This window comes from Lissotriton helveticus, chromosome 3_2 (assembly GCF_964261635.1).
Source record: "Lissotriton helveticus chromosome 3_2, aLisHel1.1, whole genome shotgun sequence".
Lineage (NCBI taxonomy): Eukaryota > Metazoa > Chordata > Amphibia > Caudata > Salamandridae > Lissotriton > Lissotriton helveticus.
The window spans coordinates 251,023,085-251,473,108 of NC_136062.1; the positions used below are offsets into that span (position 1 = coordinate 251,023,085).

Here is a 450,024-nt window from a genome sequence, read left to right on the forward strand (position 1 = left end):
GTCATAGTAAGTACATATGTAAAACACAGTACAAGTGAGAGTTGGCATATATAAATAACTGTGCATGAGAGCCAGTGAATGTGTGAGTGGCTGTATGGATCATTGTGAACTTGTATCAGGGATTGTATAAGAGAGTAAATATGTGTTGTGATGTATTCCTATAGGTACTGTATCGATTCCCCTATTCCTGACCCTGGTTTGGTTAATAATTAACTAGCAGCCATCCAACGGTGCAAAAACCGTTATCTGATTAAGCCACACCACGGCACAGAAGCGCGTTATCTGATTAGGTCATAACGCATGCCATCTAATTAGACAAGCGATATTCCTCCAGCCCCTGATAAGGCATACGGAGTTCTCAAAACAAATCAAACCTACAGCGACCTGGGAAATTCCCATAGCCATTGTTTTGATTTCACCGAGAACTTCAGCAAAAGAATGTGCGAACGGGCCCGTTCATATGACATCCTTATTGACGTATATATGTCCATCCTTACGTCAATCTCGGCACCTTTCAGGTATAAATATTACCGACATTGCCTTAAGCAAACACATGCGGTGGTGACGAGATCGGAGCAGCTAGACGTGCTGAGGAGCCCAGCAGAAAGCGAAGCCCACAGACGCTGCCCCACCTTCCTGACGCGCTGAGAACGAGACGCTGCCTTTCTCCTGCCGAGAAATCCAGCTCCGGCGCTTCCAAGCAGCCCTCGCAGGCAGCTGGAATATCAAGACCTGGGATAAGAGATACCAGCCCTCCATCATTCTAGATCTCAGGTACAGAACTGAATAACCCCTTGCAAAGAATTCTCGAATCAGTCCCTTGGCAAAACAAACTTAACTTAAACTGCTACTTATCTACTCCCGCCCACGTATTAGGCTTAGGTCAGGTACACTGGGGTAGGCGTGGTTAGAAGCACCAGTTGAGTATGATTAGTCAAATGTATATATGTATGTATCTATTTTATCCATTTTAAAGTATCATATGGCTCAGAAACCATATCAATGCTTTTACAGTATTATTTTATAATTCTGTCTCTACTGTATGCACTTTACTTAACTACAAGTATTGCAATAATAGCGATTCATTTCTCTTGTATGAGAAAAGAGACTGATCAATAAATAACATCTTTTATTGAACCACGCCCATCTCTTATTTCTCTACAAACTGGTGAAACTAAGAATGCACGTACTGACTGAGTAAAATAAGTTGTCTATTGTTTTCACACAACTCTAGAGATACACTCTTGATTAGGGGAGAGCAAAGTTGTCATGTTCTATGGTTGTCAGAAACTAAATCCCTTCTTGTCTATCCAGGGAGGTTAAAATCCTCCTTGCCTATTCGAGAAAGTTTCTAGTGAACTCTGAGCTAGCTGGCAAACACAAAACTTTAAGTCTAATATCGTCGGTAGAAGACCTAGTTAACCTCTGCCCTAGGTCTATACTATTGAAGATATTATTCCAATGCGCAGAGCCTATTGGGATAATAGGAACTACAATACATGGCGCCCAACGTTTGGATAGGCGATAAAACTAACGCAAGACATTAGAGTAACTCAGTCGTGCTTTTTCACACAGAACCCCTTTTTTCCCATAATACTCCAAAGACGTCTGGAGTGGGTGAAAGGTCATATCCGCTAAACCTCGCAGGAGGAGACTCCTATGTATGGTTCTTGGTTTATTCAACGTTGAAGGATACACTGTTTCAAAATATTGTGCATCTAATCTTTGTTTCCATAGAAACCTGATCTGCAAACAAACAGAATAACCTTCCTGTCAGTAAAATGACAGAAAGTGAAGAAGAAAGGGAGACAGTTAGACTAGCAGCTGAACTCCAAGTAGCAGACAATACTCTGCTGGAAAATGACCCAGATGCAATACTCATCCCGGTCAACATAAGGAAATCTATAACCCTAAAACTTATAGAAAATGGACTGACACCAAGAGGTGGTACAGTCATATTCGTAATTGAGGCACACGAATATCGGCAGACAGAGGTATTCTATTCATGGATAAACTTTCCAGCAGCAAACGCTGTAACAAAGGACTTCCACTATTATAAAATAGAGGAACCTCCTAGTGAGTACACTCCTTTCGAGGAGGTGGAAATACCACTCAAATTCCAAGAGCATCTGCTCTTGTTTAATGGCGTCCTAAAACATAATAATCACATCACCAGGCTCGGTCCACTAGGTAGACCAGGAGCAACGTGGCCGGTCCTAGCCGGATACACACCACATCCAGACATTGAAGAAATGCCTGCACCAGAACTTTTAGCACAGCTAAAACAATTAATAAAAATACATAGACAATTAGTCCAATATGTAATGCGGACTTCAACAATCCAACCAGCAATTAAAATTCCACAGCTGACCAGTCATCAGGGGAACACAAATAAAATTACACCACAGAACATACAGTCCTGTCTAGGTAAGGTACCCGCAAAACGGGAACAAATTCCTTTCTGGCTAGCACAAAAAATAACTCAAATAGAGGCGGTGTTTCCAGATACCACCCCTGTTGAGAAACATAGGATTCTGACTATCTGTCTTCCAATGGGAATCGCACCATATGTGGAGGATTGTGACACTTGGGGAACAGTCTTTGCTTCCATTTACACAAAAACACATGGTGTACCATCCATGTCAGTAATACCAGATGTGCTAAAACAGATTCAAGATGAATACGGTCCAGAACCCGCTTTAACTCTCGGTATGAAACTACTGAAAGACTTCAAGCAGGTCTCTGCAATATTATTAGCAAACATAAAGGGAGAAGCAGCAAATGTGGCGATTCGCCAGAGGTTAAAAGAGACAAATATAGCAGACCAACCATCGGAAATTGCCAGAATCATAGAAAAATCCTATGAAGAACTAGGAAGAGATAGTTTGAGTGGAATACCAGTGAAACCCCAACTAGTTGAAAGTCCTGAAAAGGTATTTATAAAAAATAATTTAAACACTCAAAAAAAGAGCTGGGATGGAAATAAGCAATCCAATCCTAAAGAAAAAAGATTCCAGTCCAGAGGAAGGTCTCCTTGGCGGAGAGAAAGATCTCCCGACCAAGGACGCAAGTCTCCCCAATGGGAGCCCTCTGTGAAAAAATACAACCTTAGAAATAGGGATAATATAAAGAAACCTGATAGATATCAAGATATTGATACACGTCCCTCTCAATCTTTTCAGACTTCCTCGCAGAAATCGGAAAGAAGAGGACGATCAGAACAAAGGGAAGAGCACGTCAAGTCCAAAGACAAAGAACCTGCTCATCTGAATAAAAAATTACAATTTCCAAAAAAGAAGGTAGCCAGTATTAAAGTAATCAACAATGCCGAGAATACTGAGGACACAGCTGAAAAACGGAGAATGGGCTCAGACAATGCTAGACAGCGCAGCAGAAGTGAGCATAGCTCGCAAAGTCCTTATGAATCATCTGGAGACAGTGGACACGAATGAATACATTCAGGTGGAAACTGCAGATACCAGAGGGGACTATTTTGGGATAATCTGTCCAAGGGCTATGACATCCTTCTAGCTGAACAAGACTGGCCTCCAGAATTTGTCAGGGAGTGCCCACATGGCGAAGAAATAATTATGCCTGCCTTCTCAAACCATATTCCAATTCATAAAAAATATACACTTGCAAGAAAGTGGGCAGTAGCTCAAGCCCCTGCCTTATATAAAAATCATGTGGGATGGGATCAGGACTCTCCTCCTCACAAAATCCAGTTAAAATCACAACCTACTGCACAGAGGCAGTACCCGATTAAGCAAGAAGCTAAAAAACAGGTAAAAGAAATCCTAGATCAACTTGAATACCAGGGGGTGATTGAAACCTGCACCTCACAAATGAACAACCCTTTGTTTCCTGTCTCCAAGCCAGACAATTCATATCGTCTTGTTTTGGACTACAGACACCTTAACTCATGTTGCAAAACATTTGCAGTACAAAACTCGCACAGTGCTGCACTAATGAATAACATAGTGCGCAAAAAATACAAAACAACCTTAGACATTTCTAATGGTTTCTTTTGTCAAAATATAGCACCAGAGAGCAGATATTTGACGGCGTTCTCAATAAATGGCACGCAAAAGAATTTCTGTCGTTTGCCCCAGGGGTTCAAGAACTGCCCAGGGTTATTCTCAGCGAGGGTAACAGAGTTACTACAAACCTATGATGACGAGGCATTATCTTATGTCGACGACATCTATCTAACAGACGATGACTTGGATACTCACTTGAAGAGAGTGAACACCATAATACTTGGGTTCGCAGCAGAGGGTTACAAATTTAACTTTAAAAAGTCAAGAATTGCCCATCTAACAGTCCTGTTTTTAGGATATGAACTATCAAGTGAAGGCAAAAGCCTGGCTGACAATTTCCTAGAGAAATGTGCTGTAATCCAAGCACCCAGAACACTAAAAAACCTACCATCAATTCTAGGCTTCCTGAATTTCGGAAGAACTTATATTATAAATTATGCAGAAAGGGTCAAACCCCTTTATGATCTAATAAAACCAGATTTTAAAAGAATCAATTGGACTCAAAAACACACAGAAATTTTGAGATCTTTACAAACAGACATGTTAATTAAAACAAAATTACAAACACGTGACAACACACGCAACATTGTGATTCGAGTCATCTCAGGAAGATGCGGATTCACATACCTGACCTCTAATGAGGGAGAGAAGGTACCAATAGCATACAAATCACACTTGTACACAAAAGCTGAAATGAAATTTAGCCCAACGGAAAAAATTCTAACTGCTGTAGCAAAAGAACGAGCCCTAGCACAAGGTAAACGAATAATCATCGTAACACCAATACCAGCCCTGGAGGCGGTAACTAAGGCTAGCATTCCGAATGCTAAAGCACTCCATCCAAGATGGATACAGTGGGCTAATTCTCTTGCAGCAACAGACGTGGTTTACGAATTTGATCCCAACTTAAAAACACAAGAATTTCTCCAATATGAATTCGAATGTCCTCTGCCGACCGAAATTCTGCCTCTAGAACATTACGGCTGTATAATATATACAGACGGATCAGCACAACCCGCAGTGGGGGGTAAACAAGCTTACAGTGCTGAGTGCGCGATCGTTAATGGTCGCTGGCACGAAGGAAAATTTAAACCATTGGTCACTAAAACCCAATCTCTAGGAGATTGTACAGCTCAGCGAGCTGAACTACTAGCATTCAAGATGGCGCTTGAAAATACAGATCGAGAATTCCCCACACTCATAGTGTGCGATTCGTATTATTGCGTTCAGTCTTATAATGAATACTTGCAGATCTGGGTTCAAAACGGCTATAAAGATGCAAAAGGAGGCACAATCAAGCATAAAATGCTTTGGGAACATGTAGTTCTTTTGCAAAAGGAACTACAAAAGACTCACGTGATACATACACTGAGTCATCAGCGTGATGGCGTTCACGTTGCAGGGAATTCATTGGCTGAGACAGCCACAGCGGTAACAACTAAACCGGCTTCCGTAGCTACAAAAAAGCGTGCAGTAAAATACATTGACGGTGAAACTGTGCTGGCGGTGAAAACTTCATCAAACGGCGACTGTTCAGCACTACCGATCAATTATCCACTCAATTATACATACATAATCGATGCAAACTCAGTCCCTTTTGCTCGAATCCCTGGAGTGGGGGATAGAGTAATTCCAAACACGGACAGGAGAGGCTTGTTAATAGCAGACGCACATATGGGTGAGGGTCTCAGACACCTTAAGCTAAAAGATTCTCTGGTAGAATTACAATCAGTGTACTGGTGGCCAGGCATGAGCCTGCATCATCACATTTTTGTAAAAAACTGCCCAGACTGCAATAGAGATAGCAGTGGCGAGCGGGGAGGACTATTGCCATGGCATTTCACTCCAGATGAACAACAACAATAAGAAAGCCCCCATCAAAAACAAAAAACAAAAAAAAAAGCGTTATATTAACATAAAAAGACTAATTTTCACTTATAATGTAGACCCCAGCGCTCGGCTGACGTCTGGACTGTTATAAAAGGATTTGCGAGTCTATAATGGCATATACGCTAGGAGCATGCTACGTTTTGACTAATGTATTCCTTTTAGCCTTCAAGCTTATGGGGAAGCATGGCCAAATGAGCATAGCATAGCGGGACTCTTCTCACTTCCTTCCTGAGGGATACGGGATGGTGTAAAGAAAAAACCAAGACATAAAGCAATCTATAACGGAAAAGGTATTAGGTTCGGGTACTGGGTGGGTCAAACATCTAATAAGTGTCCAATGTAGTCTAAATAACCTGCCAAGGAATTCTCTGAAAGGGTTCAGTCCGTACGAACTATTGTTCGGGACTAGAATGATGATCCAAGATCTTGATAGTCAAACTTCAGTGGTTAAAGACAAAAGCTTTGATATCAAAGATCGTTTGGCTATTTTACAGGACTTAAATGAAACAAGAAAAGACCTGAGCAACATAAAACTGAAACAACAGCCAACAACCACTGAAGAGAAACCACCTGTCCCAGCAAGGCCTGTCTGGATTCCAAAAGTCGGGGATCTAGTCAGAGAGAAGATCGCGGTAAAGAAGGAATTTGGGCCTTCTTACAGAAAAGCAGTTCCTGTCTTGTCTGTCAACGGGACGAGATCAGTAGTACTACCGCCCCTTGCTGGTAAAAAGAAGAACCGAGTTGTATCCATCGACCTGGTTAAACCACAATCATGTGGCCGATAACAAACAGTAGGCCAAGTGGACTCCCAAGAAGTAGCAGAACACCAATGTTTGCTACGAATACAGAGGCTCAAACTGGAAGACTGATCACATTTGGAAAATCTACAGTGAATCAACAAGGACTATGCAACAAAGCAATGGAACTTGAACCTCTTAAAACCCAAATTAAAACTTTTCATCAAGAAACAACAACCTATGATGATGTAACTGCAGACTTTGCTAATGAAACAAAGCAAAATCCCAAAACAATTGGAACAATTGACAGAACAGCATCCGGCTACTTCATCAACTTCGATGATTCATCTGAAGACCTGAGTGAAGCAAAGAAACAGCCATCAACAAAAACTTTTAAAGACAAAGCTAAGGAACTTTTTCAACAGCTGAAAGCAACCTATCTGATCTCTCCATGGATTGAATTTTGGGTGGCCTTCGGTGCATTTATCCTCATTCTTTGGCTCATCTTAGTACTATGTTTGGGACATTTCATTGAAGGGAAATATGCTAAAATGGACACAGCAAGCCAGAAAATCAACTTGGTCCTTAAACCACACACATCTTCACACATCGAGAAAAGAGAACTTTCTTCAGAAAACTTCACAGCCAATCCTATACCAGGCGGTGTAGCATGGGACAAAACTGATTATGAAATCTATGGTCCGGTTGAAATCCTGAAGTATCTACACCAATTCAAGATCTCATTGAGTGACTTTGTAAAACCAAGCTCATTTGCGGATGATTGGGACTTTGAAAGTATTAATGATATGATGTCTGATCTTGTGATGTCTGCTAAATTTACAGAACATGATTATTTGCAGGGTTCGTCTAATTATGATCAGATGTTCTGCTACAACCATTATGGTAACCATTATCTACATAAATCTGCTCAACCTAGAAATGTTTTAAATTATAACCAATGGGAACATTGTGCTACTCCTCCAAAAGATAGCTCGAAAACATTTTATGATAAATATTCATACTTTTCAGGGTTTAACACAAGTAATGCAGAAATATTTTATTTCAAATTGTCAAATAAGACAGGTATGAAGACCATGCTTACAAACACAAAATTGATATATTCCGATTCATTATTTGAACAAATGAATACATTTGGGTTTGATTTCTGGAACAATAATATTGAAACAAAAACTGTTTGGTGAACAAGAGAGTGGCAAGTACAAGGTATAGAATCATTGTTTAGAGCCTGCATGATCCCAGAACAAATTATATTTTTGAACGACACTATTCAACAAACTACCTGTCTTGGCTTAGCCAAAATCAAAGATTTGAACAAACCGTCTATTCCAAAGCCAACAGTAAACAGTAATAGCTCTATAGATGTTGAGATAGACGTAAACCATATATTAAACCAAAACAGAACACATCCTGAATGGAAAAAATGGTTGATCTGGCCCACAGATACAAATAACTGTCAAGACAGATTCCTGAACAAAGAACAGGGGTTCACATTGACTAGGCCAGACCCTAGATATTCCCAAAGACAACATCCAGGGATAGTAACCACCTACAACGTGGGCAAGCTCTGCCTTCAATGGCTACAAACGTCCACACTGGCTGAAATTAAGCAACACCTAACTTTACTTACAGAAGGTGCTGACTTGCGTGATTTCATATTCGGCCCACGCAAACAGCGTCAAAAACGTTTCATAGCGGCCTCTATATATGCAGCTTATAACGAAGTCTGGAAAGTAACTCAAATTGAGACAGCAGAAAAAATACGGGAAATTGACCGTATTAATTTGGAAAAATCACTTTCTGTGGTGGACAATGGGTTAATGACTCTGTCCTCCAGAATATATTCTCTGGACAGCATTGTGTCTTCAGCAATCGATATAATATCGCAAGACTTACTGATGTTACAACACGGTCAGTCCCAATTGCGTTCTATTGTACAGCTTGGCTGGACGTTACAAAATTTACGTTCTGGCTATGTGCCTTGGCGTTTAATCAACACAACGTCATTATTTAATATCTTTAACCTCACTGATAAACAAATCAGTTTGGCACAGAAGGGTGCTGACTATACAATTCTGAGCATTGAAAAACTTGAGAGATTACCATTGACAATGTCAGAACGACCTGTCATTGAATGGATAATACATGGAATAATAAATATTCCGATAACTACTTTCCAGTTTCAATTCTGCCAAAAATATATACAGGCAGGCCAGTATGAAAGGTTGGGTAAAGGATACATTAAGTCAATATGGAACTTGCCCTATACAGACGAATGTGTCCGCAATAAAGGCCAGAAAGTGTTTCTCAGTGGCGATAATTGTGCAAGATCACTGAGCGGTACACTTCTGTGTCAGGGTATTAGTTTGCATGGAGCCTGTGAAGGGACTTCAAATAACCTTTCATGTTACCAGCTAGGCACACCTGCAACACGAATAGAACCATTCTTTAGGAGACTCTCGAACGGGAGTTACATTCTAATAGTAGATCGCAGATGTTGTAGTTTGCAGCCCGGAAAACCTTATCTCATAACTGTGACTAGGAAGGTCATGTGCTGTGAACATGTATTGTTCCCCAGCCAGTCGGCAGACAGGGAGGCAAGGTTATGGCCCGATTTGAAAATTGCTTCTATTCGAATAGATACTTTAAGCAGAATGAAGACTGTGCTCCTACAGACGCCGACCAGGCTCACGTCATCAAAAGAAACGTATGATCTCCAAGTTGCAAGGACAACAGAAGAGATTCATTCATTATTATCAACTAATTCCCCCATACATTTCGCAGAAATACTGAACGAAATCTTAAATATTTCTGATACCACTGGTATCTCCAGTGTATTTAAAGCAGTGTTTTCGGGTGCTTTAACTCCATTCAAAGCCATCCTGGGTATTTTTCCAGACTTTGTCCATTCCATTTTTGGCGGACTTCCTCTCCTTTTAGGACTAGTAGCGGGTATTCTATTTTTGATCCTGTTATTTCGCTATGGCAAACCATGTCACAGACAAAACACCTGCGACAAGGGAAGAAATGATCCTAGCCATTGGCTACCGGGACCGGGTAACTAAAATCCTTGGACTATCCCGGCTCAGAGACCTGAACATGACTTGGTTTCTTTCATTTAGACCAATGTGGCAAAGTTGTGTTATGCCTGTATTAAGGTGCTTGCTATGCGGCGAAGAATGCGTGTTGGACACCTGTCTGGCACTACAATCGGATGTGCCAATGGACGCAGATACCTTGTTGGGTCCGGTAACGGCTCATGCATTGTGCTGTCCCCAGCGGCTACCAATCCTGATGACGGCATTCGTGGAGTCTTCACCACTACGATTGAGGGGTAGTGAAGTAGAAGATGAAAGCAGCATCGATCAGGTACGACCTTCAGTCAGCTATGCTGATCCAAACATCAATGGAGGCAATCATGCTCAGGCTCATGAATGCATGGTAACAACCTTTTCCGAATTAGTGGAACTTACGCAAGAAGCTGTTGACAGTTTTTTCAACAGTCTAAATGATATGATGTTTTCACCAGAGCAGCAGGAATAACTTTGAGCAAACTAGCACTTGGAGTTCCCTACATGCTGAATTTGGCCTTCTAACTTTTGAAGAAAAGCGATATGAAAAAAATTTTCTCATAATTTTTTTCAGACTGCAAGAACTTTTTCCCCAATTCCACAATATTTACGATTTTTGGGACACTTATCTTCTGCTTAAAGTAGACGTTATTCTTAGAGAACGAAATTTCTATTTTTAGGTAGTCACAAGACATTCGCTATGCTAGCACTGTTATACATAAATTTATGATTGTGATGAAATGGTCTCGCACTTTTTTTCTGTATTAAGAGCCATTTCATGTGTGGTATTCGCATTTAGATTATGCTGAATTTTTAACATATGAGTAGCATTATTAGACTGCTTGTGCTTATAGTATACGTGACAGTACATGTGATTGTGTTTCGTATATTTTATAAAATCCAATTTTCGGAATGCATATAAATGTATTTTGGGGTGGTACGGTATACACAAACGCTACTGATATTTACTATGCCTAGATTTGTAAATATGGACATAGTCTACGTGGAGTGGGTGTGATGTATTCCTATAGGTACTGTATCGATTCCCCTATTCCTGACCCTGGTTTGGTTAATAATTAACTAGCAGCCATCCAACGGTGCAAAAACCGTTATCTGATTAAGCCACACCACGGCACAGAAGCGCGTTATCTGATTAGGTCATAACGCATGCCATCTAATTAGACAAGCGATATTCCTCCAGCCCCTGATAAGGCATACGGAGTTCTCAAAACAAATCAAACCTACAGCGACCTGGGAAATTCCCATAGCCATTGTTTTGATTTCACCGAGAACTTCAGCAAAAGAATGTGCGAACAAGCCCGTTCATATGACATCCTTATTGACGTATATATGTCCATCCTTACGTCAATCTCGGCACCTTTCAGGTATAAATATTACCGACATTGCCTTAAGCAAACACATGCGGTGGTGACGAGATCGGAGCAGCGAGACGTGCTGAGGAGCCCAGCAGAGAGCGAAGCCCACAGACGCTGCCCCGCCTTCCTGACGCGCTGAGAACGAGACGCTGCCTTTCTCCTGCCGAGAAATCCAGCTCCGGCGCTTCCAAGCAGCCCTCGCAGGCAGCTGGAATATCAAGACCTGGGATAAGAGATACCAGCCCTCCATCATTCTAGATCTCAGGTACAGAACTGAATAACCCCTTGCAGAGAATTCTCGAATCAGTCTCTTGGCAAAACAAACTTAACTTAAACTGCTACTTATCTACTCCCGCCCACATATTAGGCTTAGGTCAGGTACACTGGGGTAGGCGTGGTTAGAAGCACCAGTTGAGTATGATTAGTCAAATGTATATATGTATGTATCTATTTTATCCATTTTAAAGTATCATATGGCTCAGAAACCATATCAATGCTTTTACAGTATTATTTTATAATTCTGTCTCTACTGTATGCACTTTACTTAACTACAAGTATTGCAATAATAGCGATTCATTTCTCTTGTATGAGAAAAGAGACTGAACAATAAATAACATCTTTTATTGAACCACGCCCATCTCTTATTTCTCTACAAACTGGTGAAACTAAGAATGCACGTACTGACTGAGTAAAATAAGTTGTCTATTGTTTTCACACGACTCTAGAGATACACTCTTGATTAGGGGAGAGCAAAGTTGTCATGTTCTATGGTTGTCAGAAACTAAATCCCTTCTTGTCTATCCAGGGAGGTTAAAATCCTCCTTGCCTATTCGAGAAAGTTTCTAGTGAACTCTGAGCTAGCTGGCAAACACAAAACTTTAAGTCTAATATCGTCGGTAGAAGACCTAGTTAACCTCTGCCCTAGGTCTATACTATTGAAGATATTATTCCAATGCGCAGAGCCTATTGGGATAATAGGAACTACACTACAGTGTTAGTATATGTTTGAATAAGTAAGGTGTGTATAACTGTATAGTTGAGGAAATGGAGGTGAGATTGATTCTTTGCATGACTGACTAGGTGTGTGAGTAACTCCATGGATGAGTGACAGTGTGTGAGTGTCTGTATACACTGAGTGTATCTAAGGTTATATTAGAGTCTGAAGAGGTTCATCGTATTAGCAAAAGAATGATGTCATCAGTAATGTGATCAATGATGTCAAATGAGATGTCATCAGTGATGTCATTTAAGATGTCATCAGTGATGTCATCAGTGATGTCATTTGAGATGTCATCAGTGATGTCATCAGTAATGTCTCTGACCATGTCATGAATGATGTAATATGTGACATCATCAGCAGCAGCAGTGGATTGCGGGTGCGCGAAATATATAGTTAGTGCAACTAACTATATATGGAAATTTCATTGGTTTTGTATGATTAAAATATTCACCTAACTATATATGGTCTCAAACCTATGGTTTTTTCTGTGAATTTCAATGGTTTTTTAATAGCAAATATCAATAGCTGTAAAATAGCTGTAAAATAGATACTTCATTAAATTGAATAATGTATTTTATATTTTTTAATACAATTTTTTTTGTTAAATTATTATTTTTTTTAAATTTTTGCCCTGGTGCGCTCCTATTACGCGCACCGGGCAGTGCACCGGTAAGCGCAACTCTATTCAGCGCCCCGGTGCGCGTAACGGTGAGCGCCCCATCAGCGCAATTGCCGCGAACGAAAACAACATAAGCGTAAGCGTGATGTATCGCGTAACCGCGTGATGCGTTCTTTCGGCGCGCTGCGTAAACGCACCCGGAAGCGCTCCGTGGTGCGACCCGGAGCGCGAAACGTAAGCGCGTTGGGACATGTGACCTGAAAATAACACTTTTCATTGGTTCTCAAGTTTTTTTTTCTCCAAATGATGAAAGCCCCCTCCTTTTTTCCTCATTCTTACTTTCTTCTTTGAGAAAGCAAGAGCTATTTGTGAGCAGAGAAATGGCTTCAGTAGTAGCTGCAGCTGGTGCACCCCCACCACCACCACCACCACCCAGAAAGGAAGGTCCACCACCCCAGATCCTTCCAGGAGTTGAAGAAGAGGAGAAAGAAGATGATGAGGAGGAACAGCCTAGGAGATTCTTGCGGGAAGAACCTAGGGAAAGGCATGTGAAAGTGCATTTTATATGGAATTACTTCTCCATCCCTGCTGGGCAAAAAAAAGTGAATGCCCCACATGTCACCTGTTTGATTTGCGACAAAGTCCTCTCCAGGGGCAACCCAAATAAAAAGTATTCCTTTGGGAATTATACAATGATCCGCCACATGGAGAGGTGGCATCCTATCAATTTGGCACAGGCTGAGGTATGGGACATGCTTCAGAAGAACAGAGATCCTCAGGCCAGCACCTCCACAGGTGAATTTTCGGTTGCAGCACCAGAAGGGCGCCAAATGATGCCAAACATACAAAAAAAATTGGTGAATTAAAGATGGTCTGCATTTTTTGTGGAAAGACCCTCTGCTACGGGCAACTAAGTATTTCCCTCATTAATGATGCTGTAGACAACCACCACTGCAGCAAGAAAAGAAAGCAGTAGCTTTTTTTTTATTTTTTGCTCCTGTCAAGCCACTGTTAATTCCCAGTTTTTTGTTTCTTCCCTAAAAAAATATAAAATAGTTCATAAAAACCAAAAAAAACAAAAAATGTTCAGAAAAAAAATATATATAAAACAACAAAAAGAATTAAAAAAAAGTTCTTATCAGAACTACCTCACATTTATAAAATTAAACCTATATTTTTAAAGGATCTCTGTCAATTTTTTCTCCTTAGGGTACGCGTACCGGGGCGCGCCCCCCCCCCAAAAAAAATAAAAAAATTAATGAAACAGTTAGCATGAGGAAAGGACACAAACAGAGTTATGTTAAGAGAAAAAGAGCTACAAGATGACCACAGAGGGATTGTTTATTACATAGTAAAAAATTAGAGAAGGTGTAATTGGATGAAAGTGAAAAAAGTAAAATGACTAAAGGAGCGAAAGAAAGGAAGAGAGAGGAAGAACACTAAAGTAGAGATAGTGTGAGACTGTGATTGGCTGTTAAAAGAAAAAGAAAGGACAGTAAAAAATGGAGAATGAAGGGTAGTGGCTGAATCACGATAAATAAAGAACAATGAGGAAAAGTGAGAAAAGACCAGGTAGTATAAGTAAAGAGGGGTGAAAGAGGGAGAAAAATTGAATTACGAAAACACATGTGGAGTGACAAAGAGAAAGGACAAAGAGAGTAAAGGAAACAGTACCTGAATGGGCTTGAGTAAAACAGCAAAAAAAGATAAGTAATGCAGTGTGTGTGACTTATAGGGAGTCAGTGGGTGTAGGTCGCAGTGTGGGTGTGTAAGGTGTGTCTGTGGGTGTGGCTGTGTGGAGTGTTTCGGTGTGGGTGGAGGTGAGGGTGTGTGAAATATGTGTGAGGAGTGTATGAGTGTGGGGTGTATATGTGTTCGATGTATGTGTGTGTATGAAATGTGTGTGTGTGTTTCAGGAGTGTGTGTGGGGGGATTTTTTGTGTGTATGAGGTGTGTGTGTGGTGTGTGTGGGGTGTATGTTACAGGTGTGTGTATGTGTTGGAATGGGGATGAGGTGTATGTGTAGGAGTAAGGTAAATAATTAAGAAAAAGAGAATGAGTGAAGAAGCAAAGGAAGGGATTAGAGGGTAAGTAAAGTAAAGAAAAGGGATTGAAAGAAGTTGAATATGAGATGGGAAATCGGAAAAGGGGAGTAAACATGTAGAATAAGAATAAGTGAGTAAAGCAGAGTAAAGACACAGGAGTGTGGTAGATTAAGAAAATGTTAGTGAGCTTAAAGCAAAGGGTGATCACAAACTACATTTTTTCAGTCATACTTACCATATAATAAATACATTTTTTAACTACACTTTGTATCTGTGAACGAGAGAAGAAAAAATAAGTTATAATTAGTAAAATATGTATTTTAAATTAAAAGATCCAAATGAAGAGGTTAAAAATCATAACGCTCTATTTAGAAATAAAGTTAGAGTGAAGAACACAGAAAGGGAAATAAACTAAGGTAGAAGGACAAAAAGAGGGAAAAAGAAATAGAAGGAGAGCAAATTACAAAGAGTAAGGCATATAGATTCACTGAGAAAAAGAGAGAGAAGAACAGAGAAATGAAAGGAAGGTAAGAAAGATACTAAAACAATGTGAGTTACCAAAACTAAATCAGGAAACAGTAGTAAGTAAAAAGATAATGACTGAGACAAAAAACAGTCTAATTAAGGATGCATTTAGAAGAATGAGGAATACAAGATAACTGAGAGTAAATGAAGAACAGTCATAGAGTGAAAGGATGAAGGGAGACAGGATAATATACAACGATTGAGGAAAATGGACTGAGAAAGTTATAAGGTAGACACACTAAGAGAAAAACTGAGTGAGGTGGAGTACAATGAGTGAGAAAAGGAAATGAGTAAGTGAGCAAAAAGAAGGAAAGAGAGGAGAAGACGACTAAAACAGTGGTACTGAGAAAAAATAATTTGGTGATGAAAGTAAAGAGAAGGACATTGAAAGAAAGGAAATGAGGGATAGTAATGGAACCAGAGTAAAAGAAATGGGATGAAGAACGATGAGAAAGGAGCAGTGAAGTTGTTGTAAAAGAAGTGATAGAAGGTAGATAAACAGAAGCGAATATAACACAAGTAGAGTGAGGCACTGAGGACATAGTAGTAGTGAACGAAAAACAGAGAGAAGAGGTCAAAAGTAAGGAGCAAAGAAAGATAAGCTAAGGAGATTGGGTGATTTATAGTGATAGAGTGCAATAATACTGCAGAGTGAGTAAACAAGAATTACTAAAAGAGCAAAGGAGGAAAATACGGAATAGAGAAGTAAAGCAGAAAGACTGAAAGCTGAAAAGTTATGCAAGGGAGAGACGGGATACACACAGTTGAAATGAAAATGAGGGGTTGTCAAAGAAGTGGAGTAAGGGAACGGGGGTTACAGAGAGTGAGAGAAAGACATTATAAGTGAGTAAAAAGAGCTGAAAGAGGATGGAAAAAGGAAAGTAAATGTCAGAGAATGGGAATACAATTTAATTTACACAATCCAAAGTATAAAATAACTTGTACAACATGTTACAAAGTTTATTTTTGCTGTTCTCAGAATATATTGAATTTCACTTAAAAGAGTGAGTTCAAATTACTCATCATATGACAGCGGGAAAAAAAAAACACAATCTAAAAGATTGTGTTTTAAAAAAAACCTTAGATACTGACAAATGACAAATGTACGCTAAAGTTAGATTGACCTACTTTTCCTTGAGGCCAAATACTGTATCATGGTGGTCCTTTTCTCGTTGGAAAGTACTTTGCTGTTCACTTAAAAATCCATTTCATCGACTTTCTAGAAGAAAAGCTCCAAGAACATCTGAAATATTTTCAATATTTTCATATACTCCTTTTTTCAGTCATGACTCTTTACTCATTCCTGCACCTTTCCATTTGGCCAAATAGTGTCAGATGTATGAGTATATGTTCAAATTAATTCTAAGGCACTCTGAAATGATCATTTTCCCGACGTTCTGAAAGAAAGGCTCTACAACATTTTCACAATATTTAATTATTTGTATAACCATCTCTGACTCACTCATGTTCATCATTTTGTATAATACTAACTTCACTTATTATGAGATCCAATTACAGTACCTATATGACAAGTCAATTTTTTATATTGCCTGGAACACTTTTACTCAGAATATATTTTTAAACAGCAAAATAACCTTTATGAACTACTCCCGTCTTCATATGCCAATTACTTTTACCTAAATTTTGGCTGTAAAAACACTAGGTATGAATTTATAAAGCCAAAAGGCAAACGTTGTTTGAAAGTCAAATGAGTGTCGTTACATTGGGTCCAACCTTTAGAAGTTTTTAAATAGCATGTGTAATGCCCTGATGTTGTAGAAGTACCATCATGAAAAATAATAGCTACAGTTGCAAAGGTTCTTCCTGATATCGATAACTGTGAAGCCACGAAATTTTTAATAGAAGTTGTCAATTTAGTTCCATCAGGTCTACATCGTTGGAACATTAAAATGACATAGTGACCATAATTTTGTAGAAATAATGTGGACATCATTGTAGACTTACATTGGGTACACACCATATTGTGATCAGCTGCTTTAACTAGATTATTAAAAGGCACTGATTTGCAGTCTGGTAAAGTCAAATATATAAATCTTTCAGTGTCTATTCTAGTAGTACTTGATGAAGCACAGTTATCACAGTCATGTTGCCATTGATAAGAAAGATTAAAAAGATTTTTTATATCTACTCCTTCATCTTCCAATACGTCAAACATATACATTAAACATTCCTGACAATCCTGCTGAATTATCTGTGAAAATTGATTTTGACCTGAACATATGTCTACAAGATTCCTAATTTCTGAAACACTTTCTATTTTTCCTCTATCACTACTACAGTTCTCTAACACAGAATTCAATAAACAGCACGATGTTTGTTCTCGATTTTCGACAATCTGTTTTTGTAAATTTTGAAGAAAAAAAACAACATTAACTACTACATTAGCATAGCAGTTGACACCAGAACTGTTTTCAAACTGAAATCCAACAACATCTTCAACAGAATCATTTTTCTTTCTGCTCACAATTACAGTTTCATCTATTTTTTGTCTTTTTGCTGCTACCTTACTGCAATTACTCTCATTTCTTCTTTTTCGGTCTACCACACGTTTTTCAATGAAATGAAATGAAATGAAATGAAAAGATGCTTGCTAAAGCGCACTGCGGCCAAGCGGCTTCCTGGCACTGGGGGGGGAGTCAGATTCTACAGTGCTACCAAGGGGCTAAACTGGGAAGGCCTGGGAGAAAAGAAAAGTTTTTAAGGCTTTACGAAAGGAGGAATAGATGGGAATGGACCAAATGGACAACGGAAGGCTGTTCCAGAACTGGGGGGCCAAGACCGAGAAGCGGGTACCACCAGTTCGAGATTTGCGGAAACGGGGTACTTGGAGGAGAAGAAGAGATGAGGAACGAAGGGTGCGAGTCGGGGTGTAGGGAGTGACTAAAGAAACAATAAAGAGAGGAGCAGAGTGGGTATAAGCCAGAAAGGCTAAGCAGGCTAGTTTAAAGAAGGAGCGGAAGTGCACCGGGAGCCAGTGGAGGGACTTGAGGACAGGCGTGATGTGAGAAAATTTGGGGAGATGGAAAATGAGACGCGCTGCTTGATTTTGAATTGCCTGTAGCCGTCGTGATTCGAAGGCCGGGATACCAACATAAAGGCAATTCCCGTAATCAAGACGGGAGGTAATGAGAGCCATGATGATCGATTTAAGGGCAGTGGTAGAAAAGAAGAGGGAAATTTTTCGGATGAGACGGAGGGACAAGAAACAGGACGAAACAACAGAACTGATTTGGGCGTGCATGGAAAGGTCATTACTAACCTTGATGCCCAAGGTGCGAACAGAGGGAGCAGGTGAGGGGGAGGGGCCAAAGGAGGGGGGCCAGTGAGAGGGGGACCAAGGATTGGTGGGACCACCCGTGAGGACAAGCTCCGTCTTGTCCGGATTCAACTTAAGATGATTCGTGATCATCCAATCCGAAATGAAGACTAAGGTGGAACTAAGAAAGGAGGGAGAGTCAGGAGTGGACAGGTCAAAGATGAGCTGAAGGTCATCCGCGTAATTGTACACGGAGACCCCCAGCTCCTGAAGAGAAAGAATAAGAGGGTAGATATAAAGATTAAAGAGAAGAGGGGAAAGAGAGGAGCCTTGAGGAACTCCACACGCAAGAGGGCGGGGAGGAGCGGAGAATCCTGCGAGATGGACAGCCTGGGATCTGCCCTGGAGGAAGGATGCTATCCAAGAGAGTGCAACACCTCTAATGCCGGCCGCGCTGACACGGTCGAGAAGAATTGCGTGGTCGACCGTGTCGAACGCAGCTGACAGGTCGAGGAGCACCAGCGCCTGGGGAAGGCCAAGGTCCGCCTTGCCCTTGAGCTCATCCAAAACGGCGGTGACAACAGTCTCTGTGGAATGGCCAGGGCGGAAACCCGCCTGATGGGAAGCTAAGAGGCAGTGTTCCTCGATGTGGGAGGACAGACAAGAAGTGACATGTCTTTCCAAGATCTTTCCCAGGTAGGGGAGAAGGGAGATGGGCCTATAATTAGGGGGAGAAGAGGGATCCAAGCCCGGTTTTTTAATGATAGGGAGGACTATTGCGGTTTTAAAGGAGGAAGGGACGGAGCCAAGAGCCAGGGAAGAGTTAAGCAGGGTGAGAGGGGGTCCAGGACAGGAAGTGAAGAGAGTTTGAAGGATCCGAGCCGGGGCACAGTCAGCTGGAGAGCCGGACTTAACTTTAGCAAGCAAAAGAAAAAATTGTTCAAAGGTGATAGGGAGAAAATGATCCAGCAGCAGAGGCGGCGGAGGGGGAGAAAAGGTAACTTGAGTTTGAGAGACTGTGGAGATGTTGTTTTTGATGGCAGTAATCTTGTCAATAAAATAGTTATTAAGAGTGAGGCAAAAAGACTGAGATGGGGCAGAACTGATATTTGGGCGGTCAGAGGTAGCAAGCTGCTTGACCAGAGAGAAGATCTCACGGGGTTTATTAATAGAAAGAGCAACCTTCTCTGAAAAGTAAGTGGTTTTGGCCGACACAATAGCTTTCTTATAGCTATTCAGTAAACGTTTGTACCTAGTGCGGAGCAAGGGACAATATTTGCGTCTCCAATGGCGCTCCGAGCGCCTGAGACTAAGTTTGAGGTCTTTAAGTTCGCTCGTGAACCATCTGTTGGCATCGTGAGGCCGGACAGATTTGACTTTCTTAAGGGGAGCAGTGATGTCACAGGAAGAAGAAAGCCAAGAGCTGATAGCATCAGCTTGGGATTCAAGAGGGAGATCCGTCAAGTCAGGTGCTGTAGAGGCCAAGGAAGAAGAAAGAAGGGCGAGGTCCGTCTTGCTCCAACAACGGACTGACACGTTCTTGGTGAAGGGAATTTTAACAGGGGAGGCAGAAAAAATACTAAAAGAAATCATAAAATGATCCGACCAGATGCAGGGAAGGATAGAGGGAAGGGAAATTTGGCGGCGCAATGGCCAGATTTGGTCCAGAATATGGCCCTTGTCATGGGTAGGGGCAATAATATGAGGAGAGAAGTTCAGTGACTGAAGAGTGGCAGAGAAGTCTTTGGAGGCAGAGCATTCTCTGGGGTCGTCGGGCCAGTAATTGAAGTCCCCAAGCAGGATTACAGACGAGTTGTTTACTGCCAGGGTGGCCAAAAGGTCCTGTAGCAGGGGAACAAACTGAGGCATGGACTGGGGAGGCCGATAAACAAGCACAAAAGTGAGGGGATCAGTGAGATTAATGGACCGGGCAACCAAAAAGTCCACATGAGGTATGGGAGGGTGGTCAAGAAGCTGAAATCTGAGCGTTGAGCGAATGATCATTGCCACACCTCCACCGGCTTTGCCCGCCGGACGATCCATGCGGAGAGCATAATAGGTGTCAGGGAGGATAGCCAGAAGGTCAGGAAGTGAATCTGTCGTGAACCAAGTTTCGGTAAGAAAAAAATAATCGGGGGAATCTGAGGATAGAAGATGGGAGAGTTCGATTTGGTGCTTGACTGCCGACCGAGTATTAAGCAGAAGAGCAGAGGCTACGGATGGAGAGGGAGACGGGAGGAGTGTTGTCAGGTGGGCAGGAGGTAAGGAAGTGGAGGGAGGGGAGAGGGGAAGTGAGCAAGGGCAGTGAGCTGCAAGGACACCAAGTGAGTCAAGGCGAAGTGTCAGTGAAGGAGAGAGAGGGCTGGGGGTCATGAGTGCAGATAATTGAGTAGGGGTGTATGTCAAGGATTGTGCAGGGTCTGTGGCCCGTGGTCCCGGTCGGTCACGGACGGGCGCAGACGGGCTTGCCTTAGGCGCGCCCGTCCGCTGCGCGTACGGGGGAAGCACATGTTTTATAGGGCCGTTGAGGGCGTGGCCAGGGAGAGTGGGCGTGGCTGGGGGAGCGGCTCGCTGAAGGCGGCGAGCGAGGGCCCCTGGGGCCGCTGCAGCGTCTGCCTCGGCTGCGCGGGAAACTATCAGGCAAGGGAGAGATCCCTGAATGAAAGGGTAAGTTTTAGTAAAAAAGCGCGAGGCAAGCGCTGTGCAGGACAAACAAGTATTAAAAGAATCAGGGCTTCAAATATAGCTCCCGCGGAAGGCAGGGGAGAATCCAACTAATTGAGCTCGTAGTCAGCTCCTCTTGATTTTAAAACCCAAAGTGGGCGTGGCCAGGGAGAGTGGGCGTGGCTGGGGGAGCGGCTCGCTGAAGGCGGCGAGCGAGGGATCCTGGGGCCGCTGCACCGTCTGCCTCGGCTGCGCGGGAAACTATCAGGCAAGGGAGAGATCCCTGAATGAAAGGGTAAGTTTTAGTAAAAAAGCACGAGGCAAGCGCTGTGCAGGACAAACAAGTATTAAAAGAATCAGGGCTTCAAATATAGCTCCCGCGGAAGGCAGGGGAGAATCCAACTAATTGAGCTCGTAGTCAGCTCCTCTTGATTTTAAAACCCAAAGTGGGCGTGGCCAGGGAGAGTGGGCGTGGCTGGGGGAGCGGCTCGCTGAAGGCGGCGAGCGAGGGATCCTGGGGCCGCTGCAGCGTCTGCCTCGGCTGAGCGGGAAACTATCAGGCAAGGGAGAGATCCCTGAATGAAAGGGTAAGTTTTAGTAAAAAAGCGCGAGGCAAGCGCTGTGCAGGACAAACAAGTATTAAAAGAATCAGGGCTTCAAATATAGCTCCCGCGGAAGGCAGGGGAGAATCCAACTAATTGAGTTATATTAGAGTTGAATTAGAGGATATTGAGGCAAATGTGGAGCATACTCTCTTCTTAACCTATTGTATTCTTTAACACAATCTAGATCAGCACAAATCTTTGTTTCATCACACTCAATCAAGTACAATCCTGATAAAGTTCTCACTCCTGATAATGCCACATATGCCATACCCTCTTTAAACACAGAACCAATGTTCACCAAAGCACTATCTACACTTAAACCTTGAGAATTATGAATTGTCACTGCATATGCCAAACAAACAGTTAACTGTTTTCGGCGAACATATAAGTCTTTCACAAGCAAAAATCTAGCTGAACAACGACAAATTTGTTCTATTTCGTCAATGCCATCAAATTTAATTTTTAAAATTTCAATTCCATCTCTACTTTTGTAATTCACAAAACCAACAACATGACCCATTGCTCCATTTACCAGACCTCTTTCAACATTTAAATTCCATCTCAAAATAATACGACAATTTAAACACACATTCAGAGTCTTTTCAAAACCAGCAGTTTTAGATATAGTCTTCTCCAATGAATCCAATTTTGATTTCAAATTTTCTGACAAAATAATTGTTGCTCCCATATGCTCTATTTTATCTATAGCTTCCAGTTTCACTATCTCTTCATTTTCTAACTTCAGCATTTTGTTGTTGAACATGGAACATTCTTTCAGAGTAGGCATCAAACATATGGCAGATTTCTTCTCGTTAATTTTCTTAAAAATATTCTCTGGAAGAATGTTTTCATTTGGGTACAAATTAGAAATTAACCGTCCATGTAAAGCTTCTTTCCCTTGCTGACTTATTTTTCCTACTCTTACATCTTGTAAAATATTTTTATAATCTTCATCCTTTGCCTGCCGCATATTTTGAAGCAGTTCTGCATATTTGAAGTTTAACCATATATTAACGTTTCCAATGCTTCCTAGGCACTTCCTGGTATCTTCATGTGTGAGCATTTTGAACACAGGTTGTCCTTTCACTGGAGTCAACTGCAGAAGATCTCCAAAAACAATAATATGTTTTCCTCCAAATAAAACATCATAGTCTGTTCTAAGAATTTCTTGCATTCTCAAATGCACAAAAGCAAGCATTATATTTGACACCATGCTTACTTCATCAATGATAAGAAGTTTCATTTTCTTCAGGACTCTCGAAACTTCGGAACACGCATCTCCAGATAGCTTGTGATATTGCAATTTGTTATCATGCTCCACTGGCAGCATCAGTAAACGATGTAAAGTAATCCCTTTAATATTATGTGCTGCCAGCCCAGTTAGAGCGGTAACAACACAAGACAGCAGTGATTCAGTCCTTTTCTGCAGATAAGATGCAATTGCTTTAATCAGAAAACTTTTTCCAGTTCCCGCTTCTCCACTCACATACAGTCGGACAGGCTTAAATGATGTACAAGAGCACTCTTTCTTCTCATGACTCAATCCATGTTCAACCTGTTCTGTGACTTCGTCATATATCAGTTCATGCTCAAGGTTTAATTGTTTCACCAAATCTTCTAAATTAATTACATCCTCTTGAGCTTGCTCCATAGCTCTTTCCACTTCATCCATGGCAGTGGCAGCTTCATTTTGGATAATTGGTCCTCCTAGTGGATCCTGACTCAATGAAGCAGAACTCTGACTGCCTTGAGAACTATCTCTCGCAATCTCTGCAGCAATTGTTGATTCTTACTCTATTTCTTCATTCAACATTTGCAGATAATTTGGAAAAACAGGACATTCTATGGTATCCTTCGTAGCATTAAAAGAGTCTTCATAACAGAGAAAATCTCCAAGTAGTTCCTCTTCTTCTCGCCATGGTTTAAAGAGTTGCAAAAGAGCCAAATAGTAAAATTCTCTTTTGTCTGGATTTTCACAACTCAATTTTCGATGATTAATCAAATGACCTTTTTTCTGTTTCACTAGACATCCTTCACATCCAATGCTTCCATATATTCCATTATTGATATCTTCTCTGATGTTCCTCTTATAAATATATCTTTTCAGAACTTCATAGAGACAAACGTTCTCAAGGTGAGGACTTCTATTTGGATAGTATGTATCCAACATGTTGGTCTACAAAATATCTGTACTTTCTGGTTCTTTCTCCGCCAAATACTCTATCTCTTGTACAGATTTCAAAACTCGATTTCGTGTTGCAGCAAGACCTAGACTCACCCAAATGATGGTTCTAGATTTGGCATAGAGACTTGCTGACAACAATCGATCAGAACATTCATATGCTCCAATTTCTCGATGCGACAACATCTTCAGACTGTAACTGTATAATTTCTTGCTTAGGCTCTTTTCATGTGAAATGTCCTCCCACATTTCCTTCAGTTCTGTCTTTTCTTTTTTTGTGATGTAAGACGTCACATATCGAGCCACAGCAATAGAGTTGTCAGCAACGAATTGAATATCCATGTTAGCATTCCACATGGACAAAATCACTGGGTTGTAGTCGTTGATGTACTTGGACTCTTCGTTTCTTTTTAAATTGTATGTATTTTTTGGTGATTTCCTCATAACACTATGTCGCAGAGAAGACATCAAATTATTTACTCTTCCTTTAGAAATCACTGGTCGTGGAAAGGCGAAACGACATTTTGTGTAGAACTTGTCCTTGTATCTGAATTTTCGACGACAGTACTTTCCACAACGATGGGATTGAAAGCGTAAAACTTGTTGCCTTAAACTATTTTCTTCGGTAGTTTTCGGAACAGCACATGTTGATTACTCTTCAATGAAGCTCATCACTGTTTCATCCGAATCTGTTCCAAATTTGGGTGCATCTTTAATCCACAACAACATATGTATAAGAGGAGCACCTCTCGCTTGATACTCCTTTCTCCAAAAGAAATCCAAAACCTCTCCAAGGGGAGGATTTTTTTTTGTTGGTAATAAAAGACATCATAGCTTCAAATCTATGATTGAAATATCTGCATACATTCACTGGATCCAAAGAACACAGTTCTCCAGGTGTTTTGAATTCTATATTTTGTATATTTGCATTTGCCTCTCGTAGAAATTGGAGTAAGTCGTCCCATGCATACTCGGCACAGCTAAGAGTGAGGAACCATGTAGGAGTTCCTAAGTTTCTTAGCATACATTTCAATTCCCCATGACGACGGTACCAATACTCGTTTGTACCACGCTGACATGCCATGAGATTGATTAGATGAGATTCCAAAATATTATCTTGCAGATTCACTTTCTCCATAAAGTCCCTCGCCGAAACATTTTGCAGATGTGCTCCACTTTTCAGTATATGGTTTACTGCATAGGAAAGCCCAGACAAGTCACTTTCATACAGTAGATGAAACAAATAGGGAATGCATTGACGAAACCTTGGATCTTCAGCATATAATCTTACAGTTCGATATTCAGATGCAGGAATTTGAAGTGGTCGATCGTCATATCGTCCACCTCGTCCTGTTGGAAATAGCTGTGGAAAACAACGAGCTTCCAAACTTTCTTCCCATACACTAACGGGACTTCCTTTTGCTGGTTTCATTTGAAACAATTCAATTGCATTCCCCATTACTTCTTTGGAATGCAAAGGATGAACAGTATAATGTTCATATATTTCTTCACTTCTAGACACATCAACTTTTTTCAATTTGGCCGCCTGAACAATCACTGTCTTCATCTGCAGCTGTTTCCTCTGCTGCAACATAAACATGTTTGTAATACTCATTGTTTTTGACTAAATACAACGTTTGACTTTCCTAACATCCACTAAATCTTGCCAGATTTTTTTACTCTTTGTCGGAACCCCATTAACTAGAATAACTAAAGGTTCCTCTTCTACTTTTTCTATACCAATTGTATCAATATTTGTTTTGAAATCTAGAGGCAAATAAACAACTCTTCCCTTTAATCCTCTCTGCAAATCTGTAGGAGGCAATTTCCCTATCTTAGGCTCCATGCGAACAATTGCCTGAAAAGGGTGGACACATTGAATCAAAATAGACTCATATGTATTTAAATCCATCAATTCACGGAGAATGTCTACCAACTCCAGATTATTATGAACAGCTCTGGCAGGCATTCTGTTTTGATTTAATTTATCATAACAATATTTACAAATACGCTGATCAGAACTCAAATCAAAACAATTCTCCACCCACAAATAAGTTGCAAAATCTTTCCACTCATAATTATTCACCTTTTCACTTTTTACGTATAAATCAACTAATCTAGTTTGATGCTTATAATGACTTCGTCGACAACACACACAAGTAAAACTCGGCCTTTCACTTGATTTCACCTTAAACCTGGTCATTTCCTGCTCAAACTTTTCTGTACTTGAAATCTGTACATTGTCTTCCACATTACCTTGAATTGCTGTGTCAATTTCTACACTATCCTCTTTTTTATCAAAATAACAAATCTCAATTTCTTCACAAATCTTCTTCACATCTAATTCAGTTCCATGCAAAAGAGCACTGTTTAATTGTTTAAGCTTAAGTGCTGGACTTTTTGCATAATACAACATTCTCACTAATTTCCTCATTTTAGTATGATGCACTGCTAACATCCTAAAATGATGAAAAACACTCTGACAGACTTTTCTAGAAAGACAAGCCAGTGAATGGCCTTGCAAACCTGTCTTTTCTCTCACTCTGCAAGGATCTAAGTCTTGCAACAACGTCACTTTCTGCTTTAGACTTTTCTTACTATATGTACGTAAGAAATTACAAAACAAATCAATTGATTCCTGTTGCACACTAAAAATACGACTACACTTCCAAGTGTACACTGGACCCTTAGTACGTCTCCCTAAAACTCCATCAGATAACACCTCTTCTGGTTCTCTAGGCAAAAGTTTCTCTTTTTCAATCGGACAACCGTCTTTCACTTCATACGCTCGACCACTGGTGTCAACTGCATGCACTAAATCCTTCTCCTGGAAGTAACTCTCCTCATTAAAAAATGGCTCACAACTTGAACTGTGCATCCATTCTCCAGAAAAAAACTTTACAAAAATTAGTCCGATTAATTACTCTTTTCCATCTACTGTTTGATTTGAAAATATCAATTGTCTTGTTAAGTGTCCTAATTATATTGATTATTAAAATAAATAATTTTTTCTTAACTTCAAAAGCCTGATCAACAATCTTCTCTACACTTTTCTTTTTCTTATAAAAAGCAGCTCTCTGTTTACCTTTCCTAATGTTTTTTAACAAATTTAAAACCACCCTATTGCGAAACATTCGTTTACGAATGTCTCTAAACTGATTCTGCCTTCTATTCCTATACATATTATTCTCTCCTGCTCCAGTTTTAGGATTCTTTGAAGTTCTCTCCTTCCTTTTCAATTTTACTCTCTCATTTTCTTTTTCTACATGCTGTCCATCATTTTTTTTTAAAGTACATATGTTCCGAATAAAAGACTTAGTTGTCTTACCAGGAGCTTGGTTCCTGTTTTTTGAAGTATTTGTTGTAGTACATTATAGACCACTATTACCAAACAACAAAGCAATGACAAAAAAGCAAACGATCTATTCAGGGTTACAGATCAGGTGAGGATTCTCCAGGGGTGCACAAAACGTGAGGCCTGTATTGAAGAGTATAGTGGAAGACAGCTCTGTCCACAAGTACAAAGAAGATGAGACCTGTGTATAAGTCCACTGCACTCTTATACACACGCTTCACCACCTATGCTTCCCGAGAAAGGCCTCTCTCCCACTACTGTCTTGATCATAAACCTCACCTCCTCTGTCCCTCTGAACATGTCTCACCTCATCTGCACAATCTACTTCCTAATCTCAGGTAACACAGATGACATAATTGATCCTCATTTACAAAGCCATGCGTCAGTTATGCGCTACTGAAGCGTCACTTTTTGTGACGCATTGGCGTCATAAAACATAAAACATGTGCCTTGTTGCACCATATTTAAAAAGTGACGCATGTAGGTAGATGCCTTTTGCACCACATTATACCTCTGTCAAGTGTAATGTACAGAGAGGGGTCATTTCTCCACAAAAAGCCTCGTAATAATGACGCAGTAAAATCTATGAGATTTCACTGCGTCACTTTTAGGACACTGTTACATCAAAATCTTGCACCTGCCAAACACCAGGGATAAGACTGAGGCAAAGGCTTTAACATTGAGCTTCACAATTTTACAAAATACAATTCCTCTATGCAAACAAACTCAATATGCTTCCTACACTGAGTTAACACAGGTAACATCATTGTAAAGAGTCAAATTGACACCTGTGTCTAAGAATGCAGACGGGGATGGGCTTCATGAAGCCTAGTCCACTGCACTCTTAGACACAAGCCTCACCACCTACACTCCCCAGGAAAGCCCAAATATGTACCTTTTTGCGCCATATTTAAAAAGTGACGCATGTAGGTAGATGCGTCACTTTTCAAACCTCTGCGCCACAATATACTCAAAGATGTAAAAACCATAAATTTTCCCCAAAATAGCACAGATCCTATGTACAAGCATCTGCCTCACAGCAGGGATAAGACTGAGGCAAACACTTTCACATGGAGCTTCACAATTTTACAAAATACAATTTCTCTATGCAAACAAACTCAATATGCTTCCTACACTGAGTTAACACAGGTAACATTATTGAAAAGAGTCAAATTGACACCTGTGTCTAAGAGTGCAGTCGGGGATAGGCTTCATGAAGCCTAGTCCACTGCACTCTTAGACACAAGCCTCACCACCTACACTCCCCAGGAAAGCCCAAACATGTACCTTTTTGCACCATATTTAAAAAGTGACGCATGTAGGTAGATGCGTCACTTTTTAAACCTCTGCGCCACAATATACTCAAAGATGTAAAAACCATTCATTTTCCCCAAAATAGCACAGATCCTATGTACCAGCATTTGCCTCACAGCAGGGATAAGGCTGAGGCAAAGGCTTTCATATGGAGCTTCACAATTTTACAAAATACAATTCCTCTATGCAAACAAACTCAATATGCTTCCTACACTGAGTTAACACAGGTAACATCATTGTAAAGAGTCAAATTGACACCTGTGTCTAAGAGTGCAGTCGGGGATAGGCTTCATGAAGCCTAGTCCACTGCACTCTTAGACACAAGCCTCACCACCTACGCTCCCCAGGAAAGCCCAAACATGTACCTTTTTGCACCATATTTAAAAAATGACGCATGTAGTTAGATGCGTCATTTTTTAAACCTCTGCGCCACAATATACTCAAAGATGTAAAAACCATTCATTTTCCCCAAAATAGCACAGATCCTATGTACAAGCATCTGCCTCACAGCAAGGATAAGACGGAGGTAAACGCTTTCACATGGAGCTTCACAATTTTACAAAATACAATTCCTCTATGCAAACAAACTCAATATGCTTCCTACACTGAGTTAACACAGGTAACATCATTGTAAAGAGTCAAATTGACACCTGTGTCTAAGAGTGCAGTCGGGGATAGGCTTCATGAAGCCTAGTCCACTGCACTCTTAGACACAAGCCTCACCACCTACGCTCCCCAGGAAAGCCCAAACATGTACCTTTTTGCACCATATTTAAAAAGTGACACATGTAGTTAGATGCGTCACTTTTTAAACCTCTGCGCCACATTATACTCAAAAATGTAAAAACCATTCATTTTCCCCAAAATAGCACAGATCCTATGTACAAGCATCTGCCTCACAGCAGGGATAAGACTGAGGCAAACGCTTTCACATGGAGCTTCACAATTTTACAAAATACAATTCCTCTATGCAAACAAACTCAATATGCTTCCTACACTGAGTTAACACAGGTAACATCATTGTAAAGATTCAAATTGACACCTGTGTCTAAGAGTGCAGTCGGGGATAGGCTTCATGAAGCCTAGTCCACTGCACTCTTAGACACAAGCCTCACCACCTACGCTCCCCAGGAAAGCCCAAACATGTACCTTTTTGCACCATATTTAAAAAGTAACGCATGTAATTAGATGCGTCACTTTTTAAACCTCTGCGCCACATTATACTCAAAAATGTAAAAACCAGGGATAAGACTGAGGCCAAAGCTTTCACATGGAGCTTCACAATTATACAAAATACAATTCCTCTATGCAAACAAACTCAATATGCTTCCTACACTGAGTTAACACAGGTAACATCATTGTAAAGAGTCAAATGTATTTCTTTAAACATGCACACATTCTTTATTCCTTTTAAAAAATGTAAAAGCCATGCATTTTTCCCAAAATCGTTTTTGACATCACATTTAAAAAACACAGCACAGGTCCTATGTAGAAGCATTCCATGTCACTACTAAAACTTCACAATTTTACAAAATACAATTACTCTATGTAGTAAAAACTTTTTACCAAGCATTATCAAAAAGCATGACACAAAGCAACATTAAAAAACCACAATTTGCTTCCAAATCTTCTCCATAGAGTATACAAGTCTCTATGTATATTAAATGAATCATAACTCACCTTTACAAATATTTTAGGAGATTCAGAACAGTGTCAGATACACACACCAATATTTCTTTAGCAGAGCAAAAGGTATGTTCTCCAGGCACTGCAAACCATAAAGGCACAGAAACCCTCTAATTCTACACACATATTGCTCATGGTAACCAATCAAATCTCTTCCCTCTGTATTTTCAAACCAACACCCTTCCCCCCCTCAGCCCTTTCTACCTGTTACCATAGCAACTCCCTCTTCACTGAGCTCCCAGGGTTAAAAGTTTATTCTACAATGTTGCAAATCACCTCAGCAAGGATGTTTGACCTGCGATTACACCAGCTTTTCTGGTGCAAGGTTTCTTTAAATGACTTGTTTTTAACCATTCAAATTACTTCTTACACAGAACACAACCATGCACCCTAACTTTCAGTTTACAACTATCTCATTCTACCAATCATTGCTTGTGATTCAAGTGCACTGAAACTCCACAGGTTTTTTTTTTGCAAACTTCTATTGTTCCAACTGCCATTTCTTTTCCACACTTCATCTGACTGCATCAGAATATCCTCCCACCATGTATTCTGTCTGGATTATTGGACATAGCTATATCCACTGGGCTCAAAGGTATGCAGCTACCAGAAATTTTCACAACCTTGACTTACCAAATGTGAAGATTAAATGGATTGGCCAGAGAGGATTGAAATGTCACCAATTGATACCATTGGTGAAAACCTTTTTGCATTTGCCACACCCTGACCTTTTAATTGTGCACTGTGGAGGAAATTACTTGGGCACTTTGCCTGGGGTAGGTCTGGAAATGCTTTTAAAGGACACCTTTGATCAATTGATAGCACTTTTTCCTCAAACTGCCTTGGTATATTCCAATATATGCCAAAGACAGAAATGGAAGTGGTCCAATCAATTTTGTCCACAATTTGAGAAAGCACGGAAACATGTGAATAAATCTGTTTCTGCTTACTTGAGAGACTATGGAATGGGTTCAACATACAATAATAACTTGCGTTACAACATGCAAGATATCTACAGGGGAGATGGTGTGCACTTTTCAGATGAGGGGAATAGAATATTCCTCCTGAATTTAAGACTGTGCATTGGTACCTACTTGTAGGTACCTAAATCAGCCACAGAACCCAAAAGCCCTTTTCAGGGCTACCCTATCTCTGATCACTCCAAATGATTATCTTTTTCTAACTTTTTTTCACTATTTTTTACCAAAGTACGCTCCCCGGTACGCTTCCCGGTGCGCGTACCGGGCGCACCCCCCGCGAAAATTTTAAAATAATGTGGTTTTTTTTTTTGCTCTATCTGGGCCTCCTAACACCCCCTTAGAAAACCCAGGGGGTCAGGGAATGCCTACCGTGCCCCCTTATACCCATTCCCAACATTGTTTGTCCTCCATTTTCTGTCTCAAATCTACCGAAACACAAAATGGAGGACTCCCGTTACGCTTACCGGTTCGCGTACCGGGGCGCGCACCGGTAAGCGCTCCCCAAATTTTTTTACATTTAATTTACATAAAAATCAATGGAGATACTTTCACCAAATATAGAATAGGCCATACTACATACCAGTCCCTACCATTTTCCCAAATTTGGTGGAATTCCATTGAGCCATTTGACCTGTAGCCCTGTCTAAATATCCTGAGGTAAATTAAATGTCAAAAACATATCTGAAGTGTTAGAATTTACAACCAATTAAAAAGTTACTTTCATTTTCTACTTTTTTTTCCTGACATTTGATTGGTTATGTACATGAATAAAAATGAAAAATGAGAGGGAAACACTGCCATTTTGACTACAACTACTTGAGGTACATCTTGAAAGGATTTTCGCATTTTGTCTTCTTCACCTCTCTGTAAAGTAAGTTGATAATTTGTAAGGGGCACTTTAAGTTAATTTGTAAAAACGTTTTCTGATAGTTATTTACTGTCCCTCTGCTATAGTTATAGATAGAGATAGGCTCCTCTGTTATATTTATGGAATAACTTAGGCTTCTCTGCTACAATTATGAATTTACTTACGTTTCTTCACAGGCACTTTTTTATATTTCTACTTCCTGCCTGTTACCATACACTGCCCAAAGTTAACTTCACTGTTAAAAAATCAAAACTACCTGTCTGAACTTAAACCCAACTGTGCCATATTTCTACTGATTTTTTTTTTTAATGCAAATTTCAGCACAAAAATGGAAGGAGAACAGAACGTTTCCTTTGAAATTGTCCTAGAGATGAACAATGAAGAAATCATTGAACCCAATGACTTGGAATTCATGGATGAATCACGGGACCATGAACTTCTACAATGTGTAGAATCTGTGGATTTGTTAATTCAATATGAGGACGTTTCTGACAGTCAAATTTTGGAAGTTATGTTCACTCAAAAAGAGGACATTTCGGACAGTCAAATGTTAGACGTTATATTTAATTTGGAAAAAGAATCTGAAAAATAAATTTATATTTATTAATTCTAAAATTGTTTGAGACATTATTCATTTTTATATGTAATTCTTAAACTAGTACCAAATTGATTATAATGTAAAGTCAGACTTATAGTATACTGTGCAACTTTTTTGTTTTACATAGTAATTTTGCTCATAGATACTTCCTTTCTCCCACTATATTATCTCTAATGTGTATTTGACATCTCTTTTTCATCTCCTCCCTCCATGTTCTTTCTGCTTTCCTGACAGACTATGGTATGGATTCCATATACCACAATAACTTCTATAACAACATGCAAATTATCTACAGAGGAAACGGTGTACATTGAATTTAAGACTCTGCATTGGTACCTACATGTTGGTACTTAAATCACCCACACAACACAACAACTCTATTCAGAGATACCCTACCTCTAAGCACTTTAAATTATTATTTTAGTGTTTCACTGAGTTTTCCCCATGTGTGGGCGTGGGGGAGATGTGTGTGGGGGATGTGCGGGGTGTGTCTGTGAGGTGTGTATGTGTGTGTGTGTGTGTCTGGGGGGGATGAGGTGTTTAGGTGTGTGGGGTATGTGGGTGTGGGTGGGGATGTGGGTGTGTAAGGTGTGTGTGTGGGTGTGGGTGTGTGGGGTGTTTGGGTGTAGGTGGGAGTGTGGGTGTGTGAGGTGTCTGTGGGGTGTGTGTGGGTGTGGGGGGTATGTGTGTAGGATGTGTATGTATGTGTGGGATGTGTGGATGTGTCTGTGAGGTGTGTGTGTGTGTGGGGGGGGTAGGTGTGTGTGTGGGGTGTGTCTGTGAGATATCTGTGTGTGCGTGTGTGTGTGTGTGTGTTGGAGGGGGGGTGAGGTGTGTGTTTGAGTGTGGGTGTGTGGGATGTGGGTGTGGGTGTGGATGTGTAAGGTGTCGGTGTGGGGGTGTGGGGTGTTTGGGTGTGTGTGGAGGTGTGCGTGTGTGAGGTGTGTGTGGGGAGTGTGTGGGTGTGGGGGTGTGGGGTAGTGTGCGTGTGGGTGTGTGTGGGACATACTTGTAGGTACCTAAAACAGCCACAGAACCCAAAAGCTCTTTTCAGAGCTACCCTACCTGTAATCACTCAAAATGATTATTTTACACTATTATTTTCACTATTTTTCACCAAAGTACGCTCCCTGGTACGCTCCCCGGTGCGCGTACCGGGCGCTCCCCCCGCGAAAATCGGAAAAAATAAAAAAAAAATGTTGTCCCGCGGGACCCTTTTATGGCCCCCAGATCAAACCTAGGGGGTCGGGGGGTGTACCCTGCCCCCTTTTGCTCATTTCCCCCTTTGATTTTTGCCACCTCTTGTGTCTCAATCCTACCAAGACACAAGATGGCGGCCGCTGCGGACTGTTTCGAATGTTTACAGACACCCGAGAACCAATCAGCTTGCCGTGCGCAAGTCGCGTGGCGCGCCCGGAGCGCTCCCCGGTACGCGTACCGGGGCGCGCTTACAGATATATACATTTTTTTTAACCTAAATTACTCAAAATCCTTTGGAGCACATATCTTGAGACATAGCAAAGGCACATCGGGCTACCAGTCCCTACAATTTTGCCAAGTTTGGTGAAAATCCATTCAGCCGTTCGAGCTAAAAGTGCGACAGACCGCCCTATGGAAATTAACATGGGGAAAACACGTTTTGGGACCCCCCTTTTATCTCGGCCCCCGCTTGACGAATCCCCCCCAAACTTTAAGGGAAGGAGCGGAGAGCCGCGAGGCAAAGTTGCTGAAAAATTCAGGATGATTCCTCAACCGGCGCCAAAGTTATTCCAAATAGAATGTTGCGATTTCCCTATGGAAATTAATCCTAACTATAACTACCTACTGGCGATCGCCAGTAGGTAATATATATATTATATATATTATATATATTATATATTATATTAGATGAGTACAAGTTTCTGAAATGCGATCATCCGAAACTGCCAGTACTATATTTATTGCCTAAGCTGCACAAGAATGCCCAAGTACCACCTGGACGACCAATAGTTTCGTCCATGGGTAGCACCTATGAGAACACCTCTAAGTACACTGACCACTACCTATGTCCACTTGTTCAGCAGCTACCATCATATCTGCAAGATACAAGGGATTTTTTGCGGCTGATTGAACCCATTACCTGGGAGGATGATATGTGGCTGTTGACACTAGATGTCAACAGCTTGTATACTTGTATACCTCACAACCTAGGTGTAGCAGCAAACAAACACTTCTTGCAACAACAGGAAGGTCAACATGAAGCACATACTAACATGCTGTTAATGATGATGTACACTTGTCTCAGGAATAATTATTTTCTGTTTAACCACAGCATCTATTGCCAGTCCCGGGGGACCGCGATGGGAACCTGCTTCGCCCCCAGCTACGCAGGGTTGTACCTGGGCTGGTGGGAGGAGCAGGTGGCTGTTAACATCTTGGCCTTTTCCCAGAACGTGGTCCTCTGGGCACGGTATATAGATGATATCTTTTGTATTTGGAGAGGCAGTAAGGACGAAGCTTTACATTTCGTTGAGGATTTGAATGTAAATGATTATAATTTGAGATTTACATGTAATTTGAACAAAGAGTCATTGGAATTTCTTGATGTGCTGGTATACGTAGATGAGGGCAGACTCAGGAGTAAATTATTCCGAAAGCCTACAGCTGGCAACAGCCTTTTACATGCGGCTAGCTGCCACCCACAAGGTTTGATTAAAAGTATACCGTTTGGGGAACTCCTACGAGCCAGACGCAATTGCGGCACTAATCAAGATTTTGAGGCTGAACTGTCCAACATGAAGACACGATTCAAAGAACGAGGCTATTCAGATAAAGTAATTGAACATGCTTGTTTTAAGGTGAGAACTGTTGACAGACTAGAGTTGCTACATCCTAAGGTAATGAGCATTGATGACAAGGAACCCATTCGGTTCATTACAGCTTACAGCAATCAATCTTGGCAGATGAGAAGAAGTTTAAGAAAGTATTGGCCACTATTGAGTTTAGATCCAGTACTTAAAGAACATCTGAGCAGTCAGCCACAGTTGACATTTAGGAAATGCACAGCTCTAAAAGATATGCTATGCAGCAGCAACCCCAAAGATAAAATTGATCTGAATGCAGTGAAGGGCTTTTTTATTTGTCGGGCATGCAAAGCATGTAAAAACAGCAGTAACAGGAAGGAAATACAACTGTCTGACACTGAAAAAGGCTATAAAATAGAGAAACATTTGACCTGTAAGTCAGACTTCTGTGTCTATGCTTTATGCTGTCCATGAATGAGGATAAGAACTATCCCATTGCTAAACACTTTAAGGAATTTCATAATAAAGACACTAGCCATCTGCAATTCTGTGCCCTGGACAGGGTACCTTTGTCGGAAAGAGGGGGAGACAGAGTGAGACAATTACGTCAACTAGAATCGAAATTCATAATTAAGTATGATACAGTACAGCCCAAAGGTCTCAATAAGGATGAGGAGATGGAAGTACATTTGGGATAGTTGTACATAGGTAGTTGTTGTAAAGTTGTTATACTCACTGCAAATCAGACTCTGTATATAAAAGTGAAGCATCAGTTTTTAAATTGCACTGTAACGTTTTAGTGATTGCACATTCGTTTATTTTTTTGTAGGAGACATGAATGTCTGCACACTGTAAAAAGGGAATAACCAAATGACATCTGACATGGATTGCAACTTTGATGGACAATTGAGGACGTTGGATCTGAGATTATTTGCCCACTTGGGTGGAAATTGTACATATTCAGTTTCGACAAATGTTTATGTTGTTATGAATTAATTTTGACACTGTTGGGTCCATGCCCACTTGGGCAAAACTCGTGTATATTAATGACGAAATAGAGAATAATATGAGATATTATTCCCTGTGAAGTGGTGGACAGTAATTCTGTACAGTATTAGGAACTTAGACAAGAATGTGCTGAATTAAGACTATCTTGTATAGATCTACCTCATTAACACCAGTATGGATTGTGAATATTGCAAAATGTCTGCCAATTTTCATTTGACTAAGCAGTGTTTGGGACAGGTAGTCCTACTTTTATGTTTATGATCTAACACTAGATAATGGAGGCACTCGGCAAACTGAATTTACCCGTGACCAAGGTGCGGCTGCACCGAAACGCGTCGGGTGATTGTTGACGCTGTTTGTTAAAATTTAATAAAACAACACGCTTGAAGGAATTGGGCTTAAGCTTTGCTTTTTTCTACGAAATAGCAACGTGTGGAATATTAGAGGGGTCGCTCCCTCGCTTCAAGCCCGCCGTCATTTGAGGCTGGAGGATCGGCGATATTTGTTTTTTGAATATATATATATATATATATATATCCAAACAACAAAGTCGCCCCTTAGGAGATTCCACTCAAGCAGAGGTTCGCGCACAAATCATCACAGGCAGCAGGTATCGCAGCTTGCGGCAGAGTGTTGTGCAGCGCTTTCACCCGACAGGGTATGAACATTTTAACTGACTTTAGGTTTTGGCATCCACTGGGGCAAAAGGAACATGAAGTCTTGTAGGCATTATTTTGTGGACTACCTTAACCAGAATGCCTTGAGTGACGCCCATTTAGGGCGGGACTTCTTACTTTAATAAATTATGTTTTCCTACACAGCCTGCCTTATCGTCAGTAATTGCCAGTGATCAAGAGCATGTCAGTTGCTCGAAACGCGTATGGCCTTGGAAACTCTGCCGCAAGCTGCGATACCTGCTGCCTGTGATGATTTGTGCGCGAACCTCTGCTTGAGTGGAATCTCCTAAGGGGCGACTTTGTTGTTTGGATTTATAGCGGCCAGCCCGGTCGCGGAGATTTCCCGCCGCTTATCACAGCGGAACCCGAGTGACTGCAATCTTGGACGCTCTATGGGAAGCAGGGGGCCTGAGTCACAGGAATATATTGGCCGGCTGGCAGCGTGTTGTGCAGCGCTTTCACCCGACAGGGTATGAACATTTTAACTGACTTTAGGTTTTGGCATCCACTGGGGCAAAAGGAACATGAAGTCTTGTAGGCATTATTTTGTGGACTACCTTAACCAGAATGCCTTGAGTGACGCCCATTTAGGGCGGGACTTCTTACTTTAATAAATTATGTTTTCCTACACAGCCTGCCTTATCGTCAGTAATTGCCAGTGATCAAGAGCATGTCAGTTGCTCGAAACGCGTATGGCCTTGGAAACTCTGCCGCAAGCTGCGATACCTGCTGCCTGTGATGATTTGTGCGCGAACCTCTGCTTGAGTGGAATCTCCTAAGGGGCGACTTTGTTGTTTGGATTTATAGCGGCCAGCCCGGTCGCGGAGATTTCCCGCCGCTTATCACAGCGGAACCCGAGTGACTGCAATCTTGGACGCTCTATGGGAAGCAGGGGGCCTGAGTCACAGGAATATATTGGCCGGCTGGCAGCGTGTTGTGCAGCGCTTTCACCCGACAGGGTATGAACATTTTAACTGACTTTAGGTTTTGGCATCCACTGGGGCAAAAGGAACATGAAGTCTTGTAGGCATTATTTTGTGGACTACCTTAACCAGAATGCCTTGAGTGACGCCCATTTAGGGCGGGACTTCTTACTTTAATAAATTATGTTTTCCTACACAGCCTGCCTTATCGTCAGTAATTGCCAGTGATCAAGAGCATGTCAGTTGCTCGAAACGCGTATGGCCTTGGAAACTCTGCCGCAAGCTGCGATACCTACTGCCTGTGATGATTTGTGCGCGAACCTCTGCTTGAGTGGAATCTCCTAAGGGGCGACTTTGTTGTTTGGATATATATATATATATATATATATATATATATATATATATATATATATATATATGCTGTGTTTGCCAGCACACTCCTGAATGTCGGTGATGCACGGTACCAGATGAATCTGCCTGCCCATTTAACAATATACAATATATGTATTTATATAAATAATATTATATAGTTATAATTAGGACCATGTTTCCATAGGAAAAGCATTTTTTGACTTGTACACACCTTAAGCGTCGTTTGACGAATCTTTACAAAATGTACCCAAAAAGTGTCACAGTGAGTCTTGTGCATAGAAAGGTTCGGGGTGATCCGTCAAGCGGGGGCAGAGAACAAGGAGGGGTAAAAAAAAGTGTGTTTCCCATGGTAATTTCCATAGGAGCTTTGAACATAAGTATAGGCCAATCCGCAGGATGGAATTACACCAAATATGGCAGGAAGGTAGATTTTGGTTTGCAGATCAAACTTTCAGTTATCCTGTGTAAATCCATTCAGTAGTTGTTGAAATTTAAGGAAAACCAAAAAAGGATTTTTGCGATCGCTGCTAATTTGCGAATGATGACGAGCTCTTGCAGGGACTTGCAGAGCTCTGACTGGCTGCCAACGCTTCAACCAGGAAGTGTTGACAGCTATCTTGGGTCTCAACTACAGCAGAGTCCCAAAAAGACACAAAAAAAGAAAGGGGGGCTTGGTAAGAATACCCTAACACCTAGACTTGCTCCTGGGGTCCCACTCCGGCAAGGCAAAAAAAGCATTAAACATTTTTTTGCAGGGAATTTGAGGAAAAAAAGAAATTTAAAAGACATGCGTTGTCTTCAGTGCTTTTATTGAAAACGGCCCCTGGGTGAGCCAAGGCCCGGGGGCATGTGGTGATTATTTTTTTTTAAAGGAGGAGGATACAGGGCCATCCTAATAAGGCTCTTCGAGCCCCGGGGACCACCACCTCCCGGAGGCTTAATTTAGATATTGGAGAGGGGGGTGGGGGGGGCGCGGACTATCAGTGATGTAATTTGAGATGTCATCAGTGATGTCACTGACCATGTCATGAGTGTTGTAATATGTGAGGTCATAAGCAGTGCATTGCGGGGGCGCAAATTATAGTTAGCTCAACTAACTATAACTGCTGAATTTCTCTGGTTTTGTGCGAGTAAAACCTGAGCCTAGCTATAACATCTCTGTAACCTTTGGTTTTTTCAGTGAGTATAAAATCTGCCCCAAAAGAAACACTCATTCAGGGCTCCGGCTTGCACAGTAATGGTTTGATGTGCAAACAAAACTGATGTTTTTCACAGGTGGCCTTCATAACATGAACAAACACTGTGAACCCATTCCTCTTAGTGAAAGTCACAAAAGAAGGATTTATGCAAATGTGAATCAAGGGGACGACATCTATAAAACTACAAAATACAATTGAGCTTCCCACATGGATTAGAACAAATGTACATGTGATGTAGTAAATACATTGAAATCATAAATCACAAGTATATAAGTAATTACATTGTTGCATCTACAGACCTTTCAGAAGTGTTCAATAATCAATATGACCAACCAGCATGAAAAAGGGTCACTTCCCCAAAGATTCAGTGCATATTACAATAATATGCATGAAGATCATCACTAGCAGATTCAGTATCTGTCTTGGCCCTAGGCGGGATAAAGATCAAATTCAAAAATCTAAATAATAATACAAATCAATGCCCCAGAATTCCTGTGTTCTGATTTCTAGTATTCCCGGCATAAATGTATTGGGAATACTTGGCACAAATAAACCAAATTGGGCATATTACAGTTCCTGTGTTAGTGCAGGTTAGCAATATGTCAGGTCCCTATGGTGTATAGTACAGGAAGTGTAAAGACATGGCTATTAAAGGAATTTAGCATGGGTGCCATCTTGCAAAGGTGCACGTATAAATGGCATTTATAAATAATCTATTGCTTGTTATGCTAAAAGATTATACAAAATGAGCAGAGTCTTGCCATATAAACTGCTAGAATGAGTCATCTAACAAGTTATTATAAACATAAAGGTGGCAGGGTGGGGGCATATATTTGGTCATATCAAATGTTTTCAAACTGACCTGAATGCCAGAAATGAAGAAATGGAAAAGGGAAAATTGCTAAACGAAAAACAATGGATAATACTGCCCAAGTGGGGAGCTCTATGAATGTTTTTACAATTGGGATTCTATGTCAGGACTGGAGGAGAGGATTATGCATATCTTTCTTCACTTTTTATTAATACCAAGTTTAAAGGAAAAAATAAAACAACACCTTCACAATACTACAACTCCCATGAACCACAGGGAGAAACCATGGTAACCAATAGTCCATTCCAGTAACAGTCCGATAGTCTATAAATCACATAATTTAACGTAGTCCTTCCTCTTTCTTCACTCCTACTCTGTTAGTCAGGTCGCCTTACTTTTCCTCCTGACCTAGTTAGTGGGATAGTGGTACTTTTCGGATATAATATCATGACTTTTTGCTATTGTTTATTGCCTGTGTATTAGCGTTTAATCTAAACTGTTGTTAACCCTATCTTGCTTGTTTTAGGCTCCACGCTGGCAGGCAACCCTCCCAAGCACGGCGCTCTTTCACTCCTCTCAACGCACTCTTCACGCTACGGAGCAGCTTGACAGCGCTCTGAGCAGTGTTGCGCTGAAGAGAGGATTAGCGGTCCCCCTTTGTGTTACTCCTCTCCCCAACACTCGCCTGACACCGCAATAGCATTAGGTTAACTGGGCTTAGCCCGATCTTTCTTTCCTGGTGTATGGCAGACCGCGAGTGCTGTGTAATGAGTGAATACACTTCTAAAGTGTTTGGTGCCTTGTTAACCAATTCAGAGCACCGGCGAGGGGGCTGCCCAGATATATATTACCTCAAGTCGTTTTTTTTTGTGCTCTCACCCTTTCTAAATGCAGTCCCAAAGGGAACATGATTATGCACCCTCTTTTACCTCTGAGGAGGTTTGGTCCCCCCATTGACACATTCCTGCAAAGGTGGGCAAGTCCTTCCCAAGCTATATCCCAGGCGCTTACCCTTCTGCAGGAAAGTGTAGCCAAGCTGTCGGCCCATGTATACAAGGGCACTGGTATACTGTGAGACGGAGGGGCTGGGCCTAGTGGGGTGACCTTGGTACCCACACGCAGGGCCGGCAAACGTGACACGGGGCACCTGGAAGGCTTAAACCGTCTGGATCCCAGAGAATAATGTGGTGGACTACTTGGGGAGCAAGATCTGCCAATCCCTCAGCAAAGAAGTTAGGGTGCGCCTATGGGCAAATGCTCCAGACCATCCCTTGGCAAAAGGGTGACAGCGACCCCAGCGATCAACCCTAAATTATGCACATTCTTCACCAAGTACATGAAAGATCCAAAAAAGGGAATCGACAGATCATGGTGATCATGCCAGGACAAACTCCTCGACGTGGTAGGCCCCTTGACTAAGATCATTGAGTTAGCGGAACAGCCCAGAAAGTCAGGGAATTCCCTCCTCACAGATGACATCGCGGGCTGGGCGCAGAGGGGGATCTGCCTCCTCAGCAACGTCAACTGTGCCCTCTCGGCGGAACATCACTGTTAGCTGCTGATCTAAATTGAGCCCAAGCGGGGGGAACTCTCTTCCTCGGAGGCAGGCCCAGTAGCCCAAGGCTCCCTTTTCAGTGACCCTTTCGTTAAAGAACTCAGAAAGTTCGTCACCATGTTTTCAGCTCCCGACAAAGCCAAGTCTTAAATAAAGAAGATCTATCCTGGGAAGGTTTTTGGAGGGGCCGGAAGAGACAGGGGTCACTCTTCTGGCCGCCAGTCCTATCAAGGCCCTAACAAAGCCCAGGCAAGGAGGAATAACAGATAGCACAATGGCCGTCAAGGATCCCTCTATTCCTGCTGCGGCGGCTGCCGAGGAAAAACACAACCAACCACGAGGAGGATCCAACAACAATGGGTACAACAATAAGAATTGTTCTGTCAGCACCACTCCGTTTGGGGGGGAGGATATGCTTTTTGGCTCACAAGTGGGCAGAGATAATGGAGGACCAGTGGGTACTGGAGACCGTCCAGGGGTTCCACATAGAATTCTACGGAACACTGTCACAAGCTGTTAGGGCCCGTCCACTAATTATTTTCACTGTCACTAATAGAACAAGAGGTACAAGACCTCCTCGCCAAAAATGCGATATACCTCTCCCATCTTCATCCCAAGGGTTTCCTCAGCTGCTTGTTTCTGGTAGAGAAGAGGGACGGGGGCTACGACCCAGTGATCAACCTCAGGTCCTTCAGCAAGTGGCTGGTGTATTGCCGCTACAAGATGGAGGGTATTCATTTCCTCAAGGTCATGCTACTGCAAGATGACTGGCTGGCGTGCCTAGATCTCAAGGACGCCAACCTGACAGTCCCCATCTTCTCAACTCTCTGCAGGTATCTCCAGTTCGAATGGAGAAGGCAAATATTCGAGTTCCGGGCATTCCCGTTTGGCCTATCTTTGGCACTGTGGTGCTCAACAAAGCTACTCAAGCCAGTAGTGGAGTATCTTCGGACTCTGGGCATCAGGTTGATTGTCTACCTGGACAAAATCCTGTTGATGGATCAGTCACAACACCGCCTATTGGCCCATCTGAACACCACCATACACCTCCTTCAAGACTTGGGATTTGTCATAAACCAACAGAAGTCAGATTTGATGCCTCAACGAACCATGACCTTTCTGGACTTCAGTGTAGAATCTAGGGCGGCGACCCTGAGTTTTCGGGACCAGAAGATAAACAAAATCAAAAAGAACTGAGGAAAGTACTTCGGAGGGACAGGATCTCCCTGCGCCAGCTGGCCAGGATTGTTAGCTTATTATCGTCCTCAATACAAGCTATCTTCCCAGGCTAATTGCACTACTGTGCTCTCCAGAGGCTGAAGGCAGCTCACCTTTGGAGGGGCCTTACCTATTCAGAGCTAGTAACTGACACCGAATGCCAATGGTGGATAGACCACATGGAAGCCTGGAACTGGAGAACAATATTAGGATCCCGTCCAGATCTGGTGATAGAGTCGGGCGACAGCTGCCTGGGCTGGGGAGCAAGATGTGGCTCGATCTCCATGGGAGACAGGCGGATGGAAATCTACTGCCTCGAACTTCTGGTGGGCTCATTTGCAATTGCACACTTATGAAGTACAGGATCTCCTGCTATGTTCTGTTGAGGATGGACCACACCACAGCAGTGCAATATGTCAATCGGCTGGACGTTACCCTTTCTCGGACCCAGGTGGAACTAGCCAAAGACTTCTCGCACTATTGCCTCCAAGACAGATATCAGTGACAGTGAATATCTCCCAGTAACAATGAACTCAGTGGCAGACTGGTACTCCAGATTCCTTAGGAACACCAGCGATTGGAGGCTCTGACCGGGTGTATTTCATGCTCTTATGTCAATTCAGTGTCCTTGCCAGGTAGACCTCTTTGCATCCAGATGGAACTATCAGCTCCCGCGCCGAAGCGGTGGACGCCTTCCTGCAGGACTGATCAGAATCTCAAGCCTATGCCTTTCCCCTTTCCTGTTTATCCAACAGGTGGCAGCCCAAACCAGGTATCAACAAGCCTTCCTGGTACTGATCACTCCAATCTGGTGCTCACAAACGTGGTTCCCTTCCCTTCCCTTTTGGAACTGGCATGGGCCTCACAGTTACGGCTTCCAACCTTTACCAAGATCTTAACAGACCCCCAGGGCCAACCCCATCCCCTGGTCCTCCAGGACCATCTTCACTTTATGACATGGTGGATTTCAGGTGACGTTGGTAGGACCTTAGACTTTCGCAAGCGTGGAAGGGTATACTCAGATGTGAGTCCCTTGCTCATTGCACCATCAGGATTCAAGCAAGCCGGGCCGACGACGGCTGAAATGCCAGAAACCGGTACCCGGAAGCTTGTTTCCTTCCCAGTATGAGAATTGGCTTGGTAGTTTGGTTTGTCCTGTTCCCATCATGCACTGGGACAGGAACAGACTAATTTGCATGTAGCCAGGTTCTGAGCTGGGATGGTGCAGTGAGCTAAAAAACGGTGATGGATCAAGCCCTGATCTTTGGACTGGGTAAGAGTGGTCTGCTTAATTCAGACACTCTGTTCATCACCACCCCCTTTTCTGAATCATTTTGTCCACCATAAGCGTGGAAGGGTATACTCAGATGTGAGTCCCTTGCTCATTGCACCATCAGGATTCAAGCAAGCCGGGCCGACAACGGCTGAAATGCCAGAAACCGGTCCCCGGAAGCTTGTTTCCTTCCCAGTATAAGAATTGGCTTGGTAGTTTGGTTTGCCCTGTTCCCATCATGCACTGGGACAGGAACAGACTAATTTGCATGTAGCCAGGTTCTGAGCTGGGATGGTGCAGTGAGCTAAAAAACGGTGATGGATCAAGCCCTGATCTTTGGACTGGGTAAGAGTGGTCTGCTTAATTCCGACACTCTGTTCATCACCACCCCCTTTTCTGAATCATTTTGTCCACCATAAGCGTGGAAGGGTATACTCAGATGTGAGTCCCTTGCTCATTGCACCATCAGGATTCAAGCAAGCCGGGCCGACGACGGCTGAAATGCCAGAAACCGGTCCCCGGAAGCTTGTTTCCTTCCCAGTATAAGAATTGGCTTGGTAGTTTGGTTTGCCCTGTTCCCATCATGCACTGGGACAGGAACAGACTAATTTGCATGTAGCCAGGTTCTGAGCTGGGATGGTGCAGTGAGCTAAAAAACGGTGATGGATCAAGCCCTGATCTTTGGACTGGGTAAGAGTGGTCTGCTTAATTCAGACACTCTGTTCATTACCACCCCCTTTTCTGAATCATTTTGTCCACCATAAGCGTGGAAGGGTATACTCAGATGTGAGTCCCTTGCTCATTGCACCATCAGGATTCAAGCAAGCCGGGCCGACGACGGCTGAAATGCCAGAAACCGGTCTCCGGAAGCTTGTTTCCTTCCCAGTATAAGAATTGGCTTGGTAGTTTGGTTTGCCCTGTTCCCATCATGCACTGGGACAGGAACAGACTAATTTGCATGTAGCCAGGTTCTGAGCTGGGATGGTGCAGTGAGCTAAAAAACGGTGATGGATCAAGCCCTGATCTTTGGACTGGGTAAGAGTGGTCTGCTTAATTCAGACACTCTGTTCATCACCACCCCCTTTTCTGAATCATTTTGTCCACCATAAGCGTGGAAGGGTATACACAGATGTGAGTCCCTTGCTCATTGCACCATCAGGATTCAAGCAAGCCGGGCCGACGACGGCTGAAATGCCAGAAACCGGTCCCCGGAAGCTTGTTTCCTTCCCAGTATAAGAATTGGCTTGGTAGTTTGGTTTGCCCTGTTCCCATCATGCACTGGGACAGGAACAGACTAATTTGCATGTAGCCAGGTTCTGAGCTGGGATGGTGCAGTGAGCTAAAAAACGGTGATGGATCAAGCCCTGATCTTTGGACTGGGTAAGAGTGGTATGCTTAATTCAAACACTCTGTTCATCACCACCCCCTTTTCTGAATCATTTTGTCCACCATAAGCGTGGAAGGGTATACTCAGATGTGAGTCCCTTGCTCATTGCACCATCAGGATTCAAGCAGGCCGGGCCGACGACGGCTGAAATGCCAGAAACCGGTCCCCGGAAGCTTGTTTCCTTCCCAGTATAAGAATTGGCTTGGTAGTTTGGTTTGCCCTGTTCCCATCATGCACTGGGACAGGAACAGACTAATTTGCATGTAGCCAGGTTCTGAGCTGGGATGGTGCAGTGAGCTAAAAAACGGTGATGGATCAAGCCCTGATCTTTGGACTGGGTAAGAGTGGTCTGCTTAATTCAGACACTCTGTTCATCACCACCCCCTTTTCTGAATCATTTTGTCCACCATAAGCGTGGAAGGGTATACTCAGATGTGAGTCCCTTGCTCATTGCACCATCAGGATTCAAGCAAGCCGGGCCGACGACGGCTGAAATGCATGAAACCGGTCCCCGGAAGCTTGTTTCCTTCCCAGTATAAGAATTGGCTTGGTAGTTTGGTTTGCCCTGATCCCATTATGCACTGGGACAGGAACAGACTAATTTGCATGTAGCCAGGTTCTGAGCTGGGATGGTGCAGTGAGCTAAAAAACGGTGATGGATCAAGCCCTGATCTTTGGACTGGGTAAGAGTGGTCTGCTTAATTCAGACACTCTGTTCATCACCACCCCCTTTTCTGAATCATTTTGTCCACAATAAGCGTGGAAGGGTATACTCAGAGGTGAGTCCCTTGCTCATTGCACCATCAGGATTCAAGCAAGCCGGGCCGACGACGGCTGAAATGCATGAAACCGGTCCCCGGAAGCTTGTTTCCTTCCCAGTATAAGAATTGGCTTGGTAGTTTGGTTTGCCCTGATCCCATTATGCACTGGGACAGGAACAGACTAATTTGCATGTAGCCAGGTTCTGAGCTGGGATGGTGCAGTGAGCTAAAAAACGGTGATGGATCAAGCCCTGATCTTTGGACTGGGTAAGAGTGGTCTGCTTAATTCAGACACTCTGTTCATCACCACCCCCTTTTCTGAATCATTTTGTCCACAATAAGCGTGGAAGGGTATACTCAGATGTGAGTCCCTTGCTCATTGCACCATCAGGATTCAAGCAAGCCGGGCTGACGACGGCTGAAATGCCAGAAACCGGTCCCCGGAAGCTTGTTTCCTTCCCAGTATAAGAATTGGCTTGGTAGTTTGGTTTGCCCTGTTCCCATCATGCACTGGGACAAGAACAGACTAATTTGCATGTATCCAGGTTCTGAGCTGGGATGGTGCAGTGAGCTAAAAAACGGTGATGGATCAAGCCCTGATCTTTGGACTGGGTAAGAGTGGTCTGCTTAATTCAGACACTCTGTTCATCACCACCCCCTTTTCTTAATCATTTTGTCCACCATAAGCGTGGAAGGGTATACTCAGATGTGAGTCCCTTGATCATTGCACCATCAGGATTCAAGCAAGCCGGGCCAACGACGGCTGAAATGCCAGAAACCGGTCCCCAGAAGCTTGTTTCCTTCCCAGTATAAGAATTGGCTTGGTAGTTTGGTTTGCCCTGTTCCCATCATGCACTGGGACAGGAACAGACTAATTTGCATGTAGCCAGGTTCTGAGCTGGGATGGTGCAGTGAGCTAAAAAACGGTGATGGATCAAGCCCTGATCTTTGGACTGGGTAAGAGTGGTCTGCTTAATTCAGACACTCTGTTCATCACCACCCCCTTATCTGAATCATTTTGTCCACCATAAGCGTGGAAGGGTATACTCAAATGTGAGTCCCTTGCTCATTGCACCATCAGGATTCAAGCAAGCCGGGCCGACGACGGCTGAAATGCCAGAAACTGGTCCCCGGAAGCTTGTTTCCTTCCTAGTATAAGAATTGGCTTGGTAGTTTGGTTTGCCCTGTTCCCATCATGCACTGGGACAGGAACAGACTAATTTGCATGTAGCCAGGTTCTGAGCTGGGATGGTGCAGTGAGCTAAAAAACGGTGATGGATCAAGCCCTGATCTTTGGACTGGGTAAGAGTGGTCTGCTTAATTCAGACACTCTGTTCATCACCACCCCCTTTTCTGAATCATTTTGTCCACCATAAGCGTGGAAGGGTATACTCAGATGTGAGTCCCTTGCTCATTGCACCATCAGGATTCAAGCAAGCCGGGCAGACGACGGTTGAAATGCCAGAAACCGGTCCCCGGAAGCTTGTTTCCTTCCCAGTATAAGAATTGGCTTGGTAGTTTGGTTTGCCCTGTTCCCATCATGCACTGGGACAGGAACAGACTAATTTGCATGTAGCCAGGTTCTGAGCTGGGATGGTGCAGTGAGCTAAAAAACGGTGATGGATCAAGCCCTGATCTTTGGACTGGGTAAGAGTGGTCTGCTTAATTCAGACACTCTGTTCATCACCACCCCCTTTTCTCAATCAATTCCTCACCCAGCAGGCGTGGGCCCCAGGAACTACCAACAGGTACAAATCGGCCTGTAAATGATGGGTTCATTGGTGTGTGGAGAAACACTTGGATCCCATTGGCACCAATGTCATTCCTGGCAGAACTATTTCAAGAAGGTTTGGCATATTGTACCATCAATTCCTTTGAGTCTGCTATCTTGGCAGGCCATTCTCCAGAGAACAATGTTCCAGTGGGTGAGCACACATGGCTAAGTAAGCTCCTCGGAGGCATCAGGATGTCCTGTCCTCCGGGGCCCTGGTATGCGAGCTTGTGGAAAGTCAATCTGGTCCTACGTTTGTTGACCTCCTGGCAAGACCATCAATACCTATCGAGGAAGAAGATCTCGAAGCTGGCAATGTTGCTCCGACTCATCTCTGGCAAGTGAGCTTCAGATGTAAGAGCTCTAGATCTCCCAAAAGGGTCACTTTTAACATCTCCAGGAGAACAAAGACGAGTACCAGGTGGGTATCTTATCCAGCTTTTCCTGATAACCCTAAGCTCTCTGGGGTTGGATGCCTTAAGGCATATGAAGACATGACAATGGAGGTTCGCCCTCCGGGAGAATGGCAACTCTTGATTGTCGCCAAAAAGCCTTACAAGACCGTGTCCACTCCCACCATTTCCAGATGGGTTATGGAAGAAGCTGTTATTGATATCAGTGAGTTTGGAGCTCACTCCACCAGGGGAGCCATGGCCTCCAAGGCTGTTCATGTAGGAGGCAGACTGGAGGATATCATGAATGCAGCAGATTGGTCCCCAGATTCTACTTTTTTTTTTTTTTTTTTTTTTTTTTAAAACCTTTATTGTACAAAGAAAGCTCACAAATACGGGCCTACAACCCCACGGGCTGGCCACCACACGGTAAAAAATGTAGCAAAGGAGAATAAGTTCTTCACAGGATATGACACCAGGAGCACAGGAGAAACAACAAAGGCCATCGAGCAATCAGCGAAAACAGGATAACAAAAGGTTAATTTTCTAATACGGGGCGGGGGAACAGAAAAATAACGGGCCGTGGAAGGAACAACAGGGGAGGGGCCGCGGCAAGCCGCCATTTTACGAACACAGGATGAAACAAAAAGCCATACAGACATAGCTACCAGAGAATATACACATAATCGGAGTACAAAGAAGCTACAATGGCATCAGTCAAACCGCGCTCACCCTTCACCGCCCCCACCCAAATTGTAGAGACAGAACCAAAAAGGCCCCCATTGCAAAATACAATACGATATGCACCCCAACGGAAATAAAGAGACCCCCATAAAGGAGGAAGGGGAAGAGGGAAAAAGGGGACAAAAGAAGGGACTCCCACCAAATCACGCACCCCCAGGAGACAGGACAGAACAACATGACCCGGCAAGTGATATACCAAAAAGTCGACACCAAAAGAACCAGCGGACCACAATCAGACACACACCGGAATACGAACGCCACAGAAACTCCCCAGGGGGACACATGAGGAGACAGAGTCCCGAAAAGATGAATACACAAGAGCCATAGAACAAAAAAAAGGAAGAAATGAGGGGGGAAAAAGACCCCCCAATAGAGACAGACCCCACCCACCCACCCCTAAGCCCACCCTGCACCCCTGCAGAAGGCTACGGCCTACCCCCCCGCAGCGTGCCTGTCGCCCTAATTAGAACCCGAAATATAGCGGAGTAAAGTTAAGTCGGAAACAGAAGACAAAAACGGGAAGGGCAGGGGAAGGGAACATGGGATGGGAGACACATACATACACATACATGGGGGAGGGCCGGAAAACAGGAGGAAACGCACCCGGCCACCCGCCTGAGCCGAAGGTCCCAGACCCCGGGAAGCCAAAGATTATCAGGTTAAAGTCCAAGAGCACCAAACAATCACACATAACCATACCAGGACACATTGACCATCCAAATCAGTACAAGACTACCGCACGCAGATGCCAGTGCACATCAGCCCTGTCCCTGTTTGTCCAAAGTAAGAACAGTCCGGTCCAGCGAGGACCAGGCCACGACGAACAGAAGGCAGACAGCAGGAAAATACAACGGCAGTCCAGAAAATACACGGGAAGTACCACACGGAAGATCCAGGAAAGTCACGAAGTGTAGCAAACGATGCAGGCACAGGTCCAAGGATATGTCCCAAGAAACCGACCCATCTGGGCCAGCACAGGAGAGATCGCCGGGCAGCGGCGGCAAAAAGGAACCGGGAGAGTCATGAAAGTCAGGCCGAGCAAAATCCAGCTCCCGGGCCAGAGGCAAAGGAGGCAGAGCCGGAGGAGGAGGCATCATCAAGTTCCGCACACCCACGGACGCGGTCGTAGCCGGGGCCAATTCTGCCAGGATAATTCCAGCCGTACCCCGCAACGGCAAAGCCACATCCGGTCGTGGGGGCCCGGGAGGCCCGTAGCGAGGAACCATCTCCGAAGTAATGACAGGCGCGGCCACCAAGAGTCGCCAGGAGAGCAGGGCATCCAGGATCTCCTTAAGTGTAGGAAAACCTTTACAGTATTCGGGACCCGGGCCATGCGGCGGGCCTCCAGCGCTCGTCCAGGCCCGGCCGAGACAATTGGGGTCGGTCGCCATTCGAGAGCCCAACAAGGCCGCGCGGCCGCCAACCTCCGCCGGGGCGACGGAAAGGCAAGTATAGTCGCGCCGATCAGCGGCAGAGCACCCCGGGCAGGAAGGGGGGCCACCAGAAGAAAGGGACCTCACCGGCCACCCAACGCCGCCGGTTCCGTTCTCCGAGTCCGGGCGGCAAAATCAAAATGGCCGGGCCGGAGAACAAAGGGGGAGCAAGCCGGATACACAAGGAGCTCCGGCAATGGAAGGCAGCGCCTCCACCAAAGGCCTCCTCCCCACGGGAATCAGCCAGGAAGGACCTCCGGCCCACACGAACAACAGCCTTCCGACCACCTCCACCGCGCCCCGAAGGGCAGCACCGCAGGCTCCGTCCGGCCCGGGAGCCAGCAAGAAGAGCCAGGCCAGTCCGCCTCCAACGCCACAAAACGACCGGGGGGCACCGCCCCGGATCCACAGCAGCCAGGACAACCGGAACAAGAGGTAAGTGCCTGCAGGGCGTCGTAGCACTACCACACAGCAAAGAGGGCTTCCCGGGGCAGGATAACAGCAGGATAAATGTGAAAATACAGGCGGGCGAACGGAGCCGAGCTAAAGCGCGGCCATCTCGGTCGCGAGCTAGGCTCCTCCCCCCCAGATTCTACCTTTAAGAGGTTTTATTTTAGACCAATCTACTAGGTAAGTAAGCTTTAAACATGCATAATCCTGACATAGAATGAACAATTTCCTAGTTAGCATGAAGGAAAGTTTCAATCTATTTAGGACGCTGAGGCGAGGATTATCCCCCCATGGCATACAGTACCATGCATCCCACCCTGGAATGTAAAAAGGGGCATTAACTCTACACTATAATCAGACCCCCCAGGATATAGCGGCATGGATTGGCAAATTTAGCGGCACAAAAATGAAAATTTAGCGGCACAAAAATGGAAATTTAGCGGCACAAAAATGGAAATTTAGCGGCATTTAGCGGCATTTTATTTTGGGGTTTTTGCAACACCAAACACAGATATCTTACTGTTTGAGTTATTTGACAACATGGAGCTATGTACATTTTGTTTATTTACAATTCAGCCCATTTGTTTTAGTTAAAAGGCATGTTAATCTTGTTAAAATTGTTTTCAAATACAGCTAATTACTGTTCATACAGAATACTATATGCATTTAATGCAGCATATATTTTACATGAGCGTCAGATGACCCAGTTATCATTATAAACTATTTGATGGCCAAGCAAATTAAGATTGTGTAATGTACTCAGGGCAAATAATTTCTCGTTCAGCCTTTTCTTTTCCTATTTGCAATTTTGGAAGGGCTCCAAACCCGTTTTGGAAAGTGTAAATGACTTAAAAAATGGTTTTTGCACATTTCAAAACCACAGGGAAGAGGATCAGCCTCTGCTAGGAAAGTTGCCTGCTGAATCGCTCATATTTAATTTACAGCTACCTTTAGATACGTTTTTGCATAAAAACAGCATTTCGTAGAGCAAGAGACCTGTCCAGACCTTTTTTAAACTCCATCTCTTCACAGGTAGCAACATTCAAAGAAAAGAAACTGTCTCATCATTGGTTTGCTACCCATCATTGTGGATTATGAATTACACTGTGAAGCAATATCCGTAAGAACCACATGATTCTGGCAGCAGCCATGTGGTTACATCTCTTTTAAACCACAAGCAAAAGAACTGTGCCCTACCACTGAAAAACTTCAGTTTTGTCATAAACTCAAATAGTAACGTTTCAGGACACATTTAACCAACTACAATGCTAACACACTTTCAAATATCTGCTCTCATATTTTATTCACCCTCCCTTAATTCTTTTGTCTTTCAGTTCCTTATGCTGATAAAATGTTGTCAAGTCTGAAATGTAATTCTGTTTCTTCTAAATTTCCTGACAATGAAAGACTAGTCATATTTATGAAAGCACAGCTCAGCTCCCTGCTGTCTGATATCATCCGAATCTGCCAACGCTACAGAGACAGATCTAGCTTTTGAGAAATTTGTCACGCACAACCATGTTGGGGCAGGAGGTTTAGAGCATAGCGCATTTTTCCTTCATGCAAAACTATAAAAAATTGTAAAAGGAGAGACAAGTGGTGGGACACGTCAGGACCGCACAGTTACCGGGTTTTAAAATATACAGAAACCAAGGAAATTGATGTGTGGTATGAATCGTGCAACAGCCCTTGCAGAACTCTCTTCAGCACACAGAGTAGATCACTTTACCCAAGGCCGGGCGAGGCCTGCAATAAAAGCTTCTCTCTCTCTCCTCTTCCACATCTCCACTGCCCCCCTCCCACCCGGGCAGCGCTTCTTATTAACGAAGCTGATTTTAAACTTGCCTACCTAGCCTCCCTATGTGTGCGGCGGGCCCCCACCAGCGTGAAGGACGGACGGTACCTGTCTGTGTTCTGTTCGCCGGCCGGCTTTCCTCTTGCTCCGAGTCCGAGTCTCTGAGGAAGAGTCTTCGTGTGTGTCGCTGCCGCTTCGTGCTCTCTCCCCCTCTTGCTGGTGTGGTGCTGGTCTTCTCCCTCTCTCGGCCACCTTCCTCGATCTCCTGGCTCCTTCTCTTCTCGTCGCGAATCAATCCTGGGGGAAATGGAAAATGGGTGCCTCGCGCCTTCTCTTTTAAGGCGGAAACGGGCGGAAAGGACGGCGAACGGCGGAAACGGCAAATTTCGCGGGCTTTTTGCCAAATATCGCGGCATTTTCAGAGATCGCCCGATTTCATCGCGAAATTGCGATAAGCTGGAGGGTCTGTATAATGCACTGTACAGAGAAGTATTCTGGGTCTTACTTAACTGCAGTGTAATACTTAGTATTATGATACTAAATGCTATGCTTTCTCTTTATATGACAACAGTTGCACTATGTAAATGTTATTTGACTATTGTAGTCGTACGTAAAAGTTGCTTAGCTATCTTTGTGATTATTGTAGATATGCTCATATGCATTGTGGCATTTTGCAACATGTTATCCATACCTGACATATGGTGTACTTTCAGGAAATTCTAACGTTTTCTCCCCATATCCTCTTAGGCTCGGAGTCAGAGACGGAATGAAGAACAACACGCTTAACTTCCGTCATTGAAGAAGAGGAAGGACTATGTTACATTATGTGATTATAGACTATGAGACTGTTACTGGATAGGACTATTTGTTTCCATGTTTGCTCCCTATGGTTCCTGGGAGTTGTAGTATTGTGAAGGTGTTGTTTTATTATTAATAAAAAGCGAAGAAAGATATGCATAATCCTCTCCTCTGCGTCCTTAATAGAATGTCTCTTTATTACAGACAATACTCTACATACATCAACTACATTAAGGTATGACGACATACATATTCAGAACAAGTTATAGCAACCATGGGCATACACAACACTGTATATACTAATCAATTGGAAGGGGGAGAAGGAAATGTCTGATCCCTCAGTTTCCTTAGGTTAATGCAAAAAATCAAATGGGGAGGAATCACTTGTCCTGCATGAACCAGGGTATGCAGGAGATCGTACAACGGTGTCTCCAATAAAAAACCCTCATGCACGTGTTGGGTAGTGTGGTAAGCGGTATATCTTGGTTCTCCGCTCTTCAAACACGTGTGTGCATCATCATAGGGTTAGTTTCGGTATGCAGCCTCCACCAGGAGGATCTTACCCTTGGTAAAAACAGTAGTGACCCAGTGATGTGGACAGTGTACAGAAATATATTTAAAAATCCCCCGGATAACCAGAAAAAGAATTTTATTAGATCTGGGTTCGGGTGGATCCCATGAGGGAATGCCCAATTGGCGTGCGCTCTGTTGAAAAGATTAAGTTTTCAGGACGCACTGGCATTAATAAAGATTAAGATGGCCGACATGTTTCAGCCCTCTATGCCGGGATTCGGACTTAAGGGCTTTCTTCAGGACCAGTAGTGGTAGGTGAAAGTGATACTGGTTTGCTAAATTTTAGCAAGCAAGTGTTAGAAAAGGGAAATTATCAACCTGTTTCTTTTCTTCAAGGTCGCGATGTACCTATAGATCAAAACAAAAATTATTTTTCTGGTTATCCGGGTGATTTTTAAATATATTTCTGTACACTGTCCACATCACTGGGTCACTACTGTTTTTACCAAGGGTAAGATCCTCCTGGTGGAGGCTGCATACCGAAACTAACCCTATGATTATGCACACACGTGTTTGAAGAGCGGAGAACCAAGATATACCGCTTACCACACTACCCAACACGTGCATGAGGGTTTTTTATTGGAGACACCGTTGTACGATCTCCTGCATACCCTGGTTCATGCAGGACAAGTGATTCCTCCCCATTTGATTTTTTGCATACACAACACTGATCATGCTCTTATATATTTTTTCTTTTAGAAAGGGCCCTGAGGAAGGTACCTCTCGGGTACCGAAATGCATCGGGCTCGCGATAAAGTTGTGTTATGTGTTAATATTGATTGGATTTGTTGAAAAAGAATTATGATTACTGATCTCATGTAAATACTGTGTTCTAAAAATGATTTATGAGTGACTTATAACGTGATTGAAAACATGAACTTTGATGCAAATAAGAGTAATTAAATGAATGAAAAGTGTTTGTAATATTCATTGATTAAGTTTGAAAATAGCAGAAGGTGTGAGATAACACCACGTGAACAGTGCATGACTGGACTAACCCACAGGCTTGTCTTAACCCAAGTATAACCTAGGAGTGACAACCCTTATCAGTCACAGCACCGTTGGATTAGAAGTTTAAGTATTATAAGAGTAGGAGTGCTCCCCAAGCACACCCCATAAATTGACACTCCCATCAGTCATGCCAATGGATGTTGATACTTTGCTTGAACCAGTAACGGCCCATGCACTGTGTTGTCCCCAGCGGCTACCAATTCTGATGACGGCATTCATTGAGATCTCACAGATGCAAAATGCTGACGATGAGGTATGAGAGGAAACAGGCACACAGGTATCAGCTACTACGAACATTGCTAATGCGACCATGTGCGGCTGATCTTCTTAATGAGGTAATCCAACTCTCACCTACAATGGTAGACTAATTCTTTACAGACTTAGAAGATTTGATGTTTTCCCCAAACAATAACACTGACTTTTGATTTGGCACACAGTGTTCTGAGAGACTTTGAATTCGACCTTCATTTTTTCAAAACAAAGTTCCAAATTTGGAACTCTTTTTCCTATGATTAATTTTTTTTTCCAAATTTGTATTTTTACTCCTATTTGGCACAAAGTATTCTGCTTAAAGTAGAACACTATTTGACCTTGTCCTCATACCAACAGTTGTATGTAATATGACATGAAATGGTTTCTGCATCTTTTTCTTCTGTATTTATGAGCCATTTCATAAATTTATTTTCGTATTTCACTCAGACAGCATTTACAAATGTCAACTTTATGCTTAGAATGAAACATTGCTTTGAATGCCTACAGCACCAAATGCGCTTTTGTGTACAACCAGTACCACCATTGCATTTGTATGTGTTTTGGGTGGGTTTTAACACATCATATTTAGATATGTTTAACGTGTTTAAAATTTAGTAATGTCATACATAAGAAAGTGGAGTGGGTATTGTATGGCGTTTTAGATTCCGAATGGATTTTTCCGATTCATGCCCTTATATAGGCACAACTCACGTCGCCCATATAGTAGGCATAGAAATCAAGCCCTTATTTAGGCATAGCCCATGCAACCCAAATACAGGCATGGCTACTTCCATCCGTTCACCAAACGTCACAACGATTTCTTGGAAAACCAGCTTAAGCCGTTAGGGACTTCCCCTTGCTTGAATATTGATTTCTCCAAGAATTCAGTTAGTTTTACAATGAACACCTATTCCTTAGGGGTTCATTCATGATGTTCATATGCCCGACTTTACGTCAAATATGGCATTCCTAAACACCTTCAAGGTATAAATATACCTTCACTTGCTATAGCAAAGCACGGTGGTAAGGAGCAGTTAGTCGACCTACTTGTTTGACGCAGCTCGCTACAGCAAGTGCCGAAGGACGCCAACTCTCCAGCTGACACACTGATCAGGAAGCTGCCCTCCTCTGCTGAGAAATCCAGCTCTAGTGTTTCTGACTCCCCTTGCGGGGTGTTGGGAAATTGAGTCTCGAGACAGAGATGCCAGACCTCCTTCATTCTAAGGTATGGAAACCTTTGGTAGATTCTTTGCAAAAACTAAACCTATGCTAAAGACCATACTTACTTCTTCCCTCGTACTAGACATAGGTTAAGTACATTGGGGTAGGCGTATTTTAGAAGCACCAGTTGAGTATTTTAGCCTGTGTTATTTATGTATGTATTTTTATATGGCTTACAAACCATACAATGCTATTACAGTATTATTTTATAATACTATTCTTGCTGAACGCATTATACTTTGCATTCTGTTTAACGATTGTAGCAGTACACCTCTCTTGCATGAGAAAGAAGACTGTTCAATAAACCTTTTATTGAAAACGCCAGTCTCACTAGTTCTCTGCAACTCTGTAGAAACGAAGCATGCACGATTGACTGAGTGAAATACTTATCTATTGTTTCCACAACTCTGAAGCTAGTTATTCCAGTCCTAGGGAACAAAGTTGTCATGTTTAAGCGGTTGTTAGAAACAAATCCCTTCTTGTGAATTCGAGAAGGTTTCTAGTGACCTCCGAGCTAGCTGGCACTCACTATTAAGTTTAGTATATTCGATAGAGACCTACTGACCTAAGTCCTACATTATATCTATAGGATATCTTATTCCAATATGCAGAGCCTATTAGGAATATAGGAACTACACTACAACACATTAGCATTTCTGACAGCGTTCACAATTTCCGCAATTAACAGAAGCGTAAGGCCCATGCCCTGGTGCAGTGCCAATTTGCTTAAAAACATACTGTCATATACTATTGGTATCAGGGGCTAGTATTACTCTAATGGCATTACAGGTGGGGTGGAAGCTCGTGTATGCATAAATGATATGAATGAATCCCAAATATCTTTCGGGCGGGACTGAAGAGGCATCATCTCCCAGAAGTGGGCCAGCTGGTCCTGACAGTAAGCGGCATCTCTCAACCATGTCGACACTGTGGGGTCCGCCATTCCACCCCAGTTCCTAGCCGCATTGTGCTTAGCTGGTATTAATAGTATTATGATGAGGGGCGGAAGGTGGATGGCTCCTCCCTCACATACCCAAGGAGGCAGAACAGCGGCGTAAAGGGAAGTGGATTGCCGATAATTTCCTGGAGGGTACAATGCGCCAGTAGTTCACGATTAAGGGGCATTCCCAAGCCATGTGCAAAAACGAGGCCTGGGGTTCATAGTATCTCAAGCAATTAGCCTCCTCTCGCAGTCCTATGTGCTTAAGTTGTGAGGGAGTGTGGTAAAGCCTATGTAAGAACTGAAAGTGTATAAGGCGCAGCCAGTAGTTAGGTGAAAGGGTTGCAGTTTGCACACAGCAATATGGTCATTGTTCATCAGTCACAGGAGGGTCTACATCCTGGCTCCATTGAACCTGAGCGGTGGGGACGCATACAGGTGCTTTATCTTGCATCACCGTGTAGAGTCTGGTGACAAGTCAACGGTGCGAAGTGAGTGTGTGACAGTATATGTTCTAGCACATGTAGCGTCCGTGAAGGAGCCGGAAAGGTCGAATGAAGTGACCGAAATGCGGCCCTAAGTTGTGTGTAAAGAAGAGTATCCACCATGTTAGGTTTAATGGTATCAGTCCGTACAGGTGCTGCTGCTAAAAAATGATCATTCGGGTACAGGTCTACATGTATAATAAGGAGTTTATTCTTGGCTCGCCTACACATTCCGCCATCCATCATTGTAGGCAGTGTAGGATTATGTGCTGTAGGTATAGAGGGGGCATATAAACAAGAGCCACTCATTGCCGCAGACCTTCCAATGCCCATCTCACACACTCCACTGTATCCGCTGCAGCGCATGTGTGTTTGTAGGGCTGATAGAGTACTGTAGCAAATGGGACCGAAGCGACTAGGCCTGCCTCCACCGTGGCATGCGGCTGAAATTCAACCGGATATATAGCATATAGCTACATGTCAGGCGGGTAAACAACTTTTACAATGCAACTTTTACCACGCAGTGCCTTTACAACGCAACTTTTACAACGCAAACCATTACAACGCATTGCGCTGGGGGGCGCTCTAGGATAGGGATAATGTTAAATGTACTATCCAACACCTTCCCTACTATCCACGGGGACTGGAGTTGGAATAGTAAATTAAACAATTGACTATCCAGTGCCTAAAAGCACTATGCGTTGTAATGGTATGCGTTGTAAAAACCACGTTGTAAAAGCATGCGATGTAAAAGCATGCGTTGTAATGTCATACATCCGTCAGGCGAAATGAGACCGCCCTGCCTGATGGGCAACTTGAGAGTTTCCCAGGCAATTCTAGGCTGTTTTCCAGCCCATGTCAGGGTGATCAAGTTGGACCGTAGACGTATGAAAAAGTGCAGTGTAAGTGGCATGGGGTGATTTGAAAACAGGTATAAAAATTTGGGTAACACAACCATTTTGACAGTGGCCAGTCGGCCTGTCAGCAACAATGGGAGGCGCAGCCAGGCACGAATTCTCTCCTCTAACCAAGACATTGCTCTACCATAGTTGGCCTGCCAGAGTTCGTTCATGTCACGACTAAGCCATACTTCCAACTATCTAACAGGCACAGATGCCCACTGTAGATTGAACTCTGATAGGAATGGTGACATACTTGCAGTTAAAGGAAATATAACAGGCTTAGCCCAGTTTATGGATATGCCTGATAGCCCCCCAAACGCAACAACCTCCCTGATAACGGGGTCTAAATTTTCCTGTGGGTGTCTAATATAAAGTGCGACATCTTCAGCATACATGGAGATCAAAATTCCTCGCTCATGAAACTGTATACCCCGATGGGCGTGATGCTGACGTAGTCTCGCTGCTCCATGGCAAGTGCAAATAGGAGGGGGGATAGAGAGCACCCCTGCCTCATGCAGCAAGATATGGAGAAAGGGTTGGACAACAGCCCATTCACACGCAGTCTAGCAGTGGGGGAAGTGTATAGTAGCTTGATAATGGTTAGAAATTTACGACTAAGCCCCAAGTGCTGCAACAATTGGAATAGGAAGGGCATTGCAAAGAGTCAAACGCCTAAGTGGCATCTGAGAGGGCGGCGATTGCCGTCAGACCCGGGTCTACGCCGTGCATGACTGCAAACAGAGTTCTAAGATTTTGAGATGTAGAGCGGTCCGGTACAAACCCCAACTGATCCGGGCGGATCATGGCAGGGAGCAATGGGGCCAGACGATTCGCGATTCTTAGCTAAAATCTTGTTATCAACATTTATCATCGACAGCGGTCTATAGGAGTCGCATGATGTGGCAGGTTTACCGGGCTTGAGGATAGTGACAATGACCACTTCTCGAAGTGACGTGGGGAGTTCTCCTGCTTCTACGGATGCTTGATACATAGCAAGCAGATGTGGAGTTAGAAGGGGTTCGAACTCCTTATAAAAGGAAGTTGTGTGGCCATCAAGACTGGGTGCCTTGTCATTCGGGAGGCTGCCGATAACCTGTTGGACCTCCTCCTCTGTGAACGGGTAGTATAAGTATTGGTGATGTACAACATCTAACCACACTAACTGTATGGTTTCCAAGTACTGTTTAATGTAATCAGAGTGTGACGGTGATTTGGTAGAGTAGAAGTCGGAGTAAAAAGTAGCCATTGTGTTCAGTATGTCAGTGGGGTTTGTATGATATCGTAGTTGTCCATCAGTAAGACTCACTATATAATCATGTGCTTTATGCGGCCTAGTAAGTAGTGCTAATATCCTTACCGGTCGCTCTCCCTCCCCATATCTACAGACTTTTGTCTCCCGGCTCAGATAATGAACCTCTCGATCCACCTCTTCATTGTATTCTGATAGCGTTTCCCGCTTTCTAGCCAAAATACCCCTGTCATCGGTTTGAAACAATTCAAGCTCCATCGCTCTCAGCTCGGACTTGCAAGTCGCGCTTGGATGTCCTTTAATATACCTGCTTGCTTAGCAATACAGACCTCTCGGTTGACAGCATTAAAGGCCTCCCATAGCACAGATGGGCACTTGACCGAACCAGCATTCAGTGCGGTCCGTACCTCTGAATGGAAGATCTGGTCGCGCAGAACGCCAGCCAGTAAACCCCAGGAGAAGGCCCTTAGGAGCACCTGGGGTAGCACTAATTCCAACATTACCGGGGAATGGTCGGAGAGTGTGCGAAGGAGTATCGAGGTGCCGGTTATCCATGTCTGGACCTCCCTAGTGACAAGCCAGTAGTCAATGCGTGACCATGCTCCCGTAGCAGATGTAATACATGTACCCTCCCTGCGCATCCAATGTAAGGATCGCCAAGCATCAACTACGTTTTGATCCTATGTTAGGATGTGGAGTTGTATTGCCTCTTTCATGTCAGGGTCCAAGACCACATTGAAATCCCATCCCCTCACTAAAAAACTCAGGGCAGTCTGTGTTAAGGCCATAGATGCAAGCAAGTATGATTGGGAGTTGGTGTAGGGTGCCAGGTAAAAGCACAAATCGACCTTCTGAGTCTACCTTGGCTTGTGTGAGTTGCCATGTAGATTTATGGCTACTCCCCGGGCATAGTTAGAGTAGCATGAGATGTGTGTCTCTGCGCACCATCGAGCACGTAAACGAGCAGTTTTAGAGGAAATAAGATGAAGCTTCTGCAGGAAGCAAATGACAACTTCGATGACGTGTCAGGTATGCATGTACGAGATGGGCTTTTCTGGCATCATTTCGCCCACGAACGTTCCAAGTAAGACATCTGCAGCTAGATTCATGAAAGGGCCGTTTTGCGAGTCTTTAATAGCGATTCATAAGGAATCGCTATTAAGGACTTGCAAAACGGGATTCATGTAGGAATTGCTAAATAAATTGCGATTCCTACACATTCCTTATTTGCGATTAGCAATTTGCTAATCGCAAATAAGGATGCGATTTCAAGGGTGCAGGGGTGTCCAAAGGACACCCTGTAGCACCCCTGAAATGAAAATGTACACATGTGTTGCGCACACACATGTCCAAAGGACATGTGTGTGTGTAACATGCAACTTAGAAAAATGCATTTAAATGCATTTTTCTAAGTTTTAGCTATTTACCACGAGGTTTGACTTCGTGGTAAATAGCGGTTCTAAATTGCGATTTCTCAATTTCAAAATGTTTCATGAATGGCATTTAAGGAATCTCTAATAGAGATTCCTTAAATGCTAATCCTCGCAAATGTGCGATTTCTTTATTAGCGAATTTTGCATTTGGGATGATGAATCCCAAATGCAATAATTGCGCTCGCGAAGGGCCAGATTCTCAGAATGAATCTAGCTGTTGATGCCTGTGGTTATACTACGGTGTGGGAGAAGTGGCTGACCTGAGTGCCTCTGAAGTCGTAGGTTCATGCATGGGGCAGCATCATGGTGCGGAGGCCGTCGGGTATGCAGTCAAAGTATGTGAGCAAAATCCAGAGCATTACTCTCATTCTATCAAGAGAAGGAGGGAGGTAGATAAGAGTAGGGGGAATGACCTGTGTTAGATCAGGCGTGTGTACTAACCAACATAACAGTGATACATTGTAATCCAAGAACCCACCACCACCCACTCCAACCCCCGAACTCAGAAGAGATACCAAAACCCACCCAGAGCCCACCCCGACCCCAAGATCAACAGTGAGGCAACAAGTAGCCAATAACTCAAATACAATCCCACAGAAATAGGACTCATCCTGGGGGGCAGAGGAAAGCCAGGCAACACCCCAGCCAAGGCAAGGCTGGGTGGCTGAACCGACATCTGTCGCTCACAGTGTTTTACATCACGTTAGCACTGCGCTCGTATCACAGCCAGGCCAGGGCTCAGGAGCTGCCGTTGTCCTTTCCCCTGAATCCGGTTTTTGGCTGTAGACTCCTTTCAGGGATGCTCCTGTGTCAGCTACCCGTAGGCAAACGTTTATAACTCCCCAATGTACACGGATAATGAGAGGATAATTTGTTCAGCCATCGGAGCCCCTCTATCAAGCGGCCATCTCGCTGCTTGGCTAAGCTCCGCTCCAAACTTCAGAACCCTTGGTCTCCCTGAGCACATTACCAAACAAACCTGCACCACCAGGCACCTTTTGGACCCAATTTTCTCCCCAATCAGCAACATTGCAGTCAACAAGCAAGCAACTATGTTCTGGACAGACCACTCCCTCGTCAGTTTCAGCACACCTCTCCAATAGCCCTATAGACCTACCTCTACCGGAACCATCAGCTGCAGCTGGGAAAGCATCAGAGAATAGAAGTGGACTTCCTCCCTCTCCATGCACCACCTTAAACACACCTGCAACTTTCCAAAAGCCATCAAGAACCTCAACAAGAACCTCAACAGCTTGATCACCGCATGTGCTGACACCCTAGCTCCCCATCAAGCGCCACCCAAGGCCAAGGGCAAGCATGATCTCAGGCCAGCTGGTATACAAAGGAATTCAGGCTGATGAAACACCACTGTAAGCAACTAGAGTTTAAATGGAGAACAAGTCAAGACACCACAGATAAAGACATCTTCAAATCAGCCCTACAACACTTCCACTAGTAGATACAGAACACCAAGTGCACTGCTCTTGCAGATCACATTGATGCTGGCACTAACACCCATCCTTAACACCTCTATAAACTCGGCCATATTTGTGGACACCTGGAATAGCCGCCTCTTCTACCACCAACCACCCAGACACTTCCGCTATGCAGGACTCCTACTTGCATACGTGCCATGCCGACACAGAACTTGATCAAGGGGACAGGCATTCTCTTACATCGCTCCTAAAGCATGGAACGGCCTCTCACTCCACATCAAAGCCACATCCTTGCTTCTTGAATTCCGCAAGAAACTGAAGACCTTACTTTTCAATTAACCAATCTACCATAGGCAGGGCTAGACACACATAACCGCTCAGCAGTAGATACCATCAGGGTTGATAGTGCGCTTTACAAACGCACATGATATAACATGAGCTCCCTGTGGCCTAATCCTGGGTGTGGGAACACTAGGGCCGGCTATAGGGTGGTGCAACCAGTGCGACCTCACCAGGTGCTGACCTCGGGTGGTGGCGTAGTATTTGAAGTATATTATGGTTTTAAAACGCCTGTTGCTGCATTCCTGAACTTCAGCAATTTTCAGGCAACAATAAAAATGTCAAGATAACTCCGGTAATTAATGTTCTTCCTAGAGAGATCAAAGGTTTGTCTAGTGGAAGTTTTTGACTTATGGTAAAGTAGCGCAGAGCGTTGATATGCCTGCTGCAAAGAACGTGTAACATTCACATCACAAAGTGCATATAAAGTAAATAGGTCATTGAGTTGCTGCTTTTGTCTGAGAGATCCTTTGTTACTTGCAGTTTATAAATTATAATCCTAACATAGATCAGTGAGCTATTAATCGTCATCAAAGATCTGCATGCAAACTGCAAGGTGCAGATTAGGACTTTATGGTATTTTCCACCGTTCTTTAGGTCTCGACCTGACATCAGCAGTGCATGCGCTGCTCTCGTCATACGAGACTTCTTGGAATCGATACGATTCCAGAAGCCTCGTCCCAGCTCTCCCTTCAGCTTTCATTTGTGCACGTCGTTTGGCGTCACAAATTATGGCTAAAGCAGTGCAATGATTGCACTGAAGGCATGCCAATTATTCCTTGTTGCCACCCTGTCTCCTTTTAGGCACGCCCACTGTGATTGGATTGTTTACGGGCGGATTTACACTTCCCTTTAAAGGACTCGAAGCACCTTTTTTAGATTTTGCAGCGCCGTCCACATGCTTGTAATGGCCGCTGACAGCCTCTCCTTCTTCAGCCCCCCACCCTCGCGAAATGTGGAATTCTGCTGCATCATCAACACACCTCATCTCTCTGGTGTTTAGCTTTTTAAAGCAATCTATTCATGCATTCATTTGCGCATTATGATGAGCTGACGAGTATATTTCGTGTGAGGCGGGGTTGGACTACAGAGGTATGTATGAATGGTCAGAGCCTTTAGAGCCAAAGATCTAGGTCAGCAGAGCTGCTTTAGAGCCAGAGAACCAGGTCAGCAGATCTGCTCTAGAGCCCAAGAACCAGGTCAGCAAAGCTGCTTTAGAGACAGAGAACCAGGTCAGCAGAGCTGCTTTAGAGATAGAGAACCAGGGCAGCAGAACTGCTCTAGAATCAGAGAACCAGGTCAGCAGAGCCACTCTAGAGCTAAAAAACCAGGTCAGCAGAGCTGCTATAGAGCCAGAAAACCAGGTCAGCAGAACCACTCTAGAGCCAGAGAACCAGGTCAGCAGTGCCGCTTTATAGCCATATAACAGGTCCGCAGAGCTGCTTTAGAGCCAGAGAACCAGGTCAGCAGAGCTGATTTAGAGCCAGAGAACCAGGTCAGCAGAGCTGATTAAGAACCATAGAACCAGATCGGCGGAGCTGCTTTAGAGCCATAGAACAGGTCAACAGAGCTATTTCGAGCCAGAGTACCAGGTCAGCAGAGGTCAGCAGAGCTGCTCTAGAGCCAGAGAACCAGGTCAGCAGAGCTGCTTTAGAGCCAGAGTACCAGGTCAGCAGAGCTGCTGTAGAGCCAGAGAAACCAGGTCAGCAGAGCTGCTTTAGAGGGAGAGAACCAGGTCAGCAGAGCTGCTCTATTGCCTAAGAAGCAGGTCAGCAGACCTGCTTTAGAGCCAGAGAACCAGGTCAGCAGAGCTGCTCTAGAGCCATAGAACCAGGTCAGCAGAGCTGCTCTAGAGTCATAGAACCAGGTCAGCAGAGTTGCTCTAGAGCCCGAGAACAAGGTCAGCAGAGCTGCTCTAGAGCCTAAGAACCAGGTCAGCAGAGCTGCTCTAAAGCCAGAGAACCAGGTCAGCAGAGCTGCTTTAGAGCCAGAGAACCAGGTCAGCAGAGCTGCTTTAGAGGGAGAGAACCAGGTCAGCAGAGCTGCTCTAGAGCCAGAGAACCAGGTCAGCAGAGCTGCTTTAGAGAGAGAGAACCAGGTCAGCAGAGCCGCTTTAGAGGGAGAGAACCAGGTCAGCAGAGCTGCTCTAGAGCCAGAGAACCAGGTCAGCAGAGCTGCTTTAGAGCCAGAGAACCAGGTCAGCAGAGCTGCTCTAGAGCCAGAGAACCAGGTCAGCAGAATTGCTTTAGAGCCATAGAACCGGGTCAGCAGAGCTGCTGTAGAGCCAGAGAACCAGGTCAGGAGAGCTGCTGTAGAGCCAGAGAAACAGGGTCAGCAGAGCTGCTTTAGAGCCATAGAACCAGGTCAGGAGAGCTGCTGTAGAGCCAGAGAACCAGGTCAGGAGAGCTGCTGTAGAGCCAGAGAAACAGGGTCAGCAGAGCTGCTTTAGAGGGATAGAACCAGTTCAGCAGAGCTGCTTTAGAGGGAGAGAACCAGGTCAGCACAGCTGCTTTAGAGCCAGAGAACCAGGTCAGCAGAGCTGCTCTAGAGCCAGAGAACCAGGTCAGCAGAGCTGCTCTAGAGCCAGAGAACCAGGTCAGCAGAGCTGCTCTAGAGTCATAGAACCAGGTCAGCAGAGTTGCTCTAGAGCCCGAGAACTAGGTCAGCAGAGCTGCTCTAGAGCCAGAGAAACCAGATCAGCGGAGTTGCTTTAGAGGGAGAGAACCAGGTCTAGCTGACACTGACTGAGTGACACTGACTGACACTCATTGACTGACACTGACTGACACTCATTGACTGACACTGACTGACACTGATTGACTAACACTGACTGACTGACACTGATTGACTGACACTGACTGACTGACACTGACTGACACTGACTGACTGACTGACACTGACTGACTGACACTGACTGACTGACACTGACTGACGCTGACTGACACTGACTGACTGACACTGACTGACTGACACTGACTGACTTACACTGACTGACTTACACTGACTGACACTGACTGACTGACACTGACTGACACTGACTGACACTGACTGACTGACACTGACTGATTGACACTGACAGGCACTGACTGGCACTGACTGACTGACACTGACTGACTGACTATGACTGAGTGACACTGACTGACACTGACTGACTGACACGGACTAACACTTACTAACACTGACACTGACTGACACTGACACCACTGACTGACACTGACTGACTGATTCTGACTGACTGACACTGACTGACACTGACTGACTGACACTGACTAACTGACACTGACTAACACTGACTGACATGACTGACACTGACTGACTGACACTGACTAACACTGACTGACTGTAAGTAACAGTTTATTTGCATAGTTAATTAAAATCATTGCAATACTAGCTTTAGATTTTGCGTCTATATGTAAAAAACAATATATCACTACAACCTTTAAATTCTATCTATATACAAATGAACAATTTGTCACCACACAAAATTTCTCCTTTCCAATTAAATGATAAGATCTTAATTTTTAAACAACCGAAAAATAGATATAAATTATATTATAAAATTATCTAAAAGACAAATAAGAATCAAGTCTTGTGAGTTTCTTTTTCTATACCTTCATGAACTTCACAAGACTACAGTTCAACTGAGGATCGTCGTGTATGAAAATTATTTAAAAGACAATTACGAAACCAGTCTTAACATTTTCTTTTCCACTGCCTTCATGAACTTCACAGAACTGCAGTTCAGCTGAGAATCGAGGGATGCAAAGAATATCGGAAAGATAGTTAAGAGTCAAGTCTTGGCATTTTCTTTTCCACTGCCTTTATGAACCTCACAAAACTGCAATTCAGCTGAGGATCATGGGGTGCGAAGCAGGCAAGAACTGCCTGTCTTCGTGAGCGAATTCCATGTCGGTTAAAATGGTATTTTAGCAGATTTTTTCGTTCTCAAGCACAGTACCACATAAGCGACAGAGGGAGCCCACCTTATCCTTTAACCAGTGTGGAATGTGCCAAATGCAGGGTAACAGACCTGTTAAAAATGTCATTTTGATTGATTTTGAGTAGCCCAAATCAAGGTAGCTCTGCGGTGCCTGTGTAGAATATGTGTTCAGGATCATCCAGCCGTGTGACCTTTTTGCAAGTGCTGCCTTGTCTTCAACCCATAAGAGGTGTTTAATTGTTTTCCTGACTAATCTTTTAAGCGTCATATGGCTAGTGGGAGTATCCCAAAGCTGAGGTACGCCAAGATTCGACAGGCTCCTTTTGAGGTACTTCGTGGCTGGTGAGGCAGGGTGTTGTGCTAATTACTTCCATAAATCACCATTTAAGGTTCCTTGCTTGGTTTTGCGCGTTTTGTCCCAAACAGTTATGCATGCCCCCTGTCTTACCAGGAGCTGTTTCTGGAAGCCAAACTCGGGCCTAATTTGAGCCGGGATGTTTGTTTGGGCAAGCTAAAAATAATCCGATACGCAGCTGTAACTGTGTTGTCCAGGATCTTGGCATCTCTACCTCTCAGTACTTCGCTCCCGTAAGTTATTGTTCGCAACAGTTTAGCTCATATCACTTGTGTCAGAGGCAGGAGAGACGGGCCGGTAAGTTTACTGTTTAATGCTTTTAGAGCAATTGCTGAGGCAACGCCTTTGCCTCTGAGGCTCATTTTCTGTACAGTGAACTGGCCACTGTTGTCAATTTTTACACCTAGATACTTATATACTGTTGTATCCTCAATACGAGCATTATTCCCAAAACCAGGTGAGTAATTTGTTCCTTTTCTTACTGATTATCATTGTCCGTGTTTTCTCCAAGTTTATTACCAGTTCATTTATATCCGAGTATCGCTGTGTTGCATTCACAAGATGTTGTAGCCCAACTTTTGTATGGCTGACTAGGACTATGTCGTCCACATAGAGAAGACACGGTATTAATAGCCCTCCTAATTTTGGAGCATGGGAGTTGCAACTATTGAGGATCAGGATTAGGTGCCCTAAAAACAAGTTGAATAGTGTGGGAGCTAAAACACAGCCCTGTGTAAGACCCTTATTGGTTGCTATTCGTCTTGACAAGAGTGAACCATCACCCAACTTTATCTGGATACACGTCTCCGTGTACAGGTTGATCAGCAGGTCTAACAGTGGTCTTGGTATCCCCCATCTCTTTAATTTGGACCATAAGATGTTCCGGTTAATATGGTCGAATGCAGCCTTTCAATCTATAAAACAAAAGTGAATAAGCATTTCAGTTGTTTCAGCCTTGTCTATTAGCATGCCCATTGTTAAGATGTTGGAGGTTGCCCCACCGATTTGGAGACCCCGGTCTGGTTTACTAGAAATAAGGATTTCTCTGTGGCCCATTCCTGCAGTCCTTCTAAAAGTAATACTGCAAAATATTTTGCCTCGTTATCCATAAGGGCAACTAGACAATAGTTTTGAGGAAGAGACTTGTCCCCAGATTTAAAAATGGGAGAGATGATTGAGCCCTTCCAAGAGCTGGACAATATATTAAAGTGCCTTATTTCCAAGAATAATGGCTCAAGTGCTGCGGCCCATTCTTTTTCCTCTTGTTTAGAAAGGATGGGTGGAATTCTATTCGGGCCTCTTTTCTTCCCTTTTTAAATTGGAGCATGATAGTTTTGATGTAAACTTGACTCACTCTCCTTCATTTGCAGTTGGAGCAAGGCCTTCTGGATTACCAGTGTTCCTATGCAGTGTCAGTGATTTTTTGTTGACAGAATTTTCGGTTACATTAGCAGTTTCTGTCTCCAAATAAGAATCTTTATTCTGATTAAAATGACTTCTAAGGTAGCATGCACAGACTTCTTCTGTGATATTAAAGAAAACTCCCTCGTGCATAGGTCTTAAAAATTGGCTTCCCATTTTGTCTTTTTCAGCAATGCCTTTGATTTCCATAATAGGTCATGTTTTACAATATCCATAGGATTCTGATGTTATTGTCTCTTCGTATGATGGATTGATTTTTTAAACACTTGATCTTCTCTTTATGCTCTCGTGTGAAATTGTTCATGGTGCTACAGACCAGTTGCACCTGTTGCTTGACTCTTGTAGAGTAGGTTGCCATATTTGAAGTAAAATGCTCCCATTTCTCAATCTCGCTAGAGCCATTTCTCGAGTGGAAAAGCTGTCTAGCCGTTTCTAGTGGGCTTTCATCGGTTGCTACTGAGTATTTGATCTTTTTATAGTTGATTGTATGGACTGACTCTTTGGGCACCGAGGATAACTCGAATTTAGGCTTGATGTTGTTAAGAATAGTTTCTTGGGGGCAATGATCACTGTCTGCTTTTGACCCTAAACGAAATGAAACCATTTGTTGAAATAAGGATAATGAGATAAAAGTATAACGCAAGGTTGTATTGATTCTAGTTGAATGAAAAGTAGTAGCTGGGGTGTTGTCTCCAGTAACTCTTCCATTTAATGTTCTAATGTTAAACAGTTCGAGGTCCTGTAATATCTGCTTATCCAGTTTAGTCTGTTTCAATATTTGCAATTTCCCTTGGAGTGGTATGTCCCAGGCTGAATTTTGAGTTAGGTTCTCGTCATCTGACGAGATTGCCATAAGATTGAGATTAAAGTCCCCCAGTACTAATAAGATCTGTTGATGGTAATTCCCTTATGCAATCCTCCAAGAACTTACATAGTTCTTTAGCTGCCTTTGATTTCCTTTTTGGATGGACATAGGTGTTAATCAAGGTGATGTTATTACCCCCCCGTGCCTGTTTCTAATTGCGAGATGTAGAGGTTACTGCCATTGAATCAGAGGAAGTTGGTCCAGCTTCTTTGACCACATGGGCGCTTGTGGCTGAAACTTAGGTTGCTAAACCACCCTGAAGATGACCGTATTTCGCCCTCCTCTTTGCACCAGTAAATAAACGCAGATATTCATGAAGGTGGGGGGGGTCTTCTTGCGGTGCCAAAATATCAAACAACCTCATTTAGCATAAAGTCTGGATCAGTCATTTTGGAGGCCAGACCATTGACATTCCATGAGCATATTCTTAAGTGATTATCCTCAATCAATCTTGACACCGTCTCCCATAGCATCCTTTTGTCTGCCTTGAAGTCTGTTGGTATCCGCGGCCCCGCCCTCGCCTGGATCTCTGACTTTCTTTCTCATCGCACTTTCCAGGTTTTCTCCCCTTCTTCTGTGTCCACTGTTCACAACTCCCCGTATGGCGTTCCCCAGGGTTCTATTCTTAGTCCTTTATTTTTTAACCTTTACGTCAGACCTCTTGCTTTTCTTGCTGAACAGGCTGGACTTTCTATTTTTTCCTATGCTGATGATACCCAAATTATTTTCTCTCTCTCCTCTAATCAGCACTCCCCTTCTTCTTCTCTCTGTTCTGGACTCACTGACATCGCCAACTGGATGCTGACTAACAAGCTAAAGCTAAACGGCGATAAAACAGAGCTTCTCCTATTTGGGCCGGATTCCGCTCTCTGGGGCCCGCAACATTGGCCTCAGCAAATGGGACCTCTACCGGTCCCAGCAACTTCAGCACGCAATCTGGGGGTCCTCTTTGATAATCAGTTATCCATGAGACAACATGTGGTCAAGGTCTCGGCCACCTGCACCACCATCATCAGGTGGCTGAGGAAGATCACATGGATGCTGCCTCCAGACACCCAGAAGTCAGTGGTCCAGGCCCTAGTGACATCGCGGCTGGACTACGGCAACGTACTCCTTCTGGGTGCCTGTAAGGAGGTCACCCGGAAGCTCCAAGTAGTTCAGAACATGGCTGCCCGTCTACTTTGTAACCTACCGAGAACAACCTCTGTCTCTTCTTCTCTGCGTAGCCTTCACTGGCTGCGCATAGAATCTAGGACCAAATTTAAAGCACTTTGCTTCATGCACCGTATCAAAGCTGGAAAAAGCCCCCCAATATCTTTCCACCTTAGTCCAGCAATACTGTCCCTCTCGCACCCTTAGATCTTCCACTCACTGCAGATTCTCTGTTCCCCGCTTCAAGCGGGCCAGAGTCGGTGGACGCTCATTCTCCCACCTGGCACCTGCGCTCTGGAATTCGCTTCCCATCCCTCTGCGATCTGAAACATCCTATATCAAATTCCGCAAAGGTGTGAAAACCTGGTTGTTTTCTCTGTAACCGATTCCTTAAACTTCCGCTGTCCTCTTTTACTTCTGTTCTCTTAGCGCCGGGAAACCTACGGGTAGCTGAGCGCTCTACAAAATCAGATATAATAATAATCTTAAGTGTAAGCCTGTTTGTCAATTTGCATGGGTGTTTATTGTTCTGGCGATACAACTTAGATCACTTAATCCTGTTGGAGAAGATGCCCCATCTTCAGTACTTCTGGTAGTGCTGTGATGTTGCATATTTCTTGCTCCACTTGTCCCCACTGAGCCTCTAAGTATCGATATTCCGTGCCTGACTGCAGAAGCCTGTGCTCCCTCGGTAGCTACAGGAATTAATAATTCCAGGTATCTTGGTTTTATGTAAGGAGTTAATGTTATCCCCCAGTTTTTGAACGTTTGAGTTTCTGCAAGTATTTTATGTGCAATTAATGATGTTATCCATGTTGCTTTAGTTTTTTCGCCGCTTGATACATCATCGGCTATAAATTCTATTGAAACCAGATCTGCAGATGTCACATCTTCCAGGGAGGGAATATGAGATAGTAGCCGTAAGATGTTACCTCTGTTCAATATGTCATGCCTGCCTTTCGATATATAATCTGGACTCAACCATATTGCGTTTGTTGTGCTTCTTAAGTCTCCTGGGCTCCAAGACTTTTTGTTGGATTTGTCCGTTTGAGTAGGTTCCTGACCTTTCGTTTCTATCAGGGTTGCCTGATTTATGGACACTATTGCTTCATCTCTTGTTTTGTGTTGAATTGTTTGTTGTCCTCTTAAGTGGAAATTTTGGCCATCCTCTCCTTGCCCGGGGGCACCTAGCGTATTTCCCAATTCTTTTGTGGGTACATATATTTCATCTCTTTTATTCGTCCTTCTATGTATAGATGTTGTCGTTTGTAAAATAGAGGCCAGTTTACTGTCGGTTGTCTCTATAAGATTACTCCTCGTTGTTTTTGTTGGCATTTTAGGCAGCATCCGTTGGTCCATTTCGTTCTCAGGCCTTGATTCCAAGGTACCTTCACCGATTGTTGTTTTGTTGGCAGTGGGACAGATTATAGTGTAACTCTTTTGTGATTTGTTCTGCTCAATTTCAGATTGTGTTTTTCCTTTTTTTGTTACTTGGAAAGTCAAGTTTGTCCCTTCCTGATGCGCGGCCTCTACTTCCTCATTCTTTGTATTCCCAAGGGTTTGTATTTTCTCTGTTGCGCCCTTCACTTTGTTGGAGGACTGCTGTGTTGTTTTTGTACTTACTGCATTTCGTTCAGGGGACTCACCTATGTTTATATCCTTTCCGGACTCTAGTTCGCTTTGTACTGGTGTCGCTGACGTCCCAAAAAGACGCTTGAATCCTTCATGGTTTAGGTTTGTTTTTTGATTATGGCCTTTCCGTTTTTTTGCTTGCCTTTGTTTTGGGTTCAATGATTTATCTACTTTATCGTCCAGGAGGGCTTCAGGCAGCTGGCCTTCTGGTGTTTTGATTTCTCTGGCGTCTGGATCTCTAGTCGTATGAGCCTGGGCTTCCTTTATCCCAAGGCCTCCCATTTTATTAGCTTTAGTTGGTGCTGTGTTTGTCGGATCACATATTTCATCTCCCATTAATCTCTCCAGAGATTCTTCTTCTGGGTCCTTCATGGACTTTATAATTTGATAGCACAAGTCATTCAGCATTGCTGTGCGAGAGGCCAATTTGTCAATAATAGTACCACATCCACAACTTAAGTTTCCACCTTGCGAGTGGTCGTATTTGTTTTGTAGAATTGTGTTTAATGAGCCTAACTTCCCGTTGATGGCGACCACAAAGTCAGCCAAGGTATCTAATAGCGTCTGTTGGGTGTCCATTTTATCAGGTTGGTAATGGAGAGCCTCTACCGAGTTGCATTGTGTTCAACAAGCTAGGCCAAGCACTTTCCTGATTTATATATTTTAATGGTTCTTCCTGGTTTACTGGATTTTTTGTCACATTTTGTTCTCCTTTAAATTCCCCCTCCTTATGTTGATCTTGGTTACGTTCAGGTGTCCCTCTCGAAGTGTTCCCTGTGGGCTCACTCCTGCATTTATCATGGGAATAGGCTGCCATGAGATCTTCCCACTCTTTCTTTCCCAGGTATGAAGAGATTTCTGTCATTTCCACTAAGTCAATTGTTAGCTTGCCCCCTTTTTATTTTGCTCCCGCTGTATTTAGCATTGGGTTTTGAACTGTCGCTTGTTCATTCTGATGAAGAGATGGCGTTGGAGCTGCCTGAGAGATTTCTAATCTTCTCCATTCCTCTCTTGTCATTGTTTGGTCAGGGCTTCGCAATTCGCAGATCGTTGGTACATCAGTTGTGCCACAGTTACCAGTACTGTTATTGTTTTGTGTCAACCTTCTGCTGCCAACGTTGTCGTTGAGGTTTAATGTTTCCTCTATATCTGCTCCCAATGTTCCTAGTGCTTCCATAGATCTGTGTACTTGGATTAATCCAATGTCAATTATCTGCTCCTTACCGGTGATATTAGTATCATGTGTCATCCGAGAATTATTACGTTGTGGAGTTGATGTTATTTGTAATTATGGCTCCCGGTTTTCCGTGTAAACGGATTTATACATATAAATACAGACGGAAACCTTTTTGGTTTTTGTCTTTATTTATATATAGAAACGGGAAAATATTTACAAAATAATCCTGCCGCCTCTGTGCTCCACTATGAAATCCGAGTCAGAGGTGCACAGGGGCTGCCAAAAGAAATCGGAAACTGCTGAATAAGTGCAGCTGAGAGCGCCGTGTCTGCAGAGACCCTTCAGCACCCCTCACAGCGGTTGTCATTCAAGGTTTAAATTGTTCGATCAGTGCAAGCAGCTATGTCCATTAAGAGGTGTGAAAACACCCCAGGACATCGGCTGCAGGCCCAGCAACCTTTTGTTTTGGTTTTTCTATGGGAAGGACCAGAGTGACATTTTTAGAATTATCACCCAGCACATCATTGTTTACATCACATGCTGCTGCAGCAGAAAACCCAAGCACCATCAGAACTCTACAGCTTGGAAGTTACATTTGACATGGTGGCGAAATGTGGACTCCAAATAAAATAAAACATTGCACAAAGCTTTCCTTTGTCAAATGAAATGAAATGTTACATAGGTCGCCTTACTTCTACCCTAGGTTTAACTGACACCCCACACCGGCTGCTCCAGAGGGAAGGGAGGTTTCATCTGTGGCTCCCCTCTGCTGTACTAGGTAGAGAGCACACACCTCCCGCTACACTGGGAGGAAAGTTGCAGGCTGCAAACACGGGCGACCAATGTGACCCTGCCGCATAAACCGATGAACAGTGTGCATCATGTCAATTCCCTCTCACTGCATTCCTGTCTCTATATCCTCTCGCTTCACCGTCCCCTCATTTATCTCAGCTAAAGAAGAGTCAGGATGTATGTAGTGTACCAGAGAAACAGATAGAGAGAGAGGTGGGAGAAGCAGATGACCCTTCAACTCTGACATGGTAGGTGCTCGAGCTACTCAAGATGTTGTGGTCCAGGGTAGGACTGGGACAGAAAGTAGGTTTAGGTACCAAAATACCAGAGGCCTCCATTGGTGAATTAGAAAGCTAAACAAGTTGCCCATGTTTGCGAATTGGGACAGTTTGAACTTGTAAATACATGCTATATAAGTGTTTTGCAAGGCATGAACGACTGCATGGATTTGAGCTTGTAGAAGGCAATGTTAGTTTTAATATCGGGGAAATCAAAAGTAAAAATAGTAAAAACAGCTAAACAACCTAGTGCATGTGTGCATGTTAATTTAAATAAATGAGGAAAAATACTAACAGTGTCCTTTTTTCTTATTACAAACATAAATGTGGATAAATACAGATAAACTGACCAAAAAATAAATATGGATAAATACAGACGGAAATGTTAAAAAAATAAATACCATAAAACTAGGAGCCCTATTTGTAATGAGCTGATGGCTGTTATAGTATTAGTTGTGATAGGACTTCTCTTTTTGTCATTAATTCCATGTGTGCCAGTAAATTGTATCGGTTGTATTGGCTGTGCTGACTGTTCTGGAAGAAATAGTGATTGAAGGCCCTGTACTTTTCTCACGTTTTAAAAGATAGCATCCCCTGCATTCTTTAAAAAACTGAATTTTGTATATATTTTTGGTTGGAACGAGAATTGGCAGTTTTTAGTATATTTGGTTTATTGATTGTTTCTGAAGTTGAAGGCTGCCAGCAGCTTTGCCTCCCTGAAATATTTGCATCTCTGCTTATTTCAATTAGGGAAGCGTCCTTCTGTGTTGTCGGCCTCATTTTGGGCGATGGTTCATCCCTTGAGCCCTCAAGCATCTTGGAGGTTCGCTTTCGCTTCTTAGTACCTCCCCTAACCTTTGTACCTCCTCGAACCCGGCCTGACCTCATGCTGTTCCTAGGTTGGTCCGGCTAGATCGTTCCTTGTCAGTTGAATCAGCAACATCACTCCCTGACAATTGGTGTCCGGTATCTGATACAAAACTCGAAATGAGTTTGGATGGTAGTAAAAGGGCAGGGGCATGGTAAGGTAAGGTGAGGTAGGATGCAGTTATCGCAGTTATTGCAAGTTGTTATTGCATGTTGTTGTAGTTGCAGCTGCAGTTGCAGCTGTTACAGTTATCCCAGTTATTGCAATTATAGAGGTTATTGCAGTTAAAAGAGTTAAAGCCGTTAATGCAATTACTTTCAGAGCTTTCAGACCATGGGGTAGTCTCTCTGCTTACCTCTGTTTTCCCCAGTATCCTCAGTACAGTGCACAGTGCATGGTGCACGACCTCTGGAGCCCACCACGGTCCCTGGGTGGCTCTCTTGGTTCTCTTGGCCCCTCGCCGCTCCCAGCCATGTAACTCCTTGCTCCCTCTCGCTCCCTCCTGGGGGAATCACTAGGAGAATCGGCGCTTCAGGGCACCTGCCGCCTGCGCCTATCACCGCTCAGACTCTCTCTCACTACTGCCACTGAGGGAGGTGTTTTGGCAGCTCCCTCTTTTCCACAGACTCCCTGATGTTGCTGGTAATGCTGCCTCCCAGTCGCCTCTAGGTCCTCCCTGAAGAACTGTAATCTTCATTCTCAGGGAATACTTACTAATAGAAAAAAGAACTTGGCACAGAAGCTGAAAATATGAAAAGACATCTTTATTAAACTTAATTAAGTGAAGCCACGTCACACAGAAGCCGTAGCAACTGAATGAGGCAGTCTGAGGAGTACAGAGAACAGAGGCCTTATATGTGCTCAGGGTTACAAAACTCAGCATAAAAGTAAGGGGCAGTCCTTGCTTTTGCAAGCATGCAAAAAATGCCTAACATGGACATGCAAGGTCTGTCAAACGACAAACCCATTTTACAGTTGTCCGGCCCATAATCAATCATTGAACAAACCCAACATTCTTCTTTAGACAAGCCGGACAAACCCATAATAAAAAGGACCACAACCCATATCGTAAATAGACCATAAAAGAAGAAACAGAAACAGATAGAAGTAGGATAAGGCATGTTTGTGTGCAGTAAAACTTTATGATGTCCTGTGCTCTGATCCTTAATCTTGATCAGCTAAAGGGCAGGAACTGGTTTAACAAGGTTAGCTTCAGGCAACAGGGTCAGTTCACTCAGGTCAAACAGGAGTCAGCATGAACTCGAGCTAAGGTGTACATGTCCTTAAAAGACTAGTTCAGCCACAATCATCGGCCTATGTGAGGGCAACCACAAAATGGCTGCCATACACAAAATGGATTCACAGAACCTCAGACCCTCCTTTTGCCCTTACATAGGCAATCACTCAGTCTGTATCTGAATCGATGTCAATATTATCCGTTATTCCCTTCACTAAGGCATTATTATTCGAGTTATCTTTCATGGAACGCAAGAGATAGACTTCGTTGGCATAAATAAACATCGTCTGATATGCCCATACAGACCCATTGTAATTAAATGACAGAACCAAATAGGGAATACCTCTATCGGTAGTATGTGGCATAAGACCACACACCCAACAATTAGTGGTGTTCATTACTAACTGGTGTTGATGCAGAAGCTGTACAAAGGAATTATTAGTAAACTCTGACCTCTTAACCAGTTCATGTTCAGGTAAAGTATGGAAAGAATGCGAAGAAGTAGTAGTAGGAAGAGACATAGGTTGGGAGGTGGGTACAGATGTCAATTGGGTAGCAAAAACAATCCAACCCACAAAAGACAACGTCATGCTTAAAAATACCACAAAACATGTTATTAACCCCTTCGCTGCTAGGCCTTTTCCCCTCCTGTGCTAAGGCTTTTTTTGGCGTTTTGTGGTAGTGCGCGCTTAGGCCCTTGTAACTTTTTGACCACATAAGGTATCCACGCCAGATATGCGTCCTTTTCTTTCAACATCATGTTGATTCTGAAGGTGCCCAGGGTTTGTGGATTTCCTTAGAGGGGTCCCAGAAATTAACCAAAATATAGTGATTTTTTCAGAAAAATGGGAAAAACGGGCTGCAAATGAAAGCCTCTGGGTTTTTCCCTGAAAATGTTATAAAAAAAGGGTTTGTGGGGCTGAAATCTCCATTTTCTCAGCTTTTAGGGAATGACAGTCTTTTGTCAGAGAACCGGCATTTTTCACACAGTTTTGGCATTTTTCTGGGACATAGCCTATTTTTGCTATTTTTGGAGCTTCCCACCTCCTTCCAGTTAATGGTAGAAATGAGTTTGAAAGCAATAATGGATCCTGGAAAGCTGTACATTCTCGAAAAGTAGACAGGATTCTGAATTCAGAGAGGGGTCATTTGTCTAAATCCATGAAGGTTTCTTTATAGAAACTAACAGTTAAATATTGGAATAATTGAAAATTTGTTGAAAAAAACAGCCTTCTGTCTCAACATTTTTACCTATAACTTTTTCTAATTTTGACAGCTCTTGGAAAGCAATATACCGTTACATCCATTAGACCTTCCTGGTTGCGGGGATATATAGGACTTGTAGTTTCACCAAGAACCCGACGAACCCAGATCCAAAAACTGAGCAGCAACTTGCAATGGTATGTTTTTCATTTACTGGGTATAGAGCACTTTGTCCTGGAAAATGTATACATGGAAAAATCTGTATGAAAGACACCTATGTATTTCTGAATTGGGTACAAATTATAGAGTTCAGAAACAGTATATAATTGCACATTTTCAAAATTGGGAATACTCATACTAGCATGAGAATTATTGGTCATTTTTCAAAAAGATTTTTTTTTTACACAATGTCTTTCATTGAAAGGGAGAAATGCATGAAAGCTCAATTGGTAATAACAGTTGATTTACAAATCTGAATTACCCCAAGTCTCCCAAAAAAAAGGTACCTCGCTTGTGTGGGTCGGCCATGTGCCTGCGCCAGGAAACGGCGCAAAATGCAACGTGGTCGCACCTCAATTTCCCAGTGAAATCTTGCGCTCTTTGGACAAAGAGACTACCTTTTGTTTTTGAGCCCTAGCTCTGCCAGCACCTAGGGAACCCTAGCAAACCTATACATTTTTGAAAAGTAGACACCCAGGGGAATTCAGGATGGGGTGACTCGACTGTCTACCACCAGGTTTTGTTACCCAGAATCCCTTGCAAAGCTCAGAATGTGATGAAAAAAACAAATTTTCCTCACATTTCTGTGGTGGAAAGTTCTGGAATCTGCGTGGATCAACAAATTTCCACCCACCCAGCGTTTCCCCAGGTCTCCCGAAAAAAATGGTACCTCACTTGCGTGGGTAGGCATAGTGGCTGCGACATGAAACAGCACAAAACGCAACATGGTTGCACCTCAATTTCCCAGTGAAATCTAGCACTTTTTGGACAAAAAGACTACCTTTTGTTTTTGAGCCCTAGCTCTGCCAGCACCTAGAGAAACCTAACAAACCTGTAAATTTTTTAAAACTAGACACCCAGGGAAATTCAGGGTGGGGTGACTCGTCTGCCTACCCCCAGGTTTTGTTACCCAGAATCCCTTGCAAACCTAAAAATTTGACCAAAAAAACACATTTTCCGCACATTTCTATGGTGGAAAGTTCTGGAATCTGCGTGGATCAACAAATTTCCACCCACCCAGCGTTCCCCCAGGTCTGCCGAAAAAAATGGTACCTCACTTGCATGGGTAGGCATAGTGGCTGCGACATGAAACAGCGCAAAACGCAACATGGTTGCACCTCAATTTCCCAGTGAAATCTAGCACTTTTTGGACAAAAAGACTACCTTTTGTTTTTGCGCCGTAGCTCTGCCAGCACCTAGGGAAACCTAGGGGAATTCAGGATGGGGTGACTCGTATGCCTACCCCCAGGTTTTGTTACCCAGAATCCCTTGCAAACCTAAAAATTTGACCAAAAAAAACACATTTTCCTCACATTTCTGTGGTGGAAAGTTCTGGAATCTGCGTGGATTGACATTCCACCCACCCAGCGTTCCTCCAGGTCTCCCCAAAAAAATGGTACCTCACTTGCGTGGATAGGCATAGTGGCTGCAACAGGAAACGGTTCAAATCGTACGGTGGTGAATTTAAAATACCCTATTGCAAAACTACCTTGAATTTTGGGGGGGGGCACCTGAGTTTTTGGCCCGGGGCTCGGTGGCCATTATTGGAAACTATCAAACCCAAACAGTTCTGAAAACTAGACACCCGGGGGAGTCCAGGGAGGTATGGCATGCGTGGGTCCCCCAATGTTTTCCTACCCAGAACTCCTTGCAAACCTTAAAATTAGGTAAAAATATCACTTTTCCAAACTTTTTTACGTGGAATATCCGTGCCGGCAAAAATGTCCTACCACCCAGCGTTCCCCTTGTTCTCCCGACTAAAAGGATACCTCACTTGTGTGGGTGCCCCAAAGCAGAACAGGCCAAAAATGAATTTTGAAAAAAGTAGTATTTAAGTTTTACAAATTAAGCCCCCCTGCCTTAGTCACAGGCCTTTGGCCCACCCACACAAGTGAGGTATCATTTTACTCGGGAGAACAAGGGGAACGCTGGGTGGTAGGACATTTTTGCCGGCACGGATATCCCACGTAAAAAAGTTTGGAAAAGTGATATTTTTACCTAATTTTAAGGTTTGCAAGGAGTTCTGGGTAGGAAAACATTGGGGGACCCACGCATGCCATACCTCCCTGGACTCCCCGGGTGTCTAGTTTTCAGAACTGTTTGGTTTTGGTAGTGTCCAAAGATGGCCAACGAGCCCCGGGCCAAAAGCTCAGGTGAGCCCCTCAAAAAATAAGATAGTTTTGTTAAAGGTAATTTTTAGGTCTCCACCGTACGAATTGGGCCTTTTCCTGTTGCAGCCACTATGCCTACCCACGCAAGTGAGGTACCATTTGTAACGGGAGACCTGGGGGAACGCTGGGTGGGAGGTAATTTGTGTGAGCCCAGTGATGCCACGCTTTCCCACACCAAAAAAGTGTGAACAAACTGATTTTTTCCAGCTAAAATTGAGGTTTGCAAGGGATTCTGGGTAAAGGAACGTTGGAGGATCCATGCAAGCCATACCTCCTTGGAAGCCCCCGGGTGTCTACTTTTCAGAAATGTGTGGGTTTGGTAGGTTTCCCTAGATGGCCGTCTAGCACGGGGCCAAAAACCCAGGTAACCCCCCTTGCAAAAGCTGGTGGATTTGACAATGGTGACAATGTCACCTGGGTCGCCTGGGTGTCCTTGTTGTCTAGTTTTCAGAAATGTTTGGGTTTGGCAGTTTCCAAAGATGCCCGCCAAGCCCCGGGCCAAAAACTCATGGGAACCCCCTTGCAAAACCAAATTGTTTTGAATGAATTAAGTTTTCAGATGGAGAACGTGCGATTCAGGGGACAATATTGCATGAAAATTGTGACAGACAATTTCAAGTTTGCAAGAGATTGTGGACAAAAAACAACAATAGAATTCACCAGAAAGACATGACCATACACTACCATGAATTACCAATAATATCTAAATTTAGAAAGTTATTTATAGCTATAATATACACCATAACTGAGTTACTCAAAAGACAAAGAATCAAGCACGGCTATCTATTCCTCAAAGACACACACATACAGGTTGGATTTGGCACGAGGGCGAGTGATGGTTCAGTACATAAAATTTTATTAACATGATATTTCAAAAAAATGAAATGCTCTGTTAATAAATAAATGCATAAAAACCGAACCAGTGACTCGCAACTCGTGAGCTATAAAGCCACGACAAGGCACCAACCGTTTTACAGGCCATTCACGCACCTTTCATACCTGATACAAACCAGACCACTGACACCATTTGGAAGGAAAAGCAACACATTACAACAATCACAATAAGGGACAAGGTACACCCTACTGCAGAAAGAGAAAAACAAAATGTACTGCACAGCCATCTAATCTGAAAGCACACACATATACTGGTTGGATTTGGCACGAGGGTGAGTGATGATTCAGTACATACAATTTTATTCACAAGTAATTTCACAAAAAATGAAATACACTGCGTATAATTGAAAGTATGATTAACTGAACCACTGACTCACAGCTCGTGAGCTGTAAAGCCACGTCAAGGCACCAACCTCTTTACAGGCCATTCATACACCTTTCGTACGTGTGACACATTCAAAACATTCACACCGCCAGCCGCGGACCCATCACATTTCAACACTCCCACCAGCAAACAGCGCCATTCAAGGGCCCATCACTTTCACATGCCCACATTTCTGACACTGCAACTACACAAAATGATGAACTGCGTGGAGTGTCACTCAACTAGCAGTGTGTGTAGTGACCAACAGAAAGTAACTACTCACACACCGCCAGCCGAGCGCCAGTCCAACAAACACCACCATCCAAGCACCAGACCATGCACACCGCCAGCCAAACACCACTCAGCGCACACCGCCAGCCAAGCACAACTCTGTGCACAGACAGCCAAGTACCACTCCACACACACCACCAGCCAAGCGCCACTCCACACACACCGCCAGCCAAGCACCACTCCGTGCACAGACAGCTAAGCACCGCTCCACGCACACCATCCAGCCAAGTACCACTCCACACACACCGCCAGCCAAACACCACTCCACACACACCACCAGCCAAACACCACTCCATGCACAGACAGCCAAGTACCACTCCACGAACACCACCAGCCAAGCGCCACTCCACACACACCGCCAGCCAAGCACCACTCCGTGCACAGACAGCCAAGTACTACTCCACAAACACCACCAGCCAAGCGCAACTCCACACACACCGCCAGCCAAGCACCACTCCACACACACCACCAGCCAAACACCACTCCATGCACAGACAGCCAAGTACCACTCCACGAACACCACCAGCCAAGCGCCACTCCACACACACCGCCAGCCAAGCACCACTCCGTGCACAGACAGCCAAGTACCACTCCACGCACACCACCAGCCAAGCGCAACTCCACACACACCGCCAGCCAAGCACCAGCCAGCACACACCACAAACACATTTAGAATTCTTTTTTTGAAAATAACACTAAACAAATGGAAATACCTACAAATCAGCTAACACAAATTCTTAAAATAAAAACTTTGCACTAATGTCAATCCTTGAAACAAACTAAAATATTTTTACAGAATGCAGACCAGGCAATTCACTTTACAGCTCATTAAAACTCCCAAAACTTCTTTTGCGTGTGGTACGATTTAAAACAAGCTGACAGACACAATGCAGCCTTAGAAGGACAATCAGGACAGTATATACGAGACTCCTTCCGCACGCCTCTTCGCCAACAGACTCTGCATCTTCTAGTCGGAAAGTCTCTTGCGGTAGTGGAAGGAATAGATTCAGGAAAGTGGCGATCTTTCAATCTAGCCACTTCCTCCACCACTCCAAATCTAGGAACACTTGCCTGCTCCACAAGTACAAGGCTGCCTATTATAGACTCCTGAAACTTAACAAAAGACATCTTCTTCTCAGGACAAGACTTCTGGTACACAACGAAAGCATTAAAGGATGCCAAGTGGAACAGATGGATAGCCAACTTCTTGTACCAAACGTAAGCCTTTCGAAGAGCAGCATAAGGTTCCAACCTCTGATCTACTCTGTCAACACCACCCATGAACTTATTGTAAGCTAAAATGCACACAGGTTCGCGCACTTCAGCACCCTGACCCCAAACAGGCACAGGTTCTGTACTTTCATCGTGGATAGTAGTCAGCATGTACACATCTCTCTTGTCTGCAAACTTCACAGCTAGAAGCTCCCCACATTGCAATGCCGTAGACTGTCCCCGCACAAGCCTTTTGCAAACAAGTTCCTTTGGGAAACCTTTACGGTTACTGCGCATTGTGCCACAAGCAACAGTGCCCACTTTGGCCAACTCCTGGAACAACCGCACACCAGTGTAGAAGTTATTTACATATAAATGATGAACTTTGTTAAATAATCCTCTACCTAGTTCCCACACAATTTTCTCAGTCACTCCAAAAGTAGAAGGACAACCAGGAGGGTTAATGCTGGACTCCTTACCAGTGTACACCCTGAAATTGTAGACATATCCAGTCTCACTGTCACACAGCATATACAGTTTGATTCCATAGCGCGCCCTCTTACTAGGAATGTATTGCCTAAAAACCAAGCGGCCCTTGAACAACAGCAAAGACTCATCCACTGCAATTTCTTTACCAGGGACAAAGATCTCAGAAAAACGATCAACAAAGTGATCAAGGACAGGCCGAATTTTAAACAAACGGTCACAATCAGGGAGATCGCGTGACAACGCTAAACTATTATCAACAAAATGCATCATCCGAAGAAGAAGCATATACCGATCACGACTTATGTCTGCTGGAAATATAGCTGTTGCCATCAAGGGACTAGTGGACCAATATGAAGTCATTGATGGCTTCCTTAGCAAGCCCATCAAAAAAGTTAATCCCAAAAACTTCTTCATCTCTTCAACATTTGTGGGAGTCCACCGGATTGCTCTAGAATAGGGCTTAAGGCTGGCGGCACTGTTGGCCCTAAAAAATTGTTCTGCATACAAATTGTTTTTCTCAACAATCTCTTGCAAAAACACATCGTCAAAAAACAACTGAAAAAAATGTATTGGCAGAAAATTCTCAGTATTCACTCTACACCCAGGAACACCAGTGAACTCTGGCAATGCCGGCTGCACCAAGCCAGGGGGAACCCAGAGGCCATCCCTATCAACGGGGGGAGCAGCCACCCCAGCCTGCAGCCCAGAAGCCTCTTGCTGCTGTTCACCAACGGGAAGCCTAACAGCCACAGATACTTCTGGCTGCACAACACCAACAGAGGACATAGCATCCCCAGAGGGCTCTTCCTGCACTACACCAACGGGAAGCCCAGCAGCCTGAGATGCTTCTTGCTGCACTACACCACCGGGAAACCAAGCAGGCCCAGATGCCTCTTGCCGCTCTACACCAATGGGAAGCCTAACAGCCACAGATGCCTCTTGCTGCACTACACCAGCAGGAAGACGAAAAGCACCAGATGCCTCTTTGCGCACCACAGCAATGTGAAGCCTTTTGGGTGCAGGCTCCAGCCCACATGCCTCTTGCTGACGTAAAAAGAAAGGAAACCTTGCGGCCCTAGGCAGCAGCACAGGTGCCTCTTGGCCCACTACCGGCACCTCAATGTCCTCCTCTAACATAGGCCCTTCATCAGCACTAGAAGAATCATCATCATCCGATGATGCTGATACGATGCGAAGAGAAAACTCACTGCCTGAATCTTCTGCCTCTACCTGGGAGTCCGAATCGGACTCAGTCTCTGAACCATGGTCAGAGGAAGACTCAAAAGGCAAACCAAGAACCTGCTGAGCAGTAATCCTGCGACTAGCCATTATCCTTACAAAGCAAGAAGACTGCACACATAAGTGAACAACAACCTACACTGTGCAAAGTAAGAAGTAAACAAGGTAAGGCTTTCACAAAAAGATAAATACAATCCAAAACAATTTCACTCTTACCAAATATAGCTACACTCACTAGCACCTACTCTGCTGAGACACAGCAAAAAGAAATGATATCCCACTAGAAAGATAAAAAGAAATGACAGATTAGAAAACAAAGTGCACATCAAACACTAATGCTGAAAATAAAATGGAAAAAAAAACACAGAGCCACACAAACTGCTAGAAGTACAACCTTTTTCAAAAAGACAAACATCAAGGGAAAGTAGTACAAAATACATTCACTTACCAAGCACAAGCTGCAAACAGACACGCAACCTACAACAATCCAAACAGCAAAAGCCTGGAACAACTGACAAAAATAGAGAAGAAAAAAAATTACTACCACATTTCACAAAAAATATAACAATTAAAACAACAACACACAAACCTGCCCCCCAAATTTAAATTCGGCAAGATGGGCCATCAAATAGGGCTTAGACCAATTGGGATTAGATGAGGTTTAACATCAAGACACTGGTTAATTTTTTGCATTTTTTTTACTGCCTGACCCCTTTGGTGCCAGTCAGTCTTTTGCTCCTACCAGTACCCCCATCACACAGGGGCAGTAAGGACATTCATACACCTTTTGTACGTGTGACACATACAAAACATTCACACCGCCAGCCGCCAGCGCCATTCAAGGGCCCATCACTTTCACATGCCCACAAATCTGACACAGTAACTTCAGAAAATGATGGACTGCGCAGAGTGTCACTCAACTAGCAGTGTGTGTAGTGACCAACAGAAAGTAACTACTCACACACCGCCAGCCTGGTGCCAGTCCACCCACACCACCATCCAAACACCAGACCATGCACACCGCCAGCCAAACACCACTCAGCGCACACCGACAGCCAAGTACCACTCCACGCACACCATCCTGCCAAGCGCCACTCCACACACACCGCCAGCCAAGCACCACTCCGTGCACAGACAGCCAAGTACCACTCCACGCACACCACCAGCCAAGAGCCACTCCACGCACACCGCCAGCCAAGCACCACTCCGTGCACAGACAGCAAAGTAGCACTTCACGCACACCACCAGCCAAGCGCCACTCCACACACACCGCCAGCCAAGCAGCACTCCGTGCACAGACAGCCAAGTACCACTCCACACACACCACCAGCCAAGCGCCACTCCACACACACACCGCCAGCCAAGCACCACTCCGTGCATAGATAGCCAAGTACCCCTCCACGCACACCGCCAGCCAAACACCACTCAGCGCACACCGACAGCCAAGTACCACTCCACACACACCGCCAGCCAAGCACCATTCCACGCACACCGCAAGCCAAGCGCCACTCACCGCCAGCCAAGCACCGCTCCACGCACACCATCCAGCCAAGTACCACTCCACACACACCGCCAGCCAAACACCACTCCACACACACCACCAGCCAAACACCACTCCGTGCACAGACAGCAAAGTAGCACTCCACGCACACCACCAGCCAAGCGCCACTCCACACACACCGCCAGCCAAGCACCACTCCGTGCACAGACAGCAAAGTAGCACTCCATGCACACCACCAGCCAAGCGCCACTCCACACACACCGCCAGCCAAGCACCACTCCGTGCATAGATAGCCAAGTACCCCTCCACGCACACCGCCAGCCAAACACCACTCAGCGCACACCAACAGCCAAGTACCACTCCACACACATCGCCAGCCAAGCACCACTCCACGCACACCGCAAGCCAAGCGCCACTCACCGCCAGCCAAGCACCGCTCCACGCACACCATCCAGCCAAGTACCACTCCACACACACTGCCAGCCAAACACCACTCCACACATACCACCAGCCAAACACCACTCCGTGCACAGACAGCCAAGTACCACTGCACGCACACCATCCAGCCAAGCGCCACTCCACACACACCGCCAGCCAAACACCACTCCACGCACACTGCAAGCCAAGCGCCACTCCACACACACCGCCAGCCAAGCACTACTCCCCCTGGGGGCAAAACGGCAAACAAAACGGGCCGATTTGCCCCCAGGGTGGACAGAAAAACAAAAACACAATCATGGCCACCTGGAAGCGACCCTTACCCAAGGGGTCGCTTCCCAAAACAAACACATTGCCCCAACAAAACTCCCTGGTGCTAGTGGGACATTTCTGCCCCCCCTGGGGGCAAAACGGCCGAAAAACAGGCCGATTTGCCCCCAGGGGGGCAGAAAAACAAAAAGTAAAGTGTGAGGCCACCTGGAAGCAACCCTTGCCCAAGGGGTCGCTTCCTAAAAGCTAAAAACAAAATCCCTGGTGCTAGTGGGCATTTTCTGTCCCCCCTGGGAGCAAAACGGCAAAAAAACGGGCCGATTTGCCCCCAGGGGGGACAGCAAAACGTAAACAAAAACTATGGCCGCCATCTTGGCTCCAAAAAACAACCCTGGTGCTAGTGGGGAATTTCTGCCCCCCCCTGGGGGCAAAACGGCCGAAAAAATGGACCGATTTTCCCCCAGGGGGGGGGCAGAAAAACGAAAACATTATCAGAGCCCGCCTTGAAGCGACCCTTGCCCAAGGGGTCGCTTCTATAATCTAAAATTACATCCCTGGTGCTAGTGGGGGCATTTCCGCCGCACAATCGCGACGCTGTGCGCGATCGTGAGGCAGAAATGCCCTGCAAAGAGACATCAGGGGAGATGAAAATCTCTTTCCTCTCCCCTGATGCCTCTTCGCTGCCCCAAACCCCCGCCAGACACTGGAAACCTACCTTTTCCCCAGACGCGCAGGAAGCAAATGGCTTCCCGAGCGCTGGGAATCCCTGATGTTGTCAGTGCGCGCTGTGCGCGCTGACATCATCAGGGATTCCCATGGGGGGGGGGGCGGGGGCGGCAGCGGAAGCTCTTCCGCTGCAGCCCCCAGCAAAACAACAAAGATCAGAGACCCTCGGGGAGCGCCAGCGCTTCCCCCGAGGGTGGGGCTGATGACGAGCTGGCCTTGTCATCAGGGCACTACAGGTAAGCGCCATGACGAGCCCAGCTCGTCATTAGCCCCGAAGGGGTTAAGAACATATGGACAACAGGAGAAAGTAATGACCACTATAACAAACAAAATTATCATTTTTCACAACTCTAAGCAGAAAGCAAATCCTACAATTATCTAGTAACATTTTTTATGGCTCCTACGCATTTCAGTAACTTATTATATGTTCAGGTGAAACAGTGGTGATCCTCATCAATGCTCTGAGGTGAAAATGTATACTCTTCCACAGGGAATGGACTTTATTCTGCTTTTACTAAACAGAATACTACTTTAAAACAATGCCAGCAAAACAGCAAAAATCAGTCTCCTAACACCCATTTTATGCAATCGCACGGGAAATACCCAGAGTCCGTCCAAGCCTCTCCGGCAGGTTTTCTTTTGTTCATCAAATCCACTTCTGTTGTTTTCTTCCGCATGGGCCTCTTCATTCAAGCCTTTCATGAAAATGGTCCTTCTCAGTATCCGTTGGAGTGCCCTCCTGGCAAACACTCGCAGCTTATTTGAAAGTCTCAATGTCTCAAGGCAGTGCACCAATATCTCTCCTCTGCGGCAGGCACTACAGATAGTGTGCTCTTCATTGATCAAGGGCACAGATCATCTTATGAAGATCCGGGTCCACATTCTCAGGCTCCAACACTCATTACTCAGTGTCAGAGAACGCTCAGGCTGCTCTTTCATGGGCACCATAATGTAGTGCCTTTTGCCACTCTTGGATCCTCCGGTGCACTGCACTTCCGTTGGAGCAAAGGAAAAGGGGTGTGTGGCCAAAACTCAGGCCACGGGGCTCAATGGCCTACTGTCAGAGGTTACCAGCACATGACAGGTGAGAAAACTGAAGCCTCAAAACAGAAAGCCTTCTCTTTTGCTCTTTTGCACTGAAACTTGTTCTGTGATGTCCAATGCCGTCTGATGGAGCAAGTACGATTCTTTGGAGATACCATGGATGGCGCTCTGGCGATCACTGTCCAGCCTTGCTGCTTTTCTGGGTGCTGAGACTGTCACTGATGGGAATTAGCTTTTCATCAAAGGTCCGCAGGTTATTATGACTTAATCCCGCAGAACCTAGTGACGTAGGAAATGGGACACATTTGTTATTTTCCTTCAATTTAGTACAAAAACAGTTTGTTTTTAACAAGAGGATTGCAAGCAGGTGGCCTGCAATCTGCGAGGGAGTGGCCATACGCCATGAGACAATTCTGGTCTAGAACACACTGTCATTCTCATAGAATACAAAGACAAAGGCAATAAGAAAAACAGTGCCTCTAATTTCTTCACTTGGGTTTCCATGTGAGAGCATATCCTCTAGCATCTAAGGGTAGATAACTATATGAGAATTTTATCTAAATGGATGTCCTCACACATAGTGACATCGTCTAATGGGGTAAACATATTTTTTCTCTCAATGATTAAGTCTAGGTGTTCCTAAATTCCTTATCTAGAACATCTCAAAAGAGAAATTGCATGATACAGATTATCAGGGACATGTAAATACCTCCCTTTTAATAACTGTGCATCATGTGCACTGTGCAATACACAGACTAATGATCAAAATGTGGAAACTCGTCTTATAATAGCATTGAGTCAGTTAACCAGTCCATCACTACCATGACGGTCAGACTGTAAAACATCGAGGTAGGCCCAAAGAAAATTCTTAAAAACCAGTCTTGTTATAAAAAAAGGATTTATACATAATATGGGGGTCTCTGGTACATTACTGCAATCTGGAAGTGTGAACCTAATACAATAATAATAATAAAAGAAGGCTAACTGGTGAAAGGAATATGGAAAAGGGAAAATGGGACTAGGACACAGCTAACATCCCCAATTACTAGGGACGATGCAACATCAATCAGGGGAGAAGTGACGAAAGAAAAATCTATAGGAAGAACAAGAAATTACTTGGGTGATAGTCAGGCATGTGACACAACACCAAGAGTGGGGGTGATACATAAAAATCAAAATAGTTCATGATAGTCAGGCATGTGACACAACACCAAGAGTGGGGGTGATACATAAAAATCAAAATAGTTCACGAACGTTAGCTCTACCGCTGGCCTCTACACCATACACGGTAATCTCAGCTAATGTTCCAGTTCCCTTTTTCAGGGAAAACAATTAAACCTTGTTTCCTTTATGGTACAAGGCCATACACTACAAGAGTCACAAATCTATAATTTATCCTTACGTCCAATCAGGATACATAAATTTAGGGCTGCCTGTTCCTTAAGGGAAGGGGGGGCAGCAACGTGACTAACTGTAGGTGAAACCTTGTTTCCTGTATATCTTTTTTTATTTTTGTTCAAATACCATTATAGCCAAATTTGACATGCACTGGTGAAGTGTTGTCTGTCTTGCTCACAGGATGAAAAAATATCATATCTGTGAAATTTTGCGCTAATTCACCCAGCTGTTGTACAGGATACACATCGTCATGTATATCCCTTCACAACACAGGTAAACTTGTAATAGTATCATAAGCAGCAACATAAAACAAAAAACAGGCACACAAAAAACGCACAAAACGGACATGTCAAGCCATCAGATATACTTGCTATATATCAAGCACAAAAAAACCCCATAAACAAACAATAGCATATGTGAATTAGCGGTGACGCACACACTTCAAGTCCTGTACTTTATGCACTGTGAACCTGCAGCACAAAACCCACTATTCAGGCCTTGTTAATTTGTCAGGTTAAAAATCAAAATTACACTTTCTTTTACACACTTTCCTTTACTTTCCTCACACTTACTTTTACTTTCCTTACCCTCCTTTTGACAGCTGATCACTAGTCAGTCGTGATCGGCTGGCAAGACAATCTACTGTGTCACTTGAAAACCACTTGTACATTCCTTTTCAAAGGAGTTACGCAAAAACACATCTCTTTTCAACCAACCAAACTTACGTGTCTTGTCAGCCTTAAAATCACCCAGAACAATCCATGAATGATCTGCGGGCAGAAGCCTAAAAAAAAATACAACACACAAAAGAGTGACATTTCTCATAACAAACAAATATCCAAAGCATAATACACATTAACAGACACAAAAATAAATTTCCATTACTTAACTGTTACCATCTTGTCGGTCAGCTTGCAACATTAAACTAAAACTAAAAATCTTTCGCTGACACTCCATGTTAGCTTTGTGCCACAATTTCCACTTTGAAAAATAATTCTTAATTGGCAAATCGTTCTCACTTAGCCTTCAAAATTTGAATAAAGAGCTTCCTATTATTTTCTGTGTAAAACTTAATGCAATACCTCATTTTCTGTCAAATAAAGGCAACTGTTCTTATGGAGAAACCAGAAAACCCTCCCTTTAGAGGCCTGTTTAGCAAGGTCATTCTGCATTTCACAGAGACAAGGCCCTAATTTAAAAGGTCACAAATGTCAACATGACAGCCTCCTTCCATTGTTTACAGGGAAACTAAAGATAACACCTCAGCGCGACTTGAGCAAGCCTCTGCAGCTCTACTAGCCCCCACCCTCTGCTCATTCTGAGGCTGACAAAGCAAAAGGCCTTCCTAATTCCTCCTAACCTGAAATAATTCACTCTATTTTGAAAAATAATGTCTCCTTTGTAGGTGCTAGAAAATGATCTCTGTTTCCAGATTATTAAACAACATTTACTGTGAATAATTCACAGAACCTAATAACACACATACCAGTTTTTAAAACAAATGCTTGTTGCAATGGTACTTATTTCATCAACCTTGAATGGATCTCACTGGGTCATTTAAAAGCAAACCCCAAATGGGGACAGCCTGCAAATTTGTATTATACCTAAATGTATGCATTTACTGAAGCCTAAAGCACTTTGAAGCTATTATAAATGGCAAAAATACCCAAATTCGACTTTGATATTTGAGGCACTTAAAAATAAATATCCTATAAGTATATTACATATTAATCATCCTCAGAATGTTCTTTACACATTACAGATATTAGACATTAGACATATCTCATGCAAATCCTTAGAAAAATTAGTTTTTTTACGCCTGCGCTAAGTGAGATGTCATATGCTAATGTCCTCATTATGCAGTGCAACACAACTCAAATTAAATTATAATGCCAGGAGGTCACAGTATGAGCATTAAGCTTGATGAATAGTAAAAAACGAATTTTGTAGCACTTATTTTTAATAATTTTTTTTCATAATTTAATAATTATTTTTAATAAACCCAATCATTTTTGATAATACCACATATAAAAGCAAACTGCATCCCTTGCCTATCATTTTTAGACGCATTCATTTATAAGCCTAAGCACAGAAGCCTAACTTAAAACATAACAAAATTTGGCGCCACATTTTTCTTTCTAAAAAGGACAGTTTTTATTTAGCAACAGAGCCCAGAATATGCGTACAAAAATGCTTAAAGAGAGGAACCCCTTAATTGAAATGTCTTCCTGTAATACAAAATAATGAAGAAATGCTATAAGTTGGTTTTTCTACAAAAACACACCATTCGTTTTTGGGGGCCTTTTCATTCCTAGTGAATGTGAATTTTAATTTTATTTTTTTAAGCATTTAGACATTTTGCTTAATAGACTGAAAACATACAAAACCACAAACACACATTTGAGCTCATTTCAGACATAAACAGAAAGGGGTGAAACACTCAGGACACACAATACGGCGCGCTTTAGCCATGCATTTCATAAATAGCGCCATCGCTATGTACTTACCGAAGTTGCACTAATGGGAAAACCACATAGACATTTAAACACACATTTAACCCACAAATCAATACTCAGAACAAAAATAAAGGACAGCCCACAGACTGTACTTAAACCAAACTATTTGCAAATACTAGTTGTAAGTCATATTTACAAGAAACGCTTCTCAATAGTGTTCCAAAAGACTGCAAAAACAGACTGTTGCATATCCAAGAAGCCAAAACACACTTAATTCACTAGCTTTGGCTGGCAGAACACCAAAAAATCGCTCTGCATATCTTCATTTATAAAATTGCGCAGAACAAAGGATCCTTGTTTTGTATTATGTCATATTTTAATTCCCTGGGGATTACAGAATCACCAAGGAAGAAATATGTTTGTACACTTAAACCTATTTAAGTATTCCTTCTAGGAGAGCCGGCTAATTAATTTCACATCACACTATGGTACCTTCCAAATAAAGCCACACATTCTTCTTATGTGAGCTTTTAAACAGGCATGCCAAAAATATTGCAAAATATACAATATTATAATCAATGTAGTGCTTAATGTACTTTTCGTACGTGCACCGTTCAACTAAACCAAATAGAGAAAATTCTCCTCATTACCTGTTCTACACAAATTGCAATTCGCATATCAAACCTATACAAATCCAAAGTTGGCCAACACAAATTCCAAAGTTCCAAAGTTACAGTCCTAAATTTGCTAAGACCAGGCATTTTATAGCTCACTAATCTAGCTTCAAACTTCAAGGGGTTATCAAAAACGATATACTCGCAACTATACGAGCCCCTCGGCTTTGGTAATTGCAATAACCAAATCAAAACCAAGAAACCAACCCCTCGGCTTTGGTAATTGCAATAACCAAATCAAAACCAAGAAACCAAACAAAGTCGTGGGAGCGACCCACTTGTACTTCTTTTTCTTACCAATCAAAAGGTTATCCAAATTCTAACTGTCAAGTTCTACATGACCTAACGGTCTTTTTTAGAATACTCACACAAAAAAGGTTCTCAGTCAGGAGTGACATCATGTGGAGGATCAAAATCAGGAAGATCAGAAATATACTGGGCTGCAGAAACAAAGAATCTCCAGAATCCCTGTGCACAGAGTACCTCCTTAGTAGAATCCTGTTCTGTCCTCCTCTTTAGATTTCAGTCCTCTGACAAGATCACTCCCACAGATAGTCACTTCTCTGATGAAGCCCACGTTGGCCGCGCCATTTGAAGAACTGTAATCTTCATTCTGAGGGAATACTTACTAATAGAAAAAAGAACTTGGCACAGAAGCTGAAAATATGAAAAGACATCTTTATTAAACTTAATTAAGTGAGGCCACATCACACAGAAGCCATAGCAACTGAATGAGGCGGTCTGAGGAGTACAGAGAACAGAGGCCTTATATATGCTCAGGGTTACAAAACTCAGCATAAAAGTAAGGGGCAGTCCTTGCTTTTACAAGCATGCAAAAAATGCCTAACATGGACATGCAAGGTCTGCCAAACGACAAACCCATTTTACAGTTGTCCGGCCCATAATCAATCATTGAACAAACCCAACATTCTTCTTTAGACAAGCCGGACAAACCCATAATAAAAAAGGACCACAACCCATATCGTAAATAGACCATAAAAGAAGAAACAGAAACAGATAGAAGTAGGATAAGGCATGTTTGTGTGCAGTAAAACTTTATGATGTCCTGTGCTCTGATCCTTAATCTTGATCAGATAAAGGGCAGGAACTGGTTTAACAAGGTCAGCTTCAGGCAACAGGGTCAGTTCACTCAGGTCAAACAGGAGTCAGCATGAACTCGAGCTAAGGTGTACATTTCCTTAAAAGACTAGTTCAGCCACAATCATCGGCCTATGTGAGGGCAACCACAAAATGGCTGCCATGCACAAAATGGAACCCACGGGTTCTGAATTCACAGAACCTCATCCCCCGCCTGTCAGAAGGACCCAGGCGAGCAACAGGGACCAGCGTCAGCGGGCCGGGGGGCAGACAGAAAATGGGAATGGTAAGTGGGAAGCCCCCCCTGCCCAGAACAGTACAGAACAATGGCAGAAACAGGAGAAAGTAGAGGAAAACAGAGCAGAGCAAAGCGGCGTCCTCTCACTCTCGCTCTCGCTCAGCGACTGGTGTCCAGCGTCCAGCATCCAGAAAACACCTGGAACCTGGTAGCTTAGCTGACTGACTGACACTGACTGACTGACACTGACTGACACTTACTGACTGACTGACACTGACTGACTGACACTGATACTGACTGACTGACTCTGACAGACTGACTCTGAATGACTGACTCTGACTGACACTGACTGACTGGCTCTGACTGACTGACACTGACTGAATGACACTGACTGAATGACACTGACTGACACTGACTGACTGACACTGAATGACTGACTGACACTGACTGACTGACTGACTGACTGACTGACTGACACTGACTGACACTAACTGACTGACTGACACTTACTGACACTAACTGATTGACTGACACTGACTGACACTGACTGACAGACACTGACTGACTGACACTGACTGACACTGACTGACTGACTGAATGACACTGACTGGCTGACACTGACTGACTGACTGACTGACACTGACTGACACTGACTAACACTGACTGACTGAAACTGACTGACTGACTGACTGACTGATACTGACTGACACTGACTGACACTGACTGACTGACTGACACTGACACTGACTGACTGACACTGACTCTGACTGACTGACACTGACTGACACTGAACCTGACTGACTGACACTGACTAACACTGACTGACTGACACTGACTGACTGACACTGACTAACACTGACTGACATGACTGACACTGACTGACTGACACTGACTAACACTGACTGACTGACACTGACTGACTGACACTGACTGACACTGACTGACTGACTCTGACTGACTGACTGCCTGGCACTGGTTGACTAACACTGACTGATTGACACTGACTGCCTGACACTGACACTGACTGACACTGACTGACTGACACTGAATGACTGAAACTGACTGACTGACACTGACTGACTGACTGGCTAACTGACACTGACAGACACTGACTGATACTGACTGACTGACACTGACTGACTAACACTGACTGACTGACACTGACTGACTGCCACTGGCTGACTGACTCTGACTGACTCTGACTGACTGACACTGACTGACACTGACTGACTGACACTGACCTGACTGACACTGACTGACTGACACTGACCTGAAGAAACCATCTCTGTTCACATTTTAAAATTTGAGTGTCACCTTATATTGTATTTTTACTACTCACCCCTGCTCCCCTCTAGCACCGCTAAAAACTTGATTGACCCTGACCTCGCCGCACAGCGGATTCAGCGCTGCCGCGGAAGCTGAATAGGGATACTCTTGCGCCATCACCGGCGCTCGCCGAGGCCACGTCCCTTATTGAGGCCACGCCCCCTTAAGCTCTTTAAAAGGCGTTGATTACAAACGCCGGTCAGATTGACTGTTTCTCCTGAGGCGGAAAGCCGGGAGCGCGATTTGTTCACATTTTAAAATTTGAGTGTCACCACATATTGTATTTTTACTACTCACCCCTGCTCCCCTCTAGCACCGTTAAAAAACTTGATTGACCCTGACCTCGCCACGCAGCGGATTCAGCGCTGCCGCGGAAGCTGAACAGGGATACTCTTGGCGCCATCACCGGCGCTCGCCGAGGCCACGCCCCTTATTGAGGCCACGCCCCCTTAAGCTCTTTAAAAGGCGTTGATTACAAACGCCGGTCAGATTGACTGTTTCTCCTGAGGCGGAAAGCCGGGAGCGCGATTTGTTCACATTTTAAAATTTGAGTGTCACCATATATTGTATTTTTACTACTCACCCCAGCTCCCCTCTAGCACCGCTAAAAAACTTGATTGACCCTGACCTCGCCGCGCAGCGGATTCAGCGCTGCCGCGGAAGCTGAACAGGGATACTCTTGGCGCCATCACCGGCGCTCGCCGAGGCCACGCCTCTTATTGAGGCCACGCCCCCTTAAGCTATTTAAAAGGCGTTGATTACAAACGCCGGTCAGATTGACTGTTTCTCCTGAGGCGGAAAGCCGGGAGCGCGATTTGTTCACATTTTAAAATTTGAGTGTCACCATATATTGTATTTTTACTACTCACCCCTGCTCCCCTCTAGCACCGCTAAAAAACTTGATTGACCCTGACCTCGCCGCACAGCCGATTCAGCGCTGCCGCGGAAGCTGAACAGGGATACTCTTGGCGCCATCACCGGCGCTTGCCGAGGCCACGCCCCTTATTGAGGTCACGCCCCCTTAAGCTCTTTAAAAGGCATTGATTACAAACGCCGGTCAGATTGACTGTTTCTCCTGAGGCGGAAAGCCGGGAGCGCGATTTGTTCACATTTTAAAATTTGAGTGTCACCACATATTGTATTTTTACTACTCACCCCTGCTCCCCTCTAGCACCGTTAAAAAACTTGATTGACCCTGACCTCGCCACGCAGCGGATTCAGCGCTGCCGCGGAAGCTGAACAGGGATACTCTTGGCGCCATCACCGGCGCTCACCGAGGCCACGCCCCTTATTGAGGCCACGCCCCCTTAAGCTCTTTAAAAGGCGTTGATTACAAACGCCGGTCAGATTAACTGTTTCTCCTGAGGCGGAAAGCCGGGAGCGCGATTTGTTCACATTTTAAAATTTGAGTGTCACCATATATTGTATTTTTACTACTCACCCCAGCTCCCCTCTAGCACCGCTAAAAAACTTGATTGACCCTGACCTCGCCGCGCAGCGGATTCAGCGCTGCCGCGGAAGCTGAACAGGGATACTCTTGGCGCCATCACCGGCGCTCGCCGAGGCCACGCCTCTTATTGAGGCCACGCCCCCTTAAGCTATTTAAAAGGCGTTGATTACAAACGCCGGTCAGATTGACTGTTTCTCCTGAGGCGGAAAGCCGGGAGCGCGATTTGTTCACATTTTAAAATTTGAGTGTCACCATATATTGTATTTTTACTACTCACCCCTGCTCCCCTCTAGCACCGCTAAAAAACTTGATTGACCCTGACCTCGCCGCACAGCCGATTCAGCGCTGCCGCGGAAGCTGAACAGGGATACTCTTGGCGCCATCACCGGCGCTTGCCGAGGCCACGCCCCTTATTGAGGTCACGCCCCCTTAAGCTCTTTAAAAGGCATTGATTACAAACGCCGGTCAGATTGACTGTTTCTCCTGAGGCGGAAAGCCGGGAGTGCGATTTGTTCACATTTTAAAATTTGAGTGTCACCATATATTGTATGTTTACTACTCACCCCTGCTGCCCTCTAGCACCGCTAAAAAACTTGATTGACCCTGACCTCGCCGCGCAGCGGATTCAGCGCTGCCACGGAAGCTGAACAGGGATATTCTTGGCGCCATCACCGGCGCTCGCCGAGGCCACACCCCTTATTGAGACCACTCCCTCCCCTCCCTGTCCTCTATCTATAAATCATGTGTCGCTTCCGGACGCACAGCGGACGAGCGCAGCGGGAGCGCCATTTGCGCGCCGAAGGCAAGCCCGTCCATGCCAAGGTAGCGCCTTGTGCCAGCTATGCTGCATGTCTTGAGCCAACAGACCCCAGTACATTGCCCTCCGGTCCTCCCTACTCTAGAGAGGCGCTCTTACAACTGGGTAAGCTACATGCTGACAAAGGAAACCTCACCCTGTTACATGCGGCTTTCCCGCGAGAAGATTTTATGGGCAGTGATCTGTTAAAATGTGGGCTTTTGAATGTTAGGTCCCTGCCCAGGCACAGTATCGAGATCCAGCTACTTATTGAAACTCACGATCTGGACGTCCTTTTCATGACGGAGACATGGACTCGCCTACACACCCCTAGGGCCATTGGTAGAGGAGGGGGGGTGGGTGTGATTTTCACTACTTCTTGTAATATTAAGACTCTTGTTCTCGATCCGACCGAAGGAACGGAACTTTTAGGATTCTCAATTCAGACTCACTCCGGGACTATTGTTACCGGGATAGTCTGCTATCGCCCACCGGGTGCATTCAGCCTTCAGCATCAACAAGCACTTTTGGTCACCTTGACCAATATTGCACTTTCGCATCACAAACTTATTATTCTGGGAGATTTTAATCTCTGGCAGAACGGCGTCCTTGACCCTGGCCTTCGTAACCTACTACACTCCTGCGAAAGCTTTGGACTCTCCCAGTTGGTTACTGGTGCAACCCATAGGGGCGGACACCTCTTAGATCTATTGTTCGCAGGCCCCCAGTTGGTAGCATTGGGGGAAACTCTACCCATGGACTGGACAGACCACTCACTTATCAAATTCTTTATACACTTAAATGGTGACCATTACAAGGCCCCTGGGATGATCAACAAAATTAAGTGCAGAGACTGGAAAGCTCTCACACGTCTGCATTCTTCAGGGGAAGTGTTTCAATTGGAGCAACTCTTTGACGAGGAAAAACAGATAGACGACAATTACTCCTCTTTGTGTTCAAGGATTACCACTATCCTCGATGCCCATGCCCCTCTAAAAACTCGCTGCTGCAAGGGCCCCAATTCTGCGCCCTGGTTCAATGATAGTTTAAAAGTTCTGAAGCTGGGCTGCAAACATGCAGAGAGAATGTGGAGACGAGACTATACAGAAACTTTTAAGGAACTCTGGAAAAATAAAGTTCGGGAATACAAGAATCTGATTAAAAAAATCAAAAACCGATTATTACTCCTCCATGATTTGTAACTCCTCCAATAGCTCCAGAAATATCTTTAATATACTGGACAGTGTTACCAATCCGGATTGTGTAAAAAACACCATTGTCCCGTCTCAAGATCTTTGTGACAACCGTGCCGTTTTCTTCAAAGAAAAAATTGAACTTATCATTAAGGATTTAGAAGTCTCACCTGACTCTATCCCTCCCCCCGATCTGAGACCGAGACCCCCAGCGAACCAGCCAGTGTTACCTAACCTGGCTTCAAATGATCTTCTACTTGAGTTTCCTTCTCTCACGTACGAAGTCTTTTGTAAACTAGCCAGAAAGATTTCCTCTGGGTCTCCCTTAGACCCTGTTCCACATAAAATATGGAAGGAATTTGAGAGGGAACTTTTTCCTTCCCTCCATGTAATCTGCAATCAATCCCTTGCTACTGGGACCGTTCCTGCTCAGTGGAAGCGGGCATTAGTATCCCCTTTGTTCAAAAAGCCCTCTCTCGATCCGGACTGCTCTAAAAACTATCGTCCCATCTCCTTGCTGCCATTCCCAGCTAAAATTGTTGAAAGCTGGGTTAGTAACATCCTCTCTAACCATCTGGAACGTTATCTACTACTTGACGTCGATCAATTCGGCTTCCGGCCCGCCCATGGAACCGAGACCGCCCTGATCACCGCTATGGACGAGCTTCAGAGGCGTGCAGACAGAAGGCAGGCAGCGTTTTTGATCCTGCTTGATATGTCTGCCGCCTTTGATACTGTGAACCACAACATTTTATTGCAGCGGTTGCTTGAGGCTGGAGTAAGAGGATCGGCTGCACAATGGTTCCATTCATTTCTGCAGGACAGGCAGCAGGCGGTGTCTATTCCCCCTTTTCAGTCGGCTTTCACTTTGATCTCGCATGGGGTTCCCCAGGGCTCTGCAATTAGCCCAATTCTTTTTAACCTGTATCTCAGACCGCTGATCACGTTAATTAAAAGTTTTAATATTAAAATTGTCAACTACGCCGACGACATGCAAATGATCCTCTCCCTGGAGGGAGAAGACTCCACTTCAGCTGAGGTCTTCCACAATTGTCTGCGTGACACCTCCCGTTGGCTAAAGGACAACTCCCTCCAGTTTAATGCAGGAAAAACGGAGATACTCTCTAGCGCTGGTACTAAGATTCCTCGGCCATTGCCAGATACTTCTGGCCCCCTGAAATTGGGAACATACTTCAGCCGGTGGAAACAATTCGTAACGTTGGGGTTATGCTGAATCAGAGACTCAGTATGGAGACGCACATCCAAAAGACATCTGCTTGTTGCTTTGCCATCCTCCGCTCCCTAAGGAAGGTACTGCCTCTCCTTCCCACTCATGCTCGTGCCCAGGTGGTAAGATGTACCATCCTTAGTCGACTTGACTATTGTAATGCCCTTTTGTTAGGATCCCCTGGGTTTCTGCTGGATAGGCTCCAGAGAGTCCAATCAACAGCTGCTAAACTGGCCTTAGGGCTCCCTAGAAGAGCAAACGGATCGTCCTCACTGAGCAAACTCCATTGGTTACCGGTGAGGCAGAGAGTACAATTCAAAGCCCTATGTATAACGTTCAGGGCGCTTCATGGAATTGGTCCTGCCTCCCTCCAATCCAAATTTGCTTGGTACACTCCAGCCAGGCAGCTCCGCTCCTCTGAAGCCAAGCTGGTAGTGGTCCCCAGATTCAAGAAGGTCAGAGCCGGAGGCAGATCCTTCGAGGTGGCAGCTGCCAAGCTTTGCAATACGCTTCCAGCCGAAATTAGGCACGTCTCTGAACTTCTCCCCTTCAGGAGAAGGATTAAAACTTGGCTCTTCCCCAAGTCAACTGTCTGACAACCCCCGCCCCTGCCGTCTTCACTTTCCTGCCCCAATGGATCCAGTCAGCGCCAGGATGCCTGCAATGGTGACATTTGCGCTTAATAAATGCTTTAAATTAAATAAATATGAATGTCATTGTTTGATGATTTTAAATTACAATATAAATGTATTTGATTATATAATTAAATTATGTTGTTTTTTACTTTTTTAATCTTTTGAACTCATTTCTTGCATTACATATGTTAACTATTGCCTGGGAGCTCTATTTTTCATTGTATGTTTACCCTGTCCCAGGAATTGAATCAATTCACAGAGGGTCCTTGATATTTCACATGACTGACAATGACTGACAATGACTCACACTGACTGACTGACACTGACTGACACTGACTGAAACTGACTGACTGACACTGACTGACTGACACTGACTGACAATGACTGACAGTGCCTGACACTGACTGATACTGACTGACTGACACTGACTGACTGACTGACACTGACTGACTGACACTGACTGACTGACAGTAACTGTCTGACTGACAATGACTGACTGACACTGACTGACTGACACTGACTGAAACTGACTGAAACTGACTGAATGACTGACTGAAACTGACTGACACTGACTGACACTGACACTGACTGACTGACATCGACTAACCTTTCATTAAGTAAAAGCCATTTGCTTTGCTATATAATACCATTAAACATCAATCAAACGGTCGGCCAGAACAATCAAACCGCCAACTCCGGAGATGTCATTGAAATTGAAATGGCTATACCGGAGAATGTGATAGAAAGGATAGTGAAGTCTACTAACCTTGGAAACAAAGAGAAGAATCTGGCCCCAAGGGAAGAGCAGACGCCGCCAGAACAAGATGCCACCGCGCTTGAAGAGGTTACCTCAGCTCCAAGGGAATCCCCCTATGAAGATAACCACGTCCTTCCTCAACAACCCGTGAATGTGAGACTTGAATCCCACAGATCCTTATCCACATATTCACCCCCAACATCACACAACTTAGGGAACAATGGGGACACCTCTAATAGAATCAGTAATGCCAACGAAAGGAAGGACAAAAAAGAAAGATCTGCGGCAATGAAAACAAATCAATCATGGAGAAAAACAAAATGCAGAACACAGACAATCAGGTCTATTGCATTTAAGAAATCATCACGAACTCAGAAAGAAGTCAAGGAGCTCCAGAAACTAGTAGGCAACCTGGCACAAGTCTCGATGAAAGTCTCACAGACAATTGGAAAAATTTGGGAGATGACGATAAGGACACACACTAAAGTCTCACACATCCAGAATCTTGTACTCAGACCCAACAGACCAAACAGGACCGATCCCTTGTCAAATGAAGAAGTCTTGGCCTTACTCCGATCTTATGAACAACCGGTCCGGGGAAGAGAGGAGAGTATCAAATTAGTACCTATTGACTCTAATAGATCGTCCAGAAAGAATGACAGGAAAGCAATCCACCACAACCTACGACATATCCAGGTAATGGCAACCGAATCCGATAATGGAAACCTCTCTAACTCACAGGAACCCCTGAAGTGCCTATTACTTAATTGTCGTTCGGCAACGAAACATGCATCAGACATAGCTGCCCTCATCATTAACAAGGAAATCGACCTGGCCATCCTCACGGAAACTTGGCTCAGTGAATCATCTTCACCTAACATCGATCTCCTAGTACCACCACAATATAAAATTGTCAGGTTAGACAGACCAAAGAAAGTGGGAGGAGGTATAGCTTGCATCCACAGGTCAGAGATCGAAGTCAGCCAATTCCAATCGGACCCCCTAGAATCTTGTGAATACATTGGTCTTAATATAAGATCAACAAACAATCAAAGATGCAACATGCATGCGTTCTACCACCCACCTGGAGATAACGCAAAGTTCACAGAGCAACTAATAGAGATCATAACAGCCAACTCTAACTCGGATGCCAACAATATATTCCTAGGTGACTTTAACCTCCACTGGGATGACGGCAATGACAAACTGGTTAACTCGCTTAAAGATTTCCTCATTGAGCTAAACCTTACACAAGCATGCACCCAACCCACTCACTCACAAGGAGCGACCTTAGACTGGATTATTTCAAGGAATAAAGAGACTTCAATCCTCGCTATAGACCCGTGTGACTGGTCCGACCATCACGCCATAACCTTCGCGATACCTACAATGAAAAAGGGCAGGACCATACAACCCCGCAAGTTCAAAAAACTGATCCGAGATACAAAAGAGGCCAATATTGAACTATTGGTTGAAAGATGTGAGAAAGTCTTGAAGCCACCTAACAACAGACAGAATGTCAGTGAGTTGACGGAGCACTACATAACCTCAATAGGAAACATCGTCAATGACACCATGCCACAGACACTGAAAAGAGTTTCAGAGAAGCCAAAAAATCCTTGGTTTAGTGAGTCACTGAACGAAGACAGGCGTAAACTGAGAATGGTCGAAAGGAAATGGAGGCAACATCCCTCCTCTCCCGAGCTGAAAGCCCTCAGGAAAACCAGAAGCCAATATAACAAGAAGATAATCAAATGCAAAAAAGAATTTATAAGAGCTGAACTGGACAATGCCATAAACAGACCACGAAAACTCTTTGAGATTCTAAAACAACAGTCGAATAAACTAGCCAAAACAGTTCACGAGAATTCAAAAACTCCCATAAGCTGTGAGGAATTCTCTACATTTTTCACGGAGAAAACCAAATTGCTTGAAGCTGAGCTCACAACTGCTGCGATTAACTTCACGACCCTTACCTCACCTATAAAGGAGGCCAACGCGTCAACAGAGAGTCCCCAAATAAAAAATAAGGCAAATTGGGACACATTTGAATTATATGACCAGGAAAAGATCGCCAAAACGCTAGCGGAACTCAGACCGAACAACCACTATCAAGACCCTCTACCGGCAAAGTGCGTAAGAGAAATCAGCCACACTCTAGTTCCGATCTGGACCCAGATAATAAATGCTTCACTTGCACAAGGGACCCTCCCTGACTGCCTAAAAACAGGTCAGGTTATGCCCATCATCAAAAAACCGACAGCGGATGCAACAGACCCGAATAACTATCGACCAGTGACCAACATACCTTTATTGGCCAAACTTATTGAGAAATGCGTACAGGGCCAACTGAGTCAACACATCGCTAAGTTCTCATTACTAGATAATTGCCAATCTGGATTCAGAGCTGGGCATAGTACTGAAACTGCGATCCTGCATATTGTGGATGACGCCTTACAAGCCCTAGACAGAAATCAAGCATGCCTACTGATTCTCCTAGACCTGTCTTCAGCATTTGACACGGTAAGTCACGAAATGCTAATGACCAGGCTACAAGACAGGATGGGTTTGTCAGGAAATGTGCTGAAATGGTTTAATTCTTTCCTACAGAATAGGACTCAACGTTTCCTGGTCAACCAAGCAATCTCTTCCCCACGCCCTAATGCTGTCGGGGTCCCACAAGGTTCAACGTTATCTCCAGATCTATTTAACTTGTATGTTGAACCTCTCACGGAGATCCTTCGAAAATCACAGATATCCTATCACATGTATGCAGATGACACGCAAATATACATAAAGATCGCCTCCCTTGCTGACATTGACCTAATGAACAAGACACTAAAGAGAGCTCTGCAATGGTTAACCACGAACCATCTGAAACTAAATGCCCATAAAACTGAATTCCTGCTAATTTCACTGACAGGGAACCAACCCGAGGTAAAGGAATGGACGAAACTGGTGACTGCGCTGAACTGCACCCCGACCCTAGTTAATTCCGCTAAATCACTAGGAATTACGTTAGATGAGAACCTTGACATGAAAGACCACATTAATTCAATGGCCAAGAGCGCCCGTTTCCACCTGAACTATTTAAGAAAACTGAAACCGTTCATCACAGAGGCGGACCTAAAACTGGCTATACAATCCCTAGTTATCTCGAGGATCGAATACGGTTGCACCACGTTAGCGGGTCTACCGAAAACATCCACAGCACCACTAAAAGCTTGTCTCAATGCAGCGGCAAGACTCATCACGGGATCGAAGAAATTTGATCACATATCTCCTCACTTGAAAGCACTAAACTGGCTACCTTATGAGGCCAGAATTCAAATGAAGATGGCTTGTATTACCCACAGAGCAGTTCACTACAACACGTCGAGATACCTTGCCAAGAAAATTAAGTTATCGGGAGGCAACAGACTAACTAGAAGCGCTAAAGAGCTGCTATTGATGCCAGCCTTTTTCCGTAAGAAAAAGACCTATGACCGAGCGTTCTCAGGAGCCGCCCCTAGAGTCTGGAATTCAATACCTCCTAACATCAGGAAGATTCAAAATACGTTAACATTCAAACATGAACTGAAGAGCCACATGATGAGTAAATACCTTACATAGAGAAGCTTACTGATCACTAATATGAACTTCTACGCCAAAAAGGATGGCCTCGTCTAGAATGTCTTGAAGATCAATATCGGACAAATGACTGATTCCATGTTTAAACCTCGGCTATACCCTTTACTACTACCTCACAGCTATGTGATCTGATAACTAACTCACAGACAATACTATACAACCTCTACCTCACTTTGTTTTATTTCTATGATCCTGATACATGTCAACCTTAGTCAATTCTTGATGCTAAATACACGTGTTATTGCACTGTTATGCTATATAACCCTACCTCACCGAGCTTGGCCATATGCCTATGACTCAAGCTAAACCTATTCACCTCCTAATACTAATTACATAGGCTGAAGAATACTTACATATAATCACCCTTATAGCCTATCGCCTTCTACCTCATATATGTTTGTTGTTACAATTGCTATTATAATGTCTGTAATCTATCTTATATGTTAAGCGCTCTGATACCCACGGGTCTTGTCCGCGCTATACAAAACTCTATAAATAAATAAATAAATAAATAAATGGCTTTAACTTAATCAAAGGCGAGACCTATTGCATTTTCAATGCTTGTGATTATCCTGATGTTGGAAAAAGGGTTAATTTGGATAAAAATCAATTCTGATTATTAAAGAGAACCCTCCCCCCCCCCCAACCATGGAGTTACATTTTATATTCCAGACCAAGCACTCTTAAACTATCCTGCCTACCTGTATGGATGACCTGTGACTCCCACACCTTGTAGTCCTCTGTCTGATGTAACATTACATATATACACTCGTATGACTGTCTTTAGTGTGTGTTATATAGAGGACTCTGACAGACTGACACCCTACACTGGTGGTGGCGGCGGCGTTATAATAAATGTATCTGAGAGAGCGGTTATGGAGACTTGAGGTGCACTGCTAAGGGTGGCGGTGAGTGAACCCCTGGCGGAGGTGGTCATTGGGGGGGGGCAACAAAGACTGTCGCACCGGGCGCCCCCAGCCCTAAGCTGGCACTGGGGACACACTGCCACTGAGTGTGCAGCCCAAGCCTGGTAATGTGGCCTTAGACTCAGATCAGGAACACACACGCCAAGCACTGTTTTTTTTGTGCATATTTTAACTCGACCCGAAGGTATTGGAGCGCTTTACATGAGCACCGTATTTACATTACACATACAGGCACGGTAGGGTGACTAGACGTCCCGGTTTTCCCCGGACGGTCCGGGGTTTTGGAGAACTGTCCCGGTGTCCCGACACTTTTCTCCAACTTGGAGAAATGTCCGGGTTTTTGGGTAGTGCCTGGGTTATTAAAAGAAATGTCCCGGTTTTGCAGCAAGGGTCGGGTGAACCTGCAAGTTAACTAGTGTTATGCAGGCTCACATTGCGACCCGCACTCCAGGAAACGGCGGCAGAAGTTCAGTTCTTTACCTCTCCTGCTGTGCTGCTTCGCCTCACTTGAGCAGCACAGCAGGACTTAATGAGGTGTGAATCGGGCTGCAGAGGCCACAGGGCAAGGCCAGGCCCAGCAGTAGCTGGACCCTGGTGCTCTTCACAGAACGGGAGGTAATGTGAAAATACAGTTCTATAAAAGAGCACAAATATATAGGTTTGTGTTCTTAAAAACATGTATGTATATATATATACATACGGCATGTCAGCTGACGCATTGAAAGCAAGGGAACGGGTGGCGCTGAATGCATTTGACGACTCCCCGGCTGGGGGGTCCTCTGCACCATCGGCACAAAATGTACCAGCAAACGAAGCTGGCAGCGTTCGTGACAAATTCAAGAAATTAGAAAAATTAATGAAGCGCGAGCTGTCTAAATGGTGGGAGCACCGCTCCCTGAGCAGGTACTTGGAAGTCAACAGGATACCGCGGGGTCTCCGCGTGATGCTGGCTCCCAGCTACGAAGACCCAGACCCAGAAATGCTCAGGGAGTGGGCGGACTGTAATTTGGAGTCATCGCGCAAATTGGTTCAAATACTGGTGCGCTATGCGGAGAGTGACCGCCTTAAAACACAGATTAAAATCGATGAGCTGAATCAGGAAATTGAATCATCCTGTGAGGAATATATGAGTGAATGCACTAAGCTGAGAAGTGACATGATGGCAAGGCTTCAAAAGGAAGAGGAGATCATCAGTAAAAGAAAAGCCTATAAATTTCAAAGGGACAAGGCGGATTATGCGGAAGGGCGCATTTTTACTTTCGCCAAAAAATATGATGCCATCAAAGCGTCAAGACAACTCAAAACTGCAGCAACAGTGAACCGCCCTGCCCAACGACATGGAGCAGAGGCAGCCCAACAGGATGAATCATCAGAGTCTAACTTGAGCTCTTGTGTGAATAGTGATTCAGACTCCAATTTGTCACAAAATGATGGACGATTGGGGTTTACCAGGCTCACACTAGCAGAGGAACTCGACTGCATAAGGAAGGACTGGCGCGAGACTCTGCGTCCGAGAACCCAACTGCGCTCCGGAACAAAATCCGTAACGCCAAGCGCTACCAACGCCAAAAGGCTAGATCGAGAGGAAGAAAAAAATCAGCAGAAAAAGAAGAAGAAAAATCCGAAAAGATGGAACAGGAAGTGAGCCAACAATCAGGAGTAACGGACATTGCCCCCTCTATTATCAATTTGTCCGATATGATTTTATCAGAGACTGAACATCAGATACTATCTAAGGGTCTCACATTTTGTCCTCCATGTGACTTTAATTATGTGGACACAAGAATTGACCTATACAAATTTGTCCGCAAGATCAAGTTGCAGAAACATTTTATGGGTGCCAAGACACGCATCACCCCAATGAGGACAGAGCCAACCAATGTGGGACTGCAAGTTTGTGATGCTCCAGGGTTGGAGGCCTTGGAATCCCTAAGATTGGAGCAATCAACTTCCCAATCAACTTCCCAAGGGGCATCAGGATGTGAACCAAACATGGTAGGGGGTCTAACATCTTTTAAACCACGTTCCACTTACACACCTGTGATGTTATATGACAATCTTGACATCTTCCATGATGCTGCTGTAAAAGACATCAAGTTGCTGCACTCCAAACTGCTCAGTTCTAAACGTAAGAAATATACACAGAATGATCAGTACCTGCGACTCATCCACAAGATCCAATCTAATGAGAATATCATTGTCAGGCAATCTGATAAAGGAGGGAATATAGTTCTATGGCCGCGGAAACTATATTTGGAAGAAGCCCTCTCTCAGTTAAATGATTCAGACTGCTACCGACACAGTGACATCACCCTAATTAAGAAAGCCCAAGAGGAGTTTTTTTCTTTGCTAATGGGGTGGAGATCCTTTGGGTTGTTGAGTATGGATGAGCTCAAGTATCTGAAAAACAACAATCCAGTCATGCCAGTGCTATACCTAATCCCGAAGGTCCACAAGAACATGAACAAACCCCCAGTCAGACCAATAATAGCAGCATGTGGGGGCTTACTTGAAAAGACAACTGTCTATGTGGACTCATTCCTACAAGAGTTCGTACAGAGTCTACCATCCTTTGTTCAGGACTCTAATGACTTTGTGAGGAAAATTGAGGATATACAATGGGATTCGGAGTCGTGGCTCATTACATTAGACGTCACGTCTTTGTATACAAGTATCATTCATCAAGACGGACTGAGAGCCATCGAATTTTATCTAGGCTTAAGACCATTGATCATGGCTGACCATAATCGAATGTTATTATCTATGATTTCATTCTGTTTACATCATAATTTCTTTATGTTTAACAACAGATACTACCAGCAGGTCAGAGGTGTGGCCATGGGGGCCTGTTTCTCTCCCAGCTATGCCTGTCTCCACATGGGCTACTGGGAGAGACAGGTCCTCTTTGGCGAACACTCTGACACTGCTAGGCGGTCCATTATACGATGGTATCGTTATATTGATGACGTGTTCCTTGTCTGGAGGGGTACACGTCTGGAAGCTGAGCAATTTGTTGACAAATTGAACTGCAATGATTACAACTTGAAGTTCACCTCGACAATTAGCAGAGAACAGGTACATTTTCTAGACATGACAGTCACTACAAGAGGGGAGAGACTTGAAACCAGGTTGTACCGAAAGCCGACGGCTGGAAATACAATACTCCATGCCAGTAGTCACCACCCTGCCCACCTCATACGCAGTATCCCGTATGGCGAGATGCTGCGTATAAGAAGATTGAGCAGTACTGAAGCTCAATGCCATCTAGCTCAGCAAGCCAGTAGGTCCAGATTTTTGGCAAGAGGGTACAAGGCCGCAATGGTTGATAAGGCTATAACCAAGGCAAACACACTGTCACGCAGTCAGGCCTTGCAACGCAAGGTCAAGGTTGCGCCTTCTGCCACCGAGGATCAAAAAGTGAGACTTATCTGGGCGTATAACAAGCAGCATGGGGCACTAGGTAAAATCATTTCCAAACACTGGGGTCTCATTAAATGCGACCCAGTGATAGGTGACAAAATTTCCATTAAGCCTTTAATCACCTACAGGAAAGCGTATTCCATGCAAAATGCCTTAGTGAAATCTAGCCCAGAAGTATCTATACGAAAGAATTGGCTAGACAAGAGCAAAGGTTTCAGGAAGTGTGCTTCTTGTAAGGCATGCCAGCATGGGCTGAATAAAACCGAATACGCAGTGCCCTTTACCCCGGTTGCTCGTAAGATCACAAAACAGCTGACTTGCAAGAGTGAATATGTGGTCTATGTGCTGGAGTGTCCGTGTGCCCTGCGGTATGTGGGTAGTACCAAGCTGCAGGTGCATAAGAGGATACTCCAGCACATAAGGGCCATTAACACCAACGATCCGGCTTATCCGGTGGCCCGCCACTTTAGGGAGCACCACAACAATGATAGCTCCCTTCTACGCTACTATGCTGTAGATTGTGTGGGCCCGTTGAGAAGAGGTGGTGACAGAGATGGTGCCCTTAGAAAGTTAGAGACTAGGTACATATTGGAAATGGACAGTCGAGCTCCAGGGGGACTAAATTCCACAGAGGATTTTTACACTTGTCTTTAATTGATCTACAAGTGTTTCTTGAGGCCCTATCCTGTCCAGTTTTAGCCTATCTCCCCATTGTGTCTGTTTAGCTATCTGACTGGTAGTGGATTTCTGATAACACCTAGCCACTAACCAGTACATGTCTAGCGCTGTGAATGGTGACAGAGTGGAATGCAGCCTAGGCTTAGGTTGCATTCTATGTCTTATACTTAGTATAACACCGACGATGATAAAGCATGTTTTAATTATAAAAAAGAAAAGGTTTGTAGATAAGATAGTAACAAACCACCTATAAAATGAGCACTTCAAAGACCTTTTTTCACTGCTCACTTTTTTGCTTATCACTAGTATGGTGTTGTGCAATTCGTGGTCACATGGTCAGGAGTGGTGGTATGGGAGGCGAGGCTGCGATGGTCTCCAAATCGTCTGATTTGGTAGCATCTCCTCTCCTCCCAATACACTTTTGTAGTACATAGACACAGGATTGGCTAGGGCACAAAGTAGAGTCAGGATGCTGCGATCTCGGGGTACAGGCTACAAATGCATTTACGCAGCCAGGATTTTATATCACCTGAGGTCTCATCCTGTCATAAAGATATATAATTGGTGTATATATATTTATTGTAAATATGCTTGTACATTTTTGCTTTTTTTATACAGGTATTTATATATGTAAATATTCAGAGTTGACATATTGTCTTTTACACTTGATTTTAACATGATCTTGTGTATCTAGTATGTTTTCTGATATTTATTATTGTGACTAATGTTTACAAGACACCAATTGCACTTTAATGACGCTTTTTGCACATTGCCAATTTTGCACTGTATTCTTGAAGCCTTGGATTATCCAATGGATGAATTGTTTCAGTGTTTTGTTCATTATGATTAAGACTGCATTTGCACTTTATTTGCGCATTTCCACAAAGTCTGGCATATGGGATTATCCCAAGATGTAATTCACAATGACCAGTTGTCTATGTCTATGATACCAGTCACTCCACATGTGACTACGTTGCACCAATGGGTGTCCATTTGAATTAGCACTTGCACTTTAAAAATAGCTCCCTAGCATGCGTCATGTGATCAAGGCCTCTGTGAAGGCCGAAACGTCATGCTGTGGTGTGCCGTCTCCCCGAGAAAATAAATACACTGCTCACCTGCACTTGGGTCTCCTCTCTTCTTCCGCTGCGCTGTGGTATCCAGGATTGGGCTCCGGGCGAGAGCAAGCAGGGACTGTTCTTATATATATATATATATATATATATATATATATATATATATATATATATATATATAATATATATATATATATATATATATATATATATATATATATATATATATATATATATATATATATATATATATATATATATATATATATATATATATATATATATCCCTGAAACCTAACAGAACAGTCCCTTTTCTATGTTTGTGCCCGTCCCGGTTTTTAATTTTGAAAATCTGGGTACCCTAAGGCACGGGCCACGGGGAGATTAAGTGATTTGCCCAGAATCACAGGATGTGGACACGACCTTGGGGCTCGAACCCTTGTTTCCAACACCAGCGTCTGGGGTTTATGCCGAAGGACCACATCGGAATGACACTGCAGCCTCTGTGTTCTCCCTGTTCAGACCGCTGTGTTGTACCACTGTGGCTGACTGTCCGCGATTATTAGTTCGGTGGCAATGTATTTTTCAGTGCACTTTCGTCTGTGTTTCTTGTGTTCATTCAGAGTCCGGTTCACAGCACAGGTGCAGTGCGGTTGCAGGTTGGCTGCAGTGTGCATTCCTTGCTGCTGCAGTGTGCCAGTGCAGTTGTCTGATGGTTGAGCGTGGCACAGCATTTGACCGGATGACACTGTGTGTTGCTCACTGGTTTGTAGCGTGGTGCTAACGCCCCCCCCTCCCCGACAGTTGGGCACCTTTCGCAATATGCTGGCTATCAGCAGCCTCCCTCCCGCCCGCTGTTGTCGCTTCATTAGTTGCCATAGCAGCCCCGTAAGCTGCAGATCTCTGAGATGGGGACAGCGAGAGGCGGCCGCCTGCAGCCGGGACGCTAGCCGAACCACAAGTGGGGTTTACGGCCGGCCCGCGGACACCCACCAGCAAGGGACCCCGCTAGAAGGAGGTAAGGGGGAGGGCGCAGGGAGTGCGACCGAGGAGACTAAAGCGCCCCCGCAACAAGCCTAGGCACTGCCTCACACACAGACCCGTCTCTCGGCCTTTAAGTAACACGTCTTTGATTCACCTTCAGGGGAGAGCGAGCGGGGGTCTGCCCCGCACAGACCCGCAGCAGACGCGGTGTCATCCACTGCTCTCTCGTGCAATATCGGACTCGATCCCAGACTCGCGTCCGCTCTGTTGAGTTCATCAGCTGAGTGTCAGCGAGAGGCCAAGTAATGAATGAGCACTTAGTCTGCGCTCCTTCCTCTCCTTCTTGAGCGCAGTTGATGCGTGCTAGTAGGCTGCCAGAAAAACGCGAGCGGCATTGAAGGACTTACATTGTAGAGTTCTAACACTTCACATGGGTTTGCATTAATTTTCTTACTCAAACCCAGCACAAGGTGTTGTGGTTGTACTTAATTTCCAAATCCTGCTTTGCGTTGGAAAGTTGGCCAAAGTAACACAAAGTATCAGTAATGGACTACTTGGCATCAAGGAAGCGTTTCATGTCCATTCTTATGCAACCACCGACGGGTTTTGGCACAAATCGCAATCTACTAACACTTGTAGAAAGGGATTTGCACCAAAAGCGTAACTCTCCTTCAGGCAGGACTAACGGTGAAGCAAGTTTTAAAACTCCGCATTTTTCCATGTTTCATGTGTGATTGATTAATTGATTGAAACCATTTATACATTGCATACAGCTACTTAAAGAAGGGTACCTGCTCTTATAAGGAAAAAATGTTCAGAGAGCCCTCTTAGGCCAGAAGGAAGAAAACATGAAGAAGATGCAGAGTACATAGAACGAAAGATTTGGCTGATCCACAATTTAGCCATTTGACTAAAAGCTATACATTAAAAGAATGTTTTAAGGTGTTTCCTGAAAATCAAAACAAAGGTCACGAACGAAGTTCCAACGGCAAGGAGTTCAATGCTCTGGAAGTGACTGCTCCATGGTGGAAGGGACTGCTCCATGCTCTGGAAGTGACTGCTCCATGGTGGAAGTGACTGCTCCCTGCTCTGGAAGTGACTGCTCCATGGTGGAAGTGACTGCTCCATGGTGGAAGTGACTGCTCCATGATGGAAGTGACTGCTCCATGCTCTGGAAGTGACTGATCCATGGTGGAAGTGACTGCTCCATGATGGAAGTGACTGCTCCATGCTCTGGAAGTGACTGATCCATGGTGGAAGTGACTGCTCCATGCTCTGGAAGTGACTGCTCCATGGTGGAAGTGACTGCTCCATGATGGAAGTGACTGCTCCATGCTCTGGAAGTGACTGATCCATGGTGGAAGTGACTGCTCCATGCTCTGGAAGTGACTGCTTCATGGTGGAAGTGACTGCTCCAGGGGGGGAAGTGACTGCTCTATGGTGGAAGTGACTGCTCCATGCTCTGGAAGTGACTGATCCATGGTGGAAGTGACTGCTCCATGCTCTGGAAGTGACTGCTCCATGGTGGAAGTGACTGCTCCATGATGGAAGTGACTGCTCCATGCTCTGGAAGTGACTGATCCATGGTGGAAGTGACTGCTCCATGATGGAAGTGACTGCTCCATGCTCTGGAAGTGACTGCTCTATGGTGGAAGGGACTGCTCCCTGCTCTGGAAGGGACTGCTCCATGGTGGAAGTGACTGCTCCATGCTCTGGAAGTGACTGCTCCATGGTGGAAGGGACTGCTCCATGGTGGAAGTGACTGCTCCATGCTCTGGAAGTGACTGATCCATGGTGGAAGTGATGCTCCATGCTCTGGAAGTGACTGATCCATGGTGGAAGTGACTGCTCCATGCTCTGGAAGTGACTGCTCTATGGTGGAAGGGACTGCTCCCTGCTCTGGAAGGGACTGCTCCATGGTGGAAGTGACTGCTCCATGCTCTGGAAGTGACTGCTTCATGGTGGAAGTGACTGCTCCAGGGGGGGAAGTGACTGCTCTATGGTGGAAGTGACTGCTCCAGGGGGGGAGTGACTGCTCTATTGTCATGCCAGCGAGCAGCCGCCTTGTCTTGCTTTCCTAACACCAGAAGTTTTGCCCAGCAGCCGTATTTGGCACTTAGATCCCGGGCTGGTGTGTACTAATAGAAGAGAGATGTCCTATAGGTTTCCTGTCTTGTGCTGGGATAGCCTCATGACACAGGCATAAGGCCTTGAAGTAGCCTATTTTCTGAACTGAGAGCCAGTGCAATGTTTTTAAATGCTAGTAGAAGGACACGTCTCTTCTTAATCCCAGGATTACCCTGGCTGCAGCGTTTTGGAGTACCAGCAAGCGTTGGGTAAAATGTTTGGGTAGTTGCAATAATCCATTCTTGGAATAATAAATGCTTTTACCAAATCCTTTCTGGCAGCCGAAGGAATAAAAGGGAGGATTTTCCTAATTATAAATAAGAGGCAGAAACCAATGTAACAGATGGCTTTAATGTGCTCTGTATAATTCAGTTAATTCTCTTTCATCACCCCGTTACAAGCATTGGAGGAGGGAAATGGCAAAGTCCCCCCCCACCCCGCAAAGTCCCAACTGTAGAGCACACATGCAAAGTGGAAAAAGTATTAAAGTATAGTTTTTGTACTGGAAAGGCCCACTTCCGGCACAAAACCTACTCTTGACAGAAGGCACTCATCCTTCTACTATTATGCTAGGGTGTGTGCACTGGAGCCAGGCAGCCAAAAGTGCTCGGCTCAGGTGGAGAGAAAAATTACATTTTTAGTCTGAAGTTTAGTTAGTCTTGACCCGATGATAGACGACAGACACAGTCATGTCTGCAAATAACAACAGTCCCAATATATCCTCAATAAGCTTTTCAGCAAAGCAGGTACCAACCACCAATGCTGTGTTCTCTAACAACTCATGGAACCTGGCATTAAAACTCTGAAAAAGACTGCAAGGACCACACAGAGAAGGAGCTTATCCATTGGTCTTTGAAAGAAGAGACTGTATGTCAGCTCCAAATGTAGCACATTACTGTGCTTAAGTTAACAACCAACCCGAATCTACTTTAAAAAACAACCCATGCAGATACTCTCTCCCCATCCTTTTAAATAATGTTGTTCTGATTTAAAAAAAAAAAATGAAGTCACTAATATTCTCTCTAGTTTTGACCAGTGGTCCATAACCATTTGTGTCACCGTTTGCATTGATATTACAGGAGCAGAACATAGGGCTGGATGTTAAAAAAAAGAATTCTGGGAGTTTTGTATAACAATTCGACCCGAAGGTATCGGAGCGCTTTACATGAGCACCAGTTGCGTTACTGACTAATGCATTCATTTTTGCTAGGCACGAGGAGATTAATTGTTTCCCAAAATCACAGGCTGTTGAGCTTCCTGGCGAGACTCGAACCCAGTTCCTCAGCTCCGAGGTTGTCCGTTCTAGCCGTTAGGCCACATCCTGTCCTCAATTATCCTTCACATGTTCTTACTCTGCATTATTCACTGCTACGGGCCATGCATTTTGTTGTAAGCATAGCAGACTGTTCCTGTTTAATGCAAACTCATGCTTATAAAAAATAAATGCTTTGAACTGATGTTCTTATAAAATACAATATATTTGAGGAACAGGCCTGACTGACTTGCCAAACACAAAAGTGTAGGACCAAGCTGAATTTGTAAAGGTGGAATCAGAACACAAATTGTGATTCTCATTCGAGGAATCAACGTAGCCAGTTCCATTCTCAAGCTCTGAGCCTGTGGAGGAAGATACGTTTCTTTGTGCCAGATGTATGGATGTTTTTCAGACAATACGAGCCCTCTCAATCAGTAAATTAGAAGGTGTGTGAACACTGAAATCCTTTTTCTTACATACTAAACGCATCTAGCAATTCAGAACGTTTTTTCTCAGTCACTGCATGTTTTTAGAAATGTGAATTCAATTTTTAAGGGTGTGTTTTAAGAGTCCCTTTCAAATACTGATTTGGTACCATATGTATCAATGTTTTAGAACTACAAACCTTCCATCAAAACATTGAAAAGTTACCAACTACTGAGTTGGGATAGTAACCCATTCCCATCACCTTTGCGAGTGTAAAAAAACTTTATTGGATAGTAGATAGTGGTACCTGGGCCCACTATTTACCCTCAAACCAACATTTTTAAAAAAAAAAAAACCTTTTTTATAAACACAGCATTTTTCCTTTATGGAAACCGGGTTGCATTTAGGATTTTATTTTACTGTATTTATAGGTGATCACAGACATAGAGGTGTGCTAACCCAAGCAGGCCACTATGATTTTGATGGCCACCAATTGGAGTGAGTCGGAATTTACGACCTACCTCATGAATATTAATGAGGAAGGTCCCAGAAAGTAGGTACACAAATTGCGACCATTTTTTGCTAACACCATTTAGTGTATCCTGCCCTCTGTCCTTTAATGAGAGTCCTGATAGGTACATTGCCATTAATGTGTAGGTATTTTCTACAGTGCAGTCAAGCCATTTGTTTTCTGGGATGAATGCCATGGCTGAATTTCATTGGCAAGCTGAGGAGGAATGCTTGCAGGGTCATGTACTGTATTATGTAGTGTTATCGTTTCACATGCACTAACGGCCACCGCTCGTGAAATCAGAGAGGAAATACTGGCAAAAATGTAAATACCAAGTTTCTGTATGCAGCTCGGTGAAGTTGGAGAGGAAATACTTGCAAACAATGTAAATGGAAAGTTTCTGTATACAGCTCAGTGAGGGCGAAGGAGGAAGTTCTGTATGCCTGTTGAATGTTTCCACTCAACACATGACAAGCACACATGTGCACTTATGATTTTCTTTGATATGGGGAAGGGGTCTATGATCTGAAAGTTCTTGAGCGTGACTACCATTAGCTCACCGGGCTGTTTCAAACTGATGACAGTGGAGACAACAATAAATTAGTGTGGTATATATTCCTTTTTAGGTCTCGCTGGCGTCGCAGCGCGAAGCGCAATCGTCTGCGAGACTTATTGTCGCCGTGTAGGTAGCGAAGTGGGACAGGAGAGGTGCATGAGCTTAATAAACCCATTGCAGTCAATGGTTGTGACCGCGCACTTTAGGAGACACGCGCTGTGAACGCGGGCGCTTTAGGAGACACGCGCTGTAAACGCACGCGTCTCTTCTCGCACTCTCCCACACTTTCACTTTCACAGCGCATGTCTCCTAAGGCGTGCGGTCACCGCCATTGTTTTTAGCTCGGGAGTGGGACGCAGACAGCTCTGACGGCGGGCCCGGGGTGAAGGTATGTGAGGCAGCTGTCGTGTGGCACGCATGGTGGGGTCGGCAGCCGGAGAGCAGCTCACACCGTCCCGGGACCACGAGCTCGCACCCACCTCCCGTCCACCTCATGTGCACTCACCGCACATCCACCTCGTGCGCACTTATCGCCCATCCACCTCGTGCGCACTCACCGCCCGTCCACCTCGTGCGCCACCCGCCCAGGATCCGCCACCAGCCTTACCTGCATCATGGGCCTGGACGAGGAGGAGACATGTCGGAAGAGCAGAGCTACTACGAGGAGAAGATCATCCGGGACCTGCACATCAAGGAGATCGACCTAGTGGACAGGGATCCAAAGCGGATCAACGAGGACATGGTGAAGGTACGTGTCAAGCACGTTTGTTCTGATGTCCATGCACTCCTCTGCAGCAGGTTCCTGCACAGAGATGAGGCCTTCAGGAGCCAGAGCAGGCACTCAGCTGGCCTGCACTGACGTCATAACCAGGAACCAGTAATTTGTCATTATATATTTTTTGCCTATCGCGATGTTAATTAAGTCAACGTTTCCATAAGGTCATAAAGAGCATCTGATTTATAATTGCACTATCTTGGCAAGTCTCTTCTGTTCCGGGCCTTCTCCAAATTGTTATTCAGTATGCTACAGGGGCACCAGTTCTTGAACGTTTAAATCCTGCAAAGTAACCCTGACCTCAGACTGTGGAAACCGCAGGCTGTGCCCTTCTGCTGTGCTGCATCCTTCTTTCCCTGCAGCATAAGCTGATCGCCCAAGTAACCTCTCCTGGCTCTTCCATTTCACAAACTTCGTATTTGGCTTTTGTTTTCTCCCATACTTTTTAGCTTTCGTATCCACTGGCGTTGCTTTTAATGGTGCACCAGGTGCAGTGGCACCGGGGCCTAGAGACCCCTGTACTCTGATTATTGCTGTATTTCACAGTTCAAACAGCAGCCAGTGGGTCCAATTCCTTCCTTGCACAGGGGAGTATCTTCCATTGGTGCAGCAGGCACAGTGGCATCGGGCTCAAGAGGCCCCTGAGCTCTGATTATTGTTGTATTTTACAGTACAGACAGTGGCATGTTTGCCCAATTCCTTCCTTGCACAGGTAAGAGGCTTCCATTGGTGCAGCGGTACTGGGGCCCAAAGGTCACTAATCCCTGAATATTGTATTTAACAGTTTAGACAGTGGCCAGTTTGCCAAATTCCTTTCTTGCCCTATAAACTATGATACACTGGCTAACCCACATCTTATCCACACACATTTTGGGTTATCTCATCCATATGTTGATTTCTTTCTTGCATTCTCTCCTACTCTATTCTCAACACATCCTTTCATCCAGAACAGGAATACACTCCAGCCTTTCTTTCAATGTCTACTCACCCACCGACCTACCTATGATCAGATTTGATCTATTACCCCATTTGACAGTTCTTCAAACTACTCCTAGAGATCGCATGAGCCTTCAGTGTCAAACAGGATTAGTTCACCTTTACCATTCATCCTTTTGCATTCAGGGATTTTTAGGCTGGCAACCATCATTGGAAATAAAGATCCACAAGTCTAAGAATGCGAAGGATATAAAAAAGAGACCGGATAACATGCTCAAGCCTGAACTCTGTTACGGAGCCATACGTAGCAATGCAATAGGTCTCGCAGTTGTGAGAGTTTGAACTATTGGCATTGTAAATGGCAATGCCTTTTAATTACGTGTTGGTTTTTAAAACATAAAAATGCTTGTTTTACTTGTTGCTGTCTGCCAAGGTGAGTTGCCTACCGACATCTCCTGTGTTTTAAATTGGTCTGTCAATCACTATGCCACAGTCTTTCACTCCATCTAGGTGGGGCATGGATGATGCATGTGTGCAACACATGTGTGTGGAGTTGGCATTACTTGGAGTGTGTTACCTATGTCTATGGCAACACATGAATCAGTTTTAATTATCTGCACTGGAGAGTTAGAGAAAGCAGCAAACAGCAATGTGAATTGCAAGGCTTCTCCCCAGTTATTCTGAGGTCCTTTGAAAGGGAACAGACAAGGGGACGTTAAGTATGGGAGACAGTGGATCCCATTGTAGTGTAGGGAATCCATTTGTCCCCTTCCTTCTTCATTCTTTCACAGCAATGTTACCCACACTAGGTTAAGTGGTGGTCAAGAGGGGAAGCCTCTCTCTATTCTATACCTTTGTTTTAGGTTTAACCTGCCAGGAGACTCCCAACTCTGCATTATCCTGCTGACACTGAGGCAAAGTCTCTGTTTGGACCAGCCTGGAAAGAACATGCATATGGCAGGAACTTTCTTAAACTGGTCCCATAAACTTGTGGTAAACAAAAACGGTGTCTGCGAACTTAGTATGGGGCAGAAAAAATCAGCCAGTGTTAGATCTGTCAGCCTTAGGGTGGTCTTTCCCCTAACTTTTTGTTGTCACGTCTCCTATATCTTGCTGATCTCGTTTTTGCTGGCCTTAGGAGTCTGCACATCACCACTGCTAACCAGTGTTAGAATGCCTGTGTTCTCTTTTCTAAACATGGTAGAATTGACTTACACTCAATTGGCATATTTAGATTACTTATAAGTCCCTAATAAGGTGGTACTACATGCGATCCGGGCCTGTGAATTAAATGCTACTAGTGGGCTTAAGCACTTAAGTACTCCTTTAAACATGTCTCAGGCCTGCCCTTGCAGCCTGTGTGTGTAATTTTAAACTGGAATAATCAGAAAGAGCTAGCTGTACTATAAAGATTCATGTTGTGTGTGTCAGAAAAACAAATTTGTTTTTTTATGAAGGCCCTCACCCATCAACCTAGTTGGTGGCATGCTTCATCATCGGGCCCCACCCAGGGCACCGAGTGTGCCTCGAGTGTGCTGCGACGTCTGTTTACAGCAGAGCAGATAGTGTTCAGTGATGGTGTTAAGGGTGTAGATTTAAAAACTGTACTATGGGTCCCAAGGTCGACAAGGGTCATTTATTCGTGGGCCCTTGGCAGTGTTAAAAGCAAGGCTAATGGATGTGATTTTAGAAAACTACGGGCTCCCACATCCAGTGTGGTCGACTAGATTCAGCCAGGCCTTGTGTTAAATCTGGCTTTCATCAGGACCTATGTGTGAATGGTGAGTTAAAATAGGGGTTTACAGAGTATGTATAAGCTCCTAAGTGGCGCACTCGCTAAGGTGTGGTAAGTGTAAGAGGGTGGGTTCCTCTAAGTATGTATTATCATGTACAAGGGGACAAACTTCATGAGTCCCTGGAGGGGCTCTGGCTTTTTTTTACCACTTTCGTTACTACACAGGACCCGCTTCTCAACCTACTACGGCCAAACAGGAACTCTGTCGATGTAGTTTTTAACTGCCATTTTGAGCTGGAAAAATAAACCTCTTACCAGGCCCAAACCTGCCTTTTTAATACATATGTCACCCCTAAGGTAGGCCCTGAACAGCCCGGAAGGCAGGATGGAATGTATTGAAAAGGTTAGACATGTACATGTGCTGGTATTGAAAAACTCTTACATTTGTTTTTCACTATTGCAAGGCCTACCTCACCCATAGGATAACATTGGAGTTACCTTATTCCATGTAATAAGCAGTAACTTCCACATGGGATCAGGTGACCAGAACATGTTTGACGTCTTTTGAATTGTACTGAATAACCCTCTTTTATGCTAAAGTTGCATTTTATAGTACTATTTTGAAAATGCCACTTTTAGAAAGTTGGTATTTTCCTGCCTAAGCCAGTTAGTGCCTGTAGCCTGTCTCTGGATCACATGACTGTGTTTAGCTGCCAGGTGGTCTTTGTGTATACCTCAGACAACCACACATAATAGAGAGCTTAGGTGTGCCTGGAATTGCCATCACTGGCAGGTTGGGAGGGCAGAGCTAGGCACAGCCCTACTTACAGTTGAATAGGCTGTGTCCTGACTTCACACAAAGGGCTGCATACCCCCTGCAGTTAGTCTGGAGTCTGGCCAGGGAAGGCAGGAAGCCTGTGGACTTCAAAGGGAAACCTCTATACGAAACCGCTAGAAGCTTCTCCACTTCAAAGGAAAGCCCAGTCATAAATATTGGACCTCATACACCAACTCTCCAGTACACTTCTAGACCTGTGGATACTCTGCCAGGAAAATGGACTGCTTTGATTCTGAAAGGACTGCTACTTTGCTAGACTTCTGCTCTGAAGGACTGCTGCCTTGCTGCATGCTGCCACTTGCCTGGGTGAGAATGACTGGACCTGCACCTGTTGAACCCAGGACCCCAGACTGATTCCAAGGGCTTGTTTGCTGGCCTCCTGATTAGTGCCTCAAGGACAGAGGGCTCCAACAACATTGAACATAGAACCTGGACTCTGCCATCTGTGAGTCCTACCTTGCCAAATGGTGCCGCCCCAGTCCTGTACCATTGGAAGTGGGCCTCAAAGTGCTTTGCCAGTCCATCTGTGGACCCAGCAAAATTGATGCATCCCCCTGCTGCGTGCCGCAATCTCAAGCAGAACCGGTGCATCGCCTCTGCTGCGAGGTTTCTCTCAGTGCAAGCACTCTGCATTGATCCCACGGCCGATATTAGTACTGCCCCAGTGCGAAGCTTTCCCGGCACAGGCCCTCATATTGCAATTCTCTTGTAGACACCAGCCTCAATGAGGACTCTGGTTCTCACACCACAGCCTCGCATCTCCTCACAACCAACGCATTGCCTTGACTGCAACGCATCCCTGACGTCATACTTCCCATTGCAAGCCCTCATGGACAGGATCATCCACTACAATGCAGGACCTCGCATCACAGCTCTGCAACTCTACAGAAGCAAGCATTACCTTGGCTGCGCAAAGCTTTCCTTGATGTGGGACTTTGCAAAGCTCTGCAACCAGGATTAAGGTACTCTTGTTGAGGGGGTCCAACTGTGTCCTTGTAGCCAGCTTGTGCTTTATTGCAGTTAGCCTGAACTTGTGACTTTGTCCCGGTCTGGTGCGATCAGATTTTCACAGTAAGCGCTTTGTGCTTTTTTGGACTATTTTCACAGAAATCTTTAAAAATGCATATCTCCGGTTCTACTGATTGTATGTTTGTTGTTTTGGTCTTGTTTTATTTATTAAAGATCCATCTATTTTCCTAAATCTGGTGTGGGATCCTTTTGTTGTGTGTTACTGTTTGAAGTGTTGCATAAATACGTTATACATTGCCTCTAAGTGAAGCCTGGCTGCTCTGTGCCAAGCTGCCATGAGATTGAGCACAGGTTAATTTGGGATATGCTTGTGACTTCACCCTGACAAGGATTGTGGTTTCTACTTGAGTAGGGTTTTACTTCCCTCTGAACTACCACTTGACGCCTGTCCTGGAGGAACAGTTTAGTGTGCCTTTCAAAGCACAATAATTGTTACCTGAAATATCAGGGTACCAGCTGAAGTCTCTCCTGATGATTATGTACAGTACTGTGTTGTGCTCTGCTAGATGAAAAGTATGTTATCTTTTATATGTTAAAGCAGGTGTTGGTCATTGCCTTGGTGATGGGTAATGGATGGCATATTGAGTTCCGAGTCTTCACCCACACACCCCATACCTGTACCTGTGCCTTGGGCCCTGAGAGTCAAGTGAGAAAGGGGTGTCCTCTGCGCTCAGTGTTGGGCTCAATTGTAGGGTAAAGCCCCTGGACACAAGTAGTAAAAGACTCAGAGCCTTGTAACCCCTGTAGCCCTGACACTCCAAAAAAGTTTTCAAAAGCCCGTAATACCAAAACATTTAAATTGCTCAGCATTTTAACTGTTTTTAATTGTTGGCTGGCTCTGCATAGACATCATCATTATGGAAATAAAAAGCAAATATGTACCCCACAAGCTGGGACAAAACTATGGGGAAGGAAGTTTGCTTTTTTGTTGTCCAAAGGGAATCCTTTCGGGGGCAGAGGTGAAGGGTGGTGTATGTGAAACAATAAGCATGCCTACTGGCACCCCATGCCCCCAGAGCGGGATGGTTGGCTTTGTTTTTACAGCTGGCCTGGTGATTAACTTTAAATATAGCCAGTCAGGGAATGCAAGGCCTCCTCCACCCCAGCAGTTTAGCAGCTGACCCTCCAAACCCTGAAATCTGCTCTACTGTGATTTTCCGGAACGGTGCAAAGCAAGTATTTATAGTCAACAAACTAGAAAGCTAATCATTGGAGAGAGATTTTGCAACTTTCAGAGTAAAAGATGTATTAAAACTATTTGAAAATGAGGTGAACTGCTTTGACTTTCAAGAATTGCTGGTGGTGATCACTGTGGAGAACAAGGTGAAGGGGATCAGAGGAAAATGCAGATTAGGAGTTGGACGTTTAGTGCTTCATTTGTAAAAAAATAAATAATAATTGCCAGGGCCACTTCAGCTTGCACACATTGCCCCCGTCAGTGTTGCCAGTGACACTACTAGCACAACTACTCACCAGCACACTTCTATAAGTGTGACAATTCTGATTATACCAGGCCCCCAAACCAATTAGAATGGCTTGGACAGCAGGTATTGGCCATTAATACTGCATATATAATTAATAAATGTGTGCTCATCTTCAAATTAGCTAAACAGCACCATCATGTGGCAGACATAATAAGCGCCGGTGATGATAATGAAGTGCCAGTGCCCTGCACCGAAAACCACCGGCTGAAATTAAACATACCACTGCTCTGGTCACCATCTCTACAGAAGCAGGTCTAGACTGGAAACTAAAATGAGTCCTAGTACAAGAGATCAAATCAAAATAATCTTTATTTCGATCGTTAAGATCATAAAAGATGTACAGATAGACAAACATTAGTCCATTAACAATAAAAGTTGTAGTTTAAGAATAAATTCATCAGTTTTAAAATTCATAAAATCATTTTCTGAGTTCCAAAATACATTTTTAAATTTGATTAAGGACAGGTTGGTCGTGCCGCGGTAGACTCCCTTATGATTCTTGCACGTAATCTCCACATTGCCGTCAAAAATTTCGCCATTACAAACACAGTTGGAGATGTAAGGTCAGTTTTAAGGACTCTGTAGGCTGGGGCATAAGTTCGAAAGCCCAAGTTCCTTAAGTAGGGGACAAGCCAATAGCTCCTAATTTTGCTGTAGGCTTTGCAGAACAAGACCACATGTATGTCACTTTCCAGCTTGTAATTGCACGCAGGGCAGTTGGCTAAGTCTTGGTTACCATTCCAGTTTTTGGTGAGTGACCTCAGGGGGAGAGAGCCGTATCTCCATTGGAGAAAAGTTTTTCTTACGTGCACTGGGGACATAGCATCTAGGACATATTCAGGACTATAAAAGTCTTTTACTTTAGTGAATGTGTCAGTTAGAGAACCCTCCCGGATTGAACTAATAGATCTTTGTAGCATAAAGCCATAGAAAAGTTTAGAAAGTTCTTTCCTGGGAAGCCTTACAGACATTAGTTCGGGATTACACCATAGCTCTGGAACTCCGAGGGTCATACACATGTCCCTAATATACTTGAGCCATGGAATTTTGGACACTTGTATTAATCTAAGGAGCTCCTGTAATTCGCTTCTATAGTGGCACAAATCCTGACTGCTCCACAAGCGCCTCCAATAAATCAAGGGTTTGAGGCTCAGTTCTTCGGTGATTGGGCACAGTGCCAAGTCCATTCTCAACGGAAGTAGTGGAGTGCTCGAAGGAAGGGCCGTCAGACATCTGATAAAATTGTTCTCCACCACTTGTATAGATTGAAGCGATGTGTGTCCCCATAGTTCAGCCCCATAGGTAATACCTCCTCGTGCTTGGGCCTTATAAATGTGTATTGCAGGTGTCAATGGACGAAGGGGGGATTTTTTGGCTATTCTTGTGATAGCACCGGCCCTTTGGATTAATTTAGTGGTTGCTTTTGTTTTGTGTGGCAACCAGGTTAAATTTTGATTGAGTGTTATGCCCAGATACTCAATCACTTGGACTCTCTCCAGGGGTGTGGATCCCAAGTGGGGATTTGGGCAGCTTTTATGTTTATTGCTCAGGATCATGAATTTGGTCTTCGCAGGGTTTATTTCTAGTCCCCTTTTAATACAAAAATCCAAGAATCCATCCAGGATCCTCTGTAGCCCCATTGGTGTTTTTGGCAGCAGCAGGGTGTCATCCGCGAACATGATCGCTGGCACCCTACTGCTGTTCAATTGCGGCGCATCAATGTTGGGGATTCTACACAGGTGCTCTATCACCCCGTTCGTAAATAGACAAAACAGGGTTGGCGCCAGCACACAACCCTGTCTTACCCCGCGTTGGACGGGAAACATATCTGTCAGCCTACCACCCTTTCCATATCTTACCCGGGCATAGTTGTCTGTGTGAAGCCTGATAAGAATCTGGAGGATATCTCCAGGGACACCCATGTCCTCCAGTACCGCCCACAACCTGGCCCGAGGGACCAAGTCGAAGGCGGCACGGAGGTCCACGAAAACCGCATACAGTGACCCCCCTTCTAGATATGCTGTTTTCCAGAATAGGATATTTAATCTGAGTATTTGATCCACTGTTGAGACACCCTTCCTAAATCCCGCTTGACACCCTTCCTAAATCCCGCCAATTAGAATGGCTTGGACAGCAGGTATTGGCCATTAATACTGCATATATAATTAATAAATGTGTGCTCATCTTCAAATTAGCTAAACAGCACCATCATGTGGCAGACGTAATAAGCGCCGGTGATGATAATGAAGTGCCAGTGCCCTGCACCGAAAACCACCGGCTGAAATTAAACATACCACTGCTCTGGTCACCATCTCTACAGAAGCAGGTCTAGACTGGAAACTAAAATTAGTCCTAGTACAAGAGATCAAATCAGCCACTCTGGTGGCGCTTTGTTTTGTTCATCTCCTGAGTCCTTCCCCAGCCCTCACGGACTACATCCATCCTGCTGCTCCAGCCACAGCAGCACAAGTGTGCACTCGCCCTCGGGCATCTGTTGGGCTCAGTGTAAAGTGGTCACCACACGTTCTTGTCCTCACTGTAAGGGCACAGTCAGCCTCACCCCATGCTGCCCCACAATGGCCATGGGGCGGTCCTGTGTGATTCTGACGAAAAAGAAACAGCGGAAACCAGCTTGGGTGCTCTTTTCTTGTTGAACCGGTTTCCTCAAATCTTTCACTTTGAATGGCATTCCCCAGGCTGACAAAACCAACCCTGTGATTCAGGTGGGCAACTTGAGTCAAGTTTCGGGGGTTGGGGGTTGGTGGGAGGGGGGGGGTCCACCGGCACCCCCAGCGTTTTTTCTACCCTGCAGATGGTACAGCCTCCTCCTTCTCCCGCTTCCCTTACCTGGAATTTCAAAAAGTACTAAAATTGGCTCTTCCGATCCCCACAAATTCCCTGACACATATGACCCCCCCCAAAAAAATGATAGGTAAGCGGTGCTGCAACTACTTACAGTCTGTGTGCGACAATGAAAGGGCGCGGGCTGCAAAGTTGGAAGATCGAATCTCACTGAAACAGACTCCACCTTATATCTTCTGTGATCTGAGGTTGAAACATTGAGTGCTGTTGGCATAGGTAATAATAACATCTGTTGCGTAAATCACTTTGAAATGGTAATACTGCAATATGAGGCGTAGTCTATGCAGACCGTTTTGATTATCACCGTGTGATCCTAGACACACAGATCGGTTTATATCCCTGTTCTTCAGCCCCCTTTGTGCCCAAAGTTGGGAGCTCTTAGAAACAAACTGAACAGCATGAGATATCTTGACATGTGAATGTGTGGAACCTTGCAAAATCCCAGTTCGGAGGCATGCTTGTACTTCAGGCTATCGAAGGCCACTGCACACACCTTTTATATTTCTCTCTGGCACACCTTTGATGCAATCTACATGCACATTGTGTAACCGAAGTGTTCTATATGTGCGTATTGCTGTGTTAATGTCTTGCTAATTAAGGTTGTCCTGACCTGTGTCGGGCACTCGGGCAGTGCCAGAAACGCTGGCCTGACACGTCGCGGCGTGGGCCGGGTTTCTTGCCCTTTGTGTGGCTGTTTAATGGTCTGCTGGGCTGGTCTTTACTGCTGATTTCTACGATATCAAACAAGCATTGCCTGCAGAAAGCACAGATCCATGCAGTCTGACATACCTTTGCAGAACACATAGACAGCGTGCTTACTTACATAAGGTCAAAACTCTCCGATTTGCAAATCTGGGACACTTATTAAACTATGTAGTTCGCTCATTGTGCCATTTTTATTTCGTAACCCGGGCCTGTTTCCTTTCTCAATCTGACCCACTTGGTAAATTTGTTTTGGTGGGTGATCTCTCTTAAAGCGCCCTGATGGGGGCACATAGCCTGGTTCACGCTAAACAAAACCGCAAATAAACAGAAATGTAAGGATGCGGGCGCTCAGAATCAAGTCTTATGTCAGGGCCTCGAGCTTAGCGAGACTGACTGGTTAGGAAACTGACGCCCGCCCGTCAGCCCCCCTCTTCAGTCTCCATAGACGTAAATGCTCTGCTTCGCATCCCGTGACCGGAGGGTGAGTCGAGGTTTCTTTGTGGCCCGGAATTCAATTGTTGTTCGCCACGTACCTTCCATTCCGGCCCCGCGCCTGGGAATTGTTGGCGAGTCCAGGCATGTTGGAGATTTGTATTGAATTGCTGGTTGCTGTGCTGTGCCTTTCCACAGAGTGAGCCGAACCCCGCTGCCTACCCCGAGTTTGCCCAATCCATCTGATAAAGAACAGTAAAGTGCGCAGGAATCATGGCGCGCACACCCAGAAAGCTTCACTCAGGCCCTTCAGCTTACACTGCACACTCAACAGGAGCAGGGCATGCCCACTGAGTGACTACTGACTAGCTCACTCAGTCAGTCGCTTTTTCACCCCTCACACTTTCAAGTGGTGCCCATCCAAACACTCATTCATCCATTATCTTACAAAATCACCCAACCACATACTTCCCTCTCGGTAATTCACTTACTCACTCAATTCAATTCAATTCAATTTAAAAAATGCTTTATTCGGTATGTATGAATACAACCATATAGCAACAATCAAAATAAATACAATACATCTAGTTTATATCAACTCAAATTTGCTAAGTAACATCAGTGCTATGTATATTAAACTTTTAATAATACGTGTGCAAATAAGCATTTCTTAAAGTGCATCCTAACACAGTCGCTTACTCATCCATGTGCAAACTAGCAATAAAGTGCAAAAAGTGCTAAAAGTGCTCGTTTTCTAGTGCGTGCAAATTAGCAAAGTTAAAATGCATATAAGTACACACAGACATTATTCATATACAAACTAACAGTGATAAAGTGCGTAGGAGTCAGGATTAAGTATTGAATTCATATAGTGATTGATTTACGTATAAAAATGCATTTTAAAATATAAGTAGCCACATAAAAACATATATCTGGGCTCTCTAAATTAAACATCAGTTGCATCGCTTTCTTGGTGCTGCGAATGTTATATTTTAAAAAGATGGGTTTCAGATAAAATTTTCTATAAAAAGTATAAAATTTATAGAACAGCATAAAATGAAGACCACTCTGCTTAGATACACCATCACATGGGCATAAACATGAACCTGGTTTCTTAATTATTGGAAATGCCACTAAATGGTGCACAACCCCCAAGCGTAGGCGAGATAATACAAAACTATGTGAACTTTTGCTAACAACAGTGAGGTATGGTTGTAAGCCTTCCTTAATATTGTATTCCAGATAAAAATTGAACGTGCTTTGTTTTAGATATTTATCCATCCTGATATTACCTGTAAGTTTCAGGAAGTTAATTTTAAGCTCCTTTTTGACAACCCTGTACCCAATGTTGGTTCTTCGAAAATGTCACAGCCATAAAGTGTCTTATACCATGATTGGATGTGACATAGCCAGGGAATCTTTGAACAGTGGTCAAGCTTTAAACAGTCATTGATCACATCCTGGGTGAATTTTGTCTCTTCCTTAGCCCATATGGAGCGCCATAGGGACAGGGGTCGTAGGGCAATTAGGTCATTGACATGTTTTAAGCCTAATTCCCTGTGTATTAGTTCATTAGACGCCGAAAACGGAGCACAGAGCAAACGTTTCAGGAAGGCATTCTCCTCATTCTGGATTAGGTTAGCACTCTGGGAATGATAGCCCCATATCCCAGCCCCGTATAGGCCTGATGATAAGCACCTAGAGTTATATATTGATACAATTTCCTGAATTCTGCGGCCCCCTAGTTTTGCTGCAAATCTAAAAATACAGCTAGTATTTCTTGCCATTTTAAAACGAACGCTATCTTGTTCGTTGACCCACCTCCCAACTCCGGAAAATATGATGCCCAGGTAACAAAAATTTCTTACCGGTTCTAATTTCTCCCCATCTAAATAGAAGGGCCTGCTTTTTCTTGCTTTCTTGCCACAAGACATTGTGAAGGTTTTACCTTTGTTGATTATCAATTTTCTGCTCTCAATGAAAGTATGAAACTTGTTAATCAAACATTGCAAGCCATTTTGGGTCCGGGAGAGGAGAACCGCGTCGTCCGCGTATAAAAGAATTGGAATTGAGTTACCATTAATAGTAGGGGCATCTGCTTGAATACTTCTTAGAGTTAAGTCTATCTGGTTTATAAAAAGCGAAAATAGGAGTGGGGCAAGCACACATCCTTGGCGTATGCCTCTATTAATTCTAAAAAAGGGTGTGCATTCTCCATCAGGCCCAAATCTAACTTTGCTAGATAAGTTTTCATAAAGTCTAGCCAGGAAGTGTATGATTTCAGTCGGGGCACCCATCTCCAATAAAACTGGCCAGAGGAGTGAGTGTTCCACCAAGTCAAATGCTGAACTCAAGTCAGCAGAGCACAGAAAGAGGTTGCCCTCTTTGGCTTTTGTGTACTTGCTGACTATGAGTTCCAGGTTCACACACTGCTCCATTGTTCCCATCCCCTTTCTAAACCCGTACTGCACTGGGGATAAGATGTTATTTTCCTCTACCCAGGCTTCTAGTCTTTCTAAAAGGACTCGACTAAGGATTTTAATTGACGAGTCCAGAAGTGAGATGGGACGATAATTTCGCGCCTCCGACCTGGAGCCTTTCTTATAGAGAGGCACTATAATGGACTGGCCCCATGTAGGTGGAAACATGTCTTCTAAAGCTGCATTAAAATATCTTGTCAATATTGGGGCCCATAGGATCGTTTCAGATTTATAACAGTCCATAGGTACCCCGTCGGGCCCTGGGGCTTTACCTCCTTTGCTATTTTTTATTGCTTCGGTGACCTCCAATAGGGTCACAGATAGCTGCATTTTTTTGGGTTTAAAACTGGACCCTGTATCTATATTTAAAACTAACCCATCTAGGTTGGAAGCAGAGTTAAAAATCCCAGTAAAATGGGTTATCCAAGCGCGGCAACTAACATGGGAGGAAATTTCGGGGATATTATCATTCTTTAAGAAAGGACTATTTACAATATCCCAAAATAATTTGTGGTTTTTTGTTTCCGCAGCCATATCCAAATTCAGCCAGGCCTCATTTTGCAGGTCTTTTTTTCTAACTGCAAGGGCGGTCTTATAATTAAGGCGCTCCTCTCTAATTTTTACTATGTCCCTGGGCTTGGTATCAAGTGCTATTTTGAGTTTGTTTAATGACTGGGCACAATACTTGTCGAACCACACCACTTGTATTCTCCTCAGCTTACGGCTCCGTGCTGTGAGTGAGTTATCGATCACCTTGGTTATTTTTGAGAAATTGGCAAGAAAAATGCCAGGGACCACATTAGATTCTAGGCAATAACCTATTTCCCTACTGCATTTTAGAAACAGATTCTCCATGAATTGAGTCGGGTCAATTCTGGTCCACTTAATTCTCATGCCATTGGGTCTTTCAGCTGTAATCCCTTGGACCGAACTTTCATATACATGGTTTTTTTCCCCCCAACCTGCCAATCCTAGCGATATACTGTTATGGTCGCTCACTGGCTGCTCTATTACCCAGACATTAGAGTAGACAGTTCCATTGGAAACCAGAATGTGATCGATGTTCGAGTGGGCATCTCTCCCTCTAAATGATGGACACATTTCATTATCTTTGTTCTTTGTGCAGTCCAATAATTCCAGATTTAGTTTGGCCACTAAATTATTTAGCGCACTCCCATAATTAGTGTGTGGGAAGTGATTAAAAACAGTACTGCCTCCATGAAAGTACTCCTCGCGATGACCACAGATCCCCTTCTGTGCATGACTACATGATTGAATGTTAAAATCACCCGTCCATAATATTACAGGGGGGTCACTTGATAAAGCAAGTATTTCCTCTATGGCTCGCTCTATGTCCAGTACAATCGCGCCCCGGTTGGGTCCAACAATATTATTATAAAAATTTACTATTATTAAATCCCTGCCTTTGACATGCACTAGGCGCAAAATTGATGCGTGCTGGGCCACCTCCGCGTAGCCACCGGGGCTAAATTCTGTTAAGGTAGTGGATACAAGGGTTAATAAACCACCTTTTGCTCTACCTGCTCTTCCTGCTGGAGCTATGGCATCTACACTGTATGATATATACCCCTCAACTTGTACCTGCTTTTTATGCCACGTCTCCTGGAGACAGATTATATCGTGGCCTTGCTTAATAAAGTTTTCCCAGAACGGAGTAGTTATTTTGGAAGAAATTCCCGCAATGTTCCAGGTAATAACCTTTAGGCATTCTTCAGTGTTATCGGCTAATGGATCATAGTTTGAGGTTACATTCATAATTATGTCCAGACCAGGACTAACAGCAGGTTCAGTTATATCGTCAGTTTTATTCTGGTCACTACTTACTAAGTTCACAACAGTACCCCCGTCTGACTTATTTGTACATAGCAATTCTTGTTCAATTAAATTCTTTCCCCCAGATACGACTATTTCAAGCTGTGGTGCTATAGTTTGTCCCCTCAGTCAATCGTTCTCTTCAAGTGAACCAAGCACCTAGAATCTATTATAAGTCGGAACAGTAATGTTGTCCCATAGGTTGTACAAAGGTGCTGGTTCATGGGCTACATTGAGGTGGTTAAAATGAGTAGCTCTATAGCAGTCAGCAATCTGTGTTGTAACTTGTTTTCCTGACTGACGCCTATAGAAGTAATCAAGGGGGAGCAGGGTTGTGTTCTATTCGTGTTTTGAGGGTATGGGTGCATTTAAAATGGAATCTCTAGCCCATTCAGAGATCCTGAAATTAATTACTATGCAATCCCCATTTATCTCCTTTTTGCTAGGGCCCAACCAGCCTACTCTCTGTGTGGAAATAATTTGGTTTGCCCCACGCATTGGAAATCCACAATTTTGAGCGAGCCAATGCAGGGTTTTATTCTTAAGGGTTTGCTGGTTTTCAAGTTGGGTGGGCTTGAGCTTTGGGACATTAGCAAGAATGGCTACGTACGGGCTACATTCTGGTGGGAGGTTAATCGTTGCAGGAATTATGTTGTTAATATGCCACACTGACACTGTCCTGCCCGTGTTGTTAAATGCAGGACCCCCTTTCTCCCTTTGCCTTACATCAGGTTTCTGACTTGTTGTGGTGGTTAGAATGTTGGTAGGTAATTTTTTTGGGACTGGAGCTACTGTGACAGGGGCTGGAGCTGCTATAACAGGGGTTGAAGAGATAGGTGCTCTTATTTCATTGGTGGTCTTGTTGTTACCGGGCTTACTCTTTAATTCATTTATTGTAGATGGCTTACTTTGTGTAATAAGATTTTCTAACAAATCTAAGTTGGCTATTCCCAGTTTTTCAAGAATTTCCACTTTGTCCGTTAAGGTCTTCAGTCTATCAGCCATCGGTGTAATGTGAGATTTTACCATTAGTTCTAATTGGTGTATGAGGCCCTCCATATTAATGGGTGGAAAATTTTGCTGATCAGTATGGGGATTTTCGCTCTGCTGTGGGTTTGTGTTCAGCCGCATTATCCCTCCTTCCCTCCCTTGTTTCAGTGTGGTCTGAATTAGCCTCTTCTTTTTACTCCTGTGTCTCTTCCCCTGTCTATTTATAACCACCAGTTTCCTACTATGGGCACATTTACGTTTGCGCCGGCCTGACCCATGAACACTCGTGCAACTCAGTAGACTAGTGTCAGCTGACTCGGCCATTGGGTTAATATCAATAATGTCACTGCCCTCTGACTCTACTCTAGTACTAGGCACATCGGTCACCGTGAATGGATGGGATATCTCACTGGGTTTTAAATTAGGTGTTAATGACAGCCTGCTCTCTCGGGTAGCAAATACAGTAGATGGTGACTGTTGTGGTGCCTCAACTAGAATCTGATCATTCCCTGGCAAATCTGCATAAGAATCTAATAAAATAGAGTCCTGTGAAAGAGCAGTTCTAATGGAGGTATTTACAAATAAATCGGCCCCTTGTCTAGACGGGGTTTTCAAGCACATACTTGGTGGTAACGAGAGGCGCCTTTCAGTGTTTTCAATCGCAGTAACTACAACCCCAATTGTTTGTTGCAGCATTTTATCAATTGCTGTTAGGGTTGGAAGCGGTGTCTTGGTCTGCATTAATTTCCTAGTTGTTGCTCGTGTGGGCATGGGAGTTTTTTTAGCCATTATACTGCTTGTTACTTAGTCAGTTATTAATCACGAATCAAACACACTCCTGCGACAATTGGTACCTTAAGCAATGTTCAAGTCGAAGAACCAAGGGATACGGCCCAGCCCAGACGGATGAAAGACGTTACAACGCATACTTTTACAACGCCTACCTTTACAACGCATTTTTTACACCGCAACATCCATTACAACGCACACCATTACAACGCATGCCATTACAACGAATTCTTTGAAACTACCTTTACAACGCATTCCACTACAACGCATACTACATTTACAACGCATACCATTACAACGCATTACATTGCATTGTATGTAAGGTAAGTGTTGGATAGTGTAGGGGTAAAAATTACTATTCTAACTCCAGGGGGTGCAACAGTAGGGTAAGTGTTGGATAGTGTAGGGGTAAAAATTACTATTCTAACTCCAGGGGGTGCAACAGTAGGGTAAGTGTTGGATAGTGTAAGGGTATAATGTGTTGTAATGCTATGCGTTGTAATGGTATGCGTTGTAATGACTGCGTTGTAATGGTATGCGTTGTAGTGGTGTGCGTTGTAGTGTCATGCGTTGTAATGACTGCGTTGTAAATGCATGCGTTGTAATGGATGTTGCGTTGTAAAAGTTTCGTTGTAATGGTAGTGCGTTGTAAAAGTTGCGTTGTAAAGGTTGTATACCAGCCCAGACTCTTCCGGCCTCTGAGGGCCTCAGAGGGCCCGCCCTTGTCCCGGGCTTAGCCCGGCGGCCGCCCGCGTGCGTCCCGCGTGCGTCCCGCGACGCGGGTAGATGAGCTGAGTTTTATGCGCGTCCAGGCGCAGGACGTGCACAAGCGGCTTCCGGACGCAAAGGCTGGTGGTCCCAGTAGTCTTTCCCGTTCGCGGCTCCCCCCCAACTGCGGCCGTGCTGTGATGACAGAGAGCTGCGGCGGCAGGGGAAGAGCAGCAACAGCCCCCAGGTGTCCTGTGTGGGTGGCGGGCAAGCAAACACAGGAACGGACACAAGAAAAGTCCAGCAAACGGCAGCAGCGCGAGGTCAACGCAACGAAGCCTTTCCAGGTGAGCTCCCCCGCTCTGCCGGTAGATGAGCTGAGTTTTATGCGCGTCCAGGCGCAGGGCGTGTACAAGCGGCTTCCGGCCACAAAGGCTGGTGGTCCCAGTAGTCTTTCCCGTTCGCGGCTCCCCCCCCAACTGCGGCCGTGCTCTGATGACAGAAAGCTGCGGCGGGGGAAGAGCAGCAACAGCCCCCAGGTGTCCTGTGTGAGGGGCGGGAAAGCAAACACAGGAACGGACACAAGAAAAGTCCAGCAAACGGCAGCAGCGCGAGGTCAACGCAACGAAGCCTTTCCAGGTGAGATCCCCCCTCACTCATCTGCTAGTTGTTCTACTCACTCACTCTTTTATTCAATCATTCATTTGCCCATGCACTCACATCTTCGCTCCGTCACCCGGTAGCCCACTTATCCGTTGATTCACTCGTATACTTCCCACTCACTAATTCATTAACTGAATTATCCACGTGTTCCTTTATGCACTCATTCATTGACCGGCTTACCCATACATTTACTTGCATACTTCACAGTCATGTATCTGCTCCTTCACTCAGCCTCGCACTCACCCCTCCATCACTCAATCACTTACTCATTCTCCCACTTCATGCTCTTCCTCAATCATTCAGTCATTCTACCCCTCACTCATTCCCTTGTTCCTGCAGCCAGTCGCGTGTTTCCCACACTGTCCCATCCACATTCACTAACTCCCTCGAGTACTCACAAACACGAGCCTGACCTGCACCGCCAAGGCCTAAGTACGGCCATATTTGATTTTGGAAGGTTGACCTGAGGGAACACTGACTTTTTTTGGTTGTTTGACCTAAAGCCGTCAATTTTCTACCCAACCCATTACCACGCCAACATTAAACAATTGAACCTCACACCAATACGCTCACACCTTCTACCCACTGATATGTAACTCTTATTGTTTATGAGTTGTACTGTTGTCTTTCACTCAGTTTATAGGTATCACCCCTTAGGGGGAATGCTTTATTTGAACTTTCTTTCCTGTATGCCCTGTATGCATAAACCCAAATGATTTTTTATGAAAAAACAAAATTCATCTGCATGTTGTCACATACTACAGCGCACGAAAAATGCTAGAACGTCTCGGTACCATGCTGCAGGTGTCTGTCTGATGTGCTGTATACACTTCTGTGTGTTCGAGCAACTAATGGGGCATTTTACTTTGTCTGTGTCTCTAACACTGATTTCAAGTTAGTGTGTGTGTGGAGGGGGGGTAACTTAAAATGTTTTGTCCAAACTTTTTCACGTGTACTTTTCCATTTCAGTTTAAGACTGGGAATTGTTTGCAAGTTCAGACATGTTTAAGATTAGGGTGGAACTACACGTTCCTATGGGAATGGTGGGGGAATGTTGAGTTTCAAGTATCATGCTATGAACAAATCAAAAAGGCAGCAGGGAAGTGTTAGGTGGCAGACAGTTTCTTGATATGGAACACTCTACAACACCACGACAGTCCAAATATGCTCACTTCAAATGTCTGTTTTTCTAGCGTAGTTGTTGAGCATAGGATCGGAATAGTGGCATGCATGCAGAACTAGAAAAGTGACAAAGACTATTGTAATTTTTGTAGCAATGTCTTTAAACATAGGATTAGCACAGTGCCATCCATGCCGAATTGAATAATAACAAAAGCATTTTGCCATTCCAGACACAGTATTGCAGATTTGGATTAGTAAAATACCATCCAAGCCATCATAGAATCTTTCCCTTGAAATATGTTTCAGCCCTATTAGAGCTGTTAAAGAAGCATTGCTTTGTCTAGATACAAAGATTCTCTGCTTCCTGCTTCCTTTTCGCACATATATACATATATATATATATAGGTATACATATATACCGGGTAAACTCGGGAACCACAGCGCCAATCCAAACACCCAATACATCATTGGAATTGTCAGGGTCTGCAGAGTGACATAGGCTATATACCACAAAAAAATATACGTTCCTTAAAAAATATACGTTAAAAAAAAGTAGTCCCTTGGAAGTAGCGCCGGCCGTGTGCGCTAACGACGTGCGTGCTGACATCATCAGGAGCGCTTGGAGGAGCGGCGGACAGGAGCACGGGGAGGAGCGGTGAACTTTGGCAGACTGGAGCGGGCTGAGGTAGGTCAAGCAAGGGGAGGAGCGGTTAACTTAGAAGCGCGGGGAGGAGCGGTAAACTTTGGCGGACCGGAGCGGGCCGATTTGGAGCGCGGGGAGGAGCAGTAAAGTTTGGCGGACTGCCTGCGTGATGCCTGATTACCCCCGGAGGGTCAAGCAAGGGGAGGAGCGGTAAACTTTGGCGGACTGGAGCGGGCCGTTTGGAGCACGGGGAGGAGCGGTAAAGTTTGTCGGACTGCCTGCACGAAGCCTAATTGCCCCCGGACAACGTCGGGGCGGGCTGCTAGTATATATATATATATATATATATATATATATATACTCCACAATCCTGATGAACACTCGTGTCGAGAAATCAGGTACGGACCACTCAATAGTTTTTCAAAATGAGGTGCTTTATTCTCCTTAAGACAGCAGCATGACGCGTTTCGACCAGGAAATCTTGATCACATATATATATTCGTCACCAAATACCCAAGAGCTTCTAGGGGTGCACTCTCAGTAAATTAACCATCCGGTTTTCTCTTGTAAGGAAGTAGACTTGCACCACTGTTCCTTGGCTTCAATGTGTTCAGACCTAATGCGTTTCAAGGCTGCTGCCACTTGCTCAAAGGTCACTTCTAAAATGTCTATCCCGCAAGCAGTTCTGGTTATGTTTATATGCTGCATGCTAATTTGTTGTCCCGCCCGCAGTGGGCCTCTCGCTCAGTGCAATGTGTTTACTTTTCTCGTGCATGCTGGGACTCGTAGTCACCTTGGGAACGATATTCCATCTTCAGTAGATCTTGCGAACATTCCATCCTTTAAAAAGCAATTTATTTAACCCTTAGTGGGGCCCGGAGCAGTGTGCAAGTTTGTTTTGCCTTGATTTACTTTGCCGCTACAGAGGTCTAGACACAGTTACATCCTGTGGCCTCCTTCCGTAGTGAGGATGTGCAGCCCCCAACGGCAGCTCTGCCGTCGGGGTTCTGTCAAGGCAAAACGAACTTGCACACTGCTCTGGGGCCCACTAAGGGTTAAACATATTTATTTTTAATGCGTAAGGAGATTTCATGTGGAATATATGCGGTCTATCCTGGTCACGGAGACCCCCCTGCGGATGTGCAGGTCCGGTGCTATCACGAGCACAGCACTGAAGGAGCAACGTGTCAGTTCTGTGAGGGTGAAACAGCGTGGCACTCGACTCTGGAGTGATGCGGCAACCCACTGTGGTAATTTTAATGGTTTTAGGGGAGACAGCAGCAATCCTACTAAAGGTTCAACGTTGGAAAACTCCATGTACCATCAGGCACTGAGTGAACATGCCCTGTGGGCGGGACTTGATTTAATACACTTATAACTCACCTGTGTTCGCTACATCCCCTCACTCGACCAGTCCTGTGAAGAAGGGCGACACGCCCGAAACGCGAAAGGAGATTGGTGTTAAATCACGCTGTGCCTTCAGAGATGTTGTGCTATGCTGCCTCATAGAATAAATGCAATTGACAAATTGACACGATGAGTGTGGGTCTCCAAGTGTTTCATATATATATATATATATATATATATATATATATATATATATATATATATATTACCTACTGGCGGTCGCCAGTAGGTATATATAGTTAGGATTTTTTCTCTATGGGATTTTTGAAAATTCTATGTCTAATAACTTTGGCGTTTGTGGACGGAATTGGCTGAAATTTTCAGGAAAATGGCACATTTTGTTTCTGAGTAGCCCTTGAAAATTTGGGGGGGTTCGTCAAGGGGGGGCCGAGAAAAAAGGGGGGTCCCAAAACGTGTTTTTAACATTGAGTTTTCCATAGGGCGGTTGGCCTCACTTTTAGCCCGAACGGCTGAATGGATTTGCACGAAACTTGGCAAAATTGTAGGGACTGGTAGCCCGATGTGCCTTTGCTAGGTCTCAATATATGTGCTTCAGTGGATTTTGAGAAATTAACGTTCAAAAAAAGATATATATCTGTAACAGCGGACCGGGCAGCGCTCCGGTTCGCAGACTTTTCGCGGTACGGAGCTTTGTGAAGCGAAGCTGATTGGTTCTCCGGCGTCTGTGAACATTCCAAACAGTCCGTAGCGGCCGCCATCTTGTCTCTCGGTAGGATCGAGAGACAAGAGGAGGCCAAAGCGAAGGGGCAAATGACCATAAGGGGGCATAGTAGATCCTCGCTGACCTCCTAGGTTTGATGTGGAGGTTTTAAAAGGGCCCCGCGGGGCAAAAAAAAAAATAATAATAATAATCGAACGGCTGAATGGATTTGCACGAAACTTGGCAAAATGTAGGGACTGGTAGCTCGATGTGCCTTTGCTAGGTCTCAATATATGTGCTTCAGTGGATTTTGAGAAATTAACGTTCAAAAAGAAGATATATATCTGTAACAGCGCTCCGCTTCGCGGAGATAAAATTATATCTGTATTACCTAGCTGTTGGTAACACCAGTTAGCGACGGCTAGTAGGAGATAGCGACCATCTTGGGCCCCACTTTGCATGTGAGTGATATTTATCACTAATGACATGCAAAGTGGGCATGCCAAGATGTTAGCGACTGGAAACAGTCGCTAACATCGCTATCTCCTATTATCAACTTTTGGAAATATTCACGATAAGCGCGAATATCTCCAAAAGCTAGCACCTGCCCTGAGCAGTTCTTAGCCATGTTATCCAATGGGAGGTGGATAACATGGCTAAGAGCATTAGCTCGGTAATGCATGAATATCGCTGAGTTTTCAGCGATATTAATGCATTGCGGTCGTTTTTTATCGTATTTGCGATAAACCTTGATAATAGCAAGGTTTATCTGCGATAATTTCTGACGATGCTTAGCGGTAAAAAAATTCGTTGCTAAGCATCGTTAGGGATAAATATCGCTTAACTTTGGTAATATGCCCCAACGTCTGTTAACGTTCGATTCGAAGGAAATCAGGAAGTGTTGAAAAACATTGTCTGCGCCATCTTGCCTTTTTTCAAATGCCACACTTTTGTCGTGCACGGCAGTCATTTTAGATGCCTTGACCAGACCCACTCTGTGCACGCTGTCGATCCTTAGCATGGCTCCCCACCCTCGCAAGCATCTCCCCCAGGCAGTGGTCACCCCCGCTCTCTGTCTTATGCATGGGTAATAAACCACCCCCCATCTGCGCTGCTCTTCCCTGAGAATCACACCCTGTGCCCGCCCGACACCTCCCTTTCGCCCTATTCACTTCCGCACCCTCTGACACTCCTTTTCCTCTGTGTCCGATTGTCCAGGCCGGTCCTAGGGTATCAGCTAGCCCTGCAGATGTAGTTTATGGCCCCAGCTGTAAAGAATCACCCCTCTTCAAAGGAGTTATAGTAGATCAAGGCCCACACTCGATGAGATCCGTCACAGCAGACGCGTTCCTATTATCTGAAAACCATCCTGTATTGTGATTGGGGAGGGGACCGAGCCTGAAGCGGAAGATTCCAGGGATGACTCTTTGTACATCAAAGTTTTTACAATTATGTGTCACATTAAAAATATATAGCACTCCAACAAAGTAGTAAGATTATAAAACTTTAATAACTTATAAATATATACAAGAAAACAAAAACAGTAATAACATATAAACATTTTTAGGGAAAAACAACGAAGTAGCGGTCGGCTGTGCGAATAGTCCCAACGCAGCACAACGTCCAGATTTCTGGCGTGGGGCGTCGCGGGGAGTGGGTCATCAGTAGCAAACTGTTGTGCGAATAGTTCCAAGGCAGCAGAACGATGGCACCAAGGTGATGTCCAGTAAGTTGCCGCACTGGTTTTGGTATCCTAAAATGCTGCTCCGAATAACGGCGTGGGGCGCCCCGGGGCAGGCGGCGTGAACGGGCCTCTCCAGGTGGAGTCTCTTCTGTTGTGGTGGGGCGCCCCTTTACCGTTTCAGTTGCCATTCCGTCCGCTTTTGGTCCACTGTGTCAAAAGCCGCAATTCAGCTGAGTTGCGCCCACTCTTGCGGTGCAGCGATAGGCGGCTGTCACAGGACTCTCAAAATGGCGGCAGGCTGTTTCCTTTTTGGGCCTGGTCCACTGAAATGGCCCTGGGACACCTTGGAAATCGGACGCTTGTCTGCTAGGTCTTGGACCCCATTCTAGAAAGCGTCCCCTCCGCCTTGAAGATTCTACAAAAGTCTTGGAGGCCCCCGACTCCTGCAGGTTTCCGGTGGGGAGCGGCTGCCATGATTGCTCGCGGAATGACCACGACGGAGCTACGAGATGGTGGTGCTTTCATGGTGACGCCAGCTTCAGTGTGAAACATCCAGAAACAAGGTGGGGCTTTCATCGTTTGGGAAAAAAAAAAGTTTTCATCCAATGAAAAGTGTTGTTTTTAGGTCATATGATCAAGCCTTCCATCATTAGGAAACCAAAAGTAAAATGAACCAATGAAAAGTTTTATAAACAAGTCACATGACCTGTTATGCGGCATAGGGTATAAAATGCGGAGAAAATACGTTGGCACGTGAGGCGGCGTCAGTAGCGGACCGATGTGCGAATAGGCCGAAGGCAACACAACGCGCCAAGATCCGGATGGCACCGAGGTGGTGTCCAGCAAGTTGCAGCACTGGTGTGGCCATCCTACAATGCTGAAAGTCGGCGTGGGGTGCCCCGTTGGCCTGTGAGTTTGCGTCAGTAGCGGACCGATGTGCGAATAGGCCGAAGGCAGCACAACGCGCCAAGATCCGGATGGCACCGAGGTGGTGTCTAGTAAGTTGCCGCACTGGTGTGGCCATCCTACAATGTTGAAAGTCGGCGTGGGGCGCCCCGTTGGCCTGTGAGATGGCGTCAGTAGCGGACCGATGTGCGAATGGGGCCAAAGGCAGCGCAACAATATTTTCTGTATGGAAGATACCACAAGGCGCTGAGATGCCAAGATCCGGATGGCACCGAGGTGGTGTCTAGCAAGTTGTGGCACTGGTGTGGCCATCCTACAATGGTAAAAGTCGGCGTGGGGCGCCCTGTTGGCCTGTGAGATGGTGTCAGTAGCGGACCGATGTGCGAATGGGGCCAATTGCAGCGCAACAATATTTTCTGTATGGAAGATACCACAAGGCGCTGAGATGCCAAGATCCGGATGGCACCGAGGTGATGTCTTGCAAGTTGCTGTACTGGTGTGGCCATCCTACAATGCTGAAACTCGGCGTGGGGCGCCCCGTTGGCCTGTGAGGTGGCGTCAGTAGCGGACTGATGTGTGAATAGGCCGGAACCAGCACAAGGCGCCAAGATCCGGATGTCACCGTGGTGGTTTCATAGTTGAGAGGCACTTCATCTGCAGTGGGGCGCCGAGATCCGGATGGCACCGAGGTGATGTCTAGCAAGTTGCTGTACTGGTGTGGTCATCCTACAATGCTGAAACTCGGCGTGGGGCGCCCCATTAGCCTGTGAGATGGCGTCAGTAGCGGACCGATGTGCGAATGGGGCCAAAGGCAGCGCAACAATATTTTTGGAATAGAAGACACCACAAGGCGCTGAGATTCGGTTAGCACCGAGGTGGTGTCTAGCAAGCTATGCAGCTGAGTTGCGTGCGCACTTGCGGCGAATAGGTCGAAGGCAGCACAACAATGTTTTCTGAATAGAAGACACCACAAGGCGCTGAGATTCGGTTACCACCGAGGTGATGTCTAGCAAGTTGCCGCACTGGTGTGGCCATCCTACAATACTGCTCCGAATAACGGCGTGGGGTGCCCGAAGGGGGGGGGGAGGCGGCGTGAACGGGCCTTCCTAGGTGGAGGCTCGTCTGCTGTAGTGGGGCGCCCCTTTACCGTTTCAGTTGCCATTCAGCTGAGTTTCGGCTGCTCTTGATGCTACAGCGACAGGCGGCTGCAACAGGACTCTCAAAATGGCGGCCTGTTCTTTGGATTTGGGCCTGGTCCACTAAAATGGCCCTGGGACACCTTAGAACTCGGACGCTCGATTTTTTTTTCCTTTCCTGTACATGCAAAAAAAGGTAAATGCCCGGTACGTTACACGCTTCATCTGCCACGATGAACTCTCCAGAGGAACCGAAAAAAAATATAGTTATGGTAACTATACCATGCATCGTCATATGGAGAGGTGGCACCAATTAATTATAGTGCTGCATAAAAGAGAGATTTGGAGGAGAACCCCTGACCTGCTAGTAAATTCATCAAAGAAGTGGCACTGACAGCATCAGAGGCAAGGGAAACGGTCCCAAATATTTAGAAGAACTTTGGAAAGATTAAAATGACATGTTTAGATTGTGGCAAATTAATTTCATGTGGACAGATGAGTGTTACTCTAATAAATACAGCATATGAACATCATCATAGTCGATGGTTGGTAGAGACATTTTGACTATATCCTGGACCTGCCCGTCCTCGCCCAAAATGGCGCCGGAATAAATGGGACTCGTAACTCCTTGTTGTGTACTGGTTGCAGAACCTTGAAATCACGAGATACGTATGCAGTTTTGAAGCTCATGGCGGGCGGGGACGAGAATTGATTGAATATTTCGACATCCCTATTGATATTAAGTTCTGATGTGTTATTGATTACTGTACTATTGAAAGTTCGAATTAACGTCACCCATGGTACTTGCCCGCAAATGTATATCTAGATAATTTTATTGTAACTGGCCCTGTCGTATTTTAATTATAAAATGTACGTCCACCGATTCCGTAACTGTTAGACACCTTAGTTCTTGCAACCTAATGGCCCGCCCGTTACGTTCCTCTACAGTGTAAATGTCTACTCATCATATACGATTACAGTTTGCTCCGTGGCCGGCCCACGTGGTTATAGGCTCGTATTTGTATAATGAAATTTTCACAATAAAGGTTTTTAAAAGAAAACATGGTAGTAGTATATACATTGGTAAAGTTTTTAATAATAGTCACTGTTTTAGAATCATTAAAAGGCAAGTGAAATAAAGCAGACCAATTACATGAAGGGTAAAAGGTATAATACGAAGGAACACAGTAAAGATAAATGGTCAAGGGCTGTTGTGTTTTCTACTCCTGCAACATAAAGTGATCGATAAGAATCTCATATTCAGGCGTATCGGCGACTAAGACAGCAGGTCGACCCTCTTTTGCTCAACGGCTCCGTCATGGGACGAAGAAACGCTCTTTTTCTCGAAAAAAGAATATATTTTACTTGCAGGACAGTTGTAAATTTTCCGGGAAAGTACATTAGCCTGGAACATTATAACATATATTTAAGAAAAAATAATGTTCGGAAGTAATAAAAAGCGTAATTTTTAGGTCATATGACCAAGCCTTTCATCATTAGAATAAGAAAAGTAAAATGAACCAATGAAAAGTTTTAACAAGTCACATGACTTGTTATGCTTACGTTACGCGCTGCGCGCCCCGGATGACTTCCGGATGCGCTAACGCGGCGCGTCATATGACGCATTACGCGACAACGCAGGTCCAGAATATAGTCAAAATGTCTCCACCAACCAGCGGTCGGAACACAACCCCTTTCAGCAGGCTAAATAGTTCTGTTAAATGACAACAGAAGGGACAGGCAACAAGAACCATCAGTCAAAGAGGGGAGGGCTAGTTCTTCTCTACCGGGTTACATTGGGGCGCTACCGGAACTGATCGAATTGGTAGTCTACAGTGTTTCTGGATGTTTCAGACTGAAGCTGGGTTTAGCATGAGAGCAGCACCATTTCGTAGCTCCGTCGTGGCCATTCCGCAACCAATCATGGCAGCCGCTCTTTATCGTTATTTTGGGCGGGGTAGGTGGCGGAGCCGAGCTGTTTTGCAGCCATCATTGTGTGGAGTTCAGTTCATCTCACTAGTTTTGTATTTGTCATGAGGGATTGTTCCTAATGTTTCTATTTTAGCGAGGTCAAAAAGAGATCCCATTAGTGGCCTACTGATTTTGCTCGATTCCTTTTCTTTTTTTTTACACGATTTTTCGTTATCTGCAAAGACTAAACAGAGTATTGCGACTCTGTGTTTGTTTGTAAATAGAGAATGAACCAAAGAGAACCAATTCTAAAACAGTAAATACTTGGATAACAATCAATCAAATGGAGAGAGAAGCAGGCACGACGTATTACAACGGGGGTAAAGGCCTGCGTTAACTACCTTTCACTATCTGCAAAGAGAGAGTTCTCCTAATAGAAATGAGGGGGGGGGGGCACCATTCAAAGCAGATCAGTGTGCATAAACACGAAAATGTTTTCACTTACCACGTACTTGACATTCGACAGCTTATGATATTTGCTATTAAAAAACCATTGAAATTCACTGAAAAAACCATAGGTTATAGACCATATATAGTTAGGAATTAGCATTTACAAAACCTTGAAAATTCACTGAAAAAACCATAGGTTATAGACCATATATAGTTAGGAATTAGCATTTAAAAAACCTTATTTTACTCACACAAAACCATTGAAATTCCATATATAGTTAGTTGCACTAACTATATATCGCGCACCCGCAATCCACTGCTGATGATGTCACATATTACATCATTCATGACATGGTCAGTGACATCACTGATGACATCACTGATGACATCTCAAATGACATCACTGATGACATCACTGATGACATCTCATTTGACATCAATGACCACATCACTGATGATATCATTCATGTGACAATACAATGCATCTCCTCACATTTTAATATAACCTCTGTTTCACCCAGTGTTAAATACAGAGTATAATTTTTGAAACCATTGACACACCAATACTAGTTACTACATACGCACTCACTGATTTCTACGTCTACACACACATTCACTCATTCACCCATACAATCATTCATACATACAATCACTCATGTTTACAACACTATCATATGCACTCATACACCTATACAGACACTCACACTCTGCCACTCATCCATGGAGTTACTCACACACCTAGTCAGTCCTGTAAAGAATCAATCACACTTCCATTTTCTTGTCTATACAGTTAAACATAGAGCACCTTACATTTTCAAACATATACTAACACATACTTACTTTCTTATACAATCATTGATACAAGTACACATTGATCTGCACAGAGTCACACACCTCCCAGCCAGCCACACACACACTCAGTCTCCCATACAAATACTTGGACAATCAATCAATAACCCATATAGTTAATCATATAGCTACTGATCAACACATGCAGCAGTTTACAGAACAACAGACATAATGATGCACAAATTAAGACAGTTTAGTCACTAACCCATGCACTCAGTGAGACACATTTAATCACTCACTCATACATTCAGTCATGCACCTACTAAATCCTTCGTCCAGACACTTATACATCTACTCATTCTTCAATATGTAAAACATATTTAAACTTTACAGAAACACACAGTCACTGGATGATGTCATCAGTGATGTCATCAGTGATGTCATTTGAGATGTCATCAGTGATGTCATCAGTGATGTCACTGACCATGTCATGAATGATGTAATATGTGACATCATCAGCAGTGGATTGCGGGTGCGCGATATATAGTTAGTGCAACTAACTATATATGGAATTTCAATGGTTTTGTGTGAGTAAAATAAGGTTTTTTAAATGCTAATTCCTAACTATATATGGTCTATAACCTATGGTTTTTTCAGTGAATTTTCAAGGTTTTGTAAATGCTAATTCCTAACTATATATGGTCTATAACCTATGTTTTTTTCAGTGAATATATATATATATATATACATTACCTACTGGCGGTCGCCAGTAGGTATATATAGTTAGGATTTTTTCTCTATGGGATTTTTGAAAATTCTATGTCTAATAACTTTGGCGTTTGTGGACGGAATTGGCTGAAATTTTCAGGAAAATTGAACATTTTGTTTCTGAGCAGCCCCTGAAAATTTGGGGGGAGGTTCGTCAAGGGGGGGCCGAGAAAAAAGGGGGGTCCCAAAACGTGTTTTTAACATTGAGTTTTCCATAGGGCGGTTGGCCTCACTTTTAGCCCGAACGGCTGAATGGATTTGCACGAAACTTGGCAAAATTGTAGGGACTGGTAGCCCGATGTGCCTTTGCTAGATCTCAATATATGTGCTCCAGTGGATTTTGAGAAATTAACGTTCAAAAAAAGATATATATCTGTAACAGCGGACCAGGCAGCGCTCCGGTTCGCGGACTTTACGCGTTACGGAGCTTTGTGAAGCGAAGCTGATTGGTTCTCCGGCGTCTGTAAACATTCCAAACAGTCCGTAGCGGCCGCCATCTTGTCTCTCGGTAGGATCGAGAGACAAGAGGAGGCCAAAGCGAAGGGGCAAATGACCATAAGGGGGCATAGTAGATCCTCCCTGACCCTCTAGGTTTGATGTGGAGGTTTTAAAAGGGCCCCGCGGGGCAAAAAAAAATAAAATAATAATAATCGAACGGCTGAATGGATTTGCACGAAACTTGGCAAAATTGTAGGGACTGGTAGCCCGATGTGCCTTTGCTAGGTCTCAATATATGTGCTCCAGTGGATTTTGAGAAATTAACGTTCAAAAAAAGATATATATCTGTAACAGCGCTCCGCTTCGCGTACTTTTCGCGTAACGGAGCTTTGCGAAGCTGATTGGTTCTCCGGCGTCTGTAAACATTCCAAACAGTCCGTAGCGGCCGCCATCTTGTCTCTCGGTAGGATCGAGAGACAAGAGGAGGCCAAAGCGAAGGGGCAAATGACCATAAGGGGGCATAGTAGATCCTCCCTGACCCCCTAGGTTTGATGTGGAGGTTTTAAAAGGGCCCCGCGGGGCAAAAAAGAAAAAATAATAATAATAATCGAACGGCTGAATGGATTTGCACGAAACTTGGCAAAATTGTAGGGACTGGTAGCAAGATGTGCCTTTGCTAGGTCTCAATATATGTGCTTCAGTGGATTTTGAGAAATTAACGTTCAAAAAAAGATATATATCTGTAACAGCGCTCCGCTTTGCGGAGATAAAATTATCTCTGTATTACCTAGCTGTTGCTAACACCAGTTAGCGACCGCTAGTAGGAGATAGCGACCATCTTGGGCCCCACTTTGCATGTCAGTGATATTTATCACTAATGACATGCAAAGTGGGCATGCCAAGATGTTAGCGACTGGAAACAGTCGCTAACATCGCTATCTCCTATTACCAACTTTTGGAGATATTCGCGCTAAGCGCGAATATCTCCAAAAGCTACCACCTGCCCTGAGCAGTTCTTAGCCATGTTATCCAATGGGAGGTGGATAACATGGCTAAGAGCATTAGCTCGGTAATGCATGAATATCGCTGAGTTTTCAGCGATATTAATGCATTGCGGTCGTTTTTTATGGCATTTGCGATAAACCCTGATAATAGCAAGGTTTATCTGCGATAATTTCTGACGATGCTTAGCGGTAAAAAATTCGTTGCTAAGCATCGTTAGGGATAAATATCGCTTAACTTTGGTAATATGCCCCAACGTCTGTTAACGTTCGATTCGAAGGAAATCAGGAAGTGTTGAAAAACATTGTCTGCGCCATCTTGCCTTTTTTCAAATGCCACACTTTTGTCGTGCACGGCAGTAATTTTAGATGCCTTGACCAGACCCACTCTCTGCACGCTGTCGATCCTTAGCATGGCTCCCCACCCTCGCAAGCATCTCCCCCAGGCACTGGTCACCCTCGTTCTCTGTCTTATGCATGGGTAATAAACCTCCCCCCATCTGCGCTGCTCTTCCCTGAGAATCACACCCTGTGCCCGCCCGACACCTCCCTTTCACCCTATTCACTACGGCACCCTCTGACACTCCTTTTCCTCTGTGTCCGATTGTCCAGGCCGGTCCTAGGCTATCAGCTAGCCCTGCAGATGTAGTTTATGGCCCCAGCTGTAAAGAATCACCCCTCTTCAAAGGAGTTATTGTAGATCAAGGCCCACACTCGATGAGATCCGTCACAGCACACGCGTTCCTACTATCTGAAAACCATCCTGTATTGTGATTGGGGAGGGGACCGAGCCTGAAGCGGAAGATTCCAGGGATGACTCTTTGTACATCAAAGTTTTTACAGTTATGTGTCACATTAAAAATATATAGCACTCCAACAAAGTAGTAAGATTATAAAACTTTAATAACTTATAAATATATACAACAAAACAAAAACAGTAAAAACATATAAACATTTTTAGGGAAAAACAACGAAGTAGCGGTCGGCTGTGCGAATAGTCCCAACGCAGCACAACGTCCAGATTTCTGGACGGCACCCAGGTGATGTTGCCTGGGTGCCGCACTGATTTCGGCATCCGGCGTGGGGCGTCGCGGGGGGTGGGTCATCAGTAGCAAACTGTTGTGCGAATAGTTCCAAGGCAACAGAACGATGGCACCAAGGTGATGTCCAGTAAGTTGCCGCACTGGTTTTGGTATCCTACAATGCTGCTCCGAATAACGGCGTGGGGCGCCCCGGGGGGGGGGGAGGCGGCGTGAACGGGCCTCTCCAGGTGGAGTCTCGTCTGTTGTAGTGGGGCGCCCCTTTACCGTTTCAGTTGCCATTCCGTCCGCTTTTGGTCCACTGTGTCAAAAGCCGCAATTCAGCTGAGTTGCGCCCACTCTTGCGGTGCAGCGATAGGCGGCTGCCACAGGACTCTCAAAATGGCGGCAGGCTCTTTACTTTTTGGGCCTGGTCCACTGAAATGGCCCTGGGACACCTTGGAAATCGGACGCTTGTCTGCTAGGTCTTGGACCCCATTCTCGAAAGCGTCCCCTCCGCCTTGAGGATTCAACAAAAGTTTTGGGGGCCCCCGACTCCTGCAGGCTTCTGGTGGGGAGCGGCTGCCATGATTGCTCGCGGAATGACCACGACGGAGCCACGAGATGGTGGTGCTTTCATGGTGACGCCAGCTTCAGTGTGAAACATCCAGAAACAAGGTGGGGCTTTCATCGTTTGGGAAAAAAAAAGTTTTCATCCAATGAAAAGTGTTATTTTTAGGTCATATGATCAAGCCTTCCATCATTAGGAAACCAAAAGTAAAATGAACCAATGAAAAGTTTTATAAACAAGTCACATGACCTGTTATGCGGCATAGGGTATAAAATGCGGAGAAAATACGTTGGCACGTGAGGCGGCGTCAGTAGCGGACCGATGTGCGAATAGGCCGAAGGCAACACAACGCGCCAAGATCCGGATGGCACCGAGGTGGTGTCCAGCAAGTTGCAGCACTGGTGTGGCCATCCTACAATGCTGAAAGTCGGCGTGGGGCGCCCCGTTGGCCTGTGAGTTCGCGTCAGTAGCGGACCGATGTGCGAATAGGCCGAAGGCAGCACAACGCGCCAAGATCCGGATGGCACCGAGGTGGTGTCTAGTAAGTTGCCGCACTGGTGTGGCCATCCTACAATGTTGAAAGTCGGCGTGGGGCGCCCCGTTGGCCTGTGAGATGGCGTGAGTAGCGGACCGATGTGCGAATGGGGCCAAAGGCAGCGCAACAATATTTTCTGTATGGAAGATACCACAAGGCGCTGAGATGCCAAGATCCGGATGGCACCGAGGTGGTGTCTAGCAAGTTGTGGCACTGGTGTGGCCATCCTACAATGGTAAAAGTCGGCGTGGGGCGCCCTGTTGGCCTGTGAGATGGTGTCAGTAGCGGACCGATGTGCGAATGGGGCCAATTGCAGCGCAACAATATTTTCTGTATGGAAGATACCACAAGGCGCTGAGATGCCAAGATCCGGATGGCACCGAGGTGATGTCTAGCAAGTTGCTGTACTGGTGTGGCCATCCTACAATGCTGAAACTCGGCGTGGGGCGCCCCGTTGGCCTGTGAGGTGGCGTCAGTAGCGGACCGATGTGTGAATAGGCCGGAACCAGCACAAGGCGCCAAGATCCGGATGTCACCGTGGTGGTTTCATAGTTGAGAGGCACTTCATCTGCAGTGGGGCGCCGAGATCCGGATGGCACCGAGGTGATGTCTAGCAAGTTGCTGTACTGGTGTGGTCATCCTACAATGCTGAAACTCGGCGTGGGGCGCCCCATTAGCCTGTGAGATGGCGTCAGTAGCGGGCCGATGTGCGAATGGGGCCAAAGGCAGCGCAACAATATTTTTGGAATAGAAGACACCACAAGGCGCTGAGATTCGGTTAGCACCGAGGTGGTGTCTAGCAAGCTATGCAGCTGAGTTGCGTGCGCACTTGCGGCGAATAGGTCGAAGGCAGCACAACAATGTTTTCTGAATAGAAGACACCACAAGGCGCTGAGATTCGGTTACCACCGAGGTGGTGTCTAGCAAGTTGCTGCACTGGTGTGGCCATCCTACAATACTGCTCCGAATAACGGCGTGGGGTGCCCGAAGGGGGGGGGGGAGGCGGCGTGAACGGGCCTTCCTAGGTGGAGGCTCGTCTGCTGTAGTGGGGCGCCCCTTTACCGTTTCAGTTGCCATTCAGCTGAGTTTTGGCCGCTCTTGATGCTACAGCGACAGGCGGCTGCAACAGGACTCTCAAAATGGCGGCCTGTTCTTTGGATTTGGGCCTGGTCCACTAAAATGGCCCTGGGACACCTTAGAACTCGGACGCTCGATTTTTTTTTTCCTTTCCTCTACATGCAAAAAAAGGTAAATGCCCGGTACGTTATACGCTTCATCTGCCACGATGTACTCTCCAGAGGAACTGAAAAAAAATATAGTTATGGTAACTATACCATGCATCGTCATATGGAGAGGTGGCACCAATTAATTATAGTGCTGCATAAAAGAGAGATTTGGAGGAGAACCCCCGACCTGCCAGTACATTCATCAAAGAAGTGGCACTGACAGCATCAGAGGCAAGGGAAACGGTCCCAAATATTTAGAAGAACTTTGGAAAGATTAAAATTACATGTTTAGATTGTGGCAAATTAATTTCATGTGGACAGATGAGTGTTACTCTATAAATACAGCATATGAACATCATCATAGTCGATGGTTGGTAGAGACATTTTGACTATATCCTGGACCTGCCCGTCCTCGCCCAAAATGGCGCCGGAATAAATGGGACTCGTAACTCCTTGTTGTGTACTGGTTGCAGAACCTTGAAATCACGAGATACGTATGCAGTTTTGAAGCACATGGCGGGCGGGGACGAGAATTGATTGAGTATTTCGACATCCCTATTGATATTAAGTTCTGATGTGTTATTGATTACTGTACTATTGAAAGTTCGAATTAACGTCACACATGGTACTTGCCCGCAAATGTATATCTAGATAATTTTATTGTAACTGGCCCTGTCGTATTTTAATTATAAAATGTACGTCCACCGATTCCGCAACTGTTAGACACCTTAGTTCTTGCAACCTAATGGCCCGCCCGTTACGTTCCTCTACAGTGTAAATGTCTACTCATCATATACGATTACAGTTTGCTCCGTGGCCGGCCCACGTGGTTATAGGCTCGTATTTGTATAATGAAATTTACACAATAAAGGTTTTTAAAAGAAAACATGGTAGTAGTATATACATTGGTAAAGTTTTTAATAATAGTCACTGTTTTAGAATCATTAAAAGGCAAGTGAAATAAAGCAGACCAATTACATGAAGGGTAAAAGGTATAATACGCAGGAACGCAGTAAAGATAAATGGTCAAGGGCTGTTGTGTTTTCTACTCCTGCAACATAAAGTGATCGATAAGAATCTCATATTCAGGCGTATCGGCGACTAAGACAGCAGGTCGACCCTCTTTTGCTCAACGGCTCCGTCATGGGACGAAGAAACGCCCTTTTTCTCGAAAAAAGAATATATTTTACTTGCAGGACAGTTGTAAATTTTCCGGGAAAGTACATTAGCCTGGAACATTATAACATATATTTAAGAAAAAATAATGTTCGGAAGTAATAAAAAGCGTAATTTTTAGGTCATATGACCAAGCCTTTCATCATTAGAATAAGAAAAGTAAAATGAACCAATGAAAAGTTTTATTAACAAGTCACATGACCTGTTATGCTTACGTTACGCGCTGCGCGTCGCGCCCCGGATGACTTCCGGATGCGGTAACGCGGCGCGTCATATGACGCATTACGCGACAACGCAGGTCCAGAATATAGTCAAAATGTCTCCACCAACCAGCGGTCGGAACACAACCCCTTTCAGCAGGCTAAATAGTTCTGTTAAATGACAACAGAAGGGACAGGCAACAAGAACCATCAGTCAAAGAGGGGAGGGCTAGTTCTTCTCTACCGGGTTACATTGGGGCGCTACCGGAACTGATCGAATTGGTAGTCTACAGTGTTTCTGGATGTTTCAGACTGAAGCTGGCGTTAGCATGAGAGCACCACCATTTCGTAGCTCCGTCGTGGCCATTCCGCGAGCAATCATGGCAGCCGCTCTTTATCGTTATTTTGGGCGGGGTGGGTGGCGGAGCCGAGCTGTATTGCAGCCATCATGGTGTGGAGTTCAGTTCATCTCACTAGTTTCGTATTTGTCATGAGGGGTTGTTCTTAATGTTTCTATTTTAGCGAGGTCAAAAAGAGATCCCATTAGTGGCCTACTGATTTTGCTCGATTCCTTTTGTTTTTTTACACGATTTTTCGTTATCTGCAAAGACTAAACAGAGTATTGCGACTCTGTGTTTGTTTGTAAATAGAGAATGAACCAAAGAGAACCAATTCTAAAACAGTAAATGCTTGGATAACAATCAATCAAATGGAGAGAGAAGCAGGCACGACGTATTACAACGGGGGCAAAGGCCTGCGTTAACTACCTTTCACTATCTGCAAAGAGAGAGTACTCCTAATAGAAATGAGGGGGGGGGGCAGCATTCAAAGCAGATCAGTGTGCATAAACACGAAAATGTTTTTACTTACCACGTACTTGACATTCCACAGCTTATGATATTTGCTATTAAAAAACCATTGAAATTCACTGAAAAAACCATAGGTTATAGACCATATATAGTTAGGAATTAGCATTTACAAAACCTTGAAAATTCACTGAAAAAAACATAGGTTATAGACCATATATAGTTAGGAATTAGCATTTACAAAACCGTGAAAATTCACTGAAAAAACCATAGGTTATAGACCATATATCGTTAGGAATTAGCATTTAAAAAACCTTATTTTACCCACACAAAACCATTGAAATTCCATATATAGTTAGTTGCACTAACTATATATCGCGCACCCGCAATCCACTGCTGATGATGTCACATATTACATCATTCATGACATGGTCAGTGACATCACTGATGACATCACTGATGACATCTCAAATGACATCACTGATGACATCACTGATGACATCTCATTTGACATCAATGACCACATCACTGATGATATCATTCATGTGACAATACAATGCATCTCCTCACATTTTAATATAACCTCTGTTTCACCCAGTGTTAAATACAGAGTATAATTTTTGAAACCATTGACACACCAATACTAGTTACTACATACGCACTCACTGATTCCTACGTCTACACACACCTTCACTCATTCACCCATACAATCATTCATACATACAATCACTCATCTTTACAACACTATCATATGCACTCCTACACCTATACAGACACTCACAGTCTGCCACTCATCCATGGAGTTACTCACACACCTAGTCAGTCCTGTAAAGAATCAATGACACTTCCATTTTCTTGTCTATACAGTTAAACATAGAGCACCTTACATTTTCAAACATATACTAACACATACTTACCTTCTTATACAATCATTGATACAAGTACACATTGATCTGCACAGAGTCATACACCTCCCAGCCAGCCACACACACACTCAGTCTCCCATACAAATACTTGGGCAATCAATCAATAACCCATATAGTTACTCATATAGCTACTGATCAACACATGCAGCAGTTTATAGAACAACAGACATAATGATGCACAAATTAAGACAGTTTAGTCACTAACCCATGCACTCAGTGAGACACATTTAATCACTCAGTCATACAGTCAGTCATGCACCTACTAAATCCTTCGTCCAGACACTTACACATCCACTCATTCTTCAATATGTAAGACATATTTAAACTTTACAGAAACAAAAAATCACTGGATGTTGTTATCAGTCATGTCATCAGTGATGTCATTTGAGATGTCATCAGTGATGTCATCAGTGATGTCACTGACCATGTCATGAATGATGTAATATGTGACATCATCAGCAGTGGATTGCGGGTGCGCGATATATAGTTAGTGCAACTAACTATATATGGAATTTCAATGGTTTTGTGTGGGTAAAATAAGGTTTTTTAAATGCTAATTCCTAACGATATATGGTCTATAACCTATGGTTTTTTCAGTGAATTTTCAAGGTTTTGTAAATGCTAATTCCTAACTATATATGGTCTATAACCTATGGTTTTTTCAGTGAATTTTCAAGGTTTTGTAAATGCTAATTCCTAACTATATATGGTCTATAACCTATGGTTTTTTCAGTGAATATATATACGTATACACACACACACACACACACACACACACACATATATATATATATATATATATATATATATATATATATATATATATATATATATATATATATATATATTTTCAGGCAGCAAAGCACGCAAAACATCAGTGCGGACAGAGTTGGATAACCAGGGGCTCCTGGCTCGTGATGCCCCATGTCTTCAGGCCATGGAAACACTCAGACTGGAACAGTCGATGTCCCAAGATACATCGGAACAGACTACCAATAACGTAGGGGGCCTAACATCATTCAAACCTCGCTCAACTTACACTCCTGTAATGGTATATGACAACATTGACATCTTCCATGATGCGACTTCAAAGGAAATCAAGGTGCTGTACTCCAAAATGCTCGGCACTAAACAAAGGAAATATACACAGAATGATCAATATTTGAAACTTATCAAGAAAATCCAGCAAAATGAGAACATTATTGTCAGGCAATCTGATAAGGGGGGCAATATAGTGTTATGGCCGCGACAACTATATTTGAATGAAGCCCTCTCCCAACTCAACAACTCAGATTGCTACAGACATAGTGACATTAGCTTGGTCAGGAAAGCCCAGTGGGACTTCTACTCACTTTTGATGGGGTGGAGATCCTATGGCTTGATAAGCATGGATGAACTGAAATATTTGAAAAACGATAATCCGATCATGCCGGTCCTGTACCTGATCCCAAAGGTTCATAAGAACCCAGATAATCCCCCGGGAAGACCGATCATTGCAGCATGCGGGGGATTGCTGGAAAAGACAACTATTTATGTGGATTCATTTTTGCAAGAACATGTACAAAGTTTGCCGTCATTTGTCCAGGATTCCAATGATTTTTTGCGCAAAATCGAGGATATAGAGTGGGATCCTAAGTGGCTTTTAGTAACATTAGACGTGACATCTTTGTACACCAGCATAAACCACCAAGATGGTCTATGGGCCATTGAGTTCTATTTGGGCCAGAGACCGGTCATGATGGTAGAGCATAATCGTATGTTGTTATCCATGATTTCATTCTGTTTACATCACAATTTCTTTATGTTTAATAACAGATACTATCAGCAGGTCAGAGGTGTTGCCATGGGGGCCTGCTTCTCTCCCAGTTATGCCTGTTTGCATATGGGTTACTGGGAGAGACAGGTCCTCTATGGCGAACACTCTGACACAGCAACGCGGTCTATTGTGCACTGGTATCGTTATATAGACGATGTGTTTTTTATTTGGAGAGGCACACGTCTGGAAGCTGAGCATTTTATTGAGACACTGAACTGTAACAATTACAATCTCTCGTTCACCTCAGATATAAGTCAGGAACAGGTGCATTTTCTTGACATGACAATCATAAATGATCAGGACAAACTTGAGACCAGGCTATACAGGAAGCCCACGGCCGGAAACACAGTACTCCATGTCAGTAGCCACCATCCTTCCCATCTCATACGCAGCATCCCCTATGGGGAGATGTTGCGTATCAGACGGTTGAGCAGTACCGATGCTCAATGTCGCCTGGCACAGGAGGCCAGCAAAACTAGATTCCTGGCGAGAGGGTACAAGTCTGGGCAAATTGACAAAGCCATGGCCAAAGCGAATGCTATATCACGTAGCCAAACCCTCCAACGTAAAGACATTGCTGGGCCTGCTATCTCCCAAGACCAGTCTGTTAGACTGATTTGGGCTTATAATAGGCAACATGGCGCACTTAGAAGGATCATCACTAAGCACTGGGATTTAATTAAATGTGACCCAATCATAGGTGATAAAATTCCAGTTAAACCATGTATCACCTATAGAAAACCAACACAATAGTAGCACTCGGTCGAAACCTCAAGAAAGGAATGAATTGATGTGTGTGAGCTCGTCGCAAAATCGTTCACTGGGCACTCTCAAAATGTTTGTAGTGTTCCCATCAGAAATCCAACCTGTACCGCCCTACATCATTTGGGAATACAACAGATAGCACACAGGGAGTGACCCAATGTGCGATTCGGCACAATAGTGCCCTGCTTATCCTCTATATCCCAATGTTTCTAGTCATTAAGTAGGTATCAGGAGGTTTCTAATAAACAGTGCTAAATAGTGAAATGTACAAACTATATCAAAACGTGGTGGTGTCGATAAAATGGGGTAAAGGAAGGAAAAAGTTTAATAGAGACCTTCCATTCCCACTATTAAAAACAGTGAAAGAGGTAGTGTCAACAAATAACTACCTTGACAGTTATAATGGTCATGGTCGACATGTTTCTGCAGTTTTACATTGGGCCCATAGGTCACCTACTGCTTCATCAGGACCTTCTTTTACTACTGCTTACTCTAAGTGAATAAACATAGGGGGGAGTGAAAAGAATAATTATCACCTTAAATTCTCCTGGTTGACGAATCCCCGGATTTCACAAAGTGACACACACACCAATATGCAGCGAAGAAGAAAAGAGAAAAAGCACATTAGCTAATTTCTCACATTCAGCAAAGGTGATACAAAGCACCACACTGTAGCTGCTACTTAAATAAAACATTTACATATCAAGTTCCCGCGATGCGAGTCACATGAGAGCAGAATAACCTTTGGTAAAATACACTCACCCACTGTTATGAAGAATGTCGCCCCACCTCACCCGGCATTAGCGCAGGTATGACGGAGCCCCGCTCTGTGTAAGCAAACATAGGCAGAAAAAGGGGGTTAGGGGAGGCACTTTTAGGGCAGAGACCAACCACTGGATCTATTAATATTATTCTCAAGCAATATATAGAGACGTAGAAGTTGACTCATGCTGTTGTAGTATGATCTTAAAATCAATTTTAAATTCCAATGTGCCGAGAGCATGTGCGGCAAAAATCCCGCAACCATTTTTGTTCAGAACCGATTTGTTTAATACCAAAAACGGTTTGTTTGGCACATTATTGTTAAATTAAAATCCAGCAGTAGGACAAGCGAGCAGAGAGCACACTCCTGACCTTTCGCGTGCGAGTCATGTCACTGCCCGCGCTGTTGATAGCAGCCCTCAGTGGGCCGTGAATGAAATCGCTGCCTGTTTATGAATTTTACTCACCTGCCCGTCGGTACTCCAGACGTCCTTCTGGGCTGTCTGTGGGAGGTACCGACCGGGCGGATCAGTCTGTATTTACCGGTTCCGGTTAGCAACGAGAACGATGGGCGCGATGCTCTGACGTCACGGCACTGCGCATACGCTCATGGGTAATGTAGTTTTCATGCTACCGATGCGGCAGACACAAAGATTATTCCTGAATTAGTATCATCTGAGATAAGTCCCTCTGTTCACTGCTATGAGGTACAAAAGCATTATATTCATAAGTGTAAGAATTAAATTATGGAATAGTCTCTAGAGAGAGCGATAAAACCGGCGCCCTGATGACAGCCCGCCACGCCCAGGCTCATGGGAAATGTAGTGTCTGCCTCTTCAGGACCACTAGCAATGGAAATGGTCTTTTCCCAATCGGTATAAGTGATAGTAAACCATTAGTCTCAGTTTCCTTTGGTCTGGATCTCTTAGAACAGTGGCCTATTTTGTATAGAGCCTCTAGCTAACAAAGGAGATATCATATCACCCTCTGGAGGACAGAATGTGAACTACATGTGACATCATAATGACATCCACGGAATGTCTTCATTCAGTCCTTGTTTGTCCGTCTGGAGTTTGTGTACCCATTTCTGTTCGCGCCTAAATAGGAAACTCTTGGTGTCAGTGATATGTGTAGGTATCAGAGGTTGCTCTAACACAGTCCAGTGCAGATCAGTAGGAGTATGCCTAGCCTGTAAGAAATGATTTGTGAGTCTAGTTGATTGTCTAGAACATCGAATGGAACTTTTATGTTCTGTGATGCGTGTCTTAACCTTACGGGTTGTCATTCCCACATATCTTTTTTCGCACGGGCATGTGATCAAATAGACTAGATTAGAACTATTGCAATTAGTAAATCTGCGCTGTTCCCACGGACGGCCAGTGCCAATGTCTATCGTGTGTGATTTGGTGGTATGAGGACACACTGCACAATTGCCACAAGGATGATGTCCAGTGGCTGCCGGCATGTCCCACAGAGTGCCCAATGCTCTTGGTATTTCACTCTTAGGACGGGTATGGACTAATTTGTCCTTCAAGTTTTGCCCTCTCTTGAAAGCGAACAGCGGAGCTTGCATGCAGTCCGTTCCTGTATTTAAAATGCTCCAATGTTTCTTCACTATTCTTTGAATACGATTGGACTGTGTGGTGAATGTACTCATGAAGGTGACCCGATCTTGTTTAGGTTTGGACGGCAAGATCTCTAATAGCCCCTCACGATTATTATTTGAGGCTCGCTTTTTGGATCTGCGAATTAGATATTTCGGATACTCCTTTTGTAAGAGATCTTGTTCAAGACCTCCTGCATGATGTTCATAACTGTTTCTAGTGGAGCAATTCCTCTGAATGCGCAAAAATTGCCCATAGGGCAAATTATCCCAAAGGGACTTAGGGTGACAACTGTTATAATTCAATAACGAATTCCGCGCCATTGGCTTGCGGTAAAGTTCCGACGCTGGTATCGTTATATAGACGATGTGTTTTTTATTTGGAGAGGCACACGTCTGGAAGCTGAGCATTTTATTGAGACACTGAACTGTAACAATTACAATCTTTCGTTCACCTCAGATATAAGTCAGGAACAGGTGCATTTTCTTGACATGACAATCATAAATGATCAGGACAAACTTGAGACCAGGCTATACAGGAAGCCCACGGCCGGAAACACAGTACTCCATGCCAGTAGCCACCATCCTTCCCATCTCATACGCAGCATCCCCTATGGGGAGATGTTGCGTATCAGATGGTTGAGCAGTACCGATGCTCAATGTCGCCTGGCACAGGAGGCCAGCAAAACTAGATTCCTGGCGAGAGGGTACAAGTCTGGGCAAATTGACAAAGCCATGGCCAAAGCGAATGCTATATCACGTAGCCAAACCCTCCAACGTAAATACATTGCTGGGCCTGCTATCTCCCAAGACCAGTCTGTTAGACTGATTTGGGCTTATAACAGGCAACATAGCGCACTTAGAAGGATCATCACTAAGCACTGGGATTTAATTAAATGTGACCCAATCATAGGTGATAAAATTCCAGTTAAACCATGTATCACCTATAGAAAGGCATATTCTATGCAAGATGCCCTTGTTAAATCCAGCCCGGAGATTATAACACGCAAGAACTGGTTGGATAAGAGCAAGGGTTTTAGGAAATGTTCTTCCTGCAAAGCCTGTCAGCATGGGCTTAATAAATCAGAATATGTGGTCCCTTTCACTCTTAATGCTCGCAAGATCAAAAAACAATTGACTTGCAAAAGTGAATTCGTGGTATATGTGCTGGAGTGTCCGTGTGCCCTGCGGTATGTGGGTAGTACCAAGCTGCAGGTGCACAAGAGGATACTCCAGCACATAAGGGCCATCAACACCAGTGACCCGGCATATCCGGTAGCGCGCCATTTCAAGGAGTGCCATAACAACGATAGCACCCTGTTGAAATATTATGCCATAGATAATGTAGGCCCACTAAGAAGAGGAGGAGACAGAGAGGGCGCTCTGAGAAGGTTAGAGACGAGGTATATATTGGAAATGGACAGTAGAGCCCCGGGAGGGTTAAATTCCACGGAAGATTTCTATACCTGTCTCTGAGTCATTAAAACTTTCTCGGTCCCCCTTGTTAATCTAGATGGCTATCACGGGGCATTTCCTTGTGTTTTATCTTGATGGTCTGGTACATTGCATAGCATGTTTGTCCTGAAAGTCAACCGGGCTGGCTAAGATTGTATTTCAAAAAATTCCAAGTCCCGAAAATGTCTAGTATTGCTACCGACCAAATGGTGCAACATAGCCTAGGCTTAGGCTATGTGTGTGTACAGCATACAGGATTGATGAATTTACTTTCTGAATAACACATAAAATGAGAGAGAAAAAAATGTTATTAAAAAAAAAGGGAAAAAATATTTTGATTCACATATCACTGTAACTACCACCAATGCTATTGTATAAATCAAATGGGATATGTATATTCTATCATATGTGTAGGTGGGGGAGGCTGCGATAATGTATTGGAAACAAGCAAAGACTATCTCCTCCCCACATACACTCAATGACATAGACAGATTTTAAGCTCGTGCAATATATTTAAGGTGGCTGTGATTTTATGGGTTTGTGAATTGCATTTAAGCAGTCATGCATAACTTCCAACAGTAATTTCATCCAATGTATATAGCGTAATTTAAGGTTAGTGTAAATATATTAACTATTAGTATATATATTTCTCTTTTGTACTCTGATTTTAATATCGTGATTTGTACAAATTGATTAATCTTATTTATTGATTGCTTTTATTGTTTGGATGAAATTATTAGCACCTAGTATTTTGCACATTGCTTTTTGCACATTACCCTTGAATATTAAGGGGATTACCCCGAGATACGAGGCATCAACTTTCAAATCTGTTGTCTATGTCTATTGTTAGATGCAACCACTTGTGATTATGTTCAACTAATGATGTTACAAACAGAGTGGTACTAGCACTTTAAATTTTGCCTCTTCCCCTGCATGTGTCATGTGACCAAGGCCTCTGTGAAGGCCGAAACGTTATGCTGAGGTACGCCTTCATCACGATTGAATAAATCACTGCTCACCTGCACTTGGGTCTCCTCTCTTCTTCTGCGCCGTCGGTATCCGTGATTGGGCTCCAGGCGAGAGAAAGCTGAGATTGTTTCATATATATATATATATATATATATATATATATATATATATATATCCAAAACATGTTGCTCCTTTTGGGGACCGGAGACCCATGGAGGGAGGCGCGCTAACCAGCGGAGCTTGCCAGTGGTAGAATAATCACTTGAAGGAAAATTATAGCGTGCACATTGGCAACAACACAATAGTATGGCACAAGGGGATTTATTACTCCATAAACCATGCGTTATGCATTTCGGTCATCCTGCGACCTTGATCACACATAGAGTGAAGTGCTGAGTGATTTACATATACATGCTGCAGACAATGACATAGGACTCAACCATCATGTGTCATAGTAAATGCAGCGGCCATATTGGAACAGTTTGCAGTGTTACAGAATAATTCTGATATTGCTCGAAATTGACTTATTCCTGCCATGAGAAAAACATTGCCCCAATGCTTAATATGCATGCACAATCCAATTGGAGTACAATTGGCAGGTAAATACCTGGAGTGGATTACAGAGTGATTTGCATGTGACCAAGACCCCGTAACGCGCCTTGTTTCGTTGCCAATTAAAATACTACTAAAGCATTCTGAACTGGCGTGGCTCCTTTATTACCAGTAAACTTGAGAGAGGATCATTGCAATACATATATAAAACTCCTGTCGTTCATCCAGGATACGGGTGATTTTCTGCGGAAAATATATGACATATCATGGGAATCAGATTTTTTGTTGATGACAATTGACACTACCACTCTCTCACCAGTATTAGACATACAGATGGACTTAATGCAATCAAGTACTATCTAGAAAGCAGGCCACTACAACTGTGGCATCATACACAAATGCTACTTAAGAGGGTATCAACCTGCCTTGCAAATAACTATTTTCTAATCAATGGTGAATTATTCCATCAACTGTGCGGGACTGCGATGGGCACCTGCTTCGCCCCCAGCTATGCGAATTTGCATATGGGCTGCTGGGAGGAGCAGGTGATCCAGATGCAGAGGCACAAGGAATGGCAGGACAAAGTGATATACCGGTGTCAATACATCGACAATCTCTTTGTTGTGTGGAAGGGCTCACATGAGGGTGCACAAGAATTTGTTGATAACTTGCAGAACAACCAACCAAATTTGAAATTGACATGTGACATCAGCAACACCAATGTGAATTTCTTAGATGTGACTGTGTATGTGAACATGGCAAATTGGAAACCAAATTGTATTGAAAATCAACAGATGGCAATACCTTACTTCATGCCACCAGTTTCATCCTAATAACCTGGTAAGAAGTATCCCCTATGGGGAATGCCTTAGAGCAATGAGAAATTGTAGCAATGACCAGGATCTAGAGTCAGAATTGGTGTCTTTAAGGGGTCGTTTTACAGCCAGAGGTTATCCACAGTCTTGGATAAATACAGCAATCCGGAAAGCAAGGAAAAAGACAAGGAAAGAAATTCTCTTAAATCCAGGGACACAGGCACAGAAGTCAGCTAAGGGAGGAGAATAGAAGTGTAGGATGATTACAAGTTATAATAACCAACAAGATAAGTTAAGAATAATTCTGCAGAAACACTGGCATATCATCTATAATGATCCCATCCTCAAGAAATTTGTGAAACGTAGACCCCAGATAACGTTCAGAAAAGCAAAATCACTGAAGCAAACTCTAGTGAGCAATATGCTGCCGCCAATTCAGAGTAAAATGGAAAGTAAAACCTGGCTTAGCAGAAAAGATGGATTTATCAGGTGTGCGAAATGTTGGCGAGACGTCGGAAGCGCCGGAGGGACTCGGCAGCGGTGGCTCACATTGAGGAGTCTCCAAGACGGATCCGTGATCTTTTGACACGACGTCCTGTGATGCTCGACGGTATACTTATGAAGTGCGAGCATAAGGTTCCCATATGAATTATGGAGGATAAAGAATAAGAGACCCAACCATTTGCCCTGATGAAATTGCCAATGAAAAGGCAATGAAACATGTTGGTCCAGTTACAACATTAATGGTATCAATTTAACCATTTTTTAAAAGTGAAGTTTGGCAGCACCAGAATAAAATTGATTCAGCCAGCCAAACCTCACTATTTTATATTTGTGTTTGTTGGTGTTGGGTGTAGGTACTTGTCAATTCTTTTCTATCCTACTAGGTAGTGTACATACACACTCCCTCTCTCATTTCTCTTTTTCTGTTTTGTGCACTCATTCTGGCACATTTCTTTTCATCCTCCTAGCAAGGAAAGTAACCGATGATGAGAAGTGGGTAGACCGATCATTTATAGACCGGGAACCCCCTCGGGTGTTACGTCCGTGAGGTACTTTCCTTGCTTTCACACAATTTTTTATGTGTTGTTGTCTGTGCACACCATTGTTTGTATGTTCGAAGGCATGTCCGGACCTGTAACGCAGCACTGGCTTGATCTGGCCGTTTGGTGAGCCAATATAAGGTATGGCCCCTTAAGTTACGGAGTCTGAGGTCCATAGCATGCAGGCTGAGTAGGGCTTCTTGTTTGAGGGGTGCGAAATGTAAAGCCTGTACCCATGGTAAAAACACTATATCCTATGCGGTAGGATTCTCTTCACAAGAGAGAAAAATCAAGGGTCAGTACTCGTGCAAAACCGATTTTGCTGTCTATGTTCTTCAGTGCCCTTGTGGCCTGAGGTATGTGGGCAGCACTATCTTGCCTGTGCACAAGCGAATCCTTCAACATTTAAGAGCGATAAAAAAATGGGGACAGAACATACCCCATGGCAAGACACTTTGGCCAAAATCATGGAAAAGATGAGAAAGGGTTTGAGTATTTTGTAATTGATGCAGTTCCAGAGAGTGAGCGGGGGGTGATCGAGTGAAGAAACAGAGAAGACTTGAGTCCAATTATATTATCTTGCTCAACACCAAGATCCCCGTAGGCCTCAATGTGGAGGAAGATTTTCATACACACTTATAATCTCAAGTTGGCTGCGTCCTCTATCCCAGTTTTTAACAGATTTTATATGGGTTTTAATTGGCATGAGCACTTTAAATCAGACTGTCGTATTTCAGTAATCGTAATAGCAACAGGTTGCAATAGAGTCCCAAATATGTGAAATTTGCACACTAGGGCACAACACAGGAAGTCTTGATCTAGTATATAGACAGGGAGGATGATAAAATATGTACTGTACAGAAAACTACATGTGGCTTATAAGGTATATTTCTCCTTTTGTATTGCTACTGCATATATTGTGGGTATTTGCATTTTGGACGGATGTCTGAGGGGCAAATCAAAAGTATAAACTAGCGCATTTATGTGTGCAGTGGCACAGCTTCTGTCTATCAGGATAAGTTGGCAGGACACCGTAAACGTGATCTTTTAATGGACCGGGGTTCGAGCCTGCTGTTTTATTTACATTTGAGTTTATATCTGGGAATGTAAATTTATGGAATTGTTGTCAATTGAAGTATTTTACTATAATTTTATAATAAGCATAAATGTAATGGACTTTTCTCACTGAAAGTGTATGAAATATGCATATTAGCGACCTGTACCGACATTGTTCTAATGAACTACGAGTCTGTTTTCATTTTTTATGAATGACACCCTGCACGTGACACAGAGGTTTGTGATGTTAAAAATGGTGAAAACTTAATGTAAAATTGCTAGTGAGCAAGCCTGCAGGCGAAACACATCTGGCATTTTTCTGAGCTGGCGAAATACACATCATTACACGCAGAGACAGGGCGTCGACATTCCTTTTTTTGAAGAGGAGCTGTTGCTTGTCAACCGTGATCAAGTTAGTTGGGAGCTAAGGAAACGCGTTGGTTTTGATGCTGTGAAGAAAGCTGTAATGAACTTAAGAATAAATTAAGTTTTTCTCACGAATTCTAAAAGTGGCTGGAGTGGCGGTCTCAATTCCTTTCCAGTGGATCCTGTGTTCGTTGGGGGACTAAGTTGTAAGATTAAGCGGCTTTGGTTCCGCCGCGTGAGGCAACGCACCTGCAGGTAGCGCCGCATAAGGAGGTGAAATTTGAACCTACGAGTGTTGAAACAATATATATATATATATATATATACACACACGCACACATCAGTATACATATCTATATGTATATAGGAATATACAGGTATATATAAAAATATATATTTTGGTAAAACGCCATTCCATACAAGGCTTTGACGCAGCATGGTTTCAATGTAATTAATTTTTTTGTACAAAGCTACCACAACACGTTTCGGATGATGCAACAGCCTTGATCACTAGGTTGTTATAGTTAGGATTGCTTTCCCATAGGAAATGCGGTTTTTGTGATGCTTATAACTTTGGCACCATTTGACGAATCTCAAAGAAACATTCCATAAAAGTGCTATGTTTTGACTAGTTTGTGCATGGAAAGTTTTGGGGTGAACCATCAATTGGGCGGCGAGAAAAAAGTAACCCCCTCCCCATTAGGGGATTTTATGGTATTAGACTATTACTCTGTTAAAGAAACCTAAAAATTGACTGAAATAAAAATAAAGGTTAAAGTAACATAATAGTTAGGTGTGCTAAAAATATCTGGTTTTGTTTTTAAAAAAACATAGAAATTCACAGAAAAAATCAAAGGTTAAAGTAACGTTATAGTTAGGTCAATTTGTCAATGACAACATTAAAGTTTTGAACAAAAAAACCCACAGAAATTCCAAGTTATAGTTAGCAGAGCTAACTATAACTTTCACACATATCATGCACTGCTTATGGCCTCACATATTACATCACTCATAACATGTTCTATGACATCATTCATGACATCACTGATGACATCTCAAATAATGTTACTGATGACATCGTCAAAGCTTCTTTTAGCACATTTCCCTGTAAATTAGTTTGGCATTAGATGCCTGAAAGTAAGTACAAAATAGTTCAGAATAATGTGAAAAATCATTAATGCCATTAAAGATACATCTCCCTTAGGTGTATCAAGCATGTGTTATGTGCAACATTGACCCCATACCATATACTACACAGGTTGCATAGTTAACATTAAAAACCAACCACAGATCTATGAAAAACCCTCCTTTCACATGTCATTCAGCTGTTCGGAGAAAGCCAAGTTCCTCAAGAGACTCAATGACTGGTCCAAAATGAATGCACTACTACGGACATCTTTTATCTGTATCAAACTTATATTGAGAAAAGAAGTTGAAATGAGCAGAAAAGTGGGTACTGTAAACCGTGTTTAGTCTATGGAGAGAGTTTACTCTGTACCACACGTTTTGCAGACAGTGAAATTCCCATGCAAAATACACCACAGAGTATTAAAAAAGTATCTATTTAGAACAATGCACACTCAAGAAAGACAATATTTGCTTAAAATAACCAAGGTCCGAAGGTTATACTACTTGCAGCCTTCATTCTGTGGTGAAAACTTTACAGATAGCCCATCTTTTTGAAGCTAAATAATCACATGTAGAAATTGTCATGCTATGACGATTCTGTCTACTAACTCTAGGCTGCTTACAACTTAGTAAGTACTATGTAGACTCTTTACCCTGTTGGCAACTATTTTGAAGAACCAAACACTTGTGTGATACATACTGGAAACAAGTCATCAACTGTCATCTGTGCACAGAGTTACTCTTCAATCGAAAGATTTATAAAGTTTTTAGTATCTACACAATCTCGACACATCTATGATGCATTAGAAGCACATGCATTTTGTAAACACTTACATCCATTAACTGGATACAGGTTGTACAAAATTAGGTAGAAAAGTATTATGGTAGTTACCTGCCACTATGTAAAATATAAAAGAAACTAGCACACTCAATGGATGATGTCATCAGTGATGTCATAATGTTGGCATAGAACATGTCATGAGTGATGTAATAAGTGAGGTCACAAGCAATACATGGGGGGACAAGTTATAGTTAGAGTGAATTTCTGTGCTTTTTTAAAATTCAAAACTTTATTGTTGTCACTGACAAATTCGCCTAACTATAACAATACTTCAACCTATGATTTTTTCAGTGAATGTTTATCAAGTTCTCAAACATTAGCCCATAGCAGAGGGCTAGTGTTTGAGAACTTGATAGGGCATAATGGTTGAATAATAATGATGAATAGCATATGTGGATATTTATGAAGTAACAGAACTGGAGGTAGGTATAACACCGTTATGAAGTGTGATATAATTGGCAAGTATATTAAAAATATAATCATGCATTAGATATTTATATGGATAACCAAAAGATTATCATTACAACTAATCTGAAAAGGCATTGCTAAAACTTTAATGCTTAAGATGTTAGAACAGAAATTAATGTTACAAGGTGGCCGCTGTGTGGTTTCATAGACATGCATAGTACCATGGAGTCCTACTTTATAGTGGTGATTGATGCACTTGTATTTAGGGATGAAAAAAGCAAACATAACTGACCCGTGAGCAAGGAGCAGTCAGCTCCGAAACGCGTCAGCCATTTTCGCTGTAGAATAAAATGATCATGCTCTAAGGCATTGGGCTACGACTTGTCTCTTCTGTCAAAACGGCAATTATGAGGAGGTGATTTTGGATGACATATATATACTATATATATTCAATATAAGTAGATATGGAGACACGTATAATAAACCTCTAAAATATTAAGCGTGTGTGTATAGGGTAGCTTGCATTGCTTTCATTGTTGTGTTTGTGCGTGAGTGGTTAGCTGACTCTGCTGTGTAGGGGGGAGAGTATGGAGAGCTTGCACTGCTGCCATTTGTATATGGAGACAGCCAGCTTTGCTTTAGTAGCTTAAGACTTTAAAGTGCACCGGGTGCATGGAGTATTTTTAATTTGTACATTACCCCCTCATTGAGCTCATCAGATCACATGGCTTCTCAGTACTTTCTTATGCAGATGACACGCAGAGAGTGGTGTCAGTCTCTTCAAATCTCGAAAAAGTTGCCAATTAATTTAACACCTGCATGAAAAATATCGATGAGAGGATTCAGGAAAATTGCTTAAAACTCAATTTATAGAAAACGGAGGTGTTGCTTTTTGGTAGAAATACCTCCCTCTGGAACAACTCATGGTGGCCCTCCAATCTAGGCTCACTTCCATTGCTGTTCCTAAAAGCAAAGATCCTAAGAGTCATGCTTAACATTAAGTTGGTGTTTGCCATCAGTGTAAACCAGGTAGCATCCTCCTGCTTCTTCACGCTGGAAGTTCTAAAAGTAATCCTCCCTTTTCTTTCCTTGGAGTTGGAAAAACAGTGATTTCTGCCTTGGTAATGTTGAGGCTTGATTACTTAAATGCTCTGTATGTAGGTTCCCAGCAGCGCATACTAAGTAAACTTCAAACTCTCCAAAATGCTGCAGCTCGAGTGCTGCTGCTGCTGCTGAATGTTCCTAAATTCAGCTCTATCTCTCAGATCATTTCTGACCTGCCCTGGTTACCAATCAAGGAACGGATCAAGTGCAAGGCCCTGTGCTAGGCCCATAAAGCCCTATACAAGGTTGGCCCGCTCTCCTTCCAAAAGATGTTCAAGTGGTATGTTCCCACTTGGAATCTTACAGCTGCCACGGCTAATAAGGTCGTTGTTCCAGGAAGGCCCACTGTGGAGGAAGAGGGTTCTCCCATTCCACATGTAAATGCACTGCTTGACCATCTCAGAGCGCAGTATAATTTCTTAAATTTCAGACAACAACTAAAGACCTAGCTATTTTTACCCTTGGCCACTAACTAGGTCCCAGTTCGCCTTTTCCTTCAAATTATTGTACAGACACCTGGTCAAGATGTAGTTTGTTGGTATTTGTGTGCTCTACAACATAACATAACATAACATAACACAACTGAGGAGGATCAGACAGCAAGTCATCTAAGCCTGTAGTTGCACTAGAAAATGTGCAGCAAAAATATAATGTTCCATTGATTGAATGTTTGATTAATTTAGTGCTGTAAGCTTTCTGATTAAACTGTTCAATGGCCACTGTAAAACAACATGAACGATATAAGCACTGGCACAGGAAATAGGTCAGATTTGAATGTGCCAATGCACATGTAAACTCAGGCATTCACAAATGTGTCTACATATGTAGCATGCACACATTTATTTATCCCATTAAAGTCAACCCTATTGGCTGTAACAATGCTTGGAAAAGGTAACTAAATAACTTAATAGGTTTATTTTCTGTATAAAATGCATATAGGAGCTCCCCACTAGAACAAATTAGGCACTGGCTGCCTAGTGAAGATTCGAACCCGTGATCATCAAGTCGCCTATAGCATGTCTTACTGGAAGTGAGCAAGTGCCAAGGTTAGGTGAAACATTAAGTTCATTGGGTTGCAAAATCAGTATTGCAGCAGTAGAGCCCCAGTTGGCAAACAGCCATTGAATTTGTCTCTTTGTATTTTCTGTTTTACTGACTTGGGGTTTCCTGCTTGCACAGAACAAATTGTCTGCATCATGGGGACTTACTTTAAGTAATGCACCAGTTGCAAAGAATGCAGAAAGCTTTAGTGAGTCAACACCTACACATTAATCTAAGCCAGGGATCATACCTCCCTCGCCTTTGAAGCACTTCACTGGCTTCCGTTCGCTGGAAACTTCTGCTTTCAAAGTCCTAACCAGTACACATTAGGTATATCAATGACACGCGTCTAGACTTCCTACAAGTAAAGCGTAAAAGATACTTTCTGGAAACAACACTGTGCTTCAGACTGGCACCTCAACTACTCACACTCTCAGGAAAGAACACTGAACCAGACTGACACCTCAACTACTCACACTCTCAGGAAAGAACACTGATCCAGACTGACACCTCAACTACTCACACTCTCAGGAAAGAACACTGATCCAGACTGAAACCTCAACTACTCACACTCTCAGGAAAGAACACTGGTCCAGATTGAAACCTCAACTACTCACACTCTCAGGAAAGAACACTGATCCAGACTGGCACCTCAACTACTCACACTCTCAGAAAGGAACACTGATCCAGACTGAAACCTCAACTACTCACACTCTCAGGAAAGAACACTGGTCCAGATTGAAACCTCAACTACTCACACTCTCAGGAAAGAACACTGATCCAGACTGGCACCTCAACTACTCACACTCTCAGAAAGGAACACTGGTCCAGACTGACACCTCAACTACTCACACTCTCAGGAAAGAACACTGATCCAGACTGACACCTCAACTACTCACACTCTCAGGAAAGAACACTGACCCAGACTGGCACCCCAACTACTCACACTCTCAGGAAAGAACACTGACCCAGACTGGCACCTCAACTACTCACACTCTCAGGAAAGAACACTGATCCAGACTGAAACCTCAACTACTCACACTCTCTGGAAAGAACACTGACCCAGACTGGCACCTCAACTACTCACACTCTCAGGAAAGAACACTGATCCAGACTGACACCTCAACTACTCACAGTCTCAGGAAAGAACACTGATCCAGACTGGCACCTCAACTACTCACACTCTCAGGAAAGGACACTGATCCAGACTGACACCTCAACTACTCATACTCTCAGGAAAGGACACTGATCCAGACTGGCACCTCAACTACTCACACTCTCAGGAAAGAACACTGATCCAGACTGGCACCTCAACTACTCACACTCTCAGGAAAGAACACTGATCCAGACTGGCACCTCAACTACTCATACTCTCAGAAATTAATACTGGTCCAGACTGGCACATCAACTATTTATACGCTCAGAAAAGAACACTGGTCCAGACTTGCACCTCAACTACTGATAATTTCAGAAAAGAACACTGGTCCAGATTGGCACCTCAACTACTGATAATCTCAGAAAAGAACACAGATCCAGACTGGCACCTCAGATAATCATATTCTTAGGAAAGAACACTGATCCAGACTGGCACGTCAGCTAATCGTACTCTCAGAAAAGAACACAGATCCAAATTGGCACATCAGCTACTCATACTCTCAGAGAGGAACACTGGTCCAGACTGGCACCTCAACTACTCATACTCTCAGAAAAGAACACTGGTCCAGACTGGCACTTCAGCTAAACATAGTCTCAGAAAACAACACAGATCCAGACTGGCTCTTCAACTAATCATACTCTCAGACAAGATCACAGATCCAGACTGCCATTTCAGCTAATCATACTCTTAGGAAAGAGCACCGATCCAGACTGGCACCTCAACTACTCATACTCTCAGAAAGGAATACTGGTCCAGACTGGCACCTCAACTATTTATACTCTCAGAAAAGAACACTGGTACTGATACTCTCAGAAAAGAACACAGATCCAGACTGGCACCTCAGCTAATCATACTCTCAGAAACGAACACGGATCCAAATTGGCACATCAACTACTCATACTCTCAGAAAGGAACACTAGTCCAGACTGGCACCTCAACTACTCATACTCTCAGAAAGGAATACTGGTCCAGACTGGCACCTCAAATACTGATACTCTCAGAAAAGAACACAGATCCAGACTGGCACCTCAGCTAATCATACTCTCAGAAACGAACACGGATCCAAATTGGCACATCAACTACTCATACTCTCAGAAAGGAACACTAGTCCAGACTGGCACCTCAACTACTCATACTATTAGGAAAGAGCACAGTTCCACGCTGGCACCACAACTAATCATACTCTCAGGAAAGAACACTGATCCAGACTGACCTCTCAATGAATCACACGCTTAGGAAAGAACACTGATCCACACTGGTATCCTCAGAAAAGAAGACTGGTCCAGACTGGCACCTCAACTACTCATACTCTCAGAAAAGAACACTGGTCCACGCTGGCACCACAATTAATCACACGCTTAGGAAAGAACACTGATCCACACTGGTATCCTCAGAAAAGAAGACTGGTCCAGACTGGCACCTCAACTACTCATACTCTCAGAAAAGAACACTGATCCACACTGGCCTCTCAATGAATGAAAACGATGCAACGCTGCTGGCAGTGTCGGACAGTATCAGATCCTCCGCCGATCAAGGTGGAGCGGTGGCGCTGATACTGCTTGACCTGTCAGCGGCATTCGACACGGTATCCCACAACTGCCTGTCGAACATACTTCGGAGTAAAGGAGTTCAATCCATGGCATTGAACTGGCTACAGTCTTTTCTGAGCAACCGCACTCAGGCAGTACATATGGGTCAGTTCCACTCCAGGCCCAATCCCATCAGCTGCGGGGTCCCCCAGGGCGCCTCACTGAGACCCACTCTTTTCAATGTCTATATGTCATCTCTTGCTGACATTGGAAGGAAGTGGGGCATCGGCATCTGCTCTTATGCGGATGATACGCAGCTGATGGTGACTATGGACGAAGGGCCTGATATAACTAAAACCAAGCTACATGACTGCCTCTCCGAAATGGCCCAGTAGATGCATGCCCACTGCCTAAAGTTGAACGCAGGTAAGTCAGAGATTCTGCTGTTCGGTGGTGCCAAACGTGTATGGGACGCCACATGGTGGCCACCCTCATTGGTGTTGGCCCCCACTCCAAAGCAACATGCCAGGAACCTGGGAATTATCATGGACGATGATCTGTCCATGAAGGATCACGTTCGATCCCTTTTTGGCAAGGGCTTTGCCATTCTAAAACTCCTAGCCAGGATATTCCCATGGATACCCCTGGATTGCAGACGCTCAGTCACACAGGCCCTACTGGTCAGTTGCCTGGACTATGGCAATGCGCTATTTGTAGGGATGAATGAACATCTGTTCTCTCGCCTGCAGGTCTTGCAAAATCTGGCGGCCAAACTCATCTGCAACAAGGGCAAACTAGACTCGGCATCGGAATGCTTAAAGATACTCCATTGGCTACCGATGCGTCAGAGGGCCGCATTTAAACTGCTTAGCCATGCCCATAGGGCTCTACATAAAACTGGCCCCATAATTCTTCAAGGTAAGGTCGAATTTTATGTCCCCACCAGGAACTTACGTTCTTCTCAGTCAGCTCTGGCCAAGACGAAACACATCTACAAAGCTAGAACAGGTGTTCGCTCCTTTTCCTACCTGGCAGCAAAAAGGTGGAATGAGCTCCCCGCCGACCTGAGACATACCACAAACTATCTCCAGTTTCGAAAAAAACTGAAAACCCACCTCTTCCCCAAACTCTAGCCTTTCAGCATCCGCCATCAGTATTTACTATCTGGTACAAGCGGCGTGATATCCCTCGGGATGAGTGTTGCGCTCTATAAAAACCACAAATAAATAAATCACACGCTTAGAAAAGAACACTGATCAATGCTGGTACTCTCAGAAAAGAAGAGTGGTCCAGACTGGCACCTCAACTACTCATACTCTCAGAAAAGAAGAGTGGTCCAGACTGGCACCTCAACTACTCATACTCTCAGAAAAGAAGAGTGGTCCAGACTGGCACCTCAACTACTCATACTCTCAGGAAAGAACACAGATCCAGACTGGCACCTCAACTAATCATACTCTCATGAAAGAACACTGATCCAGACTGGCCTCTCAATGAATCACACGCTTAGAAAAGAACACTGATCCATGCTGGTACTCTCAGAAAAGAACACTGGTCCAGACTGGCACCTCAACTACCTCATATCTCAGAAAAGAACAGTGGTCCAGACTGGCACCTCAACTACTCATACTCTCAGAAATGAACACTGGTCCAGACTGGCACCTAAACTACTCATACTCTCAGAAAATAACACAGATCCACGCTGGCACCTCAGCTACTCCTCATACTCTCAGAAAAGAACACTGGTCTTGACTGGCACCTCAACTAAACATACTCTCAGAAAAGAACACTGATCCACACTGGCACTTCAAGTAAACATACTCTCAGAAAAGAATATTGGTCCAGACTGGCACCTCAACTAATCAAACTCTCAGGAAAGAACACTGGTCAGACTGGCACCTCAGCTAAACATACTCCTAAAAGAACACTGGTCCGAACTGGCATTCATCAGGACCCATATATTCAGTGACTTTCTTGCATGTTAGTTTCACAACCCCCTCTGAAAGGAAGAGGGACGTTGGAAAACAGACCACACAGTTCCAGTGGTGGCATGTATTTTCTTTTTTACATTTCACTTTCAATCACTATCCGCAGAGTGATTAAATATATAGGTCCTGACGAATGCCCGTTGGCAGAAACATGTTCACCGTACAAAACTAGGGTATATCTGTTGAAGCCCTAACTCCTCTTGCATTTTAATTAAGTCACTGTGACCACCTAATAAACTTTCAGGGGACTTATATAGACATTTGTACATCACTTCCTTCACGCTCTTCTGCACTCAGTCCCTCCCTCACCCATTTCTTTATGCTTATCTTCTGAGAAAACACCTCTGCTCCTCCCCTTGGGGAGGCATAGCCCACACTAAGGTGTGAGGAGGGAACCCACATGATGAAGCATGCCACCTTATGGTGAGTGAGGGTTCTTGTCCTGAGGGAAATCTCCCCCCGCCATACGTCTCTAATTTCTCTCGCTCTTCATTGGAGAGATAGCTCTCCTTCTTCCCCCTTTGTTTCTCCCATCTGTCCTCCTGTACACACACAGCCAAAGTATCTCAGTGTGGTTCATACCACCTCTAACACAGCAAAAGAACAAGATCGAAACCCTAGGCTAGTTGGTACACAGAGGAACTCAGACTGATGAAATGCCACTGCAAACAACTGGAGTGCAAATATAGAAAGAGCCAGGACAATGGAGGTATGTTCGAATCCGCCTTAGGATGCTACCACCAAAGGATCTGGACCATGAAATGATCTGTTCTGGTGGACCGCATCAATGTCAGCACCAACAGAAGAACAAAAATGTTTGCCATTGTGAAAGATTTTACCCCACTATGGCCCACCTTGAACTCGATCACCCCCTTGCAGGACCTTTGCAACAATCTCTCTCAATTCTTCAGCAACAAAGTCACTGCCATTCACAGCAACTTCAGCCCGCAATGGAACCCGGCAGACAGCTCCAAATGCCTTCAGATGTTATCCAGTGAATCAATGCTAACCACTTGGCCCATCATCACCCCAGAAGAAACCAACTCCACCATAATATCCATCTACTCAAGGGCCCCATTGGACCCCTCCCCCTGCCACACCTACTCAAGAGTACTGCAACCCATCAGCGACATTCTCACCCATTCTGAATGCTTCCACCTCTTCTGCGACCCAGATACTTGGAAACACACAACTGTGTTCCCATTGCTGAAGAAACCTTCTGAGGACCCTTCAGTGCTCGCCAACTACAGAACGATCTCTCTTCTGCCTCTACCGGGCAATGTCCTAGCAAAAATCATCAACAAACACCTCACCAAATACCTCAACTACTACCAACTAATTGACACCACTCAGGCTGGTTTCAGACCAACCACAGCGTGGAAACTGCCTTCATTGGTGGCATGGAAGACATCCGCATGATTCTGGACCGAGCAGACACGGCGGCCCTAATCCTCCTGGACCTCTCTGCAGCATTTGACACAGTCTCCCACCCCAACCTCATCTAATGCCTTAATGACATTGGAATCCAAGGACACGCACTCCGCTGGATCTGCTACTTCCTGACTAGAAGGTTTCAGTCAGTCAGCATGTTGCTGTAAATCTCGAACACCAGCAACCTCTTCTGCAGGGTTCTGAAAGAATTGTCTCTGAGCCCGACCCTCTTCAAAGCACACATGATTCCTCTAAGCAGCATCATTCACTCTCACAATATCAACATCCTCTCCTACTCCTATGACACACAACTTATTCTCTCCCTCACAGACAACATAGCCAGAATGTAGATCAAGTTTAATGCCGGCATGACTGAAATTGGCCACTGGATGAAGACCAATGTCCAAAGCTAAACACTGACAAGACTGAAATCATGATCTTGGGAAGAGCACATCACTGTGGAACTCCACCGGTTGGCAAACAGAACTAGGACCAACACCCACCTCCACCACCCACGCCAAGATCCTCGGGACCATCATCAACAGCAAACTTGACATAACCGCCCCGTCAATGCCGCTAGCGCCTCAGGCTTCCATAGCCTGAAGATGCTAATCAAGATTTTCAAATGGCTCCCAATTGGCTCCCAGAAAACACTCATGCATGCCCTCATCACATGCATTATGGACTATGGGAACACCCTCAATGCCGAGATGAACAAAAAACTGCAGACTATTCAGAACTCTGCAGGCAGAATCACTCTCATCCTCCCATGCCACACTCACATCACATGAAACCTGTAGGAGCTCCACTGGCCCCCAGTTCACAAATGAGCACAATTCACACCCCTCACCCACACTTTCAAGGCACTTAATAACAATGGCCCAGCATACCTCAACATTCGCATCTTCTTTCCTAAACCTTCTAAACACCTCGACTCGTCCGGACTCTTCCTTACACAAATCCCACGCTTACGGAAAACCAGATCTAACGATCAAGCCTTCCCCTACATTTCTTGTAAAACATAGAATGACCAGCCTATACACATAAGAGCCTCCTCCTTCCTTCTTTCATTCCACTAGAAGCTGAAGACTTAGCTTTTTGAATACACCTTGTAGGCTCTAGGTGTGCGCTCTACAAATCTGCATAACATAAAAAGAATAACCTGTGCAAACAGTTGAATGAAAAACTGGCCAAACAGATTACATAACCTCATTAGGGCATCTATTCCGCGACATATTGCATTACACAGGTTTTATTGTACGACGGCTTCTAACAGTTTTATATAACAGATTGCATTACGATTTATCTGCCAAAATGCTTACTGAATGTTTGATAACTACATAACAAAAGCACCATGAGAACCATAACCCAATATGTATGTATGTATAAAACGTTTGTCTTCTTGAGTAACAGCTACCGATCCACAAAGCGCTTCAGAGCCTCTTCAGGAGTAGAAACACTCTGTAAATGCCACTTTAATATAGTACCAAAGATCATTGAATAGGGGTCAGAGTAAACTAAGAAACAATAAAGGGACTAAGATCTTGCAAGTTAGCCGCCATCACCCCCTCCGACTTCTATGTTCCCTGTTAGAAGAGGAACTTTACCCGTTTCTTCAAAATTAAACATATAGGGCCACACTCAAGGAAATGATCATAGATGTCAGAGTGAGAGCAGCTATAATTTGTTGTAAGATGCTGGAGTCCATATCTGAGACCAGGGTTGCACTCAGCTTCACTTCTAGTCTAACACAGCCCTGCTTCACCTTGCTGTCAGTGCAAGACTGGGGAGCACCCATCAGTATAAATGGACATGAATGAACCACCAATACTCCAAATGGACTCTTCACTGTCCATGCCTTGCAATGGAAGCACTTTTCTTTGATGGCAAAGTAAGGATATGCAATGGCATGTTAGACATTTGTGAGGAACCCACCAGCAACGTTCTGAAGAACAGTCCTTTTCTCGGAATCTACTTACCATTAAGAACATTAAACAAAGACATTGCTTTCAGGTACAGGTCAGACCACGTGTGTTGATAAAATGCCTGGAGCTGTTACTGATGCCTTACATAAATAGATGTTGAACTAAATGCCTGGGGAGTGGTGTACATGTTAGCCCTTAGCACAAAGACCGATTGTAACAGGTTCGGTGTACTCCTGGACATAAATATAGGCCTCACAATCCAAGAACAACCACAGCGGTAAGCCAGTGGATGTCAATGTATGTAGATGCTGAGAGCATACACAGTAATAGTATGTTATTAGAGATAATCGCATGTTGTGTCTGCTTAAGGCTTCAATTATAAATCGCCTGAACACTGATACAACTACTATTTAAAGATACAAAGAGGCATGCCTTTGTATTTTATCTTTGTAGTTTGTAGTGAGATTCGCACATTCTGATACACAGACTATGAAATAAATGAAATTGGAATCAACATTTTCCTTTATATACAGTGGACCTTTGGTGACTTGTGGTATCTTTATCTCTTTCTGACCTAATCATGATAAACTATCCAGTTCTGTACAGGCCTGCTACAGAACCTAACAGGTTAAATAAAATAGATCATTAGAAGGAGGGCAGGCCATTAATGGACTGGCTGTGAGGCGCAGTGTAACATTCACCACTGGGAAGTGGGAGCTGCTTTTAGGAGTGATTGAGCTAAGGCATGCTCAGCTCACCCATTCTGAAACTAGGCAAGGGACAGGCAACACACAACTATATGTCACAACTAGCACAAACACAACCACTAGTTTTGATTTTGCCACAGTGAGTGAAAATGCACAGAGATTGCATAATCCCATCCTCATCCATATTATGAAGTCTTGAATGGGATGCAATGACAATATTCTTCATTTTTTCTCCTCCTACCTTTCCAACCAAGACCATTTCATTCACATGGACACCTCCTGGTCCCGCAAGATCCCCATCACCTCAGGAGTGGATTCCCACATGTTTTCTTATTGTCCCCTGTCATTTTTAGTGGGTATAAGGGGCCCCTTAGAGCTACAATCACTAATTACATTAACATTTACTACTATGCCGGCGATTTCGCCGGCATAGTAGTAATGTTAATGTCTACTAGAAACTACTCTGCTCCAGACATCGAATTGCCTCAAACACTGCCTACACCTCATTCATACCTGGATGTCCAGAACCTACCTGAATCTCAGTCCTACTAAGACACATTTCCTGTTACTTACCAAGAACAATTAGCAAGAAATCATTCAAACAAGGCTCAATGACATGAAAGTTGATGGTTTCAGGCCCCAAGTTTCACCCAGCACTTGGACTCACCTTGGACACCAACCTCATCTTCAAGGAACACATTGCCAAGAAAACAAAGATGTACCAGTTCTCACTAAAATAGAAAATGAAACCATTCTTGCTTGAAAGCAACATCAGAACAGCTGTTCAAACCCTCATAATCTTGCAATTGGATGGTGGAAATGCTCTGCTTCATGGCCCCAATCTCCACACTTGTCCCCTAAGAGCATCCGTCTTGCTGCAGCAGATCTCATCCAGGGCCTGAAGAAATATGATCACATCACCTCCATCCAGATGGAACTCCATTAGCTCCCTTTGCCAGCTTGCACCATCTTCAAAACCAGTGGTATCATTTACAAAGCATCACAGGCAGCACCAGCGCATATCTGACTGACAAGCTCACCATCTCTTAGATCTCACGGCTCACCCTACCCACTAGGATTTATCTACCAGGAATAAGACTGGAGATGATCCATGAAGTGAGCCCTGGGAGGGGGAGCTACAAAAGGGTGCTGGGACTGCAGTGGTTTTATACCTGCCCATGGGTGCTGGGACACTTGTGGGACCCAGCACTGACTAGCAAATACATTGACTGTTGGTTCAAAGATATAAAGTTTTAACTACTGTTGCAGATCCTGATGTATTGGAATATTTGTGAAGTTTCTCTTCAGGGATGCTTTCTTTAAAGGAAATGTTTATTTTTGATAATGTATTTCCAAAATTTGGCAACTAAAACGAAAATGTTGGCCCCACTTGTTCACTAACATTAGAAGGGATCGACCTTGCTATCTGCATCTACTTGGTGCACGGTGGGTCTGGTATATGGTGTAGTTTTACCCCTCCACCACGGCCCTAATTCTGAGACACAGTTATATAGAGGTGGGTGACCCAATAAACCCTTGCGAGCTTGGGCTTATATGTAATATAGTAAGATGCCAGCAAGGGGATTTATTTAGTGATACCTAAGTTCCAGGTAGTTGGTCAATCAATATTTCAATAGCTTCAGACCAACTAGAATCAATTCAAACCTGTTGTTCTAATAGTTATGTCACTTACAATTATGACAGAGTGGTAAAAACTCAATGAAAAATAAGCTATACGGGAAATGGATATTATGGAAATATCTTTTTATATAAAGTTTTCATCATGAAGGGTACAGTTTAACAAAAACAATGAGAATAAATCCACAATGAACAAATGGACAAGAAATAAAATAAATTGTTCTTAAAATCCACTTGCGTTGTGTTCCACTCTTAAAAGATATGACAGCTTTATCTTGTTAACTATACACAAAGATCTCGCTGTGTAGAACAAATCTGAATCAAGAGATGTGAACAAGAAAGTCGACGTTTCAGCCTTATATTTGTTAATAATCCTTAAGGCTATCTTCAACAATCAACAATCAACAATCAATGGAGCCGGACGGAATTTTGCTCCATTTGGAAACATTGATTGATTGTTGATGTGGACTGGGCACGTTTCATCGGTCTTGTTCGTATATTCGAAAACTTAACAAAAGAAGGTTTTTGACGAGTAGCAGTCCCACACGAATTGCGTGATAGGTGTCAACAATTTGACATACAGGGGGTCACAATTCTGATAAGATTGAAGGTCCTGAAGATAGCCTTAAGGATTATTAACAAATATAAGGCTGAAACGTCGACTTTCTTGTTCACATCTCTTGATTCAGATTTGTTCTACACAGCGAGATCTTTGTGTATAGTTAACAAGATAAAGCTGTCATATCTTTTAAGAGTGGAACACAACGCAAGTGGATTTTAAGAACAATTTATTTTATTTCTTGTCCATTTGTTCATTGTGGATTTATTCTCATTGTTTTTGTTAAACTGTACCCTTCATGATGAAAACTTTCTATAAAAAGATATTTCCCTAATATCCATTTCCCGTGTAGCTTATTTTTCATTGAGTTTTTACCACTCCTTCATAATTGTAAGTGACATAACTATTAGAACAACAGGTTTGAATTGATTCTAGTTGGTCTGAAGCTATTGAAATATTGATTGACCAATTACCTGGAACTTAGGTATCACTAAATAAATCCTAATTCTGAGACAGGCGGCGTGAAATTACCACATGGAATTTCGCTCTGCCTGCTTCAGAGTGGTTAGGTTTTCCACATGCATTTTTTCAGGGTGTGGCAGAACCATAACCCATTTTGACCATCCTCATTCCATATTTGTTTTGTGATAGGAGGAGCACACAATGCTTCCTCCGCCCGAAAAATCCTTCCCCTTCCATCTCCTGTTCCCCACCCCACCCCACCCCATCACCCTCCACACCCCATCCACAGGTCTCCACATACATTTACCACCTGCTCATAGCAGGTGGTAAATATTTGTTCTAAACCCACAGAATTGGTTGGTTCGATGACTGGAAAATTGGCACTACCTTGGAATTTCCCATTCTATGTAATTTTGCTTGTAAATCTATGATACTGGTGCATATTTGCCAATTATTAATGTCAAAATTGCACACAATTTACTGTTACCTTTGTACCGTGTAACTTTTAAATAGGCCCTTTCTGTGGTACACTGCATCATCCATAGCCATTTTGCCACTGAACTTAAAAAGTGCAGAAACTGACAAATGTTTACTGTGCGGTGCATGCACATTTATGCTGTTTGTATGGTGCTCTAAAATAATATCACAATGTCTTTCATGTAATTCTCAGGTCCAGGCTGAGCTAGTGGTGGGATTTCAAAGTGATCGTAACCATGGAACTCAATTCACTAAAGTGCCAGGGATAGGGAAAGCAACATCACACAACGTCTGATCTTTACTTCCACTCACACACGCATGCTTCCACATATCTTCACATATACACACATTGGGGCAGATTTACTAAAACTGGAATGTCATGGCAAGCAAAAGAAAAATGATGGGTTAAACTCAGATCTGTGACTGAGGGTGAATGTTGGATTTGTTCAGCATTCCGCCCATCATTTGTTCTTTATGCTTGTGTCGCCGTAAGTGGGACAGGTATGCCCAGATGTGGGTCCCGTGCTCACTGTGCCACTGGATTCAAGCTAGCCTGGCTGATGAGAGGTGATACGCCAAAACCAGTCCCAGAATGCTTGTTTCCGGGCCAGGAAGGACCAGGCCTGGCAGTTTGGGCTGGACTGTTCCCAATGGGAGCAGGGCCAAGACGGGTTTGTATATGGCTAGGTCCAAACTGGGGTGGTGTGGTGAGCAGAAAATGATGAATTAAACCTAGATCTGTGACTGGTGGTGGATGTTTAATTTGTTCATCATTCCGTCCATCATTTGTTCTTTTTGCAAATGCAGGAGGCAAAAATGTGCATATCTGCTAAGATATGAGGCATTCTTGCTCTATCTCTGACCTGGCGCACTGTAGCTGCCCAACGCCAATGCACGCATCCTTGCACCATATGCAAGGCTGCCTGGGTTGCAGGCAGGATTGCTTTTGTGCAGGATGGCACACATTCCTGAATAAAACCAATCCTCTGTGGCTCTAATGTGTTGTGCAGAATGGAGCACATAAAGAAAGAGGAAAAAACGAGGAGAATTTAACATATTTCTCCTCGTTACTCCTCCCCTGGGAAGGCGCAGCATTTTAACACATTCCTAGGTTTACTGTTGCTAGTGAATCTGGGAATGGGCCAAAAACCATGGGTGGATGCGTGGGTACCTCCATGCTACACCTATGGAACGCCTTCCCAAAACAGAGCAATGTAAGGCAGCGATTTGTGCTGCCTTGCATTACTCTACATTTACTATGCCACACAGAACCATGCAAGGTGGCTCTGCGTGGCATAGTAAATCTCACTTAAGGGCTTGTGTTGCCCTTGCATCACCTTGCAAGCCCTTAGTAAATCTGGGCCACTGTCTCTCACATAAACTCACTCTCACCCACACACACAATATATACTTAAAAGCATTTTTTGCTTACCCCTGATGCCGGAGTTGGTCATATTCCAGCTAATTGCACTCCATTTTTTATTACGCCAATAGGAAATAATAATATATTATTCCCTATTTGTGTAATTAAAAAAATGACAGAAAACATGGAAAATGGAGCCTCAACTGATGTCTATAAGGACGAGTTGCTCCCGTGCTGCAGGCACTGATTTTGCATACATGCATATGTTATTCAGATTTCGGTAGAGCCTGTCAGTAGATTTTGTATTTTCTGCCACATTCACATTGGTTTCACCTCTTCTCCGTGTATGCTACGGCAGTTTTATGGGCGGCGCAGCATCAGAGCCTCTGTGAATTCCACTACAGCTTATTTGGAGACCGTGATCTCAACACCTTCATCAGTTGAAGGTGAGGGGCATATTTAGAGGGGGATTGCGCCACAGGAACATCACTTTTACCAACTTTTTTGTGGCACAATGCCCTGCTCGTTATTTACAGGCAGTGTGATTTAACTTCCACGTCACGTGACCGGCATTGCACGCCACAGATCGACCATGGCGGTGGATTGAGGAGATGTCGAACAAACTTGGACTAATGAGCAGCGACGGAATAACTAAAAACCCGTGGAAAATAGAAAAAGAAGTTATTGCCCCCTCGGATTTATTTGGAGTTGGGTCAGCATTTACTAGGGGGCGGCCTTTATAACAGCGGTAGAGGATATTCGGACAGGACATACTTTTTGGAATAAAGAAGCCCCCTACCCCCGTTTTTTCTCGAGTGTTGGAATAGTGCACTGAGAAAAGAACTGCGCCGTGTGTTGCCTTCATTTCGGTTGGAGTTCACTCATTACGATGGATCATTATTAGCCCTTGTCCTGATGAGGCCCGTAGTGAATGGGCTGAAACGCGTCGACACCCATGAAAAGACACCAGTATTAAAAATAGTTTACTTTGTGAAAATATATATTTAAAAAGAGTACAATAAGAAGATAGGTCAAAAGAATATAGACCGCGTCTGCTCTTTTGTTGATTTCTGGTTAGATCTTAATGCACAGGAATGCTTAGTTATACATGTTTATAGCATCCTTTATTTTCAAAAATAGGTGGGCTAACATGCTTTGAAAAAATAGGTGTGTATATATATATTTGTATTGAAATATTGTGTGTATATATATGTTGATTGTGTGATTGTACCTAAATATTGTTTGGAAAATTAATAAGTCGTTGTGGTACATAATTGTTCTAATTTTTCAAATCAAACACAAAAATAAAGCAGAAGTTGGAAATTGGTGTTTTGAGTTGGAACAGGGTATGGGTACATAAATGAGGCAAAATTCAGTTTCTTGGAAATGATTAATGGCATGCTGAATGAGATAATTTATATTGCTCTTTCATAAATAGATTTTGAGAATCAGACCAGAGGCATCGTTAGACTTTAGACTGTATTTACAAAGTGGCGTCAAGCTGCTTTTTGTGGCTTAACGCCACTTTGTAAGTATGGTACCCTTTCACGCAGTTGATAGGGACGTGCAAAGGGTGTTGCTAAGGCGTTCCACCGTAACACCCATCGCTTTTTGACACTGCCTCGGATTTACAAGGATGTGTAAATCTGAGGCAGCCCCAAAAACAAACACCTTGCAGTAGCAGCAAGGAGAAATACTTTAGATTTCTCCTTGTTTTTGCTTGTTCATTCTGCATCACACATAGAAAGTGCAAAATGTCATTAATAATTGTTTATGTGCAGGAAGGTACTCCTTCCTGCACATAAACAATCATTAAATAATGGCGATTTTCTACTACTATGGTGCTGCAGGAGGCAGCACACATAGAAGTATCACATTAGTATTATTGATTGTTTATGTGCAGGGAGGGACACCTTCCTGGACATAAATAATAATTCCATGCGAAGCTGCCACCATTGCCCTATGGCGCAAGGGTTTCTGTGTTGGTGCTAGGCAGCTATTTTTTAGAGTGCGCTATATTGTTGTAAATAAGGTGCAACCCTGCTTTTTGTAAACGTCAGAGCGCAGTGCTGCAAATGTTTCCGCAGCTTCTCCATTTCCTTGTAAATATGCCCCTTGTATCTCTCCAACTTTGGTCTTTGGGGCAATGGAGAGGAGATCATTACTTTGAAAAACTAGAAGATTTACTCTTATGGCTAAGAGGTAAATCTGGCATTGAGTTTGGGGCCAGCTGAAGGTAGTGATTTCATGACCTGTGGATCTCTGACATGGTCATGTTCAGACACAAGCATTTCTCCTTCATCCATCGTCAGATGAGGTCCTCACATGTAGGCCTCAACTACAAGTGCCCCATTGAATTGCATAATGTGCTGTATTTCCGCACATAGTGCATTGATGAATTGTGTGGATTTTTTCACAGCTGGTAGTTACCGAATGCATCAAGGCCATAGTGAGGTGCCTGCACTTTTATTGCCCCATCGCCAGCCGGAGAGGGATTGAAGTTTTATCAAGATACTACTCAAAGAGTAGAATTATAAAATAGTAAATGCACACTAGAGCAAATGCCACCCCATGCAGGGTGAATTTACATGTAAACCCTAAATATTTGTTATTCTTTATTTGATTAATTCAGCTGACTTTTTTTTGTATCTTTTTCAGGTTCTGTCTCAGGACATTCATCTCTATTTCCTATGGTCTCCTGTCTTACCAGCTGTCTAGGACGTAAGAATCAGTCACTGAGCTCCAACTACCTGCAAGCTGCAGTGAAGAGAGCAGTCTTTGGACCCAGCCACCAGATGCTGCTTTCAGGACTCTGCATCTTCTTTCTTGGTTCCCCTGCCCTATAAATGTCCCAACGAAGCTGCAGTGGATATTACAGCTTGCCCTCTCGCTACAGCCCGAATGGGGGCTTCCAATATGGGTCGGACTCTGGCAGGCAGTCCCCCCTCTGGACTACGAGGGATCTGGGGTGCAGCAGAGTGGCACCTGAGATATCAAGACCCTTTGTGCTATCGGAGCTGGAGAGGAATTCCGAGGAGTGTTATAGCTCCCCCAGATACTCCGCCCGAACCGAGGTAAGCAAGGATGCATTGAAACTGACGCTGCGGTCATTGGATCTCCAGGTGGGTCGTTGTATGGTCATTCCAGGCTCCCCATGCATGCTCTAAATTAGAGGTGTCCTCCTGGACTTACAGGAGGAGACACGCCGCCTCCAAAGAGACATGTAGGTGATCCCAGGGGGTTGGTGTCACTGGGGAGCTTGTACCATCCTTAGCAGGGGATCCACAATTCATAGAAAATGGAGGCACCCGGACACCACCACTTCATCACTAAGAAAGCAAAAGAAAGGTCTTAGGCAGATCAGTTGGTGGTGGACTCCAGCAGTTCCACCACCCTCTTCAAGGTAAGTTTCTCTCCCGAGAACCCTCCCCTAAAACATTAGAAAGAGAGGCACAAGAGTGGGTGTAGCGAGGACGCAGGATTGTTGTTTGGTATTGCCTAGAGACAGCTTTAACTATCTGTTTACGAAAACCTGTCGCTCTGTTACACTGAAATATGTACAGATATTAGGCTTTCGCTCCGTCTCTAGCTCTGGATTGGATGACTTTCTTGTCTATCTCATTTCCCCGTTTCTTATTTAATGGCTTTCCTCCTCATTCTTTGTTTGTCCCGCCTCTGAGCATTTCTTCTTTATTATTTTGCTGTTGAATGACTTGTGACCGACTTCACTGTTTATATTCAGGGAACTACTTTCCTTATCTTCTAGCATATCCTGAGTGTGCATGTATTTTCGTGCTCTTCCCTCTCCTGTGTGGTGCTTCAACTTTCACTCCATTGCCCCAGAACTCTTTGTAGTACTCTCTGCCTCCACCCCCACTCCACTCACAGGTTAATTCTTGCTTCCCGAATCCCTTCCCATACCACAGATTGTTTTTGTATTGTATTCCTCTTGTTGTTCCCCCACCTCTCCTTGCTTCCTTCTAGCACTCACTCATGTCGTTAATTTTTCCCCTCACCCCGCCCCTCCATTGTTCCTGTACCCCACAACGAAACGCAAACCAATTATTCAATCGTCCTCTCACTCAGGAGGATTTACCAATTAGCACCAACCACCATCAATAAAACGGGAATACCTCACACACCAGGTGTGCGAAGTCCTTCTCCATTTTGGATGCAATATTTGCACTTTTATTGCCCCATCGCCAGCCGGAGAGGGATTGAAGTTTTATCAAGATACAACTCAAAGAGTAGAATTCCAGTTTTTTCCAGCTTCCACATTCCAGTTTTTATTTATTTATTTCACTTTATGGCTTTATTATCAGTGGCAGTACGACTTTATTGTACCTTTTCATGGCAGTGCTAATGATGACTGGGTGACAAGGACAAGGGAAGCTGGACATCAAATTACTATAAACTATGCATCTATCGTTCATGGTCTGAACTATTGTTAATATCCCCAAATCTGGAGCCTAGGCCTAGAACTAGGCCTAGAAGTGGAAATTTGTATATTATGCAGGCCCCTTTTTTTGATAAGTACTCCTAGTAAGCACTGTTTGATGGATGCTTCTACTCACATTGCCGTAGCTGTGCGGAGCACCTGGATCACTTGTTGCCAATATGGTTGTAGGCGGACACAGTTCCAGATCATATGAATAAATGTGGCGGGGTCCATACCTCATCTGGGGTCTGCCGAGGAGCACCCAGGAGTTAAGCGTACCAATCTCTGAGGCGTCAGGTATGTGCAGTGCATGTTGAACTAAGTGAGTTTGAACCTTGCATTGTGGGCTACCTCGCGGACCTGTGTAAACTCCCTTGTCCATTCGCCTTCGGTGAGCGGAGATGGTAAGTCCGCTGTCCATCTGTCTTTTACCATGGCTGATGTCTCAACCATGTGATCTTCTTTTAGAACTTTACATATGCATGAAATTAGCCCTCTAGTGGACCCCGTGTCAAGTAACAATACTAATGCGTGGGACTCTTTCGGCTCATCTGGAAATGAGGTCCATATTTCGCGAACCCTGCGTCATATTTTCGCATATTGTAAGAAGTGACTGCCGGCACTTGGGACCTCTCTCTTGCCTCGTCGAGCGTCAAGAAGGTCCCATTCGTATGCATGTCCCCAGCCGTTGTGCATCCCCCTTCATAATATCCATGACTAACTGGATTTGGTGGATACCTTGTGGCCATTGAAATGGGAGTGAGTTAGCACATGGAGCCGTGCAGATAACCAGAGTAACCGCTTGCTCCCAAGCTTCTGCTACCTGTCAGATTATATGCGGGCATTCCCCAGGGGTACGGGAGCCCATCATGAGATATCTCGGCAGTTGTGTCCTGTTGCCCCAGTCTGTCAGTATTGCTTTTTCTACATTGCGGCCCTCTGCACACCACTATGCCGCATATTACAGCAGTCCCGCAAGATAGTAAAGTCTGAAATCTGGGAGTCCCAGTCCCCCTAAATCCATATCTAACTTAAGTATTTAGAGTTTTACCCTGCTGCATCCTCTGGCCCACACCAATGAGATTAGGAGACTGTTCAGGGTGTCAAATCTGGATTTTGGAATGCTGCAAAAAGAGATTTGGAGTGCATAATGGTAACAGGGGAGCATTACCATCCTTGCCACGGCCACACATCCGACAACTGAGAGGGGGAGTCTGTCCAGAATCGAACAGACGCCTTCAGGCCCGTAATGACCACTCCAATATTGAATGCGTATTGCGATTTTTGCAGGTAAACTACTTGCATACCCAAATATAAAAAATGCTCTCTTTCCCAGCGGAACTCAACCTCGGGGAGGCCCAGCGCGTCTCCTCGCAAGAGAGCCGCCAGTGGGAATATAACTGACTTCCGGCGGTTAACACGCAAACCCTACATCAATCCAAAAGAGGATAACAGATCCAGAATATACCTTACATAAAGTTACATTATGATCTTCTTTGGATAATCTGAATGATAATATATCATGCTGGAAGTATGTGATATATTCTTTGTCCTTGAATAAGGGATGTGTGAGTCTTTCAAATATTGTCGATGCTGAAACGAAACCAAATAGCATCAGTTTATACATGAATGACTCATCAGGGCCATTTTTCCATGTGGCCTCATGTGAGTAGCAACCTTGTATCTAGTTCCACAAGGCTTTCACTAGTTTCTGCTATAATCTTTTGAAGCTATCTTTAGGGTGAACAGAAGAAGCATTCTCATTCATCACTGTAGCCGGTGAGGGTTTTCCTAGCTTTAGGTGCCTTCCTAGGATATAGTGACCCACTGAATCAATTTTATGGCCTGTTGCTGACTAGTGGACTTACATATCTCACGCCCTCAAATCCTCACTCCTGATGACTTAACCTTGTTTTGACTCCTAGGAAAATCTCATTGCTCTTTGAGCCCTTCAGTCTACATTCGGCGCTGCTTGCTGCTTGGTAGATGCTGATTCCTGTCAGCATTTTGGAGATGCTTTCAAAAGCTACTTGCCTTTCCACAGAGTACATAGCATATCCTGTCATACCTGTCTGTCATATCCTGGGGCTCCCCAGCGCTGACATCTTCAGTAGTGTCTAATCAACATCTATGGGAGACACTGGTTCTGAATGCAATTTCTACAAACCAGGCTAAATCTGTTACTGACTCTGGGTAGACCATTCTGTAGACCACCTGATGGCTCCCAAACTAGGAGTCTTCTCCGGCATGATCCTGAGATGGGCTATACTTGCTGAGTGTGCTTTTTCCGGCTCACAAGCTATCAGCACTCTGAGCGCTGCTTATCATTTTGGGGCAGTCAACTGAGACCTACAGAGACATGAGAGATAGAGATCTGTTTGTGGAGAGGGACTAGACTCTTCTGCTGATTTTGGGGAGAGTGCTTTCTTCTTGCATAGAGTGCAAACCTCACGTTAAAAAAATTGCTCTCTGGCATCTCCAAGGGAGGCGGTAATACCCTCACGCCTTAGATTAATACAATTAAAAATTCTGCACCGTTCATATTACACCAGAATTGTCTTACACAAGATGCATCGAATAGACCACCCCTTTTGTCTCAGAGGGTGTGGGGATGAAGGAACGTTCTACCACACGATCTGGGAATGTCCCAGAATAATAACATACTGGGCCCAGGTGCTGCGTACTATGTCTCAGGTGCAGGAGGTATCGCTTGTACCCACGCAGATGTTTGTTAAATATATGGGAACCCAATGATCTTACACGCTATGGGCAAACTTGGGTCACGCTTGGAATAATAATAGCGAAGAGGAACATAGCACAGAAGTGAGGCGGGGTGGAGGTGCCTTCCCTCTCAGCATGGAGCATAAACATGGATGAGGCTATGATAACTGAACGGGCAGTGTTTATTAATAGAGGATGCCCCAGAAAGTGGTCTAAAATGTAGGGAGCTTGGAATGATTACAGGGGGGATATTTGTGATCCACCTGCGGACAATGAAAGCGATGGCTCGGATGAGGATGAGGAATGATGGGTGGGGATGACTGGAGTGGTACTGACAGATAATCGGAGGGATAGAATTTGTATATTATTTGCAGAACTATACAATGATCTATTGAGAAATGTTCCAAAAATACCGTATATACGATTGATACAACTTGCTGATGTGATGAAAACAATAAAAATGTTTAAAAAAATAATAATTGCTCTCTTCCCAACGACCTTCTCAACTGGTGAAACCATAGTCTCTACTTTAAGTACCCACCTCACCTCCTCCAAAACATCAACCCAAAACATAACTCAAGTTAGTTGGATACAACTGGGTTCCTTAGGGCCTGATTGAGACGCTGGCAGGCGGTCCACCATCCATCAAGGTGGCGAAGGTCATGTTGGTGTTAACAGAAACTTAGTACAAGGGCCACCTCGAGGTCATCCTAAATCACATCCTTTCCAAGACCTTTAAAGCAAGCTTTGCTATCTGTTCTAACATAAGAGGACATGCAAACATCCTACTCTCTAAGGACTTTAGATGCACTACATTCAAAATAAAAAAACGTCTTTGAACATCTCACAGTGAAATGCAGAGCAGAGAACCTCCTGTGTGTCATTTTTCCATCAATTACTGACCTCCCCAAAATAATAATAACTTCCTATCTGATTTCAGTAAACACTGTGAATATATTTGCTCTATGTTAATCAGAGAAATAGGCCTGTAGGAGGTACAGTCTATCAAAGGTTTGCTGGTATGAATCCAACCACCATTGTGACTCCCCACCCCGCCACCCAGAAGGTCACCTTTGTGAGTGTTTAGTGCCTCCTGAAACATTGCCAGCAATGGTTCCACAAGAGTAGTAGCATTTTTCTTAAAAAACTCTAAGGGGAAACCATTTGGGCCAGGAGTTTTCCCACCACGGCCGTCCCCTCCGCGAGTGCCTCCTCGATATTGGAAGATTCCCCTCACCCTATCAGAGTTTTGCAGTTTGGACACATAGAAGTTTGTTAATGAGTGTGTTATTATTTTCTTCCTTTAGGGTGGGTATCTTACAATACAGCGTTCCATAGTCTATAGTAAGAAGTTAATGCTTCTCCAATGCCGGGTGACTTGGTGATCAGCCCTCATGGTGGGTCATGAATATGGGCTATTACTCTGCACTCAGTTTCCTGAGTGGCCAACCAGTATATTAACTTACAGATCTCGACTCCAAAATTATATAATTAGAGCTGTGGGACAGCCCATGATTTTTGGCAGAGTCGCTTAAGTTCTCCTGAAGGGACGTTTAAGCTGCCTCCAGTTTCCACTGAGTCTCTATATCTGTGCTCTCAGCAATATTGTGTTCCAAGTATACGATTGAAATTTCTTATTCCTTGTTTTCCCTGTCCCTTTCCCTTGCAAAATAATCTTGCCCCTGATGGTTTGCTTAAGTGCCTCTAACCCCAACATTGCTGTGGAGACAGAGGTTCTTTTTGTGCCCAGATATTCAACTATGTCTGCATGAACAAGATTGGGAAAAATGCCTGTATAAAAAGCCACCAAGGATTGAGAACCCATTGGCATTCTGTGTGCCCCACGGGTCTACTTATTGTTAGCTCAGCCGGGAAATTATCCGATAGACACCTGGGTAGTATTGTAGCACCTGTAACCCCTGGTTGTTCAACTGCCAGGATAAAGAAGGAGTCCAGTCTAGAATGAGACCTGTGTGCTCCAGAGCATAATGTGAATTTGTCAACTGTAGAATGCATCAGACTCCAGACATCGCTCATCTTCAATGCTCCTGCCCAACAAAGGAGCACAGTTTGTCAAATAGCAGACCCTGACCCTTTTGTGCCAACCAAGGCATCCATCGCGGAGTTAAAATCTGTGCCCATGAGCAACATACACATAGGGTCCGCCAAGCTCAATAAGTAAGAACTTGCATTGTACATTGTATTAGGGTGAGTGGATTATAAATGCCTACTAAAATCCAGGGGAACCACTCTACCTAACCAGAGACGACAGCCACATATCCCCCCAAAGCATCATTACCAAACTCAGTCACTGTCAATAGGAATGTTTGCGTAATAAAATCGCCACCCCCTGGAACCTGTTGTGAAGACAGAATGGAATACACTGGTAGATCTAAACCGTCCCACAAATCTGCATTGGGTACCCGACAAGTGCATCTTCTGGAAGAGGACCATGCAAGGTACTACTTTTTTAACGTTGTGCAAAACAGCCTACCTTTTAATCTTGTTGTTCAAGTAATTAACATTCCACAAAAGAACTTTAAACCTGAAGAATGTGCCTCTACCTACAAATAACAAGCCCCATGCCTGTTGTTTCATTCTGTGGGAGTCCCCATGTGTTGCAGCAGTTAAAAAAACTCCAAATTTATACCAAATTCCAAGTTCCCCCACCTCATACACCCCAACATGAAGCATCTGTTCCCCATAACAGTTCACTTGTGAACTTGTTGTAATGGCCCCATTGTCAAGTGTTACCATTGCAAAGTCAATTTTTCTACATACGCCAGTGTTAACCACCATGCAGGTGGCCAAAAATCGATGTACTGCAGCCACTATGCGCTTTTATGTGGTGAGCACCATGACTGCACCGTGCTGCGGACATTCTGTCATAGTCTAGGTCTATGATTACCAGCATTACTGGATCCGGAGTACACAGGAGAGTCGATGTGCTCTGTTTTTCACCTTTTCTAACCCAAATGGCTTCTTCTTCTGCGGTGTGTGGGCACCTCAGTCACAAGGGAGGAGGGCCCCCCACCTGAGCCAGAGTCACTATGTCTTCAGTCACCTTGTCCTTCACACACTCCCATGTCCTCTCAGGTGTTTCAAAGAAGTAGAACCATTCCTGGTGCAACACCTTAAGCTTAGCTGGATATAGCAACATGCATTGCAGCAGCATTGATCTCAGCTTTTTTACTCCACTTCATAGAAGCATGTTTTCAGTTGCTATGCTGCGCTTTTGGTTTGTAGTCTGGGAAGATTAATATCTTGAAGGACTCCGGGTTTATATCCTTGCTTTCCCTTACTATTCAAAGTACTGTGATGCAGTCAAGAAAGTTAAACAAATCTTAATGATTTGGACATGGCAGTGCTCTGGTGTCTGGGGGAGGGACCAAACATTGTGTGCCCTTTCCAGAATAAAGTGATTGTAGAGTTCTGTGTCTGGAATCCAGGTTCCAACCCATCCATAAGAAACTGTGTGGGCTAAGGGCCCTCCACTCCTTCAGGGAACCCCACTGGATGCAAGTTGTTGCATCTGCATCAGCCTTCCCCATACTTTACCCTCTTTTCTAATTTCTGAGCCATGTCCTTAAGTTCTTTACAGTCCATTGTAAGTGGAAAGAGTTCATCCTCGGCAGTGGATATACAATTTTCAGCCACCTTTGTACCCTTGGGCAGATTCTGAATATCCTGTCGTAACAAGGAAACCTCAATACCCACCTCTCAGATCATGTCCTCCAGAGTCTTTTGGGATGTCTTAATGGCTTACAAAATCATTTCTGGGGATACAATTTCAGTGGGTGGTTTCTGGGCACCGTCAGGGTTCTCACTTGACTAACCCACCACCCAACAGAAATCCAGATCTTCCACATAGTGTCCAGAAATAACCATAGCACAGCATGATTAACAGAAACTGGTTCCCCTTCCTCTGCCATTCATCATTAATAAAGTACTCATAGCATTCTAGGAAGATGGTGAGAATATACTTTAAAAGAAATGTTCAAACTGGCAGCCGAATTCACGCAACTGCCCAGAAAGAGGGAAGGGAATGGGATTGTTCAGTTTACATTGTTTTCTTGTTACGGGGATGTTGCATTTGGTCATGGGATGGATGTGATGCCGGTCAAGATAACAAGGGGTGGGAGAAAGGGCTTTTGTGGGGAAGGCACAGTCGGAGATATCTTCCCATTGGATCTGATTAAAAAAGGCAGTACAAATTTTGAAATTCCTTAGTTGGAATATCAGAGGTATGGCGGGGTTGGCTAAAAGACGCAGGGCTTACTCCTTTTTGAAACGGTACCGAGTGGGGTTTGCTGGATTACAGGAGACACATGCCTGGGGAGGCACCATTGATAATATTCATAAAAAATGGAGAGGGCAGATATATGCCACCTCTTGCTCATGATTTGCAAGGGGAGCAATGATCTGGGTGGCCCCCGGAAGCCAATTCCACTACAAGAGCTAGCCCTTATACAGAACTTGAAACCTGAGAAGTGCCCGGGTGGGGATGGGCTCCTGGCAGATTTTTATCAGAGATATGCTCCCTTACTGGTTGATCATTTACTGGAGGTATTTAACGAGGTACTAACTAGAAAAACTCTTCTACATACAATGTCGGAGGCAATTGTGCCCATGCTCCTTAAACCAGACAGGAACCCCCTGTTTGCAAGCTCTTATAGACCAATATCACTCATTAATGTAGACGCCAAAATATTGAGTGGGATTCTGGCTGCCCGGTTACTGCCCTATTTGTCACAAGTAATTCACCCGGACCAAGCCGGGTTTGTACTCAAACGAAACACCACACATAATTTACGGCGTCTGGCACACGTCTGGCATGCCCCAAGTCTGGAGTCCGAGGTATGGGCACTTGGACTGCTGGATATCAGACAGGCTTTCGACTCGGTGTAGTGGGATTATATGTGGGCAGTGTTAGCCAAACTGGGTGATGGGCAACCGTTTATCCAATGGATGCAAACCATATATAACGGACCTAACGTAAGGGTGCATGTGCGAGGACAGGTCTCTGAAAATGTTGGTGCCCTGTCCCCGCTCCTGTTCGCAATAGCGATGGAGCCAATGGGTATCACACTACGTTTAAAAATGGAGGGTTGGGGGATACGATTGAGGGAAACACTTCACGTGGTCTCTATGTATACGGACGATACACTGGTATACTTACATCGGCAGATAGAGGCCGTTCCAGCCGTTATTGAAGAACTAGATCGCTACGGTACATGGTCTGGCCTATGCCTTAACCCTGGGAAATCCAAATTGTTCCCCATGGGGAAATAATAGGGAAATTGGAGAATGAATTGCCTAACGTGGGAATGAGATGGGTTCCAGAGGGTGTGCGATATCTGGGCATCACGTTGACGCATTCAAGCACATCATACTTAGCTGATACTGATAATATAAGGAAGAGAATAGATGGGATTTAAAGGTCAGTTGCCTTCTGGAAGGGTCTCCCGCTATCCCTGATGGGGAGGATAGCATTAACTAAAATGGTTATCCTACTGAGATGCCTATAAGCCCTGCAGAATTCTTTATACTTGGTCCCACAGAAATTTTTTCACAGCTCGACAGCCTGATCGTGGAGTTACTCTGGGTCTAATTGGGAGATGGTTAGCCTGGCCACCATGCAGAGACGGTGGGAAATGGGGGGCTCTGGAGGTCCCTCACCTGCACTTTTACTATATAGCCACACAGTTGCAGCACGTTGTGCATTGGTTTGACGACCATGACAACTGGGAGAAGCGATTACTGGGGGGTACACATTATGATGGGGTCGAGGGTACCGGGATCTTTCCCGTGTGTCATCCGTCACTTTGTATCGACTAGGGAAACGGTGGTACAGAAAGTAGTCAGGAAAGCGCCATATGATCCCGAGGCTCCACTGTGGGTGGTGATTCCCTACAAACGGATAGAGCAGGTAATGAAGGTGACCACATGGCAAGAGGGTGGCTATCTGCTGATGGGGGCTTTGTATATTGAGGAGAGGTTCATAACCAGAGAAGAAGCAAATGACACCTTTCAATTAGGCAGGGGACAGTACTTGCAGTATGCTAAAATCTCAGCGGTAGCCAGGGAGTTGTGGCCGTCCTCTCCACAAGAGCCACAGATTACTCTGAATAGTACTCACCCTAGCAGGGTGGCGAAGGTTGATCTCACACATATACAGAGCGCTGCATGAGGATGTTTCCGCAGCTTCCCTTCCACTACAGGCAAAATGGGACAAAGCAATGGGCGAGTCCCTCATGGGAACACAATGGCAGAAACTGCCCGATGAGGTCAAACGAATAAGCTCCAACCCACGTTTTAAATTCATTCAATCTAATGTGGTGCACCAGGCATACCTTACTCCCTGAACACTGCATAAAATATATCCGGAACAAGCAGATACATGTCCCAGATGAAGGGGCCCGGATGCACACTTCATCCACATGTTGTGGGATTGCCCTGAGCTGCCGCCCTTTTGGGGAGGGATCATTGAGACCTTGCAGTCCGTCACAGAATGGAATATACCAGCTACCATCAAAAGGGTGGTGCTGGGATTACTACCCACAGCAAAAGCTAAGAAACTTACTAGAAGGTTTGTGCAACTGGGGCTCGTATTAGCAAAACGGTGAATCGCAATCTATTGACTGAGTCCAGACCCACCAGAGTATGGGAAATGGATTAAGGATACGATAGAGTAGGCAACTGCAGAGTCAGTGAGGATGAAAAAGGTTAGGAGGGATGATAAACTGGAGGACAACGTAAGGGAATGGCCCCTAATTATCTCTGATTTAATTAAAGCAAGGCATCCTCTAGCACAGGAAGGGCTTTCCCCACACCCCACCCGGGATTAAATGGGCTAGTTGCCCCTACGAGAAGCCCCTCGCACAACAGAGATTGTACAGATGGTTGAGGCATCTAATTGTTCAGAGGGTCTCCGTACCCGGAAGTGACTGTCGCTACCCATGACCAAAGGGGAGGAGGGTTAGGGAGGGAAGGGGGATAAGTTTATAAATAATGTTACCTTTACAGGATAAAAGTGATTCCAGCACAACAAATAGGTGGTTTTTCTGAATAAAAGTTGCAGCGCGACTACAGTCTATGTTCCAGGGACATGTATCCAGATTATTTGAACTATGAATACTGTACCACTTGTAAATGTCTGATTTGTGAAGTATTGATCTCATGGAATATTAATAAAACATTTAAAAAAACGAACAAAGAAATGTACAAATCAGAATCTACAGAGAGAGAATACCCCAACAATGGCAGATTCAGAATTCTCTTGTTCAAAACTCATTACATCTGAACACTTTGTTGTTCCACCTTCTGCATTGTTATCTGACCTAGGTTCCAGATACAACACTTCTCTGTCACTTTAGTATGAAAAGTAGAGGCCGAAATATGACTTTTAGTACTATGTACAAAACAGACAAACATTGGTATGGTGCCACTAACAGTTTTCCATTTCATGTCACTTGCAGGTCCTGTCACGGCCTTCCACCGGATATTCAGAGCCTGATTACATGAATCATAACTGGCGGGAATACCGGAGAGGGTCCACCAGCCCACAACAGTTCGATCGGTCAAGATCTGTGAGCCCAATGCGTGGGATTCACTCCTTAGAGACTGGAAGGTACATCCATGCCTAATCATGCGGCCATCACAGGTGTGAGAGATGTATAAGAGGTTATACCCAGGAGTGGTGTGTGAGGAAATAATCAATGTGAGTTCCCTCACAAGGAACTAAAGAATAATGAATGAAGAAAGGATAAGTGGGAGTCTCGCAGCCGTAATTAGACAGTGTTGAGTGAGAAATGAATGATTGGGAGTCTAAGCAGCAACTAGAGCGTGGTGAAAGAGGAAGGATAAGTAGGAGTTTTAAAGCAGTAACTATAGAGTGGTGAATGAGGAAGGAATCAACAGAAGTCTTCCAGTGTTAATTAGAGAGGGATGAATGAGGAAGAGATCAGTGGGAGTCTCTCAACGGTAAGTTGAGGGTAGTGAATCAATCAATCGATCAGGGATTTATATGGCGCACTACTCACCCGTGAGTGTCTCAAGGCACTGGGGGTGGGGGGAGGGAGGTCCGGATCAGTCGAAGAGCCAGATCTTGAGGTCCTTCCTGAAGGTGTGCAGGGTTGGAGAGCATCTGATGTTCACTGGGGAGCTCGTTCCAGGTCTTGGCAGTATTGTAGGAGAAGGCTCTCCCACCTGTTCTACTTCTGTAGATGCGGGGGACCTCTGCCAGGGCGCGGTCGGCAGAGCGAAGGTTCCTCTTGGGTACGTAGAAGGATAAAGTCCTGCAGTAACTAGTGAGCGGTAACTGAGTAATGGATCAGCTGACATCTCCAAGCAGTAACTAGAGAGTGGTGAATGGCATTAAGTTACGTTACCGATATTTGTTAAGCGCAGAATCATCAGTCGGTTTCTTGGCGCTGCGGTGGGGTCTAGTACATTATATTACTGTTGAGCAAGGCATTAATTGTATACCTGTCTGAATAATCAGGTTTTCAAACGTTTTCTAAATTTCATATAGCATGGGGCTGTCCTGATCTCAAGGTGGAAAGAGTTCCAGATGTTAGGTGCGATGACTGAGAACCTGGAGCTGCCCTTTCTCTTCTTTTTGAACTTAGGTGCCATCAGATTGTTCATGAAAGCAGACCACAATATACGTTTTGGGGTATACTTCTGGATTCAGTATGTGATAAATACGGGGCTTTCATCATTAAGAGTTTTGTAGACAATGCAACCGGTTTAAAAAATATGCTTTTGTGCCACAGGCAGCCAGTGGAGATCTTTAATCAAGGGGGTGATATGGCACTGTCTAAGTTGTCAATGTATTAATTGGACGGCCTGATTCTGGACATTTTGAAGCCTATGGAGGAGGCCTTTAGGAAGGCTCACACACAGGGAGTTGACGTAGTCTATTCTAGAGGGAACTAGTGTAATAACAGCTGAAGTAAAAGCCTCAGGTCAAAGAAAGTTTGCAATTTTCCTGATTCTACCGAGCAGTAGAACACATAAGGAGATCACAGCTCCGAGTTGGGGCTTCATAGAGAGTTCATCATCAATAAGCACCCCAAGACTTTTTACTGATTTTTTGGGGGAAGTCCGGGGGCTCCCATCATGGGAGGCCAGAAGGATGCAGTCTGGTAATCAAGATTGCTTTTGGTGATGATGATTTCTGTTTTGTCCAAGTTTAATTTGAGATGGTTGCTGTTCATCCAATCGCAGATGAAAAGCATCACGTTTTGGAAGATTTCTTTTGATTCAGGAGAGTTGTCAATACTAAAAAGTAGTTGCATGTCATCCGCATAGTTGTTGATTGTACAGTTCCTATTTTTGAGTGCGCGAACAGCATGTATAAAATCAAAAGATGTGGAGAGAGAGAGGATCTCTGTGGGACTCCACAATCTAGATGGACTTTAGATGATCTGAACGGGGTCAGAAGGAAAGATTGTGAACGGTCCTTTAGGAAGGAAGTAATCCAGTCAAGTGACGGGCCCCACAACCCCAATGAGTAAGGATCAGTGGGAGTCTCCCAGCAGTAACTAAAGATAATCTAATGAGGAAAGCATCAATAGAAGTCTCTCAGCAGTAGCTAGAGAGTGGTGAATGAGGAAGTCATCCATGGGAGTCTCAAAGCAGCAACTAGGGAGTATGGAATGAGGAAGGGATCCGTGAGAGTCTCTTATAGTAGCTAGAGACTGTAGAATGAGGAAGGAATCAGTCTCCCTGCAGTAACTAGAGAGTAGAGAATGAGGAAGGGTTCAGTGCGAGTTTCCTATAGTAACTGAAGAGCGGTGAATGAGGAAGTGATCCATGTGAGTCTCAAAGTGCCAACTAAGGAGTAGGGAATGTGGAATGGATCAGTCAAGGGCTACCTTCAGCAACTAGAGAGTTACAAATGAAGAAGGGACCAGTAGGAGTCTCACAACAATAACAACAGAGTAGCATATGAGGTGTGGATCAGTGGGCGTCTCCCTGCAGTAACTGGAGAGAGGCAATGAAGGACTGATCAATGGGTGTCTCCCAGCAGAAACTAGAGAGTGGAGAATGAGGAAGGGATCACTGAGTGCTTCACGGCAGTAAAATGAGAGTTGAGAATGAGGAAGGGATCAGTGGGAGTCTTTTACAGTAACTAGCAAGTGATGTATGAAGAAGGGATTAGTGAGAATCTCCAAGCAGTGACTTCAATCAAACTACACTCAAGTTTCAGTTGAATTTGAAGTCTTGAATTCTAAGCCTCTGCTGCCTTTGCCTTCTGGATACTCTAGAATGGGCATGCTTCCAACACTCTCCCTGGTCTCGTCCTTTCCATGCAAACCTGGATCCTTTTTGTTGCAGCTTTCTCATGAATGGAGCTGATTCGGATCGTAAAAGTCCCAGCCCCCCAACCAGGAGGAGGCACTCTCTGTCTCGTCTCCCACATTGTTCCATGGAGGATCTATGCTTCCAACCATCATTGTCATACAAGGGACGTAGCGGGTCCGAACTAGACCTACGAGCATCTTTATCAGAGAGCACCCAGAAGAGGGCCGACCTGGTTGATCGACTCCGAGGGGCTTATGAAAAGCTGGAGGGACAATCTGGAGAGCTTGCCAAGCGTGACAAGGAGCTAGAGTTGAACCGGGCCAAGATGGAGCTTCTAGCCTTGAAGCAGAAGGTAAGGCAGTCTCTTAATCTGGGACACTCTGCTGAGTTTTTACATATACTTTATGCTTAGTAAATCACACAGTTAAGTTGAAGTAAGTTGTACTGCATGAAATCATCTATGCACTATTGTTAAATGGCATTGTTCTTTCACAGGTTATGGAAAGATGCAATTGATTAATTCTGATGGAAATGGGATATTCATCTATATTTCGTGTCTGCAATTAATACACACTTCATGAGACAGATTGTAAGTGGTAGGCTCACAGGTCATTTTTAAAGCTACAGATCAGGCGCTGTGCCTGCAGCGTAGAGTAGGTTTTCTTGTATCCAACCTAGTGTGCCCTAACCCTGCTTTTGGCTCACTGAGTGTAGTGCAGAATACAGTCCTGAGTTTCTCATCTGACTCTCCCAAAACAGATGCCAATTCCAGTTTATTGAGATCCAGATTTAAGTAAGGCAAGTAAAGTTAAGAAGTTAACTTTACTCAGAACCATACTGAGACCTCTGCTTCTATCACACAGGCCATCCACTAAGCAACTTTGAATGGTCACCTTACAGGTAAACAATCCTTTTGTGTCATAATTTGGGGGGGTTCATTCAGGTAATATTTGAAATAAACAGAATATGTAGAATAAATAAAGAAATAGAAAATAATCTGATGAAGGTTGCATAAGGAAGAACATAAATTGGGTTTTGAAAAAACAACTCACTTATACAGAACTAAGATGTTAAATTAAAATTAAATTCATTTATCCGTGCCCACCATATGAACTCATTCACACTGAATGGGACTGATTAATAAAAAGAATTGAGATTAGGTTACTGAAAGTTTCAAAAGTTTCATTAAAAAGAGAAGAAGTGGATAACGTATGCTGTAAGGCAAGAGGAAGTTTAGCATGCAGTTGTTTCTGGTAAGTTAATCGAGAGAAAACACTCTACGTCACTTTGTAGAAAAAGGGTCAGGCAGATCAGGTCGATTACCCCTTTTCAAGGTTTGCCCGGCGTTAACCGCCTCTCACCCAACTCACGGTTACCAAATAAAGAGGCAGGCGCTGGAGACTGGAAGGCGAGAAACAGGAGTTTATTCCGACGGAGCAGAACACGTCAAATCAGACAACAGGGTATCTTCTCGAGGTGCTCTAAACGCATCCTTGAGGCCTGGCCTCTTATACACAGGTTTATTGCTTTATTACATGAAACACATTCTTGTTAATACTTTGATGTACGGAAAAGACATCCTCGGAATCCTCACTTTGGGCCTGTTCCCACACACATTTACAGTAGAAGTCCCCACCCCGGTCACAGTAGGTGATGACTATCGCACACCAGGACATTCCGCCGATTCCCGGAATGTGTGTCTGATTGGATCTCATGGGGTGAGGGGTGCTTTGATCAGTCAGAGATCCTTTGAATCGGGGCAGCTGCTTACTGTAAGGGGGCCAATAAATGGTATCCGCAGGGCTAGGTGGTGCCCTGGGAACGGGCAGGAAGATTGGGCACAGAGGAAAGGGGGTTCATCAAAAGGATGGGGAGGTGTTGGCTGGGAACGGAATGCATTTCCGAGGCAGAGTAGCGCTGGAGGGGAGTTTTATGGTTCAGGTATGAGAGAGCGGGGGCTATCAGCGCGCGGGGGATGCTTGCGAGGTCAGAGGGAGAGATGCGCCGCTAGCTAGCGGCGCTGGGCAGGGAGACCATGGTTTTCAAAATGGCTGCCATTTACGCGCACGAAGGGGCCTAAAAAGGGACAAGATGGTGTGGCCAATGTTTCATGATTTTCACTTTACGCTCAACAGTGGCTATGGTGAACATAAATGAACGCCGCTTATGTATACCGATTTTAGTCATTTTCCATAGTCCCCAGTTTTTATCATAAGTTAGGTCATTTCTGTTCTTGTCTGAGGTAAGGACGTACAAGCTGACATTTAGTAATACTAATAAGGGAAGTATGTGGCTGGGCTGTCTATTGAGGTCTTTGGTAGCCCATATGCATTACCGGCAGATGGAAATAGTCCTGCCATCAATGCTGACAGAATCGTACACAACCATATGTAGTCAATGCGATAGGCGAGGAGGTAATGCATACAAAATTACATTAGCTGCGTCATACGTTAGACCTTGGAGACGGGGACATTATTTAGACGATGTAGGAAATTCGTTCGAATACAAACATGATGTCATACAAAAAATGTTCTGGCAGAATAAGGGCTATTATCACTTGAGGTCTGAACTCCTTGGAGATCAAAACTAGACAGCATGTTCATATGCATAACTGGTGTTCTACAATCATCAAGATACAGAGTTAACACCTTCTTGGTTATTCATGTACAGTTGGAAATGACCGATGTAATGTTTCGAAAGCTCAATTGGGTGATAATTAATACAAGTGGTTGGGAGAGGAATTCAAATTAATACAAGTGTCATTCAAGGGGTGGCAATGTTCAAAAAGGGTTCGTCTTTCCAGTGTCCTTTTTTTTTTGGTGAGCCATCACTGGTAGGCTCTCATTGTTTTTTCTTCTTTCGTTGGCACTGTTGTGCACCGGCGGTGGAGCTACACGTCCAGCTCGGATTCAGATTTTGTGTTGCAGGGTGTGGCCACTCTTTGCTCTCGGACCACAGTTCTGGTTGTCCTGTTCCCTAACTAATCTATCATAGGTACCTTAGGCGGGGTACCCGCATTCCGTTCTTCTTTCGTGACAAACCCTACTCTATCTTTGTGCTGTGCTTCTTCTTCAAGTCAAGTTCAAAGAAAAACTCCGTATGGAAAAAGGGTGAGATGGGGGCGTGCTTTGGGAGGCCGAGGGAAGAGAGGGCGGAGTGGGATCAGATCTGAAACGGACCAAGGAGGGCAGAAACTTCGAGCAAGTGGGCTCATCAATCGGGCACAATGGGCTGTGACTTTCGGCACGAGCTCATCAACACGCAGGGGCTTCTGGACAGCCCTTCTCTCCTTCACTTTCCACGTTTGGGAATGGTGCCTCGTCCCGCAACTCTTTGCTCTGTGGCTCCACCTTGGTCGAGGTTATAGATATTCCCCGATCTGCAGCCAGGCTGTGCGTCACGTCCAGCCCCTCTCCTCCTCCGACTGCACGTTATCCTTAAATGAGCGTAAAAAAACAATTTTTAGAGAATTGGCAGGGGAAGACGTTTACACACTTTAATTTCTCTCCCAACCCCAAGTAGTTGGGGAAACGTTTATCGGTCATGATAGGGTGGAGGTTTATTTATCCTTACGATGGGGTATGCTGTTAATTCATAAATCATTGCTATGGTGTAGGTTTGCGAGCAGTTCTACGAATTTCCATAATCATGTCTGTTAGGTGTTGATTCCTGTTACATTCGTAAGCGTGGCAAGGAGTCTGGTGTCTATCAATTACATGGTCTATTAAATTCAAACCGGCTCCTCCGGTAGGGACTCGCCTTTTTAAAACAAATCCTGTTGAGCTATATTTTTCTTCAGGGTCTGCTAATGTTATGAGAAAGTGTGAGGGGCTACTATCATGGGCTTATAGGCACCTTTTTCCAGGGAAGGACATACGTTAAGCACTTTTCTTTTCTGAAAGCAACGGCTAACTTTGATCAGTTTTAGACGATTTGTTTTTGAAAAAGGTCATCAGCTACAGTCTTTTAAGATTTTCTGGGACGGCTGGTACAGAACTGGGACCATTCTGGAAAATCGGGGACGTTTCGGACATTCTACTTTTGGGCAATGGGCGGTGGTAATCTGAATGAGGAAGGTGGGGTTACTAAAGCACTAAAACAAAAAAAGAAAAGCCACTGACATATAGTTCCCTTTTAAGGGTCAGATTAGGGGACATCAGTCGTCTTACCTGTCCTTTCTTTCTCAGCCAATTAAGTTTCAGCATTTTACAGAAAGGAGAGGCAGTAATATGGCAAAATACGATCGTTTTGTTTCTGTCAATTTGTTCAAACACTGTCGTGTCTAAAAGCCAATTATTCCTGTACCGGCGAGGTACAGTGTCGTCATTTATTCAAAAGGGAGCAAGGGAGCCCTCAGAGGGAGAGAGCGTCGTGCGCACAAAATAGGCTATTAGTACACGTACAACATAAAAAGAGAGAGAGAGAGAGAGAGAGAGAAACGTATATAGTGCACACACATATAGATCTGTACGGGTCAGTTTCATGTATAAAACACAAGCTGAGGGAAAACATAAATTCATAGGTTACGTATACACAAATGCCAGATAGGGTGAGACAGTACATACATCAAGTGCGAAAACCTTAAGACAAAACGCAGAGCTATTTTGGGCAAAAGGACTTTTTCATGCGTGTTGCGCATTCTCAGTATTCCATTTAATTCATTTGGGGGTCGAGCTCTTTATTCTCCTTCCTTCCTGATAGTGGACAATTTTTGTTGGTAACCTCGTTTTTGAAAATACCTACTCCCTCTTAGTTGGTCGGACACTAGTCCAATCGTGCTTATACTCACGGTGGGGTCTTCCAACATCTAGCAAGTGACGGTCCAAGCTGAGGTAAAGGAGGGGCGTTTGTCGGACGTGCGATGGTGCAATTCTGACTTTTCTATGAGGGTGGAAGAAGAGGGGGTAAATCTAAAACATGACAATATCCCTAATTTCTGGGCTGAGGGGGGGGATTTTGGATGAACCACAACACGGGGTATCCTTAACTTTTCTCATCTAGTCCGCACATTAAGTTGACTCACTGGTGCGCGTCATTTAGGGCGTTCATTTGGGATATCGGTTGGGGTTGGGTTCGTCGTACTGAAATAGGCCTTCAAGTTTCTGGCATAGGCCACTCCCCCAGTCGTCAGCTCCAGAGAGAGTCGTTCCTAAGTAAGGAAAGTGCTATATCTTTATTCGTTTTTCACATGCAGGTACCATGTTCGGGCTTAATTTTCCTATCCCATTGACCGTTCGATCAACACCTTAGTCATACAAAAAGGCATTCGTCCGTTAACCCAGATGTGCGCCACACATAAGCATTCATACGACACAAATCGGGGCCCACGCGCACATTCACACCATACAATTCTTCTTCTTTCTGCGTGGAACACGGTGCATTCTGGGTCTTCTCCATACTTTAGCTGAAATTCCGATATTAACCTGCAGAGAAAGAGAAAAAAAAGGGGGGGGACGACAGCGTTCAAAGCACATCAGCGCGCAAAAACACGAAAATGTTTTTACCTACCACGTACCTAACTTATCTTCTTTGGGATGCAGTACCTCGCCTCTCGGCCTTGAAGCCCAGAGGAACTGGTCTATTGTCCTATTCATAGATATATCTAAATATCAGGATCTTTTACCTATTGTTTATGCTGCAGAAATGTAAAACACGACAGATCCTGACTATTCCTTTCGCATTATTTCTATGTACCATGTCTTTCTAATTTTTCATGACCAAAATTGCTTCATTTATCTTGTCCCTTTCTTTATTCGAGAACCTACCAATCTAAATGACTGTTATGAGGCTAGTTCCATATATTTATTTGTGAGGATGTCAGCATTCAAATACGGGCCTCCAACCATGTAGGCCAGCCACGGGGCAGACGGGAAACGCATGAGGTAAGGAGACATTACACTGTAGTATAGAAGTAAGCAAAGGACGAGCCATTTAATTGAAAAACTAAACGCGACTAACGGTTGCAGGACCGGTGAAGGTTTATTTTATAGTTGGAAATATAACAGGATCAGTTACAATAAAATCGTCCATATGTACACCAAGGGCATGTATCATCAGTAACATCATTTCGGAGCTTTAATCATACAAAAATGACAAAGAAAACACATCAATAGGGTTGTTCGCATGTTCAGTCCGCACCCTTTCCCGCCCGCCACGTGTACAAAGACAGCGTACATATCCCACAACATCAAGGTTTAGGCAACTAGAACGTCATAAGGAATTGCGAGTCCCGCCCATACTGGCGCCATTTTGGTCGAGGCCGGGCGGGCCCAGAGCATATTCCAAATGCTTCCAATAACAAGTGGTCGGACCAGAATCCCTTTCGGTAGTTCAAAAGATTCCGTTAGTGCCAGCAGAGAGGGCAGGTGGTCGTGGACTGCGGCTTAAAGGCGAGGAAGGCAAAATCTTCCCTACCGGGTCACGCTGAGGTCCCACCGGAGCTGATCGAGTTGGCAGTCTACAGTGTCTCTTAGTAATTCGGACAAAAGGCCGGTGTCAGCATGAGAGCACCACCATCTTGTGACAACGTTGTGGCCACTCCGGAGAGCGGGACAGCAGGTGTATCCCTCCACAGATGTGTTGAATCAGTCTCTCCTTCGACACCAGATGTGGATAAGGTGGCGGTCGCCCGGGGCAGTGGCATATCCATGGGGGATAGTCGAGCAACAGTGGCGGTGGCCCCCACCGGAAGCCTGCGGGAGTCGAGGGCTAGTGACTTTCGTGGAATTTTTAAAACTGAGAGGGCGTCTTCAAGAGTGGGGCTCATGCCCGAGCAGGCAAGCATCCGAGTTCCAAGGTAGCCCAGAGCCATTCTAATGGACCAGGCCCAAATCCGGGGTGTCGGCCGCCATTTTGAGCGTTCCGCATCAGCAGCCGCTCTTCACCCCGTCCACCGGAGAGGGGCCCCCGGTCATCCAACCGAGTGGAACGCCAATGGCAGTCCCGGTGCAGCTGGCCGGCGAGTGAAACGCTAAAGGTCGCCCCACTGCAGCTGGCCGGCGAGTGAAACGCTAAGGGTCGCCCCACTGCAGCTGGCCGGCGAGTGAAACGCTAAGGGGCGCCCCACTGCAGCTGGCCGGCGAGTGAAACGCTAAGGGTCGCCCCACTGCAGCTGGCCGGCGAGTGAAACGCTAAGGGGCGCCCTTCTGCAGCTGGTCGGCGGGTGAAACGTTAAGGGGCGCCCTTCTGCAGCTGGGGAACCTCCTCCTGGGGAGGTGGGGGAGGCCCGTTCGCGTCGCCTCCCCCCCCCCAGGGCGCCCCACGCCATCTCTTGGCGCAGCATTATAGGATGGCTGGACCAGGCCTTGGCGCGTTGGGTAGCCTCCGGCCTATTCGCTCAACGGGCCGCTACCTCACCGGTTGACGGCTTTTGTAGACCTTTTTATAGCCCAAAGCCTTCTAAAAAGTAGCTCAAAGTAGCCCAACATTGAAGGCGGGACAGGAACAGCGTTAAGCAGACGACGAATGCATTTGGGTTTGTTGTTGCAGCCGTCTGCCATGTAAATAGTTGTTTAATAAAAAGTTTTAAATAGTTTTAAAAAAAGTGTTAAATAGTTGTTTAATAAAAAGTTTTAACATGTTACTTTGCTGGAGTGTGGTATATATTTATAATATTTGCATATTGTTTGTCGTTATTTGGGCGGGGTGGGCGGTGGAGCCGAGCTGTCTTGCAGCCATCATGGCGTCGAGCTCGATTCTTCTCACTAGTTTCATATTTCTCATGAGGGGTTGTTCCTAATGTTTCTATTTTAGCGGGGTCAAAAAGAGATCCCATCAGTGGCCTACTGATTTTGCTCGATTCCTTTTGTTTTTCCTAACGATTTTTATGTTATCGTTTGCTAGCACGATACAGCGGCTAATCCGCATTTTTTTTATATTTATGTCCTTTTTATTAGGGGCGTCCTCCGGTGGAGCCGGATGATCTACCTCTAATAAACGGTCCGGGCTGAACCAACTACCAACAAGCGGGGCAAAGATAGGCATGACGGGTTACAAAGGGGACAAAAGTCTGCACTACCTATCCTTCACTATCCGCAAAGACTAAACAGAGTATTGCGACCCTGTGCTTATTTGTGAATAGAGAATAACCCAAAGAGAACCAATTCCGAACGATCAATGTTCGGTCAAACAATCAATCAAATGAGGGATAAAAATAGGCACAACGGATTACAACGGGGGCAAAAGCCTGCGTTACCTATCCTTCACTATTCACAAGGACTAAACAGAGTATTGCGACTCTGTGCTTTTTTGTAAATAGAGAATGATCCAAAGAGAACCAATTCCAAAACAGTAAATGATTGGATAACAATCAATCAAATGGAGAGGGAAGTAGGCACGACGGATTACAACGGGGGCAAAGGCCTGCGTTACCTACCCTTCCCTATCTGCAAAGACTAAACAGAGTAAGGCGACTCTGTGCTTGTTTGCAAATAGAGAATCTCTCAGAAACAATCAAATGAGTAATACTAGTATTTTCAAACAATCAAACAATCAATTCGCAATTCGTCGTGTTACACGACCTTACCCGGACCGCATGGACAGTTTCTCGCCTTCCGCTTCCAGCACCTGATCGTCCTCTATTCTCCGTAATTGCTGTGGCACTCCTGATGGTTCCCAGTCAGGACCGTAGATCTCGAGAGAGAGAGAGGTCTGCTCGGAACCAGTGAAGTTCGGATGATCGGCTGCCAGACTAGGGTCTATCGGGCAGGTGCACTTCCCGATCATTGCAGTCGTTCACTCTGTCGTTGGGACCTCTCCCACTGGATCCACGTGTCACTGATGGGCCCCACGTTTGGGACGCCAATTGTAGAAAAAGGGTCAGGCAGATCAGGTCGATTACCCCTTTTCAAGGTTTGCCCGGAGTTAACCGCCTCTCACCCAACTCACGGTTACCAAATAAAGAGGCAGGCGCTGGAGACTGGAAGGCGAGAAACAGGAGTTTATTCCGACGGAGTAGAACACGTCAAATCAGACAACAGGGTATCTTCTCGAGGTGCTCTAAACGCATCCTTGAGGCCTGGCCTCTTATACACAGGTTTATTGCTTTATTACATGAAACACATTCTTGTTAATACTTTGATGTACGGAAAAGACATCCTCGGAATCCTCACTTTGGGCCTGTTCCCAAACACATTTACAGTAGAAGTCCCCACCCCGGTCACAGTAGGTGATGACTATCGCACACCAGGACATTCTGCCGATTCCCGGAATGTGTGTCTGATCGGATCTCATGGGGTGAGGGGTGCTTTGATCAGTCAGAGATCCTTTGAATCGGGGCAGCTGCTTACTGTAAGGGGGCCAATAAATGGTATCCGCAGGGCTAGGTGGTGCCCTTGGAACGGGCAGGAAGATTGGGCACAGAGGAAAGGGGGTTCATCAAAAGGATGGGGAGGTGTTGGCTGGGAACGGAATGCATTTCCGAGGCAGAGTAGCGCTGGAGGGGAGTTTTATGGTTCAGGTATGAGAGAGCGGGGGCTATCAGCGTGCGGGGGATGCTTGCGAGGTCAGAGGGAGAGACGCGCCGCTAGCTAGCGGCGCTGGGCAGGGAGACCATGGTTTTCAAAATGGCTGCCATTTACGCGCACGAAGGGGCTTAAAAAGGGACAAGATGGTGTGGCCAATGTTTCATGATTTTCACTTTACGCTCAACAGTGGCTATGGTGAACATAAATGAACGCCGCTTATGTATACCGATTTTAGTCATTTTCCACAACTTCACAAAATTTGCGGAACTCCGGGTTCCGCGCAGAGCGCTGAGTGGGCAAAACTCCACAAGCCCCGTTGGCGGAGTGGAATTCTTCGCCCACCCCTATTAAATTCTGAGTTTAGTAAGCAATACCCTGAAGTGCAAGCTTTTAATTTGTTTTACGAGGTAGAATTCTTTAAATTCATTAGCGATTCCTGCCCCACTGTTCTGCACCGGCCTCACCTGGTGGACAAGATCGGAGAAGCTGCTATATAGATATATATATATATATATATATATATATATATATATATATATATATATATATATAACAGCGTTTTCTCTCCCTTTTGAAAAGAATTGGTGAGACGCACACGGTATCCAGATTTGGCAGACAGCCTTTTATTTCAGAGTGAGGCACCTGACGCGTTTCGTTTGGGCTGCAAACTTCTTCAGAGGTAACGCCTCAGTTCATGCATGTGTTGTAAGTGGATTCAGCTGATTGTCCTCACTTTTATGCCCCACCTCCGTTTGGCGCTGCTAGCAGTTTGCAGGGCATTGTGGTAGCTGAAGTCCACTAGTGTTGAAAATAGTGACTGACATTTATCTGCATGAGGTGGATGTTGTTGCCGTCATTCAGCAGAGTGCCAGTTCCGATCTGCAGTCAAGGTTATTATTAGCATTGCCAGTCCCCTCGTGCGTGGTTGACTCGGCATGTTAATTGCTGCAGTTCTGCTCTGTGCGCGAAGGTCGGTGACATGATGGATGATTTTACTGGAACGTAGTAGTGTCTGTTTCCAGGTCTGCATACCTCCCTACATTGCTTCCCAGTCTTTGATGGGACTGCGGGGGATCCTGCCTGACTCCAGTGACAGGCGGCAGCCGATTTCCCCTAGTTTTCGGTTTGTCCAAGAATGTCAGTTGTGGTCCAAAGGCGGGGAAAGTTGCTCGGCGCTCTTTAGGTGGTGCGTAATCTCTGCGACAGGACCAGTCGCTATGTATAACAGCGTTTTCTCTCCCTTTTGAAAAGAATTGGTGAGACGCACACGGTATCCAGATTTGGCAGACAGCCTTTTATTTCAGAGTGAGGCACCTGACGCGTTTCGTTTGGGCTGCAAACTTCTTCAGAGGTAACGCCTCAGTTCATGCATGTGTTGTAAGTGGATTCAGCTGATTGTCCTCACTTTTATGCCCCACCTCCGTTTGGCGCTGCTAGCAGTTTGCAGGGCATTGTGGTAGCTGAAGTCCACTAGTGTTGAAAATAGTGACTGACATTTATCTGCATGAGGTGGATGTTGTTGCCGTCATTCAGCAGAGTGCCAGTTCCGATCTGCAGTCAAGGTTATTATTAGCATTGCCAGTCCCCTCGTGCGTGGTTGACTCGGCATGTTAATTGCTGCAGTTCTGCTCTGTGCGCGAAGGTCGGTGACATGATGGATGATTTTACTGGAACGTAGTAGTGTCTGTTTCCAGGTCTGCATACCTCCCTACATTGCTTCCCAGTCTTTGATGGGACTGCGGGGGATCCTGCCTGACTCCAGTGACAGGCGGCAGCCGATTTCCCCTAGTTTTCGGTTTGTCCAAGAATGTCAGTTGTGGTCCAAAGGCGGGGAAAGTTGCTCGGCGCTCTTTAGGTGGTGCGTAATCTCTGCGACAGGACCAGTCGCTATGTATAACAGCGTTTTCTCTCCCTTTTGAAAAGAATTGGTGAGACGCACACGGTATCCAGATTTGGCAGACAGCCTTTTATTTCAGAGTGAGGCACCTGACGCGTTTCGTTTGGGCTGCAAACTTCTTCAGAGGTAACGCCTCAGTTCATGCATGTGTTGTAAGTGGATTCAGCTGATTGTCCTCACTTTTATGCCCCACCTCCGTTTGGCGCTGCTAGCAGTTTGCAGGGCATTGTGGTAGCTGAAGTCCACTAGTGTTGAAAATAGTGACTGACATTTATCTGCATGAGGTGGATGTTGTTGCCGTCATTCAGCAGAGTGCCAGTTCCGATCTGCAGTCAAGGTTATTATTAGCATTGCCAGTCCCCTCGTGCGTGGTTGACTCGGCATGTTAATTGCTGCAGTTCTGCTCTGTGCGCGAAGGTCGGTGACATGATGGATGATTTTACTGGAACGTAGTAGTGTCTGTTTCCAGGTCTGCATACCTCCCTACATTGCTTCCCAGTCTTTGATGGGACTGCGGGGGATCCTGCCTGACTCCAGTGACAGGCGGCAGCCGATTTCCCCTAGTTTTCGGTTTGTCCAAGAATGTCAGTTGTGGTCCAAAGGCGGGGAAAGTTGCTCGGCGCTCTTTAGGTGGTGCGTAATCTCTGCGACAGGACCAGTCGCTATGTATAACAGCGTTTTCTCTCCCTTTTGAAAAGAATTGGTGAGACGCACACGGTATCCAGATTTGGCAGACAGCCTTTTATTTCAGAGTGAGGCACCTGACGCGTTTCGTTTGGGCTGCAAACTTCTTCAGAGGTAACGCCTCAGTTCATGCATGTGTTGTAAGTGGATTCAGCTGATTGTCCTCACTTTTATGCCCTACCTCCGTTTGGCGCTGCTAGCAGTTTGCAGGGCATTGTGGTAGCTGAAGTCCACTAGTGTTGAAAATAGTGACTGACATTTATATATATATATCACAAACCACCTCCAGTAGAAACTGAAAGAAGGAGCCACAAGCGAGGACTGGAGAGAGAGGTTCTTTATTTGCTGGCAGGTAAGGCGTGATGCATTTCGGCGTGAGCCTTCCTCAGACGCCCCTGCTTCACTGAATGTTCATGCGCCCAGCTAATTGAAGTCTCTGCAGCGCTCCCTAATTGATAGGAGCACGCCTCCCCCAACCATGCGATCGTAGGTAGTAGTGTAGAGTAGCAAACACTACAACTCCCAGCATGCTGCATATCTGGGTGAAAATACGTGGGGAAACCAAAGTGGAATTCTTTCGTTTTCAGGCGTCTGCAGCACTCGGCGTACTTGAAACAGTTTATGGATGCATGAGAACCCCTCAAGTCCCCGCTGTACCGTTTCAACCTGCAGGGTACAGGTCCGCCAGATCGTGGGTTAGTGACAGTGCACCAAACACCATCCATGAAGTCACAGACTGCTTATTGCGCAGCGTCCCATGCTTTCCTGCTTGCCTGTAGGTGGACTGCCTTTATGCCAATAGCTTGACAAGAAAGAAATGCTTGCGCAGGTACCAGGATTGGGCAGCCAACTTGACGAAACGGGAGCTCCTTAACGTGCCTCTGGTCGACACGAATAACATCACAAACCACCTCCAGTAGAAACTGAAAGAAGGAGCCACAAGCGAGGACTGGAGAGAGAGGTTCTTTATTTGCTGGCAGGTAAGGCGTGATGCATTTCGGCATGAGCCTTCCTCAGACGCCCCTGCTTCACTGAATGTTCATGCGCCCAGCTAATTGAAGTCTCTGCAGCGCTCCCTAATTGATAGGAGCACGCCTCCCCCAACCATGTGATCGTAGGTAGTAGTGTAGAGTAGCAAACACTACAACTCCCAGCGTGCTGCATATCTGGGTGAAAATACGTGGGGAAACCAAAGTGGAATTCTTTCGTTTTCAGGCGTCTGCAGCACTCGGCGTACTTGAAACAGTTTATGGATGCATGAGAACCCCTCAAGTCCCCGCTGTACCGTTTCAACCTGCAGGGTACAGGTCCGCCAGATCGTGGGTTAGTGACAGTGCACCAAACACCATCCATGAAGTCACAGACTGCTTATTGCGCAGCGTCCCATGCTTTCCTGCTTGCCTGTAGGTGGACTGCCTTTATGCCAATAGCTTGACAAGAAAGAAATGCTTGCGCAGGTACCAGGATTGGGCAGCCAACTTGACGAAACGGGAGCTCCTTAACGTGCCTCTGGTCGACACGAATAACATCACAAACCACCTCCAGTAGAAACTGAAAGAAGGAGCCACAAGCGAGGACTGGAGAGAGAGGTTCTTTATTTGCTGGCAGGTAAGGCGTGATGCATTTCGGCGTGAGCCTTCCTCAGACGCCCCTGCTTCACTGAATGTTCATGCGCCCAGCTAATTGAAGTCTCTGCAGCGCTCCCTAATTGATAGGAGCACGCCTCCCCCAACCATGTGATCGTAGGTAGTAGTGTAGAGTAGCAAACACTACAACTCCCAGTATGCTGCATATCTGGGTGAAAATACGTGGGGAAACAAAAGTGGAATTTTTTCGTTTTCAGGCGTCTGCAGCACTCGGCGTACTTGAAACAGTTTATGGATGCATGAGAACCCCTCAAGTCCCCGCTGTACCATTTCAACCTGCAGGGTACAGGTCCGCCAGATCGTGGGTTAGTGACAGTGCACCAAACACCATCCATGAAGTCACAGACTGCTTATTGCGCAGCGTCCCATGCTTTCCTGCTTGCCTGTAGGTGGACTGCCTTTATGCCAATAGCTTGACAAGAAAGAAATGCTTGCGCAGGTACCAGGATTGGGCAGCCAACTTGACGAAACGGGAGCTCCTTAACGTGCCTCTGGTCGACACGAATAACATCACAAACCACCTCCAGTAGAAACTGAAAGAAGGAGCCACAAGCGAGGACTGGAGAGAGAGGTTCTTTATTTGCTGGCAGGTAAGGCGTGATGCATTTCGGCGTGAGCCTTCCTCAGACGCCCCTGCTTCACTGAATGTTCATGCGCCCAGCTAATTGAAGTCTTTGCAGCGCTCCCTAATTGATAGGAGCACGCCTCCCCCAACCATGTGATCGTAGGTAGTAGTGTAGAGTAGCAAACACTACAACTCCCAGCATGCTGCATATCTGGGTGAAAATACGTGGGGAAACCAAAGTGGAATTCTTTCGTTTTCAGGCGTCTGCAGCACTCGGCGTACTTGAAACAGTTTATGGATGCATGAGAACCCCTCAAGTCCCCGCTGTACCGTTTCAACCTGCAGGGTACAGGTCCGCCAGATCGTGGGTTAGTGACAGTGCACCAAACACCATCCATGAAGTCACAGACTGCTTATTGCGCAGCGTCCCATGCTTTCCTGCTTGCCTGTAGGTGGACTGCCTTTATGCCAATAGCTTGACAAGAAAGAAATGCTTGCGCAGGTACCAGGATTGGGCAGCCAACTTGACGAAACGGGAGCTCCTTAACGTGCCTCTGGTCGACACGAATAACATCACAAACCACCTCCAGTAGAAACTGAAAGAAGGAGCCACAAGCGAGGACTGGAGAGAGAGGTTCTTTATTTGCTGGCAGGTAAGGCGTGATGCATTTCGGTGTGAGCCTTCCTCAGACGCCCCTGCTTCACTGAATGTTCATGCGCCCAGCTCATTGAAGTCTCTGCAGCGCTCCCTAATTGATAGGAGCACGCCTCCCCCAACCATGTGATCGTAGGTAGTAGTGTAGAGTAGCAAACACTACAACTCCCAGCATGCTGCATATCTGGGTGAAAATACGTGGGGAAACCAAAGTGGAATTCTTTCGTTTTCAGGCGTCTGCAGCACTCGGCGTACTTGAAACAGTTTATGGATGCATGAGAACCCCTCAAGTCCCCGCTGTACCGTTTCAACCTGCAGGGTACAGGTCCACCAGATCGTGGGTTAGTGACAGTGCACCAAACACCATCCATGAAGTCACAGACTGCTTATTGCGCAGCGTCCCATGCTTTCCTGCTTGCCTGTAGGTGGACTGCCTTTATGCCAATAGCTTGACAAGAAAGAAATGCTTGCGCAGGTACCAGGATTGGGCAGCCAACTTGACGAAACGGGAGCTCCTTAACGTGCCTCTGGTCGACACGAATAACATCACAAACCACCTCGAGTAGAAACTGAAAGAAGGAGCCACAAGCGAGGACTGGAGAGAGAGGTTCTTTATTTGCTGGCAGGTAAGGCGTGATGCATTTCGGCGTGAGCCTTCCTCAGACGCCCCTGCTTCACTGAATGTTCATGCGCCCAGCTAATTGAAGTCTCTGCAGCGCTCCCTAATTGATAGGAGCACGCCTCCCCCAACCATGTGATCGTAGGTAGTAGTGTAGAGTAGCAAACACTACAACTCCCAGCATGCTGCATATCTGGGTGAAAATACGTGGGGAAACCAAAGTGGAATTCTTTCGTTTTCAGGCGTCTGCAGCACTCGGCGTACTTGAAACAGTTTATGGATGCATGAGAACCCCTCAAGTCCCCGCTGTACCGTTTCAACCTGCAGGGTACAGGTCCGCCAGATCGTGGGTTAGTGACAGTGCACCAAACACTATCCATGAAGTCACAGACTGCTTATTGCGCAGCGTCCCATGCTTTCCTGCTTGCCTGTAGGTGGACTGCCTTTATGCCAATAGCTTGACAAGAAAGAAATGCTTGCGCAGGTACCAGGATTGGGCAGCCAACTTGACGAAACGGGAGCTCCTTAACGTGCCTCTGGTCGACACGAATAACATCACAAACCACCTCGAGTAGAAACTGAAAGAAGGAGCCACAAGCGAGGACTGGAGAGAGAGGTTCTTTATTTGCTGGCAGGTAAGGCGTGATGCATTTCGGCGTGAGCCTTCCTCAGACGCCCCTGCTTCACTGAATGTTCATGCGCCCAGCTAATTGAAGTCTCTGCAGCGCTCCCTAATTGATAGGAGCACGCCTCCCCCAACCATGTGATCGTAGGTAGTAGTGTAGAGTAGCAAACACTACAACTCCCAGCATGCTGCATATCTGGGTGAAAATACGTGGGGAAACCAAAGTGGAATTCTTTCGTTTTCAGGCGTCTGCAGCACTCGGCGTACTTGAAACAGTTTATGGATGCATGAGAACCCCTCAAGTCCCCGCTGTACCGTTTCAACCTGCAGGGTACAGGTCCGCCAGATCGTGGGTTAGTGACAGTGCACCAAACACTATCCATGAAGTCACAGACTGCTTATTGCGCAGCGTCCCATGCTTTCCTGCTTGCCTGTAGGTGGACTGCCTTTATGCCAATAGCTTGACAAGAAAGAAATGCTTGCGCAGGTACCAGGATTGGGCAGCCAACTTGACGAAACGGGAGCTCCTTAACGTGCCTCTGGTCGACACGAATAACATCACAAACCACCTCCAGTAGAAACTGAAAGAAGGAGCCACAAGCGAGGACTGGAGAGAGAGGTTCTTTATTTGCTGGCAGGTAAGGCGTGATGCATTTCGGCATGAGCCATCCTCAGACGCCCCTGCTTCACTGAATGTTCATGCGCCCAGCTAATTGAAGTCTCTGCAGCGCTCCCTAATTGATAGGAGCACGCCTCCCCCAACCATGTGATCGTAGGTAGTAGTGTAGAGTAGCAAACACTACAACTCCCAGCGTGCTGCATATCTGGGTGAAAATACGTGGGGAAACCAAAGTGGAATTCTTTCGTTTTCAGGCGTCTGCAGCATTCGGCGTACTTGAAACAGTTTATGGATGCATGAGAACCCCTCAAGTCCCCGCTGTACCGTTTCAACCTGCAGGGTACAGGTCCGCCAGATCGTGGGTTAGTGACAGTGCACCAAACACCATCCATGAAGTCACAGACTGCTTATTGCGCAGCGTCCCATGCTTTCCTGCTTGCCTGTAGGTGGACTGCCTTTATGCCAATAGCTTGACAAGAAAGAAATGCTTGCGCAGGTACCAGGATTGGGCAGCCAACTTGACGAAACGGGAGCTCCTTAACGTGCCTCTGGTCGACACGAATAACATCACAAACCACCTCCAGTAGAAACTGAAAGAAGGAGCCACAAGCGAGGACTGGAGAGAGAGGTTCTTTATTTGCTGGCAGGTAAGGCGTGATGCATTTCGGCGTGAGCCTTCCTCAGACGCCCCTGCTTCACTGAATGTTCATGCGCCCAGCTAATTGAAGTCTCTGCAGCGCTCCCTAATTGATAGGAGCACGCCTCCCCCAACCATGTGATCGTAGGTAGTAGTGTAGAGTAGCAAACACTACAACTCCCAGTATGCTGCATATCTGGGTGAAAATACGTGGGGAAACCAAAGTGGAATTTTTTCGTTTTCATGCGTCTGCAGCACTCGGCGTACTTGAAACAGTTTATGGATGCATGAGAACCCCTCAAGTCCCCGCTGTACCGTTTCAACCTGCAGGGTACAGGTCCGCCAGATCGTGGGTTAGTGACAGTGCACCAAACACCATCCATGAAGTCACAGACTGCTTATTGCGCAGCGTCCCATGCTTTCCTGCTTGCCTGTAGGTGGACTGCCTTTATGCCAATAGCTTGACAAGAAAGAAATGCTTGCGCAGGTACCAGGATTGGGCAGCCAACTTGACGAAACGGGAGCTCCTTAACGTGCCTCTGGTCGACACGAATAACATCACAAACCACCTCCAGTAGAAACTGAAAGAAGGAGCCACAAGCGAGGACTGGAGAGAGAGGTTCTTTATTTGCTGGCAGGTAAGGCCAGATGCATTTCGGCGTGAGCCTTCCTCAGACGCCCCTGCTTCACTGAATGTTCATGCGCCCAGCTAATTGAAGTCTTTGCAGCGCTCCCTAATTGATAGGAGCACGCCTCCCCCAACCATGTGATCGTAGGTAGTAGTGTAGAGTAGCAAACACTACAACTCCCAGCATGCTGCATATCTGGGTGAAAATACGTGGGGAAACCAAAGTGGAATTCTTTCGTTTTCAGGCGTCTGCAGCACTCGGCGTACTTGAAACAGTTTATGGATGCATGAGAACCCCTCAAGTCCCCGCTGTACCGTTTCAACCTGCAGGGTACAGGTCCGCCAGATCGTGGGTTAGTGACAGTGCACCAAACACCATCCATGAAGTCACAGACTGCTTATTGCGCAGCGTCCCATGCTTTCCTGCTTGCCTGTAGGTGGACTGCCTTTATGCCAATAGCTTGACAAGAAAGAAATGCTTGCGCAGGTACCAGGATTGGGCAGCCAACTTGACGAAACGGGAGCTCCTTAACGTGCCTCTGGTCGACACGAATAACATCACAAACCACCTCCAGTAGAAACTGAAAGAAGGAGCCACAAGCGAGGACTGGAGAGAGAGGTTCTTTATTTGCTGGCAGGTAAGGCGTGATGCATTTCGGCGTGAGCCTTCCTCAGACGCCCCTGCTTCACTGAATGTTCATGCGCCCAGCTCATTGAAGTCTCTGCAGCGCTCCCTAATTGATAGGAGCACGCCTCCCCCAACCATGTGATCGTAGGTAGTAGTGTAGAGTAGCAAACACTACAACTCCCAGCATGCTGCATATCTGGGTGAAAATACGTGGGGAAACCAAAGTGGAAGTCGTTCGTTTTCAGGCGTCTGCAGCACTCGGCGTACTTGAAACAGTTTATGGATGCATGAGAACCCCTCAAGTCCCGCTGTACCGTTTCAACCTGCAGGGTACAGGTCCACCAGATCGTGGGTTAGTGACAGTGCACCAAACACCATCCATGAAGTCACAGACTGCTTATTGCGCAGCGTCCCATGCTTTCCTGCTTGCCTGTAGGTGGACTGCCTTTATGCCAATAGCTTGACAAGAAAGAAATGCTTGCGCAGGTACCAGGATTGGGCAGCCAACTTGACGAAACGGGAGCTCCTTAACGTGCCTCTGGTCGACACGAATAACATCACAAACCACCTCGAGTAGAAACTGAAAGAAGGAGCCACAAGCGAGGACTGGAGAGAGAGGTTCTTTATTTGCTGGCAGGTAAGGCGTGATGCATTTCGGCGTGAGCCTTCCTCAGACGCCCCTGCTTCACTGAATGTTCATGCGCCCAGCTAATTGAAGTCTCTGCAGCGCTCCCTAATTGATAGGAGCACGCCTCCCCCAACCATGTGATCGTAGGTAGTAGTGTAGAGTAGAAAACAGAAAACACAGCATCTACATGTAAAACTGTTTAACAGCACAAGAATACTCATGAGCTTTGAACCACCAGCGACACCAGCCGTAGAGGGTAAGCTGTGTTTGTGAATTGCAGGGATTCGAAATGCGTAGGCCTCTATTATATGGTCTGCTCCTGTAATTCAAGTGTGGACTTATACCACATTTGAATTCATTCTGAGTACACAACCTTTATGAAATGTTCTTGTGAGAATTTGTATTGTTACTGACTTTTTGGAGTGTACTGTACTTTTTAATTAGTTTTGTACCATTTCATATAGACCAAGAGAGCGGCCACCCCCTTCTTTTGTTTCCTCTTTCTTACTTCCAACACTGGTACATTAGCCAATCCAGTTTGTGTTTACTTCGTTGTATGAATGTATGTATGTGAGGTGAATGACTGTGATATGTCTGAATGGGTGTTGATGTGCCTGGAATTTTATTGTGCTGTGTCCTATTAGTTTTTTACATGTTCATAACATTTTGATTCAAATGATTCAATTGTTATATTTTGTACTTCATTTTGAATAAATAGCTATTAATTAGCCTATCCCAGTTTGGAATAGTCTTTCTTCTCTGGCTGTCATTAGATGTTTGAGATTTAAATATCAGTTTTGGCATATCTTCTTGTTATGTTGAAGGAGGCAGGGCAGCAGGTTCAGTGAAGTCGTCGTCATCCTGATGACTGACATCACGATGATCGCAAGGGTGGTCTAGCGCACAGCAAGAGTGCGCATGTTCGATTTGGGCTGATCATTTTTACGACCAGCCCGAACATGCGCTCTAGGCTTCACATTAGGAGAGCAATGGTTGTTTCATGTCGCAGCCCCCGGACTTCTGATGAGTGGCGAGTAGCCCTGCTCAAACCAATCCTGACGCTGATGGAGCAGCGTCTGGATTGACTGAGAGGCACACGTTTGCCAGGCCTCTCCGCAGTCCTGAGCATTGATGTGCATGAGGCGCCCCGCGTGGGTGGCACTAACGTGGTGTATGCCCAATCACTGCATGACTTCTTGTGAAGCCATGCAGTGGTTGGCCATTTCTACGTTGCTGGGGTGTTCAGCCAGCCTGTTGCTGGCTGCCTGTCAGTGCCTTCCCCTCAGGGTGGGAGTGAGCATGACGTCGGAGCCTCAAGTCAGTCAGAGCACACTTTGTGTTTAGTGCAGCTACTACTCGTGCTCGGGTGCGTGTATTTGTCCCTCCTGACAGCCGCGGGCTTCTGCCTTGATTGATTTCTCTCATTCGATCACCAAAAGTCAAAGATCTGATCAAGTCGACGACTCAACGTCGACCAGTAGTGCAGACTAGAGTCAGACTTGGAGATTTAGATAGTGATTACTGACAGTCTGAGCTGCGCAATGTGCATATTGTAATGTTGTATAAAATAATTAAATAAATATATGTATATCACCATCGCTAAGCAGAGTGGTATATGCTTTTTGTGCTTCTAAAATGGAGGTTGTGCCGTAGCTTGATGTGTACTAGTTGTGCATATGGCAGCCTGGCAGGATAGCACTGTTAATAATATCAGCAGTATGAGACCAGTGGGGGGATGTAGGATAAGATCGAGAGGTAAGCTCATCTGCCATGCTACCCAATGTCCACTTATTTCCATCACTGGCATCAATACTCCATTTTAGAAGCACAGAAAGCATCCATTTTGTTTAGTTGGGCAGAGGCTAAGTGATGTAACTGCAACAGCAAGCACGTCTGGTTATCTGCGTTAGACGGTTTGATCCTGTGCACTTTAGATGCCAGCCGCAACGCCACTGGAATGACACCCAGGCAACATGGCGAGATCTTGACGGTTTAAAGGGGGGCTCTTGCGGTCCCACGTGCCGCGTGTGCGACTTTGTTCCGCCAGCTGCTCTCTCCCTTAAACCCTCGGCTAGCGCTTTCATGTCTAGGTGAGGGAAAAAGCAGCTATTGTGGGAAGGTCGAGTTAGCGCCCAGGCCTTCTACGTCATATTAGAATAAGGACATCTGCCAACTGCCAGAATGACATAGGTGCTATCGAACAAAACCTCTACTGTACATCAGAACTGAGGTACATTTGGCAATGGTTCGTGTGGGCAGAGAGAAAGAGCACAGCAGAATGACACGTGTCCCATCACCATATCACGGTTTGTGCACCAGGCCAAGAAAGAGGTGCTTAGACAGAGCTGAGTGAGTCCCAGTATTGTTGGACTAGGGCGTGCTATTTGCATGTCAGGATTTAATTGCATTGGGGAAGGGTGTGTCTGTCTGTGTGTGTTGCGTGTTGTATTTGTGTGTGACTGAGTGCGAGCAAAATTGGTATAGCACCAGGAAGGTTGCAGAACTGAGCTGCATTGCCAGCCTGTACCAGCTATTGTATTGTAGTTGCTTTTATATAGTGCTCCAGCCTTGTGATGATGCAACAAAGCGCACTTGTGGACATGCTGTGGAATGCTCCTTTGGAGTGGGAGGTATAGAATGGTATGTGGCCTATATGGGCAGGGGTTCGATGTGTGACATGAACAGAGTTGTCCTCTTGTGTTTTGCTGCTGCGCCTTGGCATGGATTGAAGTTAAAAGGAGTGACCAAAAGATGCTAGAGTAGGGATGGATAGAAAGTGTGTGAGTCCAATGTGGTCTTTGTGTGAAGTGTCTTGATGCTGTTCATGTATGGCAGAGACTGCTCAAACTGTGCCACAGTGAGCTTGTAGCTGTGCATAAGCATGGGCGCAGTAGAAAAGTATGAGGATACTTAAAATCACCAGAGTGGTTTACATCCTACAGATTGTATCACGTTGACCATGGAGCATGGGAAGTGCCTGGGGGGTAAGCTTGCCACCTTAGGGATAAGCAATATCTAGCCGCCATAGTATATGCTTTGAAGCTCACACAGAAATGGCAGAGAACCAAGCCGTATGAATGGGCATTATACAATCATCCAAGTAACACGGTTTGAGCCGACCCCAGGGAGCAGCAAAGAGCAACACTAGGATTGGGCAGCAATCTACATTATATTATCATACAAAATCTCTAAATTGATGTAATTGCTACCCTTTTTCCAATTGCTTTATTAACATTCTTGCTTTCTGAAATGTCCTTAAAAATGCACCATTTGGCTGCTCTTTTTTCAACATTTTCTCGGGGGAGAACCACCCCGAACCCCCCTTGATACGTTCGGGCTTGGTCGCTACGCTCTCTCACTACAGTGCGCCGCATGCAACTGTTACGCCTCATCACTTTCAAATGTCACCAGCTGCTACTGCACTAGACGGTGAGCAGGGAAAATCTGTGGTTGGCTATTTTCCTAAGCTGCTGTCCTGCATATCAGAATGGGCCCTTTATGTGGTGCATGCAATAATGGTTACGTCCATATCAGGAATGCATGATTGCTGTGCAAATAAGTGCTGAATATCGATGAATTTGATCCAGTACTAATAGATGAAGTCGAAAGGTCATGGCTTTCTTCCCCAGTCCCCCAGGTGCAGTCACCCAATCCACATGGGCTAATGTAGCTTCACCCCTGCATGAGACATTGCCTGAACTCTCAACTGTTTCCAAGCCCAACTTCTTGCACTAGGTGTCCTTCCACTTCAGCTATCTATAGGGAAAGGTTTACTGCAGGAGGCAGTCTCTGCACCCAAGTAATGTTTCTGAAAGCACCCCTTTGCCACAATCTTCTCTCCTCCATCAGTAGCTTCCCCATCACCAGTCACTGGTCCTCTAACAATCTTGTTTGTGTCCTGCAGCAGTTGGAGGGTTCTATTGTCCAGCTGGAGAAGGAGAAGGGATGGCTGGAGCAGTCGCGCTTCGAAGAAAAGAAGCAGAGAGGAGAGCTTCAAGACAGGTACTGGGACAGTGAACAGGGAATCCAGTGTAAGAGAAGGGGACAAGAAATACTCTTGGAGGAGGAGGAGCCAAGGAAGTAGTGTAAAAGGGCTTGGGTTTGATACTCTAAGAGGATGTATGACGTTACAACGCATGCTATTACAACGCATGCCTTTACGACGCAAGTTTTACAACGCAAGTCGTTACAACGACTTGCGTTGGGGGGCGCTGGATAGTGAATAGTTTAATTTACTATTCCAACTCCAGTCCCCGTGGATAGTAGGGAAGGTGTCGGATAGTAAATTAAAACTATTCCCTATCCTAGAGCGCCCCCCCAGCGCAATTCGTTGTAAAAGTTGCGTTGTAATGGTTGCGTCGTAAAGGTACTTCGTTGTAACAGTTGCGTTGTAAAGGATGTTTCCCCTCTAAGAAGTTGAAGAAGTGTATATGGGTAGTGCACCAGGTGCAGTAGCAATGGGGCCCAGAGGCCTGACGGGTGCACCAAACCCGGAAAATGACTGCACTTTACTGGCCAACCAGCAGTCAGGAGCACCATTTTCTTGATGAGGTGACTGAGGCCTGTGCAACCTTTGCTACTTCAGAGGAACTGTATACAATCTTCAGGGATGGCAGAAGGAAATGCGAGCTATTTTAGACTGGTGACAAGATTTGCATCAAAGTGCATTATTCGAATGGAGAGGGCAAAAAGTTATAGGAGAAGAGGATAGTAAACATCTCTTCTGGAGTAGATAGGGTCATCTTCATGCAGATTTCAGCCTGCATTTCCAAAAACAAACCACCCCTCCCCATCTGTCATCACATTAACAAACATACAGGTTAAAAACACAGCCTGAATTCCTCCGCTGGTGACAATAAGTCCCTGCAACCTTTTCTCGTCCATTTAATAGAACCTTGCCATTTTCAGCCGGGTCTCTGTAAGTAAACCTGAAGAGGAGACCTGATCTGCACAACCCAGGAACCCACAGTACTCTGTTATGTGCGAAAAAAGCCTCAATAATGAGACAGGTGCATATAACAAGAAGTGCAACCCTTAGCCAATTGCATTACAGACTAACCTTAAGGCATCATTATAATACCTCAAACAAAGATCCCCTCTCCACTCCTAAAGGCCACCATTCAACATTATAAAACAACTCCCAATTAACACTCCCCCACACCTTGCATAAATTCTCCTAAGATTTGCTCAAACAACCTCCCTTTCTCGGTTAACTCAACTAAGAAAACTCCCAGCACCACCACCTCTGTCGTGGCCCCCTCGACTATTCAGCCCATCCAGCGGTGTAACTAACCTTCTTGTAACTTACACCTACAATCCATCAGTCTCCCCGTCCCCTTCCTTAGCACCTGCTCCTCAATGACAAATGTACAACAATCAACATCCGTACACATCGGTGTCACCATGTCAAGCCCTCTACACATCCCTAATCCCTCAAACTTAACTAATGTGATGAGGTGGGAGGGTGTTCAATTAATTCCACCTGACCTGCTAGGGTACCCAACTAGTTACCCGAAGAGAAGTTCCCTTCCTCTCAACACCCTAGCACTGCTCCCTCTAACCGCTGGACCGAAAGGCTCCACTGCATCAGCCATCCAACGGAATTAACGGAATCGTTTGTTAATAAGCAACTTATGGACTTCCTGGAAATGAATGAAATTCTTCATCCATGCCAAGCAGGTTTTAGAGCTCATCATTCAACTGAATCTGCATTGTTGTCGTCAACCGAAACCATTCGAGCTGCATTGGATCACGGCAAGATGGCAGTCCTGATCCTATTAGAACTCTCTGCCGCGTTCGACACGGTGTCCCACGCTATCCTTTTACATCGTCTAGCAAATGCGGGCATAGCGGGAACCGTTTTAGAATGGTTTAAAAACTATCTGGCACATAGGCGCCAGATCGTTATGTTGGGAAACTTTAGGTCCAAGGAGAAAGTGCTGAATACGGGGGTACCGCAAGGCTCTAGTTTGAGCCCCACATTGTTCAACCTATACATGGTTCCCCTGATCAAATTGATCTCCTCCTTCGGTATTAGCACAATTGCATATGCCGATGACACCCAGATGGTTCTGGTTCTTGATAAGAATCAAACCAAGGTGGAAACGGCCCTGAGAGAATGCCTATCGGCAACATTTGCGTGGATGACAAACAATCATTTAAAGTGTAATTCTGCTAAAACAGAAATTCTGCCTTTTGGTCCTAATAACTGCTTTTCTCCCCATGACTGGTGGCCTAAGGAGGCAGAGGCTCCACCAAAGACTATTAATGCAGCACGGAACCTGGGTATTAAATTTGATAACAGCCTGTCCTTCACACATCAAGCAAAAGAAGTAGCAGGAGTATGCTTTAATATTATTAGGGGTCTCAGAAAATTCTTTGACCTGCTTCCCCTGCATGCTAGACGGACAGTTGCAGTGGCGCTGATAACATCAAGACTCGACTACTGCAACAGTCTGTATGCAGGGCTAAATAAATCTGCCCTGCAAAGACTCCAGATTGTCCAACATGCAACTGCCAGATTGGTCCTCAGATGGCCCAGAAAATCTTCGGCATCTGCTGCATTAGATGCCCTACATTGGCTCTCAGTACATAAACGCATCCTGTTCAAGGTCCTTATCATCACCTATAGAGCCTTCCACCAACAGGGTCCTTTGTACCTGCGCAGGCACTTCACACAATATCATCCAACGCGCAAACTTAGATCATCTACAGCAAATCTCCTTCTCGTTCCTAGATTTAGGCGGACAACCAAAGGGGGAAAATCCCTAGCAGTCATTGGTGCGAAAGCATGGAACAAATTACCCCTCTTCCTTCGGGAAGTCACCACGGAGCAAAGGTTCAGAAAAATGCTAAAAACATGGATTTACGCACTGTCGGATACAGGCTGTAAAGCCCTGCTATGATCACCTGTTTCAATCTTGGGTGGTCCTAGTGTGGCTGCCTATCTGCTTGTACTAGGAGTTGCAGCGCCAAGATGCTCCTTGGAGTGGTAGCGCGCTATATAAATGCCTCATCACATCACATCACATCCAAAAAGCCTGGGGACAAATGCCCCATGTCCCCTGACCTCTCCCCCTGCCCCCAAGACCCCATTTCATGAACACATCTTAATTTCAGAAAACATATCTGTATGGATAAGCACTTCACATCGGGTTGTAAGCACGATACTAATTCCACAATACACTACAATACAATACAGGAACATGAAGGCAGCAGGGAGGAAATAAAAAAAATGTTTATTTTTCGGAAATACGTTTTCCAAGCATAATCTATTTGTTTATCATCAACTGTAGACCATCTCAATAAATAAATATTAATAAATAATAAGCAGGCCAGCCTCTCTCCAATATTAAATGGAAACTGGAGATGTTAGAAAACATGGAGCACAAAGGGGATAATCACTAACAAAGAAAATGGAGAAAGTGGGGCACCATATGATGAGTATGAGACACTCTGCCTGTGTCTCTTTTGGCACAGTACCTGAATCATTTGTGGGGGTTCTACTTGGTTAAGATTCTCCAGATTAGATGATAAAAATGCAAAACAAGAGGGAAGAAAATGTGTGGAGGGTAGGAGATTTTAAATGAGATATGGAGACAGCGAGATTCTTTAGTTTGGGGGCAATGGAGTATAGTACCGGTACAGGGTGTAGAGTACAGTGATTCAGTTCTGCAGTGCAGGATGGCCCAGCTTAAGTTCAAGAAGTCAGGACCCATTCCTGATGCTCTGGATAACAAATGACACTGTGCAAAGAGTTCTATTCAGATTCATTGAAGGTAAGTGTATCACAACTGAACATCCTGAAAATCTGGCATGGAACCAACCTCCAGGACTCTTAATGGATACTATTGCTCAAATTTAGGAAGCTGGAGAGTTCTTGAAAGGTGAGGTCTGGAATAACAAGGAGGCAAGGAAACAGGGAACCCTCTCTTTAGGATTACGCGGATCACTAACCCAACAGCCTGAATCAATTTTAAACACTGTCAGCAAAGCACTCAGCCACATCCCACTCACAGAAACACTCCATTAACACCTAGGAAAATACTATCAAACCCCATATAACACGTTCCACCAAAGCCCCAGTGAGACAGTCTGATACAGCTGACAAAGGTTAGTCAGAGGGTCGAATGACCCGCAGCCCCAACTGGTAGACCCCAGTGAGGCAGCTGTAAAAACATCTCACAAGGATTGCCTGGAAGGTTTCAATGACCCACCCCCTATGGCGGGAACACAACTGTAGGGAAATCCCAACATTCAACACAACACTGCTCTTACTTTATTGGGCATGATCTGTCCTGGAATAGCCCTAGGGACTACCCTTTATGTGCAAACCCACAATTGCCGACAGATCCATCTTCAAGGCAACGTTCTGAGGAGCCAAGTAAATAGTGGAAGTGTGATATATAAACAAGGCATAATGTAATGTAATTTAACTCAGTTTGTGTAATAGACTGTCAGGAATGTGAAGGCAGGGATGGGTGATTCCAGAGGTAACACTCAGCAAGGTGACACAGCAAGATAAATACAAGGCTAGTCAAAGTATAACTGTGGTTATAGAACTACATAGGACAGGAGACAGACAAGAACAAGGTTTGATCATAGTAAAAGATGTAGGGCCAGATGTAGGTCGCCAAATACCGGTCGGGAATGGCCGAATTCTGCCGTTACCGACCGGTATTTGGGATTTGACATGTAGGCGGCTCATATTTACAGAATCTGTAAATTTACCAATTCGGTAAATTTACAGAATCAGTAAAATACTGAATCGGTAAATTTACCGATTCTGTAAATCCATATGTAGGTGGCACTTCTAAGAGTGCCACAGGCCCTTTAGGAGTCGGTATTTACCACCCAATCCTATTGGGTGGTAAAATACCGAATTCCAGTGTACATGCACATCTGTGCATGTACACCTATGCCATGTGACACACAGACATGCCCTTAGGGCATGTCTGTGTGCCACATGGCACACAAGCCTGCACTTGGGGGTGCTACAGGGTGTCAAAGTGACACCCCGTTCCCCCTGCCAGGATTCGCTATTTACCGATTCGGTAAATACCGAATTGGTATTTCCCATTGATTCCTATGGGCTTCAAAGCCCATAGGAATCAATGGGAAATACCGATTCGGTATTTACCGATTCGGTATTTACCGAATCGGTAAATGCCGAATCTTACAGATTCGGTAATTGTAAATTAAAAATTACCTACATCTGCCTCCTTCCAATTTACCGATTCAAAAATACTGAATCGGTAAAATTCGGTATTTATGAGTCGGTAAATTGGATTTACCTACATCTGGCCCGTAGTGGTATATAATAAGAGGTCTTGTAGTAGTTTAGGGAAACCCTTTTGGACTGACACTGGCAGATTGTTTTTAACAACAGTCATACTCAAAGTCATACTTGGGCCTGCTGTTATGGAGACTGTTGTTCTCAGAGCAAGGAGGATCAAGACTGACACCAACACTGAGACAGGTGAGACTCTAACGGACCTGGATGCAGCCTCAGAAGTCTTTCCTTTACCTGACCAGAATGGCGGCCAAGGCAGAGGTCACACTGTAAATGGATATGGACAGCAACAGACAGTGGTCCATATTTGGAATGGAACAGAAAACCAGAGTAGAAAAAATAACCAGAATACAGGACAGACAAGCCAGCAAGGAGACATGTAGAAAACCAAGACAATGAATTTATGATCAGGGCTTCAGAAATCAAGAACAGGAATACCGGGATCAAGAGCAGGCTGTACCCAACAGGCAATGGAACAAGCAATGCCCTGTTGGTACATGGAAACTAGAACAAGGAACTCGAGAATGTACCCAACAGGTACTTGGACAAGTAAATCCCTGTTGATATAGGGAAACTGGAATAGGATTCAGTACAAGGAATACAATAATGTACCCAACAGGTATATGGAATAACACACAAATTCAGAACAGTAAATCAGAACAAGGACGCAAAGGGAATTGCTACCAACTCAGCGAGTACGTGGTCAGAAACCCAAGTGGGAAACAGAAATTCAGGATATAAGGGTAGAAAAGGACAAGCAAAAATATGGTGCGACTGAAGCACGGAAAAAACAGATAAAGTGCAACGCTGCACAGGGCAGCCACAGGAAGGCAGGACATTGCAAAAGCAGTAGCAGGAATCTGGACACCATTCACAATTTCAAAGGTTTAACAGTGCAGGCAACTGGAGAAGAAAGCAGAAGCTCCCAGTAATGGCAGCTGAAGCATTACATTTGAATGTAGAATGCAGCCTTAATCCAGCTCACAGCCACAGAGGGTGATTGGAGCTCTGAATAGGTGGTAGCTAGCTGCAGCACAGTGCAGGTAAGAGCAGTTAAAGTCCCTCCTCCAGCTCCCTGTCTAAGCAGTGAACTGAAGTGCAAAAAGAACAGTTGATGGACAGAATGAAGAACAATGTCATACATTCACCCCAGTACAGAGATCTGGGCCTAAATCCATCGTTTTTTTGCTCATTTGCTCACCATGCCATTCCAGTTTGAACCCAGCCATATGCAAATCAGTCTTGACCCCGTGCCCCATGGGAACAGTCCAGCCCGAACTGCCAAGCAAGGTGACCGGTTTCGGGCTTTCAGCCCTCATCAGCCAGGATAGCTTGTTTCCAGTGACATAGAGAGCAAGGGACTCACGTCTGAGCATACCCGTCCCACTCGGGGTGACAAATGCAAAAACAATGGTTGATGGACAGAATGCAGAACAATGTCATACATTCACCCCAGTACAGAGATCTGGGCCTAAATCCATCGTTTTTTAGCTCACCATGCCATTCCAGTTTGAACCCAGCTATATGCAAATCAGTCTTGACCCTGTGCCCCATGGGAAGAGTCCAACCCGAACTGCCAAGCCAGGTCACTGGTTTCGGGCTTTCAGCCATCATCAGCCAGGATAGCTCGATTCCAGTGGCATGGAGTGCACGGGAGTCACGTCTGAGCATACCCGTCCCACTCTGGGTGACAAATGCAAAAAACAACAGTTGATGGACAGAAAGCAGAACATAGACATACATTCACCCCAGTACAGAGATCTGGGCCTAAACCCATAGTTTTTTATCTCACTATGCCATTCCGGTTTGAACCCAGCTATATGCAAATCAGTCTTGACCCTGTGCCCCATGGGAACTGTCCAGCCCGAACTGCCAAGCCAGGTCCTCCCTGGACTGGAAACAACCATCCTAGGACCAGTTTCGGGCTTTCAGCCCTCATCAGCCAGGATAGCTTGATTCCAGTGGCATGGAGAGCACGGGACTCACGTCTGAGCATACCCGTCCCACTCGGGGTGACAAATGCAAAAACAACAGTTGATGGACAGAAAGCAGAACAATGTCATACATTCACCCCAGTACAGAGATCTGGGCCTAAATCCATAGTTTTTTAGCTCACCATGCCATTCCAGTTTGAACCCAGCTATATGCAAATCAGTCTTGACCCTGTGCCCCATGGGAAGAGTCCAACCCGAACTGCCAAGCCAGGTCACTGGTTTCGGTCTTTCAGCCATCATCAGCCAGGATAGCTCGATTCCAGTGGCATGGAGTGCACGGGAGTAACGTCTGAGCATACCCGTCCCACTCTGGGTGACAAATGCAAAAAACAACAGTTGATGGACAGAAAGCAGAACATAGTCATACATTCACCCCAGTACAGAGATCTGGGCCTAAATCCATAGTTTTTTTATCTCACCATGCCATTCCGGTTTGAACCCAGCTATATGCAAATCAGTCTTGACCCTGTGCCCCATGGGAACAGTCCAGCCCAAACTGCCAAGCCAGGTCCTCCTTGGACTGGAAACAAGCATCCTAGGACCAGTTTCGGGCTTGCAGCCCTCATCAGCCAGGATAGCTTGATTCCAGTGGCATGGAGAGCACGGGACTCACGTCTGAGCATACCCGTCCCACTCGGGGTGACAAATGCAAAAACAACAGTTGATGGACAGATTGGAAACAAGCATCCTAGGACCGGTTTCGGGCTTTCAGCCCTCATCAGCCAGGATAGCTTGGCATGGAGAGCACGGAACTCACGTCTGAGCATACCCGTTCCACTCGGGGTCAACACTGATTTGCATATAGCCATGTCTGAACTGGGGTGGTGTGGTGAGCAAAATAACGATGGATTAAACCCAGATCTGTGACTGGGGGGTGAATGTTCGCCCTATGTGGGAAGGGTGTGCCCAGACGTGGGTCCCGTGCTCACTACGCCACTGGAGTCAAGCTATCCTGGCTGATGATGGCTGATAGCCAGAAACCGGTCCTAAGATGCTTGATTCCGGTCCAGGGAAGACATGGCTTGTCAGTTCAGGCTGGCCTGTTCCCATGTGGCACAGGGTCAACACTGATTTGCATATGGCTATGTCTGAACTGGGGTGGCGTGGTGAGCAAAATAACGATGGATTAAACAAAGATCTCTGACTGGGGGTGAATGCTTTGCCAATGTGCAACATTCCGTCCATCTTCCTGTGTGAACTGAAGTTCCATGAAGCAACCAGTAGGCACAATGAAACTCCGGAACGGAGCAAGGATGGGATTGTGTTTCAGGACATGGCAGGAATTTATGTCAGGGAGCACATGAGTGTGCTGGAAATGATAAGACAGAGTTCCAGGTTTAATAAAATTCACTTAAAGTTTCCACTCCAGCTCCCAAGCTCAGGTAAAGGATACGGGTACCATATTGCATTAGGAGTTTAGAAGTAAACCATGGATTCTGGAGTGGATATGATGTTCAATAGGACTTGTAAAGAGTGAATAAACACTGACATTCAGGACAGGTTGCAAACTAGTCTTCATGACTGTAGCAGGCTCACAGAAGGTTTTCAAGAAGCGCCACACAATGGCATGATAGAAGGATCCTGACATAGATACTGTTAAGGTGCTAGAAGTAAGAATAGGCAATATGGCCACTAGTGTGGTAATGTGAATTGCTCTAGAATGGAAAGAAAGCAGAGGGCGAGATAGTGGAGTAACCTAGATTTTTGATAAAAAAGAAAGATGTGTTTGGGAATGACTAAGTGAGTGTGTGAAAGAGTGGTGAACTATTTCAGATTAGGGGATAGTAATGGTATTGTCTAGAATGTGGACTAAAGGTAGTTGACTGTGTCTCTGCTCGAGAATATGAATTAGAAGTGATGTCTTCAAGTATTAATTGGGAAAGGAGAGACTGTTGTCTTGGAGGGGAAATTGACACAATTGGGAACCTTAAGGATGAGAACTTGAGGCACCAATTTCTTTTAATATGTACTGTTTGGGGATGAGATATCCAGGTTGAGATTAGAGTGATTAGATACACACTAGAAAGCAAAATTGCTTGCAAATATATAGAGACAGTAAAATGCTCAAAATCTGCGGATCTGAGGCACTCTGAAACCTGGTCATAAGGGATAGAAAATTCAGTTACAGGACATGGGTACAATGAAACACTGGTGATGGGAGACTGAAGTAGGTGGTATATCCTGGAGTGAGGGTTCAAGAAAGCTACAATGTCAGATTTTAGAGTTTGAGATTTTCTAGCATGGTTGAGAATGACACGTTAGAATGACAAGTTAGAATCTCTAGGACAGAGGTGCTCTACAGAAGGGAAACAAGGATGTGATTTGGTCTAGAGCAGAGGAACATGGATGGTGAGAAGCTGGAGCACTGACTGTAGAGCTGGCAGATTTGTCTGGAGACTAAGAGATTGAATGTGAGATACTAGAGCTGGAGTGGAGTTGCTGAGATGCACTGTGAGATGTACTTATTGAATAGGAGACTCTACAGGCTTGGAAAGGAGCTAGTGAGATGCACCATCAGCTCAGGCTGAATCTTAGAAACCGTGGCACAGTGTGAGGTTTGCTAAAAGGTTTGCTAAAAGGTGCATTGGCTAGAAGTCTTGGGTGACTTTGTTGCCCCTTAGATTTTCCATTGGTCACCAGAAGCTGCACAGTCCTCTTTGCCATACATAGGCTGATGCTCCCATGTCTTGTTTGTTTTAATTCATTTTGCACAACCTTGATTTGCATGTGTGACAGCATCCCTGTCTTTTTCATAGACTGATACCAAAATATTGTGGTAAAAACATTGCCCGACAGAAATATAGTGCCCTAAACATCATTTTAATAAAATTGCTTACTGGAAATAATTACAAATCTACGCACTATGGGACAATATTTTTGTAAATGATGCTCAGCAAAAATATTGTGTGATAGAAATATGGTGTCCAAACAGTAGTCTGACATATAACCCTCACTACCACACTCTAGACATGTCTGGGATGGGAACCGAGGAGTCTCGGGGGTACATGATTATCCTGGGTTGTACTCCTCTACTTTGTCTTTCAGGATCATAAATTTGGAACTGGAGGTGATGAAAGCCAAGGCCAGCCTGGACAACTTGAGCTATGACACTGCCTCTCCAAACAGCAGTAGAAGCACCTCCCAGGTAAGAAGGTTGAGGGAATCGTGTGATGGTTATGGGTCCAGGTATGAGGACTGGATGAGGTGCATTGGCCAGTATTATGAGGATCAGTTGAGAGTCAGAGATCCAGATAGACAGATAGATAGATAGATAGATAGATAGATAGATAGATAGATAGATAGATAGATAGATAGATAGATAGATAGATAGATAGATAGATGGATGGATTGTGGGGATGATGCATGAACTAGAGTTTCTGGTAAAAGATTTTTGAGGCTCATGTGAGGGGTAAGGTTCTTGTGAAGAGGGGGATTATGGAAGGGTCAGTAATCTGCTAATCATGCTGGATCATATGGTCAGAGTTCGTTATCAGAGGACTTCGAAGGCTGCAATAGCATCACCTACTGCAGAGACCTTTTGGATGTATTGCGTATGTATTCATTGTTATTTTTATAGAATACAAACCTAAATGAAGAGTGATGGAGCACTGTCCATCCATGAGTGGGGCTGGTCAATGGCACATCAAGTATGGATTAACAGGAAACAGTACACGCTGCCATGACTTGGCACATCTGACACATAATGTATGCAACATTCCTATTATTTCTGTGGTATAGCCTTAACCACATTCTCAGTTTAGGGGGTTTATCACGACACACTGCACCAATATAATTCAGCCTGGATTGCTGGGTGAGCCCACACCTTGGGCATCAGCATTCAAAAGCGCTCACCGCGCTATTTGTTTGCCGAAGGGATCTAGCGATCAAAAGGCGCTAGAGTTTTAAAAGCACTGGGGCAGACCAGCAACGTACATACAGGCAGGCCAGCACGTGGGGTTCTCAGTCCTTATCTCAGGACAGCACATCTATACTGTAGAGTAATTAGTCCCATAGCGGTTCTTCCTGGCAGTCCAGCTGCCTTTGGGTTACAAGGCTCGCAGTGTCAAATATCATGGGGTCACAGCCCCTGTACATATAGTGCAAAACTCTCTGTTATGGGGGCACTTCACACACTTTCAGAAATGTACAACACCCCTATTCACATCCCAAGCCCTGGCCACAGACACACTATGGGTGAGGAGATAGCATTGTGAAAGACAGGCACAGCCCTATTCAGGTGCAGGTGCAACTCCTCCCACCACTCTAAATTCAGACTAGGCCTATTCAGGTGCAAGGGAATCTCCTCCCACCCATCTAAATGCCACTACGGTCTACTCAGCCCAGCAAAAGGCAGGACACACCTCAACCCACCTTGGGACTGTCTAGAGTCAATGCACATCCCCTTCTCCTGTCAGTCTAGACCAGACGGTGAATACACATCCAGGCAGGGCACAAAATGTCATAAGCATACGGAAATGTCGTCTTCTAAAAGTGGAGTTTCTAAAATAGTAATAACAACTCCACTTTCACCAATAAGCAGAATTTATTATGATTATTCCAAACATACCAAACATGGCCACGCTCCCCCTTTCATATTAGAAATTACCTTTGAAGCACATATCCGGGAATTCCCAATGCAAACCCAAGAGAGGGCAGCCCCACAGCAGTGAGAAACCAAATAGGCTGATTGTCAATACCAGGACATGGCACACAGTTAAGGCACATGTCCTACCTTTTAACTATACAGCACCCTTCCCATAGGGCTAGCTAGGGAATACCTTAGGGGTGACTTATATGTAGTAAAAGGGTAGTTTCAGACATGGCAATCACATTAAATGCCACGTCACGGCAGCAGTAAACTGTGCGCACAGGCCCTGCAGCAGCAGAGGCCTGAGACAGTTTTGAAAGGCTACTTTGGTGGGTGGCAAAAGCAGTGCTGCAAGCCCACTAGTAGCATTTTGTTTACAGGTCTGGGTATATGGGATACACTGTACAAGGGAATTAAATATGCCTAACAGGTGTGGACCAATATAAACAAGTTTACAAAAGAGAGCACATGCACTTTAGCACTGATCAGCAGTGGTAAAGTGCCCGGAGTCATAAAACCAACAAAAACAGGTTATATAAAATTCAGGAGGAAGTCAAAAAGTTTTGGGATAACCCTGCAAAAAGGGTCCGTTCCAACATCCCCCAAACTCAGTCCTGTTCGATCACTGCGCTGACACAGGCTCCCTCACCCTCACAACAGGGATCATGCTGTCACAGTCATACCAATGACCAACAAGGATGCCAGATGTGGCGCATTCTATCACCCAATAGCCCTCCTTAATATTGATTCAAAGCTTTTCGCGAACGTTTTAGCCAACAGCCTCAACGAGGTACATCCAACTCTGGTGCACCCTGACCAATGCGATTTCATCCAGGGACTCCAAACGTACAATAATATCTGACGGATAATCACCTGATGAAGGCATACCTCAAGAAGGCCTGCAGTCTTTCTATCTTTAATGCAGAAAGGCCTTGGACAGGGTGGATGGGCCTTCCTGCATCCTACACTCCAGAGAATGGGCTTAGGTCTCTGATGATGAAATTCTCAAACTATGCCTACCCTACAGCCAGAATTGCTCTGAATGTCCATCTCTCAACTTACTTCTGGCTTTCCAGAGTCACCAGGCAGAGATGCCCCCTCTCTCAGCTTTTGTTTTCTCTCTTTATAGAACCCTTGGCCTGCTTGTTTCAGCAGCTGTCAACCATGACAAGGGTCAAAGTCGGGCTGTATGCTGATAGCTGATAGCATACTTGTAACGTGGGGCTCCCAGAGCACCTCAGTCCCAGTGGTCATAGCTTTACTCCAGGCCTTTGAGCTGGCCACGGGCTACAAGTTTAACTCTGATAAGTCAGAGGTAGTGAATTTGAAATTGGAAGCTGAGGAAGCTTTAGATTGACAGCTCTCTTTCCATCCAGTGAGACAGGAATTCCATTAAGTTCTTAGAGTTCGACTCCCGCGGACCATTAGGGAACTCTTTCAACTATCCCCCTCTGATAACTGCTATCAGGAAAGATTTCCTTTCCTGGCAGAATTTGATGCTCTACTGGCTAGGCAGTATTAATGCAGTAAAAATGCTCACCCTCCCATGCCTTCTTCACTTGTTCTGGGCCTTCTCAATTTGGTTGGACCCTGCCTACCTGAAACTGATCCGACGGCAGCCGATGTCCTTAATATGGAGGGGAAAGGCCCCTAGGGTCTCTCATAGGTTATTGATTCAAACAAGGGGTTCGGAAGGTCTGGCTCTTCCCACTATTCCCCTCTACTATGCAGCAGCTCAATTACGGGTGGTGCTGGAGTTATGTCCTTGATAGTGTTTGAGAAGAACTTGTGGCGGATGGATCACACCATTTTTGGGCGACCCCTCTGGGACTTGGTTTGGATGGATAGGTGCCACAGACCCCCAATGCATACATCAGCATGCCAGTTTCAACTACACTCAATACTTGGGATTTGTACATGGGGTCACGAGGTCTGGTGTCATATCCATCCTCCTATAAGTATATTTATTACAAAATGGCTTTTCCACTCATCAAAGGGGGTCAATTCTTTCACAAATGGAGAGAGGTAGGCTGTAAAATGATCTTGAATACGTATAGCAATGTAGCCTTAAGACATTACTGCAATGTAAGACATAATTTGATCCGCAGGAGTCTGAATGGCTGTGCCATGCCCAAATCCGGCATTGGGTGACACATCCTTTAATCTGCGCCGGGGCCACCAGAACTAATTCACCATTTGTGCCCCTTCTTCCTAAATTGGAAGGGGCTGGAGGGACAGTTTTGAGTCTCTGCACCACGTGACGTCCCACCAATATGGTGCTGTAACAGAGAATGGGAATACATTTTAGTAAAGCCGATCACAAGTAGATGGTGGAAGAGGTTAGGAGCGACAAACACTCTTACTCCATTTCAAATCAGAGATGGCCAGTGCTTAATTTGAGCCAGTGGGGGCCACCAGCACTCATTTATGGGGACTGGCACGTATTTTTCCTTATGAGACATTTACAAGCGCAGGAGAGGGAAAACACACAGAACGGAATTGAGGAGGAAGAGGAATGTGGAAAACTCATTACACAGGGAGAAAGCAGAAATCTGCAAAAGTGAGATAAATGGGCAGGGAGTGTCTGGCATGGATGCAGGTGCTGCTGAATGTGTCCTAGTGTTGTAAAATTACACCGGGACAAGTTCAGCTTACTTCACTGGGACCCAACTTCTCATCAGGGGGCACAGCTTACACCCTGTGAAAATAGTGGGTAGATGCTATCTGCCTGTGTGTACCCCTGACTTTTGCTCTGGTTACATGTTAAGTTGAGTGGCGGCCCTCCTAACTCCGCCCTTCCACCACGTTGAAGGGCTCCAGGCCTCTTCCACTGACAAAGCTGGGTGAGCCCTACTTCTACTCTCCTTCGCACTCACGTCGAGAAGTGGGCCAAGGCACTTACAACGACCCTCTTCCTATATACTAGGTTTGCTTCTTTGGGAGTACACTCAGGGGAGGGGGTATTTACCCCTTCTGCAGTTGTGGTTGACAGACGGCGTGGGGGATGAAGAATGAACACTTTTACCCTATTGCTGCCCGTTCTTTGGTGATTGTCTGCAGGAAGGGAAAGCCTGCACATCTAGAGGAACACAGAGGATTTTAGAGCCTTCCCGTTGCCTTCCAGTCACCACCTTTAACCTCGCGGTACCCGCTTCGCGGGTCCCGCAGCGCCTCGCACACAGGAGGCAGCAGACCTTGGACCTTGGATTACAGAAGGACAGGAGGCGCGGGCAGGTGAGCAAGCCGGCGGGGCTGCGAGCAAGCAGGCAGGGACTCCGATGACCAGGAGCCCCTGCGCGCCCATTTAACACACCTGGGCTGCTCTCCCCGCTGGCCACGCCCCCCGCCCTCAGTCCAGAAAAAGCAGCGGTTTGCAGATTAAATCGGAACTTTTACCCTATTGCTGCCCGTTCTTTGGTGATTGTCTGCAGGAAGGGAAAGCCTGCACATCTAGAGGAACACAGAGGATTTTAGAGCCTTCCCGTTGCCTTCCAGTCACCACTTTTAACCTCGCGGTACCCGCTTCGCGGTTCCCGGAGCGCCTCGCACACAGGAGGCAGCAGACCTTGGACCTTGGATTACAGAAGGACAGGAGGCGCGGGCAGGTGAGCAAGCCGGCGGGGCTGCGAGCACGCAGGCAGGGACTCCGATGACCTGGAGCCCCTGCGCGCCCATTTAACACACCTGGGCTGCTCTCCCCGCTGGCCACACCCCCCTGTACGCCAACCAATAGGCAAGCGCCCGTTGAATAATCATTGGACCAGTGTTCCCGCTAAGCGGGAGCGTCCCGGGAGAAGCCCGGGACAAGGGCGGGACCGTCTGTGGCCGTCCGGGGCCGAAGGAGGCCGGGCCGGGCCTACCCCCTTAATCCCAGTCTCCAACATGAACAAGGTAATGCCCTCGCCACCATTACGAGAAACCCCATCAAGGGAGGGGGCCTCTAGTACAGGGACTTTGGACAATTATTTTAAATCTGCTAAGGGAGATGCGGGCAAGGAAAGCTCACTAGAGAAACGCAGGGTGGAGCGCAGGCGCTCCATAGAATCCATGAAAAACAGACTGTTGAGCGACATTACCCCTTACCCCAGTTCTCAAGAGGAAGGTACGCCCCCTAGCAGCTCTAATAATGCGACCCACGAGGACTTTCCACTTTTGTTAAGGGAAATCCCCTCTACCCCAGGGAGAGTGCCCCGAATAAACGTAGAGCCAACCCCCCCAGAGTCATCCCTTACTCCCGTTAGTTTGGTAACCCAAACTTCCCCTATGCAAATTGTGAAGAAGAGTATACCAAAATCAAATGTTGTAGTAGAGATGCATAGGCCTCCGCCTAGCAAACGCGCCAGGAAGTCTTTTGGGGGACGGGGGAAATCTAAATTATCTCACCTTGATTTTGGTAAGAAACATACTAACATACTCCTACCGGGGAAGGCAATTGAGATAGCGCCTACCATTCCACCATTTAAGGCTCAAAGCCCGACCATAGTTGTTACCTCTGAGGAATCAGAGGCTAACACATCGAATATAATCCTTCCACTCACAGCCATGGGGAGTATTGAATTTTTATTCCGCTCCCTTCTGCAGCCCATTAGCGATAGTCTGAAAAAAGTTGAGATTCGGCTCACTTTATTAGAAACATCTCTTACTACCCTGAACACCCTAGTTAGTAAGCAAACTAAGCTAGTGGGAACTTTTCCTTCTGTTGGGGACCCTCCAAAAGTGGGGGCTGTATCAATTGTCAATGAAGTTCCCCCTCACAATGTGCCATCTGCCCCCCCTTTGCAACCTCTTATGGCCACCCCACGTCAGGCACAACACAATAACCAAATTAATAGACCCACACAATTACTAGACCATGCCCTTTATAGATCTCAAGCAGAGACTAATGGAAGCTCCCAAGAAGAGGTTAATCCCCTCCCACACTCTCCAGTTCGGCCAGCGTCAAGACCACGGAGGCCAGACCTCCCGCCAGAAGCCAATAGCCTAACGGTGGTTTTAGCAGGTGCCCCCCACTTAAGATCAGGGGAAAATGAAGATTATCAATCCCTTAAGAAAAAGGTCATCAAATGGCTCAATTGGAATCGACCCCTACCATCCCATTTTAACAACGAGATTATTATGGTGAGAAGGGCCCCTTGGTTAGGGAAGACCAGAAAAACCATAATAGGGGATTGTATTCTGGTAACTTTTAAAGACCCGGGCACTGTTTTGCATATCTGTGGAGGAGTAAATAGATCACTGGATTCCACCATACAGACCCTCCCAGTATCTTTTTTCTTCCCCCCCATTCGCATGCATCAGGTTCCATCCCATGATGAATGGACAAGGGTGGAACGCAGACGTAGACACAAGGTCTATGCACAACGCCCGCATTTTCAACCACCGGATACACCCTATTCCCATTTTAATCGCTTCAGCTGCTTGAATGGCTTGGACGGGGTTGATTGACTTACTGTTCACAAGCCAGTGACCTGGGATAATGGCTCCTGCGGACTTTCTGAACCTCCCACCGTGGCTCCTGGCATAACCCCTGGCCTATTGAACGATCTAGTGGCTCTCGACTACGACATCAGAGAATCTTCCTATCCATCCGCTGTTAATGCAGCCAAAGCTGAGGGGATAGCCAAGGACCTTTCTCTGGTGGATAATGGTGCGCTCAGACTCTCGGAGCCACTCACACCCCCTGCTGCCCTTGCCCCAGGCCCTGCAGCAGAAGTGGGGCCCGGAACTATCTCCCCATACCTCTATGGCATGGCAACTGACACTCCCGAACATCTGAAGCTAATTTGCTGGAACATTGCGGGATTGGCCAACAAACTGGATGAGCCGGACTGGGCAAACTACATCGAGACTGGTGACATATGCATGTTCCAGGAAACCTGGGCCAGAGAGGATTATGGGCATCAAGGCTATATATCATTCTCCATCCCAGCAAGGTGGGAAGGCAAGGGCCGCCCATCAGGGGGGCTCACGACGTGGGTAGCATCTCATTTGGGTTGCGTGGCCACACGGTGGCCGTTTAATTCTGATGATATCCTTGTGGTCTCACTACTATGGCCAAACAAAGTTAAACTTTTGCTGGTTAACATCTACTCCAGGCCGATGGGATTGGCAAAGGAATCACCAACCATTGATGAACTTTCGAATTTTTTATCTGAACTGTCGTCTGATTCATACTATGTGGTGGGTGGGGACTTTAATTCTCATTTCGAGCCACTCCCCGACCTCCTGGAAGGGTTTTCATCGGAAGAAGAGGCCAGGTGGGCAGTACCCTTGGTGGAAGCCCCAGTCCCGAAAGCCTGGACCCCACTAGCACTGCAAATTACTGCCCTTACTCTAAGGTTCGGACTCAGAGCCTGTAATGGGCGAACAAAATCCGACATACCCAGTAAAAATACTTACAATAGACGGGGGAGAGAGTCCCATCTGGACTATGTCCTGGTCCAGCTAGTGAGGTGGCCGACAATACAGGATTTTAGGGTGACAGAAAGGACCGACAGTGATCATAATGCCCTTGAGCTTGACCTTGTCCATCCTGGCCCCCAAGCTTCAGTGGCTAAAGTGGGAGGGAACAACCTAGTGCTTCTCCTGGACAACAGCAGGAGAAGAATCAGGTGGGAGCACATGGTTACAAACAAGGATAAACTCCCTCTGCTTTACGCGGAGATTACTCCCATCCTGGAAATCGTGGGGAGCATTGACATTGAGGCAAATAATAGAGACTCACAGAGTAAACTGTATGAAGCCCATGAGGAACTAATAAAAGCTGCGGCACCTCATTTAACTTGCAGTTCACGAAAGCCAAGGGAGAGGCGCCAAGGTAAAACACAGTGGTACAATGTAGCATGCAGACGGGCCAAAACAGAACTTCTTGGAGTAATTAAGGAGGGTTTAGGAGGGGACCGCCTTAAACAAAGTAGGCGAGACTATAAAAAGCTTCTTGCCCAGGCTAAAGTAGAATGGGAAGAAAATCAGTGGGAAGAACTCACCAAGGCCCTAGCGATTCAAGATCAACGCCTGTTCTGGAGGACCGTGAACGGGGGATCAGGGAGTCTACATTCGGCAATATAGCCCAATATAGCACCTGGAGTGTGGCAGGCCCATTTTCAGTCCCTATACAGCTTTGAGCCGGGAGAACTCCCCGCTCTTATGGAGGTGGATTGGCCGGGCTGCCATGGGGATCCAATAACACTAGGTGAGGTTACTGCTGCTATTTCAGGTCTGGCTTCGGGGAAGGCGCCGGGTTTGGATGGGCTACCAGGGGACTTGTTTAAACAGGAGCCCACCGTCTGGGCGCCCTATCTTGCTGTCCTCTTCAACAGTATTCTCGGCGGGATGGAAATCCCTAGTACTTGGTTGGGGGCTGAGGTGGTCCCTATTTTTAAAAAGGGCTCGCCCCTCCTCCCCGTCAACTACAGACCGATTAGTCTGATAGACGTATCACAGAAGCTGTTCGGCAGGGTTCTGCTGAACAGGCTTCAGGATTGGATGGAGGAGGTAGGTGCCCTTAGTCCCTACCAGGCGGGGTTTAGGAAGGGGGTATCCACAGTGGACCAGGTTTTTAGACTGAATCTGATTTACTGGAGGACAGCAAAGTTCGAGGGCGGCAGTCTGTACACAATTTTTGTAGACCTACGGGCCGCCTTCGACTTGGTTCCCAGGGGGAAACTTTGGAGCGTCCTGGCAGAGATGGGTGTACCCCCAGACATCCTACTGATCCTGCAGAGGCTACACTATAATAATTACGCCCGTGTGAGGTGTGGGAGAGCGGGGGAACTGACTGACAGATTCCTCGTTGGCAGAGGGGTAAGACAGGGCTGCGTGCTGGCGCCGACCCTGTTTTGCCTCTTCGTCAACGGGGTAATCGCTCACCTCAATGCCACCGATTATTCTGACGCCCCAAAACTAAATGGCAGCAGGGTGTCCGCGATCATGTTTGCGGATGATACACTGCTGCTATCTAAAACCCCCATGGGTATACAGAGGATACTTGACTCCTTTGTGGCTTTCTGCCTTGTTAGAGGGCTAGAAATCAATGCTAAAAAAAACAAATTCATGGTTTTGAACCCGAGCCAGAAACAGCGCCCGAATCCACAACTGGGAGCCGTCCGGCTGGAAAGAGTAGCCACCTTTGAATATCTTGGCGTGACCCTCAACGAAACCATGACCTGGGGACCCCACCAGAGTAGGGCAAACCTCAAACTAATACAAACTACTGGGGGTATCTGCCGGATGATGACCGGCTCGTCCTACCGCCCTTTGGGGGCTTTAATCCAGATATATAGGGCACAGGCTAGGGGGGCGATTATGTACGGGGCTGAATTGTGGGGCCATATGCCATGTCGGAATTTGTCCCTAACAGAAAATAAGTTTATAAGACAGATAGCCGCACTTCCCCCCAGCACTCCGCTCCTCCCCTTGAGGCTTGATCTAGGGCTACGACCACTTGCTGATGAGATAAGCTTGAGACCCATTGCCTTCTGGCGTAGGCTTTGGAGCAGCAATAATCTCGCCGACTACAGGGCGGAACTGGTCGAACTACTGAATCACCCTAAGGCGCTTACCATTCCCTGGGTCAAAAACATTCAAGCTACCTGTGTGGAATTGGGGCTCCCCGATTTGTGGACTAAGCCAGCGGATGCAGCACCAAACATCTCCAAGAGGTCCCTGGCGAATTTGTATCACGAACACAAAAGGGCAAGGGCCCAAACTACCCAGCCAGAGGGGTCCTTAACAACTGTATTCCTGCAAAGCAAGGATCTCTATAGATTTGAGAAGGCACTGGACCCTATATATCCTACACTTGCTAGGAAGCTGTTCCTCCAATGGAGGTATGGCACATTGCCCTTTCGGGCCTTCACAAGTTCTTGGTCATTGGTCCCCTCCACAAAGTACTGTCCTGTCTGTGTTGACAAAGAGGAAAACGACTTGCATGTGGTGTTCTTCTGCCCAGCTTACAAGGCAGCTAGGAAATACTGGCTCCTCCCCTTGATAAAGAATTTGGGTGGCAGGGAATACGCACCAATGTATAGGATTTTAAAATCCGATGTTTCCGGCCCAACTGTTTTTGCACTTTCCAAATTTTTTACTAATGTTTGGTATACGCGTAATCGCTTTTTAAAAAATGCTGGGTAGTATCTAGAAATGCTTTTCCTTTTTAAGAAGTTTCTGTATAGATTATTTTTAACATAAGCACCTAATGTTTTATCTGTTTATGGCAGAGTTACACGTGATTTTATTTGTACTGTGTATCTTTTATGACCGAATGGTCGAAATAAAGATTGAAAAATGAAAAAAAATGAAGTGTGGTCTGAAAGGTTCTTTTTTAGAATGATTAGACAATGTGGCTACTGTAACTACCACCTGCACGCCTGTGTTTGATTGTCATTCTCTATGGCTGCCATGGCATGTTGTATGTTCGGTTTTCACCTAAGAACTCTAATACAAAGAGATGTACTCAAATGAATTTAATGGAGTCAAATGGATTGTTTTAAAGCACAGTTCCTCACTACTCCCAACTAACACAGGATAGCTTTCAGAATTATTTTTGAAAAGAAGCTCACACTTTCATCCATCCCTCCAGAGAATCAACACCACAGTGGATGTCAAATTAAATTATTATTTTGTTCCATTTCTGTAACCAAGACAGTGCAATAGTGAAAATGCCCTATTTCTCCTTGAGATTTGGCCACAGTCACCATGAATTGCCTTAAAATAGCATTATCCACCACTGACACAATAAACACAGTCAGTGCCACAGGATTATGATCAGACTCAATAAAGTAAAGTAGCATCGTGGGCTAATGTTCCTGAGGTAATGAACTGCCTGCAACGAGCAGGAGACATGATCAAACCTCATCAAGTCCAACCCAGCTAGGGGCAGCTTAGCTGTTTCAAGGTGTCATGTAACAAAAAGACTTATAAACAAAAAATACATATGCACACACATAAAGACACTTTGGATCTGCCCTCTTCATCCATTGGTCTGCTCTAATGTCATTCACATTTTGCTTTTGCCCACCAAAACAGTAGGCACTGGGTCAACTCACTTCAGCCATTGGCTCTCTAGCTTTATCTTGTATTGTATTCTTTTGCATTAGTTATATAGCGTTTACTACCCCTTTGTGGGGCACTGAAGCTCTTATCTACAACATTTAGAGTATGTGGCGGAGAGGGTGCTTTTTTAATCCTATGTGAGATGTGTTTTCATGTCATGGTGCAACCATCATATAATGGGATGCAGTGCTTAACAGTGTGGTGGATGAAAAGGTGGGAGAGAAAGATGTGCAATGAATGGGTTTCAGTAAGCTGGCAGCATTGAGCAGCTCTGTAGAACCCTTTATGTCATTTCTTATAATCAGCGTCTACTTAGCTGGTTATTGCACTGGGTTGTTTAACATGAAATGTTGTTTAAAGTTTTTGGTCCAGAGCAGGCATGGCGGGAGAGAGAAATGGTGAGTAGAGCAGCTGGGATGGTCTTTGTTACTATCATTCAATATTTGAATATCATTCTGAAATGTAAAGAGGGGTCATAGTGTGGAGATAGTTGGGATCTGCAATGGGGAGCTAGATTAGAGTCCTCTGGTTGGCCACACGGCTTGACTGGGAACTGAAGCCAGTCCTACCAATCAGCCCAACCCACCCCCAAGTGGTGGGGGCGCTGCGAGTAGGAAGCACCACTCCCACTTTTGTTACAGGTGGCCAATATTGCAGCATGGCTTCAAAACTAGCCACCTGTAAAAAAAAAACGGCCCCCGGGTGTCCAAAATCGCCCTACCCTGCCGGCCCATCGGTGAAATGCTCGGTGCCCGCTATGGCCAGTCTGGCCCTGGTTGGCCACCAGTATGAGATAAATGTCTTCAGTTATTCCATGCCTTTTGAGCTTCTGAAGACTGGTTTATTGGCTGGAACAATACTGAGGGATGGACAAGATCTCGTAGCGTATATTTCTTATGTGAATGTGAAAATAATTAAGATATAGCTGAATGGCGACTATTAAGCGTTATGGTATTAGTATTAGTGTGGGTGAGAGGGTTATATATGGATTGACTTGACACTGAGTGATTGCATTTTGCCTGATCCAGTGTGCACATCTTTCATACTTGGACTGGTGGGCTAATATTTTACTTTGCCAATGCCTTTTATTCTTTTCAATATGTGTACTTTTTCTATTTGTAGTCATCCTTTTGTATTTAAACTATGCCTTAAGCATACAGTAATTCAAAGCCAACAGTACCTTTTTGTTTCACTAATAAGAACTGTATTATGTTATGATGTGCATTAAAACTAAAAAAGGGTGTCTATACCTATTCTAAGAACATCTACCTGCTAGGAAGCGAACATACTGTTTCCATTAAATGAAATGTAATTGTGATTTATTTTTTAATTTAAAGCGTTTATTGCGAGTATATTGCTGCCATGTTTAGGCGGCAGCATGTTTTATTTTGACTTCTATTTATTTTTGTAGTAGCTGCTTGAATTAAAATAATAATAATAATTGCACCAGCTTGCCAAGGTCACACCTATAGGCTTTGCCAGTGCTGGTCCTACCACAAAGATGATGTGTCTTACTGGCTAGGTTTTGGAGATTGGACATTGTCTTGAATTGAAGGCCTAATTGAATAGTCACACTGATTATTAGTGTGACAAGTACAGGAGCGTTTCCTAGCTAGGGATGCAGCTGCTCTGGTGGCTATGTCATTGTTGCTGGGTTTTTAGGACACTTGGACACTTGTGAAGGTGTAGTGTAGTTCCTATTATCCCAATAGGCTCTGCGCATTGGAATAATACCTTCAATAGTAAAGGCCTAGACCAGACGTTAACTAGGTCTACTACTGTCGATATTAGACTTAAAGTTTTGGGTTTGCCAGCTAGCTCAGAGTTCACTAGAAACTTTCTCGAATGTTCAGGAAGGAATTAACTTCCCTGATTAGACAAGAAGGGATTTAGTTTCTGACAACCATAGAACATGACAACTGTGCTCTCCCCTAATCAAGAGTGTATCTCGAGAGTCGTGTGAACAAAAGGCAATTTATATTACTCAGTCAGTACGTGAATTCTTAGTCTCATCAGAATGTAGAGAAAAGGAAGAGACGGGTGTGTTCAATAAAAAGGTGTTATTTATTGATCAGTCTCTTTTCTCATACAAGAGAAATGGATCGATATTATTGCAATACTTATAGTTAAGTAAAGTGCATACATTAAAAGCAGAAGTATAAAATAATACTGTAAAAACATTGATATGGTTTCTAAGCCATAAGATGTTTTAAAATGAATAAAATATATTACATACACATATACATTTGACTAAACGTACTCAACTGGTGTTTTTAAATACGCCTACCCCGTGTACCTGACCTAAGCCTAATACGTGGGCGGGAATAGAAAGTTTAAGTTAAGTTTGTTATTGCCAAGTGAATAACTAAAGAATTCTCTGCGAGGGGTTATTCAGTTCTGTACCTGGAATCTAGGTTGAATGAGGGATGGTATCTCTCTCTCTGGTCTCGATATTCCAGGCTGCCTGCGAGGGCTACCCGGAAGCGCCGGTGCTGGATTTCTCGGCAGGAGAAATGGGCAGCTGCTCGATTTCAGCGCGTCAGGAAGGCGGGGCTGCGCCAGCGGGGTCTGCTCTGCTCTGGGCTTCGGCAAGTATGGCTGCTCCGTCTCATCACCACCGCGTGTGTTTGCATAGGGCAATATCGGTAATATTTATACCTTTAAGGTGCCGAGATTGACGTAAGGATGGACATAGATACGTCAATAAGGATGTCATACGACTTGCTCGTTAGCACATTCTTTTGCTGAAGTTCTCGGTGAAATCAAAACAATGGCCGCAGGTTTTTGCCCAGGTTGTCATAGGTTTGATTTGTTATGAGAACTCCGTATGCCTTATCAGGGGCTGGAGGAATATCGCTTGTCTAATTAGATCGCAAGCGTTATGACCTAATCAGATAACACGTTCCTGTGCCGTAGTGTGACTGCGTCAGATAACTGTATCTGCATCATGGGGGTTTTCTGCCTCATGGGCTGACTGCTAGTTAACTTGTTGGTTTGTTTAACCAGAATAGGGTCAGGAATAGGGGGATCGATTCAGAACCTATAGGAATACATCACAAAGGTCTCTAAGTGCATTTTCCAGTCTGAGAAGCTTCTTAACAGCGTTTGTTTGATCTTGTGTGAGATGCTCCCCATTCTTTGCTTTGTAGGGTTTTAGGAGATGTTGTGAGATCTAACTCTTTTCCCTGTTTTGTGGATAGTCATCTATTGAATGCAGAACAAGTTAGAAGATAGGGCTTCTCTAATTCCTCATAGTTATGTTGTTTTGTCTCAATATGTCTTTCTCTGTTTTTCTCTGTCCTTTTTTCTCGTCCCTCTTACTTTCTACTTTTTAAGAGTGCTTCACATTTCTCTCGCTCACTTTGTCTTAGAGTCTTGCATTTGAACTTTTCACATTACTTCACCTTCTTTTACCCAGCTCTTCTCTGTCTCTGTCTGTAGATAGATATGTGGTATTTGTATAGCACAAAAGTAGCTGAAAGTCAGGGGAGTGCTTTACAGGGTCCAAGGCAAAGGCGCAATCAACATGTGATTGGAAAAGAAGCTGATTCCTCTCTTTCTCAGCCGCTATCTCTCTAACTCATCGTCCGCATTTTAATTATTCATTTTCCCTCACTCTCTGATACTTTCTCTCTCTTGATAACTTGCTCTTACTTGATCCCTGGACTCCTGTTTGGTTTACCAATGGGCTGCCCTGATGTGACTCCCCACTTCCTGATCCGACATGTCTTGTAATTAGCAGGTGAAGGACGAGCTGAACAAGGACCTCAGGACAGTGCGGGACAACCTCCATTACTACAGGAACCGCGCAAAGGGCCTAGAGGCGGAGCGGGATGAAGCCTTACGGCAGCTCAACTTGATCAAAGAGGTGTGTGTTCAGGAGGGCATCTGACCCTCTAATAACTGTCTCAGAATATTGCTATAACTGCCACCTATACCCAACCATCAACAACCGCAACACTATCACCCATATCACTAACTCATCTGTCCATGGCAACCTTTCTAGCCACCACTGTAAGCTGATCTTCACCATTATATCCCTTCAGTAACCCTTCCACCACTTAAGAAAGCCAGAGCATAACAAATGTACCACTATCTCCATCACCACCACCGCAGCTACTGCTCAGTCCTCAACATTACGTAACTAACTCCAAAATCACAAACGCAGGCACCTCCCACCCTGGTGTTCACCTCCTTTCCCATTCAAAGAGTTCCAGAGCTTCCGTAGAGGAGTCTCGCAAACACCTGCAAAGATTCTCCAAGCGCCCAATCAAGGAAAGAGATGGCCACACAGTAAGAGCAACACCCAATTACTTTTGTAATTTTCCATTTCCGGGGGAGCCTTGTACAATTGAGACCTTTGTGAGGTCTGCAGATAGTGGAGTGATATCAACGGGATGAGATGAGTGTGCGGTCGGCACTCTAGATATTCTCTTTCTTGGTTGGCCACTTTAAGATGTTCACACATGTGAATGGCCTTTCGTATTGCACAAATCAGTTGTAGACAGAGTTCGTGCATTAGTTCAGCAATTGGGGACTGCCTAGTAAATGGAATAAAGTACCCCAAATGTGCGTAATGCGGACAAGAAGCAACCTTTCGAAGGCGTATAGTCACACCAGTCTTTGGTGTCTCCCAGCTGATTCTGAAAGGCTGGGGTACTTTATTCCATCAATAACATCACTGATCCTTCTTTGGAATGAGTGTCCTGGCTAATTTTGTATCATTCCCAAAGATGGAAACATTGTTGCTCACATTCATTTACAAACCATCTGTGAATATGGAAAAAGGGCCATCGAGTGAAGAGGAAAAAACTTTCTTGTTACCCAGTCAGCATCACTAACAATCACCAAGAATACGGCTTGTAGAAGGTTCCTTTGTTCATGACATGTGCCTACGCTCCGAGACATGCTGCGTCATGATTCAATGGATGGCCCATTAAAACCGCTTTGGAACTGATGGATGTTGTAAGATTGGGGTTACACCCCAAAGGATAGGCGGAGGCAGGTTAGGGGGGTTAACTACTTTTATTAAATATTCGGGGAAAAGAGCGACGGGAGCGAGGTCTCCGCGCTACACGGGCTCTGCGCTGTGTCTCGCAACATGGCGGCTGCATGCCGCGTCATCGTGTCATCGCGTTCCGCTTAACAACTAGAGCGCCCACACTACATATCTCCCTCCTTTAATGAACAAACAAACAAGAGGAATATATGAAGTCCCAGAGTCTGCATACGGGCTCATTGACTTCACCAATTTCATAGTCTCTATATTTCGCTGGTCTTACCACTGTTCTTCCAGAGTGGGTGCATCTTAACGGAGTAGCTGAGACTTCTTCTGCTTCTTCTTGGAGAACTCTTGATCTCCGTCTTTCATCCCTCAAAGGGTACTCCCTCGGTGACGCTTCCCTCTGATTCTCCTGGTTTTCACCAATGCTTTGGTCGTCCCTTTTCCTTGCTAGATCTCCCCTCACGTTCTCTCCCAAGTACACTGTCTCTTCCCTCACAGGTACCGTCAAGGGATTCACTGAGATGATCACTTTCCTCTTTGGTCCACTGCAGTATCTTGTTGCATTTGGACATCCTATCTTGTGACCACACCTTTCCATCACTCCGTAATGCCGCTCTGCTGTGAACCTCTTTCACCTGTAATGGTGCACTGAATTTTCTATCACCTTTTCTTCTCAGCTGTGCCAGCTTGACTTGGAACCACACACCTCTCTCCAACGTCGTCTCTTTAGCATTGCGTCTTGTATTGAAATGTTCCATGTAAACCCTTTGTGCTCTTTCCAGGTTGTTGTGGACCACTGCGGGAGACCACTGGCTCGTGATCGTACGTTCCTTCTACATTACATTGTCCTTGGTGAAAGGATCCCGACCCCTTAGAATTTTGAAGGGACTGTATCCTGTGCTGGTTGGGGTGATCCTGTAGTCCCACAATGTGCTTTTAAGTTCTTTCTCCCAGTTCTTTCCGGCCCCTAGCGCCGCTTGCACTGAGCCCATAATGACTCTATTGAACCGTTCGGCCAAACCATTTTCAGCGGGATGATACACTGACGTGTGCTTGGTCTTGATCCCATTCCTATTCATATAGGTGTTCCACTTTTCTGACGTAAATTGGGGCCCACTTAGTATGGAGCGAGGAATTCCTTCCCTTAAGAATGTTGCCGTGAGAAATTCCAACACTTTTTCCGTGTCCATTTCTTCTTGTATGTCTATCTCTGGCCATTTGGAATACCTGTCCATTAGCACGAGTACATATTTCGGAATTACTTGGGCATTCAGCACCGGACCAAGAATGTCTATTGATAGCTCTTCCCAGGGGTTGTTGGGGTTGTCGAACTTTCCCAATGCGGGACGCTACAAGCTTTGGGATTTGTCCGCATCTTGGCATTACATACACTTCTTGACATGTCTTTCTATCTGGGCATCCATCGCTGGCCACCAATACATTTGTTTGGTTCGTAGTTTGGTTTTCACGATGCCTACGTGTCCTTCATATAGGATGGCAAGCAGCCGTGGCACCAAGGATGCGGGGGGAACTACCTTTCCCCCTCTCAACAAGAATATCCCCATGTCTCCTACAAATAGTTCCTCACGTACTTCACTGAACTTCCAGTGATCCGCCTTTAAGTGTCTCTTTTCCGGCCATCCCTGCAATACGACTTTCTTCACCACCCTGAGGTCTGTGTCATTCACATAGGCCTCCTTCCATTCCTGCGCACTTATCACTTTCTCATGGTCTTCCAGGAAAGCCACACTGATGTTCTCTTCCTCCTCTTAATGACGATGCTTCCTCCATGGCCGATGCCCTGCTTAAATAATCAGCTACCTTGTTTTTTGTCCCAGCGATGTACTCCACATCATACCGATAGTCGAGCAGTTTCAAGGTCATTTTGGCTATGCGGGGGGTTGCATTCGCGTGTCCACTCGACGTGAGCACTTTTATCAGCGGCTTGTGATCCGTCCTGAGCTTGAACCTCATGCCCCAGATGAATTCTCAAAACTTCTCCATGGCCCAGACTGTCGCCAGCATTTCCTTTTCCATGACGCTGAACTTCTGCTCCGTGGGTGACAGGGACCGGGATGCGAAACTGAGGGTAGACACTTCCCCTTCTCTCGTTTCTTGCATTAAGACAGCTCCTCGTCCCTTCTCACTCACATACGTGGTTAGTATGGATCTTGCCTGTTGATCAAACGCTTGTAACGGTACCGCTGTACATATGTCCTCCTTGATCCTCTGGAATTCATCTTGTGTTTCCTCTGTCCATGCAAAAGAAGTTTTATCTCGAATGAGTTGGCGCAGGTGGTGCGTCTTCATTGCAAAGTGTGGCACGAATTTGCTGTAAAACTCGGCCATCCCTAAGAACAAGCGCACTTCTTCCTTGCTCCTTGGTGGTGGTGCATCCCATATGGCTCTGGCGTTTGCTTGTTTGGGCGTGACACTTTGATCGCTAATCTCATGGCCCAAGTTGGTGACAGACGACATTCCAAAATGACACTTCTCCCATTCTACCTTTAGGCCATTACGTTCCAAGACATGTAACACCTGGAGTAGTTTTGCATCGTGGTCCGCCCTATCTTTGCCCATTATCAGAATGTCATCTTGAAAATACTGTACCCCTTCGGTGTTCTTGAACAACTTGTGCATCAGTTTCTGAAACATGGCCGCTGCCGACGCGTGGCCAAATGGCATCCTTCAAAACTGGTAGCACCCAAACGGAGTTATAAATGACGTCAGCTTGCGGCACGTATGGTGTAGGGCTATTTGGTGATATGCTGAGGTGAGGTCGATGGTGGAGAACCATTTCACCCCCTTCGTTTTCGCCAACATTTCATTAATTCTGGGTAGCGGGAACTTTTCCACTATGATGTTCTTATTCAGCTCCCTCAGGTCCACACACAGGCGAACCTTGCCGTTCGGTTTTCTCACTACCACCAGAGGCGCCAGCCATTCCACACTATTTATCGGCTCGATGATCCCGTTATCTTCTAGTCTCTGCAATTCTTCTTGTACCACCTCCCTAATTGCTAAGGGGATGTTACTCACCTTGTGGCACACTGGCTTGGCGTCCGCTTTGATCTCTATCTTGTTGGTGAATTTTGTAAATGTTCCCACTTTGCCTCCAAATACTGTGGGAAAGTCCTCTTTTAAGTTGGAGACGTTTAGTTGTCGACCTGGACTGGTCATCAGCACTTGTGTGGCTCCTCCTGGAACCAACTGTATGCCCCGATCGCCCTGATTGACCCAACCCAGGAATGAAGGACCTTTCTCAGCTATGTATAACTATGTATAACTTGCACCACACGCTGAGATCCTTAAATTCGAATCGCAAGACTCGATACCCCACCATGGGGATTGGCTCCCCTGTAAAGTGACTGGTCGTATATCCGGAGGTTCCAGGTGAGGTCCTAGCTGTTGTTTAAAACACTCTTCCCACACTTTGCGTTGCACTGTGGTGTACGGGGATCCCGAATCTGCCACCATCTGTATACGCACACCCCCAATGGCCATGTCACATTGCGGTTTCCTGGAGCGGTTGCAGTCGATCCCTAGTATTTGTTCTTCAACGCATAAAACATTGGCTTCCTCTCCCACTTCGTCTTCTTCTCCGTCTGGTTCCTGTGCGACGCATTTGACCGCCGTACTTCTCAGCTTGCGCCAACACACTTTCTCGTAGTGTCCAATTATTCCGCAGAACATACATTTGGCCCAGAAAGCTGGGCAACGTTTGTCATGAGCTACATGGGACTGGCTGCCGCACCGGTAGCACCCATTCTTGTTGTCGCTTGGGGGTTTCTTCCCTGGCGATGGCCTGGGCTTCCATCTAGCCGGCATCTTCTTATCCCCCGTTTTTGCTCTACCCTTGTCTGGTGGGTCTGCTTCAGTGACCTTGTTGACCATGTGCCTTGTGGCGGTTTCCTTCTTAGCCGCCTCTGCGCATCTTTTTGATAGTTCAGCTTTCTTCACCATGGCTATGATTTCCTTCAAGGATGCATCTGCATTAACCCACAACTTATCTTGGATTGCTGAGTTTATGGTGTGCATGACAATTTGGTCTTTAATGAACTCGTCATGCAAGACGCCGAACTTGCATGTGATGGCCAGTTTCTTCAATGCTGCTACGTACTCATCTATGGACTCCCCCACTCCTTGCTTTCTCTGTTGGAAGTTGTACCTATGTATGGACGTGCACACCGCAGGTCTATAGTGGTTATTCAAATCTTCTATAGTGTGTTGAAAGACGTCATCATCCGCTGCCTGTCTTGGTGTGGGGACTAGATTTTGGAACATCCTGATGCCTTCCGGGTCCAAATTCTCTTGCTAGGGAATGCTTTGCCATTTTCATCTTCTAACGCTTCTAGATAGTTCATGAAATATTCTCTCCAATCCTCCCATTTCATTGTGGGGTCTCCTGGCCGGGGTAGAAAGGGAATCGGAGTTGTCAGCGAGGAAGGTTGGGCACACATCTGCGCTCTCCTTTTAGGCACTTCTCCCTCTCCTCTGGGGCTTCCTGGTGCCCCCTGTCTGTGTTGGCGTGTGGTGCTCTGTAGGGGCGCAGTTTCCCCCGTGCTTTGCTGTGTCTGCTCTGCCAGGGTTCCGGTAGTGGAACTGGTGGCTCGGGGTGTGGTGCCTGGTGTCTCTGTGACCAGCTGGTGTCTTGCCTCCCACTAGTCTCCTACTTGTCTAGGCTTTCTTACTCACTGTTGATGCTGCTCTTCAGCGAGGTTCCAGGTTGCCTTGGGGACCTCCTCTGCACCGGTGCTCGTGGTCACAAGGGATTTTCGCCGCCTGGTTGGTGATCTCTCGGGCCCGTTGCTTTGGCTGCTCCATGTGCTCTGTCCTCCAATTTGTGGGCTGGCTTCCTTCCTGTGTGGAAGCTGTGCAGATGTCCATGGCCTCTCTCCTCTGCCGCGCTCCTTTTCTCCGATTGGTTTCACGCTGTGGCCCTCTCCTGCCTTGTGGTTGCCTTCGGTGGGTCGCAGGGGGAGGGGCACCTCCTGGGTGTCTCCCTGCTCTGCATCCCGTCCTCATCGCCAGTTGTTAGATTGGGGTTACACCTCAAAGGATAGGCGGAGGCAGGTTAGGGGGGTTAACTACTTTTATTAAATATTCCAGGCAAAGAGCGCCGGGAGCGAGGTCTCCGCGCTCCGCGGGCTCCGCGCTGTGTCTCGCAACATGGCGGCTGCATGTCACTTCATTGCGTCATCACGTGACGCTTTACAACTAGAGTGCCCACACTATCGATGTGTGTGGAGAAGAGAGCGGAGGGCAGGGCTGCTGTGTTAGAGAATATTATGCCAACAGGAAACTGATCGTTTTTGCAGAAAAGAATAAATGGAGACATTTGCAAAATAGAATTTCTGCTCTTCTTAGTCATCAGTTTTATACTTTGCTCCTCCTGCGATCTGAAACGGCTCAAATGCATTAGCTTCATCCACCCCTCACTACCTGTCCCGTGGGTGTCAGCCTTGTATATACTTCAGAGCTACACTGTTCCCTCTCTCCTCCTAACTCTAGGGCTCAATTAGAGCCGGGGGTTTCCGGTGCTCTTCACCAGCACTTATGACAACTTGCCACCTGGCGGTGCTGTTTGTCAAATTTGGAGATGAGAACAACAACAGTTGTTAATTAGTTCAATATATATTAAAAACAACTAATACATACTGCCCAGGCCGTTCTTACAGTTTTGAAGGCCTGGAATTGTCTGAATTGTCACACCTGTAGGAGTGTGGTGGTTAATAGTTGTGTTGTTACAGGCACTGGCTGCACTAACAAGGGTAATGGGCTGTGTAAGCTGCATTTGCCTCCTGATGGGGGCAACTATTCTTTTTTTTTTTTTTTTTTTACAAATTAAGCACTGTTTGTCTTGGTTTACAGGGACAGCAGCTGGCCTTCACCCAGACTCAAGTGGCAAATCAGAGGGTAACCGAGTCGCTGCAAGCGCACAAGGACCTCCACGAGGAGCTGGCAGAACTCCGCACGGCCTACAGCAACACCAGCCTGGTACAGCATATCTACATTTTCCATCCAGACACTGTCAGGACTGTCCTGGAGAGAACCTTCATCCAGAATCATACAGACAGAGCCACCGAAAACACTGGGCATGGTTCACAAAGCCATTTTCAATGTAGGATTAAGGATGAAAATAGCTTAATTTACGCCTGTGAGGAATACACACGATACCCCACAGACATAAATGGGTTTACTACATCAGGATGAGCAGCACAGCAAGGTTGCCATGGGTCCTAATGTGAGAAAGGGAAATAGCCTCATCCCCAGTTTGAAAGTAAAAATAACAGCTCTTATTAGGGTGCATTGGGCCCCTAAGATCCTTGGGCCTTGGTGCCACAGCACCTGCTGCACCATTGATAGCTAAGCCTTTGATCAGGTTAGAAACGAGACTATGAAGTAAACTGGTCATCACAAAACAGTAACTTCAAAGATGATGATGGTGCAAATTTTATGAAAACAAGATGCCAGGTGAGGAGGTAGAGGGAGATCTTGAAATGGGTTCCCTCTCACATGTAGCCCCTGCTTGCACCCACTTGTCCCAAACTAGGACAGCAGCTGACGTCATTAGAGTTTAGTATGATCTGTAATTGAGAAGGAGATGGGCCGCAGTGTGATCCATGGGATGGTGGCAATAGAGGTTGTGAGGCACAGCTGCATACCAGTCACTGGGTCATCCAAATACAACACCTGGGAGGCAATCCTGAGGAGTGGCATGTCCAGGCTTGCTGAGCTCAACCCAGTGAGTGACCTTCCTTCTCGGGGTGTGTGCTGCCTGAATGCTGACACCTTTGTCAGACTCTGTTGAGTCAGAGGAATATCTCTTGTATCTAAATGTAATTCAAGTCCTCACAAAGTTTAGTAGCAGCCCCCATCAAAGTTAGAGATACCCTGATCACATCAGGCTCAGATCACTACAATGAAGTGCTAAATCAAAATACTCATGTGCCATGAACATCTGTTATTGAGTGTCAAGATACTCTTCTGGGTGAACGTGCGCTTTACAAATACATGTTATGTTTATGTTATATACTCTTCCTTATAACGCAACCGCTCTCCATGCCTTTGCAGAGCACCGCAAGCATGGTAGTAAGGTTTAAGTGGTCCATCTTCTCATAGTAATCTCTTCAGCTTGGCAAAAGTTATGGGAACTTTCCATATCTGATCCATGGTTCAAGAGGTTCTACCCATGTTGTACCGGCAGGTCCACAGCTACACCCTCTCAGTGTCAAACCCAAACATCACGCGTCTTCCTTATGGCAGCATGCTGAAATCAGGGCTTTTTTTCACATACATACATAGTGGGTAGGATACTGCACTTATTTACCCCGCTTTTTGTCCCTTCGCCAATGATTTCTAAATTTTGCAAGCAGAAAGCTCTAATTTCTCTTACAAATGCAAAAGAAAAAGGAATATTATATATGAAGGTATTCCATCACCTCTTAATACACATTTTGGGGCCTATTCACTGCATCATGTAGTACGTTTAGTAGTACTACAATAGTACTATTAAACTACGACAAAATGTCATTCCCAGACCTGCAAGTGTAAATTACAACCTTCACCTCTGCTATCTTTTCCGTGTGGAGATCCTCACACATGTATATTTACTACTAAGGGGCCGATAAGAATGTAGTCGTAAACGGCTCCGACGTCAGTTGGAGCCATTCCTACCGCATCGAAATGTCCCTGTCGGATTCCTTTCTGACCAATATGATGTGGTAGGTCAGAAAAGAATCTGAGCAGGTTTTCCGAATGGCTTTCGACGGGCTCGGAGAGCCCGTCTGCCATTCAGAAAGAGACATGTAATCCCAAGGGTGGCTCTCTCCGCCAGAGGGATTACGATGGCAGGTTTCCATAGCCTTTCTGTGCCGCCCTTTCTGACACAGGCTGTGTGAACCGGACATTGGGGGCCCCCAGCAGGGCCCTCATGGGAGCAAGGCCTCCGGATGGTGGCCATCCCTGCACCCGGAGGCAGGCACCACAAAGTGCCTGCCACTGAGTGCAGGGATGAACTGCACCTCTGCTCTTTACAATGAGAGCTTGCATTCCGTTCAGAATGCATGCGCCCATTGTAAAGAATAGGATTGCGTCCGAACAGTGTTTGGTTGCATCCTACTTGCTGGGTTGGGATCGCCGACAGGAGGTCGGTCGGTCCCACTTTCAGATCGATGTCGGACGGACTTAGGTCCGTCCGACATCGAAAACGGCCCCTTAGTAGTAAATATGGAAGGGATCGGAGGGATGATGGGAAAAGGTCATATTTACCTCAAAATTGGAGGGGTTTAGGGAGGGAGGAGGGCTTTAGTGAGGGAAAGACATGCACCCACAAAAAAGTGAGCTAATTTCTATTCACAACATGCACTTCTAAAGTTGCTGCAGCTAAAAAGGGGCCAAAACAGTAGTAAATGTACTCCAGCTCAGAGCTGGAGTAAGTCTAGCACCACACATGGTACTGCAACACACTCCCGTAGACAATAATGGAGGTAGGGACTTAAAATAAAAGCACATATGAAGCAATGTTGAATTAAAGAAAAATTATTTAAAAATATAAATTTAACCTAATGTTAAAAAACATCTAAATGTCTAAATGAACATATTTATTATTTTTCATTATAATTGCCATTTTTAATTTTTTTTCACTGCATTCCCATGGGAGTCCTGTGGGATCACTGCAAAAGCGGCAGCTTTTTTTTCATTTTGGACCCTCCACAAGGGATAACGGGCAGGATATGCCTACCTTGCTCCATTTCATTCTTTTTTTAAATTGCAGGACAGGGGACTAAGTTTCCAAATCTTGTAATGGCTGCCTGCAAAATTTTTCTATATGTTGCTGGCAGCCAGTCGGAGAAATTGCTCCCACAGCAGTCTGGGTCCTGCGGGAGTGAAATGGTGAAAAGGTAAAAAAAGCCCTTTGACCAATCAGAATGCTCTGTTTTTTAATATTGGGTTCTAAGTCCTCTAGCAAGAGTCCCTGGAACTCTACCATCTAGATATACAAATGTTTTTTAAACTTAATATCCTAAAAACTACTGAACGGATTTACAGCAAATCACAAAAATACACTTTCTGGACCATGACCTAAGTTTCCTGTCAAATGTGGTGTAATTTTGTTCAGCAGTTTTTGCTTTAGTGCTTCTTTAAAAAGTAAAAGGAAAATGCATAGGGAAATTTGGGTTTGGGTCGGACCCTATTTTTTCTCAACCCCCGCTTGAAGTATCACCCCTGCACTTTCCAGGAAGTAGCTAAAGTGGATAAACATTATTTTTGGAAAGATTCATGAAGATTCAACGAATCGTGCAAAAGTCATTAGTAAAGCAAAAAACACGCTGTCTATAAAGAAACTGACCTAATTATATTAGCCTCAGGGTGATATATAGACACACACATATATATACTTATATAAAATATATTTGCTGTAGCTGCAACATGAGAGGCTCCTATTGATGTTAGATACTGTTCAAACACTGAGTTGGTTTGTTTGTCTTGTGCCTCTCCACCTACTGCTGGACCATAGCAGAATCCTATGTAGCAGGGTCAGGGCTGAATTTTAATGATGAATGGCCAGTTATTTAAACCACCACATTGAGCATTGCCCATCAGTCAGATGTTAGCTCGATAGCCCTAGAAGGCTAATAGAGTTTTTAGGCATACAATGATAAATATAATTCGAATGGACTCTGTCGCTTTGATTCACACATGCTGACCTCCTTTCAGAGGTCAAAAAGGTATATGTGTCTTGTTCAAGTGTTCTCCCTCTGATCCCCCAACAGGAGAAGGAGCTGCTATCTTCCAAGGCTGTGCGTTTGGAGGAGAAGGTGGCTGATATGGCCATGAGGCTGAAGTCTGCTGTTTCTGACCGTGAGAGGTTTTTGCAGGTGAGTGGCATGGGTAGATGATATGCACAAAGTACTCTGAGCACTCCTCATTCGAGTTCAACAGACATTCTAGGGAGGTATGCTAGAGGGTTGCACTGTCACTGTTCCACAAATAAGTTTGAAGACTGTTTTACTCATGAAAAAGTGTTAGAAATGGGTGTCTTTATTTGGCAGTGGCTTCCACCCTTCCCAAGTAGGGACCGTTATTCTAGTCATTGTTAGGGGATTACACAGCTAAAATAAACCTGCTCACTCCCTTGCTAGTTGCAAGAGCAGTCAGTCTTATCTCAGAGGCAATGTGTAAAGCATTTGTGCATACATACACAGTAACACAGTAAAAATACTGCAAATGGATACTACACCAGTTTAAAATAATAACCAATCTTTATTTGAATAAAACAAGACCAACATGACAAAATCCCAACACACACAAGTAAAGATATCACTTCTAAAGGATTCAAAACAGTTCAGTCGTAGGAAACCCAGGGTGCATCACATTTATGACAATGTACTTGGGATGCATCAAAATCAGAGACAAAAACACAACATGGGAGATAAAGCACCAGAAAATAAAGTAATGCGCCAATTCCTTACTCACAAGGGAGGGGATGCGTCAATTCCTTACTGTCAGAGGAGGTGATGCATTGATTCCTTACTGCCGATCAGGGGAAGTGATGCATCGATCCCTTACTGAGACTGGAGGTGATGCATCTATTCCTTACTGTGAGGGGTAGTGATGCGTCGGGTTCCGGACATGCAACCTTGGTTCCTTACTGCTGGGCTATGTGAATGAAGAACTTGGCACACAGTTGTGATACATTGAAAATCTGGATTCGGTGGGGTTGAAGTGGCAGCAAAACAGGCGCCCTGGCAATTTCCCTGCCATGAACAAGTGATGCATCAATTTCTTCAGCTGTGCAGCTGGGCCTCCGTCAGAGTCGGAGTAGGTGTCTTGGATGTCAGCGACATGGTGCTTAGGACTCGGGCTGTGGTGATCTTTTCCGCCACATGGCAGGTGCCTATATAGATTCTTCTAACTAAAGAGGGAGGGAGCACATATAACCTTCTAGAGCTTAGGCTACATCCTTCGAATTTGCAACAAACAACAATGAACAGCTCTAGCTGGAACGATTGAAATGCTTTTTAGAGAAAAAAACGTACTACTTGTCACTTCTAGCTGTAGAGAAATCGAATTCGCTTAGGGTGTACAATCAATTACTAATGAAACTGAGGGGAGTTAGTGTCTCTTAACTCAAAAAGGGCCTTACCGAACACCAAGTCACGGTACAGTTATTTTTTAGCTATTTTTATGGTGTAATTTTCTATAGTCAAAATCTTTTCACAAATAACTTAAAAAAACACATCATATGTAATCAACATTAACACAACACAAGACATCACATTAGCATAAAAACTAGGTGAACACAAGTTACCACAATGGTGTATTTTCTACCCTCATTAGAAAAATTACAATAGGAGCATTCCGCCAACAGGTATCAACACCCAATAGACCATCCAGTAAATGGCTCAAAAAGTTGCCAAAATAATAGGTATCGGCGTGTTTCGGCCTAACATTTAAGGCCTCCTCAGGCAAAGCAGAACCTGAGTCACCAAAACCTGAAAATTTGTCATGTTGTGCAAAAGGCACGTGCTTTACACATGTGTATTTTATCCTCCAGGAGTGTTACAGTTGGTGGAAGTTAAAGGCTACGCCAGAAATTAAGTGTTACTTTTACGACCACGAGCTCTGATTAACAGGGTAACCGGGATCTAATAGTCAGTCACATCAGCAAACCGAGGCATCAGCTGGTGGTAGTGAGCAAAGTCACCAGGACTGAACAGTCCTCAACCTTCCAAAATCAGTCATATCAGTGATCCGACACATCAGCCAATTGTTCTGGAGATGAAATCCCTGTCGATTCTTCAGCTGCATTGTGGCGATGCGTTGTCTTTTTTTTTTTCATTCTCCCAGCAAGAATGAGGTGGCAAAAACAGGCACTGAAGGTTGATGCATGGATTTCCGGGCTTCGTTGCAACAAAACCACCTCCAAGGGCCCAGAACTGGATTGGCACCACTTGGCAGGTTAGAACTCCCAGTAGAGGAGTTCAGGGGCTGCAGGTGAAGTCTATGATGGCCCTGAAAAGGCCAGCACACACAAGCCCTTGGAAAACCTTGACAAGCAGGATGAAGAAAGTAAAGTTCAGTCCTTTTTACTGTACAAGACAGAAGCAGCAAGCCGCAAGCCAGCCCAACACAGCAACAAGTAGAGTGGCAGTTCCCCTCCACATTTTCTCCAGCTCGTCTTCTTGGCAGCATCTTTTCAGTCCAGAAGTGTTCTAAGAATGTGGGGTTACAGCTCCAGTACTTATACCAGTTTCTGCCTTTGAAGTAGGCAAACCTTAAATGAAGGTTTTTGTAGTGCACAAGACCCTGCCTTTCCCTGACCTAGCTCCAGACACACTATAGGGGGTGGAGACAGCTTTGTGTGCTGACAAACACAGCCCTATTCAGGTGTCAGTGACAACTCCTCCCACCACTCTAGCTCAAAAAGACATATCAGCCTGGTGATGGGCCATCAGGATATGCAGGCCACACATCAGCTCTCTTTGTGTGACTGTCTAGAGTGAATGCACAAACAGCCCAACTGTCAGTCTACACCAGACGCGGCTTCCACAGGCAGGCAAAGGCACTGAACGGAAAAGCAAGAAAATGCCCACTTTCTAAAAATGGCATTTTCAAACACACAATTTAAAAACCAACTTCACTAAAAGATGTATTTTTAAATTGTAGGTTCAGGGACCCCAAACTCCAAATCTCCATATGTTCCCAATTGAAAGTTACACTTAAAAGAGGTTACAAGGCAGCTCCCATGATAACCTATGAGAGAGATAGTCCTTTCAATAGTGAAAAACATAATTGGCAGTATTTCACTATCAGGGCATGTAGAATATACCAGTATCTGTCCTACCTTTCATATACACTGCACTCCGACCATGAGGCTACCTTGGGGGTGCCTTACATGTAAAAAAAGGGAAGGGTTGAGTCTGGTAAGTAGGTGCACTTGCCAGTTCGACATGGTAGTTTAGAACTTCATTCACAGACACTGCAGTGGCAGGTCCGAGACATAGTTGCAAGGCTTCTTAAGTGGGTGGCACAATCAGTGCTGCAGGCTCACTAGTAGAATTTGAATTACAGGCCCAGGGCACACACAGTGCACTTTAATAGGGTCTTACCTGTAAATCAAATATGCCAATCATGGAGAACCATTCATAATCACAATGTACACAGGGAGCACTTGCACTTTAGCACTGATCATCAGTGTTAAGGTGCCCAGAGGTGTAAAATAAGCAAAATCGAAATGCAGCACACAGTCAAAAACAGGAGGTCAGAAGCAAAAAAAAGACTGGGGAAAACACGCTAAAGATGCCAGGTCTAACAAAAAGAAATTATTGTTTAAATCAGATACATGTCATTTTCATAATCTCTTGATTAGTAGATGTGTAGTGGGCTGCCCTAGACGTAAGAAAGTAGTTTATTGCTCTCATGTCATTCTTGAGCCTGATTAATGTGTAAAAACTTATGGCATCTAGTCAGACCAAAAGGTAGACATCTTGCCAAGGTATCCTTTAAATCCCTCATGTGTGATGGACAGTGATGTAAAAATGTTTGAATTTAAGCATGGACGTATTCAGTGATAGGTGATGTGATGGAGTCTTTTCCAAATATAATAGGCCTGCCATGCTGTGAATGTCCTGATTCTTGCACTTTGGGAAGTAGGAGGTTGCTGAAGTTGAGTGTATTATCATAACATGCTTTCTCTTTAAGAATGTCCATTTCTTTCCAAGTTGTAATTGTATTGGTAAGCGGGAAGGATTATATTTCATTTTTAGGTTTCGCCTATTATCATTCGCTTGCGAATGTAATAGGCGAAAATTCAAGGGCTCGATCGACTAGTGAAACCACTGCGGTTTCTTCACAGTGCATGTGAGGTCACGTGGCCACAAAAGCGGGTCACGTGACCACACAAGCACGCGCATCTCCCTAATTCGCCTGCTCCCCTCGCTCGCATTCCCGCCCCCCCACCAGGCTCTCCCGCCCCCATCCGGCTTCCCTCCGCGCACATAAAACATCTCGCGCGATGGCTGTAAAATGCTGAAGTCAGCATTACTACAGAGCTGCGGTCACAGGGCATTGTGCGCCTTGTTTGGGTTGGTGCCTTTCCCCGTCCCTCGTTGCTGCTTCCGATAGTCACCCTTTCTCTGCCTCCTTCCTCTGTCAGTCTTCTCGTCCTCTGCCTTTCTCCCTTGTCCTGCAGTCCGTCTGCTTCTCCAGGTCTCGTCTCGCACGTATTACTCTTTCACTTCAGCCGTATTTCTCCTCCGTTCTAGGGACCTGCCTCCTTTGCTTTCGGATATTTATTACCCACCCCATTCTGTGTCGGCTTTGCTTGTGGAACTAATTAACCCAATTAGCTCTGACACCACACCAACATGTGGCAAAGTCATATGGGCCGAAGGCAGGCGCGCCCAGAGGCGTAGCACAGGTAACAGCCAACTACGCTACCACAAAATACCGCGGGGACACCACACGTGGTACTAAATCAATGCCTGGCCAATAGTCATTGGCTGAGTTTCAATGCGAACATGGAGTGTCTAGCTATCCCTGCACTGTGTACACTGTAGCAGCTCACTGAACAGGTTTCACAGGCCACTGAAAGATTTCCTCAAGGTCACTCTTCTGTTTGTGTGAGTCTGCGATGCAGCCATCATTCTGCTGCTGAGAACTTCTTTATACCACTGACGGCGCCGGCGTGTGGCTTTTTGTAACAGTCATCTGTCTAAGCACATTAGGTTTTAATACAGCGTTGTTTTTATTGTATGCCTTTGAAATGTCTGTTTTACGGCGCCATCAAGGCAAAGTCCCATGCAGCTGAAATTCAAGCATCGCCTTGAAAGTTAGTTTGCATTCCTTTGCGAACACTTCATTTTAAACAGGAAGGTTTGTGGCAGATGCTGAAATTCCAAGTTTTATTTCCAATCTCCGCCTACTGTCCCCTTCTTTCTTTACAGCTAATCCTAGTGGCTATGTGCTGTACACGGGATCCTTCTGTACTTGTTTTTGGAAAACACGTATACACTGTTACGTCTGTCCCTGCTACATAGTAGTATGTGTGATTCCAGACAACGTGTCATTAGAAGAAATAGAAGCTGGGATGTTCTGCTGAGAGCAACTAGAGCCCCATGGGACTAATTAAAAGTATATCTGCACGATTCCTCTAAATGAAGGCATTATTTATTGTCAACTACACAAAATACTTGTATTTCGCTGGAAAAAACTTAGTTTTTCTGTGCTTAAACAGAACGGACCCTAGTGTCCTACGTGCTTCAAACACCCTAAAAACAAAGGAGACGGGGAGCGGGGAGGGGACGGCAAATATGTGTTTTTTGTGGTGGCTTGGACAACATTGCTTCTCTGGAGGCTAATTTGGCAATTTAAAAATCGACTTTGAAACAAGCACTGGCGTTTCCAATAGGTTTCGCATTTGGAAAGTTGGAGCTATTGGTTTTGTAAATGACATTTTATATTTATATATCGTTATTGGCATTGTCAATTACAATATATAAATATAAAATGTCATTTACAAAACCAATAGCTCCAACTTTCCAAATGCGAAACCTATTGGCAACGCCAGTGCTTGTTTGTATTTGCTGTTATCAGGTAATACAATTCTTATGCATTCTATTACTAATACGCCTCTTTCAGAAATGCGTGTCTATTGAAAATAACAACATTACTATCCTTATACACCTCCTTATTGGTGATTTGCAGGTCTTGTTTTAGATTTTCAAATGTGTTCCTTTCAGTGTCCATTTTTTAGAATAGATCCTGTTTTTCTTGTCCAAGGAATGCGATCAACTATTGGCAAAGTTGATAAAATTATGGATTTGTGTTTAATATTTTTAGTGTAGGAAGGGTAGAGATCTATATCAAATTCATTGCCATAGTTTTTATTGTCGAGTTTAAAAGTTATTTCTTAAGAGAGGCCGGTGTATGAACCACCATTAGATCCTGTGCACTTATAGCAGTCTATAGTCTTTCACTGCTTGGTCTTGAATTTTAAGAACAATTTCAGAGTACATTTAAATAACTTTAGTTCTGTGTGTACCATATCCCAGGTATTAGCTGGGCTGAAGGATAAACTGAGTTTGAAATTCTTATGTGTGAGGAAGTCGATTCCTATTTTTGTTTTATGCATGTGTTGATAGTCCAATTCTTTTTAATGTATATTTAGTTCAGTTAGGAAAAAGGAAACTGCCCCTGCTCATTGTGAAACTGGCTTTATAGTGAAATGTAAAACTGGCTTCAAAAGATGCTGACTTTTATACATTTTACATATATTTAAATATGGACAGTACACATATGTCAATGTCTTGCAATCAGCATAAATATATTGACATATGATATTAGTACTCTCCACAGACCCAGCGTTCTATTCACATTGACTCTTTCCCAATAAAGAAACAAAGACACTGAAATGCCCCAGTTATGGTTTATTTATAATATATTATTTATAACAATACATGAGAGGGCACCATAAATACACTAACAAAGAGATCCCACTGTGTTCATAGTTGTGTCATATGTAATATTATTGGTAAGTTCATGTCATGCCATGGGGGAGTCTATATATATAATTTGAGAAGTCATCTGATAAATGAAGCATGAGGTCATAAGACCATATGAGCATTGAATTTAGTGTGCGAGTTATGGTTTGAGGAATTATCCATAACTGGAGAATTTTAAGGGGATTTGTTTTTCTTTTTCATAATTTCATAACCATAACTTCTATAAAATTGTTATTAATGTAGCTATATATATTAAATATTGTGCAGCATGGGCTTGGGCGTGCATGGCTGACTAAGGCCCACTTCCGATGCACTTTGGAAATCTTCCCGACCAAATGGGTTTGGGAATGGTTTCCGACCGACTCAGATTAGGACAGTCCAACCAACCGAGTACGATACATCCGGATGCTTCCAGATACGATTCGGTCGGACTCCCATTGACTTTAATGGGAGCCTATGTTCCGACCGAATGCATAGGCTCTCATTGAAGAAAGGGGCGGCGGGGGAAAATCAGGCACCCTGTGGCGGGCACCCTCTGTTGCCTGCCACACTGTGCATGGCTGGTAAGGGGGACCCATGTGTACCCCCACAGGCACGATTTGGGATGCTCTGGTTGCAGGGGGGCCCCAAAAGTCTGATTCCAACTGCTGATTCGAGTCAGACGGCACGATTCGGAAAGGTTGACCGAATCCAGCATCGTACTTGGTCGTCGGAAACACAGCCCTTAGAGACGCGCGATTCTGCTCCATATGGCTCAGTCATTGCAAATGCCGTCGGGTTCGAATTGGGATATTCCTAACACCTAACTCGTATAGTACTCGGTCGGTCGGATACCTTTCCGAGTCGGTCGGAAAGACACGTTCCTGATCAGATTCAGACGGAGCAAATGCTGCTAAGAGGCCTTCTAACCGCATCAGAAATGAGCCCATGTGAAGTTGCAATATAAAGGATGTCATTTAAAGTAAGGCAGACCTAAAAGGGGTGACAGGCAGGCCTGTTGACTTTTTCAAATTGTCAGAACACCAAAATATTGAAAGCAGGCCTATTGGCTTTATCAAGGGATAATTACCTCCCATATTACATTACTCATGACAAAGTTATGATGATGTCATGAGAAGCCTGTTTGCGACGTAAGTTATGATTTACACGTCTTCTATAATTTGCAGTTTTTCTCTTTTATGTTATGTTCCATCAGTTTAAAGTGCAATGATACTGAGGAACCCTATGGTGACATATACTTTCAATTATTTATTATTTTAACATCAATAGATGATGTTCGTTTCCCTGTGAAAATAAAACTAAACATGTGCACACTATTATAGGATGTGCAGAGAATTTTTTAATTCTATTAATTGTAGGTTTCTGTATTCAATAATTATCATTAATTAGACATGTGCCAGTGAACTATACCATATAATGAGATGTATATGCATGAGTATGTTTCACAGTGCCCTTATATGGTTGCCTTTGTTTATTCACTTCTATAATCTACTTACTTATAATTATGATATATATGGGCATTAAGGTGCTTAATTTATGAAAACAAATATCAAGTTTGATGCAGGACGCTAACAGCACTATACATTTTCATTCTTGTTAGGCAATGGGAAATGGTTGAGTCACACTGGCTGGTCAATGTTAGTGGGAACACACATAACTCAGGTCTTTGACCCAAGAGTGGAGGTGTGGGTGATTTATATGTTCTAAAAAAGTCTGCATTATACCTTGATTCACTAAACACTGATGCAGATCATACAAAGACGTTGAATGGTGACCATTGGCTTGGACTTGTGATATAAGGGAGTAGAAGTATTAAGGCAAGAAAGAGCTAAGGCGTGGCAATTGCCCATTTTTTAATTACATTGACTTTATCTGCTATACTTCAGAGTGTTTTATCTATGGGCCTCACTTGAGGTCTTGAATAGTTTACCATTACCAAGGAAAACACAAGGAGATGATGGACGGAGCGCTTGAACTTTTCAGAGACTCACCCCAGTCACAGATCTGGGTTGAATCCATTGTCGTTCTTTAGCTCACTTTGCCACCCCACTTCAGACTCAGCCATATGCAAATCAGTCTTGACCCTGTTCCTCATGGGAACAGTCCAGCCTGAACTGGCATACTCTGCCATCTTAGGGAGAACAAAGCAAACACAAGGAGATGATGGTTGAAGAGATGAAACTTTTCAGACACTGGCCCCCAGAACAATGATGGATTCAACCCAGAACTGTGACGGGGAAAGTATCTGAAAAGTTTCAGCGTTCCATCCATCCTCTCCTTTTGAAAAAAAAAATATATTTTCATTGTTGCAGCAATGATATCATGTCATCATCGTACAGATAATACTATCAATAACGGTTACATTTGTTCAGTTTTACATACAATAAGTATCTTACATTGCAGTTTTCCTTTTTTGTTTAATTACCATAACAATCTAAACTCCCCCCTCCCCCCACCCTAGCACTTTACAAAGCATGCAAGTTATTCTCTCTCCGGCAATGTCTCATTGTCCCAGCCTATGGTATTGTCCCTGTCTTCCGTCATTCCTCCCTCTTTATCGTATGGATAGTGTGTCATAAAGTCAAGTTCCGTGCCCCATTCTGCGAGTGTGTGATGAGTGTCATAGCGTGTTCAGAGCAGATGTGGCGTTCTAGCCCCAGCTCGGATGTACCCCGTCCGGAAAGCCTTCCGGAGTCTACTCAAAGTACGTCTTAGCGCATGCTTCGAACTCCACTAATATCGAGTTCCATTCCAAAGAAATGTACGTTTTCCTGAGGCCCCTGCGCTCCTCCCTTTGTAATTCCATCCCTTCCGCTTTCCCCCATCTCACCACCTCTCTGTACCAGGCCTCGATATCTGGTGGGCTGGCTGACTTCCATTTCATTGCTATCAATCTTTTCGCCAGCGACAATGCCAGGTCCACAAATCTAGTAGCAACGCTCCGCTTCTTTTCCGTGTGACCGAGCCCCAAGAGGTCGTACAATGGCGACGTATAAGGTCTGCCCGGGGCAACTACAGCTAAAATCTCATGTGTCATTACCCAATAGTATCCTATCTTTGGGCAGTCCCAGAACATATGCATGAGTCCTGCATCCTCTAATTTACATCTGGGGCACGTGTCTGCCGCTTCTGGGAACATTGCATGTATGCGGTGGGGAGTTAAATATGCCCTATGAACTATCATGAGCTGTATAAATTTGAAATTAGGGTTGCGCGACACCTTTTTTGGGAACTTCAGGATCTTCTCCCATTCCTTGTCTCTTAGACCTCTACCTGCGTCTCCTTCCCAGCGTTCACGGAGGGGCTGCAGTGATATTGCCTTGTTATTTCTAATGCCGTTGGTCAGCCACTTCGTCAAATGACTGCCCGTCCCCATCAGATATTGCATAGTGAGTAGTGTATTCGTGTCCGGTTCTACGCCATCGCGTGCCCAGTGCGATGTTATGTAATGTGTTACCTGCGCGTGTAGTAAAAACAACGTCCCCGGGGTCTGATGTAAGTGTGTAAAGTCCGTGTGTGTCAGAAGGGCGCCCTCCGAAAAGAAGTCCCCTTTGTGCAGAACTCCTGCATCGTGCCATGGCCTCAGTTTTTGTGCCGTTAGCGTGCCTGAGCCTAGGGGGAGTCCCAACAGTGGTATTGTGGGCACGTATGATGAATGTGCATTAGTGTATTTGACTGCTCTCATCCATTATTTAATTGCTAGCCTTAGCAGAGGCGGGGCGGATCCCGGTATCTTGGCGTTCAGGAGTAACAGTTGGTGTATACTGCCCCTATTCCTGTCAGCCTCTGTCATGTTCAGTTCGTGGAGGTTGCGGCCTGCTAGACAGTAGGCCAGCCACTGGAGCTGGCAGGCATACCCATAGGCAATAAAATCTGGTACCCCCATACCGCCCCTGTCCGTTGGTAATTGTAGCTTGGCCAGGCTTATGCGTCGTCTACCCGTACCCCACACCAGTTCCGTCAGCAGCGTGTTCAGGTTTTTAAAAAAGGGCATGGGTATCAGGATCGGCAGGTTTGTGAAATAGTATATCAGTCTGGGGAGCACCACCATCTTTGAGATCGCTACCCTACCCGCCACTGACAGTGGTAATGTGTCCAGAAGTGTACTTGCGTCCTCCGGGTGTTGAGTGCCTTACCTAAATTACCCTCCAGTAGGTCCAGCGTGTTTCTGTATACCTGTATCCCTAGATATTTGAAGGTCGTGGGAGCCTACCTGGAATCTGTGTGGTGTAAACTGTATGTGTGTGTCTACAAGGGACCTATGAAAACAATACCCATATGATTTGGATTCATTGATTGTAAGACCTGATTTTCCTCGGAAACCACTGAAGATCTCCGGTAGTGGAGTTAGTTGGCTTGTCATGTCTTTAATAAATAATAGTATGTCATCCCCGTAAGCTGATATGACATGATGGGCATCAAGTCTTGTTATCCCTGTTGTAACAGCTAGGGTTCGTACTTTAATTAATAGAGGTTCCAGGGTGAGTATAAAGAGCAAGGGCGATAGTGGGCAGCCTTGTCGCGTACCCTTTTCTATTGCAAATTGTTCGGATATACATTTGTTGGTTCGGACACGTGCTGTAGGTTTAAGGTACAATAGGTTCACCTATGCTATGTATTCTGGTGGTATACCGAATTTGCCCATTACCGCGAACATATAATCCCATCTCAGGGAGTCAAAGGCCTGCCTGAGGTCCAGGGAAATACACCCCTCAGTATTCTCCCCCATGCCGTCATGTGTCATCAGCTGACTCAATCTCCTTAGGTTCAGTGCGGTACTCCTACCTGGTACAAAGCCACATTGGTCCGGGTGTATCAGGTCGGTTATGTATGGGGAGAGTCGGGTTGCTAATATTTTTTTAAGGATTTTGTAATCCATATTTAATAGGGACAGGGGCCTGTAGTTCTCTAGTTGTAAAGCTTCCCTTCCTGGCTTCAAGAGGGAGACTATCAGTGCCTGCAGTGTTGTGTCTGGTAAGGCGTTACCTCCCATCGCTTCTCTGTACAGCGTATGTAATCGTGGAGCTAGGAGGTCCATATATGTCAGATAAAATTCGGACGGTAGGCCGTCCGACCCAGGTGCTTTGTTCCGCGGTAACGCCTTGATGGCCTGCCTGATTTCCGCTAGTGTTATTGGCTTTGATAAATCGTTTCGTTGTGTGGGCGTTAGTTGCGGGATGCGTATGTCCGATAGGAAGGACTCAAAGTCCTGTTCTGATACTGGAGTATGTGGGCCATACAGGTCAGTGTAGTAATTTATGAACGTATTATTTATATCCAATTGGGACCGTATTGTCGCCCCATGCTGATCTTTCACCTCTATTATAGGAGCGCTCACCGGGGCATTGCGTGTTAATTGTGCCAATAGCGGGCCCGCCCTGTCGGCCTGCGCGTGTTACCTGCTTGTGTATTCCCTGTAATCTATCACCCTTAGTTCTTCTAACAGTTCCGCATGGGCTTCTTGGAGTTGTGTGAGGTTGTCGTCCATACCCGCAGCTTCGCTTTCAAGCATTGCCAGTGTACCCTCCACTTCCTTGAGCTTCTCCACCACCGTACATTTAACGCCCATTTTCGTACCCATCGCTACCCCGGACACGGTCACCTTGAAGGCGTCCCATTCAATTTGTCTGGAACTGGCTGTGTTCTCATTTTCATCAAAGTACTTTGTGCTTGCGTCTAGTAAAGTGGATCTGAACACCAAGTCCTCTAACATCCCTGGTGGTAAACGCCACGTCGGTATTGGAGTTGGAAGTCGCCCCCATTGTAACGTTAGTTCCACTGGGTTGTGGTCCGAAAGTGTCTTACCCATATGCATCACCGACGGAATTGACCCTGTCAGCGACCTAGAGCAGAATATGCGGTCGATTCTGGTGTGTAACTTGTGGGGTGGGGAATAGAACGTGTATTCCCTATTATTTGTGTTTTTAACCCTCCACATATCATCCAATTCCCAGCCGGTCGCCCAATGTGCCAGTGCCTCTGCCTGCCTCCTGCTATCCGTCGCATGCAGTGGGGGGTGAGACCTGTCGAGGACAAGATCCAGGACCGCGTTGCAGTCCCCCCCCTATTACCCATTCGTGTTCTGCCCATTCCGATAACACGCCACTAATATCATCAAAAAACTTCGATTGATCCGAGTTGGGTGCGTATATACATCCCAACACTATAAAGGAACCATCAAGTATCCCTCGTATGTACACGAATCGTCCGTCTTTGTCCACCCTTTGATCCAAGAATTGAAATGGGACAGTGTTTTTAATCCAAATAGCCGCCCCACGGGAGGACGCTGAATAGTCCGTGGCGTATAATTGTCCCCTCCACTTCCGTAGCAATTTAGCCCCCTCTGCTCTATTCAAATGTGTCTCTTTAAGGTACGCTATAGCTATTTGCCGTCTAGTCACTTGTGCCAGTACTCTATGTCTTTTATGTACCAAGCCCATCCCTCTCACATTCCAGGTGCAGACCTTATATGTATTAGGAGTCGACATGACGTTGAGTTTCCATCCCGGGTGACATTGCCCATGGCCTCATTATATGTGTCTTTGTGCTGTACATAGTAAGTGCTACATTTGTGTGCAACTCCCCAACCGTAAGGTCCCCATACCAAAACAGTGGAGGACCAAACCATAATACCCAACTGGGGTATGAACTGAATGCAATTGTGCCTTCGCCTGGAGGGGTGAGCCCAGTCGTTCGCTCTTAACAGGTATCCACCAAAAGTCTCGCTTAACACCCTGTTAGCATCATGTGTCCTGGTTCCCCGTCCCTCCCTCCAATCAGTCAATGAGGTGCGTGTTTACATTACCAAACTGCATCTTCTGCGCCAGCGATCAGAAGTCCGCCGCCACCTGTGCTGTGATGCGTGGGAACAACTGTAAACTAGTACCCGTGTATGATGCTGCCGTATGTGAGCTAGCTTGACTATTCGTGTCTATTTCAATATTTGCATCATGCGCTGCCAGTGCAGTGGTGGTCAACAGCGCTATTTCTATTGAGGTTCCCGCATCGAACGCTTTGTGATTTTCATTCTGTGGTGCCTCTGCCTCTGCGGATCTTGGTTGGTCTGGGCGCGTTTCCGGGATGTCCAACGGTTTCCCATTCAATGCTGCCGGCCTATTTTCTGGAGACGGGGGCGGTGTAAGGGTTACCTCTATCCACTCAGAGGCCGTTTCAGGGGTATCAAAAAAGTGAGTCTTGCGATCATGGATGATTTTAAGGCGTGCTGGGAAGAAGAGTGCATATTTCATATTACGGTCCCGCAGTGTGCGTTTAACGCCCCAGAAGGACGCCCTGGCTTTCTGCACTGCTTGTGTGAAATCCGGGTAGATTGACACCGTTCTGTTATCATATTTTATCAGGGCATTCTCCCTCGCAGTCTTTAGTATCGCGTCCCTGTCTTTGAAATGTAGGAGGCATGCTATCAGGGGACGTGGGGGGGCCCCCGGTTTAGGTGGTCTTGGGGGTACCCTGTGCGCTCTTTCTACACTGTACAGTTGGGTGAGTTCCGCAGGGTCCATAATTGTCCTCAACCACTCCTCCACAAACTGAGTTGGATTTGCCCCCTCACTGCGTTCCGGCACACCTAAAATGCGTATATTGTTGCGACGCACGCGCCCTTCGACATCGTCCACTCTGTCATGCAAGCCTCTGATCTGTCGCTCCAGTTCCCCGAGTCTCGCGGAGTGTTCCGTCTGTAGGGGAATCAGATCAGCAAGGGCGAGTTTGTGCTTGGTCACTTTTTCTGCCAGTTTTTTGTGGTCGTCCTTCAAAAGAGAGAGGCCCGTCGACATCGTGTCCATTCGTGCTTCAAGTGCTTCTCTAGAGGCCCTGATCTCAGTTAGAATCAGGTCTAGCTTGGCTTCCTGCGTGTTCACGCATGTCGGGGGGATCATGTCATTATTAGAGGAGGCCACTGGATCGGGTTGTCTGAGCCTGTTCCGTCCTCAGTGTTCACCTCGTTCTCGTGCCCCAAGTGTACTCCCCGGGGTGCGCACTCTCCCTTCACTCCTGGCTGGTCTCGCTTCTATGTGCACTCCTGGGGGCAGTGTCTCCGGCTCAGGTCCGATGGAAGTTCCCCGAGCGGTCCGTTAGTATGCTTGCGCAACATATAACACATTCGGTTTCCCTGGTTGTCCCCTCAGCGCTTCCCATTGTCTGCTCGCCGCCTCCAGCAAGTCCCCCACTGCGGTGGGGCGGGAAGGATGTCCGTCTGCGTGTCCCACAGAGTGCGTGTAGTACCTCAGCTCCTTCGAGGTGGCCAGGAGTGTCGCAGGGACCATTTATTGCACCAGGATGAGGCAGTCGTCAGTGAATTCGCACGAGGCCTGTTTAATTGTCTTTCTGGCCCTTCTGACACTGTGCGGTGCCCTCCTTCCCTCCGTGCTCTATCGTAGACCCCCGTGTTCTCGGGTATCGCGGAAGCCCCTCCGACTGTCAGCGAGGGGGGTGTCTTTAATGTCCGCTATGTGCAGCGTGTGTCCCAGTGCGGTGGCATGTGGGGCATTGCTGTTCAGGCCGTAAGTAAGCGTATTCCCAATTAGTACCTTCCGGTCCTGCGGCTTCAGATGGCTCCCGCGCCCGCTGCTCAAAATGGCCGCCGCCTTTCTCGCAAGTGCTCCAGCCAGATTTCTATGGGGGTCCGGTGGCGTAGTCGGCGCTCTTCAGCCCTTTGCGAGTCGTAACGGGGCGACCCTTCTGTGGTCTCGGTGCACTATATATTGACTCGGTACAGAGAGTACCGCAACGATGTCGCCCCCGTTCCCGGTGTCTGCTCAGGGCCGCGGCACTCCTTCGCATAAGGGTCCCCTACCGCTCCATCGGTTCTTGTCTCTGCTGACCCTTTCTCTGGCCGGCGCAGGGTATGCAGGGTCCAGTCGTGTCCGCGCTCTGGCCTCCGGTAAAACACAGTCTAGTATCGGCTTTCTGCCGACGGGCGAGTCCCAGAGCACACCTCCCGGAAGCGAGCTCCGCCCGGCTTCCCCGCTCACTGTGGGCCGCAGGCATCTCCCTCGATGTTAGGCCCCGTCACCGCGATGTTCTGGTCTCTCCGATCGCCAGCCTCAGCAATCTCCACTGTTCACCTCACTCTTCCCTGTTGCAGTCCGGTGCTTGTGCGAGGGGGAATGAGGTCAGAGGAACCATTTATACAGGATAATTAGCCTATTTATAGGGCGTTCGGACGGAGCTAACTCAGCTCACGTCTGCCATGCTAGGCTGGTAGCCACGCCCCCCCTCCATCCTCTCCTTGTGTTTGCTGTGTTTGCTCTAAGTTGACAGGGTGTATCAATACTTCAAGTGACCCAAGACCCTTCTGAATTTTTTATTGTCATTGAAACTTCACATGATAATCATCCACACCCCACCACCCCCATCCCAAACTACTTGGTACAATACGTTCTGTAGAGGATATATTTAACTTGGGCTATGTGTGTAATACATAATATATCAGGCATAGAATATCATTTATTCATTCTTGTTGCCAATTCCTGGCTAATTTTCTAATGTCTAACAGATTAATGTATTTTGTCCTGTATTCCTTATTCTATCGCTCTTGTTTTTCTTTTATCCCCCCTTTAAGAAGGCCATTCTGTGTGTCTCATCCGTCCCTCTCAAAAATGGGAACAATGTTTTTTTCTTCCTCAAATATATTATTTAAATCTGTAGTTCTAGATTTATCATTCTTTGTGTTAGAACCAGGTGAATGTAGGGTCTCTTGTCTTGGACTGTGATGGCTGCTTTTCTTCCTATTTCTTCACTGTTCCTGCGCTGTTTTTGGTTATCCAGGTATAAACACCATTTGTGATGTGGCTGTTCACTGCCAAATGCTTTATTTTATCTCTGTATTTTTTTGTGATACTTTAAGCCTGTCCAAATTTCTGACAGTCACACACAAAAATGTAGACAAGTGCCTTAGTGCTTGTGCAAAGACAAAACCTTGACAATGGGACCTCTAAGGTGGACAGAGCCACTCAGGTATGGCAAGGAATGGTATTGACCATCACTATCACAACTATCACAGCATTATAATGTTCCTTCAGTGCTCCAGTGCTTGTACTCTAATCTGTATGTATTTACTTGCTGTACCTTATGTTTATCAATCCAGGAGAAGGTGGAGCTACATAAGCGGTCGGAAGAGCTAGCCCTGGAACTTGAGCGGGCCAAGAGGGGCCGGGAAGGTTTCAATGATCAAGTTTCAGATCTCCATGTAGAACTCGTTGGTGCCAAAGCCCAGGCGAACCGCCAGGACCAGGAGAAGATCCAGATGAAGGAAGAGCTGGTGATGTATAAGCAGGTAGCTGATTATCTCATATTAGGTCTGCCTACCATCAGTACCCATCAACAGTTGTAGCAACAATAACAAAACATGGACATTGTTATGTATACACATACAGGTGGAGTCCATAGATAAAAGAAGTCAAAGATTCAGTTACTAATTAGTCCTGGTTATAGACATTTAGTTGGCCAGCACGGGCAGTCTTAGAGTCGTAGTACAAATGGAAGATGGGTCAAAGGGGGCAAATATGATTTTTAAACCACTATAAGGAAAGTTGTGGGATTGAAACACAGACTTATAACAAGATCTAGCAGGACAGACCATGGTGCAGAATCATAATGAGCCTCTCAAACTAGCGCCTGCTGTATATCATAGATCCATGCAGTGCACAGTGTCAGTGGACACTGAGGCGAAGATCCATATTTGGCGAATACAGGTGATAAATCAGCTGTCGGGTTCAGATCCTTATGGAATCACTAGATGATAAAGACTTGCACAGTTGTTTGGTGAGTCCACTGTGTCCAGGCTCTTTTTTCAAGGCGTATATGACCACTATAGTGTTGTACTAGCTGGGCCCAAAGCTTATTGCTGCAAGCAATAATTTATAGGCAGTTATTCTAGATGCTGGGCACAGGTTTTACATGCTCTGGCAACAGGTGGCCATTCAGTGTGGTGCCCCTGACTAGGATGCATGCTAAAACAACTGCAATGTGTTTGCCATTCATTGAGTAGATTAAGAGCCAGTTGAAATCTTGTGTTTCTGTCAAACATTTCTGCATCTCATTTAGTTCTTCTGATCTTCATGGTCTTGTGGTGTTCAGTGTTTCCCAGTCATCTAAATCTGAGCACTCCAACGCTGCAGTCTCTCCAGATTGCGGCACCGCATGAAAAACCTTTACCATAATTGAATGCAAACAGTTATCCTTCGCTGATATGAGAAGTAAAGGGAATTAGTAATGAAATACCTGCCGCCATAAAAATATTTGCCTTTTCTCCTGATAAATGTACAGCCTTTTGGAGATAGTAAATTTGACATTAACTACCTTATGCACAGCCACAAATGGCCACAATGTGTTGTATTTTATCAAGTAACCGAAATTAACGGTTCGTGTTGATAACTAAATGACAGATCAGTTTGAACATTGGTGGTTTTTGTCTACCAGGTGCATGAGAAGCTTTCCTCTGAACTGGGGCAAACCCAACAGAAGTTAAAGTCCACCCTGGACAAGCTTCACCAGCTGGAGGCCGAGAAGAAAATCTTCACCAATCAGGTGACAGCTCTTGAAGCAGAGAGGGCCCAGCTTCTAGGAGAGAAGGAGGTGCTGATGTCTGTGGTTGAAGGAGACGCGCCAGGCCAGGGGGACAACATGGAGTCACTAATGAAGCGCTGCGAGGAACTGAGGTACAAGGGAAAGAGTGGGATCAGAGGAGGAGGGAGGACTTGCGATCTGGATTTACACATTGTTGTCTTGATATCAACCCTCTTTGAGAGTTAAATCGATCTCTAAAACACAGGCCATTGTCTGTGACTAAGACCACAACAGAGCTGCATCAAGAAATGCTTGTCATTTGTAGTATATTAATGCCAGTCATTGTGATATGCATTGACTTTAAACAAAAACTCAAAATCAAGTCCAAGATAGTCATTAAGAATTCTTTTGGCATTGAGGCCTCAATATTTGAAGACCCGAATAATTATTGAAGTAGAATCTGCCTGGCTTACACTAACTAAGGTGTTATAGTCTGCTGCAGGAGGGGGGGGCTCGGATATTGGAATATCTTCCTTCTGCCTATCTCAGTTCCTGAAGATTCAGAGGATATTCTCTATTGGGTTCAAAACTATTTGTTTCTGGGAGAACAAGAGAACCCTCTGTAATCCCTAAAGGATCTGTGATGGCCTGTGATGATAACAAAGTTAAGAAGAAATCCGGCTCAAAATAGGACCTGGTGAAGACAAAAGTATCCAAACAAAATTGCCATTTACAGAAGAGAATTGTACGGCATAAAGCAGAGAACACAGATCCAATGATGCTCAACATATCATGTAGATTATGGTAGACAGACATCAGTGTAGCACGACCAAGAAAGAGAACATCTGCGATTACCCAAGACCTTTTGGGGAATTTCAGTCAGTAATGTATACCCAGAGGTTGCCAGAGCATCTGTTTTTCTAAAGGCCCCTTCTAACGTTCTGGCAGGCACACTGGTGCAGTATGGCTTTAATTGTGCTGATTAACTCTATCTACTCGGTGTTTAGTATTAATGGCCATTTGGCATTGTGTGTTGCATTAATGAACAGCAGGAGTTTTTCCTTCTACACCCACGACCTTGTCTGGGCTATTGAAAGGAGAATGGCAGACAACTGACAGCTTTCAGAAAGGACCAATAGGGGCGTAGCAGCCCTTAAAGAATAAATGTATTGCAAAACAGAAAGCTGATCAGGATATACGAAAAGAGGTGCCTTCCTTCCTTTACCTGGTGAGTCTTCTGGCTGTTTTCTTGGGAACAACATAAAATGAATGGTGGCGGGTATCTGCACACAACATATTGTTCCTAAAAGAGCACAGTGTGTGCTGCAAGCCTGGAAGTGGATGAGAGGTGGACAGAAAAAATGGAAAATGTCATAATTTCATGAGAATTAGAGACACTGTAATGATAAGCGCTGGGAAATTAAAGTTCATGATTTGGCAAAGTTTGTAAATTAACTCGGGGCATTTGAGCATCACATCTGAATCAAGACAATTGAGGTAGTGGCATAAAGTGCCTTATATGTTGTCGTGTCCTGACCAAAGAACGACAGACACTTCTTTATATTTAAGGAGCTTTATTCACTGCATCCTTCTCTGTCCCTGTCCCTACTCTATCTGCCCTTTCCTGTCACTGCTCCTCCTCTTCCACCAACCCCAGGACTCCTCCCATCCCAACTACTAGAACGTGTACATCATCACATCTCCCCCTTTGTTAACAAAAGAACTTTAACCATTCCTAATCCATCTCTTCAATCAGTCTCTTTGGCTTGAGTATGTCTCTTCGTGGTCGGAGACGCGTTCCAGCATCTGCAGGCGCATCTTCCTTTGGCCTGTCAAGTCTCAGGGTTGGACTCGGTTGACTCAGTCCGTCAACATCTCGTTGTGCTGACTCCCTATCAAGTGTCTCTTTCATTTTCCGGGGAGATTGACTTCTACCACGTTCGTGATTTTCCACTCAGCCCCATGAGTCGGCAGACAGTCTGTTTGGGCCACAGGAATGTGTCTCCATGCATGATCTCAGATTCAATCGGTCTTCAAGCATCAGTAATGTCAAATCAGTGATGGACCTATCCTTGGTCGATCTTTCTGTTGTCTCAACACAAACATCTTTGACCACAGGAGCGCATTCTTGAAAATGTGAGACATTGTGCATGAACTGCTTGTTCTCCAATTCCACAGTTGTCATGGTTTCTTTTTGCTGTGGGACTACTGATATCTCAGCGCGGTAGTGGCAGTCTGTTCTCCATTGTGACACTTGTTTTTCTAGGCATCCGCTTGTGGTTTCACTTCTTTTACCCATTCGGTCAGGGGCATCAATGCTCTCGGTTTCCCGGCCCTGCGTTTTGGACGATAGGGCATTGCCTGACAAGACATTGTCTGAACTGAGTGTCCTAGTTCGGTTTTGGGACTCATTTGCGGGCTCTATTTGTCCTATCTGCTCCCACTCGTGTTTGTGAATGTTGAACTCTTTGCGTATGGGGGCATGAGCAAGTACCGTTCGCATCCCCTCTTGTCTTGGTGATGCGGATCCATCTTTGCCAACACACCTTGTCTTGTTGATGGAGTGAGGAGACGGTCTTTTCCCACGCCAGTGTATAGTGTCCCATATGATTGTCTTTCTTCTGAAAACCCTTGGAGTCAACCTCGCAAACCCCGTCAGGGGTGACGGTACCCTCCTCAGGTCCGGATATGACTGCAACGGACAGGACAAGTTGCTTGACGGGGTGATCGATTGTTCCGAGCCATCGGCTTGAGATGTGTTGCTTTGGACGGGTGGAATATTTTCTGAGTCCAATGTCCGCTCAGGTGATCGATGCCATGGGGGTTGTCGTGAACTTGATTCCGTTGATCCGAGTGATCGTACTGACATGTCTTTTGAATCAGGGAAGTCTCTTGCTGATTTCCTTCGGGACCCTTCTGTCAAGTGTGTTTTGACTGATATACTTCTTGAACCGGTAGACTGTGACGAACTGCTTTTAGAGTCAGAACTGTCTTTGGGACGTTTCTTGGGATACGTCTCTCGACATGTCTTCCACGCTGTTTCCGTGGAAAGATTGTCTGACAACCAAGCGTTTATTTCTTTTGTTCGATCCCAAGGCCTTTTGTCGCTGCCCCTCTCATATGATGTTACTTGTCTCCTCTCAGTTCCCTCATTTTCACGGGTGTCCTGAGTGTGCTTGCCTATCACTTTCTGGTGTCGGAGTGAATCACCCAGTTTTGTGAGGTCTCTTTCTTCTTCTCGCTTGTTGGGGGGCCCTGGTGTCTGTGTCCTGGGAGTGGTGTTTTCTTTGGCTACATGTTTCTTCTGACTTGTCTGTGAAGATTGGTGACCCGCGGGTTGCTCAGGTGTGCTTGTGTATCGGCTCCCAGAGTTGACATGACTGGTCCGGTGTTCTGTGGCTTGTCTTTCCTTCACACTTGTTGAGCAGGCTGACATCGGTTCCATCCATGTGATCTATCCCACTTGACTCTTCTTCAGAATAGTTTGTACCATTTGTTGAGTGACTCCTTGAAGTTGAATAACTCACTGAGGTTATGTCGGTGGGGCTGTCATAATCCTGGATCATCCCAGTCTTTTGTCTTCGCGTTGTTGACTCAGAGTATTTCATGTCACTTTGTCTCTCCCGCTGTCTTGTCTCTAGTCTACTTTTGCCCTCCCTCTTTCTGGTTTCGGTTGCCTCTTGGATTTTATGCTCTGACATGAGGGATGTCTCCTTTCGCTTATCTTCCTTTCTTGCATTGACATGCGATTCTCTTGACAACTCTCTTGTTTCGGCTTGCTCTCCAGCTTTAGCCCTCCTAATGATTTCCTTTAACGAGAATTGCCTTTGAAGTATCTTGCGCTGTGCGTCTGGTTTTGAACAGCTCTCAATCGCCCGGAGGCGGATCGCTTCCTCATTTGTGAACGTATTGAATTGACAGTATCGTACCAACTTTTGTAACCTCGTTATGAAGTTTGATAATGATTCCCCTGGTTCCCGCCGTGCTGTATTGAAAATGATGCGTTCATGATCGACATCTTCCTTTGTGGTGAAATGAGCACGTATCGTCTTTTTGAGTTTTCTATATGTCCCTGTGTCCTTTGCTGGAAAGGTTCTGATTAGGCGTCGGCCTTCGTGACCCACCAGTTGAAGTAGTAATAGTAGACGTTTGCTATCTCTTCGCTCTCCGGTTACGTCCAGAAATGCATCCAGTGATTCCAACCACCAGTTCCATTTGGGACCCAGACTCTGGTTGCCGGTCTGTGTCACTGGGGGCGGCACTCCAATGCAGGGGTTAGATGTATGTGTTTCTTCTCTCACTAACATGATGGTGGAATGTGGTGGCATGACAATGTCACAGGATTGTTCCCTTTGCTTCCTGTCTTCCTTTGCCGACCCTCCTCGGCCGATAGTCTTTGTTTGGTCGTTTTCTTTGATTTTTATAAGATTCGCCGCTCCCGGGTGACTATTGTATGTTGTCTGTTGTATGTATATTGTATGTTGTCCGCCCCTGTCACGACTGTCTCGGTAGGCTTCAGTGAGTTAAGCTTGGATCTCCTGAGGTTAAATGGCCACCATTCAGCTGTACCATGCGCGACGCGTGTCTCTGTGAATTCCTGCGTTCTTTGATGTTGCGTGCTAACTGCAGGTAGCTGGTGTGGCTGTCGCAACGATACATGGCAACGTTGACATCGTCTTCTGTCGTTTTGTTCCAGACTAGTGCCGGTTGTCCAGCTACTTGGTTGATGAGGGAAAGCTTTGTTGGTGTTTGTTTCTGGTACTATCTTCTGCCCTCTTCGGGGTCTTCTGCACTTCTGCCCTCTTCGGGATCTTTTGCAGGACTGCCCTCTTCGGGGTCTTTCGCAGTACTGCCCTCTTCGGGGTCTTTCGCAGGACTGCCCTCTTCGGGGTCTTCTGCAGGACTGCCCTCTTCGGGGTCTTTCGCAGGACTGCCCTCTTCGGGGTCTTCTGCACTTCTTGCATTTACTCGCGATTGTTTGTGCCTATTTGCATCATTTGTGCTTGCATGCTTTTGTGTCCATTTATCTTTTGCACTCGCCAGTGCTTGTTTGCTTGCATCCGTCACGGCTTGTTTACTGATATAGTCGGGCACTTGCCAACGTTTGTTTACTATTCGCCAATGCTTGTTTGTTGTTTTTACTCTTGACTTGCTCGTGCTTGTTTATCATTTCTTGCTTGCATTTACTTGTGCTTGTTTATTATTCCTTGCTTGCTTTGACATGTGCTTGTTTAGTTTCAACGGTTCATGTGCACCAATGCTTGTTTGTCACTGGAGCGCCTGACCTCAAAATGGCCGCTCCCGAATTGCACAGGATGTCCCTTTAGGCTGCCTGACTCCAAGATGGCCGCTCACTTGAAACTCCCATCCACCACGAGGCTTGAGGCTGCACTCGATTTCCAGGCTCGCAGGGCTCACACAGCACTCACCGGCAACCTTCCTGGCAGGCAACAGGTCTCCCTCAGTCTCTCTGGCGCCTCTTGACCACTTGCACTCTCAGGTAGGCTCGGGGTCAGCTCCCGATTTCTTTTAATTGTCTATATGCCGTTCCTCACGCATCGGGGGTGAGCTCCGACTTTCGGCAATCTCGGAACGGGGCTTCTAAACTTCCCCACTGCTCTCCTCACCTCTCCAGACGGTCTCAGCCTTCAGGGCTCTTCCGTAAGTCTGGGGTGGGCACCCAGTTTCTTCATTAGCCTCGCACGGCTCCCGGGCTCACTTTCACTTTTGGGTGCCAAACAGCGCCGGGTTTAAAATTTCATTTAGCGCTCGACTGCGCTCCTCTCACACGGCTCCACGCGATCGCTGTATCGCGGAGCTGGGACACTGGCTGCTGGCCTCTTCTTTTGGGCGGCAGTTTCCTCGGGGCACATACATCGCGACCGCGACTATTCTTCAGACGATGCCCCAGGGACAGGACGCTGTTTCCAGGGTTCTGGGAGAGCAGGCTGCTCATCCCATCCTCATCGCCAGTTGTCGTGTCCTGACCAAAGAACGACAGACACTTCTTTATATTTTAGGAGCTTTATTCACTGCATCCTTCTCTGTCCCTGTCCCTACTCTATCTGCCCTTTCCTGTCACTGCTCCTCCTCTTCCTCCAACCCCTGGACTCCTCCCATCCCAACTACTAGAACGTGTACAGCATCACATATGTAATAGGAGATATTCATGAGAAGTTGTTAAGCAGATATTGACTTCATGAAGACCTCTTAGTCTAGAATTGATATCCATAAAATTGTGATAGAAAAGCTTTAGTTTTCTTTAGTGTTATTTTTCCTGGAGATCGCCATGCTATCTTCAACCTTTGCTGTGTGCACCATTAGCCTACGTTGTGGCTTTAGGAAGCATTAACGAATAAAAAGGAAAAAAAGAGCTCTGAAGAAGAATAAAGCTTTCCTATTACAAATTTTTTGTTAATATCAAAATATCCCCTTTAAACACCGTCTGGTTCAATATTAAGCAATATTAAGCATTAACCCAATCAAAAAACTGAGTAAGCAATCCATCTTGAATATTAAAGGCACCACCCCATAACTTATTGGGACCAAATCAGGTTGATTAGGGCAGGCAACCCCCACTCTCAGTATTGCTTCCCTGCAGATGAGTATTCGCAGGGGCTGGCTGGGCAGAGGAGGATGAATACATGGGAGTGGTGAGGGTCAAGTAGAGGTGCCACATCCTGGATGGGGCAACGGGCAAACATCTGGGGATGAGTATGTGTGGCTATAACAGATGTGTTTTGGCTGCGGATGTGGGCTTTACCCTTTTATCTCTGCCGTTGTGTCTCATAGAGTCTCTCAGGCAGAGTTGGAGAAGGAGAAGGAGGCTCTGGAAACCCGCTGCGAAGAGCTGAGAGCGGCGCACCAGCAGAAGGCGACCGAGATAGCCTCCCAGCTGCAGGATCAGCAGCAGGTGGCCCAGTACTGGAAGGAGAGATGGCAGCAGGCAGCCGTAAGACTGAAGACCAAGGAGGATGAGCTGGAAGAGGCAAACTTAAACTATCCAGAGGCAATGGCCAAGGTACGGCACCACCTGTGATCTAAGCATGATAACAACCGCTATCACACTCATGACTTGCAAGCAAAACTGAGAAGGCACCAACGCCGAAAGGCAACATGTCCTGTATTCTGACCGACTTCTTGGATTGACATGACAGTTTTTTTTCTTTTTCTGTATAAGTTTTTTTTTTAGGTCTCGTCTGCTAGACAGCACATGCAATGTCTGGGGTTTTTTCATAACGTAATTTTATTGTTGACAGCAGGTACAAACCTGGTGCAACCAGGAACACCTGTAGAATACAATAATTGACAATAATACTGATATCAACATTTTCAATATTACTATATCGCCATTTATGAAATAGAAATGTTTGAATAAAACTTTTTAAAACAAACCATAGTGCCATATTAAGCTTGCAGAGAAAACAAATAGGCCTGGGATATTTGAAAGCAAATATAATCAACATCTGGGTCATACCACAATACAATCATCCCGACAGTTCGTCAATAGCAGAAGCAATGTCTGTTTTGAGACAGATTATGGACTTACCAAGAGCATACAGGGGTTTGGAGCCTGACAATTGCTTACTGTTGATTGGCTTTCCTGTCACTCTCATTTACCTGCTTCTTATTCGTGTCCTAGCTTGTCAATCTTATGTTTGACTCTCCCAGGGTGCATATCCTCTTTACCAGCTCACTTGATAGGCTGGCTTCTATTCTTCTGCGGCTTGTTTTTCAAGCACTACTTTCTTCTTATACGTTAAGCACACCGTGGAATGTATGTGTTTCCAGGTCCTCACTTCCTGCACTCTGTTTTGCTTTTTGCCACCTGTGTGCTTCTCCCTGTGTCCTCCATGTTGCACTCGCTCTTGTGTTCTCCCCACACCCACGGTTGATTTCTTGTCCAGTTTTGCTTCCACCCCAATCTCTCCACATTGCTCTCTTTTGCCCGTTTGCTCCCACTCCCACTCTACTCTGCTCTCTCTCTCTCTCTCTTTGTCATCTGCTTCTCCCCACGCAGTCTGTGTTGCTTCACCCCTCCCACACCCTTTGTATTGTTTTGGCCCCATCCTTGCCCCCCATGTTGTTTCTACACGGGTTGCTTCTCCCTCATTCACTTTAAAAAAAACAAGTTTGCACGTTTTGTTTTTCTTTTTAGTTATTAACCCCTTCGGTGCTGATGACGGCAACCGGTCGTCATCAGTTATGGTGGGCGTGTGCTGATGACGGCCGGGAGCCGTCATAACCACACCCGCGATCGGAATGTGCCGCACAGGCGCAGAATTCCGGCCGCAGCCAGGGAGTTAATCCAACTCAGGTCGGTAATCACAAAGAAATAAAAGTGTCAGCGTCATTTCGCAGGGGCAGGCATACTTGTTCCGCATACCTACAAAATCATGCGGCCGGCCGTATCAACAGTTTTAAAATAAAATTTCTAACCATGCTGCACTGCATTGGGTATAGCTCAATATGACAATCACTTTGTTGAAATGACATTAGTTTGCAAAAATGTTTATAAATGGAAGAGGAAACATCCATCCACCAATTCAGAGAGCAAGACCAGGAGAACACTGTATAGCCCCATGAGGTCTGTCTGACTGTCCTCCACTCCAGCGAAAGATAACAAGCATTTACAATGCAATAGGTCTCGCATTTACAGAAGTTTGAACTATTGGCATGGTAAATGACAATGCCTTTTATTTATGTTTTGGTTTTTAAAACAAAAATAAAAGGCATTGTCATTTACAATGATAATAGCGTAAACTCTCATAAAAGCGAGACCTATTGCATTGCAAATGCTTTTTTCTCATTTGTAGCCGGTAATCCACAATAGTGAACCGCAACAGACTCACTGGCCGCATCTCTAATCCAACCACGGTTTGTTCCTATGTGAAGACGAGCAAGGGGTCGCAGAGAGATGAACAGATTAAACAGATTACGGCTCCAGCTGTCTCACTCACTGGTTACATATCTGTTCTCTTCACCTCGGCACAGCTTGCCGACAACACCTACGGTGTAGCGCCGCCTGTCGACCCACTCACTGTCCTGTTAGATATCCCTTCTGATGACTGCTTTGTTCTGCCGATCAGAAAATAGCGCCTTTCCGCGAGCCCATGGACTCTCAGCACCATCGCTCAAGCCTCGTCAAGCTAAAGGTGCCTCGTTTTGACTCAGGACTTCACAGCACATCCCCATAGCTGCCAAGGTTTCAGATTGCTACGTGGGACATTTTCTGATTTTGTATGTAATTATGCGAGCGTGGACAGGAGATGCGCGTACGTGTACACAACTCCTGTCCTCTGCACGCGCATGTGCACATGTACCTATTGCATTGCAAATGCTTGTTTCTCATATGTAGCCGGTAATCCACAATAGTGAACCGTGACTGACTCACAGGCTTCATCTCTAATCCAACCACAGTTTGTTCCTATGTGAAGACTTCACAGCACATCCCCATAGCTGCCAAGGTTACAGATTGCTATGTGGGACATTTTCAGATTTTTTTATGTAATTATGCGAGCGCGGACAGGAGATGCGCGTACACGTACACAACTCCTGTCCTCTGCACGCGCGTGTGCACAATGTAACAGATTTAACAGTACACAGCTCCAGCTGTCTCACTCACTGGTTACATATCTGCCTCTTCATCCCGGCACAGCTCGCCGACAATGCCTTCGGTGTAGCGCCGCCTGTCGATCTACACACTGTCCTGTTAGATATCCCCTTTTGAAGGCTGCTTTGTTCTGCCGATCAGAACATAGTGCCTTTGCTCAAGCCCTTGGACTCTCAGCACCATCGTTCAAGCCTCGTCAAGCTAAAGGTGCCACGTTTTGACTCGGGACTTCGCAGCACATCCCCATAGCGGCTAAGGTTTCAGATTGCTATGTGGGACATTTTCAATTTTTTAATGTAATTATGTGAGCGCGGACAGTAGATGTGCGTGTGCGTGCACAACTCTTGTCCTCTGCACGCATGCATATGTAATTATACGAGCGCAGACAGGAGATATGCCTAGGAGTGCACAACTCCTGTCCTCTGCATGCGCGCGTGCACATGTCCTGTCCCCTTTTACTGACAAATCGACAACAATAGGTCTCACCAAGGCAAGCAGCGCAGGCGGTGCGTCGCTAGGCTAGACCTAAAAAAACATGTTTGCAGTCTAAAATTGTGCTGGATGCCATCTGCGTAGGGTGGGAAAAAATCTTCTATTCCGGAAGGGGCTATTAAATTCTGACAGAAGTCTGTGGGGATTCAGTACTCTGCGGGACCTGTAAATATTTTTGAGTATTTCTTGAACTTAATGATATCTATGCTAAGCAATTATTCAGCTGACCCCAGCAACCACATGAAAGCATTCACACAAGAATTGTTAAATTATGTGGCAAAAGAAAAGCTTTGTAAATACCGGTTTTATGCTCTCTAATCAGTGTGGTGTGATATTTTGTGACTTTGACATAATATTAATGTAATTGATTAATTAATTGCATTTTAAAACAGTCTACAGGCATCGCAAGCTTGACCCTTGCAGCCTGTAATTCCTTGTCTAGACTGACAGTAAAAGGATGATCCCAAAGGTCTCCTGCCAACTGTTTTCCAGTATATGACTGCACACTTTACATGTGACATCTTTCCCACCTAACACGAGTGGCAACATTCATAGCAGATGTCAAATTTTAAATGACACTAACTTCTACATTGATCATCTTGTATGTATGTATATGGTATTTCTATAGCACAAACCTAGACAAAAGGCAGCAGAGTGCTCTTCAGGGGCAATGACATGCATAAAGTTAGCAAGTAATAGGAAAGATAGGTGAGCTGTGGATTGTTCATGCATTGTTATGCTGTGTCCTTTACGACATGAGTGTTCAACTCCTTCCTTAATTGGAGCAGCATTGGGGAAGGCTAGGTTGATATGGGGATGTTCTTCCAGATCCTGGGTGCAGAGATGAAAAAGGCCTACTGCTCTGTTTTTTTCTTTTGTACACTTTTTAGGTACAGTCTAATGATGTCCTGGCTGAAGGTGTGCTGAGAACCATCAACAATGGTGCTTTTGTTTGCAAAATACGCAGAGGTTTTGTAAAAGATGCAGCTGGTTTTAAGGATTGTGCAATCTGGCTAAATGAACCATTGAAGTTCCATCAGGATAAGGGAGGTCTGATCATAGTTTACCCGGGCCTGGTTGAAATGTGCTACAGCATGCACAATGCCTGTAAGGTGTGCCCGTGTAGGATGATAGAGAGATAAATAGATAGGTAGGTAGGTAGGTAGATAGATAGATAGATAGATAGATAGATAGATAGATAGATAGATAGATAGATAGATAGATAGATAGATAGACTTACTTCCCAATCAGCTATGCAGGATATAACTACGGTACAGATCTTTTCATTTTGTACGGGCACTGATTCATAATTTGGATGCCAAACACAGTTTGACAGCATGTTGGTTGCCCTGATGTAGCTTATTACTCAGTCTGATGTTGGCTTCATCAGCGGCACCTTAAATAAGGTGTTCTAGGCTTATCACATCCTTGAAAAGTTGCTTTTGAGAAGAAGGTTGATGCACTAAGTAGTATGTACTGAAGTTTCAATATGGCTGGAGCTCCTTGTGTGTGATGTTTGCCCATTTGTATCTCTGCAGGGTTCCGACTCAAAGAAGCTGGAGGACCAGCTGGAGTCGCTTGAACGAGAGCAGCAGGAAAACCAGTAAGGGCTTATTTTACTGATCCAGAAATGATCGCTGAAGAATAATCTCATGTATATTTATTTTATGTCTTATAATATGGACACCTGGATCTCTCAATTTCACACACTCTCTTTAAAGATTTACTTTCATTCATATTTTCTGTTGAGGGGATGGGGCTGTGATGGGTTCCCCAAAATTATAAAACTTTTTTTCGGGAGGAGGGTCACCACATAGCCCCTAATGCATGTAACTTTAGACCATCTAGCTCATTTACGCAGTTGTTTTAGTAAATTAAGACCAAAAACTTTTTTTTCTTTAATTGAAACATGTTCACCAAATGCATCTATCTATCTTTCTATCTATCTATCTATCTATCTATCTATAAAAATCTGCTTATTTTCGAAAGTCTGCACCTGTCTGGAACACTGGACCTAAATATCTTCATGTGTCTGAAAATGTTGCTTGTGTCTCAAAAACACATGGTTCTGAAAAGCTGTTTAAGTCTGAAAATCTGCATCTACATGTGTCTAATTAATCTGTGTGCTTCTGAAAGTTTGTTGCTCAATGGCTCAAAAGTTGCATAGGACTTTATGTCCCATGTAGTACCTGAAAATCTACAAATGTCCAAAGGCTGCATGTGCCTGCTTATTTGCATACCTCCGAAAGTCTGGGTTTGTTGCATCGACGCTGACAGTTTAACTGCAATGAGGATTATTGAGAAGAAAATGGTGCACTCACTGCACGGTCTGGCAGTGCGTCTCTGGACTCAGCGCTTGATGCGAAACTGAGTGCGCTCGCAGCATAGACTGTGACAGCACTTCCGTAGTTGCGATCACCCTGAAGGGTGCTCCGCGCAATTATTGGAACATTTGTAGGGAAGCCAGTGGTTGGAGTTCAGAGACTTGCATCAGAGGAAAGATGTCAAACTTAGGGTTCTTTCTCAGGTGCCTTCATGATGTCATGTGCTGGAAGAAAGGAGTGGGGCCAAGCGTTATGAATAACCCTTTCTAAGATGGTGGTCTGTCCAGAGATTCTGCTGAGTCCATACCTGTGATGTCACTTCCTGTCTGAATCTTATATGAGGGAGCCATTCATGAGTGATTTATGCGTTGCAAACCATTCATGCCCGTATTTTTTTTTTGCATTTGTTATCCACTTGCTACTGTTTTTGCCCCAAATTTTTACTTTTTTTGCAACCAGAATTGGATTTTGTTATGGAAGTCGTTGACCTCTTTGTTCTGGCCTGATGCCAGGGAGCGTTTGGTGCCTTGCTTATCTACTTCGGGCGCGGCTCTAGACTGGCTTACCTCCTTTCTGAGTGAGCGCTTTTTCCAGGTCTTCGAGGGTGAGATAGTCTCTCCCAAACACCCTCTCAGGTGTGGGGTACCTCAGGGCTCCTCCCTGAGCCCGACCCTCTTTAACGCCTACATGGAACCTCTGGACAGGATAGTCCATCCCTTTGGTGTGCGTATAGTCACCTACGCGGATGACACGCAGCTTGTGGTCTCGTTAGACCACGCAGATGGATCATCCGACACCTTAGGCCCCTGTCTAGAGGCTGTTGCCAGATGGATGCAAGCCTCCTGTTTGAAGCTTAACGGGGAGAAGACAGACATCATTCTACTCGGAAATCCCTCCCCGTCTGCTCTTGCACCCGTCTGGCCACCATGTCTTGGCGCTCCTCCTGCCCCCAAGTCCCAGATAAAGAGCCTCGGGATCTGGCTTGACACCGCCCTTGATTTCTCGGTCCAGGCTACTAAGACTGCCGCCACTTGCTTTGGACTAATGAGGATGCTCCGGCGGGTGCTCCCTTTGCTCCCTTTCCAGGCGAGGAGGACCATGGTCCAGGCCCTGATTCTCTCTCGCCTGGATTATGGGAATGCTCTCTACCTAGGAGCACCGGCTTCGGTACTGCAGAGGCTTCAGGTCACACAAAACAGTGCGGCCCGCCTACTGTTCAATCTCTCCCGTCGGCAGTCGGCGAGGAAGGCTCTGAAAGACCTCCACTGGCTCCCAATGGCTGCCAGAGTGCAGTTTAAAGCTTTGTGCATTATGCACAAATCCTTTCACCGTGTAGGCCCAGCGATTCTGCACCCTTTGGTCACGCCTTATGTCCCAGCACGCCCCCTTCGGTCTGGTACCGTGCAGCTGGCCACCTCCTCTAAAATTAACAAAGCCCGTTGGGGTGGCCGCTCTTTTTCCCATTCGGCGACCAGACTTTGGAATGCCCTCCCCTTTGCCATCCGAGGAAATAGCAACCTCCTCTCATTCAGAAAGGCCTTGAAAACGCATTTGTTTGCTAAATCCTGCTGATCTGCCCCGAGCCTGCGCTAAACCATTTTATCTTCAAGCGCTGCGAGGCCCTAGGGCAGTTATGCGCTATACAAATGCAATTTTTCATTTCATTTCATTTCATTTCACTTCTTCATGAAACTGAAACTCAATCAAAAGCTACCAGATTAACAAGAGGAGTTTTTGCTCATTGTGTCTTTTTCCTCCAAACTTGTATACTCTGAATAGACGTCTGACACCTTTCAAGTGTACTATTAAGTGCCTTTCCAGAGGCATTCAAGACGGACAGAATGTAGTCCTTTCCCGGATGTGTCTGAAAATCTGGATTTTTTCATAAAATCTTTCTGTATTTAAAGGTCTGCTTCGGACCTAAAATCTTGATGTGTCTGAAAACTGCACGTGTCTGGGAATCTGCATGAATCTCAATATCTGGATATGTCAGAAAATCTTCATGTTTCATAAATCTGCATACAGATGTAAATGTGTGTGTGTGAAAAATGGCAGGTTTTGGAGAATCGGAAGGCGTCTGCTTTTTTGGAATACTACTTGTTTCTGAAAACCTGTGTGTCTGAAAATTTGTATATGTCTAAAACCGATTTTGGTTTGAAACGTATATGTGTAGGAAAAGGTGCCATCTAAAAATCTGGATGCCTCAAATCTGCATGTCACTGAAAAACTACATGACAGACACATTGTAGTCATTTAAACACTACCACTGTCTTAAAATGGATACATCTTAAACATAAGGTTGCGTTGTAATAAAAACATAAGTGCCAAGGCTCTCACCAGGTGGCCAGGAGGCAGAAGGCCACTGCTGCTTGCACCACACATTGTCCCTGCCAGCACTGCCAATAATAGTAACAACAACCATCACACTCCTACAAGTGTGACAATTCAGACTATTTCAGGCCCCAAAGCAATAAGAATGGCATGGGCGACAGTTAATAGTCATTTTTAATGTATATTGAATCAATGAGTAACTGTTGTTGTGTTCATCTCTAAATTAGCCAGGAAGTGCCACCTTGTGGCAGACTTTCACAAGTGCCGGTGTTGACAATTATGTGCCGGTGCCGAACACCGAAAACCATCGGATCAAATTAAGCACTGGTTGCATCACATTTGCTCCACGCAACGTGGTACATGAGTGACGTAAACCTCTAAGACAGATTTATGAAGCCACTCAAAGCCACTTGACGTGGCTCTGTGTGGCTTCATAAATCTGGAGTAGCGCAATGCAGCACAAATTGCGGCGTTGCACTACTCGGCCCTGGGCAGGCTTTCCAGGGGCATTGCAGTAGGTGTTCCCACGCAACTCCCATGGATTTGACGCATTCCCAGGTTTACAAGAACTTGTAAACCTGGAAGGGCACCAAAATCTTACACCTTCCCAGGGGAGACATAACAAGGAGACATTCCTTTATTTCTCCTTGTGCATTTTGCAGCACAAATAGAGAGAGGAAATGCCTCAGGGAATTGTTTTTGTGCAGGAAAATGTCCCTGCATTGGTGCTAGGCTTCCACAAGGGCACCAGAACAAGGAAAAGAACAGGAATGACCTGTATTCCCTTAAATACAGCACATTTCTGGCCTTTTCCTATGGCACACGGGTCTGAAAATGTGCAAGCACCTGCATTTCTTCAGGCCAAGGGCTTTCTTCAAGGCTAGCAGAGAGTAGTAAATGGTAAGAGATCAGGTTCTTTAAAGTTATGAGTCACAGTGCGTTGGTACTTCATAGATCAAAAAATCCCTGTTCGGAGTGGTAATTCTTAAGAAGACAACCTGACTCCATAAAGTGATCATCATTAAATGGATTGCAAATAAATCAATATTGAGGGAGCGATGGTCAGGTTCCCATTCAACTCCTGCTGTAATGTCACATGTAAGTAAGGCTACGGTCTGGCCTGTGTGCTGCTTAAAGGCCAAAAACACTTGTTGGCTGTTCATAGGAATTATTAGTTTAGATTTCAGCTCAAGACCTTCAATGGATCTAGCCAATGTTTGGATCCAAGATGGCGGAGTGAGGGTCTGCTCTAGCGGCTCGTCCGAGGGGCTCTGAGCTTCTCCTTACCTTCCCTTTCTTTACACGGGCAGATGCCTGCGTAATATTCTATGACTTGAGACACGGTGAAACTGATACTTTGTTACACTTCAAGAGATACAATGAAGCGCCGTTGAAAAATCGAATGGGAAGCCTGCTACTTTGGCGCAGCGGCGGCAGCAGCGGGTGGTTTTAAAGACGGAGAGTAAAACTGGAAAATAACGTCTCGCTAACTTCGTCATCTGCCTACCTTGAAGCGCTTTCACTGAGCAGACGAGCAGACGAGGCTTCAGATTCGAGACACACTGCAGCACGTCCGGACACTGATGATCAGCTTTTCCGATCCGGCAAAACTTCTCTGACGGGTGTTCCGTGTCTGGATCACCGGCTCGGGTCTCAATTGGATTGGCTTGAGCATCAGGGCTGCTACTGCCAGCGGCTGGCGGTGGCGGAGCGAGATGTCTCCTAAGGGTCCGAATCTTCCTCGAGCCACCAAGAGTAACAAACAAGCTACCTCGACGATTCCGGCAGCAGCTCCTGTTGCAGCACCTGCTGCAAGTATACCAGCACAGATTACAGAGGAGTCGGCAGCAGAAACCCACAATGCTGAGGAGACGGGGGCCACCCATGATTGCAATGGTGGAGAAAAGGGAGGGGCAACAGACTCGGAGACACCACCGGCACAGCCAACATCCACCGCTGCTGGAAAACAAAACCGGACTGGAGACCAGGCACAAAGTAAAGGCAAACAGGTACAGAAACTGCCTATATTGGGCAAAGACATTAAAAACCTACAGACTAAATCTATTAAGGCCGGGGATAAACTAACAGCTAAAACGGGCTTCTTAGTTGAAGGAAATGGAGGTGGTCTGGGCCCAAATGTCATTAATTTGGTAAGAGAGTGCACCCCATCTACTCCCCCTCTGAATCCTGCTCGAGAAGAGCACTCTCTTACATCTAAGGTCTTTGATATCCCGACATTACAAGGGGGAGCGCGGCAAGGGCTGTCGACCTCAGGTAGGGGAAACGACTCTGACATTAATCTACCATCAATACAAGATGGAGGTAGTAGTGCTGTTTCCTTACCCCTGAAAGAATCAGAAGAGGGCATATCAGCCAGAACCGACGAGAATATTCCCCCAGTTAAACAATCAACGACTTTCACGCATTCTGAGGTAATAGATGGAATAGATGATACCAACATTGATACTGATATCGATCTGGACTCCTATGAAGATTATGAGGTAGAATCTGATGAAGCCAGGGATCCTAAAGCAAACAGCTCTAATCTTCGGGTGGGGGGGGGATCTGTAAGGCCAAAAATAAGCAGAAAGCCAAAAAAGGGGGCAAGGTTTGTAAAACCCCAACAAGACTTAAAAGCAACAATAAATTAGCGCAAATGCAAAAAAAACCCTTACAAGTTAAGAGCCCGCTGAGAAAATGGATAGAGGCAAAGGGCCTAGTTAAAACCATGGCGCTAAGACTCTCAGGGGGGAGCCCCTCGGACCTCATGGCCTTAAATCCCTCCTCAACTGAAACAACTCCCACAAGTATTCTATCTAGTAATATTAGTTCACAGCCAGCGGAGCAGACCTGGGAACAGATTCCAAAGGGACATGGGGACCCTATCACCTCTAACACATCTGTGATGATACCAGCAGCAGTGGGAAGCATGGTTAATAATGCATCGTCCTCTAAGATGACCTTTGAAGGCATTGATCCTGAAGCATCACCAGGTTCAACCTCGGGGATTGCAATGACTAATCAATCACCGCTAGATGAAATAGTACAAATATTAAGTAATCAACGAGCGGAGGCACAAGAATACTACCTTCAATTGAGGGAAGACAATAATAAGATGCAATCTTCTCTCTCTGAACTTACGGCAAAAATTGGTGGTATATCACAAGAAACAATAGAGCTTCAACAACGGGTCGTGGAGGTGGAAGAGACTACTACTAAAATGGCTGTATCATCCGAGAAACATGATGATCAGATCTCTGGGCTTCTAAAGAAAGTTGAGGACTTGGAGAACAGACAAAGACGCTCTAATTTGAGACTATTTGGGATTCCAGAAAAATCAGAGGGATCAGATCCAAGGGCTTATATTGTCGGTATACTCCAGAAGGCCCTACCTGACTTGGCCGATTGGGACTGGGACTCACAGATACAACGGGCCCATCGTTTGCCACTATTTCAGAGAAACAAAGACTCACAGTTTCCCCGTCCATTTATAATTTATTTTGCGAACTTTCATTTACGTCAGGCTGTTTGGCAGAGAGCACGTCCTAACTCACCAATCTTGGTTGGGGAGATGTCGCTTTTCACTCGTTCAGACTTAAGTAAGGAAACTATGGACAGGCGGTGGCATCTCCGAAAATTGATTGACCCCATTAAAGCTTGTGGCGCCCAGATATTTTTACAAGAGCCAGCACGTCTTAAAGTTATTAAGAATGGGCGCACACATTATCTTAACGATCTCAAGGAGGCTGAAGCTTTTCTAGCCAATATAAATTCTGACAAAAGTTAAACTAGATTTATAGAAGAGTTATTTAGGGAATCTTTCTAGTCTCTCCAGCCCTTTTTGATGAAGCAATCAGAATTTGCGTAGGTTTATCATGGCTTACTATAGGGAAGGGGGGCGGGGAGCTCGTAGGGACGATCCTCTACATGAGCTGCCTCACCAACGGCAGCTGAAGCTGAAGGGCGGTTCCTCCCCGGCTGGGGTAGGTACCAGGGGGGGCAAGGGGGTGGGGACCTTCTCCGCAGGTCATGTTGGGTGGGGGGTGGTTGAGGGGAGAATAGTAAAAATCAGTTTACAGGCTGACAAGGACTTGTTTGAAGATGGACTAGACATGGATGTTATGGTATTGAATGAGAAATACATTAGACGCTGTATTATTTGTTTGTGGAATCAAGAATTTATAATGTTTTTTTCATCTTTTTTGCTTTTTAATATATACAACTACAAACGAATAATTCGTATTTGGGAGCGGGGACCGATGCATTTGTTAATTTTTTAATGCATGAAATAAAATGCTTAGCCTGGAATATAGCGGGTTTGAATAGTAAAGGCAAAAGATCTTTGGTCTCTGAAGAACTGAAACTATATAAGCCACATTTTTGTCTACTATCAGAAACACACCTTATTTGGAAAGATAGGAAATTACTTAATCAACTAGGATATGAAATCATGGTTAGCTCTTCCGCCGGTACGTCAGTAAGAGGAGTGGCTATACTAAAAGACCGGCGAGTTAGGTCAGAAGTGATACAGACTGCTCATGATAAAGATGGTAGATGGGCAATAGTCCAGCTTAAGTATGAAAATAATACATTTGTACTATGTGTGGTATATGGATCAAACATAGACGAACCAAGGGTCTTCGATCAACTGAACATTAAATTGTTGGACTGGGCAGGGGAACTGATAATTATGGGCGATTTTAACTGCATTATGGATTATAAATTGGATACAACCAGATCAAATAGCCATCAACGGATGCATAAGACGAGGGCAGCTATATTAGATATCTGCCGCTTGCATAACATCAAAGACGCCTGGCGACATCTTTACACAAAACGACCTGGGTATACCTATTATTCGGCACCCCATAAATTATGCTCCAGATTGGATATGGCCTTAGTCAGCGATAATATATTAAAGACTTGCTCTATGACCCTGTGCCCTCGTATTTCATCTGATCACAATGCCATAATCATATCATTTTCCATACCACATAGTGTAACTCCTTTTAGAATGTTTTCCTTTCCTAGATATCTTACTTCAGATCAATCTTATATTGCGCAGTTGAAAGCCCATCTTGTAGAATTTATTAGCATTAACAAGAACTCGGCCTCATGTCATATAGTATGGGATGCCTGCAAGGCAAGTATCAGGGGCTTTACACAGGCCTATGTGCTTAGGCAAAATGCCGAACATAAACAAAGTCAAGCGCGGGTAACACTGCAAATAATTAACCAAGAAGAGCAATTAGCTCTAGCATTGCGGCATAACTTACCAACTTGTATAGATATTAATCTTAAACTTAGTAAATTAAAAAATGATGCAAAGAAAGATCTCTACCGGAAATACAGTGCCAATATTCACAAATATAAAATAACACAATACGAGGGAGGGGATAAAATTGGCCGTATTCTGGCCTATAAAGTGGCGGAAGCTAGAGCAGGCTCTTTAATTTCCAACATCCGGGGGTCAGATAACAACATTTATAATAATCCACAGGAAGTGTTAGAGCAATTTGCTAGCTTCTACAAAACTCTATACACTCCAGAAAATCATCCGGATTCTGATCTTATACGGGATTATATAGATAAATATACACCGAGGTCTGATGACAGGCCAGATCTGAGCTCTCTATCTGACGAGATAACAATGATAGAATTACACCAGGCTATCAATTCCCTGCCCGGGGGCAAAGCAGCAGGGGAAGACACCATCCCTTTAGAGTTATACAAGGCTTGCTTGCCTGAACTAGACTTACTATTATTAGAAGTTATGCAGTCAGTAGGAACGAACGGAAATGTACCTAAATCATGGAATAAAGCGAAAATAATATATTTAAAAAAAAAGGATAAACCAAAAGAAGAGATGGGGTCATACCGACCAATCTCATTGATCAATACTGACGCTAAACTTTTTGCTAAAATACTTGCACTTAGACTGGCACCTGTTATGCCCCAATTAGTTAACACACAACAGCACGGCTTTATTTTTGGGAGAGATACCACCTCACATGTAAACATGGCTATTACGGCTTTTGACGTCGCAGAGATAGAATCCACCCCATTAGGTATGATCTTATTAGATGCAGAAAAAGCATTTGATCAAGTGGGGTGGAACTATCTCTGGAGTGCGTTGTCAAAAATAGGGTTTAGGGGAAGGTTCCTGAGGGGTATACAGGCCTTATATAATAATCCCATTGCCTGTACTAGCTATAACGGTTTAATTTCCTCAGATTTTCCTATTTTGCGTGGCACACGCCAAGGTTGCCCTCTCTCACCTCTTTTATTTGCTCTTTCTTTAGAACCTTTTTTAATGGCTCTTAATTCTCAAACCCTGATTGTCCCTTTCAGCTCTGGCTCAAAAGAGCTTAAATTGACCGCTTACGCTGACGATATTGCCGTCTATACACACGATATAAATCAGGCTCTAAGAGGAATTGAATTAGAAGCCACTAAATTTGGGAAAGTGTCTGGATACAGGATACAGGCTTAATATACAAAAGACTCAAGTTATTGCCAATTATTTACCATCTACGGCTACCCCAGAGATCTGCAAGGTAGCTACTTATCTTGGTGTCAAGATTACGGCCAAAATACAAGAAATAAATCATATTAATTACAACGAATTAATCAAATCCACGGCTTTAATTTTAAAGAAATGGCATAGGTTACCCCTGAATATTATCGGCAGAATTAATCTTATTAAGATGAAGGTATTACCTAAATTCTTATACCTATTTCGATCGATCCCGTTAGCATTGAATAATCGTTTTTTTCAACAATTAGATGGCATCTTTAATAGCTTTATCTGGGGCTACAAAAAAGCAAGAAGATCATTGAAATACTTGAAAAACACCACAAACGAAGGAGGGCTTAATTTTCCAGATTTTAAGTTGTACTTTTGGTCTTCATTTGTCTTACGATTACGTTCTTTATTTCATAAAGGGGGAAGCACATTTTTTCATCAATTTATGCTGAAACAAGAGTCAAACATGTTTTTGTTTAGAGTAAATGACCCTAACTATTTCAAGAGGGTAAGGTTCAAGACGGCTAGGGATATAGTAAAGATATGGAAAAACATACTGACTTATAGTAGGACTTCATTTTTCCATCCAAGGTCTTCCAAGTGTATTTTCAGATAATACTAATAACATATGGGCCGAGAAGGGAATTAATATTTTGGCCGATTTATATGGCCCACAGGGGTTTGTTGATTTTAGTACACTTAAAATAACATACGATCTACCAGAATATGCTAGATATAAGTATCTTCAGATTCATGATTTTTTAATTAATAAAAAAAGATTCGAAATATTACAGAATGTGACATATGGACCGGTTTATATTCTAAAAAAACCAAATCAGTCATTAGTGGGGCGTATAAGCTACTCGTAAAATATAAAACAAATGACCTGTCTAAACTTATGGAAAAATGGGGGGCCCAACTTGGCCTTAATGTCACCATGAAGCAAATAGAGAACTCGTTGTCTAATATTAATAAGCTAGTTAGATCTTCCAGCCTTAGGCTACAGCAGTTTAGAACAACTTGTATGCTTTATTACACTCCGGCAAGAATCTCCAGGTGGTCCCCTAATCCTGACTTCACAGATCGTACAAAATGCCCTAAATGTCTCGAAGTAGCTGCTAATCTAGTACACATGTTATTCTCTTGCCCCAAGCTTAAGACTTTCTGGGATAAGGTCCAAGATACATGTAGACTTAAGAAGATTGGGCTGCCCATGCGCTCTGCCTCTTTAATTCTGCTAGATTGTAATACTTCCCCAACCCCTCAATCTCCCTTGGCAACTATACTAATTTCTTGTGCTAAACTAACTATAGCAAGAGCCTGGATTGCTACGGACCCACCTACTGTTTGGGATTGGTGAGCTCTAGTTATGGAAATATATTCCATGGAACTTGCTTTAGCAAATACAAGGGGTGGACGCTCTTTGGTTAAATTTGAAAGAAAATGGGGAACCTGCTGTTCGACTTGATATGACTTTGTCAATCTTTATCTTTATTTGACTCATTATGAAATATATTAGCTACCTTTTCCTTTCCTGCTGTTTTATGAATCTGTATGTATATGATCTTTCGGTGTTTAAAAAAAAAAAGGAATTATTAGTTTAGTTTGGAAAATATCTGGTCAAACAATATCAAAATTATATAATTAATTGGAAATAATCTCTGGAGCAGTTGTACTACCAAAGCAGTTCATACGTATTTAGAAGTTACTTCATGATTTTTCCCTGTGTCACTTTACTGAAGCTTAACTTGACTAGGTTTTAGGGCTTTTGACCTAGGTGGATGCATAAAGTAACTTGTTAATGTAAGTTTTGAATTTGGGTCTTACGAGAGTGGGTCCTTTTGGCCAATAGCCATTTATTTTCCGCAGATTACTAGTGTCAGTCACAATTATCAGAGGACTTTAGATTTGTAAGCATGGTAGTCAATAATCAGTGATTTGTTTTAATATTTTCTGAATGTTTGACGCCAGGAAAGATGTGTCCAGGGCTGGACACATCTTAAGGAATTCCCTTCAAAATTGTTGCAGATCAAAGGTGAGAAAGACTACTGGGAAGAGAGGCAGATGTTTTATAAGAACTGGATCCACAACTGAATAGGAAGCTTGTCAAGTTCCTATCTTTAGTAGTATCCAAGCAAAATATGCTTGCTACCACAACTAGCGTATAACTATTCATAGGCTTCCAGCAAAAAGACTCTGAACATGTTGTACTTTTAACTTGCAGTATTTAAAAACTTTTTAACAGTGCATTGATTGAAAAGTCATTTAATCAAAACATTTCACTTGAATGTATTTTTGTAATGGTTTTAATTAATCAAATACAATACCATTTTACTTACTTATAAAAATTGCCTTCAGGACTGTACAGTTCTGGTTGCTCTCTCACCTGAGGACGTTTAGGTAGAGTAGCGCAGAACATCCTACTTTTTAATCTAAGAATTTCATCTTAGAGTACGGTCTGCTAGTCCAATAGGGCTATGTACCTTTCTATTGGACAGTGACACTGCAGAGACCTGGTTCTGGGTCACCGCAGGCCTGCTTTGACACACCTAAGAACCTTGGCCAAGTGGTAGGGTTCCCAAACCAAATATGGTTCCGGGGTGTGCACCCATTAAACACCTCCTTAATATATCATACTTCTCAAACTTTAAATACTTCCGTCACAGGTGTTTGTGGGGCTGGCTTATTGTTGTCCTTTTTGGTCCATCGGAACATCTAGCTTTCCTCCAGGGAGATGATGTGTGCTGGTTCTCTGCTGACCCTATAGCTGACCACCGTATTCTTGAAATGTGTCTGTGGCAGGGGCAAGATGAAGGAGCTGCAGAAAGAGAAGGCGGAGATGGAGTCGGAGGTCAGGAGGCTGAAGGTAATTTATCTTCTGGAGCATCACTGCTGCCATTCTCTGAAGGTGAAACCCTTCTGGTGGTCTTTTTAGAGCTACACATCATCACAAGGGCATGTTCTCCTTCAAAACTAGCTGGCCACCAAACCCAATGCAAGACTTTTCCTGTTTCCTTGAGGAGCCTGAAGGTCTTTAGAATTGCTTTCTCAAAACACCAGAATCTATGACTGCAGATGTTGGCTGCAGGCCTAGGGTCCTGTGCCATGGTTGCTGTTACTGTCGATCCACAGGTATCCCCATGTTTAGGCATCTTTGATAGCATACGTCTGAGTATCCAAAATGCTTGAGTTGCAATGATGAGCGACTCGCGACTGGTTTTGTGAAATGTATGCACGTCCCGCAGTACAAATAGTCAGCAGCATTAGCATATCTGGTCAATTGTCATTTGCAGGCTCCACCCACTTAATTTAAGTGGAAATTATGTTGGGGCTGGCCCTAGAGTCCAAATGATCTGAAAAGTAGTTTCCAGCTTTTGAGCTGTGCCTATTTTGCCCTTTTACACGTTTTCATCATTCTGCCTTTTGCACATTATATATTAAATTACCGTATTTATTATTTGAATGCCTTTAATTACTGAATCAAATATTTTTTAAGTGCTATTTGGTAGCATAGTTAAAGAGTTTCCTGTCTTCATTGCAGGACGGCAGCTCTTCCCTTCGAGGTGAGCTGGAAGTCTGCAAGCGTGAGCTGGAGCTGGAGAGGAGCCGCGGTGCCACCTTGCAGTACCAGGACCACGTGCTGCAGCTTCAGACCTCAGGGGCTGAAGCATTCCCCCCACATCAGGTTAGTCATGAGGCAACAAGTAAGAGACTGCAGGTCTACAACGACAGGAGCTTGAACTAAATAAAAGGGAAAGTACATTCTAGGGTAACCGGACTAAAGATGACAAGATAAAGCTATATAAGCGTTTATTGTACATACTAAAGTGAAAAGTAAACATATTCTATACATCATTTATATACACACCAAGGGAAAATGATACCATGGCTTAAAGACCCCAAAGTGGGGTCAGTGAAGTGATGTCCCTCACCGAGGCAGTCTTTCATGCAGGCACATTATTTTGTGACAAGGGTACTATGACATTATTTTGTGACAATGGCACTATGACAGTGTTGATGTATCGGCCCCTGGAGGTAAAAAACGCATGAGGTAAAAAACGCGGGAGGTAAAACGCGAAGTAATCATCGGAAGAAGTTCAAATAGAGAACAAATATTCAAATGAGCCATGAACGCATGTATTATATGACACATTTCCTTTCTGTTCATAGGATGAGGACAAATAAACCGATAGCCACTGACAACCTATCAATACATAAAATGAACATAAAAGTATAAAATGGAGCCACTGACTACATATTGGCCACATTTATAATGTTAAACTCTGGAAAATGGCTATTTGCACAAAGGAGTACAGTAGGAGGGGGATGTGCGCATCTGTAGAAGCTAAAGCAAGGGCTGGAATGCCCGTTTATGTTCAGGGGCCTCATCTTTCAAGGACGGTACTAGTTCATCCAATAGGTGGGCTGTAGAGAATTTTCAAAACCCGCCTCCATTGTAGTGCCATACTCTCGGCCTCAGACCATTGGAGAGTTGATGCCCTTCAGACTGTCAGTGCCAGGTGGTGGCAGCCTTTCACCTCACAACGATGGTTCGTTTTGCAAGAATCACCCCAAAACCTTGGGCACTGCCCTACTGATCTGTGGTCTGTTGTAAAGACTCAGTAACCAGCTCTCCATGGAGAGCAGCTCCAACCCCCCTCCCCCACCCTTGATGGCTACCAAACTGTCTGTCACCTCTTTCCAGTTTCCACTAGTCACTCAATTAAGTGTCATCCTGATGCATATGTTTGAATCCGCAGCCACCATGTCCCATCTGGGATACTCAGAGCTATGGCTGTGGAATATTCTGTTGAGTTTACTGGGCACGAGAAAGATATTAAATTATATATACTTAGACCTAGTGTTGTAGGACAATTAAAGCCCAATTCACAAAGGTACTTGCTGTAGTAAAGTTACGAGTTTGGAGTATCCGCACTCAGGGCGAAATCTGCGCACTACGCATTACTGAGAGTGCACCATGCGGAGATTCCACCTCGAGTGCGGAGGTTTCTCAATGAGTGCAGTGAGTCCACCACGAGTGAGGAGACTCTGCACTTGTAACTTTACTACATATAAGTACCTTTGTGAATCAAGCCCTTAATATGAGTAAGTCATTGCCCTAGCACATTCTTTGTTGCGATAATTCTCTCCCTACGTCTGCCTCCCATTCTCTTCTCAAGTTGTTGAGATCAATCACAGACTGAATTGCTTTGCTAAGCCATGATGTTAGCCATCTGCCTTGGTCCATCACATATAAATCTTGAACTGAGGCATGTATGTGCACTTCAGCGTTCCTAATATTCAACACATCCCTTAAAAGTAGGATGGTCTTTGTCTTCTTTAGGAACTGCCTGTCTCACTCATATTGTTCTTCTTAAGGGTTAGGCATCATCAAGGAACCTCCCTGACATAAGTTGTCCATCACTGATATTCCCACTTCTTCCCAGTGCTCCAAGACATCCCTGCATACAGTACTCCTGTGCCCTAGGGATACAACTTTAAAGTTTCAGTGGGGCATAAGGGACGGTGTTTGCATTTAGTTTTAGGATCCATTAGTAACACCTAAGTGCAACTTGCAACAGGCGAGGAGCGTTATAAGGGTGAGGAGTTGCAATAATTAAGTTTGTCCAGAAAGACTCGCCAACTGCTGCTATGTAAAATGGGATCACACAACATACTGTACAAAAGGTGAAAATCATTTTTTGACAGTTGGAGAGGGAGATAGATAAAATAATATAGGAGGAGAGGGAACATAAATAGTTTTGAGAGGATGGCTCTGTCTATGGGGGATAGCGGCAGTGTCTGTGCTCTACAACTGGTACATCTCATGACAAGTCGCAATCTAGTAGATCAACATCAGAGCAGAAAACTCACAAAAACAAGTAACCAAAAGTTGAAGAGTATTATGTGATTACTCAGCCCTCCAATGGAACAAACTTGCCTTGGACGAGGTAACGTCCCACCCAAACATCTTCCTAAATTCTTGCAGAGGTCAAACTATCTGCATAACAGAAGTCTGAGCACCCTTTACATAAAGAAGCATATCACCAGCATATAATACTATGGCTTGAATGAAGTCCCCCAATGGAACGCCCCATTCATACTCTTCTCTTTTAGCACTATTGTCATCGATTCTATCTCCAGGGTGAACGGAATAGGAGTCCGAGAGCATGCTTCCCTCTACCTGGGGCTGTTTTGAAAGCCATTTCCGTGGTTGGACACTAGAAGTTGAACTGGTATAAAGCAATTTGACCCAGTGAATCATGTTGGGACTTATGTAAAATTTTATAAAACAGCAAACATACAGTACCATCATGGGGAATGAAAAGCCTTCTCAATATCTAATTCTAGGCATGCTGAGTAGGGTCAGATGGAGAGGGAAGCTTCTAGGACCCAGTACAGTTGCCTGATATTAATGGGAGTGCTTCTATCCAGATTGAATCCATACTGATCTGTCTGAATTAGGCACTGGTAGGAGTCACTTGGCTCAGTATTTTGTTTTCTGTGTTTAGAATGCCAAGTAGTCTGCATGACAAGAGTTCTAGGGACTCCCTCCCTAAAAAGCGGTCGTGTACAGTGAGGCAAGTCTAGGACAAGTGTTCTGCAAATGTATAATAGAATTGTTTTGGGGACCCATGTTAGCCCTAGGGTTTGCTAGCTCCTGTAGTATTGTCCATCATTGTTGTGTTTGCAGTTACCGGGGTAACCCAGAATAGCATCAAATTCTCCAAGAAGCACTTCATAGCAGCTACAGAGTAGTCTGTAGTATTGTTGTTTACCCTTGTGCAATATTAAAAAAAGGTACTGTGTATCTCTCCTTGGGTGTATACTGTGGAGATGGGAGAAACCATAATAGGGTTATAAGGGAGCCCGACTTTTTCTTCCTGATAAGGCAAGATAATAGTCTGCTCACTAGGGTTTGCTAGCTCCTGTAGTATTCCCTCACTTCCTGTTCCTCAATTTGAAATTTGTGTTGGGGTAACCCAGAATAGCATCAAATTCTCCAAGAAGCACTTCATAGCAGCTACAGAGTAGTCTGTAGTATTGTTGTTTACCCGTGTGCAATATCAAAAAAAGGTACTGTGTATCTCTCCTTGGGTGTATACTGTGGAGATGGGAGAAACCATAATAGGGTTATAAGGGAGCCGACTTTTTCTTCCTGATAAGGCAAGATAATAGTCTGCTCACCCTGTCTCTATCTGCATGTGTCTTTGCTAAATAAGTGGTGTAATCCGTGCATCATAGCCGCTCCACCAATGCTGCATATTTTTCTCTGACCCCAGGACCTCTCTACAAGTGATGTTATTAATGAAGGCAGTTTACAACTTTGCTAAGGAGTCTTGCACCTCCTTCAGCCCTTTTCAATGGATTGATGGGTCTCCACGGTCACCTATATGCACAGTCCTCGGATTACAACTTTAAATGCATCCTATTCGATCACTGGGGAAGAGCTTGTCCATTCATTCTCTGCAAAATATCCCTCAAAAGGTTGGAGAGCCTCTTGAAAGGTTGAGTCCTCCAGCATGACCTATTAGAGCCTTCACATAGGTGTGGAAAAGTAAATTTTGCCATGTTCTGTGTCCCTACGTGTCATCCATCATATGTTATGTGTGCATGATTAAATATGCATATGCATTCCCTATGTTCGATTAATGACGCAATTACAGTTGTGTCCACCTCTAGTATGCCAGTTTCCAGTTCTCGTGAATACTACGAATATCAGGCCTATGTAAAGCCACGTTGCCACGTTTCTCAGTGTGCACGTTATTCCATTGTAAAGCCCCCGTTTCTAGGCCTCAAAAGGGCCTGGACACGAGATTCAGTTCCTGTCTCCTGAAGCCTCGCTGAGGAGCGATACAGCCCCCACCTGTATCCTCGACCCTTCACTTACTTCCTGCCTTGCAGTGCCCGGCTCACCCTGGCTCTGCCTCTGAGTCTGCCAAGAATATGTTATGATTCCAGTTATCAGTTCAGTCCTCCTTCTCTGCATTCCTAAAGCTACTGAATCGCATCGATAGTTTCCGTCATTGTCTAGCCTTCACGTCTCCACGTTAGAGAAATACTGCATTTAATGGTCATTTAATATTCTTCATCACGCACTACATGTAGAATAATGCATGGTCCAGTCTTAGAATCAAGTTAGCCTTTCCCCTCCTGACTTCTAGTTTATATCAACATGTTCTCTAAACATCAGATACTAGATACTGTTTAGGTACATGTCGCCCTGACTCTCCAGACTTCAGTCTCTGCTCCTAGCACAGAGTTCATAGCCCCCAGCTTCTCCTAGTAACACGTCATTGCTAGTTTGCGCGCACCATCAGGTTAGAGGTCCCGGCTCCTCAGGTAGCCCCCTCCATGGTTTCCGCCCCATTCATGACATATTCTGTTACGTTTGCATCACATGTCTATGTATACGCCCTGTTACACCTCTTTTTACCCTTATCTTTCGCGACTGCTACGCGTCACGCCTTTTGCTCCACCCACTGCTACGCCTATTGCAATGTAATGCTATGTGTTTGCGTTATGTATATATGCTCCTGCACTGTTATTAAAAAGTTGTTCCCTTTGTCCCGATCCTGACACCAGCAGCGCTGCTGGGCCTTGCCATCCTATTCCTGTGCAGGTTGTCCTGTTCCTGTCCTTTATGCTGTAATAAACCTGCAAACTCCTACTACCTCGAATTTTGACTCTTATTTATTTGAGCTATCTGTTATTCATTTATTCATTCAAAAATAGGGTATTATTTATTTATTTACCACATAATGGCGCCCGAATAGGGACCTGCCCTTTCCCCACGCGTCGGTGAAGCCACGCCGACCCCCTGACCCTCTGCAGTCGTGACGGAACTCTTCTGCGCACCGGCAGATATTTCTGCTTCAAGTATCCCTCAGGCCCACGGAGGAGACGGAGGAGGCGGTCCAGCATCCAGACGAGACGGTGGAGGAACGCGGCGAGTCCCGACCAGAGCCCAAGCCGAGAGTTCAAGGTCCGAGGTATCCGGAGGCCCACCCGTAACAGAAGTCCGAAGTTCGTCCGTCCGACGTCGAGGCAGTCCAGTCCAGTCTGAGGCCTTCCGTTCTTGCTGCCCGGTGAGTACCGTTACTGGGGTAGTATCTAGACAGGGTCAATTTAATTGACTTTGGTCCGTGGGTTGGTGGTACACAGACCCACAAACGAAGTGTCCACTTCGGTGGATGCGGGTCCTGACGTGTCTCTTTATGAGACCGGTAAGTTTCGTACTGTTTCAGCAGTGCATCTAGTTCCTGTTCTAGTCAGTTCTGTTCTCGAGGAAATTCATGTATTCTGTGTTCTGTATTCCAGGTAGTATTCTGTTCGAACTGTTATTTTTAAATGTTCTTCATGTATTTTAATGTCGTGGTATGAATGGGGAATAAGTATCGTGTTTATTGTGTATTGTATTGTGTCTAGATTACAGTCCAGTCATGCCCTTGTTTTCTAAGTTACGTCAGTTAAAAACTAGAAAGGGTCTGCTGGAAGCAGCAGTTCCAGTTCCGCCTAGGGACAGTCCAGGTCATTTTATGTATCAGAAGCATGGCATAAGCGCCATTTTGTATCTAGATTTATGGGTAGAGTATACCAAACAGTTAGAAGAAAAGTATAGATGGCCCGTATCGGGTACATGGGATGCCGAGTGCATCATGCGAGTAGAAGAGGCATTATGGAAAAAGAAAGCCAGACAGTCACAGAAAGATGCCATCGAGTTATGGCGCAAAGAAGCTCATAAAAGAACTGAAAAAGAAATCAGAAAGTCAGAATTAAGTAGAGAATCCTTGGAACGAGCCCATGAAAAAGAACTAATCGAGATAGGTGAACAAGTTAAAGCCGAACAGTCAGACAGACAGAGGCATGCCCTTATTAAGGGTATGTATCCTCTCCTTGCCGAGGGCTTGCCAAAAGCGACCCCAGAGGCATCCAGTAATTTCCCGCCACCATTAGTTCCGACCAAGTTACGTCACAAACAGACCGCAGCTGATATTTTTATTTCGTCCTATTTGGACGACACAGTCCCAGAATATGCAAATCCTGTTCGCGCTCCGCCAGTCCCTGTAAATCAGGCACTTCCCGCTCCTCCAGACACCGGAGTACCTGTTACGGTACCCCCGGTCCAGCCCGCCATACAAGTCCAGCCTACATTTCCATTTCCCACTCTGCCAGGACGAAGAGCCTCAGTAGACGACTCTAGTTTAGGGGCCGCAGGGGGAGGTCCTCCTCGAACCCCGCCGCCACATAAGCGTTTAACGACAGCCGAATTACATATACAAGCATCACAGCGTACGCCCAGACATCAGACTGTAGCAGAAATAAGAAAATCCCTTGCCGAATGCGGCTATGATCCAGTCCCAGGCGAGGATAATATGGTTTTATATTCATTCCGCGTAAGAAAGGTGGCCGAGTATCTCGTCACCTTACCGAATATGAAAGAAGATCTAGACAGAATATATCGTTTCATCCGTACAGGGGATGATCCAGAAAGCATTGGCGAGGCCATGTCTCAAAGGAAAGCTGAGACCCAGCTCATGATATTAAAGTTTCTGATCAATTGTCTAATAAGAGAACAAGATTACCCGTCTAAAGATCCGGCTGAAATGAAAACCCTGACAAGGTGGAGTGATAATATAGCCGAGGGTAAGCACAAGACCGTCGGTGCTATGGAGAGTATGTACAAGAAAATCCGTAAAGAAATAATAAAGTTACACGAACAGCGTAAAGCAGCACAAGTAAGCGAGAAAGAAAGTAACTCTGATCCTGAAGAGGTAGACGACGAGAATCCTGACAGAATAGCGTATGTAGGAAAATCTAGATTTCCAGATCGCCATTTACGCCTAGAACACAAGTCTATTTTTCATCATCCAGCACCAGAACAAGGTTCTCTAGAACAAGTGTTTCAAGCTACCGATCACATTCTGAAATCACGAATCGGTTACAGTGAGTTGAGTACCATGCATGAACAAGAACTAGCCCGATCAGCAGTCCGATGGATTACTGATTCTACCACTTTTCCAGACGAAATAGTGGCACAAATGTTTCTGAAAATGCCCCCAGCCGAGCAACGACTGGCGGGTATGTATATGATTCAGCACCTCATTACATTGTATGAGGGTCAGCACTCTGATCCAGGCCCGTTACATGATATCCTGAACGAGTTACTCCAGTATAGATGGAAAGGTTTAGGTACCGATTTAATTAGTGTCATTCTAGAACAGCGTCACAAATATAGAACGTTTCTGAACCCGCATTTTGTTCATGTCTCACCCCCAGAAAGTAAACCATTTTACATAGAGAGACAGAATCCGTTACGAGAAGTCCACCCAGTCAGGGGAACGGGTGGCGAACTAGAACGAGTGTTTGTTTACACTCCGATTACAAAGATGGAACTCCTAGAGATGAAGAAATTAATTCCCTGTCATGATAAAGATCCAGCAGGGTTCCATCGAGAATTAAAAGACATGCTCCGTATGGGAGAATACACGTATCCAGATATAATTAAAATGTTAAAAGTTCTGCTGCCCGCAGGGGTGTATGAAAAGCTCAAGGAAAAAGAATGGGAGGTGGGAGAGAAAAAGATCGATTGGGCAGTTCTAGAAGCTGAAGACAAGGCACGAGTACCAGGTACCGGTCTTGGAGCGAAATGTAAAGAATTACCAGAATTATTAATACAAGTTTTACCTAGATTATTGACAACTAGAAAAGAAGACTGGGATGCAATCTCAGCCTGTAAACAGAAACAAGACGAAGACATTAGTGATTTTTATTCTAGATTTGAGAGATGTTTTAGCATCAACAGTGGCCTCAAGACAAGTAGTGAGTCATACCCTCACCTTTTTGTTACTAAATTAGTCGAGAATTCAAGTCCACAAATTAAAAATCGAGTTTTGAAAGTCGAAAGTACCTGGCAAGCTAATACCCCGTCCCAGATGTTGCAGATGCTCCAATACCACCAGAATAGGATCAGGGAAGAACAAGAACACGAGAGAAAACGTATGAAAGACACGAAAATGAAAGTACTAGTTGCACAATCTGTTCCTCAAGACAGTCAGAAGAGGGGTCCGAATCAAGCCAGTCATCCTGCAGCTCCCGTTAAAGGGAACTGCAATTATTGTAAACAGCCAGGTCATTTTATAAACGAGTGTGCAGTTCTGAAACACAACATAGCTACTGGTAAGACTAAAGAAAGACCACGTCCGCCTAGACAAGAACAAGTTTCACAGATTCCTCAGCCACAGAATGCACCACAGACAGTTACCGTACCGCAGCCTATCGCTGCAACACAGCACGTTACACAGCAGATGTACCAGTATGCACAGTCTGAGTATCCAGAGTACCAGCAGTATTCATGAAACAGCCTAGAGAGGGAGGTAGGCTTGCCTCTCATCGAGATACCTGTAGATCAAGAAGGTCCCTATGTTCACAGTCAAGTATTAGGGAAAGACAGAAAGTTTTTGATTGATACAGGGGCAAGTAGGACCACAATTAGTCACGCCGAAGTTCCAGGGGCTCCGCTCTCAGGCTCAAGAAATGTTTCCCTTGGATTTTCAGGAAAACCCATTGTAAATGAAATTTCAAAGCCAGTTACTCTAGAAGTGGGTCCATTGTCCCGTACCACTGATCTGTTACTTACTAAGTCATGTCCAGAAAACCTATTAGGCATTAAAACACTGAAAGAGTTAGGTGCAGTTATATGCTGTTCCCCAGAGGGAATACGATTGTTCCTACGTGACTTTAAGGGTCACTATGTATTACGAGATTTTGATCCCAGATTGTCTAATGTTCCGCAGCATCTATGGGCGCAAGGTCCAACTGATGTTGGTTATATGCAAATCACACCCCATCGTGTGACTCTTAAGCCAGGTGTAGTGTTACCACGAATCAGACAGTACAGATTGCCACCTGAGGCTGTAGCAGCCTTATCCAAAATTATTGACGAGCTCATGGCTCAAGGAGTGGTTGTAGAAACTGACTCCAACGTATGCAATTCTCCGATCATTCCAGTCATGAAACGTACTGATCCAAATGCACCCCCAGTATATCGATTAGTGATTGACCTACGAGAACTTAATAAATGTATTATTCCGCAGTACCCAGTCGTTCCAGATATCTCTTCCCTATTGACAGCCATTGATTCCGAAGCCACGTTCTTTACTGTAATCGACCTCAAGAACGCGTTTTTCAGTGTCCCTATTCATCCAGACAGCCAGTTCCTTTTCGGATTTTGTTTAAATGGAAGGAGCTATATGTTCACACGCGCTCCTCAAGGTTTCACAGAAAGCCCTAGCATTTACAGTCAAGCACTTAAAAGACAACTAGACAACATTCACATGCCAACTGACACTGCCCTGCTCCAGTATGTCGATGATCTCCTGATCACAGCCCGTTCTGAACGTGCTTGCGAGCGAGCATCCCTTACAGTCTTGTATTTCCTAGCCGAGATGGGGCACAAGGTGTCCCCTTCTAAGCTTCAATTCTGTGTCCAGCAAGTGGTCTACTTAGGACACTTACTGTCCAAGAGGGGTAGGCAGTTGACACCAGACCGTATCCAGTTAATAGCGAGTCTTCCTCAGCCCAAAACCCAGAAGGAGGTGCGTGCTTTTATCGGCCTTACTTCTTACTGCAGACAATGGATTCCTCAGTATGCATTTCTAGCCAAGCCACTGATACAGTTAACGACACAGGAGGCAGCCGTATCGACTGTCCTCCCTTGGACATCTGAACATACACTCAGTTTCAATGAGTTAAAGAAAGCCCTATGTCAAGCTCCAGTTCTAGCGACACCGAACTACAGTAAGCCTTTTACACTTTTCGTCACTGAACGCGAAGGTACAGCATTATCTGTTCTCACACAAGATCAAGCAGGACAATACAAGCCCTGTGCTTATTTTTCGAGCACATTAGATCCTGTAGCCCAGGCTCTGCCTGCGTGCCTCAAGTCAGTTGCAGCCACAGCACTAGCTATCAGACAAAGTGATTCCATAGTATTAGGACATTCCTTGACAGTACAAGTTCCACATTCCGTGGAAGTTCTTTTAAACCGAACACAGACTCAGCACTTGACAATTGCACGTTTAACAGGTTATGAATTGACACTGTTCCAGCCACACATAGAAATCAGGCGCTGCAACATCCTGAACCCTGCTACACTGTTACCATCAGTTACTTCGAATTCTGCCGCACATGACTGTGTGGAAGTAGTTAACATTATGACCAAGCCAAGACAAGATCTGACAGATATTCCGTTACCAGACCCCGACCTGACACTTTATGTGGATGGTTCATGTATGAGAACAAGTACAGGAGAACTAATCGCCGCGTATGCAGTGACTACTGACACTGAAGTTATTGAAACACACCGTATTGACACCCTGTCCGCTCAAGCAGCAGAGCTAGTTGCTCTGACACAAGCCTGCATACACGCCAAGAACTTGAAAGTTAATGTTTACACAGATTCACGTTACGCATTTGGAGTTGTACACGACTTCGGAGTGCTCTGGCAAGAGAGAGGTTTCATGACTTCTCATGGAACCAAGATTCAGCATGGTCTCCTTATTCAAGCTCTGTTAGATGCCATACATTTACCGACATCTATTGCTATCATGAAGTGCAAAGCACATACGAAAGTTACTGACATTATTTCTCAAGGTAACGATCTAGCAGATCGCACAGCCAAGCTTACAGCACAGACTCTAGACATTCCAGTTAACATGACACACACTCCAGATCCGATTACATGTATGACAGTTAAGGACCCTACACAAGATGTCATAGACATACAGTTACATGCTACTCCCGAAGAAATCAAGAAATGGTCCGAACAAGGAGGGGTCCAGACAGATCAAGGATGGTTAACGAAGGGTAGAGCCACATGGTTTCTCCCCGACTCTATGGTTCAAGTCATTATTAATACCGCACATAGTCCAGCACATTTAGGAGAAAAAGCTATGTTAGACAGTATCCAGAACATCTGGTTCAACAAGCATTTACGAGCTGCAGCCAAGCAGAAAGTCCGTACCTGTATGATATGTTGTCAGTTTAATCCAGGTAAAAGTGTCCCGGTGGAACAAGGTGGATTCCAGCCCCCTGACCACCCTTTTGAAGTCCTCCAGATGGATTATATTCAGATGGAGCGATGTCGAGGTTTCAAGTATGTTCTTGTAGTTGTATGCGCTTTGTCCAGGTGGACAGAAGCATATCCAGTCCCAGATTACACAGCCGCGACCACTGCCAAGCAGTTGGTTCGTGAGTTCTTCCCCCGTTATGGACTCCCTAGAGTCGTATATTCTGACAACGGCCAGCCATTCTCATCTGAGTTGATGAAGCATGTTTCCCTTTTGTTGGGGTACCAGTGGAAGTTCCATTGTGTACGCCATCCTGAAGCAGCCGGTCTCGTAGAGAGACATAACCAGACCCTGAAAATCCGCATCGCTAAAGTGTGTAAAGAGAAAGGTGTGGACTGGCTAGTAGCTCTGCCAGTCGCTTTATTTTATATGCGCATGGTCGCACATTCCAGATCAGGTCTGTCCCCGTATGAGGTCGTTTTCGGCCGCCCCCCTAACATGTGGGGTACTCCTAGACCCCGAAGTATTACCGATGTTTCAAGTAATATGCTGACAGATTACCTAGCTTCCTTGATGTCTGCCCTCAACTCTTGTCGTTCACAGGTTGCCGCCGCATTTCCAGACAATACCGAGGTGGCACCGCATGAAATCGTTCCAGGATCCATGGTCCTTGTCCGCAATTTTGACCGCTCAAGTCCGCTGGAGCCACGCTGGAAAGAGCCCCGACAGGTCCTTCTCGCCACCCGTACAGCCGTGAAGTTGGAGGGTCGCAAAGGCTGGGTGCACCTTTCGCATGTAAAAAAGTTTTATGGACTGAAACCCGTCTCAAAGGACATTTCCCAGGATTTGAAGGATTGCCAAAATATTGTTCTCAAGGACTGTCCCGCAAAAGACATTGCTACAAACCCTCCCCTGTTAGAGAAAACTCCGCAACAGGAGTATAAGTTGAAACTCCGGTCTAGTAAAATAAGTCAGCCAGTTTGATTGTCTAAGTCCTCCCCTAGGTGAAACGGTTAGACTGTTTCTGACATGTATAAAATAGACCCCCATAGTGAGAGAGTTAGTCAAAATTCAATTCGATGTATCGTTTTTCTATGTTTCATATTGTTTCTCAGCATTATGATTTCCTGCACCAGTTATGCATTTTTCTTGTACTTCCCAGTTCTTCATGTAAATAAGTCTGCTAATGCTACAGTAGAGCACACGTTTAGTGATCTGCCTCCTCATGAACTCTCTTACCGCCTCGCTATGCGAAATAATTCTTTTATCCGCATGTTACATTATTCACACCAGACCAGCAATGCCACTAATTGTTGGGTGTGTGGTCGACTCCCCCCTTTCCAGACACCGAAGGGAGTTCTGCCACTCTTTCCTTATCCGTTTTCACATAATGGTTCGTGTGGAGCATGGTCCACGTTAACGTCATCCTCAACAGATATGTCTTTTCTTAACAGCACATGTTTTCCAGACAAGCAAGGTCTCCCCCACAGAACTGGGTTAGATCTAGAAAATGAAGTGTATAATTTAGGTAACTATTCTTCGAATTTCATGGTCCTGAATGTTCAGTCTGATACTACTCCAGACTTACCTGCTATTTCAGTATTACCAGTTAAAGGCGAATTATGTGTCCGAAATAATGGTTCTGTACACGTAGGACATAGTGATTGTACTACTATTGTCAAGTATAGTGACAGTGGGAAATCCATTTTCAAAGCTTCACGTCATTCTTATTTTATTTGTGGTCAAACTGCATATGTTCGTCTGCCCCTCGATTGGGAGGGAACCTGTTACATTGCCTTCCTACTGCCACCAGTTTTCCTAGCCCCACCTGATTATCATAGAAACACACATCTAGTACACATTAGACATAGAAGGGAGTCCCCAATTGTCGATTATACTGAAACTGCTCTAGAACAGTATACAGATTTCAACAGAGGTTTCTTTTTCTTTATAGGACCTATCCAGAATAGTAAGCTAATCCGTAGGTTAACCAGAACCCTCGAAGCTGTAGTAAATGAGACTGCCTCTGCTCTAGGTAACTTAACTGAAGAGCAATCTGCTATGAGATTTGTCGTTTTACAGAATCGTCTCGTCCTTGACGTCATATTGGCCGATAGGGGCGGGGCCTGTAGAGTCATCGGATCTAGTTGCTGCATTTTCATTCCAAATAACGCGCCGTCTGTTTATTCAGCTATAACCAGACTCCATAAAATTGCCCATCTGTTACACCAAGATCCAGGCACCTGGACATGGTCCGGTTGGTTCTGGAATATAATTTCCGCCTGGGGATGGAAAGTCTTGTCCTTTCTAGGTATTGCAGTAGCGATCATATTCAGCTGCTGCCTCTGTATACAATGTGGCCCTGCGATTTGCGGCATTTGTGCTACATCATGTATTCCTAGTCCCAAGCCCCGTTCTAAATCCCGTTCCAGGATAATTCGAGACGAGCAAATGATACTGTATGAAATGATAGATGGTATCATGAATATTGATGTTTCCTGATGGAAACGTAGTGACAAGGAGGGAATGTGGAAAAGTAAATTTTGCCATGTTCTGTGTCCCTACGTGTCATCCATCATATGTTATGTGTGCATGATTAAATATGCATATGCATTCCCTATGTTCGATTAATGACGCAATTACAGTTGTGTCCACCTCTAGTATGCCAGTTTCCAGTTCTCGTGAATACTACGAATATCAGGCCTATGTAAAGCCACGTTGCCACGTTTCTCAGTGTGCACGTTATTCCATTGTAAAGCCCCCGTTTCTAGGCCTCAAAAGGGCCTGGACACGAGATTCAGTTCCTGTCTCCTGAAGCCTCGCTGAGGAGCGATACAGCCCCCACCTGTATCCTCGACCCTTCACTTACTTCCTGCCTTGCAGTGCCCGGCTCACCCTGGCTCTGCCTCTGAGTCTGCCAAGAATATGTTATGATTCCAGTTATCAGTTCAGTCCTCCTTCTCTGCATTCCTAAAGCTACTGAATCGCATCGATAGTTTCCGTCATTGTCTAGCCTTCACGTCTCCACGTTAGAGAAATACTGCATTTAATGGTCATTTAATATTCTTCATCACGCACTACATGTAGAATAATGCATGGTCCAGTCTTAGAATCAAGTTAGCCTTTCCCCTCCTGACTTCTAGTTTATATCAACATGTTCTCTAAACATCAGATACTAGATACTGTTTAGGTACATGTCGCCCTGACTCTCCAGACTTCAGTCTCTGCTCCTAGCACAGAGTTCATAGCCCCCAGCTTCTCCTAGTAACACGTCATTGCTAGTTTGCGCGCACCATCAGGTTAGAGGTCCCGGCTCCTCAGGTAGCCCCCTCCATGGTTTCCGCCCCATTCATGACATATTCTGTTACGTTTGCATCACATGTCTATGTATACGCCCTGTTACACCTCTTTTTACCCTTATCTTTCGCGACTGCTACGCGTCACGCCTTTTGCTCCACCCACTGCTACGCCTATTGCAATGTAATGCTATGTGTTTGCGTTATGTATATATGCTCCTGCACTGTTATTAAAAAGTTGTTCCCTTTGTCCCGATCCTGACACCAGCAGCGCTGCTGGGCCTTGCCATCCTATTCCTGTGCAGGTTGTCCTGTTCCTGTCCTTTATGCTGTAATAAACCTGCAAACTCCTACTACCTCGAATTTTGACTCTTATTTATTTGAGCTATCTGTTATTCATTTATTCATTCAAAAATAGGGTATTATTTATTTATTTACCACATAGGTATGGATAGAGGATCAAGCCCTTTCTTCCATTCCTATGTGGTGCACTAGTGGATTGTTTTCTGTTACTGCCTTGCCCACATATTGACAAGTCCGACAAGAGGTTGTAGTGCGTCGGAGCAGTGTATTCAATCCAATTCAGGATCTCCAGATGTCATTCAGTTACCAATGTGATACCCAGTGTGTCAGAACATTTGCTTTATGTGTGGGTCGAGTGTGGAATAATGTTGGGTAAAACATGTCTTAAGTTAAGTTTCCATACAATACGTAATTAAACTCGCCACCTAGTATCCATGGTAAATGTGTCTATTTGGAGAATAGGACATACAGCTTGAATAGTTAGGAATCTCGCTGTGTATCTGGGACAAAAGCGCAACCCAACAGGAGTATTCCTACCATGTTAGTCTGCAGCTAAAAGTATAGCATTAAACACAGTGCTTCAGACACATATAAAGAATAATCATAGCATGTCATCTGCTGTTTGCAGTGTACTGGCATTGCTCGTGCAAAAAAACATGCAGCAGGAGTCATTTGATTCAGAGTCACTTGCCAGGGTCAGGCTATTCTGTTGATGTAGTGGTACTGCGGCTGCCAGATCTGCCCGTATAGTCTCTAGCCTGTGATGCTAATGGAGTTTTGGGCATTATAATGTGACTGCCTTTCTGGGGAACCAACAATACAGAAAATGTAGGACTTTGGAGAAGTTCCACCTCCTAACCGTTTTGTATGAAAAATGTAAATACATAAAATAAAACCATATTATAAATAGAAAATAAATGTTCTATATAAAAATATTTTGAAAAATAGATAAATATTTTAAAAAGTGTCCTTCCGTACCACAAAAATATAGAAGGTACTAAAAACTACTACTTTATGATAAAAACAAACATTCTTCTTGAATATTATTTTAAGAATTATTTTTTTATGTATTTTATAAACCTTAAAACACTGAATACTAAATTACAAAAAAACAGTCAATGTACATAATATTTACAACATGAACACGATAACATAAATAATTATTAATTACTTAACTAAATATCATTAACAATTAATCAAAAATTATATTGTAAATCCAGTAGTAACCCACCTTATTCTCCTGCAAAACCAACCACCTACCCCATGCTAAAATATGAATTGGCAACAAACATAAAAATAAAATATTTAAATATACTGCAAAAAAATATATAAAAATCAAACAATTCAAGCGTAGAACAATGTGCATCATTAATCATCAATTATATCACTAATTAGCAGTTAAAATTATTCCGCGTTAAGCTACAATTATTTGTACATTAATCAACTTCCCATCATATTCCCCTAATAAAAACAAAAAAATGACTCGCTACTGAAATTGACACTACCAACAAAAGTAAAAACATTTCAACATACTGTAAATTTTTAATACAAAAAAATTTATTCAACAATTAAAAAAAGAAACAATGTAAAAATACATAATCACATTACATAAATTACATATTATTTTTCATAAACTTAAAATTTACACTTAAATACATAAGCTAACTGTTAAACAGTTAAATAATTATTAATCAATTAAATATTAAATTTTCAATAGAGAATGAATTAACAATAAAATATACTAATTATAATTGAAATTACTTCCCACTCTATTCCCCTCCAAACCCAACAATATGCTACTACATTATAAATAGGGCTCCCGGGTTTCTGTTTAAATGGATTTTTACATATAAATACAGACGGAAAACAAGTTTTCCTTTATCTGTATTTATATATAAAAACAGGAAAATACTAGTACATTTTGTCATTGACATCAATAGAATCACACCCCCAACCATCTGGTGTCTTCCCCTCATTAGAGGGTTAAAAGGTGTTAGCCCGGGCTGAGACAGCCTCCCGGGCCCATACATAGCCGCACCTGAGTACTTCACAGGTCTTTGAAAGACCGTTTACTTGTTAATGAGGCTTTGTTGTTCTTTCACCCTTTAGGCCCTGCCTCTTTACTCTGCTGATTGCACCAGCACCCGTCTTTTCCTCGCAGACTGGGTTTTACAAGGGCAGCTTGCGATGCGTGCACACAGGTGGTAGGTTAAAAAGGGCTGGTGCGGTATATTAAACCAGACAGTTTACAGTCAATGCCCACGCTGCGAACTGCTTCAGTTACAACCAGAGCAACAGCAGTAGGCAAATCTTCATCTAGCCTCCGGTTGCAAACCTGTGATGCGGTACAGGCAGTTGAAAATAGGAACCGACCTCAGTTCGGCCATTTTTGTGATGTATAGCGTCAGTGTTGTCCTCAGTCGAGGTGCCGAAGGACTCGAAGCAGAGAGGCGTAGAGAAAAGGCCCTTGTTTTTAATACACGTCCTTTATTGTTTTAACTCATAAATCTGCTTGATGACTTAATAACTGCCTACGTTGACTTACGTGAAAGACTGTTTCGCCTTATAGATCTGAGAAAAAAGAAACACCGGGACCCAGTTTAAACCTTTGGTAACTTAAGACAAACGTCAAAATTAAAGTCAAAACCCCTCCTGAAATCGTGTCCACGAGAGTATTAAAAAAAGTGTGGAAAAATGTATCTTTAGAATCCTTTGAAAACATTGCATGTTATTCGGCAACTTTTTCCCCTTGCTGACAATGTGGTTGAGGCCACACATCACGAGATGCACTTCAGGCGGGGTGGGATTTCTTCCAGCAGGTCGTGTGCAACGAACATACACCTGCTTTTAAAATCTGATTTGAGGAAGTTCGGTTATCGTCTTATTTAAATGCGCCAATCGGCTTTAAGGCGATTAGTAGAACGTTTTGTCATTTCCCGAGTATTTGGGTGTGACTGGATTATGGTCGATTTCATACAAATCTAGTGTAGTTTTTTTAAAACACTCAATTATAGCTTTCCATGAAGCGCTACATAAATACCAGTATAATACAGTATCTATATCTGTTTGAAAGAGCTTTTGGTGAAATGAAAACCAGCAGCTCTGGCGAGTGCTATATACGGACGGGTACTGTAAGGTGCGAAAAAAAAAACCTCTCCAGGTCGGCCATATCCCCACACCGGCACTCAAGGAGGCGGGTCTCAGGGGCTGCCTGTGTGCTGGAGGCGAAGCTGTGAATAAACAAATGCTCAGTGTAGTCCAACCAGAAATGCGGGGGATTAAGAGAAGTTTTCGTGACAAGAGGCAAGTCGATTTAAGCACCACAATGAAATGGATTCAAAAAAAGAAGAAACACTTTTGCTGCAAATGTCTTTGTCTGACATTTTTCTACTCCAAAATGCAGCCTCAGGAGGAGAGAAAAAACGTTTTAAAATACAAACAATAAATACATAACTAAATTAAGCAAGACGGAGTAGTCGCAAAGTGGCCAGATTGGTTCTATTTACACTGAAAGACATTAGCGGCACCTTACAGATTTTGCCAGTAAAGTGCTACTATTCTTTTCATGCTATTTGCTTTTCAAGCAAAAACACTCATTGATTTCTGAATAATGAGTGTAAAAGCGTTAAGTTGTGTTCCCTATGAGTGTTTGCTTTTTTCCGGTATGTTGTTACTTTTTTCAGGCAGCATATTACTGTAGTGGAGTAGTGTGGCTCACTGGTTAGAGGCGGCAGGCCCGAGAGAAGAAGTCAGCCTGGGACCAGGGTTCAATTCCCGACGCGGCAGGGTCGTGGACCTTGGTCAGCGGACTCGATAATTCTCGCTTCGGTGCTTACTCTAATCAGGGGTTCCACTCGGCAACTCTGGGCATTAGCTTGCCTAATCTCCACAACGGCCCCACCAATTCCGGGGATGCCTGGCTCCACCTTGGGGACTCCCAGCAAGGGACCATCCCACAGGGAAAGCCAGGACGGGTTCCCCAGAGTTATACAGCGCCGGGATGCCCCGTTGCTGGGGCAGATGTGCGCTTTACAAGTATACTACATTTACATTTACATTAGTGCATAATTAGAATTGAATTGCTTCCAGGTGTTTAGAGCGGGGCACAAATGGGTTGCAGCTCAAGGCAGTGTGAGTTTCTCTCAGTGGGGCAGTATGGTGGTCAGTGGGGGAGAGGATGTGGCTCCCTGCCGATGACAGAAACTGCAAGGCTCTGAGACAAATGGCTTGTGATAGCACTTTTATGCATATTTGGGACATTCTGCAAATGGCAAAGTTTTCAGATGAATGTATAGTGTTGACCAATAAAAACTGAGCGCATGTGTGCATTGTCAATTTAAATAAAAGTGGAAAAATACTAGCTGTAGCGTCTTTTGCTTGTGGCAAAAATAAATGTGGATGAATACAGAAAAAATGCCCCAAACATAAATATGGGTAAATACAGACCAAAATTTAAAACAAAAAAAAATACCATAAAACCTGGAGGCCTAATTATAAATTACTATCTTAAGTAAAAAAAAAATCAACATTTTACATCACAAACTATAAAACAAAAGCTTAATAACAATTATACTGACAGTATTACCACCTAAAATCTATATTTTCCTTAAAATATATTAAATGAAACAAAAAATTATATGTTTTACTAGTATATTTAAGTAAACAATATAAAGAAAATTATATAATTTAAAATGATAATATAGGCCTAAAAAATGATATTCTTGAAAACAATATTATGCTTCCAGGTGTTTAGAGCGGGGCACAAATGAGTTGCAACTGAAGGCAGTGTGAGTTTCTCTCAGTGGGGCAGTATGGTGTTCAGTGGGGGAGAGGATGTGGCTCTCTGCTGATGACAGAAACTGCAAGGCTCTGAGACAAATGGCTTGTGATAGCACTTTTATGCATATTTGGGACATTCTGTAAATGGCAAAGTTTTCAGATGAATGTATAGTGTTGACCAATAACAACTGAGCGCATGAGTGCATTGTCAATTTAAATAAAAGTGGAAAAAATACTAGCTGTAGCGTCCTTTCCTTGTGGCAAAAATAAATGTGGATAAATACAGAAAAAATGCCCCAAACATAAATATGGATAAATACAGACTGAAATGGCAAAAAAATAAATACCATAAAACCGGGAGGCCTAATTATAAATTAATATCTTAAGTAAAAAATAAAAAAATAAAAATTTTACATCACAAACTATACGTCAAAAGCTTAATAACAATTATACTGACAGTATTACCACCTAAAATCTATATTTTCCTTAAAATATATTAAATGAAACAAAAAATGATATGTTTTACAAGTATATTTAACTAAACAATATAAAGAAAATTATATAATTTAAAATGATAATATATGCCAAAAAAATGATATTCTTGAAAACAATATTATGCTTCCAGGTGTTTAGAGCGGGGCACAAATGGGTTGCAGCTGAAGGCAGTGTGAGTTTCTCTCAGTAGGGCAGTATGGTGTTCAGTGGGGGAGAGGATGTGTCTCTCTGCCGATGACAGAAACTGCAAGGCTCTGTGACAAATGGCTTGTGATAGCACTTTTAAGCATATTTGGGACATTCTGCAAATGGCAAAGTTTTCAGATGAATGTATAGTGTTGACCAATAACAACTGAGCGCATGTGTACATTGTCAATTTAAATAACAGTGGAAAAATACTAGCTGTAGCGTCTTTTGCTTGTGGCAAAAATAAATGTGGATAAATACAGAAAAAATGCCCCAAACATAAATATGGATAAATACAGACCGAAATGGCAAAAAAATAAATACCATAAAACCGGGGGGCCTAATTTTAAATTACTATCTTAAGTAAAAAAAAAAAATTAAACATTTTAAATCACAAACTATAAAACAAAAGCTTAATAACAATTATACTGACAGTATTACCACCTAAAATTAATATTTTCCTTAAAATATATTAAATGAAACAAAAAATGATATGTTTTACAAGTATATTTAAGTAAACAATATTAAAGAAAATTATATAATTTAAAATGATAATATAGGCCAAAAAAACGATATTCTTGAAAACAATATTATGGGACAAGATATTTCTGTGTTAGGGATATTTTTGACATGATATTTAAGTATCATAATATTAAAAACTCAATATTTTGTATAAACACCATGTAAAGATGTCGAGGAGGCCTGCTTCACAATGACATCCTCCTGTGAAAAATAATCCAAAGTTTAACAACAGTGGGTCAATGTGGATGAAGTCACACATGCTTGGACTTTCTTTGTGTTAACTTTGCTATTATTCACCTTATCCAGGCTTTTTTGTATAGCCATGGAATACATCATCTCATGGTATTGACGTGTATACCACAACACTGTATCAAATACCTAGTTGGCAGAAAGATGCCGCTCTAACAGTGCAACCCATTTCTCACACAAGTCAACACCCGCAACAGCCACAATGATAGAACAATGCTTTGCTCAGTCGCATCCCAATGTGCACAGAATGGCACCATGTCATCTATTTGGTAAAATAATGCCCCTTTCCAACAGCCTAGCACACATCTCTGGTCAGATGTGGATAACCCTTATAATACATAAATAAATATATACATATATGATATATATATTCGCACACAATTTTGTCCCTTCTAAAGCCCTGGGCCCGTAGAAAGGTGGTGCACTGTACCGGCGGAGGCTGCAGGTCAAATTTAGTCACACAAAGGTCCAAGAAAGCGCACACTCAGGAGGGTCACAATGCAGTGCTGGGTTTATTCAATCTTGTAATGTGTTTCAACTGCAGACAGTCTTGTGTGTGAACAAGATTGTGACCATCCTGAGTGTTTACCTTCCTGGCCCGTTGTGGGATATATACATCTATATCTATATATATATATATATATCTCAAAGACCTCTCCTATGAAAAAGAAGCAGCAGCACTCCACAGCAATATAATCCTTTTTATTTCAACAGCACCGGCTGTCCTAATATATTTCGGTCACCATTGACCTTCTTCAGAGGTGAGCCGGTTTAACATCGCATGAGGGGCAGACGAAAACAACAAGTTAATCACCTCACTTTAAAATACTCTCCCCCTATTGGACGCCCAGATGGGTTGGAAATGTGCAATCTGGTACTTGCTGTTTACTGTCCACTTTAATGATTAAATCCTCCAGTGGATGATGTCGGGAATTGTGCTGCAATTTCAGGCGCCTTACGTCTTTTGTCAAGCCCACTTTTAAGGCAACTAAGATCCATGACGAAGTCAGTCTTCGGCGGAGCCGTTGCCCTCTGCTTTCCGCGAGCACAAACAAGGGTTCACTTTCCGGCAGGTAAAGCGATCTTGCTGGCGGTGCTTGCTGACAGCATAACCACGCCGTTTAACATCACTCAAAGACCTCTCCTATGAAAAAGAGGCAGCAGCACTCCACAACGATATAATCCTTTTTGTTTTAACAGCACCGGCAGTCCTAATATATTTCGGTCACCATTGACCTTCTTCAGTGGTGAAACGGTTTAACATCGCATATGGGGCAGACAAAAACAACAAGTTAATCACCACACTTTAGAATACTCGCCCCTATTGGACGCCCAGATGGGTTGGTATGTATAAATAAATATATCTCAGCTTCCTGGATTCAAAGGGTAATCGTACCTGTAAATGAAAAAGCCCTCGCAGGGTCAATTCCGTCAATTTATTACACGGAATAGTTTCAAGTTTCAAGTTTCTTTATTTCCTGCATAGTTACTTAAAATCATTGCAATATTTCTGCATAAAATACAAAATTATATATAACATTTTCAACAATGTATGTATGATTTCCTCCATTTTCGCTACGTTTTTGATTATTAAATTGTGAAAGACTATTTTTAGATTACAACCAAATTAAGACCCATCGTTGGCTAAATCTTTACAAATTAAAATTAGAATTAATTGTAGACATAATATTTGTCTTTATATCTGGATGCTATCAAATGTAGTCTCGTATTCCTAGGACCAGCCATAAATTGCTTTTTGCAGGTCATCATGTTTGTATTAGTCAAATTTTCTCCACTGGATGCGTGGATAATCTCTTTACTGCTGGCATTATATCCTTATAGTGGTCTGGTTTGGTACATGTTCCTGTGAGCGGTGTACTGCAGTACCAAGGCCTGGTTCAGTTTTTGTTATTTTGGACATTTTTTGTTCAGCCAGCATAAGGAATTTTACCAGTCTGCAGTTTAGTTGTGTGTTTTCTGGGTTTAGGCAGGCTAGCACCGCTTGCCTCCTGGTACAAATGCCTTTCTGTTTGAAGTGTTCTTTGAGAACCTGTTGCCGTGCTTGGTGCAGTTCCTTACGTAAGCAGATTAGGTGTAATATGTCGCCTTGTTTGGTTTTGCACAACCTGCACGGCTCTTGCGCTAGTGTCCTTAGCCATAGTGGAAAATGCTGAGCGCACGGAAAGATTCCCATCCTATGCCTCAGAAAGTTCAATTTTATGGACTTAGGGTAACCGTGGTTGAAAAATGGTTGTGGAGCCAGTGATTTATAGGAGTTAAGGGTCATCCAGCCATGCGATCTGTTTGAGAAGTTTGCTTTGTCCTCGGCCAAAGAAATTTGTTTTAAGGTTTTCCAGACCATGTTTTTGAAGTTGGAATAGCCAATTTGCGCATCCCATAGTTCTGTGAGTTTGGTAGATTAAAGGCTAGCTGAAGGTAGCTTTTGGCTTGGAAGTGCTCCTTGTGCTTTACATCCTGCACAGCAGATAGTTTAACGTGTTTGTGGTGGCACTTCTAATCCTATGCAAGCAAATTATATAAGCGCCATACCTAGCTAGATCTTTTCATAGGAGGCCAAACTCCAGCCTTATTTGAGCGTGTGATGTAGAGGACGGAAGGCTGAACATGAATAGGGCACAAACAGACACATTTCGACTACTGCCTTTCTCGATGTCAATCGAGCGCTCCAAGACCGCCCTTCATTTTATCTACAGCCGCTCGGCATCACATTATCCTGACAGCATGAAAGTAGGACAACTTTTCTCCCCCGAGAAATCCCGCCATATTGGAGTGTTTCCCAATTATACATATGCATTGCATCTTACTATGCATCTTTATACATACACATCCAAAATTTGTAATGCATTTTGCAATAACCCAGTCAAATCTTGGGTAATATTATACAAGCTAAGGGGAAAGGGAAGAGACACTTTACATTACGTCCTGTATGGGCCAATTAAAAATAGCACACCAATATATATCAGGGGCTTACAGTTCACTCACCTTGACAAAAACACAGTCCTCAAAATTATTCTTAAAGAAGTTATTCCTGTAAAGAAGGCATGCAAAGTACAGAAAAACACAGTTCTCTTTATCCAGTCCTGCATCCTTCACCATCTACAATAATTGGCATTTGCAGAATATTACTTTGTTTTATGATGTCTGCTGGCATTTTAAGACCTATTGTAACAGCATTCAACGGATGACCGCTTTAAACCAATCAGGATCATCACTAAACACAAAACGGAGTAGTTATCTCTAACACCAGACATAATAACACCCCACTATAATGTTTATGTCAATAAGCATCCCAAAAGTGACACACCCAGACTTAGAGTTCGCTCTATGGGTGTCCAAATGGCAGAAATGCTGATAACATAACGTTTCACAAACTAAGGTACAGTATCATGCCTATTTAAGATGCTCCATTCTCATTGTGTTACAGGCGTGGTTTATGGGTATGGGTATAATAATATAATAATAATGAAAGCAGATGTATAGAGGGCATGGCTACTTCAATGAAGCATCTCTTTGCTAGACCTTCGCTCCAACAAGAGCTGCTCATATGGGAGATTAATAGCATTGGGTTAAAAGCCAAGTTTTTAAACAAACCAAGTTTCTTAAAAGAAGCTTCAGATGGTGCCTGCCGGATATTTAAAGGCAAAGTATTCCAAGTCTTAGGAGCCAAATGGCTTAAAGAGCTGCATCCAATTCTAACTTTTTGGGACCAGAGCTTACCTGTCGTCAGATGATCTTAAATTCCTAACTGGGACATAAGGTTTAATCTTAGACTGAAAGTACCAAGGTGCAATATTTGACAGATCCTTATAGCAATAGCAAAGAGGTTTGAAGGCAACTCTTTTCTTAACAGGGAACCAGTGCAGTTCTCTCAAACCGGTCACACTAGAGGCGTGCCTGGGAAGTTTCAACAACAGGTGCACTGCAGAATTTTGAATGTGCTGTAGTCTAATGAGCCATTTTTTGAAAGCCAATGTAAAGGGCATCACAATAATCCAGACTGGAAATAACCTTGGCTTGAAATTTTGGGCTGACAAAGGTAAAACTCCCAAAATATTCTTAAGGATTTTTAATATTCCAAAACATTTTTCAGCTAGAATATTTACTTGATGATCTAACCACGTATGAAGTAGCCAGATACCAAGACCATTTGGTTGTTAGAGGTCCCAAGCCCCCAAGCGGTGGATGAAATGTCAGGCTGATTGCCCAAAAGCAGTGACTGTTTAACTTTAGACAGTTATTGTCCATCCAGTTTGCTACTTCCAAGAGGCACATATGAAACTCAGAAGCAGCATTTTTACTATTTTGAGAAAGTGATAATCAGCTGTGTATCGCCAGTGTATGAAATGATGGTAAAGTTGAAACATTCAATGATATCAGTCCAGGGGCGAACATCAACATTAAAATGAGTTGGACTCAGGGAGTTACTCCTTGGCACAGTGTTAGTGTTTTTGAGTGGAACAGTTTTTGAGAAACCTGAAACGTTCTGCCTTGCAAAAAAAAAGTCAACCCATAGCGGAGCCTCGTTGCCAAAATCACTTTCCCACAGTCTTTTTAACAGGTTATTATGAGAAACAGTGTCAAAAGCAGCAGTGCTACAGGATCTAAGATGTACCGCATCGATTCAGTGGCCAGTTGCAGTGCAGATTCAGTGCTGTAAGATGAATGAAATTCCAACTGAGTATTATGTAGCAAATTTTTGCTTACTGAAAAGTTGGAGAGTTGCTTATTTACATGTTTCTTGGAGATCTTAGAGCAATGAGGTAACAGGGAGATTAGTCACTAGTTCTCCAGCCTCAGATAATCAGATATTCAAGAAGAGGTTTATTTAATACAGGACTACCATTGCACGTTTCCATCTCTGGAGAACACAGCCCATGGCTAGCGAACAATTCAGAATGTCACATACAACTGGATAAATCACCACGGAACCCTGCTTCAAAATAGATGGAGACCCAGGGTCTAAGGGAGAGCCAGATTTAATAGAAGAGCATAAAAAAGCCAAACCAGCCAGCTCAATAACATAACATTTCAAAAGTCCAAAGTATCGTCAGATGTGTTAAACCAAACACTCGTCATGGGAAGTTGTTTACATCAGCTAGAAATGAGAATTTCTATATTTTGAGAGAAGATCGAGCCAGTTCATTAGATCATTGCATCTCTCATCCAAGGGCGAGATAGCAGAGGAAACTGAAAAGAGTAAGGTTGACAACTTAACTATGGAAAAGATCTCTCTGGCTGGCTGTATTTTGATTGCATAACATTCTCTGCAGGATTGCTTAATTGAATGATGATAGGCTGCATGACTTTGTTAGAATCTTTGTAGCAACATTTCAATTTTTTTAAATTTAAAACATCATCCAGAGTATGAACGAGGTACTCTTCTATTTTATTATTAATTCATGTCCAGAAAACCAAATACCCCTTTTACATATTAGTCAGGGTATAAAACAAGATGACATACGTATTTAATTTAATTTTTGTATGATTTCTATCATACATTCTCAGACTGGCTCCAGTGTCCTGATTTTTTCAATTTTTTGGGGACTTAACTGCAGCTGCTCAAAGCAACATTTCCTCAATCACTTTTGACTAAGATGTCCATAGTGAGATCCTGCCCCCCTTGCATCTGGCCATTAAATCCACATGTACAGTTGTCATTGTAGCAAATACCATTTTTACATTTCAAATATAGTCAGTTCAGGGTGATTGGTTTTTGCCTGTTAATTCAACGGTGCGATCAACCCTATTTTATATGCAATAAAGGAACTCAGCTTAGTTATCACTTAGGACAACTCCATACAACGTCTGACAGTTCTTACAGTCTTCTGGCAATCAAGAAACCTTTTTTGATTAGCATCAAGCAGAGTTATTACGACTCAGGTTTCTTTAGTTACTTCTATCAATCCCTTGGTTTGTATTGTAGCTCAATATTTGAGAAGTGGTGCATCTTTCCAAGGCCAATATTGAGAATTACTCTACATTTCAATTGGAAAGGTCTATGCCATTCTTTAATGCCTGCCCTTAGGCAAGTAGTTGCCAGCTTCTGAACTGTCATTAAATACATTATTACACTTTTCTTAATCAGTAGTAAAACAATTCTTATGAGAACAACTCACTAGCTTCTTAATGTTTAAATATGCTAACCTCATTATCTGTATAAATATATTTGTTCATTGTTAATCGACTAATTAGCTATGTGCCACATTGTGCACACGTGGTCTTGTGATACTCAATTGACCTCATTGTCCTGAGGTGATCTTGTTTTACACAAGTTATTTTATTGTACTGGGAGCAGCCCGGACACGCACCGACCACGCACGCAACCTGGGAGTCATCCTCAACTCAGCACTCTCCATGACCAAGCAAGTCAATGCAGTCTCCTTCTCCTGCCGCAACACCCTCCCCATGCTCCGCAAGATCTACAGGTGGATCCCGACAGATACAAGAAGAACAGTCACACAGGTTCTCGTCAGTAGCAGATGCGACTATAGAAATGCCCTCTACGCGGGAGCCCCGGCTAAGCTCATCAAACGACTGCAACGCATTCAAAACGCCTCTGCACGTCTGATCCTCGACGAACCACGGCACAGCCACATCACCCCCCACCTGAGAAACCTGCACTGGCTCCCCGTCAACAAGAGGGTTTTCTTCAAGCTCCTCATCCACGCACACAAGGCACTCCACAAGACCAGCCCAGCCTAACTCAACAGACGACTCTTCTTCTTCATACCCAACCGCCAGCTCCGTTCTGCCGACCTCGTCCTAGCCACCGTCCCTCGCATCCAAAGAACAACCATCGGCGGCAGATCCTTCTCCCACCTCGCCGCCAGGACCTGGAACACCCTCCCACTGAGCCTACCACAGACCCAAGACCTGCTGACCTTCAGGAGGATACTCAAGACCTGGCTGTTAGACCAGTAGCGCCCCCCCCCCTTTTTTCCCCCAGTGCCTTGAGACCCTCACGGGTAAGTAGTGCCCTCTACAAATTCTTGATTGATTGAATGATTGATTGATTGTACACAAGTGGTCTTATTATAACCAAGTTAACTTGTTGTACCCCAGCAATCTTATTGTACTCAAGTGATCCTATTGTGTCCAAGTGACCTTAATGGACCCATGTGATCATATTGTACCTAAGTGGTCTGTTGAAATCGCTCCTGTAGAGTATTAATTGCATCTTTCACTCTTTTACAGACTATTCCTGGGGCAACTGCACTGGACAAGAACATTCCCGGATCCTCTTCGGGAAGGTACGGTGCCAGGCAGCTGGCATTTCATTCAGGATTGTCCAAACTACAGAAGCCTTTTTCTTTTTTCAGTATTGCCCACCTATATTAGATCTATTTCCCCATTGTTATGTTATGTTTAATTGTAGAGGATCATATCAGGTGGGTATACTGCCACTTTGGGGAGGGGAGAGGTGCTGCCCGAGCTGCGGCCTTTTGGAAGGGATACGTTATCAGGTTCTTCTAGAATTCTAGGAGTGAACTGATGGCTCTAATGTGAAGTGGAAGTTTGTTCCAGGCTTCACGAGCTGGGTACAAATAGTTGTGGAGCGGGCTCCAGCACTCTTGATGCACAAATGGAGGCATGCCAACAGCTGACAAATCAAGGAGATCTGGTAGGGATGTGAAAGCTGATGTGGTTGTTCATGTAGGTGGAACCTAGGTTGTGCAGTGCCTTGTATGTGTGAGTGAGTTGTTTGAATTGGTTGCTCTTTTAGATGTAGAGTCAGTGGAAGTCCATGAGGTGAGTGGATGTGTGGGTGCAGGTTGGGAGGTTGAGTGTCATCTGGCTGCTGTCATCTGGATGACCTGGAGCCTCTTGGTGAGTAGGGTGGGGATTCTGACATAGAGTGCATTCAAAAGGGATGTTCAGATTGTGAGGCAGTGCTCTAAGAAGCATGGCTCACTCCTATTGAGTGAGACTTGAGATGTAAGTCATTGTGGTATTTATTGGGGCGAGGATGTTTTATTTGATTTTTGATAGAATGAGCTGAGGTGGTAGACCATGAGGATCATTCACTCTAGGAATATGCAGAAATGCATCATCCACGCCCTTTTGAGTGTGTTGTTTATACAACAGAAACAATTGGGTATGTGTATGCCTTTGACCCTCATGTTTATACCAGTGGCTGTGTGGTTTCCCACCAAAGGGCAAGTGACTGGTAGTGTAGGCTGTGAAGGAAAGAGAGATATGCTTTCCTATTTAAGTGGCCCAGAATTGATGGCACTTGATCCCAGACTTAATTTTCTTGAGGTACCAGTGGAGAGAGTGCTCCATGCCATTTACCACTCCCTCATACTGTGATAAGACACCTTGTGATGCCCATGTGATGTCTTTGCTCAGAGGATAAATAAAGAGACAGTATGCAAGCATGGTGGATCATTGAAGGTACTCTGGAAAATGTTTCGTGAAGGGTAAACAAAGTGCCTAGTGACACTCCAGTGGTGATACTACCCTACCTCTGTCATGATCTCTCTCAAGAAGCCCCACAATTGAGGTCATGCTGTTAGTTGTTGTGGTTAGATGAGAAATATCAATGTATTATTATACAATGTTACTACACCTGTCCATTCGCTGAAAGAGTCCTTCAATATATTGAGCAGCTTGTTAGTTAGAGCGACTGATGAATCAACAGGTTAATGGCTTATGATTCTGTGCTACACCTCACACGAAATCCAATTTGGTATCACCTGAAAGTGTAGAAATATGTAACTGGTATTGACTTCCAGGCAAACACATCTTTTGTGAAATACAAATGTCCAGTGATTGTCAAGCTGGGTCAATAAGGGGACTGTGGATCAAGGTACGTATTGCATGTTGTGTATGACCAGTGTACATTGAGACGTTCACAACGTGGTGTCTACTAGTAAACAGAAAAGTTAGACCTTTAGTGTTATTATTTCAGAGTCACTATCAAAGCATTTGTGTTATTTCACATCATGCATAGCATGAAGATGAAAGCTGAGCTATACTATTGTTAACTAGGGGCAAATGCCCTGCGTCCTCTACTGCAGTGGGATCTAAGATTGTTGAAACCCCAAATGTAATTATTGAACGCTGTTCTATATTGCATTTAGCTTGGTAAATTGTAAGAATTATGACATAATGCGTGCCACTGTCATCTGTGTACAATGGTTCTGCTTTCTTTATGAATATCTTGGTTGTTTCCTCTTTGTTTTGATATACCTTTAGAAGAGTAGGTGACTCGCTCACTTTGTCCTGGTATACCGTTATAAATCTAGTGTAATTTGTAATTTGTAATTTGTGGGGGTATTTATAGAGCGCAACGTTCGCTCCGGAAGGAGCATCTTGGCGCTGATTTCCAGGTAGGATATCAAATCACATCCTGAGGGCTGAAGAATTAGATTTTCTTGGGTTTGGGACCTTAGGTCTTTAGGCATGAGGTTCCAAGCTTTAGTGGCCAGATGATTTAGGGTTTTGCCACCTTTGGTTTTCAGATTGAACCTGGCGGGAAGGATTAGATTGTCATTGGAGGAGCGCAGGGATCTGCTAGGGTTGTAGTGAGGGAAACGCTTGATGAGATATTTCGGGCCAGAGTTGTTGAATGCCATGAAAGCAACAATGAGAATCTTGAAGAAAATTCTTTTGTGAAGTGGGAGCCAGTGTAAAGATTTTAAAGCAGCGGATATTGAAGATTTTCTGGGTAGCTTCAGAACCAATCGGGCTGCAGAGTGGAGTACGCTTTGAAGTTTTTTAAGTGTAGCTTTCTTAGCGCCAGCCAGAAGACCGTTGCAGTAGTCCAGACGTGCGAGCACTAGGGCCACTGCTACGGTTTTTCTAGAGTCTATCGGTAAGAAGTAAAACATTTTTTTTAGAGATTTTATGATTCCGAAACATCGGCCAGCCACCGTCCTCACGTGTTGGTCGAAAGACAGATCGGTGTCGAACAGGACTCCAAGATTCCTAGCAGTTGTTACAGTCTGGGGAGGGGCAGCTGAGTCTTCAGGCCACCATAGGCCTGGACAGAAGTTGGTATTTGTTCCCATTGGGAGGATCTCAGTCTTGCTGGAATTGCATTTTAGATGGTTTATGTCCATCCAATGAAAGACAGCCCTCAGACAGCTTTTGAGGTTTTGCTCCGCCTCAGTCGAGTGTTCCTCTAGGGGCACAATGAGTTGCGTATCATCTGCGTACGATGTTACGAGTATTCTGAATGACTCAATCAGAGATATGAGTGGAATTAGGTAAATATTAAAGAGGAGAGGGCTCAGGATGGAGCCCTGAGGGACTCCAGATGAGACCCTCTTCTCCTTAGAGAGGAAAGGACCTAAGGCGATCTTTTGTGATCTGTCAGTTAAAAAGGACGTTATCCATGCCAGAGCCACCTCTGAGATACCGATATCTTTCAGTCTGCTAATCAGGATGGAATGCGAGATGGTATCAAACGCCGCTGTGAGGTCTAGGAGAATAAGGACGGCATTCTTCTTCTGATCCTGCAGCAGCTTTATAGAGTCTGTTAATTCAATCAGTGCAGTCTCCGTCGAGTGATGGGGGCGAAAACCTGATTGTTGGGGGTGGAGTACATTGTGTACTTCGAGATGGCTTTTCAGTTCTCTATAAACCATTTGTTCGGTAATCTTCCCTAGAGCAGGGAGAAGTGATATTGGGCGGAGATTAGTAAGCTCAGAGGGGGATTTATTGGATTTTTTCATTAGGGGTTTAACAATTCCCTGTTTCCACAAGCGAGGCACAGTTCCAGGGCTAAGGGAGGAATTCACAATCGTGTTAATGATTGGGTTCATCACGTCAATGAGTTGATGGAGAAGCCTGGGGGGGCAGGGGTCAGAGGGTGATCCAGATTTGCATGCCAAGATAACTTCTCTAGTTTGATCTAGATTGACTGGTGTGAAGTTTTTAAGACTTCCAACGGGAATTATTATTTTTTGGGCAGATTTGCTTGAAGACTGGGTTACTAGGGGTAAAGGAATTTTTTTTTGGATGGCATCGATTTTCTCCTCAAAGAAGTTAGCAATTTGGTTACAAAACTCTTGAGAAGGGGGAATTTCCGGTTGTAACGCTCTGGGCTGGATGAACGTCTTCACTATCGAGAACAATGTTTTTTGTTTCTGTTTGGACTCCTTGATGGCGTTCGTATAAAATACTTTTTTAGCTGTTTTAATGTTGGCATGATATAATTTCCTCAGCTGAATATATGAAAGTCTGTCTGCCGTGCAGTACGTTCTACGCCACTTGCGTTCGGCCTTTCTGCAAGATAGATGGGCTATTGCTAGATCAGAGGTAAACCAGGGGTCATTGGTCTTAGGTTTTTTTCTCTGTTCTTCGGGGACAATTGGGAGGTTCACGTGCTCTAATTTCCTGACAAATCCAGCTATGGAAGAGATTAGCGTCATGTTCGGCATCACCGCTGAAATCAGGGGTCTGAGATTGGGTAATAGGATTTAACTGGAAGTTTGCCTGTATCTCTTTCCAGTTGACGAGGTTATCCAGGTGTGAGCTGGGTTTACTGGTGGTCTGTGGACGTAAAGTTTTAATATGGAACGGGATCAGACTATGATCAGTCCATATTTGAGGGACAGGAGGTAGGGTTGTTAGAAGGGGGAGGTTAGTACAAACTCCATCAAGAGTATGCCCTAATAAGTGAGTGGGCTGAGTAACTCTTTGATGAAGGTTGAAAATTTCTAGGGTCTGTAGAAAGTTGTTGACATGTACGTCAGTTTTGGACTCAAGGTGTAAATTAAAATCCCCAATAAGAGTGAAGTGTGGGTATCTAAGGAGGAGATGACCCAAAGAGTCACTCAGTGTGTCCAAGAATTTGGTGGCATTACCAGGGGGGCGATAGATCAATCCTCCTGAGAAGGACGAGGATTCATTAAGTTTAATGGAGAAGCCAAGACCAAAGCCAAGTGTGACTCACCTACTTTGTCTTGGTATATTGTTATAAGACTAGTGTAACCGCCATACTTTACCCTGGCATAAGACTTGTGTGACCTCTCTACTTTGTCATGGTATACCATTATAAGACTAATGTGAACTGCTATTTTGTCATGGTATACCGTTCTAAGGCTAGGTGACTCACTTACTTTGTCCTGTTATGCAGTAAATCATATGTGAACTCCCTACTTCATCAAGGTATACCGTCATAATCCTAGGCGCCCGCCTACTTTGGCATGGTTTTGGTTATAAGACTAGAGTGACCTCCATGCACTGTCATGGTATACCATTGTAAGGCTAGTGCGACCCACCTACTTTGTTATGGTATACCATTATAAGACTAGTGTGTCCCACCTAATGTGTCATTGTATACTGTTATAAGACTAGTATGAGCTCCCTACTTTACCTTGGTTTACCGTTATAAGACTAGTGTGACCTCCTTATTTTGTCCTAGTATACCATTATAAGACTACTATGAAACCACTACTTTGTCATGGTTTACCTTTAAAAGACTAGTGAGTTTCCAGACATGCAGATGAGACCATTCTGAGCGGATTTCTCCTACCCAGAAGTAGCAGCTGGTATCCCACTGAGCTTGATTGCTGTTCTAAAAGAAAAGAAGTTCAGTTCTCATGGAGGGCTTTTCTCTCCATGTTTATTACTCTTTAGTTTGGGATCTGGAGGACGATCGGAGGAACTGGACCGCCTCCAGCAGCAGCTTGTAAAGGAGAGGCAGGCCACTCAGGAAAAAGAGGAGATGATCTGGACTCTGAAGGAGGTGAGAAGCAGCGGCAATATTCAAAAACATGCAAGCCTTAAGGCCATGCACCGGCCATACTTGCTTGAAATCAGTATCCTTTTAATCACTTCTTTCTAGGTATGTGTAAGCGATGAAGCAAGGTGGTGGGTTAAGCCATTTATACTGGGCAGCAAAATGAAAATTAGGGTGGAGACTAGGAGAGGCAATGAAGGGACAAGGCTAGAGATAATTGGGGATTGTTCTGCATAACAATCTTTACTGAGCCTTTGCTGGCCTAAAAATGTCTTGTAAATCCAAACTTATGTTTGCTTTCATGTGACTGTATGTGATACCCTTAAAACTATCTTTACTAGCCCCTTTGCAACGTTTATAATTAGAAGCTCATTTGTGCGAGATCAGTCGGTGTAGTTAGACCAGCCCACCAGTAGCCCCTGAAATTCTGAATGCACATGCAGGTGAGAGCGAGAGCACAAGCACAAATAAAGTTACCCAACTGGAGACTGCGGAAATCTCCCCCACTAAACTGTGGCCGGAAGTTTGCAGTCTATCAAATGCCACAGAGGCAAAGATTATGGCAAGTCTTCATTATTACAAAATCTCCTGAAGCAAAGATACAAATGTGTCTATAACATGAATGAAAAAAAAAACCTAACGCAATACATAATAACTGAGGTCGGCATTCTAGTGTTTCAGTGATTTCAGAGTCAATCCACGAATCAGTGGGCCTTTGACCACTTCTACAGAGTAGCAAACCTCCTCTTCTTTGCAGCCAAAAGATAATCCTTACCAACTTGTAAGAAGTTGCTTGAAATCAAACAGTTTGTTGCAATTTTAAAGGAGTGATAATTATAAAATTCTGACTCTGAAAACAGAGAGCCACAGGACTGATAACTGTTAGAACCTCCTCTCTGGTGTGACAATATATTTAATTCAAACTGAACAGGCACAGATATTTGTGATAACAGAGAGGGGATGGGAGGGATAATCTTCAACTGCTTACCTTTAAAAGAATCCAATCCTCCTGTCACTTTCTTTGGGAAATTTCCATTCTATTACCAGGCTAGAGGCTTGATTGTAACAGGTTTAATGCTGCGAAACTGCATTGCATGAGCGATGAGCAATTGGTTTGAAATAGAAAGCTCTAAATGTAAATCAGCAGCTATAAGAATGTCCTGCAAGCAACCAGCTGAAATACATGCTTTGGACGCGGTAGCCCTTCTGACAGAATGGGCAGAAAAAAGGGAAACGTCAATGCCGGCTTCAGCCGTTACCCATTTGACCCATTTAGCCAAAGTAGAAGGGGAAACAGGTTCGAGTGGTTTTGCATAGGATATTTACAACTGAGAGGTTTGAGGAGGATTAAATGCGGAAGGTTGGTTTCCATAACATTGTAAACAAGAAACAAGACTTGAAGTTTTCCAGTCATGAAAAGTCGGATACAATGTTGGGCCCGATTCCCAGAACTAACTTAAGACAAAATCCTAAACTTACTACCATTTTAGTATTCACAGAAGGCACTTACCAATTTTGGTATTCACAGAAGGCACTTACTCATTTCGGTATTCACAGAAGTTAGAAGTCCTAAAGCTAGGACTCCTGACTTATGTTAATACCGAAATGAGTAAGTGCCTTCTGTGAATACCAAAATGAGTAAGGGCCTTCTGTGAATACCAAAATGGTAGTAAGTTTAGGATTTTGTCTTAAGTTAGTTATGTGAATCGGGCCAGTTGAAGATGATTTTGTCTTTGTCCATTCAAGGATATAGAAAGTAACCCCCTGTGGAGAAAAGGATCTGTTAGCCACATCTCACACAGAACCCGGTGGTGAAAAACACCCCCATAATCCACTTTTTACTGATCTATAATTTTATTTTACGTATGGCACCCAAAATAATCTGCCCCTACTTTCAACTGTTATACAGGGGCAGAGGAATCATGGGGGAACCCTACATTACACAGCCTCTCCAGCCTGACACAGATCTGAAACTTAAATACCTTATCTGTCATCCTTAACCAACCTCCACCATCTTCCCTGCTGTTTTTCCTCCTCCTGCAGCTGTGCTTTAGGCTTTCTGTCAAAGCAGACATGCAGTGCTGCACTGACAGGCTCTCAGAGAGCTCAGCTAGCATGGCTTGGAAGGCCTTTAAGATGAAGCCACAGTGAGTAGCAAGTTTTGAAATTAGAGATAACCCTGAGATACCCCTCCCGGGGTGATTATCACACATGATAAATTACATAACATAACTGTTGCTAGTGGTAGTAGTGAGTTACCAGATTTAGAACCTGAAATGAGCATAAAGGCTCTTAATGAGAGCCATAAATAACAAACTAATATTCACCTTATCGGACGCACACAGAGCCCTGCTTCGTTCACTCACACAGTTGAGTTACGGAGGAGTTGCTTTTGTAAGAATATAGTCCTTAAGCCATGTTATAGTAATAGACTTGTGCAAAGGACGGATCAGAAAAACACAGACAAAAACTTGGTGTAGTATACTGTTGTTAAGCAATAAGGAAACAAGGAGTCACATTATTCAGGAACAGACAAGATTGCCTCTTCTTATTTGTCTGATGCCCTTCCAATTGATGCAGGAAGTTCTGAATGCGGATGTCCTAAATCAGCGGTCTTTCCTGTCTTTTTTTCTTTCTGCAGGAAATAGAAGAATTACAACATAAGAAGCCTGGAGATATCAAGGTAAGGCTTCAAAGTATATCAATCACAATTGATCAAACAGGGTGGTCATTGGTTAATGTCACCTAAACACTGCACTGGTGCAAGAACAGAAGGAATTCTCTTTAGATTATATTGAAATAGAAAATGGAGAAAATAGATTGTCTACAGTGCATATTATATAATGTTACATAAAATATTTTGCAGCAAGGCAAATCTTGAGGAAGATTTATGTGAAGCTTTTGCAAAAATAATTTGACACAAATTTTGCTTAGAACTTTTATGTGCGGTAGAAGGTTTTAAAACACAATGAGTAACAGTAGTAATAAACTTAATTCGGTTGTAATAACCATAAAAGTATGCACAAAAAAGTATAAAAACAGAAACACCAACATCTGTTACATCAAGGAATTATTCATATAACTCATTGATTAAGAGAACTGTTTACACAAAGATACAACATCATGACAATGTCCTATTTACAGTTGCAATTCATCAATACCTCTTAAAAAGACTAGCTAAATCATTTCTTATGGTTGGACAACATTCCTCCGGGCAGTAAAAATATAGTATAAACTCATAAAATGAATGTGCAAAGTGCATCAGATGCTAAAATACAAGATATTTTAGGATATATGTTTCATTAAAAAAACAAGCAATAGAAACAAATAACTATGGGCTTATAGTTCTCTTTGTCTAAGCTGCATTTGAAACTTGTCTACTATAGGCTTCCTATACATTTTACAAGGTAATATCTTCATAAGGGCTTCGGTGGCTGTGCAATAAAAACATAAAGTGACCGTGCATAGTGCAAATGAGCAAATGTGCAAAAATATTTCACTAAAAGGGGCATATTGAGTTGGTAGAGACATTAACCAATGGCATTTAGATTTTTTCTATCTCTGAAACCACACTGCTTGTAAAGATTTACTTACAGCAAATACTATTTTTAGCGATGTGTCACTTTTTAAAATCCTAAAAGCTTCCAAATAGCTATGAGTACCCATGTCACTGCAGATTGGAGCTAACCATTTGTGACGTGTAGTGAGGTACTCTCTACAAAAGAACAATATATGTTTCTCATCTTCGTTACTCAAGACACATGCAGGACAGATTTTAAGATCTTAATTTATACACCATTTACTTGTGAAAGACTGGTGGGGAAGAATTCCATAACAAAATCGTATATACAAATTCCTAGTTAATGGTGGGAATATTAGATCTAAGAATTCTTCAAACATTGGAAATTGCTTTAAAGTTAGTAATATAGTAATTGCAGACCCACTAGAACTGTTCGTCACATAACGATCATTGATGTAGGCCCAGTATTGATCTTTTAGCAGTTTGTGGTCATTTTGTGTAATAGTAATAGGGTCGTCCCACAAATTCTGCATTCCAAGTTTGTAAAACCAACCTGATACAGATTTGACCCATGAAATATTCCTTGCTCCTGGGAGTTTCAATAGCTCTATCAATGAGTCTTTAAAAACTCCACGTTCTGGTTTAATCCATAGTCGGATCCAGTATGCTAGACTTTTTAAAACAGCCAGTACAGCGACTCTTTTCCTCCCAATATCAAAATACGCAGAGATTAGGGGTGAGCTGGAAGGTAAACCTAATTAAGTTATTTTGAGCGATCGTCAATAAGTGTAATTTGGCACAGCCCCAAATCTAGGCTCCATGGTGAGCAGCTCCCTGTGCAGTTGCACAATAAGTTTCCACTGCAGGAGAAATTGGTTTGGTTTGGTTATAAAACCTTAAAATAGCATTAGATCTATGTTCAATCATTAATGTAGATTTTTCCAATTGACTCGTCCACCTTAGATTATCCATGAGTCTAACACCTAAGTAATCAAAGTTGTGTACTCTAAAAACCTATCAGTTAAAATTAATGAGTACATTGTCCTAAAAAAGGAGCAAATTCATTTGACACTTTCATTGATGCTTATGTCTTGATATATTTAACAAATTTATTTTGCATCAACTGAAGCCCTACTTTCCTTCTTGGAAAATCGAAAAATCATAATACATCCATAATAACAATATAGAAAAACAGTTTGGAATGTTTAGTTCAGGTGAAATCCGGTTTGATCTATTTTATATAACAAAATCAACCAAACCTGTGCTGCACTGCTAACAAGGCATTTGCTGCTCTTCTCCTATTAAAATGGCACCAATAAAGCACGCAGCTGCCAAACTCAGGCATCCCGGCTTTACAAGAAAAAAACGCAAGCCAGCCACACTAACACTTACTGGCAAAAAAGCCACATCTGAAGTTGTTTTATGAAATGAGCTTCAGTAGAGGTTCTACGAAGAAAGAGAGGCAACTCATTTTGTGCCTTGGTAGACAAATAAGTGAATGAGCACGCACCCCTAGACTTAAGAGGTAATCTGAGGGTTGTCAGCAGCAATGCCTACTTTGATCTAAGGGGGTGAGCAGGTACAGAGGGACAGAGCCGCCTACAAAGATACTTCAGAGCCTCCCCATGAAAGGAGCGAAAAGAAAATACCATTATCTTAAAAACAATCTGCTACTCAATAAGCCAGCAGTATAGTTCTTTGAGACGACCAGCTATTGAGTGGTGTCAACAGACCCCAATATCAAACTAGAGGCCGCATTTTGAACTACCTGCAAATGTTTAATCATACAGGCAAGCAGACCCAAACATAAAACATTTGCCTAGCCCAGTCTGGAGATAATAGCCACATAAAAAATAGTTTCTCTGCCAGGGACGTGAAGTGGGGACAAAAGGTAAGCTCATCATCAAATTTTACCCCAAGAATCTTTGCCTAGTTCAGATGGCCACCAGTCATTAGACCAGCTGGTAGCCTTGTGTCCAAAAAAGATGATCTCCATTTTAGAAGAGTTGTAACGCAGACGGTTTTGATCCCTCCACTCGACCACCTTCAATATACAGCACTTGAAAGTCTCTTGCCCTATTGCCCAACTATACCATAGCGCAAAAATAAGTTGAGTGTCATCCGCATAGGAGATAGCCAGAATTCCGAAGGCTTCAATAGTGGAGACCATAGGTGAGATGTATAGATTAAAATGGAGTGGGACTAAGACATGTACTAATAAAGTATCAGAGTCTAATAAAGGAAATTTGATTTACTCTGTGTCACCAGTGGAATCTCCCAGGAACCATCCTTACCCTAATGCATTTGAGAGTAAAAACCTATCAAGATACCCTCAACTCACAGACAACTGCTAAATATGTTAATAATCCACTTTCAAAACGAATGATTCCCAGTTGTGTGGCTGAATGCTCGACTTCCTGATAACAACGTTCTCCATTACATTCTCATTAAAAATAAATTCTCCCTCACTCTATGGTAGTGCAAGTTATAAAACACCTATATTTTGATATACCCACTTTTTATTGGTTTCTCTTTACTGTAGTCTGGAGCCTAAAATGAGAAGAGTTAGTACCAATTCTAAAATCTCGTACTGGAGACGACAGGGTGGTTACTGAATTTATGTAATAAGACACAAGGGGGTTGGGCTCAATCTGTCCCAGAAGTAGATGTGGTACTAGAATATTGTAGTCTGTAAATCTGACATAGAATTAAAAAAAAATTGCGTCCTAAATACGATTTGCAAAAATATCACTCTATAGGAGTTAAAAGCAGAAAATGTACACTTAATGGAAAAATAATTTTGTAAACAATATTTAGGACACTGTATTTCGGCCTGACTGTATTTCTCACGTGCAGTTATCCCAAAACATTTCCATCTGACTGTCTAATTAAATAGGCAGGTTGGGCACAGCTTCCCCTCAGACTCAGATATTGAGGTGTTGGCATCTAGTCAATGGCTTGCGACCACAATTGTGGTCATGAACTATCGATGCATTCCAATTCAAATGGCAGATAGGAGTCAGATGGCCATATCATACCCCTTCCTATTTGCAATTCCGATTTGGATCAGCCCCCTTCAGCCATTGGCTTTCATGTATTTTTCATGGTTTGACAAGCCCATGGTGTTTCGCTGCTGTTGACATTTTTGTGTTCCCATAAAGTCTGCTAGGCTTGTAATTGAGATGCAGTGTGCTTTTGTTGATCTATTTCACTTTGCTGACACAACAACATTTTAATTGTTGACTTACAGCTTTTTGTTTAAGAATTGGATGTTCTCTGGATGCTTTGGCCTGGCATTAAGGAAGTGCTCTTCAACAAATCACCTTTGCATGCTCATTTGTTTGTAAAGACAAAGTAAAGACCTTCTTAAATTGGCAATGTAAATATAGCTCTTTGTCAAAAGCATCAACCATGCAATAGTTTTTAGTGCATGCATTGATGTTTACCTCTTACACTGCATCTTCATCTTACAATGCAACTCATTTTCATAACACTCTTTGAGTGTACATCTTTACTCTGCTCATGCAGTCTGTTCAGCAAAGAAGTCTATACCAGCCGAGACCAGCATTCTTTTTATTGTAGCCCAAGATGTTGCTTAACTATGGCATTTTGTTGTTGTTATAGCTGGGAGCGACACTTACAGCATTGCCTAATTGTTAGCAAGCATTTCCCTAAAATTGGCAGACCTGTGTGCTGTGCCAATGTTTGTTTACTTTATTGTCACGGGTGTTGCGCTGGCAGTTGTTGCACTGTTCTTTGCTACAGAGGGATGGCAGACTGATAAAATGACACCCAATGTTTTTTGCTTGCCCTTATCTAGCGGGCTGATTAAATGAATGGCCATCTCTCTTTCTGATGGTTTGTTGCCTGGTTGAATGATTTCAGTGATCGTTGTTGCATTCTGATGGCTTGCTGCAGATGAATGACAATTAGTGTTCTTATTGTGGTACAATGGCTGGCAGGGGGAGAAGAAAACAGGTGTTTTGCAGGTTAATTGTGTAAAGGCTGGCAGGTTAATGGCAGTCTAGTGTTTGCTCTGTTGTATTTCATGTTGTCAGACAGGGAGTGACTTGCACTGCTTTTTTTGCCTCATGGTACCTTATGGAGATTTTGCTTTGTGCTTCAGGCCTCCCTGGAAGAGGTGGACACGGAGCTGGTCTTGGTGCGCGGGGAACTTCAGAAGGTCTGGAACATGCTGAAGACCCGTGACTCGAAGCTGGAGGAGCAGCACCAGGAGCTCGCGTCCGCCAGAGACCAGGTGATAAGATCCATACCTAGTGGTGTTAGAATACTGCCACCAGACTGGAAGGCCATAGCTATTAGTTTCTGTTCTGATGAATAAAAGATGCCTGGCCCATGTAGATTTAAGGTTGGTTTAATCAAGATAGATGTTATCATGTAGAGCCCCACCAGGTGCATCCTTCCTGCTGCTCAGCCCACCCTCCAACTGACTCTCTCTCTTACCAACATTCCACAGCCACCTCACACACCAACATTCCACCACACTGGCTGAGCAGCAGGTATAACAGTTTCATATTAACTTCAGAAGAGTAATGATTGCATTACACATTATTCTTCCTCCTTTCCTTCATCTGTTTATTCACAAGCTTTTATTTCATGTTCTTGACCCACTGGTTGCAAATGTCAGTGTCCTCCAGTAAAGTAGCAAGACTGCCATGGGCCCAGGTACAAACAATTAAATTGGCCTTTTTTACTGCTATTGGGGTAGTAAAAAGAGATATTAACAATGTTCAATGGGCCCCTCTGGGCTCTGGGCCCAGGTGCCGCTGCATCTACCCCACCAATGTTAGCTACGCCTCTTTCCTCTGTTGAAATGGTATATGTCACAGAGAGAAGAGACCACTAAACAGAGCAACAGAATGGATGTTGAGTAGGCTACACATAGTATTTTAAAATGAAGCCAAGAAAGAAAAGACTTGACTTGAAATAAAAGGGAACCATGAACTACATAAGAGAGGCTGAGGTTTAAATACTACCCCATATCAAGTTTGAGGTTGGCTCTACATAACCCCTTTGACTTAATAACAATCTACGACAGTAAACCCGACTGCAGCAATGGTTGGGTGCTTCCACTGTACCTGCTTCATCCCTCAACGTATTGTTCATACAATAAAGAACCTAGTTCAGAACACAGGTGTAATTATATGAGCACTTTATCCTTGGTTCCTTTAAAATCACACCATGAATAGTCCGGGGTCTCTCACCCCACCTCTCCCTCTTTCATTTTGTGGACTGTCACTTCTCTGCTCTACAGCAAGTTTGGTCACTCTGATCTTATATGGTGTGTAATTTCTCATAGGCTAGTCACCTTCCAGATACTAATTTTAAATAGCTTGAAGTCTGGCTCCCCTAAGGATCCTGTCCCTCTTTCTCTGCTTCAGAAACTTGAAACACCATCCCTGATACGAATCATGGAGTTGCTTAATGCCTCCCTAATGGAAGCTAAGGTACCACCTATGTGGAAACATGCAATGTTTCTACCTCTTTTAAAAAAAGCGAACGCAGATCCGTCTCAACTATCTAATTTCCGCCCTATTTCTCTTCTCCCGGCGTTTTCAAAGGTGATGGAAAAACATATTAATACTCAATGATCATCTTTTGTTGAATCTCATGATTTCCTTCACAGTTCACAGTCTGGTTTTCGACTAGGCTTCTCTACGGACACTGCCTTATTAGGTGTCACAGAAATGATTCGTAAACGTGTGGACAATGGCAATACCGTGGCACTCACACTTATTGATTTGAGTGCCGAGTTCGACACGGTTTCTCATGATTTGCTTTTGCAAGCTCTCCAATCCTTGAGAGTGTCTGGAGTAGCACTCAATTGGCTAAAAGACTTTTTGGCGGATCGTACTTTTCAAGTTTTTTCTCTGACCTCCAGCTCAAAAACGTACTCTTTATCCTATGGCGTGCCTCAGGGCTCTATTCTGAGCCTGCTGCTATTTAATGTCTATGTTAGGCCTTTGGCACTTATTGCGGAAAATGCGGGGCTTTCTCTTTTCTCTTACGCCGATGACACCCAGATTGCCTTCTCTCTATCAGCAGATAGAGCAACCAACCCATCCTCTCTCCAAGTGGGGTTGAGTAGGATTGCAGGTTGGATGCAAGCTAATATGCTTAAACTGAATGGAGAGAAGACTGAGGTGCTGATACTGGGCAGAGAAAAGTACTTATGAGGCCCCCTTCACTGGCCATTAGAGATGGGCGCGCCACCACTGCCCAGCCAGCAGGTCCATAATATGGGTGTCATACTTGATGAACAACTCTCAATGAGGCAGCAAGCAGTGAAAGTTTCATCTACGTGCTTTGCCGTCCTTAAATGGCTCAGAAAAATCCTTTGGATGCTGCCTTCTCCTATGCAACATACTGTGGTCCATGCTCTAATTACATCAAGGCTGGACTATGGCAACATCCTCTATCTTGGAGCCAATAAGGATGTGTGTGGTACGCAAGCTTCAATTGGTTCAAAAAACGGCGGCTAGGTTGCTCTGTAAGATCCCTAAAAGTGCTTCAGTCTCAGGAATCCTTAGTGATTTACATTGGCTAAGGATTGAGAACTGAATAAAGTTTAAAGCCTTGAGCTATATGTTTAGAATCAATTTTGGCAAAGTAACACAATATCTGAAGCTTATGGTCCAGCGTTATCTTCCTGCACGTACGCTTCGCTCAGCCTCACAAGCTAAATTTGTTGTGCCAAGGTTTAGACTGTCCCAGATGGGTGGGCGATTGTTTTCTTATCTTGGCCCTTGTCTGTGGAATTCCCTCCTGAGTACACTCCGGAATGAAACTAATTATGTGAACTATCGCAAGGGCCTCAGGACCTGGTTATTTAATGTGTAAGATCGTTTTTCCTTTTCTTGACCTGTCAGGCGGTGCCGGGAAACCCTTGGGTAGCTGTGCGCCTAATAAGTATAAATCAACATAACATAACATAACATAACATACTCAACGGCCTTTAAATAAAGTGGGTCAGATGGTGTTTGGGCATCTCTTCCACTGCTGCAGATGAAGCGACATATGCAATGTCACTAGCTCAGCCTACATTTTCCTTTCTCCTTGGCCATGGCAGGTCTTGCTAAGATTTCCAGTAGTGGGTAATCCTAAAACCTCAACTGTAAGGTTCTTCAGCCTGCAGTCGAGATGTAATATAGCGCATGCCTCTGTGAAGAAGATGGTTTCATGTCTCTGGCACTCCATCCCCAAGCGTCACCTGGGGAGTTGACAATGTGGTGATTGCAAATTAATGTGATTGAAATCAGAATTATGGTACCTTCGTGAAATCGGGCACATTTTTTAAGGACATTTCTGTAGAATATGACAAATCGTTTCTGGAAGACGGTAAGATAAAGGATATGATGTTATACTAGAGAGCATACATAAAGTGAAGGGTGGAATGGTTGAATTATTCTCAGCCCCTGGGAATTACTGGGGCTGCATCCAAGTCCATCATTACAATGCAACCTCAGTTTGGACCTAGCTAAAGCAAATCAGTCTTGACCCTGTTCCAATAGGAAAAGTCCAACTCAAGCTAGGTCCACCCTGAACCGGAACACAAGCAACCCAGGATAGGTTTTGCCCTTGTTATGGGCTCATCTGACACGTATAGCTTGGTTCCAGTGACACAGTGTGTACGTTAACCATGTATGGCCATACCTATTTCACTTAGGGCAACACGCTAAAGTATACGAAAAATAGAGAGAACGCATTGGGTATAAAGGTGAGAGATAGGCTAGAGTGTTTGAAAAGGAGACGTTAGAAAAAGAGATGTTGAATGGGTGCATACTTTGAAGGAATAGAAGAGGAGAGAGGTGTGACAAATGGTTGTATGGACAAATTGATGGATAGACAGATGAACACGTGGGCGAACGGATGACTGGATGGAGAGACACATGGGCGAATGGATGGATGGATGAATTGCATGGTTAAAAAAGCTATTAACTAAATGAGGGAGCTGGATATATGAGAAGATGGGTGGATGAATAAAAGCATTGAAAGGGTGAAGAAATAGGAAGAATGGAGGTGTATCACTATGCGACTGAATACAGGAATTATATGTCATCCCCGAAAAGTTGCAAGCAACTAGTAATGCTGGATCACACTCCCTCAGCACTCTAAGACGAGTAATCTTAGACAAGGAATGGACCCAGAGTAATTACCACTGACTGACATTAATCCAATAATTCTGCCCATCTTTTAATTTGTTTTTTCTCCATGAAGCACCCAAAGTGCAATATACATGCCCAGACAATGCAATAGTACTCAGCCTATGTCTCACTGAAACTGAAACCCATCTGGGGTTGATTGTGATTCCAATCTGAGAAGAACTGAAACCCATTTGGGGTTGATTGTGATTCCAATCTGAGAAGACATGGCCTAGTTGTTCGAGCTGGACTTTTCTTATTCAGACATATCCCACGTTGAATTGAATTCGGTGTGATTCTGTTGTTAGTGACAAAGTGACCAAGAAAGTATAGACTAGAATGCAGCCCAGAGTAGTTACCAATGACTTAGGCTGTATATAACTTTCCACCAATTATATCTTTTCTTGGTGAAACTCCCGAAGTGCAATGGTTGTGACCTCTCTGGTGGCTGCTTCTGCTGTAGGTCAAAGGGATGTGACCTAGAAAAGCTTGTGACAGACTGTTCCAATTCAAGCATAACCAAAGATGATTTGCTAATGAATGTCTCCCGCTTATAGTTTCATAGTCACCTAATCAGGCATAGACTAGAATCCTTCCCTGACTAATTACCATTGGCTGAGACTAACTGAAGCATTCCACCCATCACCCTTTTGTTTTTCTGAGTCAGCAAGCATCCCTTGGGCATATGTCACTGAAAGGATTGTAGCTATTTCTGTCTTCTTCTAGGTGGCACCCATACTCGGATGTCTTGTGTGGGAAAGAACAGTCCATCATTAGATTGAGTGGAGCCATAACCATGTTCATGTGTTTATGTGAAGACAGCAGGGTGGAAAAAGAGAGACACAAAACATTAACCACCTTTCTTTGGTTCTCCAGTACACAGAGTGCAGCACTGAGAAACTGAGACTGGAGCAGCTTGTGGAATCACTGGAACGCCAGCTAACGGAGAAGTAAGACCACTAGAAGGCAGCCTAATTATAAGTGAGGTTGGTGTTGTGGGTTACATCTCCTCCGTCATACCTGGAGTGTATGTATCGGTCTACTGGTCTATAGTCTTCTTAACTGATACAAGGTTTAAAAAATCAATAGGTAGTATAAACAAAACAGCCCAATCTTAATTATTAGTAAAACATACACTACGTTAAACAGTGGACGGCCGGCACAGGTAAGGACGGTGAGATTTGGCATGGCGGGGTGGGGATAAAAAATAATAAAACAACTTACCTTGCGCTCACCACATTGCCGACTCGGTGATGCGGCGAGCTCAAGGTACGTGGTTTTATTTATTTTTATATTTAATTTTACCTCTTCTGTCATCTGTCAACTTCCAGCACTCTGCCCTGCCTCACCACTCTTACCTGTGCCGGCCACCACTGATGATAGGTGTCAGAGAGAGGACTGCTGATTTGAGAGGCAGTACTTCTACCAGTGGAATAAATACACTCTGTTTATGTCACAACACAATTATAGATGAATTGCTGCTTAATCCCAGACATATATGACACAAGCAGTAGGCAAACCCTGGGAGAAATGCGTGCTGAGTTTAAGCAGTATCCAAAAGCTTTAATAGACCACAGCACAATAAAATTCCCATATGAATTTAGAAATATAAAGGACAATTTAGCAAAAAGAGCCCAAAAGAATAAATCAGATAAGGAGAACCAGAGATGCGGTTAAGCAAAATGTGCCAAGAAGACAAAAAGTGTCACTGAATACCAATGTTTTCAGTAGATCAGGAATTAAGCATAATTGCACTTTGACTAAAATGGAGCAGGGGTTTGGGCAGTCATAGCTTGTTACAGTGTCAAAATTCTTACTTTGGTTCTCAAATCACTCAGGAAGAATCCTAAAGTCGCCAAGAGTCTCTTTGGTGAGGAGATGTGGCCTACCAACCAAAGATGTTGACTTTGACCTGGGGAACAAATTTCAAGTCCTGGGGTTGACTTAATATTCTGTGATTCTGGGTAAATCACTTAATCTCCTTGTGTCTTAAAAAAATAAACAAATTAATCTGACATTGTGTAACGTAATCTGGTGCTCATGTAAAGCGTTCTACCGCACTTAGACCAACATCTAAAAAGGAAAAAAAGTGATAACGTCAGTTTGTAAGTGCGTGCATACAGCCAGCTGTGTAAAAGATTTTTTTTATTCTTTAGCCATACAGCAACATCAGGGATGTTGTGCAGCATGGCTAAAAGCATTAACAAAGGCAATAGGTCCCAGGGGTGAGACCTATTGATTTTGCGAATGCTTATTTTAACATTTAGGGTACTTTGATGTTACTCCTTCAAAGCTTTTTCCACAAAAGGTATCCACGCCAAATTTTAGTCCTTTTTTCCAATGTCCTTGACATTCTAAAGGTACCCAGGATTTGAATATTCCCCAAAGTGCACTGACAAAATAGCCAAAATATAGTTAAAGTTTGTGTTTTTTGTGAAAAAATTGCAAAAAAGGTACTGTGCAAGAAAGTATATGTATTTTTTATAAAAATTGTATCGATAAAAGTTTTGCCGTGCTAGGATCACCATCTTCCCACTTTTCAGGAACAAGCCGACTTGTAAAAAAAACACATTTTTCTACCACAGTGTTTTCCTTTTACTTAGAGGCATTCAGTTTTTCCTAATTTTGGTTTTAACCTGCTTGTAGTTTCTGGTGAAAGCACATTTCTGAAAAGTAGATACAATTACCAATTCAGCAACAGGTCACTTGTGCCGATCCCTAAACGTTTTACTAAAGAAACAAAAATTCGAAATAAAAGATAATAAAAATAAGTAGGAGAGATTACCCCTTGATGACAACTTTTCCATCTGTAATTCTTTTTCATGACAGCTAATTTACAAAAACAATGCACCATTACATTACGCCTGTTAGACCTTTGTGGTCACAGGGACATATATGGTTTTATGTTTTCCATAAAAACATGATAACGATAGCCTACAACTGAACTGCTGCTTATAATGATTTTTCATTGTTTACCGACCATGCAGCAATCCATTTGGTAAAATCAAATGGATGAAAAATGGATACAAAGGGATTCATGGTAACATCAAATGGATGTATTTCTGAACTGTACAGAAGCTACTGAGCTTAGGACCAGTGGGTATTTGTACATCTCTGAAATAGTTGGAGTTACCCATACTGTCATGTGATTCAAAGGGCATTTTACAAAATGTACTTTTTCTTGCACACAGGATTAAAAATGGAAACCAATCATGGAGAGAAAGCTAATTGGTTATATCAAAATCATTACCATTTTGTGTTTCCACACATCTCCCAATAAAAACGTATGCAGCTGGGATTAGCTGCCACAATAGAAATTACCCCAAAACACGACCTGGAGAAATCCCATTTCACTCCGCAAAATCAAGTGGGTTTTTTTCATTGTGGGTAGCTGCAGAATTTCAGGTCCACTTCAAGTCGCCACCGATGAAACCTACCAAACCCAGACATTTCTGAAAACTAGACTCCCAGGAGAGTCAGAATTCACTTACTGGTGCGACGTGTGGATCCCACAATGATTTTTTTACCCTGAAGGCAGTGGCGGCTCCTCCGCAAAGGTGGAGGAGCGTCAACCCTACTGCTGCAAAGCAGTGGAAGAAAGAACAAATAAAATTATTTAAAAATTTGGTTATTATCATTGTATTTTTTCTTGCTATGCAGATTTGTGGCGTGGGCAGGCGGGGCTGCTCTCAGAGCAGGTGAGGAGTGGTTTGCCCACTTCTAAATGCACATGACTGTTTAACTGGCCCTCTCATATCATACGCATTACAGCCTGCATGGAGAACATGCCCAGGCCCCCATTCCATGGCTGAGTGCCGAACCACGGCGCTCAGACCAATTACAATGCTGTAGTGCAGCATTGTGATTGGCTTAGGGGAGGGAGCCTGGCTGCTTCCTGTTCCGGGCCCGGAGAGGTGAGACTGAGACAAAGTTGGAGAAAGCAGGAGAACGGCAAGGTGGTACGTTTTGTTTTATATCCAGTGGCCCACCCTGCCACACCCAATCCGTGCCGGTTGCTACTGCCTGAAGGCATTACAAATCTCAAACATTCCCTAAATATAAAACCCATTGTGTCTTCTTATTGACTATGTGAGTTATATAGGGTGAACTGAATCACCTCTTGGCACTTCCAGACTAATCAAAAAGCTCCTGTGTAATTTATCAACAGTTCTGCCACTATCTAAGCACTCCTAATTTTTGGTAGATAAGGAAACCTAGACATATGGCGATAAAGGTATTTGTCCAAATCAATGCACTGTCAAAGTGTACGGAAATAAGAAATTGTAATTTGATCTACTTATCAGAAAGTCAGCAACATAACCAATATAACACATCTCCCATGGAAAGTTAGATGTAAATATGTTGAAATTGATAATATTTATTAAGCCCACGAGTGCCCGAAGGCGTCAGGGTGCTGACGTGTGTATCTGATGATATCCATGAGGGAATAGGTATTTGATAAGTGAATACTGACATCTGTAGCTGGTGTTATCTCGGACAGAGACATCTCTTTTATGGCATCTAAACCAGCCAGCCTCCACAAAGGGGGAAAATACCAAAGTTACTTGTATACAAGGTATGCCTCTAAAAGGGATGACTTTCTTTGGTCAGAGCCTTTATCCTCTCTTGACTTTTGATGAAACATTTTTTGCATGAATTCCGTTTTTTGTAAACAGCTGTTCATTGCCCAGTGCTGCAGCTATCGAGGGGCAGGGGCAATTTACTACAGGTAGTCCCATAAATCAAGATGATAAAACCTTTCTAGTTTCATATTCTAAAGACATTTTGGAGAAATTAGAAAATAGCCAGAGTATTATGCACCGTATTTTTGCGCTGATACCTCCACAGCGCAAGTTATTTTAGTTTTTTTTTTTTATTTAGGGACTAATGGATACAAATTACAAAATAAATTTTAAAGTGCTTCTTAAAAAGTTGATTGCAAAGTTGATCTTTAGACAATTCTTTAAAAGCGTTCCTATAATTACATGCAATATTTTGTCGAATGTGTTTCAAATAGTAACTAAAAGAATTGAAGGTTACCGGCCCTGGGTGACTAGTAATCTAGAAGTTATGCATCATTATTTTACCCTTCCTCTCTCTTTCTTTCTGTCTCTCTGGCTTGGTGGAACTTGAGTGCTGGAGCATGGATAAATTAGCTGTGGACATGCTTGTTTAAGGTGAGATGTGACGCGCTAGTGCTTGTACAGTGGACAGTTGGTTGACGAGTAACCTTATTGAGATGGCAGACGACCTGTATTATAGACAGGACACACTGTCCCTGTCTGTACCACGGTGCACCTCTGAACAGGTGCACCGCGTACAAAGAGGGTGATGCTCCCTATTACAAGACATGCGCTGCCTGCTCAACGGCATTCAACGTTCACTCAGCAGTGCAGATCATTACTGAACGATGGATCTGCTGACTGAAAAGCTGAACTGTGGTCTTCTGCACAGGCAGCACCTGCCCGCAGTTCAAAGAAGAGGGGTGGAGTGAGTGACTGCACCTGCTTGCAGGGGAATGTCTGAGGGGTCCAGGGGACACCCTTTTTCCTCTCGCATGGGTCGCATTTCGGGGGCACGCTGACTGTGCCCCACCTCTTTTTGGCGCTGACTGTGCCACACCTCTTTTTGGCCCACAGTCAGTATGCCTCCTAAGGGCCTCTTTGCCTTTGCACCCAAATCCTTAATAGAGCGCTGACGCACAGGCAAAGTGTTTCCCTCATTAGCATGGGGCCATGCACCCACACTAATGAGGGATATGGCACCCGCGATCTGTGTGCACCGGCCCTATCTGGTTTTGCAGAAAAGGGTGCACAAGCATCTGCGCCTTCTTCTGTAATACCACAGTGCCCATGGGTGCATGCACCCGTTGCTCCCCCAGGGCACTGTTTGTAATACGGCCCCTAGCGGGTGTTCCCAGGCGAGTGTCAGCGGAGAAGCCCAGGTAGATGAGTTGAACATCCATTGAGTTGCAACTCTGGGTATTCACCAACATTTTGAAGCCTTTCTTACACTTATCTACACATCCAAGTTTACACCATATTCAGTTAGACGTGGTGCAGAAAATGAGTGAACATGCAAGAAATTCCCATTTTGTGGTTTGAAAGGTTTGGGATGATGTTTTCCAAGTGAATAAAACAGTTTTGGGTGACATTTTTTGTCTTTTTTTGTCTTCATGGGGGTTTATTTAATTTTAAAACATCTACGCGCAGAGCCAAAAAGTCACAGATTTAGTGTTCCCCCAGACAGAAGACTATATACCACACACATCTTCCAAAATCCTGGCTGGCTGGCACTATACACGTATGTCTACCATCCATTTTAAACTCAACCCCACAAGGTTAATTATTGGTTAGTCTATGATTGCTCATTGGGTTGGTTATGCTGGGACATTACATTTAGGAGGAATTGTTCATTTGTGGAGAATCCAGAAAGGCACAACTTGGGATGTAGCGAAAGCCCATAACTCACCCATATCACAGCTTATTTTATCAAACACTGCTGGCTCCTGGTGACTGCAATTGATAGTAATCAAGGTGAATATATTGATGTAATAATCAATAGGAATATATCAATGTTCTGGACGTTGCTGACATACTCCTATGATGGCTCTCTGGGTTTGGCCATTCAACTGCTTGCCCGATGTACAGTAGGTGGTTGAATGACCAGTTTTTGCTCTCCCTTACAGCTGTGAAAAACCTGGCAGTAAGGGACAGTGAACATTTTTAAAATTACCCCCACACCATGGGAGAAAACTTTCATGCTGTGGAGGTCATTTGCCTTTTTTTACTCAAAATCAAAATCCAGATTGGGGATTTTGTGTTAAAAAAAAATCAAAAACTATTTTGCAGTACCGCCTGTCAAAATTTTAACTCATTGACATGAACTGCCGTGACTGCAGTTCCTGTCAATGACTTTAGATGCATGCTGTCTGGCGGACATTTCTGAATTCGGAGTACGGGCATTCTGTCGCTTTAGGGCGACAGAGTATTTTACTCCGACACTGACAGAGTGCACTCTACACTCCAAATTCTAAACACTGCCCTAAGATCTTTGACGTTGTAGAACCTTCAATAGAGTTACTTCCAGCACCACATTTACAAATATTTGAACTCTAACAACTTAGAAGAGTCCAACCACCAATCAAAATGAAGAGGTCCTTCCTTTCACAAAACAGCTGGAACCACTTTATGGGCTGAGTGTGGTCTTTGGACACCTGAGAGCTTCAGTAATGTAATCAGTTTTGAACGTTTACATCAGCATCACACATTGTTGATAGACCAAGGTATGTGATTGGCTCAGCTGTGTACATTGTTTCGTTTCTCCAGGGACCAAGCATTGCGGCACCTCAAGCAATTGAGAGAGATGGAGAAAACTGAGATGGAGATCAAGCTCTCATCCCTGAAGTTGAAGGTGAGAGATAGCCAGCTGTTGTCGCTTCACACTGTAGCTTTAAGCACCGAAGTAGAACACTCTGGCAAGGCACCCCAGGGAAGCTAGGAGCACTATGAGGCCGTATAAATGAACGAAATGTTCTAGAAAAGTGCTCAAAACATATTTGTAGATTTGTGGATAGGTTGGATCTATGTAGGATGGATAAATGGATGGCTGAATTGCAGGATCCAGCTAGAGCTTGAGTGAGTGCATGAGTGGTAAAATTTGGATGCATGAGTGAACAGTCAGAGATGGCTCTGTACCATGTAAGGCTGTCTAAATACCAGTGTCATGGTTGGTAGTTTACATTTCACTGCAAAGGGGGAAGTGCTCAGGAGGTTTACAGTTGTAAGAGCCAAGGTTCTAGAGCTCCTCCATCAAATACTATCTAGGTTGTTCCATTTCCAGTTGGCAGAGAACGATGATCTTACAGAGCGAGATTCCCGTGATAGTCAGACATTGTCTCCAGCATCAAGTGGACGGTGGACCCCCAAGAAAATCCAGACCGTAGGATCCCTAGGCAAAGAAGAAGCCATAACCAGCAGAAGATGTTCGCGGTGTGATGCATTCTTGGAGCAGTTAAACAAGATGATTCAAGGTGAGAAAATGCACCCCAGCAGTCAGTGACTTTTAGGGGAGCAGCTGGTAAATGTCCCACCAACAAATGAGAATGTAAAAAGACAGGATAAAGCTTTTCTAGCCTTTTCTTTAACTTTCTCTGTCAATGCGGTTTGTGCTTTGTTTCCAGATAGCCAAGGAAGAGGCATTGAACTACAGGAGGAAAAGAAACAGGCTCTCACAGGCCTCGTCCAGCTGCAGGAAGTCCTAAAGGTGAGGAACTGATGGCCAGTGAGGGGTCAGTGAAGGATTATGTAAGTGGGAGTGACATTAAAACAATAAGAGCCAGTATGCCTTTACTCTTATCACCCTTCTTTCTTAGGCCTTTAAGGACAGTAAAGAGTACTTAACATAAATGTGAGGGACACTGTGTGGAAAGGCAAGAGGAGACACCAGGTACAGGCGAAATACAGTGAACTCAGAATCTGGGTTTCCTCTCAACCCTTGATCTGGCTCATAGCCACCTCCACAGGAATATATTAATGGAGTACACTGTCAGGCTCTTACGTCTACTGTTTCCTTGTCTACTCTTGCAATTAAGACCCTGCATGCAGGAAAATACACCCTATACAAACCATAATTTGCCTACTTTCATGCTCTCAATACCCCAAAAGAAGGTCATTGTGCAGGCCATTTTGCAGTAATTTAGCATTACCAGTAGGTGGCACTCTCAGGTTTCTGGATGCTCCAGCCATGCCGGTGTGGGTAACAGATCTGCCTGTGCTTGCATACAAGTGCTGCGACGTGTTTGTCCTACAACTTCAATACCCTGCTTTCACCGGTATGTTACTGCATGCAACCAATGCCTGTCCATCTTCACATATTTGTTAATGTTCCTCCAGGCTCATATTCTGAGAGCTCCGTAAATAGTGTTCTGCTCAAAGCGAATGTGCTTCCTTTACTCTGTGCATTCCCTTCGGCAATTTCAAAATGTGTGTCATACCCCTCCCCCGACTTTTCTCCAGTGCTCAGCATCTGCCCGTTTTTAGAGGTGGGCGGAATGTGCAGAGTTCTGCGGAGTTATATAAAAACTCTGCACCTGTAGCACTGAAAAATTAGCATGAGCAGCACCATGTGGCGTGCAAGAGCGTGCAGTCATTTGAGTTGATTTTGCTGCTGCTTGAGTAGAAAATCTGCTCGAGAAGCAGCCCTCAGACCATGACAACCCACATTAGAAAACCTCACCTGAAGCCGTAGCGACAGGGTACCATGCTGGGGATGCTAACTCTCAATCGCCTGCTTGTATTTCTGGAGTCTTGTGAGGGGAAAAACGGCTACTTGCCAATTGATGGGATTGAGACGGACTGAGAGTAACAATGTATCACCAAATTCTGCCAGGTCTGCGTGCAGAATTACATTTTCCACAGAGGCCTACTCCTTGGTGTAATTTAAGCCATTCCCTTTTTCAGGCTTTATTCAAAATTGTGCATAAAGTGCGTTTGCTGGCTCAGTTTTGGAGTCTTCTGGTAAAATGACAGGTATGATTAAAGTAAGTCTGCACAGTATTAAGGGATGCAAACAGGTACAAAAATCATTTTTCTCCATGTCCCTAATTTTCCTGCAAGAGGACTATTTAGCCACAAGACTAGGACAGTATCTTGATGAAAACATTTGCGCTGGGGAGTTTTTGCTTTCTCTTTAGCTCCATACTATAACTGCTTTACCCGTAATTCTTCTGAAAGTCTGATCTCAGGACTCAGCACAACAAATGATGCCTCAAAAATGACATATGCAATTTTATCATTGTATGCATAATCGTACTCTTCAAGTGATCATACTTTTATTTTATTGTGTTAATTTGTTCATTTTGTTTATTCATTTTTTATTTTATGTATTTATAAATGCAGTTGCAATCAGATACAATTTGGGTATTTCTAAAGTAGTGCATACCACCTTGTAGGAGCCTTAGAGAGCAGTACATTTGAGTACAAGAATGACATCATCCAATACAGAAATGAAGAAGGACGTTTTGGTCAGTCAGCCTACTGCGGGGGAGGGTATCTGGTGAACACATACATTCTCGAAACTGATATAACAGTGCTAAAGAGATGCAGTGTAAAGCTCGGTAAAGAAAGTCAACAATCGCTGGCAATGCCAATAGGTCTGGCTTTAAAGGAATGTTAAATGGTAATGTGAAATGGGAAGTAATATGCATTTGTGTGGAAGCAAAGTACTGTAGAATAATATTAGTGTAGGTTATAATATTAGGTGACAATTGCACTGTCAAGCCAGACCTAGAAATCTATGTAGGTTAATGTCTGCCTTCCTCCCATCTGTGCTGGTGCCATAGAAAGACAAACACAACAAACTATCTAGTTATCTAAGACACTTTTACAGTATTACTATGCCATGTTTGTGCCCCTGAAGTTCAGTCTCAGCCAGCTGGATAGATAAATAAAAATATCACATCTGTGTGGAGGGCAATCCCTTTTTTTTCTGAAAGCACACAACTTCTGCCCAATCTAAACATATACCCCGGGCTCCATTGTGGATGGAGCCAAAGCCAGTCTAGTGATGCTCACATTATTGTCTAGTGACAGCTGCGCTGTAAAGCCAGACCGTAATGACTTGGCTAGACTTCTGGAGGCCAGGTGTAGACTGAATTGGAGAGGTAATAAGAGGAATGGGCGAGCCCTAGGCCTGTTAGAAGAAGTAGATTTTGACACACCTCTTGAATTTCAGAAAGTTTGTATCTTGGCTGAGCTGTAATAGTAGTGAGTTCCATAGGGGTGAGCCCATATATCCTTCCATGAATCAAATGCACAAATGCAATATCTTGATCGACAGATGGACGTGGTTGGAAGATATAGAACAAACAGTTTGGCCATTCCGTCATGCTGTCCTGTAGCGTCTTCCATACGAGATAGTGGGTTTTGAATTTGGATCGTTGTTTTGCTGGGTTCCTGTGTATTTTATTATTTAGAAAGTCTGAGACCATCCACTATTATACTCCCAAGTTACTGGAGTCAGAGGACATATGTTCAGATTCCAGACAGATTGGTGCCCTGTGGCTGGTGGATGCATTGCCTGAGGATACAACCACTACATACAGTATGCATAGATACACACATGCCAAATCCTCAGCCCTGAACAAAGATCCTTGGGAGAAACGTTTACACCATCACCTTGATTGCAGACGCTGATTGGGACCACCATCCAGAATGTAGACAATTACTGCATGTTAAGCTATAACACCTATTGCTTACATTTTCATAATGAAGCCTTCCCAGGCCTTACACCCTCTGCTGATAAGTGAAAATCTCAGGCCTCTCATGCTTTTAAATAAGCGGTGAAGGAAAAACAATACACAGGCTCCAGCCACAGATCCTAAACCCTTCCTGTCTCCTACATCATTTACCCTCAGTAAGAATGTTGCTCGCCGAGGCCCCGATTCACAACGAGCCTCAGTACTCGTGGCGGAGGCTCCTCAGTTGTAGCAGAATCTCTGCAGTCATAGCAGGATCTCCGCAATGTAAATCGCAGTTCGGAGATCCCACCACTAGTGCGGAGATCCCGCCATGATTTAGGAGTCTCCGCCAAGAGTGTGGAGGCTCTTTGTGAATCGGGCCCGAGTTTCCACAGTCCAACATGAGCAGATTCGTTGGCGCTTTGTGATTTCCTAACCAATTAACTGCTCCTGCATAGACTTGACTTGCAGAGCTTGTATTCCAAGGTCAGCAACTTATGGTGTCACTTCTGGCTTAGCTGAGTAGTTTAATTTCTGTCCTCATCATGCTTGTGTCTCATAACATAAACCACTGCACTTTGCTCGGGCACCAATAACCAATATTAGGATAAGGCAGGTCAGATTCTTATATCTTCTACGACTAGCCAGGTGCACAATCAGGAATTTTCCACAGGAGTACACCTCCTGCCTGAGAACCTAGTGGAGATTCTACTCCCATGCTTTCCATTTCTGATTTGAAAGAATGACTCCCAATAATCATATTATCACACATAAAGTGCTAGCTATTTCAAACTCTGGCATTTTAATGGTGGCCAGGAAAGTCTAGTCTATCACAAAAATGCAGTAAGCAACTCCACCACTGTTGCTACTGTTCCCCTCTTGATGATATTGCTTATCCCTTGACTTATAATTACCACGTACGTAGCACATAGAGATTCCTATAGGTTTTTTGTTAGATCCTTGATCCTACTGTAACACAGCGAATGAGTTATCACATTGTTCTAGTCCTGGAGAGACCTTTTGCAGAATGTCAATCTCTTTGGCTCTCAAGGGGTGTACCCAATGTTTAAACCTATGGAGCCTGCAATTAGGACAGAAGACTGGACTTCAAGTGAAGGTTAACTGACTTCCACATGAACTCCTATGGAGAAGTGTTTCCTTTAGCCGCGAATACCTTTACTCTGAATGGATGTATTAATTAACCTTGCTTTGTTGGCCAGCAAACACAGCAGTCACTTAAAAGTGATTTTAAAAGGAACTTGACCCTTTCATGGAAAACCATTAATGGCTTTACATCTCACAGAAATGTGATTGTGTGAATACAAAGATGTGGCTATCAAGTAGTGTAAGAGTGTTAATCAAGTAAGCTTTTCCTGTCACCAAACATTCATGTAACTCCATACAGAGAGTCATTTTGATGGATTGATCTCAAAGGAATAAAATGCAAGGTATTTACTTTGAACCTGGCCCTTTGCGGGAGAATTTTAATAGTGAAGTAATCCCTTTAAAGGGGGGTTGGGGTTGGCACTGGGAGGTTGCAATGTCAGAAATGAACTGGTCCTTAAAGGCCGACAATGAGATAGGGTGTATATGGGTTATGGTTCTTTCTTCCACCGTTTAGTTGTTACATGTATCAGTGAATTGGGTGTTGATATGTTCTCCCTCTGTTGATGTGTGATGAATAATACGTAGTTAGTGATGCAAAAGGCTTCAACCCAACAACATCGAATAAGATGCAATCAATACCATTTGACACGTTTTGAGTCTTCAAATTTCTGGTTGTGAAATACAATAGAAAGTAGGTATATATCTCTGCATATAAATATAGTATATTTCCAGTAAACCATCTGTGAATCAATATAACATAGCTCTATCAAAACAGTTGTTGCTTGCAATTAATGCTACATGTATCTCAGTAACATTCTGGGATTTCAAATCCAGATGAAACCAATATAGCTGGAAAGAGATATTGTAATCCTATTCAGTGGATCTCATCATCCTAGCATTTATATATTTCTATCACTCTATACTGCCTTTTGATATTTATTGCTCATCTTCCTTATGCATCAACTGTACAAAATGTCTCGCTCTGCAGGGTATGAGCGAGCATGCCCGTTTGGATGAACAAGTCCTTGACACGCTTCAGTCAGACAAAGAGAGGCTGAGAAGGCAGCATCAGATGGTGACTGAGCAGGTAAGAGCCTGACTCATGGTCCACAGTGAGAGTGCATTTCAGCGTGAATGTGAAAGTGTGTGTTGTCTCTGCTCTCTTCTTGTGGATGGGAGACAAAGCCAGTTCTTCAGCTTATCGCGCTACAATAAACTCTTTCTCATGGTTCTGATCTAATGCTGCAGGCTAGAAAATGAGACAGTGTAAATAAATGATTTATTGTGACATAAGGCATCACATGGTGACTGCCATGTTGCCATTATGTGGGAAAATATGTTTAATATTAAACCAGATGTTCTATCCCCAAGAGATACCTGCATAGGATAGATCAGAGTATAACACCACTCTGCATACAAGTTACTCCTAGACAGATCATTGCGGCACACATCCCAAAAAAGAGTCAATGTTGACTTTTCTTTAATGAGGAGTGTGTATTTGAGAAGAGTAAAGCCTCCCGGATCATCTTTAACTTAAGGGAAATTGGGAGGGATATAATTAGTTCATGTAATTAATTTGAGAGCACTGTTTGTAAGTCTGCACTTACCTGTTGTTGATAAGTTACATAATAGGTTCCTAAAAAAGAAGTGGTGGGAGACCAGTTCCCTCCTCTCTCGTCTACTAGGGCAGGAAGGAAACTTCAGTTGAATGATAAAAGTTTAAACTTTCTGAAGCCTTGGAAAGATATGTTTCAAAATTATCACTTCATTCCTGTGTATAGCATCAGCTTGTATATTACCAAGGTGCTCATGCACGAAGCAAACTCTGGTGTGAGACATAATGTATGTTCCCATTTTATCCAAACAAATGGCTTTTTTAACAGCTCAAAGGACTGTTTAAAGAGAAACAAAAGCTGACAAAAGCATACGAGAAGCTGCCAAGAGAACAGAAAGGGGATGACAGCCCAGAGGAGTTAATGAAGAAATCCAGACTGGTCAAGGTAAGGGCAATGCTTGAATTGTCAGGAAGTCAGAACCCAGTCCTGGCACCTCTCTCCATGTGCTGAATCTTTGTGAAAGTAGGATCATACAGTCGCATCAGGGGTACGTGCCCTAAATGAGTAAAACCAGCTTCAAATTCAGCGCCCTCATAACGGTGACACCGTGACAAAATGGCCTTTCCCATGGGTAATCCTGCTCCCTTTAGAACCATTGTGTTTGTTTTTCTTCTACTGCCATGCTGCTTCCAAGGTTTTCTTTATTTGTTTGGGGGATGTGTTTCCCCACAGAACAGACAAGCAATATCAGACTGGTGACTAGTGCGACAATTTGATGGAGCTTCCACCACGGCAACCATTCGGTACAGGACTGTATTACTGTTTTAGATTTGGTAATTTTCTTTAGCTTTGGGAATATAACTGTTATAAATCACATCTCTGCGTTATCCAAAATTCTCAACTAAATATAAGGCAGGTAAGAGGTCAATAATCAGAAATAAACATTAGAAAGTAAATTTGTTGTTTTTAATTCAGAATTTATTTTTTAAATGATAACTTTAAAAAGTGTGCTGAAAGAACAAAGATATAAAAAAGAGCACATCAGATCATTACTAGGACAAAGCAAATGGGAAACAGTGAGAAAAACAGAGTAATTCCTTCTGACTGGGAAGAAAGAAAGGCATATTTAGGTCCGGCTTGACAGCACAGCTGTCACAGTACCTTGTGTGATCAACCTAAAAAAGAGCTTCCAGGAGTACTACAGAGAGGGGCTGTGGCTCCATCCACAGGAATGACGGACAAGAGTACATGTTTTGATTGGGCAGAAGTTGTGTACTTCCACAGAAAACAAATCTTCCACACAACTGTGATTGTTTTGTTTGTTTATCCAGCTGTGTGAGCCAGAAGATGAAAGCTCACACACATGCATAAAGTATTGAGTTTCAATGGGATGGCACTTGGGCGTTTGGGGGCAAAAGTCATTGTAATGCTGTTAAAGTGTCTTAGATATTAAGATAATTTAGGGTCTTTGTTTTTCTCTACGAGCAGCACAGATACCCTTCCCTTTACATCATTAACTTTAAACTTTAGAGTGCACTTCTGTGTTTGAGAGCAGTACGGGATGCCCAGGGCTCCACTAATCTACATGCATTTTTAGGTCTGCCTTTACAGCCCAGCTGTCACCAAACCTTATGTGATCAACAGAAAAAGAGCTTTCAGAGTCCATATCCAAGAAGGGCTTAGGCTCCACCAACAAGTTTACCTGAGACAAAGATTTGATTAGGCCAAAGTAATGTGCTTCTACTAAAAAGTATGATTTTATTGCACTTTTTGGCTTGTGGCAAAGTTTAAACTCAATACAACAGGACTGAGTTGGGTATGGTGGCAAGCCAATAATCATGGCTATACATCTGATATATTTGTTATGAAATGTCACCAAAAAAGCAATAGGCCTGATGTATTTATTATTCATTGTGAAAAGAATATGTTAAAGACAATAGACATGTAAGAATGGGTTGTTATAATAAATCCTACAGGTAGGTATTTTGCTACATGAAATCTCACAGATTACTTTAGTAGGCGAGGATTGTGGTGTTTGCTATATCCTGTGACAAACCATGGATATAAAAGATCTGCTCTATTGAGAATCCTTGCTCGGCTCGCTTAGGTAGGATAGTATTTTGCTTAGCCATCAGTAATTTTGTATACCGTTCTGACTGCTTGCATATTGGTTGCCTTGCAGAAACGCCTGCTCTGGAAACAGTAGGCCTTAGTTGATTATGGTGGCAACCTTTAGGCCTGATTGTTGCACTAGGAAACGTTATGTCCGATGCCATAGATCTGATTGGTTTATTATGAAAAGTTATGACAAATAGTGTATTCCTCTATTATTTATTGTGAAAAGCATTTGTTAAAGCCAGTAGGACTGCAACAGTTGGTTGTTATGACATTGTGTTACAGGCGAAAGGCAGTCGCTAATTACCATAGTAGTCAAGTGTTTTGGCATTGGCCACCCATTGTGATGATTCTTGTTTGGCCCGAATGAGAGGGGTTACATATTGTTTTGCAAACTGTAAATTTTCTACATATGTGTAATCTTATAACTGTATGCATGATGGTTGCCAGTTTATGAGCACTGGAATTGGATTGAGCTAATTAATGTGGAAAGCCAGTGTCAACGGATATGGCCTTATCAGTTCATTGGGAACAGTAATGCCACATTCCATATGTTTGATCTGCTTATTATGAATCGTTATGACAAAGCAAGTACTTATTGTAACAAACATGTGTTAAAAGCGATACATTTTAAGGATGGACTGTTAAAGCACGGTGCTGAAGCCTTAAGGCAGTTATTACGGTACATAGAATCTCACAGATTACTGAAGTAGGTAAGGGCTGTGGTCTTAGCGGTGCCCCGAACAAAGGTCTGGGATAGAAGGTATGTACTATAATAATCCTTTTTAGGTTCTTTAGGAGAATTAGTATTTTGCTTCAAGAACAGTACTTTTGTATGGATTTGTAATTGTATGACTATGTGCCTGGTTATCTTATGGAAATCTTATACTAGGTACAGTAGGCCGGAGTTGGTTATGGTGACAAGCCAATGATTACACATATAGGCCTGATTGGTGCGAAGGGAAATGTTATGCCAGATAGCATAGGTCTAGTATGTTTATATTGGAAAGTTATGACAAAGGGAGTAGGCCTGACTTATTTACTGGGAGCAGGATTTGTTAAAACTAATATACCTCTAAATGTGAATTGATATCACACAACCTCGTAGGCTGTAAAGAGGTATTTGGTGACATGTAATTTCACAGATTACCATAACAGGCAAGTGTTTTGGTTTGGTCACCCACTCTGACAAACCCTGGGGGTAGGGGACTTTCACTGTGATGATTCTTGCTAAACCCTATTGAGAAGGATTGTATATTGTTTTGTCAGTTGTAATTCTTTATATATTACTAATTTTATGACAGGATGCATGACCATGGTACCAGTTTATGCACACTTCTGTAGGCCTGTGTTGCTTATAATGCCAAGCTAGTGGTAAAGCTTATCAGCCTATTGGTCAACTGACAAAAGTTATGTCAGGTTGCTTAAGAGTGATCTGTTTATAATGAAAAGTTACTGAAACAAAAGTAGGCCCGAATAACCTATTGTGAAAATCTTGTGTTCACTGTAACCGGCTTTTAATGGTGGATTGTTATGAATCTGCGCTAAAGCATGTAGACATGTATTTTGTGGTGGGGGTGTCATTTGAATAATGTGTTTTCATGTAATTATGTGAAACATTGAGAAAATTATGTGAAAGAATGCAAAATTACTTGAAATGCAAATCCATCACATAGCACTACATTTATTGTCAATGTTAAAACATGTTTGGAGCATACTAGGAAAAGCCATTACATCCACAGGAGGTCTACAGTAGTACCTAACTTTAGGGCTCTTTATCTCTCAGACAGCTGTTAACATTTTAAATGGTTGGGTGAGAGAGGCGCCAGTAGGGTAGTTGGGTGACAATAGCGGCGAGTCAGGCTGCTTGAAACTCACTTTGCGCTAGCCTCCTCCGTGTGTGTATGATTATTGCTTATATTGCTATGGTGTGAATTTCGACACTTTATGCATTTTTAAAACTGTTTTTACTTACTTGCTGCCTCCCTTGCTCTTGACCCCGTTCCGCCGCGGCTGTGTGCCAATCAAGCGGAGGGTCATTTAATGAGCAACACGCCCTACACCACTTCCTGCCTGCCACGCTGTCGACGCAGGTCAGCGCGCTAGTTGCTACAACGCTCCAGGCTATTTTAAGAGGTGGGCTCTCGCACTCTCTGTGACAATAGCGGCGAGTCAGGCTGCTTGAAACTCACTTTGCGCTAGCCACCTCCGTGTGTGTATGATTATTGCTTATATTGCTATGGTGTGAATTTCGACACTTTATGCATTTTTAAAACAGTTTTTTACTTACTTGCTGCCTCCCTTGCTCTTGACCCCGTTCCGCCGCGGCTGTGTGCCGATCGAGCGGAGGGTCATTTAATGACCAACACGCCCTACACCACTTCCTGCCTGCCACGCTGTCGACGCGGGTCAGCGCGCTAGTTGTTCCCTCCCCATGGGCTATTTAATATGGTGACCTGGCGGAAGCGCAGCGGACGAGCGCAGCGGGCGCGCCGACTTCGCGCCGAAGTTGCGACAAAGTTAAGCCCGTCTGCGCCCGTCCGCGGCCGAGCGCGTCCAGCGGCCTCCCACTATGACCATCGCATCACTTATTCCTCCAAGGATCTCATGGCCCTCCAACACTCTGGCCCACTCCAACCCCGTGCTATTGGTGCCGCTCGGGATTGCGGCATCTTGACCTCTTTGGGATCCTGTCTAGGTATACACGATCTGTTTCCCCCCATTAACTGCAGTGATCCTTCCACTACTTCACCAGTTGCTGGGCCATCTATACCACATTCCCTGGCAATAGTTTACCTTAATACTCGCTCGCTGGTGAAGCATCAGCTTGAAATATTTCAGATGTTGGAAGACAATAACGTAGATATTCTTCTCCTTTCGGAGACTTGGTTAACTGATGACTCTACCCCTGACATCCTTGCCGCTGTTCCTACTGGTTATTATATTTTACAGACCAACAGGGCAGTTGGTAGAGCAGATGGGGGGTTGCTGCTATCATCCGTTCCCAATATAAGTTTACTATTCTTGAAACTATCATTCTTCCTAAAACTGATATTCTCACTTTGAAATGTATTTCTCCTAGGTTCTCCTTTATCTGTGTTCTTGTCTATAGACCCCCTGACACTATGCCCCTTTTTTCCCAACAGTTTGGTGATATTATTTCCCGGCTAGTTATTAATTCCTCCAAAATCCTTATTATTGGCGACTTTAATTATTGGCCGTCAGACCCTTGTGAAAGTAGCCTCTCCGAAGATTTTACGGATCTTTTACTTGGCCTGAACTGTAATCAGCACATTACAGTGGCCACTCACAACAAGGGCCATACCCTCGATCAAGTCTGGACAGCCAATCTTGATATTTCCCCTCCTTCAGTATATTCCTGCTCTTGGTCTGATCACTCTTTTATTTCCTTTTCTCTGAAATTCATCCTGCCCTGCCACCCTTCACCTACTACCAACTTTATTGTGCGTTACTGGAAACGAGCTAATCTCACAGAATTCCATTCTATTCTAGCTACGTCAGCCCCCAGTGACATGGCCTCGACATCTGCCCAGGCTGATGCCCTTGACCAGTGGCTGGGACATGCGAGCGATGTAGTGGCCCAGTTAAGAACCTCCAAAACCAAACGTCCTCATGACGCTCAGCGGTGGTTCACGGATCAACTGAAACTGGACAAACTGGCCCTCCGACAAGCAGAGCGCCGTTGGATGCGCAATTATGACCCATTATTAAAAATTGCATATGTTGATTTATGAAACCTTTATAAAAAATCTATTTTACTGGCTAAAACCTCCTATTCTTCTCAGAAAATCCTCAATTCCGCCTCTAAAACCAAAGACATTTTTTCAATTGTGGAGGAACTCTCTTTGCCAGACCGTGTCACTGCCCAACCTCAACCCACACAAGCTCTCTGTGATTCCCTTAATTCATTTTTTATTGATAAAATCATCACCATCAAAAACAATATCCCCCTTCCTTCTTCGTCTATTGCTTCTTTTTTACCCCCCCCCCCCCGAACCCCTGTCGTTTTAATGTGTTCCCTCCCATTTCCCCGACCGAGTTTATCTCCCTACTACACACGGTAAGCTCTGGTTCCCCCAACGATTGCTGTCCCCCTCAAATCCTGAAAGCCGCCTTTCTGGCATGTCCTGATCCCCCGTTGGCACTTCTCAACAGCTCGCTTGCCACAGGCTCTGTCCCTGATGCTTTCAAACAGGCAGTTGTAGTCCCTATACTTAAAAAACCTGGTGCTGATCCCTCTGTCCTGAGCAACTATCGGCCGATCTCCCTTCTCCCCTACTTGGGGAAAATTCTGGAGACCTATGACACCCGCTGCCTCAGTGCATTCATTGAGGGGTCTTCTTTTTTAGATGACCAGCAAGCCGGTTTTAGACCGGCTCATTCCACTGAAGCTGTTATCGTGGCCGTAATGGATGTACTGAGGCAAGGCACCGATAAGAACCTGGCCCAGGCTCTTGTTCTACTAGGTCTGTCGGCTGCCTTTGATATGGTCGATCATGCCATCTTGATCGACCGTGTCAACAACGCGGGCATCCAGGGCATGGCTCTAACTTGGATCAGGTCTTTTTTGCACCAGCGCTCCCAATCAGTTCATCTGTCCACCTTTTCAGCCCCTTACTCTGCACTTTCCTGTGGTGTTCCTCAAGGTTCTGCTCTTTCACCCCTTCTATTTAATCTTTACATGCAACCTCTTATAGTTTCTCTCCGCCACACCCCGGTCACTATCTTCAACTATGCGGATGATTTACAGTTGCTTTTTCCTGTCGATTCATCCCCTTCCACCCGTGCCAATTTCCAATCCACCATGCTTGCCATCTCTGAGTGGATGCATTTTAGCCAGCTGAAGCTTAATCCCAACAAGACGGAGTTAGTACTAACAGGAGGGACAGCTAACCCCTGGAGCTCCAGTTTTTGGCCCCCCGCTCTTGGCCCTCCTCCCTGCCCTGTCAACTCGGTGAAGAGCCTTGGTGTAATTATATTTAGTGACTTATCTATGAGGCCTCAAATCAATGCTGTTACATCTTCCTGCTTCTTCCATCTATGCAGGATCTGCAAAATCCGTAGGTTCCTTACGACTAAGGCCCTCATACTTGTCATCATGGCTCTTGTCACCTCCCGTATTGAATATGCTAACTCCCTCTATGTTGGGATTCCTGCTTACCATCTTCATCGGCTTCAGCTGGTACAAAATCAGGCAGCTAGACTGGTCTTCCAACAGCCCAAACACCAACATGTCTCACCCCTGTTGAGGAGATTGCACTGGCTCCCAGTGGCTTCTTGTTGCATTTTTAAGTTGGGCTGTACTGTCTTTAAGGCCCTTCTCGCTCTCGCCCCAGCTTTCACTTCTTCCAGCCTCAAGCGCCATATTCCCTTAAGAAACCTCCGGTCCACTGCCCACAACCTCCTAATTGTCCCCAGGTATAAACGTAAAAAGCATGGTGGCTCGTGCTTTTCATTTCTTGCCCCCGCACTGTGGAACTCCTTTCCGATCTCACTTCGACTCTGTCTCAATTATTCCTGTTTCCGCAAACTACTCAAAACTCATCTTTTTCAATTAGCTTATGAGTAATTATGCTGTCTGCCCCCCCGTTATTGTTTATGAGCGCCAAGAAACCGTTTGGTGACCGTGCGCGGTAAAAGTGATTTTAACATAACATAGGATTTGAGGCAACTATTGCACACAGAGCTTTTGAGTGGCAACATTGAAGCTGAGATTTAGGCACATGGTCCCATGTCAACTTTAACCCCTATATTTCCCTCAGGATAGAGCGCAACAAGCTGATGGGCCAAATATGTCTGTAACAAGACCAAGATTAAAGGAAAACATTCTTGTCTGTCCCTCAGGATGGGACCCAGGCTGTAGGAGCACCTCACATTTTGAAAGATACTTAATGGGCCAGAATGACGCAGTACCACCATACTCACAGTTTAGAATGTCTCCAAATTATCTCACCTCTTGGTTTCTGAAATATCCTTGGTTTAGTTCTGGCTAGCTAGCTATTAACCTGGCTGGCTCTTAAGAAGGACACCACTAAAACTTCCTCCACAGTGCTCTAGACAAGTAAGTGCCTGGTTTTTGTCCTTCTCTATTGGTAGTTTATTTCCACAGCAGAATAGGTCCAGTCTTGTCTGAAGGGTGCAGCAGCAATAAGGGTTTCTATGGTGGTTTAGGCCTTGTGCCATCAATTATGGGAAACTGCATCGCGGGGTGTACTAATGTTGGTCCGATGTCTCTTTCTGGCTGGTGCTGCAGAATATCTTCTAATGTCCAGATAAATATGATACGTTGGGCCTGGATGACCATTTCTTATAAAGTTCACTGGGGTGATGGCATGATACAAAGGGTGTCACATGCTCGGAAATCTATAATTCACAATCTGTGCTGGCCAAATCGTTCACCACCTTCCCACAGAAAACGAGGTGAGAAGGTCAGGCATCAGCTTGTTAAAAGCCTTGCCAAATGAGTTGTCTCTCCGTCACTGACCATCCCTTCACAGAGCTATAGCAGGAGGCCCCCAGGTAGCCTTCACGATGTATTACTGCAGCGTGACGGAATTCCCAAGCATAAGTAAGCTGTATGAGGGCAGATCTAGAGGACAGGCTCCTAAAATAAAATCAGTTCTGGTCAGTACTTTGTTCAGGAGCAGAGCCTACATGGCAGGAGGTTTGTTGGATTCTCTAAACCCTTCTACTTGACCTAAAAGCTTGCAGGGATAACTACCTGGGTCGCACATCCACAAAGGCAAAATGGAAGGAAGACTCCATCCTGCATTAGGTGTGTCCTCTGCTCATAGAGAACACCATCCATGAACCACGCTACCAAAACCTAGGACCTCATTATGATTTCGGTAAGGATCGCAAGCGACAGGCCGTTGGTTGCGGTCCGACTGACATCTGGTGCCGTGGTCTGACTGCCGCAGTATGATGTGGGTGGTCGGAGGCAGTGGGCATAGGGACCGACCGACACTTACGACAGGCTCAAGGAACCCGTCGGACCATCGATCAGAGCGTTATACCCTGCAATAGTGACGATGCCTGCTCAGGCACCGCCACAAGGATTACGATGTCCCTTTCCAACAAGAAAGGCTGTCGGAAACAGACTCTGTAACCCCTAGCATTGCCCCTGTCCCTTTGCATCCTCCGATATGAGGCCTGGGAGGCACCACATAGTGGTATGAATGTTTCAAAACATAATTTTTTCCACTGTGGCTTGTTGTGTAGCAAATTTACGGCTGCAACACAAGCTGCAATGGAAAAATGGATGTTTCCAACCGCCTCATGGGTGGTCGCGTCCTAATTTGTTGGATGGAACAATCAACTACTAGTCGGGCGGTTTCCATTCCGAAACGATGTCGGTCGGACGCGCATCCGATTGTGCATCGTAATAAGGCCCTAATGTAATGTACACCCTTAATTACATCACATGTCATTCACCACTCCACTTAGATTCTTTGGGAATTGAAAGGGCAGAGTTTTAGGGGCTTGGATGAACTCTATACAAGAGAGCGAGTAGACCTTCTCTCCAGGGCTAGAGGTAAAAAGGCTGCTACCAGCACTATAGAATCATGTACCACCGATGATTTAGCTTCCTCATAGTTGAGGAGTCTGTAATCACCCCCATACTGTGACTAGAAGACACTTTGGGTTCACACCCAGTCGGGCAGAGCCTTGGCTCTGCTGGAAGAGCAATAGAAACATGGTGCCTCCTTGGTGGGCTCGCAGATTGTCGAGTCAACTGAAGAAAAGCAATACAGCCGGTCTAAGAAACTGGACCAAAGGCAGGATGGCAGATCTTTCCTTGGTGTGCGAGGACTCTTATACCTACAGTTGCACAGATTAACAGTATGGAATTCTTGAGGTTCTGGTTGCACATATATCAAATGGAAATACAATGTTCCCTGATGCTCTCTCCCTGTGCAACCTCAACATTTCACTTGTACTTTCTTTTAATGGGGGGTTTTCTGCTTGTGCTTTTTTGCACAGTTGTAAAAATCATGAGCACAGAAAATGGTGATATCGAAATTACTAGGTTTAAATGAGGGCACAAACATATTATCATAAATAGTTACAAGTTGGCTTACTATATTTCTATAGTGGGACTATACTGGAACATCTGTACATCACTGGCCCTAGCATCTATCAGATCTGACATATGAAATGATATCTATGATCTAGTATCTATCAACGTCTTTTACCTAGAGCTATACTGTAAAGAGATGGAACATCCTGGTGGCCCGTTCCCGCCTAAATGTTTCCCACAAAAAGTAAAGGTAGCAGCTATTGACAAAGTTCTTTGGGAAATATCATAATTTACCATGGCTGGAATGCTAGGATCCATTCTAATAAAGGGGCTGCATTAGCTAAAGCTGATGATGGATTTAGCAAAAATCAAGAAATCCTGCACCATGCAGATCCATCCTCCTGAAAATCCACATACTGAATACTTCAACTCCACTATTCTAGATATGTGGCAGATGCCACAACCAGAACTATAATAATGTTGTAGCCAGCATGCCTCATGCCTATAACAGCTCAAGCAAGAATTACTACACCTCCTCTCACATCTGTTTGGTTATGAAGCAAATCTGCCTATTGATTTTTGCTTTAATTCGCCCCAAAATGCAGTCGTTTCTAACATCAACTACATCAGGCACTTGAAGTAACAATTGGACTACCCATTCCTGCTTGCTCAGGCCACCATCACCACCTGCACAAATGCAGGCATGACCATCATGTCATAGATTACAAACCATAACCTCAAAAGCAAGTTCAGAAACAAACCTTGGCATAACAAGAACAAAATGAAACAAGAAACTGATGACATCTGAGCTGCTTACCATGAACATCAAGGTGTGCAGTCTCTTTGTGCAAAAGTGTGTAGACACATTGAGAATCAAGGCACCTCTAGCTTTCCATTGGAAAGAATACAAAATATCCATTTGTATCTGTCATTGACTGAGCCCAAATGACCACTACTGAGCACCACCACAGCAACAGCAGAAGGCTGACAAGTTACAGACATATGGAGGATTTGTCCCTTTATTTAGTTCCACACAGCAAATTAGAGCACCATTTAACTCAGTATTATTCAGTAACCTTTATTACTGAAAGTATTCACTAGTGGGGCTCTCTAAGTACTCAATCAACCAATCAATGCTTTACTTTATTCAGCACACGAATAGCCATAGAAGATACAAATAATAAGCAGGCAACAATAAAATATCAATATCGATAAAACACACATAAAATACAAATACGAATTAGGCAAATCAGAAAACAACAGCCACCACGCTTAGCCTTGGTAACCGCCCAAACATAGGGGCTCATTAGGATGGCGGGCGGATTGCCCCCGCTAGGCTGGCGGAAGCCACCGCCAGCCTGGCGGGAGCAATTCGCCCGCCATCCTCACCTAAATGCCCGTCTGCCGCTTTTCCGCCCTGGTCGCCTTGCCACCGGGCGGAGAAGGTCTAACATGGTGGCAGTGTCTATTAGACACCGCCAGCCATATTAGGATGGGCCCGAACAGATGCCTTTCCGTAGGCATGCGGTCTTCACTTTGGGGGTCCCCTGCGGGCCCCCGTAGTGAAGGAGAGGTGGGGGGTGCCCACGGGAGGTACCTGTGGTACCCCCCTGCATTTGCATTAACAAAGTGGCAGGCACCGCGCGGTGCCTGCCGCTTTGTTAATGCAAATGCATTCGTGCATTTTTAGCATTGTGGCGGGCGGTGCTGAGAGCACCGCCCGCCACAATGCTAAAAATGCAGGATGCGCCCGCCACAGTGGCGGGCGCATCCTAATACCCCCCACGGGACCCACGCCCTTATGGCGGGCAGTCCCAATAACCGATAGGATGGCGGCCGGACTAAGTCCGCCCGCCATCCTAATGGTCCCCATAATGTCTGTGAGAGTCAGTGGTATCAATCCAAAAGTCAATACCCTCACAGTAAAAACAAATACACCATCTAACCATTTAAAAAGACACCCACAAAAAAACTATCGTTTTTATGGATCTCACTGCTGCTTTTAAGAAAGCAGAGACCTCATGGCCAACGTCATGGGTAACTAGAAGTTGAAGGTAAAACAGTGCATCAATTCATGGTTTTAAAATCGGGCTGCTACGTAATTTTTTATAAATTATAAAAAAGTGCAAAAGAACATTTAGTGCAACACAGTTTTCCCTGGGTGACTATCACAGGAGCTGGCGACCTCTGGAAAAAATAAAGATTGCACCCACTGTGACAATGGTATTGTGAGATACAATTCAGGATCCTCTGGTTCATGAAAGGTAAAATACATTTCAATTTCAAGTCTCTGAGAATGACAGAAATCCACAAACAATGACTTTACCTTCTTCGTATTAGATTTCCTCATAGTTAGAGGTGAATCAAATAAAGTTGGTACATTCAGCACTAGACAAGTTTTGTGTACACAAGTTAGCCAGGGGATGGAGAGACCCTTATCTAAATTCAAATAGTCCAGAATAATTTCCCTATTCACTTTTGCCTCAGTATTAGACCACACCAGTATTAGATCATACACTAACCCATAGTAAGAGTTGTTCAAGCTTAGACATGTCAGAGATATACCCAAGACTGAGCTCTGAGTGTAAAACAAAGGGAACTCATAGTGGGTAAATGCAAAATCCTCCTACAAATGTTTTCTTCTATCTCAAGGGAATCACTGTTCCCGTCACCCCAAACCCCCACCCCATAAAGTGCCATAGAAATTTACTGAGCATTCTAATGTTAAGAGTAGGGGAAACCAAGCCCCTTTCAGCACCCTGAAGTAGTTTAAATATAGCACCAGCTTCTCTGCTAAGCTTTAAACAAGAATTTCTAATATGTTTGTTCCAGGGCCCTGTGCTGATAAAAGTGACCCCCAGATAGTTAAAATCAATCATGCTTCCTAATGGGTTCCTCGTGGCCATTAGCTTAATCAGAGGTTTGTTACCTGGATCACAAGCCATAATGTGTAATATACCATAGTTTGAGACCAGGTTCAGTTCGCTCATCAAGGTTGGGAAAATTCCACCAACAGTCACTGGTCTCCTGGGGTCCGTGCATAAGCACTACGTCATCTGCATAGAGCAATGTTGGGACAATTGCACGTTTAATCTTCGGAATGTCTCTAGAGACTGTTTTCAGAGTAGAGCACAGGTTGTTACTGTAGACCACAAAGAGAAGTGAGCACCATCTCCACCCCTAAATCCAGCAACATCAACCAGAGTTTAGTTCTTTTGACGCAATCAAAGGGGGTTGACAAGATCATAAAAGTCAGGTGCAGTGGGCAGCGCTTAGCAATTTTGTATTTGCCGATAATCAAATTCAGATTTAGGCACTGTTCCACTGTACCGAAGCCTTCACAAAGCCCAATTGATAGGGGCACAAGATGTTATTGGAATTTGTCCAGGATTTAAACCGGCCCCCAGCAGGCAGCTTGAGGCAGACTAAATACCATGTCCGTGCCAGGGTCAGGAACCACAGGCGCTCAGTGAGGGCAAATTCTGTATTAGTGACCTCATAGCCCTCACCACCCTACGATCAATAGAAGTACTTTATTTATTTTTTTAAGTTTTATATAGCGCTGGATAGACCCAGAGGTATCAGAGCTCTTTACATGAGGATGAGCATTGTTTCAGAGCATAGTTACAAGTTACATAGTTACAAGTTACACAGTTTCAGAGCATAGTTACAAGTTGCTGGAGCGTTGACACGTGTGTTAAAACATATATGTAAGGGAAAAAGCAGGTAAGGGGAGAGATTCAGTGGAGAGGGGACAGGAGCAGGGGAGTTAGACAAAGAATGAAAGAGGGAAAGAGGTGGGTGGGGTTGAAAGAAACACAACGAGAGACGAGGACAAACATTGTCCAAAGTCCGGTGTGCTGTGATCCCAGTGGAAATGGTGTCATTCTCACACCTTCGCTGCCTGTGGCTCCTTTACGCTGTCGACTCTCTCAGAGGGGTTGCTGAGACTCCAGACCCTACTTTTTGTGGTGGGTGTAGGAGCTGAGCTACGCCCAGCAGTTTTCTTCTTCCCCATAATGGTTGATAAGATACAACTTTGGAAGACCAGGGAAAAGACACTGGCAGTAAATTAGATTTTTGACTGAGGAGAGGCAGAAACAAGCATTTACAATGCAATAGGTCTCCAATTTGCGAGAGTTTAAGCTATTGGCATTGTAAAGGACAACAACTTTTATTTATATGTTTTGATAATTAACACATAAATAAAAAGCATTATCATTTAAAATGCCAATAGCTCAAACTCTTGTAAATGCAAGACCTATTTAATTTCAAAGAAACAGCCGCCATTCTCCCGGACTGCTTGGAAAGTGAAAGCGTACATGGCGCGCTGAATGTTGCAGAAAAGCATGTTGTGCATGCAGTAGGTGAAACTCATTAAAGAAAATAGTGCTTACAGACTAAATAAGACATACTGTGTAACATACGAAGTAAAAGGGCCAGTCCTCATGGAAAGTTACAAATGAAGACAAGGTGGTACTAACAAGCTTATTAACGAATCAGAAACCAGCATTTTGGAAGGACAATGACACAAGCCAATGACAAATATGGGTGGAGAAGGGGCGGGGCTTTAAGTTCATACCTGATTACAGCATGTCTCTAGCAGAGAAGCGCATGCGCTGCCCAGTCTCGTCCTAAAAAAGGACTAACTAGCAAAACCGACACACACAAAGTTCAAAGTACCTTAACTGTAGGTCCAAGAGGGGTGGCCCAGCCCAGCCTCCTCTGGGTTGTGATGGGCATGTACGGGCCCGCCCTTGGCCCGGGCTTTGTCCGGGCATGTCTCACACTGTGGAATATAAAATCAACTTTCAAAGCTCCTGCCTGGGGCTCAATCAAATGCGACTGTCTTCCTGCCACTTTGGCTGCTGGATTTTGCAGACCTCCTATCCCCTGCAGTTATGTAGTAACTCCTGAGCAGTGGGAGACAAGATCTATTTTTAAAGCTCCTGCCCGGCCTTAATGAAATGCGTCTGTGTCTCCCTGCCGCTTTGCCTGCTAGACAGTGCTTCCTCTGAGCCCCCGCTGGTATGTAGTAACTCCAGCGCTGTGGGAGACAAAATCTTTTAAAGCTCCCGCCCGGGACATGATGAAATGCGCCTTCGTCTTCCTACCACTTTGCCTGCTGAATGATACCGTTTTTTATATAATACAGTAATTGATAATTGAGTGTATATAATTTTAATGTTGTACTGTTTATATTAATTATTTTGTTATTTTAAAAGATATTTTAATCATTGAATTGAAAGTTTTATTGAAATTTTGTGTGTAGAATGACTTTTTACATTTGTTTCAGTATTAATTTGAATTAAATAATTTGGTATTCATTAAAAAAAACATTTGTTTGTAGTTAGATAATTGCATGTTATTGTTAGTTTTTTCATTTTTTATTTTGTTTTATACATTTTGCATTACTTTCATACATATTATAGTATTCATTTTTATATTTCCTACAGTTTCATTTTGTTATTACATATTCACATAATTTTATTTAATTATTAGGATTTGTTTTATTATTTGTAACTCTACTGAAGTCCACCACTTTCCCTACTGTTGCTTAGACTGGAGTGTAAATAGTAAATCTCACTCTCCCGAAGTGCAACGCATTCCCTACTGTTGCTTAGACGCAATTGGCATTAGTAAATCTAACCCCTCTGAATTGCAGTGCTTTCGCTGCAGTTCCTTAAAATTGAAGTAGGACTAGCAAATCTGTCCCCTCTGATGTCCAACACTTTCCCTACTGTTGCTTAGATTGGAGTGGGAATAGTAAAAGTAACCCCTCCAAAGTCCAATGCTTTTCCGACTGTTACGTGGAGTAAATTTTTATTGATTGGTAATATTTATGTTTATTCTTAAATGTTTTATGTTTATAGTTTTTTAGTTGATCTTTGGTTTTCTTATTATTATTTTGAACATTTCTAAATGTATTAAAATGTTGTAAATGTTAAAAAATTATCTATAAATTTGTAGAATTTGAATACATGTATATATAAAACCTTAATGCATATATATAATTAAAAGAAAACTAATTCAATGTATTAAAGACAAATATATTACTTTTGAATAATAAACTACTTTAAATAGATTGTAGTAAAGTCAATAACTGCTTTAAAAATAATCTTTTCCCTATATTTAGTCGATATTCTGGTCAACTATATTTTTGACACAATATGTTTGTAGTTTAAATTATAAGTATAGGATATTAGTATGTTTGCAATAATATTTTGTTTTTTAATAATAATGTTTGCATTATTATGTCAGGGATCTGTTTTAATACATCTGCGGCTCCATTCCCAGAAACTTGTAACTTCTCTAAGGAAATGCAGCCAAGCATTCCTGAAAAGCCAGTTAATGTCCTTTTAAGCTCAAGAGAATGTCACAGAATGGCCAAACCATGGACTAATGGTACTCTGAAGACCCTGAAAATCAATTTGACCATATAATAAGGGTCGTAGTGAGGCTAATCACTCTGTTGTGCATGGCTTCCATAGAAAACCTTGATTGCTTACAGCAGATTCAAAATTTGGTAACTTACTGCTATGATGTGTCAACAGTTGATAATAATACTGTTATTATGTCATGAAGACCTTTCAGTGCTGGGCTGCTTGTCTGTTTTGACTGAAAGCCGAAAGCACAGCTGCAGAAGGGGGAGGAAGGCAGGGAAGGTGGTAAGGATTGGTTAAGGATGGCAGGTAAGGCATTTGTTTCACATGTGGGTCAGGGAGGAGAGGCCAAGTTATGTCCGACTCCCCCATTACCTCTCTATCCCTGCGCAGCAGATGAAACCAGGGGCCTATCATTTTAGGGGCCATACATAAAATAATAAAAAATATATGGATAAAAAGTGAATTACCTAGAAGTTTTTCAACCTGGCAGTCTAAGTGACATCATAATTCCTCAATCTGCGCTCTTGTTGTCTCAATGGTCTCACTCAGAACCCCTCTGTGAAAAAAAATTCACTGTTACCCTTCTATAACTCTGTATTGTTAACACTATTGTGGACTTTAGGTTTTTTAGAGAGAAAATGTATGACTCTCTTTATGGTCTCGAAACCATTAGAAAAGAGATTATATTGTATATTAAGACTATAAAAAGGAACGTGGCAATATAATGCCAGTTTATCAGATGTGTCGTGATAAGGCGTTTTCACTGACATGCTTTGGCCAGTGCACATGGGAGCTGGAAGGGTGTTGCTTGAAAGTCAGGGAGGGTTGTGGAGGGTGGTACTTTGAAGGGGTGGATGGGCCTGGCAGTTGAGCCCCACTGGCTTGTAATTGGCCCGTAGAGTAAAAAGAGGGAAAGAAACGTATATGCAATAGGATGTTGGAAACAAATCTAAATATTTCTAACTTAACAACTCATTTATGAAACAGAGCAGAGGTAGATGGAAGTTCATTTTTAGCTGGCTGATCTAAAACTGGCTAAGCCCAGTGTGGCATATGGGATGCATATTAGGACAGAGATTTACATTTCACAGGTTCTGGCAGTGGTTACATAGGACTGAACGTGAGAAGAGCTGTTTTTCTGTGAAACCATTGAATAGAACCATGGTAATGCAATAGATGTGGTTTATTAAACAAAGTCATAAAACCTTTTACAGCAGGAGATTCATAGGCAAATCCTGGTGTGAGGCTTACAGTATGGATGGGGCTGGGGAAAAACCAACTGAGAAAGGAAAATGTTATATTATGTTATTTTGCACAACTTTTCAAGTAGTCTGGTTTGAAGGACATACTGAAACTCAACAATAGAGAGGCTAGGGTACAGGCACAGAAAATCCACATCTTTGGAGCCTTCATGATGTTAAAAAGTTGTCTTTATATTCTAAGTGATGCTGGATTGGGTACTTCATGGTTCACTTGAGCTTACTGAAGGACCCTCAACCTCCACTCCAACTTCTTTCAAGAGAATAAACATATAACCATGTAGAATTGGATAGAATCTCTTTTCTGGGAGGGCTGTTTGTCAGAAATGTATTATGGGAAATTGTGTTTCTTGTTGGTAATAGGCTCTTTAAGCTCTGTACAATTCATTAAACTCTCTTTGCTTACCACAGTGGGACCAATTCAAGTACTCAAGCATACTAATATAATAATTTCCCTTTTAGGAGGGTCAATGACCAATGGGGAGATACAATCAGTCTAAAGTGAGCCAAGCTGAGGGGGATTGAGTGGAAGTACTTATAAAATAGTGATAACATGAGCGTACACCTGTTATAATCGAGATAGTTGGACAAACTTGAGGCCCTGACTTAAAGAGTGTAGATATGACTAGAGTTTAGTGAAACAGTTAGATGATAGAAACCTGTGTAAGGGGGATAAATGTAACAGAAATAATACAGTTGGTTGACCTCTGCAGACACCAGTGGCGACGCCTGCTCAATTCTATATAGCTTTACCACTGAAGTGACAACATGTCACATAATCTTGCAGAATGTGATGGAGGCCCTTGGATCTGAGGAGAAACAGCACACAGAGCTGGAGGCGGAAGCTCAGCGCCTGCGAGAGGAGCTGAGTAGAAAGCAAGGCCCAGAGGGAGGCGAGGCCGCAACGCAGGCACTCAGGACCGCGCTGGGCGAGAATATGGAAACGGTATGTCTGCTCAGAATACATTAGTGACCTCCTGAAGGATTCTGGGATTTCTAAACTTTATGGGGAGATTTAAATGGTAGCCCTTGTTTTCTGTTGAATGTTCAGTGTTTGTAGTATTCAGTAAAAATCTGATTTCTTGAAGAAACAAGAATCTTATCATCAATTTAATTCATGTGCCGATAGTGAAGTAGATGGAGATCGGACGGTGGTGTTTAGTTGGAGCTGCATTTCAAGGGGCAGTTTATGCCAAACACATTGTCATCTTCATATTCAATACCAAGTGCATGGATGTTGGATATTCAATTCTTTTAAGGTAAAGAAAGTGTGGGGGCATGGATGTAGGACGAAGTAGAAGGGAAGGACAAAAGTGAGGGAAGGTGTCAGGGCGAGACAAAGGGGATAATCATTTTGGAGGTATGGACGAGAGGTAGAAGAGAAGAATACAGAAAATAACACGGACGGATGAAAATTAAGAAAGAAGAAAGAGTTACATGAAGGGTGTGAAGAGGTGGAAAGGACAGAAAAGAAAGAAGAAGGAGAGAAGCAGTGAATGGTCATTGACAAGGAGGAGTCACCTAGATGCATAAATGGGTGGACAGGTCGATAGGTGGACAAATGGATTGACCGGCGGGGGCTTAGGCAGGCTGCTGGATGTATTTATTTGTTTTTATTTTAAGTGTTTTATATAGCACAAACAAGACATTTTGGGTGACAGAGTACTTTACAATATTAACTAATGTTGTTATGATACAACAGTAATGTCAAATCAAAATTGGTGTAGTTACATAAGCAAGAAAATGAAGCAGACAGGAACATGTAGGGACTCGTGAATACTTGGTGTGAGGAGGCGTGATAAAATAGAGCGCTAGATAGGCATGTAGACATTTTGAATGAGGCGAGGGAGGTATGACCTCAATGTGGGAGAGATCTGTTGGAAAGTTGGATTTTTACTTCATTCTTGAAGATGGAAGTGGATGAGTTGCTCCTGACCTCCAGAGGATTGTAGGGGCAATAATGGAAAAGGATTGATTGTAGGTTTCCTTTTTGTTGCTTAAGTAAGAGGGAGCTTGTGCTTCTAGAGGATCTGTTTCCCCCAGGTAGGGTCAATTTCTGGGACAGGTAAGAAGGGGTATTGTGGTCTAGAGCTTTGTGGGTCATGTAGGCAATTTTAAGATGGATCCTAGCCTCATAGGGTAGCCATTTTAGTTATTGCAGGTCGGGGTGATATGATCTCTTTTTTTGGAACCAGTGATGAGCCTTGAAGCCGTGTACAAGGTAGCTTTCAGCAGTGCAAGTTTGTTTTTCGGAAGGCCCACTATTGTGGCACTATCATAGTCTAGTTTGGATAGCACAAGTGCAGTGGATGAATGCATCTTTAGGAAAAGCGGACAGGAAAAGCGGATAGACTACCGAGGACATAAAGATTGTGCTGGATAAATGACTGTTTAGCACGTAAGCATGTGTCGGCAGGATAAAAAAGTTAAGTCCTTAATTATACATGTTATAGGCAAGACAAACATTCTAGGGCCCCTTTGTTCCAGGTATTTGCCTATCAAGTAAGCCACAAGATGTTTCCGATCGGGGCCAACAAAGAAGAGGACAACCAACGCCACCGTAGATCCCCTAAGACACTGTTATATGTGAATACTACATTTTCCTTGTGCAAGTTACACGTTTATAGATTATGTAACGATGGTAGTGCTGGTGATGTAGCACAAAAACTTTGTTTGTTGTATTATTATTGACTTCAGAACCAGATTAGGACAAAGGAAATTAGACTTTGAACTGCAACCTTTGCAAGTGCTCAGCTATTAGTGATGAAGATCAATACAAAATGGTCAGGCGATTTAGTTGATGCTTCCTAAGTTAAATTTGCCCGGCGTTAAACGCCTCTAATACCATACGAAGTTATCCAAATAAAGAGGCAGGCGCTGGAGACAGGAAACACGTTTTATTCCGACGGAGCAGAACACGTCAGATCGGACAACAAGGTATCGTCTCGAGGTGCTCTCTCTGCCTCTCTGAGGCCTGGTCTTTTATACCCTGGTTTCAGACATGTGAACGCTCTTTATTACAACAAAGACATTGTGAAGTATGAGGATGACATCCCCGGCACCCCCCCAGTTCCGGCCCATTCCAACATATGACAACAGTAGAGGCCCTTATCCCTCATACAATAGGAGGGGGCTATCACGCAGCTGAGTGTTCTGCCGATTCCTTTGGAATGTGTGCGCCTGATCGAATCTCATGGGGTGGGGAGGTCATGATCAATAGTAGCTCCGTTGAAGAGGGGCGAGTGCATACAGTAGTGGGCAATAAACTGTATCCTCAGGCTGAGGGATGACCAGCGGTTCGTGCAGACAATCAGGCTCAGAGGTCGGGGTCATCAAAGGAGGGGTATTCATGGAAGGAAAGGAGGTGTTGGTCAGGCGCGGGGTGTGATTCTCAGAGACAGAGTCATGCGGGAGGGGAGGGCTTATGACTTGTGCATGTGAGAGCGGGGGCAGTCAGGGTGCGTGGGGGATGCTTACAGGGTCAGGGAAGTGCGCCAACGATCGATCGTGAACAGGGAGACCATGATACCTAGAATGGCTGTCGTGTATGTTCATACGTGAGTCTGCAAGATGGCGCAGATGATGTTCAGTACATGAACTAAAATTCCACAGTCCTCCCTTTTAACATGTCTCGCCAGCTTGTCAGTTCGGATTGATCCCCATGAGACCACGGACCTCTATCTCGTAGAGGGGACTCATGTGCTCAGTTTTAAAGTCCAGAGTCTTAGGGCACATACAGTTGGAAATGAGTGAACACAGAGGTGGCAAACATTGAATACCCAAGCAACACCCACACAGTATCATGATTGGTATCAATATAAACGTAAACAATCTCCATCCCCAGTCCTTCAAAGTGTCCCAGAACCAGTCTCCAAGCGACCATCCTTCCTGCTCCTGGTGAACCTCTGTGGACAGTCTGTGAACGTGTTCGATTGCCTTGTAGACTGAAGGCGAGTTATCTGGCACGTAGGTGCAACAGCTGGAGCCGATGATGCGGCATGCACCTCCACGGTCTGCCAGAACCACATCTAGAACAAGGCGGTTTTGAAGAGCCACCAGGCGGACTGCCTGAAGCTCAGCCGTGTTGTTAGCAAGGATGCCAGCCGTGATGTTAATGGTTGTTTCCACTGCCTGAGTCAGGTGTCGGATAGCGCGGCTATTTGCCATTGGGCCCCACAGAGGAACAAGTCCCTTCGCCGCATCCAGGAACTGTGCTCCGGTGGAGTCGGCTTGTCCAATGTCTCCGGCGCGCTTTTGCCGGTGATGGTAGGCTGGAGCCACATACGTGGGAGGAAGGATGAAGGCGATGTAGCACGTACCCATCCAGCCTTTCGGGAGCCAAGTGTAAGCTTTGGTGCCACAAACAAAGTACATATTCGGAGAAGCAACAAAGGAAGGGGGATCAACTGAGACCAATGTTCTGGTGATGCGGCAGGAACTGTGACCCACTAGCTGTGTTCCTTGGCCTTCGAGGCATACGAGACCTGTGACATTGATGACAGACAGGGCCACAGTCAGAGTGGCAGCCGTTCGTTTCCGCAGGTTGGAGAAGGCGGATCTAGCTGGATTGTGGAGCACTTGCATTTCGACTCGTTCTTTGGCAGGGATGTTTATAAGGAAGGCTGAACCTGAAATCACAGGGCAAAAGGGGGCAGACGTTCTTCCTGTTTTGTTCAGCCAGAACCCATAGTAGAAGTGCGACACTGTTTGACCAGAAGTGGCGTTGTCCTTGTGGCTTTCCTGCAAGAGGATCAACCAGGCGAGGCAGGAGCCGTGAACTGAGAAAGGAGAAGGGATGAAGGGGATGGAGTGTCCGGTGGCATGCGGGAGCAACCCGCAGATCCAGCAGTTCGTGGCATTTGCAGCAAGGTTGTGCTGGTGCAACAGTTGCACGAAGGAATTGTTCCAGAACTCCTTACGCCTTTCTCGGAGCTGAGGTGAAAGGGTGATCAGGTGGTGCTCTTTCATGGTGGTTGGCTGTGCAGTGGTCGGCAACATCTGATGAGCGGGTGTGCTTTCCTCCAAGATCCAGAAGGAAGTCATGAGGAGGAGGCAAAGGAGGAAGACAATGAAGAAAGCGATTGTCTTTGATTCGTGCAAATTATCAGTCTTTGGGTTCCTGTAGTGGGTATTTCCTGGTGCTTCCGACGTCTTCTTATCTGGCGCTTCCATCATCTTCTTATCTGGCGCTTCCATCATCTTCATCTTCAAGGTGCTCGGTAGTGGGCAGAACCACAGACTTTGTTTAGCTTCTCTCCGGGTAACCCTTGGTTGCTTTGGGCCACCGTTCTGAGATTTTTAACTTAGTCAGTAGCCGAAGCTCCCTCCTTTCGACGCAGGAAATACCCTTCCCGGGATGGCACAGTGGGATCAGAGTGCTTTGCAAGTTCAAGTGCCTCGGTATCGGGATAGCAGTTCAGTGATGGTCGGTCTTTGTCCAGGAGCTCTTCTTGGGTGCTGACGTTGTCTGTCGTGGCCAGGGTCGAGGAGACCTTCTTGCAGTGGTGTGCGTGCAGCCAGTGCTTCTTCCCCTCTACTCGAAGAGCCGTCCGAGTGGTGATCAGTACTTGCCAGGGGCCCGTCCACCGGGGTTCCAGACTCTTTGCTCGTTGGAAGTTTCGGATTAAAACATAATCTCCCGGTTGGATATCGTGACCGGGACCCCTGGAAGCATCGGGGATAGCCTGCTGCACCTGTTGATGAATGACAGACAACGTTTTAGTTAACTTGTATAAATAATCTGACAGTAGGACGTCGGGGACGTCGTGAATGGAGGTTGGTTTAGGGGCAGTCCAGAGGTTCATTGGTCGCCCAAACACAACCTCGTAGGGGGTCAAGTGGTGCTTAGTGGGAGTGGAGCGCATCGATAGTAATGCCAGTGGGAGGGCATCTGGCCACTTAAGTCCTGTGGTGGCCACTATCTTTGACAGTTTCAGTTTCAGTGTAGCATTGTGTCGCTCAACCAGGCCAGCGGATTGGGGGTGGAAGACTGCATGGAACCTTTGTTTTACCCCCAACCCCTTCAGGATTAGTTGGATAACTTCAGCTATGAAGTGGGGGCCATTGTCGCTCCATAAAATTCAACAAAGGCCGTAGCGAGGGAAAAACTCTTTCAGTAGTACTTTGGCAGTAGTCATGGCAGTGTTATCACGGGTCGGATAGGCTTCCACCCATTTGCTGAAGGCACATACAATGACTAATATGTACTTCAAGCCTTGGCACCTCTCCAGCTGGATGTAATCCATCTGGAGGACCTCAAAGGGGTGGTCGGGGATCCCAAACCCTCCCCGGGGTACCACAGTTCCTTTCCCGGGGTTGTGTTGTAGGCAGATAAGGCACTGCTGGACTAGGCGTTTGGCTAAGTCGGGATCTTGTGGTTGTGCCAGACTTTGGAAATGAGTTCAATCATGGGGGCAGAACCTATGTGTGCCATTGTCAGTATGGGGATCAAGTATGAGTTAGGCAGCAACCATTTGTTTGTGTCTTTTGTCCGCCAGCAGCCTTCATCGTCCCTTAGACCCACCCGTGCCCATTCAGTCAGTTCGTGGGGTGTGCTGGCCGATTGGATGTCCCTAATCGTTTCCCTAGCGTCGGTCCATTTTTCTGCTTGTGACCTGGTCACATACACGCGTGTCGTCGTCCTATTCTCAGCTGTGGTTCGGGCAGTGATATCGGCTAGTGCGTTTCCCTGTCCGACTAGGTCTGTCACCTTCTTGTGTGCCTGGCATTTGATTACTGCTACTCGTTTGGGGAGGAGAACTGCTTCAATCAGGGCGGAGACTAGATCTCCGTGAAGGATGGGCGTGCCGTGGGACGTCAGGAATCCCCTTTCCCTCCACAGGAGCCCAAAATGATGAACCACCCCGAAGGCATACTGGCTGTCCGTGTAAATGTTTGTCGTGGTTCCTGCTGCTATGATACATGCTCGTGTGAGGGCAATTAGCTCCGCCGCCTGTGCGGATCGTTGCGTGATGCGGGCTGTTTCAACTACTGTTAGGGCTGTCGTCACCGCATAGGCAGCTGAAGTGGTGCCGTCTGGGAGTTTGATACAAGAGCCGTCTACCCATAGCTCTCCATCAGGGTCTGTAAAAGCAATGTCTCGGAGGTCAATTCTACTCCTGGTCTGTTCGTCCGTGAGGGTCACACAGTCGTGTATAGGGGGCACATCGGGGTCATCTTCAGGCAAGGGCAACAGTGTGGCAGGATTCAAAGTTGTGCATCTCTTCAGAGTGATGTGGGGTGCAAGTAGAGTCAATTCGTACCCTGTCAGTCGTGCACTAGTCAGGTGTTGGGTCTTGGTCTGGTTCAAGAGGGTGTCAACTGCATGGGGTACTAATACCATGAGAGAGTTCGAAAGTACAATTCCCTCACTCTGGCGGATAGAGACAGCAGCAGCGGCTACCGCTCGAAGGCAGGCAGGTAAAGCTCTGGCGACCGGGTCAAGAGTGGCAGAGAAGTAGGCACAAGGGCGTTGTTTGGCGCCGATGGGCTGAGTTAGAACAGACAATGCGCATCCCTCCCTTTCGTGAGTGAAGAGGGAGAAGGGCTTGGAGTAATCTGGCGTTCCTAGGACGGGTGCCGAGCAAAGGGCATCCCGCAGTTCCTTAAAGGACGCTTGGCATTCGGGGGTCCAAGGGAGTGGGAAAGGGACATCTTTGGCCAACAGGGAAAGTAGGGGTTTTATAATGAGACTGAAATTTGGTAACCATTGTCGGCAAAAAGAGGTAAGGCCTACCAAGGAACGGACTTGCTTCTGTGTTTTTGGGATGGGGGTGTCTAGGATGGTTTGGATTCGGTCGGGCGTAAGTTTACTCCCTTCTTTGGACAGGAGATGGCCTAGGTATGTCACTTGGGGCTGGCAAAACTGTAGTTTTTTTCTGGAGACTTTGTGGCCATTCTCCGCAAGAAAGTGCAAGAGCTGGATAGTGGCCGTGATTGCAAGTGGAGTGGTGTCGGCCGCCAAAAGGATATCATCGACATATTGGATCAACACCACTCCATCCGGTAGCTGGACAGCGTCCAGCTGTCTTTTGAGGGCCTGGCTATAAATGCTGGGACTTTCAGTATAGCCCTGGGGAGCTCTACAAAATCGGTACGAACGTTTTTTTAAAGTGAAGCCGAAGAGATAACGGCTGTTGGATGGATGGGGATAGAGAAAAATGCGTTCTTGAGATCAATAACGGTGAAGGTGGTGGCAGTGGACGGGATGAGGGTCAGAATGGTGGTGATGTCTGAGACCACGGGGTACTGTGGCACCACTATTTTGTTGACTTCTCGTAGGTCGATGATGAAGCGGTACGCTTTCTCATCTCCCTCACCTTGCTTCTTAATAATGGGTAGGATAGGGCTATTGCAGACATTCCTAACCACTTCCTCTACCACTCCTGCATCTACCAAGGACTGAATAATCGCTACCAATGCCTTCTCGCCTTCGGGCGATATCCGGTACTGTGGGAGTTTCGGGAGTATTGCATCTGGTCGAACAGTTATGTGTACAGGATCGATCATCATTCGTCCTACATCCGAGTCGTTTCTAGCCCATAGGTACAGGGGTAGAGTCTCGAGCAAGGATAGGTCAGCATTAGTTATAGAGTGCATATGTCGTGCGGGGCGGGATCTGGACATGCTCGGGTTGTCGTATAGGATGACTCGTACTCCGTCTGGGGAACACCTAATAGTAGCTCGGAAATGTTTCAGTAAATCAATACCCATAATGGCGTCAGGGGAGTTGGAGGAGAGTAGAAATGTTGTGTCAGTGGGATTGTTTCCTAGGTCAAAGGGGATAGGTACAGACAGGGGATTAGTGGAAGGCGTTCCATCGAAACCTATCGATGTAATGTGTGAGCCAGACAAGGGTGCCCTTGGAATCAGTCGCTTTGATAATACACTTCGTGACGCTCCAGTGTCTACCAAGAATGGAGACTTTGTGCCCAGGACCTTAGCAGTGACGTAAGGGCCTTGCTGGTCAACACAGAGCTCGACTGGATCCCTCCCTTGCCCCTGGCAGTCCTATGCAGAGTCGTGAGCATTGTTACAGTCGAACTGTTGGCACTGATTCTGTCGGGGGCGGTCAAATGTGTTTGGTCTGCCAGGTCGGTCGTTGGTGGTTTCGTGGGTCTGCCCTCGCCCCTGCCCTCCAGTTTTGGGGCCATTTGTCATGTCCCGTGTCTCTTTATTTTTAATCATTTCCCGAAGGGCCAGGCATTGAGACTTCCAATGTCCAAATTCTTTACAAAATGCACACTGGTTCTCATCGAGGTCAGTTCGTGGAGCACCGGGTGTGGGGTTGCGGTCTCTAGGGATCGGATTCCTAGGGGCATTCGACTGGTAGTTTCCCCTATACCGTTCCCTTCCTGTAGTCACTCCCTGCAATTGAGCAATCATCACTCGTTCCTTTAAGTCCTTTTTCTTTCTCTCAGTCGCCCTCTCGTTCTCGTTCTTTTGGTGTTCGTAATACTGAGCCATCTGAAGGATAGCTGCAGGTTTGGAGGCTCCCCAACTACTCTCGCTCGTCTGTAACTTTTGGGAGACCTCTTGCGATAGCCCCTTTACGTAGTTTTGCACGAATAGGTGTTGTCCGGTTGCGGTGGTCATGTCTTGGCCACTGTATTCGGAGAACACCGTTTCAAATCGGGAGAAATATTCTGATACGTCTTCCTGGGGTTTCTGACGGCAAGCCGTGACTACCGACCAGTCTACCTTCTTCTCTGGGATCAACGTTTTTAGCTTCTGTACTATTTTGTCGGGGAGTTCCAGTATGTCTTTTACAGGTTTCTTTCCGGGCTCTCGCTGCCTATCTAGTTCAGTGGGTTGCTTCCAGGTGTGTCCGAACAGATCTGTGTGGTCGGCCTTCCGGATTTGCTTCCACACATCGGCCGGTAGACACAACCCGAAAAACAAATCAATGTCCGATAGAGTCATTATGGTTGAGCCCAAGGCTGTGCCTAGTTTGGTATAAAATGCTGTCGGGTTCTTTCTCAAATCGGGCAGGGTCTGCCTAAAAGTTAAAATATCTTGCCGATCCCATGGTTGGTAAACCCAATTGTACACAACCCTCCCTTTTGCGTCTGCGTGGTTGATATCATCGTTTGTTCCCTGACCTCTTGGGGGAACCCAGTAGGGGGCGGCTTCTCTAATAGGCATCATAGTGTTGGCTGCTTCTAATGGGGGCTCAACCCTCTCAGGGACTGGGATCTTGACCTCTGGTTTCTGTTCCACGAGGTGGCGGAAGACTTCAAAGGTTTGCATGAAGAAGTCCGTCACATCGCTCTCAGTCCCATCTCCAACATCGACCCTTCTATATAGAGCTGTCAGCTTAGCGGGTCCCTTATTCTGATACCTATCCTCATATGCGTTCAGGGTGTGGTAGCTGAACCGTAAAATAAAATGCCGTCTGTGACTACCGGCATGTGAATTGTGCATATTCATCGTATATTCTTCGCTCTCCTTCCGTTCTACCAGTGTCTTTGCTATCTTGTCAATCCCATCCCGCTCGTCTTTGCTCAACCTATTTGATCTGGCCGTTAGCTGCTTGCCAGTCTCGATTTCATCCGATGTTGTTACCACTGTGGCTGGTGCGAAGGCCGTAAGAGCCGGGGCACTAGCGCTAGGGTCACCCCTGGCCGCACTCAGAGCTGGCAGGTGCTGTGCCAGAGGCTGGCAGGGGGCATAAGGAGGGGGCATGTAGATAATCGGAGGGCCTAGCAGTAATTCGTCGTTTGCCCGTTGTTTGGAGGGCACCTCCGGGTAGAGCGTAGAGGGGGTCCTGACAGGGCATTGGCCTGCCAGTCCTGATTCTTGTGTTTGTTTAACTTCCTCTTTTCTTCTTATTTCTTCATCTAGTTCTTTTGCGGCCAGATGGGCTGCTTTTCGTAACTCTTTCACTATTTTTGCTTCTTCTCTTTTCCTTCGCTGTTCTGCTTCTTTGCGCCACATGCCAATACTATCGAGCATAGTGGGCGTTGCCTTATTTATTTTTACAGCTGCTTCCAACGTTTTTATTTTATTTTCATCAAAAGAACCTATCAGTGGCCACTGACTATCGGGGTCCCTTTTGGTATATTTATGCCATAACTTACTATAAGCTATAGCGACTAGTCCTTGTTTAGTGAACATGTCCTTATTAGGGGTGCCTTCCAATGGAGCTGGATGGTTCATCTCTAATAAGCGGTCCGGGTTGACCCAACTACTAACCAATGGGGAGAAGATAGGCATGACGGATTACAATGGGGGCAAAAGCCTGCACTACCTATCTTTTCACTACTTGCAAAGGCTGGACAGAATATTCTATTCTACGCTGTTTGCAAGCAGAGAATACCTCCAAAAAGAACCAATTCCAAACAGTCAATGTTTGGACAAACAATCAATCAATGAGGAATGAAATAGGCACGACGGGTTACAATGGGGGCAAAAGCCTGCGTTACCTACCCTTCACTTTCTACAAAGGGAGAGAGAATATTCCTATTCTTCCCCGTCTGTAGGCAGAGAAGATCCTTAAGAGAACCAACTTCGAACAATTCAATGCTCGATCAAACAATCAATCAATGGGGAGAAAAATAGGCACGGCAGATTACAATGGGGGACAAAAGTCCGCGTTACCTACCCTTCACTATCCGCAAAGGGAGATAGAATATTCCTATTCCTCCCCGTTTGCAGGCAGCGAATATCTCAGAGAGCGACAAAGCAAATACTAGTATTTCAATCAATAAAAACAATCAATCAATTTCGCAATTCGTCGTGTGTCACGACCTTACCCGGACCGCATGGACAGTTTCTCGTCTTCTGCTTCCAGCGCCCGATCGTCCTCTACTCTCTGTTGCTACCGCGGCACTCCTGGTGGTTCCCAGTCAGGACCGTAGATCACTCGGGAGAGGTCTGCTCGGAATCAGTGAAGTTCAGATGATCGGCTGTCAGACGAGGGTCTATCGGACAGGAGCTCTCCCGATCGTTGCAGTCATTCACTCTGTCGTCGGGACCTCTCCCACTGGATCCACGTGTCGCTGATGGGCCCCGCGTTTGGGACGCCAATTGATGAAGATCAATACAAAATGGTCAGGCGATTTAGTTGATGCTTCCTAAGTTAAATTTGCCCGGCGTTAAACGCCTCTAATACCATACGAAGTTATCCAAATAAAGAGGCAGGCGCTGGAGACAGGAAGACAGGAAACACGTTTTATTCCGACGGAGCAGAACACGTCAGATCGGACAACAAGGTATCGTCTCGAGGTGCTCTCTCTGCCTCTCTGAGGCCTGGTCTTTTATACCCTGGTTTAAGACATGTGAACGCTCTTTATTACAACAAAGACATTGTGAAGTATGAGGATGACATCCCCGGCACCCCCCCAGTTCCGGCCCATTCCAACATATGACAACAGTAGAGGCCCTTATCCCTCATACAATAGGGGGGGCTATCACGCAGCTGAGTGTTCTGCCGATTCCTTTGGAATGTGTGCGCCTGATCGAATCTCATGGGGTGGGGAGGTCATGATCAATAGTAGCTCCGTTGAAGAGGGGCGAGTGCATACAGTAGTGGGCAATAAACTGTATCCTCAGGCTGAGGGATGACCAGCGGTTCGTGCAGACAATCAGGCTCAGAGGTCGGGGTCATCAAAGGAGGGGTATTCATGGAAGGAAAGGAGGTGTTGGTCAGGCGCGGGGTGTGATTCTCAGAGACAGAGTCATGCGGCAGGGGAGGGCTTATGACTTGTGCATGTGAGAGCGGGGGCAGTCAGGGTGCGTGGGGGATGCTTACAGGGTCAGGGAAGTGCGCCAACGATCGATCGTGAACAGGGAGACCATGATACCTAGAATGGCTGTCGTGTATGTTCATACGTGAGTCTGCAAGATGGCGCAGATGATGTTCAGTACATGAACTAAAATTCCACATTAGCAGTGATGTTGGTGTTAATATGGCTTTTAACAGTCAAGTGAAGACTTCTCTCTTTTCAGTAGTCAGGCCTTTGTCTGTTCCTTCTCTGACCCTTTGTACAGCATTTTCATGCCTTTCGGTTTTATATGTAGGTTTGAATTGGATTGTTGCCGCATGTTGCTGTAACCCAGCACCACGCCGGTGGTGATGGGTACTCCTCGACTTGTTCAACGACTTGTCGACGTGTTAAATTACTGGCATATGAGTCTGGTCAGATCTGATTCACTGCAATTTATTTTTCTGCCTGATCCCTCCCACTTCCTTAGAATGCCCCTCCACTCCCTGACACTGAAGGAGGTAAAACACATATCACTTTTGCAGGTTTGTCTCCTCTGAGACAGATTAGGATTAATTCCAAGGAAAGATTGCTCCAGTACATTCAGGCCTTCCAGGCACTGTATACCTTTGGAGACAAAGATAAACTGGCCGTGGGCAGGCAGCAGTGGTGGTTGCTTATTGTTATTCTACTAGCAATTTGCCCATCCACCTTCTAGCTTGCAGTTGCACCAGCTAGAAAGGAATGGGGCCTTCTCAGTGGCTCAGTAATAGAACTGTGTGCCAGTTCCCTTGAAGGTCAGCGAGGAGGAGGGGCCTAAGGTAATGGGAGGGGACAAAGAGGAAGGCAAGGTTGATTGGGTCAAGGTACTGCCTGCTTCAGGTCTGACTACATCTCATGAGTAAGGGTTATAACGAGGAAGAGAAGGTTTGGTGCACGAAGATTATCGGTAAGCATTCCAGTCATTCATAAGTTATATTCATGGAAATTCATGGAAATGAATAAGGGCAACACCCCCACTGAGGAGGGAGGAAGACCAAATAATGTACATATTCCAGTACGTGGCCTCAGATCAGCTGTTGTCAGACCCAGGCTGCTGGTTGGTCGCTTCCCTGTAACGTTTCTGCATGCATCTGGAATTAAACATCTGCCTTCTCCACAGATTTCTTCCATGGCTGCCGAGATCAAATCCCTGCGGGAGAAGAACGAGAGCCTGATGAAAGGTAGTGACATTAATCATAAAGTTTTTATGTTTAAAGTTTTAAAATGTTAAACCTTCTGCTAGGTTAAACTGAAGGTATTGTTTTCTGTCTCAAAAACCAGGTAGGCAGGCATTATTGATAATGCCTGACCATGGGCACTGACCAGGAAGACCAACCCAGCATTGTCAGTCAGGGCAGGTGTGGGTCCCAAATATGTAGTTGAATCTCTTGATTAGTATCCTGCACAAATAACCTTATAGTGGCTAAAGAATGTTTACTAATACTGTTTTATTGTCATATAATTGACTCTTTGTAGTGAAGCAAACATTGGAAACGTGTACCGCTGTAAATCCATTCACTAGATACAAATGAAAATGATTTAGCATCTTGATTAGTATCCTGCACAAATAACCTTATAGTGGCTAAAGAATGTTTACTAATACTGTTTTATTGTCATATAATTGACTCTTTGTAGTGAAGCAAACATTGGAAACGTGCACCGCTGTAAATCCATTCACTAGATACAAATGAAAATGATTTAGCATCTCTCTTCTAAATAAAGAATGTGTATGAAGTAAAACCCAAAGGTACCCTGTTTGGATTGTGGGATTTGGAAGGGGGATTTAGAGTGAGAAAATGGGAGCGAGTGGGGTTCAACTATTGAACCATGTATATAGCTTCACAATAGATAAAGTCACGTTCTCACTCTGACCCTCATTACCTGAATGGCAAGTGCATGGAGCGTCATCCCGGGGGAGCGGGGGTGTGAGGAGACGGCGAAGTTTGTCCTCGTGCCCGCCGCTGCAGCTGCAGAGTGGAGAGTAGAACCCAGAGTGGAGCTGCGCCCGAGCCCTGGAACCGGCCCGAGCCGAGGCATCAAGCGGGAGTACCAGCAGCTGGAGCAGCGCAGACCCAGCCACTCACAATGGTCACAGACAGAGGTGGGCCCTGCGGCGAGCTCCAAGGCAGTCTAACGCATGAACACCGCCCGAGGCTCTCTGGTCCAGCGCAGCATCCGAGCCCCGGCATCACACGCAAGCTTTAAGGGACCTCATCACAGCAAAGCACTGATCGCCGCCCATCTTAGAGTCAGGCTCCCAGGCGTGGAAGCGCACAGGCGCGGAGAAAAGGCACCGGAGCCTGGCCTCCGAGGAGCGGCACAGGAGCGCAGAAACTCCACCGCAGCGGTGCAGGGGCCCAAGCGAAGCTCCCCCCACCGCCGCTCCCCGCCAGCGCTACCTCTGAGCACTCCGACTGACGTGGCGCTAAAACAGGGTCCGTATCCGCCGACACACCGCCGCCGCTCATCGGCGGCTCCAGACCCAGCTCCAGTCTCTCACCGTGTCCTCACCATGGGGGCCCCGCTCAGCAGCCGCCCGGGGCCTCGCGCAGCCCACCAGCGCTCCATTACCGGGTCTCCCCTCCGGCCGACGCTGCAGCTATTCTCCGGCTCCGCAGATGTCATCCAGCGGACAGGGTACTTCTATAAGGCATCGCGCAAGAAATCATTGTCCACATCTCTCTTTTAGGAGCAAAAAAGGCCACTTTATTTTAGGACAGGTGCATCATAATTTTCACGAAACACATTTCATTATTTATTTATTTACCAAAACCAACTCTACAATGATCTTAGAAAACCTGAATCCCAAAACCCAGAACGAAACTCCTATCTACTACCCCTAACCTACCCACACTACCCTTCAGGATGGCCAACCCGCTCCAGGCTGCCCACCCCCACTACCAAAAACCCGCCTATAGGTAGAACAAAGGCACCCATCCTAACCGTGGCAGGCCAAGAAAGGAGCAGCACCTAGGGTACCACAGAAGAAAAACACCCCCCACCCAAATGGAAAAGAAAAAGAGGGAGGGTGGGTGGGGCAAAACAAACCTCCCTACTAGCCTCCCGCTACGCAGTTACGCCACTGCCAACCTAACCCCCTTATATCACTTCCCTAATCAGCCCACACCTGCTTTCCTGCTTCTCGCGCGAACCTACCCAGGGAGAGACCGGCTCGCGCCTGGCTCTCCCTGGGTCCCCCCTCGCGCAAGAAATCATTGTCCACATCTCTCTTTTAGGAGCAAAAAAGGCCACTTTATTTTAGGACAGGTGCATCATAATTTTCACGAAACACATTTCATTATTTATTTATTTACCAAAACCAACTCTACAATGATCTTAGAAAACCTGAATCCCAAAACCCAGAACGAAACTCCTATCTACTACCCCTAACCTACCCACACTACCCTTCAGGATGGCCAACCCGCTCCAGGCTGCCCACCCCCACTACCAAAAACCCGCCACCCAGGAAAACCTTTAGTGTTTTCCTGCCCCACCAAAAGGACAGGAAGGAGCACACCATAACTGTACCTGAAGAACCTTACTAATCAAATCCCTGAGTTCTAAAAGGTAAAAAGAAATACCCAAAGCCGAGAGATGCACACCGTCCTCACAAAATAAATGATGTTCCGAGACCTGTAAATGATAATGATTCAAACAGTAGATACCCAAATTATGACAAAAAGGTCGCATTGTCCTGTTCACTTTTCTCCTGGCCCTTTCAAGGGCGGAATGGTTCCTTGCTCCACGCCACTGCAGACGAGGCACAAACTCAGTCCATATCAGCATGGTGCTCACCCATGTGGTTTTGATAATTTCCAGATCTTGCTTCATGAGTTTCAACAAAGTTAACCCAGAGAGAGAAACCAAGTCATTCTCGCCAAGATGGAGCACCAAGAGATCCGGAGGGCCCCCCAAACACTGGGAAACCAAAGCAGCTAAGGCGGGAAAAAGCCCACCCCACCGCATGCCCCCTGTTCCATGCCAGGAGACTTCATGTTCCGCGCTGTTGAGACCCAGCGATCTCCCACAGAGCTGAGTGGCAGCGGCGCAAGCTGCACGTTTAATAAAAGAGTGCCCTAGTATCCAAACCCTCCGTTTGCCTCCGGGGGCCGACGGCCAAGGACCTAGGAGAGAAAGAAATGTTAGACAATCCAAACAATTCACTATTTCCTCACATATTTCTCACAGCACTTGGAACGCCAACGACCAATGCGTCTGATCTGGGACCAGTCCCACCCCAAACGAGCGGCCTCCGTCGCCGCACCAATTCTGAAGGAATGGGTACCAAACTGAACCGGATCCTTCCCCAAGCGCAACAAAACTTTGCGCAAGACAGCCAGCAATTGGGAAGCCACAATGGGACTACCATCCACATGACAAAATATAGACCCCTGGAGAAAATGTGGAGATGATACAAACACTTCCCATTCCCCAACCGGACAACAAGCAGAAACACCACTCCTGCCAAGGAACACCCACTTACCCCTCCCCAACTGGTCGGTTTTGGAGGCCCGCAGCCACAGCCGCACCCTGTCACTCTCCAACACAACCTCACTGCTAGTCATGCCTACCTTACCCCGTAACCCCAACAATTCCGAAGCCCGAAATGCCCCAAAGAACAACCAAATGAAACACAAACGAAACTTGGCACACTCAAAAGCATCATGACAACACAACTCCAACTCTGGTAACAACAACTGAAGCAACTCAAAAGTCACTGGCTGCCGAAGCTGCGGACCACCAGCCCGAAGCCTAGCCAAACCTTTCAACATTTTACGAACCAACACCCCCCCAACCGGATCCCTCCCCCACCAAAGTAGCCCATAAAAAGAAATCCCAGCCAACTTGCCCGAAATGGTAGTGGGCGATAGACCTTTGTCTGCCAAATGCAACACAAACTGTAAGATAACACGTTCATCAGACCAACCAGCCCCAGCCGGGCCCACCAACTCCTTACCGAACTGCAGAAACTCGCTCCAAGCCTTCACATACCCCCGCCTCGTTGAGGCGGCCACCGAATGTTCGACTAATTGGTGAACCCTCAATCCCCCATGGCCCATACGTACTGTGGGATCGCTGTTGGTTCCAGGTCCGCCCCAGGAGCTAACTTGCGGAACTCGGCCCACTGAAATCGAGACAAAGAGTCAGCGATGCAGTTAGAAGTGCCAGGAACATGCCGTGCTTTAAAGACAATATTTAATTGCAGACACCGCAGCATGAATGCGCGCAGGAGTCGCAACACCCGCAAATCACGAGCCTTCTGGTGATTGACAAGATGTACAACTGCCAAATTGTCCACATGAAACAAAATTGATCGATTCCGAAACTCATCCCCCCACAGATACAAAGCAACCAGCAGTGGGAAGAGCTCCAGAAATGCTATGCTACGACCTTGGTCCCGCCAGAGCGCCGGCCAGCCGGCCGCGCACCACCGACCGTCCCAAAAGATTCCGAAGCCATGAGCCCCAGAAGCATCAGTGAACAACTGTACTTGCCACACCATGTCCTCATCCGCAAAAAACAAGGACACGCCATTGAACTCCTGCAGAAAACGAAGCCAGACTGTCAGATCAGCACGGACAGCGGTGGTAATGCGTACCCGATGATGGGGAAGGCTCGCACCGGACATGGACAGACCCAGACGTCTACAGAACGTCCTGCCCGCCCGAACAACCCGACAAGCAAAATTGAGGTACCCCAACAGCTTCTGGACAGTTCTCAAAACTACTTTCCGCTCCCTCAAAACCAGTTGGATGAAGTCAGACATTTCCGTCACTTTTGCTGCAGGCAATCGCGCCACCATAGACAGCGTGTCAATTTCAATCCCCAAGAAAGTCAGGGACGTACATGGGCCCTCAGTCTTGTCCGGCGCTAAAGGAACACCCAATTCCTCCGCCAGGGCCTGAAAGCTGGTCAAAGCCGACTGGCACTGTCCGGAGCGACCTTCCCCAATGAAAAGAAAATCATCAAGGTAATGACAGACCAGGACGTGGCCAGTAACAAAAGTGAATCTCCACTGCAGGAAGGTACTGAAAGTTTCAAACAGGGAGCAGGACACTGAACAGCCCATAGGCAACACACGATCCACATAGAAACAACCATCAAACTGCATTCCTAACAGACTGAAATCCCAAGGATGGATGGGCAAAAGCCGGAAAGCCGACTGAATATCGCTCTTCGCCAGCAATGCCCCAACACCTGCCCTGCGCACGAGCCGTAAGGCATCGTCCACCGAGGCATAAGCAACACTCGAGTCGGCCGGATCGATGAAGTCATTAATGGAGGTACCCTCGGGCCAGGACAGGTGATGGATAAGACGAAACTCTCCTGCCGCCTTCTTGGGCACCACGCCCAGGGGTGAAACAATCAAGTCAGGCAGAGGACAAGATACAAAAGGACCAGCAATCCTACCAGCCGCCAGCTCGGCATCCAGTTTTTTCCGCACCACATGGGGACTCTCCTTCGCCGACTTCAAATTGTCCGACCACCTGCCCACCCTGGGTCCCTGATATCCAATCCGAAAACCAATTTTGAAACCCCAAGACAAAATCTTAGCGGCATCAAAATCTGGATAATCCACCAGCCAGAGATCGAGAACCGTCTGCCTAATAGGAGTAGGAGCCCTTGTAAACAGGCTGTTGGTGCTGTCCCCTACCCCCGGAACCTCGTCCCTGATCGCCCAAACGTTGTCCAGGAAAACAGTGGGTGAGGGAGTGCTTTCCCCCACACTGGGAACACTCATGCTTGTACCTACAAGCTGGCCTGTTACAGGAACCCCGGTTAAAGTGCCAGCAAGTGCCAGTGGCGGCTGCTTGACCTCTGCCCCAAACCCCCGCCCCAGACTGAGCGGGGCGAGCTGAAAAGGGCCGATAATGCACCGGCTGACCACTAGCCGTGTGGGTCGTAGCAGGCGGATTTGCCGAAGCCATCCACTGTAACCATAATTCGGAGTCAACCTCACCCCACGAACGCTCGGGGAAAGCGCTCATGCGGGCCCGAAATTCGTCATCATAGGACAACCATGCAAAGCCACCAAAAGAACTGTGAGCCTTGCGGACGATATCTGCATATTTAAACATAGCAATTGCCTTCTCAGGATGACGTTGACAATAAACACTGGCATAAATCAGAAAGGCCGAAGTCCAATTCTCTATAGACTTCGGAACACGGGGCCGCCTCGCCAGTTCTAGTTCCTCCTCCTTCGACCCCTCCTTTGCCTGAATATCTCTATGAAGAAGTCGAAAAACATCCACAAATGCCCCAGACCATATCAGATTCTTCGTTTTCTCGGACAAATGAGACCCCAAAGGCATTCCCACCCCAGAATAAGGCAACTTTTTCGGCAGGATACTATCCTCCGCCACCTGTGGGGCAACCATTCCACCATTCCCAGCAGTAGAAACCTCTTTGGCAACTTGCCCCGTAGAAACATTCGAACATACCGGCCGCTCAAGCCTCGGTCCCAGAGCGACTCGCTCAACCACAACCCCATCCCTCGTAGAAACATGCGAAAGTACAGGCCGCTCAAGCCTCGGTGCCAGAGCGACTCGCTCAACCACAACCCCATCCCCCGTAGAAACATTCGAAAATACAGGCCGCTCAAGCCGTGGTGCCAGAGCGACTCGCTCAACCACAACCCCATCACCCGTACCAATAGACCTTGTACTCTTCACAGGGAGACTCTCCCTAGGTTGCCACACAGACCACCACCCATCCTTACCTCTGGGCAACTGCTCCGACTGCAGTGTGACAGCCCCACGCTCCTTCTGCGAAGGTCCAGAACTCACTGCCCCTCGTACACCGGCCTGGTCCGCTCGAGACTCCTGCGAAACACGAGAGACAGGGGGTTGCCCCAACCCACCCCCCTGGGCCCGTGCTGCCAAAAGCCCAACATTAGTGTCTCTCAATTCCCCTTCCTCCAAATCCTCCTCACGAAAATTACCGCAGAAAGCTTCATCAGAAAATAAAACTTGGTCACTGCCACTGGGCATAGCCCCATCACCAATACCCCCATCATAAAACTGCCAATCAACAGGCTGAAAACTGTGTACATTGAAAGCTGTAGACGAGCTATCCGCTCCAGATAGCCCCCCGTGAAGCCCACCACTGGAAACAGCCGTGTGGACAGTTCCCGGGCCCGTAGAAACAGCCGGCAGCCGCCCAGCCGAAGGCGCCGGACGAAAACTGCGGCCGCTCGAGCCAGAAAAGGAAGAGGACCCCAGAACAGGCTCCCTGGAAACGAAAACGCCATCACCCCCCAAGGAACTGGTCGCCGACGCCAAACCATGGCCACCCACCGCCCCAGGCTCAGGACACCCAAAACGGCCACCCGGCCGACCCCTGGGGACCGGGAACAGGGAAGGACCAGGGCCCGCGTGCGCCCCCCCATGGAGCAAACCCCTCCCACCCGTAGCCAAATGAGGGGGGGTGGCAGTTCCCAGGCCAGGCACACTAGCGTCCGTAGACTGTGCAGGCGGGGGTGGCAGCCCACTGGGTGCAGCACCCGCAGAGGGAAGAACAGCAGCAGGTGGCGGGGCTTCAGGGAGGGGGCAGACAGGTAACGCGTCCGGCAAGGGCCGTAAATCAGCCCCACCTTGGGGTGGGGAACCAAAAGAGAGGTGAGGGGCCGTACCAGGCCCCGGCACAGCGGGGGAGAGCAGGAAACATTGCCCGTTCAGCCACAGGTAAGGCGAGGCCCCGGCCGGCATTAGAGGAACCGCAGGGGGGGGGGCAGGGGGCACCGCTGCAAGGGGGGGGGGTTGCGCATGCTCAGGCACCTCCAGGCTCCTCCCACGCTTGGGCTTTGGGCCCGCCGGAGGCTTCCCCGACTTCCCCCGCACCAGCCCGCTGGGGCTCGGTGCCTGCCGGCCCACTGAGCGACCCCTCCTCCCCCCGGGCGCCCCGCGCGTGTCAGCAAGAATAAATGGCAAAGCACATACCTGCAGCGGGGCACCCGGGGCATCCAGTGGGGGCTCCACAGCGACGGCGGGCGACACCGGCCCAGGCCCGTCCTCCGGCATAGCCGCGTCTCCGTCCTGCTCCTCCTCCAGGCCCTGCGAGAGGCAGGCCTCAACTGCCCTGGAGACGCCCTCAGACGCCCTGCGAGGGGGGCGGGACAACCCGACCCACGCCTCCGCCGGAACACCCGGCCGTAGAAGGTCTTCGCGCCCCGCCTCACAAAGGATCCTCACAGCCCTACGGACCTCCGCCGCTTCCTCCATGCCCCAGGACACAAGGTAAAACACGAGCGCCGCAAAACAAACCTCCCTACTAGCCTCCCGCTACGCAGTTACGCCACTGCCAACCTAACCCCCTTATATCACTTCCCTAATCAGCCCACACCTGCTTTCCTGCTTCTCGCGCGAACCTACCCAGGGAGAGACCGGCTCGCGCCTGGCTCTCCCTGGGTCCCCCCTCGGACACCTGGGGGTCACAGCCCCCAGGGGCCAGAGCAGCGCCAGAGGCTCCTCTCCACACCAGGGATTTCTTGTTCTCCCGGACCTGCAGGATCACCATGCTGCCCCCGCCGAGAAAGGTGAGCCCTGGCCGCGCTCCCCGGCCGCCCCACGTCTGTGGCAGCCCACGCAATTCTGGGCCAGTAGAGAGGGCCCGTGCGGAGTGGCCCTTGGGGCACACACACCCCTCCGCAAAACAAAGCAGCGGGGCCGTGAAAACACCAGATGCAGGCAGCAGCCCTGCAGCCACATTCGAAAGAAAGAAACTATGCCACGGACTCTCCTGGACTTCTTTACTTTTTCTTTTGTCTTGGCCGCCATTTTGCTGCTGCTCTTGGCTGCTTTTCTCTGGACCCTAACCCGCCATCTTGCCCATTCCCTCGTCCTTTAACCCTTTTCCCTCATTTCCCCCTTGACGATCCTCAAATGTTTCTTCCCTTTTCTGATTTGCCTTCTCTTCATACCAGTGTATCCCTCCCTCCCACCCTCCCTTGGTGCTGTGACTGCATCTCCCCTCCAACCCCATCTAATGGAACTCTGCTTTTCTGTATAGCAAGATAACTCTAATCACTAGTATATGAAGTAGACCTTTGTACTCTCTACCATTCCTATGTGACTCTTAGAGTATATCCACTCGTATCCCTTCCCTATGTATATAGAGATAACTCTAATCACTAGTATATGCAGTAGACCTTTGTACTCTCTACCATTCCTATGTGACTCTTAGAGTATATCCATTCATATCCCTTCCCTATGTATATAGAGATAACTCTAATCACTAGTATATGCAGTAGACCTTTGTACTCTCTACCATTCCTATGTGACTCTTAGAGTTTATCCATTCGTATCCCTTCCCTATGTATATAGAGATAACTCTAATCACTAGTATTTGCAGTAGACCTTTGTACTCTCTACCATTCCTATGTGACTCCTAGAGTACATCCATTCGTATCTCTTCCTCGAGTGACTTTACTATTTGTACATTTGCAATTTTTCTTTCTGTTTGTATCTCTTCCTTGTGTGACTTTACATCTTGTGCATTTGCAATTTTTTCTGTTTGTATCTTTTGTGTAATGCAGGTAATCCTTAGTCCTTATGTTTTGCAACTGGTTCTTATGTAAAGTGCTCTTACACCTTCGGGTAAAGTTCGCGCTCTATAAAATCGCATTAAATAAAATAAAATAGATAAATAAAATAAGACTGACCGGGGCGGCTAACCCCTCTCTGGTACTCAATTACCCTCACTGAAAGTCCATTGGGCTCTACGAAAGGATTCTGTGCCATCCCGCTTGCTTGTTACTGAGACTTTCCATAAACGCCAAGTTCCTTGAGCGATCATATAGCTGCTAATAACCTGCCAATAAGAGCGGTGAGTACCCAGTATCACCACCATGGCTTCCCTTTCTGTTCTTATGTCAGGGAGAATGTGATGCCCCTTGCACTGCAGGTGTTTCTTTCTTGCTCTTTGCTTCTGTAACTTCGCTCTTTGGAACCTTCAGCACTAAATCATGTTATGAAAGTGGAACGGGGGCGTGAGGAGGGCGAGGGAGTGGGGGAAGGCAGGGCAACTTCAGTGTGTCTTACTGAGACAAATGGCTCTATCCCCAAATACTATGTTTAAAACAGGACATACTTAGGGGGTAATTAGAATTTGTGGGATTCTGGACATTTTCCAATGTTTAAATGATTCCACCCGAGTCATCACTCCATTCTACTCCGGATGCTTTAGCTTCAACAGCATATCATTTTCAGTAGTGCATCCTAAGTGATGCTGCCAGCATCCCTTTTGCACTTAATTCGGCCTTAATGTTCTGGATAACAATGCTGGACTCAGGTGTTGCCTGTTTGACTTATGTGGATGGGAAAAATGTGAAACCTTTTTCTTTCTCTCATGTTGGTTCCTCCTCATTTAGGGCTCATCCTTCTTAAGGCGTGATTCACCTAGGGGACTTGTTTCTCTTGAAAGTAAGCGTTATTGTGTATATCTGTTGGCTCCTCATCAGAGAAAGCCACCCATGGGGTCTGTGTAAACCTTTCACCATTTAACCTATAGAGTGAAACTGCAGGTCCTGCCTTATCTTTATGCTTCACCAACATCTCTTGTTGTCAAGGTCGGATCTCCTAGTCGGGAAGTGATACCCACCTCTGATTATATATGGGAGTTCATTCGTTCAAGGCTGCCACATTTGCGTACCCTGCGCATGTACCACATGTGGCGGTGATCAATATCATTTAACTTTACTCATAAACAGTGGATCAAACTCTCTGAGCCCTTTCCCTTCAGAGGTACGTCCGTGACTCAGAGGCATAAGTTCACATAAGTAAAGCAAGAAGACATCCTAACATTAACAGAATTTTGCAGAGATTGCAGTCGCTATGAAAAGTGAAGAAGACTGGCAGTGTCGTGGACACAGAAGCATGGCCACCAGTTGCATTAGGGGTCATTAAAGCAAGCTGTTATATAATATTTGGATCAAATATTTAATGAGTAAAATTTATCTCAGTGTCCTGGTGTCAAGAGCATGGACCTCCTGAGGCTCTTGGAGGAGTTCTGGCAACCACATGAGGTCACTCTGCTCAAGGCGGCTTCATCCTCCGAGTTGCTTCAGTGCGTTGGATCTGAATGATGACCGTCCCTGCTGTGCCACATGACTTAGAGTTTGATGGTGCTCTCAGATGTCGGCAGACGAAGAGTTCTGTTGAAGTCGCCCATCATACCAGATTAACTCTGACCATGCCAACTATTTTGAATTGCGCCTTGTAACTTTGGTACTGTCCTCTATCGCATAGTACATAACTGCAAGTGACAAAATCTGCAAAAGCATTAGGCAGTGGGATAATCAGTTTTAGTGAATGATACTTAGGGCACATTATTTGCAAAAATGCCATAGCAGGATAAGGTAGTGACATTCGGGTGCATGCTTATGCTCACGGGGATCTCGACTGGGCATGTCCAGCTACTGCTCTAGATATGTAAAGTACATTGTCACCATCAGCACTCTTCTTTCAGAGGTCACAAAGCAAGGATGTGGGCTTGAATGATCTACTAACTACCAACAGACGTTCTTATAGATGAAGGAGAAGGTGGCACCAACCAAACAAATAGTGCATTTCAATCCTTAACTTGAGCACTGAGCTGAGGATGTAAGTCCAATGGAGCTGGGAATCATAATTGTTCAACACAAACATGGCAGAGAGTCATGAGGAACATAACTAATGTTCAATGAGTCTAATCCAAGCCTGGGAAGGCAAATCTAGTGATAGTATGGGAACAGGTACATTACCACATCTACCTGCATGTCAAGCCATTCGACATATAAAAGGACAAAGAGGTACTACTTATCATCTGTGGCAACCTCAGAGACAAGAAGCAGCCAACCACTGAAAAATAAAGAAAAAGGTTGATGGGATATGACTTCAAGATATTTTGGGAATTAACTCACTCTCTGAAGGGGGTACATGAAAGTGGTTGCACTACGTATCAGCATGGAGTGAAGATGCTTGTGCGCGTCCCCTTCCCCTGTTGGATGCGCATGGCATGCATGGAACAAGGAGACTGCTTTCCATGGCTGTTGCTTCACTGCGTTTTGCCTCTGGGCATATTTTACTACATTAGTGGCAGTACATCAGCAGTACTACATCAATGACCACGAAAAATGTTTTTATCACTTCTCCAACCATATAACTACCTCAACATGTCAATCTAACTTTTGGGCCTCAAGGCATAGTAAGCCTGCCTTTCTTGCAGCCACAGATGACCTGTGCATCATTCTGGACCAGAGGGACTCCTCCACCCTAATACTACTCACCCTTTCTGTGATCTCAGTCACCGTATCCCAATCCATCCTGCTCTTTGTATGTTCAACTCAGGCATCTGCCTAGTAGCTATCAAATAGTTCTGCTCTTACTTATCCTCCAAATCCTATGTTGTTTTGCTCCTGCTTTATGGCTCTTCTGTACAGACAGATATTCCGATTGGATTTCTCAGAGTTGTTTCCTGAACCCCACATATTTAAATATTTACATTTGCTCCATTGCCGATGTAATGAGATCTTTTAGTTTTGAAATCATCTCCTATGCATACATTATTGTGTGAATTTCTGAAAACTAAGCTGTCACCCAAGGCAAGTTTTGTTCTTGTGTCATGGATGAAGACTAATGACCTGAAACGGCGACAAGAATGAGGCCCTCCTGTGTGGCAATCACTCATCCAGTTGGTCATCAGCTTGGTGGCCACCTGAATTGGTAACACTTCCTTCTCCGGTATCTTCTGCTAGAAATCTAGCTGTCTACTCAGTGTTAATCTTTCCATGATCAAAAAGGGCAATAAAGTATTGGCGAGCTGCTTGTCCACTCATAGAATGTTGTGCAAAACGTTCATCTGGTTTTTTAACTCACTAAGGAAATCTCTCATCCATTGACTAATCACTTGTTCTCTGGACAGCATTAATGTTCTTTAATTTGGCATGTAAATTTACTTAACCCGCAAACACTCCGGTTATGCAAAACTCAGCAGCACAACTCATTCTTAATCTATGAGCAAAATCTCAATCTCTCAATTCCAGCGGTATCAAAGATGTGTAATATGTATGTCAGGCCATACTGAGGTATTATGTTGAGGCGTAGTCTAAGTCCCCGACATGCTTAATGCACACAGATAAAGGTCACACTCTGTTTGTTGACCCAGAACAGTTGTTTATGTTAGCCTTTCTAGTTCAGTTTACTTCTGAATGGAGCACAACTGTCTTACCCTTCAGAGAAACAGTAATGGTGGAACTGGATTGATTTAATCTAGAGAGAAGCAATAATGGTAGGATCGACTTGCCTTAATCCTAATAGAAGCAACAATGGTTGGATCTGATCATTTGGCTTAATCTTTACTAAAGCAATGATGGCAGGTTTAACTGGCAGAATCTAGGAAGAAGCAATGATGGTGAGACCTGATTGACGTATTCTTAACAGATGTGATGATGGTAGGATCAGACTGGCAGACGTTTTGCGACGATGGTGGGATTAAAATAGCTTAATCTTAACAGAAACAATGAAGGTGGTATCTGACTAGCAGAATTTTGGGAGAAGCAAGTATAGTCGGAAAAGACTGGTGATGTTTTGGGAGAAAACATGGATGATGGAATGAGACTGGCAGAATCTTGGGAGGAGGGAGAAACAAGGATGTGGGATCGAACTGGCTGAGTCTTGGGAGAAACCAGGATGGTGGGATAGAACTGGCAGAATCTTGGGAGAAACCAGGATGGTGGGATTAGACTGGCTATATCTTGGGAGAAGCACGGACAGTGGGATCTGACTGGGAGAATCTCGGGAGAAGAAAGTATGATGTGATTAGTCTGGATGAATCTTGACATGACTAGTGGAATCCGATTGGCTTAATCTTTAATAAGATCAGCGGTATCTTGGGAAAAGCAATGGTGGTTTGACCCAATCTCTACTCAAGCCTGTGGCCTGGGGAGTTGGAGCTCATTAAAGGTATTCAGATTCTGATTAGAAACACTTAATGTGTGAGCCTAATTTGCAGTAAGTCAATCAATGGCATTTGTACGGTGCACAGCTGCTTAAAAAAAAAGAGCCCTTGCGCTAGCACTGGATGTGAGCAAGCTGAGGGTAAATTAGCACTAGACTTAATTAAAAAGGAAAGTCTTCTTCTTCTTTTTGAAGATAAACTCAGTAGGGACCAAACGTTAACTAATGGTAATGAATTCAAGAGTTTAGCCCTAAAAAAGGGTAGCAGATGTTTTTTTCTGGATTTTAGAATTTTTGGTACTTGAAGCAGCCTAAGATTGTTAGATCTTAACGACCTAAATTGATGATAAGGGTTAATTCTTTTTCTTAAGAATAAAGTTCTTTGGAAGGCTAATACTCCAAACGCAAAAGTGAGAGCATTAAATTGCATATATTTGACCACTGCCAGCTGTAGTATCTTGGAACTAGAATGCTGGAATTCTTTTAGTTCCCACTGTATACCTCGGGCCTCTGATTTAAACATCGGAGAAATTAGTTGAAGGCAGGCTTAGAATGTCGTATTCTGACATACATGCAAAGGAATAAAGACATGCAAAATTACTTTCTCTGTGTGGCATACCTATTAGCGAGTTCCTAGGCTGGTAGGACACTACAAGTGGTGACGAGATAGGGGATCCGAAGCACGTACACTGATAACGCTCTTCCAGAGAGTTTGACATGGTCCAGCAAACTGCTAGTGCATGCCATGTGTGCTGCAGTGTACAATTGATGCTGGCACGAGTGGAGTCTTAGCGCAACACCAGCCTGTATAAAACACTTGAAGATAAAGAAAGGGACATTGAAAGTCGACATGTCAGTGGCCAGGAACTGAACGAAATGGCTGCAAATCAAAGATACTGTGCCATTATGCAAATTAATGCCATATGCTATACGGAATAAAGACCGCTAAAGGTGGATGCAACCGGGTTACAAAAGTAGTATACAGCAATATTGCAGTACAAATCAAATTGAAATTCATATGCTACGAAGCAGAGATTAACAAGGTGGTTGTGAAGAAACATTTAAATACAAAGCCAATCAAAATCATAATGTTAACAGCTTTTATGAACTGGTAGTATATGAAGTTCTTCTACTTACCGAAACCACTTACAACTCATCGTGTAATGACATGCTGTGTAGTGGCTCGAGAAGAGGGTCAGGGTTTGTGCATGCGTAATTGTCCACAGACAAAGCGACCCACCACCAATGCTACTGCACAGGGGCCCCGAACAGGTACCCAGAGAGCCTTCAAGTAAAGAGCTCCAATGGAGAGCAAGGGCAAGATCCAAGCAGCAAAAGCAGGGAAGACTGACCACACAGCAAGCATGTCACAAGGCCCTATAGAAGCTCTGCCTGATCAAGTTCCACACGAGGTGCCTGAGAGGCCACTACTTTCCACCAATGTATACATGGCTGCTGCATTCTTTAAACCGCCATCTGTATTTGATACTGCCAAGACACAATATTGGCAACAGTTAGATGACATTCATAGAGACTTTTGAAGATTTCATAGATGCGATAGATGAAAAAGATGATAAAAAGATTATAAATTATCTGAGGAACATGGCTGGTAAAGGAGTGGAAGAAGCCATGAAAAAAAGATATCACAATAAGGTGAAGTGGCGCTTGAACAAATCAAAATAGCCTTGAATGTCAAGTTTAATCCAGTGTCAAAAGTGGATTATGAAAAATACATACTCGGTCATGAGCGCGAGAGACTAGGTGAGACTATCTATGAGTTTGTGGGGAGAATGGATGTTCTGGTGAGAATTGTAAATTTAATGATGAGGAAGCTACCCACTTCAGAGAAATCGACGGATGTCTATGAGATTCCTTTTGACGAACAATGTGGTAGGAAAGTCTGAGTTTAGAACAAGTCCTCAACGCTGCACACTCTGAAGAACGTTCTGATTGGCAAGCAACTGACATGGAGGTTTGAGGCATCCAAATGCGTTAGTTATGAGCATGAAAAGTAATTCAAGGTGTAAGGCTGAGGGACAAAAGGCAATGTCTCCACAGGAAGAGCATGTGTTACAGATGTGGATTGTCTTTTCCACACAATGGCAAATGTCCCGCCATTGGACAAACATGCATGAAGACAAAATGGCCGACCGAATGCTACCTCATTGATGTTTATCGTGCTTCTACAAGACCAAGCCGTCCCACTAACTGAGGCAAATCAACACCAGACAAAGTTGATTGTCGTCTAAATCATTGACAAAGAGTTCCTCAGTCTCAGTTTCCAGTGAAAGTGACAATTATAAGTGTGTAATGTCGATGTTTACCTCAGAAAGTCATGCACATGTGGTGCTGGTAAAATATGAAAAAAAACTCAGAGTGAATCAAAATCGACAGGAAGAAACACCATCCACTTTCAAACATTGTCTGAAGATCACTTTAAAGATAAATGGGTGTTGAATACCAGTCATATTTGATAGTGGTGCATCAATAAATATCATGCCCGATGAGAAGTATCAAGAACTGTCTGTGTTGACAGAACTTACTAAGTCAAAAACAAAAGTATACACATGGGCTGCTTTGTTGCCCTTAAAGAGTCAATGATCCTTTGTATCCACAATGATATACAAGAAAAATATGGTACAAGCATCTATTTATTTACTTCAAGGAACAGCTTCAAGTGCCTGTATGGTGAGCTTTAATACAACGGCTGATATGGGACTGATATCAGTGAACTACAATATAAATGCTCATCATGAACCTGTAAGTCAATTTTCTTTATTATTTCAGAGGCTAGGAAAACTCAAAACAATGAAAGTAAAGTTACACATAAGTGAAGATGTTCGTCCTCTTACTCAAAGACGCAGACTAATTGTGTTTTACTTGTAAGTTGCTGTTGAAAAGGAACTTAATTCATTACTCAAACATGACATCATTGAATGCTCCTCTGGTCCGATGCCATGGGTTTCTCCCATTGTTGTAGTGCCCAAAAGAAACAGTGAAGGAGCTGTACGACATGTGTACTGCCATGCAGGCTTAACTCTGAATGCCAACAAATGTGAATTCCACAAGAAAAGCTTGAAATTTTTTGGCCATGTCTTTTCTGATGGGGGTATGAAACCTGATCCAGCAAAAGTGCAAGCACTGTCTATCGTAAATCCCCCTCAAGACATATCTATGTTATGAACCTTTCTTGGACTGGCCAATTCTTGTATGAGACACATCCTGGACTTTTCTATGGTCAGTGCATCATCACGAGAACTAATAAAAAAGAACTTATCATTTCATTGATCACAAGAGTGTCAGATGAGCTTCCAACACATCAAGCAAGCCATTGGGAGTGCCACTACACACAAAACATACAGAGGTTGTAGTTGACACAAGCTCTGCTGGGTTGGGCACAATCCTTGCACAGCACAGCGGACAGCCAAATGCTCGGTGGCATATTGTAACATACGCCAGTATGAGCCTGCCACAAACAGAACATGCTTACTCGCAATCTGAGAAAGAAAGTTTGGCAGTGGTCTGGGCTTGTGCACATATCTCTATGTTTTCTTGTACAGAAAGCATTTCACTGTAGTGACTGATCATCAAGCACTGTTGCCAATAGGTGGCAATCCAAAAGTCGAAATGCCTCCTCAAATTGAATGCTGGGATTTGAGGTTACAAGAATAAAACTATCCAATTATTCATCATCCAGTGAAAGATCAGTATCCGGCTGATTATTTTTCAAGCGTGCCAGCACAATAAATTAAACATTTATAGAGTGCAGCAAATCACCCATGGGGGTTTCGAGGTGCTGGAGCTGTTTGCCGCTGCGTGGACGTTTGTTCATTTAAACATACAGGTCTGTAGTTTTCTTCTGATTTGCTGGAGCGACTGTGCGGTCCTGAAGTGCAGGGAAGGTTTTTCCAAGGCTTGGCTTCCAGGTGCGAGAAGGAGAGTCCTCCGCTGTTGGTTCTACCAATGCCCTGGTACCCAATCTAAGTCAGCAGAGGACTACACCAATGTTATTGTCAAATCGAGCACACAAACTCCCATGGGTTTAGAATAAATTGTCACTGCCCCTAGCCAAGATAGTGACATAATGAGATTAAAAGACATTATTGCTCCTCAATCGTGGAATCAGCACTCCAGACCTTTCACTAATGACAATGAGTATCTGAAGTATAAAGATGTAAGAGATTAACTTTCATTGACCCAAGAAAGCCTCATTCTGCGTGGTATACAAATTGTTATTCCTCAGAGTCTACAACAAGAAGTAACTGATACTGCCAATGAGGGTCATCGAGGAACAGTTGGCACCAAGAGAGCGCTTAGTGACCGAGTCTGGTTTCTGTATCTTGACAAAAAGGTCAAAAAAGAAACAAAGACTTGTCATATACGCAACTGTCTTTCATCTCAAGTCATTTAGCATCCTCGAATATGTCAGGCTTGCTACATCATGTTTGGCAGAGAATTGCTATTCATTTCTTTGATCCTCTTGAGAATGGACATCATCTTCTAGTCATTGTGGATGAATACTCCTGTTTTCCATGGGTGGAAGACCTTTCATCCACTACACATGAAAACATCATTCAATCACTAGATGGCATCTTTGCAACATGGGGTGTACCTGCAGTATTAAAGTCTAACATTGGCCCACCTTTCAATAGTCGAGAATTTAATGACTTTATAAATCACCTCAATATAAAGCATCACAAGAGACCTCCTCTTTGGCTTGCCAGAACGGTTTATAAATACTCTAAAGAAAGCTGTTCAGATTGCTGCATTGGAGAAGCTCAACCTCAAAGCTGTTAGAACAACTACTCTCTAAGCTTAACATTCGACCCCCTCACTCAACGACAGGGGAAAGCCCTTCTACTCTCATGTTTGGAGGAGCCATGACGACCAAGCTACCCCAATGGACCAACCTCAGATCTAGGAATGAGGAAGACATTTACACTATGGCCTTTGGTCGCAAATAGAAGATGAAAATACATGCTGACCGACGACGTCACGCAAAGGACATCACTTTCACAAGAGAATATTGAGTGCTGGTTAGACAATAGTGAAGGAAATCTGATGCTCCTGTTAAGATTGAACCTTTTATTATTATCAACACCAAAGAACACATGGTGCTTGCCCAGCATCCTGGGAAGTCCCTTACGAGAGATTCCTCTCATTTTCAACATGTGGTCCAACACTCACCAAATAACGATGTCAATGTAGAGACTGTGTCTGGACAGACTGTTGATTACTTTGTATCTGCTGCTGATTCCCCTCGCCTGTGCAGATCACAGGTTCTTAGACTGCCAGTTCCTGGTTTCCAATGACCTGACATGTGATTCAGTCACCACAAAGCTTAATTGTAGAATTGTAATTGCTTGTGTATCTATGTAGTTATTCATGTATTTATTTGTATATTTATTTATCTATTTGTGAAAGTTGTGACTTTTTATTTAACAAAGGGGGAGACGTAGTGTCTTGTAATAAAAGATTGATGGAACTCTTTTGGTTCCCACTGTACAATGTAGGCCTGTGACATAAGCATTGGGAGGATGAGTTGCAGGCAGGCTTTGAATGTGGAGTTCTGACATACACACAGGAGAATAAAGACGTGTACAATTACTCTCTCTGTGTGGAGTACTTATTGACAAGTGCTTAGGCTGGCAGTACCGAACACCAGACAGTGTAGGCATTTTAAATGCGAAGAAATTGTTTGCAAACATGGAATTTTCTAAATTAGTCTTGCTGCGGCAGGCCGTACAATTTGCAACCTTAAAATCAAAAGGATCAGAAGCCCGTAGTAATCAAGTAGTTGTAATCAAGTGAGGCTTCTTTCCATTCCAGGTACTCAGGAACATAAGCACTTTTCCAATCCATTATTAACTGCTGGTGCTTGTCTTTGATTCAAATTGCTCAAGATGGCCTACACAGCTCTGCTGGGTAGAATTTTCAGGACCCTCCTGTTATTTCCTTGACCAAGACACACACAATCCTTTGCAATTCTCTTCCCTCGTCAAAGCGGCGCTCCCAATGATAGAGCCCATCACTCACCAGAATTTGGACAAATGTTTTGCATGTTGACCCAAGAGGGTGAAACAGTCCTCCACTGAGGTCTGATTGTAAGTCCAACAGTTTGGGAAGTCATACTAAACTTAATTCTACATCACCCTTTCTATGAGTGGACAGCTGCTTCAATGCTTAGTAACTATTAAATTAGCATTTTAATGCTCACTTAAATAAAGGATGGTGTTAATGTTGGTATTTGAGCATTTGTTATGATGACCAATGTTTCTATGGCTTGCACCCCTGATATGCATTCATATTTTGACTAATGTATGCTCTGTACTGCAGATACTTCTCTGTATGCCAATATTGTCTTATTCACTTTGATACTGTTACATTTGTAGATTATGTCTTTAATTAGGATGCCAGTGAAAATACCACATTTTTACACAGGCTCCTTTTTTTTAAATAAAAATGTAAGCATTTGGATGTTTCTAGTCCTGGTTCATTTCAATTAAACTAAACGTTTACATTGCAAATATTTCTAGTTTGGAAAAGTGGCAAGTGAAGTCATTGAGTAAATCATCTTTAAAGTATTGTCCTTACAGTAATAATGACATCCTTCACTGGAAAGTCAAGAAACATGCTATAGAAGGGTTGTGTTGCGCTGTTTAGGTGTACCTACTGTCACTTATGCCACATTTGTGGTTATTGCTTCTCACTCTCCCATCTGTGAACTTTCAGTTATGCATGAATGAGGAAAGGAGTGAGTTGACATCCCATATTTTCTTTTCTTTCTGCCAGCAAAACTAAGGTTCCAGCAGCAGGTCCAGCAGATTCGGAGTGTGTCTGAGCAAGGGAGGAAAAGGAGCTCACCTGAACCGCTCGTTCCTAGGCTCACAAGTGGATCAGACGCAGAGTCAACCGCCAATTTACAGAGTTACGAGTCAAGCCGGGCTTCCTCCCTACCTGACCGGGAGAGCCCGTTTCATGAACGGCAAAGATCAGCTTCGAATGTAAGTCAGCAAGAAAGCTCCATCCACCATGAAGGCAAGCGCCCACTCAGGTACACACCCGATGGGTCTCGGACAGAGTCAGAGCAACCAACTCCAGAGACTTCCAGGCCCTCGACACCGCTCAACCTGAGAACGACCCCACCTCCAAAGTCGAGACTGAACGTTCCGGGCTCTACCTCTCTAGTAAAGACATGGTCTTCTCCTGAGGCCATTCTTCTTAGTCCTCGAAGCCCGGCAGACAGCGAAGGGTCCTTGACCCCTAGGTGCTCAGCGCTGCTCTCACCCAGGCCCTACCGGTCCCAGCAACATTAACACACATTTTCTTTCGAAGCCACCGGGTAAAATGTTTAAATGAGAAGGTGAGAGGTGGGTTTGTGAGGCTGAGGGACATTAAAGATATGCCTCGGGAGAAGCTGCAAGGAAATGATGACTTCCCACCATCTCATAGACAGCCGCATGTACCCTTCTCCAATGATTTCCAGTCCTGGTGCACAGAGACTTTAAGAAGACCCCGATGTTGCAAATATCCATAATAGCACCGATTGCTTGGTACTGCAACTCATATGGTCGTATTGAGACCTAAAGTAAACCCAATGCCAGAGACGCCACCACGTGATCAGCACTGAAAATGCATGATCTGCATCAGAAAGATCAACGCAAGTTCTCAATAATTAATTATTGCTGAGTGAAAAACAAAAAAAGACTTTCTTGGTCAAATCCAATATTTTACCATGGGTTCAACGACAGAATTTTGGAAGAGGCAATAGTTCCTATAATGATAAAGCTTTCCATGCCTCAGAAATTGCCTCCTTGTGGCGTATACAATGGCACCATTCCAGAGGGCATGCATGGGGCGAGCTTCCTATAGTATTTAAATTAGAGGAGCAAAAGGCATCAAAAGCTTAGTGTAATCTCGAATCTGAAGCCTACAAGTAATATGCAGGTGTTAAACTTTGGCTAACTTCCCCTGAATGACCCTTTAAATTACACATGTTCCTTACATGAGTGTCATTATATCAGCTCTCCCCAACATTAACTAACATATTCTCAAATGTCTCTGAAATAACTACATTTACTCCGCAACTTCATGAATCGCACGGAAATACTAAGACAGGACATACACTCTGAAATGAAGTGAAATCAATCGTAGACATTTGGTACCTGTGAGCAGTGTTCCACGTGAGAGGGATGTGCTCTCGGGTGCACTCATTTAGAGTTTATTTCACTGTATCTCATCATGAACTGTGCTGACCCTGCCTGGCCCGAGCACTCCTTTCCACAGTACTCACTGAGAGGGGAGGCGCGAGGAGGGTAGGGTACCACACTGTCCTAAAGAGGTTACATTTCACTGCTTTTCTGCGAGCAGTCCATGGAAAGTGCAAGCATCCTGGGAGATCCGTGTTGGCATTGGGGTTCTTCGACCACATTCTGGTTCTGCAGCTATTCTTCTGCCAGAATAGGTTTCTGGGGAAGCAACAGCGACTACAAGTAATATGCAGGGCACGTGAAGACGTGAACATTCAATGTACGTGGTGATCCTCAGAAGCTGATAGGAGGAAAGACTCTTGAAAGACACTTTATAGCTCTCAGTGCCCTACTTAAAGGACTATCAGTGCTTCCTTTTGTCCGAGCTGTGGACTGTCTGGGAGCTCCTCTTGAACATCACAGGGAGCCCAGCTGGTCGCCCGCACGTGCCTTGGCTACAAGAATCAGCAGCCAACCATGGTAGACAAAGATGCAGTCAGCTGGCTTTTTACAGGTTGTCAAACAGAGAAACTGAGCAGTTTACTCTGTGAAGCTCTATGTGCACATAAACTATGTAGGGCTAAGTTTGAAATGACAGTACTAATGACAATTTATATAGTGCAGAAGACAAACTCGCGTATCTTCGAGAACTTATTAATAAGTGTCCATAATCCATTACTACGCACCCCACGGGAATCCATTTATCAACTTAAATAAATGAGTGAGCTGAAACCTGGATTAATTCAAATGTATACCTTGATGGACATGTGAAGTTCTCTCTTACCTCCTGTGCTGTTTTCCAAGGATTGGACCTTGTGACATGCATCTTAAACAAGGAGCGCTGAGACAAGCGCCTTAACCCGATGATTTGTCGTAGATACAAGCCTAGGAACTGTAGGTTACACTCAGGACTCTGCACCAGAGGATTCCTTGAAGCGATTTCATGATGATTCTGACCGGTGACCAGGGATTACAGACTGATCTCTGTAGCACGTACACCTGCGCTACCTATCCAGTGTTGTACCCCGAGAGTTGCTAGATACACATACAGATCTAGAGCAGGTGCATTAGCATCACAAGCTATCTTAACACGTGGTGTATTTGTGAACAGTGAAGAGAACCAGAACATCTTAACTGTCACATTTTATCTTGCCAATTGGGTGCATATGAAGAGTGATAGCCCTATGGTTGTTGTCATTCACTCTGCTCCTCATTGTCTACGAACGTCCTGGCTCTGTGTTTCCTGGCCTTGTCCCATAATTTATCCACCAATATTTAGGTTTTCCGAGTAACGCTTACCATTTCTACCGCTGAAATGTTTTATTGGTCAGAACAAGATATGATACCATTAGAGTTCTGATCCTCACCATTGACAACAATCCCAAAAGAAGGGAAAACGACTAGGAGGTTTTAATCCAGACATGTAGAGTTAGTCATCTGAAGTAAGGTACTTCTGTAACCTCTCATCTAGACGTTCAGTCAGTAAAGTTTTACAACAACGTCTCCCAGCCGTACCAGTCAAAATAAGGCTGGGTTAGGGTAGTACTTCTTCTCTGCATCATAAATTCTGTGAAGGGAGCGGTCCTCCATCCTTGGTACAGTCCCCCAAGCCATCTAAGATTAGAAGTTTCAGATTAAATTCCTATGCGAGTCCCCCAAACCATCCTTATTTTTTTAGAGGTCAAAGTCTCTTTAGGCTTGTGACTATTCCCTGAGCCATTGGACCCCTCCTTTGTCGCAATCCCTCAAGCAGTCCAGTTCTATAACTGATAGACTCTATCTGTGTGTCAACCCCAAAAGCCGTCCAATACTATGTGTGACTCTCTCTAGACCTGTGCCAACACACCACAAGCCACCCAGTTTTTAGGTCGCAGACTGTTCCTGTGCCAGTCCCCCCAAGCCATTTAGTTTTGAAGTACCAAATGCTCTCCCTGTGCCAATCCTCTAAGTCACCAAGGAACCATTTTTTATTTTTTATTGGATGTTCTCACAAGCCACGTGTCAATGCTCCAAGCCGTGCAGTTTTAGAGAAGACTGACTATTCATGTGACAAAACCCCATCAGCCATCCATTGTTAGAAGCGATGATGTCTCTATCTTGCGCCGGTCCACAAAACAATCTAGTTTTTGAGGCGAAAGACTCTATCCTTGTGTCAGTTCTTCCAAGCCACCCAGTTTTAAAGGTGAAAGACGAACCTTGTGTCAGATCTTCCAAGTCATCCAGTTTTAGAAGTGACAGACTTTATCTTTCTTTCAGTTCTTCCACACCACCTACTTTTAGAGGCGACAGACTCTGTCCTTGTGTCAGTTCTTCCAAGCAGCCTAGTCTTAGTGGTGCGACTCTATCCCTGTGTCAGTTCTTCTAAGTCACCTAGCTTTAGAGGTGATAGACTCCTGTCCTTGTGTCAGTTCTTCCAAGTCAACCAGTTTTAGAGGTGACAGACTCTGTCCTTGTGTCAGTTCTTCCAAGCAGCCTAGTCTTAGTGGTGACAGACTCTATCCTTCTGTCAGTTCTTCTAAGTCACCTAGCTTTAGAGGTGATAGACTCTATCCTTGTGTCAGTTCTTCTAAGTCACCTAGCTTTAGAGGTGATAGACTCCTGTCCTTTTGTCAGTTCTTCCAAGTCAACCAGTTTTAGAGGTGACAGACTCTATCCTGGTGTCGGTTCTTCCAAGTAGCCTAGTCTTAGTGGTGACAGACTCTATCCTTCTGTCAGTTCTTCTAAGTCACCTAGCTTTAGAGGTGATAGACTCTATCCTTGTGTCAGTTATTCTAAGTCACCTAGCTTTAGAGGTGATAGACTCTGTCCTTGTGTCAGTTCTTCCCGGCAGCCTTGTCTTAGTGGTGACAGACTCTATCCCTGTGTCAGTTCTTCTAAGTCACCTAGCTTTAGAGGTGATTGACTCTATCCTTGTGTCAGTTCTTCCAAGTCAACCAGTTTTAGAGGTGATAGATTTTATCCTTGTGTCAGTTCTTCCACACCACCAGGTATTAGAGATTACAGACTCTATCCTTCTGTAAGCTCTTCCACACCACCTGGCTTTAGAGGTGTCAGACGCTATCCTTGTGTCAGTTCTTCCAAGCAACCCAGCTGTAGAGGTGTCAGACTCTATCTTTATGTCAGTTCTTCCAAGCCACTTAGTTTTAGTGGTGACAGACTCTATCCTTCTGTCAGTTCTTCCAAGCCACCTAGTTTTGGCAGTGACGGACTCTATCCTTATGTCAGCATATACATACCACCTGGCTTTAGGGGTGCTAGGCTCTGTCCTTGTGTCAGTTCTTCCAAGCCACACAGTTTTGGATGTGACAGACTATATCCTTTAGAGGTGACAGACTCTATCCTTTAGAGGTGACAGACTCTATCCTTTAGAGGTGACAGACTATATCTTTGTGTCAGTTATTCTAAGTCACCTAGCTTTAGAAATGACAGACTCAATCTATTCTTTAGAGATGAGAGACTCTATTCTTGTGGAAGTTCCTCCAAGTCACCTAGTTTTAGAGGGGACAGATTCTATTCTTGTGTCAGTTCTACCACACCACCTGGTTTTAGCAGTGACAGACTCTGTCCTTGTGCCAGTTCATCCAGGCCCCCTATTTTAGGAGGGACAGAGTCCATCCCCCTGTCAGCATTTCCAGACCACTTGGTGTTAGACTCTATCCGTGTGTCAGTTCTTCAAAACCACCCAGTTTTAGAGATGACAGACTCCATCCTTCTTACATCTCTTACAAGTCATTCAGTTTTAGAAGTGATAGACTATCTTTGTGTCTATTGTTCAAAGACATTCAGTTTTAGAGGTGACTGACTCCATTCTCGGGTCATTTTTTCTAAGCCATCCAGGTTTATGTTTTTTAAATATCTTTTTTATTGGCATTTGTAAAAAAGAAAAAGAAACATCATTGGCAGTACAGTTACACATCTACAACAAGAATATAAGTTGTTAAAGCTTTCCTATCCCGTTCTCTCAGCAATACTATATATATATATATATATATATATATATATATATATATATATATATATATATATTTGCAAACTTGAATCCAAAGTAAAGATAAATAAATGGAATGTCCAGGCCAACTTCGTGCAGAATTACGAGCTTTTATTTCAGCTCCACTCGACGCGTTTCGAGAAAAACTCTCTCTTGGTCACGAGCGCCACCCGGGCTGAACTCTGAACATTGATATATTTTGCCCACTGGGGCGTGCTTTGTTTTGATTTAAAAATCCACACTGGTGGATACGAGTTTAGTCCTGCATGTGGGACTGTATCATATAGATTTCATTTATTCTTATGATTGTCTGGCATCAGCACGGGGTAAGAATAGCCCACTGGGGCACAATGTGTATCAAGTCTTTTTAAGGTACACCACCTGTTTGGTTCTAGGCCAAATAGCTTTCTAGCTGGTCTATTTTCTTTAAATGTTTGGATGTATTGTTTGACATTTAGAGTAATAATGTGCAATGTTTAATACTGCTTTTCAATCGTGTCTACATTCATTGATTTGACATTTATTTTGTAAATCTCAAATGTGCAAGGTAGCTCATTCTATACATACCTGGGAGTCTGTCTATTATGTTTACACACATGTGACCATATTTAAAGCACCAGCACACTGACACTCACGCTCGTGACCAAGAGAAAGTTTTTCTCGAAACGCGTCGAGTGGAGCTGAAATAAAAGCTCGTAATTCTGCACGAAGTTGGCCTGGACATTCCATTTATTTATCTTTACTTTGGATTCAAGTTTGCAAAGACTTTGGGATTCGCTATCCCATCTGGGCCCTCCGTAGCAAGCGGCAGGGGTTCAGAGCGACAAAGAGTTTTGGATATATATATATATATATATATATATATATATATATATATATATATATATATATAGTGATGTGGTAAGGAATATTTTCGGCTTATCATAGAGAATGTTATTTCTTTTCAATTAGGTACACCACACAATTCTATATTCGTTAGGTAATATTTTATTGTCACTGTACAAAAAGTAGGAGGGAGTGGCTGGATCATACATATTCCTATCAATCGTATCCAAACATATATTTAAATGCATACATAAATGCCCCAATGAAGTTCAATCAATATAAGAAAGAAAGACAAGTGGAAAAGAAAATACAAGATAAAAAAACACAAAAAAAGTAAATTAACTCAGTGCATCCTTAAAGTGAATGCACAGAAAACTGTGAGGGGTCCACAATCTGTATCAGTATTAAGACCAATGTGAGCGGTGTTACTATGGGGTCTAGGGGGCCTCTGGGGGGGGGGGGAGTGGGATGAGGGGGGATAGGTGGGAAACACCCAATGAGCCCTCAACAAACCAGAACAATGAGCAGCAACGAACTCATCTAGGGGGGTAGCCCAAGAACGACCTAATGTAGGGGTTTATCCAACCCATGTCCCTGGGTTCACTCCTTCATTCACACATCTAGAGTACAGTAGTCATCTACTGATCAGGGGTTTGTAGGTCTCCCAATCCCTCAGAGTCAGTCGCGTTCCCCTGTGATTCCTGATCAGGCACATTGCGCGTATCCCACGCTCTTAATATATCCGCCAATGGCCCTGCTGAAGGCTTATGCTGCTTCGTAAGAAGGGCTTTCTCCTCTGCTCTTGCCCAACAAGAAACATCTGTTTCCCAATCTACCACCAAGGGACCTTGTTTCGTCTTCCATCTAAGGGCTATTCATTGTTTGGCTAGGATGAAGGCCAAATTTATAAATCTGTGCCCCATTTTTTTGGTTTTAGGTCTCGGGAATAGGCCCAGAAGACATACATCCGGTGAGCGCACTAAGTTCTGCCCCAAAGACCTTGTTGATGGTATTTACTATGTACTATCTTGCTACAATATTCTTGAAGTCCTGGGCATGTCCACACCATATGATCAAAATTGGCATCTATTAATGAACACCTAGCGCACGCCTGGTCATCTCTTTTATGCACTACGTTTAACCTATGTGGCGTAAGGTACCTTCTCTGAAGAACATTAAATTGTAGCAACTTAAATGCTGCTTTTCGAGACACCCTTTTTGGGCTTCCCAGGAACTTCTTCCACTCCTTCTCATTTATCCGTCTGTTCAGGGTACCCTCCCATTTCTCTTGCACACGAGGCAAAGGCCTGTGAGTCATCTCAATTATTGCCAGATAGAGCCATTTTACTAGGTGCCCCACAGTACCCAACGTCACTAGTGCCTGGAGGACCGCATGAGTGGTAGGTTCTGTCGCGTCTCCCCCCATAGTTCAGCCATCGCCCCCCAAATCTTCTGGTAATTCAAGAATTGTACTTGTGGCAATTCATGATATTCCAAGAAATCCACCATTGGGAGCAACGCACCATCTCTATGGCAGTCTCCAACTGTCAACACTCCTGCCTCCTCCCATCCCGACAATTGTCTTTGCATAATTGGGGGCCCACTCCCTGCCTGTGGGAGTCCCGTAAGGGGAATACTGGGTGCATACAATGATCTATTTGGATCGCGCCACATATCGATCCCAGCACGCCACCACCACAGAAAGTAACGTCCCCATGTGTTTAAGCTTGTGGCCACATTCAAGCAGTCTAGGGAACAGGGCCGTCTATACAGTGCTGGCCGACAATGAGGGTGTGTTCAACCCTTTCCCTGTAAGCCACCTGGCCATCCATTGGTGTTGTGCTGCCAGGTAGTAGGCCTCAAAATCAGGGGCACCCAATCCTCTCTCCATTAGTGGCAGCTGTAGTGTTTGCAGAGAAACTCTATTACGCCCACCATCCCACCCCAAGTCCCTCTGTAACACATCCAATATTTTAAACCAACTTTTGGGGATCAGCACTGGCAGATTGATGAAGTAATATAACAGACGTGGGAGCACCACCATTTTAGATAACGCCACTCTTGCCATCACTGGCAATTTGAGCGATCGCCAGAATGTAACATTTGCCCGCAATGCTCGAAGAGCGCTTCCGAGGTTCCCATCAAAGAGATCTACCTGCAGGTGGTAAATATGCATTCCCAAGTACTGGAAGGAGATCGATGGCCATTCCAGGTCCAATGGAAAGTCTTGTGTCTGGGTTCAATGGGAACACTTAGGTTTTCTTTTTGTTGAGGCATAGCCCCTAGAACATAGCAAATTCCTCCAAAATCCGTAACACTATTGGGATCCCATGAGAGCCATTCCGCAAATAAATCAGTATGTCACCCAGGTATAAGGATATGATATGGTGGGTCCCATCAATCTCCACCCCCAGTCTCTCACGTTTTTGTCTGAATATCTCCGCTAGCGGCTCCATTGCAAGAGCAAAAAGCAACGGTGACAAGGGACACCCCAACAGGTTAAAAAGATAAAACTATCAACCGGGTCATAAAAATGCACGTAAAATTCATGTGTGACCCTTGCCGGTCCATAAATACATTAAGAGCAGGAATAAGCAGTAATAAAAAATAAATAATGAGTGCATGGGTTTTAGGATCCAATAACACGTGCCATATTAGTTCACATCAACATACTTTACGTTTCTTATCAACCAGGCGGGAAATAGAAATCTAGACAGTGCAAATATCAGGTATGGAGTTGTTTCAGCTTGAAGGATCCTCTATGCTTCTGCGTGCCTTGAGGTGCAAAGTTTTCTGCAAAGAGATCTCATCCATTTACCACATGGTCCTTTATACACTGGGCAGATGAATAGCAAATGGGGTACATCCTCCCTCTTATAACCACACCTGTTGCACGCAGGGTCTAAGCTGTTCAAAGCATTTTGACTTAAAACAATTGTAGGGCAGGTTTCCATGTCTGAACTGGAAAATAGAGGTTTTTTTTTGCTAGATTCGGCTCTCTGTCATCACAGAAAGTTTCCAGGTGATAATTATCCTTTATCGCTAAAAATCATGTGGATAAAGTGCCTTGTGCATATATTAAAACATTTGTTGAGTTTACAATTTTAGAAATTGGATTTTCATTTCCTTTGCAGTGATTGATGGGCAGCTGCCCACTGGCTCATCCCAGAGATGGGACGAACCAATCTCCTTAAGGGAGTCTTTGACAAATTTGTTCCAGGGGAGTTTTGTTGTTTTTGGGTAACTGAGAATTTCCTCCAAACCACTTCCATATAACAGCAGTTAGCGGGTGGCCAAAAGGCACCTCCTAAAAAAGAACGGGCGAAGTTCTATCTTGTCAATGAGGGGCTGAGTCCCAAATCAAGGGAGACGATAAAGCCTTATGGCTAGAGCAGTCGACCTCGAAGCTGGGGAACTGGGTTTGAGTCTCGGCAGGGACGCTCAACATCCTGTGATTCTGGGCAAATCACGTAATCTCCCCGTGCCTAAAATGAATGTGTCCTTGACTGGTGCTCATGTAAAGCGCTCTGATACCTGATATCTTCGGGTATAGTTCGCGGTATATAAAACTCTAAAAAATAAAGAAAAAAGCCTCAGTGGTAGTAGAGGAGTGCTGACCAGTAAGGACAAAAGCTGCCTTATGAATCTATTTGTGTGAAATCAAAATACAAACAAAACATGTCAGAAATATAGATGGCTCCACTCCTGCTTAGTGATTGAAATGTTTTAATTTATACATCGTTATTTTCACCGACGATGCCCATGAAAAGCAATCAACAGTTTTACGAATAGTACACTTTAAAACTCAAAATGCTTATAGAAATGCCTATAAAACTTGTTATCGTTACAATACCATAAAATGTATTTTAAATTAGACTATTACAAAGTATATTATTGCCAAATTACATTACTGTGAAGTGAACTTATGTTATTGAGTGATAAAAAAAATATGAGTTACTGTTTTTTACGATCATTATGGACATCTTGGGGTTCAGGTGTTCATTTGTCTTGTAGTTTTTCATGTCACCAGTGCCCCCTGGTGGAGATATGTTTGAAATACTGGCAGAGCACTTGGCTGCCCCTGAAATTTGTTCAGGAAGGCAAGATTGATTCCCTTTTGTGCTTACGCAGAGGCTCTGCCAGAGTGAATGTAGTGTTAAAAACTCACCTGTAATAAGTCCTCACTGCAGAATTGTGATATGGTTTCCTGATAACTGGTGAGTTCTGGGACCAAACTTCTCCTGATATAATGATCTACAATGATCTATAATGATATTAGAACTCTATGTGTATTATGACTGTAATTCACAGTAACCCATTATGCATCCTTTAAATAAGGAATACATGTACTCTTTATCTATTTTTATAGGGTGGGGTTATGTAATATATGAATTTATTTACCAATAATCAGTATTTGTAATTATAATAAACAAATGTTTTGCGCAGTATGTTTTTGGACTGCGCTTTGATACCTGGCTCTTTTTAGTGTCGTCATTCTTTGTGATTCTAATGTTGGTGAAGAACGTGGAACTTTATTATGAGGGCACACATCATTCTAATGCTCTGTTTGCTTTGTGCTCAATGGAGTTTTAATGACTGGTTGGTGACCTGCAAAGAACAGAGAATTGTGCCTTTCGGAGAACAACTTTGTCAACAAAATCCAGTACATTCTATGTAATCTAATTAAAATATATTTGTTTAAGTTCTTGGAAATATCTATTCATCATTTTTTATTTAAATCACTTTTATTTACATTTTATTGGAAAAGTAAACAAATTACAATTGTATATTTGCAACATGTCTACTGTGCATGTCTGCATACAACTTGCATAACTTATTATAACAGCAGCATGGTATAATACAGTGTGCATCTGCACGTGAGATCCACGTATCATAACAACCGAGCTCTACTCTGCTGAGCCTCTGCCCTGTGTGCCAACGAGGAAGGCTGCATCCGGGAACGTAGTCACCACGTCTCAGTATTGCTTACCTACTGGAAAGAAAGTCCAAGCAAGTGAAACATGTTATTTCAAGATGTAAGCATTGTTTAGGGTACTGCTTGGTAAATATAGGTTGAATGGGGTATGAGCCCTTCTCATGCAAGAGTCACAGCCCTTGTCAGGATGAGCCACAAAAAGTCACTTAATTAACTTGTGCTTAAGCCTCTGGTAGCCTGGCACAAAAGCATTCAGGCTTCAATTAGAGACAACGTGTAAAGTATTCATGCAGCATTTAAACAGTAATAAAATGAAAATACAACACAGGAAAAATCTGACATCATTAACAAAAAAGAGTACATTTTAATAAATTATTTGACACCAAACCAGCAAAAATTCAATCAGTTCAACTGGAGTTATGATTTTTTTAAGTTTTAAGTAAAAAATCACAACCTGGAGAGAACGACGGGCGCGGCTGATGCCCCCGCGAGTTGCTGAGGGTGCTGGTGAAGCGGAGTGGGGGGACAGTGATAGAGGATCTAACAGGCCATTGTGGGTTCTATCATCACCCAAGCAGGCAGCGGAGGTGTCTGCTGCTGAGGCTCCCGGGACATTTAAAAACAAAAAGCCTATATGTGGACGGTGGACGGGCTGGTCACACTGGGCCCAGGCGGGATTGCAAACATAACTTGACACGTATGCCCTACCTAGAAGACTGGCAACTGGGTCTGGGACAATGGTGGTGGAGTTGGTCCCTGAGGCCTCCCCACCCCTGACAACTTCTGAACTCATGCTGCAGTATATTGTGGCAGCGATACAAGGGATCAAAACAGATTTAGTAGGGAGGATTCACTTGGTTAAGACAGAGGTCTGCCTGCTGAGGGAAGACCTGCAGAATATGAGTGCCTGCATAACGGAGGAGGAAGAAGTGACTATGGGCCTGGTGTTGGATTTGAAGACCGTTCAAAAGCATTTCCCCGAACTATCCTTGAAGACTAAGGCCCTGGAGGCCAAGCTGCAAGATCAGGAGGGCCGCTCCCGGCGCAGTAACGTGCGAATTATTGGGGTGCCGGAAAAAGCAGAAGAACCTGTGGCAGATCTATTTGTTGAAGATCTCATAATGAACAAGTTGCAACCCAAAGGCTTGTCCATCTACTTTTCCGTGGAAAGGGCTCAAAGCGTCCTGGGAACCTGGCCACGGCCGAGGGTCCCCCCGCACCCCAAAATAGCGAGAATATTTAACTATTGTGACTTGGGCGTAATCTAGCAGGCAGCCCGAAAGGTCCCATCGCTCAAGTTTGAAAATGCTGATATCTAATTCTTCCTGAATTTCACCGTGAAGGTACAACAGCAACAGCGGAACTTTCTCGAAGTGAAGAAGGCCTTGCAGGAAAAAGATGTCAAATATGCCATGCTCTTCCCCTCACACTCAGGTCTGTAGCAGATGGTAAAGTGTGGTGCTTTCTCACTCCAGGGAGGCATGGGACTGGCTAGACAGCTCGAGGTCGGTGGGACAGCAGCCACAACAAAAGAACAATAGCGAGTGTCAGGTCGGAAGCGACTGAGGCGGGAACACATGCTACAATTTGAGAGGGACTGTAAATGTAACATCAATCCTCATATATTTAGACGGGTACAACCAGACGGGCTAGACCGCTGATGGGTTATGGCTGAGACAATGGGTAAATCACACTGAGTTGGGTGATTGGAGGAGAGGAGTCGCCCGACCTGATAGCTACCTGAACTGTAACCAAAGATACAGCTAAGATGTTCTCCATTTTTTTTTATCTGACATTTATTTATTTTATTTTATTTTGTAAGTGTTATATAGCGCGGACAAGATCTTTGCAGATATCAGAGCGCTTTACAAAAACAGGGGGTAACGAAACAAAGGAGTGATTAACAGACTTTTGAGCAAAGAATAGTTGAGGGTACAAGATGAGTAGCAATATAGGGTAGGTACATGGGGGGGCATAATAATCAACAAAAGCTTACATGATGAGGTCTACAATTTATAATGTGGGCTTTGCAACAATTTCATACACAGGGGCGTTCTGAGGAGCATCTAGTGGACCTTCACGCAGCTTAAACTCACCCGATTAGTTGTAGCATTGTTATGGGGCGACAGGCACTCTGCAAATTGGGGTGGTGGGAGGTTCTTTACCCACAGAGCAAGGTAGCAGGGAGGGGTGTTACATGTTGTATTGTCATATTTCAGATGGGGTGGTATCATGTTTATGTAAAGGGTATAACTTGGCACACACTGGGATACAGGACATTCGAGAGGGAGGGAGGGGAGACAATCCCACCCATCTCTGCTAAAATATTTGGGAAACGATCTAATCTCCACTATAACATCCAAAATAACTACTGCCCATCCTCTACGTTCCTGCATATGGGTTCAGAGCTGACAATTATGACCTGGAATGTCAACGGGCTTGGAAATAAATCAAACTCACAATGGTACTTCAGTACCTTCTGAGGCATGCACCAGGTATTGTCCTGCTGCAGGGGACACATTTAATGGGCAACTCATGCAAAGCCTTGGATAGATTTGGCACAAACTCCTGGCACATACAGGGTTCTCGACGGGGTCACGTGAAGTGGGGATCCTGGTTAGAACAGCATTTCCCTTTATACCTGGCAGGGTTTGGCATGAGTGACTGGGCACATAGGTGGCATTGACTGGGAAGTGGGAGGGCCAAGTTATAAATGTGTGCTCGGTGCTCGTACCACTGAGGTTTCATGCCGAGACTCTACCTGAGCTGAGTACACAGTTGTTGGACTTTCCGGTGGACATCCTAGTACTGGGTGGAGACATGAATGCCGCTATGGACCCAGAGCGGGAACAAGTGTCTCGCTCCGACAAGGGGCCTGGAACAAACTCATTAAGACACTTTACAGAGGCTCTCGTACTGGTGGATCTTTGGCAGGAACATAACCCTATGTCACAGCAGTACACACTTTACTCAGCGTCCCATGAAGGATATGCCCTGCTAGATTATTTAATGACAAATGTGACAGATGCATGGTGGTTTATAGGGCCGACTTATAAGGCACGGGGCATATCTGACCACTCACCGGTAAAGGTGCAGTTGCAGGGACTCACTAACTTGACTGTACTACCACCCAAATTTGACCCATGAGTCTTTAAAGTTTTAAAGACAAACAGATTTAAGATCAAATATGGGAACGAATAGAGCAGTATTGCCAAGATAACCTGGGTACAGGCAGACATATAAGACGGTGATCCGTGGATATGTCCAGGCCTTGTCAGGGGGGAAAAGGAAGGTACAGAGATTGCAGTATAACACTCTAAAGTAGGATATTATTTAATTAGAAATGACGGCAAGGGAATCTGGGACGCAGAATGCCCCGATTAGCCATCGAATACAGATCCTACAACAAGAAATGCATGACATAGCTGAGGAGAAAGCCTGGGTGCATGCTAGGGTGTGGTTGGGTGACAAAACAAACAAATTATTGTCATGGCTTGAGAAGAAAGACAGGTTACAGAACTGGGTGCTTGATATGCAGTCTCCGCATGGAGAAACCTGTATATTGGGAGAGGAGATAGCAGCAGTTTTTACGGATTATTATGAGAATTTATCCACGTCCAATAGAACAGGGTCGGACCGTGCTGACTTCCTCCGGGAGGCTCGCCTCCCCACATTAGCAACAGAGGACAGGGAGACGCTGGATAAAGATCTCACAGAGGAAGAGATAATAGGAGCAGTTAGAGATCTCCAGTCGGGTAAGGTGGCTGGACCCAACGGTTTGCCGGTAGAGTTGTATAAGGGGTTGGCTTCGGTCATGGCACTGCATATGCTTAACATGTTTCAGGAGCACTAGAAAAGGTCGGCATTCCAGTTGATTAGCCAATGGCTACAATTGTGGTCATTCCAAAACAAGGCAAACCCTCTGGCGACTGCCCGTCATACCGGCCGATGTTGCTCTTAAATATGGAGGCAAAAGTTTTAGCCAAGGTACTAGCTACTAGACTCACTGGGGTAATAACTTCTATAATTCATCCCAATCAATCTTTCTTTATTCTCCATAGAAGCACCAGGCTTACTTTGAGATGCCCATATGGAGTATTGCATCTTACAGGAGACGGGCCGGAGGACGACATGGTATTGTTATCATTGGATGCCCTTATTGGATGCTCTTATGGCATTTGATAGTATTGAATGGCCATACTTGCTTGCAGAGTTGGAAAGGTTTGGACTCGGCCCGAAATTCTGTGCCGGGGTTCAGCTACTCTACACCAACCGGTTGGCCAGAGTGCGAGTGAATGGGGTGGTATCAAGGCCGGTCGGTCTGCATAAGTGCACGAGACAGGGATGCCCACTCTCCCCTATGCTCTTTGAAATAGCATTGGAGCCCTGGCGGTGTGGGTTAGGAGTGACCCACTGATAAGAGGAATTCCTGGGGGGACTGGATGGGAGGAAAAGATATCGTTATATGCCGATGATATTTTGCTGCTTGTCACGAACCCCCGGCCCTCAATCAATCATATACTACACATATTCCAACTGTTTGGCAGTTATTATGGTTATCACATCAACTAGGATAAGTCCCTTGTATTCATGCTGGCTGGGGACGCGCCGGCCCTGCCATCCTGTGGGAAAGCGCGATACTGCTCAAGGATAAGTTTAAATACCTGGGCATCACAATATCCAGTTTCGGAAAGGGGATTCCTAACAATAATTTATACCCATAATTATATGGGTTGCCTAGAGATGTGTTGCACTGGAGCAAACTGCCACTGTTGTTATTGGGTAGGGCGGCCCTGTTTAAAATGATGGCCTTGCCACAATTGATATATGCCCTTCAAAACACCCCTTCTAGAATACCAGCGGACTTCTTCCTTACGATTGATCAAGAAATACGACAACTTCTGTGGGTAGGGTTGAAGCCCCAGGATAGCTTTACATAAGCTACTAAGGGAAGTGTTTGAGGGTGGGTTAGCAATTCCTGATATAAGGAAATACTACTGGGCGACACAGTTAGTCACGGTTAATGTCTGGGTGTTTGCAGTACAGAAGGAACCGACCTATAGAGTGAATCATCATGCGATGGGACGGGGGGCTCGCCCTGCTGCTCTATACGGGAGAAAAATAGAAAAACCACTGCCACGGCACACACAAACAGTGCTACGCATATGCAGAGAAAGGACTAAATTCCTGGGCTGGGAAGGGAGGCTGACCGAAATGACTCCCTTGTGGGACAGTGATCTCCTGAAAGAGGTTGGCAGACTGAAGAGTTTTCGGCCATGGGGGCTACTTGGGATATACCAACTAGGGGATATCTGGAGAGGACAAACGATGGTAGAGTTTATGGACTTACAGCTAGAATACCAGATGCCTGAATCGGAATGGTTTCGATATTTGTAATTGAAACATGCATTATGAATCCCCATTCTGGTGGGTGAACAACTACCTCATTATAAGTCGCTTGAAGATAGAGCATTGCTAGATCCAATACAAGACAAGGCCATCTCCCTGATATATAAAAAAATAATGAATAACACCCCAGACCCCTCAGAGCTTTACGAGAAACATGGGAGACCAAGGTGGGCATACTAGTGGATTACAATTGGACAGAGGCAATCCAGAGCCCCCGGGAGGTGGCTATAAGGGCACGGTTCCGCCTTACACAACTCTGTGTTCTATACAGATCATATACCTCCAGGGCGCTGCTACACAGAGGACCTGCCCTCGGATTCAGCAATACTGGAGGGGAATAGTGTGAGTCATGTCGGAGGTGGTGGGTCAAGAGGTTGGTCTGGAAACCCAATGGCATATACTATGGGTGACAGGGGAGGAGCTGTGGCCAAAATACACTTGAATATAGTTAATGGTGGCAGATATAGTGGCAAAAAGAAATATTGCAAAAACATGGGGGGTGGTTTATTTTTTATTTTTTTGTTTTTTTATTGAGATGGATCGGAATATAACACAATTTACAAATACCAACTGAATCCCATCAGACATTTACACATATGGATATAAACTATATTGCATATGATAAAATCAGACAATTAATATGTAAAACATCTCGGCAAACGGCAGAAGGGCAGCAAAAGTACACAAGAATGTTACAGTCCAAATAATACAAGGGGATCATTCTTACATCAACTCACTGTCTATTCATCTTAGTTCTCTCCACTTTCTAAGAGGAGCCCAAATCCTTTTACCATATTCTTTCGTCCTTTTACCCTTAAAGTTATATAGGCATTCCTCTATATTATGGATCCCCAGCAGCCTGGTTAGCCACATCTGAAAAGAGGGCGCAATCGGGTCTTTCCAAGCCGCTGCAATTAAAATTCTAAAAACAGCTACGGATAGAAAAATAAATGCTTCAGCTTCATGTCCGATTGCTAGGTTTTCATCCCTACCAAGTAAAACCATAATTGGGGATAGAGATATTTGAGACTCTAGCAGCCCCGATAAAATTTTTTCCATTTCTGTTAAAACAAGTGTGAGATTCTGACAAGAATAAAAGATATGCAGAAGATCCGCCGGGCCTTGATTACACCTTGGACATTTATCGTTATCTCTTAGCCGCCATTGAAGCAACTTTGCAGGGGTATAATACAAATTGAAAACCATCTTATAGTGCTGTGCTTTTAAATTAGTTGCTCTTAATACCTTTTTGTTCAATACGAGCACGTAATCTATGTCTACATTTGGATCCCCTATCCTTTGAACCCAAGCAGACTCTATCTGTGTAATATCATTACCCAGCGCCTTCAAGAGATAACTATACCCTACTTTGATCTTCTTGCCGCCATTTATTACATACTTTATAAGAGGATTTATCTCCTGTAATGCTAATCTCGGTCTGAGTGATTTAATCGTCTGCTTGACTTGATTATACAGGAGCCAGTGGGTAGCCGGAATACCAAATTTCTGTTGTAATATATCGAACTCCAATAAATCATCCCCACACATGACATCCCCCAGATACCTAATACCCAGTGCCTTCCATGAGCTGCTGTTTCTATTCTCTCCAAGATGAGAAAAAGGTCTTGGGCTCCAAAGGTCAATCATACCATTGATCTTCGGGATTTTCAGGAATTTCAGTATCGCCTTCCAAGTACCCCATACACTTAGCATTACTTTACTTTTACTCCTTTTAAAGTATGAAACATTAATTTCTCGTGTTAGGAGCCCCCGAGCCCTTTCTCCTAGTAATACTTCATAAATTGACGGAATTCTATAAAAGCCAGGTGGAGTTTCTAAAACATCATTTCTCAACAAATAATTCATTTGCAGCAGTAAACAAACCCAATGGTACAGCCTCAAATTGGGTGCAGATAGCCCTCCTTCCTCTAATGGTGTAGAAAGTCGAGCTAATGATCTCCGGATTTTCCCATACTGCCACACGAATTTTACAAAAACTGCTTCCATTTTTTTAAGCAAACCCTCTTCTACTAGTAAGGGTATGGCACGGAATAAATACAACAATTTCGGAAACATTGACATTTTCAGTACATTCACCCTCCCAATCAAAGATAAATGTAAAACATCTAATCTTCTGAGTTCTCTATCTATTGAGGTAAGTAGAGGCAGATAATTTTCCTCGATAATTTTCCCAACATTAGCATTGATTCTTACCCCAAGATAAACTGCAGAATCCACATATCTTGAATCTCTTTTATAAATATTTCTAGTCCCAATTATTATTGTTTTTTCGGTATTAAGCCTATAGCCAGAACATAATCCAAACTCATGCGCAAGATGAGTTAATTCAATCATTGCCGTTTGCGGATCTTTAGTGGTGATTGCCAGGTCATCCGCATATGCCAATAATTTAGTGCTATGACCATTAGTTATAACTGGGGATATGTTATCAGAGGCGAGGATTTTCCTGATAAAAGGGTCGATGAAGAGAGAAAAAAGGATCGGGGAACAGGGACACCCCTGTCGAGTTCCTCTCCTAATCACCACTTCTTCCGACTGCAGACCCATTGCGTTAATTCTGGCTACCGGATCTCTATACATAGCTTTAATTGCATTTCTACATTTTTCTCCAAAACCCCTTCTAGCTAAAACCTCCCACATAAAATCCCATACTACACGGTCAAAGGCCTTTTCAGCATCTAAAAGGATCATGGCCATATCTCCTCCTGTAGCAGCATTCGAGTCAAACAGCGAGATTGCTCGCGCAATGTGTTCCGTTGTCCCCCTACCCGGGACAAACCCATGCTGCCAAGGTGAGACAAGTTGGCCAATTACCCTCCCTAGTCTTTTGGCCCATACTTTCGAATAAAGTTTTGCATCCGAATTTATCAATGATATTGGCCGATACGAGCCAGGATTTTCCGCCGGTTTTCCCTTCTTATGAAATATTACGATGTTGGTTTGTTTCCATGTATCGGGGATCATTCCAGTGCAGATTATTCCATTAAAAAGGTCTACCAACATAGGAAGGATTTCGTCTTCCAGAGCTCTATAAACTTCTAATGGTAACCCATCAGGACCTACTGCCTTACCCGCTGCTAGTTCATATAAAGCAGTCTTGATCTCTTCTGATGTTATGTCTAAGTCCAGTCGCGTCTTCTCCTCCTCCCCCAGCGAAGGGCATGATGGCCCATAGTCATGCAAAATTGGTACCAACCCAGTCTCTTGATCATATAATTTTTGATAAAAATTCTGGAATACCCCCATTATAGCTTTAGGGTCTGTATGCTCAACACCATTATATTTGATCTTCGCAATTTTATTTTTATTCGTTTCTTGCCTAATACGGAGGGCTAGGACTCTTCCAGCTTGCTCGCCTGTCTCATATCTCCTTGCTCTGTGTGTCTGATAATTACCGATCTCCTTCTGCGTAATTATTTTTAGGATCTCCCCCTTGATCAAAGCCATAGTTCTAGTCGTTTCCGAACTATCCTGACCTGAAGCTATTTCCATTATGTGGCATTTCTCAGCTTCTGCTAACTCTGATGTACGTTTCTCCAAGATACTTCTATCCTCTTTCCTTAATTTGGCTGCACAACTGATTGTCTCCCCTCTTAATGAAGCTTTAAAGGATTCCCATACACCATTTCTAGATGCACTATATCTATTCATTTCAAAAAATTCTTTCGCCCATTGTTTAATGTGTTTGACAAACCTTTCGTCATTTAGGAGTTTCCTTTCAAACGTCCACTTTGAGAATTTCCTTTGAGTACTAGGAATTTTATATGTTAGTATCAAAGGATTGTGATCCGAAATAATTCTTGGGGTTTTAGTAATTTTAACCTTACAGATTTCTCCTTTTGTCACAAAAAAGTAATCTAATTTAGAATATTTCTGTGCGGGATGTGAGAAATATGTATACCCTGGATCCCCGGGCATATTAAGTCCCCAAACATCCCCCAGGCCATGTGACTCTATTAGAGAGTCGAGAGCCCTCTTTACCTTCCGTTTACGCCCTGTGTATCTGCTTCCCTGTTTCCAGTCAGCTGTGATGTTCATATCCCCACATACTATCATCGGGGTTGCCCAATTAGCCAGTTCTTCCTCCAGCTTATCAAAAACCATTGGCTCATCTTCATTTGGGCCATAAATTACACACAGCGTAACCCCCATCTGCAGTTCCACTATGGCCCATCTACCAGACCCATCCGTTTTGCTACGTTTCGCCCCCCCCAGATTGCATTTAGCTAAAATAGCCACACCTCTTATCATCGATGTTTGTGATGAACACCCTATCAGCGTATACCCATAGATATCCAGCAGCTTCCTTTTATCCCAGGGTATATGAGTTTCTTGAATACAGAGTATGTCTATATTATTAGATCTTACCCAGTGCGATATCCTTTGTCTTTTTTTCCAATCATTTAACCCCCCTGCATTTATGGTACAAATCCTAATGTCTGACATTATTGCTGTATTTCTTCTCCCTATGATGACTGTTATCCATGTATATCATTCTGCTCATAGTGCTAATCTTACTCCTTTCCATCTCAAAAATTTTCTTTTTTTCCCCCCATTCTTTCCCACCCTCCCCCTCCCTGCCCTGCTGCTCCCCTCCCCTACCAGGGCTCCCCCCCCCTTCCTTAGAGGCGCTCAGACTGAAGGTCTGTGCACGTGATGGTTCGCTGCCCGAGTTAAGGAGATTTAGAACATATGACCCATCCTTGAATACCCGTAACCCTATCACCCACCACCATGTCTACTACACCCCACACCACCCCTCACCACCACTTCGTGTACCTGTCATGATGGTTATTGATCCAAATAAAGATCCCTGTTTTCACAAAATACTGCCCTCATGCAAAACAAAATTTACTCTACCAGGCAAAAATAGAAATATTCTAAATACTGTTATACACTACTATACATTACTACACATTGCTACATGTCCTACAACTGCAGAAATTCTTTGGCCTTTATCTCAGAAGAGAAATATAATGTTCGACCATCTTTGACTATCTTCAATTGGGCCGGATTAATCAAATATGCCTGCATGCCCTTATCTTGAAACGGTTTAATCATCTGACGTAGTCTCCAGCGTCTCTCCACCGTGACATGACAGAAATCAGGGCGCACAAAAAAGGAGTAACCGTCCACAGTCTTTTTTTTATCAGGTCTTGCTCTCTCTGAGATTGCTTGCCTCAAGTTGAAATTGCCCAAGAAGATCAGAATGGCCCTTGGTTTGTCCCCCTCTTTTGCATTTTTGTGAATCTTAAAAGGTATACGATGAGCCCTCTGAACCTCCCTTGACCAATTCCAATCTTTCAGATCTGTAAAGGCCTGTTCAAATAACTTCACCACGAATGCTTTTGTGTCTGAATCCTCTGAACCTTCGGGAATTCCCAAGATGCGCAGGTCATTCTGTCTTGATCTATTCTCCAGCGCCTCCAATTTCCACTGTATATCAGTAATTTGAGTTCCTTGTAAGTCCATGCTGCTAGAAGCTGCTGCCGTCTCAGCTTCTACTGAGACCACTCGTTCCTCCAGATTATTAACACGTTCACCTAGATTCATGCAGACTTTTGTTAATTTCCTGACTGCCCCTTGGATTTTTCTAGCTGCTGCCTGAGATTTACGGCTTTCCTGACGTACTTCTTCCCTGTGGGAGATTATCTCCTGATGGATAACCTCTAGGAGAGACATCTGTGCCGTCTCCCCCCCTGAACTATCTTGAAGCGTATTAGCAAACTTAGACGTCAGTTGCTCTTTTTTTTTATGTTGGATTTTTGGGCCTGTCACAACTTTCACCGCGGTTGTTGGGGGGTTATGATCATCCTGTTCCAGGTCGCTGTCAGTGTCTGCATCAGACCCACTAATTTCTTGAAATATTGCAAAAACATGGGGGGTGGTTTAACCTCCCAGGGAGGCAGAATGGAAGATGGACCTTGACTGGTGCTGAGCAGCAAAAAATTGTATATCAAGGACGGGGATGCCCGGAGGAGTGGGGCCAGATATGGGGTAGGTGGATGGACTACAGAGGGATCTGAAATGTACACAAGGTGGAGGATACTATGAGGGGGAGAGTTTTATAGAGTCTCATAATTGCAATTGTATCTTGTGGGGATGGAACATATTAAATCTTTGCTGTATTGATTGATTATATTGATCACGAGCAATATACCTGATAATCTCACCGACACTTGCTAAAGGATTCTGTACATCAAAGTGTCTTGTCAAATATCTGTTTAATAAAAAGAGTTTAAAATTAAAAGGCTATGTCCCTACTGAACAGTTGATGTGGTGACACATGGAAGCCATTTTGATGAGGCCTACTTCTCTAATAAATCTAATGTCACGACTTTTATCTTGCAAGCATCAGCACCATGAAGAGTATCCTGACCTGATTTACAATACGGTACTTGACCAAGTTGTTTAAAAAAAATCAATGTAAAACATTTCTAAAGTTCCAAAGAAGAACAAAAGAATTATGCACTCACCTATCCTGTCCTAGCTCATTGGAGTCCCTGAACAGTGAAGGTACAGATCTTTGTGCTGCGGCTCTCACATCACCAGGCCCTATACCTTGTAGGACTTGTAGTGCGCAGCCATAGTCAGATGGGTGCTAGAGTTCTTTCAGTAATATGCAAGTGCATGCGAATCAGTGATAAAATTAGTATCACTTGTAACCATTCCTGTGGGAATTTCCATAGGCAGTGCAGACTTGGATATTACTGTGGTAAACATAAAAGGCTAGATTCTGTATATCTGTGCCAGTCTTGTAAGCCGTAAAGTGCTAGAAGTAAAAAATGAGTGCCATATAGGCCCTATAGATTAAATATTCTGTATTTTAATGCCAACCTTAGGGCTTGTGTGTATCATAAAGTCCTATGGATAAAAGATTCTGTATGCTGGTGCCAACGTGTGGGCTGGGGTGCCTTAAGGAACCTAAAGATTAAAGCATCTGTATTCTGGGGCCAACTAGAGGGCTTGTGTGCTTTAAAGCCCTATCGATGAAATATACTATATGCTAGTGCCGACCTGAGGGTTTCCGGTGCCATAAAGACCTATAGATGAAAATTCTGTATGCAAGTGCCATCCTGAGGGCTTATTTGCCATACAGCCCTATAGAAGGAAGATTCTGTATTCTAGTACCAGTTTGAGAGCTGGTGTGCCATGAAGTCCTATAGATGAAAGATTTTGTATGGTGGTGTCAACCTGAGGGATCGTGTGCCATATGCCTGAACCAGTCTTGTGTGCTATATAGCCCTGAGGTGAACAAATATATATGGTTCCCCATCAAATATGTATGGTTCCTCATCTCAGAGATAATAGTGAGATCAGATACACACAAAGCGAACATACTAATTGGATACTGACTGCAGTCTCTAGACAGCTAAGGCGGGTATCTTTAAACTCTCAAATCTTCAGTCACTCGACCTTATCCTCACAGTGGTGTACTGTTCCAATTCACAGGGTCACCTTATTATTTCTTTTATTCATGTTGGTGCTTATCATGGCATCATATCACGATCCTTATCCAAATGTGGAGTTTCTTAAAATCACAATATAATTGCTCCTATTTACTCTTATCAATATATGTCACGTGAAAGACCGAAATTGCAAATTGTTATTATTTATTTTTATTTCTGTCTCTTTCATTACACAAGAAGTTGATCCTCTCTCTACCATCGCTTTGCACTGCAAATCCAATTATATGCATTTTTCTATTATCTTGCTTGTTCCCTTTATTCCTTTTTCCTATTTTTAATTTTTATCCTACTCCTCCTATTTATTTTTCCCTTTTTTCTTTTTTCTTTTTCTGTAATTTTCTGCATCGTGCAACTAAATTATTTATTGTAAATTGTGCAATCTGTTCTTGTAAATATCTTGCAGCCTTGAAAACGTCACTGTGTAACGAAACATGTGTTGGTTGTTTCTGAAGAAAAAGAAATTGTAACCTTTGACTGTACCAAAGTCTACAACTTTTCCATAAGGCAAATAAATTATATTCTGTTTTGCTAAGACGAGTCCTTAATGTCTGGACACCATATGAATTTTGAGTATTGTTAGAGTGCTTGGTTTATATGAAACAATAAAAGATTTTGTATTGTTGGTGTCAACCTGAGGGATCGCGTGCCATATGCCTGTGCCAGCCTTGTGTGCTATATAGCCCAGAGGTGAACAAATATGTATAGTTCCCCACCAAATATGTATGGGTCCCTAATCAAAGAGATAATAACGATTAAATTAGTCTTGAAAGGAATTGTGTGTGTGCCAACCTACCGATTATCAAACCTGCAAGTGCTGCTGTCGGGTCAAACAACCTTTATACAGCCTGTAAATATGAAACAAACAAAATGAGGTTACAACCTCTAAAAGCCACACTAAAGGTTACCACACTCTGGACTCGGATGTACAGCAAACCTGTTTTTATTAAAGAGACATATCAGGTATGTTGGGATAGAAAACTCACACTATTACATTAATTGAATATAGCACTCTGCAAATAATTTAATATTATAAGAGAACCAACACAATGTCCTAACATACATGTCTAGGTTTTTCTTTCCTTTGTGTATATAATGTGTCTGTCTGCCTGTTTGTCCCTATGTGTTCATTTTTGAGTGTTTATCATTTGTTCCAGTGTGTGTTTTGTCTTGTGTTTTCATGTATGTGCTTCTGTTTATGTGTGGGCGTTTGTTTGTGTGTGTGCCTGTCTTATTTATGTGTTATCTGTGTGTCTGGTGGAGTGGGACCATACTTATGTGTGTATGTGTGTGAACCCATGTGTGCCTTTGTGTGTGTTTCACTTTTTCATAGGGTTGGACCATGTTGATGTGGAAGCGTGCAGAGGTACACAAGTTGTTTAATGCTATTTGTGCGTGTTCGCAGTCATGGCTGCTGCAAATGTGCAGTGGCTGGGCGGAGGCGTGTGGGGAATTAATAAGAATTATTTAAAAAAAGACTTAACTGAAGCGGCTGGCCGCCTCATGCCTCAGTGTTCCCCTGCTCTCCTTCTTTGTATGTGTGCTGTATAGCGCAGCACACAAAGTATGAAAAGGAAGGAGAAATTAAAGCATTTCTCCTTCTTTGTACCTACTTCAAAAGGGCACAGCTTCCTGACGCTAAACCCTGTCTACTTTATTTAGTAAATTGGGTTTAGCGTCAGTAATCTTGGGTGTTTGCATGGGAACGCCCATGCTTCACCCATGGTGCACCCCCTTGGTGCTAAGGGTAATTTATCGTGTTAAACTAGTTTATTACTGGAAAGTAAATCTGAAAAGAAAGATTTTTTGCCGATATACATTACTTTGTGGAGCAAACACAGCGTAAAATCTTAGTAAACCTCCCCCTCAAAAAGGCAAATCAGCTTTTACACAAAACCCCCCAGTAACCGGTCAATAGAATGCTGTCAAAGTATACATTAGAAGAGGAATGCATAACAAATTTCTAATAGAAAGGTTGGCTCTTTTTAAATCAGGAAGTGATAAGTGCTTGAAAAGAAGCCGGCTAATGGGCCAAATAGGGGAAGATTATTGTGCTTATTAAAAAAAAATAGGGCAGTTCAAAAAACAAAAATTTCCTCCCAAAAGAACTTGCACCTCTGTTGATGTGTAACTTATGCCTGCCCAAAATGTGCTTGCTTTGTAAGTGAAAACAAAGTTGAAATATACATGCATACATGTGAGCTTCATGTGCGTGATATTCACTCCCACTGTATAGGTTATGTACCAGTGGCGGCTCTTCCGCTGAGGCGGAAGAGCGTCGCCCCACTGCTTTTTAGCAGTGAAAATGAAGGAAACATAAAATGATAATAACTACTTGTAAATATTATTTTATGTTACCCTGCTGCTGCAGCTCTGCGCGCGGGGCTGCTCTGCACTCAGAGCAGGGGAGGGGAGGAGTGGTTTGGACCGCCCAAACATTCATGTGCACTTTGGAAGTTCTCCAAGCAGACTGCATTACAGCCTGCATGGAGATCAAGCTCAGGCCCCCAGTCCCTGGCTGAACACTGACCCACGACGCTCAGATCAATCACAACACTGCATTGCAGCATTGTGATTGGCTATGGGGAGCCTGGGAGACGGGTGCTTCCTGCTTTTCACTTTGCCACAGTGGTCCACTCTTTGGTGGCCGACACCCCTCGGAGCGCCTCCAGAACCAGTGAAAAAGGTCAGGAACTTAGGCATTATATTTGACGACAATCTCAATTTTTCCAACCATGCCAACCAGGTTGCGTCGTCTGCTTTCTACAAGCTTAAGATCATTAGAAAAATCCTGCCCTATCTCCCTGAGAATGCTAGGAAAACAGTGGTGAGCTCCTTAGTACTCTCATCACTTGACTACTGTAACGGACTGTTTGTAAACGCCCAGGCACGGGTGGTGGCCAAACTGCAGCTTATACAAAATGCGGCCGCAAGGCTACTAGCTGGCATTCCTAAGTTTCAGTCCACCAAGCAAGCGATAAGAAATTTCCACTGGTTAACAGTGAGAAATCGCATTAGATTCAAGACCCTGTGTCTCACCTATAAAGCCCTTAAGGGTCTTGGACCAGCATTTCTCAAACAAAAACTCTATTACTATTCACCAAAAAGATCTTTACGCTCCGAACAGAGTCACCTACTGGTAGTACCACGCACCAGGACGGTGACATGGGGCGATAGAAGCTTTACCAACGCTGCAGCCAAAATCTGGAACATGCTCCCAAAGGAAATAAAACTGTCACCCTCGCTATTTCAATTTAGAAAATTGGTAAAAACCTGGTTATTCGATCAATAATCCGCTCAGCAACAATACGTTTTAAGGCAGATACCACCTCATTCTGGGATTTTCAGCAAAATTACAGCGCCAAGACACCCACGGGTATATGCCGCGCTTTATAAATTTTTAAAATAAATAAATAAATAAATTCAAGCTAGCCTGGCTGATGACGGCTGATTAGCTAGAAACCGGTCCCAGGATGCGTGTTTTCAGTCCAGGGACGACATGGCTTGGCAGTTCGGGCTGGTCTGTTCCCATGAGGCACAGAGCCAAACTGATTTGCATATGGCCATGTCTGAACTGGGGTGGTGGAGTGAGCTAAAGAATCATGATGGATTAAACCCAAATCAGTTGACTGGGGGTGAGTGTTTGATTTGCTCCAGCGCTCCGTCCATCATCCCCTTTGGTATCGCTTTGTTCGCCCTACGTTGGAAGGGTATGCCCAGATATGGGTCCCTTGCTCACTTTGCCACTGGATTCAAGCTAGCCTGGCTGATGACGGCTGATTAGCCAGAAACCGGTCCCAGGATGCTTGTTTGCGGTCCAGAGAAGACATGGCTTGGCAGTTCGGGCTGAACTGTTCCCCTGAGGCACAGGGTCAGACTGATTTGCATATAGCCATGTCTGAACTGGGGTGGTGGAGTGAGCTAAAGAATGATGATGGATTAAACCCAGATCATTTGACTGGGGATGAGTGTTTGATATGCTCAAGCACTCCATCCATCATCCCCTTTGGTATCGCTTTGTGCGCCCTAAGTTGCAGGGTATGCCCAGACGTGTGTCCCTTGCTCACTTTGCCACTGTATTCAAGTTAGCCTGGCTGATGACGGCAGATTTGCCAGAAACCGGTCCCATTATGCTTGTTTCCGGTCCAGGGAAGACATGGCTTGGCAATTCGGGCTGGACTGTTCCCATGAGGCACAGAGTCAGACTAATTTGTATATGGCCATGTCTGAACTGGGGTAGTGGAGTGAGCTAAAGAATGATGATGGATTAAACCCAGATCAGTTGACTGGGGGTGAGTGTTTGATTTGCTCAAGCGCTTCGTCCATCATCCCCTTTGGTATCGCTTCTGTGTTCTGGCATGAAGTGGCGACAGAAGAGAGACAAGGAGGGACGCGGCAAAATATGCAGATTTAAAAAAAAAAAAATGAAACCACTCTGATCTCCCGTCCCCGATCTGTGCCAGTCACTGCTGTTATGTACATTTAAATTAGGGAAAAGTGGGCTTTGGCGAAGGCAATGAGCAAGGAGTGGCCAAAGGCAGGGCACGAACGATGATGGCCTCCGCCCACAGCAAAGTGAATTTCAAAGTAGATTTGACAGTTCACAAAACTGAAGCATTATATTGGTCTTGTTTCAGTGAACAAGGAATTTTACCTATGAAAACATCAGGTTAATGAAAACAACTATGGACTTTTTCATTCTTTTTTTTCTAAACATAGAAGCATGTCCCCCAGTAAAAAAAGCACTTTTGAAAATGCCATTTATTTCTTTTGCATACAATGCTATGCAAGTTACATTAATCACATACATTTTACAGTATATGTGACTAACACATACAACTCCAAAAAATGTCTGCAACAAATGAGTAACATATCTGCCAACTCACAAGGTGCCACAATGTGCCACACGATTTTGGCTCCCTTCACACGCTCACCCGGTGAGGAGATGAAATCATATGGTGGCAGAAAAAAGTAGATGAAAACCACTGTAAACAGTGGATTTTCAGATCGTTTTTGGAGGCTGTAAGCAGCCTATGTCCATTAATAGACGTGAAAACACCCCAGAACATCGGAGACAGCCTCAATGACCCTTTGGTTTTATTTTTCTGGGAGAGAAGCTGGAGAAGGGGGCGGGCTTGGTGAGGGGCAGAGTGCCTCTTTGGCACGAGGCCCCTCCCCTCCAAGTTGGCAGGCATGGATAAATTAAGCATGGCCAAAAGCATTGTTGAATTGTTGATTAAGCGCTGCAACGCTCGAACATGTAAGCATCTGACCCACTATTTCCTGCACTGGGAGTCCAAAGAAAACTTATAAAGTATTTTACTTGATAGAAAACATATTGATGTCTGGGACCAATCTACTATCAGAAGAAACAAGTTCTCATGTGACATAATAACACACATTTCAGTACTTTGCAAAGTTTATGAGCGTCTTTTAGTGTTTAATAGAGTGGGAGTACTCCTGTAAATCAGTGGTGCTCTGCACCCCAAGCTTGCAAATCCCCACTATTGAGGGTCAAGATAAGTGTTGGGTGTCTGATGATGGAGCCTTAGTTGACTCTGCTGTTGGAAACCTCTGGCCCGATGGCCTGTCCACCACTGGGCTGTTAACCGATAGTGACGCTTTCTCTGCCCTATTTAAGTCAACGGAAGACATATGATCACGATCATCACTCAGAACTCTTCTACGTTAGGCTTGTTGTATGTTTGTGGGCACAGAATATGAAATCTTTAATTCATTAACGGACCAAATTCATGCACTTTATGAGGTGTAAGGGATTTTGTAGGGACGCTCTCAAATGTGTTTTTCATGACTACCTATTGACTCCATTCAACAAATGTTGCTTACCTTAAGATCTATAAGTAAATCAGGATATAGAGTCTGGCAAATTTGGTGTGGATTTATGAGCACCTCAAACATTGTTCATGGATTTCCTAAATAAAGTTAGTCTCCAGACCGCTATAATATATATATATATATATATATATACATATATATATATATTATTACCACAAAATTGGGCTGCCCAATTTTGTGGTAATAATTGAAATTCGGGCTTTGATCCTGCCCTGGGGCGAGCACACACTGTGGAGCGCTCCTATTGCGGAAGGATCGCTTTGTGGAAATATATATATATATATATATATATATATATATATATATATATATATATATATATATATATCTATATTGTAATATATATATATATATATATATATATCCAGACAGTTAGGGTCCCTCCGAGACCATTTCTCCCATCGTCAGGTGGCGTACAGTTTCCGGCGAACCCAAAACTGTTAAGTATTACAAATTTTCCAAAGTTGCTCAATCCAGCTAATACGCACTCGGAGACAAAGATTTGAAGAAAAAAGTATTTATTCCCAAATTACGCTACGCGTTTCAACACAATCCTGTGTCTTGCTCACACTTACTTTTTTCTTCAGATCTTTGTCTCCGAGTGCGTATTTGCTGGATTGAGCAATATATGGGTGAAGACCTTCATAATTTCTTATGATCTTGACCTTAGAAAGGTTTAATTTATCATAAATATTGTATCATTAGGCATTGAGCCAAGGTCTAGTATGACTCTGAAGCATCACACGAGCATCCCTATGTATATATGAATTGAAAAATGAGATGGCCTAAAAAGTCCCCACTATCGTATCTGATAATTTTAAGATGCTCGAGCACTTTATCACATTTGAAGTATATCTATTTCTATCTCCTTTTTTTCATAAGCATTGAATTCGCCTTTAGAGCACCCAGTTAGGCGACGTACACTTTATTCATCAATTTTCATACATAGCCAGGACCTTAGATATGCTAAGAGAAGAGGATGGAAGGATGGTATAAGGTAGTATAGTCTGTTTCTGATCAAATAACTAATGGGCATTACAACTTTATTTTGTTTTAAGGTCTTTTGCCTGTAACTGATGTATACGAATGACATGTAAATACGCAGGACGCATTTAATGCATTTGCACGTATGTATATTAATCCCAAAAAATGAATTTGAAAAGGATTGATATATGGGGAGAGAGGAACAAACTATGTGGTTTTTTAAAACTCATAGGCGTATTTGCACGCGGGACACATAGAAATATATCTATATGTACATATATCTATTTGATGCAAATGATTAGGAATGTTCGATGCTCGTAAGCGTATTTGTATAATGATATGTATATATTTTTTTGAGGCATGGATTATGACAATTAATGTCTGTGTAGAAGGTTAATGTTCACAGTGAAGACAGGAACATAGGCTTTTGAGCACATGAATCTCTTTGGACAATTGCGGGCACAGCATTTACAAAGTTCACACAGGGGCAGTATTTTGTTTGGCCTATTTCAGACATAAAACATACGCATAACTCAGGCATTTGAGCAGAAGTAAACAGATGTGCATGGGAGTACATACATGTTTTTACAAACTTTATAACTTTATAACTGTGTATTGTTGTATGACGGTCACAAGGACTTTCTGCCATATATGATATATTATGTTTATCGATGTATAAGTACTACTACAAAATGGCGCCCGAATTGTGATCCCCATAGGAGCTCATGTACTCAGGGAGTCCTTCCACTCTTTCCATTATTAGTGAATCTTGGCGCCACAATGTCACTTTAAATGAGTGTACGTCGTATGTCTATTATCAGTGAGCAAGGGCACGGACGTGCCCGAAACGCGTCTGATGACATTCTTTTACGCACATGTTGTAAAATAAAGCACTGCAACTTCATACCATCTCGCCTTGAAGTGCTCATTTTGCTGTCTGCGTGCCTTTCCGTGCGGCAAGCACATCGGAGAGAGGCTGGATCGTGATATATATATATATATATATATATATATATATATCAACGTTCCGCTGTCACTTCCACTGCCAGTGCACTCTTTCAGGCGGGTGCTAGATGCCTCTGACAAAGAAATGTGGATGGAAAGCCTCTTTAAAATGGTGTTTGAATTTGTCAGAGGCATCTAGTCCCCTTTTCAATTTCTATTTTTTCTGCCGCGTTCTTTGAACAAATGCTTTATAAACACTGTCTTGTGTTAGTAACGGTAACACAGAAGAAGGCTTTGTGCCAAAACGTTTTGTTTCTTGTTTTGCCATTAAAAGCCTTGTGTGAGCCCCCCCCCACCTTGAGTGCGGTGTTTTCTCTATTTGAAATTTGGAGGAAAAACGAGC

At 44.4% G+C, this 450,024-nt stretch overlaps 2 protein-coding genes across 4 annotated transcripts in view; one reads left to right on the forward strand and one right to left on the reverse strand.

Annotated features, from left to right (window-relative positions):
- CLK3 (CDC like kinase 3) overlaps nucleotides 1-53,721 on the reverse strand; it is a 497,011-nt gene extending 443,290 nt beyond the window's left edge. Inside the window, exon 1 of one of the 2 annotated variants that reach the window (XM_078685141.1) lies at nucleotides 53,511-53,721. The gene's annotated coding sequence lies outside the window, so the exon portion shown is untranslated. The remainder of the gene's footprint in view (nucleotides 1-53,510) is intronic. The other variant, XM_078685140.1, reaches the window with a different exon arrangement.
- An 84,933-nt stretch (nucleotides 53,722-138,654) lies between these two features.
- LOC144826621 (uncharacterized) lies at nucleotides 138,655-418,977 on the forward strand. 2 transcript variants are annotated; one of them, XM_078685143.1, is made up of 28 exons: nucleotides 138,655-138,724; nucleotides 187,910-188,325; nucleotides 199,889-200,040; nucleotides 202,755-203,073; nucleotides 225,921-226,018; nucleotides 236,348-236,447; nucleotides 251,683-251,811; nucleotides 258,820-258,945; nucleotides 262,725-262,829; nucleotides 279,559-279,747; nucleotides 280,893-281,131; nucleotides 287,772-288,000; nucleotides 292,623-292,687; nucleotides 305,068-305,131; nucleotides 305,807-305,950; nucleotides 334,382-334,437; nucleotides 339,776-339,884; nucleotides 342,520-342,561; nucleotides 347,525-347,656; nucleotides 352,437-352,510; nucleotides 358,889-358,973; nucleotides 359,403-359,592; nucleotides 359,743-359,825; nucleotides 364,895-364,993; nucleotides 365,790-365,906; nucleotides 384,051-384,209; nucleotides 397,130-397,190; nucleotides 417,735-418,977. In XM_078685143.1, exons 2-28 carry the CDS (start codon nucleotides 188,098-188,100, stop codon nucleotides 418,256-418,258), a joined length of 3,918 nt encoding a protein of 1,305 aa, XP_078541269.1. In that variant the 5' UTR covers nucleotides 138,655-138,724; nucleotides 187,910-188,097; the 3' UTR covers nucleotides 418,259-418,977. The 2 variants fall into 2 exon arrangements, with proteins under 2 accessions (XP_078541269.1, XP_078541270.1); XM_078685144.1 differs by having other exon boundaries at nucleotides 251,686-251,811; nucleotides 417,735-418,387.
- Nucleotides 418,978-450,024: the final 31,047 nt, after the last annotated feature.

Coding starts and splice junctions, on each gene's coding strand:
- LOC144826621 (XM_078685143.1), top strand. CDS start 188,098: ATGTCCCAACGAAGCTGCAGTGGATATTACAGCTTGCCCTCTCGCTAC. Junction 236,448..251,682: donor GCAGTAGAAGCACCTCCCAG/GTAAGAAGGTTG, acceptor TCTTGTAATTAG/CAGGTGAAGGACGAGCTGAA. Junction 305,951..334,381: donor AAGCATTCCCCCCACATCAG/GTTAGTCATGAG, acceptor ACTCTTTTACAG/ACTATTCCTGGGGCAACTGC.